Source organism: Pseudochaenichthys georgianus, chromosome 10, assembly GCF_902827115.2.
Source record: "Pseudochaenichthys georgianus chromosome 10, fPseGeo1.2, whole genome shotgun sequence".
Lineage (NCBI taxonomy): Eukaryota > Metazoa > Chordata > Actinopteri > Perciformes > Channichthyidae > Pseudochaenichthys > Pseudochaenichthys georgianus.
Window position 1 is genome coordinate 10344842 of NC_047512.1, and position 549571 is coordinate 10894412.

General features: G+C 42.1%; 2 protein-coding genes across 8 annotated transcripts; both read left to right on the forward strand.

Moving 5' to 3' along the window:
• The first annotated feature begins 241704 nt into the window (after nt 1-241704).
• Nucleotides 241705-482500, forward strand: lingo2 (leucine rich repeat and Ig domain containing 2). Of its 6 annotated transcripts, none has more exons than XM_034093222.2 (6): nt 241705-242328; nt 283536-283608; nt 325521-325621; nt 337263-337318; nt 388365-388452; nt 479575-482500. In XM_034093222.2, the coding sequence occupies exon 6, from the start codon at nt 479587-479589 to the stop codon at nt 481426-481428; it is 1842 nt and encodes a 613-aa protein (XP_033949113.1). In that variant the 5' UTR covers nt 241705-242328; nt 283536-283608; nt 325521-325621; nt 337263-337318; nt 388365-388452; nt 479575-479586; the 3' UTR covers nt 481429-482500. The 6 variants fall into 6 exon arrangements, with proteins under 6 accessions (XP_033949113.1, XP_071060699.1, XP_033949109.1 ...); XM_071204598.1 differs by lacking the exon at nt 337263-337318 and adding an exon at nt 421757-421863; XM_034093218.2 differs by lacking the exon at nt 337263-337318.
• Nucleotides 360808-364657, forward strand: LOC117454121 (uncharacterized). 2 transcript variants are annotated; one of them, XM_071204522.1, is made up of 9 exons: nt 360808-361068; nt 361661-361821; nt 362171-362470; nt 362578-362614; nt 362718-362875; nt 363003-363111; nt 363538-363781; nt 363998-364154; nt 364256-364657. In XM_071204522.1, the coding sequence occupies exons 5-9, from the start codon at nt 362768-362770 to the stop codon at nt 364532-364534; spliced, it is 897 nt and encodes a 298-aa protein (XP_071060623.1). In that variant the 5' UTR covers nt 360808-361068; nt 361661-361821; nt 362171-362470; nt 362578-362614; nt 362718-362767; the 3' UTR covers nt 364535-364657. The 2 variants fall into 2 exon arrangements, with proteins under 2 accessions (XP_071060623.1, XP_033949118.1); XM_034093227.2 differs by having other exon boundaries at nt 360808-361821; nt 362581-362614.
• Nucleotides 482501-549571: the final 67071 nt, after the last annotated feature.

The window sequence follows — 549571 nt, forward strand, 5'->3', positions numbered from 1 at the left end:
TCCTTAAACGAAAGAAAAAGCCCAGTTTAGGTCTAAGTTTTCTCAGTAGGTTCCCAATATGAACATCAAAGGCCATCTTTTCATCAATCCATATGCCCAGATATTTGTAGGATGCTACTTTATCAAGGCATGTCCCTTCCAGTGTAAGAATCGGAGGGACAGCTGTATTAGCTCGAGAGCGAGAGAAGGTCATGTACTTGGTCTTTTTTGCATTAAGGACCAGTCTTAGCCTTAGCAAGGAGTGTTGCAGTGTATTAAAAGCATCCTGTAGAAGCTCTATGGCCTGAGTTAAAGAGGAAGCCACTGTGTAAACAACTGTATCATCGGCGTATAAATGAAACCGTGCTGGGTTTATCCCATTTCCTAGTTCATTTATAAAGATGGAGAATAAGACAGGGGCCAAAATAGAGCCTTGTGGAACACCTTTGTTTATAGTAAGAGCAGCTGAGGTATAATCTTCTACTGAGACACACTGAGTTCTTTCAGATAGATAGTTTTTAAACCAGCTCAAAGCCATTTTGCCAAGACCTATGCAGCCAAGCCTCTGCAGTAGCAATGCATGATCCACAGAATCAAAAGCTTTAGACAGATCAACAAACAATGCTGCACAGTGTTTTTTCTTGTCTAGTGCTTCAATTATGTCATTTGAGACTAGCATAGCCGCTGAAGTAGTACTATGGCCTGATCTGAAGCCTGACTGAGACTCGCTAAGAATATTATGGTCAGTTAGAAACTTTTTCAGTTGTTCGTTTACAAGAGATTCAAAGACTTTGGCCATTACAGACAGTCTGGAAATAGGGCGATAATTATTTAGGTCAGAGGGGTCTCCGCCCTTTAACAAGGGGAGAACCATGGCCGACTTCCATGAGCTAGGTAATTCACCAGCATAAAGACTGAGATTCAAAATAGAGGTTATGGGTTCTGCAATCAGACCTGCAGCAACTTTGAAGAAGAACGGCTCTATCTTGTCTGGGCCTGAAGATTTCTTTACATCTAGGCTCATTAAAGCTTTGTGAACCTGAGAGGTCAAGATGGGGGCAAAGATGAACAGTTGATCAGGGTCAAGTGGCGGAGGACCTGGCTCTCCTTCTGCAGCGATCATCTCTGAGTTGCTAGAATCAAAGATTGAGCCAGCAGAAATAAAATGATTATTAAAGCTGTCTGCAATATCCATTTTGCCCTTGATTTCACTCTGATTTACCCTTAAGAGATCAGGAAGGCTGTTTGGAGTGATAGAACCTGAGGAGGATTTAACACGTTTCCAAAACTTTGCAGGGTTATTCAAATTGTCATGTATTGCATTAAGATAGTAGGCACATTTAGAGTTTTTAATCAGCTTAGTGCATTTGTTTCTTAATGTCCTATACAGATTCCAATCTAATGGAATATTCGATTTCTTTGCTTTAGCCCAGGCAGTGTCTCTCTGTCGAATGAGAGAGGATATAGAATCATTAAACCAGGGGTTGTCTTTACCGCTTATCCTAGATGTCCTAAAAGGAGCATGCTTGTCACATATAGCCAAGAAGGTGGATTTAAAATAATTCCATGCTAACTCAACATCGGTCATAAGTGAAACAATGTGTAAATCACTATTAAAAACATCATGTAGAAACGCCTGCTCATCGAAATGTTTGAATCGCCTCTTGTGAATGAAACGTGGCTTTCCTTTAGGGATCTTACAGGTTCTCACACAAGCAATTGCGCAGTGGTCGCTTATATCATTACAAAACGTGCCTACTGCGGAGAAACGCTGAGGTGCGTTTGTAAGAATAACATCAATCAAAGTGGACTTCTCTAAATCTTTTTGGTTTAACCGAGTTGGCGAGTTAACTAGTTGCACCAAACGGAGAGAGTCACAAGTGTCCTTGAAAGAGTTTTGTAAATCCGTTTGCCAGTCCCAGTTTAGGTCTCCGAGTAAAACCATCTCGGATTTAGTCCAGTTATGGAGAAGATTGGAGAGTATATTCGTGGCTTCGCTTGAGGCAGCGGGCGGGCGGTAGCATCCGATCACTATAATGTCTGAACCACTTGGGAGCAATAGTTTAATTACAGAGAGTTCAAAGCATTTTGGTTTTGTTAGGGATTCGATGCAGGTGCAGTCTAAATGGTTTTTAACATAAATCGCAACCCGGCCCCCTTTTCCCACACGGTCTGTTCTAAAGACATTGTAATCTTTTATATTTATCATATCATTTGTAATCGACTTTTTGAGCCACGTCTCAGAAAGGACAATGATATCAGAGTCAGTCGAATCGGCCCATATTCTGATGGAGTCCATTTTATTAATCATGCTGCGAACATTAAGGTGAAAAAGACGTAATCCGTCTTTCGTTCTAAACTCCTCTGGTGTTTGCAGCTGAGACAGTTCTGGGCCTGGATTCGGTTTCACGTTACCCGACATCAGGAGTAGGAGAATTAGAAGCCAGGTCCTCCTCGCTGGGCTGGTCGGCTTGCCGTCGCAAGTGCGCGCTGCATAGGGGGAAAGTCTCCCATTTCCCTGGGCCCATAGACAGCGTAGTCCTCGCGGCAGAACCCCGGGTAGATGAGACGTCCATGAGAGAAGGTCCTCCGCGAGCAGCGGGGTTGTCATCATGGCAACAACTCTTCCTAAATCCGGGGAAGCCATGGTGCCTGGGGTAGGCCACACATCAAGCGCAGGTGTGTCTTGTGGGTGTTCAGTGTCGGGAGCGACACCGGTCCCGGAGATCCCCAGCACCAGGTAGCCGACCAGGTAGAATAGCAGGGGAGGTAGCCACATCATATATAAAATAAACTCCTTAATGTTTCTTGATTTATCGTCCAGTTAAACTTGTCCTCTCTGACTCTAAAGTCTCAGAAAGTTGACGTGAACTTTATAAACTTTATAAACTTCTTCCTTTTGACCGAAGAACAACCGTCTGGTTTCTCTCTGAAAGCAGAATAATAATAAAATAAAATAAAGTACACAGATAGCAAACTATATTAAGAACACTGTAATAAAAATAGTAAGATAGCAATAAAATAAAGCAGTATTTTACATCGAAATAGAATGCAATAAATTATAGAATATAAAATATGTGCAGTAAGCAATATTTAAACATTGCATTATTTACCATCCTGTGATCTCCATTATGTAATGCATAGAGTCTGCGTTGTGGCTGAGGTAAAGTGTCAGTGGGGGGGAGCGGGCCTTGTTGAGGTGGCGAGAGGTTCTGGTCCTGATGGAGAGAGGTTCTGGTCCTGATGGAGAGAGGTTTTGGTCCTGATGGAGAGAGGTTCTGGTCCTGATGGAGAGAGGTTCTGGTCCTGATGGAGAGAGGTTTTGGTCCTGATGGAGAGAGGTTCTGGTCCTGATGGAGAGAGCTTGATAGACTGGTGACTGGATGTGCAGCTGTTGGTGTACAGGGAGAAGAGCAGAGGGGAAAGAACGCAGCCTTGAGGGGAACCAATGCTGATGGTCCGGGAGTCAGAGAAGTGTTTCCCCAGCCTCACGTGCTGCTTCCTGTCAGACAGGAAGTCTGTGATCCACCTGCAGGTGGAGTCGGGCACGCGCAGCTGGGAGAACTTGTACTGCAGCAGAGCCGGGATGATGGTGTTGAAGGCGGAGCTGAAGACCACAAACAGGATCCTGGCGTAGGTTCCTGCTGTGTCCAGGTGCTGGAGGAGGAAGTGAAGTGATAACTATTAGTAAACCATAATGATGGATGTTATTATCAGCAGCTGCCAATAGATCCCCTACATCTTGTATGATGGACCTTTGAAGCAGGGTTACACAAAACACACAAAAAAAAATTGTAAAAGTTATTGAGAGCATCCCAAGGGCATTGATCCTATGCTAAACCTTCCAGAACACCAACTTTCTAATACCTTAGAAACGACAACTAGCCGTTGTTACGAATGTAATGCTTCAGCTTCCTACGACTTTAAAGCTGTGTGGACGTGGCTCTATGAAGAGTCGTTCATATTTTTCTCATTATTTCATAAGTTTAGAAGGGGTAACAACAGTTACCTTTTGTTAATTTTACCTCGAGCCAAACTTGTGCGACTTGTTTCTGAAATCCCTTTCTCTTAAAGTGAATACATAAAATAAAAAAACAGTGGCGCTTACCCTAAAACTAACTACTGGATAGGGTTAACCCTAACCCATATATATTTTTGTATTATTATTATTATTTTATTTTTTAAATATATATAGCACCAAATTGCAAATAATCTATATCCACGGTCACTTTTCACATTGAACATGAGCTCTTTTATTAAATAAACTAAACACTTTCATTTTAAGTTGAGTTTAGTGTTTTTGACCCTAAGAAACACTGATGCATTAATCAATAACAATAATCCACAGCTCCTCTCTCTGCTCCAGAGGATTTAAAGAATATATCAGCAGTAAACCTTGGGGAAACACTGACATTCAATATTATGTTAGAGACAAGTTAGTTATTACTCACATATCAAAGTATTTTCATCTGCAAGATGGAAGAATAGCTGGGTGCTGCCTGGAGAGACTGATGAGGAGTCACCGGCTGGCTTCAGCAGCTTTCCACACAAAGCCATCGCATGTTCTGTTCCATAGTCTTCACTGTCCACTGTGCTCTGTCAAAAGAGTGAACATCACAGCTGTCATGGTAACCCTTTGTTACACAACATACAACCAACATGCGTCAAAAGTGACCCAAATTAGTTTAAATTGTAAATATCTTTGCAATAAATTACCTCCAGGAATTCCTCAATTAACCTGTTTTTGATCAACACCAAATTTTCATTTTAACTTTCTTACTTTTTTTAATAAAAATCATGTTTGTATCACTACACTTCTAAGGCACAACATGGGTAAACAATTATCCGTATTATTTCCTATGTTATTCCTAGTGTTTCTTTAAATACATTGTTTTTAATTACCACAAATCATTATTTTAATTCTCCAGTTCTAATTGATGAACTAAAATAGTTTATGCCAAGTGTGATACAAATGCAAAAAAATAAAGATACTTTAATGATAATTTTGTTAAAAATAATCATTTTAGCAGACCAAGCATGTATGATGTAGTAATACAACAACTATTTTAGTTCACACAGTGTGACATTAGCTAGTCATGTTAGCTTCTAATATATAGAGCAGAGCTAACTAGCAAGTTAGCCAAACGTTAGTGGTTAGCAGTTTATGCTATGATAGCTGTTGGCTACTGAACATTAACAAACTGGATTCCGCAGTACAAAAGCTGTGAAACTTTACAATAAGATTGGCGACAACACTGTGACACCCTGCTGCACGTTTATGTATAATCGTCCCGCGTTGGAGACGAGAGGGTGGCGGCAGCACTGCAATAAGCTGTAAGCTAACGTTAGCAGCCACCGATTGTCCCGCCGGTGGGACATCTTGCAAGAAACAGCATCTCAGGACTTCTTAAAATGTAACAACCTATTAATGATGCTTACCCACTTAACGGGAAGAAACTCAGCTAACTGACGATGTTAACCATTTTTAACTAAACGAAACACAAGTCTAACAGCTAACGGGGCTAACGCTACTTTAGCACATAACTGGCAAAAGCGATCTTTTTTACTTCATGCTATCTGCACAAACGTATCATATGAAAGCTGAGATTCCACAGATTCCCTTAAAATATATGTCTCATCACTCAAAACTCACTGAACTAGAAGAAGAAACGTAACCTTAAGCTGATGTTTTTGTGAATGTGTATGCTCCAACAAACGGTACAGAGAGGAAGCTGTTTTTACTCAAAGTTAACGATGTTTTAAACGGTTGTGCCACGGAGGATTTTTTATTCTTTGGTGGGGATTTTAATTGTACAGAAAATGCATCTTTGGATCGTAACCATGCAGAGCCGCATGCTCTGAGGCAGCTGGTCCACTCCCACGGCCTGGTGGATGTATGGAGAAGGATGCACGCAGACACCAGGCAGTACACCTGGTCACACATCAGGGAGAATAGAATCTCATCAGCTAGACTAGATCGTTTTTATTGTTTTAAGCATCATTTTAATATTTTTAAAATGTGCAGCATATCACCTGCTGGTTTTACGGATCACTCTTTGCTTTTATGTAATGTTTTTATTATAAATGTTTTACCCAGAAGTGCATATTCGCATTTTAACTCGGTTTTAACATTTGATAAACATTTTAAAGAGGCCCTTATTTATTTCTGGGGTGTTTTTAGGCAGAGAAAGGGAGATTTTAGCAGTCTTAGGCAGTGGTGGGACCATGGTAAGACTGAGATCAATCAATCAATCAATCAATCAATGTTTATTTATATATCCCAATATCACAAATGTTACATTTGTCTCAGTGGTCTTCACAGTGTGTACAGAATATCAGTATGACAATACGACACCCTCTGTCCTTAGACCCTCACATCGTACAAGGAAAAACTTCCAAAGAAAACCCAGTTTAAAGGGAAAAATGGGAGAAACCTCAGGGAGAGCCACAGAGGAGGGATCCCTCTCCCAGGACGGACAGACGTGCAATAGATGCCGTGTGTAAATTGAAAAGATAATACATTTGCAACATAGGTAGTCCAGATGTTTGGAAATGCATGTGTGTATAATAGGAAGATGAATCCACGAGGATATCCATCCAGGACTTATGATCCAGGACCACAGCCACGACTCAAGATCCAGCGCTCGCGATCCAGGACACAGGACCGCAGGATCATCCATGACTCCGGATCCCAGCGTATATAGACACCAAAAGAAAGACATTTGGGGAAGCTGGGTTAATCGGAACATGAGAGTACACAGGTACAGACAGAGAGAAGGAAGAAGTAAGATGACCCCCGACAAACTAAGCCTATATCAGCAAAACTAGGGGCTGAATCTAATCAGCCCTAACTATAAGCTTTATCAAAAAGGAAGGTCTTAAGCGCACTCTTAAAAACGGATAGGGTGTCTGCCGCCCGAACACAAACTGGAAGCTGATTCCACAAATGTGGAGCTTGATAAGAAAAGGCTCTGGCTCCCATTGTACTTTTAGAGATAAGATTGCTCTGCCAACAGCACACCCTCAATGTCACACAAGACATCATTAGATCTATGAAAGACCTGGAGAGTGATATAGTGGAACTAGAAACAATAAATGAAACCACAGGAGATCGAGGATATATTGAAATCCTCAAAGAGAAAAAAATGGCTTTAGCCAACCTGCTGGACGTTAAAGTTCAGGGTGCACTAGTCAGGTCCCGGTTCCTCAACACCAATGAGATGGATGCTCCCACTAGCTTCTTCTTCGGCCTGGAGAAAAAGAATGGGCAGAGGCGAGTGATCCACTCACTGCTGTCAGACACAGGGCAGGAAATAACAGAGCCAAGCCAGATCAGGAGGCGAGCTGTGACTTTTTATTCCACCCTCTACACAAGCGAGTATGAGGAGGGGGAAACTCTGTCCGAGGGGTTCTGCAACGAACTACCTCAGGTCTCCGAGGAGACCAACTCACAGCTCGAAGGGCCGTTAACGATCCAGGAGCTTCAGACCGCCCTGCAAGGCATGCAGGGACGGCGGGCTCCTGGTATCGATGGCCTCTCCGTAGAGTTTTATAAAGCCTACTGGGACGTCTTGTCACATGACATTTTAGACATTTTTAATGAAAGTCTGGCCTCTGGCTCGATGCCGATGTCCTGCAGGAGAGCGGTGATCACGCTGCTACCAAAAAAAGGAAACCTGCAGGACATCAAAAACTAGTGCCCCGTGTCTCTGCTGTGTGTGGATTACAAACTTCTGTCCAAGGCTTTGGCCACCAGGCTGGGGAGGGCTGTGGAGCAGGTCATCCACCGGGACCAGACCTACTGTGTGCCCGGCAGGTCCATGGTGGACAATGTCCACCTAATTCGAGATGTTCTGGAGGTCTCCAGCTCATTGGGCATTGATACTGGTCTGATTTCTCTAGATCAGGAAAAGGCTTTCGACCGCGTTGAGCACAGCTTCCTCTGGAAAGTAATGGAGAAGTTTGGGTTCAGCGCTGGTTTCATAGCCAAGATCAAGGTGTTGTACAATAAGATTGAGAGTGTGCTGAAGTTCAACGGTGGGCTGTGTGCTCCGTTTAGAGTGTGTAGAGGGGTCCGACAGGGCTGTGCTCTGTCTGGCATGCTCTATGCACTCTCCCTAGAACCCCTTCTCAACAAAATACGCTCCAAACTGCAAGGGCTGTTTTTACCTGGTTTTAGTGGAGGCATGGTTTTATCAGCATATGCGGATGACATCATTGTTTTTATTAGAGACCAAAAAGAGACAGACATTTTAGTAAACATCGTGAGGGATTTTAGTTCAACATCGGCAGCGAGGGTGAATTGGAGGAAAAGTGAGGCCCTCGCTGTCGGTGAGTGGAGTGGCGGTCTCCCAGTTCTTCCCCAGAACATGATATGGAAGAAAGATGGGCTAAAGTACCTGGGTGTGTTCCTGGGTAATAAAAGCATAGTCCTGAAGAACTGGGAGGACGTCATAGGAAAGATAGAGGGAAAGCTGTCCAAGTGGAGGTGGCTGCTCCCTCAGATGTCTTTTAAAGGTAGAGTGTTGGTTTTAAACAACCTTGTGGCATCCCAACTGTGGCACCGTCTTACCTGTGTGGACCCTCCCTCGGGATTACTAGCCCAAATACAAAATAAGTTGGTGGATTTCTTTTGGGAGGGTCTACACTGGGTGCCACAGGGGGTGCTGTTTTTATCTAGAGAGGAGGGGGGACAGGGCCTTATCCACCTGGCCAGCCGAACAGCCACTTTTAGGATACAGTTTTTACAGAGGTATCTGACTGGCCCGGCTGATTTGGTGTGGAGAGATGTGAGCAGCTGCATTCTCCGACGCGTGAGTAACCTGGAGCTGGATGCTGCTCTGTTTTTAACTGATTTAAACATTTTAAAGTTAAGTGGGCTACCTCCTTTTTATCAGGGTGTTTTTAAATCTTGGGCCCTTTTTAACCATAAAAGGTGTCCAAAGACTGACTCTCTGTACTGGTTGTTGAGGGAGCCTCTCATTCACAGAGCCAGGTTGGACGTCAGCAGCAGCGAAACACCCGGCCTGACGGTGGCGCTGTGCCGATCCAAGACCCTGTGCCTTCAGCAGCTGGTGGATGCAGTGGGGCCGGAGCTGAGCGATGCCCAGGCCTTGGGCTCTCTGCTGGGTCTGCACTCTGTCCGGGTGGCCGAGAGGATCCTGCAACTATGGAGCCAGATCCTCTCCCCTGATGACAAAGGACTTTTAAGGAGCTATGGACAGGGAAGAGCCAAGCCGGACCCAACAGACCCTTTCCCGGAGATCTACCTGAGCCCAGGGCTCGGAGAACTGACCGGCCCCCTGCTCAAGGTCGCAAACCAAAGACAAATGACCATCCACACAGTTGACAAAAAAACAATATATATGAACATTGTAAAGACGACCAACAAAAATGCACTGAAGGACAGGGCCTCCACTGTGTGGAGCACCAGACTGGGTGCAGGAAGCGGACCAGGCCCACAGTGGAGGATTTTATACAAACCTCCCATAAAAAAACGTACTGCCGACCTCCAGTGGAGAATTTTACACGGTGCCATCGCCTGTAATTCTTTTATCTCCATTATTAATCCTGCTGTTTTTAACAAGTGTCCATTTTGTGGTTTTAGAGAGACTGTTTTCCATGTTTTTACAGAGTGCAAGAGACTCACGGGTTTCTTCTCTCTTTTAACATTGGTTTTTAGTCTTTTTAGTATAGCTTTTACCGAGAGTGTTTTTATCATGGGGGCTCCATATAAAAAGACGAACAAGGAAAAGTGGCAGCTCCTGAATTACCTCTCTGGCGAAGCAAAAATGGCCATTTATTTAAGTAGGAAAAACAGGGTTGAAAATAAGAAAGGGGAAGAGGCAAAAGCGATCTGGCTGTGTAACATCAGAGCCAGACTCTGGCTGGAGCATCGTTTTTATAAACATATTGGAGACTTGGATGCTTTTAAACAACGTTGGTGTTATAAGGATATTGTGTGTTCTGTGGTGAATGAGGATTTGCACTTTGCACAAGTTTTTAAGACATAGGTTTTAATGTACTATTTTAAGTGATTCGTTCATTTTATTGCACAATGAAGCACTTTATTTGATCGAATGTATAATTGATCGTATGTAAATAAAGTGTTTTTGCAAAAGTCAAAAAAAGTCTTCTTCTTCTTCTTCTTCTTCTTCTTCTTCTTCTTCTTCTTCTTCTTCTTCTTCTTCTTTTACTGGTTTACTGGCAGGCCGCAAACAACTTCAAGGCGTATAGCCTAAGTCCCCGGCCGGAAGTCCCCGGAGTTGTCCCAGCAGCTTCTACTGAAGCCTTCCGAGTAAATCGCCAGAACGCCGACGCCTCCTCATCACCACCGCTCCCATGTTTTATTTTGTGTTGCCATAAGTTAGTTTCTCTCCGTTGGTGCGCTGGGCTAATGCTAATGCTAATAATGCAATGCGAGGATAATAAAATGGCGGCTTCACAAAACCTTTTGGGAGTTTTAGGCTACGGGGCGTGGTTTGCAATCCGCCCAGCCAATCAGACATAGGAACCTTTTTCTCCCACGAAAGTACCTGCTCTCTAGCAGGGACGGAAAAGGGGGTAAAAAGGTTCTCATTAGGCGCGTTCACACGCAGTACTTTTCCCACTTTAGTTCCAATATAGTTCCGAAATGTTGCATTCACACCAAAAAGAGCCGGAACTAAAATTAGTTCATGAGAATCTTTTCACCCCCTTTTCCGTCCCTGCTAGAGAGCAGGGACTTTCGTAGGAGAAAAAGGTTCCTATGTCTGATTGGCTGGGCGGATTGCAAACCACGCCCCGTAAAACTCCCAAAAAGTTTTGTGAAGCCGCCATTTTATTATCCTCGCATTAGCATTATTAGCATTAGCATGAGCCCAGCGCAGAAACGCAGAGAGACTAACTTATGGCAACACAAAATAACACATGGGAGCGGTGGAGATGAGGAGGTGTCGGCGTTCTGGCGATTTACTCGGAAGGCTTCAGTAGAAGCTGCTGGGACTCCCAGCAGCTTCTACTGAAGCCAGTCCCCAACTCCGGGGACTTCCGGCCGGGGACTTTGGGTGGCAGTATATGCCGTGAAGTGGTTTGCGGCCTGCCAGTAACCCAAAGCAGAAGAAGAAGAAGAAGTGACGTTCAAACTAAAGAGTTCTCATGAACTAAGTTCTCATGAACCTTTGTGAGAAAAGTACTGCGGTGTGAATGCGCCTATTAACTCATTTTAGTTCCGGCTCTTTTTGGTGTGAACGCGACATTTCGGAACTATATCGGAACTAAAGTGGGAAAAGTAGCGGTGTTAACGTGCCTTATGTGACTCTTACAAATTATAACTGCCCATTTTATCCACAAAGAGCAAACTAAAACAAATAATAACCAATAAATAAATAACTAACACATTAAATGCTTACTAATGAAGCACATTTACTTGTAAAATGTATCTTATACATGTAAAATACATACATGTTTGTGTCATAGTTTCCACTAAGAAATGGAAATTACCTTATATAATAAATATTAGCATACAATCAATTCCAACCAATTGTATTAAAACAGTGTTTGCTTGACTATCAACTTTAGCAAAGTGGGGGTTAATGGCCCCCAGTCTGCTCTGATCGGTTAGTCGGCCGGCTGTGTTGTGATTGATCGACCGCTTGGAGATGTGTTAGAAATGTGTTGGAAATGTCCCGCCCTTAGTCTTTCACCTAGTTTTGCAGCGCTAAACAATTGGAGTGCCAGTGTTACATAGTGATGTTATGGAAGTAAACAAAGGAGTCCAATTGAGTTACTCATGGGCGTCACTTTCCTCTGAAACGCTTTTTTCAGATAACTAATCAACTACAATATATTGCACGCCCCGTGCACACAATAAACTGGTTACGTTGCTCACTGTTTGGTATAATACCTTAAGACACCTGAAGACCTGGCGCCACTCTTCAATGGTGCAAACCCAACTTAACCGCGTGGCTGTTTGTCATGTTCACAGAGGGAGAATGTACTAAAACTGTGTCAAGACTTTCTTATAGTTTCTGATCAAAGCATGGACATTTTTGGGTCATTTTAGTATAAGAACACTAACGTGGTATCCTTTCAGCCTACATACTGTAATGTTTTAGTGCAGTGCCTGTGCCCCGCTGCTGAAAGGTGGGAGCAATGTTTGCTTTTCCATTTTCTGTTCAAAGTTTTCTATTCTATTTTAAGTTATATATTTAAATAAATGGTGGGGACAATATCAGCCCAAAAGCAGGGGGAAATATCCCCTGCATTAATAACGCTTAACAAGTTACTCAAAACTTCCTCTGTGGTAGATCCTGTTACAGTATGTGTATCTAGAACACTAACGTGCCATGATGACAGGTGCCGACTGAAAAGGTAAAATACTGTGCTGCGGCTGCTTATTATATAAAAACCTGCTGCTTAACAGTTTTCAAAGTGACATTTGAGCCATCATGTTACAACCAAAAATCCCTTCAGGAGATTAACTTCAGGCAATTGTCCATCTCACTGCTGATCCGTAAATACGCCGCAGCCACCTGGCATCTTGTGTTAGAATGGAATTTGTCTTAGTGTGAAATTCTGAGATGAGACCAGTGGCGTTTCTATATGTACAAAAGTGGTGGGGCACAAAAAACTCAGATGTCTAAATATAAGCTTCTGCAGAGAGGTTCATGGCTGGTGAGACACTGGCACTGACTCTTCAGGTTTACAAATATATTAAATCAAAATATAATATTATTTTCAAAAGCTTTTTTTGTCTGATGCTTCAATTACCTTTAAACAGATAGTTCAACAGAAGGATACCCAAAAAATGTAATTTTATCATTTAAATATTGAATTGTTCTCTTAGTAAGATCCCATTTTCAATAAAATTGCAGTCTTACCTTGAAGATTAAGTCCATTTGCCTATCCTTCTGGACAAAAATCTTCTTGTAGTTTCAAAAGTCTATCATAAATCTAATCTAATCAATAGATTTTTTATTCGAAATGATAAAGTAGGGTAGACATGTGGATATTATTACATTACATTACATTGCATTAGCTGACGCTTTATCCAAAGCGGACTTACAATAAGTACATTCGACCAGGAAGACACAACCTTGAGGAAAACAGAATCATATAAGAAAATCAGGTTTCAAAGAGCCCAACGTTTCAAGTGGCTGCTCAACTGGCTAAGCCAGTCCTTTATTAGTATATAAGTGCTCTGTAGCAGTTCTTTGTAGTCATTCTATCGCTCGAAGTGGAGTCGAAAGAGATGAGTTTTCAGTCTGCGCCGGAAGGTGTGTAAGCTTTCTGCGGTCCTGATTTCAATGGGGAGCTCATTCCACCATTTTGGAGCCAGGATAGCAACCCACATGTTTTTGCTGATGGGAACTTGGGTCCCCCTCGCAGCGAGGGTGCAGCGAGTCGTTTGGATTGATGCAGAGCGTAGTGCACGTGCTGGGGTGTACGGTTTAACCATGTCCTGGATGTAGGAAGGGCAGATCCATTCGCAGCATGGTACGCAAGTACCAGTGTCTTGAAGTGGATTCTAGCAGTTACCGGAAGCCAGTGGAGGGAGCGGAGGAGCGGCGTGGTGTGGGAACATTTTGGAAGGTTGAAGACCAGACGAGCCGCTGCATTCTGGATGAGCTGCAGAGGTCGGATGGCAACATGCAGGTAGACCAGCCAGGAGGGAGTTGCAGTAGTCTAGGCGTGAGGTGACGAGAGCCTGGACCAGAACCTGCGTCGATTTCTGGGTCAGCTGTGGGCGTATCTTCCTGATGTTGAAAAGCGTGTATCTGCAGCAGCGGGTTGTAGCAGCGATGTTTGCAAGTAAACGACAGGTTGTTATCTAGGATAACACCCAGATTCCTTGCAGTCCTGAGTCGGGGAAACAACAGAGGGGCCGATGTTGATAGTTAGGTCAAGAGAGGGGACAATCTTTTCCCGGAAGGAAAAGCACTTCAGTTTGTCAAGGTTGAGCTTGAAGATGATGAGCGTACATCCACTGAGAGATGTCAGCTAACAAGCAGAGATGCGTGCGACGACCCTGGGTCTCTGAGCGGGGAAAGGAAAGAATTAATTGGGTGTCCGTCAGCGTAGCAGTGGTATGAAAAACCATGCGGGCTAATGACAGATCCGAGCGAGTTTGTGTACAGGGAGAAGAGGAGAGGACCAAGAACCGAGCCCTGAGGGACCCCTGTAGTTAATTGACAAGGGTCGGACTCAGACCCTCTCCAAGTACCCTGTAGGTGCGGTCCTTTGAAGGTATGAGGTGAGGAGGGGAAAGTGCAGAGCCTGAAACTCCAAGTTCTTGGAAGAGTGCGAAGGAGGATCTGATGATTCACCGTGTCGAATGCAGCAGACAGGTCCAACAGGATGAGGACAGAGGAGAGGGATGCTGCTTTGGCAGTGTGCAGTTCCTCAGTGACAGCAATGAGAGCAGTTTCTGTGGAGTGACCTGCCTTGAAACCAGACTGGTGCGGATCCAGAAGGTTGTTCTGATGGAGATAGCAGGAGAGTTGTTTAAAAAAGACAGCGCGTTCAAGTGGTTTTAGACAGGAACGGGAGGAGAGAGACAGGCCTGTAGTTTATAACATCAGACGGGTTGAGAGTGGGTTTCTCAGGAGAGGGTTACTCTCGCCTCCTTGAGAGTGTGTGGAAAGTGACCAGAAGTTAGAGAAGGTTGATGAAATGGGTGAGAAACGGTAGAATATCAGGAAGCGATAGTCTGAAGGAGGTTTGAAGGGAAGGGTCCAGAGGACAGGTGGTAGGGCGGGCAGAGGTAATGAGGGTAAGACCTCACTTGGGAGAGAGGGGAAAAGGAGGTTAGTGGGCCGGTTGAAGGGTGGCTAAGGTGATCCGGCGGTGAGTAGGGGTGAGTCAGAAAAAGAGAGCGAATGTCGTAAACCTTTTTTTCAAAGTGGTTAACAAAGTCGCTTGACAGAAGTGAGGAGGGGGAAGGGGCTTTGGGGGGTCCGGCTGAACAAAACGTGCATTTATCTAACAGGTTTGTTTCCCAAGATCTTATTTTGAGCTATTTTCTAAAATCCTATGGAGAAATCTCGTTGCTTTTTTGTCGAGGGAAGCCATGCACAGCTTACTTCCTGGTTTTAGGACGCCTCACTGCAGCTCTCTCTCCTCCTCTTCACACACCACACTTGTTCGCGGCAACACGTACTTACAGCCAATCAGCTCTGAATTATGTGAGATGACGTTATGGTGGGGATGGCAGCACTTTGCCCCTATGGTCATTATTTTTTGCCACACACATTAAATAGGAAAATACTCTGAGCATGCGCAGTGTAGTTTTTGCAGTCACCGTTCACTTAGACAGTCAGAGGGAGGGGCAGGATCAGGGTTTGTCCCACATGGCTCTAAACAGCTCAATAGTCACACACTGTAGACACTAATTAGAAGAGCACAGACTAAACAGCAATGTACAGACGAATCAGATGATTAAACATGATCTTAAAATATATTTTATATATTTTTTAATTTATTTTTTGCATTTTGTTGTAATCATTATTTTAATACTTTCTGCTGACACTAGGTGGGGCTGTGCCCCACCTGCCCCTAATGACCAGTCGCCACTGGATGAGACAATTAAAACCCTGCATGTGCAAGCTAAATAAGGCTCTGACTGTCAAAGCAGTCTAGACATCTGCTCACTCTGACTGTGTATGCTAATGTTTAACATGAGAACAGATAGCAGCAGCTCTCTGCTGAAAAGAACATACAACATGTGTCATGTGTAACAATTGAAAATGAGTCTGCAGCATCAGTAGTAAGTTTAATCAGTAACTGTTAGTAGATATAATATAATTGTTATCACTTTTACTCCACTACATAATTACACATACTCATTTTTGTTCGGCCTAATGGTGCTGTTCTGTATTGCATATTAAGCGTTATCTTCTTTGTTGAATCCTATAACTACTAGTGCTGCAGTTATCCACTTTTTATCTAACTTTATCCTATAGGGCATCTTAAATATGATGATGCCTTTAGGAAAACCCAAAATGTTTTTGTAGGAGCTCTGCAGTGTGTGTGAACATTCTTTTGGAGGCCTTGCAATTTTAGTGTGTGGATATTTGTAATGATCATTACACAGGTCTAATTTTCCCCTTCATAAGTTGCTGCATATCCTCAAATAAAGCATCATTGTGTTTTGCTAATGGCCTGCATACAACAGTTTGTTAGTTACTAATTCCATCTCATCCACAGCTCATATCTGCAAGGACAGAACAACACTTGCAAAACAAATCGGTTTGCAACCAGTGCTGATATAAACAAAAACTATAATCTATAAGATGTGTTTTGTTGTTAAGTTAAAATGTGGTTTTAAAACATACACCAATATTATGTTGGGTTACTACTGTGTAGCTTCTGTGGCCAATATAATCATTTAAAAATCATTAGACCTCTTATATAAGATCATTTTGCATCCTTGGGCAAGACACTTCACCTTAATTTGCTCCTGTGGGTATTATCCACAGTACATGACCATTACATGTGTGTATAATATGCATGTGTAATGTGTAGCGCTTTGAGAGTCATTGAAAAAGCGCTATAATAAATATAAGGATTATTATTATTATTTATATGTTTATCTTTATATACATTTATATTTTATTAACAATAATGGGATAATGGTAAATGGCTAAATGCATTGTAAAAGTAGGACAAGTACGGGTGTACGTTTAACCCATTAACCAACATTTCAAAGGTTTAGCTTTAAATATTACAGGTCTCCCTTGAAAAAGAGATCTATGATCTCAATGGGACCAATCTGGTTAAATAAAGGTTTGAAATGAAATGAAATGGGTGCATTGCAACTGCTCCTATTTGAAAACAAAGAATAGTTTTTATCTGAATATTATTATTTTCGGAAATAAAATGGTTTAAAGTCATTTTATTTAAGTTCAGCTTCACATTTAAAATGACTGGTTTAAGATTGGCCCAATGTAGGCATACCCATATTAGAGTATATTGATTTGAATTTCAAATGCACATTGTTTTTTTCATATGACAATATATTCAGAACAGTTTATTTGGTTTGTTGTGTCTAACAAATCAAAACAACATTACAGTTTTAAAAAAGATCACTCTCTTGGATAAAAAAAAAAATTGGTACAGGGGGTGAGGTTAACCTTTCATTATCAAACATTTGAATCACAGTATTATTAGTGTGTAGAAATATTGAGTTACTTTGCGTTTTGTAAATGTTAAAACTGTGAAAGTAGTAAATATATATAATAAGGAACAAATGTAAAAGCAGAGCTGTTTCTTGACGGATTGTTTTGAAGGAAAACTGTTTTTCAGCCGGTGTTACAGAGCCAGCATCAGTACAGCCTGCCGGGGGCTCGAAGGCTGAACAATGTCTCATAGATGGTATAAGGTCCAACATATACCTGGGAGCAAAGGACTTGACAAGCACTAAAAGTTATCAATCAAATGTTAAGATCAATCATGAAACTGACAGGTGACCAATGTAAGCTGCCACATTAAGAGTAATGTGGTCCCTTGTCTTTGAGCTGATTTAAAGCCAGGCTGTAGCGCCGGTCCAAAGCTTGTTGTTAAATACAGTGTCATTGTAATACCAGAACATATATACATATGCATGTATGACTCTTTTATGTAAGCAATAGACTCTCATTTTGAAAACATTGAAAAACTGGAGAGTGAATTTCTGTAGCTTTAATGTTGGTCAAGGTTCCACTTTTATTGAACACAACTTTATAATATTTATAAAAAAATATAAAGAGACGGCTGAATTTCTAAAGGTATCGTACTCAAACTCCTTGAAGCTCTTTGAATTGCAGCCGTTCCATGACTTACGATATGTGCGCTGAAAGATTTGTAACGTCTCTTTTTTCACTCTGAGGTCAGACAGTTTTCAGTTTTCAGCGTCACCTCACCGGTGAGCTGAGTTTCTTCATTCTTTAGCCAATAGCACGTACGTAAAATATGAAAAGGCTCTTTGTTTTTGTTTTTAAATGAAGACCTTCAATATTTATCTTTCACTCACCTCCTCTCTGTGACCTTCTGTGCGTAGCAGCTTCTCTTGTGCACAGTTAAGTCTTGCTTACTGAATCAACCTCCCTCTTCACAATGAAGCTTTATGAAAGTGACTAACGCGACAGCCTCTCACATACTGGAAAATTATGTATATCAGCATTAGTCACAATATAATTTGTCTGTTTAGTTCGGTCTGAACCACCTTACACTGTTGAGCGAATTTAAAAAATGAGTTAGACAGTGGACTGTTGTTGTCACAGTTTGCTTTCTCACTCACCTATTTTCTGCATTAACTTTCCTTAGTCACCTGGTAGTCACACCCTGTCTCTCTCTCACTCTGTTGCACCCATCAGCTCCATTAGTATTTAGGCCCACTTCACTTTCACCTCAGTGCCAGATCGTACTTTGCAGCATGCCAGTCTTTCCCGCATTACCCTTCAGATTGCTCTCCCGGTTTCGACCCTGCCTGTCCCTGACCAGCCTGCCTCGCCTGCTCCCTGACCCGTTCTGTACCTGCGACTCCCGTCCTGCTTTCTCCTGGAACCCTCGCCTGTCCCCGACCAGCCCTTTGCCTACTATCTGCCGTTTTGTCTCCTACCAGCCTATTGCCATCAATAAAGCTGGTTACCGACTATCCCTGGTTTCCCGTGTTCTGCATTTTGGTCCTCAGCTCGTTTGTGACAGTTGTAGTGTGCAAGAGTTTTGCATTTAGAAATAAATACTCAGGACAGGATAATAAATGACGGTGCGAGGCTTAGCCATTAAAACAGTTATTTTGAAAGTCTGATAAATGACGTATTATGTTGGTGTAATGGGCCATAATGTTAAAGTTGTATTTTATTTGATGGATTTATCTGCTTTTTTATTTCTTTCTCTAGTAAGTATTATTTATCACGATATCCAATAGTAATGACAAGTAACCACAGCAGAAGTGAGAGTCACATTGTGTATGATGTGTCAGGACCTCGACACAAACTGATGAACCCAAATGCACGACCCAGAGACAAAGTCTTGAATGTAATAAAGTGTATTTATTATTTATTAACAGGTCAGGTAATCCCTCTTAATTAACAGAGTAGGTAGTGGAAATAACAAAACGCGCTCACAAGGAGGAAAAAACTAGCGTAACAAAAAGAGGACTTAAGAACAACTTAAGCCTAACAAAATAAACATGAGGTGAGTGGGAACAGGTGGAAACAATCAGGGGCAGGGCAGACACTGATGATGGGGGGAAAACACACAAGGGGAGGAAGAAAACAGGGGCTGAAGTCGAATAGTCCATTTAGCTTAGGAACCTTCCTAAAGGAGTGAAATTACCCGGAAGTCCCTCAGTGGCAGCCATGATAAGTGCCGTTCAAATTCTCTAGAATGATGAGAATGATAGGAAAGGAGGTTTCAAACTTCCTTTATAACCTCCTTTAGCTTAGGAACCACTGGACCTCCCTAACCGACAGGAGAAGCGAAAATGCTGCCCCACAATGCCTTGCAGCCGCAGCATTTGCCGTCACTCAACAGTCGGCCGTTCACGGAAACAACCGATTATGACCGAGAAATTATATCATGAAAGTTACGGTGCTTATTAAGCATTTTAAAACGTAGGTGGTAAGTTGTCAAAGTGCTTTGTTTTGAACTTTCATCAATATTATAATCAAAAAGAGAAATATGAACGTTAGTTTTTACTGAAATGATCAAATAAAGTCAACATTTCACAGTCTTTACTGAGCTGTGTGGAGTTTGTTCAACTTTTAAAATATGTTTGAATGGTGATATACACAGTGATAGATGTTAAGGACTAACGTTTATAATAAATACATTTGTTTTGATTTTAAGATCTTTTCATAGTTCATACAATCTTTGGGATCATTAGTATTAATGTGGACGGAGGGAGAGGGTGACGAGCATAAGTTTCACTTTCCTTTTTTATTTCAATTCCAACTCTGATCATGAAGAATATGTTTCTCTGTTGTCCACGTTCATAAAGCAAATCAGCAGCATCAGAGCACGGTGCAGAGTCTCTAGATGAGTTTACAGTAGTCCCTCGTTCTTATTATACATCCATGTTGTCGTCCGCTGTATAGAAAACTGTAGTTTCCATAGTTTCCCCACAGCAGCAGACGCACACAATGACGTCCGCTGGCGCATCATAAACACGTCGGATAGTGAAAGTGCATTCTGATTCTCTAAAGCACCGCAGTCTATTCTCCTAAATCCTTTTGAATTCTCCTATCCACTATCCCTTAACCCCGTGACGTTTCACTCAGAGGTCAAGGAATAGACGATAGGGTTAGAATTTAGGAGCTGATTTTTAAACTATCCGACTGCAGCCAGGGTCTGAAATGAAGGCCCGTTCCCAAACCGCCCCCTACACCCTACCCCTACACCCTACCCCTCCGTCTGCGCGTTCACGCCATGGATGTATAATAAGAACTGGATACAGCGTGGGAGGCGGGGCCTCATTCATTCCTATGAGAGTTGCTCATTAGCGCATGATGATAAAATGGCCCAACTTTTGAGAGAGTGAAACGTCACAGATTACCCGGCATGCCTTAGAAGTACCCGTATGTGCACTCATAGAGCATGCGCAACTTTAACCAAAATGCTCGTTCACATCAAGCACGTCAATTTGCGTACACGTAACAGCACCGCACGTTCATGACAGCATGGTAATGATTTGTTATTATGATGGATTTGATATTAACGAGGCGGCAGTTAGCAGCTAGCGGCTAGCTAGTAATTATGCTAATGTTCTCATCAATCGTTATGTACTTATATTACGCTGTAACAGGATCTAGTAATATCCAAGCAACAGAGCTTCATTTAGCATGAAATAATTATTGCAATATATATATATATATATATATATATATATATACAGTGCAATAAGCTTCTTAGTGCAATAATAAGCTACAGGGACGTTAATCTACGTCGGTAATATTAACTTTATTTAATACAACATTTACGGTACAAGATTTACATCATACAGCCCATGTAGTATAATCTTTTACAAATTATGAATTACAGCAAACATGTGCAATATATCCATTATTACAGCTCCGTGTGATGGCAGTAAGGCAATATGGTCCGTTGTTATTGTGCATCCATGGGTAAAGATAAACGCATGTAGTGCTGAACCCGTGGGTTAGATGCGCGTTCATAATGCCGAGGGAAATTACTCTCAGAATAACGTTATTAGCAAATGTTTACAACTTGAGGAACGAATGTTTTTAATAAGGGCTATACAAGTGTTCATACTGGGTAGTTTATTTAGTTTAAACAAAATTATCCAACGAGTTACAGATCACTCTTTCCCCATGTAAGTCAATGGGAAAAAGTGTTTCCGGGCCCAGCAACCTAAAGGAAGTGTAGTACCGCCGTTTGGCCAGCACGAATATTCTCATCAGACTCCGGCGCACTTCCTGGGGGCTTGGTTCACGCGGAGGGTCCGCCATATTGAGGGCTGTTCCAAAGCAACGAGTGTGGAGCAAGCCCCCAGGAAGTGCGCCGGAGTCTGATGAGAATATTTGTGCTGGTCAAACGGCGCTAATAACGTTATTCTGAGAGTTATTTCCCTCGGCATTATGAACGCGCATCTAACCCACGGGACCGCGCCGCCCGGTACGTCCACGGTACGTGTTCAGTACTACATGAGTTTCTCTTTACCCATGGATGCACAATAACAACGGACCATATCGCCTTACTGCCAGCCCACGGAGCTGTAATAATGGATATATTGCACATGTTTTCTGTAATTCATCATTTGTAAAATATTATAGGCTACTACATGGGCTGTATGATGTAAATCTTGTACCGTAAATGTTGTATTAAATAAAGTTAATATTACCGACGTAGATTAACGTTCCTGTAGATTCTTATTGCACTTGCAATTGTTTTAGTTACTTGTGGGCTACTTAACATGAATAATCACAGTTACTTGATTTTTACTCCATCACATTTCAAAAAGAAATAGGCTATTGTTATTTTAATTCCACCACAGTAATCCATCATCAGCTTTACTTTTTAGATAAAGTTTTAACTCACAATTGATCATAACAGGCTTCAACATATACATTTTTATATTACCAAGTGGTTTCATGTACAACCCACACAAGTATCATGCTAAATGAAGCTCTGTTGCTTGGATATAACTAGATCCTGATGTCAGCGTAATATAAAAGTACATAACGATTGATGTGTAACTTAGCATAATTACTAGCTAGACGCTAGCTGCTAACTGCCGCCTCGTTAATATAAATCCAGTACCATGCTGTCATGAACACGCGGTGCTGTTACGTGTACGCAAATTCACGTGCTTAATGTGAACGAGCCTTTTGGGCGGCGTGGTTAAAGTTGCGCATGCTCTGAGTGCACATACGGGTACTTCTCAGGCATGCCGGGTAATCTGTGACGTTTCGCTCTCTCAAAAGTTGGGCCATTTTGTCATCATGCGCTAATGAGCAACTCTCATAGGAATGAATGAGGCCCGCCTCCCACGCTGTATCCAGTTCTATAGAGAGGCGAAGTCCCTCCCTTTCCGGGAGCCTCCATGGGACCCCGGAAGCGTACAATTATACATTGAAGTCAATGGAGAGAGAAAGGTTATCTTTTGATCCCGTTTGAATTGTGCCACGAATGACACATATGATGTTTGTCAATTTAAAAGAATATTTTGCAAGTCAAAAAAATAAAAATGTGTCGTAAAACTGTGAAGTTACAAATGTTTTTGTGTGAAACCGCTGAGTGAACTACAGGTCTCTTGGTCTCGCATAATACGCGTCACCATCACAAAGACGGCCGTCACGTTAGCAAATTTCACCTGTTTCTTTCAGAATGAGAATAAAAGTATAAAACGAGGTGAACATCACTACAAGTCTGGACACGTTGAGAGCTGTACATACACAAAAGGGGAGTTAGTCGGTTCTGTAAGAGCAGCGGGACCGGCTTTACAAGATGTTGGTGAGTAATATGAGTGCAATGTGTAACGTTAATGTCAGCTAGCTAACATTAGCTAACAAGGTACACTAACGTGTTTTGTTTCAGTAACTAGTGTTCTCCTTTAGAACTTCGTGGTCTGTGTGTGCTGTGGATAACATTAGTGTTCACAAGAACAAGGTGCACTCCCGTGTTTTGTTTTAGTTGCTCTTCAGATTGAAGCGGCCAGTTTTATATCGACTATACTGTATGTGTGATCTCCTTTTACATCTCGTTGTGTCATTTGAGTTTATTTGCTGTGTGTAGATTCAAGGGTTTTGGTTATCTTGTCAATTTGTTCGGTTATCTAGGCACAGCTGTGTGTGACTCCCTCTGGTATGTGTTTTCCTAATGTAGAGAGCATTGATTAATTAATAAACTACACAATGAGTCTAGATCCTGACCAAATCCTTTTTTATTGTTGATCAAATGTTTTTCAAAAATGTATTCATACACATTTAGAAAAATACAATGTACAATCACAACCAGTACAACACAAATTACAAAAAATACAGAAAAAACAAACAATAACAACAATCAGACAAGAGGACAAAACTATGGAAAAATAACCCCTCCCACCCCCAGATCCGGACCATCCTTGTATTATTTCTCATTCAATGTATTATAGCATGCTAACAAACATGGTACTTACTTTATTTGTACAGATCTGCATGGGAGACGATGGCGCGATGGAGAGCGCTGTCTGTGATTGTGCACGGGGGATGTACAAATGCAGCCACGCTGCAGCATTGGCAGATCAGCTCCACAGATGTTGAGTGCCAGTGGAGGAAGCCTGGCACTTCCAAAGTAGTCCAGCCGGTGTCTCAACTTTACCAACAGCGAGAGGAGACATACAACCCACTGAAATGAATCCAAATGAAACGTTGGACTGAACTACAACTACGCCTTTAAATCTCTACGGACTGTTTTTCAGTGGGATGGCAAGTTCCTATCTTTAAACATTTATTAGTTTTTTCTCATGTGGGAATCTGACATCATTGTCACCTGATGCGGTCACATGACCGGTGACCAGGTAAACAGGAAGCCATAAAAAGTTTGCCGTCAGTTCAAAAAAAGGTCTCTCTTGGCTGCCTGTCACTGGTCTTCTCACAAAGGGCGAGTGCAAGACGAGAGTTTACCATTGACGGAGGGAAACTCTCCCGACAGGCACAAGACCGGAGCTTAATGTACACAACCGGCCCAGCTACCCGGAATATTAAGCGACCATTTCCCCGGCAGGATTAAGCTGAGTTGGAAATATACTCTCTTGGAAGACCAGGCCAGCCACTGTCCTATAGTGTTTCTTGTGTATTTTCTTGTGTATTTTCTTCATGTGCAGTGTATGGCAGTATAATCATTTTATTATTTGTGTCGTAGGTTGCGCTCCTCTGCGGCGTAGGCCTGGGCCCGAGTGGAACGCTGCCTGCCTTCAGTGTAGGGACTGCACGGAGTGACACTTTCTTTTCTGTATGCTAAATATCTCACTGTTATTATTTCATAGAGATTGTGGTTTAAATATTTCATGCTTATGTTGTTTTGGTGTGTGGCTTTTCTTAGCAGGCACTGTAACCCAGCGGACCGGGCCTGCCCAACTGAGGACTTATATATGTATTGAATTATATTTGCCATTTTTATACGTTACATGAATCGATATTTTAAACGGTTTCCAAACACTTGTTAAATAAAGCTGTATTATGTTTTTGGAATTCATGCCTCTGTCATAATTGAACCGATTAAGGGAAGCTTTAAAATCGATCCACGACTTAGGGTCTACGGGTTCCTCCTGCCCCTTAGCAGGAGGTGGCATTGTCAGTGACTAGCTTTACATGTGGCAACCTAGGGCTGTGCGATTATGGCAAAAATTATAATCACGATTATTTGGGTCAATAATTGATATCACGATTATTTTGACGATTATTCATTGACCATTTATTGAACTTTAAAACAAATAATATTTTACCAATAAACAAGATCAACAAATATGTTGGAGCGCACTTCCAAAACCATACTAAACATATATTATTAATATGATAAATACAAATAAATTAGACCAAAATAAATTAAATCAAATATGATGCAGTGCACTGTCACAACCTACTGAAAACTCCTTAACATATAGCCAACATGTTGGTAAAACATATTCAACATATTCCACTCAGTTAAACGTTGAAGGCTGGCCAACCGTCATGGTCCAGAAGTAACAGGAAATAAATGTTGAACTACAATTTAAGACCAAATACAAATGTTTAGGCCACCATGGCAAATGCTGGTAGGGCTGCTCATGTCATCTCTTAAAGATTGTTTGCAAGAAACACCAGCCTGTTGACATGGTCTGGTTTCAGAGATGAGCGCAGGCAGGTGACAATATTGCCACCTGGACTGAAGACCCTCAGCCACGCCCCGACACATGGGGTGACGCCGGCCAATCACAAAGCTTTGATGCGTTCAAGTGCATTATTCTGGCACAGGAAGATTATGTTACAGGACATTAACGATAAAACAGAATATTGTTGTTCTATTTTTAGACACATCTCGCGATCGACTGGTTGGGCACCCCTGGACTAGACCATAGGTCTGTTGTGGTAGCAAAGTAGTCAGCTGAAGCCACATCTCTCTCAACTTCCCCACGGCATTTGTCATATAGTGCAGGCAGCGCAGACCTGCTGAAATAATACCGAGACGGCATCGCGTAACGCTTGTCCAACGTGTTGACAAGTTGCTTGAAGCCCTGGTTGCTAACAGTGCTAACTGGGCACATATCTTTAGCGATGTGAAATGTAATGACAAAGTACTTGCAAATAGTGGAAATAGTTTTACCCTTCTTTTTAACGAGTTGCTGCTCTTGTTCTGACATCTTTGCTCGCGCTGAACACTCACAACTCACAACACTCCCACGTGGCCGAGTGGGCTTTTAGGGAGGGGCGAAAGCGCACCCAGCAAAATAATCGTATTTTGTCAATTATGCTGTTTTCATAATCGTCACAAGCCATAATCGTCATCGCGATTAAAATACGATTAATTGCACAGCCCTATGGCAACCTCAGTCACGGTTACCACACTCAGAACAGATTTGATTTTCTGAAGTTAATTTAACTTAACCATGTAAGGTCATTATTAAAAAGGTACAATCAATTTGTTTAGGGTTGACTACAATAATGATAAACATTTCATTTGGATAATTTACTGACAGAATAAGAAACTCAATAATGCTCTACTCACCTGTTCCTTTTTATAAAGTGAAACAGTTGAAACGATAGATTTTAGTAAACTTAAAAACAACCTTCTCCAAAAGCTATCAAGGAATATACCGAATACTTATTTTAGAACTTTATTACATATTATTTGTATATAGTTTGAATGATCCATAATTGACAGAAGCTTGTGTTTACACTGACCTGTTACTCATATATTAATGTCTTTGTAACTTCTTTAAACCACTACCTCACTCATTTCTTTCATTCATCACGGTTCAGTAAACTAAGTGACACATGAACCAGTTTAATCATTATAATAACGTAGGATTGCAACTCTTTGAAACTGTAGGTGGCTCTTAAAAGAGCCGTTGTGTTTGGGTGTGCTGGTCTCAGGTCAGTCTAAGCCCTCTCTCCGCGGATGCAGCGGGCCAGCTGGATGTCCTTGGGCATGATAGTGACCCTCTTTGCTTGGTTCATCTTACTGGGGGGCAGCTACATGGATGTCGGTGCAGTCCACAGTCATTGTGCAGTTGAAGGCAGAATGAATTTATTATTGAATCCGAATGAAGCACAACTTCATGTCATACAATACATTGACTTTATTTGTAATTGTGTACAAAAATAAAGCATTGATTAGCAAGCAGGACCTGCAGGAACAGAGCACGGTGATGGATGGAGCTGGGAAGAGAGAAGAATAAAGAAAACAGATCAACTTAATTTTCGGATATTAAAAATTCAATTTCAAAACAAGTTGCCGCTCCTACAGTTTTCTAGTGTGTAAAGATGATTTCACTTGACCTATGCAAAATATCACACTCAATACATGTGTGTCTCTGGGGGGTGCATTGTGCCTTTGATGTATATAAATAATATACCATAACTAAATACTATTACGTACAGTGGAAATCAGGTTGCCAGGGCAGGTCACTGTGCATGTTCCTCAGGGTCTCAGCAGTTACAGGTGAGGGAAAGGAAATAAAAGAGAAAAAGGTCAGTAACAACACTTTGAATAATTATCTCTTCTAATAATTTTCTCTCAGTAATCACTCAACTACTGTCTTTCCAACAAACAGATTGACTCACCGTTACTGTCATCACAATGAAACACGTCCAGAAGAATGTCATGCAAAGCTCCCTGCCTGCCTTCGACTCTCCCTGACTGCTTCCTTAGCACCCGGTGGATGGCGCAGTAGGCTACTCTTCAAATGTTTCACGAAATACTTACCATCATGACTGTTTAAAATGTTGGTTTACTTCATGTAATAAAATAATAACTTCACGGTAAGGCTACTAAAAATGACAAGGCTAAGTAATGTAATGCTAACTAACGTGCTCGCTACTCGTCGCTACTAGCTAGGAAGCTAACTTGACTATGTTCCATCATGCACAACATGTATATTACCTATGATATTACCTGATATGTCTGATCCAGCGACTCCTGGTCCTTTCATCAGACGGGAATCGATAGAACGAGCAAGTGGTATGATCACTTATGTGATTACAACCTGGTACAAAGCACACATGCATCTTGTAAAAGTGAATTAATTTTTAGCAATCTCTTATTTATTGGAGGGAATAAATCAGTTATGAGATCTTATTCTTCTTCGCTTTAATTACGAGTCGCAACCACTTGGAGCATTATCGCCTGTGACATCACTTACGCGAGCCAGAATGGGATTTGGGATATGTAGTCTTTGTAGTCGCGTATTTTTCATAGTCTTATATTTCAACAGTTTTACGACAAAATGTGACTTTTTTGACATGGAACTTATTGTTTAAGATTGACAAACATCATATGTGTAGTTCGTGGCACAATTCAAACGGGATCAAAAGATACGTTTTCTCTCTCCATTGAATTCAATGTACATTTTTCGCTTCCGGGGTCCCATGGGCCGGAAGTAGATGGGCGTGACTTCGCCTCTCTATACATCCATGGTGTGGAGGGGGAGTGGGCTATCAAGCCCTCAAACAGCGAGTCTGCAGCGGTGCTGACTTGAGACCGGTCTCTACCTGACCGGAGTCACGCTGTGTGTGTCCGTCAGGAAACACGCTGTTTACAAGTAGTTCCAGCAAACATCCACTGATAAATTGCGATGTTAACAACCTCATGATAACCTCATATGTTTTTAACTTAGGATCATACCTGTGTTTAGTCTTTAAACTAAGAAGCTTATAAACATCAGGTTTAAAACTAAAAGAGCTTTGAAACACAATGAAAGATGTTTGGAGTTTTATTTGAGTTATTAATTTAAACTTTTTGTCTAAGAGATGCTGATTTGAAAGCGTTGTTACATACAGTTACGGCATTTCCTGTTTCTGCCGGAGAGAGGGGAGGCCGTCCCAAAGCTTGCTGCTGTATTTACTCCCTCCATCTGACAGGAGGGAGCCTCGTTGAGCTGCGAGTGTGGCTACAGACGGAGTTCACTCCATCACGGAGGGGTAGGGTCGAGGGAGTGGTTTGGGATTGGGCCGAAAGACCAGAGGTAAATACAAAATAAAACAGGAAATGACAGACAAAATACATAAACAAAAATAACTAACACATTTGACGAGACACAACAGTATGCTTGTCAAATATTCCATAAATATAGTAAATACAAAACAACCACATGAATCACTAACTTATTTATTTCAATCGACAAGGATATTTTAATAATAATCTGGTTTATTTGCTCATGTCGATTATCAGATCACCTGAAATTGCATAAAGAGGTCAGATGATTTATTGTTTTGCCCTGTGGAATGTTTATTAAAATATATTTACTTGTGGCAATGAGGCATATTACATTACATGTTACTTGTTAGACGCTTTTATCCAAAGCAACTCACAATACTGTGGGCAATCCCCACAGGAGCAATTTGGGGTGAAGTGTCTTGCCCAGGGACACAACGATATGCTGACTGCAGTGGGGTTTGAACCTGTGCTCCCCTGATCCGAACACCAACGCACGATTCCACTGCGCCACACGCCTCCCATATACTGATATTATGTATTGTATAAAGAATTACAAATCATTATTTGGTCCTACTAAGTATTGTCAGTTTAGCCTGATACAGCTCCTTTGTTGTCCAAAAACTTCAATAAGCCACTGTGGCACTGGAGGACATATTCCTACATTTGAACAACATGGGAACTGTAGTTCAAGTGAAGTAAATCAATAAATAAACACTTATTTATAAAGCCCAACATCACAACCACATGTACCTGCTTCTGTTATTATTCATTAGCTCAAACACCGTTTGCTACTTAGTCCAGTTTCATTAGTTATTATGTTGGGTCCACATTTCTTCCCAGCTGCTTTAAGGAAGTTATTTAAATAAAGTTGTATATTCAGATTCTAATATCTTAGGGAAAATGGGCTTTGGGATTAATGCCATAGTGGCGTAACTATCTACGGTGCAGCCGGTGCAACGCACTGGGCCCAGAGCCGGCCAGGGGCCCAACGGCATTGGCCAGTTCACGCAGTATTCAAAGTAACTAAGCAACCTACATTCATTTGTAATTTGTCTGTCCAATGACCTTGCTCCCTTTCATGTCATGTGATACCTTGCGTGACGAGCGAACCGTTTAATCAACCTGTACTGTACTGTAGTTAGCAGCAGCAAGTTCGGCAGCATTATAAAAAATGTAATAGCTTGCATTTATAATGTACAGCAAACCAAAGCACAAGAGCAGCGCTCAAAAAAGGACAAGAGAGAACAAGCAGATGTACCAGCTAAACTGACGAAATTAGACGAAATGGAGCGCTAACGTTAGCAATGTTGATGTGCAGCGACAGCCGGAGCCGGAGCCTAACGATAGCTCAGCACCATCATTGCCATCTAGCTCCACAAGTGAAGCTGTATCTGTGGCCGTGGCTGTGCAACCTTCCTCTCCAGCCAGCCAGGAGGAGAGGCTGGATTTGGCTGTGCACGGCGGTGGTCCAACAGTTTCCCCAAAGGCCCCAACCGATAGGGGACTCTATGGTGCTATTGAGACCCCCGATGCCAAGATCAAAAGCTATATTATAGCAACTGGTCCATGTAGGCCTACCGGCCCATTCCCCAGAGACAAACATCAAGGAAACAGGTGTAATCCTCTTAGTTCGCTGAGTCGTTGTCAGGCTGTGGTGGTTTGAGGCCAGGGCAGGCTTTTGTTGATAGCCTACATGTGGCGCTTCTGAGTGGTTGTGTATGTCCGTGCGTGTGTGAGTGCATCAGTGTGCGCTTATGTTTTGGGCGAGGGGGGGGGCAAAACAATATTTGCACCGGGGCCAATCACAACCTTGTTACGCCACTGCATAGACATGCTCAAAAATATTAAAACAAGATGGAAAAGTATTTACTTTGTGATAACCTCCTTTCCTGGCAGCATACAATAATATATATATCTACACCAATAATTATTTAGCAAAACATGAAACTATTTTTTACTGAAATCGGGTGGTTGCATTTGATTTCCCTAATAAAAGTGTTGCTTTGTATTTGACACATTTGTAGTCTCAAGTAGAGCCTTCTTCCTGCATCTCAATATATGCTGCAGTGAACTGAGGTAACCTTCTGCACATGCTCACTCAAGTTTTAATGTGTGATAAGTCCTTAACACTTCAGGCTCCACCAGCATCACCTATTGGGGCCTTTTTAATGAGGCATGAGAAAGACGGAGTGTCACTTAAACTGACACTTGCTAACGTATTAGCATGTCATCAACATTTAGCATATACAGTACCGCGAGTAGGCTTTGAGAACGGAGATATCAAAACATACTACAGTTATTCTCAATATCTCTTAAAGTCCTCAAGTTTGAAAGACACCCTTCAAAGAAATCAAGTTAAAAATAAGTCTAAGGGTTTTAGGCACACTCTGGAGAGCCATTGAGATAGAGCCGCCTGCTCCTTCTCTCTGAAAGTGCTGTATCTGTTTCACAAGGTAACAATTAAATTGCAGCTGTCAGCAGTGGAGAAATTAAACTGGTTCCCTGTTCTGTCTCTCTCTCCGCTGACGGTGACCTTGGTAGGGAGACGGGGGTTGGCTGCTGGAGCCTCATGCTGCTAGAGAAGGTTCACACTCTCCGTCTCATGGAGAGCCAGCCATCTGGGAAAGGGATATTCATCACACCGAAACACACACAGCCACTGGCACAGACACTATCATCATACTCATCAGCACCCTCATCATCAATACTCGCCAGCATCATCGCATGTTCCCTGGCTCTGTGAAAATCCCAGAGTGCCAGGGTTGCAGGCAGATCTCCTGCAATGACATCTTATCGCACAAGGTGATCGTATTGGTGGACTGCCAACAGTATCTCCATCAGTAGATATTTTTTCAAGTTGCAAAAACACCTTGCTTGAATACTGTTTTATACTGTAACGGTACGTCCACACAGCAGCTTTAGACGAATCTTCCACCGCTTCCAACGCTTCCGCTTACGCTTCTCTGCCCATTGACTTTGAATGGGGATGACGTCACTTTGCCTCGCTTTTCGCCGAACTGCATTGTGGGGGAGCGAAGCGAAGATTTCCAGGATTTCCAGGATTCAAAAGTTGAGCAATGTTCAACGTTTGAAGCTGAGCTGGAAGCGCCAGCCAATCAAACACGTTTATGCAAATCTGACAGTAGAAGCGCTAGCCAATCAAACCGCGTGTAAGCAGGGAGAACCAGACCGCAGTTCATTTCCTCATATTCCAAACGAGAAATTACGGTAGCAAATCACCCGGTTCTTTACGACCAGAACTATTAACGGGATACAAACCGGAGGAACCAGGCATGGAGGGAGGTGGCAGAGACAGTGGGTGAAATTGGTAGGGTTTCACCTGTTTGGGGAGTTTATATATATATATATATATTGCTCGCATAAAATCCCCTGGGTTTTTTGCTTTGTATGTCGGGGGCGGGAGATTCATGTGATTGGTTGTTGGTCGCATTGCTCGCAAAAAATCCCCAAGCTGTCAGACACGCCCAGCTCCAAGACTTCCAAGATTTTTGAAAAGCTGCTGTGTGGACGTACCGTAACGGCCCCTACACACGGCGGCGTGCGTTGCGACTTGGCGGTGGGCGTGTCTTGAGCTTGAGGAGTCAACGCGAGCAGCCCGACCAACAACCAACCACATGAATGTCCCGCCCCGGACATACAAAGCAAAGCATTCATGCTACATCCATGCTGGCTAAATATACTGTCTATGCTTGCTAGCTGTCCATTCAAACGAAATACACTGGATATAAACTCCCCAAACAAGCGAAAACCTACCAGTATGTTCCCTACCGCTACGATCATTTTCTCCTCCTTTTGTAGACATATGGGAAATAACTGCGGTCTGGCTCTCCCAACATTCACCCGGTTTGACTGCTTGTACTGTCAGATTTACATACGAGGGATTTGATTGGCTGACGCCTCCGTCGAGGCGGCAAAAGTAGAACATTGCTCTACTTTTGCAGCGAGCACCTCGAGAGAAGCTACGCTTTGCTCCCACAATGCAGTTTGGCGAATCGTGACGTCACCCCATTCAAAGTGAATGGGCAGAAGCGTTGAAGCGGCAACGCACGCCGCCGTGTGTAGGGGCCGTAAGAGGTTATTTGAGGTTTTATTTTAGACTGCAGAGAAGTTAACAGGTTTTAGTGTCAATCTGTTCCTTAATGTAGCCCTCAGTGGAAATCCAAGCAGGAATACTGTTAGTTTTATCATTACACTGCAATCCACCTCTGAGGATTCCACTGGGATTCCACTCTTTTAACATATTTTAATCCGACACATATCCCATTACTGTGGCGGATATTTCTTTATCAGCCATGCCAACTTAACACTTTCTGGGAAAATATGGACTTTCTCAAAAACTTTCATTTTTCTTAAAATGACTTTTAATGGGCATTATTGCTAACTGCTTGGGATTCAAAATTAATACATTTACTGTATGAGAAACAGGTTGAGATATACCAGATCTTTTTTGTAAAATATATTTAAATTAGCTTTCTTTTTATGTCTCTCTGACATCATTGCAGAAAAGGCCAGTTCACTCCTCCACTGTTCCCAACTTCAATGGTTTCAAAGCCTTGTACAGTATACCAATTACCAAATGTGTGCTATTAATTTTATGGTATAAAGTACATTAGGCTAAAGTCTTTCGATTCATATATTTATCCACATGGCGTTTTTTTTAGGTCTCTTAAAATTAAATAATGTTATCTGATCTGCCATCTCTGTCGTTATTGTATGGCACCTAAAATAACAGAGCTAAGGTTAAAGAAAGCTTGCCGTTACATTTTAAAATAACATACATTTGCTAAAGGACAATTATTGTTTTCAGTGTCATACTTTAAAGAATGTTTACCACATACTCTCACTAAGACTTTTTTCTGGCCATATAAATTCATGCTTACTGTGGCTTTTGCTACTGAACAGAAGCATGTGAGCTAATTAAAAAGTTCTCTCCAGACTGATGTTTTTGATGGGGTCATCATTTGCACCTTCACTGGAGGTAATTTGTAGGCGAAATGTAAAAATATGTTGTTTTTAATAATTTGAAGTAAATATTGCTGCATGTTTGTCAGAGAGTAATTCATCAAAGATCAAGGTTCAAGGCTTTTATTCGTCATACGTACATAGCTACAGTGTAGTTATGACAATGAACATCTTAGATCCCAGGCTCCTCCAACAGTGCAACACAATAATACAGAAAAACAGAAAGAATAGTGCAAGTAGATCATAATGTGAGATTTTACGAGGTATTTTCTCCAACGGTAACAGAAAAATACAATGTACAATGAACGTGAATATATGCCTCATCCATCCAACAACAGATACACATTAAAAGAACATTCTCACTATTCACCAATGTCTGCCTTAGTGGACTAGCAGTGTTGATAACACTGTAGTACATGCAATTACATCCCTGTCAAATGAAAGCATCATTTTAATAAAAAGGTTGCCATGCTTGTAAAGTGAAGCCATCCTCTAGCCTTGAGTATATCTGCCTTTGTTCTGACTATATTGTGTGTGTGTGTGTAGGTTGCTTTCTTTTTATGTGCGAGTTAATCATTGTTACAACCGTGGCGATGTTGTGTTTTTTAGATGGGTTGTTGGCCTCCCTTGAGTGTGTTTGTGAGACCAGTAATTATTGATTGATTTGAGTCAGGTGTGTGGGATTTTGATTTACTGGGGTGACATTTGGCAATTGGTCCATTAGCTGGAGGCACTTGTAGCTGATTGGCTGCCCAGACAGCATCAAGATACATAGGTGGGATGAATGTGAGAAAGCTTGTTCTTCTTCACCGCCAGACCCAGATACAAACCTTATTTGTGTGCAGTAAAGTCTGATTTTTAGATGTTGTGCAAATATTTTTAAGATCTCTTATGGGGAACTAAAGGTGCGATCTGTCTTTGTTTGTTTCTGTGATGTTATTTCTGTAGGTCAGTAACTGCTATTTGGTTTCCTTTTAGTCGGTTTCATTATTATTTCTTTACACAGCGTGCCTTGACCTTACACACCCTAGAGTCAGAATCTTCCCATCCTAATGTGTAAAAGTTACAAACACACAAACAAACAAGTGATTGTGTATCAGCTCTTCTGTTGTGGTCTGGTTTTGGGAATTAAATGAAAGAGAGTTGCTTTCATGTTGCCTCCCCCAGATAGTGAACAACATACCATTAGGACATGCTGATAGTTCATGATTCAAAGGCTTCTGTGTTGTCAGAAACATTAGAGAGGAAGTTAGAACTATTGAAGACATTTTAAAAAAAAAATGTAGTTTTGAAAACTGTCACTATCACAGCATATAAAACAAGAAAGAACAATAAAAATGGCTAAAAAAAGATGTGATAGCAGATTCTGCAGCATTCAGTGTCTGTCAGTAAATCTTCAGCTCCCACTGCTAAATGAAGGCAACTATAATTAAATCAGTGGGTATACATTAATGTAAATACAATGTGCCTATATAACATAATTTACTGTTTCAAATGGATAACTATTGTGAATAAACATGAATCAAAATGTGTCAAAAATACTTGCCAAATAGAAGCTTCTTATCGTGTGACAAGATGACAGCAGCAAATTGATAGTTTATTTTAAAAAACAACAATCTGTCCATACATATTTCACTGACCCCTCTCTCATAGTGAGCCTGCTCTGTCTGCATGACTGAGTGGCTTTGAAGGATGTTTACTGCTGAATGACAGCGGCTCCACCAGACTGGCACCCTGAATCACATGCATTATTAAAAAATGTCAGCTCGGCCTGTGTGTTTGCATCTCCAAACAGTGACAGGCTCAGCGCCAAGACATAATATGTTTTTAATATTATTTGTCATGCATGATCATGATTATGAAATGGCCGCAGATTCAAAGAAAAGAAAAACATCTTTGAATGAACTATTCACTGAAGTGTCTCCTTTAGTTATCCACCATGTGTTTAGCCTTAACATGACATTTTTTTTTTTTAAACAGCCCAGTCTGAAATATATTTGTAATTAATGTTGTTCTAATGTTTCTGCCACTAAGCTATCAGTAAAAGCATTAATATATTCAGTTACAAGATGTTTTTCTTCTTTCTAGCCTATCAGAAAACAACTGGAGGAGGAAGAGGATTTAAAAAGACCTCCATTTGAGATGTACTGTAAACAAAATAATTACAAATGCAGCACTTTAAAATAAAAAATAACCCTAGTACCAAAGATTGCTGAGTCATTCTATTCTAAAGCACTATGAACTCAATATTACGTTTCAAACAGTGTTGATGAAGCCAAAACAGAAATTACATATTTGATGCAGGATGTAAAATAAAATTCAAGCAAATGAAAACAAATTCTTGTATTCCTAGTGCTCATAAATACTAACGAGTATGTTACTTGAGAAGTCAGGCGGCTCTCTACACAAGTTCAGCCGCAGGATAGATTTTTTGGCGTGATCACTGTTTTATTTTTTTTAAAGAGCAAAGACACAAAACATTGAAGCACTTCTACCCCGGCTGTTTCACCCCTCTGGGAATGTACTTCTTGCCACTGCACTCAAATGGCTTTATTTCGTTAGTCGTGACCTTTGAAATCTCAGCCAATAAGGTGAACTAGCAATAAAGCAACTTAATAAAGGAAAGGGTCGGAAACACTTTTATGGAGTCAAACCCTTTTTGATTGTTGGAATATAAACTCCAGTCACACTCTCCTTCTCTGTTACACTGGTGTTATACTTAACAGTCTTCAATAGTATTTCTTCTTTTTTCCTTTCCCAGTGCGTTCTTTCCCTGCTATCTAACAGATGTTGGTGACGCATGTTACACTCTGCCTTTGCACTCTCCAGTTGGAGATTTAAAAATAAAATTGTTCTTCTTGCCTTGGTGAATGCTTTCTGGTTTCAATCAGGCTCCATCACACTGACCACATTTATATTGTTTGTTGTTGCCACAAATCTGACAAGATGCCAGCGAGTAGGAAACTAAAACTTGGAAATCACAGCATCCCTTCTAAAATATTTTATCTCCCCAGTCCGTGGTTTATTTTTTCACGACATTATGAGAGGAAGATGCAGTCATGCTCATTGCAAGTCAATTACAAAATGTGTCTCTTTGATTTTAATTGTATTTTTATCAGCAGATATACACAAATGTAGTTTTTACAGAGTAGTCACACCAATTTCTTAAAGGGGACCTATTATGCTTTTTTGGTTTTCCCTTTACTGTTGTGTGTAATAGGTTTTTGTGCATGTACATGGTCTGCAAAGGCTAAAATCTCAAAGTTCACTTGGGAGTTTCCCCCTGCCTAAAACGTCTCGATTGCACTCCTTTGTTTACTTCTGTAACACAATGACGTCACTACGTAATACTAGCGGTTTTATTGGCTAGCGCTCCAACCAACACACTCTCACTCCCTAAACGTCCAGGAGCGACGCTTGGTCAGGGTCCCGTGGCGTGCAGTTGTGACGCTCCGAGGCTCCTTCAGCTTCATAAACGGACGCAAATAGCTTTCAACTGATTGCAATGTATTCCCATCGGCGGCGGTATTTGACGCTCATGGAAGCACCGCATCCATTTATGTCGGCAGCTCTTAAAGGCAATGTGAGCGTCCATTCCCATTGGATAACGGAGAATTGTACACCCGGAAATAAGTATTCTCCTTACTGTCGATTTATTTGACAGTGATATCTCCACTACTCATCAACTCAAAAACACCAAATTATCCTTGTTAATTAAACGACATTGATAGGTTTAAATTGTGTTCAATGCTTTTGTGTTTTTCCCTTTCAATTCTGAGAAACAACTTGTTTTCTCTGAAATGTGGAGCGCCAAAGAGACTACACTACCCGCAATCCCCAGCTATTGTTGTGACGACGCCTGTCTACTTTGACAAACCTCGTGATAAGTCAACAAGCTCTGTGATTGGATGAAACATAAATTCATACAAAAAAAGTCCAACCCTGTCTCGTTTACGTTCCCACAGAACTAAACTACATTCTCAATTACGTTTAGCTAGAAACTTATTTTCTCCCATGTTATGTTTTTTATGAACGTATCTCAAATACGGTTATTTTCTACATATCTTTGCCATTTATTGTCTTGCTTATAATAATGATAAGTCATTTATAAATATCATTTTAGAGCACATATTTTATATCGAGAATCGGGCTCGATATATGGTTAAATTAAAATCAGTAGGCGAGGCTGTAATTTCGCCAGCTGTTACTCTCATGAGCGAGGCAGAAAATAACAGTTTTAACATGCCAAAAAGCTGCTGTGTCGTTTATTGTACCTCAAACATTAAAACAAATCCAGAGTTTGTCACGATCACAGGTACAGATCAGAACCCAATAGCACGACTCAGATACAACCAGTGTATTGCAATGTTCAGTTTATTCAGGTCAGGGACAGGCAGGGTCAAAACCAGGAAATCCGTCAGACAGGCAACCAAAACCGGACAGGGAGCAGGCAGGAACTCGAGATCCGTAAACAATCTGGCAAAGGACAAGTGATAGTGAGGTGGTATAAATACTGTGGAGTGATGAGGGAATGAGTAACAGGTGAGGGGAAGGGCTGGGGAGACCAGGTGAGGGAAGTGAGCTGATTACAAGGGCCTGGAGGAAGGCGGGATCTGAAATGACAGGAGAGTTTAGATGAGCCACCAAACAATATTAGAAGTGTCTAACTTGTGACAGAGTTACGCGTTTCTGTACTTCCTCTAAGAAGAAAGGACAGTAACAGAAGATCTCTGTGGCTTCAGGCTTGATCACCATTCAAATGTGTTACGAACTCAGACACTTAGGAGGTAGGACCCAATTGCACGACCCGGGAGACAGAGGTAAAGTATGTTTAAGATACTTTATGTTTTCAAGAACAGCAAAAAATGAACAACAAAAAATGGTCTCGACAAAAATGGAGAACAAAATAAAAACGCTCACGTAGTGAGGATCAAAACTTTCACAAGAGCACTTAGAGAGCATAGACCTGACTGTGGCAAAATACAAGAGCAAAGATCTGACCGTGGCAATAGATGCAACAAACTGACAAGGAACACTGGGGGGAACAGGGGAATTTAAACACATGACAATAAGACACAGGTGGGAACAATCAGGGGCTGGGCTGACGCTGATGAGCACAGGAGACTAGGGTTACGTATTGTAACCCAGCTCCTATGAGTATAGGCGCAGCCCTCTAAGGCTATCGCTATTGGGTAAACCACACTGCCCGTGTGCAGCACTGACAGACTTATTCCACGCCCACCTACGACGTGGGCCCCACCTCCGGGCTCACTTCCGTATAAATAGGAAGTAGGCCCTACAATCCGCTCCCACAGCTTTTCTTCAGCTATTCGCGGCACCAGTGGGGCCCGAACCTTAGAGGGCTGCGCCTATACTCATAGAAGCTGGGTTACAATACGTAACCCTAGTACTATTTCGTATAAGGCTTCGCCCTCTAAGGCTATCGCTATTGGGTTAAGGGCGAAGCAGGATGTAGTCTACGCCCCACTGGTTCCGTCCATTACCAGAAGCACAAAACACACCTACTCAGTTAATAACCCATGCCCATTTCGCCGTGCGTAAATGGAGCATCACGTTCCCAGGGAATATAGCATTTCCAAAATGAATATTCCCCATCAAGGAACGAAGGTAGGCTTACTCGGGCTACCTGTCGTTTAAAAAGTAGAGTTTTTTAAGTCTTACTTGTTAAAAACGATCAAGAGAGGGGAGCAATGGCCGCTTTCTACATGCCGACAGGCAGGAGAGAGGCCTGCAATTTGGAAAATCCCCGATATTCCTCAATCTGGCAGACTATTCAGTACTGAGTGTGTCAGAGAGGAATGGGAGACATCCCTCAAATAAAAACGAATAAACGAACAGGGTGAAGACCAAGATGCAGCAGTGCAAATGTCTTCCACTGTCATTCCTCCGAACAATGCTGTAGAAGTTGATATTCTCCTGGTGCTGTGCGCTTTAATGTTTTCCGGTGGATCCAACCCAGAGGAAACATACGCCTGTGACACCGCCTCACCCAGCCTGTCACACGACAGGCGCTGTGCAGATAGAGGCTGCCCTACTGAGCGCTCTCTGAAATGCACAAACAGACGCTGGGATTTGCGTAACGCAGCCGTGCGTGTAACATAGCATGCCAGCGCTTTTTCCTACACACCATCGTTGGCACGCCGTCCATTTGGTTGTGTACAACGCCCTGGTGGACGCGGCTCTGGATCCCTGAATAGTCCTCACAACATCTTGAGAGAGGCCGAGCCCCTCTAAGTGTTCCCGTTCAGGGGCCATGCCCACAAACGTTGGCCTAACACTGGGTGACCGCTGATTGCTCCCTCCACCTGGGAGAGAGCATCCCTCCGCCACGGAATTTCCCACGGTCTCCCTGACAGCATCCGCTGCATGCAGGGAAACCAGGACGCTCCCGTGCGCTCCGGGGCTATTAAGACCACTACCAGTCGCTCCTCCTGCACTCGGTCCAGGAACCGAGGGATCAGAGGGACTGGTGGGAAAGCGTACAGTAACACCCTGGGCCAAGGTCTGTGTGTGAACGCGTCCACCCCCAGAGGGGGGTGATCCTTCCTTCTCAGGGAGAACCAGAGAGCACACTGCGCGTTCCCGCGAGCAGCGAACAGATCCACCTCTGCTGTCCCGAACCTGCTCCACACTTGGGAGACCAGCTCGGGGTGGAGGCTCCAGTCCCCTTGTCGAGGACCTCCTCTGGACATGAGATCTGCCCCTCTGTTCAGCTCGCCGGGAATATACACTGCTCTGATCGAGAGCATGTGTGTGCGCGCCCAGCACAACAGCCGCCTGGCTGTGTCCAGCAGCTGCGCTGATCGTACACCTCCCTGACGATTTATGTAGGCTGCCGCCGTTTTGTTGTCTGTCCGAATCATCACATGATGATTCCACAGCAACGGGGCAAAGTGCTGAATTACTCTCCATACAGCGAGTAATTCCAGCGCGTTTATATGAAGGGACATGTGCGGCGGCCACTGTCCCCCCACTGCCTGCGACATGCATGTTCCTCCTCACCCTGAAAGCGATGCGTCTGTAAACACCGAGGTGTGTGACGTCACTCTGCCGAGGGGAACCCCCACCGACAGGATGTGGGGATTTTTCCAGTAGGTCAGATCTAAACCTACGGATGGAGGAACGCACACCCTGCGTCTCCTCTGACGCACAGGGTCGATGCGCAGGCGAATGAACCACCTCTGAAGTCTCCTCATGTAAAGGAGACCCAGGGGGATCACCACGTGACCAGCTGACATCATGCCCAACAGCTGCATCACGGAAAGGGCTGTCACCACCCTGCCGGGTGTGACGCGCCTGAGGAGAGCTTTCAGATTCTCCACTCTCCGCTGTGAGAGTCGTGCTCTCATGCGGGCTGAGTTGAATTCCATTCCCAGATACATGATGATCTGGGATTGAAGAGGACAGCTCTTCTCCCAATTGATTATGAAACCCAGGCTTGACAGGTGAGATATGAGTTGTACCGTCTGTAAAGCAGCTTCCTCTCTGGAGCGAGCCAGCAACAGCAGGTCGTCCAGATAAAATAACACTCTCATCCCTCCTCTGCGTAGCAGCTCCAGCGCCGTCTCCACACACTTTGAAAAAGTGCGTGGAGCCAGGGAATATCCGAACGGCAGTCGATTGACTGGTACGATATTCCCTGGAATGAAAAACGCAGGAATTTCCTGTGTTTTGGGATGATGGTTATATGGAAGTAATGGGTCTCATCCCCCCCGCCCCGTCTCCTTCGGGACCAGAAAATAGCGGGAGTAAAAACCCCTGATTTTCTTCCCTTTGAGGAACCCCGGGAAAAGGCTTTCTTTAACCAGAGTTCCTGCCGCTCTGCACGGAGCGCGAGACACTGTTCTTGGGATGACAGGACTTCCTGTATCCCGTAGAACTGTGGGGGGGGGAGAGGCGAATTGCAGAGACTACCCTCTGCCCATCCGCCTCTCATCCATCTGTCCATCAGACATACTCGCCACCACCCTGAGTACAACACATCCTCACTCCCAGGTCGGCTTATGTTGACATTATGTCAAGTCCCCTGCCGGCTTTTTCCAACGCAAGGGGGGGGGCCTTAGCGTCCATTTTCAACGCAAGGGGGGGGGGGGCCTTAGCGTCCATTTTCAACGCAAGGGGGGGGGCCTTAGCGTCCATTTTCAGCTTTCCGGGATGTCCATGTGCTTCTATGGACGCTCATGGAAGCACGGCATTCATTTGTGTCGACTGCCCTTAAAGGCAATGTGAGCGTCCATTCTCATTGGATAGCGGAGAATTGTACACCCGGAAGTAAATATTCCCCTTACTGACGATTGATTTTACAGTGATATCTGCACTACTCATCAACTAAAAAACACCAGATTATCCTTGTTAATTACACAACATTGATTGGTTTAAATTGTGTGCAATGCTTTTGTATTTTTCCCCTTCGATTCGGAGAAACAAATCTTTTTTCGGAGTAAAGGATGGCAGAAGACACTACACTACCCAGAATCCCCAGCTATCATTTCTCCCTGCAGAAAAAGAAAACATGGCCGAACTTCGTTTTATTCTGGGTGTAAAATGCCTATTTTAAAGTTAGTTTGGCCATTAAAATGCGTTTTGATGTCATTTGATGCGAGAAATATGAGTTGTTATTTCAGATTATGTGTGCAGTGGATGTCCATGATCTTTAGTTTGCTAGTTATTACGAAGATTACTTCAGGAAATTGCGTCCAACGTTTTCATTGTTACCAAGGTGGTTGCTAGGGACGCTGCTATCGATATTATTTCTGTTATGTTGTGTAACTGTTTAATGGTGTTATCTTTATTGCTACCCCCTTCCCCGTCAATGTATAGTGTTGGTCCACAGCGCAAACATATTAGTTAACAAAATCCGCATCTAAAGATACGTTATTTCCCCCTGTGCAATTCCAGTCTCACATCTCACAGCACATCGTCATTAACAAATACCGGAAACAGACCGAAAACGTTTAAAGAAAATAAAATAATACCTTATTCCGAGTGTGCTTGCTTTTCTGTGCTTGTGTGATTATACTAAATGATTTTCAAATAAACACCACTGCAGATTTAACTGTTACACATGCTGATGTAACGCAAATGTTCCAACTTGGGATCAATAAAGTATATCTTATCTTAAGTTGATCGATGGCTACTGCCATATTTGCAAAATGTGCCTATGAACCTTGACAAGTGCATGTTTCAGGCTTATCAATTAATGTAATGTAATGTAATGTTATCAATTAACAACAGGAGGGGTCACAAACATAAGTCCAGCTGTTAAATAAAGCTCTTCTGACCTTAGCTGGCGTGTGGGTATATATATTAATACTGCCCATTATGGGCACCAGCAATTTTCACCCATTTATTAATTATATGTTTTAAATGTGAGTGTTTCCTGTCCCCTAAACCTCCAGGGATGTACACAGTTTAATACTGGCAACTTCTTATTATGGGAAATACGAAAACGTCTTTTAAAACTACAACTCCCAGTAGAGACGTGCCATAGAGAACATGTTGCGAAACAGAATAGCCAGCATGTGTAGTTCTGGGGACGGGGTGGGGGAGGGGGGGGGGACGCGGTGGACCCGTTCAAATCCAGTTTTGAACAGTCTGCCGTGGTTCCATCCCATTTCAAGTGCTGTTCGAGGCTCGGTAACCCTCGGAGCACACTCTCCAATCACAGAGCTTGAGGACTATCACGGGGTTTGTCAAACAGAGCACATGGTGTAGTCCAAACGATAGCTGGGGATTCTGGGTAGTGTAGTGTCTTCATTGCCTTTAAGGGCAGTTGACACAAACAAATGCCGTGCTTCCATGAGCGTCCATAGAAGCATATGGACATCCCGGAAAGCTGAAAATGGACGCTAAGGGCCCCCCCCTTGCGTTGAAAATGGACGCTAAGGCCCCCCCCCTTGCGTTGAAAATGGACGATAAGGCCCCCCCCCTTGCGTTGGAAAAAGCCGGCAGGGGACTTGACATAACGTCAACATAGGCCGACCTGGGAGTGAGGATGTGTTGCTGAGTACCATACAGTACTCTGATAGTGCCGGGTGTACATTCTCTGGATGTGCTGTGGTTGGTAACAAACCATGCCAGAGCCCTCCACATGCTGCATTCCACACCGGCTCTCAATATGTCGTCGTTTAGGAGAATACTCGTAAACTGCGCGTTCACACTCAACCCCACTAAGGGATGAGCGGAGGTGTGTGCAGTGCTGTCCACACGAGGCGTAATAATGGCCCTCCGTGGGCTTATTACGACCGTGGGTAGGAGGTGTCTGAGACAGAGGAAAAATCCATGCTGCCTAAACCCAAAAAGTTTACGGTAGACGGACTTGAATAGCAAGCCCAGCTGTTTTATTAACCGATAAGTTAAAAAAAAACAGCCGGCTTAGGCAGTGAGCCATGCTGCCAAGTAACCAATAGGCTATTGGCAGCTGGCTTAAACCGGGGAGCCTTGCTGCATATTAACTTCCCTCTGTCCATATAACCCACGCGCCGTCCTCAAGGCGCGAACCTGCTCTGGATGTGCTGTGGTTGTCATGGTGACGAGCCACGCCAGAGCCCTCCAGACGTTGCATTTCACACAGGCTCTCCTTATGTCACGTTTAGGAGAAGGCTCGTAAACCGGACATTTAAGGTGCGTTCACGCTCAACACCCCTAAGGGATGAGCGGAGGTGTGTGCAGTGCTGTCCACACTGTAATAATGGCACTCGTGGCTCATTACGACCGTGTGTAGGAGGTAGGTTTGGGACAGAGGAAAAAAATCCGAGCTGTCTAAAAACCCAACAGGTTTTAAAGACAGTCGGTTATGCAGCGAGCCATGCTGCCTATAACCGACAGGTTAGGGGCAGCCGGCTTACCCGATGAGCTTGCTGCTTATTATTATCAATCTGTCCATCGAATACACGTGTCGCCACTCTGAGTAATACTCTGAGAGCGCACACCTGGTTTGGAAGTGCTGTGGTTGTCATGGTGACGAGCCACGTCAGAGCCCTCGCCACCTTTGCCCGTGAAGCAGCCCAAGAGGGGCCGGACCGAAAAATGCTGCGAGGGGCCCTCCACACGCTGCATCTCACACCGGCTCTCATCCTGTCTCTGTTTCGGAGAAGGCTCGTAAACTGGACATTGAGGCGCGTTCACGCTCAAACCTGCTGAGGGAATGAGCGGAGGTGTGTGCAGTGCTATTCACACAGTGCGTAATAACAGCCCTAGGCTCATTACGACCGTGTGTAGTATAGGCACATCTGGGACAGAGTAAAAACACGTGCTGCCATAACCGACAGGTTTAGGAGCATCAGGTTTAACCGTCAAGCCCTGCTGTTAAGTAACCGGCTGGTTAATTACAGCTGGCTTGTGCCGCAACAGGTTACAGCCGGCTCAAACGGCGAGCCCCGCTGTCTGTTTAACCTTACAGGTAACAACAGCTGGCTTATGCACCTCCCCACGCTGTATTACACAGCGGCTCTCCTCATGTCGCCATTTAGGAGCTTTTAAAACTCGTAAAACGGACATTGAGGTTCACGCTCAAACCTGCTTGAGGAATGAGCGGCGGTGTGTATAGGAGGCACATCTGTGACATAGGAAACAAACCCGGGCTGTCTAATTAACCGACAGGTTTTAAAGACAGCTGGTTTTAGCCGTAAGCCTTGCTGCCTAACAACCGACAGGCTGTGAGGCAGCCGCTTATGCAGCTTTATGTCATCCGGAGGAGAGCTCTCCTGAACCGGGAGATCTCATTAGGCGGCTGCCTTTCCGATGATCTCCGGGAGTTCCTCCACCTGGTGATCCGTGAATGGAGGGGAAGGAGTCGCCTGACTGCTGCCCGCCACTCGCATCCAATAAATAAAGGGCTTGGTCCACAGAGTAAAAACTCCTGGACCAGCCAATCATCCTCGGCCGCAACAACGAGAGCGTCCGCTCTCCACTGGCTGTGGGCCCGAGGGAGATGGACACAATGAGTGCACGACACCTGGGGAGTGAGAGCCGCGTTTGCGTGCTCTAATCCCCGGCAAAACTCACACCGTGAGCTCCGGTCGTAACTCCTATGTCGGGTTGACACTGGGCCCCCACCCTGTTTCCCCCGTCCGGAGGAGAGGGAGGATGGGCCCAGCGGAACCAGGAATGTTTGCTCTTTTAGCTCTTAAAAGAACTTGTTTTGCCTGTCAATGCTTCTGCAACGGAGTGCTGAAGAAAAGTAGGAGCGGATTGTAGGGCCTACTTCCTATTTATACGGAAGTGAGCCCGGAGGTGGGGCCCACGTCGTAGGTGGGCGTGGAATAAGTCTGTCAGTGCTGCACACGTGCAGTGGGGTTTACCCAATAGCGATAGCCTTAGCAGAGTGCGAAAAAGTCCCACCGTCCGGGACGTGTTATTTACAATATCGGACAAGTAGATCTTTCAATTGACTTGTCCGGCGGACAAGTGACGTTTTTCGGCCTGATTTATTGACAAATTATTGATACATTCAGTTTATAAAAGGCAGAACTCATTCGCAAATTGTACGTGTCCGCCATTGTTCGTTTAGAAGTGTTAGTTTCGGTTCTGCTTGTCGATTCCTAAGGAAATGCATCTCGCCGTTTTCTGTATAGTTAGACGACCTGTCCTGTCCCGACCTCCAACGGGACAGGACACAGGGTTGGCAGTACCCCCGGCAGGAGAGTAGTCTGCGGGACCTCCAACGGCACAGGACCTGGGGTTGGCAGGACCCCCGGCAGAAGAGTAGTCTGCGGGACCTCCAACAGCACTTCAGTAGGGACATTAGATGGGACTAGAGAAGGGACTAGAGAAGTGACCTAGGAAGTGACCTAGAGAAGGGACTAGAGAAGGGACTAGAGAAGGGGACTAGAGAAGGGACCAGAGGAGGAACTAGAGAACGAAACTTGAGAGGAGACTCGAGAGGGGAACTAGAGAGGGGACTAGAGGAGAGACTAGAGGAGGGACTAGAGAAGGGAACTTGAGAGGGGACTCGAGAGGCGAACTAGAGAGGGGACTCGAGGAGGGACTAGAGGAGGGACCAGTGGAGGGACTAAAGGAGGGAACTGGAGAGGGGACTCCAGAGGGGACTAGAGGAGGGACTAGAGAAGGGACTCGAGAGGCGAACTAGAGAGGGGACTCGAGGAGGGACTAAAGGAGGGAACTCGAGAGGGAACTTGAGGGGGAACTGGAGATGGGACTGTGGCAGCTGGGGCCACATCTGGGTCTGGCACCAAGGCTGCTGGGACCGGGACTGGGGCCGGAATTGAAGCCAGAATCCTGGCTGAAAGGTCCGGTTCTGGAGCCGGAAACATGGCTGTAAAGTCCGGTTCCGGAGCAGGGACCGTGGCTGCTGGGACCGGCACTGGAGCCGGAACCATGGCTGCTGGGCAGGGAACCGGAACACGGATCCATGGCTGTGTGGGGTGGTACTGGAGCACGGTACCATGGCTATGTGGGATGGTACTGGGGCACGGAACCATGGCTGCTGGGGCCAGAACTGGGTCCGTAACCATGGCTGCTGGGGGCTGAACTGGTTCTGGAACCCTGGCTCTTTGGGCTCGTGCTGCCAACCTGGCCTTGCGACCCCTTTCTTTAGGAGCCGTTTGGAGGCTCCGTGGACCTCCAAAGGCCAGACGAGTACCAGCGAATGGCTCCTGGACAGTAGCAAACACTGGGTGAGAAGCAGGGGCTGACGCCAGACGGACCACACCAATGCGTGTGGTATCAAAACAGGAGTTGGGAGACCTGGGTCTGTCAGGATCGGGAAAACAAATTGTGAGGTAATCCAAAAGCCTGGCAGGTAAGAATTTCACCAAACTTTGATTCCTCAGTGTAAGGTGGACTGCTTCTGCCAGAGCAGCATCTCGCTGCTGAACCCTGACCGCTCCTATCCATTGATCAGAGCAGGTAGCCAAAGAAAACGTAAAATCCAATAATTCCTGCTCAAAAGGATCTGCTGGGCCCATATTTAAGGTCGGGTTGTAATGTTACGGTGTGTGAAGCAGGTAGGACCCAAATGCAGATTAACGTACAAATAATTCCTTTATTTCAAGGCTATGCTGACAAATACAGAACAGAACACTCACCGAGGACAAGCCAATACACAAGACAACCCGACAAAGAGAGACAGAAAACACACAACTTAAATACACCCAGAACTAATCACATAAACATGAGACAGGTGAGGAGGGAGGAGAAAACACATAGGTACCAGGTGAACACAATTGGGTAATCAGAGAGGGAAACCGACAGAAAGCAAACAGGCAGGAAATGGGGGTGAACACTTTACAAAATAAAATAGGAAACCCAAAGATAGAAAAGGACACGAAAAATACTAACACAGACAAATCCTAACATGTCCTATGTGTTGGACATGTGTGGTTGGACTCTGTCTCACAGGCAGGTTGCAGTGTAACATCAGAGGAGACTGGGCCAATTGTACATTCTCAAACTGCACCACTTAGAACTAACTAAACAATGCAGAGATTATTTTTATATAATTGTATTCAATAACCGTAAGAAATTAAACAGTATAAAGTGATTTGTAAATAGGAATACAGATTTGACTTAATGTTTTCATAAATATATTTTTCTCCCAGTTTGTCATGGGACTTATTTTTACCCTCTCAAAGAACCGGAATCGAGAACCAAAAATAACCGGAATCGAAAAGCAGAACCAGAATCGTTAAAATCCAAACAATACCCAACCCTATGTGTGATGCAGTAACATCTTACCGCTCACTTACGTTAGCGGTGTCATAAAAACCGTGGGAAAATGTAAAATACGATGACGAAGAAGAAGATTCCAGTGGCCCCAATTTTTGTCCATTCTGGACAAGTGAAAAATGTATTCGGACAAGTAAATTGTCAAACTCACTTGTCCATGGACAAGTACTCTCTAAAAACTTTTTCTCACACTGCCTTAGAGGGCGAAGCCTTATACGAAATAGAACACAGAAGGGGTGACGGGTGAAAACAATCAGGGCCGGGGCTGGTACTGATGAGTCTGGAATTGTCACAGTTTGCTTTCTCACTCACCTATTTTCTGCATTAACTTTCCTGGTAGTCACACCCTGTCACTCTCTCACTCTGTTACACCCATCAGCTCCATTAGTATTTAGGCCCACTTCACTTTCACCTCAGTGCCAGATCGTACTTTGCAGCATGCCAATCTTTCCCGCATTACCCTTCAGATTGCTCTCCCGGTTTCGACCCTGCCTGTCCCTGACCAGCCTGCCTCGCCTGCTCCCTGACCCGTTCTGTACCTGCGACTCCCATCCTGCTTTCTCCTGGAACCCTCGCCTGTCCCCGACCAGCCCCTTGCCTACTATCTGCCGTTTTGTCTCCTACCAGCCTATTGCCATCAATAAAGCTGGTTACCGACTATCCCTGGTTTCCCGTGTTCTGCATTTTGGTCCTCAGCTCGTTTGTGACAGAACGATCTGGCCAGAAATGGACCAAGCAAACACCGGGTCTCCTAGAGACCGCTTTGAAAGGGTTGAGGATGCCATCCAAAGACAGGAGGTCACGATAGCTACCTTAGCTACCGAGACCCACCAGGCAACCTCAATCCAGGGACAAACGCTGGTTTACCTTACCTCCCAGATGCAACAGATGGCCGCCACGGTACAACAGCTAGCTGCTACCATGGCTGCTACCGTCCCTCCGCCCGCAGCTCCGATGCTCGCTCCAGCCCCTGGCCCGACGGGATACGCTCCGGAGCCTCGTGTGGGAACGCCGGAACGCTACGCTGGTGAGCCTGAGGGATGCAGTCCTTTTCTCACAAACTGTTCCATATTATTTTCACTGCAGCCACACACCTTCGCCTCCGAGGCGGCTCGTGTAGCTTTCACCGTTAATCATCTGACGGGGAGAGCCCGTTTATGGGGAACTGCAGAGTGGGAGCAGCAGACGTCAGCCTGCGCCTCTTTTGTTGCATTTTCCGCGGAGATGCGGAAGGTGTTCGGTTCCGTTCGTCTGGGTCCCGACGCTGCCGGGGGTCTGCTGAGTTTGAGCCAGGGTTCCGGCACGGTGGTGGATTACGCTATTGACTTCCGCACCAGCAGCCGCCGCAGCAGCTGGAACAACCCTGCAGCAGTTCGACTGAGTTTGCCCCGGAACATGAAGATCCATCCCACCTTCCACGTTTCTAGGATTAAACCTGTCCGGGAGAGTCCTATGATTCCCGCCGCCCCTCCACCACCACCCCCTAGGATGATCGATGGGGGCCCTACCTACACCCTTCGTCGTCTACTCCGTTCCCGTCGCAGAGGAAGAGGGATTCAATATTTGGTGGACTGGGAGGACTATGGTCCCGAGGAAAGGCAGTGGATTCCTGCTCGTCATATCCTCAACCCTCAACTCATCCGAGACTTCCACCTGCGTTACCCGGAGCAGCCTTCTAGGACCCACGCTCAACCAGGCGTTAAGCCAGGGGGCACTCGTCCACTACAGACCAGAGGCTTCGTCGAGGGGGAGGGGGAAGTGTCATCAGTCGAGGGGGACGAGGATTTCCAGGAGGGAGAAACCGAGAGAGCATTCTCAGATGAGTATTAGCCTTTCCCCATACCTCCACCTTCCACCCTTTGTCTGTAGGGTTTTTGTTGATTCTTCTTATATATATATATATATATTTTTTTTTTTTCTCTCCTAGAATTTTCTTAGACGTCAGGAGCCGTCCATTAAGGGGGGGGTTCTGTCACAGTTTGCTTTCTCACTCACCTATTTTCTGCATTAACTTTCCTTAGTCACCTGGTAGTCACACCCTGTCTCTCTCACTCTGTTACACCCATCAGCTCCATTAGTATTTAGGCCCACTTCACTTTCACCTCAGTGCCAGATCGTACTTTGCAGCATGCCAGTCTTTCCCGCATTACCCTTCAGATTGCTCTCCCGGTTTCGACCCTGCCTGTCCCTGACCAGCCTGCCTCGCCTGCTCCCTGACCCGTTCTGTACCTGCGACTCCCGTCCTGCTTTCTCCTGGAACCCTCGCCTGTCCCCGACCAGCCCCATGCCTACTATCTGCCGTTGTGTCTCCTACCAGCCTATTGCCATCAATAAAGCTGGTCACCGACTATCCCTGGTTTCCCGTGTTCTGCATTTTGGTCCTCAGCTCGTTTGTGACAGGAATGACAGGTAAACGGTGAGTGACAAAACAAAACAGGAAGTGGAAGACAATACAACCAAAAAACAACATGAAACTCAACATTTCTGTCGGTGCACAACAATATGACAGCATTGGTTTACCCAAAAGTGGGCGGGGCTGTAAAGTGACGTAGATTTGACTCTCATCTATTGTTCAAAACCATTCTATTTATTCTAACGTAAATTACATGCCAGTGTTTTATCTTTTTATTACTTATATTTGTATACTTTATTTGCTATGAGTTATATCTGAAGCAAATTATGTTTCTGAAGATGTGTAGTCAATTCCACCCTTCAATGTGGCATAAATGTGAACTCTCATTACAGGAACAATACCGGAAATAGACGTACTGTATGAAAGAACCTCAGCTCGCTGATTGGATGTGTTGCACGTTTTTAAAGATATTACTGATTTTCTTTGAATATAAGAATGTAAATACTGATTTGAGAGAATATATTTGGATGATGGGAGACACATCTATGGAATCACCATTTCAATAGCTTACCATTAAATGACGGATATACCTTTCTGTCTGTGATGTTTTACAAATCAGATATTAATGTGTAGAAGTAAAACATGAGAAATATTATAGCAATATCCTGTAAAATTACTAAAAACATGAATAAAACTACACATCTTCAGATGTTATACATACATACATAAGTGACCTATACTTAATAATAATACAAAGTTATTATTAGTATGCTGTGTGTACCTTGTGTGCACTGCCTAGTGGTTAAAGCACGTTATTGAATAATCTTTGTTGAATAATGTTATTTTTGTGGAATAATGTTATTTGATGAAAAAAATATTGAGTAAATACTTTCATAGGGGGAAATAGTCTAGGACCTGGGTTAGATATGTATGCACTTAATTTAGGAGAGAATATCTCAATTGTTCTAGACTAATATGACCCCACTGAACAACTTGGGATGTGTGCCAAAATCTCTATCCGGGACGAAAAGCCCCCAAATTACCACGCCCTTTTTTAAATGACCACGCCCCTTTTCATCAGAAGTGCTACTTCCGATATAGCTGTATCATCTAAACCGTTTGAGCTACAGATTTTCTGAGGTGCTCAAAATGTTCAGAATGGCCATATCTAGGGGGAGGGGGGTATTAGAAATTTCTAATTTGATATTTTACGAGAACATTCGGTCCACTTATTACCATACAACTACCCAAGTACTGGAAATTGAGTTATCCTCTCATGAATTATGTGCATACATGCCTATCTTAACTTAGGTCTTCTACTAATTAATATAACCATTGAATTATATAAAACTAACTGCTTTTTGTTTATTCATAGCACCAGTGCTAAAAGCTGGAGAGAGTATGAGAGAAAGACTTATCCATCCAGTTTAACAGAGATAATATCTCAATGAAGTACAGCGAAATGGTAAGACAAGCTTTAATTTTGCACACACGATGAAGCTGACGACAGGATGATGTTCCATGTGCAGGACATTCTAAGCCACCGGTCAGGACCTATATCCATTACGCTGTCATCAGGTGACACAGATGTCTTTGTGTGCCTGTTATACCACATCACAGTCAATTGGAGAGATCTTGGTCTCAAAGAGCTCTGGCTCGTCCGCAACTCAGGAGTGAGAAGATCAATATTACTACTCCACGATATCTGCTTAGCGCTGGGAGACGAGCTCACAAAGTGTCTCCCAGCACTCCATGCGCTGACTGGGTGCGATACAACCAGCAATATCAACTAAACTTGCAGCCCTGAATGCTGTCCGCAAACCAGAAAATTCCTCTCTGATCCTGAATTTCGACAGTCCACAGCTAACAGAAAATGCAATACAGCTGGCAGAGACATTCTTGGTCAAGTGTCTCAAACCATCAACAGACCTGAAGACATTTGACGACCTGCGACACGCTGCATTTGATAGCAATGCCCTCAAGATGGACTTCGAGAGAACCACTTGCACATCAACTAATTCAAGAAAACATATCCATAGAGGGTATCACCAACAGCAGCTGTGGGTCCAAGCCCCATTTAGAGACGCCACCTCGATTATGAATGCCGAGAATTATGGTTTTGTAAGATTGGGTAGTTCATTAGTCCCTGAGTTTGTGATCTCAAAACCCGAAGGCCTGCCAGATCCCTGCACATGTGGCAAGTGTGCTCGCAATAATGGGTGTCCCTGCAGGGTAGCTGGGATCAAGTGTTGCAAGTACTGCAAATGCAAGGGAGGTGATTGTTGTAAAAACCCTATCACTGAATGAGCACTGCTCATCATCCTCATACGGGGACCTGGACTCTGTTGTCTTACTCTTCATGTTCCTCACCCTGGTTTACGTGACACATAAACAGTACTAATGTGGTGTTAAATAAGTATTGTTGGCTGTTGGGTAATTTATTTAAGCTCTCTACATGACACAAATGTTCCAACTTTGCTCTAAGTCCAGAAAGTTTAAAGTAATAAATATAATGGCCATTCCAGTGTGTATAGGTAGTTGTATGTAAGTTGACCTATTAACGGTTTTTAGCCATTTCTAGTAAAATATGAACATTTTGAGGACCTCAAAAGCAGTCTTGTTTGTTTATAATTCAATGGTTATATTAATTAGTAGAAGACCTAAGTTAAGATAGGCATGTATGCACATAATTCATGAGAGGATAACTCAATTTCCAGTACTTGGGTAGTTGTATGGTAATAAGTGGACCGAATGTTCTCGTAAAATATCAAATTAGACATTTCTAATACCCCCCTCCCCCTAGATATGGCCATTCTGAACATTTTGAGCACCTCAGAAAATCTGTAGCTCAAACGGTTTAGAAGATACAGCTATATCGGAAGTAGCACTTCCGATGAAAAGGGGCGTGGTCATTTAAAAAAGGGCGTGGTAATTTTGGGGCTTTTCGTCCCGGATAGAGATTTTGGCACACATCCCAAGTTGTTCAGTGGGGTCATATTAGTCTACAACAGTTGAGATATTCTCTCCTAAATTAAGTGCATACATATCTAACCCAGGTCCTCTACTAAAAGTAGAAGGTCAATGATAGAAATATAGAATATACAAAATCAAGAAGATACTGTAAGTGATCTCTACAATAAAACAGTTTAGTGCAGGATGTACATAGATATTAATAGGAGGATGTGCAAAACAGACAAACTAATTAACCTATATTAACACATTAAAGAGTACTTTAGGTTAAGGTCTTCTTTCAAATAAGAAAAAAGCTTTGGGGGTATCTATCTACAGATACTAAGCCTGACAAAGTACTTAACGTCTAATATATTGCTTTCCTGCAATGTTAACTATGTTGAAGCACTTATTTTAACTGATATTATACATATTAATTATACTCTTATGTATGTAGATAGTATAATAAATGTGCAGAATTTGACAGTTTAATGGTGGAGATACACACATATTGATAGATGTCTTGTAATGCGCTGTGACCCAATATTTGCAGTCATTGCATAACTACACTGTGGTTGTGTATACTGTATGATATGTCAATAAACCTTTGAAAATCTTGAAATCTTGAAAGGGATGTGCAAAATAGCAATTATATACAGTTTTTAATGAACTATTAGTAGAGAATAACGATTAATGAACATACTTTATAGAGATCTGCAGATAAATGTTTAGTCTTCTCAAGCACCAACTATCAAATATCTCTCCTGATTGTTGGCACTTGACAATCACCTTTCCCTGAATTGTACTCAGGTGTAACTAAAGTCTGCTTTAAGGGTTGTTTATATTTCACATCATTAATCAGAATCTGCAAAGTAACTAAAATAAATGTAGTGGATTAAAAATACCAGGTTAACCTCTGAATTGTAGTGGAGTAGAATTACAAAGTAACAATGAGCTGTCATGTGGGTTATATAATAATGCTGCCCATTATGGATAGGCTACAAGCGATGTTCACCCATTTAGTAATTACATGTTTTACATACACACCAATTTGTTTCCTATTGCCTAAACCTCCAGGGCTATACACAGTTTAATACTGTCAGCTTCTAATTTTGGGAAAAACGAAAACATCTTTTAAAACTACAATTCCCATTAGAGACGTGCCATAGAGAACATGTTGCGAAACACAATAGCCAGCATGTGTAGTTCTGGGGGGGGGGGGGGGCGTTCGAGTCCAGTTTTGAATAGTCTGCCGTGATTTTGTTCCATTTCAAAGAGGTTGACGCTCGGCGCAACCTTGGTGCACTGCCACTCCAACATCCAAATCCAATCCCAGAGCTTGAAGATTAATCACGCAAAGCGGACAGGCGTCATCAAAACAATAGCTGGGGATTGTGGGTAGTGTAGTCTCTTTTGCGCTCCACATTTCAGAGAAAACAAGTTGATTCTCAGAATTGAAAGGGAAAAACACAAAAGCATTGAACACAATTTAAACCTACTGTATCAATGTTGTTTAATTAACAAAGGTAATCTGGTGTTTTTGAGTTGATGAGTAGTGGAGATATCACTGTCAAATCAATCGACAGTAAGGAGAATACTTACTTCCGGGTGTACAATTCTCCGTTGTCCAATGGGAATGAACGCTCACATTGCCTTTAACCTGTTATAAGTATTATTATTTTTGGACGGACACAATCATTTACATTTTGTTACTGTCTTCAATCTGAATTTACTTTAAAATAAAAACATCTATATTGATTCTGACACTTCTACATCCAACTCACAGATGTAACCTTGCTTTGAGAAAAAATATTATTAATTTAACCCTTTTAGAAGGGAAGATATGGTCATTTGTTCTGGGAATGTCATCTTCGAGCCTGAGACATGAAAAACAGGCTCGGGGCTTAACAAGTTTAAGAGCTGCCGACATAAATGGATGCGGTGCTTCCATGAGAGTCAAATACCGCCGCCGATGGGAATACATTGCAATCAGTTGAAAGCTCTTTGCGTCCGTTTATGAAGCTGAAGGAGCCTCGGCGCGTCCCAACTGCACGCCACGACGGGACCCTGACCAAGCGTCGCTCCTGGACGTTTAGGGGTGAGAGTGTGTTGCTCCAACACATTGTATTCCATCTATAAGCGGTTGACTAATCACAACAGAGTCGGCCAGCTAACCAATCAGAGCAGACTGGACTCTGGTTTCAGACAGAGGGTGAAAAGAGGTGCTGCAGCATAAAAAAAGACCTTTTTGAACATTAAAGCATGGAGACATGTCACAGTAGAGTAGAGGCACAACATACAAATATGAATCTGGAAACCAACATAATATGTCCTCTTTAAAAACTTCCCACAACACAATTCTTATTTTTTAAATGGTCCTGGTGTGTTAGAGCTCCTGTTTTAAACTTGTTGAAATTCATAGAGGATTTTGATTTGTTTTGGAGCTCTGGGCGAAAGGTAATTTCCGAGATGCATGACTTTATTTGTCCATGCAGACGTGTGGTTTGTGCTTCATTAATAAAGGTGTCACACCCGAGGTGCAATGATGTCAAATGTTAACATTTATACTAAATGACTTTATTTATAATGGAAAGTGTAGCCGGCTGCACTTGGCTTGCAGTCTGCAATCTCTAAAGGCCCAACTGACAAATTTCAAGATATGGAATCAGTGTGAGGATGATTCAGGGAAATTATTGCTGTTGGCTTCTTTTTAATTAGCCTCTCTTGCAGGTTTGTTGCATCATTGTGACTAATCAGGATTGTTAAGAAACTCTGTAATTAGAGAAAATGTTTGTTTTATCTTTATGCAGAGGGTCCCTTTGAGGGTCCCAGAAGCTTTGTATAGTTTTGATACAAACAACCAAACTGAGGTTGTTAATGTTCATGAACAAATCAGTGTAGTCACACATTGTGAATATTTTACATTGCATTCAAACTTAATTTCATTATCTTCTTATTGCTCCCTATTGCAAAAATGTGTGCAGTGTTGCCTTGACTGAATAGAAAGTTTGCATGGTCAGTTTCATAATCTTTTGACCTTTAAAGTCTGTGACTGCATAAAGATTATTTTCTCCTGGCAACAGTGGTGCATTGTTATGCTTACTTTTCTCCATCCATCATGATCAGAAATCCCTAATTTTGTGTGCTGCAGTTTTCTATTTCAACCAAAGGATCAATAATGTATTGTGTTGCATGACAAGCTCTGCTGAACAGCCTGTAATATAAGAAATACCCTAATGTATGAGTCAGGAGCTGTGTTGGGAGAAAGAATTATGGAAATGTGTTCTTCAGTAAAGTTAAACAAAATATAGCATACACTCCCACATCAACAAATCTCACTAAAAGACTGAAATCAACAATCAATTGACAATACTTACAGGTATTGTCTTTACCTTCAAAACTATTAACGCAAGTCTACAGCCATGCTAGCATCTTGATGATCTGAATACTAACGTCAGCATGCTGATGTTACACAAGTTGACCATGTTCACGATCTTATATTATGCTAATTCGATAAACATTCATCTAATTACGGAAGAGTACATTTGTTTTCCTTCTGAAATTAGAGTCTGAATTCTTAGATAAAGTTTGAATTATAAGAGTAGAGTTGGTGATCTCCAAAAATACAATCTGTTCCAATACAAAAACACAACCCTACTAAAATCATGCAATCAGTAGGACCTCTCAGACTTAAAGAACATTTTACTTAAGCCTGTGTATCATCCTTTAAATCATCCTTTTGCACCTATAACTCTTTTCATAAAGGGATTTGTCACATAGTTGTTGTTTTTTCAAATGCCAGGCTATCAATCAATCAATGTTGATTTATATAGCCCAATATCACAAATGTTACATTTGTCTACAGAATATCAGTATGACAATACGACACCCTCCGTCCTTAGACCCTCTCATCGTACAAGGAAAAACTTCCAGAGAAAACCCACAGTTTAAGGGGGGAAATGGGAGAAACCTCAGGGAGAGCAACAGAGGAGGGATCCCTCTCCCAGGACGGACAGACGTGCAATAGATGCCGTGTGTAAATCGAAGAGATAATACATGTTGTTACAGCATAGGAAGACCAAATGTTTGGAAATGCATGTGTCTATAATAAGAAGATTAATCCACGAGGATGTCAACAATCATGTGGGAGCATCAGGGAAGTAGTATGATGAGAGTCAGGCAGGTGCGCAGAGACAGGTTCAGCCAGGACTCAGGATAGAAGATCCAGGACACAGGACCACAGCAACAGGATCAGCCACAACTCAGGATCCCGGCGTAGATATAGACACCAAAAAGACATTTGGGGGAAGCTCAAATGCTATTTTTCCTTATATGTCAGGAATTTGCTTATACACTGTAACCTATACTTTACATGATTAAAACAACAATAACGGGATTTGCTAGTACTGTCATGTTCAGGTATTCATAGCGGTGCGAGCCCACATTACACAATTTGTATATTTCACATTCAAATCACGTCTGCTTTCATACAGTAAATAAACCATGGAAGGTATGAACACATAGTCATTAACATTTTGTTTTTGTTACATCTGCAGAGAAGATTAGTACTGTATACCGTAAGCCACTTGCATCCTTTAGATAAGACGAGGCTCAGGAGCACAAACACACCTAATAGCAGAGCCACTCAGAGGCTCTCCTGACGAGATGTAAGAGAAATATTTGACTTGAGTGCCTACGCTGCTGTTCCTCTCATATTCCCCCAGTCTTTATCCTGTCCACTTTCCATGCACTATTCTCTCTGCATTTCCTGTGTCACTGCTTCCCCATCAGCTCTTTCTCCCTTTCCCCTCCAACACCCTTCTTCATTTCCTCTCCCTTCGACACATCTCTCTCTCTGCCTCTATCCAAACTAGCACTCCTGAGTAGCGATGCTTTGAACCCACATCGTGTGTGGGTGAGCGACCCCTAAAAGCAAAGGGCTCCTCTTGCCACAGGTGAATCACTTTCCTTTGCTTTTATCTGGCTGCCACCGAGTCCCACAAAGACAGGCGCTTGTGCATGAGCAGGAATACAGGGTTTCAAATGTCCATGTTGTAAAGCCAAACAGTTATGAATAATGAAACAGAGGTGAGATATAAAAGGTTGAGACGAGGACATAACAGATTTTCAACGAGGACTATATATTTTTCTTTAACGGTGGCGGAAGGTAACTACAACATTACTCAAGTCGTTGTTGAGATACTTTACAGAATCAGAATTAGTTTTATTCCCAAGTAGGTTTACATGTACGAGGAATTTGCTGTGGTGCATACAGAGACACAGAAAGACGTAAAGGTATCAAAACAAATCAATAAATAAATAATAATAATACTTACTTGAGTATTTCAATGTAATACTATGTGGATCTTAGAAAAGCAAACTCTCTTGAAATGTTGAAAAGCAAATTAAAAACCTATCTTTTTATTTTGGCTTTTAATTTGGGTTAACTTTAAATTCTCACTGGTTTCATGTTTTACTGCATTTTTTTTCTGTTTTGCTTTTATTCTACATTTAATTTAATTGTTTTCATTGTTTTATTTTAACATATTACACTGTAGATGTTTTATCTTGTTCTGTATTCATTTGAATATTATTTGAATATGTTTGTTGTGTTTGGGCTGCTTTGTGCATGAAAGGTGCTATATAAACAAAGTGCAGGGTGCGAACTGGAGGGGAGCAGGGGGAGCTATAGCTCCCCTAGTGGTGACATGAGCTCCCCTGGGAACATGGTTTGTGAAATTTGGGGGGAGCTCTCTAAAATACTGATATGATGACCAAATAAATTCCATTTTGGGCATGTTTTTTTTTCAAAGGTGTAAAATAAGTGAAATAAAATTATATTTAGAGTTTATGATTCATGAAAAAAGTGTCGCCTGCTTGCACGCTGCCCGCAGCTCCACCCACTACCCACTCACTCACAAGCTCGTTTAGTTAGCACTGCATGTTTACCAGGCATTGTTGCTGCTGCTGACATGTCGAAAAGAAAAAAACAACTTAGGCAATTTCTTTAAAAAGACGGCTAAACAACCTGATCAAGAAGACCAACCGAATGTAGCTGGTGGTAGCACATCGTACGTTGTGACTGCTGCTACAACAGAACCGAGAGAGGAGGGAGCTAACGTCAGTGCTAGTGCTAACTTGACAGCTAACGTTAACTTGGGGGCTGAAGAGACACAAGAAGACGAGCCAAGAGAAGCTAACTTGATGACTACAACTACCATACAGTAGTAGAGATCGAAGGAGATGTGGAAGAAGATGATGATGCTGCTGATGACCACCCCACCTGTTCTTCCTCTTCCTCCTTGCCTGCTGCTCGAGATGGGGGGTGAAGTTGCTGCGGTGGTCCCGTGGCCGCCGGCTGGCTGGACCAGCCGACAGTGTAGTGAGTGGATCACATTTGAGTAATTTTAAGTTGATTAATTAATTAATTAAACAGTCAAACGTTACATTGGTGGTCCGTGGATTATTTATTATCAAGTTGATTGAAGTTTGCGTAGCCCATACATGCTCGGGAAATCTGTTGACATTTACATGATCCATCGGGACGTTTCATGTAAATGTAGACCTGTGGCACCACCCCGTGTGCAACAGATTTTCTCTTTATAGGCCTATGTCTGTGCTGTTGCTATTAATGCACGGATCAGCATTTACCCCCCCCCCCGCAAAAAAAAAAAATCCCGGCTCCCCCGGAGACCGTGGTATAGTTCGCACACTGACAAAGTGTATTATTATATTATTATTACTTCATACTTCTATCCCACTACAATTTAGAAGCAAATATTGTACTTACTTGTCAACACAATTTGGACAAGATTAGTTAGTTACTATGCAGGTTCAGACTGTTAATACAATATGATATATAAACCAACTAGTGAATTATGAATATTCTAATGCCACAATTATCATTACCCAGTCAAATAACACCTATATTATTAAACAGAATGGATGTCCTCTTTAATGATTACATTTAGTTCTCATTCATAACACTCCGTTCGATATCTCACTATGGGATGCGCCTCATCGCGGAGCAAACGGAAGCATCAATCTCATTACGCCAATCCTGATTGGCTGGTGATCTTGACGTCAGCGTCAGGGAATTCACCCCCTATAAATAGCTTGCGCCATGATGCATGCGTCATTCAAACACCTCTTCTCACTCTCCCGCTTTTTTTCCGGATTAAGGACGGGTTGGTAACACTTTTCTCTCAACGGCGTACCTGTTACGAGCGGGTCCTCTCCACGCCACGAGGCGAACAAGATGGACGCCTCTCCCCCTCACACCAGAGGAGTCAGGGACTCGGAGGCTCGGTCATGCAGCTGCGGGTTGAAGATAGCAGGCACAGACTCACACCAGGTCTGCTCGTCCTGCCTCGGGCTGGAACACGCCCATGAAGCTATCTACAACCCCGGCTCGTGCGGGCATTGTGCCCGTTTCACCCGAAAGAGCCTCCACCGACGGCTAGCACACCAAGCTAGCTTGTTGGAACAGGACTCCCTCATGTCCACTGATTCGCCGTTTGGCAATCAAGACACAGGGACGTCCGCCGCAGAGACTGAGCCCCTCACTGTGTCGGTCTGAGGCTCACTAACAGCGGCAGCTGCGGAACCGGGATCCCACGCCGTGTCAGTCCGGGACCCGGTGGCGCCAAGAGACGCGGGAACGGAGCCCCACGCCTCACCAGGCGGGAGCTCCCGGCGAGACCTCACCATGGTCTTGCCCGCGGAGGCTCGGCCTGCTCCGCATACTGCCGATGGAACTGCTGGTGGCAGCCCACCTCCTACCGAGGAGGCCCGTCACCAAGCAGGAACCCCACGCTGCCAGCGAAGGTGGACCGTTTCCAGTCGACCATGACTGAACGGTCCTACAGAGCCGCAGCGTTGTCCGCCAGGGCTCTGAACGTTTCCTCGCTGCTAACCGCATACCAAGCGGAGCTCTGTGAGGATATATGGCCCAGCGGCAGCCCTTCGTCCAAGCTGCCCCGAACCCTGCTCGGTTCAAAATACCCAAACAGCAGAGGTCGCAGCCCGCCCCGAATCCCCAGCCCAGGCAGGGGACGAGGGCGAGTTGGCCTAGAAAATCTCCGGTTCCGGCTGCAGCCCAGGCGCAGCCAACCCAGAATTTCGGCCAGCAGTCGAGGAAGAAGAAGCGAGCGGCGTGACAGTCCCTCCTTCTCCCCTCTGTGACAGAGCTGGAAGTCTACGGTTCCCCAGCTCTAAATGTGTTCCCGCCGCCTCGAGAGAGGCCTCAACACCATCCTCAAGTCCGCATAAACACATGTCACACACTTATTGATTTTTCTGTCATAAAACATTTTCCGCTGACGCATCCAGGCTTCGAGCCAAGGACGCAGCTCGAAAAAAATGACAAGAAAAACAATAACCAGTCCGTCAACTGTTCCCCTTCTGAGAGCAGCTACGGCCTCTCTCAAAGGGCGGACAATTGACGGGTCTGTAAAGGCACCACCGTCACGCGCATGCGCAGTGCCGGCTGGGGTCGTGAAGGCACCACCGTCACGCGCATGCGCAGTGCCGGCTGGGGTCGTGAAGGCACCACCGTCACGCGCATGCGCAGTGCCGGCTGGGGTCGTGAAGGCACCACCGTCACGCGCATGCGCAGTGCCGGCTGGAGCCGTAAGGGCACCACCGCCACACGCATGCGCTGTGTCTGTGGGGATTGTCGAAATGGGGCACCACAGTGCTCAGACACTGGAGGGCCCCATAACACAAAAAATAGAGATTCAGAGGGGAAGAGACGTGACATCTCAGCTGGCTCTAAGGAGCATACAGCGGGAGATTCTCACGACATCTGCTTGGGTTTTTCAAGACAGTTACACGGAGCTACAGACTCCAAGTCACCCTCACCCCTCGCTTCTCGGGCATTCTGCATTCGCAGGCCAGAGGAGAGTCAGCCCATATTCTGGAGAGAGAGATTCTCTCACTCCTATAAAAGAGGGCTATATCTATTGTACCCGCCGAGCAGAGTCAGGGCGGCTTCTATTCCAAGTACTTCCTCGTTCCCAAACGGGGAGGGAACGGATTTCGGCCAATACTTGATTTAAGGGCTCTGAACAAATATCTAAAAAGATACCATCAGATCCTCCTTCGCACTCTCCAAGAACTTGGAGTTTCAGGCTCTGCACTTTCCCTCCTCACCTCATACCTCAAAGACCGTACCTACAGGGTAACTTGGAGAGGGTCCGAGTCCGACCCTTGTCAATTAACTACAGGGGTCCCTCAGGGCTCTGTTCTTGGTCCATGAAGTAACATGAAGTGAGATGTCTCACCAGACGGTCCTCCTTGCTATGGTGAAGCGAGAAGAGGTGCTTATTTTGAATGACGCATGCGTCGTGGCGCAAGCTACTTATAGGGGGTGAATTCCCTGACACTGACGTCAAGATCACCAGCCAATCAGGATTGGCGTAATGAGATTGATGCTTCTGTTTGATCCGCGATGAGGCGCATCCCATAGTGAGACATCTCACTTCATGTTACTCTTAGTATGGGGTTACGTAAGTAACCTATAGTTTTTTAAGTATGTTTTGATGCTAATACCTTAGTACTTTTACTAAAGTGAAATATTGAATGCAGGACTTTTACTTACACAGTATTTATATAATGTGGTATTATACATTTGACTTAAATAAAGGATTTGAAGACTTCTTCCACCTCTAGTATTGAGAGGAACAGATGTACAGTATCAATAAAGTGAATTGTTTTTAAAACCAGCATGAGTTTTTATTTGAATACATTTAGTCTTTAGATGTGAGGGGTGCATCATTCTTTATTCTGGTAAAGGGAATATTCCAAGGTGGCCTATTTAAGAATCCTATCCAAAATGCATTCACTCCCCACAATTCTGATTGTGATCGTCAACTTGCTCCGACACTTCCCGGAGTTAGAAAAGGGAAACGCTGAGTCCCAGCGAGCTTACGAGCAGTAATACTGGCCTGCGATATTATGGGCGACATCTCAAGGTCTTCTGGAGCAGCTCTCTAGGGTTGCCTAGCTACCAGGCAATTGCATGTCTCACAGCTCCCACTCTTTTCTTGTGTCTTGTTCAACATGAACTGAATGTTTGCATCTCTGCAGACAGAGAGAGAGGCTAGCTGACGAACACTACAAAGGGAGACACATCAAAACATGTTAATCATGCTCGATAAAAATCCCCATTCCTTGTCACACAAAAGGGCTCTTTCACTAAATAATTAAAGGCTGACTTGGATTGATGAAGTCAGTATAATGTCAGTGCAGCTTTTAATAAACTCCCTTTCATATTATGCTAGTGAGAGACGCTCAGCAGCGCATGTGAGGAATTGGATTGACAAAAACATTTTTTTCAACATCAAGCTGTTATTTATATATTTATCCATCTATCTATCCATATATGTATCTATTTATCTATACATCCATCCGTCTATGTATCTACAGTATCTATCTATCCATATATGTATCTATATCTATCTATCTATCTATCTATCTATCTATCTATCTATCTATCTATCTATCTATCACCTATCTATCTATACATCCATCTGTCTGTCTATATATATATATATATTACATTGCATTTAGCTGACGCTTTTATCCAAAGTGACTTACAATAAGTGCATTCGACCAAGAACATACAAACTTGAAGAAAACAAGAATCATATAAGTACATCAGGTTTCATAGAGCAAAAACATTTCAAGTGCTACTCAACTCTGGCTTTAGATAAGCCAGTCCTTTATTGGTATATAAGTGCTTTCTTAGTAATTGTATCGCTCGAAGTGGAGTCGAAAGAGATGAGTTTTCAGTCTGCACCGGAAGATGTGTAAGCTTTCTGCTGTCCTGATGTCAATGGGGAGCTCATTCCACCATTTTGGAGCCAGGATAGCAAACCCACATGTTTTTTCTGATGGGAACCTATTTCTATCTATCCATCTATCTATCTATCCATCCATCTATGTAACCATCTATCATCTAACTCTCATCTATGCAAGTATTACATATTGAATCATATCAAATAAGTATTTCTCCACAGTGATGGACAAACTTTTGCAGCATGTTACAGTGATAACATATATATAGTAATTGTATAACCAGTATTTGTTATATAACAATAATTTAAAACACTGCCTTATTTCAAAAGATGTTACTCCTAGTGATTGACAAATCATAATCAAAATTGTGATCAAGTTATCACAAGATTATGCTTAGATCTGCAGAGCTTTTTAGTGTCTTTCAGCTCATGTTATTGTTTTTCAACTGTTTGGTTTCGGTTGAGTCTCACCACTGTCATCAGTGTAGTCTGAAAAAATAATAGGGGCTAGTCACTTTGTGTCACAAACAACACCAACATCTTTATAATATCAATGATAAACATATTTTATGAATTTTCTTTCATGAAACACAAGATCAACGTACATCAAACAGCCACAAATAATGCAACACCATTACGTCTAAATGAGCACAAGTGCACCAGTCATCCTGAGTGATAAAGTGATATAGAGCGGTGCCATGTTAACACATATGGGACAGACGAGAGTGATATATTGGGGCGTGTTTTGATAGGCTACCGTGTCTCCTCACTTCAATCACTCAATCGCAACTCTTCCTCACGTCTTAGCTCCTCCTGCCGGGGATGGCAGAGACAAAGATCATGGAAGAGAAGCAAGGACAGAGGAACTGAGACCACCGAAAGAGGAATCCTCTTCTCCATAGCGCCAGTCTTAAGGCCGGGGATGGCAGAGACAAAGATCATGGAAGAGAAGCAAGGACAGAGGAACTGAGACCACCGAAAGAGGAATCCTCTTCTCCATAGCGCCAGTCTTAAGCATCTTCCGTTACATAACAACGTGCTGCAGCTCTGTCCCCTCATATCGTCAGCATGCAATATGACCACCAAGAGCTCTACAACGACTGCCACATTTTGGAGTAGAGTGGATTTCACAGGAGCTGTCCAATCAGCCCTACAAAATAAAACCAGCCATGGAATCAGTGAATACAGTAGTCTTTTTCATACATAGAAACACATCATTTTCTTCCCAAAACTTATTTTTTCCTTACCCTATGTCTCACATTTTTCTCTACTTAAATGTGTATTTTTCTTTGAATTAAGCAGCCGTTTTTTTCACAAATTCATGACACTCTTCAGAAATCTTCTGGGGTTCAGAATCCACTGAAGTTAAGTTTTAAATAACTTTTTGGGGCTTTCTCTTTCCTGTAGTTTTATATAGGTTTTTGTGCATTGTCAATGGTCTCAAGAAGGAGTTTCTCTCCCTCACAGTAGAGGCACACATTATAAATGTGAACCTTAAAATGAACATTATATTTCATTTTAAGATGTCTGACATTAATGAATTTTGATTGATGGTCCAAAAACGTCTACAAAAATGTCTACATAGAAGGCATTATGTTAAGAACTCAGGCACTTAGGAGGTAGGACCAAATTGCACGACCCGGGAGACAGAGGTAAAGTATTGGTAGGATACTTTATTTTCCAAAATACAGCAAAAAATGGTCACTAACTAATCTCAGGATGAGATGACAAAAAATGAGAATAAAAAAGAAAATCGCTCACGTGGTGAGGAACAAAACTTTTCACGATTTACAAAAGAGCATAGACCTGACCAAGGCAAAAGACAAGGAGCATAGACCTGACCATAACCATAGACAAAAACGAACTAACACTGAATACTGGGAGACAGGGGAATTTAAACACAGGTGGGAACAATCAGGGTCGGGGCTGACACAGATGAGCACAGGAGACACAGAAGGGGTGACAGGTGAAAACAATCAGAAAATTAGACGCACCAGGGAAACTAACGACAGACAGGAAAACACGGGGAGAAAGACCAGACAATAAACAGGGAGGAAAACATGACAAGGAGAAAAGCAAAACACCCACTACCAGACACACAAAACTAAAAACGTGACACAACACAAGAATCGTGACACATATTTTGACTTATCTCTGATCACTACAATCTTCCTGTGTTTACCCCTTACTGCACCTGTACAACATCAGAGTACTTATTATACAAACTGTCCATGTGTATATTATTATATTTAATACTCCTAATCATTGTGACTGCTTCTTCAAATTCAATCTTCAGGCTTTTGTGGGAATCATTCGGGGAACTGCATTGACATTAGTCCAATAAACCGTATCCTGCTTAATTCTGATCAGTTTGAAGCAAAGGTCAACCATGACATTGTGTTATCTGGCTAAGGTCCTATTATGTCTTTCACCTTTAAATAAAACATCTTATTGGACCGTCCTTGTGATTCTCAGGGGAGCAGGAGTGAAAGATCAGCATTTGCACAACAGCCGGCAAAAGTGACAGCCACCCAGGGTCGGCGTGATGGGGGGTCATTCGCGGGCCATGCCCCCCCAAATGAATCACTGTGCCCCCCCAACGCAGGGTGGGGCCTTTTTTTAATCATATAAGTGAAAACGTTTCCCTTAAAGGTTTTTTGTGTGAAATACATCAGAAATAAAGAATACAAATGTAAAACACAGCCTGAGCTGTGCTCACTGCTGCTATCTGATTGGTGTGTGTTGCTTGACCAATGACCCCCGACCTTTGTTTTGTTATCATTATGTGGCTGTGTGTTTAGATGAAAGCCCGGTGACAATCTGTTCATCTGTTACACTGATTATACAGTAAAGCCATCGAAAATAATATGATACTGTGTACAGTACTACAAGTAGCCTACTTCTGGGTCTCTGTGTTTCATTCAAGCTCGGCTCTGTGTGTGTGTGTGGCACGAGTACATTTTGTGAGTGTGCGAGCAGTAACGTGGAATGTTGTTGTTAGCATCTGGTTAGCTAGCTATGCTAACGGATATAAAGAGCTGTTTCTACACCAAGGTGGAGGAGAGTCCTCTCCTGTCAGACTGAGAGGATCGTATAACCTGAGCTCAGTGAGGTAAGGACTCTCTCAGTGTTTAGATAGTTCACTTTAGTGTAAGTTATCTCAGTGGGTCTCAAACGGTTTGGTCACCATTTATGTAAACAAGTATTTGCGAGGAACACCTTTTATATGATCATTATAGTTATTAAAAAATAAGAGAATAAATGAAAAACAGGTATGAAATACTATAGGACAGTAACACAAGAATACAGTTGAAAAGGGGAGTGATTAGTAAAAATATCCATAGGCCTACAGAAAAAGTAAATCTGTGTACAGTTCTGTTTCATATGGATGCTGAGAGATGTAGGCTATCCATAGATCTCTTCATGTTGCTCTCAAAGTGCACCAGATTGATGCTTTTAACTTCAATATTTTGAAAATAATCTTCCCGGGGGAGCATGCCCCCGGACCCTCCTAGAGGAGGTTAGGTCCACACCCACCTAAAACATGTTGACATGGATAGGATACTAAATACATTTGCAACACATATGTTGGCCTATGTCCTTATGTTTCTGTTTTGGTGGTCGTGCCACAACCGTGCATGTATGCACAAGTCATAGGTACGCTATACAATAGCATTACACCCCTGCAATGTGTGTGAAAGACAATAGACTTTACAGCATGTTGTTTTAAATTGAAGTTGCGTTGGTGTTTGTGTGTTGGTTGTTGACGGCAGTGTGTGCCAGTAGCTGGCTTAAATTAGGGGAAGCCAATAATACGTCCTTTCTTTTGGGTCGGGGGGTTGTGGTGGTCAATATAATAACGTAAACAGATGAGTGATTACAGCACCCGGTATCATTTTACACACATTTGTATCATACAGATGCAGGACTTACACACGCCTGTTATCTAACCAACAGGTCCGCACGCACTCTCCAGCCCAAACTCTAATAAGCATTCATTCACAAACTAAATCAGGAGACCTTTAACATTGTACGTTCGATTCGCTCATTTTTTCCTGCTGTACACAGCTCCAGTTTGGGCATTGGCCTGTCATCAGATTGTATTTGTTGTTGCCTCTGTCGCGGAAGTTTAGTACAATTTATTTTTGAGTAAATACTCCAAATCTCCACCCTCCATAATTGCACTTGCTTCAGTTGCTTGCTACTTTCTAAAGGCGGTGAGAGTGGTGCAATGACGCTATCTATCTTCTATTATAAAAGTAGGGTAGACATGTGAATATTATCCGACTGAACACAACGTGCATTTATCTAACAGGTTCGTTTTCCACTGACCTTATTTCGAGCTATTTTCCAAAATCCTGTCGAGGGAACCCGAGCGCAGCTTACTTCCGGGTTTTAGGACGCGTCACTGCACCACTAAATTGATGCGATTTGATTGGATTGTGAGGCAAGGGAAGCCAGCCGCCTCTGGCTTCCATTGGCATGGCCCTGACTAATCACAGGTTGGCAGGGGCATCACGTGAGCCTCATCTGATTGGTCAATACCTCCATTTTCTTTCACCAAGGGAAGCCAATTTCGGTTTGCCTCCTCTCACAGCAGAGAGTGCAATCTACTGTTTCACCATAACATCTAGAGGGGCGCTGTTTCACTCTTTGTAAAATACTCAATGAGAATGGGGGAGAGACGGGTCGGCAGCAACACACAACAAAGAATTTCCGAAACTAAACAAAGTGTTTTTATTTATTTATTAAAATTATAACTACACTCCGAAAAAACAGGGGAAGCCTGGCTTCCCTTGGCCTCCAGGAGAAAACGCCACTGGTGTGTGCCCCCCCTTGGTAAATGATTTCCCCCCCCATTCGATTTGTTCTAGAGCCGACCCTGCAGCCACCTCTTGACAGTTTTCCACAGCAGTTGATAATCCGTTTCCAGGAAATGAACAATGAGAAAAGGCTTGTGATATTCTTGGCTGATCATTAAAACTCACAAAAGATTTTCATTAAGAGTACCCTAACCTGAAAACCCAAGGCAGTGGTGAATAGGGTTGGGTACCGAGAACCGGTTCCGGTTCGGAACCGGTTCCAACATTTCGATTCCAACGGCATCATTTAGAAATGTGAATTTCGGTTCCGCTTTTCGATGCCTGAGGAAATGTTTCTCGCCGCTCTCCGTAGCCTACTGTATGACTGCGGCGGGGCGGGAAATGTAGCATTGTACCTACACTTCCTACAGCGTAACCTGGGACCAGGACCGGCCCGTCGCACTGCCGTTATAGATGTTCGCCTAGGGCGCCAGATCTGGGTGGCGCTGCGCTGACAGCTCTGGGAGGGAAAACAAATCTTTTGACCGTTGGTGCTCATCCTAATTTTCGGCCTTGATGTAACAACATTCATAATTAAGTAAATGTAACACCCTTTTCACCCCAGTTACACGTTTCATTCGCCCTGTACGATGGGCGCTGCAAGTGATGAAAATGGGGGATGTTGGCTTATCTGGCGCCCGCAGCTCACAGCCAAAGTGCGAGTGAGCGAGGGAGAAAGGGAGGGTGCACTGGAACCGGCGCTGTTTAGTGATGGGAATTCCGATTCCCTTCGGGGACACGAATCTTTTGATTCAGTTCACTTGAAAGATTCGTTCACTGATTCGTTCACTGATTCGTTCACTGATTCGTTCACCGGTTCGCGAACGACTTCTGGTGATTTGCACGTTCGCGAACGATTCGTCTTTGTACTTAATTCGTTCAGTGAGTCTTCACCACTGCCGAAGTCCGTACAAGAAGTTGGCTGGCGTAACATTTATGATATTAAAACACATTTTACACCTCACCTTGTTGCCCCATGAATTATGCTCTGGGAATAGGCTACATATTATTTAAGAAATATAATAGGCCATTGTTAAATCTCTCATAAATGTGTGCCTGACTATACGATGTATTACAGCAGGCTAGCACGTTATACTTTCAAACCCATGCACGTACTATGTGGCCTAACTTAAATCCCAAAGCATTAAACTCCATTTGGCCGAGTTCAAAGTGAATACAAAAATATATCCTCTACATCGGTGACGATTTATTCATATTCTATGTACCCATCTATGTTTACCTTTAGCTAGTGGGACGCTACGGAGCCCAGCTATCCGCCCTCTGAATTTTTTAGGGCCGACAGGAAGAGGAGAATGTCCCGCTAATGCTGTGTGTGTGTGTGTGTTTCACATTAGCGGGATGCTATGGAGCTCAGGTATCCACCATCTGAAGCTTTTAGGGCCGACAGGGTGCGGAGAATACAACGCTGTGTGTATTTATCGCTAAGCTAGCGGCTAAGCTAGCTGGACGCTACAGAGCCCAGCTATCCGCCCTCTGAAGCTTTTAGTGCCAACAGGGGGAGGAGAATGTCCCGCTAACGCTGTGTGTGTGTGTGTGTGTGTGTGTGTGTGTGTGTGTGTGTTTCACATTAGCGGGACGGTATGGAGCTCAGGTATCCGCCCTCTGAAGCTTTTAGGGCCGACAGGGAGAGGAGAATACAACGATATGTGTATTTATCGCTAAGCTAGCTGGACGCTACGGTTCAGGTATCCGTCCTCTTTATGGCGGACAGGTTGAGGAGGATGTCCCGCTCCTGTGTGTGTGTGTAACGGAGCTCAGGTGAGAGGGCTCTGATTACAGTACACTGTAGGAAACAGACTCAAACAAACAAATCGTTTTGTGGGAGGAATCAGTTCATCTCGTTCACTTCAAAGATTCGTTCAAAAAGCACGAATCGTTCGCGAACGACCCATCACTAGCGCTGTTGTTATTAGCATCTGGTGCTAGCTGCTCTAACGGAAGAAGAAGATGTTTCTACAATGATGTGGAGGGAGAGTCCTCTCCAGTCAGACTGAGTGGCTGATAACTACAGCTCAGTGAGGTAAAGGACTCTGAGTGTTTAGATAGTTCACTTTAGTCTAAGTTATCTCAGTGGGTCTCAAACATTTTGATCACAATTTATGTAAACACATATTTCCAAGGCACTCCTTTATAATTATTGGGATAAAACAGGTTTGAAATCATTCCAATGTATACTATAGGACAGTAGGCTAAACCAGACATATCGTTTTAAACTGGAGAGATAAAAAAATATGCATACATAAAATAGTAAAATAAGATATGAATGAACAACACAAATAAAATACGTTACATGTATTTGTTATTGGCTATGGGTTATTGGTTATGCTCACATACTTATTTAATTATTCAAATGTAAACCAATCTTTTTCATATGGGTTTTTAGAGTTGTACTCCCTATATCTAGTCTCTAGTAATTCTGCTTAAAATGCACCAGATTGAAGCATTTTGCTTTAAAATGTTCAAACATTTCTTCCTGGTATGCCTGAGAAGGCAGATATTAGGGGTGTTGAAAATAATCGTTTCTACGATGCATTGCGATGCGGACGTGGACGATTCGGTCTCGATGCAGTGACGGAAGATAATCGGTTATAGAGTAGTAACGTTGCTTCCTGATTTTCCGGCCGCGGCTTTACTATAACGTTTTTTCTGTCACTTTAATATCAAATCGGTCGGTGACGCAGAGATCAGGGAACATACGTGACAGCGGCACAGCAACACGGAGCAGTCTGCTTTATCCACCAACACAAGAACACCAGTCCAGAACCGACAACAGCAGGACCCGCTCTGAATCACTCCGTGTATGTCGCTGCGGCTCAGAGACACAGGGAGGGATTTATGTTTTTCAAAAATAATCGCGTTACAATCATGTCAGGTTTTTGGTGGATTTAATTAAGTCTTGGATTGCAAAGTATGAATGTCCTCTAGCAATTTGCAGACGACATATACGTGTGTAAAGTTTGTGAAGGCAGGAGGAAAAAAGCTTCCGCGATCACCGTCTCCTCTCCGTTACTCCAAGCCCCGCCCCCTCCCTGAAAATAATGAGTGACAGGCTGATAGTGACCCGATAGAAACGTTGTTATTCACTTAATCACTGAGATATAATGAAGCTAATTTAATCTCATACATTCATGGGATTTATGTAACAGTAAAACAGAGAATGTAAGTGTGCACCCACATGCAGTATTTTTGTTTGTATATGCTGTTGTAAATACTCCTGTTGTCTGCTGTGTTCAGACTCAAGTCCTGTGTGTGATGCCACATTCAGGACATTGAGAATGGAACAACTTCACACACGGAGGCTAGACCTATACAATTCATTTATTTTGGTTTATAAATTAATGTCAAGACATTTATGTAATTGATTTCTGAAGCACTTTCTAAATAATAAAAAGAGAGTTCATATGTATTTACTGCATGTATGCATTGATGACAAATAAGCCATGTGCAGTAATATAGAAAATTGAGGATGCAACGCATTGGTATGAATCGTGATGCACCGGGATATCGAACTGAATCGAATCGTTGACAGGATAATCGTAATTGAATCGAATCGTGAGACCAGTGAAGATGCACAGCCCTAGCAGATATGCTTGTTTTTCTCAACAAGTTGTTACCCTGCCCCTCAAAGAATCGGAATTGAGAACCGTTAAGAACCGTTAAGAACCGGAATCGAAAAGTAGAATCAGAATCGGAATCAGAATCATGGAAATTCAAACGATACCCAACCCTAGTGGTGAATGATGTGACACTTGCATGAATGCTGTATTTTCCCTGTAGTTGTCTGCTTTCATTTCTGGTAAACCTCATTATGCTTTCCAAAAATGTATTGAAGTTTTTTCTTTCTAGGAAATACAAGCACTGAGTCAAAAGGAATTACGGCAATCATGCCATGAACATCTTGAACCACATATTGGAACATGTCAACATGACATGTTAGAATATGATATTTCTTGAGGACAAGGGACATTTTGGCCTGAGGGTTGATTTTCATTATGAATTAATGCGACAATATATTTCTTGTTTAATTGTTTGGTTTAAAACATGTCCAGGAATAATGCAAATCAGAGCAACCAGCCTTTCAGTTTTAATTTGAGTACTTCACAAATAAAGTTATGTTAATCCATCTTCTGGGGACTTGCATGTACAAAGCATATTTCATTCAAATGACAATTTTCTTTTTTCTGATACCTTGTCATGAACTCAAATGCCTGTCAGGAAGGAATATGACCTGACCGTGGCCCAACCTGATCTCACCAGAATGCGTGACTCCACCACGACTCCTTTACACCACAATGCGTGGTGGAGTCACGAACTTTGTTACATTTACGTGTCGGCACCACGCAAACAACCCCAATGTAAAGTGAATGAGGCTCCTTTGTCGTGGTGCACACACGCATTTCTACAACATCCCGCAGTGAGCTTTTATTCTATAAAACGTGTTTAAAATCTACTTTATAGCTTGTAGTAACTCACGGGAGGCTTCTTTTATTTTATTTGTATTCATAATTATTTTTATTTTTATTTTTCGTCAGAATGTAAAAATTACATTAGTTACGAATTTGTGTTCTCAAAAAACAGTGCATTGTGTGTAATGCAACTGTGATTTTTATTAAATTAGTTAGTTTTTAAGGAAGGCCAGAGCTTCAGCTGTGTCAAATAGATTGTTCCCTTTAGTTAACGTTATTTAAAAGATAAAGATAATGTCCCCTGTATTGTATTACGAGCGTCCATTCCCATTGGATTGTCATACTGATATTCTGTACACACTGTGAAGACCACTGAGACAAATGTAACATTTGTGATATTGGGCTATATAAATAAACATTGATTGATTGATTGATAACGGAGAATTTTACACCCGGAAGTAAGTAGCCTATTCTCCTTACTGTCGATTGATTTTACAGTGATATCTGCACTACTCATCGACTAAAAAACACCAGATTATCCTTGTTAATTACACAACATTGATTGGTTTGAATTATGTGCAATGCTTTTGTATTTTCCCCCTTCGATTGCACCACGACAGAGCCTCATTCACCACGACAGAGCCTCATTCACTTTACATTGGGGTTGTTTGCGTGGTGCCGACATGTAAATGTAACAAAGTTCGTGACTCCACCACGCATTGTGGTGTAAAGGAGTCGTGGTGGAGTCACGCATTCTGGTGAGATCAGGTTGCCGTGGCCCCATGTGAGAGGTGGGGGGGGTCACTGAGTCATGTTCAGACGTCACTGTACGTACACTGTGCTTAAAGCCGCAAAAATAAAAACACATCAGAAATACCTCTCGGACAAATGCACTTTCACTTCATAAGCAGCATCATTGAGTTATTTTAATAAGACAGTATTCACTTTTATATTCAAACAGGACATTTCAGGAAGCCTGTGAACCTTTTTTAATGCATTCTACACTCTATAAAACGATCTGCTATTGGCCTATCTGCAGCTGCAGCATATGTATATACTGTATGTATGTAGATGTGTATGTATACAGTAGATGTGTATGAGCATGTATGTATATGCATATGTTGACATGCATATATATTCATCTGACAATGTTCCTGATAAATAATCGTGTGTGTGAGGCTTACTGGCAGTGAATGTAGGGATTACTTTAGTCGTTGTTATTGTTTGTTTGTGTTATTTGTAATTTATGTTTCTCTCTGTACATACAATCAGTACAGACCACTGTCTCGAGTGTATGCATATATTTCACTTCCATTCTCTAAATGACAAACACTGTTTATGCATTGTCGAAACACAATACAAATATTTTTGAACAGAGAAAAAAATAAAATAAAAATGACATGATTTATGGTAGAAAATACCGTTTTTTACAGAAAGGGACACAAATGTAAGCCTGCTCTTGGATTTTGCACCATTACCACTCTGTTTCTCTCAGCAGTCATAGGACCATTGGCAAAATCTAACCTGTAAAACCTTCTAACAGGATTGAAAATCTACTATCCACACAATTATTTACATCTGAAACCTCATAAAACAAATGCCTGAAGATATCAATGTTTCTGTTTATCTTCTTTGATTTTCACCTCGGGGTACGTCTAAATGCACCCTTTAATACAAAATATAAAATACACTCAGGTGAAATTGCTTGAGATCACTTCACTGCCTTTTCAGAGTCTTGAGGTTACCCGGTTTGAAGATCATTTCTACTAAATGCAGCTTTTGTGCTCCAAGCCCTCGAGTCCTAGCCGCCAAGTTTTAATGCCATCTTCTAATTTCTTTAGTCATTTTTGTCATTTTTTGGTGTCAGGGTAATTTAAAGTTAAGTGTGTTTGTGCTCCTTCTTTGTAGGGGTTTTATTGTCCTATTTGGTAACTCAGTTTAACAGAATTTAAATGGCTCCTCTGTTAACTAAAGGTCCTTTTTGCAGCTAATAAAAGTGCCATTACTGAAATTGATTCCTGATAATTAGATTGAAAGAGTAAAACGTGCGCAATTTGTGCACACTCACTTTTATCACACACTTTTATCTCTTCACAATCTCCTTCTGAACTTCAATATGTTAATACCACTGCACAGCTTTTAGTGCTATTCCTACCAAACCATTTGTAGATCATGTGACTCAAATGGCAGACGATTGCCATCACTGTGATGGGAAGTCTCAAATTGCATGCTAGCAGTCACTCCTCACCTTTTTATGTTCCAGGATAAGTAGCCTTTTCAGTCAGAGCAAACATTTCCAAAGGGACATCAAATCATCTGAATGAATAGTTCATGGTAGCAAAGTCTAATTAAGGACCTCCGCCCATTCTTCTCTGATAACATGGCTTTTAGCTCTCTTTCCAACACACTCTCACTCCCTAAGCATCCAGGAGCGACGTATTCCACATTTCAGAAAACAAGTTGTTTCTCAGAATTGAAGGGGAAAAACACAAAAGCATTGTACACAATTTAAACTTATCAATGTCGTTTTATCTCGGGGTCTTGTTCTCGAGTGAGGGAACAATGGAGCGTGAGATGGGCCGGAGAATCGGAGCAGCGGGAGCGGTACTGCAATCGCTTTACCGCACCGTTGTGACGAAAAGGGAGCTGAGCCAGAAGGCAAAGCTCTCTGTCTACAGGGCCATTTTCGTTCCTACCCTCACCTATGGTCATGAAGGATGGGTCACGACCGAAAGAACGAGATCGCGGATACAAGCGGCCGAGATGGGTTTTCTCCGCAGGGTGGCTGGTGTCTCCCTTAGGGATAAGGTGAGAAGTTCGGTCATCCGGGAGGGACTCGGAGTTGAGCCGCTCCTCCTTCGCGTCGAAAGGAGCCAGTTGAGGTGGTTCGGGCACCTAGTTAGGATGCCACCTGGGCGCCTCCCTAGGGAGGTGTTCCAGGCACGTCCAGCTGGGAAGAGACCGAGGGGTAGACCTAGGACCAGGTGGAGGGATTATATCTCTTCGCTGGTCTGGGAGCGCCTTGGGATCCCCCAGTCAGAGCTGGTTGATGTCACCAGGGAAAAGAAAGTTTGGGGCTCTCTGCTGGAACTGCTACCCCCGCGACCCGACCACGGATAAGCGGGAGAAGATGGATGGATGGATGGAATGTCGTTTAATTAACAAAGGTAATCTGGTGTTTTTGAGTTGATGAGTAGTGAAGATATCACTGTCAAATCAATCGACAGTAGGATAATTCTTACTTCCGGGTGTACAATTCTCCGTTATCCAATGGGAATGGACACTCACATTGCCTTTAAGAGCTGCCGACATAAATGGATGCGGTGCTTCCCTAAGCGTGAAATACCGCCGCCGATGGGAATACATTGCAATCAGTTGAAAGCTCTTTGCGTCCGTTTATGAAGCTGAAGGAGCCTCGGCGCATCACAACTGGACGCCACGGTCACCCTGACCAAGCGTCGCTCCTGGACGCTAAGGGAGTGAGAGTGTGTTGCTCTTTCACTTCCTCACACCAAGATAAAACCAACCTGTTACAGGCAGATGCATCAGAATAAAGTGTACGTGGTAATAACTAAGATGTTTGCTGCCCTCCTAAATGACCGTGTATGTCTCCAAGAATAAGAATATATCTTTATTGTCATCACACATCAGTGCAACGAAATTCAGTTGGCATCTCTCAATGCAATACATAACATCAATAAGAACACATCCATAAAAACAGTGATAAAGCAGAGATAGTAGCAATAATAATCAGGGTCATCATATGCACTTTACCAGAATGTTAAAATATATAAAGCTACAATGTTTAAATATAAATAGTTACTAAAAAATATCAGTTGATACTTAATAAAAATAAAAATAAATAACATAACATGGTATTTTAGGCTGCAGTCTTTGATGGGAAGTAGTCTGTTTGTATGTGTGCATGTTATAGTGCGTTTTGTGGTTGGACAGGGATGGGAGTGATGGAGGCCACAGCTCTGGGAAAGAAGCTGTTCTTCAGTCTGTTGGTGCGTGCTTTTATTGACCTGAACCGTCTGCCGGATGGCAGCGGTTCGAACAGTGAGTGGCCGGGGTGTGTGATGTCTCTGATGATACTGCTGGCTTTCTTCTGCAGTCGAATTTTGTAGATGTTATTAAGGTTGGGCAGCTCAGTCCCAACAATGCGCTGAGCAGCCTTCACCACCCGTTGCAGGTCCTTCCGCTCTGCGGCTGTGCAGCTGGTGTACCACACAGTTATGCAGCTGGACAGGGTGCTTTCAATGGTCGACCGATAGAAGTTTACCAGCAGTTTTTGTGGAAGCCTGGCCTGTCTTAGTTTCCTCAGGAAAAACAGTCCCTGCTGTGCCTTTTTCACCAGGTTTTGAGGTGTTTGAGGTCCATGTTAATTTATTGGAGATGTTGACTCCAAGGAACCGTAGGTCTTCCACGCTCTCCACTGCTTCTCCATGGATGTGGATGGGGAGATGGACTTCCTTTTTTGTCCTCCTGAAATCAACAATGAGCTCCTTAGTTTTGGAGGTGTTAAGGACAAGTCAGTCAGATGTTCCACCTCGAGTCTGTAGGCTGTCTCCTTATTGTCTGTAATAAGACCGACTACTGTGGTGTCGTCTGCAAATGTTACTATGGAGTTGGAGGTGTGGATGGGGGTGCAGTCGCTGGTAAAGAGTGTGAAGAGCATGGGACTAAGCACACAACCTTGTGGGGTTCCTGTGTTTAGTATAAGGGGGGATGATAGGTGCTTACCGACTCTGACTTGCTGTGGTCTATCAGTCAAGAAGTCCATGACCCACGAGCAAAGTGAAGAGCCAAAGCCAAGAATATTCAGTTTGCTGACCAGTTTGTGGGGCATGACGGTGTTGAATGCAGAGCTAAAATCCAAAAATAGCATCCTCACATAACTGCCTGGTAATTCCAGATGTGTCAGAGAGGTGTGGAGGGCTGAGTTGATGGCGTCTTCTGTGGAGCGGTTTGGCCTGTAGGCAAACTGATGCTTGTCAAGGTCAGGTGGGATGATTGTTCTGATATGGGCAAGCACCAGTTTCTCAAAACACTTCATGACTATTGGTGTAAGCGCGACTGGGTGATAGTCATTTAGGCACTTCATAGATGTCTTTTTAGGCACTGGAATAATGGTTGAGGATTTGAGGCATGTTGGAACAGTAGCTTGTTGTAATGAGAGGTTGAATATATCAGTAAACACCTCTGTCAGCTGGTCCGCACATGCCTTCAGTACCCGGCCGGGCACTCCGTCTGGGCCTGCAGCTTTGCTAGGTCTGATTTTCCTTAGAGTGGTCCACACCTGATGGGGGTTAATTGAGTTGCTGCTCAATAACAGTGCCTTGACAAGTCCACCAGCAGCTGAGAAATGTTAGCTAATTAGCTGCTCAGCTACAGAACATTAAACAGTACGTCAACAAACCTGCAAATGTCACCTTCTTCCAGCTAGATGTAGGTGTGGTCCATACTCTACATGACTAAAAACACATTATATTAAACTTACTGGTGAAATGTCCAACTCAGACATGCTTATTGTAGTTTTTTAAAGGTTGATCAATGAAAATGTCTCAGTCTTTGGCATTTTTTAGAAGCAGTTAAGCCTGAAGTAATGTGTAGATAGTTGTGACTAAACTCACCTTCCAACCTTTCCTCATTCTGTAAAGGGTAGCACTCGTATTGAAGCAGTCTCTTCTTATTTGCATGTTTACCTGATCTGTAATAAAATGTGTTTATTTACAACCCTGTCTCCTAGAAATTATCTTCATATAATACTCATTTGTTTTCCCAATTACATTGTGGTGACAAATGTAATTGCTTCCTGTGTTGTGTTCACAGGTTTAGTTTACATACCATACCACATTAGCTTGGTGATGAATGGTGGGCGTACAAAGCACAGGACTTTAACACACAGACTTTTGTCATTGCACTCATGATCTTTCTCTACTCTTAGCAAAGTGCTGCTTGCACCCTAACATAACAACAAGTCCTCCAACTCATACGACCAAATAGGTCGATTGTTCAGCAGCTTATTACGACTTATAATCAAGTTTTAAAGTTTTCTACCTTTAGGTTCGTATATTCACAAATAACCCTCTCTGGAAAATCCTAAATTGTAGGATAGTTTGGCCATTAAAATACTTTTTGATTAGATTTCTAGTGAGAAGTGTATATTGTACTTTTATAATCCACATCCAGTCGATATGTAGGATAGATATTAGGAAGATGATTTGAGGTCTTGCCAGGAGAACGTGTAACGGCAGCGTCCATGTAAAGTTAGCGTCAACCCTCATGGGGTGAAAACAGTATTTCCGGTCTCGAAGTTTTCATAATAAAACCGTATTCCCCTCACTGTCAAATTATTTTAAAGCTATATCTGCAGTACTCATCCACTAAAAAACATCAGTTTATCCTTGTTAATTACACAACATTAATTGGTTTAAATTGTGTACACTGCTTTTGTGTTTTTCCCATAGGTTTTTCCCTTTCGATTCTGAGACACATTTCTTTTTTCAGAGGTTTTGATCCTCAGCTATCGTTGAAGCTCGGTGATTGGATGTTTTAGCCGCAATGCACGATGGGATATGGTGTTTATGCGATGTGAAATCCGAACATTTAAAAAAAAGAAAATAATACTTTATTCCCAGTGTGCTTGCTTTTCTCATCACGTAACGGCATTGTAATACACGGTTCGGCTGCATTGAATATTACACATCTCCCGTAGTTCTCTATTTATAGAGCCCTGATGAGAAGACCTTTGGACAAACTGGAAGAAATGCAGCTGAAACTGAATATGTGACGTGGATCATAAATATATCAGCAATTAAACAATATCTTCAATGTCTCTTCACACAATACGTCTCCTTGCAGTATCAACACTAATTTGGCTGACTTTTATATTTGATCGAATTGGTAGAGGCTGTATTTACACGATAACGGTGCACAGCTGATAGAAAGGGACTTGTAGTTTTTAAAGATATTACTGATTTTCTTTGCATTAAATAATGTAAATACTGAGTTGAGAGAATAGTCAGGGGATTTGGGTGATGGGAGACACATCTATGGATTCAGAATTTCAATAGCTTACCATTAAATGACGGATATACCTTTCTGTTTGTGATGTTTTACAAATCAGATATGAATGTGTATAACTACAATATGTGAAATATTATAGCAATATCCTGTAAAATGATGTGAAAACATGAATAAAACTACACATTTTCAGATGTGATACATACATAAGTGTCCTACACTAATACTAACAAGTTATTATGGCATTGTATGCTGTGTGTTATTTGTAACAGAAAATACCTTTCCAACTCCTCATGCAGTTGACTGTTACAGGTCTATACAGGTTCATGGTACAATGCATAAGCTTAAAATCGCATTCGGCCCCCGGCTCATAGTTTGGACACCCCTGATCCAAACAAATCAAAAAGTGAGTAGGGTGTGTTAAATGAATGAGTGTATCTCCTTTCTCCGTTATTATGCACATGTTTTATGAAACTGTTGACAAAACAGTATTTTGCATTATGATGCATTTATACAAGACATTTAAGTCTGTGTTTCGTGCTCCACTGTTTACAGAGTTGTAATGATTTGAGATATATTCATGTTGCATAGTTACAGGTCACTAAAAAGGTTACCAAAATGTTTCCAGAAACCCTCTCCTTGGTACTGAGGCAATGACACTGAAACACGTTGACGCTCGGTTGCATGATTCAAGTTTGATTTTCAGAATTACACGTATAGGAAGCACTAAATGCAACTATCATCAGTGACACTTACATTATTCTGAGTTCTTTCTGCTGCCAGAGTGATTTACTGGCACAGACTATTTGCTCTGACTTACACATTAAATTAGATCCATTATCCACCTTTTGTAAGCCCTCAGAGAACAAACACAGGCTGACATCAGGGCTCAGAGTGGTTTTGAAAGGTACATCAAAAGAGTGTTTCCAAGTTCCTTAAAAATAACACTGAGATGCCTGATTTCCAGGTAGCTTTGATGTGAAATGTCTTGATGGTCTCTTATATGTTTCTCTCTTGTAATGCAAAATATCTCCACGTACCAAGAGACCTGGAAATAATGAGACATGGCATCATTTTTGTAAAACTGTAAGTCTCTCAAACCTTTGCTCTCAGGCCATTTTTGAAAATATGACACAGAAAAAACTGGCTTGTGTTATCATCAGTAGCAGAAAAATAACTCCTGACATTTCAATTTCAGTTAATGGTCAACTTTAAGATGTGTAAAATATATATATATTCATTTACATGTTTACCCACAAATGCTTCAAAAGCCACAAGTGAATGTTCAGCAGGCTTTACATTTTCCAAATGATATCAAATTAGAATTTTTAATAAGGGACTTGATGTAAAATCATGAGGATATTAATATGTATCAACTACTCATCACCCATCTTCAAACGTACACAATGAAATGAAATTTGAATGATTAATCAAACAAACAGATCTTGATGGAGAATAAAATGGTTTGCTGGTGAAGATAATATCATTCAGTCATTATAAGCTCATGAATTGGTAATGGGGCAGGCTAGTTTTCAACTGAACATTTTCTCACTTCCAATAAATCCGTGGAATAACCTTGGTCACATACGCCAGATAATTATCTCCCAAAATCAATGGTGAGGACTTTGACAAATGTGATCATCAAGAAAACTCAGCATGCTTCACTTCCTATTTCATTCACATCTTTTCTCACCAGTCTATACCCTTAATACAAAACAGTCAGTGTATTGTACTTTCTAGCTTGACTGAAAGGGATTATGGTTTGGAAATAGCAACAATTATATACAAATTATCCTTGTTAATCCTGCATAATATATTGTTGTGATTACAGAGATTTGCAGAAATGGGTTAAACATGCTACACAAACTCTAAGGTCCCCTTAACCTTTAATGTTTACTGGAGGATAATGTTTATTGATTCGTTTTTCTAATTGGACGACATTGTTGTAAAAACAATTTAATGAGTTTCACAGTCCGTTGGCTGCACATGTGAACACAAATATACTGAATTTCCATATGCAATGTCTGCTTTATGCTGTGCCATGATCAAAGCCTGCTGCAGGCAGAGTGCAAATGTTTTTCCTTTATATCAGTGGAAAAACACCATCAAAGGTGCTTCTTACCTTGATGACATGTTGGAAGTGTGAACCCACACACACTGAAAGTGTCACGGTCACAGGAACAGATCAGAACCCAATAGCACAACACAGATACAACCAGTGTTTAGCAATGTTCAGTTTAATCAGGTCTGGGACAGGCAGCCAAAACCTGGAAATCCAGCAGCAAGGCAAACAAATCCGAAAAGGGGCAGGCAAAACAGGACTCAGAACTAGGTGATACGTCAGACAGGCAACCAAATCCAAACAGGGGGCAGGCAGGAACTCAAGGTCCAAATACAGGCAGGCAGGGGTCAAAACTAGTGATGTTACGTATTGCGCCGAGGCTTCGGAGCGTGTGTCGAGTAATCCCCGAAGCTTTTTGTGAAGCCTGTATCGAGGCTTGTATCATTTTGGGCCAGTGTCGTCATCGATGACAAACGAAGCCTCGCTGCCTGTCGATACCACGTGACTGCTTCACGAAGCGATTCAGATCGGTTAAACCGTTGAACCACAACGCTCATAATACCCATGGATGTATAATAATAACCATATAACCCCTCCTGTACCCGGGCCCGGTGACACGATGGAATCAAGAGAGCTCAGACCCTCACTCATATAGAGGTCGGAACATGTCATAAGTATAAATAGATACAAGCATAAATAAATGTAGGAATAAAAACATGAATAAATACAGGAATACATATCTTGCAGTGTTTTCAGGGAGCTTTAGTGTGTGTGCTGTGGCTCAGCTGGAAAGCAGTTGACTCACGACCGCAGGGTCCCTGGTTCAACGACTGAACAATACGTATTTGTTGTTGTTTACAGTATACAAGCTACAGCTAAATGAGATAATGTAGTTCATGTATTCTTTGATATGGTTTAGCCTTTCTCAGGCTACAACATGGTTTATGAATATTATTAATGAATACATATCCCTCTTTGCAATGTTTACCAGCCTCCTTAGGCTTTTCAATCACAATCATTAAACTGTAATAAATACAATATTGTTAACATGAAAATATGATTTTATGTTCGTTGTTTAGAGTTATTCTAAGGCTTTACTCATTGGGAACTCGGTATGAGATAGAGCACACTGTTGAGATGTCTAATCTGCCTGTTTACACACTTTGACCAACAGGGGTGTTTGTGTTCAAATGAAGCCCATGATGAAGCCTCATGAGATGAACCCTTTTGCGAACCAATTGGCTGGAAAGCTTCAAAGCTTCATAAGGCTTCATCTCACCATCACTAGTCAAAACCGGGCAGGACAAGAATCTTGGCTAGAGAATAACACACACTGGAGAGCTTGGCAGAAAAGACAAGACAATCTGGCAAAGGACAATTGATAGTGAGATGGTATAAATACTGTGGAGTAATGAGGGAATGAGTAACAGGTGAGGGGAAGGGCTGGAGAGACCAGGTGAGGGAAGTGAGCTGATTACAAGAGCCTGGAGGAAGGCGGGATCTGAAATGACAGGAGAGTTACAGTAAGATGAGCCAAACCAAACAAACAACAATATATGTGTCTCACTTGTGACAGAAAGTAACACTTGGTGCCTGCTGCACTTCATTTAATGACTTCTTTTTTGGCTGCATCTTCTTCATCATTACTTTTTCACATTTGGAGCCCTAATGGAAAAAGCTGCAGGAAAAATCTAGCTTTTTGCACCAATTCTTACCAAACAGCTCTTTTGTCAAACAGTGATGACCAAAACAACGTTTTCTTCAACTTAAGGCTACATATAAGACAAAGTAAGTAGGTAGGTTTGTTACCGCGATTACTTTACATTAAAGGTAGACGCTGTTACTGTTTGGCTCTGGCAAGTCATATATGTCCATTGTTAATATGAGGGTTGCAGCGAAACCATGGTACAGCTGAAAAGTGGTGTTTTTGAGTGCAAAGTGCAAACTAACAATATACATTTTGACAGGGATATATATATATATATATTTGTATTTTGTTTCTCTAATGTGACATGTTTACATGCTTTCATGTTTAAAAAGGGCTTTATTTGGACCATAAATCATCTGTTGAGATTGGTCAACCGCTTCGAGATGCCCCGCCCCTTTGCACACATTATGCGTTAGTCTAGCCCAGGGGTCACCAACCTTTTTTAGGATGAGTGCTACTTTCAAAAAATAAAACAAGTCGTGGGCTACTTTTACTCCTCTTTTCTTTTCTTTTTTTTGCAGTGTTTTTTGCAGTGTATATATTTAGCACATTTTAACATTATTATATGCTTACCTTTAACCTTTGTGTGCTGTTTGGGTCTTTGGGACCCGTTTTCAGTGTTTACTAAAAGAACATGTATGCAATTTAATTATTTTAACCTGCTTTATTTGGGGGTGGGCCTCACATCCTGTAGGGGGGGGGCTCACCTCCTCTAGGGGGGTCCTCACCTCCTCTGGGAGCATGCAATCCCGGGAAGATTTTTTTTTAAATGTTGAAGTGAAATGCATCAATCTGGTGCACTTTGAGCACAAAATGAATTTATGGATACAGCTCTCAACACTCAGATGAAAGGGAGCTGTATACTTTTCAATAATCCAAACATTTTTAGAATATCACAACCAATAACAAATCATTTAAACTTGTTTATTCATATCTTGTGTTACCTAGTTAGCGTTCTTTCTTTTTATTTATGCATATTTTACTAATCACTCCCCTTTTAAACAGTTTTTTGTACTGTCCTAGTGTACACATTGGAATTATCTCTCTCTCTCTCTCTGAGTGCTCCTCCGTGGCGATGACGGCATGCGTTAAAAAAATAAAATAAACATATTTGTAAAGTGGACATGTCCCCAGTGGAGTTTACGCCGTGTCTGTGCGTCAAGTGGAATAAATATATATGCAAGTTACAACACACAGAGTAAAACTCTGCCCCTCATGTGATGTATCTGGCATGATAGGCTGTTCAATGGGGCTGATGTGTAGATTCTGCCAGAAGAAAAATCAGCGGGGAGGTGCCACATTGCTTTTCTTCCCGACTGCAACGCTGTTCCCGGAAATCAAGCAAGAACGTGATTGGTCGATATTCATAGTGGGGATGGGGGGAGGAGGGGTGTTAGATAGATATAGAGTTATAGTAAGTAGATAGAGTTCGCTATGATTTAGGTTTCGTTTATGCATGGGGTAGATTCTTTTAATTACATTTCCTTTTTTTTGCTGTGTATTTTATACAGTTTGGATTTTCTTGGCGAGCTATTTTTAGAACGTGCCCGGCGGGCGACTCACGTTGACCCTGCGGGCGACTGAGTGCCCGCGGGCACCGTGTTGGCTACCCCTGGTCTAGCCAATAGAAGGGAATGTGTTACATAGGGATGTCACTATGTTAAGGAAGTAAACAAAGGAGTCCTATGGAGGCGTTTCATGAGGCAGGGAGGGGATAGAGTTAAACTACCTCTTGAATGAACTTTGGTATTTTGGCCTTTGCAGACCATTTTCAGGCTCAAAAAGCTCTATAACACACTAAAGGGAATGGAAAACCAAAAAAAGCATAATAGGACCTCTTCAAATCGAACAACAATGTCGTTAACAGGAAGCTCCAATGAACACACTGCTACACACAGCATGATCTTAGAAAACTGGAAAAGTGTTTTGTTTTTCTTGTGTGCATGTGTGTATGTATTCTCAATGTTGGTACACTTACAGTAAACAACTCTGTATCAAAGCCGGATCACCCCTGAGGCATTTTTGAAGACAGTAGATTCAGTGCAGCTGAGCCTTTTAGTTTGCTACATCACCATCATGACGTGTAATGTTGCTGTAATCTGCATTCCTCAGCATTAGATAGGGCCCGCTCGCATAAAGAGCTCTGAACTGAATCATCTCCAAATATCTAATTATGTCTAAGGTTGTGGTGACTGATGTTGCTATTTGTGCCTATCCCTCTGGTTTCTTTCTGATTACTCTCAGGACACACACATGTATCACTGGAAACCCCGGTGGATTTCTAATTCAGACGTTCTCTTCCACACCTGCATACACTTGGGTCTCAGTCAGGCCCGGACTGGCCATCGGGAGGACCGGGAGGTTTCCCGATGGCCTGGCCTGTTAAGTGGCCTGCTGGCCTGAGGATTTTTTTTTTATATACGTATGTATTGTGAACGCAATGCTGCGCAAATGTGGGTCTGACTCTGCCTCACAGAGGGTGACTGGCTGTCTACATGATGTGGCCTGCCGACATGGCCACGTTCATACAGATCATACTCGATTGGTCTCTGTGTGTCATTCAAGCTCGGGAGGGTGTGTGTTATGTGTGGCGCGAGCGAGTGAGATAAACCGCGCGCACCGGTTATGTGTATTGTTATTGTTGTTAGCATCTGGTGCTAGCTAGCTGCGCTAACGGATATAAGGAGCTGTTTCAACAACAAGGTGGAGGAGAGTCCTCTCCTGTCAGACTGAGAGACTGTTAACTACAGCTCAGGTGAGGTAAAGGACTCTCCGAGTGTTTAGTTTAGTGTTTACTCTGTGGGTCTCAAACGGTTTGGTCACCATTTATGTAAACACATATTTCCATTTGAGGGGGGAGTGATTAGTAAAATATGCATGAATAATAAAAAAAAAAAAAACGTTAACTAGGTGAAAAAAGGTAAGACAAACTATTACAACTTGTTGAGAGCTAAAACGAGTCTTTGCTTCTGCCTCAAAGAGGAGCAGGGGGAGAGGAGGGAGACAGGAGAGGCTGATTCAGGAGCACATACACACTCACAACTATAAATGAACCAAAAACAAATAAATAAACAAGTTTCAATGTTTTTTCATATTGGATATGGGATGTTATTGGTTATGGCCATGTTTTTATGATTATTTAAATGTATACAGTTATGTTTCATATGGGTGTAGTCTCTTTATTTCCCCCTCAAAATGCACCAGATTGATGCATTTAAGTCCAACATTAAAAAACAAATCTTACAGGGGGAGCATACCCCCAGACCCCCCTATAGGATTTGAGGTCCACCCCCGCTTAAAATATGTTCACATAGGTTCCTAAATAGATTTGCAATTTTTTTTTAATAGTATCCCATGTCCATATGTTTATTTTGGGGTAGTAGATTTAGAGCGCTATCACTATGGGCAGCAACGCTGTAAAAATTGACAAATAAATCCAGCAAAATGGCACAACAAACTGGTAGTGGCCTGGCTGGGTGTATAATTCCCGGCCTGACTTATTGTCCCAGTCCGGCCCTGGTCTCAGTCATGGATCTTGTCGATCATTTTAGTTCCAAAATTAAACATGTTATTGTTGCCATTGCCTCTATAAATGTCAATTAGTCAGCGGTAAAATCACCTTGGAGAAATTCCACGCAGGTAAAATTGGAAAGAGAAAATGAGTGCAGTTGAATACAGTTGGTTACAAACAAAGCTTAAGGTTCATTATGGTACCCACGGAGACTTTGCATTTTTAATTTAAAGCTTGGAAATAAATGAAGCTTAGCGCAAGTTCAGACAGGAAGACCTAACACTCCGTATTGCTCGTCATGGCAATACTTGCTCCCTGCATCTAAATGACAGGGAGCGCCAATCCTCAACTAACCTATCACGCCCCTCCATTCACAAGCCTAATGATCGCACCTGTTAATCCCTCTATATATGCTCTGCCCTGTTCTATCAGCTGTCTTCCAGGTGTCAACGCGCAAGCAGCAGCAGGGCTTCGTCCCAGCTCCAGGCATTATTCATCAGCTCCGCAGTCTGGCGGATTAAGCTACAGGCGGCGTTCCCCAGTCGGCTAGCGGTTCCAGCCGGCCGCCCCGCAAACCCGGACGCGGGAGGAAAAGACAAGGAAATCGGGCTCCACGGAAGTTCCTCCGGCTTAATGGAAACGGGCTACTTCACCCAAACAATTGACGCACGCCTTCAGTCTCTCAAGAGGGTATCACTGGCTTCAGGGCCGCTCAAATGCGGCGCTTCCGGCTTCACGAGGAACGGGTCCTCATCGCATGCGAAGCTTTACCCATTCTGGCTTCAAACCACAACCCCTCCTGCAGGTAGGCAGGGCTCAAGCTACATCCCATTGAAGCTACTTCCTCCTGCGCCTCACTCTAAATAGGCGTCAGAGTAGCGCTGGCAAGAGGGGTAAGGTGAGTTCCAGGCAGTGTTGGGTGTAACGCGTTACAGTATGGAGTTTCAGTAACGTATTACTCGCATTACTAATGCAGTCGGGTAATTACTACCCATTACAATGCTCAGTAACTAACGCAGTTTCAAGCTTCAACACAGCGTTACCTGAAATGAATGGCGCAACTCATTTCTAATATGCAAAAGACAAACAAAATGCGTCTATGATGTATTTCGATCAGACGAGATCTCTCTCCCGGTCTGCGTGCGAGGGGGCGGGGCAGTTTACACACACGCAGCTGCTCCATGCAGCGGAGCACTCTGCGGAGGTGGCGGAGTGAACGCGCCCCGAGGTGTGGTGAAACTTTACCCGTCTCGACGTGGAGAATGCTCGTTGCCAAAAGTGCAATAAGAGTTTTAGCTTTTGTCTAAACATTTATCAAAAGTGCAGCACATTCAGACAGAGGAATGCACCGTTTTCGACTGTCTAGCAGCTCTGTAGCCCCATCCACGAGTAACGTTTCAGGTGTCATGTATGCTGGCAGCAACACACAGAGTTCACTAAATTATGCAAACATGGGTTAATGATTAGAGGTAACTGAGTATTTTATTTTGTTGGGCTAGAGTCTTTCCCATGCTGTTTTCCGGGAATAATAGTCAAAGCCGTCAGGTGCAGCATAGGCAAGACAAGAAGATTTGTCATAACTTTAACGAAAACGTCTGCTACCACCCATATCGTACATTCCTCCACAACTGCAGTCCTGCAAGGACGCTCATCCGAGGTCTGTATGCCCCAGGCGCAACGCAGCTTTGCCAGTACCTCGCGCCAGGAATCACATGGAAAATAATCTTTCAACCCCCCCCCCCCACCCGCATTAACGCCACACATTAGCAGCGTCATATCTACTCACTCAGACACTCAATGAGTCTTCGTTTTTATTCACGGATGCTGCCCATCCGTGGGGTTTTGGGGAGTTTCCTCAGGGAGAAAGAGAAGTTCACGTAAGATGATAGAAGACAGTCTAATCACCCAATCAAGTGCATCTATGTCTCACCGTGGCGTAATTAAGATGGTCCTATATCATGGGTCATGTTTCAGTATTTACCTAAGCATACATCATTTTATGCTGCGCATATTGTACTCATTTATATTCGGTTTCATGCTCACATGGCTTACGATAAGCAGGGTATAACATTCATGTATCATTGTACTCAAGCTAACAGCCGCATTACATTGTCTACATCTCCCTCTTCGCCCGGACATCGACTCGTGCCGGCAATCCAAGATCTCTCCAGTTTACCTATGGTAAACATGCATATAACTAGTGGTGGTGTCTTAATAGCATTTCAGGGCTTCGTCCAGGATAGGTGCAGCAACCCTGCCGCAATCAAGGTAATTATTCCTCATCCCTACAACAACCAGACGGCCATCCAAGATCTCTCTTCCCTGGTATTTATGCATTTTAGTGGTAGTGTTCATCTGTGTATGTTTAACCCTGCATCGCAGGTCATCGACCATCGTGTCGGCAATGTTTAGTGGTAGTGTTCACGTAAGCCCGGCGCTGATTCCGGCCGCCGACCTCCGGGTCAGCATCTTATGATGTACAGTAAGCCTGGGAGCGATTCCGGCCGTTGTTTAGTGCTAGTACGTAAGCCCGGCACTGATTCCGGCCGTCGTCTCTCGGGTCAAGCATCTTATGATGTACAGTAAGCCCGGCAGCGATTCCGGCCGTTGTTTAGTGGTAGTGTTCTCGTAAGTCCGGCGCTGATTCCGGCCGTCTGCTCTTGGGTCAAGCATCTTATGATGTACAGTAAGCCCGGCAGCGATTCCGGCCGTTGTTTAGTGGTAGTGTTCTCGTAAGTCCGGCGCTGATTTCCGGCCGTCTGCTCTTGGGTCAAGCATCTTATGATGTACAGTAAGCCCTGGCAGCGATTCCGGCCGTTGTTAGTGGTAGTACGTAAGCCCGGCACTGATTCCGGCCGTCGGCTCTCGGGTCAAGCATCTTATGATGTACAGTAAGCCCAGGCAGCGATTCCGGCCGTCGTTTAGTGGTAGTGTTCTCGTAAGTCCGGCGCTCAATCCGGCCGTCGACCTTTGGGTCAGTCATCCTATGATGTACAGTAAGCCCCGGCAGTGATTCGCGCCGATTGTTTAATCCACATGTTAATCTCTCATTCATCCATAGATCACCGCAGTCAGCCCACAAGGTAAGAAACTCAATTACAGCTCAGTATGTTACTTCACTTCTTTGGGGGTGTCATCGGGAACGGTTCTTCCCTTCCCGATTGATATCCTACTAAAACCTGGGCCTAATCGCCAAAACATTTCATTCATTTGTTATGAACTGTCATCCTATGTTTCATTGATATATGTGACCGATAATAAATATGTATTCCATACATCATGTCTCTCCTGATTGAAATGAAGCTTAGCGCAAGTTCAGACAGGAAGACCTAACACTCCGTATTGCTCGTCATGGCAATACTTGCTCCCTGCATCTAAATGACAGGTTAGCTGAGGATTGGCGCTCCCTATCACACCCCTCCATTCACAAGCCTAATGATCGCCACCTGTTTAATCCCTCTATATATGCTCTGCCCTGTCTATCAGCTGTCTTCCAGGTGTCAACGCGCAACCCTCCTCCACCCCTTCGCCTCCTGCTTTCAACTCCATGCATGCACACACATGCATTTCCAAACATTTGGACTACCTATGTTGCAAATGTATTATCTTTTCCAATTTACACACGGCATCTATTGCACGTCTGTCCGTCCTGGGAGAGGGATCCCTCCTCTGCTGCTCTCCCTGAGGTTTCTCCCATTTTTCCCTTTTTAAACTGGGGTTTTCTTTGGAAGTTTTTCCTTGTACGATGTGAGGGTCTAAGGACAGAGGGTGTCGTATGTCATACTGATATTCTGTACACACTGTGAAGACCACTGAGAAAATGTAACATTCGTGATATTGGGCTATATGACTAAACATTGATCGATCGATTGATTGAACTCAGGACCAAGCTTAACCTTCTCCCTCCCAACCGGACCTAACCACTTATCACACCACCAGTGTCTAGACCCAGGGGGGTTCATCGGAAACGGTTCTTCCCTTCCCGATTGATATCCTACTAAAACCTGGGCCTAATCGCCAAAACAACATTTCATTCATTTGTTATGAACTGTCATCATTATGTTTCATTGATATGTGACCGATAATAAATATGTATTCCAACATCATGTCTCTCCTGATTGAAATGCAGTCCTTCTTCTCTGGCACCATTGCCAAAGATAAATAACAAGGGTCATTCCTTTAAGGGATGGGGTAATTCCTGAACTTCTAACCACTACTTAATGTTTTAGATTTGCAGTAAACATTGGGACCATTAGACAAGCCGTCGAAACCACAGTATCAGATAAACTTCTGTATATTGTACAAACCCAAATTACTATTACGGTCTTGAAATAGTCGAATGAAACCCTCCTCCTTGCCTTAATATTATACCTACAGGCAATTTCAAAAGTGTTTTTAACTAGGTGGTATTGGATATTCTGCAAAAAGTGAATATTTAATATCAGACTATTTCCCACATTCTCTGAACATTATAGTTGTTAAGAAACTCTATAGAAGAACTAAAGGCCATATCAAACCTCTTTTTGAAGTAAAACCATGAGAAAGAGCTGTTTTACAAACAATTGAACTCTTTCCCAACCATTATTAATTGCTCTGATGTATTTGACCACTCCAAAATGTTAAAACTGCTCTTGTATTGAATAAAAAAGACCACAGCATATACATGTAATTAAACAGGAAACTTGGTTTGACTTTCCAGCTCACTGCCAACTTGACTACACACACATATAATAATATCTCCAGGGGACTGTGGTTAAATGAAAGCACTGAGTTGGTGTGTTAAACAAATCAATAATTAGATAAAATAACAAAATATGCAAATAATAATGAATACTCAGTGCACAAAATCAGAAGTGCAAACGTCAAAACAGTCAGTGTATTGTACTTTCTAGCTTGACTGAAAGGGATTATGGTTTGGAAATAGCAACAATTATATACAAATTATCCTTGTTAATCCTGCATAATATATTGTTGTGATTACAGAGATTTGCAGAAATGGGTTAAACATGCTACACAAACTCTAAGGTCCCCTTAACCTTTAATGTTTACTGGAGGATAATGTTTATTGATTCGTTTTTCTAATTGGACGACATTGTTGTAAAAACAATTTAATGAGTTTCACAGTCCGTTGGCTGCACATGTGAACACAAATATACTGAATTTCCATATGCAATGTCTGCTTTATGCTGTGCCATGATCAAAGCCTGCTGCAGGCAGAGTGCAAATGTTTTTCCTTATATCAGTGGAAAAACACCATCAAAGGTGCTTCTTACCTTGATGACATGTTGGAAGTGTGAACCCACACACACTGAAAGTGTCACGGTCACAGGAACAGATCAGAACCCAATAGCACAACACAGATACAACCAGTGTTTAGCAATGTTCAGTTTAATCAGGTCTGGGACAGGCAGCCAAAACCTGGAAATCCAGCAGCAAGGCAAACAAATCCGAAAAGGGGCAGGCAAAACAGGACTCAGAACTAGGTGATACGTCAGACAGGCAACCAAATCCAAACAGGGGGCAGGCAGGAACTCAAGGTCCAAATACAGGCAGGCAGGGGTCAAAACTAGTGATGTTACGTATTGCGCCGAGGCTTCGGAGCGTGTGTCGAGTAATCCCCGAAGCTTTTTGTGAAGCCTGTATCGAGGCTTGTATCATTTTGGGCCAGTGTCGTCATCGATGACAAACGAAGCCTCGCTGCCTGTCGATACCACGTGACTGCTTCACGAAGCGATTCAGATCGGTTAAACCGTTGAACCACAACGCTCATAATACCCATGGATGTATATAATAACCATATAACCCCTCCTGTACCCGGGCCCGGTGACACGATGGAATCAAGAGAGCTCAGACCCTCACTCATATAGAGGTCGGAACATGTCATAAGTATAAATAGATACAAGCATAAATAAATGTAGGAATAAAAACATGAAAAATACAGGAATACATATCTTGCAGTGTTTTCAGGGAGCTTTAGTGTGTGTGCTGTGGCTCAGCTGGAAAGCAGTTGACTCACGACCGCAGGGTCCCTGGTTCAACGACTGAACAATACGTATTTGTTGTTGTTTACAGTATACAAGCTACAGCTAAATGAGATAATGTAGTTCATGTATTCTTTGATATGGTTTAGCCTTTCTCAGGCTACAACATGGTTTATGAATATTATTAATGAATACATATCCCTCTTTGCAATGTTTACCAGCCTCCTTAGGCTTTTCAATCACAATCATTAAACTGTAATAAATACAATATTGTTAACATGAAAATATGATTTTATGTTCGTTGTTTAGAGTTATTCTAAGGCTTTACTCATTGGGAACTCGGTATGAGATAGAGCACACTGTTGAGATGTCTAATCTGCCTGTTTACACACTTTGACCAACAGGGGTGTTTGTGTTCAAATGAAGCCCATGATGAAGCCTCATGAGATGAACCCTTTTGCGAACCAATTGGCTGGAAAGCTTCAAAGCTTCATAAGGCTTCATCTCACCATCACTAGTCAAAACCGGGCAGGACAAGAATCTTGGCTAGAGAATAACACACACTGGAGAGCTTGGCAGAAAAGACAAGACAATCTGGCAAAGGACAATTGATAGTGAGATGGTATAAATACTGTGGAGTAATGAGGGAATGAGTAACAGGTGAGGGGAAGGGCTGGAGAGACCAGGTGAGGGAAGTGAGCTGATTACAAGAGCCTGGAGGAAGGCGGGATCTGAAATGACAGGAGAGTTACAGTAAGATGAGCCAAACCAAACAAACAACAATATATGTGTCTCACTTGTGACAGAAAGTAACACTTGGTGCCTGCTGCACTTCATTTAATGACTTCTTTTTTGGCTGCATCTTCTTCATCATTACTTTTTCACATTTGGAGCCCTAATGGAAAAAGCTGCAGGAAAAATCTAGCTTTTTGCACCAATTCTTACCAAACAGCTCTTTTGTCAAACAGTGATGACCAAAACAACGTTTTCTTCAACTTAAGGCTACATATAAGACAAAGTAAGTAGGTAGGTTTGTTACCGCGATTACTTTACATTAAAGGTAGACGCTGTTACTGTTTGGCTCTGGCAAGTCATATATGTCCATTGTTAATATGAGGGTTGCAGCGAAACCATGGTACAGCTGAAAAGTGGTGTTTTTGAGTGCAAAGTGCAAACTAACAATATACATTTTGACAGGGATATATATATATATATTTGTATTTTGTTTCTCTAATGTGACATGTTTACATGCTTTCATGTTTAAAAAGGGCTTTATTTGGACCATAAATCATCTGTTGAGATTGGTCAACCGCTTCGAGATGCCCCGCCCCTTTGCACACATTATGCGTTAGTCTAGCCCAGGGGTCACCAACCTTTTTTAGGATGAGTGCTACTTTCAAAAAATAAAACAAGTCGTGGGCTACTTTTACTCCTCTTTTCTTTTCTTTTTTTTGCAGTGTTTTTTGCAGTGTATATATTTAGCACATTTTAACATTATTATATGCTTACCTTTAACCTTTGTGTGCTGTTGGGTCTTTGGGACCCGTTTTCAGTGTTTACTAAAAGAACATGTATGCAATTTAATTATTTTAAACCTGCTTTATTTGGGGGGTGGCCTCACATCCTGTAGGGGGGGGGGCTCACCTCCTCTAGGGGGGTCCTCACCTCCTCTGGGAGCATGCAATCCCGGGAAGATTTTTTTTTAAAATGTTGAAGTGAAATGCATCAATCTGGTGGCACTTTGAGCACAAAATGAATTTATGGATACAGCTCTCAACACTCAGATGAAAGGGAGCTGTATACTTTTCAATAATCCAAACATTTTTAGAATATCACAACCAATAACAAATCATTTAAAACTTGTTTATTCATATCTTGTGTTACCTAGTTAGCGTTCTTTCTTTTTATTTATGCATATTTTACTAATCACTCCCCTTTTAAACAGTTTTTTGTACTGTCCTAGTGTACACATTGGAATTATCTCTCTCTCTCTCTCTGAGTGCTCCTCCGTGGCGATGACGGCATGCGTTAAAAAAATAAAATAAACATATTTGTAAAGTGGACATGTCCCCAGTGGAGTTTACGCCGTGTCTGTGCGTCAAGTGGAATAAATATATATGCAAGTTACAACACACAGAGTAAAACTCTGCCCCTCATGTGATGTATCTGCATGATAGGCTGTTCAATGGGGCTGATGTGTAGATTCTGCCAGAAGAAAAATCAGCGGGGAGGTGCCACATTGCTTTTCTTCCCGACTGCAACGCTGTTCCCGGAAATCAAGCAAGAACGTGATTGGTCGATATTCATAGTGGGGATGGGGGGAGGAGGGGTGTTAGATAGATATAGAGTTATAGTAAGTAGATAGAGTTCGCTATGATTTAGGTTTCGTTTATGCATGGGGTAGATTCTTTTAATTACATTTCCTTTTTTTTGCTGTGTATTTTATACAGTTTGGATTTTCTTGGCGAGCTATTTTTAGAACGTGCCCGGCGGGCGACTCACGTTGACCCTGCGGGCGACTGAGTGCCCGCGGGCACCGTGTTGGCTACCCCTGGTCTAGCCAATAGAAGGGAATGTGTTACATAGGGATGTCACTATGTTAAGGAAGTAAACAAAGGAGTCCTATGGAGGCGTTTCATGAGGCAGGGAGGGGATAGAGTTAAACTACCTCTTGAATGAACTTTGGTATTTTTGGCCTTTGCAGACCATTTTCAGGCTCAAAAAGCTCTATAACACACTAAAGGGAATGGAAAAACCAAAAAAAGCATAATAGGACCTCTTCAAATCGAAAAACAATGTCGTTAACAGGAAGCTCCAATGAACACACTGCTACACACAGCATGATCTTAGAAAACTGGAAAAGTGTTTTGTTTTTCTTGTGTGCATGTGTGTATGTATTCTCAATGTTGGTACACTTACAGTAAACAACTCTGTATCAAAGCCGGATCACCCCTGAGGCATTTTTGAAGACAGTAGATTCAGTGCAGCTGAGCCTTTTAGTTGCTACATCACCATCATGACGTGTAATGTTGCTGTAATCTGCATTCCTCAGCATTAGATAGGGCCCGCTCGCATAAAGAGCTCTGAACTGAATCATCTCCAAATATCTAATTATGTCTAAGGTTGTGGTGACTGATGTTGCTATTTGTGCCTATCCCTCTGGTTTCTTTCTGATTACTCTCAGGACACACACATGTATCACTGGAAACCCCGGTGGATTTCTAATTCAGACGTTCTCTTCCACACCTGCATACACTTGGGTCTCAGTCAGGCCCGGACTGGCCATCGGGAGGACCGGGAGGTTTCCCGATGGCCTGGCCTGTTAAGTGGCCTGCTGGCCTGAGGATTTTTTTTTTATATACGTATGTATTGTGAACGCAATGCTGCGCAAATGTGGGTCTGACTCTGCCTCACAGAGGGTGACTGGCTGTCTACATGATGTGGCCTGCCGACATGGCCACGTTCATACAGATCATACTCGATTGGTCTCTGTGTGTCATTCAAGCTCGGGAGGGTGTGTGTTATGTGTGGCGCGAGCGAGTGAGATAAACCGCGCGCACCGGTTATGTGTATTGTTATTGTTGTTAGCATCTGGTGCTAGCTAGCTGCGCTAACGGATATAAGGAGCTGTTTCAACAACAAGGTGGAGGAGAGTCCTCTCCTGTCAGACTGAGAGACTGTTAACTACAGCTCAGGTGAGGTAAAGGACTCTCCGAGTGTTTAGTTTAGTGTTTACTCTGTGGGTCTCAAACGGTTTGGTCACCATTTATGTAAAACACATATTTCCATTTGAGGGGGGAGTGATTAGTAAAATATGCATGAATAATAAAAAAAAAAAAAAACGTTAACTAGGTGAAAAAAGGTAAGACAAACTATTACAACTTGTTGAGAGCTAAAACGAGTCTTTGCTTCTGCCTCAAAGAGGAGCAGGGGGAGAGGAGGGAGACAGGAGAGGCTGATTCAGGAGCACATACACACTCACAACTATAAATGAACCAAAAACAAATAAATAAACAAGTTTCAATGTTTTTTCATATTGGATATGGGATGTTATTGGTTATGGCCATGTTTTTATGATTATTTAAATGTATACAGTTATGTTTCATATGGGTGTAGTCTCTTTATTTCCCCCTCAAAATGCACCAGATTGATGCATTTAAGTCCAAACATTAAAAAACAAATCTACAGGGGGAGCATACCCCCAGACCCCCCTATAGGATTTGAGGTCCACCCCCGCTTAAAATATGTTCACATAGGTTCCTAAATAGATTTGCAATTTTTTTTTAATAGTATCCCATGTCCATATGTTTATTTTGGGGTAGTAGATTTAGAGCGCTATCACTATGGGCAGCAACGCTGTAAAAATTGACAAATAAATCCAGCAAAATGGCACAACAAACTGGTAGTGGCCTGGCTGGGTGTATAATTCCCGGCCTGACTTATTGTCCCAGTCCGGCCCTGGTCTCAGTCATGGATCTTGTCGATCATTTTAGTTCCAAAATTAAACATGTTATTGTTGCCATTGCCTCTATAAATGTCAATTAGTCAGCGGTAAAATCACCTTGGAGAAATTCCACGCAGGTAAAATTGGAAAGAGAAAATGAGTGCAGTTGAATACAGTTGGTTACAAACAAAGCTTAAGGTTCATTATGGTACCCACGGAGACTTTGCATTTTTAATTTAAAGCTTGGAAATAAATGAAGCTTAGCGCAAGTTCAGACAGGAAGACCTAACACTCCGTATTGCTCGTCATGGCAATACTTGCTCCCTGCATCTAAATGACAGGGAGCGCCAATCCTCAACTAACCTATCACGCCCCTCCATTCACAAGCCTAATGATCGCACCTGTTAATCCCTCTATATATGCTCTGCCCTGTTCTATCAGCTGTCTTCCAGGTGTCAACGCGCAAGCAGCAGCAGGGCTTCGTCCCAGCTCCAGGCATTATTCATCAGCTCCGCAGTCTGGCGGATTAAGCTACAGGCGGCGTTCCCCAGTCGGCTAGCGGTTCCAGCCGGCCGCCCCGCAAACCCGGACGCGGGAGGAAAAGACAAGGAAATCGGGCTCCACGGAAGTTCCTCCGGCTTAATGGAAACGGGCTACTTCACCCAAACAATTGACGCACGCCTTCAGTCTCTCAAGAGGGTATCACTGGCTTCAGGGCCGCTCAAATGCGGCGCTTCCGGCTTCACGAGGAACGGGTCCTCATCGCATGCGAAGCTTTACCCATTCTGGCTTCAAACCACAACCCCTCCTGCAGGTAGGCAGGGCTCAAGCTACATCCCATTGAAGCTACTTCCTCCTGCGCCTCACTCTAAATAGGCGTCAGAGTAGCGCTGGCAAGAGGGGTAAGGTGAGTTCCAGGCAGTGTTGGGTGTAACGCGTTACAGTATGGAGTTTCAGTAACGTATTACTCGCATTACTAATGCAGTCGGGTAATTACTACCCATTACAATGCTCAGTAACTAACGCAGTTTCAAGCTTCAACACAGCGTTACCTGAAATGAATGGCGCAACTCATTTCTAATATGCAAAAGACAAACAAAATGCGTCTATGATGTATTTCGATCAGACGAGATCTCTCTCCCGGTCTGCGTGCGAGGGGGCGGGGCAGTTTACACACACGCAGCTGCTCCATGCAGCGGAGCACTCTGCGGAGGTGGCGGAGTGAACGCGCCCCGAGGTGTGGTGAAACTTTACCCGTCTCGACGTGGAGAATGCTCGTTGCCAAAAGTGCAATAAGAGTTTTAGCTTTTGTCTAAACATTTATCAAAAGTGCAGCACATTCAGACAGAGGAATGCACCGTTTTCGACTGTCTAGCAGCTCTGTAGCCCCATCCACGAGTAACGTTTCAGGTGTCATGTATGCTGGCAGCAACACACAGAGTTCACTAAATTATGCAAACATGGGTTAATGATTAGAGGTAACTGAGTATTTTATTTTGTTGGGCTAGAGTCTTTCCCATGCTGTTTTCCGGGAATAATAGTCAAAGCCGTCAGGTGCAGCATAGGCAAGACAAGAAGATTTGTCATAACTTTAACGAAAACGTCTGCTACCACCCATATCGTACATTCCTCCACAACTGCAGTCCTGCAAGGACGCTCATCCGAGGTCTGTATGCCCCAGGCGCAACGCAGCTTTGCCAGTACCTCGCGCCAGGAATCACATGGAAAATAATCTTTCAACCCCCCCCCCCCCACCCGCATTAACGCCACACATTAGCAGCGTCATATCTACTCACTCAGACACTCAATGAGTCTTCGTTTTTATTCACGGATGCTGCCCATCCGTGGGGTTTTGGGGAGTTTCCTCAGGGAGAAAGAGAAGTTCACGTAAGATGATAGAAGACAGTCTAATCACCCAATCAAGTGCATCTATGTCTCACCGTGGCGTAATTAAGATGGTCCTATATCATGGGTCATGTTTCAGTATTTACCTAAGCATACATCATTTTATGCTGCGCATATTGTACTCATTTATATTCGGTTTCATGCTCACATGGCTTACGATAAGCAGGGTATAACATTCATGTATCATTGTACTCAAGCTAACAGCCGCATTACATTGTCTACATCTCCCTCTTCGCCCGGACATCGACTCGTGCCGGCAATCCAAGATCTCTCCAGTTTACCTATGGTAAACATGCATATAACTAGTGGTGGTGTCTTAATAGCATTTCAGGGCTTCGTCCAGGATAGGTGCAGCAACCCTGCCGCAATCAAGGTAATTATTCCTCATCCCTACAACAACCAGACGGCCATCCAAGATCTCTCTTCCCTGGTATTTATGCATTTTAGTGGTAGTGTTCATCTGTGTATGTTTAACCCTGCATCGCAGGTCATCGACCATCGTGTCGGCAATGTTTAGTGGTAGTGTTCACGTAAGCCCGGCGCTGATTCCGGCCGCCGACCTCCGGGTCAGCATCTTATGATGTACAGTAAGCCTGGGAGCGATTCCGGCCGTTGTTTAGTGCTAGTACGTAAGCCCGGCACTGATTCCGGCCGTCGTCTCTCGGGTCAAGCATCTTATGATGTACAGTAAGCCCGGCAGCGATTCCGGCCGTTGTTTAGTGGTAGTGTTCTCGTAAGTCCGGCGCTGATTCCGGCCGTCTGCTCTTGGGTCAAGCATCTTATGATGTACAGTAAGCCCGGCAGCGATTCCGGCCGTTGTTTAGTGGTAGTGTTCTCGTAAGTCCGGCGCTGATTCCGGCCGTCTGCTCTTGGGTCAAGCATCTTATGATGTACAGTAAGCCCGGCAGCGATTCCGGCCGTTGTTTAGTGGTAGTACGTAAGCCCGGCACTGATTCCGGCCGTCGGCTCTCGGGTCAAGCATCTTATGATGTACAGTAAGCCCGGCAGCGATTCCGGCCGTCGTTTAGTGGTAGTGTTCTCGTAAGTCCGGCGCTCATCCGGCCGTCGACCTTTGGGTCAGCATCCTATGATGTACAGTAAGCCCGGCAGTGATTCCGGCCGATTGTTTAATCCACATGTTAATCTCTCATTTCATCCATAGATCACCGCAGTCAGCCCACAAGGTAAGAAACTCATTACAGCTCAGTATGTTACTTCACTTCTTTGGGGGTTCATCGGAAACGGTTCTTCCCTTCCCGATTGATATCCTACTAAAACCTGGGCCTAATCGCCAAAACATTTCATTCATTTGTTATGAACTGTCATCATTATGTTTCATTGATATAATGTGACCGATAATAAATATGTATTCCATACATCATGTCTCTCCTGATTGAAATGAAGCTTAGCGCAAGTTCAGACAGGAAGACCTAACACTCCGTATTGCTCGTCATGGCAATACTTGCTCCCTGCATCTAAATGACAGGTTAGCTGAGGATTGGCGCTCCCTATCACACCCCTCCATTCACAAGCCTAATGATCGCACCTGTTAATCCCTCTATATATGCTCTGCCCTGTTCTATCAGCTGTCTTCCAGGTGTCAACGCGCAACCCTCCTCCACCCCTTCGCCTCCTGCTTTCAACTCCATGCATGCACACACATGCATTTCCAAACATTTGGACTACCTATGTTGCAAATGTATTATCTTTTCAATTTACACACGGCATCTATTGCACGTCTGTCCGTCCTGGGAGAGGGATCCCTCCTCTGCTGCTCTCCCTGAGGTTTCTCCCATTTTTCCCTTTAAACTGGGTTTTCTTTGGAAGTTTTTCCTTGTACGATGTGAGGGTCTAAGGACAGAGGGTGTCGTATTGTCATACTGATATTCTGTACACACTGTGAAGACCACTGAGACAAATGTAACATTCGTGATATTGGGCTATATGACTAAACATTGATCGATCGATTGATTGAACTCAGGACCAAGCTTAACCTTCTCCCTCCCAACCGGACCTAACCACTTATCACCACCACCAGTGTCTAGACCCAGGGGGGTTCATCGGAAACGGTTCTTCCCTTCCCGATTGATATCCTACTAAAACCTGGGCCTAATCGCCAAAACAACATTTCATTCATTTGTTATGAACTGTCATCATTATGTTTCATTGATATGTGACCGATAATAAATATGTATTCCATACATCATGTCTCTCCTGATTGAAATGCAGTCCTTCTTCTCTGGCACCATTGCCAAAGATAAATAACAAGGGTCATTCCTTTAAGGGATGGGGTAATTCCTGAACTTCTAACCACTACTTAATGTTTTAGATTTGCAGTAAACATTGGGACCATTAGACAAGCCGTCGAAACCACAGTATCAGATAAACTTCTGTATATTGTACAAACCCAAATTACTATTACGGTCTTGAAATAGTCGAATGAAACCCTCCTCCTTGCCTTAATATTATACCTACAGGCAATTTCAAAAGTGTTTTTAACTAGGTGGTATTGGATATTCTGCAAAAAGTGAATACTTTAATAATATCAGACTATTTCCCACATTCTCTGAACATTATAGTTGTTAAGAAACGCTATAGAAGAACTAAAGGCCATATCAAACCTCTCATTTTGAAGTAAAACCATGAGAAAGAGCTGTTTTACAAACAATTGAACTCTTTCCCAACCATTATTAATTGCTCTGATGTATTTTGACCACTCCAAAATGTTAAAACTGCTCTTGTATTGAATAAAAAAGACCACAGCATATACATGTAATTAAACAGGAAACTTGGTTTGACTTTCCAGCTCACTGCCAACTTGACTACACACACATATAAATAATATCTCCAGGGGACTGTGGTTAAATGAAAGCACTGAGTTGGTGTGTTAAACAAATCAATAATTAGATAAAATAACAAAATATGCAAATATAAATAATGAATACATTCAGTGCTAACAAATCAGAAGTGCAAACGTCACTCCACTATGGTGTTCAGATCTTCTCACTTGCCCTGTGCCTAAATAACTAATTTCAAGATACTCAATATGTAGAAGCTGCATTCACTTTTTATGCATGACATATCTGATTTTTAGAAATACTAACAAACTACGCATTCTGGTACACAATAAATAAATCTACTACTACCCGACATATTAATAATATTTTATGACATTGTTTGTTTTTCACTTTGTTCTGACATCTTATCTGCGAATGAGGTCAAGTCAATTTATTTTGTATAGCCTAATATGACACATTTTGCTTCAGGAGACAATGCCATTTTTCTTTTTCGACCCTCACCCTCACTTCACCCAAAAGAAAGATCAAATCATTGCCTTGTATTTCTTTGAAAAATGCCTTCAATGTCTTTCATTGTATATCGAAAGAACCTTGAATTGCTTTGTTGTTGAAAACTTGATTTGCCTTTCACTGGATCAACATGGATCACTTCACTGTATAATCTACATTTGGTACATTACTATTATCTGGATTCTGGCTACAGAAAAAAAGTGACGCTCTGTGAGGTATTTGATCTGTTTTTCAGCCCGAGACACTAACCTCCCCCAAACTGCTTGACTAAAAATATTTAATTTTAGAACACGCATTTTAGAACATTGGCAGCACTTTTATTTGTATTGTTTGGTTATTGTATCTCTACAGCTTGAGAAAATGCAATCAACCGTCCAATCCAATTACTGTCATCATTATGATATATTAAAGGCACTTCTGCAGTGCTTGGCTTATTACAGTGGATTCTACGGGTCATTTGCTGCCTAATTGACTTGCCAGAGAACAGGAAACCACAGAGCCCAGGGGTTTTCTCACTGTTTACGTTTCCCCTGTGGCTGTCTTGCTGTTGATCACGGCAGCAGGTGCATATCGCCGGATTACTTTCAGCTGATATGGATAGCCTTGGGAAAGTAGGCTATGCAATAAATGGGCTCTGCATGCAGCTTTCACACCAGCGCTTTTCCCTTTCTAGCTCCGAGCGGGAGCTTTTCTGGTTCAGCTCCGGTTTCCCTTTCCTGCTCCCGCTCTGTTCCAGCCCAGCGCCATATAGAGAATTATATATATTATTAATATATATATTTATATATTCTATTTAATGCTGTCAAAATTATCGCGTTAACGGCGGTAATTAATTTTTTGAATGAATTGCGTTAAAATATTTAACGCATTTAACGCATGTGCAGAATGGCCCGCCTCAGCGCCATATAGATAGAAGAGTTACGACACCGGAAGTCCAAAAATGGTTATCGTCACGTGGTTCATGTAGACGAGGATCGTTCCCCGGAAGTTCATGGCGGGCAATGTGAATGCATTGATAACAGGAGATAGAACTACGATTTTTGGTAATTATTAGTGAATAAAGGTTTTGATTTGCAATATTTATACAACAAATCGATATGTGTATGTATTTACATCAATATGTTTTAAAAAATAAAATCGAATTTGCTAATATTAAGTGATAATATTAGGATTAGTGTGAACAACTAGTTTACATGTTACTAACAGTGCCTTGGTTAAAGAGCCTGTTGCTGTTTATTTATAGCTTTGAATTCTTTCAAACCAATATTATCTTCTTAAACTTGTATGGTAGTCAGGAGCATCACTTTCTAATGTGTATTGATATATGTAGAGGGAGGGGATCTAAAGTAATGCTTTAAAATTCAGATTGGATTCATTTCTACCATTTCTTAAATTCATGGTAGTTTCAGTAATCCCCTGGTAATTGAGGACACGAGTTATCTAAATGACTAATGTCATCTTTATGGCTTTCAGAAAGGACAGGAGACCGACAGGTGACTATCAAAGGACTAGCAGCAGCAGGAGCAGCATGATGATGATGATGATGATGTTAAATGTGTTGTTTTAGGAACATCCATTGCAAATACATGGAATTCAATAAACATTGAATAGCATATCGTGCAGTTTGTCGGTGCCTTTTCCTCCGTGTTGTCCTGGTTTGCTGTGCTGCCTCCTAGTAGCCACCATGGTTTGATGTGCTGCCTGGGGATGCTCAAATCGTTCAGAGAAAGGAGTACGAATGTACGGCTTCCCCACTGATACAGAGCGGAGGAAAAAATGGCTGGCTCAAGTCAGCAGGAGCAATTTCACGACCAACAGCAACAAAATATGTGATGTAATTATATACAAACACTGCATTTGCACCTTTTCACAAAACGAAAACCACACCATTGGGAAAGCTTAATGTTTTGTTTAATACAAAAAAACAGGGAAAGGCTTGAAAAACACTGAGAGTTGAGACTCAGGGTGCAGGGGTGAGGGTCTCAGTGCAGGTATTCAGGCTCCATTGAATCCCCCTCTGGTTCTTGTGCTGAAAGAGGGAGTAACAGACAAGAGAAAGGGTTATACACACCTTTATAGCACACCTATTGGATGGGAAATTGCCTTGGGGAGATAAGGTGTTTACTTGTATTAAACTTACCTTGTGTTTTCACTCTCACTTAAGTCCCTCTCCCTTTGCCATCAATCCAGAATCAGCTGAGCTGCAACATTATACAGACAGGTAATAATCAACAGAATCACAAGGACACAATATGGCTCTGCTAAAAACACTCACTCTTACACGCACTAAAGTTATATTTATCTAATATTTAACTCCCTCCACCCCCCCGCATACAATCCCGTTTAGAAGCCCCTCTTCTCTAATTCAACATGTTGGACGAAATGACATTAAGAGAACGGAATTTACAATTAAAAGGCTGTTCAACGTGTGTTGCTAACTTGCTTCGGTATGCTAGCTTAATCTGTTTTCTGTAAACGTTCCCTAAATCTACTAATTTAGGGATAATCCACTGACATCCTTTAATACACATGTTCATTTGAATCAGATGTACTGATAATATCCACAATATAAATCTTTAAACTTCTTCTTACCTTTAAAAGTCCGTCACGAATGGTCTATTATGCTGCAACTCCACAGCTCTGCCAGCCTTGGCGCTAACTTCCGGGGAACGATTGAGAGGCTCCACGATCCGCCATTGCTGTAAAAAAGTGGTCCATTGGAGTGAACGGAGATGTCGTAACTCTTCCCTCCAGGGGGTTCAAATGGGGTCATTTTGAGCCCATTTAAAACCACTGCCAGGTCCCATAAGGGCACCAGCGACCTGGAGACAGGGAGGAGCCTGCGCGCTCCCTTCATAAAACGGCAAACCAACGGATGTTGGCTAGCCGTCTTACCCTCAAAGCCCACATGGCATGCAGCAATAGCAGCCAGGTACACCTTGATCGTGGAAAAAGCTCTGTGTTTATCGATCAAGTCCTGTAGGAATGATAAAATCACCCCGACAGGACATTGAAAAGAGATGTGTCCTTTTTGAAGGCACCACTCCTCAAACACCCTCCACTTACAGTCGTAAAGAGACCTGGTGGAGGAAGCTCTCGCACTCTGAATAGTGTTTATCACCTTCTGAGGGAGTCCCACTGTATTCAGATTGTACCACTCACGGGTCAGGCCCATAGTGCCCCGTGCTCTGGGCGTGGGTGAAGGATCGCCCCCCCCCCGCCTGAGACAATCTGTCCCTGCGTGGTGGGGGCTGCCACGGCTGCCCGCACAACAGCTGATATATCCCCGCCAGCCCGTATATTGCGGGCTAGGGTGGAAACATCAGAATAAGTGTGTGGCGTTGCTCTTTCACTCTGGCCGGAGTTAAGGGGAACATAACCAGGGGTGGGAACGTGTACAGAGGACCCGGAGGTCAATCGTGTACGAGTGCGTCCCCGCTTAACGGTGCGTTTAAATCGTGCATTAAAGAGAACAGCTGTCATTGAGCATTTTCTCCCTTTGCGAACAGATTTAACGCGGCTCCGCCATAACGCACCCACAGCGGACTCTCGATCCTTGGATGAGGAGTCCAGTCTGCATAGAGTGGTGCACCCTTTGACAGTAATTCTGTCCCTAGGTGCATAACACCCGGTACTTGTGTCGTTCTCAGAGAGAGGAGACGTCTGCCGCTCCAAGGGATCAGTTTGTGTGCCAGTGTGTGTGACTGGAGACAATGCAAACTCCCCTGGCGGTTCATACACGATATCGTGTTGTCTATCCTCACGGGGACATGAAGTCCTCTGAGAGAAGGCAGGAAGCATTTTTAGGTGGGGAACACCGCTAAAAGCTCCGGGTAATTTACGCGTGCCCGCTGGAAGTCTCTGTTCTAGAGACCTCTCACCGGGCGACCTTCGTAAGTCCCCTGTCAGCCCGTCTGACCTGCGTCCGTGGTGACCACCTTCCGTGAAAGGACTGCACCCGTAGGCGCGTCCCGCACTGGAAAAGTCGGGTGTAGTGCCACTACGCATTTCATAATCACCAAAACTCTCCGTAAGCTGTGGCGTTCGGGGTTCAGTTTTATTATGAGGCCCATGTTGAGCGGGTGCCTTACGAGGACATTTTCCTCCGTAATCTGACTCCGCTCGGTGGGCTCTATAGATAAAACCCTTCTTTCTGGGAGAGAGAGAACCCTTCTCTCCAGAATGTGGGTTGACTCTCTCTGGGTTTGTGAAAACAGATAAATTATAACTGTTTTGAGAAGCCCAGGCAGACATCGTGAGTATCTCCTGCTGTATGCTCCTTAGAGCCAGCTGGGATGTCACTCTTCTGGCTCCGACCGGCACTGCGCATGTGCGTGACGGAGGTGCCTTTTCAGCTCCAGCCGGTACTGCGCATGTGTGTGCCGGTGGTGCCCTCACGGCTCCAGTCAATAATCCGTCCTTTTAGAGATGCCGTAGCTGCTCTCAGAAGGGGATTTATGGTTAACGGACTGTTTATTGTCTTTCTTTTCATTTTTTTGAGCTGCGCCCTTGGCCGGAGCCTGGATGCGTCAGCGGAAAATGGTTTATTCAGACAGAAAGATGTGACATGTGTTTTATGCGGACTTGAGGATGACGTTGAGGCATCTCTCGAGGCGGCGGGAACACATTCACGGAGGGGAGAAGGAGGGGCTGTCACGCCGCTCGCTTCTTCTTCCTCGACTGCTGGCCGAAATTCTGGGTTGGCTGAGCCTGAGCTGCAGCCGGAACCGGAGATTTTCTCGGCCAACTTGTCTAGTCTGGCCGCAGCGCGCTGACACACGGCTTGTAGGTCCATACTGACACAGGGCGAAGCTGGTGTGCTATCGCCGAGAGAGCAGCCATCGCTCCCGGCTTTGCAGCCTGAGCTGGTGACACGAAGACGTCGTCTTCTTGCTCATCCGAGTCAGACAGGAGGAACTCAGAAGTGTACTCTTCGTCCTCCATGTAGTCTAACTCCAGGACATCTTGTGTACTCCTTTGACCTGGCTGCTACACCTCCTCGGACGCAGAAACCGCTGTAAGTAATAATCTTGTTTAATTAGACTTCTCTATTTCAGTTAATCTACTCTGTATAATTGTTCTGTAGTTGTTGTAGCTAAAAGGGCACTTTTGAGAGAATTTAAATCTCAGATCTGTCCACGTGAAACTGTCACTGCGTCCAGTTTCTGTCTGGGCTGCATTTAAATACGCACCCCTCTGCGTTGATTGTGCGTGACGTGTAGAAACAGCTGGAGAAACCAGTTCCCAGCTGACAAAGCAGTTAAATAGCGGTCTCAAAAACGAGTTAATTCAGTGTACTCCTTTGACCTGGCTGCTACACCTCCTCGGACGCAGAAACCGCTGTAAGTAATAATCTTGTTTAATTAGACTTCTCTATTTCAGTTATTCTACTCTGTATAATTGTTCTGTAGTTGTTGTAGCTAAAAGGGCACTTTTGAGAGAATTTAAATCTCAGATCTGTCCACGTGAAACTGTCACTGCGTCCAGTTTCTGTCTGGGCTGCATTTAAATACGCACCCCTCTGCGTTGATTGTGCGTGACGTGTAGAAACAGCTGGAGAAACCAGTTCCCAGCTGACAAAGCAGTTAAATAGCGGTCTCAAAAACGAGTTAATTCAGTGTACTCCTTTGACCTGGCTGCTACACCTCCTCGGACGCAGAAACCGCTGTAAGTAATAATCTTGTTTAATTAGACTTCTCTATTTCAGTTATTCTACTCTGTATAATTGTTCTGTAGTTGTTGTAGCTAAAAGGGCACTTTTGAGAGAATTTAAATCTCAGATCTGTCCACGTGAAACTGTCACTGCGTCCAGTTTCTGTCTGGGCTGCATTTAAATACGCACCCCTCTGCGTTGATTGTGCGTGACGTGTAGAAACAGCTGGAGAAACCAGTTCCCAGCTGACAAAGCAGTTAAATAGCGGTCTCAAAAACGAGTTAATTCAGTGTACTCCTTTGACCTGGCTGCTACACCTCCTCGGACGCAGAAACCGCTGTAAGTAATAATCTTGTTTAATTAGACTTCTCTATTTCAGTTATTCTACTCTGTATAATTGTTCTGTAGTTGTTGTAGCTAAAAGGGCACTTTTGAGAGAATTTAAATCTCAGATCTGTCCACGTGAAACTGTCACTGCGTCCAGTTTCTGTCTGGGCTCCATTTAAATACGCACCCCTCTGCGTTGTCGCCCATCAGCTGTTGAGAGTTAACTAACTAGAGGGGCGTGGCACCTTAGCTGTGAGAACTCAGCAATCAGGCGTCCATTTAGGCAGCTGTTTCTTGAGCGTCAGCGGCAGCGTCAGACAGCCGAAGACTGCCAAAGACATTGGAGTCCTGCGGGAGTAAGACTGCCAAAGACATTGGAGTCCTGCGGGAGTCACGAGGGTGGCAAATCCTACTCTAATTTGAGCTAAGTATCACTGGTGTCTTATTCTTATTTTTCTTTTGTTTAGCTTTCCAGCCCCTCATGCTATAATCATGTGTATTTTCTCCATTCCTGTTCATGTGTCTTCTCGCAATTATCACTGGCCCCGTGTATCTCCTAATCGCTATAACCGGCCCGCTCTCGTCTATCCCACGTGCTCCACTGAGATCCAGCACCTAGTTTCAGGCGGCCTGTGGAACTGCCAGTCAGCTGTTCCTAAGGCTGACTTCATCTCTGGCTACGCCTCCCTGCAGTCTCTGGATGTCCTTGCTCTCACTGAGACGTGGATTACTCCATCCAACACATCCACCCCAGCAGCTCTCTCCACAGCATATTCCTTCTCCCATACACCCAGACCCACTGGCAGAGGAGGTGGCACTGGTCTCCTGCTCTCTCCCAAATGGAGCTTTTCCCTCTTCAAGCTACCTAACTTCACTCCTTCCACCTTTGAATTCCATGCCGTCACTGTGACCCATCCTATACAACTGACCATTGTTGTTCTCTACCGTCCACCAGGAGCCTTGGGGGACTTCTTGGATGAATTAGATCATCTCCTCTCACACATCCCTGAAACTGGCCCTCCCGCTGTACTTCTCGGAGACTTCAACCTCCAGACGGGGAAGATAGACGAACTAACATCTCTGTTAACCGCCTTTGCTTTCTCACTGTCTCCGTCCCCACCGACTCATAAAGCTGGCAATGTCCTCGATCTCATATTCTCAAGGAACTGCACTACTTCTAACCTCTCTGTAAACCCGCTCCACACCTCCGATCACTTCTTCATTTCATTCTCTTTACCCCTTTCCAAACATAACAAACTAATCTCTTCTCATCCTGCACTTGTCCGCCGTAACCTCCGTTCCCTCTCCCCCTCTACCTTTGCCTCCTCGGTGCTCTCAGCCCTCCCTTCCTCTGACTCGTTCCAACTCCTGCCTCCAAACTCTGCTGCAGAAACTCTCCTCTCTACTCTCTCATCCTCTCTGGACTCTCTCTGTCCTCTCACATCTCGGCAGGCTCGTCAGTCCCCTCCTGCTCCCTGGCTAAATGACGCACTGCGTGCTAATAGAACCGTCCTTAGGGCAGCAGAGCGGAAATGGTGGAAATCCAAACACCGTGACGACCTCCTAACCTATCAGGCTCTCCTCTCCTCTTTCTCTGCTTCCATCTCTCAGACAAAAAGCACTTTCTTTCAAGATAAGATCCAATCTTCCTATTCCAATCCTAAAAAACTATTTTCCATCTTCTCCACCCTCTTGGACCCCCCCAAAGCCCCTTCCCCCTCCTCCCTTCTGTCAAGCGACTTTGTTAACCACTTTGAAAAAAAGGTTTACGACATTCGCTCTTCTTTTTCTGACTCACCCCTACTCACCGCCGGATCACCTGAGCCACCTTCAACCGGCACACTAACCTCCTTTTCCCCTCTCTCTCCAAGTGAGGTTCTTACCCTCATTACCTCTGCCCGCCCTACCACCTGTCCTCTGGACCCTATCCCTTCAAACCTCCTTCAGACTATCGCTCCTGATATTCTACCGTTTCTCACCCATTTCATCAACACTTCTCTAACTTCTGGTCACTTTCCACACACTCTCAAGGAGGCGAGAGTAAACCCTCTCCTGAAGAAACCCACTCTCAACCCGTCTGATGTTATAAACTACAGGCCTGTCTCTCTCCTCCCGTTCCTGTCTAAAACACTTGAACGCGCTGTCTTTAAACAACTCTCCTGCTATCTCCATCAGAACAACCTTCTGGATCCGCACCAGTCTGGTTTCAAGGCAGGTCACTCCACAGAAACTGCTCTCATTGCTGTCACTGAGGAACTGCACACTGCTAAAGCAGCCTCCCTCTCCTCTGTCCTCATCCTGTTGGACCTGTCTGCTGCATTCGACACGGTGAATCATCAGATCCTCCTTCGCACTCTCCAAGAACTTGGAGTTTCAGGCTCTGCACTTTCCCTCCTCACCTCATACCTCAAAGACCGCACCTACAGGGTTACTTGGAGAGGGTCTGAGTCTGACCCTTGTCAATTAACTACAGGGGTCCCTCAGGGCTCTGTTCTTGGTCCTCTCCTCTTCTCCCTGTACACAAACTCGCTCGGATCTGTCAATAGCCCACATGGTTTTTCATACCACTGCTACGCTGACGACACCCAATTAATTCTGTCCTTTCCCCGCTCAGAGACCCAGATCGTCGCACGCATCTCTGCTTGTTTAGCTGACATCTCTCAGTGGATGTCCGCTCATCATCTCAAGCTCAACCTTGACAAAACTGAAGTGCTTTTCCTTCCGGGAAAAGAGTGTCCCTCTCTTGACCTAACTATCAACATCGGCCCCTCTGTTGTTTCCCCGACTCAGACTGCAAGGAATCTGGGTGTTATCCTAGATAACAACCTGTCGTTTACTGCAAACATCGCTGCTACAACCCGCTGCTGCAGATACACGCTTTTCAACATCAGGAAGATACGCCCACAGCTGACCCAGAAATCGACGCAGGTTCTGGTCCAGGCTCTCGTCACCTCACGCCTAGACTACTGCAACTCCCTCCTGGCTGGTCTACCTGCATGTGCCATCCGACCTCTGCAGCTCATCCAGAATGCAGCGGCTCGTCTGGTCTTCAACCTTCCAAAATTTTCCCACACCACGCCGCTCCTCCGCTCCCTCCACTGGCTTCCGGTAACTGCTAGAATCCACTTCAAGACACTGGTACTTGCGTACCATGCTGCGAATGGATCTGGCCCTTCCTACATCCAGGACATGGTTAAACCGTACACCCCAGCACGTGCACTACGCTCTGCATCAACCAAACGACTCGCTGCACCCTCGCTGCGAGGGGGACCCAAGTTCCCATCAGCAAAAACACGTGGGTTTGCTATCCTGGCTCCAAAATGGTGGAATGAGCTCCCCATTGAAATCAGGACCGCAGAAAGCTTACACACCTTCCGGCGCAGACTGAAAACTCATCTCTTTCGACTCCACTTCGAGCGATAGAATGACTAACAAAGAACTGCTAACAGAGCACTTATATACTAATAAAGGACTGGCTTATCTATAGCCAGTTGAGCAGCACTTGAAACGATTGGCTCTTTGAAACCTGATGTTCTTATATGATTCTGTTTTCCTCAAGGTTGTGTCTTCCTGGTCGAATGTACTTATTGTAAGTCGCTTTGGATAAAAGCGTCAGCTAAATGCAATGTAATGTAATGTAATCTTCCGCGGGTGAAACCATGGTGAGGTCCAGTCGGGAGCCCCAGCTTGGTATAGCGTGGGGCCCCGTTCCCGCGTTTCTTGCCGCCACCGGATCTCGGCCTGATATGGCGCGGGATTCCGGTTCTGCGGGTGCCGCTGTCGGTGAGCCCCAGACCGCAGTGAGGGGCTCCATCTCTGCGGCAGACGCCCCGTGTCTTGATTGCCGGTCGGCAGATCAGTGGACATGAGGGGGGTCCCGTCCCGACAGGTTAGCTTGTTGCGCTAACCTTCGGTGGAGGCTCTTCACGGTGAGGCGGGCACAATGTCCGCACGAGCCGGGGTTGTCGATGGCCTCCTGGGCGTGTTCCAGCCCGAGGCAGGACGAACAGATCTGGTGTGAGTCTGTGCCTGACACTTTCAACCCGGGCCTCCGAGTTCCTGACTCCTCTGGTGTGAGGGGGAGAGGCATCCATCTCGTTCGCCGTGAGGCGTGGAGAGGGTCCGCTCATGACAGGTACGTTCGAGAAAAAAGTATTTACCGATCTGTCTTTAATCCGGGGGGAAAAAGGACAGCGTGGGTCTTTTTTCTCTGGTATGGTAATATTCCTGTAATCCTTTTCTCCTCCGTGGAAGAGAGAAGAAAAAAGTGTCCTCGCTACCGTGGTGTCGGTAGTGAGGGAAAAAACACAAGTTAGCAACTGGTGTGTTGCTAACTTGAAGTCAAAACCTTACCTTACTCCAGAGGAAGAACGGCGAGGTTGACTATAATACTCTTCTGTGAGAGAATCGGGTAGCCGGCTAACGCCCGTCGACCGAAAATTAGCTTTGGGTTCAGTCTGTGGACTGTTAAGCTAGCCCGGCTACCGTTCGAGATGTGCTCTGAAGCGAGAAGAGGTGTTTGAATGACGCATGCGTCGTGGCGCAGGCTACTTATAGGGGGTGATTTCCCCTGACGTTGACGTCAAGAATTACCGGCCAATCAGGATTGGCGTAATGAGATTGATGCTTCTGTTTGCTCCGCGATGAGGCGCATCCCATAGTGAGACATCGAACGGAGTGTTATGAATGAGAACAGCTGATCACAACGTTCACACTCTGTGGTCACGAAGTACTCCACCCCCCCCTGTGGACTTTCCTGAAGTACTCCCCCGTTGATAGAAATCAACACGTAATGAATTAAGACCCCACGGTTTGATGATTGATAGGTGTGTGGGCTGTCTTTCATTTTGACACACAGAAAAATATTATAAACATACATAGGCCTACTGTATGTTAAATGGGTATATCCGCCTTCTTTCATTTATCTTTCCATTCCCACAACAATATACATAAATAAATGGCATATTTTGGACATAGTTTGAATGGTGATTAATCATGATTAATTAATTTTTAAGCTGTGATTAATCTGATTACATTGCATTTAGCTGACGCTTTTATCCAAAGCGACTTACAATAAGTACATTCGACCAGGAAGACACAACCTTGAAGAAAACAGAATCATATAAGTACATCAGGTTTCATAGAGCCAAGCATTTCAAGTGCTACTCAACTGGCTATAGATAAGCCAGTCCTTTATTAGTATATAAGTGCTCTGTTAGCAGTTCTTTGTTAGTAATTCTATCGCTCGAGGTGGAGTCGAAAGAGATGAGTTTTCAGTCTGCGCCGGAAGGTGTGTAAGCTTTCTGCTGTCCTGATTTCAATGGGGAGCTCATTCCACCATTTTGGACCCAGGATAGCAAACCCACTTGTTTTTGCTGATGGGAACTTGGGTCCCCCTCGCAGCGAGTCGTTTGGCTGATGCAGAGCGTAGTGTACGCGCTGGGGTGTACAGTTTAACCATGTCCTGGATGTAGGAAGGGCCAGATCCATTCGCAGCATGGTATGCAAGGTATGGTATGGCATGGTATGGCATGGTATGATTAAACATTTTAATCGTTTGACAGCCCTAATTCTATTATATGGCTCTGCTCCAGCCTGCTCCAAATAAGGGCAAAGAGGCGGAGCCGAGGCGGGACCTCCTGCCACCGAGCTGAAAGTTCCAGAGCTAGCTGAAGCTACCAAGCTAAGCTAACATGCTCCCCATCTGCACACTGCCGTGGCATTTTACGTTTCTAAGGTAAGCGGACATGAAACTATTCAGCAAAACTATAAATAATAATCTAAGTTATTGAGAAAGCATAGTACTTCAGAATCTTAAAATCCCTTAACGTTTGTATGCAATTGTGCTAAATTCAACACTGGAATCAAGCAAATATTAATGTTTGCATGACATTAGTTATTTATATGTTGATATCACTTAACTATACGTTTAATACATTTAAGTCAAGCTAAGGTACATGTGATGGTAGCTAGTTAGTGCTCTTACCTGTGAGGCCTCCTCAAAACAGCATAATAACCAGACTGCAAACTAAGTAGCCTACCAGTTCTAGATCCTTGACTTTAGACAAACAATTCAAAAGACAACATGTATTTAAAGACCAATCTGTATTTGAATGTGCCTCTTAACCTGATATATTAGTTATACAGTAATAGTATTGACAATCTAAAAAAAACTGAGCAACTCAATAGTCAACTTTATATTTCTTAATGTCTAAAGCATTTATTATTTTAATTTTCCCCCTCTCATATTCAGTGTGGACGGATTGAGACAGCGTGGTGTCCAGAGAGGTGCAGAGACTTCAGGGAGAAACCTCCGTGTGATGGACGTCCTGTCTGTTGGTTTGGAGAGGACTGAGGGTCTTTCCTCTGCGAGAAGGACCAGGCCTGATGGAGGAGCCCATGCTGGGCACAGCTGATACCAACTGCACAGGCCTAGTCTGTCACGTTATTTGACTAAATGTGTTTACTTATACATTTAATAGGTTTACACCTTCTGTCCATATGTGCTTTTTATTTAAAACATTTTTGATTAACTTTTGGTTCACATTTCAATAAATTGTATTTGTACTCCTTTTGTCCATTATTCTTACTGAAAATGTTAGATTACACATTCACATCTGACTGAAGATTGGCCCCATTTATTTGTGACGTTGCAAACTCTGCGGTACAAGGCACAGGTGATGTGAAGCTCATAAAGTGAGGCAAATAAAAATAATCAGCTGATGGAGTGTAGATGTGGAAATAGCTGCAATCGATCAGCTGACTGTTTTTACAATAAAAGTAGTTTCTTAGTGAATGTCCTGTACTGGTCTTAAAATCTCATAACATCAGCTTTTAATGTTCCTCTTGGATGTTCTTCTTGACCCTCAGAGAAGGAGAAAATGTTGTGTCTTTCAGGCATGTCCTTTCCTAACAAAAATTGCAGGAAACATAAAACATATTATTGCAGAACAAGTGTGTTATTTATGAAAGCGGTGTGTTTGTGTGTTATGGGGCTGTAGATATAATTATTTTGTAATTGTAATGTTTTTTTTTTATTTCAACAATGAGCTACAAAGACAATCAGATTATGAATGAACAGTATGAAGTTCATCAACATTGAAATATATGTTATTATCAAAATAATATTTAACTGTTATCAAAACGTAGTGCAACTTTAGAAGCTTGCTCTGTTGTCTCACTGAAAGAATAACTTTTACCACGTTTTTTACAGACAATATTGAGAGATAAATAGTAGCAGTTCTCAATATGTGTTAAATATATTTGCCTTCAATACATTCAATTAGAAAGCTGACAAAGTCATATTGCTTGTTAACATCTAAATGTAACTTTTTTGCATGGAAAAAACCCTCAACTTAACTGATGTGTAGGTGATCTAGTATTTAGTATTGTTTAATGGAACGTATATAAGTGTATTAAAGTCAATACTTCATTTATTTAAATCAATATATTTCTTGATTCTTTGTACAATATGAAAAAAGAGTCTTTGTACCTGAGCTGAAGTTCACTGCTTGTGAGGAGTCAGTTCTGTCTCTCACTCTCTGGTCCAGCCTGTCTGCATCACCTGGACACCTTAAACAAACAGATATATATGTAAAGTACCATGTGTACAAACAATATAACTGATTCTCTTCTGTTGAACATGTTGGATTGTGTATTGTCCGAGTCAGGGTCCTTTTTATTTTACTGTAACTTTGGAAGTTGTGTTACCAATGCTTACTGTTTATTTGATACCAATTTGTAATACAATTAATAAAAACAACAAGGTTTGAGTTCGTTCTTCAGATGACTGTGACGTTATCGTGTAAGCTCGATAATGAACTCCAGCTCAACCAACCATATTGTAATATCTAAGTAATCATCTTGAAATATGACATTACTAATTGTAATATACACACATCTTATTGTGAGGCTGATTTCACATATACTACTTCGACGTTAGCTTGTCTACATACTTGAGCATAGCCAATTTAAATTAACCTTAACGATGCATACAGTTCCGACCTACATAATAAAATATCTCTTACAAGGATGACCTTATTTTATCAACCTCAAACAGAGGCCGTTTGTTGTACAGTACTATCCCACTTAACGCTTAACACTTGTCTATTTCGTTTCAACCTTTATATATATAGTCTATGATTTTAACTTGGAGGCTAGTCTACTATTAGCATCGTTAGCACATATGTAGCTACCACTCTCTTACATGCTAACCCAAGCCTTAACATTCATTACGTAGCTGATTAAAAACATTAACACATAAATAAGTACTCGATTTTCCCTTACTGCAAAACCGCATGCATGCACCGTCTGTTTTAACCGCAGAGCGAGTCACAATAGTCCGATATATAAGCATGAAGAACAAACAAACACGGCCGGGGTCAAGTTGGTTCCCTGGATGAACTGAGCAGGCAGAGTCCCTGTAGCTAGCTTCACGGAGCAGCTAGCAAGAGAGACAAGAAGCTAGCAGCAGCAGTCACTTGACAGAGCCGTCACTTAATGTGACCACGCCCTAATTTATGCAAAAACTTTAAGACCTAATATAAATAAAAGGGTTGTGTTAGAAAACAATTCACTCACAGATCCATAATCATGAAGGTGGAATCTAATTATATTCATAACAATATGTATTGCATCCATGGGTAGAAACATGTTTTTTTATGCTGTGAATTTGGGCATTTTAACATGGGGGTCTATGGAAATTGCTCCTTTCTGCAGTCAGTCCCTATCGGCCAATATATGAACTGCAGTGTGTGGCACTTCCGTATTGGCGTCCCGGCTCTTCCCCAGAGTTTTCCGCTTGGTTCACACCGGCCAGAGCTGCCGCTGCTGCGTCATGACGTCACCGTTTACGTGCCTGCTTCAATAAAACAACAATGGCCGATGTATTGTATTGAAGCGCTGTTCGCTTTGGTTATCCTCTTACGAAACGAATGGAAGGCCATCGGACGACTTTACAAGGGACGACTTTAACTTTACAAAACTCACATGCGAAATGCAAGACTTCTTTGTGGTCTTCAGCATCTACTTCAACGACCGAATGCCCCTGCCCCCGCCTCGACGTAAGAGAGTACGTAAGCGACGCCGCCTCTTAGCTCCCGAAGCTTTTGCCTCTAGACCGAAAAAAAATGGAGCTGGAAGTGAACCGGATTCCGGAGCTAAGAGGCGGCGCCTCTGCGGTGTGAACAGGAAAAACCGGTACTTTTCAGGCTCCGAGCCGGAGCTGAAAACGCGTTGGTGTGAAAGGGCATGAGAGAACAAAGCGATACAGGAGCGAGAGAGCACTGAAGAGTTTTCTGTGCTTTGAGAGAATGCAATTGGTCCGTAGGAAATTACAAAGGTCATATAGCTAGTCTTGCAAGATTTAAGGGCAATTCAAATGAACCATGATTTAATTTAAAGGTAATGCATTCTGGCCTATACTGTAATTGTGTTTGCAGCAAAAAAAATATTTTGAAGTTGACAATGCTGTACATTGAATACTGACTTTATGCCCAAATCACCTGGTTTAGCTGTGCAAATAAAAGGACTGTCTGTTTTTCCAAGCCTGGCAATTTTGACTATTTATCATGTTAATATGCTCACTGCAATTGTTGCATAATACCTCTCAGGTTTTTTATCTGATGCTGTTTTGTATTTCTTGGTAGAGAAATGAATTACAAAGAGGATGAGATACCAACCAGTGGGACGCTTAACAGAAACTCTGGGGTCCTCAAGAAACCTAATCACATCACTTAACATCTTCAGATAAGAATTTTAATGAACTTCCCAGAATCATCTCTCAAAGCCCTGTTGGCTTTGTGTTATGATGTTCAGTCTAGTATCACTGATGGCTTGATGAGGTGAAGCAAAGGGTAATACTGTCAAGGGTATGAGTAAGAACCATCAGGCAAGGAAACAACTCCATGTATTATTAAAAAGCAAAACAATGTACAACCTTTTTCAATTAGACTGTGTTGCTTCAATGCATTTATACTCTGACACCTGATGTGCACTGTGTATGTTCTGATTACTGTCCTGGGCAACAGTAGCAGACAGTAAGCTCAAAGTGTTGAAACACATACATTAGCTTTAAGATTGAATTTAAAGAAAAAACCTTTAAGTTGCTTGCAACAGGGAAAGCTGGGGAAACGTCCTGTAATGCAGCAGAGCTTCAGCTTGCTTTGCATTTGTTTTATGGGAGTAGCTGTTATGTCCTTAGACAGACCAACATCCACTTAGAACTGAGCAAACTGAGCCGTGTTGAGTGATCGTATCTAACACTATAAGCCCTGTAAGAGGCGTTGAATTGGGATACCGTCCTGCCAAATGGAAAGACAAAATAAATTCCACCTATTTAATGTTACTCAAATATTTGGATATTGAAAAAAAAAACTAGTGCTGCATTGCTAATCCTTATGCAAAACACGAAAGAGGGAGAATTCAATAGGAATGGTTTGAATAATAAATGCCCAACAGCTGAGAGGAAAAAAGAGGGAGAGGACTGCATCAGCAGATCTGGGACAAACAAGTAGGACAGGGGGGCTTGGCACAGGCTGCACATTTTGACTAGTCACCCTGTTTTCCTACAGGGTGTGTGTGCAACTGGAAAACAAAGAACTCAGCACTTGACTTACTGTTGAAACCCCCCCAGACTAATTTGCACTCTGCTTACTGCATCATATTCATGTGCTCTCTCTCCACCCCAAGAGCCGCCCCCTCCTATCACTTCCTGCACTTCCTGTGTCTTTACCTCGCACTCCCCGGCTCTCAGTCCTTCTGAGACTTTACAGAGACAGCTTACACAAGCCCTGTCCCTTTTTCCGTGGATAATTGTGATTGTAGCTCGTAACTGTCTGCCTGAATGTTTCTTTTGTTTACAGAAAAGTAGAAGTGATGTTGTTTGCTTTTGTCCGTACCACTGTTCCTCGGCACAATGCATTGGGACATGTACGGCAGCAGAGGGAGGATTCAAAAGCTACTATGTACTGAAGAAAAAAAGAAAGACTATCGAAACTCCAATGTGATGTTCCATTCGAGGCTTAATGGTAATGTCTAATTGGGTTGAAGGTTGACCAATGCCTGTGTCATTGTTTTGTCTCCATTGGGATTTCTATTGGACAATCCAAAAGACTCTAACTCTATTTCCATGATATTATTTTTTCAGACTGAAAAATAGTTATCAGTGTGTTACAAGGATGCTTAAACGTCCATTCCAATTGGCGCAGTTCACACAGGTATCAAGGACATAAATAAGGTCAATTTTGTCTAGATATTTCACTCAAATCCTATCAGTGTCAACATTGAGGTGTCACTAGATGAAAAGGACCATTAAACGTATTCAAATTATTTTTGGGCACCATGAATGTATGTGCAAAATGATGATGATTGCTACTGAATGTAATACCTGTCAAGATATTTAATGGTAGGCCAACATACAGACTGCCGATCCTGGAACCTGTAGCATGGCGAAATACAAACAAGACCAAGAGTTTTTGCAGAACAGTAATAATGCAGTGCACATACGTAAAGTGACTGCTTTTACAATATGCGACTGACAGAATGGTACTTCTGGGAAGTGAACAACTTAACTGCATTGTGCACTTTGAATTTAGGTGTTTGTCAGTGCTCAGAATAGAGACGGCGAGCAGGCAGTAACCGACACGTGTTCTAGCAAACGATGCCAATCAGCCTTTCAGAGAGGCAGGCCACTTTCATGCAGTGAAAACAATGTCACAATGGATACTTAGGCAATACAAAATGAGCTACAGTATAATACAGAGCCATTCATTCCCAGTGAATACCCCTGCTTGGACCTTTTGACACTGTTGACATTTTTCTTATTCATGCTGACCATTCTATTTAGTGTGGATGTATGCCCTCAAAGTGCTTTAAAAGACAAAAGTTGCTCCAGTTTGCCACTCCCTATTGAGTCCTAAGCTAACCAATATACGGCTCAACTAGCACTCAATCAAATAGTTTAAACAAATTCACAGATAATTGTCCAATGGATGGTTCAATTTGGTGATTTTCATTAAAATCATAATTTTGCCCCTCTGCTCTGCGCCACACTCAGCTAATAGTCATTAGATGGGCATCATTAATTATGTCTTTCCTGCCAGACTGAAAACCATTTGCAGCTGGTGGGTTTCATGCCAATGGACCATGATTTTAAAGAGCTGCTAAAGTATTGCTTTAGTTTGAATCAAAATGTTTGAATAATGGGACAAGGGTCATGATAGTCCAAAGTCCAATTTGGTTCAATACAATCCTTTCTTTGTCTTCTAATCGCTTTGGTGCATTTCGTTCTCCATCTGGAAAGGCCAATTTATTTTGTGGGTTTACGACAAGGCCATCAAGCCACTGGTTGAATGTGCTAAGAATAATTTTAACTACTGTTTCCCTGTGGGATTCTTAAAATCCCACACTACTAATTTTAATCAGTCTTGAGTTTGATCCTCCTCCAGGGATTTCCATAATGACGGTAAGTGGCCTGCCAAAGAGAACAAGTATACATCTGCACTCATCTACAGCTTGGATATGCAATAAATGTTGTAAGTTACTATATTTTTATTTTGTGTACACATGGGCTTGAGCAAGCAGCTGTTTAGTTTGGCAATCCCTCCTCTTATTAAATGTATTCAATTATTGCACCAGATACTAGCTACTAATCACAAACTGGGTGAAAACAAGGGAATTAAACAAAGAATGTAGATGTCCTTATGATGTATGAGAATAAGGCTTGTGTGTTGACCGCCATGGAAGTGGGTTATTTGGGAATAATGTCACATAGCAAAGTGAATGTGATAAACAGGCAGGCTAGGTTTTTGCAACCTTACCAGCTGCCACCTGTGTCTAGTTTATTTTAAACAACTAGGTATATTCACAAGTCAAAGGGATGGAATATGTTTAGAGCTGCCTATAGTATATATCCAAGCTATCTAGTAATATTCACTTAACAGAATCACAAGAGACAATGAGAGGAATGATACATGTTTCATGCAGTAGCACTTTTACAATCAAATTAAACATGACATGAAATCTTAGTACTGAACCTCTGCATCAGCTGTACTTTCTAATTATTAATCCAATTGTTTATTTAATTTCTCATGTGAACAATTGTGATAGTATGAATTGTTTTCTGGGAGACATTCATAGTCGCCATTTCCCATGACACTCTTTTCTCCTTATGTCTGTTTTTGACCGTTTATGAGTTTTTCATTAATCTTTTCAAAGTTTTGCAGTTCTGAAAAACGATTTAAAAAAATGTATTTCTGACATGGTCTTTAAACACATCACTATTCTTGTTTTTGATTGGGTATTCCCCTGCCCTTACTCTCGTCAATATTTTAGTCTCTTCAGTTACGATGCCAAGTCTTCAAAAAATATTTAAACAAATAAATATATTGGTGAACGGACTACATTTATATAATGCTTATGTAGTCTACTAGCCCTCATACAGCTTTATATCGTACACATACGAACATGAACTCACACATTTATTACACTTTTAAAACGCAGAGTTGGTAGGGGAGAGCGGGGTAATGTGAGCCATTTTTTACATTTGCTCCCCTCTAGCCGAGCTAAAATTATATATCAGTAACATTTACATATTTCCTATTAATTCAGGATGTTTCCTAGCTATGGAAATTATCAGAATGTCTTCAAGACAAAGGGCAATGAAAATATGATTGTTTAAAAAAAAGTGGTCTTGTGTCTCACTTCACCCCAGCTCAGGGGTAAACTTAGACAGACCAGAGAAATCAAGGGGGTAAAGTGAACCAGTTGGGGGTAAGCTGATCCACTTACGTTTTCCACTTTAAAACTACCATAACAACATATGTTGTAACAATTAGAAACCTGATAGCTAGATGGACAACCACACATTCCAAAACTAATGTCGGACTAGTATCAGAATCATGGGGATTGGTCAATTAAGCAAATGTTTTTAAACACTTGAAAGTAACCCAAAGTACTAAAAAGTAAATCAAATACAACATAATATAATTCAAAATGTTTTAATTAACATTCACAGTGTGGGAGTCTGAACACAGGACCTAGAGAGCCAGCTAGTGTCTGGGGGTCAGAGCAAAGGACAATCAGAACCAGCTAGTGCACAGTCTGAGGGTCAGAACATGGACCCATAATCAGAACCAGCTAGTACACAGTCTGGGGCTCAGAACAAAGGACCATCAGAACCAGCTAGAACAGCCTGGGACTCAGGACACAGGCTAGACCCACCTGGATTAGAACATCAGCCTCATACTCTATAACAAGGCCTACTCTACATTCCAGCCCTGAAGGTTACAGGGAAAGGTGAAGAGTTGCTCTCTCCGTGTGGTTCCTCCAGGCCTATTAGGTTGAGGCAGCTTCTTCACCACATCACCTTTAGGAACATGTGCCACATAATTTTCCTTTATAGCAAACGTGGGTCTCTCCCACTGTTTCTTGTTTCCCTGGATTCTTCTGAGAAATTGTGTAAGTATTTCGTCATCCTCAACTTTCTCAACCATGCCAACGTAACGGAGACTCCTGTGTTTGGTTGTGAAGTTAACTAGGACAAAGTCACCCACGTTCAGATCTGTGTTTCCAGGATCACTTGTTTCATCCTCAGGGCTCTGACATCATCAAGTGGGACAGGGACATCACTCTCCTCAGAGCTGCTATCTATGATTTTCCTTTTGGGTGCTTTCTTTTTCAGTTTTCCCTTTTCTTTGCTATTTTGTTTTTTCCCTGCCAGTTTCTTTTGTCTCTCTTCATAAGCCTTTTCTATTGCCTGCTTCTCAGGAGTATCTGTTAGGATGGCTGTCTTCACACGCTTTCTGTTGGTTTGTGCTCTGGGGGGACATTTGGGAAGTGGTAGGATTTCACGAGGAGACACATATCTAGGTCGGCTGGGAACATCTGAGTCAGCTGGCGAGGCACATCCATGTGGACCATGCGGAGTGGATGGATTAGCATCTGCAGCAGGTGGTTCATCTGCAGGGAGTGGACCATCTGGATCATCTGAAGTGGATGGACCAGTGGATGCAGGCTGCAGCTCAGGGTTTGGCCGGTCTGACACGATGATGGTGCAAACGCTTCCTCAGGGAAAATATCTCTGTTATATGGGAAAATCCCAGTGGACCTGAACCCAGAAGTGATATTCCGTGGTGTCACTGCTGACAAGAAGGCCTTATTCACAAGACCTGCAATCTGGTAGATGGAGACTGTTTTGCCAGGGTTAGATCTCATCCACCCATCAAGAGCTCGGTTGTATAGGGTCTTGAACGGGCCATACACGGTCACGTCGAGTGGCTGCATGCGATGGGATGTGTGGGGTGGAAGGGTGAGCATAACAATACTGTTGCTCTTTGCTTTTTCTACTGCCTTCAGTGAGATGTGAGCTCTAAGATTATCAAGGATTAGCAGCATGGGACGGTCAGGAGTGCACTGAGTGTGTAACGACTGAATGAACACAAGTGGAGGACTCAATAGCACGACTCGGAGACAGAGGATTAGGATGCAAAAAGGTCTTTATATCCAAGGTTCGGTACACGGGAATCAGATACTAGAAAAACACTGCTGGAACGCTAGGAACAACAAAGACGAACTGGCACTGAAGGGACTGTGGATGCAGACTAAATAGACAGAGGGAGAGATGATAATGGGGCACAGGTGAGGCTAATTAGGGAAGGGAAGCAGGTGGAGTTCAATCAAGGGCAGGAAAGCTGAGACTGAAATGAGAGAAACACAATGAGAACAGGAACAATAACAAAAACATCAGCATGCTGGCTAAACCCTTACAGTACCCCCCCCTCTAGGGACGGCACCTGACGTCCCAGGTTGTTCAGGATGTTGACGTTGAAAGTCTTGGATGAGGTCCTTACTGACATTACTGGTGGAGACCCATGACCTCTCCTCAGGACCGTAGCCCTCCCAGTCAACCAGGTACTGACGTCCCCGGCCTCTAGGTCGAACTGCCAAGAGGCGTTTCACAGTATATACAGGTCCACCATCAATAAACCGGGGGGGTGGAGGGGGTCTGGAGGTGGGGACCAGTGGACTCACTTTAACTGGTTTGATGCGTGACACATGGAATGTAGGATAGGCCCTCAAGGATCGAGGTAGTCGAAGCCGTACTGCCACAGGATTTATGACCTTGGATACCGGGAAGGGACCCACAAAACGAGGAGCCAGTTTGCGAGACTCCACTCGAAGGGGCAGGTCTCGAGTAGAGAGCCACACACTTTGTCCAGGTTGGTAGGCAGGAGCAGAGATACGTCGGCGATCGGCCATCCTTTTATAACGGGCTGAACTCCGTAGTAGCACCTGGCGGGCCCGGCTCCAAGTGCGATGACATCGGCGGATGAGGGCTTGTGCAGATGGAACACTGACCTCCTTCTCCAGGTCGGGGAACAATGGTGGTTGGTATCCATTGGCACACTGAAAAGGTGAGAGACCAGTAGCAGAACTAGGCAAAGTGTTGTGTGCGTACTCCACCCAAATCAGATGCGTGCTCCACGTGGCAGGGTTCTGAGACACCAGGCAGCGTAGACAGGTCTCAAGCTCCTGATTCAGCCGCTCCGTCTGGCCGTTAGACTGCGGATGATGTCCAGAAGAGAGGCTGACTGTGGCACCGATGAGTGAGCAGAAAGCCTTCCAAAACTGTGAGGTAAACTGTGGGCCCCGGTCTGACACAACATCCCTAGGGAAACCATGGAGACGGAAAATATGGAACAACACTGCCTCTGCTGTCTCTCTGGCAGATGGCAATTTAGGCAGCGGGACAAAGTGGACCATCTTCGAAAATCTATCCACAATTGTCAAAATAGTGGTGTTACCTTGAGACGGCGGCAACCCTGTGACGAAATCCAACGAGATGTCAGACCAGGGGCGATGTGGCACTGGGAGCGGGCGCAGAAGACCAGAAGGGGGCTGACGGGAAGTCTTGTTCCGGGCACAAACTGAACAGGCTGCCACGTACTCCTTGACCGACCTCTCCATGGAGGGCCACCAGAACCGCTGCTTAATGAAGAACATGGTGCGGCGAACACCAGGATGGCAGGAGAGGAGGGAAGTATGTGCCCAGTGGATGACCTGTGAGAGAAGAGGGTCAGGAACAAACAACCGGTTCTGTGGGCAACCGTCGGGAACCAAAACATTAGCACTCGCCTGCCTGACCCTCTCCTCAATGTCCCATGTGACTGCCCCCACTACACAAGAGGGGGGAATGATTAGTGAGGGAGTGCGAGGAGCTGGATCGGAATCAAACAGGCGGGATAGAGCATCAGCTTTAGCGTTCTTAGAACCGGGACGGTATGACAGGGTGAAGTTGAATCGGGTAAAGAATAGGGCCCACCTGGCTTGTCTGGAGTTGAGGCGTCTTGCAGATCTGATGTACTGAAGGTTCTTATGATCGGTCCAGACTAGGAAAGGGTGCTCAGTTCCCTCCAGCCAGTGGCGCCACTCCTCCAAAGCCACCTTAATTGCCAACAGCTCCCTGTTACCCACATCATAGTTTCTCTCGGCTGGGGAGAGTTTCCGAGACAGGAAAGCACAGGGGTGGAGCTTGTTGTCCTTCTTTGACCTTTGAGAGATGACTGCCCCAACGCCCACATCTGAAGCGTCCACTTCGACCACAAACTGCTGAAGTGGATCAGGAAGTGTGAGAATAGGGGCTGAAGTGAAGCTCTTCTTAAGCCTCTGAAAAGCCTGTTCTGCTAGGGGGGACCATTGGAACTTCACCTTGGGGGAGGTTAAAGCATGCAGTGGGGCAGCCACAGAACTATAGTTTCTGATGAAACGTCTGTAGAAATTTGCAAAGCCCAAAAATCGTTGCATGAGTTTCTGATTGGAAGGTGTAGGCCACTCAGTGACTGCACTAACCTTTGCTGGGTCCATCTGAATGCTGTTCTCCGAAATGACAAATCCCAGGAAAGAGACGGTGGAGACGTGGAACTCGCACTTCTCTGCCTTCACAAAGAGTAGATTATCCAAGAGACGCTGCAACACCTGGCGGACATGTTGGATGTGGGTCGTCTCATCCGGAGAAAAGATGAGAATGTCGTAGAGGTAGACAAAAACAAACTGGTTGAGCATGTCACGGAGAACATCATTAACCAGAGCCTGGAAAACAGCTGGAGCATTGGTTAATCCAAATGGCATTACGAGGTATTCGTAATGGCCACAAGGGGTGTTGAAAGCAGTCTTCCATTCATCCCCCTCCCTTATCCTTACCAAATGATAAGCATTTCGAAGATCAAGTTTAGTAAAAATCTTTGCATCCTGTAATAGTTCAAATGCTGAAGAGATAAGAGGAAGGGGGTACCTGTTCTTTATGGTAATGTCATTTAGCCCTCTGTAGTCGACACATGGACGAAGAGTCTTATCCTTCTTGTCGACGAAGAAGAAGCCTGCTCCAGCCGGAGAGGAGGAAGGCCGAATTATCCCGGCAGCAAGGGAGGAGTCAATGTATTTCTTCATTGTTTCCCTTTCGGGGCCAGACAAGGAGTAGAGATGTCCCTTAGAGGGAGAGGTCCCAGGGAACAAGTCAATGGAGCAGTCATAGGGTCGATGGGGAGGCAGGGTGGAAGCACGAGTCTTATTGAAAACCTCCTTCAGGTCCCGGTAACAGGTGGGCACCCTGCTAAGATCCGGAAAATCAGAGTCTGCTGCAGCTTGGAGAGGGGTAGAGACAGCAGTAGTTAGGGCAACAGTCACATGGGTGGAGGGCAGAGCTCTCTCTGGAGCAGGAGCAGAAGGGAAACATGTGGCCAAACAATCCTTATGCCAACCCAAAACTCTCCCGGTGGACCAGTCCATGTGGGGATTGTGTTTTACCAGCCATGGGTAGCCCAAAATAAGAGGGTGTGAAGGAGAGTTAAAAAGATGAAAACTCAGGGATTCAGTGTGGCCGTTAGCGATGATTAGTTTAAGGGGCCGAGTACGGTGAGTGACTCGGCACAATAAACGTCCATCCAGAGCCTTTGCTACAAGAGGCCTCAACAGGGGAACAAAATTAAGTCCAAGTCTCTTGGCTAATCTCCAATCAATGAAACTCTCATCTGCTCCGGAGTCAATTAGAGCAGCATGCGACAAAGTCTGAGTAGGAGTAATTAGCTGAGCAGAGGTGAGAGTACGAGAGGGACTAAAAGAAACAGTTCGACTCACCAGGACCCTCCTACTTACTGATGAGCCTGGTCTTTTACTGGGCATCTGGCTACAAAGTGACCCCTCTGTGAGCAGTAAATGCACCTCCCCTCCCGTAGGCGGCGCTGGCGCTCCTCAGGAGTCAGCTTTGCTCTTCCCAACTGCATGGGTTCCTCCTGGGCAGTAGGCGGCGCTGGAGAGTCGGTCGTCTGGAAACGCTGCTTGGAGAAAAAAGGACTGGCCTGAGACTGCCCTCTCTGGCCTGGCGGAGAAAACACAGCTCTCGACTTCTCCCTTTCTCTCTCTACGAGGCGAGTGTCAATTCTTATTGCCATAGCAATGAAACTATCCAGGTCAGAGGGAAGCTCTAGAGGAGCCAACTGGTCCTTGATGGGGCCAGACAGTCCATGGCGAAAAGCGTCGAAGAGGGATGAATCATTCCAGCCGCTGTCTGCAGACAAAGTGCGGAACTCCACGGCGTAGTCAGAGACACGTCTCCCTCTCTGGTGTAAATCCATTAGAGCTCTCGCTGCTTCCCTGCCTGGAGTTGTGTGATCAAATACTTTGCTTAAAGTCTCTGTAAAACCTCTCAGGGAATTACAGACTGGGGAATCTCGAGCCCACTCCGCCGTAGCCCACGCCTCCGCTCTGCCGGTGAGGTGGGAAACGATGTAGGCTACCTTAGCCCGTTCAGACTGGAAGGAAGCGGCTTGCAGCTCGAAGTGCAACCCACACTGGACCAGGAACGCACGACAGTTATCCGAGTCTCCGGAAAAACGCTCTGGTCTGGAGAGGTGAGGAACCGAAGGCAGCGGTGTCGGCATGGTGGCAGGAACAGGACCGGGAGCTGTAGCCGGATCCGACGCTGGAAGCGGAGTAGCAGAGCGTTGTGGATTGAGATGTGCCACCAGCTGCTGGATCTGATCTGCCAGCTGGCAAACCTTGCTGCCGATGGATGACTGGAAACCCTCCTGCCGATCCGACAATTCTCGTACTCCCTGGCAGACAGCGGTAAGTTGTTCATCTTGTAGGTTAAGACGAGCCCCCCTGGGATCGAATAGCAGACCGCAAATTCTCAGAGTCGGCTGAGTCCATGGTTCGGGCCAGTTCGTACTGTAACGACTGAATGAACACAAGTGGAGGACTCAATAGCACGACTCGGAGACAGAGGATTAGGATGCAAAAAGGTCTTTATATCCAAGGTTCGGTACACGGGAATCAGATACTAGAAAAACACTGCTGGAACGCTAGGAATAACAAAGACGAACTGGCACTGAAGGGACTGTGGATGCAGACTAAATAGACAGAGGGAGAGATGATAATGGGGCACAGGTGAGGCTAATTAGGGAAGGGAAGCAGGTGGAGTTCAATCAAGGGCAGGAAAGCTGAGACTGAAATGAGAGAAACACAATGAGAACAGGAACAATAACAAAAACATCAGCATGCTGGCTAAACCCTTACAGAGTGTGCTGTATCAGGTGATCAAGGAACTCAGGCCAGGTGTCTTCATTCATCCATCCTGTTCTGGTGGAGGCACCTTTGGCTCCTGGAGGTGCTCCTATCATGAAGTCATCCTTAAACCTAACTCTGGGGAAGACAAACATGGGAGGTATGGCATTCCCAGCAGCATTCACTGCACACACCACAGTCACCAGTTATCCTCTCTCAGCTGATGTGATGGAACCAACTTGCTTTTTTCCTTTCTCTGTCACAACCTGAATCAAATAGAAAGTTTAGAATCAATGGCATGTGCAATCAGTAGGCTACTATTGGTCTAAAGGTACATTGTATTTCATTTCAGTCCATTCATTTTTTCCAGTTCACAGGTTCACTGGTCATTATCACATGCCACTCAGTATCAGTCTGGTGCTCTCTAGTGTATCATGTATAGCTTACCTGCCGTGGCTTTTGAACTGTAAAGACGCCTGTTTCATCCACATTATAAATCATGTGTGGAGAGAATTTGTGCCTGTTAAAGAAGAGAGGCAAGGGAAGAACCTTATCAGAATCAAAACCAAATCTTGCAGGTAAAGCCTCCATAAAACATTTGCAAATAAAAAATTAATTCTGTCACCTGTCCATCACTACAGCCAGATTTTCGAAGAACTCCCCCACTGTAGTTTTATTGAAGGCTGTAGCCCTTCCCAGGGATGTTGCCTCCGGAGTTCGGACAGAGAGATGGCAACGTGCTAGGAACCTGCCAAACCCCTCTATTCCTAAAGAGTAGAGAATTCATTATTATAAGATTTAGCTTTGTGGCAAGATCATTTGTTCTAAGTTAACCTACAGAATCATGTGACATATTGCACACCCCAGCCTACCTGCACATTGTTTCTCTGTCCAATTGGCAGGGACAGGGATATTGTTTCTCTCTGCGTATTCAAATGCCAGTTCACGGCACTTAACTGGAGCAAGGCCATGGAACTGGTCAGCTAGTTGTTTCAAGTGTTTGGCAAGCTCCTCCTCCATCTCATCTGTGAATATTCTCTTTGCCTCAGCTACTGCACCCCAGGCTACTGATTTTACTTCCCCTTTCTCTTTTTTCTTTATGAATCTTTGTAGGGTTGTTTTGTCAATATTTCTATCCCTTCCAGCTTTTCTTAAGGACTTCTTTCCTTGCATGACCTCAGCGGCTGCACTCTCCATCTCTGCGAGGGGTGTTTGGCCCCAGGTTGTCTTTCTTGTGTAGTTTCTTGGCATGATGGCTTTTCTACAATGTTGATGACATTACAAATAAAACATATGTAATGTAATATTACACTAAATATGTTTAAGACTAAACTTAACTTGTGCTTCATGGTGGGGTAAAGTGAGACACTGTCTCACTTTACCCCACAGCATTTGTCTCACTTAACCCCACAGCCACCATTTTAGAAAAAACAATATCTCTAGCAATTCAGGCTAATCTTCAACTAGCATCAATCACATGGTTTTATATGTTGGAAGTTCATCAACATGTATGATATAAGTTTTTCTACCTGAATCAATTTGCTTTGACACAATAGTTGATTAAGTTCATAGCAAGAACATTTACCTTTACATGCAAAAAACACATTTTTGTGAAAAAAACATACTTACCACAGCACCAGCACCAACTTCACCTTCCTGGCAAGGGGGGAATGGGAGGGGCTTGAAAACATAATGGTCACATGACCACAATTGTGTTCCGTTGTCTAGATACAGGGGGTGTCTCACATTCATTTAATTTCATTTCAAACCTTTATTTATACAGATAAAATCCCATTGAGATCATTGATCTCTTTTCCAAGGGAGACCTGTTCAAGTAGTTCCACATGAAACATAAAAGCATAAACAGAACAACAAAAGGACATTACCCGATGTCTCACAATACCCCGCTCTCCCCTAATGCTTTTAAATCAGTGAAGTGGTGGTGAACTTACACAAACAAAGGGGTTAGGTGTCTTGAAGGTTTTCAGCATTATCTGATTCTCTTTGTACCAGAAAAACTGTGTTACTGTTCAAATTGCTGCCAACAAATATTCAGCTTGCACTCTTCGGGCACACACATGAAAGGCTTCTTAATCTCAGAGTCTGAATTGAGTCCCAGTACGCCTCTGCTGACGTACCCGATATCTTTGGAATCTTGCATGTCATGTGAAATTTCAAATGGATTTGGACAATATTTGGCTGCACAGCATGAGTTTGTAATGACTAGCCAGCTGGTGAGTGGAGTTTGAATGGTATCCGAGCACACGCTTCTAACGAAAGCAGTCTTTATATGTCTTAAATGTTTAGACAGCAAAACCAAAATTATTCAAAAGTAGAACTGACTATTACAATTCCATTGTATTTTTAACTAGTGAACTCGACAAAAACTCCACAAAAACAGCCAGTATGGTTGAATTTGTCATGTTGTTTGTGGTTGTTGTAATGTGTTCACTTTCACCAACAGGGTTCAGATGCAGAGTATTTGTTTTTGAGATGGAGTACTTCATATGCAGAGGTTTATGTCTACACTTGTTCTCAGCACCGTTGGTGTAATTTTCACCTCTGGTAAATCTTCAAATAAACTCACCACTTCACTGTGAAGACTGAGCATGTTTCTGTTGACAGGCGTATTAGCAGTGAGATAATACATTCCGCTCTGAAGAATTATTGATGGAAAAGTAAAAAAACATGTTTTACTGAACTTGTGGCTACTCCAGTTTCTTGCTTCAACACCTCCAGGCATCATCATTGATCTTCATCGACCCCTTTGTTTATATCTTGGTGCACACCAAGTATTTTTTCTATCAATCGTGGTCATGGTCAACAGAAGCCAGTGTTTACAGTTGGAAACCGGAAGCGATCTCTTGTGTGAAATCCTGATTTTTCTTGATCCAACCCACCACCCTGACCTCCCTTTCAAGGCTTTAAAGCTCTGTAACATTACACAACCACCTTTGCTGAAACAACTGATGCAATTGGCTTTTCTGATGGAGGTTAAATGCATCTCGAAACATTTCATGTAGTAATTTATTTTTCAAAGCACAACCTGTTAAAATATAAATGATGCTGAGAAACAAGTGATTTACCAACAGACTCAGAAGAAAAATCTTTCCTTTTTCCAACCTACATTGAATTTCACTCACAGGTATATTCTTGTTCATTGTGTTCAAGCATTCCCTCTTGAAACCATTGGAACTTGAATTAACTTTGAGGCAGGTGTTTGTTTTTAAATGTATTACTGTCATTACACGACCAGCAGCGCACTACGATAAGCCTTGATTGAGTGACAGAGAAATGCTGATAACAGGAAAATTAGGACGCTTCATTCTCTATCTCTCACTTTGCAAATCAATGAAACCCAGCTGTGAGACATAGCAACCCCACAGCAAAGAGAAGCTGCTAAATAAAAGACAATCCCTATGTGATATTTCACCAGGAGCATTGCCAATTAGCGCCAACACCACTGCACTCACTGTTGCTTTGCAGGTGTAATTGCATCCTTAAAAGACACAATGATTCAAGCAAGAGTGTTAGTATGAATATTGTTGTTGTTGGAATTCTGAGGAAGGCAAACATTTGAGTATACAGTAGCTGCACAAATGTCTTGGTAAATATCAATCATTTAAACACACTGCTTCCCCTTTATAAACCAATTGTGTAAAGCATCCTCATGTTTTGCTAAAGTGAGAGCATCACTTTAAAAGGAAATTGGCACAACTTGAAACATGCTGCATTTTTGCACAGAAAGAAAATCTGAAGGGAGTATACTTTTTTCTGATGTACTTTCTGCTATTCTTGAACATCTTTCTAAAAATAACAGCTGATAGTCTATCAAGCAAGCAGCCAGCAGAGCTAAGAATTATCTTTGGGTCTGGTGTGAAATTTGAAACGTGTGAAAAATGTCTGCTGAGTGAATGTGAATTTATTTCAAATGACATTCATAAACATTCATTAACATTAGCAAGTATGTTGTGATTTTTTGTGCGTATTTGTAAAGTATATAATTTCCCACTATTATTCACCACCTATATTATATTATATTCACACATATTCTTGCAATTACAGCACCATTAATGATGTGATAGTTTGTTTAGGCAACTCTTGCTTGGGGCCACAGTCTTGGATAAATATTGTACCGACTGGAACTTAAGAAAGATGTAATGACCAAAACCATCATGGTTTGAAGCTGAACAACTTGTAGAATGGGGATCATAAAGTCAGATCTCTGCTGTCAAAATCCTGCACTCTACATGTATATGCTCACCTGTCTACTCTTGGGCATACTGTTGACCAAATACCTCAATATTGACATTGTGAGGATAGCATAGGTTTAAGTATTAATGCTTTCACAATATATTTACACAGAGATTTTGAATAATCAATCATCAGTAACATGGATTTAATGACAAAGAGGGTAAAGGCAAACAATAAACAGAGAGCTTAAACTGTCTAGTAAATTCAAAATATTGAATATTAAATATATATATATATTAGAGTGGTCCTTCAAATTGAAAGTCGGAAAGACTAAGCTCCAACCCTCAGAATTCATTATATTAGTCAAGAAAACTCTCCTGGTGAATTTTTTCCTCAATCTGACAACATTTACCCCTCCCTCATCAACCTTGAAGTGTAGCCTCAGTTGCAGCACCGTGGCAACCCAGGTCGATGAGGGAGGGGTAAATGTTGTCAGATTGAGGAAAAAATTCACCAGGAGAGTTTTCTTGACTAATATAATGAATTCTGGGGGTTGGAGCTTAGACTTTCCGACTTTCAATTTGAAGGACCACCCTACTGAGGCTAAACTTCAAGGTTGATGAGGGAGGGGTAAATGTTGTTGGAATTTGAATACAATTCACCAGGAGAGTTTTCTTGACTATCATAACAAATTCCGGTGGTTGGAGCTTAAAACAAATGAATTCCAAAATGTACATGGCACGAAGGACCTCCCTAATATATATATATAGTTTATTTAATGTAATGCAGCATTCCAAACCTGAAAAAGACTACACTTAGGGTACATTTACGTAAACTTGAACAGTCCGCAGGCATCTCAGGCTCTGCCCTTGCATGGTTCAGGTCCTACCTGACAGACCGTAGCCTATCAGTGCAGTTGGGTGCCTTCTCTTCTGCCAAAGCCCCTCTTACCTGTGTGGTTCCCCAAGGCTCGATTCTGGGCCCCATCCTTTTTCTACTGTACATACTACCCCTAGGCTCAATTCTCACAAAACACAACATCCCCTTCCATTGTTATGCTGACGATGTACAGATCTATCTGCCCCTCAATCAAAATGCCAACTCACTACAGCAGTTGATGGACTGCTTAACAGAGATTAAATCCTGGCTGAGCCAAAACTTCCTCACCCTCAACGAGAGCAAGACCGAGGTCATCTTTTTTGGACCCCGACCTCCAGCCTCTCCGGTTGATATTCTGGGCTCACTTAGTAAAAACATCCTCCCCTCTGTCATGAACCTTGGAGTGACCTTCAATAGCGCTTTTAAATTTGATAAGCAGGTTAGCACCGTAGTCAAGACCTGCTTTTTTAAAATACGACTATTGGCTAAGACGAAGTCGTTTTTATCTTTTAAAGACCTAGAAAGGGTTATTAACGCCTTTGTTACCTCAAGACTGGATTACTGCAATGCTCTGTATGTGGGTATGGACCAGGCCTCAATTAGACGCCGGCAGCTAGTGCAGAACGCAGCTGCACGTCTTCTAACTGGCCATAAAAAGCGTGACCACATCACCCCAATTCTGGCCTCATTGCACTGGCTTCCAGTTCGGTTCAGAATAGATTTTAAAGTCCTTTTATTTGTTTTCAAAGCCCTAAATGGGCTGGCTCCTGCCTATATAGCCGAACTCCTCCATCGCTACACCCCAGGCAGAGCCTTAAGGTCGGCTGATCAGATAGTGATACTGATAGTGCCTAAGACCAGGCTCAAAACCAGAGGGTACCGAGCATTCGCAGCAGCGGGCCCCAGGCTCTGGAACATTTTGCCCCTCCATGTGAGGTCGGCCCAGGCCCTGGGGTTTTTTTAATCAACACTTAAAACTCAGTTTTATTAGAGGGAAACGGTTTGTAGAGTGGCTTAGACAGGCCGGGGAGTGTTACGATTCGTAGACACAGTGTACCTCCCTATCTCTCATCAATTTCCAACTAAGGCTCCAGTGGGGACCTTGTCCCCTGAGTGTGCCTCTCCACCTATGTTTCTTACTCTCTTACTTGGTACCCTTTGCCCTCAACCTATTCTAAGGGAGTGCTTGTTCTTCCGTCTGTCTGTCTATGTCTGTGTATTCTCTTGTTCCGATTAATCCAGTCACATTTTTTCTTGTTTTGTGTCTATATCTACGCTGGGATCCGGAGTCGAGGCTGATCTTCTTGCTGTGGTCCTGTGTCCTGGATCCTCTATCCTGAGTTCTGGATTAAGTCGTGGACTTCGGGTCGTTGTTAAACCTGTCTCTGCGGTCCTGCCTGGGTCTCGTCTTGCTGCCTCCCTGAAGGCTCCCACAGGATTGTAGTTGACATCCTCGTCGATTCATCTTCTTATTACAGTCACATGCATTTCCTAACAATCGGTCTATATGCTGTACAATGTATTATCTCTTCGATTTACACACGGCATCTATTGCACGTCTGTCCGTCCTAGGAGAGGGATCCCTCCTCTGTTACTCTCCCTGAGGTTTCTCCCATTTTTTCCCCTTAAACTGTGGGTTTTCTCTGGAAGTTTTTCCTTGTACGATGTGAGGGTCTAAGGACAGAGGGTGTCGTTTTTTTCTCATACTGATATTCTGAACAATCTGTGCTGTTGTATTAGCTGTAAAGTGTCTCTACTGTAGGCTATTTTTATTATATGTACAGCACTTTGGCTCGACCAAAAATCGTTTATAAATGTGCTATATAAATAAAACTTGATTTGATTTGATTTGAAACAAATCTTACTATAATTTGCCTTTAAAAACTTAGTAGTAAAAGTAGTTCAAGGCTGAAATCCAATGTAAAGCATTTTGTTTTTGTATGACACAAACAGACTTTATTTTCCCTTCCCAGTTTAATGTCACCTTCTTGATGATTCTTCAGATGGACCTCATGGGCATAATTGACTGTCAGCAGCTAATCTAGTGCGTCTGGAAGTCTCTTTGAGCTTGACCCGTGTAGTTCCTCCTGTGCCAGACCTCTCAGGGTGGGGGCGTGTTAGTCAGGGTTAGGGGTGCTGAGATTGCACTATTTAAAGCCATTTGCACCCGCTTGGTGGCGCGGTCACCTGCTGGTTGCTGTGGCCCGAGTGATTTGATGCCTTGTCAGCGGTCGCTCCGTCCCTAATGGCAGACTGATTTACCGCAGAGGAGGTGAAGCATGAAAAGCCAGCTGCTGTCAAATATAGTATTAATAAAAATGCTAACCTGAAGTCCCTTTAGGCAACCCGGCCGCAGGCAGACGCGCAGCGGCGGCGGGCAAAAAGTCCTCAGCAGGCGTTGAGGTATCCCCGGGAGGCAGGAGCAGTCTCCCCGGGAGGAAGGAGAGCAACCCGGCCGCAGGCAGACGCGCAGCGGCGGCGGACACGAAGTCCTCAGCAGGCGTTGAGGTATCCCGGGAAGCAGGAGAGGCCAGACAGGTTCCGGAGCGCGCCACCCACGGGCCGATGGCAGCATGGGCGACGTCCGAAACCGTCGTGGTGAAACGGAGTCCAGGAGTGCGCCACCCAGGCGCCGATGAAAACGTGAGTGGCGTCTGGAACCGCCGTCGAGGTGGTGAAAAAAATTTGAGTGTCCACACGAGGTCAACCGGCTGTTCGAACCTCTTCTCCGGCACCGGAAAAAATGTGTTCACAGTCAGATGTTAACCAAAATATGTCGACAGCCGTTAACAGCTAGCCGTTAGCAGCTAGCTGGCAGCCATGGGTAGCTGCTAGCCGTCGTTAGCCCCACGTGGTTAGCCGCTAGTCGCCGTCAGCTAGCGCAGCCGGGACGTGCAGCCGCATGCCCCGAAGAATCAAGCCCAAGAGGTAGCAATCGGGTTGCTGGTCGACCCAGCAGGTCGTGCATCGTCCCCCTGTTGGATGGAAGGCCGATGCGGGAATGGCGAGCAACGTCCCCAGCTCTTCTGCGGGGCGCGCACCGAGCCTCAGTTCGCGTGTCGGTGGCAGCCACGGACAATTCCAAAAAATCCCCGGCATTTCGAGAAAGAAACTTGAGTTCCTTTTGCCGTGTTCGGGTCCGTCCCGGAAACTTCTCGAGACTTGTCAGGGTCACCAGTGTAGTACCGAGAGATAGGGAGTCAGAGGCGGTGCAATGAAGGTGCAAAAGGGAACTTTATTTAAGAGCAGCTACGGTCATGTGTCACGTGTCCGGTTGCAGTCTGGGAAGAAGAAAGAGAAGCCAGGAGGGCACACAACATATATAGACAACACACAACATGTCCGTGTGGAAACAAAACCCCAACTGTAGTTCCATGTGTGAATTATGAACCAGTGTATTAATAGGTGGTCACCACAACTATCTGTTAGGTGACCTTGTCCTCTATCTCCCACTATTTCCTCCATTTTCACCACACTTAAACCAAACATGTTCAGTTGCCGTTTTTCGTGGATTCGGTGTGCCTTTGCTTACTAAAGTCCAATGGTCTAAATTCAGTGCAATACATGTAGAATGCCGATTGCTCTGCTTTATTTGCCTTTTCATGTGATTCATGGTAAACATTCATGCTGAAATTTGATGAGGAAAAAATAAGCAGCATTACTGAAGTTGGTATGTAATTCCATTCATTGTAGACGATGAATGTGTTTGAGATACATTAGCTCAATCCATATTTTAATGCTATGATATTTTAGTAATGGGATAGCAAAGATTTAGCATAAACAACCCTCATGTTTTGATATTGACACTAATGTTTTATGAATATTGGAACTTTCACAGGTTACGAAAGTGAATAATATTTGGAATGAAAAACCTTATACATCTCATGCATATAGGAACATATAACTGCTTTACAGTATGTATGAAAGTACCACCTTACCTTATAACTTGTCAGATGTCAGAAACCATTACATCCAACGTCTGTTAATGTGTCACAACGAAAACCTCCATTGGCAGACAACCTGTGCTGTAGGCTATGTGGAGTGTGGGTTTTCATTAAGAGTGGATATTTAAAGGAGTTTAAAAAAACACACACATACTGTAAGCACTCCCAAAGGACTATGCAAATGAGAACAAGATTGTGTATATGTACTGTCTCTCCCTGAAGGTTGTTGTATGTGTTTTAGCTAATGTGCTCAATTGGGCCTGATTCCCGGATTGCTGAATATGCATTTATATATCACCCGTGGGCAGCTGTCACATGAGCCTGTTGGTGGGTGATCTGATATCCTAGGAGGCAAGCTGCAATCACACAGAACGTTTTCTATCATTTGTCTAAACCACAATCAAAAATGTATTGCTTCTTTCAGGTGGGGTGTTCATTATCACTGTGACATATTATAAATTACAATTCCGATCAAAAAACATATGACTTCTTAAAGTGTATTGATCAGAGATTTGGTAACACAATATCCCACGAGGTTAGAGATGTTGGTCCTACACTAAGGACAGTGACTGCACTTAGCTTGGAGGACAACTGAGACGCTCAGTTTCAGATATTGTGGGGCCATTATTTTGTGGAATTACTAGTTTAAAGACAGTTTTTCAGTTTTCCTTTTAAGGGTCCTGTAGTTCGATGTTTGAATATACAGCTCCATGCCTGGTGGCACTCTTACTAACCCCAGGGGAGTTCATATAGATGCCAGTATGTAAAGTTACAACGCTATGGTTACAACGCATATACTTGGACACAAGTTTGAATTGACTTTAACATGGTACGAAAAAAGATTCAAGATTATATTTCCTACTTAATTAAGTAACTTGTCATAACAAAGGCCTCAAAACCTAAACAATCATCCAATAAAATAAAATTCAACCATTCAGAAACAACTTCAACAACAAAACTCTCCTGAATGTATCTGAATAATACATACCTTGGCCCATTCAATTCAATTTTATCCAGTTTTCAACATCAATAAATCCAATCTGAGTTAAGAATGATTGGTGTTTCACTTACTTTAAAATATAATTTGAGTGACTTACGGGTGTTACAATAAACACTTAACAATTACATATTATCATGTTATACAGTTGTTATTGTAATGTGTTAACAAATACCTAACTCATTACACATCCAGCAGATGCTCAGGTAACATATTAAAGGTTTGTCAGGGGTATTTCTCTGAAAATGGCTTCCTGCTGCTGCTGCTGCTGCTGCAAATGACCCGCCTTAGAGCCCTTTCACATAAAGCATGGTTCTTCAGTCCATTGTTAACATCAAATAAAAAAGTGGACTGAAGCAGCTGTCAACTGAGAATCAGATCGAAATGGACTTTTTTTCTAAAGTGGTATTTTCACCTCGAACCGCAGCTATTTGACTCGCTTGGATCTGTCAGCAGTATTGAGCCACCGTGTCACCTCTCTGCCAAACGGACTGTCCACTGAAGCTTTTTTCATTTTCATTAAGATGGCAGGGAGCTTAAGAGGACTAAACGGAGTAAACAAGACAATGTGATGTGAAAAAGTAAATGCAAAGCCGTCGCTGCACCGGCTTCATTATATTGTAATTTGGAGCTGGTTTGATAAATCAGATGTTTATTTACCCGCTCACAATTACCTCAGCTGTGTGCTCCATAATGGCTGAGAGTAATTTAAGGAGCACTACCAACTACATCCAAAAAGACATACAAACAAGTATTGAATGTGCATCTGACAGCAAGATACAAAGACATGGATGATGTTCAATGGTTTCTAAACTTTCAGAAATCATGTTCGACACATGACAAAATGACAGAATAACATGTTTATTCACAAGAACACCTCTGGTACCCCAAAATAAGTAACCACAGGCAGAACAAATTATTATGTTTAGATGCCGAGATGACTTGATCCCCTGTGAATTCAGCGGTAACATCTTTTCATCCAACATAATAAAACACGTTCAATGAGCCTCACTACGAATTACAAGTCACAACAAATTCCACTTTGTGTCACCGCCATTCAAACAAGAATTTCAACACAAGTCAACACATGTTAAGCCAAATCATTCACCAATACATTTTTGGAAGCGGAGCAAAAGGCAGAGGGAAAAGCATTTTGTGTACTTATAATTCATGATTTCTGGTACTCAAGGAACATCCAATCTGCCTCCCCCTCTAAGTATTTCATCCATTGTGCACAGCAGCAAATCTCTGGCCCACTTGTCTGGAAGTGATTCAGCTTACAAAGACTTCTCAAGGCGGGTGGGTTTTCCTGGGGGTAGTGTTAATGGGGCTGAACGGAGACAAGGTAGCATCACCAGCACAGAATGTAGCCAGAACAGGTGCTCGGCAAATATAAAACTTAAGAGATTCTGGAGACCTTACATTTAAGTCAACAGTTACTCTAGATAATTCCTTGAGAAAGCAATTTGCCTGTCTTTTATCCCTCCAACACAATGCCTAACAGGATATATAATATGCGAAAAGCAAGCAGAACTTCATTTATATGGTACATTTCATTCAATGAACATTGGTTCTTCGCAGAAAAGCTATTACTTTTTCCATCCACATGGAACATGTATTACATATGTAACAGTTATTACATTGCCTTGCAGTCATGCTGTAACAACAAGAAAGAAAGATGCACATACACATGCACATGGACACAGAGCTGTTTTTTTCATGGGCTCCGCCTCCTGTTTCCAAAACCTTGAGTGTCGTAGCATGCAGCGCTGACGGACACAGACTCAGTGATCCACCAAGGAGACATTCTTTAGTGTATTATGATCAGACAATAGTTTGAGAAAAGCTATTGTATGTGTTGGCGAGGCTGCAGCCTTGGATCAAAGCTACAAAAGGAAAAAATAAGACTGGGATGGTTTATTATACTGCAGTCATGAGAAGAAAGAGAAAAAGTCTGATGTCTTTTACTTTTGTGTAAGAAGCATTCAGTGAGAGAGAGTACTTAAAACATTTTGATGTTTTGTATCTATCTATGTATCTATCCATCCATCTATCTATCTATCTATCTATCTATCTATCTATATCTATCTATCTATCCATCTATCCATCTACCCATCTATCTATATATCTATCTATGTAAGAGTAGTGGGGCACCATTTATCTGAATTACACAAAAGGATAATTTCAGTTAATTTCATGTTGCATAAAACGTTTTTTATTTAATGTCGCTTTACGCATATAATGTTATTATATATTACACAGTACATTTGGACATTGGAAAGGTAGTCGATAACAGACCGCTGCTAAGGATAACAGACTGTTGCTAAGGAGAATAGACCGTTGCTAAGGATAACAGACCGCTGCTAAGGATAACAGACCGTTGCTAAGGAAAATAGACCGCTGCTAAGGATAACAGACCGTTGCTAAGGGGGATCAATGGACTATGTGCATTCATATCAATCCGTAGAAAGAAGTCCGGTTGATTTAACGTCATCTGTGGAAACTAAAACTAGTTTTCATCCAACAGAAAACATAATGGAATCATTTTTTAATATTCATTTATATCTTTGTGGAGAGCACGAAACTTTGTATTCATGATGGCTAAACTTTCCCCAGAAAAGAAAAGAAAAGAAAAAGAGCGCAAGAGAAGGAAAGAGATTAAATGATTTCTCTGGACGTCAGATTTTTCTTTTAAACAAACAAAGGCCAATATTGTACATTGTTACTCATGCTCAACTCAACCTGGTGCTCTTTGGGAAGGATTTCACATTACCAGGTGATAAAAAGTAATGACTTGAAAAATAGCCTATATTGTGCTGAGTACAATGAAGTCCACAGGGGCGGGAGGTTCTATATCTAGTAGGAGGTCAATTAATTGCCTGCACCATATTTAATCTTTTCACACATATGCATTATTGGAATACAAATATTTGTTTATGATAACATAACTGTCAGAGAACACTGCAGGGGAGTCCGTGTGCCGTTTTTTTTTTTTCCCGAGATGACCATCGACCTGAACTGAATTAATGAGGAGAGGTTGCAGAAAACCGTGGCACGCCAGCTGTCAGCATGAGGGAGCAGCACTGTTACGTTTATCCCTGTCAGAGCAGGTCACTGTTTCAGGGACGTGTGCGAAATAAATGTCAAAACATGTGCAAATGGCAGACTGTGGTCCCCCTACACAGTATGTACACAGGGCCGTATATAAAAGAGATACTATAGTTACTAACAACGAACATTGATGAGACATGATTTACAGTATTTTCACTTTTTACTTTGTTTAAAATCCCTCAAATATGATATAAATAACCCCTGTGTATAGTAGCTTGGGAGCAGTTTCCCTATGTGTTGGCTCATCCTCATTCAAAACACATTTGGCTGTGTGTGGGTGTTTTTTTTCCCAGGATGAAACATAATTTGAGGCTTGTATGTTTCTCTACCATATGTCTAGTTAACCTGCTCTCTGGAGATCAGCATTAATGTTTGGTGAAAGAGAGGAACTAAAAAGCATGCGTCATCTTCAAACCTGTAATTTCCATCCCATCTCTGGTGTAAATAAGTCATGACTCTTAACACTAAATGACACATCATATATAAATTATATTCAAGCAACGTATTATTATGTACTCCTACAATAAAAGGTCATAAGCAAAACACATAGAATAGTGTGCACACTGTGGTGGAAGGACCCTGATCCTTTACTTATGAATGTGTAGAAATATTGCAATGTACAACTATTCTCCATTAAAAGTAAAGGTCATACATTGACAATTCTAATAACATAATAAAGAACAAGTAGAAAATGAACTCACACCATTAAAAGCAAAAGTGCTAAATATTATTAAGTTAATAATTATGCTTTTATATAATCCCTAAAAAGTAGTCATTACTTATAGCTCATCCCACAGATACGCAACATCAGGAGGATATGTCCCCTACTGTCCCAGGAGGCAAAGCAGGTCCTGGTCCAGGCTCTGGTCATCTCACACCTTGACTCTCCCTCCTGGCTGGTCTACCTCGATTCGACCTCTACAGCTTATTCAGAATGCTGCAGCTCGACTGGTCTTCAACCTCCCCAAGTGCTCCCACACTACCACTCCTTCACTCCCTTCACTGGCTGCCATGTCTACCAAAATCCACACAAGACACTGGTACCGGCCTACCGAGCTGTGAAGGGATCAGCCCCTTCATACATCCAGGCCTTGGTTAAACCATACACTCCAGCACGTGCACTTTGCTCGGTGTTAGCCAATCAGCTTGCTACTCCATCTCTGTGATTGGGACCCAGGTACCCCTCAAAAACATGCCTGTTTTTCTATCCTGGCTCCTAAATGGTGGAATGAGCACCCTCCGCAAGGTGAGGCCCCCTACGCAAGTTGAGGCCCCCTACGCAAGGTGAGGCCCCACGCAGTCTGCATGATTGGCCTGTAGGGAGGGACGGCCCTGGGTAAATGACAGCTGTCAGCAAGGCATCTTTTAATAAAGACTAGTGTCATTATGTTTTATGGATATTTATTACCTTTTTAGCCAGTAAAAAAAAACATAGAAAATCAAAACAGGATTGTGAATTTTAAAAGCATCCCACTTCCTGTGTATATATATTAACTTTCTCGGCAACAGATTGCAAAAGAGAAAGTAGACTGAGAAACATCCACCATTCTGTTAAAGAGGAGGTGACCTTTCAGCTGACCAATACTGATGAAATGAAGATGCCCCACACAAAGGTCATGTGCTCCTTTAAAAAAGACATCAGATGAAAACATCTGACTTCACTCATGCAGAAAGTGTTTGGGGATTAGGTAAAAAAGTGCTTTTGTTAGGGAAAATGACATGATAAGAATTGTTTAGGGCTGAAAGCCAGGCAGATACCTTTGTGGTGATGCCTGACTCTTTTTCTTATTTTGTTTTTTGCAAGAAGGGACTCTGTGGCTGTGTTTGTGTGTGGAAGTGCAATCTTGATGTAATTTAGTCTGACAAGTGACAGTGAACTTTTCTACTCCGAGAACCCACAACAGTGCTTGCATGATGCATTTTGAAAGGGCTGTATGGGAATTGGTGTCGAGTAGCATCTTTAGCACTAGTCTCCAGACCATGAGATCCTGCCATCTGGCTCTTGAAATTACTTGGGAATGTGGTTTGGTGAGTTTCCTAGTGTCTTCACTAACAAAATACTCTTTTTTTTAAATGATGAGAATGCATACAGCCTGGATGTTGTTGGCAGAGGGCTCTCGTGAGGAGCCATCATGTGGATCTGTAGAATTGAAAAGACTGTGAGTGACAAGGGTGTCTTCTTAGCATAGACGGAAATCAAAGGTCTTCACACCAAACTTAGCTTCCAACCGAGGGGACCACAGAGAGCATGGATTATCATGTTTGATTTAGATTTGCTCAAATCTTAGTAGTTTGTTCGAAGCAGGAATACATTTTCATTTATGAGACACAGCGAAAAATAGCTATTAATTTATAACAACAAAATAAAGGATGTTCAACAACTCAAGCTTGCATCCTTTAATGCACAGCTCTGAACTTTTCATATACTTGACATTTGAATTAATACGATCATCATATGTTCATTGTACTTAGTATTTTTATATATATGTTTTGTCAACGTGTTCTCTTTATTTTATCATTTTTAAATATATATTTTTTTATTTCTATTTTCACACATTTGTTACACTAATATAAACCAACGCGAACTACTTTATTATGTAAGTCCACTTGGCAATAAACTGGTTAGTGATTTATTATTCCTGATTCTACTATTAAAGAAAGGGGGCTGTTAAATAATTAGTCTTAGCATTTTACCATATGCTATACCATATATACCATATTCAACACACATTAAATTACATGTTTCTATACAACTCAACCAAGTAAAACACATCACTTTCACATAAACTCCTCATGAACCCGTCATGTTATTAGTGAGGATTCACATCCATAGAGATGGACAACCATGGTTAACAATGCACCATTAAATTAGTATTCTATAAATGCTGAAAAAGAGCTGCCAATTTAATCAGTACATGTGGGAGTGTTGCCAAGTGAAATTATCTATGAACTTGATTATACAACAACAATTGAGAATGTTAAACAACATGCTAAACAATCAATAATTAGAGTTTATGTAGTGTGTTTACAGGATATGTCAAGCTGTTCTCTGATGTGCAAACATAGCTGATGTTGCTTAAGCATATATAAATAAACGGGTAAATTAACATAAGCTTTACTTTGATATTCGCACAGATATTAACCAAAGGGAAATACTATGGATGATATATTACTCACGCAAAGACAACAGATAATGCCTTCTGGAAGCTTCTATTTTGGCTCATTTTCATCTCAGACGGCGCCCATCGTGAATTCCTGCCAGGATCATCGCATACAGGTCTGCCTTTCATCAGATGTGTAAGTGTTGTGCTGAGCATCTGCAGCACACGCTGAGGTTTTTCTCCTGACCTTGGCCTAGTTTTGCATGAAATCTGTGATCCTTCCTCGCACTTCACACAACGGCAGACTGACCTCGTCCTTCCTGTCAGTCCAATGAGGCCTCATTAAAAAAGGCTGTGTGGAGGGTTTGGATACAAATCCCCCCCCACCTCTGCCTCCTACTGTCTGGACATCCAAACAGGTTATACTGTAGCATCTTTTCAAGGCAGCTCACGAATAGTGGAATTGTTGGTGCTTTTATTCTGGTATTTTAATTGCCTAGCAGCATAATGCTATACTGGATCAATTACAATGTAAACAGAGCAGCTAATACTGAAATGCTTTTATGATTCTGTAGCATGAATTTAAGAATAGACTGTGCGGTGCTTTCGACCAAGCTATTTGAATATGTGATATGGAACCATATACATGTGTGCCATGGCGTACAAATTTGATCCACAGAGCATGATCCATTTAATCTGTTGGTACTTTTGAAATGAAAACAACTTCAAACAAGAACCATAAACTAATGGAAACAGGCTGTGTACCATAAGCACAACTATACACGACTAAGCAAATCAAAGCAGTTTGAAAGGAGTCGTAATTCTGACTGAAGTATGGTTTTCTATTAACACATTAGATGTATGTTTGGTGATGAACACACTTGGCAAATTGAAACAATGTTGAGACTGAAGATAACATTTTCAATGATCAATATTTGATTTTGTTTGAAAATCAAATCTTCAAACACGTATCTGTTTGATGTGTCTACAGATATGTTAAACTTTCTTATCAGAGGCTCTGGTAGCACTTGGTTAGGATCAAGAAAAGATCGTGGTCTGGATTAATTACACATCCACAATCTTTCCTCTACCTTGATCAAAGTGCTTTAGTTGACTAAATATAACCACAATGCAATGTGTTTGTGTTTGCCACCAAAATGCAATTGTAGTTTCAATTTCCAGGAGGCAGGATTGGAAGTCAATATAGGTCATGTCTGATTAAAGACACACACATACATTGATGATAATAGGAGTCGGACAATAAAGAAATTATGATATAATTCAACTCCCTAATCTTGTCACATTACTTTGCATCAAGATAAATTAAGTTACGCGACACTGTGTTTAGCCCTTCATCAGTAAATAATCAGCAGTCAGCAAACTACATGAGAATCCAAAGCAGAGGAAATACAAAGGACTACAACTGAGCTGATAAAGACTGTGTGATGATGTTGAAACTTTGATGAACCTGAAAACTGATGTTGAACAGATTAAATGACGACATGTTTTAATATTTACTGCTCATGTTTTCTCATTAATTATTGTGTGTGGCCATCATCGAAAATTAAGGTTATGTTATTAGATAGGTTGTTTAAAACCCATAAAAGCCAAATCTACTTAGTCGATATGATATCCCCAACCATTAGAGATGACAAGTATTATAAATTAAGGACTATTAAAAGCTTTAGTACATATTAGAGTGTCCTTAAAGTTTGAGAAACCGGCTCGAGATACACTTGTTGTTATATTCCATGGAATGCTCTTAACATCCCGATAGCAATGAATATCTGAAGTGCTTTGACAACAAATCCATAAAAAAACGTCATCTGTGGAAGCCGTAGCGCTGTAAAAAGCACGACCAATCATCTGAGACGGCCCGGCTAAAATAACTGGATGGCCGACCTGCCTGTCAGCCTTCCTTCTGTGCACAAACTGATCTCCTGCCCTCATTGGTCATGTGCGCATTCGTGTGTGTTGGCTCTGTAAGGAAGTGGCAGATTTTTTCCGGTTGTGTATTTTCAAATTCTAGCGCACTCAAGCTGGTTTCTCCAAAATGACCTACCCCACCTTGAATCTTAAAGTAACCATCATATATGCTGTAGTATCTTCAGGGACTTGATGAAGTTTTCAAAATATCAGTGGTTTTCCGGCTTCCAAGGGATTCATTTTTCAAAGTGCCTGAAATTGCTGTCACCGGCATTTTCTGCAATCTTGTCTGTACACACTGTGGGGAGAGCTCAATCTAAATGTGCCTTTTGAAAACCACATTCCTGAAGGTATTTTTGAGAACAAAGAGATGTGTTTTAAAATATAAATACGTCAAAAGCACCAACCCAAACTTGGTATCAGTGTCAAAACTTTGCGGTAACAAAGGTGTGCAGTGTAATCCCTGCTTTCATGTCCCACTGTGGCAGCCTGTTCCAATTCATTCCCCAAACTTCAGACGTAATCTCCTCTCATTGGAGCATGAGCGCCATTGATTGGCTGCTTCAAATGTTTGTTTGTTGTTTGCTTTGACCAGAGAGACAGTCTTTGAGTACCTTTGATGTGAGGACCGTCTATGATTTGAAATGGGAGCATGGACACTGGTGAATGTCCCTGCTGACTTTGCACTGTTTCAATGTTATTGGAGGCTCATCCTATCAAACAGTAGGAAACACAATCATAATTAAGGACATTTGTAGTGGGGATTCAACTTTCATTATAGCACAAGCTAGCATAAAGCCCACAAGTCTGCTCCATGCTCGGCCAACAATGTCATAAAGGACAATATGGCTGCTGTTTTCCACAGTGACAAGTCCAAATGACTCTCTAGCCAGAGATAATCAGCTTTGTATGTCATGTTGACATGCACAGAGCGTTAAGGCATGTTGCACTTTGATGCAGGCAACACTGGCACAAAGCTGATTTGGAAATAATGCAATAGGAGAACACAAAGGGAGACATTCCCGCAGCGCCTAACTGGCATCTGTATTGAACAACAATCAGGGAGCATAAACTGGTTAGGAGGGGTTTAGTGCATTAGGAAATGAAAGAGTGAGGGCACTTTATGTCCATCCTGCAAAGCTCCAGACTGATACTGGATCCATTCAAGGAGTTACAACTACTGGCTCATCCTCTACAAAGGTAGACAAATGGCTGGCATGGTTACCAAGAAATGAGAAGCACTGATGTACTCCTTAACAGCCACCAAATGAACAGCAGCCAATGTTCAGGTCAGCTGATGAACAGGCACCAGTTCTCAAAAATAAGCAATGTAATCAATAGGTGGTGTGTAAGGCTCTGTTAGGAGTAGTGCAAAGGTACAGGGGATGGCAGAACAAGAAGGATAAATCACAGATCTTTGGTCTGATTTGTATCCACCTGGTCATGAGCACATCATGTAATATGCACCCTAGTCTGCTGAGCCACAGGAACCCCAGCGGGGGATGAGAAAGGTTTCAGTAGCAGTGATAATGAGACAGAAATTCTTCAGAAGTTGTTGATTTTTTTAAGAGGAGTGACAAAGCCACCTCACATACAGTAGCTGTATTGGCTAATCTAGTCCACCCTCAGACTGGTGAGGAATGTATTATACAACCTGTAGCTAGTGCTCTGTGTTCAAAGCAGTGTATCCAAAATTGACTGAACCACCCTTGACTGCAATCTATATACTGTAAGTGAAACCAAAACAAAACACAGTAATTCATATGATGTGCACATCATATCTGCACAGACTCTCACATCAAACCTCAAACTCAGCTGCACAAATCAATATCAAGAGCCAGTCTCGTGATTTCTGCAGTGATTTGACAAATGAGGGTATGAGGTAGCAGAAATATGAAGTGGGGATACAAATCACACAGAATATCAGAGCACACAGCGGTAAACAGGAATGTTATCTTATCAACACGCTGAGCAGGACAATGGGTCATTAAATTGTCTATGAACAGAAAGTGATTTCCTGCAGGCAGACTTGTACATTTTAATAATCGTATTTTCTTTGCCCCATACATAAAGGTGATTGTCCTCCAGAAATAGTTATCTTCACGGTTTATTGGAACTTTGCTGATAAGTGTACATTTTTTTCAGCAAACCGTTTATGCATATTCCTGGCTGAGAGGAAGGCAGACAGGAGACAATTATTTGCATTTTATTTTGACAAAACCCCAACATAATTTTAAATCTATCATCTAGTCTCTTTGCATAATAATGAGAGAATTTCCATTATGAAAACCTTAATTTAAAACAAACTCTTAATGGCATTTCCACAGATAGCTGAGGACCGCACCTCCTCATAAGACACAAACAGAGGGGCGCAGTAATGCCTGATACGTGGCATTTAATTCCAATCTATTATTAAATGCAGGTATGTATGATCCTGCAGCACAGAAGCCCGCAATTTGTATTCAAAAGCGTTTTCAGGCCTCATGCAGTTGTATTACTTTCAGTTACAGCTCATGAATAACATCAAACAGACCATGAAGTGCATAGAAATAGAAAATGTGATAACTACGAGGGTGTATCCAGCCACTGTTTGAAGTACATTTGAGCCTCCGGAATTTGAAATGTGGGTACAAGGAAATGCACATTGCTGTAGTGCTGTGTATTAAAAATCTCTGGGTAAATTGGTTGATTCAAAGATTATGGACGTAGTATGAGAGTAGAAATAGCTTAAGGCGTACTAATGATGAAATCAGAGGCGGCAGCTTTCTAACGTTGGCTTTAAACCAATATGTATTCAAAACCAACATCAGCCTGCCTCCTGCCTTTTAGAGGATCCTTTAATATATACGTTAACATTTGATTTATTTTATTATCTATCAACACCACTTACAAAACGCACACATGCTTATCGGTGTGATTTGGGATTCCTATATTTGGAGCAGATTATCAATCGTCCACCTACCACTGAAGCATGCCAAATGGTTGTAGACATGTAAATGAGTGTTTTCTAAGGACCACATTCTGCATTTCAGCATCCCTTAAGACAAAGTGGAGGTCTTGTTCATTAAATTCTTGGAGCTCCATGAGGTTAACTTCATTACATATTCAAGGATAACAAGCCACTTAGCTACATGTTCTTAACTGTTCCCTGTCAAACATGGATTGAGAAGGTTTACCTGTAATTAAATCAGTTTTTCAGGACGGCGACATTCAACTCCATAACATCCCATCATATTAATTTATGTTAACCCATTTGTTCAGAATTATTGTCTCTGTATGTAAAAAAACACATGCTCCTTATGGCACCGATAGCAGCAATTCAGTATAATCCACCCACGTTACCCTTAGGGGAGTGCAACCTCCACTTTCTACATGTAAATCAATTCAAATGCTTTAACATATTTCAGGGTAATGCATGTCGGCACTTCTCCTTGATGTCATTGTTTCTCCCAACATTGTACATATTTTGTATTGCTGCATTTGTAGTTTCAAATGTGTTTTTACTTGATTATGATCCAGAGATAAAGTTAAATGAATCTGAGTCACAGCAACGTGCGGTTCATTCCATATCTGATGATGTTCAACAACTTAGATGTCTAATCATTCAAGTACATATCTAGATTAAATAGAGTAAATTCAGAAGCCATGTATTTAAACTGAACACCCGACTTAAGGCTCCTCAAATATATTTGCATAATAAATCAAATGACAAAGTGTGACTTGAAGTGACAGACACACAGACAATTAGCAGCACCAGATTCTGCAGCTTCCCCTTGGAAATATTAAGCATTTTTCAGTTTTGCTCTTATGTTATTCTGTTTTCCTCAGTCCTGCTGCTATCATTAGCATTGTGTGCGCCATTTCCCCAAAAATAACAACCTTCCCTATTGATACTCAACTTTTTGCAGTATTTAGCAGCTAAAGAAGCAAATACAGTATTTCACCCATGAGCTGGTGCAGACCAAAACAAAGCTTGTAGAGTGAATAAAGGATAACATACAGAATCATAGGAAGCTATATAGGAAGATATTTTGTTAATTTCATGGACGTTAATGTTAACATTTGAAACGTTAGTTTGTGAAATACACCTCAAAGGTGTACTTGTTTGGGTTCTCAATCAGACACCCATGTCATCACATGACTTATAATCACTCAGAAATATAAACATAATGAGGTTTCTGTGGATGTTGTATTTTACTTGTGGTTGAATAAAAGAAAATAAACATGTATGAGCTTTTAAGGAAACATTACCAGGAAACGTTTTTTTTAATGGTTGCAGATACAGAGCCATATTTATTCTGCTCAAAATAAATCATAGGATTGGTCTACACTTTCATCTTTGGGGGGACAAATTATCACAAACATGTGCAGTGGTGGAGGTTAAACATCATTAATCTATAACGGCATACATTTAGTTCTATCAAAACTTTAGAGACGAAGCTTGAAGATGGATCTAAAGGAGGAAAAATCCACTGAATATGAGGGGAAGCATGTGTAATGGCTCGAGGGGAAGCATGTGTAATGGCTCAGAGTTCAGTACGACTGATGGATGCAGACTTATGTAACTCATATATTAAACTGAATAAATATTATCAAGGTTGATTTTTTTAGGATTTCAGTCCCGGTCGATTTGGTGACATATAATTTGCTAGTGTTCAAAACAAATCAACAAGTCCTCCAACTCATACGACCAAATAGGCCGATTGTTCAGGCCCAATTATTACGACCAAATATGCCGTTTGTTCAAGCGCTTAATACGTCCTATAATTACGTTTTAAAGTTTTCGCCCTCTATTGCTCCCGTTGAATGCAAACGTTACAGATGGTCGTTTATTCACAAATAACCCTCTCTGTAAAATCCTAAATTGTAGGATAGTTTGGCCATTAAAACAATAGATTTCTAGCGAGAAGTGCTTGTATATTGTACTTTTAGAATCCACGTCCAGTCGATATGTAGGATCTATAGTTTGATAGATATTACGAAGATGATTTGAGGCAGCCTCCATGTAAAGTTACGGGTTGAAAACAGTATTTCCGGTCTCGACGTTTTCATAATAAAACCAATGATCAAATGATTTAGTGATATCTGCAGTACTCATCCACTAAAAAACATCAGTATATCCTTGTTAATTATACGACATTTATTGGTTTAAGGCGAGACACGGCAGGCAAAAACATCGTTATTCATGCACTGGTCAATTTTGAGATGTTGTGCTATTTTGATTCCATAACATGTTTTCTTTCAGGCTTTTGGAAGGACAACGTACAAAATACACATTTAAGTGTTTATTTTACTATAGTTTGTCTATTTGCGTCTGTAGATTTCTCCTAAATTCACAAAAAGTTAGCATTCTAACGTAACATAAAGTACCGCGACCGCTGTTTGCACCATGTCATAGATATCGTTGGAAAGCTCCGTCTCTCCTGCACAATCTCATCGGATCCAAATATGGTCATTTCCTTTGTATCAGTAACCAATCGTGAAAGTACAAAGGGGTCTTAAAACAAGAAACGAAATCTCATTGGCTGGTGTCAATTTCTGACAACGTGATTCGTTCAGATGCGTCACGTGGTGTGCTAAAACACTTCCTGGTTAGCTTTCCGTTGGAAATTGAAATCTCAAATGCCCCTTTCACACCAACGCGTTTTCAGCTCCGGCTCGGAGCTGGAGCCTGAAAAGTGCCGGTTTTTCCTGTTCACACCGCAGCGGCGCCACCTCTTAGCTCCGGAATCCGGTTCACTTCCAGCTCCAAAAAATTGTCAGTCTAGAGCAGTGGTTCTCAAATGGGGGTATGCGGACCCCTAGGGGTACGTTGGAGTATTGCAGGGGGTACGTGAAATGTATTGTTATGTTAATGGAAAAAGTTACACATATTTCAAAACATGAAGTGTAATAACTGCAGTGGCCTTCCTGTCACTGAGAATAACAAAGATCCTCAGTGAAGCACAAGCCCATGTTTCTCACTATATTATAAGTACAACTTATTAAAAAGATCAGTTCAATGCAACTAATGTCGTCTTAGTGTTATTGCATGATGTTAAAATTGGTTTGCCATGAATTTAGTGATGGATTGTAAACATTTGAAATGTAGCATTTAAGTGTTTCTCAGTTACAAGGTTGTTGTTTTAATAAATCAGACACCGATGGTGCAGCACTGTGCTGTACCTCTTTATATAGGCATTTCTTCCCTAACAAATTGTTTTTGTGCTGATCAGGGGGTACATGGCTGCATTTTTTTTTCAAAGGGGGTACATTATTGAAAAACTTTGAGAATCACTGGTCTAGAGGCAAGAGCTTCGGAGCTAAGAGGTGGCGTCGCTTACGTCTCCCTTACGTCGAGGCGTGCAGGAAACTAAACCCACCTCCCCTGAACATGGGTCGACTGTCATGCCTGCCTACAAGCAGTAGTGCTTATAAACACACTTTATAAAGTCAGACAACACTAACCAGGCTTCGTGTGATTCTGTTTATTTGTACCTTACTTTGACCATCCGTTCACTGTTATTGATCATTGCGGAGAGAGGCAGACGTTTTGTTTTGTATTATAGCAGCTATCGGATGGAATCAATACATGGGCTGCACAGGTTGTCGTGTCCGACTATCACAAGTAGAATCATAATAAAAATACGCCGGTAAAATGTGCCTGTAGAAAACGGTTTATGCCAAAATAGGATAGCAATAGCAAGTAGTCAGTTTAGCTTCGGTTGTTATGCTAACATCACCCATTTTATACCAGAGAAACTTTCATAACAGCGTTGTGATGCCAAACAGCGTCAATTCAGACTGACACACATTCACTCAGGCTAACGGCCCGTCTACACTACAGGCATCGAAAAATGCTTTCAACGCTTCGCCCATTCACTTGAATGGGGTGACGTAGAAGATTTTGAATCTTCGCCGAACTGCATTGTGGGGAGCGGAACATGGCTTTGCAAGCATCGTGAGCATCAAAAGTTGAGCAATGTTCAACTTTTGATGCTCCCGATGCTTTCGAAGCTGGCATCAGCCAATCAAATCCCGTTTATGCAAATCCCGCCAGTACAAGCGCTAGCCAATCAAACCGCGTGCAAGCTGGGAGAGCCAGACCGCAGTTAATTTCCTCATATTCCAAACGAGAAATTACGGTAGCAAATCACCCGGTTCTTTCCGACCAGAACTATTTACCGGGATACAAACCGGAGGAACCAGGCATGGAGGGAGGTGGCAGAGACAGTGGGTGAAACTGGTAGGTTTTCGCCTGTTTGGGGAGTTTATATCCAGTTTACTTCGTTTTAACATTGCTATTGCTTTGTATGTCGGGGGCGGGAGATTCACGTGATTGGTTGTTGGTCGCGTTGCTCGCAAAAAATCGCCAAGCTTCAGACACGCCCAGCTTCAAGATTTTTTGATGCCTGTAGTGTAGACGGGCCGTAAGGCAGGGGTCGGCAACCCGCGGCCCTTTAAGGCCTCTGCTCTGGCTCCCTTGAACTTAGACAAAAAAATAAGGAAATAAAATAAAAGTATTTGTAGGACTATTTATATTTTGTTGCATGGTTGAAAATGTTTCGTATCTTGTATTTTGAGGTGATACTGTGACACATAAATAAAAAACAAAACGGTTTTAATTAGGTTTAAAATATGCGTCACATCCTGCTACGGTCCCGCGCGAGCGCCTTTTCTTGGAGGCGAATAACCTGACCCCCGGCTCGATGAGCGAACTATGGATAAATCAAAGAGGAACACAGGATTTAATTCTGCGTGGACAGAGTTATATGCTTTCACAGCAAACGATGCTGGTTTACCGGTATGTTTGATATGTAGAGAGAAGTTGTCAACGGTGGTGCAGTCTTTACGTATCAAGGAACAACAAGGGAGAGGAAGACAGCTGACGATCTTCAGTCATAATTCAATGGGGTATGTAATTTATTTCAGAAAACACTTGTTATATTCCATGGAATGCTCTTAACGTCCCGATAGCAATGAATATATTAAATCCTTTGACAATAAATACATACAAAAATTAATCTGTGGAAGCCGTAGCGCTGTAAAAAGCACGACCAATCATCTGAGCCGGTGTTCCGGATTAACTGGTTCCCCGATCAACTGGTTGACAGATGTGGAGGCGTGGCCTTCGACTGAAATACACATTTCGATCGCTTCTTCTGTCGTTTACATACATCTTTTGGTATATTTGGCTGGATAGGAAGACTTTGATGCACATTTAGTACCAGTGTGTGAGGTTGTGGTTACGATGGCGATATCCGGATGCGAACAGCGAGGACTACAAAAAGATAAACGAGTTGACTGGGGATGTCTGTTCAAAACGTTGCAAGCTCCAATAAATCATTTAAACCAGCTATTGTTGCCAGACTTATTACTGAATATCGTTCTTAATGTGATACCAAGTCCATCTGAGACCTGTGTACACCTTCAGACAGCCTCCCAGTGAAGCACACGTTGTTTACTCAGAGTTTGAAAGCAGCGTGGAGAAGTTTTCAGCTGTGTTAAACTGTGATCCTCTCAGGGTCAACTGGGATCCACCCAGGGGAAAATGGGATCCGCCCAGGTTAAACTGTGTTACGACTTCTGTGGCTATCTACCAGCGATCATGTTTAATATGAAAGACACAAACATACATCCCTTATAAAAACGGCATTCTGCAGCACTCATTGCAGCATCTGATATTTAAGAAGTGTGTTACATTTGAAATGGCAGAAAGTCTTGTTGCAATTTCCAGATATTAAAAGAGGTCCTTTGAGTTCCTCTGGTAATTATCAAATAGTAGCAGTTAAGTGAATACTGTTCAAACAATACCTGTGTTTGTGTTTTATATTGATTTATCTGTTTTATCCTTTCATAAATGTGAGGACTAAAATGGCTATAAACAAGAACTGTTTAGAGTAAACAGGGTTTTATTACTCTGTGGGGGAGGTGGAGCAAGACCCCACTGTGGTCTCTGGAATGTGGGGGGATGTGTGCATGTGTGGAGGCTGCAGAAATAGGAGACAGTGAATGTCAGAGGTGTTTGTTTGAGATGACCGGAAAAGACGACCAGTTAAACTCCACCCCTTCCTGTTTCTGTTGGGATGAAAGGCTATTCAGCTTTCTGTTCTGCCTCTCTCTTCTCGCGCCGCTCGGACCGGAAGGTCGTGGCAGCCTGTGAACAAGGGCCAGGAGTAGGCCTACTCCTGACATTATGCATATGATATGATATGGTTTTGTATGGTAATGTATTGATTGTATTGCATTGTTATATTACCATTAAAATAGATTATTGTTAAACGGTTAATTGTATGCTCTGGATTCCTTCCTGTATGATAACCAGCTTGTTAGCGACGCGCAGAGATTTGGAATGCGGACTAGTAATCCCTACAAATTTCTATCAAATGGTGATCCGACGTGCCTGATAAACAGAGCTGTGGAAGAATCCGGACGACCGGAATGGGTCGGGAACAAACACTTTTAGACATCTCAGACAATCAGCAGGGCCCTGCAACTACAAATAAGGTAACACTTTGGGATTGTCTGTAGGCGTTTCACAGTGTTTTTGAAGTTTAAATGGAATATACAATGCATATTTTACTATGTTAGGAAAGTTATATAAAACACGTGAACGTTGATCGCAAGGTAGACAGAAAGTCCTGCGTAACGAAAAGTAGAGCAGTTTGGCGTGGACCTCAGGTAGTTTATTCCTGAGTGGCGTGGAAACGGTGCAGTTTGTGGGTTGCGAGGTGATATTCCTGCACGACAAAACCTGGAAACTCGATATTTTAGATCGGGTCACCGTTTAAAACTGGGGTTAAATAGCAGACTAAGGCTAATAGCTAAGTGCCAGCGGTCTGCTATATGTTCAATTCCTGGGAGAGAACGCAAACGTCACCGAAATTGTGACGGGACCGGCTCTCGTTTCCCTTGTCTGTAAAAATTCATTTGAAAAGCTAACGTGTGATAAAGGGCTTGCTAAGACCTGGGTTCATCATTCGCGGTCTTGCTTGTCTGTTGAAATACACATCACATTATCAAGCTGGACAAACTGTATGGGGAATACATCTGTGTGATTTTTACCTAAAAAACCTGTGTGAGCGATTGTCTGTGGGACTCAGACAATGCACTCAGAAGAGTGAAGCTCATTTGTGCTCTGCTGCTGCCATCTAGTGGCTGAAAGGGGGGGGAAGCACGTTAACGACGACAATAGATTAATACAAGTGAACACATATTAATTAAGTCAGATAAATAAAGGCGAAGTGAATATGGAACGTCAGAATGGTTAAGACAATTCTGAAATTCCAGGGAGTTACCGGGAGCAATGGGAACAGATTAAGAGTTTTTTTTTTTTTTTTTTTTTTTTTTATAGCCCAATATCACAAATGTTACATTTGTCTCAGTGGTCTTCACAGTGTGTACAGAATATCAGTATGACAATACGACACCCTCTGTCCTTAGACCCTCACATCGTACAAGGAAAAACTTCCAAAGAAAACCCAGTTTAAAGGGAAAAATGGGAGAAACCTCAGGGAGAGCAACAGAGGAGGGATCCCTCTCCCAGGACGGACAGACGTGCAATAGATGCCGTGTGTAAATTGAAAAGATAATACATTTGCAACATAGGTAGTCCAAATGTTTGGAAATGCATGTGTGTATAATAGGAAGATGAATCCACGAGGATATCCATCCAGGACCTATGATCCAGGACCACAGCCACGACTCAAGATCCAGCGCTCGCGATCCAGGACACAGGACCGCAGGATCATCCATGACTCCGGATCCCAGCGTATATAGACACCAAAAAGAAAGACATTTGGGGAAGCTGGGTTAATCGGAACATGAGTGTACACGGGTATAGACAGAGAGAAGGAAGAAGTAAGATGTCCCCCGACAAACTAAGCCTATATCAGCAAAACTAGGGGCTGAATCTAATCAGCCCTAACTATAAGCTTTATCAAAAAGGAAGGTCTTAAGCGCACTCTTAAAAACGGATAGGGTGTCTGCCGCCCGAACACAAACTGGAAGCTGATTCCACAAATGTGGAGCTTGATAAGAAAAGGCTCTGGCTCCCATTGTACTTTTAAAGATTCTAGGAACAACCAACAACCCTGCATTCTTGGAACGCAATGCCCTAGTAGGACAGTAGGGTATAATGAGTTCTTTAAGGTAAGATGGCGCCTGCCCATTAAGGGCTTTGTAGGCGAGAAGAAGAATTTTAAATTCTATCCCGTGTTCTATAGGGAGCCAGTGTAAGGCAGCCAGAACAGGAGTAATGTGGTCCCTTTTCCTAACTCTGGTTAGTACACGAGCCGCAGCATTTTGAATCAGCTGAAGCGACTTGATTGACTTCTTAGTACTCCCTGATAATAAAGTTCATACTATTCGTCATTAACTGATCATTTTACTACACATAGAAAGATGAGAATTTGTTAAACATTAGATAACGAACTCACTGTGAGAAATATATATTGTAATGTTATTTAGGAGTTGTATTGATCTGTTTCTTGATTGTTTTGTCTGTAGGTTGTCATTGTTGATTAGTAAAGACCTTGTTTTATGTTGGTAAATGTAATGGTACAAGAGCAAGCTATTCATCACAATTGTATTTTTAGGTTATGTATAAAACAAAAAGTAGTGGCCTAAGTGATAAGCAGAAGGGTTTTTGAACGCTTGTCAGTCAGAATGAATCTGCTAAATGGTTACGCATGACAGAGGTGTTGCACAAACACACAGAGGTGATTGATGAGGGGAAACTTGAGCCGGCAGCTGCAAAACTGAGAGAGACAAGAGAAGTAGATGTTTTGAAGAGTTCAGGGAGAGTAAAACTTGATTCTAAATAATGCCATATTGTTTTGTGAGTAAACATGAAATAAAAATATATTTACTAGATATAACAACAACATGCTTAACTAGGTTGACAGAAAACTGCTATTAACCAGTTGCAGCAGCTCAGTAGCTTTAGAACACAGATATGACAGTTCATATCTGTGTTCTAAAGAGAACATATGTTGCATTTACAATTCATATTAAGGAAGTTCACAATTGATACCATTAAAGACCGTTTTGGATTAATAGGGCGTGTCTGTCAGACACTCGTGCTCAGATGAAATAAAGTGTTGAGATGTTCTCAAGAGTGGGAGTTTTCACAACGCTTTTTAGTTTGTATTGAGACAATTAAGTGATAAGGACAGAAAACTGTTCCGTGATGATTTCTTTAGGTTTGAGCTTTAGTAATGGAGATTACATTTTGTGAGGAAACCTTTCCGGCAATAATAAGTGTTCAAACATATATATTCATTAAATATGATCAGATTACTTGTTTTTCAAGTATAGCGCTAAATACAGTTAGTTTTGTATTTTGTTACAGATCTAACCTGCTTGTAACACAACTTAGATAAACAATTTCAAAAAGAGATTTTACAATGTGGTTTTACTACTTTTAATAGAGTAAAGAATCTGGGTAGACTACTGCCATTGATTTGTTTTAATATTCACATGTTTCAGCATTCCTGACCATATAGACACTCAGCCGTTTTATTTTGTAACCCTTTGGGGGAGAGATTTAAATTGAGTTTATCTCCAGTTGCTGATTTATTGTGATTACAGCGGCACTGGAAAGTTGTGTGCCACCTTTGGGTTGTACTCTGAATCAGTGTGTTGGTGAAGAGTTGCTCACTACAGAAACAGAAGAACTGTGCAAAGAACGCATCTGAGGAGGTTTTGACATTTTGCGTGTACCTCGTTGCCAAGGCAACAGTGGTGGGAAGAGGAACAGCAGTTTTGGGGGATTCCTGCTGTGCAGAGGACAACGTGTGTCTGCGGATTGTAGCACATTGATCCAGAGGTGCCTTCCCCCTCAGGACATCCCAGTGCAAGAGTTTCATTGATCCAATTGGAAACAGCTGCAGAGGACAACGCATTACTGACTGTTCACATTGTGACAATATCTTGAGACAGGCTGGTCTCAGACGGTTCAGACTCTGAGGAAAATATGCGATGATTTGACAGCATAACTGTGCAAGAGTTTTCCAGAGGGTGGTGTACAACAATAACATTAGTGTTTGAGAGGGGAGGCTGATTGTTTAAGCGATGGTCTGGAATACTGAAAAGATTAAAGTTTAATATTCTTGGTTGACAAACAAGACATCTGATTATTAGGTCACACATAATTTAGACATATAAACTAACTATGAGTAAAGGGATTAATGGATTTCATATCCTAGGGAGGGTTAGTTAGGTTGTGAATACTTCGCAGGGTATTTGCTAATGTATTTTGAAGAACAAAAAAAACAAGGACACAAGTCCAATTTTGTTTTGTTTTTAGATTGAATTGTCCGTTACCAAAACTGTTCACCTTGTGTCTAGATTTGGACTTTGATGGTAAGGGAGTATTTAGGCTTATTTGTATACATCTGACATTTTAAAATATGTTGGCTAGTCACCAGATAGACATTGGTTAAGAACTTTTCTGAAGATTGAATATTTGTTCCATTTCTACATATTCCTATTTAGAAAGTAACTTTAGAGTAAAGAGGGCTGATGCTGAAATGGGAAATAATGTGGGGGCTTCAATCACCCAGTAAGGGTGCATATTATTGACGACCAATAGGGAGGAGGGGTCCCTCGACCCACCCTGCAGTGTTTTTTTTTAAAAAAATCTTACTTGCAGCTTCACAGGAAGCGCACAGCACCAGATGAGTTATGAGTTTAGAGGACTAGCGGCACCACCTCCTAATGTACATTCATTTAGTTAGTAATTAACTGACATTTAGAGATGTTAAAAAGTAAAAACATACCTACCATGAGGGATAATTCCTAAGTTCAGCTACAAACCATTGATGAAATTACTTCTGTTTTTAGGTCCTTGATAAAGGAAGGAGTGATTGTTACATGTTCAGGACACCCAGGGTTCCACGCACTGTTAAAGAGGGTAACATTGTTCTTTAAGTGCACCAGAATTGAAGATAAATTAATAGAATGAGTTATGGAATACATAGCAGAGCTTTACAGATCCTAGTAATGTTTTGACACAAGATAATAGTGATGTACACAAGTTTCTGAATTACATCTATTAGACGTGTTGATATTGATTAGGTGTTAATGAACTGCAGTAGTAGTACAATAAGGAAGTGACATTTTTTGGCTAACACTTTTCAGGGAATTTGGGAAAACAGAGATATCTTGAACATTATAGTTGGAATTGTGAATTAATAAATGATGGCGCTCCATATATACAGATATTTATAGACGGAGGATGCTGGCCTGTGCTGGAAGATCGGAGTCTCTGCAGAGCACGACACATGGCCAAAAAGACTGAGACCAACTGACCTTTGACCCTGACCGACAGGGTAACTTGGGAAGGCACTGTCAATGACTGACTCTGAGGTGTACCTGACCAAACCTGACTTTACAACCTGACAGTGTGAGTGTGAGTGAGTGTATGTCTGCACCTGATCAGTGCAACTGTGTTATGTGTTTGTGCCCTGATCAGGCGCTCCTAGTGTGATGTGTCATGTCTAGCTGTAGTTTCCTGTTATGGTTTTGTAGTCCTTATCGTTTCTCCTCCAGGTGTACCCATTTGTAATTAACCCAGGTGTGTCTTGTCTCGTCATTACCTCATGTATAAGGATTCTGCTTTCCCCTTTGTCTGTGGCTGATCCTGTCTGTGCAGTACGTGTTCTTGTCTGTCATTACTTTATATTTCCTTTGTCCAACCATGGTGGTAATTATTAATTAAATTCTTCTTTTGACTACTTCGGCTACCGTCTCCTTTATTATGTTGCCTTGACTCGACATTGAGCCTGCTAACAGTCAATGGTAACGTAATATGGGGGCTCGTGCCAAACTGATTTGAGCAGGAATTTGGTGGTGGCCGCTGAGCTTAGTCCACACTTTGAATTATGGTTGACAGTGTCGTGTGTGTGGCCCATGTTTTATACCCTCTTGGTAAATAATTCTCCAATAAGGAGCGTTTTCATCCAGCTAGGGCAGCTGGACCATTTTCTATGGTTCCTTCCTTCGCCTGGAAGACATACCGTCTATGCTGGTCGGGGTAGTAGGAAGACCCTGTCAGGCTCCTCCTAGGCCGGCGTATGTCAGCTAGTTAGTTATATAGGGGGTCTGATAGTGAGGGATGGAAACGTTTAAGGGATGGGCCTTAGTTTTTTTTTTCCTGTTTTGAACACACAACAGTTGTTAATTTCTTGCGAATAATTTTGAGGGTGGATGCTTCAGAAGGTCATACCGGTGCTCTTCTCTATTTAGTGGATAGCGGTAGGGGAGCGGTGGCCAGAGTTATTAAGAACAGACTGTACAGACGTGTAGGGTGAAGCCGGTTTTGTTTGTTTTTTGTGTATATGTTAATTGGTTGGTCGTATATCCTGATGGAAGCGGGATTGGTTCTTTAGTTTCTTCCTCCCCCGGTGCGACGGTACTAGGGCAGGTATGCCTGTGAAGGTATGTGATTTTGTGGCTAGGCCAACGGTCAACGTGTTGAGCTTGTGCACTAAGGAGGAATTATCAGGGATAGCAGAGCATTACGGTGTCAGGCTTGCCCCGAGCATGAAAAAGCAGCAGCAGCGGTTAGCGCTGGTGGAGGCTTTGACCGCCATGGAGGTTATGGAGTCTGTGGGCAAACCTGAGGAGCAGGAGGTAGTCACATGTGACCCGGTTTCGGAGAACCAGGTTTTGCTGAGGAAGATGGAACTAGAGTTTAAATTCGAGCAGCTGAGACATGCAGAGCGGTTATGCGCTCGGGAAGCGGAGGAGGCAGAACGTGGGCGTGTGCATGAGCTTGACCTTGGAAGGCTTGGGGTAGAGGCGCGGGCAGTGCATCATGAAACTAGGTTCGATGCTACGAGGCACCTACGTCTGGTCCCGCAATTTTCCGAGAAGGATGTTGACAAATATTGTTCTATGTTCGAAAATATAGCCACAACTCTGAAATGGCCTAATGACCAGTGGACATTACTTCTCCAGAGCGCACTCACCGGGAAAGCACAACACGTTTACGCGTCACTTTGCCCAAACACCCAGGATTACGCCGTGGTGAAGGCTGCTATCCTTAGGGCTTACGAGCTTGTGCCGGAGGCGTATAGGCAGAGGTTTCGCGCTCTTAGAAAGAACGACGTGCAAACCTACGTGGAGTTTGCTTACGAGAAGGAGCTGGTGTTTGATCGTTGGTGCGCGTCGGAGAAGGTGGACACTTTGGTTAAGATGCGGGAACTCGTGCTTCTTGAGGAGTTTAAGTCATATTGTTTGCCCGATAATGTGGCGATGTACATTAATGAACATAAGGTGACTGAGTGCTCGGTGGCTGCGAGCCTGGCGGATGAGTTCGTGTTGACGCACAAAGTGCTCTTTGACAGACCTAATTATCCCGTGCGCAGGGTGGAGAGTAGACCGAGGTGGGACTTGGGTGACAGGCCTGTGGCCTCTGGCGGTGGCAGTGTGGGCGAGGTTGCTGAGCGGGAAATGAGGGGAGAAATGCGTGAGTGTTACCACTGTGGTAAAAAAGGCCACATAAAGGAGAACTGTTTTGCCCTTTCCCGTCCCAGTAAACAAATATCGTTGATAATGACACCCACACCCACATCTGAGTAGGGATGCCCAAAGGGGTGAGGATATGAAAGCGTACTTACCGTTCATCAGTGAGGGGTTTGTATCCTTGTCCGGCGAAGGGGTGAAGGTTCCTGTGACCATATTAAGGGATACGGCTGCGTCCCAGTCATTTATTCGGAGAGATGTGCTACCTTTTGACAGTGGTTCAGAGGTGGATGCTGGGATAGCTGTCAGGTCTTTTGGGATGCATGTCATGGAAGTTCCGCTTCACACTATCCATCTTACATCTGAGTTGGTGTCGGGGCCAGTGGTAATTGGGGTGGAAAATTGTTTTCCTGTTGAGGGCGTATCATTAATTCTCGGGAATGATCTGGCAGGGGGTAGGGTCCTCGTGAAGGCAGAGGTGACTTGTGTGCCAGCAGAGTCTGGGGCGGTGGACGTCCTGGCGGATGCGTATCCGAGAGTGTTCTCCTCATGTGCAGTCACGCGGGCCATGGGTATTAAGGCTCTTGCCGAGGAAAAGGACGACGTGGACTTGTTTGATACCATCATAGCGACTGTTAACGGGGTGCCTGAGTGTTGTGACCCACTTATGGATAATCCCCAGGGTGCAGTACCACGGGGGCCTGAGGTGGAGGGGGCGCTCCCGGGGCAACCCGACTTGTGGTCATCATCTCAGCTTGTTCCTGATATTGCCCCTCTTGAAGGTGATGCTGTTCTTCCATCTATTCCAGCCGGTCTCAGCCCTTTACTGCCCTCTACTTCCTCGTGTGAGTCTGCCAGTAGCGCGGCTGGGTTTTCTTTTGCTCGTGAGGAGCTTATCGCGGAACAGGGTAGAGATCCAAGCCTGTCAGGCCTTTTTGCGAACACAGCAGGAGTGGGAGAGAGTGAGGTTTCTAAAAGTTGCTATATCCTGAGGGACGGGGTATTGCTGCGTAAATGGTCTCCTAGCCTCGACGCGTCAGCGGAGAATGATTGGAATGTGGTGACGCAGGTTGTGGTTCCGTTTAAATACCGTCACGATATTCTGTGTTTGGCTCACGATCACAGGCTCGCAGGACATCTGGGGGTCAATAAGACGTATGATAGAGTGCTGCGTAAATTTTTTGGCCAGGGTTGAAACGGGATGTGGTGCAGCACTGCAGGGGGTGTTCAACGTGTCAGGTGGTGGGTAAACCTAACGGGGTCATTCCACCGGCGCCACTCTACCCTATCCCGGCAGTGGGGGAACCTTTTGAGAGGGTTATCATTGATTGTGTAGGTCCACTCCGTAGAACCAAGGCAGGTAATAGCTTTCTTTTGACCATTATGTGTGCCAACACACGGTTTCCGGAAGCAATTCCGCTGAAACGGATAACGGCCAAAACAGTGTCACAGGCCTTGGTGAGGTTTTTCTCCGTTTTTGGTTTGCCTCGCGTGGTACAGTCCGACCAAGGTACGAATTGTTTATCCCGCATCTTCTCGCAGGTTTTAAAGCAGCTGGATATATCGCATAGTTTCTCTAGCCCATATCACCCACAATCCCAGGGGGCTTTGGAAAGGTTCCACTCCACGCTAAAAACAATGCTTCGGGCGTTCTGTCGTGACACGAAGGACGACTGGGATGAAGGGGTTCATTTAATGTTGTTTGCCGCAAGCGAGGTGGTGCAGGAATCTTTGGGATTCAGTCCTGCAGAGCTGGTATTTGCGCATTCGGTTAGGGGGCCGCTTAAGCTGCTGAGGGAGAAGTGGTTGGGGGAGAGCGAGCCGAAGAACCTGTTAGACTATGTCTGTGGCTTTAGGGAGAAGCTGAAGAGGGCATGTGAACTAGCGAGGACAAATCTGAGTGACACACAGGGGAGGATGAAGGGCTGGTATGACAGGAAGGCTCGGGATAGAACGTTTGTGCCAGGGGAGAGGGTTTTAGTGTTGTTGCCTGTCCCAGGCTCCAGCTTACAAGCACGGTTTAGTGGGCCGTACCTGGTTAGAGAGAAAGTAGGGGATTTGGACTACCTGATCGAGACACCGGATCGTGGGCGGAAGACTCGCTTGTGTCATGTTAATATGATTAAGCCATATTATGTGAGGGAGCCTCTGGTGAATCCTATTGACAGTATTGTTGTGCCCTCTGCGAGTGTGTCCACTGTGCCGGTGTCAGTTTGTATGGTGGCGCCATCTAGCGTTGATGAGAGTAATGACAGTCTTTGTTTTTCAGAGGGGGTTGGAGAACTGGAAGATGACGTCATTATTCCGTCCAAGGCGGTCGTGGAGGGACGGTTGACAAACACTGTCATTGATCACTCTTGACTGTCATCTTGGTCATTTATCAACAACGCAGCGAGATGATATCAGGGGTTTGGTTGGGTCTCATTGTGAGCTGTTCTCCGATATTCCTTCGCGCACTAACGTATTACAACATGATATCGATGTGGCGGAGGCATTACCCATTAAACAGCACGCGTATCGCGTGAATCCATATAAGCGGGCACGGTTACAGAAAGAGGTGGAATACATGCTCACTAACAATATCGCTGAGCCCAGTTTCAGCCCATGGAGCTCGCCGTGCTTATTGGTTGATAAGTCAGACAAGACAGATAGGTTTTGTACGGATTTTCGCCGAGTAAATGACGTGACTAGGCCTGATAGTTTTCCATTGCCCAGAATGGAGGACTGTGTCGACAGGGTGAGGGGGTGCTATTTATCCACGAGGTGGTGTGGGGGTTATGGCCGCCCATACCGGTGCTGTTAGTACAATTTGTATTTGTTATTGTGCTGACAGTATTATTGTTTCTTGTTTCCTTCTTCTGTTTATGTTCATTCCCCCATTTCGCCTTGGGGTTATGGACATAAAGTTGGGTGTGGGGGTGTTATGTGTTTGTGCCCTGATCAGGCGCTCCTAGTGTGATGTGTCATGTCTAGCTGTAGTTTCCTGTTATGGTTTTGTAGTCCTTATCGTTTCTCCTCCAGGTGTACCCATTTGTAATTAACCCAGGTGTGTCTTGTCTCGTCATTACCTCATGTATAAGGATTCTGCTTTCCCCTTTGTCTGTGGCTGATCCTGTCTGTGCAGTACGTGTTCTTGTCTGTCATTACTTTATATTTCCTTTGTCCAACCATGGTGGTAATTATTAATTAAATTCTTCTTTTGACTACTTCGGCTACCGTCTCCTTTATTATGTTGCCTTGACTCGACATTGAGCCTGCTAACAGTCAATGGTAACGTAATGATTTAAAACAATGACTAATCAAGCATGTTTTGGACTAACACATTATTTTTGTGTGATAATAATGTGTGAAATGAGAGGTTTCCTAACATTGCACAAAAGGGGAAACCGTTTCTAATCTGCTTGATATTTCACTCCCACGGGAGTGGGAGTGAAATATCACTCATGAAGATTCATTGAAGATTCTTGAAGATTCTGTTTCTTTTAGACTGAAAGATGGAGAGAAACACTTCATTACACTGAAGTGTTTATTGTGGAAATGATGGATGTACCTTTGGGAAAAATGTTTGGTATTGTCTTAGAATCCATTATGACCTGAAGGTTTTCTTCCCATACAGGATTTTGTTTACACATGAGATAATGTGTAAAAAAGGGGGAGTGTAAACTTCACAATGTACATTTTTCATTTAGGGACTGAAAGGAACCGGCTGCTCCAACTCCATTGTTCCATCTGACCATTGATTGACAGTTTTAGAATTGACCTGCTCCATATTTGGGGATAATATACTGTTTGATGAATGTTGACATGTCTCTAATATTGATTGAGTTATAGCAGGTAACACAGATAAAGAATCAGTGGCCAAGGGGCTGCTGTGAGAGATGTAAGTCCAGAATGGAATACTGAAGAAGCTGACCTGTGAGTAATGTTTCAACAGACAACATCATGTAACTAGCCTGGTAAAGAAGTAAAAGCCATAGACGTTATTGTTTAGGTCATTCTGGGGATATACATTTCATCTAAATTCATAATAGAAAGACATTTGATGACAGTTTGTTGGAATTCTGTATTCATTTTTTCAGCGGGATAATATCTAAGCACTGACGGGTAAAAACAGTATCACCAGGAAGCCATTCACTTTGTTAGTATTGTGATTTTGGTTGTTTTTGAATCCATAACATTAGTGTGTTTCTTTACCAGAAACATTAGTAGTTCAAATCATATTTAGATTTTTAATGGGATCTCAAGGATTTCATTTAAAAATAAATACAGATGCTTGTCAGAAATTCAGAGCTATTGAAATATGTTATTTAGTTTACCTAAAGATGTTGGGGTTCTTATTTAGTTGGCACAGTCAAAGTATTAAGATTCTGAAGCTGCACAATTAATTTAGAAAACCTGTGCACAGACGTCTGTTGTTTTAAGACACCCCACCAACAGGCTCCAAGTGGCCACGCACTGGTGGGTCAAACAGCCGAGGGCCCCAGAGCCCGGAGCGTAGGCTTGAGGGATTTGTATCAGATTTCTCCACACAGGTTGTTGACGCCAAAAGGGGGACCCGAGACGCAGGAGGCTGACTGTCAACCCCAGGCTCTCCGGCCCCGACCGAGTGACCCAGAGGACATCCCATGCTGTCCGCCTACAAGGAAAGGGGGACAACTGGTACCACTGGAGCCAGTGTGCGGTCGGGAAAACACCTGCGAGGACCCTAGACGACATCAGGACGGATCTGGCTCTCGTCATGGAGGTCGACTCGGATGCTGTCATCAGCGGACTGGAGGAGAAGGACCTCGAGGACATCCATCCAGCAGTCGTCCCAGGAGGCATCATCATCGGACCGGGGAAGGAGGATCGGGAGGACATCCATCCAGCAGTCGGGAGGCATCATCATCGGACCGGAGAAGGACCTCGAGGACATCCATGCAGCAGACGACTTGGAAGCGGCTGGCAGTGGGCTGGGGGACTTGTCGAGGCAGCAGAGGAGTCTACTTCTCTCTGATCAGTTCCACCCGTGAAGGGAAAGCCACATCTCCCCCTCCGTGGGCTATTCCTTTGGGGGGGGGGGGCGGGCGGGCTGGCGGGCGGGCTGATGATTCACCACCAGGAGACTGCTTCTTAGCACTCAGCTGCCCCCTCATGGTTCCTTCACTGCCATGGGAAGTGATGTTCTGTTCCTTCACGATTTCAAATACTTTGGATCTCAGTTTCTGATGATATTGGAGAGGAATGACAATAGTTATGTTTCAAGTGCCTTGTGTAAGTTGCACTCTTTTAGAAGAGTGCAAAAGGGGGATTGCAGCATCTGATATGTAAGAAGTGTGTTACATTTGAAATGGCAGAAAGTCTTGTTGCAATTTCCAGATATTAAAAGAGGTCCTTTGAGTTCCTCTGGTAATTATCAAATAGTAGCAGTTAAGTGAATACTGTTCAAACAATACCTGTGTTTGTGTTTTATATTGATGTATCTGTTTTATCCTTTCATAAATGTGAGGACTAAGATGGCTATAAACAAGAACTGAGTAAACAGGGTTTTATTACTCTGTGGGGGAGGTGGAGCAAGACCCCACTGTGGTCTCTGGAATGTGGGGGGGATGTGTGCATGTGTGGAGGCTGCAGAAATAGGATACAGTGAATGTCAGAGGTGTTTGTTTGAGATGACCGGAAAAGATGACCAGTTAAACTCCACCCCTTCCTGTTTCTGTTGGGATGAAAGGCTATTCAGCCTTCTGTTCTGCCTCTCTCTTCTCGCGCCGCTCGGACCGGAAGGTCGTGGCAGCCTGTGAACAAGGGCCAGGAGTAGGCCTACTCCTGACATTATGCATATGATATGGTTTTGTATGGTAATGTATTGATTGTATTGCATTGTTATATTACCATTAAAATAGATTATTGTTAAACGGTTAATTGTATGCTCTGGATTCCTTCCTGTATGATAACCAGCTTGTTAGCGACGCGCAGAGATTTGGAATGCGGACTAGTAATCCCTACAAATTTCTATCAACCAGATCAGATGTGACTGTTAACTCGTTTTGCAAAGATAGCAGCAGAAATGTCATTGCTGAATGTGCAGGGATATTAGACTTTAAAATGCTGATGGGTCATTAATGTTGGTCTCGGCAAACAATATTAGGAATCCTCTATTCAAACATAATAATTCAGTGTGCATCGACATGCAAATAACAAAAGTTCATGCTGGACTCAAACCCGAGTCCCAACAGCAAAAGTCACTCCAGCCCTGCGCGTTATACGCCACGGATCAACACGATACCACGGTAAAACTAACAGTTATGTGGGCTCGCAGGCCTAAACTAGGATATCTGATTTCGGTGGGTCTTAATGAGGCTTGATACAGACCTCAGTCAGTATATTATAATATGTATATTATATGGCTTAAAGTGTACATGCATTCGCTCACATTATAAATGATGGTCGGGTTGCATTTTTCTGGAACTTTTTAACAAGGTTAATCTAAAATATTATAGTGTGGTGGTTCGATACGTCGTGTTGATCCGTGGCACACTCATAACGCGCAGGGCTGGAGTGACTTTTGCTGTCCAGTATGAACTTTTGTTATTTTCATGTCGATGCACACTGAATTATTATGTTTGAATAGAGGATTCCTAATATTGTTTGCCGAGAACATTAATGACCCATCAGCATTTTAAAGTCTAACTATCCCTGCACATGCAGCAATGACATTTCTGCAGCTATCTTTGCAAAACGAGTTAGCAGTCACATTGTATCTGGATGAGTGCTGCAGAATACCGTTTTTATATGGGATGTATATTATGGGTCAGTGACATTTTATATTTTCAAAATGGCAAACAAATAATGAAACAGGAAGTCAGTTTCAACATTTTCTGAGTGAATTCAATTATGTATTTTTCATTTGTGCATGTGCCCACTGAAAAAGGTAACACCATAAGGCATTTTTATGCCTTTCATTGTATACACCCCTTGAAAATGTCATTCGGCAAAACATGGCTATTTTCCATATGATATTAAAATCAATGACAATGACACAGTCACAGATAGTGAAACATGTAATTATTGATCTATAAGCAATCTATATCCAGGTATAACATTTTCACACGAAAACTACAAATATTAAATATTTTGTCTTTTAAGGCAATAGCTTTTCATCCGTCGACATTTTTTTCCTACATTATTCCAGTACAGGTAAAAATGCTTTCAAATCATATGAAACCTCTTATTATAATTAAATTCCCTCCATTAATTTCATTGTTTATGTCAAGTAACACACTATTTTATATATTTGTAGTAAAATTAATTGTTTTACTGTAGGACGTCTTTCGTTGTACTGAATGACATACTGCAACTGCAATATGCCATTGCACATAGATCGAATAACTGGATGTAGTCCTACATTTAAAAAAGGATACCAAAGACTTTATAATTGAACTTTACATTTATTGACATAAAAAAACAGACTCATTCTCATAACATGTTTCAGATGTCCCCATACTGCCCGTTCGTCATGTCGGAGGGAGTCGGAATTGGTGGCATAGGCTTGAGATGTACTTCACATTTTCTCTTAAAAGTTGCTTTCTTAACTCTTCTATTTCCTCCCTCAGTTTCCGTGTATGGTTTTCCCAGTTTTTTTTCTTGCTTTCACGTGAATCCTTATCAGGTGTTGAGGATGAGAGTGGTCCCTCCCAAGGTGAGGATGGCTGAGCAGAAACAGATGGCCTTGGAAGTGAGGATGGCTGAGATGGTTCAGGAGGGGCAACTTGTGGAGGCTCCTCAAAAGAGTCCTCAGACAGAGGTGTGAGGTCCATCACAGCTTCCACCTGCCTCTTTCTTTCCCTACGTCGCCTCTGATTGAGCCTCCACTGTTCCCTCTTCTTTTCAGCAGCAGATGCTGTCAGTTATGTGACGGACGGATTATCATGCTGTCCAGCTTGCGTCCTCTGTGTATACCTACAAAGTATTTATGAATTAATTAATTTAGTCATGTATTTATTTATTAGATATTCATTTGTTTATTTTTTTAATGAAGATTTAAGCGAAGTTAACTGCCAAATGCACTTTGTAGTGGTACTGTACTGTAGATATGTTAAACAAATTCAGGCTTATAGATAGTGATGCTCCGATCGCCAATTATGGGGCCGATCAGCAGAATCAGTATCGGCCGATCCGATTGAGTGGGCGGGGCCTATGGGATCTTCCATTTAAAGTGATGTTTAAAACTCAGTTAATGGGGCTCATTCTGGCGCTTCCACAAACAACAACCAACATAATTATTGCATTCAAATGAAGTACATTATTTAAGTTTACATTAACTTTGAATAATAACCTTAGACTGTATATATAAATATAATAATAACAAGGGAGAAATGAGCGGACGCGCTCTCGTTTCCTCTCTCCCCCTCTCTCTCTCCTGACAGCCGGTCAGTATCTCATGCAGCTCACTGATCCAGTAATGAGTGACCCGACAGTGAAGAATAAATATTATTTATAATTAGTTTAGGTTAATAATAATAACCATAGACTGTATATATAAATATAATAATAACACGGGAGAACACGGGAGAAATTAGCAGAAGCGCTCTGTCTCCCTCTCTCCCTCTCCTGACAGCCTGTCAGTCAGCGGCGTAGCTGTGCACATGCACGTCTGGCTCACCCACAGCCAATCAGCGCTTCATAGCGCAGAGCCGGGAAGCCCAGAAGGAAGTGCCACAAACTGCAGTTAATCTAGTGGCCGACAGGGGATGGATGAAAAAATAAGCAATTCCCATAGACCCCCATGTTAAAATGCCCAACTTTACATGTTTCTAGCCTGGATCCAATACTACTTATTCTGGATATAATTAGATTCCACCTTCATGACAATGGAATAGGGAGTGCATTTTTTTACCGTGAGTTTTTAATAGTAAGTAAAGTAACTTTTGCCGTGAGTGAATGAAAGTATTATTTCTTCTTGAGGTCTGGAGTTTAGCGTGTGCACATTTGCTGAATATGAAAACACTCAGTGTGTGCCCACTGTGCGACTGTCAAGGATACACAACCTGTGGCCCCCGATATATGTTGTATGTATTATTGCTACACAAACATTACATTGCAGTTTAAGTGTCGCCAACTCCGTTTAAGAGATCTCTCCCCGTCTGTGTGCGAGGGGGCGGGCAGTTTACACACACACACAGCTGCTACATGCAGCAACACACACATACGGAGGAGATGGCGGAGAGAACGCGCTCCGAGGTGTGGTTAAACTATAGCCGTGTAGATGTGGACAATACTTGTTACCAAAAGTGGAATAAGAGTTTAGCATGTAAGGGCGGTAACACGAGCAATTTGTCTAAACATTTATCAAAAGTGCTCCAGATCCAGACGGAGGAATGAACCGGGTTCCACTGTCTTTCTAGCAGCTCTGTAGCCCCATCCACGAGTAACGTTTCCACGTCAGGTGTTATGTATGCTAGCAGCAACACACCGAGTTAACTACATTATACAAACATGGGTTAATGATGAGAGGTAACTGAGTTATTTATTTTGTTAAAGTTTCAGCTATTCTGTTTACAGTTCTGTCATCACATTATGGAATACGATTTGTTAAAACATTGTTGTTTCTTTTGATGTGAAATATTATTTATTTAATTTAAATAAAAAGTTCACAAAGTTTTGTTCACAATTTGTTTAGTTAGTTGACCTTATTTTTTTCTCCAAAAGAACCGATAAAAGTAATTTTAAAGGACCGGGTCGATAAGAGATAGATAAACTTTATTGTCATTTCAACGAGACACAGAGTGTACTATTAAAACGAAATTTCGTTGTACTGGCTTACAGGAACAGGACAATATAAAAACTTGCTAAAATTGTACATATAAATAACTAATAGTGACGTGGTGCTGATAAAATTAAAGATAACGTGTGCGTTTAAAATATAAAGACTTACTATACATAAGTAGTTATACAAATGCCACTTTCATCACATTAGTATGCATGGAATGTGACAGGTCGCCCCGCCCATTTTGACCGGAAGTCCCGCCCCTTGTTACCGGAAGTCCCTCCCCCACTCCCGGCGAAAGTCCCGCCCATAAGCCCCGCCCCTTCTGGTATAAGCCCCGCCTCTCCTGGCGGATGTCCCGCTCCCACTTCCGGCGGATGTCCCGCCCCCCGCTTCCGGTTTACAAAATTAAATTAAATTAAAATTAAAAAAATGAGAAAAATATAATGCCGTTGTTTCAATCAAGTAGTATGCATAGGATATATGTCCCGCCTCCTAACCACTTCCTGTGCCCCTAATCCTGTATACAGTATTGAATGTAACTTACAAATACTTGCAAATAACATGAAATTAATCAAAGTAAAGCATCTAAAAAACCATATATTTAAAAAAAAGTCAGCCTCTCTGTTTTTGCGAACAGTCTGAGACAAGTCAGGACATGAGGGGAGAAACCATAAACCCCCTATGGAGATGACCATATGGCGGCCGAGGGGAGGGGGGAACACACACACACACTTTCCCCGCCCCTCACCCCTCTCCCGTTAGAGGTTGGCTAAATAAAAGCCAGCGTCTTTTGGTCACTCTTCAATATTTTTCAAGTCGAGAGAAAATGGCCAAGAGACGTCTTGATATGAGTTTAATCAGCGAGACACCGGTGACAACTTACAGCCAGTTGGGTGCTCCAATCAAGAAACGAATGCAGTTTGTATGCCGGGTTCAGACAAGACGGGGATGAGGAATGACATATTACTCTAACTCTACCTGAAGACACAGGGGTGGTAAAAAGAGAAGAAAAGGATGCCACGTCCATTGATAAAATAAAACACGAGGTACTTCAAAACCTCCCTACGCGTTACCGTAAGAATGCCGATTACGTTATGAGCAAATTAACCACGAGTACAGATGGATGGACACCGGCGGGGGAATTTGTAGAAAAGGGTACAGCTGTAAAAGGTTCACACATGTTAGATTTATTTAAACATTTGTCCTACGCGTATAAAACAAATGTCCGGGAGCCTAAAGGCTGGCGGGTTTTTTTTTTTTTTTTTAAATAGTCTGAATGAGCTCAACATTCCTTTATCAGCTTTTCAAAACCTGCACGCTCGTGAACAATATCATATAATCAGAGAGGGCGAACTAAACGGAGAGAATATTCCCCTAAAAAGAAGAAGAGGAAATAATAAATCTTCTCCTACGACCCCTCGCTGGGAGATGGCAGGAATCTCGGACCCCGCAGAGGAGGAAGAACCTCAAAGTGCCCCTCTTAAGAAGAAGAAAATAATAAGGAAAGATAGAATATTAAGTCCTAGCTGGTTACATTTTACCTCCTAAAGTTGTATTATATTTTTTGTATTCCTAATAAAAAAAACAGAGCCACCAGAATTAATTTTGTCTCCAGACCTTTTTTATTTTCTACATTTTGTAACAATCTTTAAACATTTGTAGAGTCACTGAGTTTTAAAAGCTATATAGTTTGACTGCAAAAGACTGACTTTTCTCCAATGGGCTCCGCCTACCACTCAACATAACAAGCCCCACCTTTCCTCACCAGATCATTTAAAAATGAGAACCCTTCAAGGACATTTTAGAGAGCAGCAACCATGGATCTGAGAAAAACCAAGTCTCTCCCCACGATCTGCAGCCTGGAGCAAACGTCTGGAGGACCTCCATCATCACCTACAATTTGGACACCAGATCTGGACAGCGCTATGGCTGGCATTGATATTACAGGATGGTTGATTATGTATCAACCTCCATCTACTCATGACTCTCCAGAGGAATCAACAGCAGTAGGCATTGATTCGCCATGCTTTCCTTGTGCTCCCAAGGGTGATGCTACAGAACGTGCTAGGACATCGGCATTCCTGAATATGGTAAAAGCAGTTGTAGTTCATCTGTTGGATAGAGTCGTATACCTTTACAGAAAGGAAACATGTAACGGATGTCAAGTCGATCACCCCAGTCAGATGCAGCACGAGTGTTTATTCCCTATGATGAAGTGGTAAAGAGACTATGGACCGTTCGTTTCATTCCAGCCATTTGGGACGCTCTGCACCAGAACCACCTTCATGTGTCGGAGAGGAGAGTCTTTGGAGCTACCGAAGCGATTCTGCACAACCTCAGAAACACCAGACTCTTTGAGGCTAAAATCGAGAAGCTATACGAACAGCTTGTAGAGAACGACGAGACCCAACTGAAGATTATAAGAGCAGCTTGGGCCTTCTGGCAGCATTAGGAAGAGTTTTTATTTATTTGTGATACTTTTTCGTTAAAGTACGTTTTATTTTAATTTTACTTGATATAGTGTGTCCTTCCTTTTATTATTCTCTGCTTGGAGAAATGTTGTATATACATATCAATAAAATGCATTGTAAGAAAAACTGTTGTACTCATTACCTCATCGGGCTGTAACAGGAAACATGTCTGAGAAACGTGTTATGCATAGGGTGTATTACACTCCATCTAATCCAGGGAGTTTAGGAGGTGTGGATAAACTCCATAGAGCTGTACAGAATGAAATGGGTAAACAAGTAAATGTAGAGAAAGTCAGAGAATATTTATTGGAGCAGGATGCATATACTTTGCATAAGCCGGCACGGGTGCATTTTGTAAGAAACAGTTTTTGTACTCAGACCGCTACAACAATTTCAAGCAGATCTCTGCGATATGCAGTCGCTGTCCGAATATAATGATGGTTTTAATTATTTGTTAACAGTCGTAGACGTATTTTCGAAAAAAGCCTATGCTCAAGCATTAAAAAAAGAAGTCGGGTATTGAGGTTACCAAGGCCTTTGATACAATTTTAACACACAGCGAGATTCCTAAAAAGATACAAACAGACGCGGGGAAAGAGTTCTTTAATAAAGTTTTTCAAAACTTGTTGAAGAAAAGAGGTATTGCACATTATGCAACAGCCAGTGACATGAAGGCATGTGTGGTAGAGAGATTTAACCGTACGCTGAAAACTAAAATGTGGAGGTATTTTACAGCTAAAAACACTCAGATATATAGACGTCTTACCTGAACTAATTGAAAGTTACAATAATAGTTATCACCGAAGTATTACAATGACGCCAATGCAGGTGACAAAGGAAAATGCGGCTCAAGTGTTTCGGAACCTGTATACCCCCTCTAGCCAACGTAAAAAAGCTGCTGCCAAAATGAGCTTTAAGGAGGGCAAACTTGTAAGGATATCCAAATTGAGAGGGGTATTTGATAACACATATGAGCAGAGTTATACTGATGAACTATTTACGGTGACTGAAGGCTTACCTCGGCAGCCACCTGTTTACAAGCTCAAAGATTATGATGAAGAGATCAAGGGGACTTTTTATGAGAAAGAGTTACAAAACGTGAAGATAGCCAATGACAAGGCTTTTCAAGTCGAGAACATTCTAAAAAGGCGTGTGGTGAGAGGGAAAAAACAAATGTTTGTATCTTGGCATAATTGGCCCGAAAAATTCAACAGCTGGGTTGATGCAGACGAAATCAAAGATGTATAAAAGCAAACAGTTTAAGATTGTTACAAAAATGTAAAAAATAAAAATAAAAGGTATGGAGACAAAATTATTTCAGGTGACTCTGGCTTTATTAGGAAAACAAACATATAATACAAATGGGTTAGGGCTTGAATGTAATCATCGTGGACTTAATAGTCTAACAAAATACTTTTATCTGAATACATTTGTTCTTTTTAAGAGCACTTTTTGAAATTAATTATTTCAGTGGAACAATCCAGTTTTTGTTAACATCAATGCTTTCTTCTCTTTTTCTTGTGTTACTAAGATAGACACACTTTGGTGTATGCAACACTTGTTCAGATAAACAAGGTTTTTTATTTTCTGATAAACTTACATCTTTTAGTTATTTTATGTTACCAAGATACTTTGAGATACACCCTGATGTACGCAACACTTAACAAAGGGTATAATATGAAGTAGTTGGTAAGGAAGGGGTTTTTCTTTAAGGGTGCAAAACTTTAGAACAGGGTAACATATTCATTAATTTGTATTGAATTGAGTTTTCTTTTTTTGATTTTCAACATACTATATGACTTTTCCATATTTCTGACATACTATACTTTTTTGACTTTTTTCTGTAGAATCTTGACAAAACTATTACTTGTTCTTAAATGATGACCTATTGCTGGAGATGAGATGAACAAGCTACAACGCTTAAAGAACTTTTTTCTAAAAACTCTCAATTCTATAATTGACTACCACCATTCAACGCAATAAGCCCCACCCTCCACTCAGCAAATCATCTAAAACGAAGGACCTCGCTAAGACGACCGTTGTAAACTAGCCATGGAGCAGAGAAAAGCCAAGACTCCCCCCGCGAGTTGCAGCCAGGAACAGACTACTGGACTACCATCATCACCACCAAGGGGGAAACCCGAATCTTGCAATGCTACTGCTGCTGATTTTGCGCCTTGGGCCAAAACGTCTCTGTTTATGGACACAGTGAAAGCGGTGTTGGTTGATATTGTGGAGAGGGTGATACATCGGTACAGAGAAGAAATATGCAACGGTGCTTTACTTTGATTAATTTCATGTTATTTGCAAGTATTTGTAAGTTACATTCAATACTGTATACAGGATTAGGGGCACAGGAAGTGGTTAGGAGGCGGGACATATATCCTATGCATACTACTTGATTGAAACAACGGCATTTTATTTCTCATTTTTTTAATTTTAATTTGATTTAATTGTATTTAATTTTGTAAACCGGAAGCGGGGGGCGGGACTTCCGGTCAAAAGGGGCGGGGCGACCTGTCACATGCCATGCATACTAATGTGATGAAAGTGGCATTTGTATAACTACTTACATATAAATAAAATAGACATACTATATAACAAATATGTGCTCTTAATGTAATCTTGATGTTACTGGTCTACTTGCTGTTCAGCAGTCTGATGGCTTGGGGGAAAAAGCTATTGCAGGATCGAGCTGTTCTGCTCTTAATGCTGCGGAACCTCTTGCCGGAGGGCAGCAGGGAGAACAGAGCATGGTGAGGATGAGTGGGGTCTTTAAAAATGTTCTGGGCTTTTGTCAGGGAGCGTTTCTGAGCGGTGTCTCTGTTGGGAGGGAGAGAAACTCCGATTATCTTCTCTGCTGTCCTGACCACTCTCTGCAGAGACTTCCAGTCTTTGGCGTTGCAGTCTCTCGACCAGATGGAGATTCCGCTGGTCCGCACGCTCTCTATGGTTCCTCTGTAGAACGTGGTGAGGATGGGAGGGGGAAGCTGTGCTCTTCTCAACCTGCGCAGGAAGTGTAGGCGCTTCTGTGCATTCTTAAATAGTGATGTAGTATGTATAGTGGACCAGGTCAGACTGCTTGTGATATGCACCCCCAGGAACTTGGTGCTGTCTGTAGTCTTCACTGCTGTGCCATTGATGTGGAGTGGTGGGTGACAGTGCTTTTTGTTCCTGAAGTCGACAATGATCTCTTTTGTTTTATCGACATTCAGGATCAGGTTGTTGGTGTTACACCAGTCTGTCAGATGTTTCACCTCCTCCCTGTAGGCCTGTTCGTTGTTGTCCCTGATGAGTCCCACCACTGTTGTATCATCCGCATACTTTATGATGTGGTTGGTACTGAACCTGGAGCATAAGCATAAGCGCTATCGATAAAAGTAGTAGTACCGTTAAATGTGGATGTCAGTTTTACACACATTCTGAGGCCACCGTGCCTATGTTTTTTGTTTTCACTGCTAATTTATGCTTATGTTCTATTAGTGCATTAAAAAAATCATTAAAATCATTAATGAAGTTTCAGCTCAGACCCCACGCTTAATATGTCTCCCCCTGGCCCACCTACATTTCTCCAGGCCCACCTACACAATAATTCCTGGCTACGCCACTGCTGTCAGTATCTCAGTATGCAGCTCACTAATCCAGTAATGAGTGACCCGACAGTGAAGAATAAATATATTTATAATTAGTTTAGGTTGTTCCAGAGGTAGATAAAATAGCTAGATGTGTTAGGTTTAACTTGAAGTGTGTGTCACCGGTTAGTCACAGCGGGCGGAGATCCGGGAGAGCGGGTATTACATTGTCGTTGTTGCGTTCCACCACGGGGGATTTCTGCTTCACACTCCTTGCATACCGCTATTTTAATGTCTGTTTCGGACACCTTGAAATACTGCCAGACTGGTGAAGCCATTTTGTCAGCTTGTTTTGCCGCGCACAGAGAAAAGTGTCATGTGCTAGAGAATATTTTAATGACATCTGTGCAGGGGAGAATTTTAGTGTTTTCCTATGTGTCCTGCCTGCAACTTAGAGCAGGGCACAGGTCAAGAGCCGATCGCATGACGTAACATTATGACATAAAATACATGATGTGAAGGAAAGTTCTGATCAGCAATGTGAATGGAAGAAATAGAAGACTGGAGTCCACTTTACATCAAACACCGGAGTTTATTGACAGTCTACGGCCGGAGCATTGGCAAGATTTCCACACGACTTCCTCATGTAAATCCCAAGCCAACACTGCCCATTTCAGAGCAGAACAGTGCACTTCTACACAGAGAATATAGGAGTGGCCTATATTCGCGCTCTTTCCATCCTAATCGATATTAACACATGTTTAGAGACAAAGAAAGTCTGTTAAAGTCATCTGCGTGCATGGTCCACACTCCCCCACAGGAAGGCAGGCCCTTTGACCTGTGCCCTGCTCTAAGTTGCAGGCAGGACACATAGGAAAACACTAAAATTCTCCCCTGCACAGATGTCATTAAAATATTCTCTAACAATACCAAAAGATGTATGTAAACGACAGAAGACGCGATCGAAATGTGTATTTCAGTCAAAGGCCACGCCTCCACATCTGTCAACCAGTTGATCGGGGAACTAGTTAATCCGGAACACCGGCCCGGCTAAAGTAACTGGATGTCAGCCTTCCATCTGTGCACAAACTTATCTCGTGCCCTCATTGGTCATGTGCGCGTTCGTGTGTGTTGGAGGAGGGGCTCTGTGAGGAAGTCTGAAGGAAGACGCATATTTTTTCCGGTTTTGTACTTTCAAATTCTAGCGCACTCGAGCTGGTTTCTCCATTCTTACCTACCCTACCTTTAACTCTTTTTAGGGTGCAGCTATATGTTTTATTTATTTCAAAGTGGGCCCATTTTAATAATATTTTTTTTCCTTCAAATGTGCAGAGGACTCCCCAAGTGCTGTGTTTAATTTATTTTAAAGTAGGCCTGTGTATTATTTGTAATTCTCCTTATAAGAGTTATTTGTTTCTTATTAGAGGTTAACAGTTTTATATCATGTAATAAATAGCCTAATAAATGCAAAAGAACTGTAGTTTTTGTCTGATATAACAATAAAAAACTATGAAATATGTTTTGCGGCTCCAGACAAAAAAATGTTTTGGAAAAAGGAGCAAAATGGCTCTTTTGGTCAAAAAGGTTGCAGACCCCTGGGCTAAGGCATACTTGCCAACCCTCCCGATTTTCACGGGAGACTCCCGATTTCATTGCCCTCTCCCGGTTTCCTCCCGGGGTTATATTTCTCCCACATTTCTCCCGATTTCTGACAAAATTGGATTTACTCACGACTGTTTCCACTCGGACTTTAATACAGCTACACTATTGTTTGGTTTCCATGGTAGCGCGTCTCTTTAGTAGCGCGCACAACTGAAAGTCTGAGAGGGTGAGGAAGATAAGTCACAGAAAGCTGAACAAGAATTGACAAAACTCCCCCCTGCTCACTCCTTTCCTGTATAACACAGGTCCAGCCCACACATATGCTCTGTCATGACAGTGCACTTACAACTACAATAAGCATGTTAAGCTAATACAGCTCCGGCGATACACTAGCATTGGTGTGAAAGCCGCACAAATGGCAAAAGAACGGCGAAAAAAACGTTCACAGAGAAGATGGCAACAATTGTCACTTGCACGAAGCAAGGTTATACAAAAAACAAATGACCCCGAACATGAAATACCTTCACGGAGTGCGTCGATGCGCAAGCTATCATCCAAATAACAGGAGGGTTTAGCTAGCGCCTCACAGCAATCTTTAAAGGTCGTTTTCTCAAAATGAGTTATATTTCACACAGGCTCCGCCCTCTACTGGACTCTATGGGTACTACTCTCTATCATGCTGTGCGTGCTTTCACCTATTGAGTTTACGTAAACGTAGCCGGCCAATCGGGGCGAGCCTACCTGAATGCGCGCGCAGGCCCACAGTATATAAAGGCGGCTACACCCGCCACCCACTATCCTTTTTCACTTCCGACGAGCTGACAACTGAAGAGTTAAACGAACGAAGATTAGAAGATTAGAAGAATGGAAAAATTGACTCACCATTACTGGAAGCTCGGCCATGCACCCGCCCTGGTTTGATCGCGGGCGCCGGTCTCCACCACCTCTGCTTAGAGTGTTTGGGGGACCAGGATATGGCCGAGGCGGTGCCATTCACGTTCGCCATTTACGTTCGCCATTCCAGCGGGGCTGTGAAGCTGACCGTTGAGCGGCCTAGACCAAGCAAGGAGGCAGAGGCAGAACGTCCAAAAATATAACCCGACGTGGGCATTTGTTAAAATCATGGGCACAAAGTTCACCGCCTCAATCCTGCGGTTCTCCTTTCACACATCCTGCAGCCACAAGGATCTCACACACACACCCAGCCCTCAACAGACAGGGCAACAGAGCCTAAATACCCACACTCCAATCATCACAACAAGACACAGGTGAGGGGGGAGGAGACAACACAGGACACCAGGTGCACACAATCATCAGCCACAGACAACATATACTGTGCAATCACGCTAACAAAGTGCCCTATCACCCGGCCTGAAGCCGTCAGTCCATAGTGACGAAGCCACCTTCGTCACAGGGGCGGATGGCTCCGTTTGCCGTTGTCGGGCACTTCCGGGTCCGGTCCGCATCTATCGTTTTTCCCTTAGACATATAAAGAGTAGACGCCGCATCGACCGCTACTGCCTATTGGCGCAGTGCGCTGTGCAATGATCATCAGATCAAGGGGTGAAACCCGCCGCTGCTGCGTCTGTAAAGCCGGTGTGTCCTTGGGCAAGACACTTCACCTGAACTTGCTCCTGTGGGTATTGTCCACAGTATCTGACCATTGCATGTATGATATATGTGTAATGTGTGTATATGTAAAGCGCTTTGAGTAATTGAAAAAGCGCTATAATAAATGTAAGGAATTATTATTAATTATTATTATTATTGGTGCTGACGAGCCGTGGGGCCGCCATCTTGGACCGGTCACACGCTCCACTCAGTGTAATCTGTCTGGCAGGCGCAATGAAGTGTCAGCGCATTTAATCAATCATAACTCGCTGAATACAAAACTGATTTTCACGGGGGTTTTTTTCTTCTGCAAACATCATATATGTAGGCATGATACCGGACACATGATTCGGCGTATTTTAATATTCATAGTAGTCTTAACAGCAATATAATATTCTGGTATTTGATAGCCTATATGTTATGTATGATAGGTATTTTGAAAAAGACACACAATATATAATATAGGCTAATATATACACACACACACACACACACACACACACACACACACACACACACACACACACACACACACACACACATATACAAAAACACTAATGGTCTATATGATAGAGAAGCAGAAGCAGATTGTGTAGGCCTACTACTCAGCTATTTTAATAAGTTGAAAAATGAAGAAACAATAATACATTATACATAGACAGAAGTTATATATCAGTAAAAATGAATATCTATATCTATGTCAGAAGAACACAAGAACATGACACCACCCCGCCCCAAACCATATTTACACAAAGTTGCTCATGAAAGTTTAAATGAGCTAAAAGCCCTGAAAGAGGACTGTTTTGCAGAGCTTCTTTCTCGTCTCGTCTTTCCTTTCTGCAGGTCAAGAGAGGTGAGTTTGGCAATGTGGTGTAGTCTTATTTTCAGAAACACAGACACAACCAATGACAACAAGTTGGAATAATGGTTGTCGATGCCAAACTGCGTCTCCTCAATGTGTTCCGCAAGCTGAAAAACATCCTCCATTCCAATCTCCTCCCGGACGATGTAGGTGACTGTCGACACCTTTGGAGCTTGCCTTGTTGAAGCTTGGCGAATCACCCTCACCACAGCTCTCAGCACCTTCACTGGGCCTTGTGATGGAATCACTAGGCACCGTTGTTTTTCAGGGCTAGAAGGTGGTAGATCTCATCAAATGAAGAAGGTACAGCATCTCTGACCAAGCTTGCACGGTACACATCACAGGACAGCTTTCGCAGAATCTGCCGGACTACAAATCCTGCGATGGAGACCCGCGCATTTTCCACCAGACCACCAAACCGAGTGGGAAGATAGCTGTGTTCACTCACAACAGCCGAAATGTTGGCGAATGGAGATGGGTGCTCTTCAGCAGTTTCAGCAGAGGACATCTCTACCGCAGACAGGGACACAGTGTGATCTTGGGCTGCCACATTGCCTGTCTCACTAGGTGAAACACCACACCGAACCATCAGACGGTGGAAGATGGCCTGGAATTGGCGTGCAGATGGATTGTTATTCCAGCCATCTTGTATGGAAAACAGGCACACAATACATACATTACTCATAAGTCATTTTCAGAATTTATTGCAATTAAAAGAACATCAACCCTACCTGACGCTCTGATGGAATTAAATAGGAGCTCCAAGTGATCCTGGCTGAACCTGTAGGTGAGGACATACCGCTGAACATGGAGCAGTTCAGGAATCATCAGCATCAACGTGTGTCGATGTTAATGACAAATCCGATGACTGACAAGTACCTGCAAAAGAAAAACATTTTATTACTCTGATCATGGCAAAACATATACAGTATACTTAGGACAGCTAACTAGGAACAATGTAATTGCAGAACTGGGATAACTTGAGAACAAGAACACATGCAATACATACCATTTTGACACCTACATGTGCTTGATGTTGTGTAATACGTACCATTAGAAGCATCTGGGACCTCAAAAACACTGAATACAAGATAATTCAAATAGACACAAAACTGCAGATTGAAAACCATTGAAACAAGAGAACATCATTTAAACATACATACCCTCCTTCTGACACCTGCAAAACTTGATGTTGTGTAATACATACTATTTAGAAGCATCTGGGACCTCAAAAACAATGAATACAAGAGAATTCCAACAAACAAAACTGAACACAGAAAAACATCGAAATAAAAGAGCATCATGTTAGCAGACAAAACTAAAGGAAAACACATTGTAACAGTAGCATCATATGAACCTGATGTAGAGAACAGAGCATCTTATGAACTCGATGCATAACGGACAGAGTATCGTTGAACTCATGTCGTGAACTTTTCATGCATGAATAACAAGCACTATTTTAATAGACCTCTTAGATCGGTGAAGTGGTGTTCCATCTTTTGTCACCAAAGTGATCAAGTAGGTTACTCCCTGGCTCTTGACAAAAATGCTTTCCTCTCTATCCAATTCAAAGCACCCAAGGGAGATTTGAATCCTTTGGCACGAGGATTGCGTCCATTCATTGTGTCAAACAGCCTGTCAATGATCTATAAAGAAATATCGGCATCGAAATCATTATCATTACAGTGTTTCATTAGGTATCAGAGAGTTGTAATCAATACTCATCTATTCAAGATATAAAGAGAACAGAGTACTTGTTTCTAAACTATGTTCAATGTGCAACATGCAAACTTAGTATTTGCTTGACTTCCTTCTCTCCATAGGCCTGCTTTGTGCTACAGCACATTTCACACAGAGCTTTACCACTCTAAAATGTGTGAAGGTATGTGTAAGGTTATATACAAACTTTTGTATTTATGAATATGCAATATCACGGTTCATGAAAATATTTGCATGTTGAACTTAGAGAATTATCAACAAATTGTTCCTGATGCTCAAATCACATTTTGATCAATTATTTTTTTTTAAAACACGTACTTGGTTCTATAATCACGTACTGTTTACTAGGGCTGTACCCGAATATTCGACTATTCGAATATTCGTTCGTTGGCCAACTATTCGGGTTTCAATTTCATTATTCGGATATTCGTTTTTTTCAAAAAAATATTTATTTTTTCCTAAATGTGTCCTCTGCATTTAACCCAGCCGCAGCGAAGCGCCCGGGGACCAAACACGGTTCCAAATTCCGTCTATAACGTTTTACAACCTGAAGATACAAGACACATATTTCTGTTATAACAACAATGCTTTTAATAACATAGCCGTAACAGTAGGCCTAACAGTGTAACACTTGTTACCGATACAGTAAACAGTATTTAAATAAATGAAGAACGAAAAATAAATGAACGAACTGTATGCCAATAATTGCCAGTCCCAGATGTTCCCACATTGCTCCTATTATTTTCACTATTCGGATAAAATTGAAAAACTAATATAAAAAAACAATTTGGTTGCTTGCTTGCAACTATTTTCCAAGCAAAGTAAGAGCACGATGTTACCATGTGTAACGTTACTGTTTAAACGGCGGATAAAGCAGCTTCATCATGGCAACTTGACAACAGCTAAGCTAAGCTAGGCTAGTACTTACAGCATCCGGTGACTTTTCAGAGTTGTTGTGCCACCGTGGTAGGCCAGTTTCTTGTCGCATATTTGGCACACTGCCTTCTTCTTACCGTCGTCCAATTTAAAATGGTCCCACACAGCTGAAGTCTTCGGCATTTTGTGTTCAGGTGTGTGAAACGAGGAGAAGCGAGGTGAAGTGTGCCGTTTGCGTTCGTGACTGTGAGTGAACGCGATGTCAGGAGCACAGGCTGAGATTGTATATATTTCCGCATTTTAACAGTGCAATTCAAAAGTATAAATATAGTATAAGAATATGGCAATTCGCCTTTATTGATAGCATACATTTAGTTTTAATGTATGCGAGTACTGAGACAATAAATACATATACATCGTAATAGTATGCTCTTTCTGCGCTTCTGCTTAACAGCGTGTTGTCAGGTGTCTGAAAAAAAAATGTATTAAAAAAAATCTCTCCGCACCGAATATTCGATGCTGATCACTACCGAATATCCGGAGCCTGAAAAATGGTATTCGGGACAGCCCTACTGTTTACCTCAATGAATTCTGCCGTTGCCTCACAGTCTTTAAACTGAGAGTATCTAAGATCCCTTATTGTGCGGAGAGCAACTGACACGGAGCGACTCAGTGTTTGTGCAGCCAGGGACACCCTCATCTTGTGGTTCTCAAAGTAGACATGTTTGTCTGTGATTTTATTGGCAGCATGCAGTCCGTCTTTTTTTGCACATCATTGAGATGATTGATGAACCTCCATTTGATCTGTCCGGTGGTCGTTGCAATTGGACTGTATGCCTGCAGAGAAAGATTCAGTCACTGCTCAAACAAGTACAAACAGCAAAATGTTGATCATCACGTCCAGCCATAACTGTGCAAATGAACAGACAACAATATTTAGATACAACTTTTAGCAGCAGAGACATAACTTGTACAAATAGGTCTACAACAATCATCATTTACCTGCAACATGCCAACTTCAGCATGTGGCATGCATCCATCATTTCAAATACTTTGTCACCAGTCGAAGTCCCTTCAGCTCACACCCAAGTTGGTTGCACATGCTGACGTTGGAGGCATGCCCATCCATTGTGACAGATACCACCCGAATGCCCCGTGCATGCAGCTCCTCCAAAGCATGACTGAGAAGGACCCTTTGTGTTTCAGGTGACAGAGACTTCTTCAGGTAATATGCAATGGGAGCCTTCCAATGTCCTTGTAGGCCAACCACCATGAACACAAGAGCCTCAGTAGCAACATCGGTCTCATTGTTTCCATCACCCATGTCTACAAAACCAGACATTGACTGGTTATGTGGATTATATTGCACATGTTTTCTGATGGCCATGGCATCCAACATGAGTGCAACACATCCATATTTAGCCTGGTCTTCCTGGCATCTTCTCTCCAGAATATCCAGCATCATCTTGTGCAGGCCAGGCTTGACATCCACCGAACACAGCCACCTGTACAAAAATTGAGAAGTAGCTATTTAACGTATTTGCAACCGTAATTTCCAAAAATGAAATTGAACAACATTAAGACTACCTTGATAATGTATCTGGATGAGGGAGGGGAACATTTTTAGTCTCTCTGAGGTATTTGTATGCCTTTGGACCATGTAGATGGAGTGTGAGGGCAAACTCTCTGTGGTCCTTTGAGTACTCATGGCCCTGCTTTGCCTTGAAGTCTATTTGAAGATCTGACATTGTATGAGAAAAAATTAATAAGTCCCCTTCATATAATAACAAAGGAGTTCAATAAAGAGTGTAAGAGTAAGATGTACATGAATTTCAAAGTGCTAATTTCATTTTACCTGCGTAGAAATCAAGCCTCTCTTTGAGTTCTTCATTAATGAAGTTATTTTCCCTCAAATCCCCCAAAAGACTCCTCACTGTGCTCTTTGCCCTCTTTTCTCTAGCCATGGCATTGTTCCTCTTCCTTTATCTGATATTTTAATCATTTACCTAAAAATAACCTACAAATAAATATATGTTAACGTATCTTTATATAATGGATACCCTGGGGACCTGCTTTAGATTGTAATGCAGCATCACATGTCAAGAACATGGTAATATATAGCCGCTGAAAGTTGTCAATTAAAATGAAAAGCAGAGTAAAAGGAGAAAACACCTTAAAAGAGATGTTTTTTTTTAGCTTTCGTTTCCTGGCATGTGCATTTGCTTGGCACATTATCTTATATATTGTCTTTGGTGGCGGTGAAATGTCATATTCTAACCTTAAAACTCAAAGCAGTCAGATATCTTCTTTAAGAATATCAATGGGAATACGGTGCTCGCGCAGCAGGTCGGTGCCCCCCCCGCAGTGATGTAGAGACGCCCAGCAGCTTTACAAATACCATTTCTTTATGAAGAAAGAAAAGGTTAGTATAGCCTACTGTATGTTTTCTGTATGAGTGTTCACCCCCAATGCTTACCTGATTTCTTTACATCGTGCTCTAGCTGACATGGATATAAATCATCATAATGATCATAACAAAATCAACACCATTGACTAGAATAACAGCATTAATCCAAGGCTCACTGTGCTAACCCATGTTCCTACAGGCTTGCATTGGAATAACAACAAAACACTGAGCAGAATCTTTATGGAGCATACCTGACTGCAGATGTCACTGCAGATTTGACACGTAGTTAATTTAAATCTGCACTAGTGCACCGAATAATCAAAGTTGCACTCAAAATTGCTCTTTGTGAAAGAGAGATTTCAGAGGGGCGTAATGTGAAAATGTTTCACTTGAACGTATTACCCCAGAACAAGTATTGACAAAAAAAGTCACACATATACTGTAAGAAAAGGGTTTTCAATTACACAAGCTTAAATATGTATGGTTAACCCTAACTTATAAATAATGCGGGCATCATCCATGTCTTTGACAGGAACTGTATTGTGTAATCTATGAGTGCATTCTGTATGTCAGCTATTTCTATTCACGACGTGCCGCAGAACTCCAACAACATTTTATAGGAACCTACTTCCTGATCCGCACGTAACACACAAGTTATTAAACTTCCAACTACACAATAACAGTGCAGAATATTCATTTGAATTTCCATCTTTATTTATATAAACCTGGAAAATGTACAGTGCAGTGGTGAGACTGTTCCCACATTAAAATGCTTTAGACATCATGTAAATTCAATGCATTATTGTGATCTGAAGCAGACAGCAGGAATAATCTGTTTGATATGTGTTCGGCATGCAGAGACAGGTCAACATGTTACCATGCAACACAGAACACACACATAGAACCGAACATCCACGCATGGAGTACAGCACAATGTGACAGGATGAATATTAAATAAGGACATCCATTAAGCACCTACCACCGCTATGGGCACTAAAATAAAATATGAATTCATTTGTATACAAGGGTGAGTGTGTGTAAAGCACAACGCTGACGTAATGTGCCATCAGGTGGGTTGCTGTGTGGGATGAAATGCCTGAAATAAGTTATGACCACAATTACGGGAGCTAAAGTTGTGCGGTGCACAAAGGTGTCTCTATTACTCATTTATTTTATTCTGTGGCTACATGAATGAGCAGCCATCTTGCTAACGGTGTCCACGCCACTGGTTGCACAAACAGGATCAAGTGGTGCCATAAACTGTTGTCTGCTGAACTACTGAATAATGAAGATTTACATCATCAATTAGTGCCTCTGAACATGAACTGCTCTACCAGTTAAGCCAATGGATCAAGGTTTTCATGCAGGTTCAGCTCAATGTGGATCAAATGCTATGCAGAAATTCCCACCTATCATTGAGGCTCATTTGTCAAAGTGAGAAAATATGATGAAACATTTGACCTGTGTAATGTACCTGCACATTTAAGTGTATTCTGTGTATCTTCTATTTGGCACAGGAACCTTTGCATAAGCATAAAGACAACAACGTGCTGGGTTTCCTTTATGCTTAATGCTACATTATTTCCCACATGCATTCTTGTTTCCACTGCACTCAGGATAAACTAAGGGAGACGCCTGCAGTTATTTATTATGGCTTAATAACTGCACGCCTGCCAAGTCAGAAAAGCGGTCAATAAGAAGAAGTGGCAGTGAAAGCGCTTCATATGAAATGTGTCAGTGTTTGTTGAATACAGAGTGTGCCTCACCATGCTGTGAAGGGAAGAAACATTGCATTTGAATCAGGTTCACCGTCAGCCCTTCCTTGATCTATATTAGTGCCGGGGTGTAGTGATTAGTCAAAGACTGCTTTTTTTTGCATCAGAGCTGCCATGGTGAGAGTGAAGACCTGCAAGGCTCATAGAAGTTCAGTCAACACATTACATTACATTACATTGCATTTAGCTGACGCTTTTATCCAAAGCGACTTACAATAAGTACATTCGACCAGGAAGACACAACCTTGAGGAAAACAGAATCATATAAGAACATCAGGTTTCAAAGAGCCAATCGTTTCAAGTGCTGCTCAACTGGCTAAGCCAGTCCTTTATTAGTATATAAGTGCTCTGTTAGCAGTTCTTTGTTAGTCATTCTATCGCTCGAAGTGGAGTCGAAAGAGATGAGTTTTCAGTCTGCGCCGGAAGGTGTGTAAGCTTTCTGCGGTCCTGATTTCAATGGGGAGCTCATTCCACCATTTTGGAGCCAGGATAGCAAACCCACGTGTTTTTGCTGATGGGAACTTGGGTCCCCCTCGCAGCGAGGGTGCAGCGAGTCGTTTGGTTGATGCAGAGCGTAGTGCACGTGCTGGGGTGTACGGTTTAACCATGTCCTGGATGTAGGAAGGGCCAGATCCATTCGCAGCATGGTACGCAAGTACCAGTGTCTTGAAGTGGATTCTAGCAGTTACCGGAAGCCAGTGGAGGGAGCGGAGGAGCGGCATGGTGTGGGAACATTTTGGAAGGTTGAAGACCAGACGAGCCGCTGCATTCTGGATGAGCTGCAGAGGTCGGATGGCACATGCAGGTAGACCAGCCAGGAGGGAGTTGCAGTAGTCTAGGCGTGAGGTGACGAGAGCCTGGACCAGAACCTGCGTTGATTTCTGGGTCAGCTGTGGGCGTATCTTCCTGATGTTGAAAAGCGTGTATCTGCAGCAGCGGGTTGTAGCAGCGATGTTTGCAGTAAACACAAGTTCAGTCTTGACTCTGGAGAGGTAAACATAAAGTTTCATTATATTAAATATTACATGATACAAGCATCTATTCTGCTCTCATTTTTAATAGCCTACATATTTGCTGAAGTGGTAGAAAAACATGTTGAGTCCTTCACAGCCCGAGCTCTCAAACTGCTCTGAGAGAGCAATGTTTAACGCTGATGGGAATAAATCATGTTCTGTACAAAAACAGGATTAAACAGAGTATTCGTATAATAGTAATGATAATCCTTATATTTATTATAGTGCTTTTTCAATTGCTCTCAAAGCGCTTTACAAATACACATTACATATACAGATCATACGTACATGTAATGGTCATGTACTGTGGACAATACCCACAGGAGCAAGTTCCAGTGAAGTGTCTTGCCCCAGGACACTTACCTGTTGGGATAAGTGAGAGGTTATGGCGCACACAATAAGAATGCTACTCATTGGTCAAGTACAAAAGCACATACTGTACACAGACTTTAAATGTATTTTCTATCAGACAAACAAAAAGACTAACATATTTTTTATAATATACAGGGTACAGTAATATACTATGTAAAACACCTTAGGTTTATGGCAAAAATAATTCTAACCACCTATAATTAAAGTCTCTTTCAGTGAATGGAAGTGGCTCAGGTGTCATTACATAAGGGTTCACCTTCAGTCAAATTAAAACAGGTGGTCAAACAGTGTATATAAAATGGGGAGATCATAACTATTCCCTTGATCAAGAATGTAAATGACCTCCCGGATCTCCAGTAATCAGACAAGACCAATTTTGCACTTTGAAAAGGTAATATACTTCCTCCTAATCCAGTATTACCCTTTTACACAAAATGACACAGTCCTATCTTTTTTTTTTAAAGAACCCTGTTCCTTTCAATTTCACTCCGTTTCTTTCTATTTGTGACTAAAAATCTAATACCAGCAATCTATAATAAAATGCATTGTCAACAACATTGATAACTACAACATCTTGGTAAACAAGTAATAACTAATCTTACATTCTTTCACACACAGTGACGTCACGAGCTACCCACAATGCAACGCGCGCCATATATATATATATAAATACGCCATTTTCCTGGAGGTGCAAATATAAACAGCTAGCTAACTTAACCAGGCAGAGCGCACTAGGTTTTTTTTCTGAATTAACGACCGAAGAAATCACTGCATGTCTTCAGATTACATCTCTGGACTTGAGGGGTGTGCTCTAGGTCGTTACCAGCGTAAACTAGAGCTGTGTGGGTTGTCGGATTGCCCTTACAGTCTGCCTGCAGATGTATGCAAAACGACCCTCGAAAGTGGCCTTCGGTCGATTTTGGCAGCATCTACGTCTATCTTCTGGAAACACCAGGTGAATACCCCACTTGTCACAATAATATTATCATGCCATTATGTGGTATTTTAGAGTTGACTAGATATTGATTAAGGCAATAGACTATGATATTCTGCTTGCACCTCGCGTGAAATGGAGGATACCGGAAGTACGGTGTCGCCCTCGGCCCAAAACCTGTACATGTATGTGTGTGTGAAAGAATTTACATACAAACATGACATGGGTTTATCTAAAGATATATCTACAAAACTAAATCTTATATTCTAGTAAACAGTGAATATGGGTACCTTGAGGATTTTACATTTAAACATATACAAGTAATGTGGTCATTATATTAGAGTAATACTTTTTTGAATTTCCGTTTAAATGAATTAAATGTCTCTTGAGTCACTGAATAAGGTAATACAATGGAGATTAGTCCTTTCGAGCTCTGATAAAAGTATTGCACTATTTATATATTTGAAGTAGTATAACCTTGTAGTCTATTAGACCCTCCAGAAAAACGCGGGCAAAAATCCTTGATTATGCGATCAAACATGCGGGGTTTTATGTGATTTTATGCGGTGAAATTGTGGGAAGTTGCGAAATATGCGGAAAGTTGCGAAATATGCTAAATATGCAGAAAAAATAAATATTATTTATTTATTCTCTCTCACACACAACCTGCCACTAACGTTAAACCCCTTTACTATTCAATTAAACACATTCAATGTTTATTTATTGTAAAAGCAATTGGGCTATTTTAATCACACTCTCTCTCTCTCACACACACACACACACACACGCACGCACGCACGCACACACACACACTTCTCCGCCTCATTCTGTTTTCATTTACTTGTTCGTTATCTGACCAGCTTCAATCTTGTAGGCTACTCACCTCGTTTCTTGTAGCCCTCGGAAGGGTTTTGGAGGTTGATGCCTCGGTGAACGTGAGTTGTTTGGCTTTCTTGTCCGCAGCAGCAGAAAGCATTTTCGAATGTTTGAATGAATCAAAGTGGGTCGTCACCGTCAATGTTCTCTTATGCTCCAACACACAGTTGCACGGGGTGCAGAATAGTTTCCCCCCACTTTCGTGCAAGACATCGGGGAACTGCTTTGCCCGGTCTTTAGCAGAAATGTTCGTCGGTAAATGATCATCATCACTTCACGTCAAGACGAGTTAACTTTTTTCTTTCTCAACTTTGTGTGGAAAAATGCGGGGATTATGCAGCCTTTTGATAAATATGCGGCCTTTTAAAAATCTTAGCCATTTTGCTGATTATGCGGTAAATTCTGCAATCGCAGAATCACGTTTTTCTGAAGGGTGTAGTGTATGGCATCACAACAGTAACAGGAAATACAATGTGTTCTTCAGTGGGATTGACAATAACAGCTATTATACGTCAAAACATTCATTTACAGAACAAGGCTTTGGTAATTTTCTGTATGTTTTGACAGCGGATGGGTTTGAAATATTCCAGGAGTAATGAAACATGAAACAGCAGCCACACTGAGGTGTTAGATGAAGAGCTGCAGGCTGCACACCTCCAACATCTCAGCAGGGAAACCAAATACTTTCACTTTCTCTGTCCGCAGACTCATCTGATCACACTTGTTCACAGAATGATTTGAAAGAATCCAAAATATTTCATTCTTTATTAAAACCTCAATAGTTATTTTTGCTGCCTTCAGTATTCTGGGATCTGTAGTATTAAACTGCATTTGTTTCAGCCTGTCCTCCTACAAAAAACGACCAAATGGGTCAATTATTTAACCTCTTAAGCCTTGAGCCTGTTTTTCGGGTGTCAGGCTCGAAAATGCTATGCCCAAAACAAATGACTATAACTTAACTTCTAAAAGGGTTATATGAATAATTTCTTTTATCAAAGCAAGGTTACATCTGTGAGTTGGATGCAGAAGTGTCAGAATCAATATAGATGTTTCTGTGTCAGAGTAAATTCAGATGGAACATAGTAAAAAAAGGTCAATTCTTACCTCCGCCTAAAAAAAAAACCCATTACTTATAGCGAAGACCACCCTTGAATGATGGTATGGTAGACTATAAGCTTTAGGAATCCATAGTATAACATATGTGACCCGCTCTATCGAAATCAGTCGGAAGTCGCAACGGCTCATTTCAGAATAAACGTGGATTTACGTAAAAAACTATTTTTTCAGGGTTCGGGTGTTTTATTTGATTTTAAACAAACCAAGTCTTGGCTTTCAGAATATGAAACTTTGATTTCCAAAATCACACGATAAGTACATTTTTGAAGCTTGTGAAGGGACGAAGACAGGCACCTCTCACTCGCACTCTGCTCTTCCAGCAGCGCCGCCCCCCTCCCTCCGGCTGACATTATGAACGTAAGAGTAAAGTAATCATAGATAACACGGCAGGATCCGTTACAGTTTGTTTTCATCTGATTTAAATTAAACAGAGTCTTGGCTTTCAGAATATTAAACTTGTTTCGGCAAATTCAGATGATAAATATAACTTTGAAGCTTGTAACGGCATAATTACAAGCGGAGAACGGAGTAATTTAACGCCACAGCAGGCACAACAACAGCCGGTGTTTCTCGTGAGGGTTTTCCCCGGGAAAACAAACACAATACACACAAACGCAAAAATACACAAACACACACACGCACACACGTATACACACACACTCGCGAGCTTCCCCTCCAAACGAAAATATCTTCCCTCCGTAGTATTTTGATCATTTGCTCCACTAATAATCAATCAGATCGATGGATTCCAGAGAAGAGGAAACTTTAAAGGCCTTTTTCTCAAAATGAGGACTCTGTGACAGTCATTATATAATGTGACATATTTCGCTTAATATTTGGAGTACAAAAACAATCCTGATATCATTAGAAAGCTAGGAATATCCTCTTTCCAACCGTGTATACAACTCAAAATGTGTCTTCGGGTCAATGCGACTGATTTCGATGGAGCAGGTCACATATAATAAGTACCCTGTATCAAGATTGAGGCAAACCAAGTTAGATTTGATCTTTTTTAGAGAGGTTTAGCAAAAAATAGTCCAGGCGGACTGACCTTTGGGCACATGTTGGCACATTTGGATACCATCAGTGCCATTTGACCTTTTTCAGGTACCATACTGTAAAAATAATTGTATTATCACTATAGGTAATCATTGCATCCAAATACAAGTGTTTTTATAAAAAATATATAATATTATATTTTTATGTAAATGGTCTGTGTGTGGACTTTGCCACAGTCCTTGCATGTTTATCACCCGACTAACACTTCTAGGAAGGTTTACTTACACAATAACAATTAGGAAACATAGGATACATTTGTCTCCAACAGGAGCAAATTTATTTAAACAATAACACACTAAAAAACTACACTAAAACCGAAATAACTCCACAAGCATTTTTTTTGTAAACACTGGCAAAAAAGAAAAAATGTACACAACCTGAATGTGTTTAGTGTTTTTGAATTGAGGCACCAGGCACTTAGTGCAGTAGATAGGTTTTCACCGTTGTGTTGCCAGCATCAGAGCACCTCCTGAGCGCGGTGGCATCTTCCCCATAATGAGTGGTGGTGGTGCTGCAGGGACTTCACCCCTCTTGTCTGCAGCAAGCTGCTCCCTGAAGGACTTATGGGTGTGTGGCTTCGTCCTGCCGGGGTCACCCCTAATCTTGTGCAGCTCCTTGTGGAGAAGGAAGCTGTTCACCACTGCAATGTCCAGAAAATGGTACCATTTCATGGTTTTGTGGTGAACGCTGTAGTACCCAATCAAAGCATCGGACACATCCACGCAGCCCATGCTTCTGTTGTAGTCCACCACAGCGTCAGGAACGGTAACAATCTTAGTCTGCCACACACCAGCCTGTTTCACTTTCCTCCTGACAGTCTGTCCACTGAATCAGAAGATGCAGAGGGAGGCTGAGTTAGTACTGGTGCAGACGTCCGGCGGCGTAGCTTGGATGTTGATGGCTCTGGGGCAACTGTATGCTGATCTGATGCACGTCGTAGCTCGGATGAGGCAGATGTTGATGGCTGTGATCCAGAAGCCATTTGATACTCGTCTTCATCACTGTGAAAACAAATGTGGAAAAAACAATTACTTTGATTACTTCACTGGCTTATTCTTTCAAAAATGTAACTCAAATCAGAAATAATTCCTCCATTTAGCATGTGTGAAATAACAGTATACACATATGTGTATACTGTTATTTCTCACACGCTATAGTATATATATATATATATATATAGACTGATATATAATACAGCTTTATTTATAAACTGCTAATAGTCAATGTCTGTAGAACTACAAAACAGCATCCATTTGGCGTGTGTGGAAACAGTATATATATACTGGTGTTGAACTTTCCTGTCGGCTCCCAGACCGTGGTCGAGGAAACAGGGGGGATGACTCTCTGACGTCTCCCAGGGCAGAAGCAACACGCTTCGGATTCAATAACCCACTTTATGAAATCACTGGAGAGAGGCGAGCCCGTCTTGGGAGGTCGTTGTGTTTATTTAGTTCTTCCGTTTCACAAGCGCGCCACACCCCTCTCTTAAAGGGGTAGCGATCTCACTCTTCATGACCCTAATGTCATAACACTGGGTTGATATCAGTGTTGTAGTCAAGTCACCAATTCACGAGTCCAAGTCACCCTCGAGTCACCACTCTTCGAGTCCGAGTCCAAGTCCGAGTCACCAAGGGAGAGTCGTAGTCGAGTCCGAGTCCAAGTCCGAGTCACCCAAGGAGTGTCCAAGTCGAGTCCGAGTCCGAGTCATCATTACCTGTGTTCGAGTCCGAGTCCAATTCGAGTCACTTAAGAAGAGTCCAAGTCAAGTCCGAGTCACAAGTCTTCATGTATTAATCTTCGTGGATATATGTTTTGAAATGTAGCTGCTCCTCTACATTGCTGTTATCCTGTCTATTGAACTGCTGTGAAGCGAGTTTGGCTACAATTCTTGTAATAGGTGCTATACAAATATAAAGCTTATTTCTAATATTCATATTATTATTATATATAAATAAACTATATTTAAAATGAGTTACCTTTTAGAGAAGTGATTATATTTGTATGCCAATATTTTCCTATGGTAAAGTTTTCGTTTTGCACTTTTATTTTGATAGTAATAAGATTGGGACTCTTATTTTGAAGGAACTTTTACGGGTTAAATCAGTTTACTGATAAAGATTTAGCCCCAGAAAGCACATGGCTACTTAGCATGCAAAATGATGTCATTATGCATGTTAAGTAGCCATGTGCTTTCGTGTTATCGGCTGAATCTTTATTTATTGATTAGATCACGTTACTCTGATGATAGTGTTCAAGACAGCCTATATGTCTGAACTCGATCCTTAGAGTAATGTGTTACGGAGCCTTCTCTTCTATATTGTTTCCACATAACGAGCATTTTGCGCTGCTCTTTTCCAATGTGGAAGCAGAATGTGTGAAAGCATACAGCATGATGCGGGGTGTGTCTGTAGACATCTCTAGACTGGAACAGCGGGGCCCAGTACGTGAACTCACCATACAGGATAGAGGACATCAGACTCCAGAGAAAATGTGCTCGAGTCTGAGTCCAAGTCGGAGCGTCAATGTACGAGTCGAGTCCGAGTCATCGTGGGGGGGGGAATTCACGAGTCCGAGTCCAAGTCATCCTGTGCGAGAATTCACGAGTCCAAGTCCGAGTCGCGTCAATCAGTGCGCGAGTCCGAGTCAAGTCACGAGTCCCAAAAATCGGCACTCAAGTCCGACTCGAGTCCGAGTCCAGGACTCGAGTACTCCATCTCTGGTTGATATACAATACAGCTTTATTTATATACTGCCGTGTTATAGTCACGAAATACAATTAATCTATTTATACGTTCACCAACATGATGTTTCTCACGGAACGATAACGCTACAACAACAAAGCGGCGTCCATTTTGTATTTTGCGAGTGTGGAATTACTATAGATTACACCAAATACACAACTAATAGATACAAACAGAGAGAGTACATACCTTTCCTGAAGTTCATAATCAGGGTTGCCTGCTGTTGTCTCTGTGTTCTCTGTTCGTTGCTGCTGTGCTGTGCTGGTTGTGCGGCTGGCGGTGCTGCGTCATGTGCGCAAAGCAGCCGCTGCTGGCATTATTCATACTACAGAGGACCCTATCTCTGGAACCCATTGGTCGATTTGGGTGATTGACACCTTTTTTGAAACTTTAGAGCCAATAGAATCGAGAGGGAGTTAGTAAATCCCGCTAAACACGTACGTCAAGGAGAGAGAGGCTTGCGTAAACAGCACGTGAGACAGCCGGAGCCCCGGACTGCAAAACGTTATACCTACTCTGCGGCCATGAATGTAATGATGGATTATCAGCAACAATTCTAAAGTGACTAAGAGACATTGGATTAACCTTGAGCAGCGTTTTCATTCCCTTGAACACGACTTTTGATCACAAAACAGCAACGGTAAAACATAATTATTGTTATGGTTTAGAACACTGTTGTTGTTGTTGTTTTCTTGCTCTGTTCTGGCGGATAGCTCAGTGAGTTCGAGTCCTACAGTGATGCTACTTATATCAAAATAATCTGTGGAGTATCAGCTTTTATATGGTATGTAGTTTTTCCAAAACATATTACATTTTAAAGATCGTTTTTGCTAGTTAGCACCGGAAGTAGCATCAGCCTGTTTTCATTAAGGGCTAATGCTAACGCTTCTTGTGAGACTTGTGTTTTGTTTCGGTAAAAATGGCTCATATCGTCAGGTTGCTGAGTTTTTCCCCGTTATTTGAGTATAAGACATTCATAGGTTTTTAAATATTAAGAAGCCCCCAGATGCTAGGGTTGCCAACTTCCAGAAATGGAAAAACGGGACACATGTATGTGTCCCCCGTGCGCGTGTACGCGCGAAAGTTTTTCGGGTTTCTGGCGGATTTAGTTATTTTTTTTTTGTTACTTTATTTCGGTTTTAGGGTTAGGTTAGGGTTATGTTATTTAATTATTTTGGGGGAGCCAGCCCCTAGGGTTCGAAAATGTTTTTGGGGGTCAAACCCCCCAAAACCCTCAAAATGCATAGAAAACTATGCATACCTATAACACAATACAAACACAATGGTCTTACACCTGCATTAGGCTACTACATCACATTGTACATCAGCATGTTCAAATCGGATAGGTGGGCACTAGGGACATCTGGGCACCTCGATGTACAATTGGCTATTTTGTCCAAAATGTTAAAAAATAAAATATTTGAAAAATGGTATTACGTAATGCAAAGTATACATGATGTGAACATGCACTGACTCTCTCACACACACAAACAGCACCACGGACAGCGCCTGCCTTCGCTCTCTCTCTCTCTCTCTCTCTCTCAACCACAAGTTAATAAAATAGAACAATAGGATCATGATCATCTGCGATGAAAATGTTTAACCATCACCACACATTGCCAATTGCTAATGTTCAACCAAGAAGACAAAGATTCAAGTTTCAGTATTACTTTAATTGGCTTTTCCAGAGAGATTAATCAGTATCAGTACAAGGACCAGACAGAAAGGCATGTAGGCCTATTGCTACTGATAATATATGGACAGGATATGGATGATAATAATGTCCATTTAAATTTGTAAATGTAAGACGTAAAGTAAACGTCCGTATAAGTGTCCTTCATGGGGGGTTGGGGGAGTCGGTGACAAAGTTCTGATTAGAAAGAAAAAAAGAACAAGAGGAAAAACACATTAGGAGTGTGTCCCAATATTGTCAAAATAAAAATACAATACAAATATTACTCACCTATTTATTTTTCCAGGGATACTTCTTTCTGCTCCTAACCATACCCAGCAATTATTTGTCCTTCTGCGCAGCAAGAAAGAAGTCTTTGCAGGGCATGTTCATGTTCACTGAAATCTGAAGCTCAGTTTTGATCAGGTCAGTGCTGCAGCGATTTCTTGCATCTGACCACTTGTTGGCCATAAGTGAAAAAATCCTCTCCACAAAGGCATTTGATCCGGGCACACTGAGAACGAATGACACTATCTGGAACAGGTTGGTCAAGTTAGCTTTTCAGACTTTCTGGAAGACAGACACCCACTTCTCACTGGTTGATTTTTGGGGATCCTGTCGTGCCGTTTCGATTTCTTCCTGGCTGGCGCATAATTCCTCATACAGTTTGTCCATGTTGAGTGTGTCAGTCAACTTTAGGGCAGCCGCCACCTCTTCCAAGTCAGAGAATCTGAGTGTCTCAAACAGGCCGATTGTTCTGAGTTTCATCATTACATTGTCTGTGGATAAATCAAACCATTTCTCAATGTATGAAATGACAGTGCTGTAGAATTTAGTGAACTTTAACTTTGGCCTTTTCTGCAGGCAGCAGTTTATCCATCAGCAGTAGTATTACACATACTGTTTCAATGACATTAATATGCATGAAAAGTGACATGTGGTACGCCCCCACTTATGCAAATGAGCTAAGTCCCGCCTCCCGTTGTTGAGATCATGATGTGATTGGGTACAATTATGTTAATGAGCTAAGTCCCGCCTCCCATTGTTCGAGATCCTTTGATGGGTGTTATAACAGGTAGGTGTGAAAAGCCCCCCTGTGTAGTGCCTTTGTTGTCTAATTCTTTGATGTGTTGATTAAGGCAGTCTCTTTGAAGTTATGTTGTCTGGCCCCTGTCCCCTCACACCCCTTTTTAGTCCAGTCCTTTGATGTGAGGTGTTATAGCAGGTAGGTGTGATATAAGCCTCTGATGTTAATCTAGGTGTTGATTAAGGCAGTCTCTTTGAAGTTATGCTGTCTGGCCCCTGTCCCCTCAGAGTTGTCTAATCTAATTAGCCTTTGATGTTTTGCCCTTTGATGTGAGGTGTTATAACAGGCAGGTGTGATTTCACACTGGTGTGTTATAAGCCTTTGATATTAATCTATGTGTCTCTTTGAAGTTATGCGTGAGACTGTCTCCCAGCCCAGGCCTCTCCCCCTTTTCTCCACCCCTTCCTTTTGGCTATGACTCCAGCAGATAGTGGGGGTGGAATTAGATGAAGATAGAAATATGCTCAAACTAAATCAAAAGACAGTCATTTCCACTTACCAAGTCATCTTTTTAAAAAAGAAAAATGGCAAGAGACGCCTCGAATTGGGTTTAATCAGCCTGTGACAACTTACAGGCTGTGAAACTGGGTTTTCTTCGGAGGTTTTTCCTTGTACGATGTGAGGGTCTAAGGACAGAGGGTGTCGTATAGTCATACTGATATTCTGTACACACTGTGAAGACCACTGAGACAAATGTAACCTTTGTGATATTGGGCTATATAAATAAACATTGATTGATTGATTGATTGATTACCGCCATCCGTCCGGAGCGTCAGTCAAGAAACGAATGCAGCATCTGTGCGGTGGTCAGACGCATACAGCCGAAGATCTCGTGCCCTCTTTTGGTCATGTGCGCGCGTTCATGTGTGTGTTGGAGGAGGGGCTCTGTGAGGAAGAGGCAGATTTCCAATACGTAAAGAGGGAAATAATAAAATATCCTATTACCCCCATGATCTTTGGTCTTTTTTTTATAATTACTTTTACACCACTATAAGGAAACCCAATATGAAGTTGTGTGAGGTTGTATAGGTGTAATATTGGATTTTGTTGTATGCAACAAAAAAAAAAAAAAAGGTTTGACTGCAAAAGACTCTCACTTTTTTACAGAGGGCTCCTCATGTTTCTTTTTAAGTTTTTGTGAAACTGCTAACTACAAGGAAGTATCTGCAAAGAGGGTATTCATATTCATTTAAAAAGATCTTATTTAGGTTTTTTAATAGTGATACCTAAGGATATTCTCTTTAGTTGTAGGGATTGTGAACTAATGTGTAATTACTTTATTAACTATAAGAAAGTCTCTGAAGAGGGAAATAATAATTTAAAATATCCTATTCCCCCCATGATATTTGTCTTTTTTATAATTCCTTCACACAACTATAAGGAAGCCCAATATGAAGTTATGTTAGGGCGTATAGGGGTAATATTAGAATTTTGCTGTATCCATAAAAGAGAAGTTTTAAAAAAAATGTGTTTCTGCTCCATTCACTCCATGGCAGCTCCAGCTTTTACAGAGGGCTCCGCCTCCCACTCAACATAACAAGTCCCGCCCCCACAAGCCAGTCATTTCCACTCGCCAAGTCACCTTTCAAAAAAGAAAAATGGCCAAGAGACGCCTCGATATGGGTTTAATCAGCGAGACGCCTGTGACAACTTACCGCCATCCGTCCGGAGCGCCAATCAAGAAACGAATGCGGTATCTGGGCCGGGTTCAGACGCCTCCAGCCGAAGAACTTCATAAAGAATGGACTCTGAAAAATGGCGATGCTTGGGGTTATGTATTCAACTATATGGCGAATGAACTGCATTTCTACAATCTGAAGAATGGAGAAATGTATGGACCCCGTAGTGTTAAAGCGACACTGACCTCAACAGATTGGACTGTGTTAACTCTGGTGTCTTCCAGAGATCTCCACGCAACCACTGTATCGGAAGAAGTAGTGCATCAAGAAACTATAGTGGAACCAAAGGTGTACAAGATATTTGCAAAGAAAAGCAAAGAAACGCAGACAGCATGCGAGATCAAAGAAGAGTTTGCACCGCTGCCCCTCAAGGTAGAGGAAGAAGAAGGAGATATTTCCCCGCCGCCAGAAGTGAGAAGAGTCCTGACAAGCACCGTCTGGGAAACTAAAAGCGGACCATCGGGGCGATAGTATTACCGCGCAAGCCGTATGGTGACGCTGGGGAAGGACCCCTCTGATGATTTTGTTTTGGAGTATTTCAACTCTACATGCAGGGTTTTTCAGACATCTGTGCGGGTGCCTCTGACTGCTTGGCTGAAAATGATTGATGGAAAAGCTACAAAGCTTAAAGAACTTTTTAAACAGAGTCAGACATCGATGGACATTATACTGATGAAAAAGACTCTCACTTTTGCAGAGGACTCCGCCTCCCACTCAACATAACAAGTCACACCCTCCTCACCAGATCATTTAAAACTAAGGACCCCTCAAAGAAAAGCATTGTGTTTTCTACCTATGTAAAAGAGCGTCGGGGTTGTCTTACGAAAATGTGTTATCTCTGTATCAAGATGATGTGTTTAAAAATGAATTTTGTGAAAAATACCAACTGTGTGAGAGACGTCATAAAGACACTCATTTTAACCACAGTGTTTGTTCTCTACAAATGTTTAAAGATTGTTACAAAATGTAAAAAATAAAAAGGTCTGGAGACAAAATTAATTCAGGTGACTGTCTTTATTAGGAAAACAAAAATATAATATAAATGGTTTAGGGGGTAAATGTAACCATCTTGGACTTAATAGTCTAACAAAATACTTTATCTGAATACATTTTCTTTTTAAACGCACTTTTTGAAATTATTTATTTATTATTTCAGTGGAACAATCCAGTTCTCATTCATAACACTCCGTTTGATGTCTCACTATGGGATGCGCCTCATCGCGGAGCAAACAGAAGCATCAATCTCATTACCCCAATCCTGATTGGCTGGTGATCTTGACGTCAGTGTCAGGGAATCCACCCCCTATAAGTAGCTTGCGCTACGTCGCATGCGTCATTCAAACACCTCTTCTCGCTTCAGAGCACATCTCTTTGGTAGCCGGGCTAGGTTAACAGTCCACAGACTGAACCCAAATCTACATTTCGGTCGACGGGCGCTCGCCGGCTACCCTTCCTGCTTCGCAAGAAGACTGCTAATACTAACACACCAGTTAGTATTATAATCGACCTCGCCTTTGTTCCTCGGGAATTAAGGTAAGGTTTTGATTTTTTTTTTTCAAGCTAGCAACACACCTGTCGCTAGCTTGCTTTCCCTCACTATCGACACCACGGTAGCAAGGACGTTTTTCTTTTCTCTTTCTCACGGAGGAGGAAAGAATTAAAAGAATATTAACACACCAGTTAATATTCTTTGAGAAAAAAGACCTACACCGTCCTTTTTTCTCCGGATTAAAGACAGGTTGGTAACACTTTTTTTCTCGACGACGTACCTGTTACGAGCGGGTCCTCTCCACGCCACGCGGCGAACAAGATGGACGCCTCCCTCCCTCACACCAGAGGAGTCAGGGACTCTGCGGCTCGACTCTGCGGCTCGACTCTGCGGCTCGACTCTGCGGCTCGACTCTGCGGCTCGACTCTGCGGCTGCGGGTTGAAAATATCAGGCACAGACTCACACCAGGTCTGCTCGTCCTGCCTCGGGCTGGAACACGCCCAGGAGGCTATTGACAACCCCGGCTCGTGCGGGCATTGTGCCCGTTTCACCATAAAGAGCCTCCGCCGACGGTTAGCACGCCAAGCTAGCTTGTCGGGACAGGACCCCCTCATGTCCGTTGATTTGCCGGCTGGCAATCAAGACGCGGGGGCGTCCGCCGCAGAGATTTAGCCCACACTGTGTCGGTCTGGGGCTCATCAACAGCGGCAGCTGCAGAACCGGAGCGGAACGGAACGGAGCCCCACGCTTTACCAAGCTGGGGCTCCCGGCTAGACCTGACCATGGTTTCACCCGTGGAGGATGTCCTGGAATTAGATTACATGGAGGACGAAGAGGATGCCTCTGAGTTCCTCCTGTCTGATTCGGATGAGCAAGAAGACGATATCTTCATGTCATCGGCTCAAGCTGCAAAGCCGGGAGCGATGGCTGCTCTCCCGGGTGATAACACACCAGCTTCGCCCTGTCTGAGCATGGACCTGCAGGCCGTGTGTCAGCGTGCCGCGTCCAGGCTAGACATCCCGTGGCCCGAAATGGCCAAGGAGACCTCCAGGTCCCGTTACGAGGGGAAACATTTTCCCCAAGCAACGAGGACAAAGAGGAAACTCCTTCCGGTCTTCCCGGAGATGTTGGATGAGGTGTCGGTCTCGTGGAGAGACCGGCCCTTTAGCAACAAGGCCCCAATCCAGGGTGCCTCCTCCCTAGACTGTGACGGTATGGAGAGGCTCGGCCTGCTCCGCATACCGCCTATGGAACCGCTGGTGGCAACCCACCTCCTACCGAGGATGCGCCCGTCAACAAGCAGGAACCCCACGCTGCCAGCGAAGGCGGACCAATTCTAGTCGACCATGACTGAACGGTCCTACAGAGCCGCAGCATTGTCCGCCAGGGCTCTGAACGTTTCCTCGCTGCTAACCGCATACCAAGCGGAGCTCTGCGAGGATCTGTCGAGCAATCCTGGACCGGCCATTCTGGATGAAATGGCGGCGGTCACAGACATTTGTTCCCATCGTTCCCGAGGGAATTTTCGGCTCCGCTCTCGCCTCCATGCAGAGGAGATGCGAGTCGAAAAAGAAGGAGGACAAGGCCCTCCACCTCTGCCTTTCTCGAAGGGTCCAGCCGCTTTGCCCAAGCTGCCTCGAAACCTGCTCGGTTCAAAATACCCAAACAGCAGAGGTCGCAGCCCGCCCCGAGTCCCCAGCCCAGGCAGGAGACGAGGGCGAGTTGGCCTAGAAAATCTCCGGTCCGGGCTGCAGCCGAGGCGCAGCCGACCCAGAATTTCGGCCAGCAGTCGAGGAATAAGAAGCGAGCGGCCTAACAGCCCCTCCTTCTCTCCTCTGCGACAGAGCTGGAAGTCCACGGTTCCCCAGCTCTAGATGTGTTCCCGCCGCCTCGAGAGATGCCTCAACACCATCCTCAAGTCCGCAAAAACACATGTCACAAGTTTGTTGTTGTTTCTAAAATAAACCATTTTCCGCTGATGCATCCAGGCTTCAGGCCTAGGGCGCAGCTCAAAAAAATGAATAGAAAAACAATAAAAACAATAAACAGTCCGTCAACTGTTCCCCTTCTGAGAGCAGCTACGGCTTCTCTCAAAAGGCGGATTATAGACGGGTCTGTGAAGGCACCACCGTCACGCGCATGCGCAGTGCCGGCTGGGGCTGTGAAGGCACCACCGTCAGGCGCATGCGCAGTGCCGGCTGGGGCTGTGAAGGCACCACCGTCACGCGCATGCGCAGTATCGGTGGGGATTGTTGAAATGGGGCACCACCATGTTCAGACACTAGAGGGCCCCATAACAAAACAAATAGGGACTCAGAGGGATGTAACATCTCCGCTGGCTCTAAGGAGCATACAGTGGAAGATGCTCACAACATCTGCTTGGGTTTCTCAAGACAGTAACACGGGGCTACAGACTCTAATTCGCTGTCACCCCCCCTCACTTCTCGGGCATTCTGTATTCACAAGCCCGGGGAGAGTCAGCCCATATTCTAGAGAGAGAGATTCTCTCACTTCTAGAAAAGAGGGCTATATCTATAGTACCCGCAGAGCAGAGTCAGATTACGCAGACAAATGTTCTCGTAAAGCACCTGCTCAACCTGGGTTTCATAATAAACACAGAAAAGAGCATGTTGTGCCCAGCACAGACTGTACTCTTCCTGGGTTTACACCTGAACTCGGTGCCCTTTACAGCCCGCCTGTCAGCGGAAAGAGTGAAAGCTTTCAGAGCTTGTCTTGCTCTTTTCCAGCTGTGCAAACAGCAAACTCGTGCGCCAAAACAATTGGTTCACATCAGTCGACCTGAAAGACGCGTATTTCCACATCCCAGTATATTATCCACACAGGAAATATCTGAGGTTCGCCTTTCAGGGTGTCTGTTACAAGTACAGAGTACTTCCCTTCGGTCTGTCTCTCAGCCCACGAGTGTTTGTACGGTGTACGGAAGCCGCGATAGCCCCTTTAAGACAACAGGGTATTCGCAAGGCAACTTATCTGGACGATTGGCTCCTTCTCGCACAGTCGGAGCAAGAGGCTATTACACAGACGAATGTCCTCGGAAAACACCTGCTCGACCTGGGTTTCGTAATAAACACAGAAAAGAGCATGTTGTCTCCAGCCCAGACTGTACTCTTCCTGGGCCTACGCCTGAATTCGGTGTCGTTTACAGCCCGCCTGTCAGCAGAGAGAGTGAAAGCCTTCAGGGCTTGCCTCGCTCATTTCCAGCCACGCAAATATGTTCTCTTCAGATCATGTCTGCGGTTACTGGGGCTCATGGCGTCAGCCTTCCTGGTGGTACTACTGGGACGCTTACACATGAGGGAATTCCAGCGCTAGGTGGCTGCCCTCAGACTGGACCCCGTGCATCATGGCGCGCGGAGAGTGACAGAGATGGAGTACTCGAGTCCTGGACTCGGACTCGAGTCGGACTTGAGTGCCGATTTTCGGGACTCGTGACTTGACTCGGACTCGCGCACTGATTGACGCGACTCGGACTTGGACTCGTGAATTCCCGCACAGGATGACTTGGACTCGGACTCGGACTCGTGAATTCCCCCCCCCCACGTTGACTCGGACTCGACTCGTACATTGACGCTCCGACTTGGACTCGGAGTCGAGCACATTTTCTCTGGAGTCTGATGTCCTCTATCCTGTATGGTGAGTTCACGTACTGGGCCCCGCTGTTCCAGTCTAGAGATGTCTACAGACACACCCCGCATCGTGCTGTATGCTTTCACACATTCTGCTTCCACATTGGAAAAGAGCAGCGCAAAATGCTCGTTATGTGGAAACAATATAGAAGAGAAGGCTCCGTAACACATTACTCTAAGGATCGAGTTCAGACATATAGGCTGTCTTGAACACTATCATCAGAGTAACGTGATCTAATCAATAAATAAAGATTCAGCCGATAACACGAAAGCACATGGCTACTTAACATGCATAATGACATCATTTTGCATGCTAAGTAGCCATGTGCTTTCTGGGGCTAAATCTTTATCAGTAAACTGATTTAACCCGTAAAAGTTCCTTCAAAATAAGAGTCCCAATCTTATTACTATCAAAATAAAAGTGCAAAACGAAAACTTTACCATAGGAAAATATTGGCATACAAATATATTCACTTCTCTAAAAGGTAACTCATTTTAAATATAGTTTATTTATATATAATAATAATATGAATATTAGAAATAAGCTTTATATTTGTATAGCACCTATTACAAGAATTGTAGCCAAACTCGCTTCACAGCAGTTCAATAGACAGGATAACAGCAATGTAGAGGAGCAGCTACATTTCAAAACATATATCCACGAAGATTAATACATGAAGACTTGTGACTCGGACTTGACTTGGACTCTTCTTAAGTGACTCGGAATTGGACTCGGACTCGAACACAGGTAATGATGACTCGGACTCGGACTCGACTTGGACACTCCTTGGGTGACTCGGACTTGGACTCGGACTCGACTACGACTCTCCCTTGGTGACTCGGACTTGGACTCGGACTCGAAGAGTGGTGACTCGAGGGTGACTTGGACTCGTGAATTGGTGACTTGACTACAACACTGGAGAGTGATGGTCACTATGAAATGCGTAATGGCACTGCGCCACTGGCTGCACCCGACTTTTCTAGTACGGGGCGTGCCTACGGGTGCTGTCCTATCGCGGAAGGTGGTCACCACAGACGCATGTCTGACGGGCTGGGGTGGTATATACGAAGGTAGACATGTGAGGGGTCTCTGGAACAGAGACCTCCAACGGTCACACATAAATTATCTGGAGCTTTTAGCGGTGTTCCTCACCCTGAAACGCTTTCTGCCTTTTCTCAGAGGACATCATGTCCTCGTGAGGACAGACAACACGACCACAATATCGTATATAAACCGCCAAAGAGGTTTGCGTTCTCTCCAGTTACACATGCTGGCACGCAAACTGATCCTATGGAGCAGCGGGCGTCTCCTCTCCCTGAGAGCGACGCACGTACCGGGTGTGTCGAACCTCGGGGCAGATCTGCTGTCCAGAGGTACACCACTTTATGCAGACTGGACTTTACATCCAAGGATTGTGAGCCAGCTGTGGGTGCGTTATGGCAGAGTCACAGTGGATCTGTTCGCATCAAGAGAAAATGCTCAGTGTCAGCTGTTCTTTTCGATGCGGGACCTAAACGCACCGTTAGGCGTGGACGCACTCGCACACGTTTGGCCTTCGGGCCTTCTGTACGCGTTCCCACCCTTGGCTCTGATTCCCCAGACTCTGGCAAGAGTGAGGGAACAACGCCACACACTTATTCTGATAGCTCCGCACTGGCCAGCTATGTACTGGCTGGCGGAGATTTATCAGCTGCTGTGCGGGCAGCCATGGCGGCTCCCACTACACAGGGACATACTGTCCCAGGCGGGGGGTGAGTTTTTTCACCCACACCCAGAGTGCTTGGCCTTATGGGCCTGGCCCGTGAGTGGTACAACCTGAATATAGTGAGACTCCCTCATAGGGTGTTAACACTATTCAGAGTGCGAGAGATTCCTACACCAGGTCTCTCTAACATAGTGCTCTTACTGACCCTTCCGCCAGGCGAGCCAGTAATGTTTTCAGACACTGTCTGTACATGTACCCAATGGATATTGAGACATTTCCTCAGCCGCTGGGTCCCTACGGGGAACAGCAGCGGGATTTGCTGTGTCCAGTTTGTGCTTACGCACCTGTATGGACAGACCAGGGGTGTTTGTCATAATGACCAACTCCTGGTGTCCTGGGCTAACCCTTAAAGGGGGGCAAGCCGGTTACTAAGCAATGGCTCTCCCACTGTCGTGTGGAGGCTATTGCTTTGAGACCCTTACGAGTCAGAGTTGGCAGGCACCTTTGGGTCCGCGAGCTCTTTCAAATCAGGGTCTGGCTGCATCCTGGGCTCTGTCCAGGATGTCTCCCATCCAAGACATCTGTGCAGCGGCAAGCGGGTCTTCGCCGCTCACTGTTGTCTGCTTTTACAGGCTGGGCGTATCCGCTCCAAGCGTGGCCCGAGCAGTGCTGGGCACCTTGTTGAGTCGGGACTCCACCTGTTAAATTCCGGTTGGTCGGTGGTCTTCGAGATAAGCTCGTCTGGCAATACGGGAGGTACAATACCCCATAGTGAGACATCGAACGGAGTGTTATGAATGAGAACTATAGGTTACTTACGTAACCCCAGGCCTCAGAGTAACATGAAGTGAGATGTCTCACCAGACGGCCCTCCTTGCTATGGTGAAGCGAGAAGAGGTGCTTATTTTGAATGACGCATGCGTCGTGGCGCAGGCTACTTATAGGGGGTGATTTCCCCTGTCGTTGACGTCAAGAATCACCGGCCAATCAGGATTGGCTTAATGAGATTGATGCTTCTGTTTGCTCCGCTATGAGGCGCATCCCATAGTGAGACATCTCACTTCATGTTACTCTGAGTACTGGGGTTACGTAAGTAACCGATAGTTTCCGTTAGCAGGTAATTACCGGACTATGAGCAGATATGCTTCAGTTTTTAAACTCAGTTCACGGGGCTCATTTTTATATTGCTTCAGTTTATAATCGTAACAGATCGAAAAATTCAGATTCATTTTTCAATAAATTATTCCACAAACAACAAACAACATAAGTATTACATTCAAACAAACTACTTGTAGTAGATAACGTACATTATTCAAAAGTTTACATTACATTTGAATAATAACACGGGAGAAACGGATCCTCTCTTTTCCCCTCTCCCTCCCTCTCTCTCCTGACAGCACGTCAGTTTCTCATGCAGCTCCTGCAGCTCGCTAAACAGAGGCGGGGCTTCAGGTGATTATGCAGAGCTGCGTGTCTCGGTCAGACTCAGCAGCTGATCTGATCTCTCTCTCGCGTCCGGTTATACTTCACTCGCGTTTATGTCCATATCAATTTGATCCAGCTCTCCTGATCGGCCTTTATAGAGAGCACCGATCAAACTATTAAGAGTGAATATCGGCCGATAATGACCGGCGGCCGATCGATCGGAGCCTCCCTAATTATTACCAGACATTTTGACCGGCAGGTTTTGAATTTACCGGTTTTTAATAAATGTTACCAGCTAAAAACTGGTAATTACCGGCTAACGGAAACCCTGATGCAGACTGAACTCTACATTCAATAATTGTGAGTCAGCTGTGGGTGTGTTACGGCCAAGCCGCGGTGGATCTGTTCGCATCAAAAGAAAACGCTGAATGTCAGCTGTTCTTTTCAATGCGCGATTTAAACGCACCGCTAGGCGTGGACGCGCTCGCGCACGCTTGGCCTACGGTCCTTCTGTACGCGTTCCCACCCCTGGCTCTGATACCCCCAACTCTGGCCAGAGTGAGAGAACAACGCCACACACTGATCCTAATAGCTCCACACTGGCCTGCAATGTACTGGCTGGCGGAGATATATCAGCTGCTGTGCGGGCAGCCGTGGCAGCTCCCACTACGCAGGGACATACTGTCTCAGGTGGGGGGGGCGATCTTTCACCCACACCCAGAGCGCTTGGCACTATGGGCCTGGCCCGTGAGTGGTATAACCTGAATACAGTGGGACTCCCACAGAAGGTGATAAACACTATTCAGAGTGCAAGAGCTTCCTCCACCAGGTCCCTCTATGACCGTAAGTGGAGGGTGTTTGAGGAGTGGTGCCTTCAAAAAGGACACATCTCTTTTCAATGTCCTGTCGGGGTGACTCTATCATTTCTACAGGACCTGATTGATAAACACAGAGCTTTCTCTACGATCAAAGTGTACCTGGCTGCTATTGCTGCATGCCATGTGGGCTTTGAGGGAAAGACGGCTAGCCAACATCCCTTGGTCTGCCGTTTTATGAAAGGGGCTCGCATGCTCCTCCCTGTTTCCAGGTCACTGGTGCCCTTATGGGACTTGGCAGTGGTTTTAGATGGGCTCACTCGACCTCCATTTGAACCCCTGGAAGAAGCTGACATGAAACACCTGTCACTGAAGACAGTGTTGTTACTGGCTCTGGCATCTGCCAAGCGAGTCAGTGACATTCATGCGCTCTCTGTACATCCTTACTGAAGCCCAACCCTGCCTTTGTACCTAAGGTGGTTGGCTCATGTACCCCCATTGACATTGAGGCATTTCCTCCGCCACTGTGTTCCTCTGAGGAACAGCGGCCGAATTTGCTGTGTCCAGTCCGTGCTTTACGCACCTGTATGGACAGGTCAAAAGAGTTTCGATGCAATGACCAACTCTTTGTATCCTGGGCTAACCCTCAGAAGGGCAAGCCCGTTACCAGGCAATGGCTCTCCCACTGGATTGTGGAAGCGATTGCTCTGGCTTATATGAGTCAGGGTTTGCAGGCACCAACAGGCCTGCATGCTCATTCTACTCGTGGACTGGCTACATCCTGGGCTTTGTTCAAGGGTGTTTCCATCCAAGACATTTGTGCAGCAGCGAGCTGGTCCTCACCGCTCACTTTTGTCCGCTTTTACAGGCTAGATGTATCTGCTCCAAGTGTGGCCCGTGCAGTGCTGGGTCCCGTGTTGAGACAGGGTTCTACCAGTTAAGTTCTGGTTGTTTTTGGTGATTTTCGAGATAAGCATGTCTAGCAATACTGGAGTTTCAATATCCCATAGTGAGACATCGAACTGAGTGTTATGAATGAGAACTATAGGTTACTTACGTAACCCCAGCCCTCAGAGTAACATGAAGTGAGATGTCTCACCAGACGGCCCTTCTTGCTAAGGCGAAGCGAGAAGAGGTGCTTATTTTTGAATGACACTGCGACATAGCGCAAGCTACTTTAAGGGTGGGTGGATTCCCTGACGTAGACGTCAAGATCACCAGCCAATCAGGATTGGCGTAATGAGATTGATGCTTCTGTTTGCATACGCGTTGAGGCGCATCCCATAGTGAGACATCTCACTTCATGTTACTCTGAACTCTGGGGTTACGTAAGTAACCTATAGTTATATATTCTGGCTAGAGCTAACACAAAAGTAATAAAATAAGTTTTGAAGTATGATATGTCTTTGATAATGTATTTACAAAATTGCAGAATGATGCTTGGCTGGAAGGCTTTCCTTACGGGAACAAAACAAGCTTTAATGTTGGATTTAAAATATTTACACTTCTGCCTATACAGCACATGTGAGAAAGTAGATGGAAATGTAGTCATTGTGATGAGTATTCCCAGTTTCAGTTTAGCTAGAGTTCAGTATCTATGGGGAACAATTACAAATTAATTAACCCTGCATTCATTTTTTATCTCTCTCCTCAGCATTTCTTACAACCAATCAGGAACATTCATCCTCATTAGCTGTTCCTACTTGAGAGGTTAAGTATGTTATCTCAAATCCCAACTCACAAAACAACGTCAAATGGGTTTGCTGATATTCACTGAAAAACAACCAATGCCACCCAACAGTTCCAGTTTTAGTGTAAAAAATACACGAAAACATATTGTCAGGTGAATGATGGATTATAAGCATTTAAGATTATAAAGTATCACTTTCCAACAAAAATGTTCACTGAGTCATGCATTTGCTAAAAAACCCAATACAGAATTGAAAGTAGTATTAAGTAGCTATATCCATAAAGAGACTTTGCTTTCACAATTTTGAAGTGAATGTATGCATACTCCTAATACACTGTGCGTCTTAAATGGTAACAAGTCAAAGAGGATTATTGCTGTATTAATGTGCAGGGAGTTGTGAAGGGCAGGACAGTCTTCAGGGCTTTCTTGTCCATTCACTTGCAATTTTAAATGTTTAATCCTTAATGACCACCACATTATATTCCTTTTATTATCTACGAAGCTATTATCTCCTTGGATAAGTCTTGATTAAAGAAATATACTTACGACATCAAAGCACCGCGAGCACCAGCATTCACTTATTCAGCAATTGTTGACAGCGCAACACTGAGCTTCAGGCGGATTCGCTTCCACAGGAGAGTAGGACAACCTCTTTCAAGGTTTGAGAGATAATTATAGATTATCATACAGTAAGTCGGGGAGTTGGGCGGGTTCCAGCCAGTTCCAGGTGGTTAATGCGGAGGTCGCAGTGGGCTCATGTTGACTGAGGGCCAAAGCAATACAAGCGGGATGACTTTTAAATACCATACTCTTTGAATATTCAGTGCCAAGTGTTACTGATGGCTGAGGGCTTTGAACTCTATTCAGCTACCGTATATGTTACATCAGAATGACTGTTTTCTTGTACTTCAGCGTCATAATGCTAATTTCATTAATTAAGGCAACATAGTAAATTGTATGGAAATATATGCCCTGCTATACCACGGATCGTGATTGTTATTTATGGATCTATGTATTGTTGATCAAAGTCATATTAGGTAAACTGCTTCTTTGAAAAAGAAGAAACAAACAATAATAAAATACAGAAACAAGGATAACATACTTTAGATATGCCTTGTCGGTCCAGAACGGTATTAAGACATCATGTTTTTTTATTTCACTTATCTACAGTATGCTAACACATCTATGTTCGCCTCACTTAAAGATATACTTATACATTTAAGGTCATTATCCCAAAAATCAATATATTATGTGACCCTGTGGTAAATGCAATACATAGATCATCCTGCCTAGTCAGCGAAGTGAAAACAAAATGTCGTTTGCATAAAACAAGCATCAAAAGAAGACAGAAAATAGGAATATGTTTAACAAAGAGAAAAGTTCTTCATGACAAGTCATTTCCCTGTGTACTCAGGATGTCTACCTTTCACTCTCTTCTTTTGATAAATGTAATCACACACACAAACACACAAAGACGAAGGTCATTCATCACCCAAGTTTCTCACTGTTTTGCATTTATTCCACTTCACGTCATTGTTGCATTCATCAAACCATTCAAAGAAGATCACTGGCAGCATATGTTATAGGTTTATACTATATGAATACTATTTGTATGCTCAAACACAATTTGCTTATATTTTCATGCCCAAGATGAACACATTCAACATGTAATGTTTGATATTATATTAGAGATCATAGAATGTATTGGTTTAGTTACTATGTGCTTAATACAGTTGAAATAGTTGAATACATTGTTTACTTGCTCAAAGGCTGCCAGCAAGCATGAATTAAATCATTCTATTCTGCACAAGAACAGACTGTAAAACGAGATATTTGAATGCGGTTGTTGTTTGGCCAAACATGACTGGCGCCAGGCTGTATTTGCACCAAAGCACCATCTCTAAAAGCATTTTCCCATTTAAATTACAAACAATAACCCTCAATTTATTCTGGTAATGCCATCCTAAATGAGTCTAGGGTACATTAAGCAGGATCTCATGGACATCTAATTTGTGTCTAGGTGATAGAGGTTAAACCCACGCGGACCTTCAGACAGTGTTGGGAAAGTTCACTTTCTACATGAACTAGTTCAGTTCACAGTTCACACATTTTAAAATGAACTAGTTCAGTTCATAGTTCATAATTCAAAATGTTGAACTAAAGTTCATGGTTTCAAAAATGAACTAATTTATAGTTCATAGTTATTTTTTCAATAAGTTGCTGCGAGCTATTATTTGTCTCCTGTACGATGTTAATGGGCCATTTCAATTTTTACAATATCCTCAGAGGGCCGTACAAGTTATTGACCTCTGCTTAAAAAAACTAAAATCACAGCCCATTCATTTCATTCTGTGCAAAGAAAAAGCAACCTCTTCATCCAGATATCTCACCATGACTCACGTATGCATGCACGTGCACGGTGTGGCGTGACCACCAAAACAAAAATATATGGACACAAGATGTGTGCAAATGTATTTAGTTTCCTATCCATGTGAACATGATTTAAGTGGGGGGGGGGACCTAACCTCCTCTAGGGGGGTCCGGGGGGCATGCTCCCCTGGGAAGATTTTTTTTTAAATGTTGAAGTTAAAAGGATCAATCTGGTGCACTTTGAGAGCAACAATAGGAGATCTATGGACACATCTCTCAACACCAAAACACAACTGTAAACAGATTTTCTTTTAATTTATGGATATTTGACAAATCACCCCTTTCAAACTGTATTCTTCTTTATTAATAACTGTCATATAGTATTTTATACCTGTTTACTTTATTCTCTTATTTTTTTGATAACTATAATGATCATATAAAGATGTGCCTTTACCTCACTGGTTGTAGACAAAGCTTCTTATATTCGTTAGCATAGCTAGCTAACCAGATGCTAATAACAACACAGTTATTGACAGATGAACAGATCGCCACTGGGCTTTCAACTAAAGACACAGACACGCAGAAACTGCGGCATGTGTATGGACTTATTGGTACTGCAATTTCTGAAGTGCTGGAGTGGCGTTCTGGTGCTCTCCGTCAGAACTGCACCCCTGTCAGTCGAGACATATACCACGTGATGACACGTTAGGCTTGTGTTGTGTTCAAGGACCCTAACCTTGGCCAGGAAAAACAGGCACTCGCTTGTTTAATTTTTTTGCGGTCTAGATTTCTTTCATTTTTTTATTTTTTGCGTGTGTTTATAAATTACCTCGAGGGCCGTACCAAATTGTCTCGCGCGCCGTATACGGCCCGGGGGCCGGAGGTTCCCCAACCCTGCCGTAGAGTCTCACTCTGAGCGAGTGCTGCTGCAGCTGCTCTCGGCTTCGTCCATACTAATTCATTCATCCATTCAATGCTTGCCGGTTCCGCGGTTCCACATTGTTTGTTGTGAGGAGTCTGATATATTTAGTGTATTTATATTTTAGTGCGACAGCCAGGGGTGACAGGCGCGTACGCGTCACAGGCAGCTTGCTGTTGCCAGATTGGGTGGTTTTCCGCATTATTTTGAAGCCTGTTTACGGTGTGGTGACCACCTATTTAACCACTGGGACATAATTCAAACTTGGAACTACAGTTGCGGTTATTGTTCCCACACGGACATGTTATGGGTTACCTATAAATAGGTGTGCCCTCTTGGCTCTCTCTCTTGTCGACCCGGGCTGCGACCCGACAACATGTCCTTTGCAGCTTGTAAATAAATTACTATTCTTGCACCTTCCTTGCACCGCCTCTGACTCCATATCTCTCGGCACTACACTGGTGACCCTGACAAGTCTCGAGAAGTTTCCGGGACGGACCCGAACACGGCAAAAGGAACTCAAGTTTCTTTCTCGGTGCACGCCCCGCAGAAGAGCTGGGACGTTGCTCGCCATTCCCGCATCAGCCTTCCATTCAACAGGGGGTCGATGCACGACCTGCTGGGTCGACCAGCAACCCGATTGCTACCTCGTGGGCTTGTTTCTTCGGGGCGTGCGGCTGCACGTCTTGGCTGCGCTAGCTGACGACTACTAGCGGCTAACCACGAGGTGCTAACGACGGCTAGCAGCTACCCATGGCAGCCAGCTAACGGCTAGCTGTTAACGGCTGTCGACATATTTCTGTTAACATATGACTGTTGACAATTCTTTCCGGTCGACCAGCCGGTTGACCTCATGTGGACACTCTCATCTTTTTCACCACCTCGACGGCGGTTCCAGACGCCACTCACGTTATCATCGACGCCTGGGTGGTGCACTCCTGGACCCCGTCTCGCCTCAACGGTTTTGGACGTCGCCCATGCTGCCATCGGCCCGTGGGTGGCGCGCTCTGGAGCCTGTCTGGCCTCTCCTGCCTTCCGGGGATATCCAGACGCCACTCACGTTCATCGACGCCTGGGTGGCGCACTCCCAGACCCCCTCTCGCCTCGACAGTTCCGGACGTCGCCCATGCTCCATCGGCCCATGGGTGGCGCGCTCCGGGACCCTGTCTGGCCTCTCCTGCTTCCCGGTGATGCCTCAGCACCTGTTGAGGACTTCATGCCCGCCGCCGCGGCACGTCTGCCTGCGGCCGGGTTGCTCTCCTGCTTCCCGGGGATACCTCGACACCTGCCGAGGACTTCGTGCCCGCCGCCGTTGCACGTCTGCCTGCGGCCGGGTTGCGCTCCTTCCTCCCAGGGGGACTGCTCCTCTCTTCCGGGGATACCTCGACGCCTGCCGAGGACTTCATGCCCGCCGCCGTTGTGCGTCTGCCTGCGGCCGGGTTGCCCTCTTTCCTGCTGGGTTCTCCGCAACACCTAGTGCGGCCCCCTTACGACGGCCCGCCCCCGGTCTTCCGGGGATACCTCGACGCCTGCCGAGGACTTCATGCCCGCCGCCGTTGTGCGTCTGCCTGCGGCCGGGTTGCCCTCTTTCCTGCTGGGTTCTCCGCAACACCTAGTGCGGCCTCCTTACGACGGCCCGCCCCCGGTGTGGGTGCCCTCGCCCTCGTTAGGGCCCCTGCCCTCTCCTGCGGCCCCCTTTCATGGCCCGTTCCATGGCCCGGTCCTCACCTGCGGCCCCACCCTCCTCGGCCCTTGTGGTGCTTCCTCCACGGACGTGGGGATATATTTTTTTGCCATGTTTGAATTCTGGGGGGGCTTGTGTGGTGACCACCTATTTAACCACTGGGACATAATTCAAACTTGGAACTACAGTTGCGGTTATTGTTCCCACACGGACATGTTATGGGTTACCTATAAATAGGTGTGCCCTCTTGGCTCTCTCTCTTGTCGACCCGGGCTGCGACCCGACAACATGTCCTTTGCAGCTTGTAAATAAATTACTATTCTTGCACCTTCCTTGCACCGCCTCTGACTCCATATCTCTCGGCACTACAACGGTGTGTTTTAACTGGGTTTTCGGCTGAAAGGCATATGAAATCTGGCACACTTTTGAACGCCGTTATAATACAGTGCTGAGAATGAACGCACTTTTGAACGCCGTTATACAGCGCTGAGAATGAACGCGTTCTCAATTACGTTCATCTAGCGGAAATACAGTACGTTCAGTTCACGTTCGCCCAAAATATGAACGCGTTCATGAACGATCGTTCATTGAACGCGTTCAGGTACATCACTGCCTTCAGACCCCTCGAAAACTATCAAATGGTCTAATTATTATCCACACATGCTCTGCCACCGAGTGTACCGCAGGTGTGCTGAAATGCTGTTAAAAACGCTGGGACTCTTCTGGCATAAAGTTCGACTCGATGATTACATAACCTTAGGTCACTTAGGCCACTCTGATGGAGTTGCTACTTGAATTACATCAGTGTCCAAATCCGTGGAGGATGGTACAGCACAGATTCTCTAACTTAATCTTTCATATTATTAAAGATAGAAAGCCACATCTTTCTTGTTTGAATTGCTTGTTTGAAATCACACGTTCTGTATATGCCCAATTACACTTAATGGGCATTTTCTTTATTTGAAGCATTGGTAAAAGTTTTGATTGTGTTATATTGTCATATTTGTTTTACATTCTAAGATTGTTGTATTATATTGTTATTTTACTTCTTGTTTAAACCAATCATGTCTTTCATTGAGCATTATACAGTTTAACAGTTATAGGTCCGATAAATAAATATCCCGAGAGGTTTATGAAACTCCTCTGCCTTTACCAGAGGAGAATATCCTTCCTTGGAGCTATGGTAAACTCAAGTCAAAATAGAGACATCTACCTCATAATCAATTACACAGGGGATGTATTATCATAAATATGGGACAGACCAAACTTCTGGATGAGAGGAATGTGCTGGGTGTCTTCCCGATCTTTACTTTAATGAGGCTTAATGAGGTATGCCCCCCTAATTAGTCCTCCCTTAACATGTCAGAGTTTCAATTCCGCTGTTGATCAATGGGGTGGAGACGAGCCATTTCATTTACCTCAAGGCTAAAGTGTCAGACAACAGTTTGTGGGAATTCAAAGCTTTAATGATTCCAAATACTAGGCTTACTATGCAACTAGCCACATGACCTACAAAAGAAGAAATGGTTGACAAATACCTAGGAAATCAGGAACAGATAAACTCTTGAGCTAATTACTGCCACTGTTAAATATAAAATATTGTATCAAAACAAAAGCCTTTTTACTAATGGTTTAATATAAGACTGAAGGTGTTTGGAGGTATAGATGAGAGGTAATGCCACCTACACCCAGATGACCTGATTACAAAGAGATGTCTGGCCTGGTATTCTTTTAGAAAAAGAGTACTAAACAGAAGAAACATTCCCAGGGGCATCACGGAACAACACGCTGAGATTGGAAAGAATGCGGCTCCCCGGCTCAGCACATGGGTAACGCTGGTTCATCTTTGGACTGCAAAAAAAGTGTGATAATGGCTGGATATTTTCTGAACACTGCTCCACTGAAGGCACGCAATATTTTGGGAAAGGCACATTCAGTGTTGGAAGGTGAAATACATTTACTCAGTAGGTAATGGAGCAGTCATCAAAAGTAAGTTACTTAGTTGCTAATTAAGTCTTGTCCAAATTAAATTAAGCGCATATGTCAGTGATGCTGGCTTTTATTGACATAATTACTGTTGGCGTTACAGAGGAATTGCTGGTTAAACTGGCCTAAACACGGTCAATAATATGTCATGTTATGAGGTTTATTGCGGTTGGTTGTGGCTGTAAAGTTCACAACAAACTATGTTGGATAATGGCGTGGTTCGTATGGATTTTTCACCCAGTTTACTTTGCTGTTTAAGGGTAGGCTTTATAACCAGCTAACGTTGATGCAAACAGTTAACGTCAATTTACTGTGGCTACCTCAATGAGATGTATCAACATGCCCAATGTGTGGAGAAGGAATTCGGCTTTGTTTATTTTATAATTGAAGAAAGGAGACCTGCTGTATGCCAATGTTAAGGAGGCGTACAGCTCCACCATCCTCCCCCCTCTTGGCAACTCAGACCACAACCTAATAAAGCTTGTTCCCAAATACAAGCCTCTTGTCAGGAGACAGCCGGCTACCACCAGGACTGTACAGCAGTGGTCGGATGAGGTCGAGGAGGAGTTGAGGGAGTGCTACAGGTCAACAGACTGGGACATGTTTCTGAGGGTTCACGGTGAGGACATAAATGGACTTTCCCATTGCATCACCGACTACATCCGCTTCTGTGAGGAGAGCATTGTACCGACCAAAAAGGTGCGATGCTTCCCAAACAACAAGCCCTGGATCAATGGGCACATTAAAGCCCTCTTGAACAGGAAGAAGAGGGCTTTCATGGCGAGAGACACTGAGAGGGCTAAGACTGTACAGAGGGAGCTGAAGAAAGAGCTACGGGCAGCCAAGGAGAAATACAGAGATAAGTTGGAGAGTCGTCTGGAGGCCAATAGCTCTAGAGAAGTCTGGGGAGGGGTGAGGAAAATCACCGGGTACAAACAATCAAGCACGGCTGTGCAAGGGACCCCTGAAGGTGCAAATGAGCTAAACCTGTTTTTCAACAGGTTTGACCATCCCATCTCCAGCCCAACAGGACAGCAGGGGTTCCCAAATCCTGGCACCATTACTTCTTCTTCTTCTTCTTCTTCACATTACATTTAATTTAGCTGACGCTTTTATCCAAAGCGACTTACAATGACCAATTACAGGGACATTCTCCCTGGAGTAACTGAGGGCTAAGTGCCTTACTCAAGGGCACACTAGTGGTGGTGTGCCTGGCGGGATTTGAACTCACAACCTTCCGATCTTCACCCCACCTCACTATCCATTAGACCACCACTATCCATTCTTCTTCTTCTTCTTCTTCTTCTTCTTCTTCTTCTTCTTCTTCTTCTTCTTCTTCTTCTTCTTCTTCTTCTTCTTCTTCTTCTTCTTCTTCTTCTTCTTCTTCTTCTTCTTCTTCTTCTTCTTCTTCTTCTCCAAACACACCCATCTCCACTCCAGGGGGGGCATCAGCCACTCCCAGCAGTTTCACACCCCTAATAATCACCACCGGACAAGTTAAGAATCAGCTATCGAAGATCAACGTGAGGAAGGCAAGGGGTCCAGACAACACCAACCCCCGAGTGCTCAAGGCGTGTGCCGGTCAATTAGCGGGAGTGTTTCGGCACCTCTTCAGTCTCTCTTTGAGGCTGATGAAGGTGCCGGAAATCTGGAAGACCTCCTGCATTGTCCCGGTGCCCAAAAAGACACGCCCCAGCACCCCAGGAGACTACAGGCCTGTTGCTCTGACTTCACACGTCATGAAGATCTTTGAGAGACTGATTCTGCAGCACCTCAAACCCCTCGTGTGTGACTCCATAGACCCTCTACAGTTTGCCTACCAGGAAAACATTGGTGTAGAGGATGCTATCACCTACATCAGGGGTCGGCAACAGGCGGACCGCGGTCCGGATCCGGACCCAGACGCCGACCTATACGGACCCGGAGCTATAATCAATACATTAATAGGGGATTTTTCGGCGCCTCCCGCTTTTGTAACGCTGATTTGGGTGACTTGTGTAATTTGTGGAGAACCGAAGAGTTTTCGTTTTGGGGGTGGGGAGTCCGTCCGTCAGTCAGTCAGTCCGACTGACGGACAACTTCTCACTTCAAAAAAGAAGAAGAAATCTAGACCGCAAAAATAATTAAACAAGCGAGTACCTGTTTTTCCTGGCCAAGGACAGGTTCCATGAACACAACACGAGCGTAACGTGTCTTCACGTGGTATATGTCTCGTCTGAAAGGAGTGCTGACAGAGAGCACCGGAACGCCGCTCCAGCCCTTAAAATATTGCAATACCCATAAGGAGCCGTACACATGCCGCAGTGTTTGCGTGGGTGTGTCTTTAGTTGTAAGCACAGTGGCGATCTGTTGTTATTAGCATCTGGTTAGCTAGCTATGCTAACGAATTTAAAGAGCTTTTCTACAACCAGGTGGAAGAGAGCTCTCTCCTGAGAGGCTCAAATAACCTCAGCTCAGTGAGGTTAAGGCACACCTTGATGTGATCAATATAGTTATTAATGAGACTAAATGAAAAACAGGTATAAAATAATATATGACAGTAACCAAAAAGTTGTTAAAAATAACAGGAATAGAGTTTAAAAGGGGATTGATTTGTAAAATATCCAAAAAGAAAAATATGCTTACAGTTCTGTTTCATCTGGGTGTTGAGAGATGTATCCATAGATCTCTTCATGTTGCTCTCAAAGTGTACCAGATGCTTTTAACTTCAATATTTAAAAAAAAATCTTCCCTGGGGAGCATGCCCCCTCTAGAGGAGGTTAGGTCCCCCCTCCACTTAAATCATGTTCACATGGATAGGATACTAAATACATTTGCACACATCTTGTGTCCATATCTTTCTGTGTTGGTGGTCATGTCACACCGTGCACGTGCATGCATGCGTGAGTCATGGTGAGATATCTGGATTAAGAGGTTGCTTTTTCTTTGCACAGCATGAAAGGCGAAATGAATGGGCTGTGATTTTAGTTTTTTTAAGCAGAGGTTGAGTTCAATAATTTGTACGGCCCTCGGAGGATGTTGTAAAAATTGAAAGGAAAAAGGTCTCCACCACCCCTGCTGTAAATAATAATAAAAACCCTTGATTTATAACATCTCTGTCTCCTATTGATCTGAGTAGAATAGCCAGTTAATTGAAGCATTATAGCACAGGCCTTTGTCAGATGGTATATTACGCTGTTTTTTTTCTGCTTCGAATAGTTCTCTCTTTTTTCACCACACCTGTGTTTGCATCACTGTAACAAATGAGCACCTGTATGTGTGTGAGAATGGCCCTGACTCCATTTCAGCCCAGATTTACAAACTCCTGGCATTACAAGCTCGAGCTCATTTCTTACACTAAATTTAAAAAAACTAAGTGAGGGACTGCAATATAAGAGGGAAAGAAAGAGAAACTTTAAAACTGTTCAATTGTTATGATGTGTAAAGACTGATATTGTTCAATAATCGTCTGAAACTGTTAAGTCATGATGTGAAACGGTTAACAAAGAAAAAGGGACACTCAAGCTGCTGCTGCACTTTATTTTATTTATCTAAAATTAAGCACTTTTAAGATGCACATATTTTCAAAAGCTATTTTATTTATTTTCTCTATTTTATTTGTAAATGCAGCCCGAGAGGAACATTACACATATCCACAGTATTTAATGTTAATTGACAATAAATATTGTTGTTTTTGAATTGTACTTTCTTTATTTGATTGGCAGTCAGCTGTTGATTACATGCAGACGTTGATAAAGCTACAGGTCACTTCAATATATATCACACTAATTCATGAAGAAAGTTAGACATTTTGATGTTCCGGACCTTTGCATGGGGAGATTTGCTCTAACTGGACCTCGTTGAATTTTAGTTGAAGACCCCTGACCTACATGCTCCACAGAGCCTACACACAGCTGGAGAAGCCGCACAGCTCACTGAGAATTATGTTCTTCGACTTCTCCAGTGCCTTCAACACGATCCGGCCACACCTGCTGGCTGAGAAGCTGTCAGTGATGCAGGTGGATCGCAGCCTGGTGGCCTGGATCACAGACTATCTCACCAGCAGACCTCAGTATGTCAGACTGCAGGGCAGTGTGTCTGATGTGCTGCTGAGCAACACCGGAGCCCCCCAGGGAACTGTGCTGTCACCTTTTCTGTTCACTCTCTACACCTCCGACTTCCGCTTCAACTCCGGCTCGTGCCACCTACAGAAGTTCTCTGACGACTCCTCCATTGTCAGCTGCATCACAGATGACAATGAGGAGGAGTACAGGGCCCTGGTGGAGAACTTCATAGGCTGGTGTGACAACAATCACCTCCAGCTCAACATCAGCAAGACTAAGGAGCTGGTGGTGGACTTCAGGCGGAGCAGCAAGAGGCCTCTGACCCCCATCACCATCAGGGGGGAGGATGTGGAGGTGGTGAACAGCTACAAGTTCCTGGGAGTACACTTGAACAATAAACTGGACTGGACAGACAACACCGATGCTCTCTTCAGGAAGGGACAGAGCAAGCTGTTCTTCCTGAGGAGGCTCAGGTCCTTCAGCGTGTGCACGAGGCTGCTGCAGATGTTCCACCAGTCTGTGGTGGCCAGCGTGCTTTTCTTTGCCGTGGTGTGCTGGGGTGGAAACACAAACACTAGGGACACTGGCAGGCTGAACAAGCTGGTGAGGAAGGCTAGCTCTGTAGTTGGAGTACAACTGGACAATCTGGAGGAGGTGGCAGAGGGGAGGACGAGGAGGAAGCTCGACAGCATCCTAGAGAACCCCTCCCACCCACTCCACGCAGAGCTAGTGAAAATGAGGAGCACGTTCAGCCACAGACTCATCCCTCCACCACAACGCACCAAGCGCCTCGGACAGTCCTTTGTGCCTGTAGCCATCAGGCTGCACAACAAGGGGTTAATGATGAAAAAGAAATCAAATTAAATCACTGGTCATAAATATATACTGTTTTCACAACCCATGTTAAACTTGTCACTTTAACTTGTTATGCACTTTATAACTTAGATGATGACGAAATATGTATATATGCTGACAGTTATTTTACTCTTATTTTTATATCTCCTATTTTTATAGTCTTTTATTATTATTATCATTATTTCCTTGATTTTATGTTATTTATTTTAGATTTTAGATTTTATTGATCTGTGTGAATCTTTGCTGTACTATTTTTCACGCTTACCCTGTTGCTGCTTTTGTACAACTGAATTTCCCCTCGGGGATTAATAAAGGTTCATCTTATCTTATCTTATCTTATATAAACTGGACGTGATAATTTCTAAAGGCTACGTCAAAATGTCTTAAATTACAATTCAATTTCTGACAACGTTGCAGACAACAGTTTCTGGTGAGATTAGCAATGATGAGCAAAACAGTTAACACAATTTAAATACTAATTTTAATTAACAATATTCCAAAAGTACAAATTAAATTCGAGTTAGAGATACAAAGTAGTGGTGTTATCTTGTTATGGAGAATAATGTTCAACATATAATTGAACGCGTAAATGATTTTCTCTTTTTTGTTTTTAAAAAAAGATGAAGAAACCATGACCTCAACACTCAGGAAACTCAGGACCTTGCTGGCTGCCATCAGGAAACTGCATTCACTGCAAGGTAAAGGGTGTCTCAAAACTTTTACATCATTGTTCCTCCAAAAATGTTCTGCATTACTCCCAATCCATTGTCCAAAAAACCCAACACACTAATACTGTTTAGGCTTAACTGAATGTGAGCATTTAGCATTCTTAAGTAGTTTGTTATGGCTTTATTTTCTGATGACATTTAGTTTCTCTTATATTTAAGGGTTTTGGTTCCAAAATATGCAAACAATTAGAAAATATGTAAGGTTGTGCTCTTCATCGTCCGTCTTTTATTTTTCTAACATCGGGTGTAAACCCTAAGCCACACAGAATGGTTCTGCCAAACCCTTAGATTGCATTCAGTGATGATAATATGAATGGTCAAAACAATAAAATGGCATCGCAGCTATAATATGGTTCAGATAATTTTGTGTTTAGGTAACTAAAACCCATTGTTAAGGTCAGGTTAAAGAGATATTGTGGTTTTGGATCAAATACCTATCATTTCAATATATAAGTTACGATTGATGTTAAAGGAAACAAACAGAAACAAGTTGATACATCAATAATTTGTTATGATCAACTATTAGTAAGACGTTTGCAAACCAGGTTGAAGTGGCAGTGGAACAAGCCAAGTTGTAGTTGCTGGCTGTTGTTGAACATGGGCTTGGACTTTGGACAGTTGGTTGCAAACTGCTCCATCGATAATAAGATTCAAGAAGGTCCGTGTTGGCGCCTCAGCCAGAGGGCTTACCCAGGCTTATCTGCAAGCTGTCCCACATAGGGCGAGAAAGTGATAGTAAGAGATACAGAGAGGGATATTTTAGTATATACACTTGCTTTTCATAGTAAACTGATACACATTGGAGGCAGGTGACATACAAAGAGCAGTAAAAAGATTAGCCGTATTTATTTTGTTCATTGATTTTAGTTTTTTGCATCCATCTGAAAATGCTATCCTATATTTTTCCAATGTGGGAGGACGTGGTTGAGATGTTTTCTGTTGTGTCTTCATGTATCGGAGATAACAGACCCATTTTGCAGTTCTTCTGTCTTTACACTTCCGGACTTTTTTTGGCAAACTTTTCCATGTCAGTTAAGGGTGGAATATTAATTTGGATTTGTCACAAGCAGCTGAATAATCTGTTCCACAGCTCTGATGACTTTTAATGTTGATGGAAAACAATCAACACAGAAAAGTATTTTATTTTCACATGTATAGGCATGTGTGGACCTGGCATAAGACAATGGTACTGCACTTCGTCAAAGTTGTCGCTCACCATATCACTCTTCAGTTAGGAAATGTCAGCCAATAACCTATGCAGGGCCGCCTTAATGCACGGGCTGACCTGGGCTGAAGCCCAGGGGCCTACGGAGATCAGGGGCCTATCATGAGCCAATACAAAAGTTTAAAAAAAAAAATGTATCAAAAAAAAAAACTTTTTTATTTCTGAAAAAAAAAAAAAAATAAACAAAGTCTTGGCTTTCAGAATATGAAACTTTTATTTCCAAAATCACACGATAAATACATTTTTGAAGCTTGTAAAGGGAAGATGACAGATCTCACTCGCCACTCACTCCTCCTCCCTCTGGCTGACATTATGAATGTAAGGCGTATAGTAATCATAGATAACACGGCAGGGTCCGTTACAGTTTGTTTTCATCTGATTTCAAATAAACAAAGTCTTGGCTTTCAGAATATTAAAATTGTTTCGGCAAATTCAGATGATATCCGGGGTTTCTCGTGAGTGTTTTCCCTGGGTAACAAACACAATACACACACACACACACTCGCGAGCTTCCCCCAGACCAGTAATCCAAACGAAAATATCTTCCCTCCGTAGTATTTTGATCATTTGCTCCGCTAATCAATCAGATCGATGGATTCCAGAGATGACTCCGAAACAGTCAGTGGGCACCACTTAACAGCCAATCAGAATGAGAATATGCTGCACATGTGATTTATTGAAATTGCGAGTGATTGAGTGATAGATGAAGGTTGTTTAGGAGAAAAGGTTTGAGAAGAAACAGTTTGAGAGTGGCGCTCGGGAAAGGAAATTGTTGAGGGAAAAGGAGTTTCGAGACAAGCAGCTATTACAAAGCATGCCGAAGCTTCCAGGTTATTTTAAACCTGTAGGCCGGGATGAGGAGGAAGGAGGACAGATGAGTTCTGTACCGAGCAGTAGCGGTGCCGGCCTCGGAGCCAAGTAGGCCGTCTGGTTCTGATAGCGATGGAGTAGCGGGAGAGGAAAAACAGACAGGAGGGACATTATCCATTGGAGGAGATGGGAGGACGACGAGGACTTGCTACGTGGAGGGGAGCCAACGGCAACCGGACAAATACACGAGGGAGGCCCGATACGTCACTCATCTGGAGGAGAGGACCAGGCGCGCGTAGAGCAGAGTGGAGAAGTGCGATCACAGAGCCTGCCGAGGCTATAAATGACTTTCATTTGTTGTTTAAATAGGGGGCCTACAAAAACCATCAGCCCCAGGGACTGATGGCAGGTTAAGGTGGGCCTGAACCTATGCCATTTGATTTCGGCCATGTCAGTCATGACAGTAAATCAAATGTCTTGTTATGTCATTGGACTCTCATAATAGAAACATGTATGCTTGGAAAGGAAATTAATAGTGACATGAAAGTCCCCTGTGGGTAAGACTTCAATATGTATTTCTAAATCACCTCTGTGCCCTCCTCTCAACAGGCAACATACTTCGGTGTTGACATACAAATTATAGTTTGATATTTTGTTTATCAAATATTTTTTAACATATTTGAGTGCTCTACAAAAGCTGCACTTTATTTATTATTTTGTATTGAAATAAATTGCATAATTTAAATTGAATCACTTGAGTTTTTACTGTAAACACTACAGTCAAACCAAGATCAAGCGTAATATTTGTTCATGCTTAACTCTCACAAATAAATCCTTTTTACTAAAAGGTTTTAATATTTTTCAATTCTCAATTACTTCAAGAATAACCAGTTCAAGTTATAGACACAAATACATATGCTGCCTGTTTCATTCAATAGAAGTGATATTTAGGTAAGCTACCTTTTTCAAACTGGCCAATTTCACAAAATAACTGTCAAACTGTCAAATCCGACAATAATTCTTGAAACAAGTTTTTATCGGTTTATAGGATGACTGTCAATTAATAGTACTATTTAAAGGTATCTTGTAGACATGTATAGCTTTTTAAAAAGGTATGGCAGTTGTCCATTGATTTATTTTTGTTCATCAGTCAACCCCGTACAACCCCTAGTGGCAACCAGTGATGATGCAGGTTGTATGCCATTGCTCTACGTTGTCCTTTAGATGGTTTTCTCAGAGGAATGGTAAAAGAGACATAATGGACTTCCTGGACAACATCCTAGTGTTGTATGGATAATTCCAAAACTCATCATTGTCAGAGAATATTTTAAGGATATCTCTTTGTGTTTTAAGATTCTCAGTCTTTCTTAGAAACTGTTGGATTACAAAGATATGCTCCACATGTCTTACCGCAAGTAATTTCTCAGGAAGACACAGGTCAAAAGGTCTTCTGCCTTTCCTGTGGGAGGAAGGGTTTACTGCCCGATGCATTTACGTGAAAAACAGTCTTTGTTTGTTCATCTGTTATCAATTTAGAGTAAAAGCCCGTGCTTCTAAGCTCCGCCCCTTCTCAGAGACCAGGTCTGAGCGGTTCTTTCTTTGTGTGGGCAGAATTGATTTCGCTGCCCGCATTAACAGTGCGAGTTGCTTTGTTAATCCCCCGGCCGTTATACTCTCAATAAATATCAGAATTTGACTAAAGCAGCTCCAGCTTCCATCCTTTCTGCACAGAAGTTTTCCTCACAAATTGGCGTTGTCGACAGGATACCAAAAGATCTTCAGAGACTGGTAAGTGTAGTTTCAAATTCATATTTGGATATTGACTTACCAGAATCTGTGATTGACGGTATCATAAAATTACCTGTGAAACTGAGCGGCTGCAATTTTTTTTTTGGTTTCTCTACTCGTTTACATTTGGGGGTTTAATTCATAACCTGGAAATTGGTGTCAAAATAGGACGTTGTCCTGGCCAATTTGCCCTGTGATTGATGCTGGGGCATGTGCCTACAGAGCAAACACAGCTCATGTAAAAACAATGAGAATATTTGGGGCTAATAAATAACCTAGGAATATCGACTTTCACTGATTTCCTCTGTGTGTGATTCTCGGAATTAAATTACAAGACAATTACACACAGCAAATATTCGGAGAGACTTTAAAAGAGAGCATCAGTAAAGTGGAGCTTCTGCATTAGAAGCAATGTGATAGATTTGTATTGAAACAAATCTCCGAATTCTGGAGATTTCAGAGGTTAAACTGATTAAGTTTAACTGCTTTCTTTCACCTACGAAACATCTCCAGACTCCGGCCCTCTCTCCCCGACCCCGTTGCAGAAACATTAATTCATACCTTCATCTCCTCTCGTCTGGACTACTGCAATGGAGTTCTGTTCGGGGTCACCAGCAAAGCCCTGGACAGGCTCCAGTACGTCCAGAACTCTGCAGCCAGGCTCCTCACCCACACTAAGCCCTGGCAACACATCACCCCCACCCTCATCCACCTTCACTGGCTCCCGGTCAAGTCACGCATCCAGTACAAACTCCTCCTGCTAACCTACAAATCTCTCCACTCCCTAGCCCCTCCATACATCTCTGACCTCCTTCAGCCCTACACCCCCTCTCGTCACCTGTGGTCCTCTGACAAAGGGCTGCTCTCCATCCAGCGCTCCAAGCTGAAAACATTTGGCAACAGAGCCTTCAGTGTCGCAGCCCCCACCCTCTGGAATTCTCTGCCCTCTGCAATCAGGAATGCAGACACTCTGGACACCTTCAAAAAACACCTCAAACACCATCTGTTCACTCAGGCCTTTGGCCTCAACTAATTTACAGTCACTTATTTCCTGCTATTGCTCTGTATGTTTATTATTACCTGTTGTTTTGTTACTTCCCATTGTAAAGCGTCCTTGGGTTTCGTGAAAGGCGCTATATAAATTGAAATTATTATTATTATTATTATTAAGTCAACAGCTGGCATCGCTTCCTATAGCTGCCTTCCGATTCTCCTCCCCCCTGTGGAGAGCCGCAGGCAGCAGAGAGGAAAGAGCAGTGTCACATTATTCCACAGCACTACCGATTTCGAACTAAAGAAAGCGGTTAAACGTGGTATGAGAATGTGATATCGCGCTGTGTTTTCATAACTGATGAGTTGCTGAATTTGGCTGTTGTTTTGGAAGAAAGGGTAGGAAAAAATTAAAGTCTATGCTCTCGGACGGAGAGCAAAGCACCACTAAATTAGCATAGTGGTTGTTGATTTGAGAATAAATTAGTTATTGCTCTTCAACAGATTCCGTTCTTAGCACTTGTACAAGGATTATGAGTAAGAAGGCACTCATAATTAAACAGATATTTCCCTACCCCCTCTGAGACTCTCCCTAATTCGGACTAAATTGAGTGGAATTAAGTTTTCTGTCACGCTGGTATTTGTAGCGAGTTCATGTTTGTTTGTCTAATTGTTTCCATATTGGTTTGTCTACCCGCCGTCTTGTGTATGCTTTGTAACAACTAATAATGAATCAGTCCATAGCCAGGGTAAAATGAACTAAACTTTAGTTATCTCACCAAAAGTAAATGACTTGAGAAAAATAAATAATGTAAAGATGTAAAGCTCAAAGAGGTCAATGTTGTATTATTTGTTTCATTTATTCTTAATCTATGTATTGTATGGTAATAATGAATAAAAAAAAAAGTAATGTATTGAACACATTCCGAAACAAAGCAGATAAGACAGAACCAGACTCAGACATAATACTCATTGTGATTGAAACCTTTTGCGCTGTTGTTGCAAAATGAAAACTTTGTTGATTGTCTATTCCAACTGGCCACTGGAATCAGATAATTGATATAAGTTGAAGTTCAATTACAGTTTTAAATATAGTTTAACATTCTTTATTAAACTCTTTCAAATTATTTCTAGTACAATTGGTCTACAGACATTACTACAAGTCTGATCGTAGTCAAATACTGAGCTTATGAACAATAGAGTAAAGGTCGCTGGTTAAGCCAGGATCAATATACTTGTTGAGGTTTTATTGTGTACATAATAAATGTGTTTAAATGAATTGAGCAATTTTTAAAGGAGTATAATGTTGCAATCTTTTTAAGATAAGTAATTGCAGTTCAAAGATAGATGTTGTTTTCTCCTCCTCTCTTTCACGAGCCCACACAATAAATCATGAGATTTCCAAATCCGAACAGACAGAGAAGTTTTTTTTTTTTCAACTAAACTATTTTGCTCTTGATTTTTTTGGAAATGGGATTTTCCGCTACATAACAGAAGACTCAATTCAGGCCTTAAAGAACGCTTTTAACGACAAGTCAGGGACAGTTAAATATGGTGCTATTTTGACCATGAAGGAATTTACATTTTTGGACAAAATCTCCCCCTTTCTCTGCTCCTAAGGTGCTGCAAAATAAAAACCGCAGCACCCAGGGTCAGAGACAGGTGTGACCTCTGGAGGGGAAGATATTCTGAGCAGACCACGAAGCGACCAATTGGGGGTTTTATGGCCTCACGCACACACGCACACACACACACACACACACACACACACACACACACACACACACACACACACACACACTTGGGATGAGTATTTGCCTTATCCACTTTTTGCCTTCTTTAGAGTTATTAGTAATTCATGATTAATTATTGAATTAAATGTGCTACATAAGATAAAATACTGAAGCTTTGACTTGATAATTTCGTTCACAACATTAGACCTTGTCCTCTCTACTAAAATAAGATACGTGTGCATGTTTGGGTGTTTTAACACTCCTGTAATGTACCTAGTCTTGTCGGGGATGCAAGTTAATCAGGTATGAAAAGAAAAGGGTGACGGAGATCCGAGCCCCCCGACCCCGCGGAGTATCGGTTTTGAAATGAGGAACAGATGATTTTAGCAGGCAGAACAACTAAAGCAGCAGGTAATAATAATAGAAACGCTACAGAGTCACGCTAATAGAAATATATATAAAAGCATTTATTTTAATTGTGTAGCAGTCAGTTTATAATTTTGCCAGCACTGTTGAGCATTTTCATAAATGTATTTTCATGCCTCTGTGAAAGGCTTAGTCTTTCTATCTGCATAGCAACTGGTGTAACTAAGTTCATAAACTCAACAAGTACTATACTTGGGCACTATTTTGAGATACTTGTACTTTATTTGAGTATTTAAATGTTTTGCTACTTTATTCTTCTACTTCTACAGTTCAGAGGTACATGGTGTATTTCTACTCCGCTACATGTATTTCATACCTTTTAGTTACTTTACGGATCTGGATGAATTATGTGAAATATAATCAAGTGTTAAATCAGACTTTAGTTCCACCTGGAGTAAATCCACAAGCTACCCTGCAGTATACAAAGTCATTCAAACTAGCAGCACCTTTACCAGCTTCGAGAACACTCTCATGATCAATCATTATAAAACACATCATATATATTATTCTGAAATGGACCAATCTGCACAACGACTACCTTTACTGTCGCTATTTCCACTATATTTTGATGAGAATACTTGTATACTTTTACTTGAGTAACATTTTGAATGCAGTACTTTTACTTAGCCAGAACATTTTTCAGTTCACGTCACGCTCTGCCGCTCCGACAGGGAGCTCTGCTCTGAACACCTGAACGGCCCGTTCTCACAGCTGTTCACCAGCGGTCCAGTCTGTGCCACAGTCACTCCGGACCACACAGTTAATATTAACGAACGCATCCGTAGGTAATATAGCTGCTTAAGCTAGACAATCTTAGCATAGCCTTATTATATCCAAAAGCAGAGCCGACGGGCAGGAAGACATTCATTATAATATTAAAAAAAGAAAAGAAAAGAAGAACACCATGCGGGCAATGTTGGCACATAACAGCTCGCGGCTGCAGATTGTCACGTAGTGATCGTCTTCTCAATAGAACTTCTTTGATAATGGATTCTGGCCTATCAGAATCAAGATAACGGCGTGGTGTTGTTGCAGGAAATCCCGACGGAGAATAATTTTGCGGTAACACATCTCTATATACATCGATACAACATGATAGAAATCATCACATAATGAAATAAGACCCCACGGTTTGATGATTGATAGGTGTGTGGGCTTTCTTCCATTTTGACACACAGAACAATGGGGGCTATCCACCCTTATCCACAATGTAAAGTAATTCACACAGCCTCTTCCCTCTGTGAGGAGCAGCAGGTTCAGCTTCATTTAAATATGTCGTGTAGTAATAGATGGATTTATTTTTCATCTCAAGAGAGAATGTGTATTTTATGTTAGTATTTCAAAAAAAAAATCCCCCCAGACCCCCTGCGGGGGTTGGGTTTTCAGCATGTCAACTTTTTACCTGTGGGGAAATTGCAGGATTGGCTCCAGGTCGTTTTTTGTTTACTACAACACAAATGTGCCTTTTTATTTCATACAGTTCAATTTGGATTGAGACAGGGAAATAATCTAAACCTCACGCGTGGCGTTTCACCGTCAATGGGGCGATATAGCGTGTATGTAATTACATTTCAAATACTGATTTGAGCCCCACCACTGTATGGGTTAGCCCTACCATAGATTACCCAACACAAATACTCGGGAGCCGATAAGTCAATTAATTGTTTATCGTGACAGGCACACAATAAAACAGTGGAAACAAACATGTGTTTTACTTTCATTAGTGAATGAAACTGTGTGCCCTTTTATAGTCTGTGTCCAATATTGTGTATTTGTATATATATATTATATATATATCCTAAATATATGCTAAGGTCCCGCTACTGACACGATAGCAGTCATTTCGTGTGCATGTGTGTAATTAAACCCATGATATCAAAATCTCACTCCAGCCAGGTACCCAAAGTTGGCAACCCTGCCCATACCCCAATAATATTTTTATTGCAGATCTACATGAATCACACAAACGACCTATTTTGGATTCAAAAGGTGACAAGTTTGCATCCCTGCTTGTTATCCTCTTCATTACAGAGCTGGGAAAATGGTGTATTGATTAGATTCTGATCCGTGCAAGTCCTATTTTAACTGACTTTAGTTCTAATGTTAATGATAGTTTGATTTCAACCCATAAGTAATTATTTAAATTAACTCAACATTTCACATGATGGATTAGTGTTCCACATTTTTCCAACTAATTTATTTTATGATTAGGCCAATGGTAAAGAGAGACATTGATGACCCTGTGTCCCTTTTGTTGATATGTGGTTCCACGTTGTCTATGGCCTCGGACGGCTTCACTAAAAAGTCACCCAGTTCTGCTCTGCTGCAGTCCGGCTGAGTGCAGTCACAGAGATGCTATGGCTGCTCTACATGACATTAATGGTCTGGTCCGAGAATGGACACCATTTCCTGCTCCCAGAGAGAATGACATTCCTCAAACTGAACTTTACAAGCTGTTGATACTGTCTCACATGGGTCTGCTTCCCCCCCCCACCGAGCCATGAACTGAAAGCTTGACGTCTGCTCTGAACACTTGGAACTGTCACACCAGCACCAAACCCTTGGGTCAGTCAGATGAGACTAACGGCTTCACTTAGGGCATTTGGGTCAGACACATGACTCTCGTTACCGCAGAGTGGGTTGTTTGTTTTTTAAGGCTGTTCATACTGCTATGCAGAGGATGCCTGTAAGATTGGCAAGCTGTGAAAAGCCCCTACTATTTTTGGTATAGGTCTGATGTCAGGGGCCTCTTACTGTCTACTTCTACATGTATTCACATTATATAGACCATGTTTCCACCTGGTGAAACTAGAGGCTGCACGGAACTTAGGCTAAAAAAATACAACCATGTTGTTCTGCTCTAACGATTAAATTTATAGATTCTATATCAAACTAGTTCGTTTTTATTGTTTCCAATGATAACGTCACCTTAAGTGGAGGAATGCAAACCTGTTTTCAAATGTAAGGTTTTGAATTTGTTTGACATTTCTCAGTAATGACACCCTCAGACGCCCACTATCATTCATGCTATGCCTTCAGTGGTAACTCAGATGTTAAGGGGGTTGAAGCTTTTCCTCCCAAATCGGCTATGCTTTGTTTTTTCAACAAAGGTGTGCATTTCCTGCATAATATATGTTTCTCACAATTGTTTTTGTTAGTTGCGCGCAGCTGATACTGACTTTTCTCGATTAATAGCTTATAGACAATACCATGTTTAAATAGACTCCTACGTTGTTATTACATTATGTGACATATGTAAGAAAAGGGAGGGGAGAGTCAATTATATTTGAGTAATTGATCTCATATTGAAACATTCATTTCTCAAACCTATGTTTTATGGAAGAGGAAATGTACTCCTGATAAACTAATCTTTTATCAAACGGTAAATGGTGAATTAATATAACATTTAAAATCATTGAGAAAGGGTTATATCCGCAGGGACTAGCTCACATTTAACTTAAAATAACATTTCTCTGCTTTGGACTAATAATAATTAATAATTCCTTACATTTATTATAGCGCTTTTTCAATGACTCAAAGCACTTTACATATACACACATTACACACATATCATACATGCAATGGTCAGAAACTGTGGACAATACCCACAGGAGCAAGTTCAGGTGAAGTGTCTTGCCCAAGGACACACCGGACTGATGAGTATATGATTCTTGCATGTTAAATGACTAACACAAACCTTACATTTATGCATGTGCATGTGTCAGGAAGGCTCCCAAATAATTCTGAGGGGCCTATCCTATTTTTTGTAATTGAATGATAATGTGCTAATCCATTACCTGGAGTTGTCTGCACTCAGGAAAACATCTCTATCAAGTGTTAACCCAATAACTAGGACAGCTCTGAAGGCCAAGGGTCAGAGAGAGAGGATCACACTCTCCGGCTGCAGAGAGCACCCCCAGCCACGGACAAGGAAGCATGAGGTCTTTCGAGATGAGAGGACTCTAATCTTTAACTTTCTGATGGGACGGGATGCTTCTTCATCTTTCTGCTCGGGGGGGGGGGGGGGGGGGGGGGGCAGACAACAGACAACTCTGCAGGACGAGTGATGGCTTCATAGGCTCCATGTGTCTTGGAGGGGCAGATTTCTTCCTAACATCTCCCATCACGGGGCGGGGCATCTGGATGTGCCACTTGGAATAGGCTCTTCTGCTCTCAAGCAGATAGCAGAAGGAATGCAGGCAGATGAGCCTCTGTTTCACTGGGAAATCATAAAGTGCTCACTAAAATGAGCCACAAAAGCAGAGCAATTGGGGGGTTGAAATATGGTGCTCTGATGAAGAAGAGTTTTGAGCCAATCAGCACCTCAGTGCTAATCTACAGTATCAGGATGCCTTCACAAACCAGACATTCTGTGTCATAAAGAAAGGAGGAGAACGAGTCAGGAGGACATGTTCTTCTAGCTCTTGTACAAAGATAACATTTGAATTGAATGACCAGATGATTACAGATGTACAATTAATGATTGTTTTTATATTTCCGATGAACAGATATGTGTTAAATAGTGGTGACAAATATATTTTGTCAGATCAGATTACACTTTCACACTAAACAAAATAAATTAATTGATATTTTCAGATGTATAAGGTATTGAACAATAAGATATTTCTAATAAATTACCTGCCTGACGGTTTCAAACGATTGATGTTTTTAAAACTAATATATGTGAAGAAATACATTAACCTAGCTTTTGAATACAGATTCCAGTTAGCTCTAGCTAATAGACTAATTGTTCGGCTAAACTCTACAAATCCAACATGTTCACCTCAACCACACGCTATCTTTGTTGATTGAAGCCTTGGTAACAGTTGTTCCCTGGTTTGGCTCCAGAACAGTGGACTCCGTTGAGGTTAAAATACATGACTGTACGCAGCCAATACCCTTAGGCAAGCCCCCTACACAGTTGATACTCTGAATAAAGAACAGATGTTTTGATGTTTCCTTTCCATGTTTTACAAAAGTCTTTCAATAGTTGTCTAACTTTTCCTTTTCAGATTTTGAACAAATGTATTTGAATACAATGTATGTACTAAGTGCCTTACTCTTGAATAAGCGTACTGAAGTAAACGTAAAGTAATGTTAAAGATTGAGGACACTGTAACTTTACAGATTACAGATTGATCGATTCATCACTGTGCATTTATACCTTAACTGGGAATTTTAGCTGGATCTCTCATGATTCTGATTTTATACCTCAATTGGATTTCTTATAAATCCTAAATTCTAATTGTTTTTTAATAAGTAATTGCCTTGAAGTAAATCTTTGAGATGTAAGCTGATTTTGAATTTGTGTTTGATGAATGAGATTAACTGAGTGATAAATGATAAAAGATCTTATTTTGAAACATATATTTTACTATTATATTTTTGTATTTCATGTGTGTTATTATTGTGCTTTTGACAAAAGAAGTCAAACACTGAAGAGAGATGATTTTTCTATTATGATTGACTGTGTTCATTCATGGTGAGTTTTCAATCTTGTTTTACTTTTTGATGTGAGCCCACACAACTCTGAAGACGCTTATTGATTTAAGGGACTGAAATATTCTAAGACTAATGTTAATTGGTTATCATAAATTGATAAAAAGGAAGGAACTGTCAGAGAATATTTTAAGGATATCTCTTTGTGTTTTAAGATTCTCAGTCTTTCTTAGAAACTGTTGGATTACAAAGATATGCTCCACATGTCTTCCTGCAAGTAATTTCTCAGGAAGACACAGGTCAAAAGGTCTTCTGCCTTTCCTGTGGGATGAAGGGTTTACTGCCCGATGCATTTACGAGACAAACAGTTTTTGTTTGTTCATCTGTTATCGATTTAGAGTAAAAGCCCGCGCTTCTAAGCTCCGCCCCTTCTCAGAGACCAGGTCCGAGCGGTTCTTTCTCTGTGTGGGCAGAATTGATTTGGCAGCCCGCACTAACAGTGCGAGTTGCTTTGTTAATCCCCCGGCCGTATTATACTCTCAATAAATATCAGCATTTGACTAAAGCAGCTCCAGCTTCCATCCTTTCTGCACAGAAGTTTTCCTCACAATCATCTTATTTCTTTTGAATAAACTTGATGATCTTGTTGACATGACTCCCTAGAGGAGATGTAAATGATGGATGGAAAACGGGCTGCAAGTGACTCTGCCAAAGGCACTTCAACATTTGGCTCAGAGCTTTGGTGACAAGGTGTTGATAAGATGAGAGCTTACCTCGATATTATCAAGGTCAGCATCCTTATATCAAGAGAAAGTGAAAATGGAACCTATGTTGTTAACATACTCTGCAAGTCCTCTTATAGTTGTCCATGTTGCATAAATGACTGACAGGTTAAATTGTGCACATGCTGCATATGTAAGGAGTTACAGATACAAGTAATCAAGCAACCTTTGTTGGACCCTGAAGTCCAGGCTTAGCAATTGAATTGGCTTTAATAATGTTAGGTATTCATAGGAGTGTGCAAATGGCATGTATTGTTGTCATTCAGCGCTGAGGACATGACAAATTGAATATGCCATAAACAGTCCCTCAGTAAATACATGTGGGGATGTGAGATACTGTATTTGTGGGAGGCTTTCGCAGAAACATTTCAGAATTTTATTTTGTTCTAATTGTTCTTCACATTGTTTGTTTTTGTGCTATACCTCTGGGCTAGTAATCACTGTGTATGTACACACAATGATAACAGAAATTCTGGAAATTTGTTTAGGTGGCTACTGGCTAATTGTATAATTATGCGGCTGCTACTGCACATGTAGCGTCCTGGTTTCTGTGCAGTGAACTCCTCTCTTGTTTGCTATTGTCGTCTTCCTCTTCACTCACTCTTGACAGTTGGCAACCATTAACTACTGAACCAACTCCACTTGACACAAAAGTTACGGCAAAACAGAGATGTAAAACAGTGTTCACTCCAAATAAATTGTAATAAGGGAAAGAGGATAAAGAAAGGAGATTAGATTGCCTCTTGGCCCCATGCTCCTTTCCATGCTGCTGCTCTTTTTCTTCATAACTATTTAATTTGACATATTTATCATACGATTGTTTGTTTCTCTGAGGAGTATGGGCACTGAACATTTCTGTCTGAGATGGCTAGCAAAGGCAAGACAGCAATTGTCAATAGCATGAGCTAGAGATGTTCATATATGTATGTGTGTGTGTGTGTGTGTGTGTGTGTGTGTGTGTGTGTGTGTGTGTGTGTGTGTGTGTGTGTGTGTGTGTGTGTGTGTGTGTGTGTGTGTGTGTGTGTGTGTGTGTGTGTGTGTGTGTGTGTGTGTGTGTGTGTGTGTGTGTTTATCAGAGGGAAGGAGAGGAGGAGAGGGAAAACGGAAGGGAGGGGAAGTGCAGTGAGAAGCAGGGAGGGGGCATGTACGAGGGAGAGGGAGAGAGAGAGGCAGAGCGAGAGAACAAGCGGCTCGCCTCATTCCGCTGCTTTCTCAGCATCCATTCTGTGAGTCCGTATTCTGGAGAGGAGAGATCTACCTAACTGGCAAATTGGAGAAGAAAGAAAGGGGGGAAATCCACTGAAGGGGGATATCGAAGGAAAATAACCCATAATCAGGTCTCTGTGACATCGAGTTTCAACTATCAGAGCTTTGGGAGAGGTGTCTGAAAGTTTCCGTCCGGGGGGGACACCCTCCCCTTGTTGTGGGGATGAACAGCGGATGCTGAATTTCATTCCTGAAGGCAGCAGGAGATCTGTGAATACCGGCTGGATTCACTTGCAGTGGAGCTGGTAGTGCGCACCAGAAGAGATCCTACAGTGCCTCTTTCTCTCTCGCACACGCATTTTCCAGAAGAATACATATCATTATTTCACCGTGACCAGGTGGATACCCATACGAATATCTTCTGAACCTGGGAGGTAAAGTGGAACGGATTATTTGCAGAATCAATGAAGGACATCCTGTTCAAAAAAGTAAGTTCTAATAAAGAAAGGCTTTGAATTGGGTTCTGATTCTGAGAGACTTGGAGGATTTTTGCCCTTTTATCTTTGTTGTGGAGCAGCACCGAGCTTCAGACAGCTTCTCTGGTGGACTATAAGGTTCTGGATGGTATTTCAAGGTAAGGGCTAAGGGCACATCCACGAGCTCTTGTATAATTGTAGCACCCTTCAGGTCTTTTAAGAAACGGGCAGATAGGAGATCTGAAAGACACAGTTGAGTGGGAAAGAGAGAAAGGTAGATGAAAAAGGTGCATGAATCTTGACTGTATCTATCCAGTTTCATACAAAATTGGGATAAATATCTTAATTATACAATAACAAGTTTCAGGGCTTGTGAAGAACATGAACATTAATAAGAATTGGTATGTTTTTTTTTTTAAAAGGCTACTTTCATATGCAGAAAATAATGTTTCTATGTGTATCTGCATACTCATGCATGTGTGTTTGCTGAGAGATGCCTGTCTGCAAAGCAATCCATCTCTTTGCTTCCTTGCTACATAGCGGTTATCACCAGGGGTGGAAGGGGCATAATTGCGGTGGATGTTTGTCCTCGTCTTTGCAATAGCCAGTATCTCTGAGCTCAGGGAATTACTTCCATACAGGAGCCACATTTTATTCATAATGGTGAGTGTCTTTCTGCATTTTAAAGGCTGCTCCTTTATCTCTACTCACAGAGAGCCGATTGTGTCCGGCATTACACTATCTCAAACACCCTACATTATACCTTCACCCTATGTTCCAGTAAGTGTGATTGTGGTACAGCAATGCATCTCTTTCTCTTTATCTCTGTTTTTCTTGCTTATGTTTATTGATAATTTTTTAAGGCTGTTGTTTGCCAAGTTCCCTTTCTGATGGAATGTAAGACAGGAGAAAGTGTTCAGATGACGACAGAATGATAAAGGTATCATTTTTGTGTTCTTTTTTTGTTGTTGGGAAGAGTGCATCTGCTGCCCTCTTGATCAATACCACACGACTGCAAGGCTGCTCCTTTTGTAAAGCAACGGTTGAAATATTTATGATTGCATGAGCATCCTGTTGGTTCCCTGAAATATTTAAAAGAGCTGAACCGTCAATTGCCTGTCTAAGCTGTCAATGCTCAACTGTGTTCTGGCCTCATGCTTATAATGCCACCTCCTCATGTAACATGCAGCACAGTGACCATTGAAAGCCTTTGCTCCTAGATATAACATTTTCAAAAGAAGTGTCTCTCCTCTTGCAAATCATCCACTGGGGGGAAGTGGAGCCTGATGGAAAGTTGATGACAGCTCTTGTGTGTCTGCTGTTGACTGTTGGCTCAAATGGCCATTTGTTCTTCTGAATATATAGCTTGATTGCAAGAAGCTTCTCGCACAAACAGTCTATTGATGTCACATTTAATATGCAAGAGGGCTAGTGTAATTGCTTCCTATTGAAAGAGATGCAAACATGTTATCTGCTGTGCCTGCTGTATTAATTTAGTCTTATGAGCTATATCTACACTACGTATACGTCAAACATGCGTGTGTACGTGTGTAAGAGAGCGTGTTGGAGGGCGAGAGTTTTTGTGTGTATCTGGTATCTGCGTGGGTGTGTATTTGTCCAGAGCTCTGTGCTTCATCCCTTTTGATGTTTTATTGAGTGTTAACCATGGCAGGGCTGACGCATTGCCTCTGATATGGACTAGAATGGTTAAAGGAGAGCACTAAGACCGACTTGGCTCTTCCTTGTATTTCCTTTAACTCTGAATTAGCAATGCTGTGTCTGGATCTGCCTCTTTCAGCCCTTTGGATTTGGCAAATTATTTGGTCCAGGCACTGTGTATGTGCGTTAGTGTGGCTGTGCCTGTATACGTCTGTGTATGTCTGTGTATAAGCAGATATGTAATGTGTGCATACATACAGTGCATGCTCAGGTGAGTGTCTCTCTGTGTGCGTAAAATCCCCTTCTCTCTCTGGGCGTAAACGGGTATACAGTATGCAGTCTCTTTTTCAGCCACTTCTGATGTTATCGAAGGAGTGAAACAAAAGGCCCTCCATTTTCAGTGATACAATGCATCCACTGAATTACAGAATGGAAGGACTTCTCTTTATTCAATGCATTAACACCATGTTCACATGGGGCGAACATCATAGGAAACACCTTCGATGGCAAAGAGGCTGGGCTTTTGATGTATTACTGCATAATCTGGCACATAACTTTTCCAAGTATTGTGAATATTTGCAATCATGTGCCTTCTTGATAAGTATCAGCAACATGTCATTAAAATAAAGAACAGGCAAATCTGGCCTTATATTTTAGTAATTGTATTATTTATTACCATAAGACTACACATTGTCAAGTCTTGAATATGAATATTCTATGCACATCAATAATTTATATAGCTTATTTAAAGATGCCATACATTATCACGAGTGAACTACTTTTACAAAATGACAACGTATAGAATAAAACAACGTGTTGGAAAGGTATTGCATTGTCTGTAATTGTAAATGGAAACTGAATTTGCAAATGTTGAATTCCATGACATGTTACCTTTGGCTATCTATTGATAGAAAATAATTGATATGTGCACAAAAAATGGCAGATGTTAAACAAATTTTAAGTTTAATATATATTTGAAGCTGTTAATTTCAAACTGAGCTGTACATTAGATTGCATTTGTTCCAGAGTGTCACGGATCGTTTGCATGCAGTGGCATCTTTGCACAGCCTTACACAAATCGTTTCTTCTCAGAGTATAGATTCATAAAGAGACCTGTCAAAAACAAGAACTGTACCCAGAAGCTGAACAACGTATTTTTAGCCTGTCCATTAAGGACAGAAAAAATCAATGATCCTAGGTTGAAACACTGGGTTTCAAATTTACAATTTTTTTCCTCAATGACCTTTTGGATACAGTTGTGAATATGTACTTTGAAAATATCAGATTCTAACTTGGTCAATAAAAGTGTCTCATAGATGTTATGAAAGAATGTGTTTATCTTGTTTGTTAATATAATACTTTCATTGTTTCATTTAAACTTAATTTATAAGGTAATTATCCCATTAAAACGTTATTTTTCAATAGTATGGATAATATTATTACTAGGAATACATTTCTTACATTTAAATTCACACGTACATTCAGTTTAAGGGATAAGAAATGTTTGATAGTTGCTGTCACAACAATATAACATAGTCATGCTAGCTATCAAGGGACACACATCTAGCCTATGCACCAGCTGGCTGAGACAAACGGAAGAACCCGGCTTTAAAAGGGAGTTTTGTCAACTGGAGACCAAGCTGTGAACGGATGTGGCTGATCAGCCCTTTGAATCCCTGATGAGGAGAAACACAATATGCTTCAACAGCTGGGTCATTTATGAAATATGCTTACTCATCATGGTTGACAGCAGCTAAGGAGGGGGAAATAATTATATTTTAGTAAAGTATACTTCACACTAATTTATTATCTCACAAAAATATCAGACTTTTTAAAAGAAACATTTGGAGCGACACCTATGGAAAAACATGACGACTTCTATGTTCACTATATTCCTATTATTCAGAATCAGAATCAGAAACAGGTTTATTGCCAGGTTCACATATACGAGGAATTTGACTTGATGTCATGGTGCAGAAATAAAATATAAAACAAGAAATATAATACAAAAAATCTTTAAGACACCGTAATAAAACATAGTTAAATAGCAATACAATAAAGCAATAATTTACATGGAAATAGAATGCTATGAATGAGTTATAGGATATAAAATATCAAACAAGAACTATGTGCAGTCAGCAGTATGAACATTGTGTACATTAATGTAATGCATATATAGACTATGTTTTTGGCTGAGGTAAGTGTGTCAGTGGGGGGGCTGGGCCTTGTTTAAGAGGCCGGTAGCGGAGGGGAAGAAACTGTTCAGGTGACGTTTTTAGTACAATTTATTGGCCAAGTGTATTAAGAAAACTGTCTTCATTGAATGTTTGATAATAAGGCCATATCTGTGTTTCATTGTGCACATGTGCATTACATCATTTGAGGTAGCAAAAACAATATCACTGAATGTAACCTAAACTGACATTTAAAAAGTAGCCACAGTTTCCTCTTCACACAAAAGACGGTTGGCAAAAGAGATAAGGAAAAGGAACACAAAGGATCTGTGTCTGTTGAAGATGTGATGTGCTAAGTGACTGCTGGTGGCAGTGTAGCCCTTTAGGGATATAGTAACCATGCAGGAAGAGGCTGTCTGGGGCATGAGGACTGATCTACAAACGGCTCCCATTGACAGTGACCTTGCTGTCTGCGTCACATTGCAGCTCGACCTTCCTGGGCAAGCTGCCGAGGGCACGTCGTATCACCTTTTGGAAAAGTCCCTTTCTGTTTGTCTCGACAACTTGCATTAGGAAGGACCAGGGGTGACGTAGCTGGAAAAGAAAATGGGGCAGAGGATGTCTCACTGTATGTCAGTTGTGATAGAAGAGAGGAAAAGGTGAACATAACTAATTGGGCTTTTGCCCCAGGAAAAAACAAAACAAAGATCAAATGTCCTCCAGCAGATTAATTTTGTGATAAGCATGTTTTTTCATACTTTGTAATCCTGCCTGTATCTACCCAATTAGTCTAGCCACAAACAGGCTAACTCAGCCAACCCACTTCTGTGCCATTACTGACCTTTCCAATTCTTTAAAACTAATTATAGATCATTAAATATTCACACAGTAGAATAACCTGCCTACATCCTAATGGCAAGGAAAGATTGATACTGGTTCTTTTTTCAGCAAAGCCAATGTTGGAGCCATCCATTTTGTATTTTGCCTCCATCAGCCACTTTAGGATGTCCTTACAGCGACTTTGCCACCTTCATCCTTTCTCTGCAGCCTCAGTTTCAGCCGTGAAGCAGGGTGTGGAGTATTGACCGGTTTGCTCTTTATGATAACAGAAATGCTGTGTCTTTTTTTATCAAGGTGAGGGGCTGCTTACATATTCAAATCTTTATTGTGTACATATTTCTTTTAAACTTCATATACATTAGGATGGGTATTAGTAGAGGGTAAGAGCAATGATCAATTCATTGTGTTCTTAAGTGTAACATTCAAGTTTTCCAAGATTGATTATAAAGAATACATGTGTGCATGGATTTGACTAGTACGGAGCCCTGGAGGGTTCATTGAGAGAAAAATAAATAAAACGAGGCCACGTTGTATTAATTTGTGCGCACGAGATGTATTCAATTCAATTCAAAACCTTTATTTATCCAGGTAAAATCCCATTGAGATCAATGATCTCAATGATCTGCAGTAGGTTCCACAAGAAGACATAAACACATAAACAACAGAACAACAAAAGGACATCATACCGCAAAATGTACAGGGATTACAATTTACATATCTAACCACATGTACAGGTACCAACAGCATCTGATTTTGTAGCATCCAACCGAACTTTAAAAACATGTAGTGGTACTAGCTTGGTAATTTCCATTCTTTTTGCAGACTGTTCCATGTTAGTGGAGCTGCACATCTAAAAGCTTTCTTCCCTAAGACAGTCCTAGCACTTGGCACATTTAATAAAACCACAGCATGCGATCTCAGGCAATAAGTACTTTCAATTCGCAGAGAGATCAGGGAGCAGATATACGATGGTAGTTTATCCAACATGGCTTTGTAAATGAAAAAGTACCAGTGACTGAGCCTCCGTACAGTAAGTGATGGCAAAACCGCCTTGGTATACAGGCAGGGTACAGTGATGCGTAAGTGCTTTACAATTTGTCAAAAATCTCAGTGCACTGTGATACGCAGCATCTAACTTGCTCAGGTAATTGGCAGGTGCATTCATATATAACAAATTACCATAGTCCAGCACAGGTAAAAATGTCACAGTGACTAGCCTTTTCCTGGCCTCAAGCGAGAAACAGGACTTATTTATGTAAAGAAACCTAGCCTAACCCAGGTTATTTACATGAAATTTAAAAGTGAGACAATCATCAAGCCAGATACCCAAGTATTTGTAACAGGTAACCACTTCAAGTTGTATTCCTTGCATAGTTACAATATCCAAAGCAGTCTCCGGTGTATTTTTAGCTTTAGCTTTAGAAAAGAGCATTACCTTGGTTTTATCCACATTTAAAAGAAGCTTAAGCTCAGAGAGCCAGCTGAGTCTGAATAATGTTAAAAACAGCCTGTAATTTAACAACAGCCTCGTTAATCGAGGGACCTGCACAGTACATAACGGTATCGTCCGCATACAAATGTAAGGTTGCTCCTTCGACATTTTCACCTAAACTATTAATATAGATAGAGAATAATAGCGGACCTAAAACTGAACCTTGTGGTACACCATTAGTGATGTTTAACCACTCAGAAGACAGCCCATCAAACTGAACACATTGGGACCTTTCAGAGAGGTAGTTCACAAACCACCCCACTGCAAGGCTGGATATGCCAATACTGACCAGCCTTTGCTTCAAAATGTGATGATCGACGGTATCAAAAGCTTTGGATAGGTCAACAAATAGAGCTGCACAACTCTGCTTATTATCTAAAATACTCGTAATATCATTTACCACTTTCATTGTGGCAGTGATGGTGCTATGTTGCTTTCTGAAGCCTGACTGATGTTTAGACAGGATGTCATTTTTACATAAAAACTCCTTTACCTGTTCACTCACTAGGCGTTCAAGAACCTTAGCCAGAACCAGGGGCGGACTGGCCATCGGGACGTTCGGGACGAATCCCGATGGGCCGGTACTGAAGTGGGCCGGTCGGACGATGTGGGCCGGCCGGTAACCGGCAGGGCTTGACATTAAATGGCCCGCTGGCCCGGAAGCACTATTTAGACACCCCGGGCCAGCATAACGTACTTTCCACTTGCCCGCTCGGGCCACTAAAAATATAAAAATTGTCCTGTGGTATTGGTATTTTGACTAGCAATTTAGTTAAATTGTTTCGTTTATCAACGCTACAACATAGCGTTCCGTGAGTCGGTTGTCGTTGTTGTTGGGTGAAAAGCAAACAGCTGTTTGCTCCGGAGCGCAGCGGGAGCAGGCGAGCGGGAGCGCACTGCTTCACTACAGACTATCGCGCCACCGAACCATTCGCCAAATGTTTTTAATACCAGCGGTAGCCGGCCAAGCGCCGGGCAAAACACAATCTTCAAATAAAAGAAAGTCACCGGAGAAGTTAAAGGAGAGTGACAGGGAGAGGAGAAGAAGAGGGAGAGAAAGTTTCAGCCAGCTTGATCGATGGAGTTGGCTGCATGATTATGATTCGAAAATTATAAAAGTAGGGTAGACATGTGGAGATTATCCGGCTGAACAAAACGTGCATTTATCAAACGGGTTTGTTTTCCACAGACCTTATTTCCAGCTATTTTCCAAAACCCTTGTCGAGGGAACCAGCAGCTTACTTCCTGGTTTTAGGACGCGTCACTGGCTGCACCAAGGTCTTCTGTCGGCTCTGTACATCAATGCCGACAAGTAAGTGAAGAGTAGACAATATAAAGGTATTGGCAAAATGTCCCAGCAGTTTAGGATAATGAAGGTTCTAATCAAATCTATTACATAGCCATTACATGTCTAACTCCTAATGACAGGAAGGCAGAAAGTGCATTATACAAATAATAATAATAATAGCAGACATTTTTTAACAATGACCACAATATCATTATTTTAATAAACCAAATATGAACAATTGAGGAAGAACTGATGATTAAAATGTTGTAGTACAAGTAGTAATGTAGTTAGTGCATACATTACTATTGCAACAAATGTGTTAATTTTCTTCATTATTAGTCGATTTATTTTTGGACGAATGCCCGGAGGTAGACATTATTTACCCTTAATGTCTACCGCTAGTAAATTGTCTACCCCCCCCAGTCCCCCCGACAATTTACTAGCGGTATTTACTAGCGGTATTTACTAGCGGTATTTACTTGCGGTACCACGGTGGGCCGGCGGTACCGAAGTGGGCCGGTCGAGAGTCCCGGGCTGATTTGTAGTCCCAGTCCGCCCCTGGCCAGAACTGACAATTTAGAGATGGGTCTATAATTGTTTAATAAGGTGGCCTCCCCTCCTTTTAGTAGTGGCAGGACATAAGCTGACTTCCATACTTTTGGGATTTTGTTCGTGCTGAGAGAGAGGTTAAAAAGAGTAGTAAGAGGTGGAGCAATAAAATCTGCAGCAATCTTTAAAAAGAAAGGTTCTACGTTGTCCGGACCAGCCGACTTTTTAGGATCTAGCTTGGTTAAGACTTCACAAACAACATAAACAGTAAAAGGAGTAAAACTGAAAGGGTTTTCCAGACCACATTGTTCTGTGTCACCGACTGTGGTGTTCACAGAAGCAGAATTAGAAACAGCATGAAACAGAGAGCCACAGGACACAAAATGCTCATTAAAACAATTTAACATGGTGGCCCTGTCCGATATAGTGCCAGATGCTGTGGTAAGGCACGGAGGTAGCTCATTACGGATATCACTGGTGGATATCGATTGTATGGCTTTCCAGAATTTTCTAGGGTTGTTCAGGTTTTCTGTGGTAACTAACAGATAATACTTAGATTTAGCACTTTTGACATGTGAAGTGAATCTATTTCTTAGCTGCCTAAAACGCAGCCATTCTACCTCTGAGCCTGATTTCCTAGCCTTTGCCCAGGCCTTGTTTCTCTCATGCAGGAGACTGGACAGTTCAGCGGAAAACCAAGGATTGTCTCGTCCCTTCACTCTAAATGTACGCAGGGGTGCATGTCTATCTATAATTTCCATAAAACCAAGATAAAAATAAGACCATGCAGTCTCAACATCAGCACACAAATCGATTTTTCCCCAATCAAACCCAAACAGATCATGTACAAAACCCTGCTCCACAAAATGTTTTATGTCTCTCTTGATGATAATACGTGGTTTAACCTTTTGGACTTTTGTGTCCCTAATTGTGGCTACAACACAGTGGTCACTCAGATCATTTGCAAATACTCCCACAGCTGAGTATTTATAGGGAATATTAGTTAGAATGAGATCAATTAGGGAGGATTTATTTGGGGACTTAATATTAGGGCGAGTAGGACTGTCAACAATCTGAGTAACATTTAAAGAGATACAAAGGTTTTTAAAATCCTCTGACACTGCAGTTAACCGGTCCCAGTTAAAATCTCCAAGTAGCACTATTTCCTTGTAGTCTAGTTGCAATAAAATATTTGCTATCTAAGACAAGCAGTCTTTGGCAGCTGAGGGGGGTCTGTAACAACTCACTACCATGACCTGTTGACCCTTTACCACTTCTATATTTAAGGCTAACAATTCGAATTGCTTACTGATAGATTTGGAAACTAATGTGGATACACTGAACTTATTCTTAACATAAATGGCAACGCCACCACCTTTATTAGGCCGGTCGGTACGATACACATTATAACCATTTAAGGCAATGTCAGAGGCCAAAATAGATTTATTTAGCCATGTTTCTGATAAAACAATGACGTCAGCGTCAGTCGAGCTCGCCCAGATATGGACAAAATCTAGTTTACCTAACAGACTGCGCACATTCAAGTGGATGAAACCCAACCCAGATCTAGCTTTAAAATCAGCAGGAGTAGCGATCTGACTACTACTACTGGGCAGACCAGGGTTAGGTTGTACATTTCCTGACAGTAATAACAACAACAAAACCAGGCATCTTTTCCTCTTAAGCGACACACATACATTGTCATCTACTTTAGAATCACCGGAAAAGTCTGCGAGAGTGTGATTTGAGCTTAAGAAGCAGTCCTGAAGAACCATCATCGCAGGAAAACAAAAAAGACAAACATATTTTGTCGAGCAGATTGTCTGTGACAAGGCAACCGGTAATTGTTTGTGTAACACATCCGAACCTTTGCAGGGGATGCCCACTGCGGGTGGCAGAACAGACCTGAATCCAGTAGACTCCTCAGAATGACTAGAGATCTTCTCAGTCCAAAACAGTTAACAGGCACAGCAGAATCCCGATATGGGCCATTTTCCCAGACCAGCACACAGAATCCGCGATGTTCCTCGAGCAAATCAGCACAGCAGCAAAGGACAGACGAAAGCAGCAGCGTGGTATCCCCGGGGTGAAAGCAGGCCTCTGCAACAGCAGAACCAGGACAGGTGGAAAGCAGGCCCAGATCGCAGATCGCAGGCAGCAAACAGGTGGAGCTGCTCCATCTCTTCACGACGAGCAGGCCTCCGTAGATCGCAGATCGCAGGCAGCAACAGGTGGAGCCGCTCCGTCTCTTCACGACGTCTCCGGAGGAAAAACACCTCAGTACAGCCGTACTCGACAGGTGGGAGTCATGTAATTTGTGGCTTCAATTTAAATAACACAAGGCCATGCTTTATTAATTTGTGCACACGATATACTTTCTTGTGCGCACAAGATACGTTCTTATGGTTAGACACATCGAACTGCCCGATTATTAAGCCATATTATTAGTTTTATGGAGAAGATGTCCGGTTGCCAGGGCGTGTGTGTGTGTGTGTGTGTGTGTGTGTGTGTGTGTGTGTGTGTGTGTGTGTGTGTGTGTGTGTGTGTGTGTGTGTGTGTGTGTGTGTGTGTGTGTGTGTGTGTGTGTGTGTGTGTGTGGGTGGGTGGGTGGGTGTGTGTGTGTGTGTGTGTGTGTGTGTGTGTGTGTGTGTGTGTGTGTGTGTGTGTGTGTGTGTGTGTGTGTGTGTGTGTGTGTGTGTGTGTGTGTGTGTGTGTGTGTGTGTGTGTGTGTGTGTGTGTGTGTGTGTGTGTGTGTGTGTGTGTGTGTGTGTGTGTGTGTGTGTGTGTGTGTGTGTGTGTGTGTGTGTGTGTGTGTGTGTGTGTGTGTGTGTGTGTGTGTGTGTGTGTGTGCGTGTACTGTGTGTGTGTACTGTGTGTGTACTGTGTGTGTACTGTGTGTGTACTGTGTGTTTGCTGGTTTATAGATGGCTATTGGGTAGATGGAGAGAAAATATTTTCAGAGCATAACAACTGATACACTATAAAGATAAAGTATGCGTGGATAAGCGACAAATGTACATTACTTTTTTTTCATTTCATTAGTGATTGCATAGCTGGTTTGAGCCGATTAAATATTAATAGTCGCTAGTCCAATAATGTGATTAGTGATTTGCCATACTATCTCATCACTTTGAATGTGTCAACCCTTACATTTGAATAATCGCTGGTTCAATATTTGATTATATTTAATAGCTTGTTTTTACAAGGTATTACGCTTTGTGAAAAAATCTGATTGGGACATTAATCAGGTATTAATAATAATTTAATGATGTGGCTGTTAATACAACCTTTGTTCCAGTTAGCCCTACAGTATAGTCGTATAGTGGCATAATGAGTAGACCTGTCCAAAAAATAAAAATAATATACATACATATTCACTCAAAGCACTGCAAGCAGTCCTGTATAAATGACATCACAGGCCTTGGCGAACAAAATTGTGGGTGACAGCACCACAGCAACTAGCTCTTTCCTGCCACCCTTTAAAATACGGAAAATGCCTGAGAGAGAGTAAATATACATGTCCTCAGAAATTCTCAGAACACATAGTGCAAATCCAGTGCACTTGCCACATTAGATATGGCAGGGGCTGCATCAGCCCTCTCTTCTTTGATAAGCCGGGAATTAAACCTCCATATTTTAAATTGACCTTTACTTCCAAGTATACAAGCACCACTGCTATTGTCAACATGTGTAAATCCTAGCCTTGGAAGCCGACATCGTCACTGTGAATTATAAATCAATGAACATGTATTAGTGTAAAATCCTCCAGCACTTGGGGCTTTGCTTTCGATGGAATAATTAATAGGGGGGAAACAGGGGAACCTCAGGGGACGTTAGGCCGTCCAACTCTGGGTCTGCTGGTCACAGCCTGGAGCTCATCCATACAGATACACAGACAGGGGCTTATATATGAGTTGCTCAGAAAAAAATCATGTGTTTCTGTGATTGTGTTAGTCTGCTTTGATTAGCTATTCAACAAAGGAAAAGGCACTGAGTGATTCTTCTAGCTAAAAATATTTAATTGTAAAATTATTGCTCTTTGTCAGGTCATCACAGGAGGGACTTGCCTGGTTGAACCGACATGGGAAATATCTCAAGCTCCTGAAAAACAGACCACAATAAACGATAAAAGAGACAAAGACATCACAGTACTGGACAGTGGCCTATTACTCAAAGAGGCGATCCGTTTGATTTGCAATGCAAATACTATTCTGAAATTAGTGCTTAGCTACACAGATACCACCTCTGCCAAGAAAAGGGAAAAAGGATGTTTTAACGTTGAGCTTTGCATTTGATGGACTATTTAATCAACGAGCAAGGGAATTGTTTGTGGAAAAGCTCTTTGGTGAGGACGTGACCCACATTGTTGTATCTTAGCAGTTCATGGTCCTTGAACAACCATAATGCGTCTGAACCTGCCAGTCTATAAAACAGAGGAGATAGTGTAGGACAGTGGTTCCCAACCTGGGGGGCGCGCCAAAGATCGCAGGGGGGGCGCCAGGCCTCAGATGATTTGAGGCCAAATATCATATTTAGACTTTTTTTTTTTTTTTTTATACATATAATTGTAAAAGGCCTTGTCTCTACATTACATTAAAATATAAAAAATTATTTATTGATTCATTTGAATAACAATTCAAGTTAGTAGCTATTAAAGGCATACAAAGACAGAAATGTATAATTTTTTCTTTAATAGAAATGTTTCTTCCGCCCGTAAAGTGTCCAAACCAGGCTTTTCTGGATAAGTGCATTTTTAAAATATAGTCATTGTCCATGCCGGTTTCAGTTGGATTATTTGTCACAGTTGCTTCGATCAGATCGGTCTCCTCCATTTTGTAGATTATTTACGACTTTTGAATCCACATATCCAACACATCGGCAAACTCCGGCTTACTTTGAGCATGTGTTTTAAACAGTTTAATCCCTTTGTGCATTGTTTCCACTTGCGCCGTCCTTTCATTTCTTCATACAGCGGGAATCCAAATGAATTAATCCTGAGTCCAATAACCATCAAAGTCACTCCAATAGTGCTCCTTAATTACGCTTTCATCCTCTTTTAACAAAATACTTCACATTCACCTAGTTTGTTAGAGTAGTTGTAGCATTTTTGAGACTTTTAAACTTGAATTACTGCTGTTGTACGTGCCCACCAACCCCCCCCCCCCTAGTGTGTGTGGGGCGCAACTTCCAACAGGAGTCATTTGGGGGGGCCCTTGGGAAAAAAGGTTGGGAACCCCTAGTGTAGGAGACAGTAAGTAAGATGCACTGAGTGATGGGTAACTCGGTTACCTGTGACCACATAAATTAATTCTGCTCGTTTTCTCCAGAGAAAGCTCAAATCTCTACTGCAAACCTGCTTTGAAATAGAGCACATGTTTGTTTACAGTTAAATAGCGTTAATATGTTATATCGTTTAATTTCATCATTTTTCTTTATGCAATATTTAGTTTTATGTTCATTAATAAACATTGTATAAGTATATGCTACCCTCTGTCTTGAAGTGGTAAGGCTTCGGCAATGTTCAACTTATTTAAGAAGTATGTGTCGCCTGAAGGTTTCCCACAAACGCACCCACCAACCCAACACACACACATGCATAAACACTTCATAGAAATATGAATAATTGAGATGCTTTGAACATGTTAAGTTGCATTCTTTCTAAATGCACTCAACATAAAGTAATGGGTTTATTGTACATGACTGCATCAGGAAGCCTGTTCACATGTTTGTATTGCTTAAGATAGGGAAACAGCTTAGCTTCTTACAGCTAATTAGCAACTTAATGAACTGAGACACGAGACATGCCAAAACAAGATCACCCCATTTATTGTTTTATCTTATGTAATTTATGTGGATATGCGGAACAAAAGCACTCACGCAGTTGATGATCACATAGTTACTTATTTGCCCTGCAGGAAGAACACCATTTAATCTAAAAGTGTACTGCAGAGGTAGATTGGCTCATTGAGGAATTGTAAGGTTGTTAACATCACTTTATGTGCCCCAAATAATGATGACAGGGCAGCTTGTATACAGTGGGGTTGAGCAGTGCATTATCTTGACAATTACGGTTCTATTAGGAGATGAAAGCCTTTACCACAATGTGTTGTGGCCACTGCCTGTGGTCCTCGGGCTGCCCATATACTCAGAGACCCTGGTTTCCTCTCTTCCGGTGCAACACCCATCTAATCCCATTACTGTTTGTGACTCACTACCTTCAACTGTCGGGAGAAAAAAGAAAAAGTGCATACATAATGTATTCCTTGGGTGTATCCACCCCCAGATCAATGGCAATACAAAGACCATCTACAAAGAGGGTTGGCTCAAGGCTATATTTGATAACTTCCACTGCGCACGATCACTGCTCCCTTTTTTGTCAGCCCGCTGAGACTCAATTATTTCCAAGTGTTTGTAAGCTATTGTTGAAAGAACACAAAGTGAATATTTAAAGTTGGTGAGGGGAAGAAAGATCTTTGATGAGACATGAAAACAGCAGAAGGGTGGTAATAGTGAACTGTTGTACAGAAAGATAGGAGGAGAAAGAGAGAGAGGAGAAAGAGAGAGAGGAGAAAAGAAAATGATGAGATGCAGCTTCCTATTCCTCTTAAGGATACTGGAGGGAGAGCTGTATGCATGACAGCAGACTAGCTTGTGCTGTGTTCATACAATGTGACGGATACAAAGTATAATATTACAGAGCTCGTGATCATTTGAAAGCAACATATGTCAGTTCAAAGTATTAACTAGAGTACGACTCAGATGGACTCTCCTACCTTCGGAGAGCATACACAGTATTGGGCAAATTAATCTACTGGGTGAAACAGAGCGTTTAAAAACACTGCTTTCAAGGAATATAAATCTCATACATGAATCAACCTCAGATCCAATGAGTCTATAGGGTAACTGGCACTTTTTATAGGTTTCCTTTTTAGCCAGCAGATATTTCGACCAAGACTTCCTCTTCCCTGTGCTGGTGATATCTTACAGTCCAATAAGCTACTTGATATAGGACAAGGGAGTTGGAGTAGAAAGACAGCGTCTTTGAACAGATTGTTTCACAAGTAGCAAGTTAACATTCTAATTTTAAGCTTAATCGCGGCAGACCACAGCTGATGAATTCTGAGATTGCAGAATAATGCATTTTGCCTCTTTGGATCTCCAAACAGCCTGATGACCTGCATCGATGCATCTTGATTAGAAACTACATGCTTCCAATTGGTTATAGAACTTATGAATGAAGACACTGAAGACGTTGATGTGCATCTTTGTGGTCCAACAACAAGTGACAGAACACTTTAAACCACCAAGGCACATATATATTTTCCAGTTCATATTCTTCACTGGTTTTTTCTGCCTTTCCCAGATGGCTGGGCTCGATCCCACTATTTTCATTTTTTAAATTGTGTAAAATGGTCACTCCTTCAGGAAGAATTGATTGTACATCCGATTGGCACTGTACCACCACTCTGGCTGTGCATGGTGTAATGAGTATTTGTGTGAAGGGCAAGGCACACACTAAAATAGATCAAAGGTCTGCACTCGATAGGCATCACACGGTGGACTGAAGTCATGCGTGTTGTGCCATGCCTATTCAGCTACTCGGGTGTCATACCACTAGTAATGACTGGATCTGGTCTTTTTTATGTGCCATTCCCAAATGAGCATATCTTGGTTTCATCTGTCCAATTTGCATTCCAGACAATATTTGAAGGATTAAAACGGTGTTCCTAATCACCAAACTGTTGCAGTGTGACTCTGCAATCATCGATCAGTGTTCTTTGTATGCTGGAAAGGACAAAGATTCCACCTGGTACAAGAGTCCTTCACACCTGAGCTTTTTTTAGCCTGCAGCTGCAGTATGCCACACCAAGATTGTGCTGGCACTGGGCAGTGCTAGCCTTACATTTTTATATTTAACCTTAAAGGTGCAGTGATCTTTGCACACAGAAGACAAAGGGAACTAAAGCACCTCAACCATGAATATGTTAAGCACTTTCAGAGTTCTGTTTGGTATGTGATGTCCTCACAAAATGTACACCGCTCAGAGGATGACATTTTACTATCCAAGGCCTTTGTTCACCTTTTGTTTGAGTTCCATACATATTATGTTAATGGCACTATGTCCATGAAGAGAAAGACCAATCACCTTCTGGATGTCTTCCATTTAGTTTTCTATTGCCCTTCTTACTGGGAACTACAACATATATTTTCAGTGAGATAAAAACAAGTTTGTAAAGCCTTTTTTGGAGATAGCCTTACAACAATAAAACATACACTTTTTCACAGGTGTTAGTTGCTGAAGATGACCAATAAGAACAACAGTCAAAATGATATATGAAATGCCTGCTCCGTATTTGATAAATATTACAAAAAATAAGTCTAACATTCAATGCCAAACTCCACTCTGTTTAGAATATGATTATTATGAATTCAGTTGATCATCTACTTGATTTACACCTTTCTTTCCCTGACAAAGCAATCTGTATAATCATTGAAAATGTGGCACTGATTGTCAGTTAAAGATCGAGCAGGCGCCTTCTCCAAAATGTTATTAGAAAAGTCTGTTTCATTTGCAGAAAGCGTCTCCTCTTGTCTGATTGAGAGGAGTTAACACCTTAGAAATGGGGTCACCGTTTCCGCATGTTGTATTGCCTGTGTGTCATGTGATCCACACTCACCACCCACATGAGTGGATCACCCACTCCTGTGAGGATTAAACAAAATGTGAATGTTATGTTAATAGGAGGTGTTGAATTTACATTAGGTGAAGCAGGTTGAGCAAATGAGCAAATGCATCATAAGCAAAAGTGAGCCCTGCTGATAAATGGGGCTTTAGTTGTTTTAGTTGTTTTACTCCTGCTTTGTTTTTAACATCAAGCATGGAGAAAACACCACTAATCTAGAGTGTAACAGTAAACTCCTACATTAAGTTAAATTGTAATGCTTCACAAGTTTTTGGGAAATGTTCAAAAGCCATTATTGTTGACACTGAGCTCAACCTTGTGTGTACTTCTTTGATGAGAGAGGGGATTGAACTTGCATTAGATTTTAAGTAGGTCAGTGTCTGTGCAGGAGCAGGGTAAAGTAGATTGCATGCCTGCTTGTGAGAAGCACACCTGGGAGACTTGGCCTTGGATGAAGAACACACTTTGTGAGTTTTCATATTTAACACATTAATGTAGGCCAGTGTTATCACCTGAGTTTCATCATTTTTCAGAAAATGCTATGAGATAAACTGACGAGGGAAACACTTGATTAATCTGTATGAGACTGTAACTTGATTTTGAGAAATCGTTTTGAATGGAAGGAGTCCTACCCCAATTATGTTATTATGAGGTTTTTTTTGTAATTCCCACGTTCGTGAAGATGGTTGGTAACATATTTTTGTGACAGTATGCAACGAGCTTTAGGAGCTTATGTATACTCTCCCACTGTCATGTGTGCTATATACTGCATTTGAATTCCACTCGACTGCATGACTTAAAGTCATATATATAATATTTTCTCCCTGTGATACAATCTTCCCTTTTTAAGATGTCTGTAACACAGGCATAAGGCAGTGTGGAAGCTTCCGCATAACAAAGACATGCAAAACATTTCCTTACGATGGATTTGCATTTCTGCTCCTATATATATCCTATACACAGCTGCTCATTTACACTTTCACTGTTTCCACTGAGCCCCCTTTACATAATATGGAATACATTAAACAATGATCTGCTGCAAGTTATTGCTGGGCTTTTAAAATATGTGACGAGTAATTTTGCTTTTTGTAGAGTTGAAACTCTTTTAGGAGGCGAGAGGAGCGAAATTACCAACGTTTTTGAGTGTGTTGTCTGGTATAGTCTACGGGCAGAGACTGGTATATATACACAGACACAGAGATTCATGTATTTATTGACTATTAAAGCACGTGAACATGTTCTACAACAAACACAAAATGCAACATGAAAGTTAGGCAAATGGTTCCCCTTCAAAATGACTTATTTTCACACCCTCCATCTCCTTGCTTTGACATTGTAAGATAAATGCAGTTTTCTCCTTATTCATTCACAGAAAACGTTGTAGTTCCATGTTCGGCCATCTATTGTTTCATCAGCATGTCTGATGTTTTTCGGTTTTTGCAGTGAATCATTTCCGTATCGATATTAATATATTTATCACAATCAAAAATCCGTTATTTGTCCCGCAATGGGTACATTTCCATCATTACAACAGCATAGTGCAGATAAAGTGAGGGACATAAATACATGTCTTAGTATTTACACACAAAAAGATATGTACAAAAAGGAATACACGATAGGCCGGGATCATATCATGAGTCAGAGTTTTTGTAGTAGAAGTAGTCACTTCACGTGTGTCTGTATTTACTCATTCCTATAAGATTACAAGAAGCTTGAGCTTTTGATCATCAGTCTGTTGCGGTACAGCTACATTATGATTTCACCTTATTTGAACTGCATATCATTAGACTGTTGGAGGGAAACATCCTATCATAACACGCCTTATAACTCTGAGCACAGGATGTTCTTGCTGTCAGGTTACAGTTGGAGTACGCAGACTCTGAGGTGGAGCACTGAGTGATTGCCCTTGGGTTTCAGGAGCTTACTCCCAAGATCCTTTGTGGCTTGTATTAGACTGTCTGTCTGACCGTCCAGAGCACACACTCTGATCTCTCCGCCGCTCTGGGAGGTGCACACATTTGTCCCGCTTTGACATTTTGAAGCAGTAATATATTTTGAAAGAAAACATGCTTGTTGATAACTGACTTCACTGTAATGGTATTGGGTAACAAAAAATATTGTTCTATAATTATGATGAAGCATTAAAATAACATTATTTATTTATAACACTTGTTTGATTATAATCCTACTGGACAGGACTAAATCTAATGTAGAATGTAAGTATATTTTGTATAATACGTTGATTGATTGTGATTTAGGTTACCTTGCCTTTTCTGCCAAAATATCCTTTCCTTTTTAAGGATGTTACAGCAAAACATGTATAATATTTAAAAGATCTTAGAATACCATTGAATTTCCTCTACTGAAATGAGTAGGACTGTGTGTTCCTGTGTACATGTATTGTTGCTCTATGCGTGACGATTCGTGTGCACAGTGCAGTATTTTATCTATTTTTGAAGCCTTTTTAGAGGTAATGTTTTGCTCCTCCATACTGGTCTACTGGAGTTGAGAACATAATACACTCTACTTATAATTAGATAAAGAAAAATCAGTACACTTCAAAGTAATTTCACCTCATAAAATCAGGATAAGACTTTGTGCTAGCACTCTGAAGTATTTGCTGCATCCAATTAGGCGTAGAGTATTTCCTTCATTGATTACATAATTGAACAGGAAGATGGTAATTTGATTTGTTGATGAAAGGATAATATTTAAAATGGAATTGGTAGAGTGCATTTTTTTCCTCTGTGTGGTCATCTGAGCTGAGTTCTGAGCTGTGGTTATTTACCAGAAATGAATTGGCTAATGTAACCATTTCCTTTTCTTTGGATGACATTAGGAGGCTGCTGAGTGCCTTTGGAGTTTATCATGATAGGAGAGATAACATAAATACTTAGAACTCTGCAACTCTACTCATATGTTACATAATAGTGTACCAGAGGCTGTGAAGGCGAGCTAATTTTGATAGAATGTAATCAATAAAAAACAAGTAAAGCCTGACACGGACATCTGTCAACAGACACAGAAAATACTTCCCTGGTTTATTTGATGCATTTAACAAGTCTGTTTTGTGATCTCATCCAAATGGAGGGAAGCATGAGCAAACAAAGTGCTGTGACCAAGCAAACCAGGCAGTGGTGGAGCGGTTCCAGTGAATATATTCACGGTGACAGTTGGATTAAATAAGCGAGGTGAACAGAGCCTCTTTCAGTGAAAAACAATGGTTTCACCTCCATTTCAGCAGGGTTCCTTTTGCAGGTGTGTCATGGAGCTAAGGTGCTGCTGAGGTTTGAAAGCAGCATTTCAAACTCAGTTTTTTGTTCATGCATTGCTGGGGATAAAACAAATGTTTTGTCAAAAACAGCTACTCCATGAGATTTGGATTTTAAACAAAACACATTAAAAATGTAAATATAATAAATTATTAAGCTTAATGAGAAATAGGACAAAGCAACTAAAACCTTTCCATCCATTAACTGCCTAACCTTTATAGTTGGAGCCGATCAAGCTGGAATTACCAACATTAACCTTTCCTGCTCTTTTGACTGAGAGGTGAAACCTGACAACCTAAATAAAACCAACACCAACATTGGAGAATATCTCTCTACAGAATGACCCAAGCCAGCCTGTGGGAAACCAACTAAACATGTTTCATTACCTTAATAAAGAAGATAATCATCCTATAACTTTTATAATGCTTCCAGGAATGAATGATTTATTAGGCAGGAGCTTCCGAAGGTTCAGTGCTCTAAATACGTTGTACGTTCTGATATGATCTCCCACTCAAGATCAGAGCTGTTCAAGCCAAGCCTAGCAATCAGCTAACACAGACACGGTGAGCTGGATTATATCTTACTTTTTGTTTTAAGAAGTTTTTCCTTACTTTGTATTTTCCTGTTCTTAGTTCTTCAGACTTAGGTCTATAACCCAGACCACAATCCTCATCTCTGTTATTCTTCTGTGGCGAGCACAGCCTGAAGGACTCTGCTTAATCCCTTTGTGTGTTGATTGGATTTCCAGAGATTTCCATTCAATGCCTCATGACTGGAGGCACACTTTCAACTGAGTGTGAAGCTTTCTCATTTCATTTTTAAAACAAAAATGGGTGTTCATTCAGGGCACCCAGATAGCTGATTGTCTTATAACTTAGCGGGCCAACGTTGGAGTACGTCCTTTACTTTACTGTTATCTAATCTCTATCCCAGTTTACCTTACACCTTTCCTACATCCGTAATACATGCAAAAATACCCCACCAAGGGAATCACAAACCTAAATGAAACCAGAAAAAAGCACAATTGCGAACACTGCAGTAAATACCAAATTGTATCATTTAAAGTACACAGACAATTTAAGATCAATAGAATGAAGGGCTTTTTAATATAAGCAAACAATATTAAAAACATGACTGCACCTATCTCTACTGTATATCACTAGATGTTTACAAAAATACAGCACCACATTTCAGAAAATCCAAAAAAGGCATTCCCATAAATGCTTGTATTGTGAAAAAAACATATATTTAAAGTAGCTGATGGACATCAAACTGATCGTATCTTAATCACTGTAATATGACTACAATACACACATGTACATGTCTGTGTGCTTCCCACAAAACAAACAGACATCTTCATCAGTGTAGCACACCACTTGGACATGAGATAAGCTATTATAGATCCTTTGCGTGGGCACGTGTTTGCTAGCCAAGACACATTGCTCGAGCCACGTTTATAATTACATGCAGAGCATTTTTCTTTCTGCCACCCCACATTTTATGATTTATTGCTCTACCACAGCTGTCAGAACTTGGGCTTCACTGATTGGCTCTTAAATGGGAATGTTATTAAAATGCAAGTTCAACGCCACTGATCACCCCAAACGGTTGAATTGAGGCCCCCGATGGTAAACTGTAACCAGTGGTGAGCCAGACAGCTGTTTCTGCATGGCCAAACACAATGTTAATGACTGGAATAGAATGCAGATGAGGTTCACAACACTGTGACGTGTTGTTTCTTCACCTGAGACTGCCATGCATCATAAGAAATGATTGCTCAATTTACATCCTCTGTTATGGATTGAGCTATAAGGGCATGTCCTCTCCTCTTGGATCAACATCATGGCCGGATATTGCTCACAGCTGCACGGTCGCAGCTTTAAACAGAAGAGTACCTCTTGTTTTACCTTGGTAAATCAGGTGGCTTATCTAAAGCTGAGAACAGATTCAGGTTGCACACGACAAGGTACAGAGAGAATACAGATTATTCTAAATACTTTTCTTTCCTGTTTGTTTTATGTTGAAACGACAATTCCTCATTGGCCATATGCAGAAAGTGTATAGTATATCACTATTTTCGAACAAAACCCTCCGACAAATGTATTGTACAGTATCACGTTAATCCAAAATCAGATGAGAGCACAGAATACAGTTAGCCTGCAATTTTAAACTAAATTGATCCAACCATCCAATGACATTTTCTCTAATCTCAAAGCTAATATACATTGACGGCACAACCTTTTTTCTTTGTTTGCTTTTCTCATTTCTCTACACACACGGTACCTCAAACAGATGATGATTATCAAATGATATTATATATTATATTCTGTTATCAGCTACAAGCTATCAGCCTATACATCGTGATTTAGTGAACAAACTCTGCGCCTGCTGGATAGATCTGCAGACACTTAAGAACCTCACAGGTTTGTGAGTACTCCTTTTGGTGCATTCAACTCCATATATTATTTGATAACAAATCCAAAAGACAAAACCGGTGGCATCCCTCCTGTTGCGTTTGTCAAACAGGTGGGAGGACAGAATGAACAATTTTCCAAGAATGTCGACCACCTTTGGTTGAATTGCAGACCTCTGTATTACATTACATTTTCAATTAGCTGACGCTTTTATCCAAAGAAACTTACAATTACAGGGACATTCTCTCTGGAGTAACTAAGGGCTATGTGCCTTACTCAAGGGCACACTAGTGGTGGTGTTCCTGGCGGGATTTGAACTCACAACCTTCCGATATTCAGCCCACCTCACTATCCATTAGACCACCACTACCCATTGAAAGCATTATCCAGTATACCTTTATCCAATATAAGATGCACAGTATCCAAATATATAATACAACAAACTGATTTTGTTATTTTCTATAATGGTCTTACATAGGCAGTGTCTCTATATCTGCTATCATCTTAATTCTGCTCTAGTTACAGTTATACTATATATAATATATATGCATGTCAAATGTTTGCTTGAATCGCTAATGACTGGAATTAAGCCGCATTTCTGCTTTTCGTAGCCAAAGGGGAGGTTTAGCTTGCTGATTAGCATCGTTGTGATCCTGTCTATAGTCTAATGTTATACATGAATGGGTGATTGTACTGACCATGTAAAAAGGTGCCTGGCGTGCACGCAGTCATACAAACAAGCTAATACATGTAGTACAAAAACAACAGAGCCTATCTAATTGGCTGCGCAACAGAGCAGCAGCTCAATAAACGCCTTCTGTTCAACTGGACAGCAGATCCATCCAGAAACCTAATGGTTCATTGAGAATGAGTGATTATTAGACCTTGAGTCTTTGGCAGTTGACACAATGCAAAGAGCAGAACATGAGTTAACCTACTATTACTGACCACTTTAAAGATCCCTTCCGGCCTCTACAGATAACAGATATAGTTTACAGTTGCTACGTCTGACTGTGCATGGCGTGGCTAAAAAGGAAAAAAAGTACTCTAAGTAGAAGCTGCGTTAACAGTAATTTGATAATGTTATGGCTTCCGTCCTTGCTTATCTAGACATTTTAAAAGGTTCTGAGTGAACAGGGCATTAGAGATGTTGAATAAAAAAGCATATTTCATTTTCTTTGTGTTGCTTTCTCAGCTTTCATTCTAGAAGACCTCACTTGCATCCAAGATAATTTTTCCTCCGTTCGTCTTCTGCTCAGATCTTCATCTTAGGGCTAACGTGCACTGAAGACACGTGAGGGACCAGGGTCAGTGATTTACAATGGCTCCTTAGTCATCGAGCTCCAGCCTTTAGTGCTTGTGTATGGAGCAGCGTGTGCTTACCATCCTCTATGTAAAACCCATGATGTGTTTTTTATGGTAATTGGGTTTATGGTTAACAGGGCTTTGCACGAGAGCTTTCCGGGTCGTATGGTTGAAACCAGACATGACATCCTGGGTTTAGCTCTTCTCCTGACCTTGACAGAAGGGCATGTTTCTCTTCAAATCAACACCTGCAGTAAAACAATATTTCAAAGTCAACTTCAATTACCTTTCTTATGAACATAAGTATAACACATAAATAAGATGATGAGCTTGGGCATTGATACATTTTAAAGTGATGACAAATAAAAGTCACATTCGTTTATATGTCATTTGATCACTGTGAGGGTTAAGTTAACATCATCAACATATTACATTTCAACAGCTCAATCAGTCATTCTACGAATATAGAGATAAAGATGCATCTCACTGACACATCATCAAACTGCCTACGCATGTGAGGAAGAAGTGATGGCTTCCTCGAGGGAAGTAGAACACACATGGGCTATATGAGCCACACTAAGCCATCACTTCATCCTCAAATAAAAGTGTTAATCAGGCTTGAAGAATAGGCAGGATACCGTGCAGGGGAGATGGCGTGGCAGAGGTGACAGAAGGCTTCCTGTCTTCGACAAGGCCTTTCCATAATCTCTTGGCAGTCATTGGGCAGCTTGGCTATGGGCATATTATAGCTCCAGGCTACTTGTCTGTACTCCTGCAGTTCTGCATCCCATAAATAACAAGGCGCAGACGGAGGCAAAGACAATGAGCAAGTGAGGACAATGTGGCAAGGAGGCAGAGAGTCTGAATAAGAAACAGACAGTTGGTTGTCCTGAAGACAAAAAGAGCCAAATGGTTATTTGTTGTTCTGAACAGAGACAGATTGTGGATGAATAGTAGCATGACATCGAGAGAACAAAAAAGGAAAACACTGCAGTATAGAGATAAGGCTCGCTGTATAAAGGTATGGGACATTTCGACAAAATGCTCTTGCTCACCCTGAAAAAGGGTTTAAGCAAATGTACCGCATCACTCTCGCCTATTTGTGTGGGTACTATGCAGGGGGCGACTACAATACTGAAAAGTAGCATTATTTGTAAGCATTAACAATACACCTTATTCAATTATTTAAAAAAATTGATAAGAAAATACAACATTGAACGAATTTAGAGTCAAAATGTGTTTATGAATACTGTGAACACAGTTTGTATCTAATATTCCGTGCAGTGTGGACTACTCTGTTTTTTATGTATGTAAATGGTTGCTGTCCCACCAGGGTAAAGTGTGTTTAACTAAGTTGCACTCAGTGCTGTAGGACATTCTGTGCTAATGTGTTTTTATATATTCTGTTGACATTTGAATTATAAATGAGTATGTTAGCAAAGTAAAACTGAAAACAAACAGTAATGTAGCAATTAGATGTATAAATTAGCAATAAGACAACCACTTCTGGTGTACTGTATACCCAAATACATATAAGTGTCTTATCCCTCATTTCTATCTAAGAACATGTTATTTTCATATCTTTGCAGTTTGTGTTGAGAAGTTTAAGCTTTAATATAGTATTTAAATTGTATACAACACTACAAAATAGTACGGGGTCCTCATCCTTTGAGCTCTTATACTTTACCTACTAGTTTCTCCATGTTCGGAAACAAATCTCTTAATCATCCATCTTAATTATTTGTTCATTTTCTAGATAATGGTCACTCGTATTTACAATAGTACCATAGGGAACCATGGGAGGAGGGCAAGCTGCAGAGTTTGCATGTTGCAATGGAACCTTTTGGATGCCATGTTTTATTCATTCAAATATGTACACAGAGAGCATTAAGTGCTTGCATGCATAGCAGTGCTACCTCTGCTCAGCCAACATAAGGACATTGCTAGTTTTCTTTGGGTCAGTGAACAAACTGGTACTGAGTATGATAGCTAAAGTTGGTGCACACGTAACACTGTTCGCTGTGGAAAATGACATTCAACCGTGGTGCTAGATAGCACACATAAGGCGCGTTCACACCGCAGTACTTTTCCCACTTTAGTTCCGATATAGTTCCGAAATGTTGCGTTCACACCAAAAAGAGCCGGAACCAAAATTAGTTCATGAGAACCTTTTCACCCCCTTTTCCGTCCCAGCTAGAGAGCAGGGACTTTCGTGGGAGAAAAAGGTTCCTATGTCTGATTGGCTGGGCGGATTGCAAACCACGCCCCGTAAAACTCCCAAAAAGTTTTGTGAAGCTGCCATTTTATTATCCTCACATTAGCATTAGCATTAGCATTAACCCAGCGCAGAAACGCAGAGAGACTAACTTATGGCAACACAAAATAAAACATGGGAGCGGTGGAGATGAGGAGGTGTCGGCGTTCTGGCGATTTACTCGGAAGGCTTCAGTAGAAGCTGCTGGGACTCCCAGTAGCTTCTACTGAAGCCAGTCCCCAACTCCGGAGACTTTGGGCGGCAGTATACGCCGTGAAGTGGTTTGCGGCCTGCCAGTAAACCCAAAGCAGAAGAAGAAGTGACGTCAGCGGCTTCATTTGCCTAATCCTCCCCCAGGGACTTATTCCGGTGTGAACGCGATCTGTACTTAGTTCATGAGAACTAAAGAGTTCTCATGAACTAAGTTCTCATGAACCTTTGTGGGAAAAGTACTGCGGTGTGAATGCGTCTATAGATTAGGTTTTGTACCATGTCATATACAGATGATTACACTTTATAAAAAAGGGGTAATATGAAATCAAATTGAGCTCTCGTTGTTGCAGGAGATTCGATTTAGATGGCTGTTTTGTCATTTTCAAGAACCTTGCATGTTAGTAATTGGAAGAAGTGTTCAGACATTTAAAATGTCAGGTCTGAAAGGAATATCACTGCATATACAAGGTGCGTGATAATACTAAACAAAGCAAGTCTTGCACACTAGCACCAGTAATTAGATGAAAGCAGAGTATAGTTATCAGAGTTTAAGTTATAAACTGTTATAGTCCTGCATAACAAATGACTTGCATCTACATTGACAGGTGACAATAAAAAATAACAATTTAATCACTGAGTGGTATTTCTTATGAATTCTCAATTAAGTCATCGTGCAGTGTGGGACAGTCAGTGTTGTCAAAACGTTTACTTCGGTAGCGGACACAGTCTCTGCTGTATCCGGCATCCAACAATTTATGGCATCAAACATATATATTTCGAACATTTGTGAGGGTCCATAGTCTTTCATTGAATGAGTTTCTGTTGACATTTCTTTGCTTAGTAAAAGCAATAAAACAGAAGTCGTCCATATGGAGTAAACAAGTTAACTCACACAATATAGTAGCAAAGTGAATGTTGGAACAGCTTAACCGTTATTTTGAGATTGTATTAAGGTTTTGGGAAGTTGGGATAATGAAAATGACTTTTTCTACTTTTTTCTCTAGTAAGGATAACATTGACTTGAACTTGATTAAACAGTTTGGGGTGGCTGTGGTTCAGGAGGTGGAGTTGTTGTCCACTACAGTCTACATGTAGAAGTGTTCTTGGGCAAGATGCTTAAGATCAAATAGCTCCAGATGAATATGTCATTGTGATGTGAGTACCGGGACCGCAGTCACAGATTTTCATTTTGCTGATGAGCGATCTTTGCTTTTCAATTTCTTGTTTCTGCTAGCTGCAGTACTTTGAACAAGGTCTTGAGTGCACTGTAGCATTATCCATTTGAGCCCCTCTGATCCAATGGGCATCTACTGGCTTATTCAAATGTCTTGTCCTTGACAAATTATTTCCATCAGATGTGATATCATTTGGTGATATTCTATCCGTGTCACTTTACACTGACTGATGATTCCCTCATGAAGTGGAGGGTGAAGTCCACTTTATATATCTCTGGATTTCTTCGAGAAGTCTTTTCTGAGTTCACACTTTTTCTATCCTGCAGGATGGGAGGAGGTTGAGCGACTGAGGTCTAATTGTGCCTGCTCATATCCCTGCCCTTTACATTCAGCGCACTCAGGATTTAAGGCAAACTGATCAGTTGTTCAAAATCCTGTCATTCGGACAGGACCTTGTCAAACCAAGGCTATCCATTTCATGGGCTTTATAGCAAGAATCCTTTCTCACTGACATCTTGTGTCTTGGACTTGAATCACAGTCCGTTCTTAAATTAGTTAGTGCTGGTGTTGACATGGCCTTCTGAGTCAATGGTGTATTTATTTAACATTTCATTGGTCTCCTGCAACTGTCACCTGTTCTCAGTGTTAACAATGTTTCACACTTTTCCAATTATGATTGGCTGCAATGCACCAAGAACTGCAGCAATATGCTAACAAAGGCATGGAGAGAAGACCGCTTCCTAGTTAACGTGTAAAGCCATGACAGGCTTTTAAAATGTACGAGGAAGAAAATACCGTACACACGTTTGTTAGACCCTGGGAATACACTTGTCTTTTTGCCTCAGCGTCTTGGGACACCATCCCTTTTTAATTGTTTATTTGCAGATAGTTGATTGACACTGAACATTCCACGATTACATTTGATCATTCATTGTATAACAGAACATAAAATAACCCTCTGCATTTCTTTACTGTGGCATTCAGAACATTCATTATCCAATCAGCAGCATACAACCTTCTCCAAGGCAGTGAAAACATCCTTTGCAGTTGCGAGGGATACAAAAGAAAATGAGGCTAATGATATGAATCCTGGCACTTTGCAGCTGATATTCTGTCAGAAATGCAGAATAGTCGCTGATGATTATAAGAAACATTTGCAAAGGGCAAACCAGCCGTCACTTACTGCCACACACATAGAGAATCTTCACCATGTTTTCTGGGAAATAAATAGTTGCACAGAAGTGCTCACGAACAGTACTTCAATATATACCACATTACCAGTAACAACAGCTATAGTGACAGCTTTTGCATCAGTCTCTGTTTACAACTTCAAAATAAGTGCAGGAAAATTCGATGTGTGATATCGTATTTACATTTTTTAACTGCTGTGTTGAACGCAACCCAGTCGTATAAGTACTCACAATAATGCCACTCATGTCAAGAATATATGAGAACTGCTGAAAAGTGCAATTGCATTCTGTAATTATGTCCAATTTCTCTAACTAAATCTAATGAACAGGTGGGAGCCGAAAACATTTATGTTGTTATTTGCGTAAAAGAAAACAAAGGTATAATTTTTCCATCATAATTTATTTGTTATGTGAAATACAGTTCAGTTCATTGTTCAGAGAAATGTAAAGCCCAATCTAAAACCGATCTAATGCTAATCAAGGCAAACACCTCCTTGGGAAATAGTGTTCAGAACCGAGGCAAATCACTGTTATCTTTCCACATAGTGCATCAAACTAGATGGTGAAACTACAGGTACTAAAGAAAAAGTATATATGAGATATATCTGAAATTAAATTATGACTTTAAGGTTAATGCGATGAATGTCTGCTTCATCTTGTGGTTTTGTACATACATTGGAATGAGCTTTAGTCTCATAAGGCACAGACAATAATTGGAGTATACAGTAAGGGTGGTTACTAGAAAATACAGTCTTCAATCTCCAGAAAGTATTGTAATAAGCTGTCCATCAACATATTTTACCCAAACAGATTCTCCCACAATATGTATAGTATGTTTATCAATATAGCGGTTATTGTAGTTATAAACAAATGTATACATGGCTGGATAAACAGTTCATATTAAAAGAAAGTACATCTTTGCAGTGCATGTAGTCAGAATGAATTCAAATGAGTATAATCAAAACACTTTTAGTTAATTAATAAGATCTGTTCTCATTCATAACACTCCGTTCGATGTCTCACTATGGGATGCGCCTCATCGCGGAGCAAACAGAAGCATCAATCTCATTACGCCAATCCTAATTGGCTGGTGATCTTGACGTCAGCGTCAGGGAATTCACCCCCTATAAGTAGCTTGCGCCACAACGCATGCGTCATTCAAACACCTCTTCTCGCTTCAGAGCACATCTCGACAGTAGCCGGACAAGCTTAACGGTCCACAGACTGAACCCAAATACCCATTTCGGACGACGGGCGCTCGCCGGCTACTCCTTCTGCTTCGCAGGAAGACGGTAGTACTAACGCAGTTAGTATTAAAATCGACCTTGCCCTTCTTTCCCGAGAAAGTAAGGTAGGTCCGATTTTTTAAGCTAGCAGCACACCTGTTGCTAGCTCGCTCCCTCTCTTTCGACACCACGGTAGCGAGGACGTTTTTTTCTTTTCTCTTCTCCACGGAGGAAGAAAGGATTAAAAGAGCATACTGTCACTCCAGTCAGTATTCTCCGGGAATAAAAGACCCACACCGTCCTTTTCTCCGGATTAAGAACAAGGTGGTAACATATTTTTCTCCCATCCTACCTGTCGAGAGCGGGCCCTCTCCACGCCACGAGGCGAACAAGATGGACGCCCCTCTCCCTCACACCAGAGGAGTCAGGGACTCGGTGGCTCGACTCTGCGGCTGCGGGTTGAAGATCTCGGGCGCAGACACACACCAGGTCTGCTCGTCCTGCCTCGGGCTGGAACACGCCCGAGGCGCTATCGACAACCCCGGCTCGTGCGGACATTGTGTCCGCTTCACCGTAAAGAGCCTCCGCCGACGGTTAGCACGACAAGCTAGCACGACAAGCTAGCATGCCGGAGCAGGACCCCCCCATATCCACTGACCCGCCGACCGGCAGTCAAGACACGGGGGCGTCCGCCACAGAGAGTGAATCCCTCTCCGTGTCGGTCTGGGGCTCATTATCTGCGATGGCTACAGAACCGGAATCCGATTGACCCGGTGACGGCAAGACACGCGGGAACGGGTCCCCGCTCTTTACCAAGCTGGGGCTCCCGGTTAGACCTCACCATGGTCTCACCCGCGGAGGATGACCTCGAGCTGGACTACGAGGAGGACGAAGAAGAGGACACCTTGGCGTTCCTCCTGTCCGAGTCGGATGAACAAGAAGAGGACACCTTCATGTCACCTTCATCGGCTCAGGCTGCAAAGCCTGGAGCGAGGGCGATAGCACACCAGCTTCGCCCGGTCTGAGCATGGACCTGCAGGCCGTGTGTAAACGCGCTGCGGCCAGACTCAATGTCCCGTGGCCTGAAATGGCCAAGGAGACCTCCAGGTCCCGCTACGAGGGGAAGCATCTTCCCCAAGCAGCGGGGAAAAAGAGGCAACTCCTTCCGGTCTTCCCGGAGATGTTGGATGAGGTGTCGGTCTAGTGGAGAGACCGGCCCTTCAGCAACAAGGTCCCAATCCAGGCTGCCTCCTCCCTAGACTGTGACGGAATGGAGAAGCTCGGCCTGCTCTGCATACCGCCCATGGAATCGCTGGTAGCGGCCCACCTCCTACCGAAGGTGGGCCCGTCACCGAGCAGGAACCCCACGCTGCCAGCAAAGTCGGACCGTTTTCAGTCGACAATGACTGAAAAGTCCTACAAAGCTGCAGCGTTGTCCGCCAGGGCCCTGAATGTGTCCTCGCTGCTAACCGCTTACCAAGCGGAGCTCTGCGAGGACCTGTCGGGTAACCCGGGGGCAGCCACTCTGGACAAGATGGCAGCGGTCACGGACATGTGCCTCCGTGCCCAACGCTGCGCGGTCCAGGCCACGGGCAAGGTAATGGGGATCATGGTGGTGCAGGAAATAGCGAGATAGCTCAACCTCACCAACCTCCCAGACCGGGAAAAGGAGGATGTGCTGGATATGCCCATCGTTCCCGAGGGAATGTTCGGCTCCGCTCTCGCCTCCATGCAAAGGAGGTGTGAGACGAAGAAGAAGGAGGACAAGGCACTGGACCCTTCGAGGGAGGCAGAGGTGGCTCTGCCTCCCTCGAAGGGTCCAGCCGCTGCCTTCGCAGCAGCAGTCCTTCGCAGCAGCAGTCCTTCGCAGCAGCAGTCCTTCGCCCAAGCTGCCTCGAACTCTGCTCGGTTTCAAGCACCGGAGAAGCAGAGGTCGCAGCCCGCCCCGAGTCCCCAGCCCAGGCTGGAGACAAGGGCAAGCTGGCCTAGAAAATCTCCGGTTCCGGCTGCAGCTCAGGCGCAGCCAACCCAGAATTTCGGCCAGCAGTCGAGGAAGAAGAAGCGAGCGGCGTGACAGCTCCTCCTTCTCCCCTCTGTGACAGAGCTGGAAGTTCATTCCCCAGCTCTGAATGTGTTCCCGCCGCCTCGAGAGATGCCTCAACACCATCCTCAAGTCCGCAGAAACACATGTCACACATTGGTTGATTCTTTTGTTATTAAACATTTGCCGCTGACGCATCCAGGCTTCAGGCCGAGGGCGCAGCTCAAAAAAATGAAAAGAAAATCAATAAAACCAATAAACAGCCCGTCAATTGTTCCCCTTCTGAGCAGCTACGGCATCTCTCAAAAGGCGGATTACTGGCGGGTCTGTGAAGGCACCACCGCCACGCGCATGCGCAGTGCCGGCTGGGGCTTTAAGGGTACCACCGTCACGCGCATGTGCAGTGCCGGCTGGGGTTGTGAAGGCACCACCGTCACGCGCATGCGCAGTGCCGGCTGGGGTTGTGAAGGCACCACCGTCACGCGCATGCGCAGTGCCGGCTGGAGCCGTAGGGGCACCACCGCCACACGCATGCGCTGTGTCGGTGGGGATTGTCAAAATAGGGCACCACAGTGCTCAGACACTGGAGGGCGCCATAACACAACAAATAGAAACTCAGAGGGGAAGAGACGTGACATCTCAGCTGGTTAAGGAGCATACAGCGGGAGATACTCACGATATCTGCTTGGGTTTCTCAAGACAGTTACACAGAGCTACAGAATCCAAGTCACCGTCACCCCCCCCCTCGCTTCTCGGGCTATCTGTATTCACAAGCCCGGAGAGAGTCAACCCATATTCTGTAGAGAGAGGTTCTCTCTCTCCTAGAAAGGAGGGTTTTATCTATAATGCCCGCCGAGCAGAGTCAGATTACGCAGACAAATGTCCTCGTAAAGCACCTGCTCAACATGGGTCTCATAATAAAACTAAACCCTGCACGCCACGGCGTGCGGAGAGTATTGGTTATTATGAAATGCGTAGTGGCACTACAGCCGACTTTTCTAGTACGGGGCGCGCCTACGGGTGCTGTCCTTTCACGGAAGGTGGTCACCACGGACGCATGTCAGACAGGCTGATAGGGTATTTACGAAGGTCGTCCAGTGAGGGGTCTCTGGAACAGAGACCTCCAGCGGGCGCACGTAAATCACCCGGAGCTTTTAGCGGTGTTCCCCACCCTAAAACACTCTCTGCCTTCTCTCAGAGGACACCATGTCCTCGTGGGGACAGACAACACGACCACAGTATCGTGTATGAACCGCCAGGGGAGGTTGCGTTGTCTCCAGTCACACACACTGGCACACAAACTGATCCCTTGGAGCGGCAGATGTCTCCTCTCTCTGAGAGCGACGCAGGTACCAGGAGTGATGCACCTCGGGATAGAATTACTGTCCAGAGGTGCACCACTCTATGCAGACTGGACTCCTCATCCAAGGATCGGGAGTCCGCTGTGGGTGCGTTACGGCAGAGCAGCGTTAAATCTGTTCGCATAAAGAGAAAATGCTCAATGACAGCTGTTCTCTTTAATGCACGATTTAAACGCACCGTTAGGCGTGGACGCACTCGTACACGATTGACCTCCGGGTATTCTGTACGCATTCCCACCCCTGGTTCTGATACCCCCAACTCTGGCCAGAGTGAAAGAGCAACGCCACACACTTATCCTGATGGCTCCACCCTAGCCCGCAACGTACGGGCTGGCGGAGATATATCAGCTGTTGTGCAGGGACAGATTGTCTCAGGCGGGGGGGGGCGATCCTTCACCCACGCCCAGAGCGCGGGGCACTATGGGCCTGACCCATGAGTGGTACAATCTGAATACAGTGGGATACTGTCGGGGTGATTTTATCATTCCTACAGGACTTGATCGATAAACACAGAGCTTTCTCCACGATCAAGGCTGGCTGCTATTGCTGCATGCCATGTGGGCTTTGAGGGTAAGACGGCTAGCCAACATCCTTTGGTTTGCCGTTTTCTGAAGGGAGCTCACAGGCTCCTCCCTGTCTCCAGGTCGCTGGTGCCCTTATGGGACTTGGCAGTGGTTTTAAATGGGCTCAGAATGACCCCATTTGAACCCCTGGAAGGAGCTGACATGAAACATCTGTCACTCAAGACAGTGCTGTTACTGGCCCTGGCATCCGCCAAGCGGGTCAGCAATATCCATGCACTGTCTGTACATCCCTCATGCACTCAGTTCGCCCCAGGGCAAACGAGAGTGTTGTTGAAACCCAACCCTGCCTTTACACCAAAGGTGGTTGGTTTGTGTACCCCGATTGACATTGAGGCATTTCCTCCGCCGCTGGTTTCCTCCGGGGAGCAGCAGCAGGATCTGTTGTGTCCAGTCCGTGCTTTACGCACATATATGGACAGATCAAAAGAGCTTCGTCTTAATGATCAACTCTTTGTGTCCTGGGCTAACCCTCACAAGGGCAAGCCTGTTACTAAGCAACGGCTCTCCCACTGGATTGTGGAGGCAATTGCTTTGGCCTATACGAGTCAGAGTTTGCAAGCACCTTCGGGTCTGCGGGCTCACTCGACTCGGGGCCTGGCTACATCCTGGGCTTTGTTCAAGGGTGTTTCCATCCAAGACATCTGTGCAGCGGCAAGCTGGTCTTCGCCGCTCACTTTTGTCCGCTTTTACAGGCTAGACGTCTCCGCTCCAAGCGTGGCCCGAGCAGTGCTGGGCACCTTGTTGAGTCGGGACTCTACCTGTTAAGTTCTGGTTGATCGTGATCTTCGAGATAAGCTCGTCTGGCAATACGGGAGCTACAATATCCCATAGTGAGACATCGAACGGAGTGTTATGAATGAGAACTATAGGTTACTTACGTAACCCCAGTCTCAGAGTAACATGAAGTGAGATGTCTCACCAGACGGCCCTCCTTGCTATGGTGAAGCGAGAAGAAGTGCTTATTTTGAATGACTCATGCGTTGTGGCGCAAGCTACTTATATGGGGTGAATTCCCTGACGCTGACGTCAAGATCACCAGCCAATCAGGATTGGCGTAATGAGATTGATGCTTCTGTTTGCTCCGCGATGAGGCGCATCCCATAGTGAGACATCTCACTTCATGTTACTCTGATAACTGGGGTTACGTAAGTAACCTATAGTTTTGAAGTGTCAACTGTCGCACACTTGTGTTATTAGTATAACACAAAGATGATGAATATGATGCATTTTTTGGGATAGTATAGTGTCTGTTTCATTTTATATAAAGTCTAACAAATCCCATTAACATGATAGATCTTCACAAAAGCAAATGGGAAATATTATCATTTCAGTGTTTTTCATAGTGTGTGATGATTCTGATTAGACTTTACGCTCTGATGGCTACGCAGATTTATTGTGTATTAAAATGCAGTATTGCCTCTCCTCAGACATTAACTTTGATAATACAGAAACAGAATGATCATCTTCTCAAGGACTATAAGATATTGTTTTGAAATGGACACATTACGATTTTCCCATTTTCTTGCTTCAGTTGTTTTAACATTACGATGTACAAAGTATCTTTCTGTGGACATAAAAGGACGTTGAAGGCTGACAGCTGTCTTCACAGCCAAAGGGGGGTCTTAATTTACATTTTCACTTTTTCTTGTAAAGTTTGTAATTTAGGAATGATTTTGTGTGTGCCTTGGTACATGTATGTCATTAAAAAAAGAAAAGACACAGAATAGACGTGGGTGGGTCTTTATAGATGGCTAATAGTTGAACAATATATATTTTCAGAGTGCATTTAGTAAAAATTATCAGTTTAATGTGCAGCACATGATCTGAACGCACTTTATTGTCAGTAATACACAGTTATCAAATGAATGCAAGACGGACAGCTTGTTTTGGAGACACAACATATCTTTGCAATCTTCTTGCAGAGCAACAGAAGACTAACGCATAGTCCATATCAGCAGGTAAGGTCTAACCAATTTGCTGCTGTAGTCCCCACTTCTTTGCTTATCTCTGGCTGCACTATAATATAGGCAAAAAAGCCAGGAAAAAGTCATCTTTAAAAGACGTGTGTATATAACTAAATCGGCAGGTGAACATGACTCATTGAAAACATTGAGAGTGCTTATCAGAGGAAAGCGAGATCTCCGCTTTGAAATCAACTAAATGTGTGAGCTTCGCATCGAGTGAAGCCGCTCCTCCACCATCACCCAGACCTTCTCAGACAACATTTCACAGACAAACGAAGGGCTCAAGCTGTGAAGGCACGTCTATTTTTCTCTGCCAGTTTCCAACGCGCACTTTCAGTTTCCACACAAATAAAGTTTCATATTTCCATGACTTTTGCATCAGATAGCAAAAGGAAATCTGTAGTTAGCAGCCATCTCAAATGTGCTGCTGAAAATCTGCCGCAACCATGTCAAAGGTGCTCCATCTTCGCTGTAGGGTGGGACACTTCAAAATGCTAACACTGTACGAGATAGGCTTTTCTAGATACAGCCATTTTTGTTCTGCAGGGTGCACTTCTGTCAAACACTATCTGTCTCTACGGTGGCATTTTGAAAAACCTTGACTGAATCCCGGGTTCTTTGTGTTCTAAGGCCTTTGTACTGTGGCCTACATACTGATTCTTGAGATTGAAAGCCTCCCAAAAGTATGCTGCATAGGTCCCAGTGGGAAATGTGACACTGTTTACAAGAATGCTCCAGATATTTTTATTGAACAACTAATATCTCAATCAGGGTTGTCATCCTATTTAAAGGCATTGAAGATAACTCTTTTTTTTCAGTTCAAGAGGCAAATTATGAGGCCAACCATTATTGCATACTGTTTAATGTGAACGTCAGCCATAAACAATTCAGTTATTCGTCTGATCTGGGGCAGTTGGGCCTAGATTTGGGTGTTTTTTTGAAAATAAGAAGATGCATCTCAGGGGGTTTAATCATGAGATTCCATATTTCTGACATGATGAAGTTGTTGCCAAAGTTTGCAACATATGAGCCACAACATAAAAACAACCGGCTTGCAGTAACATGATTGATAATTAATGAAAGACCAACTTGTACCCAGTTGTTTTTTTAGAAAAGTTCCTGACTTGGGACAGATTGTCTTGTACCTGAATACATTTGGAAGTAAACGACTTTGGACCTAAAACAGAAATGGCGTCATCAGTCATTATACACTATTGATGAGCTTGCTCCAGCATGTTAGGGGTCTTTGTAGCTTTAAAAGATGCAAGAAGAGGGTTACAAAACATGGGTTCCATTTTAGGTTTGACATCCACAGAGTTTTCTACCTCGAGGTGCATTCTGTAGTATTTCATTATTTCAGCTTCTCGCATGTTTATAATGAATTTGTCAGTAGTTCTCTTTGAAATTAGTCTTAACTATATCTCCATCTCTGTATTGTCTTGGTAAACTGAAGCAGAGACCAACCCAGCCTTTGATGTCTGCGCCTGCGAGGCTCTGGCATTGTAATGAAACTGTATTGCATTGTCTCAGCGCTAAATGCTTGGCACCAAGGAACACAACACAAATTCTAACCGAGACTTTGCTGCTTCCGCTGGTTTCAAAGAAGCTGGTGCTTTTTGTTTCCCAAGAGAGTTGCTGGCACTCCCTAACAGAGCCAAACAGCTTTCAGGCCCATCAATAATTTAGCGCCGGTTGCCTTCAGGGAACTCCTGAGAAAAATGATGATGAATGCAATCCGGGCACAGCAAATATGTATTAAGATATCTGTATGATTAAATATTTTTAATATCTCTTTATAAGGAGTTGGAAGGTAAAGACTGGTCGAAATGATTAGTTTCCCAAAACTCCCTCCATATCGCCACCCTAAAATGTAGAAACACAAAAAGCACTCTGGTAGATAAGGGAGGTCTTTGAGAGGATTACAAAATGCACTCTGTGTATGGGTAAATACCTGTGTGATGTTTAAATGTTTCCCCATCTGCACTGGGTCCTTTATTCTGAATAAGCATTAATGTTTTACGAAAGATAACTAGTTCAATATGCAGCCAAACTACAACAATCTCTTTGTCTCCCATTGAAATGTCATAAGGGGACTAAAGGATGAGTCTTTATTGGACAATATGGATTATATTGAAATACTAAATAACATTTAAGAGTACATTTAAGGATTCTCCTTCTTGGGTAAGACTGCAGTGTTTTGGTAAATTAGATGTTTCCTTGTGTTTACTACACATTTAAAAAGAGGCTCTGAAATGGCACTAGTGGAGACGATTTCCTAGTCAACAGTCACATTTACAATAGTTACAGCAAAGAGCCAAAGACAGCTTAATACCTCTCAAGAAGCATGCATAAGAAACAAATATTCATATTAAAGATAACAACTAGAAACTACAATATATATATACAAAAATGCACATCCAGTACCAATAACAGTTTAGCAATATAGCAGCAAGGTGAGAGTATAAAAAGTGGTAGAATAAATTGCACAGCTATTTTCGGTGTCTATATTTATAATTGCCGTTTTTGTTGTGCGTTGGGGTCTACCAGGGGCCGTGGTGGAGTACAGTCTGACCGCTGCAGGTATCTCTCCGTGAGACACCCGGGTGCAGAAGCCTGTCACTGAAGGAGCTGCACAGTGCAGACAGGGTGTCCTGGAGGGGGTGGGACACGTTGTTCAGCAGGGAGGACAGCTTGGCTGCCATTCTCCTGTCTCCCACCACCTCCACAGTGAGGACTCCTGTCTCCCACCACCTCCACGGTGAGGACTCCTGTCTCCCACCACCTCCACTGTGAGGACTCCACCACCTCCACAGTGAGGACTCCTGTCTCCCACCACCTCCACAGTGAGGACTCCTGTCTCCCACCACCTCCAGAAGACTCCCCAGGACAGAGCTAGCCTTCCTTACCAGTCTGTTCAGTCTCTTCCTGTCAGTAGCCGAGATGCTTCTGTCCCAGCAGGCCACACCATAAAAGATGGCTGAAGCCCCCACAGTCATAGAAGGTCTGAAGAAGTGCCCCCTGCACCATTAAACACCTCAGTCTCCTCAGCAGGTAGCAGGTCATATCAATCAGCTTTTAGTATGTAAGGCCCTGTTGGACATCCTATAGAATGTCTACAAACATTTAATGTTTGATCAATGCAAAATAAAAGTGATATTCATAAAAATATATGGCAGTTACCAGAGGGAGGGATTGTAATGCCCTCTGATGTGTATTGCAAGTGATGATTTAGCAAATAAATATGGCAGCGTAAATGGCAAATAAATGAAAATATATAAATATATCAGTACTTTAGGTTCATCAATAACAGCTTCTGTGTATATACAAGCGCTTGGTGATTGAGTACAGGAGACACAATTGTAATAACTATATTTTATTGAGACTTGTGTGAAATATGACTTGTGTGAAATATGTTTTATCTAGAGCCAATATTTTGTTCATCTCATTTGTTCCCATCTGTCAAAGTGAAAGCATTTAAAGTCAATAATTTAGTACTTGCTTGTGTTCGGGAATAAACTACCACACTACAATAATTCCACATCCAAGACCAGTTCATTTATGCCTCCACAGATACACCTGCGGTAACTCAAAGAAAGGCATTCAAGTATTAACTATCAGCCCCCATGAATGTCATTTGAAAGACAACTTCCACTCAAATGAAAGCCTTTCATATTCACAAAGAGAGGTTGGACCACGCCAGAATGCAGTAAGGGTGAAGGTGAAGTTCTAAAAAATTACCAACGTAAGGAGACACGAGAATAAGAAAATGTGTTTGTGTTTGGAGGTTTTTCAGGCCCCTATAGCCAAGTGTGAGCCCATTGGTAATTTAGCAGTTCTCAGCAGGTTTTCCTCAGGGAGGAGCTTATGTGGGCAGTGTGTTGCTACGTGTAAGTGTGTCTGTGTGTCTGTGTTTGTGTTTGGCTGCATTTCATTTCGTTGTGAGTGTTCTGCTGACCTTGGCATACTCAAGATTCCATCCCAACGGGGTCTCATCCCCCTCTTCTCCTTCCCTTTCTCCTCATCATCCCACCCTTACTCCACCCAAACACCCTCCGAGGACAGTGCTACAGTATTCTCCTCTCTGTGTGTAGAGAAGCCAAAATGATCCTGCAGATTTGGCAAAAAAGTACACCAGGATCTTGGTCTGCCACCTTAATAATGTGTCATATGGGCTCCGATTGAAACGGACAGGATTGTGGTTAGTGTGGGAAGACTACAGCCAATAGCTAGCTTGGATGCAATCATTAAGACGGCTCTGTATTAAAAACCTGCATGGCTGTTTGACTTTTCCTGTCATCCTCTTTTCTGCTGGCTCATAGCGTTCAGGGTAAGCATGCTAGAGATCTCATTATTTCAAAAACATTGCTGTCAGAGAGCCGGAGATGCCGTGAATGGCAGATCGTGTTATCTTTCTCTGTTTTCCTTTTCACTTCAAACATAATCTCATTAAATATAATAGAAATACTGAAATAAAAAAAAGTTGAAAATTCCAATGTTAAGTATTCAGGAATGAGCAACACCAACTAAAAGCTTCCTCATTGTTAGCATTCGAAACATTTCACACAAAATGTAAACACAATGAATTACACATGAATTGTGTTGCTTTCCAAAATGACAAATATATGGGTTTTAATAGTTGAATTTTGCTACACGTAGACATATTTCTAGTATTAAAAGTGGTTCAGGTTGACAGCAGTAGAAGCCACCTTAAGCCGCTGCTGCTAGACTTCCTATGGGACAAAAAAAACAAAGACTGAAAAAGCAATTCAATGGAAATAAACAGGTTCTTATTGTGATGTCTGGAAAATCCATCTGCAATGACAGTCCTGATACACGTTTACACTGAATGTGGACAATATATCCACAAATGTTTTTTTCCTAGAGTGGATTGATGACGAATTGTATGGGGTGGCCACTCACTATACGGATAACATTCTTATGTTTATTCTTCTTTCCTATACCAACACAAATGACAAAAGTATGGGGGTTAACAGTTCACAAAGGATTTGATAGAACTGTGGGCGGTGGTGGCGAAGTCGATAGAGACTTGGCTTGGCAATTGGAAGGTCACCAGTTCAAGTCCCGGCAAGACAAAGTGCTACCGAGGTGTCCCTGAGCAAGGCACCGTTCCCTACACTGCTCCCCGGGCGCTGTTCAAAATGGCTGCCCACTGCTCCTAACACTAGGATGGGTCAAATGCAGAGAAACAATTTCCCCACGGGGATTAATAAAGTATATCAAAATCAAAAAAAAAAACTAGGGTGTGGTTACTACTCAAAATGTTAAATAAATCTTTATGTGAATATTCAACTAGGTTCATCTCTGAGTGTGTTCAGGGTGGTTCAAGCATAACTGTATGTTTTATCAATGCCTTTATGAAGCCTTGCAGGATATTATCTGTTAAAATATCAATACCATACTGTACTATGTAAATGTTCTCTGTCCCTTAATATACAGGGTTACATTTATGGAAGTTATATATATATATCCTAGCCTAGGATTTACATATCTGTTTTAAGCATTAATCTGCTCAGCATGCTCGTATCCAATGTGACATACAGTACAATTGTATGCTCATGTATGCTGACATTCCAAAATTCTCTTTTGTCTGCCTTGTGTACAATCACAAGTCATTGATGTTGCTTGTCCTTACGGAACTCTTCTCCTTTCTGTGTTTCAGACTGAATCTGCGTAGGCCCCTATCCTCTCCCCTGGCAGAAAGCAGATATGTTCTTTGCCTCTGTTCCAGTATGGTAAGTTGATCTTTCATGTCTCTTTAGGTATGAATACATGTGTTCCTCAGGGAAAGCAGCAGGGCGACATGCATGACTCGTTATATATTTTGGTAACCACGTGTTGGCTATGAATATTCTTAGTAATTGAACAGATGCAGGTCAAGGAGTGCCAGACACTATCTGGTTAGAAAGGAAAGTTATTCTGACAAAAATATGGCAATAAATGCATGTATAAACCAAGATGATAACCTTACCCTTTGTGCCTTCCTGTTCTTGTGTATTTCTTGAGGGAAGAAACACACTTCTTACACTGTGGGAACTGTGACATGATTGTAAGAGCTTCTGGCACCCGCACACTATGTCAGATTCCCTCTTGAACATGGTAGTTATAAACTCACCCGTGGATGTATTGATGGCTGGTAAATCCGTGGGTGAATTTTTTTTTTAAACATGCCAGCTGTTCTTTTCACATAAAGCTATTTTTGAATCTGTCAACAAATTTGAAAATAACATTGCTTTTGACATCACTTTGTCAACTCAGTATTATAAATGGATCTGATGAATGCTAGCTTTGATGTGCGACAGTGCGAACCTCTTGAAGGTTTCCAATCTAGGGCACTATAGTTTACCCTCATGCTGTTGTATTAAAAACAGTTGTTGTGATTTCTATATGGTACATCACAGTGTTGTGCACAGCTATTTAAAAAGTCTGTATTTGTTGTTCAAGAACATTCTCAAAATAGAAGCTGAAACACTTGCAGCCCTGGGGCTAAACATGGGTATACAAGGGTTGGTCAGGGTGATTGCAGCCCTGGGGCGCACATCCAGAATCATTAAAGCTGTTCCCTTGTACCAACCCTCTGCCATTGTGCTTAACATGATAAGAGCAGCTCACAGCTCCATGCCAACCACTGTGCCCATTCAGCAGTCCCAAAGTGTACTGGTGAGGTTAGAGGGGAGGACATGGCACAGTGGAAAGAAGAGCGATGAAGCATGATGTAGCCAATTATTACAGAATGTCTTGTTAATCCTTTTTTTTTTTAAACAGTTTAAGTGGTAACTACATGGATACTGTTTTACATTAACAACATGAGCAGGTTGTTTTATTTTAATTGCTAATGCAGCTAATAAAAAAAGAGGTTGAAATGTTGCCTAAGGTTTATGTGGATCCAGCTCAATCCCGGTAGCTGTGTCGAAGTAGACGTTGCCGTACAAATGATCTATAGCAACTGTAGATTATCAGACGGCTCTGAAGACATTATGAAATGCTAAGTGTGGAACACCAAATGGCGATGCAAATAGTTATTTATATTTCTCCTTTTTAAAATAACGTTTGAAATATGTTGTCGCTACTATATTGGACATGACACGGTAGATTGGTGAAAGGCTCAAGGTGGATTGGATCTTGTTAAATCAAAGATGTTTCATGATGAAACATTCCTAAAGTGAAATATCAAACTTTTGGAAATTACAAAAAATATATGAATTTCTCCTTCTCCATCAAGAGAAACTTGTATATGTTATTTTATTATAAATGGAAAATATGATCAGTTTAAATAATTATTCGTCACTTTTTCGGTTTACTGGGGATGTGAGGTAGCATTTTATTAAGTCTGATATCTAATCAATTTCAAATAAAGACGATGCTCATATTATTACTTTGTCATTTGCCACTTTTTTACAACTAACAACTTTAAATTGCAACAAGGTTTTTTTAATTGAATAATGAACTCTTTAAATCTAATCCTTACTATTGAAGAAGCAATTAGAATGGTATTGCATACATGTTCAAGAAGTTACCTCATCTGACCAGGCTTAATTGCCCTAAACATAAATCATAATGAGTCTTATCTCTGGCTTGTCACAGGAACTGAAATACTGGTAGTAGAGAGCAAGGGGTTTATCTACATAACAATTCACACAAAGCCTCAAAGCATTTAATTAATGAAATAAAACAATTAATAATAATATCATATCTATTGCAGCCCCAGAGAAGATGTTACTCTGGTCCAAAACCTTTTTTAATCACTGCCCACATCTCAGATTTGTCCAGGGATCACGGTGGTCTGGTGTTGTGCTCATTGACGTCCATTTCTGCCGTTGGAAGTGTCCAGTTAAAAAATGAGAGGTTTGAAGGTGGGATTGAAGGGGGTTTCAGACAGCGAGTGGGAACCGCTGTGGCTGCCACCCGGCAACATTGATGTTCTCTATTTTGAATTGGCAGCAGCAGGGCGCAAAGCTGCTGCCGGATACCTTGGATCCTGCCAGTCTGTACACCACAGGTAGCTGCCACCCCCCCACAGTGATCTCATCACGCCTTAATAGAGCATGTTGTAGCTTAAAATGAAGGAAATGGTTAGCAATACGACACACTATTGCAATATTACATGTAGTGTAAATATAAATAGGTTACAATGATTTGCAAATCTTTTTCGACCTATATTCAATTGAACACACTACAAAGACAAGATATTTCATATTCAAACTGATAAACTTTATGTTTTTTTGCAAATATTCACTCATTTTGAAAAAATAGTTATTTATCATTCCTCAGCATGTTATGGGAAATGTGGCGGAGTATATTTGTTTTAATGGTTATTAATTAGGTAAACCTTGAATTTATACAAACTTGACTTCAAAGCTGAGAGACAGAAGCCCTGAAGTTAAGAGTAACATTTCTTAATTGTTAATCCTGTTTCATGGATTTGTCTTGCTGAAACCCCCCATTGTACTGTTTGGGGGGAAAAAAATCGAATATATATATTCTTTTTTTTACAAATGAGTATATACTGTTGGTATTTCCGCACATGGTTAAAAGCAATACAACATCATGATGCAGAACTTACTGCAGGATTGATGTTAAATTCCCACTGCTACAGAAATTAAGAAAAAATACTCACAACTATGATTTGTATACCCTTGTTTGTCATTACTCGCTTAACTGTTTTCCTTATTTCAACCCTGTCTCCTAAAAATTACGTTCCCACAGAACTAAACTGCATTCTCAATTACGTTTAGCTAGAAACGTATTTACTCCCACGTTACGTTTGTTATGAACGTATCTCAAATACGTTTATTTTCTACATATCTTCTAGAAACATGTTTTCTCCCAGGTTACGTTCCTTATGAACGTATCTGAAATACGTTTATTTTCTACATATCTTTGCCATTTATTGTCTTGCTTATAATGATGATAATAGTCATTTATAAATATCATTTTAGAGCACACCTTTGAAATCGACAATCGGGCTCGATATATGGTTAAATTAAAATCAGTAGGCGAGGCTGTAATTTCGCCAGCTGTTACTCTCATGTGCGAGGCAGAACATAATAGTTTTAACATGCCAAAAAGCTGCTGTGTCGTTCATTGCACCTCAAACATTAAAACAAATCCAGAGTTACGTGTTTCTGTACTTCCTCTAAGAAGAAAGGACAGTAACAGAAGAGCTCTGTGGCTTCAGACTTGATCGCCGTTCAAATGACAGCGTTGGTTTCCCCAAAAGTGGGCGGGGCTGTAAAGTGAAGTAGATTTTACTGTCATCTATTATTCAAAACCATTCTATTTATTCTAACGTATTACATGCCAGTGTTTTATCTTTTTATTTATTTGTTTTTATTTTAAATCGTATAATGTCGGACTTTTTTTGTCGTCTTTGAGGAAAAGAAATGGGGTTTAGAGATTCAAAATACTGAAATCTGTATTTTTTAAAATCTCTTCCTTCTAATTTGTTATTATTTTCTAAATAACACACTGTTATTTACGCAACAATAGCACACAATTATCCTTGTTTATTCGTTTAATTCTATAATCTTGGGCATTTTAGCATGCTTTTTAGCCGTAAATAAAGTCACCAGAAAAAGACGGGACATTTCGAGATTTAGGATGGCCCAAGACACTACACTACCCATAATCCCCAGCTATCGTTTGGGACTACAGTCCCGTTGACAAACCCCGTGATGTTGCGCCAAGGTTACGCCGGGCGTCAAGCTCTTTGAAATGGAACGAAATCACGGCAGACTATTCAAAACTGGACTCGAACGCCCCCCCCCCCCCCCCCCCCAGAACTACACATGCTGGCTATTGTGTTTCGCAACATGTTCTCTATGGCACGTCTCTACTGGGAATTGTAGTTTTAAAAGACGTTTTTTCCCAAATGTAGAAGTTGACAGTATTAAACTGTGTACAGCCCTGGAGGTTTAGGCGATAGGAAACACATTGGTGTGTACACATTTAAAACATGTAATTACTAAATGGGTGAAAATCGCTTGTATCCATAATGGGCAGCATTAATATATACCCACACGACAGCTCATTGTTACTTTGTAATTCTACTCCACTACAATTCAGAGGTTAACCTGGTATTTTTACTCCACTACATTTAGTTTAGTTACTTTGCAGATTCTGATTAATGATGTGGAATATAAACAACCCTTAAAGCAGACTTTAGTTACACCTGAATACAATTCAGGGGAGGTGATTGTCAAGTGCCAACAATCAGGAGAGATATTTGATAGTTGGTGCTTGAGAAGACTAAACATTTATCTGCAGATCTTTATAAAGTATATTCATTACTCGTTATTCTCTACTAATAGTTAATTAAAAACTGTATAATGGCTATTTTGCATATCCCTTTCAAGATTTCAAGGTTTTCTAAGGTGTATTGATCTTATACACAACTTGGGTCGCAGGTTCCTCAACAGACATCTATCAATATGTGTGTACTGTATATCTCCACCATTAAACTGTCATATTCTGCACATTTCTTATACTATCTACATACATAAGAGTATAATTAATGTGTATAATATCATTTAAAATAAGTGTTTCAACATAGTTAACATTGCAGGAAAGCAATATTTTAGACGTTAAGTACTTTGTCAGGCTTAATATTCATATGTAGATAGATACCCCCAGAGCTTTTTTCTTGTTTAAAAGAAGACCTTAACCTAAAGTATTTTTTAATGTGTTAATAAAGGTTAATTCGTTTTTCTGTTTTGCACATCCTCCTATTAATATCTTTGTACATCCAGCACTAAACTGTTTTATTGTAGAGATCACTTAGTATCTTCTTGACTTTTTATATTCTATATTTCTATCATTGACCTTCTACTTTCCCCCTATGAAAGTATGTACTCTTAATATTGTTTTGATCAAATACGATTATTCAACAAAAATAATTCAATAACATGCTTTAACCACTAGGCGGTGCACACAAGGTACACACAGCATATTAATAATAACTTTGTATTATTAGTGTAGACACTTATGTATAACATCTGAAGATGTGTAGTTGTATTCATGTTTTTACATAATTTTACAGGATATTGCTATACTATTTCTCTTGTTTTACTTCTACACATTAATATCTGATTTGTAAAACATCACAGACAGAAAGGCATAGGCTATCCGTCATTTAATAGTAAGCTATTGAAATTGTGATTCCATAGATGTGTCTCCCATCACCCAAATCCCCTGACTATTCTCTCAACTCAGTATTTAGATTCTTATATTCAAAGAAAATCAGTAATATCTTTAAAAACTACAAGTCCTTTTCGATCAGCTGTGCACCGTTATGGTGTAAATATAACCTATATACCAATTGGATCAAATATAAAAGTCAGCCGAATTACTATTGATACTGCAAGGAGACGTATTTTGTGAAAAGAAATTGAAGATGTTGTTTAATTGTTGATATATTTATGATCCACGTCAAGTATTCAGTTTTGGCAGCAGTTCTCCTGTTTGTCTCTCTCTATAAATAAAGAATTACGGCAGATGTGTAATATTTAATGCAGCCGAACCGTGTATTACAATGCCGTTATGTGATGACTTCCAAAGAGAAAAGCAAGCACACTCTGAATTAGGTATTATTTTATTTTTCGTTGTCGGATATCATATCTCCATATCATATCAACACCATATCCCAGCGTGCATTGCGGCTAAAACATCCAATCAACAAGCTTCAAGCTGAGGATCTTGGGTAATCAGTTTAGTGGGTTTGTGGTGTGTATCGCTCAAAATGTCCCGTCTGTTTCCGGTGACTTTATTTACGGCTAAAAAGCCCAAGATTATAGAATTAAATGAATAAATAAAAACAAGGATAATTGTGTGTTATTGGTGATTAAATAACAGTGTGTTATTTAGAAAAGAATAATAAATTAGAAGGAAAAGATTTAAAAAAATACAGATTTCAGTATTTTGAGGCTCTGAGCCCCATTTCTTTTCCTCACAGACGGAAAAAAAGTCCGACATTATACGATTTAAAATAAAAACAAATAAATAAAAGATAAAACACTGGCATGTAATTTACGTTAGAATAAATAGAATGGTTTTGAATAATAGATGACAGTAAAATCTACTTCACTTTACAGCCCCGCCCACTTTTGGGGAAACCAGCGCTGTCATTTGAACGGCGATCAAGCCTGAAGTCACAGAGCTCTTCTGTTACTGTCCTTTCTTCTTAGAGGAAGTACAGAAACACGTAACTCTGGATTTGTTTTAATGTTTGAGGTGCAATAAACGACACAGCAGCTTTTTGGCATGTTAAAACTATTATGTTCTGCCTCGCACATGAGAGTAACAGCTGGCGAAATTACAGCCTCGCCTACTGATTTTAATTTAACCATATATCGAGCCCGATTGTCGATTTCAAAGGTGTGCTCTAAAATGATATTTATAAATAACTAATTATCATTATTATAAGCAAGACAATAAATGGCAAAGATATGTAGAAAATAAACGTATTTAAGTTACATTCATAACTAACGTAACGTGGAAGAAAATATGCTTCTAGAAGATATGTAGAAAATAAACGTATTTGAGATACGTTCATAACTAACGTAACGTGGGAGAAAATACGTTTCTAGCTAAACGTAATTGAGAATGCAGTTTAGTTCTGTGGGAACGTAATTTTTAGGAGACAGGGTTGCTTATTTTCCTAAAGTTGAGTCTAACTTAACAATGATAAATAATAGAAGATATTTTGCTCACGCATGACATTTTACTTTGAATGGAATTGTTGTGCTTCAGAACTACAACTGCTACACTTTGGTTAGGGGTTAGTATATTAGATTGGAATCACTCCTTGTTTGCCGACAGCTTTACTGCAGTCATTAACATGTATTAAAAGATTTCAAATCACACACGCATACTTGTTCCAAGATAACGTTGAGTTAGTCGGTGTCTGGATTATTTCTATTATTTTTCACAATATATCACAATATCTTACGTAAAGGCAAAAATAAATAGTGACATTTATATTCACTCCCCTCTAAGCTAATACTGACTTGCTGAAGTGATACATTTTGGATGCATTATACAAGTTGTCTACCTTATCGCATCAAGATCAGATAAATACATATGTGAGCATGGCTGATTAGGTCCAGTTGAAGTACCTTTTTCAGGGCGAGGTGAGCTAATCAATACTGACATTACTTTCTAAATGGGGGGCTGTGTGATTCACATTGTAAAATAATCAAAGAGCCTGAGGGCCTGTCTCTGTCTGAGAAACACTTGTTTTACATTTCCTCCAGCATTCACTGAGATGCCCCCGTTGTGCCATGATGCATGATGCAACTTGTTATTCTGTCTCGGCATTGGCACACATGCCTTTGTGCACTCAATGAAAACCAAGATCTTAACATTTTTCTTTGAGATGGGTTTAATGAAGCCCTGGGCACAAGCAAAAAGGCAACAGCCAAATACAGACAGGCCTGCCTGGTGCTGTAATCCCGTCTGAGAAAACAAGTTTTGTTATCAAAGTAGATTTATTATATCTGCACGAAGACTATACAAGACACAACTTCATAGACATTTTCAAAGTTTGGTTTTCTTCCAAAGATCAAAGTCAGTAGTAGGTATTGCTACATGTGCAAGATGCATAGGTTCATGGGAACGTAATAAAATAAGAATAAAACACCTTTGATTTGTCTTCTTTATTTTTTAAATATGTTCCTACATCTGAAACCTCGGAGCCCATCTCTCTATCGCACTACATTGATGATACATCCGTTTGATGCCACCTGCTGCATACCTGCTCATGCAAACTAATGTGTTGCATTAGTGTCTCTCAACACACATTTCACTTTCTCACCAAGAGCCCAGCAGCTGGAGAGCAGAAGTTGTCACATCAGAAGCTTTTCTGGGGAGCCGGCAATCATCAGCATCATGCCAGTGGGTGAGGATGTGGCAGAGCATGAAAGGATGCATTAGATAGGCTGCAAGTCAACGGGAGCTTGAACAGGGTAAGACTTAAGCACCTAGATGTGAGCAGAAGATAAAGGCATCACAAGCTATGGGGACAAAGTGGGATAGTGAGAGGGGCAAAGGTCTGAAAATGTCAAAACAGGTTGAGCTCAAACATATCCTTGATAACTTACTTTTTAAGTTTGACTAAGGTCGTTTTGAAGCCTTTTCTTATAGCAGAATAAGGGAATATTCACCTTTCTGAATGTATTCATGGTTGGTTTATTCATCTGTTGTTCATCCATCTTATCTATCAGCCAACTGATACAGTGTTTGCCAAATGATTTTATACATGAAAGTGGAGTTTGTTGAAAGCAAGTTACAGCCATTGTCAGTTCTCAGTAGTAACTTAGGAGTGAATGTGAAAGAGAAGTGACTATCGATCTCATCGATTTTACACAGTGAAATGTACGGCTCCCACTTGCTGTTGTTTCCTCTCCGACGTTAGAACTCGGGTGCTGCAGTATCTCTCGGTACGGCTGACAGAGTGCAGCACAACTCTCTTGCCTATTGGGTTAGACGCCTATGTGTAGATAGCTGCTAACATATACATGTGTTGCCTAAGTGATAAGGAAGTGGAGCCACATTGTGGCAACATAGGGGCGTTGTGACAACATCATCAATCATGGCAGACAGTCACTCCTGAGACGAAGATGATGCATTCTTTGTTGGAACTTCTGAAATCACCCACTGAGACACATTGCAACTGTATGTCTGTTATCACTGTATCACTCATCTGAGAAAAGATATCATCAATTCACCAGATTGAGGCAGACTAGCGCAACCTTTGGATCCTACACTCTTCATACTGCATACATTTTGTTTAGAATTGGAAATTGATAGACTGCAGGCCATTTGTCATGAGTGATCTGTGATATTTTCATCACAGATCGTTCAGCTATCTCCAAGTCCCCCCTCTGTCTTTTTAATGCCAGTCCATTTGTATTCCCCATACATTTGTCGTTTTTGTTGCTATGGCAAAAAGGGAGGTTTGTACAGTAACCCTCAGTACTGAATGGATGACATTTGATTGACAGTGCAATGTTGCAGCAGAAAGGCAGGGAACAATATAAATATTTAATATGGATTAATCCTTCTTGTAATGTACTCCTGGTTATCTCCATCTGTGGACAGCAGAGGAGAAAGGTGTTTCAACATGATATTTGAAGTTTGAGTTAATTGAAGCACATTGTTGAAGATGTATTAACAATGATTGCATTAGGCAAATTTAATTGAGTTTTTCACACACAACTGAATCAACCCGCGAATAACTCATAGGTCATATATAAGGGACAAAGCTTCCTGAAGCACTGTACTGGAAGGGTCCTGTTAACCCATTTGGTACAGTATTTTTCTTTAAAGGGGACCTATCATGCAAAATGCACTTGTGTACGTCTTGTATACATGAATATGTGTCCCGGTGTGTCAGGGAACTCACCAAGTGTCAGAAAACACAACCCTCTCTCTTTTCCTCCATACCCAAATCTCTAAAAACGGGGCTACAACGGATCTGATACAGATTTGAAAATAGTCTGATGTCAGTGACGAGGAGCTCCGCCTATATGGCCAACTCTCCACCAATCAGGGGAATGAGAGGTTGCTGTGGCATGGTAACAGCATGGTAACAGCATGGTAACATGACGCTCGTAACTCCGCCCCCTCCTTTGCAGGGGGGCGTGGTCAGCTGCAGCACATTCAAACAGGTGGAGGAGAGCAAAATAGAGCAAAATGAGGCATGGCTAAAATGCATGATCTGTTTGGTATTTTGAAAAATAAAACGTATAAATATACCTTATATAGGTATGGCCCTACAATATATTATTCAAATATAGCATGATAGGTCTTCTTTAAAATACAACAAACTGCTTTCATGAAATCCCATTATTTATATTGATTAGGAAACTCTGAAAGATGTCTTGTTACTGGTACAAGTAGTTGCAACAAAAAGGAGAATTCACTTCATTCAGTTCACCTGTCTTGCTAATTACTATTGCTGCCTTTGGCTCGGCTTCCCGTTTGATGTTTTAACGAGTGAAACAGTTCCCTCAATGAACTCTACTGCATTGACTAGAAGTACCTTAAATAAGATGTAAGGGCATCTCACTCAGCCGTCTAACTTCTCAGTCTCTGGAGCCATTGTTCTATGTCTCATTTCCCACAGTATTGATGTCTTTGAGTGAGCTTCCAAAGTGCCTGGAAGGACTGGATCCTATATAGATCCTTTGAAGGGTGTTGAGACACAGCTAACTGGTGTAGCTCAAATATAGACACACATTTTTTGGAGGGGACATAAATCAGAATAAAAGCAGAATAACCCTAATCCATATATTTACTAAAGCTTTATACAAGAAACACAATACAATATAATGATTTCCATGTTTTATACCTCAACTTCAGCTACATATTCTAACAAAACAAAACCTGATAATCTAAGATATATTTTTGGTTAACTTTTCTGTGCATTCACAATCCAAACAGGAAGTTCAACCATCTGCAGTTAATGGCATTTGGTTCCATCGGTAGTCTATTTCATACATGAGTTTTATTTAACTGCGGGGGAATCATTTCTACACTAGAAAGTCACTAATGATGTTTGTGTTTACATGAGCGTGTCACTGTACATTTGACACCTCGAGACAACATTACTACTAACCTCTTCTCTGCAATGATCAAACAGCTGATCCGCTCTGAGCGAATCCATCCGCCATCCATCTCTTTCACTGCCGCTCATCCACACACTTGTCACGGACACACATTAAGCCGTCCTTGTCCCAACAACGTAGTATTTGTTGCAACGAATCATCTAAGAAATTGCTTTTTACTATTTGTAATACTTTCTTCTTGAAGTTTCATGTTTGTGATACAAGTTATTATCTGATTGAATTCATCTTTATCAGGCCTATACCATGTTTAATGTGTATGGTGTTTGTCAGTAAAGTGTTCTGAATAGAGTTTGTACTTGATTCATTGAAAGATATATGTTCAATATATATGTATAAACCAAGAGTAACAACAAAGGGTAACCATTGATTTATATAACATCAAACAAGGGGTTTGCGGGGAGCCAGTCAATTTATCTTGAAGCCACTGAAACTGTGGGTCCCTGATTGGCCCCCATGAGGTAGCAATGCTCAATATCTCTGGTAGTCTTGAAGAAGATGTGTAGGGACAGACTTTAAGCTTTTTTTCCTAATGGATGAAACTTCATTTTCTTATAGAAGGAGAAAGACACAGGAATATTGGGCACCAGCAGAGAGACGGTTCACTATAATGGAAAGTAAAAAAATAGAAACAAAGGAAAAATCAATAATGTTGCTCTGCAGCATGGTCATGCAGGGAAGTGAATTGAAATACCGTGTGGATGGATAGGTGTAAAGAGTCACTGCAACAAAGAAAACAATGTGTGATGCTGGCCCCTCTTAAAAGCTGCACAGTACGTCTGCCAGGTTGGTACTTTTTCTTCTCTATATCCACAGGATTGTTAATAATATTTCTATTGAATATAACTGAATAATACGCTACACATCATACAAAACTGAGTAAAATTACTATTATTTTCTTTCAAATGCTGTACGCATCGGTTAAACCTATTTAAATAACGGTTCTGAGGCAAAACAGCTCATTTGAATTGGGCACCACATGTTGTATCCCTTTTATTTACTATAATAATAATAATAGGTTGGATTTATATAGCACCTTTCAAGGGACCCAAGGTCGCTTGACTAGTAATAGGGCAAAAACAAACAGAACAAAACAAAAGTCAGACAGACAAAACAACAGATCGATTTAGGGGCCGAAAGCCTTGGCAAACAGATGGGACTTGAGGGCCCTTTTGAAGGCGTCGAGTGTGGGGATCTTGCGAATCTCCGCAGGGAGAGCGTTCCAGAGGGTGGGGGCTGCCACGCTGAAGGCTCTGTCCCCGAAGATTCGCAGTTTGGTGCGGGGGTGGTAAGCAGGCCAGAGTCTGAGGACCGCAGGTTCCAGGGTGGGGCATGTGGGTGAAGGATGTCCGATAGGTACTGGGGGGCAAGGGCATGGAGGGACTTGTAGGTAAGGAGGAGGACTTTGTAGGATATGCGGGACTTGACCGGCAACCAGTGTAGGTGGATGAGGGTGGGAGTGATGTGATGCCACGGCTGTGTGTGCGTGAGTACCCTAGCAGCACAGTTTTGGACATATTGGAGCCTGAACCCTTTTGTTGGGAACCCCGAACAGGACACCATTGCAGTAGTCCAAGCGGGTGGTGACAAACGCATGCACTAGGGTTTCGGCAACCGACTCCGAGAGTGACGGTCGGAGTCTTGCATGTCATGTGTACCCTCTACACTGATACACTTGCTACCACCTGCTTAGTCACTCCAACTGGATTGAATTGAGAACAACTACATTCATAAGCATGCAGCGACAATCTGGCACATGCTCGATCTCAAGAAAACAGAATGGTCTTACCCAACTGGATAAGGACTTGCGGTGATTACAGAAGAGAAGTGAAGGGCTGAGATAGAGAAGCTGCAGAGTGTAGGCAGCTGGACTGCAGTAATTAGTCAGTGGAGCTCTCTGCGCTTAAGGGGCAGCTGACCGGGCTCTGCTTGCTTAAAAGAATGGCATAGGTTATTCCCTGTCTGAAATATGACTGTGATTAACAACGATCAGCAATTACCTGAAGAAATAGCCCCCTCCTCTTTAGTTTTTTCTTTTTGACAAATATAGATAGAGTGCCTGTAAAGTGTAGATAGCTCAGTTGTTCTCATACCACTGTCTGAAAGCCCATACATTACATGTTACTTGTTAGACGCTTTTATCCAAAGCGACTTACATACTCAATACTGTGGGGTGACGTGTCTTGCCCAGGGACACAACGACATGCTGACTGCAGTGGGGTTTGAACAAGTGCTCCTCTGATCCGAACACCAACGCACTAGTACACTGCGCCACACGTACATACAAAAAATGAGAATATGCATACAATACATAGCATAGCAAATGCATTTCAAATAATAGACACAACTGCTGCGTCATTCAATTAGCTTTGATAAAGCAGTGGGTAACAAAGTGAGGCAGATGTAAACGGAGGTAAATTAATCTGCTGTTGAGACACAATGTATGTTTTCCATAAACATGACCCAAGAGAACAACGACAGTGTCAAGCGTTGCCAAGTCATTAACATAACTTTATCTATTTGAATAATATTATGCCATATTTTTATCTTTACTTTCTCTACATTAAACATTTTATGCGTGCACCTATCTAACCTAATATTTGTGAATTAACTCTTTGATCTCTACATTCACGTAGGCTGTCATTTACGGTTGAGCTAATGAGCTAACCCCTCAACACCTTGTGCATTTGTTGATGTTTACTTTCTCAGAATTTGGAAAACTGGGAAAGAGAGAGTAATATGCGCTTTAATGAGCACGTCACGCGAACAGCAACTAATTATAATGACGCATCTGGGGCCTCATTTGCTGTTGGTGTCAGCAGCAGCAGCCTCAAGGCCGTGTGATTGCAGTCTGAATTACCATAGAAGTCCCACTGAAAGTTCCTCTCATATGAAAACGTGTGTGTCTGTCAGAGAAGGGAAGCAGAAAAGCTTTACATTTGTTTTTCTTTAACTTACCTCAGAGAGTTAGGAAGAGCATGTTCCTTTCAGGTGAGACAGAAAGGCTTTTATCGGCTCTTGTGTGGGTTAACCTGAGATTTCTGAGATCAAGCCAGTGTGCTGGTTCTACTAGTAATGGGGATTTTACTTTAGTGATCTACCAGAGAAGATCCTGGCTGAACAAAGACTTTGAAACTATTACAGGTACAAAGTGACCTATTCACAATAGATCATATAGACTACATGTAGCAGAGAAATGTTGCTCTACAACAGGGGTGGGGAACCTTTTTCCTCTCAAGGGCCATTTCAATGTTTTCAACATCCTCCGAGGGCCGTACAAATTATTGACCTCTGCTTAAAAATCACAGCACATTCATTCGGCCTTTCTTTCATGCTGTGCAAAGAAAAAGCAACCTCTTAATCCAGATATCTTGCCATGACTCGCGCACGCATTCACATGCACGGTTGTGGCATGACCACCAAACAGAAAGATATGGACACAAGACGTGTGCAAATGTATTTAGTTTCCTATCCATGGACATGATTTAAGTGGGGGGGACCTAACCTCCTCTCGGTTAGGTCCTAGAGGAGGTTAAAAAATATATTTTTTTTTAAATATTGAAGTTGAAAGCATCAATCTGGTGCACTTTGAGAGCAAAATGAAGAGATCTATGGAAACATCTCTCAACATCCATATGAAACAGAACTGTAAGCAGATTTACTTTTTCTTTATGGATATTTTACAAATCACTCTCCTTTCAAACTGTATTCTTGTTTATTAATAACAACTTTTTTTTACTGTCATATAGTATTTTATACCTGTTTACTTTATTCTCTTGTTTTTTGATAACTAAAATGGTCATATAAAGATGGGCCTTTACCTCACTGGTTGGAGAAAAAGCTTCTTATATTCGTTAGCATAGCTAGCTAACCAGATGCTAATAACAACAAAGTTATTGTCTGTATGATCAGTATGACAGATCGCCACTGGGCTCTCAACTAAAACACAGCCACGCAAAAACTGCAGCATGTGTAGCCTACGGATTTATGGGTACTGCAATTTTTTGAAGTCCCGGAGCGGCATTCTGGTGCTCTCCGTCAGCACTGCACCCCTGTCAGACGAGACATATACCACGTGATGACACGTTAGGCTCGTGTTGTGTTCAAGGACCATGACCGTTGCCAGGAAAAACAGGCACTTGCTTGTTTAATTATTTTGCGGTCTAGATTTCTTTAATTTTTTTCTTTTTTGCGTGTGTTTATAAATTACCTCGAGGGCCACACCAAATGGTCTCGCGGGCCGTATACGGCCCGGGGGCCAGAGGTTCCCCACCCCTGCTCTACAAGATACATTGTGCACAACCAAGTAACAATTACAAATTAATTAAGTCGGCACGGCGGCCCAAATTGAAAAAAGAACGACGGACAATACCCAGGCATTCCATGGTTGAATACTCCGCCCTCACTACTGCAAGCTTAGAAGGGTTCAACCGCCGGGCCCTGGCGTAGACTGGGGGACCTTCGGTGGTGACGTGGTGCTCCACCCCATGCTTGGTGGTGAGCGCGGAGAAAGTGGGCAGCGTCAGGACCGGAAAATCAGCCAACAGCCTGAGAAAAATGTCCGCTCCCGACAGCGAGCCCGACAGCCTCGCTGTCAAGGCAAGCTGCCTTGCCAAGTGTACAAACGAGGGAGGAAATCGCCAAGGCATCAACCAAGCGTTTATTTTTAACGTCCACAAGGAGTCCGTGAGCACATAAAGGGGAAAAGAAATGTCTGCCGTCACAAAATCCCAGTTGAAACGTTGTCCTCCAATGCACACACACATAGGCCTCAAGCCGTATGTGCGAATGAGGCCACGATTAGCCGTCGTCAACCGCGGTCCATGTCCCCCACGAGCGATGTCTTCCCTCGAAGCAGGAACTACACTCCGATGAGCTCCGGTGTCACACAAAAACAAACTTCCCGAGACTCTGTCGCTGACGGGGATCTTCCCCTCCTAGCAGATTCAGCATCTTCTCCATGAGCTGAGATGGCTTGCTATCCTCTAGGCCAGTGGTTCTCAAACGTTTTTCAATAATGTACCCCCTTTGTGTAACTCTGTTAATATAAAACCCACACTGCTCAAACTTCGTTACTTTTCCTATAATTGGTATATCTATTTATTTATGTTGGGGCGTGGGGAATGAAGAGAACAAATATATGAGCATTTTATGAGCATGGGATTTTGACCCCTCCTATAAACATATGCATAATGCTGCGCTATACTTTGCGGCCACACGCCGTTGACAAGCAACGCTTATTGTTTAGGTCCTTTGAAAAGCAGGCAGTCATATAATTAACTAGAACTAGCTAGATCTGATAGATTTGGACATAGACGCGAGTGAAGTCTAACCGGACGCGAGAGAGAGATCAGATCAGCTGCTGCTGACGGAGAACACGCAGCTGCATGATCACAGCTCCGCCGCTGTGACGGATCGTTGAGTGGAGCAACCTTAAATACACTAAGAGTTAGACCTAACACACTTAGCTAGTTTATCTACTCTGTAACTAGCTAAACTAGTTATAAATATACGTATTATTTACTGTCGGGTCACTCATTACAGGTTCAGCGAGCTGCACGAGACTGACGGGCTGTCAGGAGAGGGAGAGGAAAAGAGAGCACCCCGTTTATTTTTCCCATGTTATCATCCAGAGTTACTGTAAACCTTTGAATAAAGTAGTTAATCTACTATTAGTAGTTTGTTTAAATGCATTACTTATGTTTTTTTTTTCATTAACATAAAATAAATCTCACGTACCCCCTGCAGTACTCCAACGTACCCCTAGGGGTCCGCGTACCCCCATTTGAGAACCACAGCACTAGGCCTTGAATTTCAAGAATCTGGCGGGCCCTCTCCTTAGTAGATAAGCTAAATGTCTTAAGGAGAAGGGCCTTAATCGCCTCATATTTGCCATGGGGTGGGGGGTCAGCGATAAATCCCACCAACCTGGATGACGTGTAGCTTCCCAGTGCTGCTACTACATGGTAGTATTTCAAATCCACATCACGGACTTGTCGGCAGGCGAACTGCGCCTCCACGTGTGCAAACCACGCCGCAGCGGCATGCTCCCAAAACTCCGGCAGCTTTACAAAAACATCGCTACTAGGCATGTTCATTGAGTCTTCGGAAACTTTCGCGAAAACGTCAGGGTCACCAGTGTAGAGCCGATGAATGGGAGTCGGAGGCGGTGTGTTCAGTATGGAACTCCACACTTTATTAACACGAAACATTCAGACAGGTAAGACATTAGCTTGTTGCTGTATGTAAAGCTAGCATGAATGAACAACAACCCTGGTGCCCTCACTAACGGGTCCGGGTTGCAACACACACAAAACACACGGTGAATTATGTCCTATCACGTGGCACCACAACAGGCAGATTCGAGGGATTTATTTCTTTGGAAATGTTATTTTAAATACAATTAAATCAAGTTATTTTGGTAAAACTAATGAAAAATGTAACAAAAAATATATATAAAAAATATTTTTTTTTTATGTTTTCAAATATAATTTTTTTAAATATCTTAGGCCCTCAAAGAGGCTCGCCACTGGGTTTGAATTATGTTTGAGTAAAACAAAACAAAAATCAGTCAATTCAAAATAGTACTTTGAACAGTAGATTTGTAGTTTGCACATTCATTGACCCAGTTCTAAATGACATGTACAAGTTTATGTGGCAGTTTATAAACTGAGTGTCCCCAGAAAATTACCAGAGTTTCAATGTTTGCCATAGTAACATGTTACAGTACCTAAGCCAGTATCCACTGATAACATCAGGATAGAATCTTTAGTGTTATAAATAATGAAATAATTAACTTTGCATTTCACAGGTCGAGGGTAGAACATACCATGCTGTTTTCAAAATGTGTGAAAACATTAGTGAATAACTTGCAATTGAAATGCAGAGAGCATGCGTTTCTATGAGCAAATGTTGGCCAAATTGAGTTTGTGTGCCTTCGGTGATGCTGGCAGTCAGAGCCTGCGAGACGAGTGTATTCTAATGAGGGTGGTGAGTCTTAAGGTTTAAAAACAGAATGAGTAAATATATGCGGTATATGTCATAACGTGTCTCTGGGTACTGAAAGAGGTGAGCCTGCAACTTTGATCTATGATTTGTCATTAACTTTGGCCTTATGAAAGCTGTTTGAGATGTAGCTGGAACTTAACTATTAGAGTTGGTTTGGTTTGGTGAATCATCAAACTACTAAAACAAGTTGCCTTAGGCAATTCAGAAGATCATGTTTTACAGGTCATACAAACTTTGACAATGTAATTATTAATTTATGGAAAGTTCAGTTGTTAGAGCTTGTTAAAAAATCGAATCCTCATATCAGCTCGTACATTAGTCATAAGTATTATGGGCAATTTAGCTGACAAAAACCTTTTCACAAAAGAGCACTGTCAGTAATAATCATGCTCTTTGTCTGGATAATGAGTTAATGACCAACCAAGGTGCCCAGGCAAGGTGCTTTATAAATCTCTAGCAATTAAAATATGTTACGGCCTATAGGATTTTGGACCCCAAAGCAAAAGACTGGAGAGAGATGGTCGATAAACAAAAAGCTTTATTCAAGCAGAGAACAAAAAATACGGCAGTGGAGTCAGGAAGTTGGCTGGCAAAAATCAAAACAATAATCCAAACAACGAGGAGAGCAGCGAGACACACCGGAGGGTCGAAACACAGAGGAATTATCTGGCAGGGAAGTGGCATGAGGACCGGGCTTTTATCTCTACAGGTGAAGAGGTGAGTGGAAACAGGTGTGCCTCGTCTGCTACTGGGAGGAGCCAGCCAACTCCCTGTCACACACCAGCCCTGCAGAGGAAAACAGAGAAGAGAGGGGTGAGACAGGAAATAGCACACAAAAGCACACAACAAAAATACAACTAAACAGAATCATAACAGTACTCCCCCCTCAACGGACGCCTCCTGGCGTCCTACCAGGCCTGTCCGGGTACCTCTCATAAAAGTCCCTAAGGAGAGCAGGGTCCAAAATCAGGGAGCGGGAGACCCATTGACGCTCCTCTAGTCCGTACCCCTCCCAATCCACCAAGTACTGGAACCCCCGGCCTCGCCTTCGTACATCCAACAACCGCTGGACGGTGAAAGCAGGATGATTGTCAATACTCCGGGGGGGAGGAGGGGGCTCGGCCGGAGGGCTCAGAGGACTGGAGGAAACTGGTTTGAGAAGTGAGACATGAAATGATGGGTGGACATTCAAGGCAGCAGGCAGCTTGAGCCTAACCACAGCGGGGTTAATAATCCGTTCAATGACAAACGGGCCAATGTACCTGGGTGCCAGTTTGCGGGAGTCAGTCTGGAGTGGCAGATCACGGGAGGACAGCCAGACCTTCTGACCGGGCTGGTAGTCCGGGGCTGGAGTGTGATGGCGGTCTGCAAGCCTCTGGTTGCGAGCAGCAGTGCGAACGAGAGCTGCCCGAGCTTCATGCCAGACTCTGCGGGCCCGCCGAAGATGCCCCTGTACTGAGGGGACTGCCACATCCCTCTCCTGGGCGGGGAAGAGAGGGGGTTGGAACCCAACAGAAGCCATGAATGGAGACATTCCTGTGGCGGAACAAACCAGGGAGTTGTGGGCATATTCAACCCAAGGCAGGTGGGAGGCCCAGGAGACTGGATGGTGAGAAGAGACACAGCGAAGGGCTGCCTCCAGGTCCTGATTCGCACGCTCAGTCTGGCCTTTGGTCTGCGGGTGGTAACCTGATGACAGACTGGCCGACGCCCCCAATGCCTGGCAAAAGGCCTTCCAGACTCGAGAGGCAAATTGCGGACCCCTGTCAGAAACAATGTCCAGAGGAATGCCATGCAATCTAAAAACATGCTGGGTGATTAGTGTAGCAGTCTCCAGAGCAGAAGGTAACTTAGGTAGGGGAACGAAGTGTACGGCCTTGGAGAAGCGGTCAACAATCGTCAGGATAACTGTATTTCCTTCCGATGGGGGAAGACCCGTCACGAAGTCCATGGCGATGTGAGACCAAGGCCGATGAGGAATGGGAAGAGGGCGGAGAAGACCAGCAGGGGCGCGGTGGGATGCCTTACTGCGGGCGCAGATGGAGCAGGCGGCGACATACTTCTTGGCGTCAGAGGACATGGAGGGCCACCAGAAGCGTTGTTGGATGAGGCCTAGAGTCCGAAGTGCTCCTGGATGGCAAGCTATCTTCGAATCATGTCCCAACTGGAGCACTGAAGATCTGGCGTGCGGTGGAACGAACAGCCGACCCGGTGGACAACCCTCAGGAGCTGGATGGTCCTCTTGTGCCTCCAGGACCACCCTCTCAACCTCCCACCTGGCTACTCCCACCACACAGGAGGATGGAAGAATGGTTCCTGCGGATGGCTCCTCAACCGGAGGAGCGAACTGACGTGACAGGGCATCTGCCTTGATGTTCCGTGAGCCTGGCCGATAGGTGAGGGTGAAGCTGAACCGGCCCAGAAAAAGTGCCCATCGAGCCTGGCGAGAGTTGAGCCTGCGAGCAGAACGGAGATAAGCTAAGTTTCTGTGGTCCGTCCATACCACAAACGGATGAGTTGTGCCTTCAAGCCAGTGCCTCCATTCCTGCAGGGCTAAGACTACTGCCAGAAGCTCCCGATTTCCCACATCATAGTTTCTTTCTGCCGGGGAGAGCCGGCGGGAAAAGAAGGCGCAGGGATGCAACTTCTGGTCGGAGGCTGAGCGCTGGGAGAGGACTGCCCCTACACCAGTGTCGGAGGCATCCACTTCGACCACGAAAGGGGCTGAAGAATCAGGGTGAGATAACACAGGAGCAGAGGAAAACAAACACTTCAACATAGCAAAAGCAGCCTCAGCTTCAGATGACCACACAAAGGGAACTTTAACTGAGGTGAGCTTGGTGAGTGGGGCAGCTGCTCGACTATAGTCACGAATAAACCTGCGGTAAAAGTTGGCAAAACCAAGAAACCTTTGGAGTTGCTTTCTCGTTGTAGGAGTGGGCCATTCGGCCACTGCCATGACTTTGGCAGGGTCGGCTCTGACCTGTCCCTTCTCCACCACAAAACCCAGGAATGAAACAGAGGAAACATGAAAGGCACACTTCTCAGCCTTAACATAAAGTCTGTTCTCCAGAAGTCTCTGCAGCACCAACCTCATGTGTTGGACATGTTCTTGGGGGTCACGAGAGAAAATGAGGATATCATCAAGATACACAAAGACAAATCTGTTAAGCATATCACGAAGGACATCATTAATGAGTGTCTGAAACACAGCAGGGGCGTTAGTTAACCCAAAAGGCATAACTAAATATTCAAAATGTCCCAGGGGCGTCTTAAACGCAGTCTTCCACTCGTCTCCCTCCCTTATCCTGACTAGGTGGTAGGCATTTCGGAGGTCCAACTTAGAGAAGATGGTGGCTTGATGGAGGAAACCAAAAGCTGAGTCTATGAGCGGAAGAGGATACTTATTCTTTACAGTAATGTCATTCAAGCCCCTGAAATCAATACAGGGGCGTAGAGTCTTATCCTTCTTGTCAACAAAAAAAAACCCTGCCCCCAATGGAGAGCGAGAAGGGCGAATGAGACCAGTAGCAACAGAGTCAGTGATATAGGTCTCCATGGCCTCCCTCTCCGGCTTGGAGATATTATAAAGTCTGCTCGAAGGCAAGGGAGCACCGGGGAGCAAGTCAATGCCACAGTCATAAGGTCGATGAGGTGGTAGAGACAGGGCACGATCCTTGCTGAAAACCTCCTGGAGGTCATGATACTCAGAGGGAACTGACGTGAGGTCAACAGGTCGGGGGGGAACAGGTTTTGAAGTAACAGTGGTGGGTATGGCAGAGTGTAAACAGTGAGAGTGGCAGAACAAACTCCAATTGACGATGGATAAGGTGGCCCAGTCTATGTGTGGGTTGTGGAGTTTAAGCCAGGGGAGACCTAACACCAGCGGAGAAAGGGGTGAGGGAATGAGATACAGGGAAATGGTCTCGTGATGATTACCTGAGAGTAACAATGACACTGGGGCAGTACGGTGAGTTACACGGGCAAGAAGCCTACCATCAAGGGAAAAAATGTTCTTGGGCTCGGGAAGGAGTTCTGAGGGGAGATTAGACTGGAAAACCAGGTCAGAGTCAATACAATTTTCATCAGCCCCTGAATCAACTAAGACTTGGAGAGGAAGGGAAACTTGAGAACTAGAAACCGTACCCTTTAACTGGAGACGATTAGCGTGGGAAGGGGAGACAGAAGTATGGCTCACCAGCGCCCCTCCCCCGGCTGCTGAGCCTGCTCTTTTGGCCGAGCGGAACAGTTGGCTCGAATGTGGCCAGCCTGACCACAGTATATGCAGAGCCTCTGGAGGAAACGGCGTTCCCGTTCAGCAGGTGAAAGCCTCATTCTCCCCAGCTGCATAGGCTCCTCTGGGCTTAGGGATGAGGAGACGGTGGGTGGGTCCCGGTAGGAGAAAGGCTCCAGGCGTTGGTGAGAAGGTGCAGACTGTCCAGGCGGACATGGTGACTTGGGTTGGGAAAAGGGGAGAGGGAATCTCTGCCTGTCTGTTCTCTCCCTACGCCTCTCACGGAGGCGATTATCTAAGCGAATGGCCAAAGAAATTAACTTCTCAAGGGACGAAGTCTCATCTCGAGCAGCTAGCTCGTCCTTTAACTCCTCGTTTAATCCACGGGAAAAAACTATCTGTAGAGCCGTCTCATCCCACCCGCTCTCTGCTGCGAGAATGCGGAAATCAACTGAGTAAGTGGAGACTGACTCAGAACCCTGGCGTAAAGAAAGGAGCCGATTACCAGCCTCCTTACCCTGAAGCGGGTGATCAAAAACTCGATACATCTCGGTCTCAAACACAAGAAAGGAGTTATAGATAGCTGGGTTACTCTTGGCTATGGCTACCGCCCATGCAGCTGCTTTACCCGATAACAAACTCCTAACGAAAGCTACTCTAGTTCTGTCAGAGGAGTAAGTTAAAGGCTGCTGATCAAAAACTATGGAGCACTGGTGAAGAAACTGACTGCATGTCCCTGAATCACCTGAATACCTCACAGGGGTGGGGATGAATGGTTCACGGGGTTGGCCGGGATGAATGACTGGAATCTCAGGAGCTGGAGGCGGTGGCGCAGGAGCTGGAGCCGTCAGAGTGTTGAGCTGGGTGAAAGACTGGTCCAAGCGGCCGCTGAGTTGAGTGAAACCGGTATTAAGGTTGTGGAGGGATTCCATGATACTTTGTAGGGCTTGTTCGTGCAGCCCCACACGAGCTCCCTGTGTCGAAATAGCTTGCTTCAATCTCTCAGTCTCTGCGGGGTCCATGCTTTGGCCAGATAATTCTGTTACGGCCTATAGGATTTTGGACCCCAAAGCAAAAGACTGGAGAGAGATGGTCGATAAACAAAAAGCTTTATTCAAGCAGAGAACAAAAAATACGGCAGTGGAGTCAGGAAGTTGGCTGGCAAAAATCAAAACAATAATCCAAACAACGAGGAGAGCAGCGAGACACACCGGAGGGTCGAAACACAGAGGAATTATCTGGCAGGGAAGTGGCATGAGGACCGGGCTTTTATCTCTACAGGTGAAGAGGTGAGTGGAAACAGGTGTGCCTCGTCTGCTACTGGGAGGAGCCAGCCAACTCCCTGTCACACACCAGCCCTGCAGAGGAAAACAGAGAAGAGAGGGGTGAGACAGGAAATAGCACACAAAAGCACACAACAAAAATACAACTAAACAGAATCATAACAAAAATATACCAACTGACAGCATCAATTCTTAAAGCTGTAGGGCACCATTCTTTCCAAAAATGGTAAATGTCTTAATTTCTGTATTACTTATATAAGAGACTTATATGGCCATTCATTTATTAGGTTTAATGATTTATATATATTTAGTACTTGTGTATCATCTGATTTTACTTAATGTTCTGGTACTGGATTTTGTTAGTTCTACAACTGGGTTGATTGTATTTCATCCAGGGTTGGGTTGTAACGGAATACATGTAATGGCGTTACGTAATCAGAATACAAAAATCAAGTAACTGTATTCAGCTCGCGTTACATTTGAAAAACGAGTAATCTGATTACAGTTACTTTCGTAAACCTGAAGTGAATACATTTTGGATTACTTATTGGAATTATTGGTGGAAAGATTTCCTCTCAACATTTAATATTCATTGCTAAAGGTACAGCCGAATCATCACAGCGCACAAAACCTATTACCGCCGCAGATGGACCAAAAAAGCATTTGAAAAAAAATCGCGGGTCCGCTCAGTGAAACAATAACAACGAAACATGGAGGAAGTCTGCGTTTAAATCGCGTGTGTGTGTGTATATACATGTAGGTGTGTGTGGTTAAAAGTTTTAAAACACATCAGCCTGCGGTCGCTCTTTAGCCTTACTAATAATTATTTCTGAAGGTATACACAGTGAAGGCGGTGCGTGAAAGGCGGTGCGTGAAAGGCGGTGCGTGAAAGGCACTGCGCGGCGCACTCGTCTTCTCAGAGGCTGAGTTAACCCTCCCGCTGCCTCCTGGCGCTGCAGAGAGTTCATGAAGTGAAGGAGGTGTTCCTTCTATAAAACAGCTGCGGGTAGCAGATACTGTGAGTGTCACGGACATGAATTCATAGATCAAGGCAGACTGATGCACACACTCTCCTGTTTTGCCTATCCGGTGCTTAAACAAATATAGCTCTACACCCCTGGCCGAAATGTCCTTAAAATGAAGTCCGAGTTTGACATTTTAATTCATGTACTGCCAACACTGGCAGGACAGAAGGCCGGCGACACGCCCGTTCTAAGCCGTGTCCCTCACTCCTCACATCCCAAGCTGCATCCCCAAAACGTGTATTATGTTGTTACATCGTTTCAGATGTGATGTTTCAGTTGTGCTCTTGATAAGCCATTAAAACAGTAAAAACACGTTCAGTTTCCTTTTGCTTTTTGTGTCTCCTGTTCACCAAAACATACCCAATTTGGAAAGTAATCCAAAAGTAATCTAAAAGTAATCTGATTACGTTACTTTTTTAAGACACGTAACTGTAACTGTATTCGGATTACTTTCAGAGCCATGTAATCAGTAATCAGTAACTGATTACATTTACAAAGTAACCCTCCCAACCCTGATTTCATCCATATGAATGCTGTGAAAGCCCCTCCATCTGCATGGACTGTCCTGTTAATATGTTCCTATTTAGTCCTGATGGTACCACACAGAAGGATTTTGGTAAGTACCGTGTTCAGCAAAGTCAATAACTGAAATCAAACATAATATAACAGGGTAAGAATCAATGTGTTTCCTTCCTATAATTATGAGAACTGGAGCAAAGCCCATTGGCTTTCAGTCATGCTGACTATTGATTGTGAGGGCCATCATTTACTTTTGTCCCAAAGCAAGCTTTTCACCCCATTACGCTTTGCTCATGGCTCTTTGGCCGGGGCCAGTCTTGGTCTCCATCATCATTAATACCTGCCCACTCATTAAATTGAGTAGCCAGACAAAGGGACAGAAATTATAGATTCCATCATTGCTCTTCACATCACCCTGGATAATTATGTGTGTAAAGGTCTAATGATAACTGAGGTAAAAGGCCAAACGGTGCCACATTTTCAGGGTATAAGGCAGAGGAACAAGTGTCAATATGTCCGATTCTTTTGTATTTCACTGTTGTCATCATTTACAAAGCACCAACCCTTAGTAGTTAAAGGTGGGGTAGGTAATTTTGGAGAAACCAGCTCGAGTGCGCTAGAATTTGAAAGTACACAACCGGAAAAAATCTGCCACTTCCTTCAGACTTCCTTACAGAGCCCCTCCTCCAACACACACGAACGCGCACATGACCAATGAGGGCACGAGATAAGTTTGTGCACAGATGGAAGGCTGACAGGCAGGTAGGCCATCCAGTTATTTTAGCCGGGCCGGCTCAAATGATTGGTCATGCTTTTTACAGCGCTACAGCTTCCACAGATTAATTTGTGTATGTTTTAATTGTCAAAGCATTTAATATATTCATTGCTATCGGGATGTTAAGAGCATTCCATGGAATATAACAAAAAGTGTTTCTGAAATGAATTACATACCCCACCTTTAAGTAGAACTGAAGTTGAGGACTGGTGGTTCAACTCATTTTGATGTTTATTAATGTAACTCAGTACATTGTGTTTTCTGTCCTCAGGCCCTTTGAGATACAAGCTGCTTTTATCACTTTTTCAGCCTTTATTTATATTTGTCTATGATATAATCCAGTTTTTGCAGTGACATCATTTGGCAGAATTCTCGCCAAAATCCGCCTCCTTTGCACATTTGTCTCTATGGGACCATTTTATATGGTGGACAAAACAACATTTTCAATAATGTGGGTGCTGTCTTTTCACAGTGAATGAATTAAATGTGTCATAAGTAGACTAAAGCATTGTACAGTATAATACAAATAATCCTCTTAAAACATTGCTTTCTTTCTCTGACAAGTGTCTCATGGATTCAAATAAGCCTCTGTGGTGTTGATCAATACATTATTGTCTGTAAAAGATCCCTTCCAAAATGGAAACAAATAGCCTGAAGAGGAGAGCACCGGGAAATAAATGAGGGTCCTCATATAGATGGACTTGTTGTATCATTCAGCAGTTGGATAACAAACAGACTATCTAGAGAAAATCAGTAGAGAAAGGTCAAGTTAAAGAGATTACCATTTCTCACTGCCAAATCCTCAAGTCAATACGTGGTACCTCTTGTTAACATGATCCAAGTGCAATGGAACATTTTGTGTTTTAAAGTAGATGTCGATGAGACATTGTTGTTTTACAATATATGTGAAAGGTGTTATACATCTAAGATAACTGAATAATGGGTTTAGATATCTACAGTTGCAGAAGTGTTGATTGCATACATTAATTCAACATACATTTTATTAAACTGTTACTATTTTTGGTCTCAAAGATGTGCAGGTTTGAGCATTCTCATTTTCTTGAGTGTGTGGACACAGCATATATCAACTTATAAAATGGTCTGATTTAATTTCTTTAAAAAAAAAGAAAACACTTATATAGCTTACCAGCTGCAAATGAGTAGTCTTAGTCAATACTACGCCTTGACTTGACTAGTCTTAGTCAATACTACGCCTTGACTTGACAAACAGACGCTATAAATATGGACATTACAGATTAAAGGTTCTTGTATATCACATGTTCAGTATGGTAAATAGGTTATTTCTTCTTGGCATTGGCATGTAATAGCAAAGTAAGGAGCAGAATAACAGAAGCTGATTCCACTTAGCAGGTCAATGATTTAAAAGATATCTTGACTTTTGGTGCAGTGAAGATCCAATCCCCGATTCATCCTCTAAGTATCAAGTTATTGTCAAGGAGACCTGATGCAATGCTTCTGCAATGACTAGTGTGAGACAAACAGGTGGAGGAGAAAGGAAAAGACAGGGAAACCAACGTGAATATGTGTATATGCTTGGGGAATGGAAGAGGAAGGGGAATAAATCAATAGAATACCATGCAAACAAAAGTAAATCAACATCAGTGTTTGTTGGGTTGGTTGTGGCAGAATAATCACAATGTTGTACCACTGCAACAATGACATGCAGTGTATGGAGTTGAGAGGATACATGTAAATTCCCTCTTGACACATTGCAAGCTACAACCATGGGAGAGCCAATCGCGCTTCTTTAAAGTCCTTTAGAGACAGACGCTTGCAGTAGTTGGAGAGGAGAACAATTCCAGCACAGATAGAAGACAACAATGGCATCAGTCGTGCAATCCCAGCTGTCATTAAAGCCTGTCAAGGTAAACAAAAAAGACCAGAAAAACAAAGCTAGTCAATACTCAGGAAAAAACTATGGAACAGGAAATGAACAACCTCTTTGAGTGTGGTACGACGACTATGGCGCAAAAAAGTCTGGTTTCACGGGATTCCCAAAACCCCCTAATGTTTTGTATCTCTATGTGTCTGTGCTTCAGGCAGGAGATTGGGTTGAGCTGTCTTCTCCTCAATCTTAAGGGTTAGGTTAGGGTTAGTTTTAAAAATAAAACTGTCCAGGAGCACCATAGAGTGAGATGAGCAGTGTGCACACACACAGAGTGAAACTCCCTGACAGCTGAAGCTTTTCCACATCCTAACCCATCATCTGATACAGTCCATGTTTTGACTCGCTTCTTTTATAATGCACCAATTGACCTTAAGTTCTCCACACTCAGTTGAACCCCATCTCTCAGCACACAGAGCCATTCGGGCCCCTACTCCACCTCTACCTTCTTCATGCCAGCGGAGATGATTAGCTGACTGGTGGCAGCTGCAAGCTTCCTCTCCAAGGTCACGACCACATCTGCACAAACATGAAAAAAAGATACGGATGCATTGGATTTGACCTGGTATTCACCCACCAAACGGGTACACATAGAAAATGAAAGTAGTTTTCCTGCCCTGTATGTTCTACCTTGGTGCGGCTCTACAGCAAGTATTACTTAATGAATTAACAGTTACTTTTACATTATATTGAGACAGAAAAACCTATTACATTCATTTCAAAAAGGATAACTCTCACAATGCAGTGGGACCTGCCTGCCTCCAATGTCCATTTATCCTTTGCCCGACACCCGTATGTACGCCAGCATGTGATTGGCAAATAGCCTGCTGGATGCTGTGTTATCTGAAGCTCCGTATATATGAACTGCCAGCTAAAATAACCGTTCATGTCAACCTACTTGTGGTAACTGCAAGAAGCATATGTTGGAGTTGCTGGTATCTTCCAACTGGCATCACACATCTTTTAAGTGTCAGCACAAGCAAGGAAACAGGAGCAGTGGCAGCACCAAGAGTTATGAAAAATCACCTTTAACAGTTCACACCCATACAATCCACTACACTGACAGACACGAGAAGTGTCAGATCACTCTGTAAAAGGGTTTGGATGATGGTGTTCCAAAAACATGAAGAACATTTCAAACTTCAGCAACAACATTTCTGAATAAAACAACATTGAAAGAGAAATCCAGCAAATGATGATGACTCTTGTGTTGTGATTAACTGGGAAATAACAACTATGTTGGTACATTAGTAACTGTCGTGTCAGTGGGAGATCGGCTGAAAGGCTGACTAATTTAAAGTGAAACATTTCTTCCCCAAATCTTGCGTCTTAGCATTTCTCTGGTGCGAGGTTATTCTATAGACCTTTACATCACATGTGGGCAGGACTCTGTTAGTTTGACCCGCCATGATTTGCTTTTAGCATTTTTTTTAAAATTGGAAATGTCTGATAGGTTAATCAAATCTGAATTAAAGCCCAAAACCACAGAAACAAGTGTGTTTTATAGAAAGAGAGACGTGAATAGTATTGCCTTTGATATATTTGTATGTTGCTGTCTGTTTGTATGTTTTCTTTTTTATTCTTTGTCATTGCTTCGTATTGTCTGTCTGTGTAAATAGTTATTCTTGCCTGAGTTTCCTTTCGTGAAAATGCCTTTGAACACAATGTTGTTGATGCCAAAAATATTGGAGGAATGTTTTACAAATATAATTGTGAAAGTGAAAGTTCTAGAAAACAAAAGAAAAAATATCATATCTCTTTGCCCTTGTCTTAAACATAGACAATACTAGATTATAATCTCCTTTCCATCAAACAGAACCTTTTTTTAGTTCTTGTCACTATCAAACAATGCCTGAGAAAGTAGAAAATAAGGAATATGCAAAAACCCACAATACATATTAGCACTTGCTGAGAGATTGCAATGGTGCAGGGCTTTTTCTGACTGCAAACACTTTCAGGTGTCAAATCAACCACAGCACTTATTCACAGCTTGCTCTATTCCAGCTGAGCTGTCACACGTATGCAAGGAACACCATCAAGTGCTATATATTCTTATAATGTAATGTATGCAGTCAGGAACAAGGGAGAACAGTTCACTCAAATGGTCCATAGCATGTTAGATAATCAGGACATAATATGTACTGTTGTTCTGTCAAGACTATCAGAGCTCTACTGGAGATGATTGCACACTTGTCTGTTAGAAACTTATTGATTTATTGTGTTCTTATAGCATCAAATGTTGAACTGCCACAGTAGAGCTATCTAGTATGCAAAGTGTATACTAGTCAAACACTGGTGTTGCTGTGACAGAAATGCCTTAGTGTGATGGCATATCCTTAATATACGGTCTTTTATCGTAGGAAAATAAATATGATAAGTACAATATAGAAACAAAGTATTGATTGCATTTTGTTTTATAGTATAACATTTATGTTCTGTTTCAGATGTTGTCCTTTGGATAGTATTACACAAATGCACATTCATATTGGTTATTTATTGTAGTTGTGTTGATCCCCTTGAACTACTGTAAATAAAACAGTAGGTTATCTCCCTTCACATCATCAATGCTTCATACAAAAAGAAAACATGTGACACACAGCATTGCACATCCATGCTGTGTGTCTAAAATACTGAAGACAAATACATTCATAATGCCTTAAGATATCTTGTGCATGTAATACTGTGGTTGCATCTCTTTACTAAGGAACATGTGCTTGTTCTTCTCTGGTTATTCAGCAGCAGCTGTGTGTTTAATGACGAGTTTTGAGTTCTAGCACAATGTTCATTCCAAGGACTCCAGCTGCTCTGCATTGGACACGCCAAACTGTATCACATTTGTTTCACCCCGTTTTTCTTTGACAATAAAAGGCCACTTAGTTGTGTGATATTTAATCACAATAACCAAAAGCGAGAATCTGTGACTCACACATTTAAAGTCAAGTATTCCTATCATTACAGCAGATAAAAGCAATCCACATTGCTTGTGGTTATACACCAGTTAATTTAGGATAAAGGGAATGGAAAAAAATCAAGCTGTCCAACTACTACATTCAATCCATGAAATGTAATTATCTGACCTCAATCAACGGAAATATCATGTTGGCTAAAAGAAGCACAACTTTGAGTCACACTGGCAGCTGCCATCGGTGGTTACACAGAGATTGACCTGAGAGCGAAGAAGCACCTCTGTAGATGGAAGACAGAGAGGAATCAATTAAAAAGGAAGCAGATAACATCTGACATTTCTGCTGACACCTAAGAGATTGCTATCTATGAGATGAATGCTTGCGCTTCAACCTTTTGATTGGAGCGTCCTCTTTGACAGCTGGGTCTAAGGCAGGTTAGAACTCATGTTACAAAATAAATGTATATGGCTTCTGTTGGATTATTCAATGGTGTTTTTTTGTTGGTAAAGCTTTTTTTTATCTCCGGATACCAGACAAACCCCACACAACGAATGCCAGACCAAATCATCTTTTCATCTATTTTGTAGGTTGTTTGTCATATATCTATATATCTATAGATATATAGATATACTAGAGGAAAACATTTTTGTTTTATTAAGGGTATGGATTTCTATAAAACAAATTAATGTGTTTTGTTATTTGTTCACATGCAATGGTGATGTATTGTCTTTGCACATGTGAATGCTGGTTGTCTTTCAGAAGCTGATATTAATTCACTTTTTTACAGATCTAGGCCACATTTTGATGATGCACTGTTTAACTCTAAACATCTCTCCTTGGTCGCCCGGGAAACGCATACTCTACAAACCTGAAACTCTTTTTATGTAGTGCTTTTACAGTACTATGTCCTTTTTCTGGTAACCTTTCCAGGACTCCCAGTAAAAACCTCCAAAACAATGAACAACTCTATTCATGATAAACTGCCTACAACGTCAAACACTCGTGAACCTCTATGTTGCCAAATCTGTATTTTGTTATTGTTTTGATTAAGAGCGTGCATATGGCAGACAATTATATATTGTACCTCTAACATGCACTGTAATGAAAAGACTAAATACACGAGTATTGTTTATATACAAAACATAACACATTTATCTTGTATATTTTTGCATTGGTGCCCGTCAACTCCGTACAAGACATTTTCTAGCTTATTTTAAGACAATACATATATATGTATAAAGTTACATTTTTCGAAATAACATCAATGACTGTGTTACGTGATGCAGTTGTATTTCTTTGCATGACTCAAACTCTTCTCTCTCATTGCTGTGGAGGCCGACCAACTAATACTTAATTCATAGGCCTGAGTCAGACCAAGTCAAATCTAAGAAACGTTCAGAAACTTGAATACAAAGCAAACAATAGTAGTGAATTCCTGAGGGCACAGTGGGCTGGGGATATGCATGAAACAGATGAAATAAAAGTAGATATGTATAATTGCTCATGGGTCACACACCAATGGGAGCGGCAGAGTCAGATGTAGATGAAGAATAACTCCCGGCAGCGCAGAGCTCACAGTGACAGGCTCACATGCACAGTGACACGCTGAATCTGATGATTGTTTTATGGGAACATTTATTATTCACTTAGAAGCAGTTGTTTGCAGTCAAATTCTGTCAACAACCTTCTATGACGCACACGAGGTGTTACTTGAAGGCAGATTTATTTGAATAATAACATAATTCTAATTGTCCAGACACCAGTTTCCCATCTGCATCCCCTTCACCCATGAAATTAAATGTTCACAAGAATAGCTCTGAGTTGATAGAAAATGCTTCAGGTATCAAGAAAGATAAAATGCTCCGATTGTATTTCCTTTCACAGTGCTAAATCATACATTGTTTTGAATTGAATTTCAATTTAATGTGTATATAAGTATGCTGTTTGTCAACCTTCAGCTGCGGGCTCCAAAAAGGTAGATGAGTCGATGTGGACCTCATTGTGATGCTTAACTCTTCCTTAATATGAAGATCGAGGCACTTGAGTGCTGGATAACACTAATGGACTCTACACTGTGTGTTTTCCTGTTCAAATGTAGAGGTAACAACATTTATCCGTTTAGATATTCTGCCTTTCATTTCCAGCAGAACATCTATTGATTACTTTGCATCAACTGCTTAGCAGCAAGCCATTACTATTTCCACACTTTTATATTATTCCATAGTCTTTATGAAATTTAAATAGTCAATACTGTAAATATTGACTCACTGACAATCTGATAAAGTCACTGAGTAATTAAACATTTACTTGACAACACTGTTCAAAGCTCATTGTGCAACACATACAGATTTAAGCCACACAAAACAAGGCAGATTCACGCTGCACCGGAGAGTAAGATGCTTTGCAACTTAGTCATTCAAAACCCTTTTGGGGAGGATTGGTTTCCCCAACAGAAACTTCAGCGACCAAACAAGTACAACTTCCTAACCATTTATGTCTCAGGAGAAATAGCCTGTTCCTCATCCAAATGATTCAAGTGTCATGTTTCAGTTTCATTAGTTTTTTGTTATCCGTTTTCTGGTTTAATGATGAGTTCTCAAAGTGATAGGCAGCAGGAGAAAAAGGCACCATGATGAATGCTTTTGTTAAAATCCCCTACGTATGCCGTTTTGGTTTCAAGACCCTGGTTCACGGAGGATAGCAAAAAAGTCCTAGAAAGACAAGGTAAACCTAACTATGTGCATTTAAAAAAGAGGAATAGTTTCGGCGAAAACTAAAAGGTACCATGGGGTCAGATTATAATTTTCGTTTAGCATGAAACACTTGAAATAACTAAAGGACAAGTTCAACAAGAAAGAGGGGGTCATAGAAAACTATTTCTGCTAACAAGTTAGCAATGATTGAGAGTCAGAGCTAAACATTGCAGATGTGTGTATCTCACACAGCACTATAACTTGTATTCATGTATCTTTGCTTTTAAATGAGTGTTTTTAAAAGTCATTTCATAATATGTTTCTTAGGCTCTTAATGTGTTTCATTTTTGTAAAGCACTTTGAATTGCCTTGTGTTGAAATGTGCTATATAAATAAACTTGCCTTGCCTTATAGATTTGTACATGGTCTGCAAACCCACCCTACCAGTTTCGATAGATATCTTTTGACTGATGTTTACAGCTTGTTACTATTTTGGAATTCAGAATTCTTTGCAAAGTGCTCACTGCAGTGCTGAGATGCAACATCCCTTTGTAGTCAAATATTCACTTGCCTTTCAGCCCTGCAGATTCAGAGAAACTGTTTGTGTCTCTTTGTTTTTCTTGGTGTTTGACATTCTTCACCAGTGACTCGATTACATTAGCTGGAACTAACTGTCTGCGGTGAGCTGGAAAGCTCTCTAAACCTTAACATCTTCCAACAGTTTAAAAACAACATGTGGACTGGCTCTCGAAAGATGAGACATGCAGCACAATGCAGTGCTACATTTCCATAAGACTCCTTTCTCTCAATCTGCTTCCATGAAATCCTTTTTGATCATGTGCAATCCCTACTCAATACCTGGCTGCTGACCATTTTTCACACACAAATGTCCGTTTGGCACAGGGAATGCAGCAGACATGATTCTGCTTAACATTTCCAAGCCGGACAAAATGGGCTAAGATACCAGCTGTTAGGCATGGGTAGGCTAATCAGTTTAGCAGAATGCTGAGGATTATGCAGTGAGAAAAGAGTTGTTGTTCTAAACACAATATACTGCAGAGGACAACACATCTGCTGCTGTTTTCGTTATCTGAGCTATTTTCTCTTCTTAGCATTGTTATTTGCTTGCTGCTGTGTACCACAGGCCTGTTGTGAAGGAAGTGTCCAATTAACTGTGGATTTGGTGGCATGGGCTATCACATCAGGGTTCCCAGAGTCTCACGTCAACTGTGCACTTGTGTGGCAGGGTGTGAGGGCTTTAGGCCAGCAGTTCAAATCACTTCCCTCTGCTAAATGTACTGCATAAAGCATGTGGTAAAAAGAAAGAGACAGAGAGAGTTTCAGGGAGAATAAGGATACAATGGTCTGTAAGACAGAATTTCCTTTGCAAATAATATGATAATATACATTAATGAATATAATCACAATAAAAAAAACCTGCACAAAAATATATAATTCCTTATATGTCAGACTGTATGTAATGTCAAATGATTACCTAACAGTAGAAGCATGGCATGCCTTGTTATGCTCTATCTATATTTGAACTCGACTAATGTCTATAATGTGTTGCTTTATTAAAATAAATCAGACATGATACAAGTGTTTTAGCTGATACTTTAACACAAAGCAACATAAACAGTATACTGTATGTAAGGCAAGGCAAGTTTATTTATACAGCACCTTTCAACACAAGGCAATTCAAAGTGCTTTACAAAAATGAAAGATATTCAGAAAATGGCATTTAAAAAACAGTCAATACAAAGCAAAGATAATAAAATAAACATTAAAATAAAAAAAATACATGAATAAAAGTTACAGTGTACTTTAAGATATGAATAGTTCAATTAAAAGCAGCGGCAAAAAGAAAAGTCTTCAGCCTGGATTTAAAAGTAGTCAGAGTTGCAGATATTTGGAGCATAATAACTGAACGCTGCTTCTCCATGTTTAGTTCTGACTCTGGGGACAGAAAGCTGACCAGTCCCTGAAGACCTGAGAGATCTGGATGGTTCATAATTTAGCAGGAGGTCAGAAATGTATTTTGGGCCTAAACCATTCAAAGCTTTATAAACCAGCAGCAGTATTTTGAAATCTATTCTTTGACACACAGGAAGCCAGTGTAAAGACTTCAGAACAGGAGTGATGTGATCCACTTTCTTAGTGTTAGTGAGGACTCGAGCAGCGGCGTTCTGAATCAGCTGCAGCTTCCTAATAGATTTGTTAGTGAGACCTGTAAAGACACCATTGCAGTAGTCGAGTCTACTGAAGATAAAAGCATGGACAAGTTTTTCCAAATCCTGCTGTGACATTAGTCTTTTAATCCTAGATATATTCTTTAGGTGATAGTAGGCTGATTTAGTAACTGTAATTAAGTAAGTCAGTGCATCGCCCCCCTGAGCCATAAACTCCCTTTTATATCTTGAATCCATTTTTGTTTTGTCTCGTTATTGGTAATGTGATATTTTTATTTATCTTGCCTCATTACATTCAGAAAAGCCTTAAACAAGTCTTCCAATCAATACTCTTTTACTGCACCACATTGTTGCTTTTCATTGAAGGGAATACCTGCTTGTCCATGATGTTCACAAATATTCTTAATGAAAGAAATGGCAACTATGAGCGTGGACAACAACGCTGGTATTATTTTCAGCTTGTTAGTGCGTATGCGTCATCATTACAAAATGTGATCCTATATTGTGGTAAAAACTGCTACAGAGACAATATTGAGGTCTTTGCCAGGTGTTTATTTCCCCCCCAACACACACACACACACACACACACACACACACACACACACACACACACACACACACACACACACACACACACACACACACACACACACACACACACACACGCGTCACACACACACACAATTAGTACGCTCTTGGTCTGATTTGATTGACCAGTGGGTGTGATCCCAGGTCTCTAGTTTATCAATCTTTGTGTCATTACTAATGGTTTGTAAAAAAGATCAAATGCCCATTCCTAATATATGACGATAATTCATCCAAAATGGCCGTCTTCAATTTATTCTTAGGCAGACTGGGATGCTTTTGTGGGACATCGTTTTTCAAAGCTCTGGCAGCTTTATTTAGCCATTAAATTATTTAGTTACAAGCACTAATATGTGTGTTCATTTTTTCGAGACAGCAGAGTGTGAAATTGAAGTTCAAAGAACAATTAGCTCTTCTTCGGATTTTAAGATCACAGAGAACGCAGCACTGTTTGACATGTTCACATTCAGAACCGGGAGGAATTAAGAAATGCTCTGGTGTTACTAATAGTACAGCATATTATGCTGTACTATTAGTAACACCAGAGCATTTCATAGTACTCTTGTCTTCTCGGAACAAAAACCTTCTTTTGGCGTTAATCAAATTCTGAAAGACAAAAAGTACTTTAGTTGTTTAATTAGAAGAACTGCTGGAATGTAGCTTTTGACACTTTGTTCTATAACTCTTGTGTTAGGCATGAGAGCCCGGGGGCGGACTCCAGCTTTTTTTTCTTTTTTCTGCAAATTATTCACGATTTGCCTCTTTAAAAACAAAGTCCCAAGGTTTAGACACTGTTGGAGAATGACTCAGACACTGTGTGCTGCAAGCGCTGATGCAATAAAGCTTTGTTTAGGGAAGTACTCACGCAGCATTACACTGTGGCGGTCACTGAGCTCTCAGCATGAGCCAAAGGCACAAGTCTTTTTATTCCAGTCTTTTCAATTATTTCGCAACGGCTGTTATTTGATGTTTCACTGCCTCTTGCAAAATCCCCTTTTACTTTTAAATGTTAATTTATTTATATTTCTCTTTATTAATCTAGCCTGACAGGTGTACCTACCTTCATCTTTTCCTCTCCGTCTGTTTATGCGCTGATACTCTCCTGACACCCTTCCCTTGTTTGTTTCATCCAAGTTGTGCACGTATATCTCAAAGAGATACCTTTGACCCAGATGTTTTTGTGTTCTCTTTTGACATTTCAGTGACCTTTTGAACTCACCGCCTTTTTTTACTGTCTATTCTTTTCACTTTGTGTGTAGTAAAAGTAAAACAGCTGAATTTGCTTTTCTGTGTTATTCTCTTTGAAGAGAGACGGATGAAAAGGAGGATGGGGAGGCAATATGGATAGGAGGCTGGCAGCGTTTCTACATGTACATGAACTGAGATACACTTTCCAATAAAGAGCCAATATATGCAGAATGTTGACATTTACATCAACCGCACCAGGCAGTTTTTTATTTTCTCTTTTAATGCAAATTCATTCAATTTTAATGTAATTTACCATGCTTTTTTTTTTTTTTTCTTTTCAAAACAATACATCTTTAAATCTTTCCATAGTTTAAGATTGAATTGTGAAAGTACCTTCAATTTACGATTCCCATCTTTGAAGTAGAACATTTTCACTAACAAAGGGACACAAACAAACAAAGGAAGACAAACAAACACAAAATAAATTGTAACATTTTACTACTTTACTAACCATAATATTCAATTTAATTGCTCTACATTTCAGTCACTCTAACGGAAGAGAGACATTATGAATTTATTCAATAATGCGTTTTATACTTTTAATTTACCAACATGTAAATCAATAAAACTGTCCGAAAGCAAACATTTTAAGGGGAAACTGCATTTATTCGAATACAGATTTGTATCAACTTAGTCATATCTACGTACAGTTTCCCCAACATCTGATAATTGTTCAATTAAATTGCACGAGTAACTCCTATTCTCACTAAGCATGCACCCACAATCAAATCTATTAAAAAATGCTGATGTTTAACTTGAAAAGTATTTTCAATCAATTCAAGAACATAGATGGACATAAATAGATACATAATTGTCAGTAGTGCTAATGCTCATTGTGCATGTAACTTCATTGAGCTTCGGATCAACGCTTTGTGCCTAAAAGCCTGCTTCTGCATGTTTGTGTCATCAAGTGAGCTGAATGCACAGGCTTCGACTTGCCCTTCATTTTTAGCTACTTAATGAAATGGCTGCTGGGTGTGGGCTGAGTAACGCTGCTGCGGTGATGCCTCCAGACCTTTCTTCAGTCGGTGTTCAGACATTGAAACCCACAGAATTGAAATGTGGAATAATTCATGACGGAGGATGTGAAGTATCGTCACACGTCCAACAAGCCAGAGATTGAAAGGGGTTATTACACCAAACCTGTAGGCCTATAGCCAGCAGGGCTGAAGGGAAAGGTGAAACAAAATATCCAAACATAAAAAAACAAGTGAAAAATCCACATGATTTAAATAAACTGAAGTAATTTAGAATTTGAGAATTCTACCTGTTAAACTTTTAAAAAACAGGACTTTGAAAGCGTTGAGTATTTACGTAACAAGGACAAAAAGACAGTGAATACGCATTGAAGCGAGTTGAGCCTTGTTGACAGAGTGGCCTTTTGTTCCTGGCGAGGACAGTTTCTCGATTGAATTGATCTGACTTTAGAGCCTAAGCATTCACTCATCTCTGATCTGTGGCTGACAAGTGGAGATGGGGTTTTCAGATAAATAGACTGCTTGGAGAGCGAGTGAAAGGTTCACTTTACCTCTGGACCCTTTCCCTCACTACTTCAGTGCTTACTTCTGAGTAGAAATCAGCAAACTTCCCATAACAAAATAGTAAAACTATTCAGTCTACAAAGGTCTCTATTGGATGAGTCGACTGTCAACAAAGTAATCAACATATATTATAATAATAAAGAGATGTTTGTTTTTTTCATTTCTCAAACAGTTCCAAATTGTGAAATGTCATCATGTGCTTCTTTATACGCAATATTGAACGGACATGTTTAATATTTGATGATATAACCTGATAGAGAATTGTGAAATCACACTTTTTAACATTTCTGACATCTTGTTGACATTAATTGAATCATCCAAAACAAAATCATTTATAAAATATATCATAAAAAGGTGCACTGATTTCATCATCATGTTCCCATGGGATTGTGCCTCCTCCTATTATATTAAAGAAAGCTTTAAGACAAACAAACAAGCGTAAACACAGCAGAACATAACACATCTAGAGACAGAACTAATAAAGGACTGGCTTACGTAAAGCCAGTTGAGTAGCACTTGAAATGTTTTTGTTCTATGAAGCCTGATGTACTTATATGATTCTGTTTTCTTCAAGTTTGTATTTTGTTGGTCGAACGCACTTATTGTAAGTCGCTTTGGATAAAAGCGTCAGCTAAATGCAATGTAATGTAACTAAGTGCTCCATCACTTTCATCCTGCTGCAACTGAAGGCTGTTTGGTCCTGCAGCCATATTTTCCTTCCGTTGTAGTTCACCTCTCTTTAAGGACCCCCCTGAAAAAAAGTAAATATGTGTTGGCAAAGTACAGCTCAGCACTGTCACTCCAATTTAGAAAGCTGTTAGCTGATCCTTTTGACCGTGTCTTCCGCTACCTGGGCCATTTCTAAGCCACAGATGATAATCCTCAAGGGATGCTCATTAAGTCTTTGCTCCAATTAAGCCTCGCTCATTTTGCCGCAGCACAATTGCTCTGTACCGCAGCGCACAAATCCTCCAACAGTGGATTAGGCTGATCGGTGGGTGGGATGAAAATAGCAGCGTGGTAATTCGGCGGAAGAGGTGAGCATTTGTTAGGTGTCAGCAGCCACTGCTCGCACGTCCAGGGGTGTGCATCAAACAATTTGAGTTGAAGGAAAACATATCACATGTGAAAGTATACTAAATTCGGAGCTACAGTAGATATGGCTAAATGTGGCTTTGCGAGGGGAATCACTGTGCAAGCTGGTACTTCTGAACCTTGATAATACATTTCTGCTGGCACTGGGGTTTTTGAGGCATACATATTCCAAAAGTTTCATAACCTCATATATATCCAATTTAAGTTTGGATGGGAGTGGCTTGATCTGTTGTGTTTTCATCTCATGGACTTCACTCTGTTTTTTTGTACGAAGACATGGACATCTTGAGTTCAGAATCAGAAACAGGTGTATTGCCAGGTAGGTTCACACGTACGAGGAATTTGACTTGCTGTCATGGTGCAGACATCAAATATGAAACAAAAAATGTAAAAAATTGGATAACAATAAAATAAAGCAGTAATTTACAGCAACATAGAATGCAGTGAATTATATAATATAAAATATGTGCAGTAAGCAACATTTGAACAATATGTGAACATGGTGTGCATTAATGTAATGTGTGTAGAGTTTGTGTTGTGGCTGAGGTAAAGTGTCAAGAGTTGTATGTGAAGGAAGGTCACATATTGTTTAGCGTTGACAAAAACACAGGAAAACAATACTTACATAACGAGAGATAAAAAAACACACGGACAGACAGACATGGTGAATCAGCAAAATAATATTTCTATATTGTTCTAGTACAATCTTTAACAGAACTAATCCCTGGTTTGAGCTGATGGGGCACTTATTATTTGAAAGGTTCAGTGACATCAAAGCTTTTGTCCCACTCAGCACTACACTGCATTATCAAATACTAGTTGTTGCTTCATCATGTGTTTTGAGTTGCCACGTAGTCCAGAACTCTTCCAGTCAATGTAATGTATTAATCGGTTAGTTTTCACAACCCAGTGAACACATCATTTTGAACATGAATGGTGCCAGCACGCAGTCGGTTCTGGTCGGCCATGTTGGCAATAACAGACCAACAAAATATTTTAGCCGATGGCTCACGTTGCGCTCGAAGAAAGAACATTCAGCCATGCGTTTAAATGCTACCTACCCATCACAGTCGCATTGCTATCCTTGTCTTCAGCATCTTAGTATTCAGTATATGAAGCTTTTACCATCAACTGCCATGGATTGGGTTTCATCACTAAACATTTGCTTCCTTCAAGGTAGATTATAGTTCCTTTCCAGTGCAGATATTAGACGCAAACATGCACAGAAATAGCACATTATCACTTCAAATGTATTGCTTTGAATTGTTTTTTCACATTATAGTGTCTATGTAGTTTTGACAGCTTGAGAGACGAGCCTAAATACTTTCACAGATCATTGGTTAGATATACGTATGAACAAGAACCAGTAAATCCTTGCTTCACGTATTCTGTAGATATTTTGCATTCAGTTACCAGTTTATGTGCTTCTGTCTTTTCCTCCATGAACAATACTTTCTTCAGAGAACCATAGCAAGCATGGGCACATTTAAAATGCCATGACCTACTATTGTTTTATTTTTGTTTTTGTTTAAAGGAAAGTAGTTAAAGGCTTACTCCACACGTTGCTGTTTGTCGCCATTAATGCCCGTCTGTAGATAAGTGTCAGTTGATCTAACGTATTGCCTTTACACTATTGCCAGTTGCCATGCCATTTTAAGGATGTGTCAGTCAGCCGGGGACATCCACTGTCCAAGTGCACCCCTCCTCTGAATGGCATGAGCCCTGCATATGTTACTCGCTTGTCTTCCCCCGACCCAAATGCTGGTGTAACGAGCCGTTCTCGAGCAGCTGTTTAGGCAGAAAAATGATCAAGTTGACCAAGCAAGGAGACAGATTCTGTGCCTGTGTCATACAGGTCTTTTCCTGCCTGCTATCCCGGTGCGGCTTAGCTAATGTTCTTCCTCGGAGTGACATTTCTTCCAGGATGTTTACCGTGGATCGCTGGGCATTTGTAGCGGCTGACTCGTGAGCTCACTCTCCATGCTACTCTGATTTGTGTTTCTTTGTTTTTCTCGCAGACCCCGGAATAAGTGAGCTGTGAATAACGTCCCACTGGAGCTTTTCTAAAGGACTCCCTTGCTTCTCTGACAGTGTATGGACATCTGACATTGGGTAGCAGGTATGTCACTATAAATGTTTCTTATAATTGTGTTACTGCTGTACCCTTTTTATTTCAGTTCTTAAAGTCTGGTTTGGATGAAACGGTCAGTATTGAATAGTACAATATGTAATTAAATATGGCCAAAAGGGACACACAAACCATGGCATTCTACATCAATCCCAGCATCCCGAGTACTTATAACTGCATAACGGTACGTCCACGCAGCAGCTTTGAAAAAATCTTGAAAATCTTGGAGCTGGGCGTGTCTGAAAGCTTGGGGATTTTTTGCGAGCAACGCGACCAACAACCAATCACATGAATCTCCCGCCCCGACATACAAAGCAAAAGACCCCGGGGATTTTATGCGAGCAATATATATATATATATATATATATATAAACTCCCCAAACAGCTAGCAGGACATGAGAGAGCCTGTGTGGGTACCACCTGTGTTGCAGCTAGATGAGCATCTCTACTATGAGAGGCTCTCCAGTGTGGGTGTCTTTGTGGGTTTTAGTACATAACTGCTACAAACTACAAGCAACAAGAAGCATTGTGAATATTTCGTATAATGCCAACACAAATCGATCTGATTATGTGTGCAGGGAATAAACAATAACGTATGTCATTCCTCTTCAATTGATTTTCCTTTGTCTGGCCAGTTGTCAAGATACAGTGTGAGTTTGGTCTTCTTTTCAGTACCGTCACCTCTTCCCCCCCCCTGGAGTTTGCAGGCCTGGAGAGAAAAGTAATATGTATTTAAAAATGGATTATCAGCTAGCAAGCCTGATGTCATTGAACCATCTGTTCCGGTGCTTTAGGTCCCATGACAGTGAAAGCCCAATTACCCCCTCATTTATAATACATCACAGAAAATTAACATGTTTATTATTCTCAACTATCATTCAAATTCGATTTTTTTAATATTGCACCGCCTGGAATTTCTCACAACACATGTGGTAAATGCTATATTTGTAACTATGTGATTAGTATGGTGAGCAGGGTAATGGATGATACATGTCAGATTACTCTTCTGGGTCAGACTACGCAGAATTTTTGGAAAAGGCACTGCAGCAAGTGGAAGGAATAAAGAAAAGATAATAATAATAACTTAATATAATTGCGGCCATTATAAAAGATGTTTACTTTCTTCAAAGAAGATGAAGGAATGTACCTCTCTTATAATAGTCTGAGAAATCTACTATAATGTTTAAGGGTTTTATTCAATCGAGATAGTTGTTTGCAGAAAATATCTACTTCTTCATAAACTGCTCAAAACAGAAATATGGGACACAAGATATTACACCATGAGCCGGCTGTCTTACCTCATTTATATATTTTCAAGAAAAACAAGGACAAAGGAAAATACAAATAGTTTAATTAACTGAATCACCTCATCGCCTCCCAATACTTAGAGGCATCAAAGTGACATTTCTTCCCAAAGGGCAGGGATGACACTGAGTGACTGTAGAGTGTCAGACACATTTAACCAACATGCTTAAATGCCCGGCCTCAAAGGCCAGTGCTGCATGTTTCTGGTCAACCTTAATAGGTCTGCTTACGTTTTTCCCCATTTGCTTTTCATGTCACTTTTTTTTCAATCGACGCACCCAGTGAAAATGCGAAAAGAAACACCGCGCCCGGTTGGAAATGAATGTGATCACGTCGGGGAAGGGGCTGAACGACGTGTGCAAAGAAAATGTATTTCTCTGAACTCCCTCGCTGCCGTGAGGCATAACACAATTAGACTTTAGATTGTGTTTCCCCTTCCCTCTGCCCATCTGATTTCTGCTCTTGCCAGGCTATTCTCTTTCATCTGCTTTATTCTTCTGTATTGTCATAATGTAGCAGACCCTGAGTGCTCTCACAGATCACTGGTACAGCTTATCAGTGAAGTGGTGCCGCTTCAAATTGGGTCCCTTAATTTAGTCTCTCCACATTCATTCTCAGTTTTACACTTTCAGGGGGAAAGGCTGTGGTGTGGTGGTGGAGAGGAAAGATAAACATACTCTAGGTATACCAATCTAGAGGGCTGCATGGAAATCTCATGCAGAGTTTAGGTGATGAGGGAAGACTGAGAGGCGTTCGTTGTCTTTAATCAAAGCGGATCTTGCTGAAACAACGTCCTCCATTTAGCATCAAGCTTGCCCCCTCCAACCTTTTTCACTTGCTCATGATAGACATGATGGTGGGTTGAAATACTATGAATTAAGAGACTATGGACACATTTTTCAAGTAAGGGATATTGATAATTGTCTGTTATTTGTATGCCTTCAAAAAGCAGCTCAGTTGAGCATGCTTTTATTAGACATTTACAAATGGTGCGTGCTAATGGAACTTTCTCCTTTTAATATGTGTCAGTTAATTTAATGATGATTCATCCACATGGAGGTTTTTATACAGCAATAAGGTAGGAATGATGAACATATATAATTGAGCATCCTTTAAAGACCACAGACTACCTGAGTATTGTTGCTTACTATGTCCATCCCTTTATGATGGCTAGTTCTAGCAGGGTAATGTCCCAAAGCTCAAATGTTCTCCAACTGGTTTCTTGAACATGACATGTGTTCACTTCACCAAATGGCCTCCACAGTCACCAGATCTAAATCCTATAGAGCACCTGTGGGATGTAGTGGATCGAGAGATTCGCTATATGGATGTGCAGCCCACATGATGATGCTGCTGTACTACCACACTGCGTATAGACAGGAGCGGTCAGTATGGCCCTCTGAGAGACTAAGAAAGGTAATCATGTACACACATCGCCTGAAGAAATTGAACCGTTTCCAACGGCGCAACCCAGATCGAAATTCTTACCCCTGCCAAGCATCTGTCTGTAGCTTAAACTTAAAATACTGAGTCCATGTATTGCTTGTTTACTCAAGCAGTACACACAAAACAGTATTGTAATGGTTTCATGACTTAAGTCTCAAGCTCATAAGATCTTTCAGAGAAACTGCACTTATTTCACTAAACATTTAAAAATAACTCTTCAATATGGATCTATCATACAAGTAATACTTAGTATTATACATCGTGCTTTTTGTATTTGCCAAAGATGATTAGGACGTACACATTTGACCCTACAGGAAAATCAATGTCTAAGCAATACATAATACATGTATACTAATACACAACACTGAAAACAAAGTACTATAGGGTAGATATTGTTGTGTATTTAATGTTATTGCATGTTTGCAAGGAATGGGCAGTTGGAGATAGACCGCAGAGATAAACTAAATGTTGACTTTAAGCATTGAGAGCATGCAGTTCAGCTGCAGCTGTGAAGGGAGTCCAACAGAGTACTCAACTGGTGCGCCTGGTCATTTCACTGAATGTAATGGTATGTTTACCTGCCTGCTTCCTGCATAGGATATTGTCTGACTTGTTGTCAGATGCTAATGCTTCATTTGCCAGTTAAAATATACCCTGAGCAGCTGTCTCCAAATCTACATTTCAAATGGTTTTCTAGGCATTACTCATTGATGTGAGAGTTGAAACAATATTCATCTGTGGTCGCATTTTACTGGAGCAAACGTAAAGGCATGATTAAGCCATTAAGGCCACATCTGCCAGCCTAATTCCTTTTTAATTTGCAGGGAAGTCGACTGTATATTGCTACAGTGGATGTGACATTTCAATTAAGCTCGGGCTGTAAACATGTTTACAGCGAGGTTGCAAAAGGCTACTGCTCGTATCACTGTGGATAATAGGAACCAGTGGTCCACTTTGGCTACCACTGCCAGACCCGCACACCCCCAAAATAAAACGGACCTCCCTACGGTCATTACAGCAATCTGTGTCACACACACCAAACACAGAGAAGATACACTCTACCCATTTTGTTGCATCTGTTGGAGTTGAATATACCGCATTTATACATGTTAATCCAAAAAAACCTGTATTATTGTATACCTCACACATATTCCTTACAGCTGAGCTACATCAATATATTTAGATCTATTTTTAAATCTTTTTTGTGGCAAATCCCTCATGAGATTTTCATTTTTTATTGCTGCCTTTGGCATAAACACTGGGATGGAAATAATAACCCGCACATTTATTTGAAACAGAAATGCAAAGACAGAAACCAAGAATGATGGCAGTCAAAACGGGATCGACTGTATGTTTAACAAACATGATAGCAATGGCACGGATAATGGACAGACTTAAACAACATCTATATTGCTTATTTGCCAGATATTATTGATTGTATTGGACTTTGAACGTTCTTTGAAATCAAAAGTCTCACACACACCAGTAATAATCAACTCTTTGTCAAAAACAAAAGGAGAAACGGAAGGCATTATTTCTTACCACGGCATTGCTTGTTTAAATCTATAACAGAACATAACTTTGAGAACACAAGGAGGAAGGGTCTGACTGTTATGAGATTGTATACTGTGTGTCAGGGTTGATTTTGGAACACAGCACTACTGCAACACATACACTATAGAAATCCTTATACAATTGTTATAGTCAGTGGGACTAAGGGCCCCTCTGTAGCGTCATAACTCTAAGATCTTACAGTATCAAGCTGCTTTAAAGCTTCGTATTTGCATGCTGGAGCTGAGTGACTGTGATTTTTCATGATGGTAGGAATCATGAATATGTATGTGCAGCTGAAGAACTGCTTCGGTTAACAGAGTACTCTCCCCACAGCTTTCACGCTCAGCTCCACCTTAGCACACAGCTTGGCATTATAATGATTATGTCATTGGAACGAAACACATTTTTCTGTGACATTTAACAGAATCTCATGAATTGTTTTGACAAAATGTCGGTGCTCCGGAATGATGGAAATATCAGAGACAATTCAGTCAGCAGAAGCACTGAGCATTGGTAGCATGCAATTACAATCGACTGGGGGATTTTAGGATTCTGTACAGCATTCTGCGCACATCCTTGTCAAAGCACAGTTTGACTGGTGTAGTGAGTGGGATGTGGCAGACAAACAAAGGAGGATGAGGTCTGTCTGAAAGCAGTGATGTCTGTTCTGACTAATGTTGCAGAGCCAAAGAAAAGCAGAGAGCAGCAGTGGGCACTGCGGACAGCTCCTCGCGTGCTCTCTTCTCCTCAGGCCCTTGGACAGCTCCCTAGAAATCGCAGCACCGTCACACAGAGTTCATCTAAGTGTATACATGAGAGTAACATATGCGTCACTTCCGGGCAAAAAGTATGGCTCCGCTCCTACTTTTGGGGAAAACAACGCCGCCATTTGAATGGCGGTCAATACAAATTCTGAAGTTTTTGCCAATCCGATTAGAAATGTTATTAAGGTTATTCAAAGAGCCCGACTACAATGGCCTGTCAGGCAAACATTAATAGATCAGAGTAACATCTACGTCACTTTACGACCCCACCCACTTTTGGGGGAAACAATGCTGTCATTTGAATGGCGATCAAGCCTGAAGCCACAGAGCTCTTCTTTTAGGCCCAATCCCAAACCACTCCCTATACCCTACCCCTACCCACTCCCCCTCCGTGACGGAGTGAACTCCGTGGAGTGACACATGAGGCTCCCTCCTGTCAGATGGAGGGAGTAAATACAGCGGCAAGCTTTGGGATGGCCTCCCCTCTCTCCAGCAGGAAATGCCGTAACTGTCTGTAACAACGGTTTCAAATCAGCATTTCTTTGACAAAAAATGTAAATTAATAACTCAAATAAAACTCCAAACATCTTTAATTGTGTCTTTTAGTTTTAAACCTGATGTTTATAAGCTTCTTAGTTTTTACAACAGTCTGTAAATATACACAACTTTTATAATAAAATGCACACATTTATCTTTTTCTAGACTAAACACAGGTATGATCCTAAGTTAAAAACATATGAGGTTATCATGAGGTTGTTAACATCGCAATTTATCAGTGGATGTTTGCTGGAACTACTTGTAAACAGCGTGTTTCCTGGCGGACACACACAGCGTTGAGTCCGGTCAGGTAGAGACCGGTCTCAAGTCAGCACCGATGCCGACTCGCTGTTTGAGGGCTTGATAACCCACTCCAACCAACTCCCCCTCCACACTTGTTGGTTTGGAACAGCACTTAATGTGGCGGACCCTCCGCGCAAACCGAGGGGTAGGATGTAGGGGGCGGTTTGGGATTGGGCCTTACTGTCCTTTGTTCTTAGAGGAAGTACAGAAAAACGTAACTCTGGATTTGTTTTCATGTTTGAGGTGCAATAAACGACACAGCAGCTTTTTGGCATGATACAACTATTATTTTCTACAGCTGGCGAAATTACAGCCTCGCCTACTGATTTTAATTTAACCATATATCGAGAGAACGATTGTCGATTTCAAATGATTGAATGTAATTGTTTGCCTGACTGGCCATCGTTTCGGGCTCTTTGAAGATCCAAAAATCCACGGTTTTCAAAAAATTCTGATCGGATTGGCAAAAACTTCAGAATTTGTATTGACCGCCATTCAAAGCGTTGTTTTCCCAAAAGGGGGCGGGCCGTCATTTTCACTCGGAAGTGACGTGGGTGTTACTCTCATCTATTTACTCCGGGGAAAAAAAACCTGAATACTCTTTTTTTTGTACTTCTCTTCACTTCACATGTTTGCTTTTCTGATGATTAGAAACTGCCAGTTTTAGATAAAATATAATTCTGAGTATTCTGAAGCTTGTTTAATTAACATGAAAAATGCTGCTCCATTAGCTCCCTTTGTGTGTGTTGCTAGCCTATTCTTCAATTTCGAAAATGGTTTTCCTCCAACCTTCATGCACTCTCACTCTGAGTAAATTGGTGTTATTTGTATATATGACCTCACCACCTTCAAAAAACCCACAAAAACTCACCTCTTCAATCTGGCTTTGTATTGTTTTTGTATTATTTGACTTTAACTATATATATTTATTTGTTGTTCTTTTCTTTTTCTTTTCACTATATCTGTAAAGCGTCTTTGAGCACCTGTAAAAGCGCTAACAAAATTAATCTATTATTATTATTTAGTTTGAAGACAGCCTCAATCCTATCCTTTCATGGTACCTCAAGTTCTTTAAGGAATATAGCTGTGTCCGTAGTGGACCACACCTCTTTGTGAGTACAGAGAGACATGGTGCGGATCTCCCTAGGGACTGGATCCTGCCACAGTCGACTCTCATGTTCAACTCGTGGTCAGAGGAGAAGAGCATTGGTATTCGTATCGGCATCATCTATATTTCTCTTCCACCTGAACATTCCTAGCTTTCTTGTCTGTGCCCCTCTCGCACCTTGGCCAGCTTTCTCAGTAGTTTCTCTCTCAAGGTTTATTATCCATTTAACATTCAGGTTTAGAAATTAGATTGTTCCTTCTGATTAAAGTCAAATGTGACACAAAAATACTGACCTCTTTTATATAAAGGTGACTTTTCCCCCGGCAACAAGCTGACACTGTAATGACAACATAGTCTTTTCATGCCACAAGGTTTCCAACAAAGAAGTCATACTTTTTCAAAAGATGAAGTTCACTTGCAAATGAATAATAAATAAAGGAGCAATACTGATGGTTCATTGTAAACTATTGCCTTAATATGTCATGCAGCTCTGATAAGCATCATGGCAACATCTTGATTATACAATATGAGCTCCAGTGTGACGGCTCATGTTATCGCGACCTGCTTCATCCTGAGCTGTCTACTATTCATTACACATGACAGGCTTCAAGTGTGAATACAATTATACCTTGATTGGAACATTCATGAAGTTTAAAGAGCACATAACAAGCTCTGGTTGTTCAGGGTCACGTATGTTAAGTGTAATGGAGCTGCGTTAGGCTTTGTGGGGCAGGTTTCTGCATTATTTTGGTGTTTGTCATATTTTCTTTTTTCTTCACACGTTTTCCGACACAAAGGATTATTAAATGACAATCGTTTTGTTTCCTAATATAGTTATTGGAGCATAACATAATTCTCGAGTCAGAGGAAATGAATGAAGTTGAACATTTTTTATATGCTTTTGCTTTGCTCATCTGAAAAACAACATGATTGTCCTTTTTCAAATACCCTCAACATTGCTTTACCGAGTCATGCTAGGTAGTGTGCAAGGAGTCTTTCTTTGTGATACATGAACATCTACTCAGCAGAGTGCTGTGGGGCAAAAGTTCAGGAGGCAAAATGTGTAAGTCCAGGTTTTTCAAAACCTAGAAACACACTTCCATTGGGTAGTGTTGGCTAGGGTTGGCTAGGTTACGAAGTTTAAAACATAAAAGCATTTTAAATACTTACCTTTTTAATGAGAATGTAGCTTGAATCTCCCCTTATTCTGCTTCTAAAAATGCAATACTCTCTAAAACAAAGCAAAAGTATTTTGTACTTTCTTTTTCTTTTGATGTTGTGGACTCATGTACTCAAGTACTTTGAGAACAATTCAAAATAAAAACATTTGAAATGTACTCTTTTGTTCATTGTGACAAGTTCTCAGCAAATAATATACTTCCTACGTTCAAATGCTTTTGTCTTTCAGAAAATAGACTTATTTTTCACCAACGAGACACATTATGTTGAGTCAGTCATTAGAAGTCCTAATCATGCACATCATTTCCCTTCTTAGGAATGAAAGCTCTCAGGAATGGAATTGCTTTTCTTATAATTAAAGCAATCATTTTTTACAATAGCCATAAATACAATTGTAAATTACATTTGTCCAAGTGGCTACAGGCACATATACACATACTGTACACATACACATATACACATAGATATACACTGTATATCTATGTATGTATATGTGTATATTATACACATACACATATACACATAGATATACACATACATGTGCACACACACACCCCAAGGAGAATCCCCCTAATAATTCTGAAACAAATATGGCTCACCAAGAACCAGAGCCTCTCCCTTAAAATGCTTCGGTAACTCAAACTGCAAATTGCTTAAGGACTCTTATATTTTAATGCTTTAGAGTGGCGCTTTAACATTTAAGCTCTATATCCAATGCTGTGCACCTGTTTCTTAAGAAAGCATACACATTAAAAAAACATTTAGTGAGTTACTGCTCTCTGAATAAAGAACTTCTAACAACAAATAAATTGTGATTTCAATTCTGCACGGCACATTTCTGTTTATAGATGCTAAACATGTTGTTTAACGATGTGCTGACTGAAACTCTTAAGGCATCACCCCGTTCTTTCCTCCTTATCTTCACTACAGGTGGCTGTTTTAACTCCTGCCAGGGTTGTTTGCTATTGTTGTTGTTTTAACCTGGTGCACACAGTTTTTTAAATGTGCAAAAAAATCATAGATGGATAAAAAGATAGATAGATAGACAGATATTGCTTATTATCAACCGTGTATTGCCTAAACGAGTAGATTCTATCTCTTTGCACTGCTCAATTTATCTGTGAATTTCAAATGCTGTTAACCTGCCATTGTTCTGTGACGTCAGCGCATGTGGGCTCTTCTTACCTTCTCCTGAGAATGACTGGAGAAACAAAGACACCTTTCATTGGATGTAAAAACATTCACCTCTACTCTCATACAGAACTTACGTAAATCTATTCCTTGATATGTTCTGTAATGATTTCTAAATTGAGGATTAAGTCAATGGTTGGGTTACAATCAGTGACGAGAGTTGCCAGGCAGTTTCATATTCATACAGGACTCTATGTAGATGTACAATTCACACAAACGCTGTGACACTACAGTACGACTATATATGCTAATTTACAATAATGATATCTACATTCGCCAGTTTGCATCTAGCAAGGACTCTTAAAATATAGTTCTGGTCCATACATTTACAAAATGCAGTTATCTCAGTATCTGATTGCTATACTTTACTGTCATATACAGAATGCAGTCAACCATTATGAACACAAAATATATTTGTCTCTGTGACTTTGGTTGAGACAGACACTGAAAAGACAAGACTGTCACTGTTCATTGGAATGGCACAAGGTCAGCAGGACATCCAGTGCAGAAAGACGCTGCAGACATATATCTCTGGGCTGTTGGTTTGACAAAACTAGCAGCTTGAAAATATTATCTTGAGCTCTGGGAAAGTGATGGACATCTTTCACTATTTCATCAACCAAGCGAGTCGTATCGAAAAAAGAAACACTCTAATTGATATAGTTAATACAAAATAGGTGCAGCACTAAAGAAAACATGATCAAAACAATAACATTTAAGAATTATTATTTACAATTAAAACATGTTTTTTTCATGATTAGTGAGATTTCTCACCTTCTGATTCAATAATGTATCCTACTGCTTTATTCGCCTTTTCCAGCTGCAGTGTAGGCGCAGATAGTTCGACCTCTTTGAATGATGCTGATGTCGTTTCCATAATAGCCGTAGCATTGCGCTGATCTCCAACCCTTCTTTATAAGCACTGTTAATTGGCATTTAACCAAACAAGACCCGCCTCAGAAGCAGCGCTAGCAATTACCATTAAGGTAGTTTAACACCGTAGTCCAGGTGTTTAGATTATTTATATGCCCCCTGCTTCAATTAACGGGAGTGCACCAGGTGCCAGGCAAATACAAATACAAAATAAAGCTTTGGATTCATTGTATATTGAAAATAAACTCTTTAAATAACCTTCACTTTTATGCTATGTCAGTCACTGTTGGTGGTAGACAAATGCTCCTCTAACCTTTTGGGGCCTTTTTTCTGGGGTTAATCAGATCATAGCAGTAGACACATTTTGAAAATGGGACAGGCCCTCATTCAATCTCTTCTTATTGTGACTCCTTTGAGCGGCCCTTTAGCGAGAGCTTATATTTTAAACTGTCTGCTCAATAACTCAATTCTACTCTTATCTTGGGCTCAAGAAAGAGATTTAGAGTGAGGTGGGAGAGCTTTCTCTCATGCGCTGTTGGATGTATCCCGCAGGCCAGACTGTAAAGAAATACGGACGACCCACATCAATGATGTCTTTGAGAGATTACCATGAAGATGGCCGTTAATAACACGGCACAGTATGTGACTACGGATGGTTTATTGATAGGTACTATAGAGGCATTTGCAACACAAGGTGGTGGTGACAAACTGCTCCATGGGACTAGATAGAGACCTTATAAATGGAAGAGATTGGTCTATTTGATTTATTGATTTTCTTTTTGCTGTTGCTATAAATATAGGCCTGGTCTAGTTTCAACAATTACTGGAATAAAAGAGGGTAGGAACAGGACAATACGTCACTTCAATGTCAATACTAGTTCCTGGTTTAGCTCTTTTCTATGGATAGCATCTGCAAGCTACCGTAGGTTATATATATGGAATAACAATAATTATCTTTGAATTTAAATATGTGTTAGACGAGGTCATGTATACACCAGGATCCTGTGTATGTGCCAATAATATCCTTATATAATATGTTCCTGTTATTGTTTGCATCTTATTCTCTGAAGAGCATTTATTGTAGGTAACAGTTATGGAGTAGAAATAATTAAAAGATGTTGAAATATTGGCTGGCCAAGGTCATATAGGGTCATATGTTAGGATCATGGAGTACATATTGCTTATATATTATTCATATATTATTATAAAATCTTACTGTTCCTGGTTTTAGATTATCCATTGGATAGCATCTTAAAGTTACATTATGAAATGGTTACTTCTGTAATATGTCCAAATGTTTGCCGCCCAAGTGATGTAACATGTGAGAATCCTGGAAATAGTGACAGCATGTTTCGCTTCTCCTTCCATTTAGTGATGATAACGTGTGGACACCCATCGGTGCCGTGGCGCTGCTGAGACGGATAGAAGGTGTGATGCCACGTCAAACACTGCCAGGGGGTGCAGGGAGGAGGAGGAGTGGGAAGTGTTGTTCAATGTAAAAATGTTTTCAGGCCATCTCTGACTTTGAAGCAGTCTTAGGTGAGCTCATGGCCTGGCTTATGTAATACTACTGGATATACAGAACACTGTGTTCCCCTATACAAAGACATGTAGGCTCTGCAGTCTAAACCCTCCCACTATAAATCCCTCAGCAGGGTCTTTCACAAGCACGGTGGATGTTTGCAAGCACCATCGATTGTGACACATTGTGTTGAGGTTTGGTCTCTTTTTACATTACATGTCACTTGTTAGACGCTTTTATCCAAAGCGACTTACATACTCAATACTGTGGGAAATCCCCACAGGAGCCATTTGGGGAGAAGTGTCTCAGGGACACAACAACATGCTGACAGCAGTGGGGTTTAAACCTGTGACCTCCTGATCCGAACATCAACGCACGACCACTGCACCACACGCCTCTTCATCAACTGAGCTGGCTATTCCCAACGCTTTAGAATTACAATAAAGATTGTATAATAATATCTATTCAGCACGTCATAAGAAAAAAGGAACACGCTCAGTGTAGCGTAGGAATGTCAACTAAAGAAATTCTAAGTTGACCAATATTTTGCAGGCTATTAGTAGAGGTATTTGATAGATCTGCAAAACTTGTGTTTAACAGATATGTTGGAAATAAATCTTCATAAACTATGATAGAAAAAGGACAGCTTAGTCAACAATTGACTAAGAGGGGACAGCTCTCGTGCAGCAAACTCAATTTGTAGTCGGCCCACCCCCTTCCAGGATGCCAAGCACTGCACTGGGCTATTAAGACAATGGGCTATTATAACACCCATCAACTACCTTTTATATCTTAAGTTATTTATCGTAAGTACCATGATTTAATGAGAAAAAAACTACAATTCTACTCATCATGTGCTTGTGCGCAGTATCTTGAATGCGAGATCCACAAGATATCAACCAAACAAACAATTAAACAACAATAATAAGATAAGAATACATTGTAATAACATATTATTCACTGCTCATGTTCATCGTATTACACAGAGACACACCATCATGAGGAAACAAAGCTCCACTTCTGTTACAGGACACAACAATGAGATTAGGTTCGTCTTATTGCAGCGAAAAAAGATCGTGTTTACACTAATCCATCCTGACTCCAGATATTTGTGCTCGGATTTATTCTCAGTTCTTCCTTCATTTTAAGTTTGTCTGTGCCTCGCCCTTTTCTCAATTTATTCCTTTATTTATTTATTTCCTCAATTTCCCTGCATTTATATGTCTGGAATTGTTACGAGACACATTATTTGCATTGGTGGCTGTGCAGAATAAAACATTGAACTCCATTTCCTGGCTTGTCTGCTTCACCATTGTTTATCCCCTGCCATTTATTTATGTTGCTCCCTATTTGACATTATTTGGCCAACTTGTTTGTTGTCATACCCAGTTTGTTCAACTCTGTGTTCGTCCGCCTGTGTATTTGTCTCAATGTTTACAGAGAGCAAAGATATATGTGTACTTTGCTGTTTGTTGTTTGGTGAGGAATGTTTGCTACTGCTCTTGTCGGGACACAACCACGGAGAGTATCTTTGCATTCCCAAACATATGCTGCTTATTTAATATGGAGCTCCCCTGAGAGGCTCGTATTAACTCATAGCTCTGTTGCAGACAATAACAGCAACACATGTGCAGGGAAGCTTAAATCAACACAATATTTTCATTAAAAAGCAACATTAAAGGTGGGGTAGGTAAGTTTGAGAAACCGGCTCGAGATCGCTAGAATTTGAAAATACACAACCGGAGAAAATCTGCCACTTCCTTAGCCCCTCCTCCAACACACACAAACGCGCACATGACCAATGAGGGCACGAGATAAGTTTGTGCCCCGATGGAAGGCTGACAGGCAGGTAGGTTGTACTTTTTACAGTATTACGGCTTCTACAGATGACATTTTTTTATGGATTTTTGTCAAAGCACTTAAGATATTCATTGCTATCGGGATGTTAAGAGCATTCCATGGAATATAACAAAAAGTGTATCTCGAGCCGGTTTCTGAAACTTACCTACCCCACCTTTAATAAGCCTGTATATTTCATTGTTGATGAATATTGTTTGAATTGTTTAATTTGCTTTTGTTATAGATTGAAATGTTTAATTTCAACATAATGATGGCATGTCTAAGTTAAACCAGTTTATAGGGGAATGGGTACAACATTTTAGACATATCCCATTAGCTATTATTTTTTAATAAATAAAGTTGTACTGTTCTCAAGGCCAAATAAACATTTCATATTTATTTCACAATGATAAAACAGTGTTAAGCAGAACATCCAGACATAAAAAATTGCCCTTACGACATTTTTTTGGATAAACAATATACTATTATAAGAAGTGAGTTAATTTTATTTTGTCCAACTAATTCATTAATAACCGCTTTTTGAGACACTTCCAACTAATATATTTCAACTCTAAATCAATACAATGATTGTATTCGTAGATCTAATTATGCCCAAAATATGTGTTGTCTATCCCCACGAGGAATATGTCCCTGCAATGTAATTATGCAGTTGTCAAATTACAGATGGAACCACGATGATTTGTATTTAGTTGTTGTTGCTGTCCCGGCCCCCTGTGGAGCCGAAAAGGTTGAGGAATACTAAGCAAAATATTTGTATGCAAGCAATAAAACATGACGGGGCTTGTCCTCCTTGTGAATCAACAGAGAGGTCATGTGTATATAAAAGTCCTCCACGCGGGTGGGGGGTGGGGACTCATTGCTATCACATGAACACAAAAATGCCAGGCTTCTCTGGTAGTAATAGAAAGATCTGAGGTGTCAATGACCAGTCGAACATCCACCATACTTCTGCGACCTCTGACTTTATGCAATCTTTCTACGTCCAAGCAAACATTAACTGGGTCGTGGAAATACAAATGTCAAGTGTTTCCGCATGAGAATAGTTGTGCTTTGGACCCTTGGGGCAAACAGCGCCCTTCGGAGTTATTTTTCCTCCCCATTCTCCCTCCTTCCTCCTTCGTCTTTATCATGACCTCTCCTATTTTCTATCTCTCTCCGTTCATGCCTCTGCGCTGTGGCACACAGGACCTGTCCACTTGTTTGTAGACAGTGCTGTGGTAATGTTGTGTGGCAGTTGTTGAGGACAATGGCCACCGGGTGTTTTGTGATGTAATGATCCCTGCCATCACCTCTCACCCCCCTCCGGTCAGTCGAGGGGAGAAGGCGATGGAAGGTAACGGGCCAAGTACACACACGCATACGGAGGATCAGTACTCGCGAAGCAGAATAACAGCGGAGCCGAGCTTGTGACTGGACAGTTGCTGGCTCGAATACGGTACAGGAGAATTAGCCAGTGATGTACACAGACTCTCCCTTACTGTAGATCCACAACTACTGCGGAGGTGCACTTTGATGAAGCACCCAGCCTCAACATGCTCCGGAGCGGTACAACACAGTGGCGGTGCTGTGAAGCTCTCATTGCATGTTAACATTTCTTCAAACATTTGATTGAGAAGCAAGTCTATGCTGGTTAAGGGCATGCAGGCCATCACCTACTATGTTCGCGTTAATTACAGTGTAGATGGCACATTGGTTGGTAATCGTCAAATTGCATTGGAGATAATGAGTTGCAGCACAAACTCAGCATTGCTTTTGCTTACAGAATGCAGAAACACGTCCTGAATGTAGTTTCTTTAATGTGGTTTTCTGGATTTCAGTCCTGTTTGAAAATGACTTATATATCTTATTTTGATTCTTCAACAAAACTATAGATTTTCAGGGAATAGTGATTTGAGTTGACCAGCTATTTTTTTTTAGGTGCATACTACCACCTCTATGATACTGTATTAAGAGAGATTTGGTCTCGAAGACACAAACAATAGTGAGTTTAGATAATAAGACAACAAATGAGGATATCAACTTAAAAAATCTAAAGAATGTAATGCAAGTCATTTATTTATACTATTTATCAACTTATATTTCAAATTGACAGTGAAATGAATCATCATTCATTAGCTGTATCCCTACATTCTTGTGTATAAGAAGGTGTGTGAGATGCACGGCTTCATGAATATGTGGGAGAAAAAAATCCTGATGCCAGATGATATTGCCACGAGGGTTTTTCTTGAGGAATGCTCAGGTTTTTATCACTTTTAGTCCACAGAAGTCTCTGCAACGCTCTAATTCCTACAGATGCCATAGTTTCCTTCAAGCAGTGGTAAACACCTCCATTATGATGACTAAAGCATTACACAAGCATACCATGAGCCGAAACAGAACTTAAACAAGTTTGAAAGCAGACCACTGCGGTTGTAGGGGGACAATTGACCTCAGGTTCAGACCAAAACAAACAAACCCAGTGTGAAGCAGCGGGAGGAACAGTAGGGTTGTTCCTGGTCTAGGAGTCTGCTGCGTCTCACTGACTCACAACTGCTTACTAGCTCAAAGCTATTGATTCAAGTTTCATTGGGCTTTAGTGTGTCTCTAATCCAGCATGTCTGTTGTCATCTGCTCAAGGTTTTGCAGATAGGCAGTGAATGTAGATTTGTACCGGCTGTGCTGAGGTTCATTTCAACTGCCAAGAAAATAAAACCTTTGATCAAGCAGAACTGGAATGAAAAGCCATACAAACTAATATATTTCAAATATATTTGTAACGTGTAGATTCTTCAATCATGCATATTCCTCACCTGTCCAACTAACAGCTGACTTCAAAGATACACAAACAACTGATAATAGACGGAAAAAGCTCTGCAACATGAATGAACTGTCAGTTATGGTGCTTTGTTGAGATTTGAGACAAAGAAGACTAGGTTTTAAAAGCAGAAAACAGTGGTAATGACTAGAGAAGAGGGATCTGTTTCTGTGGGGAAGATACAAATATATATATATATTCTTTTTTTCTAGTGGTCGCTGCATTTTGAAGCTGGCATATTCCATATAAATATGTTGTTTCCTCTTCAAAAGTGAAACATAGTTGAAAGCAGAAAGCCACAATAGACCAAAACGCTGACTGGAATGGGATGCTCTGAAATGAACATGTTTTAGCTGAAGATTACAAAGTCACCGTGCGGTAATATGAGGGGCTTTGTGAATTGGGCCAAGACCACAGTCGTCTCGGGAGAACACGGCAGACCTACATATTCCAATCAAAATCTGTTCAAACCGAAACACAACTAATAGGAGGGAAATTGTCAGTAATTAAAATGTACATCATACGTTCTTGGTGAAAATACACCACAGGCTGCTCTTGCATCTGTTAATTACTCTATGAGTGGCTTGTTAAGTGAGTGCTTCAGAAATATGCTAATTGAAAAATACATTCAGTATAGGATTTCAATGATCAAGTTTAAATTTGTGTTTGTTAGCCACAGTTTTTACGTTACTTAAAATACTACCGGTCTTGTTTTTTTTTTAATGCTTAACATACATGAAAACACGTTTTTATTCATATATATTTTTCAATCCCGTCCACTGCAAAAATGTCCCATACGGAAAAAACAACATGATATTATTCGCTGCACACTCTCATCTTCTTGGATTGATTGATACTCTTTTTTTCATAGTAATTATCTAATCTAAACAGCTATAATCTTCATGCTCCATCTTCATGCTCACTAAAGCAGACATTTAAGAATCCTCATCCATCATGTTCAGCTTCTTGCTGAGTCTCAGCTCTCAGTTCAACTCGTCATCATCCCTGTTCCTCTTTCATTACTGTGTCATATCTCTCGATGATGCTATTCGAAATAATCCAAATGACTCAAGTCAGTATTCAATTCAAATCTTAGTAAACCAGTTATAATCACTGGTATTTCATTGGACTTTTACGCTAGCAAACTTTAGGATGAAAAAACATTCCACTATTGACAAAAGAGAATCGGCTCATAAGGAAAGGCATATATATATTTATATAGCACCTTTTATTTTGAAGTAAGGCAATTCAAAGTGCTTTACAAAAATGAAAGATATTAAGAAAATGGCATTTAAAAACAGTCATTAAAAAGCAAAGATATTAAAAGAAAAAATACATGAATAAAAGTTCCAGTGCAGTTTAAGATATGAATAGTTCAATTAAAAGCAGCGGCAAAAAGAAAAGTCTTAAGCCTGGATTTAAAAGTAGTCAGAGTTGTAGCGGCTTTCTAATATATTTTTTAGTGAGACCTGTGAAGACACCATTGCAGTAGTCGAGTCTACTGAAGATAAAAGCATGGACACGTTTTTCCAAATCCTGCTGTGACATTAGTCTTTTAATCCTAGATATATTCTTTAGGTGATAGTAGGCTGACTTAGTAACTGTTTTAATGTGACTGTTGAAACTCAGGTCAGAGTCCATGACTACACGTAGATTTCTGTTGTTTTGAACTTTGCCGACTGAAGCTCAGCGCTAACTTTTATACGTTCTAAATGTAAACAAACATACGAGGTTGTTGTTTTGTCCGGGAACTTCATCTGTGCTAATGACATCTAATTGCTCATCTGCTGTCACTTCCAATTACGCAGATAATTAATGTAGGATAGACTTGTTTATACACCTGTCTGAGCCCCGTCATTAAAAGTCCCAGTAGACACTGTTTTAAAGACGCATATTCTTGTGTCCCTACTCTATGAAGTTGTTATCCTAATTGATCATAACTCCAACGACAAGTCATGAATAAATAGTGAATAATAAAGTATGTCTATATATGAAAAGGGTTTCTTCATAGCCTATTAAATAGACAATTAAAAAACGTATCCTATTTCATAATTTATTTAGATAGTTGACTTTCAGACTGTTAATTTTTATATAATTTATTAATATTATCATTTATTGGACACATTTTGTATGTTTATGTATCTTGTTTTGTATCATTTGTATGCACACTCTTACTTATGTCTATATGAATATTATATGTATGTATCTTTTAATTTGATCCTTAAATGGAACAATGTCACAACACCCAATTACCCCAGGGATAGTTAAAGTATTTCTGATGTGATGGATTGTCCTTTAGATGATAATTATAGATATGGAATCCTAATTTTATTTGTATAAAGTTTCAGATTTGTTTGACTAATATCTCTATTGCCATTTAAACAGTGTTATGCAGTGTTACAGTAATTCATGTCCATAAGCTGCTTCAGTCACACACCAGAAGGTCTGATCTATGCCAACTCTGAGAGCTTTCTAAAGCTTCTTTGGATGGACTTCTGAGGTGATGCGAGCCAAGCCCCAGTCGAGCAGCAGTGATCGAAATAGCTCCCAGATATCTGTATTAATGGTGTTGAAAGTTAAGGCTAAACACAACTTGCAGGAATCTAATTTAGCTAAAAACACGTAAATATATGTTCACTAAACCCTGTGTTGTTCTTGAGATATCTATATGTGTCACTCACTTTAAGGGAATCAAACCTTAAGGAGGTACTTTGAATTGCAAAGTGTGAGGTAGTGGATGTTAGGGTCAGAACCCAGCAAGTGCTTTGCCTTTAAGCCACTGCATCTGCAAATAAGCTCAAATGACTGCGCTCAGGTTACACAACCGCTCGTTATAATGTTGAAGCTGAAGCCAATGGTCTGTTTTCCCACGAAGAGCGCCGTCACAAAGCATTCTGATTTCAATGATTCACCCTTAAAAGTAGTTGTGCTTCTCCTCATGCAAGGGACGTGCTTCCAGCAACAAAAGCATGTTTGCGTGTTTTAATCTGGCTATCCCTCGCTAGAGCAGGATCGCCCACACATTCCCCTCCACACCGAAAGAGGATTTGATCACTGTTGCCATGCGGCGGCAATACACAAGTGAGGAAATGTATCGGAGTGGGAGAGATCTGTGTGCATGCTGCCTGTGATGTCTTTGTCAAACCATGCAAGTAACAGGCAGGGCCACATTCCATCAATGAGAGGAATACGCTGATGCTATTATGATGAAATATAAGGATCCTGACATCCTGCTCTGTTTCATTGACTTAATGACAAACTGTAAAACTGCGCGAAGGCTTCGTTTTTTAAATCTTACTCATCCATTTGGTCTATAAATGCTTGGTTCTTACCCAGCGCCAGTCGGTGGCAAACATCCCGTTTCCTTTTAATCAGTCCGCTTCATGCTGTTTTCTTAATCAGCCTTTAGAAACGTATTTAATTATAATAAGCATTGGTTTTCCAGGCATTTAGAAGGGAATACATCAAAGAAGTGAAATAGTATTGAGATATGAAGGATTTTTTTCCAACTTCACTATTTCTATCTTGTGACTTCCTAAAGACTCAAAGCAGTTGAATAGCACGCCTTTTGACAAGGGCTAGTCTTGATTTGGGTAAACTAAAATATCATCATGAAAATGTAACAATGCCTTTACACCTTAGCTGTGGCTTTTCACCCAACTCCTCCAATCCTCTTAGCAATGGAATATAAATATGATGTTCCTCTCGACAAAAGCACTTTCGCACTTGTTCGAGTTATTTTTCTTCTCATTTGTCATTGGTCCTTTCTTAGTCTTGACTGTCTCTTCCACTGTCAGCGACCCCAAGAGGCGTCGCTTCAAAAAAGCTCACCTTCACGGTTACAATCTTTATTCATGTGTGCATGACTTCCCCTTGAGATGCATGCTATCGACAGTAGGTGTGAGGAGAGAGACCCCTATTAACTCTCTCGCACATGGCTATGCACATTCATGACAATCTAATACTTGTTGAGATAAATTGCTTGCTGTTGCACGGTGAACAACATCAGTCACTAGAGGCCATTGCCACATAGTTTCATGCACATATTGCATGTAGAACCTTGTTTTCCTATGTCATTTGAGTGCAATCGTGTACATTAGTATGCATGTTCACAATAGGCAAGTTTATTTATATAGCACTTTTCAACACAAGGCAATTCAAAGTGCTTTACACAAAACGAAATACATTAGGAAAATGGCATTTAAAATCAGTCATTAAAAAGAAAAGCTAATAAAATAAACATTAAAAGAAAAAATACATGGATAAAAGTTACAGTGCAGTCTAAGGTATGAGTAGTTCAATTAAAAGCAGCGACAAAAAGAAAAGTCTTCAGCCTGGATTTAAAAGTAGTCAGAGTTGCAGCGGACCTGCAGGTTTCTGGGAGTTTGTTCCAGATATTTGGAGCATAATAACTGAACGCTGCTTCTCCATGTTTAGTTCTGACTCTAGAGACAGAAAGCTGACCAGTCCCTGAAGACCTGAGAGATCTGGATGGTTCATAGTTTAGCAGGAGGTCAGAAATGTATTTTGGGCCTAAACCATTCAAAGCTTTATACACTTTGAATGGTTAGTATACAGACACACACATGTCCTTTGCCTCTCACGTTGCCTTTCTATTGAGAGCTGGTATCTCAGTCTAAACTATAGGTTTCTTTGTATAGATCTGTCCACTACTAATAACTGGGATTTATTTTTCTAATTTAATGTCTGTATTGGGTTGTATGGATTTCTAGTGTTGGTTATAGACAGTGGCAAAACATATAACAAGCTCCGACACAAGTATCACCCATGTCTCACTCTTTACTATGTAGAAATTGATAGATTATTTAATACAAATAGTGTTGCCATAGTTTACACAGATCTACACATAAACACGTAAAGTCACATGGACGAGGTTGTTTAAGTGTTCTGAAAACTGTTTACTGACATTCCCCGCATTGTCTCCGGGCACTGACTTTGACATTTCTAAAATCCTTGCCTTTAAGTGCTATTTGGAGCTGCCAATCTCAGATTCTTAGCACAACTTGAAAGTACTGAAGCGACGACTGACACTACTGAAGGACTTTTTTACTTTGTGACATGTACCATAAAACATAGGCACTGAAGAGAGCCATGGGGTCTGCTGTCATGAGTGATGTGTCTGTTAGACGTGAAATATGTACTCTGTCATATGAAGTCTCTTAGTGAAATGGATGAAAGCGACCTCTGCACAGACCTACCTAACCCATGCGGCAGCCTATGTATTTTATCTATCTATTTATGGTATGTAGCTATAGGTTCAAGCCATTGTATATCATTGCTGCCCATCAGGGACATATCTATTTGCGTCATGTTTTCAGGGCAATGGCATACAGAACATGGCCCTATTTTTCTTCTACTTGTATTTCCTTATCTCTTTTTTTCTCAGTCTCTTCCCATCTTAAGGCCCGGACACACCGACATCGATAGATGTTGATAGATGTCTGGCCGTCGATGAGCGTCCTGTCGCCCTACTCATAATGGTGTGTCCTGCACCGTTGTGTCTTTTCGGCCGTGCCGACACCTTCCGCCGCCGATTCGCAGTCGGCTAAAAGCTGTCGGCAAAAGAAATCACTCTGATTGGCTGTTCAGCTCGCGAATCAGTGCATGAGAAGTGAAACGGAAGTGAGGGACCCAAACAAAACAAACTCCAGCTCTCGACACAGGTTCGGGAAAGCCCCATGAGCTTCTCGCTGTAGAGTGAAAATGGAACGCACACGCTATTTGTTGTTTGTTTATATCACGCAGTCTGTTCTTCTTCTCTCGGTGTATCACACAGTCTGTCTTCCGGTTGTTGCCTCTTTTGAATGACGAATACACACTACCGCCACCTGCTGGTAAGGAGAGTTATTGCCACTCACGCATGCGCTGTGCATACGTGCTACTTGGCCGTTGGCTGAAGTCTTTGCGGTGTGTTCCAGTGCTCCACATGGCCAAGACGCAGGAGACGTGAGGCGACACAACAATCGGGTCCGTCGGGACGTGTTCTTTGGTGTCAGATTGGTGTGTCTGGGCCTTTAGACTTAATCTTTCACCTACGTGCACTTAACATCAAACTGCAGTGTGATCATATAATGAGTCAGAGCTCCTTGGAGCATCAGGGGCAACGTGTACAGCAGTTGTAAGCAGACTGATTTAATCTGATGCCTTCTGGAGATTAATGGCAACCAGTGCAGTTAACCACATCTAATTGTCATTTAGTTAATTACTATGGGCACGAAAGGCCTGTAACTGTACTGTAACCACACTCCATCAGCTGTAAGACAACAGCTAGCTGGCTTGAACTATCAATTAGTGCAGTCACAATTAAGGGTTTGACTTTAAGCATTGAGGCATATACACATCAAGTGTGCTAATACATCTAGCCAACACATGGAAAGCCTTTCTCTGATGTCAGGCACAATGTGCTTCTCAGTACCTTTCTGCATTTTGTGGTGCGTTATATTTTGAGGAACATTAAACATTTTAAAATGGTCTAATGTTATATACCCACGTTCTAGTATCTTTAACAGTAGTTTTATATGACTCATAACGTTGATGTATTTGAGGTGTATACAATACAGTTTGAATGAATGTTATCCGATCACTCATGCAACAATTCATACAGTGCCACTCATTTATAACATGACCGTTGCATGTATGTGTAATGTGTATTTGTGAAGCGCTTTGAGCATCTGGAAAAGTGCTATACTAAATATAAGGAATTATTATTATTATAACATCTTTAGGTGAGTAAAATATTTTAAAATGATCCGCCCAACCATTTGTTCGACTATTGCAGTTGTACACAGTATATTGTATTACTTCATTAAAAAAAGAAAATACTAGAGCATTGAAGGTTTCTGATGCTCTGGGATCAATTAGCAAAGAAAAGCTGCCACACTATTGATGACATGGATTTTATTTGTATTAGTCACTCATAATGCTTTGTCTTTGTTATTTAGGGATTATCTTTATTTTCTGTTGCTCTCTAATATGCTGCTTATACCGCGCTTCATGAACTAAATCAATACAAGGAGACCCATGGGGAGACTATTAAGTCTGCTCTTGACATGGTTGCACTGCAATGACAAGTGTTCACCTCCCAGTGTCAAATTGCAATGTTCATTTAACAAGTAAGACGAATAGTGATAAATCAGTGTTTGTCTCCCCAATGGTGAGTGATTAGGCTGATTAAGGATTGTGGGTTTTATAACCTCTAACAATGACCTACAATTAGAGTCATAACAGAACTCATAAAGACGTAGTTGAGAAAGAAAAAAATGCTTGCAAGGTTTTTGAAGTCTGGGGCCGTGAGGTCGTATGCTGCTCGTCTGATGTGCTTTCTTAATTACCCTTATTGAATTCATTATGTATTTGCTCGGTTGAACCTGCTCAACCTTGCTGCCCTTCAGCAAGAACTGATTTAGGAGGCGAAAGGGAGTTAGCGGTGATCTACCTGTGGGAGGACGTCCAAGTTAACTCCACCTCTCTTCAAGTGGAATGAATCAGAATTTGAACTCGAAAAATATAAATTATGTTATATTATTAATTGAATTAAGATGTTTTTTTTATGTCGTCAACAGACAGATATTTGCTGAATGGGATATTTAAACACAAAAATAATTTATTTTCTATTAACTTTACTGATTTGATTTAAGTATTCAATTATTTGCCGATACTGATATGCAAAATACTAAATCACAGTCCCTGATAGTCATGTCAACTTGTTCTCGTTGAGGTGCTGCCTTGACGCTTCTGTCATGCAGCATGGTCGTGTCAAAACAGCTCATCACACAATTCATACATGGAAGACAAGCTACATGGGTTTGACAATCTCATTACAATCTGATGGATTGAAAATTCTGTCTTCCATATGGCTTTGGAATATATGATGCAGTCATTAGTTCAAGGTCTCTATTAACTGGTTACTATACACAGTAAATCAAACGGGGTCATATGAAGGTTAACGTTACCTGTATTATTATACAATATTCATATTAAGAGGATTCCCTCGGCTGTGAGGTTAAAACATTAGCATTACCTTAATTGAAGTAAATTACAATGTGATGACTATATTTTCAAAAGCATGCTTAACAAATATAACACATGCACAGTTTGGGTTGTTAATATTAACTGCGACATAGTTTTCCTATTTTTACAGTTTTTGTATGATTTACAAATCCCAACAGCTATCTTACAAAAGATTTCCAAAATTAAAGTGTTACATATCCAGCTTTGACTGCGCAATTAGCAGTGTTCTGTTCTTTAGTGTTCTCTGTGGGAATCAACACAAGTGCTATTTTTGTAGGTTATCTGTATAACATTAGACTTTATTTTGCCTTTTTTTGCACAGCATGGCGCCATTTTGCATATTCGCACCTCTGATCCTAGTTTCTTCTTGTCCGCTTGGATCCATGAAAAATAACTGATATCCCGCCGCTTCCTGTCTTGCATGTGTGTGATTTGCTGTAAGATTATCTTTTTAATTGAGCAATTTAACAGAGAGATACTGGGCTGATTTCATTGGTCATGTTCGCCCTGAAAGCTTTTGTGTTTCCAAAACCACAGTTCAATTCAGTCAATTCACCTTCATGGGTCACAGTCTGATGATGTACTATCTTAACATTGGATAAAAGTAACCTTCATCAGTTCTAGATTTTCTAAAGGTCAGAGAAAGTCCTTCCCCCATTTTGTCAGATTGTCATTTTAGCTTGGATAACTCTCCATAATAGCGACTGTTGGATGGCATTGAGTTGCCTGCAAATGGAAATGGGCTTCATTGAAAAGAGTTATACTCCCTGAACATGGAACAGCTATCAGCTCCACTCTATTGGACAAATCTGTCTGTCTGTGTGTGTGTGTGTGTGTGTGTGTGTGTGTGTGTGTGTGTGTGTGTGTGTGTGTGTGTGTGTGTGTGTGTGTGTGTGTGTGTGTGTGTGTGTGTGTGTGTGTGTGTGTGTGTGTGTGTGTGTGTGTGTGTGTGTGTGTGTGTGTGTGTGTGTGTGCACGCGCTCCAAGTCCTTGAAGTCCTTGAAGGGCTGTGCTTTTGAGTTTGCCAGCTACTGGAACATCTCACTGTCACATTTGCCTTCAGTTGCCATGGTATTTGAGACAGAACTTTCTAGTTAGTCATGATCATTTCAGCACACCTTTAGCATCCAACTCACTCTTGGCAAGGTGTGTCAAGTCAGAGCTAGAAAAACAGCATGCACTAATTTGTGTATCTGTCTGTCATATTGGAGTTCAGTTGTTTTCCTATTTTGTGAAAAAGAGGACAAAAGAAAAGCAAATTTCACAAACAGCAAGACCCCCTTACCCAAAGGCATGGCGGAATTATTTATTTATGTGTTGGTCCTGCGCCTTCATAGATGCCTTGTGAATGATTCATGAGTTAATTCATACAGTAAATAACAAAAGGTGAAACAGTCCGTCCATACATAGCGAGCTTAGGCAAATACTGCACAACCCCTGTTGCTAAACTCTGCATGGCTTATTTGCTTATAAAAGATTCATGGAGTATTTGAACAAACTTATTTCTAATTTGAGACAAACTGTTTTTTTTCTGTGTTCATCGTACATTTAAAGGCACATAAACTAGCATAAATAGCCTGCAAAAATTATTTATATTGTGTGGAAAGTCTGAATGGCTTTCAGTCTTCCACTTCTCATTAATACTGACTGTGATTCTGTGCAAATCAGTGGGGCTTGCCGCGAAAAGGAAGAAAAATGTATTCAGATCAAACTGAATTATGAAGTAGCCCTCGGAAATTGGGGTCAGTCATGGATCCCTTTGATTTTGTTTTGTTTCCAGATGCTGTGTGTCCATCAGAGATTTAAAATCCACATTTGGAGGAAGCCAAAGCACAAAACCTCATTGTCGTTTGAACAAAGCCATTGAAAGCAGGATGCAGTAGAGATTAAAGGACTTTGTCTACTCATGTTAACTGTATGGGTTTCAAAGGGAGGAGATCAAAAGCGTTTAATTTGAAGATATATATAAGGGTTGTCTTTCTACCTTCTTCAAATCCATAGTTGCATACAACAAATATACCAAATAGGTTTTCTTTATTTTCAAAATGTTCACCCACCGGAATTGTTCAATGGCATACATGGCTCTGTCAATCATGCAAGATGAAAGGGGAAATGTTCATTTCACTGATCAATTGTACCACTCCGCACCTACAAATATGGTTTGAGTATGCATGTAGGTCACTTCCTGTTGAAGTGGGCTCAAAAGCAATACAGTAGATATATCTGAATGACTTTGTAATGCTTTGAAGCTCGATGAGGCACGAAGCAAAAGGCCTGATTTCAGTGGTTGATGTTAAAATTCTTACTTTTAACATTATTTGTTTTCAGCCTTTACTTTGAGAAGCTTCAAATCAACATATAACATTAACATGTTACCTTTTCTTTATACGTATAAAACACACTTTCATCAGCACCAATGGATAATAGATCTTAGTCAGAGTATTAGACATGTTGCCTTTGTTAGAAAGGAAAATACCTGTGTTTATTTGCCATTTCAGATAATTATAGACCTGTATCTGTAATTGAGCTAAAAGCAGTTTGAAGTATAGTTTTTGAGGGAGGACAGTTTCAGCAAAGATATATTTTGTGTTTGGTTTTCCTTCTAGCACTCTGAAAGTGAGACCCCATGTGGTGCCACACAGGAGGTCTGGAACAATCAGGGCTTGTGACCTCACCTCAAAGAAAAACAAGCAGTGAGCATCCATAACAAGTCTTGTTGGCATCCTGGTGTGTGAAACGAAAAACAACAACCAGTCTTCTGCTTGCTTTTCCAACAGTCAATACATCATGGATATTGACATAACTACCTATAACTGTGCATGCCATCTTCATCGTGAACCCTCTTTAAAAAAAGCAGCAAGAAAAAAGTGGTCATAATGGTTCCCACATCTCCATCCAATTAACTGGGAGGCATGGCGTCACTATTCATGTGTAATCATTATGTATATTTGCATGATTAATGAGAGAGAAATACAACAGGTGAGTACTCCCTCACGGTTGCCGATGATACACTCGCAGCCCGACGTCTCTGATTACAAACCATTTAATGGCAATGGAGGCAGTTCCCAATCAATTGCATCCATCATTACAAGAGGGCACACATATTGTCTACAGGCACTGGAGAACTACAGAGATGTCCGTTCCTTCATCAAAATGATTCTGCTGATACAGAGAGTAGTCAGCATATATCATCTGTAGTAATGTAAATACAAACATGCAGTTAATCAACTACTTTAAATATATGAGTCTGTTGATACTGCCTGAAACGTTGCTTTACTCTTAGATTACTTAAGTATTATTGAGTTGTGTTGCATTGTGGTAGGGCCATTTCTTAAAAGGGGGGTACTGTAATATGTTATGTGTGCATGTTAAAGGCACAGCATCACAACCCTCTCCTGCCTTAAATTGGACTTCTTTATTTCCTTCCGTTACATAGTGACATTGCAATGTAACACCCGCCCTTCTATTGGCCTGCGCTACAACACATTGTACATGATACGCTAAGGGGCGGGACATCTCTAAGCGATTGACCAATCACAACATAACAGGCCAGCTAACCAATCAGAGCAGGCTGGGCTCTGGTTTCAGACATAGGGTGAAAAGAGGTGCTGCAGCACAGGCAGTATGATACAAATAAAGAGCTTGTTGAACATTAAAGCGTGGAGACATGTCAGAGCAGAGGCACGAAATACAAATATGAAAATGGAAAATAGGAAGAACTAAAGTCAAATATGAGAATGATCTGTCTTGTTTTGACCGACACACAAATCAGGGTCAACATTTTGATACAATATGAATATTTTTCATGCCAACATGTTATACTTAACTTCAAGAAACTGGTTATTATAACGTTTGACAACTCACTTACTAATGTGTTTATTCTTTTATTTTACTATTTTTCTAGTCAGACTCACTGTATAATAATAAACACAAAATAAGTGGTCAATCTGCTGCCAGATTACTCCTCGCTCATTCAGATGGCTGTGAACCAAACACATTTCAATTATCCAAATAAATTAATGATCGAGATGAAATAATACTTCAGCAATTAGGATTAATGGCTTGCATTGAAAATTGTACAAACAAATCTATAACTGTGTTGAATGTACACCCATCGAGATACATAGAGCAAGATAATGTATTAATGTAGCAGCACATCCATTAGAAAACAGGCTTCGTTGTAAAGAAACCAAAATAGCTCTCACTCTCTCTGTAGAGGTTCTGTGAATCACTGATGCTTTAAATTGGGGTACAAATTGTGGAATTAGGATTTAGTGGAGAGGTCAACCATTTTACACAAATGTGTAATGTCGGTCCTTTAGCGTCCATCAAAGACAATACGCTACTTTTCTTTGAGTCAGAGCTTCGTGTCCAGCCAACATGCATGCCACCTTATGCATTACGGCAACTAAATGCATCACTTTATGTTAATTCACATAAAACCATTTAATGTTTGTTGCCCAATTTCAACTGAATGTTGTGTCAGATGTTAGAGCCCAGATATGCTGGCATATGCTTTCGGAGCAGACGTCATTCGAGGCGTTTTCCAGCTCTACCAAGATGTGTGCTAATGTGTACACATCTTTGTTTGCCTCACACAATAGCTATTGTGATGGCAAAACCATGCCATACTGCCAAAGCACAGTATGTGTGTGTTATCCCAGATACCATACCATCATCAAATATTCATTCAAATCTCTGCTGGGAAAAGCCAGCTGTTGCTCTGCCTTATTTAGCTGAACTTCTGGTTGCTTTTGAATCTGCAAAGCACAAAGAACAACTTCTCTGCCCTTAGGGGTCTTGGTAACTTCCCCACTTTGCTTGCATGAGATAATTGAATAACCTGTATACGTCCGATGTTTTTGATTAATCACACAGGGGCAGTGGCTATGTATGGCAGGGAGATTATCCCGTGATTGTAGTGTCACAGGTTTAATCCAACATATATCCATCTCTTGTGAAATGTCCTTGATCACAAATCGGGACTGGCTCCATGTGTGCTGCGTTTGTGGGATGTGCTCTCTAGCTCGTCTGGTGAAATGCGTACATTTGTGTCTTGGAGGGAAGGAAGACATTGTAATGACCTTGTTTTGTCATTTGATTGAATTGTTCAGAAATTGGTCAGAAAGAAAACAATCAGCGTTTGTATTCATGAAGTCAAAGTAAACGAGAGAGAGAAAAATCAATGTATTAATTAAGGGCAAATGAATATGCAGTCATTTTACAGTATATTTGCTAAACATTAAATACATATTATTGCCGTTCACATACCAATATATGCATGCCGCGGTAATCATGTGAAATGTCAAAGTCATAGAAGAAAAGGAGAATTGAATTTAGAGTGAGCGACTGGAACAGTGATTGTTTCAAGGTCACGCACTTTATCAATGTATGAATAGTCAATGCGTTGTATTCATTTAAAGGAGTATACGCATGTGTCATGAATGTGGAAATGACATTATGCAATATGTCCCCCCATCTCCTTTGCATGCATTTCTTGTTGAGGTCTGAGGCCAAACCAAGGCATCTTTGTCAAATGCCTCTCCTCGTTGACACCTTGCAATGACATTTAATAACATTGTAGTCTGCACCTGTGTTCTGTGATTACTTTGTCTATGTGCGCACATTGGACATTAGCCATGTTTTTGGAAGTAAACATATTATTGATATATATATATAATATAATGTGAGTAAAGTTTGTCAGGACCTGTAGGACGCATTTAAGCCTCACATAAGAAGTTAAAGCACAGGAAACTTGTTAATCAAACACTTTGCTTTTTACTAATCTCTCCATTTAGACCTCCGAATCAGAATGACATTGAAGGTTTTATAAAAAAAATGTTTGATACTTTCAAGATGCATTATTGTGTGACCTAAACTGATGTCTCTCAGTTGATGTAATGAGAGCCCAATGTCAGGGTTTTTAAGTACGTCCTCATCAGGGACAAATTAAGCGACACATTGCCCATTAACATTGAAATGAGCCTGATGGATTGGTGAGCATCTCCTCCTGTACGCCGTGCAGTGTCTGATCCAACCTGCCATCTGCCGGGAAACTGAATTAAGAACTAAAAGGCATGTGACTGTTTAGTTTGTGACGAGAAACAAAAAGGAACACATTTATTGTATGAAAGAGTCTTTCAAGCTGCAACTCTGGGGAGGTTATTTTTTACAATTTGCAGGATTCATTCAACTATTTAAAAAGGGAATCTAAGTAAGCTTTATATCAGCGTCGACCGTGTCATCTTTTTAGAAGTGAGGAATCAATGTAAGAGGAGTGGAGAAGCAATCTGCTCAGATACCCTTGTCTCCCTTCATCCCTTTATTCTAGTCAATGTCAGAGGCGAGAGTATCTGCGACCCCCTGCAGCTACACCCAGGGGGTCAGATACAAGAAGCCTGGGGGGGGGGATCTAATCTTAGCAATGCAGACTGATTTCTCAGGGAGGAAGATTGAGGGCCATTTCCAAACCATAAAGAGACAAACCGCATGAGATGGAGGACATCAGATTATATTTTCATTATCTCCACGGCTTGTCACTAAGGTGAATAAGATCTACAAACGTGAAAGTTACAGCAAATGATCTACGTCTAGGATTCCCGGATGATCCAAATGAATGCCAAACGCGCAAGCCAACAGTTATTGTCACAAATGAAGCAGTGTTATCGTGTAGTGTTGGTTATTTTTGAACATTGTCACTGCTGCTTTTATAATGCAGTACTCGACCACCATGATTCATACTGCATCGAAATGGTTATTACCTTGTGAGTGTTTCGACTGTAACGAGACACACTCTGTTTTGCACACAAAAAAAATTATGATTTCCTTTTCATATGCAGAAAGAAATGTGTTTACAGCGCATTCTGAATCTTAAGTCTATGATTCAACGCTCTGTAATATAATATGTATTGGACCTTCATACTCTGCAAATGATGGAGAATATAGTGCTTCTGTGGTCAAGGCAGAGTAAACAATGTAAACAGTTGCAACAGTCATTGAATATTATGCAGGAAATGTATCCAAATGGAGATGCGGAGAATATCGTATGCAGTAGCAATATGAATTATTTAAATATTCAAGAAATGTAACCAAATGGAGATTAAGATAACAATGTATATTGGATGCGTACATTTCAGCTTCATTTTAATTGAACAGTAAATGAAGTGTTTATTTTAGCAGGCAATATGGATTCCTCATGTCACCTGCATAGCAGTGTTATCACAAGCAGGACTCAATTGTATAATTCGGAGAAACCTATAACAAGTACCACCTTCGACAGAACATGATTTTGCATTTCGCCACCTATTAAGCCCCGAGCCTGTTTTCCAGGTCTCAGGCTCGAAAATGACATTCCCAGAACACATGACCATAACTACACTTCTAAAAGGGGAACATTAATAATCTTGTTTCTCAACGCAATGATAAACCTGTGAGTTGGATGTAGAAAAGTCAGAATCAATATAGATTTTTTTTATTTTAAAGTAAATTCAGATTGAACATGTACATTATTGTGCCCGTCCAAAAAAAACACATTACTTATAGTGAAAACAAAACCACCCTTGAATGATGGGATAGTAGACAAAAAGCTTTAGGAATCCAAACTATAACATATAAGTACCCTGTATCAAGATTGATCCAAAACAAGTGACATTTGACCTTTTTAGAGAGATTTAGCAAAGAAAAAAACATTATTTGGGTGGATTTGACCTATCTATCCCCCTTGGTCGATTTTGATGATTGACATCTCTTTTTAACCGCTAGAGCCATAACATATTTTTTTCACAGTAACAGACACATTGGATTAACCAATAAGTATATCGATAGGTATAGCTAGAGTTCTGTGCTAAGTGTGTTAGCATGTTTTCGCTCAGGGCTCATTTAGACCCTTCTTGTGAGACTTGTGTTTTGTTTCGGTAAAAATGGTTCGTATCATCAGTTAGCTGAGTTTCTTCCCGTTAGGAGGGTATGACACATTGATAGTTTTTGTAATATTAAGAAGCCCTGACACACAGTGTCGTGAAAAAAAGACCCGCCGAAGGGGTCTTTGGGGCTTAACAGGAAATCCCTTGATTACCAATACCACAAACATGCTGTTCTACGAAGTGTAAAGATAAAACCCTGACATCTTGTCTGTCAGTAGATGTAAAGACACCTTCATGTATCACAAGTCAAATTATCAAAAGCTGCTTAATAGATCATGAGCATATGATGTTTTGTATTCCAAAAAAGAAGAAAGGGAGGATTTTCAACGTGATCGGTTGCAGAGGTGGACATAAGAGATGGAAGTGTGAATGTTGAGGAAATGGGAGGGTGAGAACATGAAGTGTACCGCACTCTTAAAAAGGTTTCTGCATATCAGCTGACTTTGGCAAGCTGATTGAACTCAAACTGAACTTTTGGTGCCAAATTACTTCCAATCTTATGTGCAGCAATATTCCCTTAACCCATTAATGTGCTTTCTTACCCATTATGCCATGGTAAAACACTGTACAAACTTCAAAACAGTATTTTATTTGACTGTTATCATGGCAGGCAAAACCAAATAATAGAATTATGGTACATTTCTACATTTAAGCAACATTGTAAATAATATTGATTACAATGTGTGATGATTCATGGCACCCAGAAAAGATTAGAGAATCTAATATTTGCAATAATTAGAAACATTGGGATGTGTGAGACTCAAACTAAATGTCTTGTAATGTAGAATGGGCATACAAACACAAATGACTCACTGTCAAACTGCCAGATTCAGAGCTGCCTTTCATCTTCTTCACTTTTTTTTTCCAGGGTCAACTTTGGTCTTTTATGCACCTGAACTTATGCTCATCTAATTGTATCTACCGCTATACAGTTTCACCGAGGGACTGTCTGCAGAATGCGGAGGATGTTTCGTGCTGTGTTCCTGTTACTCAAGTGTTAGTGCATTATGATTCACCAGAACACATGCATGAACGCCTGTTCGCTGGGTGTTAGTGCGAGCGCTAGTGGATATGAGTGATGGCTAATAGCTCCATGTTAATGAGGCCGAGAGGCGATAGGGACGTGGTATTCTTGTGAGCGAGTTTCAGCCATTAAGAGATGCATCTCTGCCCAAGCAGAAGTGCACCACTTAATTGGTTCATTTCATCATGGCCCAAAAGCTTTAATTGGGTGACATACTGAAAGATGGATGGATCAGTTGTCCTGGAATAAATGTAGGTAGTGTTAGAGGTGGACGCTTTGGTGTGATTTGTGTCCGTCTCTGTGTGTGTTTGAATAACGTGGTAGAGATTATGTTAATAGGGCCTATCAGATCAACAAAGATTTTTTTTTTGCGTGACTATGGCTTAAAGAAAATAGTCTTCTTTTGTAAATGCACTAGAGACTTTAAATACAATACTGTGCTTGGCAGAGATAGTGGATGTGGGTGATTAGCATTCAAAGAGACAGAAGCAGACAGGCAGCCCACACATATTGTGGTGATGTTAGATGAAGAGAAAACTTGCAAATGGGAACTTTTATTATAACCCTAAATGTATCAATATATCCCAATCCAATACATTTCTCAGTATCCGCACCTATGGTAGACATCACTCAACGTCGCCATATAAATCATTGTAAGTACAGGTGTTCCTACCTGACAGGAAACTAAGATATGTTGTATTTGTTTTGTGTTATTTCTTTCTTTTACGCTCATTTAGATTGACAACAATTACAAATACTTTGACGATAGATTTTCTAAAGTGCTTCTATAGTCAATTGTTTTGGAGATATCGAGCGAATACTTATTTTGTTTTTTTCCATTTTGATAAGGGAAGCCATTATCGTGGCAGATGTTGAGGAGACGTGTTAAACCTCCTATTTACGGGCAGCCTATTACCTTAACGACAATACTTCATCCCCAGTGACACTGGTTGATCTATTTGTATCTGTGCACACTAAAACCTGCAGTCAAATGCTCAATTTATGTGTCAACTGGCATAATTACACTTTATATGATTCTATTTGAAAGCTCCATTACATCAATTATAAGTGAATTTAATAAATTATTTTAATTAAAAGAAAGAACAAAATAAGTGCAGCTATGACTATGTTTTATCCTGTCTACTTTCAAGCATTAGTTGAGAGGTTTTTTTCACGTTTCAATGTCAATTGCTCAGCAGCCTAAACAGAATGTTTAGAAAATGCACCAAATTAAGTGGTGCATTAGTGCTATAGAAAATCTGGTTGGCTAGATTTATTTTAAGGCCTATAAATATAGGCCTTAAAATAAATCTGTAGTTTCTTCCATTTATGACGGCTTTCTGAAGCTAGAGAAATCAGCTTTGTACGTAATTCTTTTCTAGTACAAATTTGAGTTCAAGTGTAAAGAAATAACAAACTCTTGCCTTTTGCAGATCTTAATCAGGGTTAAAAGTCTTAAAAAGTCTTACATTTGATAATCAGAATTGAAGGCCTTAAAAAGTCTTAAATATGATAAAAAATAAAATAAGAAAGGTCTTAAATATGATTTTAGAAGCTCTTAAAAATGATCGAATTTGAAAGGTAGCCAACTTCTGTGTTGCGATCCCGTCTAAATGTGTTTTGGGGGAAATGTCCGGGCTGCAAAGTAACAAGTATGGTAATAGCCTTTCAGTTCCCCCCAACAATTTGTATTGAAATAAATCAACATAGAACCAGTACTCACTAACTTTGTTTTCCCCGGACCCTTATCGGAGAACACCCAGCTAGCAACCAAGCTTCAGCTAGCGGCAGTCAGAAACTCGGGTGTCTTCAAATCTACTTAGGATACAAATACATATGGGGAAGTGTAAGTTCAACCGTATTTGGTTGGAAAACATCGAATTTGGTGCTTGGTTGAAACCAGTGGAGGGGAACGTGTTTGAAGCCCGCTGCATCGTTTGCAACAAAATGTAGCGTTAGCTAGTGCAGCAGCTCCCACAACAACATCGGGGGACGTTTGGGTCTACGTCAACCATAAAAGCGGAGGTGTTGTGGACGCTAAATACCATAGTTAAACACCCATCCTACAACAGCAACGATGAAAGATTGTAGCCAAAGCAGCAGAGCTCAGAAGAAAGCTCTTGTCACACACACCCACACACATAAACAGAGACACCCACACCGACACAGACACACACGTACACATTTTTTGTCTAACACACTAACACAGTTCTGTGTACTGTTATGCTGTTATGTTCAGTCATCGTTCTTGTGTTCAACATGAATACACTTATTTTGTAAGTATTATGGGACGTATTTCTTCTTTCATAGCAATTTCCTTCATACTTTCTTGCCGTGAAATAGATCTTAAATGATATTCAAAGTGGTCTTAACAAGCCTTACATTTTAGTTGGTGAAACCTCCCTGTTAATACACAGCTCACTATAGACTCTATAGACTATAGACTCAGAGCTGCCAAGTCTCACCCTTTGAGAGTGAGAGTCACGCAATTTAACCTCTTCACACGCCTCACGCCACACTTGCCATTTCACACGCTTTCCCCCCCTCTCACTACTTTATAATTATTTTTTTATTTAATGATATATTTCCATAACTTGTTGCTTGAGGTTTGCCGTAGTTCGAGTCAGGGATAGGGTGAGCCCGCCCTATTCTGCCCCCGATTGGCTGACCGAGAAAGGCACCGTATACAAACCAATCAGAGGCAGCTTAGGGCGGGTCATTGCGTCTGGTCTCTATCCTATGAAGAACCCATTTTCATCTGAAGCGGGAGGTCAAACGGTAGGTAATCACTTCATTTTAATTTTACAAACACATTATTTTAATTTTTATGAAGTCAACGGTGAGTCTGACTACGTGAGCGTTACACAAGCTGCTGGTGAGCAGTGTGGCAGGTTGCTGCGGTGGGTTTAACAACAAACAACCGTGAGTTATAGCCGTGTTAGTTAAATCATCACGCGTGTGTGAGCTAATGGATGCTTGCTATGAGCTAAGGGAATTTACAGTACTGTACCTGTGTTGTTTGCATTTCTGTCTAATAAAATATTCAATCAATCAAACAGTAACATGTAGCTATCTTTTAAGACTGGATCATTCATTCCTTAACTGTACTTCGATTTCTGTCTGTTAGTTTGAAAGTCTGAAAGATGTCGGATAAGAAAAAGAAGAAGCAGCATAGAGATCTGCTGTCATTCTGGGCAGTGGAGGGTCAACCACCCCCTGCCAAACTTACCAGGTCAGAGGAAACAGTGGAGGAGGCTTTGGATCTCTCAGTGAATGACAGAGCGGAGGAAAATGAGTGTCCAGAGGGCACAGAGAATGAGACTGCAGAGGAGACAGAAGATGATGATGTAGAAGACATCTACATCCATGGGTGCCCTGTCACGTCATCCACAACACTGCCAAACAGGCTGGCCTGGGCTTTTTGGAGGTGAGTTGAATCATGTGTGATTTCTATGACCAACCATATCCGTTATGCCTAATGTCAAGTCTAACAGGTTGTTTGTTATGCTGTGGTGTTTGACTCGTATCCTGCAGCAGTATGAGCCACTGGCCAGCTACTTCAAGTCATCAGGTAGGCATTATATTTCAATGATCCAAATGAACGAACGAGTATTATAACAGACTGAAAAGTAAATGTATGTAGTATGCACAACCTGTGTTTTTTTTATTCACAGATGAGAAACAACCAAGGTTCAGGAGGCTGTTGGAAGCATTCTCTAACCCAATGACAGAGGTGTACCTGCTGTTCTATCAAGCAACGTTGCCAGTCTTCTCCACCTTCAGCCTCCTCCTCCAGAGAGAGAAGTCCTCCATCTTCCTTCTACATGATGAGGTACATTGGGAAGGTTGGGATACAGTATGCTAGTAATAATGTACTATGTTTGTTCCTTTTTTCATTAGCACTCTACTTCTAGATTACATTTAATTTTGAAAATCTTTTCTGAAATACAAATTTGTAGATACGGAGTTTCATCCGCAAGTTGCTTTCGAAGTTTCTGAAGCCCGCAGCACTGCAGCACCAGGAATTGCATGACATCCTCTATAAGGACCCATCAAACCAACTGCCAGGTAATCCTCCAAGTTTCACATCAGCAGATGCACATACACTTTCCACTCACTGATCTCACTCACATCGTACTGTTGGTGTTTGTTAGAGGGCTGCTTGTGCAGACAAGTTATGAGTTTGATAATCTCATCTCATCACACACGACCACAATGGAAACAAGTCCACAGGACTTTCTTATGTTATCCTTTTAGCCCAAATGAGTGACTGTACCTTGTGTCACTGATGTGATGAAGATACTTAAAGGGGTGCTTTCAAGTTAGCTATTGTGGTTGTTGATGATTGCTAAAGTGACTCAACACCGGTCTTATTCCCAGTCTCATACTGACATGTTGGTGTTGGGAATGAGAACATATTGCATCAATCTTTCTCCAGAATCGCATACAGCACCTTAATGAGGTGACGTTGTTGATTTATTGTGTCTCTCGTAGGAGAAAAGCTGGTGATCGGCTTCACTACTCGAGGTACACTCAACAGGCTCCTTGATGCAGGAGACATTACACCGCAGCAAGTGCAGAGGTTCCAGCAGGCAGCAGTGGCGTTTCTGGTGAGGGCTGTGGAGTATGCCATGAAGAAACTCCCCATGAGAGAGCCCCTCATAAAACATGCCATGTTTCTGGATGTCCAGCAGAGGGTAGAGTGTGGAGTGGAAGACGCCTTGTACTTTGTCGACAGGTTAGTTGGGGTATCAAGTCAAGTACATTTATCTATAGTGCCACATCACAACACAAGTTATCTCAATATACTTAATAAGTAGAGCAGGTTAAAGACTATTGGCACATTTTCTTAACATTTTCTTAATAGATTGTAAAGTTTAATGACCACATCTGAAAAACAACCTGTTTCAGCTACATTACTTTACCAGATCAGTGCACATTGTGTTCTTTTTAGGTTTCCTGAACTTCTCCCATACAACGGACCTGACGAGCATGACAAACTGGGTGAGGAGTTTCTGGACTACCAATCCATGGACATTGCCATGCCCGAAGACCCAGCCACGTTCGACATAGAGAACTTTTGGGGGAACATGGCATCAATGAAGAATAAGGTAAGAATTATTCTGCACCCTTTGAAATACCCATTGACGTAATCAACTTAATTCTATACAAAAATACTTGAGAGTAATTAGGCTTTCTACATTTTTCAAAGGTGACCGGGATGAGCAGATTTGGGAGGCTCTCTCCTATTGCCAAGTTGGTGTTGGTACTTCCGCATTCAAATGCTGATGCTGAACGAGTGTTCTCTGTGGTGGGACTGAACAAAAGCAAAACCCGAAACAGTTTGGCTCTTGATGGAACTCTGTCATCCATCATGACTGTGAAGATGGCAAACCTTGAGCCACAGTGTTTCAAATGGGAGCCCCCTCCCTCTGTCATCAAGGCATCAAAATCAGCCACAAACACCTACAACATGAGACATGTCATGTAAAAGAAAAAAACATAAACAAAGACATGCACTTTATTTTTTTATAATATATATTATATATATATTATTCAGGTTCTAATGTTGTTACACTTAAAGAAAAAATGCACTAAAGGAAAAGGCTGCTATTGTTTCATTATATTGACATTTTATAAATAAATGTATTTTATTTGTTAAACTTTTTCTTGTTACAATTGTTTTCATTTCTACTTGTGCTGGTCAATTATTAACACTATATAAGCATGAGAAGGCCGACAGTGCAGGGAGAGCAGCTGGCATGGGGGTGAAGACATCACAACAGTCTTAATGTTAATTTAAATTGAGATATTCCTCTAAATCGACGTTAAAAAAGGCCAACAAAAAATCGACGTCGAACGCATCAACCCCAAAAGTCTCACTCCTACTTTTTACTGAAACTTGGCAGCCCTGCTATAGAGGTTCCCCACAATGTGAGGGCAGAATCTCCCCTCCGCCCAAAACTACTTAGTGCTTAGTGTATATCACTTTTGTTTTGCCTGTAAGTTAAGCCTCAAGGGACAACTGAATGAAACACAGAACCTAACAACTTCTTACTTATACATATATGTTGTGTTGTGTCGGCAGGTGACTCTCTTCCTGTGGCTGCTTGCTGTTTTGTTCATTTTATAACCTTTTAAAAAGTAAAACAATTTAATGATGGAGTTTAGCTTTAAGATCATTTAATAGAAGTTTTAATAAAAAGAGGAAGATTTCCTTGAAATGACACTGACTGATTTTGAAGACTCTTTGTGGAGCTGAAAGAAACTATAATTTTATCAGAATAATATTAAGTGATGGATTTGTTATATAGTGAATAGTATAGAAAACAGTTTTGACCTTAGAGCTACTTTAGACGGTGGCAAATATAACACATTTTGTGGGCGGACCCAGGAGAAGTAAAACGATTAAATAATTTGAAACATGATGTAACATTTGTTCTAGCATATCATTTACGTGCACACAATGCATGTGAAAATAGCATGTTGCAGTGTGTAATTACAGAAGAAAGACTCGAATGGACACCTGCCCTGCTCAGCTTGACAGAAACAAACGCCCAGGTGCTCGTTGTGTCTCTCATCGCTCCGTCTCTCACCTCCTTTTCTATTTTTGTTTGTGTGAGAATGTATGCGTAGGAAACAGCATGTGTGTGTTCTAGCCATCCCAGTGGTGCCTTCCACTGGTTTTGCCTACGAGCTAGCGAACTATTTTTCTCTGTGTTGAATGAAGTAGACATTTGAACAAAGAGAAAGGCAGACGGGGAAGGAGTGGTTGCAGATCAGTTCCTCCACTTTTATTCAGGCCTGTGGATTAATTACCCTGCACCTAAACCTGATCCCGTGCTGTGAGCGAGACACTTTGGCATCACCCTGATCAATAATGCATTTTTCTGTCTCTCCATTTAATTTGCACGTCGGCCCCACACACTGGCATTACCGTCTCCTTGAAAAAGTGCAGTTGACACCTGATACCCAAAGTGCAAAACTCCACCTCCATCCCATGCTGCATGACACAACCCCTCTTTCCATTGCTCGCTGACAAATTGATTCTCTGTTAATGTGCTCAATGGGGAAAAAATCTCCTCAATCCTCAGGAGCAGCGTAATAAGATACATAGTGCGCTGGATTAGTTCATGGGTTTGTACAAATGTGTTCCTGTTTTGGTCTAAATTGTTAAACACACTATTTCCAAGGACTGGTATTCAGCAATTTACGGAGAGCTTAAGTTTAAGGAGCAAGGCGATGCAAGGTTGAAACTACAACTCCCGAGAGTGGAAGCATTGTTAGCATGCCGCTAAATTCTCAGCCGTTGAACAACAGTAGCTGTTATTAGCAAGGTCAACGGGGGAACAGGTAGGTCATCTGATCTCGTGTGATTTATCTGGTGTGTGTCTGTGTGCGTTGTGTCCAGCATTGAACTGGAAGCCGTATGTCAAGACCTTGACCTCCCGCTTTGTAAAGCTTGTGGTTTTCTTGAGTATTGGGTAGCCACTCTCCGATGTTGACCAAGTGTCTCCAGACTTAGTGATCTGGAGGCTTAATCTGCACTTTCTGTTTCATGGCTTTACATCTAGCTATGAGCCCAGTACTTATTTTAACTTTATAAAGTACAAGTAAGTGCGTTTAAAAAGACAGTTTGCAATCAAAATATTAAATTATGTCTATGAGTAATTGGTCAAAGTACAATAATGAGAAGTTTCCTGCTCTCTATACAAGGTGGGAACTTTAGATACATCTTTCTTTCTTTTGTACAGATTTATTCATCTGTATTCATCACTGAATTAATTCTCAAATTAAGATCCAGAGTCTGTAGGTTGGGACAAACCGGATAGTATGTGTGTTAATGGAAAGGTTTTTATTATAATCTATATAAAATAAACCTGGGTTCATTTAATCAAATAACTCTAGTGTGAATATGGTTCGTATCGTCAGCTGAGTTTCTTCCCGTTAAGTGGGTATATATGACACATTAATAGGTTATTATTAAATGTTAAGAAGCCCTGAGACACAGTTTCGTGAAAAACAGGTTAATACACTGGTGGACTGAAAAACATGCTTGTTAAAAATGTTTTTCTGAATAGGATAGTAAACCTCTTCGAGCAAAAACATTTTTGTATTGACCTGTGTTGGATGATTTGCTGCAATAAATTGAGTAATTCCTTCCAGTTGATCACTATATTGTTTAATTGTAGGAAATGGCAAACGACAAGAAGATAAAGGATTGCCTGCCACTCACATCAGCTGAAAAAAATATATAAGGCTTTCCATGATAAGTTATTAAATTAAAACGTACAGCCTCATGTCACATGGTTATATACAAATACAGGTACTGCCAAGTAGCAAACTCTATACGTGTTAATAATAATAAGCAGACTATTACAGTAAGTGACAGATGTTTAGTTGGAACAAAATTCACTTCAAAGTCAATCAAAATAGTTAACTCAGAGATATGCTTCTCGTCATGGCCACACGGAGAAGGCGTGGGGGCGAAATAAAAACATAAAAAATCTCCCTCTCAGCCACAGTGGTATTATTCTGCAGCAAATGGTGTTATAAGGTTAATGTTGATTTAATAAGCAATTAATATAAGCTTCTATCTCACAATACAACGGAAACATAATAACATATTCAAATCATACTCCATTGCACTTAACTGAGATGAGATGCCATGTACACAGAGGCAAGGTAGTGGGAAGGAGAGTTTATTTGTTCACTACATTGCCAGAAGTCAGGCAGCTGGTTAATTGGCTCAGCATTCTCTGAAGCACTTAGTGCACTAATGATGTCAGTCTGGATCCCTACAAAGGTACATGTGAGTACCGACAAAACAGAATGATTTCAAAGCTGCACTAAATGTATGGTTCAGTAGGGCGTCTTGGTGGCAGAAGTGCAGCCATATTACCGCTTTCAGAACAATCACTGAACCAACAAAGACAGCAGAGCTACATGTGGCGCCATGCAACAACACACAGGATGATATAGACAGTGTACGAGTCAAGTCCAATCTGGTAAAAGTGATTATGAGCACATGTTTTTGTTATCTATTTAAGACACAGATTCACACAGAGTTCATGCTCTGCTGGTTTACACATTGTTGTTCTGTTTGTTAACACTGCCAGCCCACCAATTACAGGATTGTGCCCTGACAGCAGTAGAGTCTCATTTATTATCGATAGACATTTCTAACAAGGCATGTCAGAGGCGGCTCGCCCACTCACCACCGATTCCCCATGACAGTCTACATGTATGATAGAAACTGAGCTCACTGCATTACTATTTTAAGACCTATAGTCAGAAGGGCTCACATTGAGTCCATTTCCACAGTGCTGCATTCATTCCACTGTGACTCATTGACAAAGTACTCGGGCTTTTTCTGACCAGGTGAAACCTATTCTACGAATGCTTCAGATCCCAAAGTAAATTGTGCTTCCTAAATGCCTAGAAATGCAGATCGTTTCAGATGCTGCCTGTATTATCATTTCTAACTCTATACATTTCTTAAAAAGGAAGAGTTTATATAAACAGTATCAGACTACAGAGATTGGATTACAATGTGAACAAAACATGTGCACAACAATGCTGAACTAAAGCCATAGCAATTTCAATCAGGAGACAGTTTTGATGTAAGAATACATATTTATTGCAGAGATACACATATGAATGTAATGGTGATTTTGGCGATTAGGCCCCGTTGTGCAGGAAGTACTGTATCATTCGGGAGGGTAGAACCGATCCGATGAAACCCCCCTGGGGTCTAGACACTGGTGGTGGTGAATGGATAGTTGTGTCGGTCTGAAGAGGAGTGGTTTAGCGTGACCCTGGATTCAGAGGGACAGGAGGTGAAACGGGGTGGAGGAGGGTTGCGTCGAATCACCTGAAATGACAACTGTCAGAGGGGGGGGGAGCAGATTTAAAAGGTTTAGCATGATAGGCTCTTGGGAATAGAGCGAAGCGATTGGTTAAGGTGGCGAGTGATGCCCCCGATCGGTTATTGAGAGTTGAGAGAGTAGTTACGTGGGAATAGTAAATGAAGAGTAAAGACGGTCTTCCTGGTTGAACTTACGCTGGTGCAACTTCATTAGTTGCACCAAAATAATTGTGAATATTTTATAATTAAAAAGAATAAACCACAAGTAGCGCGGTGGAGCAATGTTTTAACTAGTGCTCCAACGACATTTCTTGCACCACACTCACACATCAGAATTCCAGAGGAAACACATGTTGCTATACGATTAGCATCCTGCTTTACATTTCAAGCTATTCTGGGGATTACCCATTTGCGGCGGTAATTCAAAAGCAGACATGGGAATGCGTAAAAAATGGCAAATACGGAAAAGCTGCTAGTGATCACACATGGCTGTTCACAATGCATTATTTGAAATAACAAATATATAGTGTTACTATAATAAGTAAATGTTTAACCAGAAGTTAAAGCAAACAGAAGATTTATTTGAACTCAGGGATACAACCATGCTGAATATAAACACAATTTATATTGTACACAAAAAATAAAACAAAAAATACATGGCAGCTTTAATAGATGCCATGACTAGTTCAAGTAGGTTTACAATGCAATGACCCACGTTAACCAATACATCCAGATATTACAAATATTAAAGTATACCAACTTCCAACTTTTCAAAAAATACATTATAAAATATTTACCAAAGCATTATCAAATAAATCAAACAATGCCACATACATTATTACAACGGATTACACTGACAAAACTTGACTCCTTTAATGTAATTGCTATCGGAGAAATTAGATATTCTGTTGATTTGGGCGGTGGTGGCGAAGTCAATAGGGACTTGGCTTGGCAACTGGAAGGTCACCAGTTCAAGTCCCGGCAAGACCAAGTGCTACCGAGGTGTCCTTGAGCAAGGCACCGTTCCCCACACTGCTCCCCGGGCGCTGTTCAAAAATGGCAGCCCACTGCTCCTAACACTAGGATGGGTCAAATGCAGAGAAACAATTTCCCCACGGGGATTAATAAAGTATATCAAATCAAATCAAAAAATCAAATGTGAGTGGCCAAATGACTTTCTTCTTACTTAAAAATCCTGACCTGTGGTTATCTAAAGTAAATCAATGTCCTTAAAGGTGTCTGCACAGGAAAAGGTGCACATGGACTGTACCTTTTTAGGAAAAGTCAATGTATTCTGACATCTTCCCCATTATGTCTTTCCCTAATGAGCTTGTGAGTCTTAACCTTAAAATGTTAATCTTGACTTAATCCAACGTTGTTTTTGTAAATACAAGCCATCCAGTACAGTAGTGTTGCTAACATTTGCACATAGCAAAGTTACTGAATCCTCATTAGTCTGTTGACAGCAACAAAGTCTAAGTGGTGTATTTAATGCAGGCTAATGAAAGCATAGCATCTTATTGAAATCTACAGCCTTGACTGTGCACTGCAGGAGTATATGAGTTTCTTGCCAGCACCTGCCTCTCTGTATATGTCTCCATTATAGGCAGAACCATAGCCATACATTCTAGACAGTTGTATACAAACATAGCACATTCCTGGTAAATCATATTTATGTGCGAGACTGTGTAGTTGCTTTCTTAGAGACAGGGCTGGTATTTCCTTGCTGTTTTGTAACAAAAAAAGCCATTTTATGTTAGAGGTGGATACATAAAGCCAGCGACCGGGTAGCTCTGGGACGCAGTAATGTACCCGTGTAACTCAATATCTAAGCAAAGTGCTGAATGGAGAGATGTAGCGTGTTTGGCTCTCACCATTCTCTCATTCCCCAGTCGTGACCTTTTTCAGCTCCCTTCCGCTTAGGGACAGCACTGATCTCGGAACAGTCATCTGAGCAAAAGGAAAACTGTAAAAAGATAGCAGCATAATGTTTTGCTTTCATTTACTGACATAGCATAGCAGGGAAAGTGGTTGTAGGCAGTAGCTTTCAATAGATTATACCGCACCTACCATTTTTTTCTTCGTGTAAGATAAAAGCCCTTAAACGACTGGAAGACAAGACAGAACAAATCAGCTTTAATAAAGGTCACTTCTCGGAATCAAGTAGTTAGTATTGCCATCTGAAAGAATGACAAATTGCATGTTATCTCAGGTGCCACAGTATTTCCTCTCTGAACAGAAATCTATTTATATCTCCGGCCTAGATTAACATACCTGTTCACACAGATTTATTGAGCGATGCCTCGAGCACAGTAAGCAAATAATTTGAAAGATCAACACATAATGTACCATAGTGACTTGTAAATATTGTTTCCCCACAAAGTCACTTAGGAAATAAATAAGTTATGACAGCTTTACTTGATGCATTGCATGCATACAGAATGAGGAGTGCAGTTCTTAGGCCGGCAGATTGCAGAGGCACCACTCAAAGAGCAGCGAGTGGTACAATATCCTCCCTTCCCCCAGGAATTATTGCTTCAGAGATATTCTCTGACCTATGCCATGCCTTAACAAGCACAACAGTCAAGAGATTGATCTCTTCAAAGATCATACATTATTATCTTTCATACATTGATGCTGAAATAATCTCGATATAAACTTTCAGCACACACACAGTGATTTCTAAAATTACCATGGGTCCAACCTTGAACAACAAGGGGATTATGGCTTTAGAATTGTGCATGTGAAACACACAATCACAGAGACAGACACGTACTAGAAATACAGTCTTCATTATGAACAGTTAGACATGTCTGTACATTTGTTATTGAATTCATCAGGGACTGTCTATGTAAATGAGTTATCATGGAACGCTAACATTATCAGACAGATTTAATCATCTTTCTTTATATTTATTTTACATTTTCTTTCATTACGTTTTTCACAATATGTCTCCCCAATAATTTGTCCTCCCCATTTCCTTACCCTTCCACATTTGGCCGAGAACATTGTGTTTCTGTTTCTCCATGGTTACATATTTCCACAATGTACTGTAGGCTCTTTGATGGAGAGATGAGTGACAGAATGGGCAAGGTGTTTTTTGAGATTGGATTTGGCATGGCATTGCCTGACACTGATAAGAACCCCACTTTGCACTTGTGTCATTTGTTAAAATAAGCTGATGGCAGAAAAACAAACACCAGTGTAACATCTGTCATTGCATTGCTTGTCTTCAACACACTACAATTAAAATCTCCTTAACGACCTGCAGGCTTGCGTACTGAAACATGACACATGTGAACATGCTTGTAATTTGAGTTTGGTCCTGGGTAATAATCTTTTAATTGTTTGAAGAATGGAATGTGAACATTGTGGCATACATAATTTAACATATGCAAATGAATACCTATATGTTTTTCGCTAATAGCTCGGGCTTAAATGACAAGCCTGTGGAGAAAATGAGTAGCTCTTTGGAGGGTAGAAATGTCCAACACAACGGGTAGCATAAACAATATATTTCTGCCATAGTGTGTTCAGCTGTACACATAAACCAAATGGAGCATTTACGCAAACCACTTCACGGCGTATACTGCCACCCGAAGTCCCCGGCCGGAAGTTCCCGGAGTTGCCATAAGTGAGTCTCTCTGTGTTTGCGCTGGGCGAATGCTAATACTAATAATGCTAATGCGAGGATAATAAAATGGCGGCTCTAAAAAACATTTCAGAGTTTTACGGGGCGTGGTTTGCAATCGCCCAGCCAATCAGAACTGTGGTACTTTTTTTCCCCAGGAAAGTACCTGCTCTCAGCAGGTGCTAAAAATGGGGTGAAAAGTTCCCGGCACTTAGTTATTGTTTTGGTGTGAACGCAACATCAGGGGTACTAACGGAACTAAACGTGAAAAGTACGGGTGAAAAGTACTCGGTGTGAACACGGCTAATGAGAACCTTTTTACCCCCTTTTCCATCCCTGCTAGAGAGCAGGTAGCCTACTTTCGTGGGAGAAAAAGGTTCCTATGTCTGATTGGCTGAGCGGATTGCAAACCACGCCCCGTAAAACTCCCAAAAATGTTGTGAAGCCGCCATTTTATTATCCTCGCATTGCATTATTAGCATTAGCCCAGCGCAGAAACGCATAACTTATGGCAACACAAAATAAAACATAGGAGCGGTGGATATAAGGAGGTGTCGGCGTTCTGGCGATTTACTCGGAAGGCTTCAGTAGAAGCTGCTGGGAGTCTATAGGTTACTTACGTAACCCCAGTCAGAGTAACATGAAGTGAGATGTCTCACTATGGGATGCGCCTCAACGCGTATGCAAACAGAAGCATCAATCTCATTACGCCAATCCTGATTGGCTGGTGATCTTGACGTCAACGTCAGGGAATCCACCCACCCTTTAAGTAGCTTGTGCTACGACGCAGCGTCATTCAAAATAAGCACCTCTTCTCACTTGGCCGTCTGGTGAGACATCTCACTTCATGTTACTCTGAGTACTGGGGTTACGTAAGTAACCTATAGTTCAATCAATCAATCAATATTTATTTATACAGCCCAATATCACAAATGTTACATTTGTCTCAGTGGTCTTCACAGTGTGTACAGAATATCAGTATGACAATACGACACCCTCTGTCCTTAGACCCTCACATCGTACAAGGAAAAACTTCCGAAGAAAACCCAGTTTAAAGGGAAAAAATGGGAGAAACCTCAGGGAGAGCAACAGAGGAGGGATCCCTCTCCCAGGATGGACAGACGTGCAATAGATGCCGTGTGTAAATTGAAAAGATAATACATTTGCAACATAGGTAGTCCAAATGTTTGGAAATGCATGTGTGTATAATAGGAAGATGAATCCACAAGGATATCCATCCAGGACCGATGATCCAGGACCACAGCCACGACTCGCGATCCAGGACACAGGACCACAGGATCATCCATGACTCCGAATCCCAGCGTATATAGACACCAAAAAGAAAGACATTTGGGGAAGCTGGGTTAATCGGAACATGAGAGTACACAGGTATAGACAGAGAGAAGGAAGAAGTAAGATGTCCCCCGACAAACTAAGCCTATATCAGCAAAACTAGGGGCTGAATCTAATCAGCCCTAACTATAAGCTTTATCAAAAAGGAAGGTCTTAAGTGCACTCTTAAAAAGGGATAGGGTGTCTGCCGCCCGAACACAAACTGGAAACTGATTCCACAAATGTGGAGCTTGATAAGAAACACTCCGTTCAATGTCTCATTTTGGGATATTGAAACTCCCGTATTGCCAGACGAGCTTATCTCGAAAATCACCAAAACAACCAGAACTTAACAGGTAGAACTCTATCTCAACACGGGACCCAGCACGGCGCGGGCCACACTTGGAGCAGAGACATCTAGCCTGTAAAAGCGGACAAAAGTGAGCGGCGACGACCAGCTCGCTGCTGCACAAATGTCTTGGATGGAAACACCCTTGAACAAAGCCCAGGAGTAGCCAGGCCACGAGTAGAATGAGCACGCAGGCCCGTTGGTGCCTGCAAACCCTGACTCGTATAAGCCAGAGCAATCGCTTCCACAATCCAGTGGGAGAGCCGTTGCCTGGTAACGGGCTTGCCCTTCTGAGGGTTAGCCCAGGATACAAAGAGTTGGTCATTATGACGAAACACTTTTGACCTGTCCATATAGGTGCGTAAAGCACGGACTGGGCACAGCAAATTCGGCCGCTGTTCCACAGAGGAACACAGCGGCGGAGGAAATGCCACAATGTCAATGGGGGTACATGAGCCAACCACCTTAGGTATAAAGGCAGGGTTGGGCTTCAGCAACACTCTCGTTTGCCCCGGGGCAAACTGAGTGCATGAAGGATGTACAGAGAGTGCATGAATGTCACTGACTCGCTTGGCAGATGCCAGAGCCAGTAACAGCACTGTCTTCAGTGACAGGTGTTTCATGTCAGCTTCTTCTGAAGCCAGTCCCCATCTTCGGGGTCTTCCGGCCGGGGATTTTGGGCGGCAGTATACACCGTGAAGTTGACGAAGAAGAAGAAGTGACGTCAGCGGCTTCATTTGCCTAATCCTCCCCCAGGGATTTATTCCGGTGTGAACGCGATCTGTACTTAGTTCATGAGAACTAAAGAGTTCTCATGAACTAAAGTGGGAAAAGTACTGCGGTGTGAACGCGCCTATTGTTCACCATGGACTAATACAGAGCTTTACTGGTGCCATTATGCATTCTCTGTGGCTAGTGACAGACTGACGACAAGCCTTAAAGATGGAAGCCGTTTCACATTTAAACAATAACAGATGGAGGGTCTCCCTCACTGAATTGCCTCAGTACACATAAACCTGCATGTTATATCACTTGAAATAGCTCGGCTGCCATTTTGTATGCTTATTTTCATTTATATTGGCAACAGGCTTAGCACCAATATGTATGTATTATCTATTGTTGCACAGCATACATATTGAAACTAAAGAGCATTGTGGTAGTGTGTAACATCATCATTCTTTCTTTGTTATAGTTTGACCTTATTGATCAGCGGAGGAAAAATTGATTACATTTATCACCGATTTACGATATACTGATATATCTGTATGTTGCAGAGAGTCTACAGTGTACATATTTATTTGTATACCCACTGTAAACTTTCTTAAAAACTGTATTTTCTCTGTAACCCCTTTAGAATCAACACCAACATAAGGGTCAGAACATAGCAACGGCAATTTCAAAGGCGATGCAAGCCAAGGTTTTTTTTATATTGAATTAAGCACGGGTCAGCGGATAAGCGCAATAGATTCCACCGCCTTCCTATTTACCGAATCATCAAAACAAAGAATTTGTGGAATCAAGGGAGCCAGCCGGTGAGAGTGCAGGTCCTTAGCCGAAAAGCCCCCGGGTTCAATCTCATGTCAGGTCCTTGAGCACGTCACTAAGCTCTAACTGCACGCCTATGGACAGAATCTCAGCATATGTTTAATATGGTCTGTAAGGAGAAATCTTAGCTCACTTTGACCCACCCTACAGAGAGAGAGAATAAACCCTGCAGATACAACCTTGACCTTTCTGCTTATCTTCTCAGCAGATAATTAACCAATCATTTCCTTTTAATCATAAAGTCTTATTAGCATGAGAAAAAATGAAATTGAGTCCAAGCGTTAAGAATTTCGTTAAGAATTTCATGCTTCCTTCTTCTCCATCGCCATGTCCATGCATTCTCACTGTCACGTGTAACAGTAAAAAAGACCTTGGACAAATGCAACAGCTTAGCAACATCCATGCTGTATTGTAGAACATTCATTCACAAGTATCCTTTGATCAGCAGGACTATACTTACTTGGACTTGAGCTTACTATGTAACCGCAGATTGTAAGTAGTTTTTTTTTTGTAGCTAGCTGTGTCATTATCAGGGGTTTAGAAATCAGAATTTTTCCAGTGGTAGCATAATAGCTTAAAACTGATGAAAACAGATAATGATGATTGTACTGAAAAATGAAGCGTATCAGCTTATTTGGTATGAGATGGGAATTTGTAGATGGAAAGTCATTTGTGATAAGAATCTTTATAATGTAGCGACTTGAATGAAGAGAAGATGTGCTGTGCAGAAAAATATAATTTGTATATGAATTAGAATGCAAATACAGAGAAATAAAGAGAGGCAGAATGGTAGGGAGATAGACGGAGAAAAAGACAGATATTTCTTCCACTACGTACAATTTCAGAACACTTAAGTGATTCTCAATCCCAGCATGCCTCAGCCTGCCACTGCTATGACAGATGCTCCAAAATTGAATATAGATTTCAGTGAGCAAGGCAGGCGTGCCTGATGTATCTCAATTTGCTGCTGTCCATATTTCATAGTCACCACTATGGGTAGCTCAAGGGGAGGCAGTGAAGCACTTTGGCTGCACCTGCCAACCTGTCAGTTGGCTAGCATCGAATGATGATCGGTACTTCACAAGAGCCCATATTTATCCCACACTAATACATGCCCAACATCATTCTATCACCAAAATGTACATCCGTGGGTAGAGAGAATAATAGATATCGAAAAAGCATGCTTCATTTAATAACTGCAGTGATCTTAAGTGAGAAAAGGATCCCATATGATGACAATTGCTCAGCAGAAGAAGATTTTTGAAATGGTGTACAGTAGCTTGGGGGTGGAACAAATGTAGAGAGCTCCCTGGAGGGGGGTGAAGGTGCAGCCTGGGCTGCTGTGTACCCGTCAGTCTATTTATAGCTTGGTTTGAAGTTCTTATGACATGACACTGGATGCTATTGTTGTGCAATGGAACGTGCCTGTGGAGAATGTTTGCCTTTCGAGAAGATTTGATCACATTTTTTGCTAGACCTGTCAAAGATTTGCCTTGACTTTATTTTTGTTCATGTTCAATCTTTTTTTCTTCTGGTTGAGTTCTATGTTTTATTTTTTGTTTCTTAATGTTGTTCTTCTCTGAATTAAGAACACATTTTTCAAATGGTTAAGTGCACTCTTACTTTTGTTCTCGTGGTACACTTATTGTTTGAAATTCGAGGAACATAAAAAGTATTCAGCAGCTAAGTCAATGTTACCTTTAACTCAAGTGATTTCCATGTCATGACTCCATAGTGCTTACCATTAGCTCCTTGTAGAGGTTAATAGCCACCTTCCTGGATGTTACAGTCAGTTAGCTATACAAGCAACAGATAATACAATACATTGTATAATACAAGACATGTCAAACTATATTTAACTCTGTTAAATCACATTTTGTTAATGGGATAAAAAAGATAATGCATAGGCAGTAAATAAATAGTGTAAACAACTTTAAAAAAGAGCAGTTTACAAATGTAATAATTACTCTTTGAAAAATACAGAATAATGAGGTGAAATAATAAATTGCAGGTCTAATTAACAATCCACAACTAGTTTTATTAACAGTTTAATTTTCTCATTAAGTGTACATTTGTTCAGATGCCAGATGAATTATTTTCATGCATCTATAATTTAATCAACAGTAATTAAACACAGAACCAATATACCGTAATTAAGGCTGGCAAAGGAGCTCCATACATCACAAGTTTACCTAAAGTACCCGCCTACCCTCTGAAGCCCCACGGACCCGGTTCCGAACTTGTGTCACTTTGCAGGAAACAACGTCTAAGGAACTTTAATATGTTAATAAACTATGAATATTTTATATCCTATAAGGGAAAAAACTAATTTAAACTGATCTTTTTCATTTTTTTTTTTCAAAAAAAAACACACAATGCTAACAGTGACCTCTGAATTATCCCCCGAGCGAAAAATGCTAACCTATTACTGCAGCCGAAAATCACTCCTAGCTCCCTTAGTACTTATCCTAGCTGCACATCCAACACATCGTTTATGATCGTAAAGACACAGAATCTAACGGTGCCCACCTCAACACTGAAAGATACACACTCGCGACGTTATCACACAAAAACGTACATCAAAACAATTGGCGCTAACATGGCTTACCTAGGTCTTTGTCTGGTAAAAACTGGTCTTCAATGGCATTACAACGATAAAAAACGATGCAGTTAATGCCATAGGTTAATATCCAATGTGACTGTGTCCCATTTGAAATGTTCTGATAATCTATAAGCAATAAAACTGCAATTCCGTTTTAAAATATCAGAGCAGGGATATTCCTACGCTCTGAAGCAGGATTGCATTCGCAGAGATGCAACCTTTTTTTTCAGAGATATGGAAAATCTACCCAAATGGCCCCAGAAGAGGTTTTTTTTGCTAAATCTGTCTAAAATGGTCAACTATCACTTGTTTTGCATCAGTCTTCATACAGGGTACTTATTATATGTTGTACTTTGGATTCATAAAGCTTTTAGTCTACTAACCCATCATCCAAGGTTAGTTTTCACTACAAGTACAAAATATTTTTTGGACGGACACTAATTTACAGTTTAAAATAAAAAAAAACATCTATATAGATTCTGACTTTTCTACATCCAACTCACAGGTTTATCATTACTTTGAGAAAAAAGATTATTAATGTAAGCCTTTTAGAAGGGAAGATATGGTCATTTGTTCTGGGAATGTCATTTTCGAGCCTGAAACCTGAAAAACAGGCTTGGGGCTTAATAGGACACCCAATACATGGTAATAGGGGTGTAACGGTATCCGTATTCGTCCCGTATCCGTATTCGTCCCGAATACGCCTTTTTTTACAAGTGGGAAAAAAGTCTGTCCTTCAGGGCAGTATCCACTACACTATTTATAATCCAGGGGGCGGTATTGCGCCTAAAAGCTGATTGCCAGCCGCCCTTAAACAACAAATGAAGAACAAGAAGAAACACAACAACAAAACGAACAAAATACAAGAAGAAGAAAAGTTAGTATGGCAATTTCAGATAACACACAGGAGCTAGAACCCACCTGCTTCTTTTAAATCAGCTGTGTGGGAACATTTCGGGTTCCCTGTGGACTACAACAACGATGAAGTGTGCGAGTGGTGGATCCGACGAGGACGGTGTGTCGGCGTTGTTCGATAGCGGTGCGGTATGCTAATGTGAACACACGCCAAACATGCTAAATCATATCAGAATGCATCACCCAGATTTGCCAATCACTGGAGCCCAGCAAAAGACAACAGCAGTTCAACAGCTGATCCCCGCTGTTTTTAAGAAGCCAATAGACATGAGAGCTGTGAAACCAAAATAAATAACGGAAGCTTTTGGCATATATTTTTCAACGACTTTGCGCTCTGGAAACACTTTCTTATTATTTATGATGTAAGACATTCTTTTTAGTTTTACAGCTTGATGAAACCTTTTTGTTTGACATCAGCCAGTATAGATAATATGGCCATCTGAGTGTGTGTGGTACTGTTTATGGTTTGTTTGTAACTGTTTAATACAGTTAATTATTCAGAATGTCAGAGTTCCTTATTTTGAAACTGAAACTTGCACTACTGTTCAAAAATAAATAACAACAAACCTGGAATTATGCATTTGGGACTTTTTTTTTTGCTTTTTCTTGTTGTACCGAACCGTACCGAACCGTGACCCCCAAACCGAGGTACGAACCGAACCGTGACTTCTGTGAACCGTTACACCCCTACATGGTAACAAACTAACAAGTTCAAGTGAAGTAAAAAGAAAGACAAATCACAAAATAAGAACCTAGAGGCCTAATATGTCTATCCTACTCACTTGTCTATTGTTACAGAAAATATGTTAACATAGACAAACAATGGCCAGCAATTGAACTACTATTCAAGAGGCTACATTAGATTACTTAGTAATGTATTCTGGCTGCACGATTATAATCATCCTGAGCAGTATTCAACTCCTGAGGGCGATGGACACAAGGATATTTTTTATATCTGATGTCTGAGCAATAAAGTGTAGCTTTAAAACATTCTCGTTACAACTCCTCTCTCCCTTGTTAAATTGATCATGCTGGAATGTAATCCAGTCTCCCCCAGCGAAAGTATCACACAGATGCTAAATAGATAATGAAAGATGCAGATAGAGAACAACAAGAGAGCAACACATTGTATCTGTCTATCAAAGAATGTTGTTTTAAGTATATGGAAATACCCATAACCTATAGCACAGCACACTACCCTTTCACCACTGTTTCTGCTGTTTGCTCTGGTTTTGTTTGCTTCTTTTCTGTTTTCATTGCCATTGTACATGACAGACTTTGTTTATTTTACCCTTTGGAACAACAAAAAGCCTTTGGAGTGAATATCTGTGCCACCAGGGGGTGCAGGAGGAGACGGCAGAGCATTCCAATATAATTAGAACAGACGTGCTACATGTGTCTGTGTGTGCTGCCGCATTTTATTAAGGCGGGGTATGGGCCAGTGAGCCAGCTAAGAGAAGCGGATCGGGAGCATGTGGTGGTGTAGTTTTCTTCCCCACTAACGCAGCCGCTGTGCTCTTTCTCTTCCTCTCTGGAGTCATGCTGCGACCCTGGAGCCAAGGCAAGTCAAAATGGTTCCACTTGATTCAAAGGCCCTCAAGGAACATACTGTCAAAATGGAAGCGCACAGACACAAAATACAATCTACGTGTGTGCAAATGTACATAGCACACAAAAACAGAATATGTAATAATGCAGACACATTTTGTTGGAAATTTAAATAGGAATGCAGTGAAAGAAAATGAAAGAATGTGTATGGATGTAGGTGCAAAAACACATACACGCATACACACAGATAACCTTGGCATGTGTTGGTGTGAAATATACAGAAAGCTATTAGGCCTACCTAGGAATAATATGACCAGTTTTTGCTATCAAAAATATATTGATTATACTTTGCTTCTACTAAGGGCCAAACCTAGCGTTTCATTTACAAAGTGGTAACATATAGTCCTTTCAGAACATTAATATACACCATTAAGTGCACATTTATATAATTGAGCATTTACCTTGACATTTAAGCTATGCAAGTCCATTTGTTACTGTTGCTAATACCACCTCTATGTATTATTGCCTTTTTTCATGGCTGCCTTTCTTCAGATATTGCTTCAGCCGAAAGCTGTCCTCCATCAGATGATTGTATTCAACATTTAAATCATATCATTTTATTTAATCGTTTATTTGGCAGGGACATTGCACAGTGATGAACACTTAAAACATTAAAAATGTGTCAAGCGTAATCTATATTCATGGGGTGGCAGGAGATTTTGAGGGGTGGCATCCCCTGGCAGAAGTATATGCTGATTTAATCCCAGTCATATCAATCAATGTTAACTTGGAAAGCCACAATATTGATATTTTAAATCAATAACATTAGATGACATTATTGTAGCACATCAGTAAAGCCTTAAATATAAATATATACATAAGGTGGCAGACATAATTGAATGAATTTTAACTGAATGAGTTTGTTTCACTCTTAGACCAGCAGGGGTACCAAATGTATGCAGACTGCTACAATAAGTATTTGATACTTTCTTAATATGTTTCTTAAAAGTCAAGTTTGAGTCCATTATGACTCCAAGATACTTGAACTGGGAGACTAGTTCTATTCTATCTAGTTTAAAAACACGTTGGGTCCTTTGATTTTGACTGGTCGTTTACTGAACATCATGCATACTGTTCTATATCATAGATTTGTGATACCTTGAATTGCTGCTTTTGTTGACAGATCACTACAATTGATGATTCCAGGTGGTAGATAACAGAACTGTTAAAATCACACAAATCCCTGAAACTACCTATGAAAGATTGATGTGTAGAGGTTTACCTAGAGGGCCGTTTGTTTTTGCAAAACTCCCAATAGGACAGAAAAGTAAAGCAGCGTTATTGAGCGGTACAGTAAAACAATGTTTTTTAAGTGCTTAAATGCACTAGCCAAATCCTTATTGGAAAATGTAATGTGATCTGAGTCTGGTGTAACTGGTTTGCAGTTTGGTGTATAAACAGTAAATGTTACTTTTGGGTTATAATATTTTATAATGGAGCGTACCATTCCCAGCATGGAGGGGATGCAAAGCCCTTTTAAACACAATGAATGAATACAGAATGAAGACTATAAATAACAAGCATTAATTGCAGAGATTAGATTGACCATAAGTTCATATGGAAGGTCAAGCAAAGCTTCAATAGAGTGGGTAGTATTGACAGAGTAGTAGTTTCTATTTCCTTAAAAGTCAATTATAAAGTTTGTTTTTGGTTTGAAAAGCATTTAAAGTGTCTAATATCAGTGGTAGTGGTTTTAAATTGATTACAGTATAATCCATATGTCCACTGTTGTTAGCCAGAAGAGGGAAGGAGAGAAGGGCAGAGGGAAGGACTGGTACAGCAACCTATGTGAATGGTTGAAGAAACAGCTGTAACGCCAGGCTACCTCCATCAATAGGAGCTGGCTAGTAGTAGTAGACATTTCTGATTAGTTATTGATTTTACAAGACAACATTAAGGCTCCCATATATGGATGCAAAGATACCCTGATCACATTGACTGTGTGGAGGGTTCATCGATGTCATGCTACATGTAGCAAAGGTACTTAGCTCCTAGTTAGCTTACAGCAAGTCAAACAAATCCATCTTCTTACTCAATGGTTTGAAAGGTGGATGCAGAAAGCTACTATTTATTTCCATTAGTAAACAGCACCTCTAATTAACAACACATTGTAACGCTACCAAAACACTAGACAAAATACAAACCACTATACATCTCATCACAGTTCTCTTCTTCCAAGCGTTAACACCCCCACACTCTGGAACTCCCTCCCCAGCCACGTCAGATCCGCCAACACTCTCACATCATTCAAACAATCCCTCAAAACTCACCTTTTCACTCTTACCTTCAACTCCTAATCAACTATCCCCTTGCCCTTATTCCTCCTAGCTTAGCACTTTCTACTTGTGTTGTTATTTTGTTTTACTTGCTTGTAAGCGCTTTGAGCACCAGGAAAAGCGCTTTATAAATGTGATGTATTATTATTTATAACGTTTTTCACATTTCAGGCTTAAAAGAAACCATATGTAGTTTTAAGTGAAAGCTGCAGTCCAAGTTGAAAGGGACTCAGTCATGTGAACTTTGAAGTATATAGATGTAAGAGTTAGTATGCATGTAATGATTTCCCAGAGTAGTCCCTGCTGATGTTATTGAAGATTTCATGGCATAATGCAATGTGAAATAATATATGCTCAGTCGCATATATCATCATGTCTCTTGGTTTTTATCTATACTCTAAGCTGATCATTGGAGATTTTGTCATTCATCGTATGATCTTAACAACAGCAAACAGGGTCTTGTAAAGTGTGTTTGTGTTACGGTGTGTGAAGCAGGCAGGACCCAAATGCAGAATAAAGTGAAAATTCCTTTATTTCAAGGCTAGGTGATAAACAAAGACAAAACAGATCACTCACCGACGAACTAGTCATGACACAAGACGAACCGACAAAGACAGACAGAAAAACCAGAACTTAAATACACACAAGACTAATCACACAAACAAGACACAGGTGAGGAGGGAGGAGAAAACACAGGGACACCAGGTGAACACAATCGGGTAATCAGACAAACCAGGGAAACTAACGACAGGGAACCACAGACAGATCTAAACAAGACAAAACACAACGCAGACAGAAACCAAAAACAGATATAGACAAGACACCATAAAGACAGATCGTGACAGTTTGACTATCATAAATATCCTTTTCCTTTCAAATAAATGCATGTTATGAACAAATAAAAATGGTTATGTAACAGGAGACCAATTGGTTCAACATTTCCCCTTCCACAGAGGTCTTCAAAACCGGCCTTAAGACCCTCTTCTTTCGGCAGGCCTTCGAATAAACTTTGAGCACGGTACACCTGGGGCCTATACTGCGAACCTGGTTCAACCTAACCTGGATATGTTTGAGTTAGCCGGTTGGCTTAATCCAAAACATACGCGCTCTCGCTAAAACTGTACTACGACGCTGGTTATCAAGTGGATCGCTCAAGCCAACCGTGTCCTATCTAGTTAGGTGCGCGTTCACATGAAAGGGGTGGTATTTGGAGCATTCGACCAATCACAAACACGGAGAAGCGCACTGACAGCGCAGCGTCATACTTCCTGAATGAAAAGTGAACTTTAATACTAGTCAAAAATGAAGAAGTTAAACTTCAAACATCCATGACTTAAACACTTTATCCAGGATAAAAGCCACATAGCTGCACCTGCAAGGTGAATACAGCTGGTAAAAGAAAAAGTGTTTGAATGCGTACATTAACAGGTTTATGATATCACTGCCCCGTCTAAAACACGATCTGACTTCAATTACATTTGTCTCGAGTGTTTCGTCAACTTATGTGTTGCTTAAAATAATACTTCTGCATACAGTATGTGACACTGTGAGTGTTGCACGGCCAGATACGGCTCAGCTGACTCAGATAAGGAGATATATGATACATTATGAAGTGATATGCCGCGGACTGTACTTAATGTACTCTGATCCGGTTACTTATGTTGTGGCCGATATTTAAGTAGGCTTTCTTAACGCTAATGTTATAATAGTCAGATTGCTCTGAAGATGGGAGGTGATATTCTATTAATGTTCACGTTCACACAGTCGGTGATTTTTGCCGGCCGTCTTTCCTGCGACGGCAGTTTTTCTGTATTTCCTTTCTCCTGTAATATGACTTGATCGCTTTAAACTCCGCACACTGAGCTCTGATTGGTCAGCAGGCGGTGCTTTCACTGAGTTGAGCTCTTAGCCTGCAACCTAACCTGGTCCCGACCAGGTTAGCTGCTTAGCATATATTACCATGGAGATCTAGCCTGCTAAAAAGAGAACCAGCTTCGTAGGACCGGAAAGCCGGAGTTTTCTCTGAATTTAGCCGGCTAAACGAAAATCCTGCTTCGCAGTATACCCCCCTGGAGTACTGCCATTTTTATCGCTATCTCCGACTTTTATTTTTGTACTCTATTTTATATTTTATTTTTTGATTTCTTATTATTATTACAATTATTTGTCTTTTATTATCTCAAAGCGTATCAGTATCCCTTGTTGTGAAGCACTTCGAGATTTGTCTTGGCAGATGAGAAGCGCTATATAAATTAAATATATTATTATTATTATTATTTCCATAAAAAAAACGCACATACATGTAAGACCGTGTCTCTATGTAAACGAGGGGGAGTGATGGATGTATTGGCTTACATTCACTTCCTGGAGGGCTTCACTCTCACATCTTCAATCCCCTCGCTTTTTTTCTACCTTCACTGGAGCAGACCAACTTCTTCATTGGCATAACAATGTGATTAATTGCTTTCTTGTCATTGGGCCCACTGCGTTTTACACAGTAAAGAAGTATAAATCAGGCGTGTATTTACAAGCAATCAAAAGCTTGTGATTGAAAGGAACATATAAAACATGCCCAGCTGTGCAAGGTAATTGGTTCTGCTTTATTAGCAGTGTATCACTAGTTGGAAGGAAATACATTTTGGCATAAAGTGTATCTTTGGCAAAGCACTAAAATAAAACATTGCACTAAATGTATAAACATCACACTGTGTAGAATGTTTGTTTAGTTTAACAAACATTATTATTTTCAAAATGTTCTTACCAAAAACTTTTCTCAGGCAAGTTTTAGAGTCATATTCCCAACAAAAATATAGTCAAACTAAATCTTATATATTTGTTTGTATATAATGATAAAAATATTATCGTATAACCTTGTCCTCCTCCAAGGATACTTCTGAACTATGAGATTCTCACCTCACATCTCATATTTTCTTCCAATGAATTCTGCTGCTGGTGAAAACCTTTTTTATTTTCTCTCGTTCAGCCCATCAGTGAGAACGGAAGAGAGAAAAAAAAACATACCATTTCCCCAATATGCCCCTCTCAATACTACTACAGAATAAAGTACCAATTACCTGGATTTGGGCTGTGGTAGTTAAGAACAAATGCTGATGAAACTCTGATGTCTATAACAGCATCCAGCTGCTCGTGCATATTAAGAAGCTTTATGTTCACATAATTAAGGAGAGACACTATTGTCTTGATTGGTGTGAATCTTGATTCCAGGTGGCAAATGGCATTCTAATGCATCCTTACGATTCAGGGCCGAGCAGTCTGGTAGGCAGAGTAGTTTGTAACGTTTATGCTGAGGCGAGAGATGACAGATTGACAATTAAAGGGTATTCATTTACACCAATGCAACAATTTACTGTATTTCATTCTGAACTCTTATTTTTCTCACCACGTAAATATAGAGACATAGCTTGTTACAAAACTAGAGAGATACAATGTGAAAATAGTGCCTTAATGTATATGTGTTTTGCACAAACGGGCCTTACACACTGCAACAGTGAATGTCTCAATACGTTTATAATTGAACAAAGAATAGGACTACAGCCATCTTGGTCTGATGGCAGTACTAGATGAAAAAGTCAGGTGTTCATCACATGTATTCCAATTCATCCCATGTGGGGGGTTAATGTTATATTTGATGGCAATGAATCCGATTTGTGTGGCAGTATTTGTTTCAATGACCAACAAATTCGACCTTGTGCTCGGTCAACAAATTGCTAAAGATGGGAGGATACAGGGTTTAGGCATCTACTGTATCAGTTGTTGAGATCATTACATGTGTGCTATTGGTGGCACTGTGTCAACAAATGATGTACTACTACATGTATACTAAATACTCTGGGTGCCATAAATGCGTAAACATAATTCAATGACATTGCTTTCCACTTTTTGACAATGCCAGCTTGGCTAAAATTCTGTCTTATGATAGACTCTAGCATGTATAATGTGTTTCTAATATTATCATATTAAGGTTTGTGTGATTAATGGGGCGAAGCCTGCGAGCTAGTTCAGGCAGTCAACTCGAGCACTTATGCTGCATTCATACATAACGCCCCTTGCCACTCTGCAAACCAACCAAACAGAGTCTCCTTAATATGCCGCTCTATTTAACCTGCCAGATCTCTCTCTATGCATTGGTTGCTGCTGCTATTGCTGCAGCTACCTCTACGTCGCTGCTGCTTGCTGCCCCACCACCACCCCAGCTTCCACCTGTAGGCTCGGGGGTTAGTTATTTAATCATCACTCATCGTGCTATGTATATCTATGGAGTGATGATGCCCGAGCCTAGTCGCCAAACTCAAGCTGCTTCTAATAAACATGTTAAAGGAACACGTGAGTTGTCTGACTGAACTGCATAATACATGGATTTTTCATTCTGGATTATCAAATGTATTTGGTGTATCTGTTATATCAAGGGCAGACATAAAAGGGGATTATTATAAATTCAGGAAATCACACCCTCACAGCGCATCAATATTCTGTGGATATTGTGAGGATCTGGGTTCAGGCTTAACAAGGGGATCCAACGGATAAATGATGAAAAAACAGGACAGCCATTGTCCTTGAAACTCTTAATGGCGTACCAATAGCACAGGGTGTCAAGAATGATTTTAACAAGAGTGTCCTGAGTCAAACCTTTTTTTTTTGTTATCTCTCTGCCTTTGGACTTGAAGGAGATAACTGTCTCCTTTCTCTCTTCTTATTCATCGTCGCATTACCAACTCAGGCACGCCTTTTGCATAATCACCATCCTCTGTGTTTCCTCCTTCAGTCTGGATAAGGGGACTCATTATAGTAGACAGGGGCCCAGTGTGCATTGCGTAGGTCACACTGTTTGCTAGGGACTCTAAAAGATCAGGAAACTTCTGTTAAAAAAAACGAACCAGGACTCAGCTCACTGTAAGCCTTGCTTAGTTTAAAATAAATTAGAATATATGTATATCCTGTGATTTTTAATGTGATTTGAAAACTCACCATACCGCAAAGCTATTTGCTGATGTGCTGTCAGTGTTTCTACTATCGATGTATTGTCTCTTTTACTGTGTGGTTATTCTAATTTCCTAGCATTATGTTTTCAAGATGTTTCAAATGGGAACTTTATGTATTGATTCTCTCTGTGGATTTTATACTCGCACATCGTTTTTCCTTTTTATTTATACCTGTTCCCTCTCCTCTCCTTCCAGACAAAAGACCGACAATAGGGACAACCACAGCTGAAGAGAAGAGAGAGAAGAATAGGCCATGGCTGAGGGATGATTGCTTCTCAAAGTGGTAAGCAGAAAACATTTACTGTCTCTTAGTGGTTTTATTCCAAAGACTTGTGTTCACTTTGGACTATTTCATTACATTTGTGTCTGTCTTGGTGCTATTGTGGAACAGAGAAATTGACAAAGCGTATACAGAATCCCTCCCTGTGGTGTCTGTTTGGTCAGGGTCACATACTGTAATAATGTTACTCACAACCTGCAAACACCAGAAACCTAATTGTTTAGATCTTACCCAACCGTGTTTGTATTTTTATTTCTACAACACACATTACTTTCTCTCATTTGCACAGATTAAGAAATACTACTAACTGATAACGTTTCAAAATAGTTGTTCAGTAATGAGGAAAAAAGGCCTCCGACAATGCAGATAATTTTTTGATCATATCAATTTAAGATGGGGGTCAAGGCTTAATATTTGGGAGCATAGCGTCCCTTGCCCCCATTCAGGAGCCCCACTGGATTAGCTTTGATCTGAAATATTGTATATAAAGCTTGTTAGCTGGCTGTCCATCTCATAATGTTCACATAGAAACTAGCTGTCAATAGGAAATATCAATCAGAAGAATATAATTTCATGCAAAAATCTGTCACAAAAAGAGGTTGCAGATTTAAATGCAGGTGTTGTTATGGCAACGTCAGTGGCCAAACAGCCACATTTACTGCTGCAAATACGTTCAAATATGCTGTCGACACGTAAAGCAGTGGCAACTATGCCACCATTGCAGCTGACTTTTCCTCAGAGATACTGTCACATAACATCCATATATTGTAGTGCTAGGTTGATGCTTAGCTAAGCTAACTATGAAACACTTTAACTGACAGGACTCAGGATCAACTGTGTAATGTAAGGTAGCTTCTAGCTTCATGTCGAACAGTAAGTCAACATTTCCCAGAGAGCTTTCTTTCAAATCACCAGGTAACGCTAAAAAACACAACATTTAGATTGTATGACAAAGTGTTTTATTTAATATAACTGGCTAGCTAAAGCTACTTGCTAAAGGTTAGCTTACCCACGCGATTCAAAGTAACGTCAACGTAGCTATAATTTATGCTTTGCTTACATGTTGACATAACTTGTAAGTTTACTGACATTTACATACCTTGTTCACCTGGCTCAGGTGGTGGCTCTGGGGTTATTGTGTGAGCCACCACTTGAGAATTGCCGTCTTTTTTATTAAAAAAATGTCTAATGTCCATCTTCAGAAACTCTGCGTCCGCGGCTGAAAGTTAAACACTGTCACAGAGGAGAGGTACGTACCTGTCAGCCAATAAAACACATTTATTTCCATGCAACTCTCTGATTGGTCTGGTGGTGTCTTGCCTCTGTTGCATTCACTGAACACGGGAAATTACAGTCCTGCCGTCCTTTAAGTAAAGTACGGTTAATGTATTATATTATTGTGGGAGAATTTGTCCGGGGCTAAGAAAAAACCCCAGGCGACGCCCATGGGTATGGCCCTACAATTATTATTCAAATATAGCATGATAGGTCTCCTTTAAGAGATGTTTTACGTACCGTGCTACAACATAAAACAAGTCAGTAATTATCCCACATCTCCACTGCTGCTGTGTGTCATTCAACCTAAATAAAGCATTAAACGTACGCCGAAAGAAGTCTGCCTTTAGCTTACTGGTTGTGTATCATGGAGTCCATGTTGAACCTCCTCAGCCTGCGGAGGAAGAAGAGCCCGCTGTCGAGCTTTTTTGGTGATGGTGTTAGTGTGAAGAGGTCAGGTCCTCAGTGATGTGGACACTGAGGAACCTCAAGCTGCTGACTTCTCTCCACCATAGTCCCATTGATGGCAATGGGGGTGTTGCCCTCTCTCTGCTGCTTCCTGTAATTCACAATCAGCTCCTTGGTTCTGACATTAAGATGGAGGTTTGTGATCCTCGTCGCCGTCTGTGATCAGGCCAATTGCGCTTGTGTCGTCAACAAACTTCACAATGGTGTTGGAGCTGAGGGGCTCCGGTGTTGAGGATCAGGGGGGAGGATGTGATGTTTCCCCCCCCCCGCACTGCCTGGGGTCTGCCCATCAAGAAGTTCAGGATCCAAGAGGGCGCTGCTGATGACCTAACTTCTGGGTCAGCATATACAAATATGTCATCACTGCACCACTCCAAACAACAATTTGTAAACACATAAGAATGCCATTACCTAAAAAGCAAAGGATATGTGTTTGGGCACTGGGTGATTAGAACACCTGGTGTAATTGTATATATTGGAGACAGGTGGTGGTGGGAGCTAGAGCACTAGTAGGCATGTGGTTTTTTACCAGGGTTTTCCAGCCACAAGAAGGTAAAGCCATAGGAAAGGCTTGAGGAACAAACCATAGGAAACCTGTTGAATGATATTGGATCATAATAAAATGCACAAACGGATACTCTTGTCTGGACCTGGATCATTGCCCTGCGTAAGTTCCGCTAACTGGTGCCTCAGCGGCAGTGTTATTTTAAGTTAATTATCAGTTTTATTTCTATATGATTTTGGCCGCGACAGGTATGGCAAAGGGCTTTGTAGGATAATTGTATCAGGATACACACATTAACCCTGTGACACTGACCCTGTTCAAGTCTTCCAGCTTCATTGGCTTTACGTGCTCTGCCAGTGTCGAGTCATTCTCCCCCGGTGCAGCCTCTCGACCCGCTGACAACAAATCATCACTGAATAATACCTTGACTCCTCACCATGCCGCCAGGACAGGCAGGTCAAAACAGCAGTACGTGAGCCTTCTCAGGGAAAGGCCTCACATAGTCACCTTGACTTTTATGTCGCACCAGGAGCATACTCTAGATTTACAATGAGTCCATGAACTCCTCACAGCTTCTAAAGAAAGCACCTCTGATACTGTACATACATCTACAGTATGAATAGCAAAATACAGTAAGCAAATGAATCTAGCTAATTGTGTTGCGCCTCAGACTATAATAGGAAGTCATGCTGAGGACATCTGTGATTATTATATTAAATGTAACTTTAATTGAGTTTTGCCATTTTTTCTAGAAGTTAAACATTTGGTCACATTAAACCAAATAGTTTTCACTCTATATTGTACACGTTTACATTATGCATGCATGCCACGGCAGAGATACATTGAGATATTTCAAATAGAATTCCAGTACTTGTAACTTATATTATACCTGAGTCAATGCAGTGCGATAAGGTGTATAACACCTGCTCTTTTAATGAAATAACCTGATCCTGTGAATGCAAGTGAAAGCTGATGTTATATTATTCATTTCCATTATAATGCCTCTTCAAATATCACGGGATAAAGAATAGTGCTTGGAGGGAGGAAGCCATTACAGATACATTTTAAACCCTGATAACATTCAGAAATGATTTGTGCAGGGTTGCAACTGAATATTCGATAAGTGTTTCTCCTGCAGATCTACATAAAAATACTTGTCAATCAGGCAAACATTAAATATAAAAACTGCCTGACAGAGACGTACAATAATTGTTGTTGCAATGCAGTAATTTAGTTTGACAGTATATACTGACTGAGGATATAGATATTGTTATGTGCATGCGTCGTATATGTCACATAAAATCAAATTAAAACTGACTTGATGACATCTGCACTGTGAAACAGCCCTGTTTGTTTTGTTAGGCATGTTGAGTGCAGATCCATCGTTTTTTTAAGCCAATTCCAGTATTCATGCATCAAAAAAGATCATCTTGACAAGAGTTTTAATTTACAAGTCAAACTCCAGTTGACTTCATCTGCCAGTCGCCAAGTTTTTGTCAGATTTCAGATAACGTGTGAGTTTCTAAATGTGTAATTGTGTGTGTGTGAAAGCATCTGTTGGGAGCACATACATACTTGTTTGTGTGCCCAAAGTTGAGTGTAGCAACGACTGTGTAGGAAAGTGCGTCTGCATCTGTGTTTGTGGGAGAGAAAGAGATAGGAAAGTAACAGAGGTGATGTTGTGTGAAGAGACGGGAGGCTGCAGACAGATTGTGTCGTTTCCTCAGTATCACCATTAAATCTTAATCTCCTGGCCCCTCATGGGAGGAGCCAGCCGAGCATGGGATTGTGTTTTGCATCTAAAATCAAGATGTCGTGTTTCTTCAGAGGGCTTTATTGAGACAAAGTTTGATGTCTCTGTTTTTAACTTTATGTCTGAAAAGTCTGAAAACATCTGTGTACTAAAGCCTTTTTTAATTCAGATGCCTTGTACATGTAATTATAATCATATAACAGAAAGGGGGGAAACAAACTCCCAAGAGAGAGTAGTTAAGTTATTATGCACTGTGTAGATATTTCAGAAGGTTACAATCATGGGGGATGAGTTTTGTGTAGTCATTACCACCAGCTAAAATCAAAGGTTGTAATTAAAAACAGTGTTCCCTCATAATTCGTATTGATATACAATATCACTGTATTTACTCATAGTGCCTATTAGTCTATATATAATGAAATTCTAGGCTAATATCAATTTTTTTAAATATACTTCTGTAAATTAGGAAACAAACGTTATCTTGTGATATATAGTTGTCTGCGAGGAACTAGTAGTTTGACGGAAATGGTTTCACATTTACAAAAACAATATAGTACCCTATGTACTCGAGTTAATTTTCTTAAGTTAATGTACATTCCACTAATAATAATTGTATTTCATATCATCCAATATTATACTGTATACAAATGTTAAGCATGTTAAGCAGAATTGTAATTAGAATCGTTAATACCCAAACAAATCCTAAACCTATACTAAACCTATAATCCAGGCTGGAGGCATTGTTTTAAGAAAGTCTTTCACTCTCACTTGCATGTAACAATGACAATGCTCCGAGTAATTAAAGAATCGCCAGCAAATCCAACTTTGCTATCAGATGCATTTAAATAGTTGAGGGCATTGACTTTAAGCTGCCCCCAAGACAAGATGTACAATGTCTAAATAAATGCACAAACATTAGAAATAGGGTGTGCTGGTGAGATAATGGTTATTATAGATGTCAAATAGTTTGGCGTAGCGATCAAAAACGTATTTAAGGAGTAGTGTTCATTCTCTTTAAGGGGTACGCATATGTCATGTTATAAGAATGGTTATAATTTAGATGGTGACAATTTTAACCTTAAGTGTTTCTACTACTGTAATGTTTCAGTGGAGAATGTGAATAACTCAATACAGTACATTAGTAAAGGCATGTTGCATCCCATTAGCCTTCAGTCAAATTGACCTAAACATTTGTCATGTTCCGAGTCAAGATCAAAAGTAAACACACCACCATGACATGTGCTGCTTTCACTTCCTCTCTCAGTGTGAAATGTCCCATATTTCAGCACCACTTTCCTATCTGTTCAGTTGGCAGAGAGGTGAGCAGTACATGAGGCATGTTGGGTTTGGAGATCCCTGGAGGGTTGCCCCACACAATTATGTCCTGCTGCATATTATTCCCTGTGCAACGATACAATATACTTTGACAGAGCTTTTAATTATGATTAATGTAGAAACACAAGTGTTTACTTGGAGAGATTCAAAATGCTCATGCTGACGGTTGCAGAAAGAGGACATAATATGTATTTTTTTACATTTTCCGTTGTTGTTTTTTTACAAATGAAGTGCTACGTCTTCCCCGAACATCAATTGGATACAGTATTATTAGATCTGGCTGCACATTTTGAGAAATGAAAGGGAAAAATAATCTGCCTTACATTGAGATGTATAGGAAAGCCTGGCTCCTGTTTCAAAGGGAGAACACTGCAGATAGAAGACGGGGATAAACAGCGAGGATGCTCTGTACCTACTTCTGATTTATTATGGATATGATTGTTTTTCCACGCTCCTTTCCTGTAGTGTGAAAGCAAAGGCACCCTCTTGATTCTAGGACACATTTAATTTAGTGAATAATGCAGGGGAGATGATTTATAGAAAAATAAAATAAAAGTGTTTTTGCATTTTTAGAGATCTGCCAGTGTTTCCTTTCATACTGATTAGTGTGCAATGCCAAACATTCTAATTCTAGCTGAGTAGAAATTGAACTTGTTTTTCTCTTTGTATTGAGTTGGTCCGCTAGACATGGATCAAATTAGTAAACAAAACATTAATTTGAATGGAAAGCACAGCATTCATCGTGTCTATTATAATTGCTCTGCTGCCCACATGCCTCATTATTCTTGGTAATAGAGTCACCATCTCCACCAAGTTTATTGATTGATCATTATTTTCTCAACCCTTCCTTCCAAACAAATCATTTAAAGTCTGGCAAATGTCAAATATTGCTGTATTGTTGTTTTGAGGAACTGTATGAATTTTGCACAATATTTTGTGTGGGAAAACCCCCAAAAGCATAACAGGGCCTCTTCAATGCTACTGGGAAAAAAACTGCAAGTAAAGTTTTGCCGTTCAGCACTTTTAAAGACAAAAGTTGCAAAACCCCACACGATAAAAACAACTAAGTGAAAAAGTAACAAACATAACAGCAATAAAGAAGCAGCGATAAAAAGGTGTTCATTGCTACATCACGTGGTATATTCAGTATATGATAAATATACTGTGAATGATCGTGTTAATTTGATCTCCCATTATAAAGTAGCCCTGCATCACACTTGGCTACTTTACAGTTTGCTCTCAGTTCTCATCAGAATCAGGTGGGTAAGATTTCTCCCGGGGCTTTACTGCCAATTAATTTCGAGCCACCAGTCTTTTTTAAAACAGGTGTCGCTTCTTTCAGAGGGGTGGATCAGCCATTTTAAAAAGAAGCTCGTCATCTCTTATTGTTTAGTAAGGCTAACCCTCCATTATCCACTGACACTGTCCTCAAAATGCTATTATGGGCTGATTAGGGAAATGCCAGCAGTGATCAGAATTGTTGGCCTTGATTAGGGAATATTCACCCCTTTTGTTACTGTCAAGAACAATCAAGAGGAGACATGGTTTGCTAAGTGAGTGAACGTGACTGGGAGTGCCATCATCATCATCATCATCATCATCATCATCATCATCATCATCTCTGTAGCACAGCAGCTCTCATCTCTGAGAGAACATATTAACATGCTGGCGTGCGGCGCTGTCATCCCCGGTGCCCTACTTACACCAGATGGGACTCATTCAGGTCTTTCACAGAAACACAAGTGTGAAGGGATCTTAAATGTCAGTCTCAATATCACCAAAGCCATAATTAAGAATGAGCTGGCAGAAGGACATGAACTTGTGTGTCCCAGTTAGATGGATTGTCTCACATCAGGAATATTGCAGGTTCAATTACCAGCATCAGCATCAAGAGGCTACGCACAAAGTCCGATTTGTATTTTCAGTGTCTCCTCACAGTAACAGAAGCCATTACTATTTTATTAGCATAGTGTTTAAATGCAGAGAGCATGTATTATTCAATGAAAGTATAACACAAGTGCAGTCAAGACTGTTAGATAACGTGACACCATATGGACATAGCATACAGAATATTACCCTTTGGTTGTTGATGCAAACTGTAGGAGCCAATTAACTGTGGGTATAAAGGTAAGAACCTATGTGTGAGGTTCCGCCAGAAGGCCCATACAGTTTTTGACCACACACGGAGAGAACACATGGAGAACACACACGGAGAACACACACACACAAACACGGGATTAAAAACAAAGCAAAAGGTATTGTTTAAACCATACATATCGTGTGGTGAATGAAACAAAGAAACCAGTAAAAAAGGGAAATAAATGGACTATTTCGAACTGGAAATGTTGGTTCTGACTTTTATTCGGCAGCAAAAAAGGTTACACCCACCAAGCGGATCCTCAGAGGCTTAAAGCGTTGGCTTAGCCTCTACACAAACAATATGTAATCTGTCTTTCACAAAGTTTTTGCATTTATTTTTCCTATGTCCTATGGAGTTTGAGCACAGCTACATCTGCTCAACGGGAGTAGCGGAAAGCTTTCCGTCCACTTTGGCCTGCACTTACCTACTCATCATCATGTGGTGTATTGCTGTTGAACCAAGGAAGCTTGGCATGAAGGGTTTATTCAAAACTACGTAGAGATGTTATGCGTTGCTCACTTTACCATAACAACATGTGTCACCTTAGTGGATGAAAAGCAAAGTATACGGTATATTGACAGGAGGGAATAACTTTGTGAACCTTGCCTATAGAAAGCCAGGTGGTTCATTTATTGGATTAAAAATGCAGAAAACTACATTTTGAAACTATTGTTCCCATATCACATCATACAATAATAAACCATGATACAGATTTGTATTCATATAGGTGACTCCCACTACACTCAAACAATGTAAAGGTAGACTTTAATGACATTTATTTTGTCTACAGATTACAAATAATTGTATTTCTTTAGTTGAAAGCAGTAATATTAAGTTTAAACAAAAATGATTAAACTATATAAATACATTTGATTAAAGTCAACATTTCATTTTTGGAGTGTACCTAGACCTTTTACTTTAACTTTGGGTGCCATTTGTAGCCTGGATGGATATGTTATTTTACTTTAAATTGTATTTTGTTTTATTTTCAGATTATATATACACTGTATATATGTATTAGATGTGATTAATCCATATACCAACATGCGTATTGTCCGCGTTATCACTGATAGATCCAGCATAACCATAATGGCAGCCCATGTTATCTCACAAACAGACCCACACAAACATCACAGTTATTAACGTATGTGGACTTTGTTTGTACACTACAGTAACTCTCTATGGGCCCCTGTGTTGGCACTGACTGAGGTTATCAGATCATTTGTGCTGCTTCTGCACAGCCTCTATAAATGCAGACCGATATGCATGAAGGAGCGGGAGGCTTGTAAGGAGATGGTAGGGCGAGCTAACCTTTGAAGATACCAGAGGTGAAAAGACGAGGGCAGAAACCAGGTGTTTATTAAATGTTCCTGTCCAAGGCTGTGTCCTCTCACATAGCCCACAATTATAGCAAACTATAATAACATAGTGCATTCTGGGAAATCAAAGGCTGCACTCCCTGTGGCTTTCTTCCTCTTGTGTTTGTTTGTTTTTTTCCTATTGTTTTCCATACAGGAAATGCAGGGCATCTAATTAAGTCTTGGAGAGGAGGATGAGGCGTCTTAGTTGGCCAACTGTGAGCAGCTATCGCAAACTCAACTTCGATGTTTAATTTATTTGTGCTCTATTATTTATGGGTGCCGTGATCTGTGTGTACATGGGCTTTATGCAAACATATAGTCTGTGCAGTGTCAGTGTGTGAGTTTTGGACAAAGAAAGGAATAAGAAATAGGAAAAATGAAGCATAGTATTGGGTGCATAAATATGGATAGGTCAATATAAATGTGGTCTGTCTGACAGTTCTGTATTCTCTGTCTCCTTTTCCATCCTCACTTACTAAATTATACATTCACTGCACATTACATATTTTCCACAGAAATCACCACATTTACATTCATAGTATACAAACACATGTATACACTTAACCTATAGAACGTATTTTATTTATGCTCATTCTAGGATATCCTTAATTTAAACATAACAAACCTAACCCAATTTAAAACAAAAAACATGCAATTTTGTTTTGAAAGCAAGTCGTGAATTTAAAACGAGGCAAGCCTAGCCCAATCAGCTTTATGTATTCACAAATGTTTCTTCAAAAGTACAAATATACCCTCTCGCTCGACCTCAGCTATATAAATCAGCAGCAGCAGATGATTATCAGGGCATAGAAGGTGGATGAGGTACCAACACCCATGACACAGCTGCCTACAATTGCCAAGAGGACCATTTTTATGTTCCCTCCACCTCAACCATTAATGTGCAGCAATGCGCTTCTAATACCGGATATTATACAATAGGCAGAGCCAACTGAGGGCTAAATCCACGCCTCAAAAATGGCTTGGATCAGCAGGTGTGACTGGGAAAGATATCCCAGATTTGAAGAAGGGGAAATGCAGGGGAAATAAATATTTCATGCAACTCTTTCTCACAACACAGTTAAAAAGGAGTGGGGATACAGATCGATAGAAGTAAGGGATCTGGCTATATAAAGATAAAGTTACTGATGGAGGGCAATAACATTTCAAATAGCAAAATAACTGGAGATATACTTCAGGTTATTTAAAAAAAAACATATGTGATACTGGCTTCTGGTGTTGGGAGCATCTAGAATGTTTTGATTTTCAGACCATCATTTATATTTATACCAATCCTACTATTACCACTTGCTTTTAACACATAGTCAAATGTAATAAGGTACTTACTTTATACTTTATGGTGTTAAATATAACATGACATATTAAGTTGGCTCATCTGGTCTTCAACCTTCCTAAATTCTCCCGCACCACGCCACTCCTCCGCTGCCTTCACTGGCTTCCGGTAAAATCCACTTCAAGACAATGGTACTTGCGTACCATGCTGCGAATGGATCTGGCCCTTCCTACATCCAGGACATGGTTAAACCGTACACCCCAGCACGTGCACTCCGCTCTGCATCAACCAAACGGCTCGCTGCACCCTCGCTGCGACGGGGACCCAAGTTCCCATCAGCAAAAACACGTGGGTTTGCTATCCTGGCTCCAAAATGGTGGAATGAGCTCCCCATTGACATCAGGACAGCAGATAGCTTACACACCTTCCGGCGCAGACTGAAAACTCATCTCTTTCGACTCCACTTCGAGCGATAGAACTATTAACAAAGCACTTATATACTAATAAAGGGCTGGCTTATCTAAAGCCAGTTGAGTAGCACTTGAAATGTATTTGCTCTATGAAGCCTGATGTACTTATATGATTCTGTTTTCTTCAAGTTTGTATTTTGTTGGTCGGACGCACTTATTGTAAGTCGCTTTGGATAAAAGCGTCAGCTAAATGCAATGTAATGTAATGTAACATAGTGTTGAAGGTAACCCAAAACCAAACCTAACCCTTTTTCATGATTCACTTGACTAATCCATCTGGCAAAATGTAGAGGATCAAAGCATATCACAACAATCAGTCCATGTCCGCACAGAGGCTGACCCGGGACGCCTCCAGTCAAACACAAGCATCAGAGCAGAGGATGTGTTAAATGGATGGAGGAAGCAATAATGCATGCAGTGGTCATGCTTGGTCAGCATATATAATGCTGACAATTTACATGTATGGCAGTACCTCCAGAAAACATGGGAATCTTATTTTTGAATATGAGTTTATTGCAATAGACACGTTAGGATTTCAACAGCTAAATATATTTCCACTGTGACTGTTATGTAAAGAACCCCAATGCTGGTGAATGCACTGTGACTGCCTGGGAATACCGATAGGGTATGGCCAATTGAGCAACCGCATTGAAACAAACAAGCTGGTGCAGGAAATTAGACTAGAGAGGAGCAATATTGCCCCTAACAAGCTTACAGCACTTTGAATAAGGTGATTGAGAGGGAGGCAGTTTCCTGGGCAGGAGTCGGACAAACAACCTTCAGTCTCACATATCCTATGGCCCCTGTCCAAGAACTACACACACACACACACACACACACACACACACACACACACACACACACACACACACACACACACACACACACACACACACACACACACACACACACACACACACACACACACACACACACACACACACACACACACACACACACACACACACACCCACACAAGAAGGCAAGAGAAGGCACTTACAGTAAGGGCATCTGCTTCACTGGATGGGTTCAGTATCCAAGAGAACATCTCAGGATACAATACTGGATACATCATAGATGAGAATGAACGATAATTCATCTCGCTCAATCAAACAATACCTTTAGAAGCCATACATTACTGTCAAGTTTAAGATGAATAAATAATCTTCACCATTAATTGATAGGTGCCTCAGCCTGTTACACAAGGCCCTGCTTGTTTCAAGCTCTTCCCACCTCTGCCTTCCTTCTTAGTATTTAAAAAGATGTGGGCTCAAATATATAAATTGGTATGCTGAAATCCAATGGAAGTATGTATATAATAAAGGAAGTGAAGGTCAGTAATACTTAACCAAGAGATTAACTAAATAATTGATTGAATAATACTTTCAGTCATTCTATCATTTCAGTCTAATCGAGACTTTACCATAACATATACCATGTATTAAGTAAAGTCAATGGACGGCACTACAGTCTAAAGCTCTTTTTAGCATACATTTAGATTACAGTAGACCTACTAATAGGGCTGTCCCGAATACCATTTTTCGGGCTCCGGATATTCGGTAGTAATCAGCAGCGAATATTCGGCCCGCACGGCGGGGGTCAGCAGCGAACCGCTTCAACACATGTATTTCGGTTTATTCCCGGCATTAATTTTGTTATTCTACAATATTGCTGTTTTATAGTTATTTGTTACTGTATCCAACCCAATTTGTGTTCTTTGAAATTGAAAAGGATATTGCATTGTGTGTGTTACTTTCGTTGCAGTTGTATATGTCTTAAGTGTAATTTGGCTTGGCTTCCTATTTTGTATGGACATGCTTTTATTTTGAAGGAGAGTTAGCGCTGTTGACAGGAAGTTGTTGTTGCTATGGAAACAACGTGACGGAGATTAACGGAGAAAAAGTAATATCTACATGACGGAGAAAGTAAACAATAACGTTTATGGTTAAGTGTTAGCACCCCCCGAAGAGGCACAAGCTCTTACGTTGATATTGGAGTTTTCAATAAATAATTTTTTTTTAAAAACCTAATATCCGAATAACGAAATTGAAACCCGAAAAGTACTCCAACTAATAAATATTCTGATATTCGGGTACAGCCCTACCTACTAATGGGCTACTACTAGCAGGAATGCCCACAATAAGACAGGTCTACCAGACACCAAAGGGTAGCTGGTTTCATCTCTGTCAGTGACAGAAGGATGCTTTTGTTAGTTTGCTGCTGGAGGACATTGCATCTATTCACTAAGTGCCCTTGAGCAAGTGTCTGCAACCTCCACAACTGCTCCAGCAGCTCTGCACCCCGGCTGACCCTGTGCTCTGATCCCTGAAATGCATATCAATTTGTATGTAAAACCTAGGAAGGCTATGCAAAGACATTCATCATTGAACTACAACAAAGACAGAATTGATGAATACATTGTGGAGAAATTAGCCTACGCACACTTAATGCAGGCCCTGCACTAAAGACAACATTGCATCATTGTAATATAGCATTTTTTAAACAAGAGGAGGAACATGTGTCTTCCACCTGCCCAATAAACATCAGGAGTCCTCTTCCTTGTGAGAGTCCCTTGATGTGAAGTCCTCAGCCATTTACAGGGAAATATATGATGCTGGTAGTTCATAAGCCTACATTTTATCTGTTCAATTGGGTGGGAACTTGAGTGATGGTGCTCGATGAGGGAGTGGACTTCTTTTTTACGCTTGATTGAAAGTGAACCTGACCTCTGGTGTGGGCCGGAAGGACAGTTAAAACTATAGGTTACTTACGTAACCACAGCCCTCAGAGTAACATGAAGTGAGATGTCTCACTATGGGATGTGCCTCAACACGTATGCAAACAGAAGCATCAATCTCATTACGCCAATCCTGATTGGCTGGTGATCTTGACGTCAACGTCAGGGAATCCACCCACCCTTTAAGTAGCTTGCGCTACGACGCAGCGTCATTCAAAATAAGCACCTCTTCTCGCTTCGCCTTAGCAAGAAGGGCCGTCTGGTGAGACATCTCACGTCATGTTACTCTGAGGACTAGGGTTACGTAAGTAACCTATAGTTCTCATTCATAACACTCCGTTCAATGTCTCAATATGGGATATTGAAACTCCCGTATTGCTAGACATGCTTATCTCGAAAATCACCAAAAACAACCAGAACTTAACAGGTAGAACCCTGTCTCAACACGGGACCCAGCACTGCGCGGGCCACACTCGGAGCAGAGACATCTAGCCTGTAAAAGCGGACAAAAGTGAGCGGTGAGGACCAGCTCGCTGCTGCACAAATGTCTTGGATGGAAACACCCTTGAACAAATCCCAGGATGTAGCCAGTCCACGAGTAGAATGAGCATGCAGGCCTGTTGGTGCCTGCAAACCCTGACTCATATAAGCCAGAGCAATCGCTTCCACAATCCAGTGGGAGAGCCGTTGCCTGGTAACGGGCTTGCCCTTCTGAGGGTTAGCCCAGGATACAAAGAGTTGGTCATTATGACGAAACACTTTTGACCTGTCCATATAGGTGCGTAAAGCACGAACTGGACATAGCAAATTTGGCCGCTGTTCCTCAGAGGAACACAGCGGCGGAGGAAATGCCACAATGTCAATGGGGGTACATGAGCCAACCACCTTAGGTATAAAGGCAGGGTTGGGCTTCAGCAACACTCTCGTTTGCCCCGGGGCAAACTGAGTGCATGAAGGATGTACAGAGAGCGCATGAATGTCACTGACTCGCTTGGCAGATGCCAGAGCCAGTAACAACACTGTCTTCAGTGACAGGTGTTTCATGTCAGCTTCTCCCAGGGGTTCAAATGGAGGTCGAGTGAGATCATCTAAAACCACTGCCAAGTCCCATAAGGGCACCAGTGACCTGGAAACAGGGAGGAGCCTGCGAGCCCCTTGCATAAAACGGCAGACCAAAGGATGTTGGATAGCCGTCTTACCCTCAAAGCCCACATGGCATGCAGCAATAGCAGCCAGGTACACTTTGATCGTAGAGAAAGCTCTGTGTTTATCAATTAAGTCCTGTAGAAATGATAAAATCTCCCCGACAGGACATTGAAAAGAACACCCTCCACTTACAGTCATAGAGAGACCTGGTGGAGGAAGCTCTTGCACACTGAATAGTGTTTATAACCTTCTGAGGGAGCCCCACTGTATTCAGATTGTACCACTCACGGGCCAGGCCCATAGTGCCAAGCGCTCTGGGTGTGGGTGAAAGATCGCCCCCCCCCCCGCCTGAGACAGTATGTCCCTGTGTAGTGGGGGCTGCCATGGCTGCCCGCACAGCAGCTGATATATCTCCGCCAGCCAGTACATTGCAGGCCAGTGCGGAGCTATCAGGATCAGTGTGTGGCGTTGTTCTCTCACTCTGGCCAGAGTTGGGGGTATCAGAGCCAGGGGTGGGAACGCGTACAGAAGGACCGGAGGCCAAGCGTGCGCGAGCGCGTCCACACCTAACGGTGCGTTTAAATCGCGCATTGAAAAGAACAGCTGACATTGAGCATTTTCTTTTGATGCGAACAGATCTACCGCGGCTCGGCCGTAACGCACCCACAGCTGACTCACAATCATTGGATGTAGAGTCCAGTCTGCATATAGTGGTGCACCTCTGGACAGCAGATCCGCCCCGAGGTTCATCACTCCTGGTACGTGCGTCGCTCTCAGAGAGAGGAGACGTCCGCAGCTCCATAAGATCAGTTTGCGTGCCAGCATGTGGCACGCAAACTGATCTGATCACCACTGATCTGAACTGATCTGGAGAGAACGCAAACCCCCTTGGCGGTTTATATATACGATATTGTGGTCGTGTTGTCTGTCCTCACGAGGACATGATGTCCTCTGAGAAAAGGCAGAAAGCGTTTCAGGGTGAGGAACACCGCTAAAAGCTCCAGATAATTTATGTGTGACCGTTGGAGGTCTCTGCTCCAGAGACCCCTCACAGGTCGACCTTCGTATATACCACCCCAGCCCGTCAGATATGCGTCTGTGGTGACCACCTTCCGCGATAGGACAGCACCCAAGGCCCGCCCCGTCTAAGAAAAGTCGGGTGTAGCCTGTGGCGCAGAGCCATTACGCATTTCATAGTGATCATCACTCTCCGCGCGCCATGACACGCGGGGTCCAATCTGAGGGCAGCTACCCAGCGATGAAACTCCCTCATGTGTAAGCGTCCCAGTCGTACCACCGCAGACATGATCTGAAGAGAATATATTTGCGTGGCTGGAAATGAGCGAGGCAAGCCCTGAAGGCTTTCACTCTCTCTGCTGACAAGCGGGCTGTAAAGGGCACCGAATTCAGGCGTAGGCCCCGGAAGAGTACAGTCTGGGCTGGAGACAACATGCTCTTTTCTGTGTTTATTACAAAACCCAGGTCGAGCAGGTGTTTTACGAGGACATTCGTCTGCGTAATAGCCTCTTGCTCCGACTGTGCGAGAAGGAGCCAATCGTCCAGATAAGTTGCCAGGCGAATACCCTGTTGTCTTAACGGGGCTATCGCGGCTTCCGTACACCGTACAAACACTCGTGGGCTGAGAGACAGACCGAAGGGAAGTACTCTGTACTCGTAACAGACACCCTGAAAGGCGAACCTCAGATATTTCCCTTGTGGGTAATATACTGGGATGTGGAAATACGCATCTTTCAGGTCGACTAATGTGAACCAGTCGTGTTGGCGCATGAGACGCAATAGAGATGTGTGAGTGAGCATTCTGAATTTGTATCTTTTGAGATATTTGTTCAGAACTCTCAAATCTAGTATAGGCCGAATCCCGTTCCCTCCCCGTTTGGGAACGAGGAAATACTTGGAATAAAAGCCGCTCTGACTCTGTTCAGCGGGTATTATCGATATAGCCTTCTTTTCTAGTAGCGAGAACATCTCTTGCTCTAGAATACGGGCCGACTCTCCCCGGGCCTGTGAATACAGAATGCCCGAGAAGTGAGGGGGGGTGATAGCGAATTGGAGCCCTGTGTTACTGTCTTGAAAACCCAAGCAAATATGCCCTCGGGAACAATAGGCATGTCCAGAACATCCGCATTTTCCCGGTCTGGAAGGTTCGTCAGGTTGAGCCACCTGGCTCTCTCTTGTACCACCATTATCCCCAGTGCTTTGCCCGTGGCTTGGACTGCACAGCGCTGCACACGGAGGCAAATGTCTGTGATCGCTGCAGTCTCGTCCCACACGGCAGGCTCAGGTCTGCTCGACATGTCTTCGCAGAGCTCTGCCTGGTAGGCGGTCAGCAGCGAGGAGACGTTGAGTGCTCTGGCAGACAAAGCTGCGGCTTTATAGGCCCGTTCGGGCATCGCTGACTGGAACCGGTCTGCCTTTGCCGGTATCATGGGGTTCCTGCTCGGTGTCGAAGCCAGCCTCGGTTGGAGGTGGGCTGCCACCAGCGGTTCCATGGGCGGCATGCGGAGCAGGCCGAGCCTCTCCATACCGTCACGGTCCAGGGAGGAGGCACCCTGGATTGGGGCCTTGTTGCTAAAGAGACGGTCTCTCCACGAAAGACCGACACCTCGTCCAGCATCTCCGGAAAGACTGGAAGGAGCTGCCTCTTCGTCCTCGCTGCTTGGGGCAAGTTCTTCCCCTCGTAACGAGATCTGGAGGTCTCCTTGGCCACTTCAGCCTGTACGCAGCACGTTGACACACAGCCTGCAAGTCCATGCTTATGACGGGCGAAGCTGGTGTGCTCTCGCCCGGGGGAGCGGACATCGCTCCCGGCTTTGCAGCCTGAGCCGATGAAACGAAGATGTCATCCTCATCTGAGTCAGACAGGAGGAACTCAGAGGTATCCTCTTCGTCCTCCATGTAGTCCAACTCCAGGACATCCTCCGCGGGTGGAACCATGGTGAGGTCCAATTGGGAGCCCCAGCTTGACACAGCGTGGGGCTCCGGTTCAGCGGCTGTCGCTGTTGTTGAGCCCCAGTCTGACACAGCGCGGGGCTCAATCTCTGCGGTGGACGCCACCATGTCTTGATTGCCGTCCGGCGAATCAGCGGACATGAGGGGATCCTGTCCCGACAAGCTAGCTTGGCATGCTAACCGTCGGCGGAGGCTCTTCATGGTGAAGCGGGCACAATGCCCGCACGAGCCGGGGTTATCGATAGCCTCCCGGGCATGTTCCAGCCCGAGGCAGGACGAGCAGACCTGGTGTGAGTCTGTGCCTGAAATCTTAAACCCGCAGCCGCATAGCCGTGCCTCCAAGTCCCTGACTCCTCTGGTGTGAGGGAGAGAAGGGTCCATCTTCGATCACCGGGGTGTCGGCGTGGAGTGGACACGCTAGTAACAGGTACGTTACTGAGAAAAAGATCCAACCTTGCCGTTAGTCCGAAAGGTAAAAAGGCGACGGTGTAGATTTTATTCTTTAAAGAATATTAACTGGTGTGTTAATACTTTTTTTTTATCTCTGTCTCCTCTGGTGTGAGAGAGAAAAGAGAACGTCCTCTTTACCGTGGTGTGGAGGGAAGAACAAACTAGCAACAGGTATGTTACTAGTTTGAAGAAAAAATCAAACCTTACCGTTATTTCGACAGAAAGAAACGGCGAGGCAGATTACAATATTAACTGGTGTGTTAATATTGCTCAGTCTTCTTGCAAAGCAAAAAAGTAACCGGCAAGCGCCCGTCGACCGAATGTTAGCGAAGCGAGAAGAGGTGCTTATTTTGAATGACGCTGCGTCGTAGCGCAAGCTACTTAAAGGGTGGGTGGATTCCCTGACGTTGACGTCAAGATCACCAGCCAATCAGGATTGGCGTAATGAGATTGATGCTTCTGTTTGCATACGCGTTGAGGCGCATCCCATAGTGAGACATCGAACGGAGTGTTATGAATGAGAAACCAAGCAGTGTAACATAGGCGTACACCCCAATTGTATTGGCTGTGAGGGGTCATTACCTCAAGGAGATTGGACAGGAACACTGCCAAGCCGGGCCCATTATCAGTTTGTTGGTACAGGTGATTACGGTTTACTCTACCATAAAAATATAATAGTTTACATAAACTATATTAGTTTTTCCTTCTGGATTTACAGAATATTAGTCTCTTTCCTTTTAAATTCAAAGAGGATGGTTTGTATTGTCTAATACTCTGTTTATAATACTGAAGTCATTTTTGATGGTCATGACCGAAAGAACGAGATCGCGGATACAAGCGGCCGAGATGGGTTTTCTCCGCAGGGTGGCTGGCGTCTCCCTTAGGGATAAGGTGAGAAGTTCGGTCATCAGGGAGAGACTCAGAGTTGAGCCGCTCCTCCTTCGCGTCGAAAGGAGCCAGTTGAGGTGGTTCGGGCACCTAGTTAGGATGCCACCTGGGCGCCTCCCTAGGGATGTGTTCCAGGCACGTCCAGCTGGGAAGAGACCAAGGGGTAGACCTAGGACCAGGTGGAGGGATTATATCTCTTCGCTGGCCTGGGAGCGCCTTGGGATCCCCCAGTCAGAGCTGGTTGATGTCACCAGGGAAAAGGAAGTTTGGGGCTCTCTGCTGGAACTGCTACCCCCGCGACCCGACCACGGATAAGCGGGAGAAGATGGATGGATGGATGGATTTTTGATGGACAGTTTTGGCAGTAAAGGGTGAAGAAATCAATTTACAACAATATGCCAGTAGCCTTAATGAAAAAGGAAATTGAAACAAAAGAAGCCGCTTTAACAATAAACAGGAACAAATGTGGCATTTCAAATATATGCAGTAAATAAAAGGAGGCAAAGCATGCTGGGACGCAGGGGGTGTGAAGAAATTGGCCATTTGTCAACGGGGATAAGGTCACTATGTAACTTGCAAGCAGCACGCCAATTTACTGCAGTTGGGATGTTATAGCTATTGGGGCTTTAATGAAAAGTTATAAGAGTTAATCACTGTGTATGGACATAAAACAAATATTTGAGGGTATTACAATAAGAGTATGTGATAAGCGCTGTGTTTCTGGTCTGAGACCCTGATAAAAGGTGAAATGTGTGGCATCTCACTGGCATGTGGCATATAGACACATCTATAGGTACTGTAGCCATCATAATTAAGTCTGCAATGCTTGGATGAATACATTTGAGATACACCCTAATTGCTTTCATACACACTTGTAAAAGTCATATTGAAGAATACTTGGTGAGTGCTGCTGAAATGTAATACAAAAAACAAGCTTTGTATTAAAATAGGAATGCACATCACATTATGATTAAAGACCTTTCAGCGAGTGACCGCAGGGCTTATTTATATTCATCCATACTGTGTGTGTATGCCGCATTAGATGAGCTGTTGTCACCATTGTTTTCACAAACATGTATGAGCAGCATAATGAGATGTGTCAGAAAGCAGTAGGTTTGTTTTGATGGGACGGCAAACATCCCCACAGCTGCACAATGTAGATTACTAATTATTACCACATACTGTAAAGGAATTACTACCTGCTGTTCATGACCCTTCTGGCAAGCAGTACATGAAAGCCACTTTCACAGCGTGGAACTATGTCAGAGTCCCGAGGAATAAAACTAATGCTCTTTGTCTGCCGAATTAGTATTGTCACATGAACATGTCTCTGAGCCATAGTGTTTCCACCCTCAAGAAAGTCTCAAAATGTTTGTTTTGACAGCATGCCATTTTATTATTATGTAAAAGACAAACAAAGGAATTTGAAAGGCCATGCAGCAGATTGTGCACTTTGATGTTTATCTTCAAAAGTACAGCATAACTTGAGGAACATGAACTGATCAACAACAACAACTTTGTTAAAACCATTCGTTTGAATTATTGTAGTCTATTTTTAATGCATTCATCCAAGCATTGCTGACTTAATTAAGCTAGTTACACACAGTCATGCGCCATGTGTCAGCAAGTTGCAACCTTTTAGCTGTGGTGTAGACCTGAAACACATTGCTTGACAGCCCATAACTAATTAGAGCCCATCACCTTCCTTATAAGTTGAAGTATGTGCACGGTGATTAACTCTTGTATGCTGAGCGAGATGCAACATATACATGATATATTGCTTTGTACAGTACTTGCGTGTTAAGTCATGCAGGCACTGCTAGGGTTAAAACCACACGGTTTTTAACAAGGCCGCATCTACACATTCATCTTTCCTCTAGCGAAAACACATTTGTTTATATCCTGCATGTACAATTAATGCATGGTAAAGTTCTTCGACTTACTTTGGACCTGGTCGGCTCTTCAGGCATAAATAACTCAAATAAAGACAGGTCACAAGAAAAAATAAAATGATGACATCAGTGTTTGTTTGTTTTTTACTGGTATGAGATCAGGGGCCTATACTACGAAGCTGGTTCAACCTAACCTGGATATGTTTGAGTTAGCCGGTTGGCCTAATCCAAAACATACGCGCTCTCGCTAAACGGTCCTACGACACGGGTTATCAAGTGGATCGCTCAAGCCAGCCGTGTCCTATCTAGTTAGGTGCGCGTTCACATGAAAGGGGTGGTATTTGGAGCATTCGACCAATCACAAACATGGAGAAGCGTACTGACAGCGCAGCGTCATACTTCCTGAATGAAAAGTGAACTTTAATATTAGACATAGGCTATGAAGAAGTTAAATTAAATATCCATGACTTAAACACTTTATCCAGGATAAAAGCCACAGAGCTGCACCTGCAAGGTGAATACAGCTGGTAACAGAACAAGTGTTTGAATGCGTACATTAACAGGTTTATGATATCACTGCCCCGTCTAAAACACGTTCTGACTTTAATTACATTTGACTAGAGTGTTTCGTCAACTTAATGTGTTGCTTAAAATAATACTTCTGCATACAGTGTGACACTGTGAGTGTTGCACGGCCAGATACGGCTCAGCTGACTCAGATAAGGAAATATATGATACATTATGAAGCAGGCCCGGTTCTACGGGGGTGCATAAGGGTGCATTGCACCCTCAGTTGAGTCGTTATGCACCCTCATTTGAAAAATGAAAAGTTAAAAAAATAAAATGAAAAGTGAAAAATATTACATTTTGCCTACTATTACTAACAATAGTAGTAATAATAATAATAAGAAGAATAATTTAGTTGAAATAAAATAAATTGTAATTGTGGTTGAATAGCATTGTCTGCTGCATTTATTTGATCAATTTAAACGGTAAGTAACGTTATTATGTCAGGTGCGTGTGACCTGTGCCGCTGCACATTCATCATCTGCAAGGTGCTTACACAGCAGTCAATGATGGATCAGAAAATGGTTAAAACAACCAGCCCTAATCGCCAGCATACACTGCATCTACTGCAGGTAATAACAGTTCAGATCATGGGGACATTACGTTACTGTCGTGGACACTAACGTCCTCCTGCCCGACTCGCCGGCTTTTCCCGCCTCGCCCACAGAGGCGGAGCAGCCACAGCCGTCTTCGTTGCACCAAACACCGCCCGCCACCCCTCGGTGGCCCGCAAGTGCCAGAGGACCTCTGCAAAACAGAGCCTGCCCAGGTATATTTAAAAAAGTACCCAACTCGCCTGTACAGTGGGGTGAGGCGCTCATTTTGCAGCTCATGGTTTCAAAACAGAGATTGGCTGGAATATTCATGTAAAAAAGATGCCATCTTCTGCTATGCATGTAGACATTTCGGTTCAAGTAAGTCAGATGCCTTCACCACAACTGGCTACAACACCTGGCACCATGCTCTTATAGGCTACGTGATAAGGGACTGGGAAGGCATAATCAAGCAAAGAGCACATAGATCCATAGATCTCTTAATGTTGCTCTCAAAGTGCACCAGATTGATGGTTTTAACTTCAATATTTAAAAAAAAATCTTCCCGGGGGAGCATGCCCCCGGACCCCCCCCAGAGGAGGTGAGGACCCCCATAGAGGGTGTTAGGTACACTCCCCACTTATAAAAATAGCACTTTACCACTGCACCCTCTCTAATCTCAGATGCACCCTTAGTCATTTTGTTCTGGAACCGGGCCTGTTATGAAGTGATATGCCGCGGACTGTACTTAATGTTACTCTGATCCGGTTACTTATGTCGTGGCAGATATTTAAGTAAGCTTTCTTAACGCTAATGTTATAATAGTCAGATTGCTCTGAAGATGGGAGGTGATATTCTATTAATGTTCACGTTCACAGTGTGGGTGATTTTTGCCGGCCGTCTTTCCTGCAACGGCAGCTTTTCTGTATTTCCTTTCTCCTGTAATATGACTTGATCGCTTTAAACTCCGCACACTGAGCTCTGATTGGTCAGCAGGCGGTGCTTTCACTGAGTTGAGCTCTTAGCCTGCAACCTAACCTGGTCCCGACCAGGTTAGCCGCTAAGCATAAGTTACCATGGAGATCTAGCCTGCTAAAAAGAGAACCAGCTTCATAGAACCGGAAAGCCGGAGTTTTCCCTGAATTTAGCCGGCTAAGCGAAAATCCTGCTTCGTAGTATACCCCCCAGGAGGGAAAGAAAAATCAGTCTAACTTCCAATCTACCCCGACCCTATGTGGTACAATACAAAATAAGCACATCATTTCTATTTTCTACTTAAAACTATGACATTTGAAAAAAAGGGCTGGTTACACGGGAGATTTTTTTTTTCACCCAATAGTTGCCCCAGAAATATATTAAGAGGACAGGTGCCTTCTGTTTTCTCTTTGCCATTTTGGTTGTTTATGTTTTTGTTGTACTCCACTCCATCACGAAAATGTAAAACCCAGAGAGATGGATTGCCCCCTCCTGCTTTTGTCATTCCTGCTGTTGAGATTATGTTGTCAGTCTTGGCAAAACTGCAGCTGTCAAACCAAGCCTCTACTTAATGCTGTCACTTGGTAAACCATAGCTGGTTGCACCCTTGTCACCCTCAAGGTCTTAATAACTAACTTGAGTTGATACTGCGAAAGATGAATAGCAGTGGTGCCAGGCAACCGACTCATGGGGCACCCTTATCTTTCAACTTGTCTTTCCCATTCTTATTTTGATTAGATTAAAAGTTATGTTCACCTCTAGGGAGGAAACTGCAGGCCTGAGCCATTGTGTGCACAGCTCTTTTTTTAATGCGCAAATGCTGCCAAGACGTTTCTCTGCTGGGGTGCTTAGTGGCTCAATTTGTGCTTGGGTCAAACATCATGCAAACTTGTAGACATTGGCAAGATGTGGCTAACATGTGTTTATTAAGCAGCAGGTTTGCCCTTGTCTGACTCCAGCAAAGAGTGCCTTTTTGTCTAGGGTTAGGGTTAACTATTCCCCTAACGTTTAACTATTCCATATTTTATTCCATTCTATTGTTATGTAAATACTGTTATATTTCACATATTTTTTATATTTTTTAATGTTATTATATCTTTCTTAAAATAGTTCTATCTGTATTTTAAATGTGTTGTTTTACTTGTATGTATGCACCATGACATCAAGTCAAATTCCTCGTACGTGTCAACCTACCTGGTAATAAACCTGTTTCTGATCCTAACCCTAATCCCCGATTCTGATTAACTATCACTTACTTGTTAGCTATGTCCCTACAGACCTTGTTTCCTTTTCTCACTCACATACTTTGATGCAAGTGATGTATGATATGATTAAGCATGTAATTAACAAACTGGACTAAGTTCAAACTCCAAGTAGCATTCATGACACATCACTGTGAGCAAATTAGTGCATGACATTAAACATCTTGTCCAGATCAGTGATTTGTGTTGTTTGGCTGCTTGTCAGCTGGCAGATGAAGGCTAAGCTTACTACTAAAGCAGTAGCATAAAGAAACTATAAATACAAGGAACTCAATGTAATCCAAGGCTTTTGCCCGTGGGACTTGTTTCAAAATGATATCTGTATGCCGTTTTCGTCCTATTTTGATCACAAGGACATTTAGTAAGCAATTAGACAGCTTCATTTCAAAGAGTTATGTAATCCTGCATTACAGCTTAAATGTATCCTTGATAGTGTTTCCATGTGTTTTTTCTAGAGGAGAAACAGATGTCCAAACTCAATAATCAAAACAAATTGAACAAAAAATCCACTTTGAAACGAAAACCATCAGACTCCAGCTGCTTAATTTAGTGGTTCCCTATCATATTAAGTCTTAATTGGTAGATTTATGTTCTTGACAAATTGCTCGGCATAGACAAATACTACATTACCAGGTAATTGTATAGTATTTATATCTGATGGTGAGCAATAATAGCTATTAGTTTTATTTTTTCATGGAAAGAAACAAGCATAATGAATGAATGCAGGTCAATAGTATTGTAATCTTAGAATATTACATGAGTAGATTTTTCAACCACCCATACTAGCCAACACAGGTAGAACATGCAATAACACAACTAAAGAGCCTTATATTGTGTCCAACAATTGTGCTCAAAACAGACACACAATGCTACATGATGATGTCAGTTGTGTTAGAGGGATGCTCGATCTGAGGCAATCCAAACTTATTTCTCCTGGTTGGATACCACATTGTATTTTCATACAAATGGATGAGAAGGGATTCATTATAATACAGATTAACACAATGTTCATTCAAAGAACAACACACCCCTGAGCAGCTCTCTAAGTATAAAACGCAAAAAAAGTCATGCTGTGTTAGCCGGAGAACTGCATTGACTGCGAGAGCATAGCTCTATTACCTTCAGTCTATTTATTCACAATTACAAGAGGGAGGCTTACTTAGCAAACACACCAGCAATGTAGGGTTATTGGATAGACTCCTGGAGGTCTTGTTGAATTACCAAAGTTAAAAATTGATCAAGATTTGTCAACCAAAATGGCTCTCTATCACACTCCACTGACCAAACCTGCTAGCAACATTGCATTTTTCTGAAAGTGAATTTGTGAATTGTTAACAAAATTACAATATATTCATGCCTGATTGCAGAATTGTAACTGATTTATTTTGACCGGATAAAGGTTGTTTGTACTTCTAAAGCTTGTTAAGAAAGGCAATGATGCAGCATGAAATCTGAGACGCCTCCATTTCACATGCGAGCACCCCATGAAACATCGCAGCTGATGAAGTGTGTTTCTGTGGAACATTGTAAAGATAATGCTGTTTATACGGCAATGTGCTTTTGCTCGAATTGCATTTAATTGAATGCAGGGGGGGGTTTCAAAGCAATTACTCTGAGATAAATGTAATAATTGAACAAATAGAAATTGCATTTCAAGATGAGCATTGAGGTGTCCGAGGAATTCACGCAGAGAGAGGGCTCCGACTTGCTTTAACGTCCAACCTGATGATTAATATCTTGATCATGCGGCCTACCTGCTCACTCGCTCAGATATTGTGCTGACAGCAGAAAGACGTGTGTGCCAGTTAAAGTAGTTTGTGCAACGCCAGTGCCAAAGCAATAATTTATTTTATTTATCTTACTTCTCTTGCTATTCATTGCTGCTGTTCATTACCCCCGTGACAGCCCGAGCTATGGCGTACATTGATATGTGGGGAAACGGGTTGTAAAGTGCAGGGGAATGTTCCAAGCTAGACATTTCCATTCATTGTAAAGAGAAATCCCATCACATTGTAGGTAAGGGAAAGGGAAGGATAAAAACAAACATGTTTCATGTCCTGCTGTATTGATTAAGGAATAATTATTGTCTGTAAACCACTAGCCTGACATGTATACATTTCAATGATTCAGTAAAGTCTTGAGTGATTCCCGTCAAAGTGGATGGATTTGGTTTCATTGGTAAAAGACATTGCATGTAAGTGAGTAACAGAAGTAAGTGAGCATCACTTGAAATGCTCTTATCTGATTTCATGCACATCTTCAGGAATGCCCACGGCTAAAATGCATTATCTGGATTTTAGGTTTGTGCTCATGAGAGGTGTTCTCACTGAACCTGAAAATGTAGTAACAAGATATTCAAGTCAGTATTCCAATGTCTACACTGGCTGTTGGTGAATTGAGTACGTATTTTAAAAGCAGACATTGAAAGGCTTGAGAAAAATTAACCTGCTCAGTTGTTTTGAAGTAAACATCAATGTATCTTGACTGCTGTTGGTTTATAATGCAGAGCAGCTGATTACATTCTGACCCTCATCACTCTGTCATTACACAGTGATTTATTGGGAAATAATCAATGTTCGCCAGTTGCTCGACAATCTCATTCTGTCAGCTGCACAGGGAACCATTACAAACGTGTATGGCGGATAATTACTCTATCTCATTTGCATACTGTAGAGCGACTCGTTCCCTCTTGTATGTTTGACCTGTTAGTAAAATCTGACCTCTGGTAAGAGATTAAACAATGCTTGCAAATATGGCTTTTGCTCCTTGTGACAAATAGGACAAAAATAATGAGGCTTTTTGGCACTGTCGAGTCAAATCCCTTTCCCCTGAAAATGAAGGCTTTTGGCAATAGTGTCTCAAACTGTATTTAAAAGGGGAGAAAAAGAAAATGGATAAATGAGAAAAGAAGCACGACTTGACCTCGTGTTGTGTCACTGCGACCGCTTGTTGTTTATCTTTGTGTATTTCGCAGGATTAAGTGCATTGTTTACAGGATTATCAGACGTCCACTTGTTTTATGAATGCAAACTATGGTAATTTGTCTGTCCAGTCAAAATGGAAGTGTAAAAACCGATTACCAGTTACTGTGGCTGACGGGGTGATGTCCATCCCCCAGTGGGATGCCAAGTAACACCAAGCTAGAAACCAAGCAAATGGAGCTCCCCCACCATTACAAGAGCCATTGTATACTCAGTATTCATATTGCAATTGCATCAAGTAGTACGCTTTAAAAAGTGTGATTTTCAGTCAATTGAGACATACTGTATATTACCGTTAGCATTCACTCACAAAAGTTAGTTCTCTTAATAGATGGTGTGGATAATAAACAGTCATAGGCTTTAGTGTAGACAGCAAGAGAAAAAGAAGTAGGCTGAACAATGACACATACATAAAAAGAGAGAGACAGGAAGCATTACTAATCTCAAGTGATGCATTTCACATGTATCTCTGTTCTTTATGCATATCTGTAGTTGTAACATGTGAGTGGGCATGGACGAGGGACACAAAGAGAAGAGGGAAGATAAAGACAGTGAATGTTGTCTGGCTTTGAACAAAGACGTGTCCCTCTGCAAACGGCTTGTTAGAGCTGCAGAGGATGAGTCAGAGAGCAGTCCGCTAACAGGAGCCCTTGTTGTTCGGAGTCCAGTCTGGTATCATCTTGTCAGCCTTGCTCAGTGCAAGCTAAAGAAAAAAAAAAGCTGCAGAGGAAGTCTTCTCCATGTTCTCATCTTGACATTTTCCTCTCCATTAAATCACCTAGAGGCATCGCATTAATTTCCTGTCCGGAGATAAAGTGAAACCATCAGTGTTAACTGAACTATCACCCAAATGATGTATGACCCTGCCTCTTTTTAAGATTTATTTTGATTAGGGCTGAACCCGAATAATCGACTATTCAGTTATTCGTTGGTTGGGTAAGTACCAGGTTTTAAATTTAGCAATTTAAATTATCCTAATGTTTTATAAAAACCAATGCGATAACATTGTGCATAAAACATGCCAAACCTTTTTAAAAAAATGTTATACATACGACAATATTGTAGAATAAGATCATCATTAAAAATGAACAGCTTTTATTTAAACCAAAAGACACCTAATTCATCGCTTAGAGATTTCTGGCTGACTCATTCCCGAGTCGTATCATGGAGCCAACAGCCAGAGCCACGGTTGCTTGTGTAGGAAAGTTTAAAATAAATTGGCATATACAAGGATGTTTTTGATTGCTTTTAAACACACAAATACATATACATTTCAAGTGAACATATCTATACTAGCCATATAAGTAAAAGGCCTGACGTTTGCCGTAAAATCAGCCCTGATTTTAAGTGGCGAAACTTTGATGCGCTGGGGGGGGGGGAGCCTCGCTGATGCAGCACCCCCCCTTCCCGCGTCCATGGGCTGTGATCAGATGAAAGCAGCAACAACTTCATCATCTGTTCAGCCCAAAGCCATAGCTGTTACTGGAGCATGAAGTGGGTTAGGGAGACAGAGAGGCCCTGCTTCAGCAACCCAGAATTAATACAGTAATAACTTTAGTTTGTATTTATCTCAGTAAAGTTGTTTTAAAGAAATCACAATACACGACTAACACTCTCAATACGTCATAGTTAGACCTGTGACAAGTAGCATGATATTAGAAGGTTAAGAATACAATAGTGAGGAGACTCCAGAGAGACGATGATCACTTTCTGTTCATTGTTTTGGCTGATGTGTGGCCTTTCTGTATTTTATTACAGTGCAGCACACAATGGTTTGTAATGCTCTGAACAAATCAGAATGAAGTTTAAAAGTATAATTATAAATGTTTGTAGGTTTTTAGGAAAAAGTGAGAGGAGCTTTACAATGAAAGGAGGGTTCCATCTTGTCCTCTTTAAAGAAAATCCTCATTCAATACCATAGCTCATAAATCCTCCTCAGAAAAGTGCGTCTCAAAGCTGACAGAATGTCTCTTTAAACTGCTCCCTAACAGGTAGAACATTACAGGTGTTAAATCATTTTACTACCAGTACTGGAGTGCCACAAGGTTCTAAAACTGGTCTACTTGTATCGAGAATATATGTTAATATTAGTCCTTACACTATTTTATCATCCATTTAATGTTCCTTTTATATCCATATTTTCTCCAATTGCCATCCTAATCTGAACATAATACCCCAACCCTTTTGTTAAATTATTCTAATACTTTGAAATAACTGTTGAGTAGAATAAAGGATCCAGATGCAGACATTCTTCGAAAAAATTATATATGTACACACAAGTTATTCTGCAGTATTTAAATTATGCAAAATGTCTTATTGATTATTTATTGCAAACAACACAATCGGTAATCTGTGTGTATAAAGCACATTATGCGTAAGTTAAATACACACAGTACTGCATGTAGTGCTTATGGTACACAGTATGCAAAGGACCGTATGCCATGTGTGTTTTATGCATTAGAAAAGAATAATAGTTTATAAAATAAATATACCAATAGCATGGAAAGCCCACGTCTGGATGTCTACATTTCCATCACATGTGGATCAATTGTGAGGCCCCACTAAGGCTTTTCAGTGGCCACGTGTGTCACAGATTGCAGGCCGTTAATATTTCAGTGCAGTGGAGCTGCATTTGGCGACAGCCGAGGAGTTGGGTCAGGTTAACAGGGCTGTTGCGTGCCAGTGCCCAGGAGAGTCTTCAATATTTGATTGCCTTTTTCTTCGTGGGCTTCCTCGTCTTTGAATGCACTTTAGAATGGATCCCCATGCTCTTCAGAATGAAGCCTTAACCGAACATGTCTTAAACATTATTTTCACTTTGTTTTAGATATATTTTGCCTACAATTATTTATGTTATGCTGTGTTATCAAAGGGGGATCTCTGAAAGCTGTTATTACTGCCGTGATTAATTTAATTACAAGACGAAACTTGCTACAAAATGCATGAGCTAGTGTATATTCTATTACTTTTATCACCATTAATATTACATTACATTATTACTTGTATTATTCCAGTGTAATTTATGAATGTTTTTTAAGTTACACAAGGCGCTTTACACATTGCCTGCTCCCATGACAGGTACAGAGGATGTTGCAGCTGGATAATGTAATCACAATAAACTTCAAATTACCCATCTTTTCTGTCTGTCAACCAAATGCTACCAAAGAGCAGACCACTTTGTCTTGGACTCAATTTCACCTTAAAAACGACTTATTTACTGCTATTTCCTAGTAGTCTCTCGACGCTATAATATAAGCCGCATATCATCCGTTGGAAAAAACCCAAAGTGACAGCTCGCATCATTGATGGTGACCTTTAAGACATAGCAGCTAAATAATATTCTTTTTTAAAAGGGTAGAAGCTATCAATTTGATTTAAACAAGCCAGTCCACACGACCCACCATTTTTTGCAGGCTTCGGAAAAAAGGATAATCTTAGATTTGAGATCCATTTTATGATGATTGTCAAGTTACATAAATATTTAACTAAACATAACTAACAATAAGAGAACAGAATACAAATAGTTGTAATGGGATACCCATCTGAAAACTTTATAGATGAATCTATGCATGTCTACTAGGGGTGTTGAAAATAATCGTTTCTACGATGCATTGCGATGCGGACGTGGACGATTCGGTCTCGATGCAGTGACGGAAGATAATCGGTTATAGAGTAGTAACGTTGCTTCCTGATTTTCCGGCCGCGGCTTTACTATAACGTTTTTTCTGTCACTTTAATATCAAATCGGTCGGTGACGCAGAGATCAGGGAACATACGTGACAGCGGCACAGCAACACCGAACACGGAGCAGTCTGCTTTATCCACCAACACAAGAACACCAGTCCAGAACCCACAGCAGAAGGACCCGCTCTGAATCACTCCGTGTTGCTGCGGCTCAGAGACACAGACAGGGATTTATGTTTTTCAAAAATAATCGCGTTACAATCATGTCAGGTTTTTGGTGTATTTAATTAAGTCTTGGATTGCAGAGTATGAATGTCCTCTAGCAATTTTCAGATGATATATACGTGTGTAAAGTTTGTGAAGGCAGGAGGAAAAAAGCTTCCGCGATCACCGTCTCCTCTCCGTTCCTCCAAGCCCCGCCCCCTCCCTGAAAATAATGAGTGACATGCTTATAGTGACCCGATAGAAACTTTATTATTCACTTAATCACTGAGATATAATGAAGCTAATTTTATCTTTCATTCATTGGATTTATGTAACAGTAAAACAGAGAATGTAAGTGTGCACCCACATGCAGTATTTTAGTTTGTATATGCTGTTGTAAATACTCCTGTTGTCTGCTGTGTTCAGACTCACGTCCTGTGTGTGATGCCTCATTCAGGACATTCAGTGTCCTTTCTTAACAGAAGGCCGTGGCTAGAAGCTGCAGCTAGACTGCAGAAGCATTAGCTTTTTGTTTTTGAGGATGGAACAACTTCACACACGGAGGCTAGACCTATACAATTCATTTATTTTGGTTTATAAATTAATGTCAAGACATTTATGTTATTGATTTCTGAAGCACTTTCTAAATAATAAAAAGAGAGTTCATATGTATTGACTGCATGTATGCATTGATGAAAAATAAGCCATGTGCAGTAATATAGAAAATTGAGGATGCAACGCATTGGTATGAATCGAGATGCACCGGGATGCACCGGGATATCGAACCGAATCGAATCGTTGACAGGATAATCGTAATCGAATCGAATCGTGAGACCAGTGAAGATGCACAGCCCTAATGTCTACTGGTTTATTAAACACCTCTTTAATGAAAAGGTATGTGCTAATGGTAATCATATGTTCTGCCAAGAATTGTTAGAGGATAAGCCATCACAAAGGGCAATAGTGTCACAGGTAATATGTCAAACAGCTATGGTAGGCTTTTTCATTGTGTAACCTCTGCTGCTGCTGTTAAGATTTAATTCAATCATATGTGATGTGCATACTCTGGGTTTCTATTTGATCCGGCACCTGCAGCAAACGGTTTTTCAGTCATTGAGCTATGATGTATTTAAGCCGTTATAATTTCATCAATCAATCAATCAATAGTGACAGAAGTATCAGGCTTGTATTAAGCACTACAAATTAGAAACAAATACTTGAGGAGGAAAACCATATTTATTATAAACCTATAATTTAGAAAAAGCTGTTGTGATACCTTAAAATATACCTTCTCTGTAAAATGGAGCCCATTAAATTGGTAGAGGAGTAAGCAGCTCAGGATCCCTGGAGAGGAGATAGTGGTAATGGAGGACTGACGGCAGGTGAATTATGGCACGTCATTCTCAGCTAATTCTCACAGGACACTCCGAGATAATAGTGGTGATGGATTAGGAGGTGGGCCGTGGAATTTCTGCACTGTAAGACAGAATGGCAGGTTCAACAATGACATTTAGATATCAGCATTGGTCAGCAAGGAAGTTGGATCAGGTTGACATTGTGTTACAACATGGTAGAATTGTAATGAAATATGTATTGTTTTAAGCCCCGACAACATTGGGCGGATCAAGATTTTTGTGGCAAATATGGCACATAGGGGAGAAAACAGGTAGTAGAAACAACTTTTTGGTACAAAAAATAACATCCAGGAAGGACAGTTATATCCATAATTGTATTGTCTGATTAAAAAATTCTACCAACCTTATATTTTGCTGAGTCTGCCAGCTTATGTCTGAAATATTTCCTTTGGCTGCAGTTTCTCCTGTCTGATATAATGGTGTATACATTACCTAAATTAAACTTTCTTTTTAATGCATTAGGCTTCCAATGGAATGGCTGTATGAATCAAATACATCTTTCATGCTAGGAATAAGGAAAGAGGGTATTTCACCTGTTCAATTCAAATTGTAACATTTACTATTAGATGTGCTTCTTTGCTGTGCATGTGAATGCCATTTTCCAAAGCGTTGGCTAGTCGATCAAATACATGGGTAAGGAAGTCATCATTAATCATCATTACTGTTATTATTGGGCACATATCTCCACAGGTTGGATTACAAAGAACTGTATATGCTTCACTGCGCCCTTTAAAGCAATGCCTGTGAGTACAGAGGCCGGGCATCCTCTAAGACTTAGTGCTATTAAACATGTTTATCAGCGACATGTCTGATCAGAGTCGCATAAATTCTCACCAAAGAGCCATTTGTCCTGGGCATTCTTTGTTATCCTATCAGAGCAATGTCGCACAGCAACTTGTCTCCCAGGATGCAGTCCGGGTGGTGGGAGATGAAGAAGGAGGAGGAAGTGACAAGAGTGTTGGCCTAAATTGCTATCGATTCAGTTGTTTGAACCTTTTTCTCCAGGAGGATAAGAGTCTACGGGGAGCTGTGGCGGAGGTTTAAAGGAAAGAAGTGCCACCCTGTCTTAAAGGGATGTCTGTCGCATCCCGTCATTCCTCCTCAATTGTCCAGTAAGTGGGAAATCGAAAAGTGAAACATCTGGGGGGTTCCTGCTAAATGTTGAGGCAGCTATCAACTCATCATATCAAGCACTGTTTTCAGGGGTTGCTGGAGAAATTCAGTTTATGTTCTACTCTGTTTTACTATCATACTTAAGCCCATTTGTTATGAAGAAATCATTTTCCATAATACATTCCGCTATCCACTCAGTTACCGCGAACAATCTGCACTGTCTGTGAATCTGGTTGGGGATAAAAGTTGAAAGCTATTGATCTCTAAATAATGCACCCCATAATGTTTTTCCACACATATTGATACAAATACAACTTGAAGCTCACTTCCTGTTATAAAAGTTATTGACAGAGAGCCTTTGCACTGCCTGCAGACATTGGAAAGAAATCCTATAATGGATAATGTCCTTTGATCGATACAGATGCCTTATAGTTTCTAACAAAGGAAGATCAGTGGAACTACACTGTAGAAAGCAATGGTGCATTGATTTATATATGAGACAACAAACACCAAACAGCTGGTGTATTAGTTTGAGTAGAAATATATACATTTAAGCAAGAAGAAGTAGTTTTAGGTGACCAAACATGCATAGGAGGTTTAAAAGGCTTTGTTTTGTTTCAATCACTTCCTCCCAGAGCTAAAACAAATTGTCCAAAAAAGCATTCGAATCCACACTCACAGTTTGTGGACTTGAAAAAACCTAGAGCTCAGATAGATCACCTATTTGTTTTGTCCGACTGGGAGTTTGTTACCATAACAATGGATGCTTCTGAAAGACCGGTACCCTGCGTGAAAGGGATACTACGCTGCAAAATGGCTCCTTTGAGCTCATTACAAAGATACACATGGCGGTACACACCATCCGTCATCCCTTATTTAATAATAGCGGGAATGAAAGTCGGTAGCAGCTGGTGTGCAAACGTCATACTCATTTCACTCTTTCATGCCTTTGTCCTTGCCTTTCACTCCCCTACCTGTATCCGTCACTCTCTGTCTTTCGCTGCATCAATAACATTTGAGGAATCACAAAGATTTCTTAGCATGTCTGAGGAAGGTTTCCATCAACTTGAGGCCATTTGCATTTCTTAAACTAGACAAGCTCAATGCATTATGCAACACTGGCAATGAATTCTGCATACATCCACGAGTTGAGCATATCTTTGAGAATCTAATATTTAATGCATTTGTGTTTCTCGGTATTAGCTTCCAGGCAGAAGAAACAGGCGGTTCTTGTGTGGAAAGCTGACAATTACCGCAGTAAATATTTTTCAGACAACCTTTAATCTTTGTATGGAGAACATTCGAATAATTTCGTGTTTGAGAATATCAGACTTTAATGTGCAGTGAACTCTACTGCAGCTATGTGTTCAGTGGCCACCTGGTGTTTCTCCTCAGCCTATTTAAGAAGAAGACAGCATGCTGTGTTCTGTAAAGGAGCCTCAATGGAGAATACTGATCAAGTTGTACTCTCATGTCGGTGTGAGTGAGCCAGGCGAGTCGTTCCAACCTCCCTCATCACAAGTGAAAGTGCTCGGAGGAGGGTTTATTTAGCGGTAACCCGAAGCACCATTACTGATAAATGTGGCTGCTCCAGTCTTAGTATCAGCACTGTTGTAGCCTGTGAACATGAAGTAGGTTGATTGAGCTGTAACAACTGGTGAGTGGTGGAATAGGAATGGACATGCTTGGAGATTCGGCATTAGTTTCAAAAAGGGTGCGATTTTGTATTTTAATGAGACTGATGTTCTGAAAAAATGACAAATTACTAATTCAAATCCAAGTAGGATCCAGCAGACACACCTCTTTAGCTTTGACTCTATCGGAGCACCCATACAAAAACGTTTTACATGTAGGTGTAAAACTACAAACGCATTGACATGAATCTTTATGAGTGTCTCTCTCTTCGGGCCAGAGTCAGGGTATTGATGCTGGATTTGATCACTAATTATTGCAACCCATTATGGGCCAGGAGTTCTTCTCCCTCTACCCTGATAGAGGTGACACACTGCATCACTGATAGGGCAACTTTCAAACTGTTTTCGACTGATTGTTCACTCTTCCCCAAAAGCACAGGACAATAATTGGCCCGAGCAGCTCCACTCTCTTTCATTCACTTCCTGTCAAACCCTTTTCTGTTACTCTTTCTCTTCCAGCCTCTCACCACAACAAAAGCTCAGTCAATCTCTATTGCTCGCATTCAGACAATCATGTACTCCTAGAAGAGGGCATATAGTCATATTGTATTTAGTTATTGTCATATACTTGTTGGAACAGCTTTGTACAGAAAATCACCTGCTCATTTCACTATATAACAGTTTTATTTCCCCAATTGGTGGCGCAGGATGCTGAGCATATTGCCGTCTCCACCGTATCAGGAACATAGATAATGTGTTTGAAGGCGCCGCCATGACGTAAGTCAAAAAAAAAAAAGCATTGTTGTCTTGGGGACAATAATACACGCAACCTCAGAAAAGTTGTCTTCATTTAATCTCCATCAGCCCACAATAAAACTAGTGAAGTTAAAAGTTGCATATCTACTACTAAATAGGTAACATCTTCTGGTGATGTCAAAATCTATCAGAGATTTCCTTTGAACTTTATAACACATTTCAGCTGGATAGATCTGTGGTGTCAGATAAGAAAAACAAGCCTTCTCATAGCACTCAGTGTGTTGAGTTGTTTAAAAGAAAAAAACATTAGTTTTTTTGGCTACAGTAGGACCTACACATGAAACATTCGTGGACATGAGCTAAATATGTTTTTGGAACATAGAAAAGACCTTGAGCAGTGGTAGCCTGCAGCACAGGATCTTGTTGTATTATCGTGTGCCCTTCAAGCCCTACCGCATATTTGACATGTATTTTGTTGTACGGTACAATACTATCTACGATATATTCCCAGTAAAGACATGTGTTCTGGAATCTTTCAATCATGCAGTACCACAGAAGATCAAAACCATACATAACGTAAACAAACTAAAAGATAAAATACTATAACACAAATTGCAATTTCTCCCGCAAACTTCCCCCTGCCTGAAATGCCGAGACTCATTTTATTAGATATCACTTGTTAGACGCTTTTATCCAAAGCGACTTACATACCCAGTACAGGTTTGAACCTGTGACCCCCTGATCCGAACACCAACGCACAATCCACTGCACCACACGCCTCCCTCATTTCTTTACTTCAATAAAATAGAGACATCACTACGTAACACTCGCGTTTCTTTTGGCTAGCACTCGAACATATTGTACGTGATAGCCTAGGGGCAGGACATCTCTAAGCAGTAGACGCAATAGAACCGGCCAACTAACCAATCAGAGCAGACTGGGCTCTGGGTTCAGACAGAGGGTGAAAAGAGGTGCTGCAGCACAGGCAGGATGAGAAGAATAACGCATGAGGCACAGAATACCATTATGAACCTGAACAGCTGCATAACAAGGCCCCTTTAAAGTTGAATATAGACATACAATATATAATGCTGTTAATATATGTACACTTAAACACCTCACCTCAGACACTTCTATTTAAGTGTACCCTCACACCCACTTTGTACCTTGATGTATTTTCTAACACATTCAGTGGTAGACTGTGAAAGAAAGTACAACCAATCAGCCCAAATATCAAAGACAGCACATGATGCGTAGGAGCAGTGTGACACCCTCTCTGATTTATAATTCAGATAATATGAGATTAAAAAAAAGGGAGAGAGAGAGAGAGAGAAAAAAAGTTGGATAACTTGTTTAATTATTCATACAGCTGAAATAATTATTCCCATAATATTGTCACTCTCTGGAGAAGCGTCATTCAAATGAGCAAGAGATAACCATGTGGTTTAATTCTGTCTGTGAGTATTTAGGATGTGTATCTATTTAATGTTTTATGCTACCTGGTTAGGCATGAAAGACACTGTCTGAAAGTTATATCAGACATGTATTTATTTGGGTGAAATGTATAATAATAATAATAATAAAACATTAATGTAAGTATATGTAGTGTTACCTGCTGTTATTGTCATTTTCTTTTGATTAAAGAATTGAGAATATACAGTTTGTGCTCAAAATATGGAATGCAATGAATTATCGATGCTATTTGGTATCATTATCCCTCTGGAAACTGTGTTAGGCAAGACTTTAGCGAATATAAAATGCTTAAAGCATGTCTGCCTTAACAAGGAGCAAACTTGAAATGTATTTATCTTCCCCGGCAGACACTGTTTCCTTCCAATTTCTCTATGAATTGTTGGCATTGTTAAAAGTGTCACGGTTTCACATTAAACGTGTGTTGTTGGTTTCGTAAATGTCTGGTATCTAACTGTTCATGTGTTACAGTATACACACTAAGCATTCATTTCTGTTTATCCAAACCTTTCTCCTAAAAATAACATTTGCATACTGCTAATTTGTAAGAGCTTAAATTGTTCTTTTTTTTTATCATAATGTGGAAACATTGTAATGAACATCTGCTAAATCAAATAAAATAATTGAAATGGAAAAACGTGTTGTACGCCTATCAAGCACCCAACCACCTTCCCAAAAGTTCCAAGTGCATATTTTGACTTAAATATGTTGCCAACAAAACATAATCCAGGCAGCAATCAAGAGGTTCTTGGCATAATACATGCGTGTTTGTACAAACATAAATTCTGGAAGCCATGGTGGGGTTTTTCTATGACTAACTTGCAAAATAAGCCTTGGCATTTTGCTTTAAATAATTCACTAAATTTAAAAGACACATTAAAGATGAAGAAAAAAAGGCTGCAGTTAAGTTATAGGGCGAATCTGTTAGTTTATGTAAATGTTTTCCAATTCTGAATACTTTGACAAGTAATGCAGTCTTGCTCTTCCTTTAGCCTTTTAGGTTATTTTGAGTTCTGGCTCCAACAGATGGCCCTCTACGGTCTGGTTCAGTCAAAAGGGAGACAGCCTTTTCCCCCTATCTTTCTTTCGGGGCAAAAGGGACTTTTTTCGCTTCCCAAGGGCTACAGCACACTCCCCTGCCAATCAAGAATCAATGATTGAATTAGTGCCAGGTCCGCTAGCTGGTGCTTCCGCTGAACGACAGACCGATCCAGATAGAGATTAGGCGAGTGTGAAGTTCACCCTCCTTCAGAACTCCTCACATGCATCTCTTTCTCCCGAGCTCTCAAAGGCACCTCAGATGAAGAGAGCTTTTGCCTGACAGGCCCTGAATCGTCCAGCATGTGCAGAATGCAAAGTAGGCGGATGCCCATCTCTGCCTTCCCATCTCTCTAGGATGCAGTAGCGGTTCTCGTGCAATTTCTTAAGAGCTCTCAGAGTTTCCAAGATAAGACTTCACACACGATGTAGCCTATAGCACAACGATGGTGAGGAATTGCATAGCACAGCTGCTGTACGATAACAACATGTACCTTTTCCCTTGGTCTCTGCAATTTCCACAAATTCCAACTGACAGTGGTATTAACCTTTTGGTTTGCTTTAATTAAATAGGGTTGAACAGATAATCCATATTGCTCTTGTTCCCGGTCAAATAACCTTGTGTGTATTACTGTTCACATGCACATCCCGAACCGTTTCTCCACTCCCGCCTGAAGGAGATCTTACAGATATTTAAATCCAGCGGGTCCAATGTCACACAGCCAAGTGTTGGGTAGATATCATGCTGGGGAAGCACAAGAGAACCACCTTAGAGAGCAAAGCAACAAAACACCCTTCTGGATTGACAAACAATTTAGGGAGCGTCACTTCAATAATCCACAATGCTTTCCCTGTTCATTGCCATTCCTCAAAACAAAAACAGAGGCTTCTCATAAATGTCCAATGGTTCAGCAATGATTTACAAGACAAAGCGAGCCCGATAAAGATGCCGTGTCAAAGACCTTGTGTAAGCTGTTCGGGAAAGGGAGGTGCTTTATTTGACTTTGTCTGGGGAGTTTTACAATCCCCATGTTGGCCAGAAGCCTACAGTGCACTGAGGGAAAACGTTTCCATTACAGAAGATGATTAACACATCACAAGCGTCATTTCAGAATTCAAGCATTTTCTCCAAACAATTTTTTTTCAGTTCATCTTGCTTAAAATGGTAATAGAAACCGGCGTCTGAATGACATGCTCACATTATCCCAACAAATAAACGTAAAGAAAAGCTATCCTGATTTAAAATATGACACATCTACTGGATCTAGGATATGTCTGTCTTTGTAAATATGTGTGGTTAAGTTCTAGACCTTTCCTACTCATTAAAGACCAATTCTATTCACAGGTGGTGATACAGTAAACTAGCTCAAGGATTTAACGGAACAGTAGAAAAAGTAATAATCCACTATCATTTTTTTTAATTCCTAAAGCTATAATTTGTGGGACCTTTTTTATGAATGTTTAAGGAAGCCTTTTGACTTTATGTCTTCCTAGATGCAACTCAATTTGAAAAAGTATGGTGGAATTGTATAACTGCAATGTATAAAAAACTAAGCACAGGTATCAAAACTCATCTTTTAATGTGTAATTCCTAAATGAACGATGTCTATTAAAAACGTGTATGTTCTTGGGATGAATATTTATGGATGGTCTCATTAAGCAGAGAAGACCCTCAGCTTTCTTCCAAAATACTAACATGATTCTGGCATATATTTAACTGCACCAGACTGTGTTGTAACGTTATAAAATACAAAAGGATGATAGAGCCATCCAACACAACGCTTAATGCTTTACATGCTAATGATAACACAGACAGCTGGACTGGAACTGCCATCATTTGCCATTCAAAAAATGGCGAAGGATAATCACATTTTATGCCATCAGCTGTTGGTAATGTGATACTGGCCGGAGTCCCATTATCATCATAGTTATCATCGACCACTGCTGTGCAATACAAACACAGTCCTCGCGTCTGCCTGAGAGTTATACTGTGAGCCAGGATAGAAAGAGACAAACACATGATGATACGTTTCCAGGGTTTTTATTGGAAGCTTTGTAGGTCTTCTGAATAATCAGATGTCTCAGGGCCACAGCATTACATCCCAAGACAAAAAGTATGATGAAAACATTTCACATTTGCAAAATAAAGAAAGATGTTATTAGACTTTTAAAGGTAGACACAATGAAACACCTGTGTACCACTTGGGATGCGATCGTTCGGAGCTTTCTTGTATAATATGGGTAGAAGAAACAAAAGCTAACACACAGCACAGACTGTCAAACAGACTCTGTCAGACATATTGCACTGAAGAAAGGTCTTTCTATCATCTGCTACGACTTACTACAGTAACACTTTCTTTCAGAGTAATACACATTGCTACAAAGTCTTAATTTATTCTCTCGTTTTTAATAGAAAATATGTTCAATGTTCTTATATTGTGACATCCTGACATTCAGCAATTGTTACCACATCTGGTTTCGGGGTTTGAGTCTGAATTCAAAAGCCATTTTTCGTGTAATGCTTTGGGGGAATTAATTTTTTGAAGCAATTCTACGATCGAACTACTTTAATTGAAATATGTTCATTAGCACCAAACCTCTACTGACCTTCAATCCTTTCTATCGAGAGGGATGCTTTAATGTTTCATGTTCGATGAGGAAAACATACAGTACAGCCGTGCCTGCAATGATAGGGGACTTGCTCAGGGGAGGCAAATAATCTGCTGAACTAATCCGTTTCTATACCTGGTATGATGGAGTTATACTCACCAGAGATTCTCAGAGCTCAGCTGCCGTGTAATGTGAGCAGATACTATGACAGCTGTTAAGGCTCTGCCCCTCTGAAAGTAATCACGTACAAATCAATATCGTAATCTGTCTAAAGAAAGAAGATTTATGCTTTCAGTTTTGATGAAAAACGTATCAATATCAATCTAAAAAACATGCACACAGACTAACATTCAATAATGGGTTGTTGACTATTTGACATTCCTCGCCAAATGTATCTTAAAAGCTTTCAGCCTGTAATTGAAACTGTTCTGTCAAGAAATGTCACCCTCCACAACATTTTGTTGTCAATACCAATTCCAGTCAAATTCTTAATACCCAGTTCGATACATGGGAAATAACCACAAAAATAAGTACTATATACTTTAACATTCACTCATTGCCTACTTCTGCCGTGTGGTATTTCATAATTTGTTAATCATACTAAACTCTCTAATATCTATTTGATTTTGCTGTAAGAACACTGTATTTAAACAACTGTATTTATTTTTATTTGTTGCCAAAAACCTTGATGTTTCCACGATTACTTGAACACTTCATGATAACACTATTATTGACCCTAGCCCAATACAAAGTGTTACTGTAAAGACCTTGAACTCTCATAACTCATTGCAACCTCTGCTAACATTACCTGGTGTCTCAGTTCTTTTTAGCTTGGCAGGACCGTAGTGACTGAGCAGCTTCGTTCAACAAGGCTCTGTTCTTCAAACACAATTCCTCACCAATCACCTGGACGATGGGGCAGCATTTCATCTCGAGATCCCATCGATGCAGTACTTTCGATAAAACCTAGTACCTTCACGTCTTGTACTGTAGCTTCGACTTGGTGCCGTATTGGACATGCTTTCTGTCACCGTTTGTGTTGTTTTGTGTTTAAATATGAAAAGGTAATTCATTCCAAATATTTCAAGGGATAATATAGACTAGCTTTATTTTCAGTGTTGAGCTAATACAACAACCATCAATGAGAAATCCATTTTCCAGACAAGAGTTTCATAGACTGCTTTGTGCGCGGAGAGTAACGGCTTTATTTCGGGCTCGGTGTGTACTTTTGTATGTGTGCACTGTTCCAACCCTATCCTCCTACAATCAATTTCTTGGAGTGCTGGATGCACTTGAGTGATGGGAGCGCAAAAGTAGTGACACTCAGCCATCACGGAATGAGAGCATCAAATGATTGCCTCAGAGACATTGCTATATCTTCAAATGTCTTTGAGAATATCTCCCATCCCTCTCTGCTTTCCTTCTACTTGCTTCTTGCCAACACTTGAGGAGTTTCCTTTTGACTTATGTTATCAGTTTGGGGTTCAGTGCAGTGTGCAGTCTTGTGAAATGACGGAAATTCCATTACATTTCTTGAAGATCCTAACCTCAGATTTACAGTTACCTGACAACTCTGAATACTTAAGAACACTGACTTGACTTCAGTATTGGTTTTCCTTGTAAGGAAAATGTGGGTACGACATTTTCCAACTGAATACTGCTGCTGTCCAAAGTAGCGTAATAAGACCGTTACTAAGACTACCATAAACAGTATCCCTCTTGAAAACCCAACTAGGTTGTTCTCCAACTGGTAAATGCAGAATGGAGGAGTCAAAATGGCTGGCAGACAAGTCATTCTCTGTTTAGGAGTGTTAAGGGCTTTAACGTTTGTGTCCCTCAATTCTGACATCCTTTACACCGGACTGGGTGTCCTCCATCAAGGGACAACACACAAAGGATTCATTCCCTAGAAATAATGGTTTCTAAACTTCCTTCTGTCATGTGAGCCATGGTAATTGGAAATAACAGACAGTGGCTATGAAAGGAACTGGAGTCCTTGAGATCACTTTAGAGGATGGCAAAGCCAAAGGACTCAAATTGGAAACGTATTAGTATTTCAGTAACACGCCTTTTACCTTGTCCTCCAGTGTTGGCCTGGTAATTAACGCTCTGTCGTGTTCCCTCTCAGACCACAGGAGGATTTTTGTCGAAGGCGATTTGTTAGTCTTACTATTGCTGTAGCTGGAAGTCACTGCAGCTCTCTCCTACTCTCGGATCACAGGCTGGATCCAAGCAAAATCTTTTTTCTTTGACTTCCAATAACTTCACACGTGTTCCATGTTTTGTGGAAGCTGGTTTCCAAGTGGTAAACAGGGTAAATCATTTGCTGTCATTTAATAGTGTTTGTATTGTATTGCCTCTGAGTAGCATGTAGTGTTGCACTGCCTTTCTAATGGAACATGGGCAAATGTGCTCCTGAACTAGAAGCATTAAGTCATTTAGAGGGAACATTTATTTCAGGAATGTTCATAGACCAAAATCTATGATAATTTTTCACTGCTAAAATGTGAAAATATCCCAGGGCGTTATGAGGTGAATGGAGTAGATAAAAGCGATGATGAGCAGAAGCACCACGGGAATGTTACATTTTCATTAAACTATGTGTATTATTTGTTTGTTTTGTAGATGTTTAATTAAATTAGCCCCAGCACTGTTCATCCTCATTGAGATGCAGGGACTGCACACAAGTAATGATTGCTCCCACATCATACAAAATAACTTTCCTGATTCAGTCTGCTTATTGTTACATACTTTGTCTATAGTTGGCTTGATCGAATTTGCTTCTTGAGCCCCATGCAATGCGCTAAACACCCGTAAACCAACAAAAATAATAACTCAGGCGTATCTTCATGACCTTTGAAGGTAATGTTCTGTGTCGTGCCGCTTGGTTTGATACAGTATTCAATAATGAATAGTAATCTTCCCAATAGGAAATATATCAGTGCAGTGGCTTGTGCAAGTTCCCAGCTCTTCACTGGAGGCACAGTGCAGAACCTCACCAACCCACACACACCTTCACACCACCCTATCCCAATGTCTCCATTCCCACTTTTCACACTCCATCGGAAAACTGCCCTCTGAATGATGTATGGCCGAGATGCGGATGTCATCTTTCACCCTGTCCCCCTCTCTGCGTTGGCTGCTTGATGCCTGGCAGGGCTTGCTGGATCGGGGATCCTTACTAACTGTGAAATGTGATCCCCATCCAGCATCTATATTGTTGATGGTTGAGAGTAAATCCACATGATGTACTGTATACGCTCCCTGCTGGCCAGAGTTTTTTTAGGAGCGCCCTGTGATCCTCTGCAGTCATACAGTAGGAACATGTGTAATCATTAGCTCATTCATCTAAGGGCTTTGACCTAATCAAATAAGGTTGTGTTGCAGTGTTTACCTCAAAGTTGTGTTTAAGATTCAATCCTTTTGAGATTGCTATATCTGTTTTTTCAGCAGTCCATCAACAACAGTCCTATTAGTAAGTAACTCCCACAGGAATTCATAATTAACGTTTATCCAGAACTTCAACTGTGAAATGTGCTCAAAGTGGCGCCACCATTAAGATTCTCATTTCACTTCTTTGAACCTGTTTGATGAGGCGTAGCACACAAAGCAATTTGTGGTACCTGCTGGCATCTGTTGTCATCCTGCATACATTTTGTGATGCCAAAACAATGTATTTTCCCTGTGGTGTTATTGCATAAATGCACAAGAAAGAATAGTGTAGACTTTGTTCTCTTAATGTGACACTTATATATATGTTTTGTGTTTTTAATATTTTCCCGGAGGCCTTGATATTATTATTCATGTTTTCCCTTTTCTGCTGCTCTAAATGTAGTTAAGTGTGTTCTTGTTATTTATTCTGCTGCCCGTACCTTTGTATCCATTCACTCCATGTCATCCCCTCGGCAATGAGGAAGCAGTTCAGTACACCATACACAATTGACAGGAAAACTTTGTGACACCTCTACTGCTTTTAAATAACTTTCCATCGAAAACTTTTCTCATTTCCAGAGAAATGACTCTTGTTTGAGGTCCTAAGTCAGTCAAAGAACAACAAATAAGTGCAATACTTGCCAACTGTTTTCCGTATGTTTTGTTTTGATAGAAATAGCTATCACATTCATGTATGTATTTCTTATACTGTGTGTTAAAGAGTGACAGCCATTAAGCCATTTCCACAACAGCAGTGCGTGATGACCAGCATGGGCTGTGTGTTAAATGTCAAATGCATGTTAGTTAAACCTTAATGGAAGAACGTCATGCTTTGTGCTTCTTCTCTGGCTCACCGCTGTTTGGCAGGATAGCAAGAACAACTTGGTCTGTTGTTGCCATGGAGACTGTTTTATTTTCCAATTGCAGCCACTGTCAGTGTTTAGATCCCAACTGTGGTGCACTATTATGTTTTTTGTATGAGGAAGTTAATTAATAAATACTTACAAACAGTGGTGTGTGATAAAATAGGGATGTTATAGGTTTTTTAATAGTGATTTTAAGTTGGTATCTTAAACCCACAGGTTCAAGAAAATAAATCCATTACACACATGCCTGCCGTCAGTTTAATGTAAGATAAGTCTGTGTGATGATGTGAAGAGAAACTTGATTCCTAGTGAGGAAAGGAATGACTCACTGGTAAGTTATACGAGCGCTGTAGTGTAGTGTCGGTGGGATTCAGAGTACAGCTCGGAGAGGTCATTAGGATTCTATCCGGTTTTGATCCAAGAAGCTGCAGCTTGTTCTGGTGTGTTTTATAGAAAAAGGTGGATGTTGGAGTTGTGCTCATGTTGTTCTGTAAGTCAGGGTTGAGACCAGGCGTTTCAGGGATAGATGACATAACCAGTCTGCCTTTTCTTTCTTATCCTGCCTCTCAAATACAGAGCTGTTTGAAACCTTTTTCTACAATCACGGATGGCTTTTAATTAAATCATCTTAAGAAATGGTCTGTTCATACTGTACTACTACTGTAATCCAGTTATTTTCCAACTGTGGACATAAGCTTAAGACAGATCAGAGGGAAAGAGTTCAAGTTTACAATTCCAGCATTGGTGCTTACACCCACTGTGTGCGTAATACCAGCTGAAAGCAGCTGTTAGCCGCTAATCAATTCAGACCCTTGCCCCATAGCTGTGTATGTAGGCCAAGAAACTGCTTGAATGACTTATTTGCTTTACCTGCATTTCTGTGGGTTTATCTGAAGCAATGTCTCCCAAAGCAAGCCTAATCTGGGAGGCTGACCCGTTCTGCCCCAGGCTAGATCAAACTCCGGGCTGAAGCCACAGCTCTCCCACAGCCCCTGCTATGCCTCCCTTTGATAGTCGGAGGCCCAAATCCTTTAAATGTCGAGCTGACTTTGAGAGACGCTCCAGCTCAAGAAAAGAAGCAGGCACTTGCTGCGAGCTTACATTCTCTGGGGGAAAGCAACGTCCCACTTTCAGAAAAGGGGGAGACAACCTTTACATCCCTTCAGGCTACACTCGGAGGATGGAGCAGCAGGTATGCGGACACTCATGGTCCCCGATGGTTTCGTGAATGCGAAGAAGTGGCCTCCATCTTACTTCCTGCTGTCTCATGCATCACACTTATGAAGTGATGGAGGCTCGGGGTTGCATCCAAAGGGAGTTCAGTCCACAATGCAAGGTGCTGGCTGACACCATGTGTTTATAGCAATAGTGCACAACAGAGTGCTCAACCATGAAAACTATGCAGCTCGAGTGATTGGCTAACGCTAACCCTTTAAATCGAACTTGTGGGGCGGGGTTTGTCTCTCTGTAAGGCATAGAGTTGTGGATTTGACAGCTCAGATGCTCACCTATTGTTCTCATATAAAGGTCAGGTTTTATTTATTACTGCAGTCAGCCGGCTGCAACTGAATGACTTTCAGTTTTTGAAGTTTTTCTTAACACGATGATTCACTGATGTCTTTGCAGCGTAAATGAAGACATATCACCTTTCTAAATGTTTTAGAACTCTTAGTAGTCTGCCTGCAAGTTAACTGAGAGGTAACCCAGTTATACAGACATTGTTAGCTTTTTTATTCAATTTAGGCCTGCACATCTTTGCAGCTAGTATTACAATACACACTGATTATATTTGGATTGTTTCTTTGTTTTCAAATTTGCCTCCATTCTAAAGTTACTTGTTGTCATTTAGGGGACACACAAGGCTGAACCAGGAGCCTTTGAAGGACAATTTCAGGGGGCCTCGGGGGGTAGGCGATTCTGAAGTGGATAAATGCTTCATTGCCATCGGCAACAGGGAAACAGAGATTTCCTGGGTGTTGGAGTGGAGAGGAAGTATCAGGCTTGTGAAAGAGATGAGGTGAAAGAGGATATGATGCATTGCAAACAGTCAGAGAGAAATGGAAAGAGAATCAGGCAAAGATAGTGCGGGTGCAGAAATGAAAAGTATGAAAGATGAAAGTCAGAAAGGTGGGAAGGCTCAGATTATATCGAAGGTGACAAGAAACATGCGGACAGGGATGAATAAATGTAAATGATTCATGTGCATGCTAACACTTAGGGGTACAGAAGGAAAACGTTTCCTCGTACTCTGAGCCTTCAGCAGGGAGTTCCTCTGTGACTAGTGGGGTGACACCTCAGTGTTGCAGATGACAGCAAAGGTAGATGGCATATGTCAACAAGCTTAATTAGATTGAGAGCAGATTAATTGATTTGATTTAGTGCAAATGGGGTTTGGAGTCCCTTATCTTTCAGGCCAATTACATTGAAGTATAGTCCAGGATTTAATGATTTATGACAATTCAGATTGTACAGGGTACCATTGCAGGAGTATTAAACAGGTCATGCAAAATGCCTGACTGTCTAGTGGGAATATAGCGGTTATTTTGACTCAACATAACGTTGTCCATCTACTCACCTTAACATGTTTTGATGTTGATAATAGTGCCTTAATATAGAGGAAACTCATGACAGGAAGTTCTCTCATTTACGCAGTATTTTGCCAACATGGGGATATGTAGTTCATGAGCAGGGATCATAACCACAACATGGTCTTCGGGCATATGTTTCTCTTTCAATCTGCATTCACACGCCTTGGGAAACCGGAAGCAGGACTGAACTGAGAGCCCCGCAGCTCTTCGTCTCTGCTTCTCCCTCGTCTGAGAGAAAGTCTGAAGTATGTTAGCACTGAGCCCTTTCACAAGGGAGGAAATTGAAATGCTGGAATAAGGAGTAGCTGGGGAGAAGATGGAGGAGCTATAACCGGGACAAAATTGCCCCGCCATGATGAGAAGGAGAGACATATCTGCTCGGACACAGGGGAGTTCCTCCACGGGGCAATCACTGAGGCGTGTTGCCATCCTTTATTCTTCATTCTTCATTCCAATCTTGGTTTAGTGTCAACACCAGCCTTATGAATACTTGTTTTCCCTTCTTTTTTGTTCTAAGCTTGTTGTATCCACATCCTCTCCAAAATTACATTCCCACGCTGAGTTCTACTGTGTTGTTGGTGTCTGGATTTAATACACTCCAGAATGAAATGGGCATCCTCCTGCCTGTCCGTGCTCTGTTCTTACGAGAGATTACTCCAGGGACTTTGATCGAGCAACAAGAATTCAAGCTGCATCTTGGTCGGTTCAGGCCCAATAAACAGCACACAACAGACAACACGCTCCTGCTCACACACACCCTAACACAAGTACCGTGTATGTCGTGCTCAAGCCTATTCCCCCCCTCTTCTCAGCAGTTACTTTATTATAGTGCTCCCTTGTGACATATCTTCTGTATTAGTTTGTTCACACTGCATCACTTTCAGCCTACTCTCCTTCAAAAGCTTTGTCTATCGCACTTTATGAGATTTCCGTCTTTTTTCCCAGCTACATTGATAATTCCAATTTCATGCTGACGTGTATTACACCCGCTGCTCAAATTGGATAACAATAAGCGATGTACACTTCCGAGGGAATTCACATCTCAAAAGCCATTTGATCGGTGTTTGAAAGGCACATGCTGCGATGTGTTGACAATGATGTTTACACTCTGGCTGTGTAGCAAATAGCTTGTTGTTTTATGAGAAAGTGGAAGAGACATGGGAGAGGGACACAAACGGTCCCAATTCAATAACCCATGACGTGTGGCAGGTTATCAGTCTGGTTTTAAAGGGCTGTCACTGTAGTGAATATGTTATACAGAGCCTGTCCCCTCTACTGTCAAATATTCGCCCTTACTGGGTTGCAAACGTTCTCCTTTCTCCTTGCCCTTGCTGTGTGGAAAACCTCCATCTTTGTATAGTGTTCTATACAATATAAATATGAACATGATAAACTCCACACATAGTTTAGCAGGATCATTTTTACCATAAGTCTGTTTATTCAAAATAGTATTGTAAGGCTAGGCAAGGCAAGTTTATTTATACAGCACCTTTCGCACAAGGCAATTCAAAGTGCTTTACAAAAATGAAAGACATTAAAAAAATGGTATTTAAAATCAGTCATTAAAAAGCAAAGATAATAAAATAAACATTAAAAGAAAAAATACATGGATAAAAGTTACAGTGCAGTCTAAGATATGAATAGTTCAATTAAAAGCAGCGACCAAAAGATAAGTCTTCAGCCTGGATTTAAAAGTAGTCAGAGTTGCAGCGGACCTGCAGGTTTCTGGGAGTTTGTTCCAGTTATTTGGAGCATAATAACTGAACGCTGCTTCTCCATGTTTAGTTCTGACTCTGGGGACAGAAAGCTGACCAGTCCCTGAAGACCTGAGAGATCTGGATGGTTCATAATTTAGCAGGAGGTCAGAAATGTATTTTGGGCCTAAACCATTCAGTGTTTTATAAACCAGCAGCAGTATTTTGAAATCTATTCTTTGACACACAGGAAGCCAGTGTAAAGACTTCAGAACTGGAGTGATGTGATCCACTTTCTTAGTGTTGTAGTATATAAATTATTATTAATTTCATTGCACTGACATAAATACAGTATCTTAAATAAATGCAATATCTTATGAATCTCATTGCATCAGCGATCTATAAAAACATTTTGAATGAAATTGGGAATCTTTTTAAGAATATATTGTAATATAAATGTAAATAGAAATAACTTTTTTTGCTGTTTTTGTACGTTAAATTATTATATTTGTAAAATCCCAAATTATGAATTCAGCTAATACATTAAAAAAAATATATATTTGAGTGAGGTAAGACAAAAGTGTAAAGAAAGTGGCACAAAATAAATTACAATGAAGGGACATTGGTTCTACCATTTTGAATCTTATCAATACAGTAAACTTCAATAGAAGATGCTTCTTAACCCCTTTAAGCTTAGAGGGAAATCAACAGGCCGTTTTCTAATGCCGCATGGCTACACCCAAGACTTTAGCAATTCTATACAAGTTTCAACTTTATCTGAGCACTTCATCCAAACAGACAACTATAACAGCTACCCGTGCCTTTGTCCCAGGACTCTGTCAGATTCTGCCCCGCTCTGATCACCACTGGGCCGTCAGGGCAGAGTATTTCAAAGAGTTTCCCCTGCTATGAGTCTTTCATGAAAGAGGACAGCAAAGGTCAGTGGCGCTGGCTGGTCCAAACTGTTCTCCTTTGTCCCTGTGTCTGAACAACCGCTGATCTGACGAGCTGCTGGACGATTAGACTTTGTCATCTGTCTTCTGCCTCCGTGATTCCATCACAGTTATTATCGAGGACTCGTCAGTGTTGGTCAAATTGGCAGGGCATTTTTGTTTACCGTCCTCCACCAATGCTAATAATAATAATAAAGCTTTATTTATATAGCACATACAACACATGCAGCTCAAAGTGCTTTACAAAATGACAAGTTAAAAGAAACAACAAGAAATTCCCCTCAGATTATTTGTTGTGCAAAATGTAAAATGTTAACAAGTTAATAGACACAAGGAGGTAAAAGGTATGATGGTAGAAATGAAATAAAATAAATAACGATTTCTCTCCGACAGATAAGACACAAGACAACTGAATCGATGCAACAATGTACACAAATAAAAATAAAAAGATAATGGTAATAGAAATGCCATAATTCTAATAAAGTTAATCGATTACAATATAAGAAAAAACAACAAAAAAAACAACGAAAGAGAAATATTGCTATTGAAACATGTTAGATTAATTAAATAAGATTAAATCCTTTAAGACCTATAAAATAAATAAAACAATATAAAGGTAGGTAAATAATAAAGACTAAAAGAACATTTAAAGGGGGGGGGGACCTGTGCCATTATTCATTTTCATAGGACTACAGTTATAATTTGTAACCTGTTTCTTTATTGTTTGAGATTAGAAGCCACCGAACACATGTGGGAAGGTAGAACATGAAGGAGGTAACAGTAAATGAGAATGTGAGGGTGTTTATTTGATCTTGATTACCGCTGCTCTGCTGAGATGCCAAACATGCTCAGAAACAATACAGTGACGCAACAGAGCAACACAGCTCTCGTTCCCACTTATCTCTATAACAATAGACACTTGTTCTTTTTATGCATAGACTTGCTTTGTTTTTGTGTGTGCTTTTGCTTGCCCTGAAACACTGACATATGGTGGTTAAGGTTTAAGAAATGGCCTTTTTGAAATGGGAGCGATCGCTTTTAATGGAGTCCGCCTGTAAGAAGAGTATTCCTTACTGACTGAGAGAAGGCTCAGTGTCCTTCCCTGCAGGATCAACACATACAATAACACATTTCCCCTGAGGCCGTTTCCCTGCTGAACAATATGTAAAGGCCACTGACCAGTCCTAACACCGTAGACCTTCAGTGGTGTTGTCTATTTACCACATAGGTCCTCACATACTTATATCAATGTGTGCTGGATGTTGAATACATCTATACAATAGTCCACTTTGTTTTCCATCAAGTTGTGTATTTATACGTGTATGAACAGTACATGGTTGGCTGTTAAGCACTGATATAAAAAAAGGCCCATGGGGCATACTGAGAAATGTTACCCACATTTATATAGGCATGTTTACAGTTAGTCAGACCACACATGCAGAATGTCCCGGAAAGGACTGAGCGAAGTGAAAGCAGACACAATAACTGTTTTATATACACGTGTATTTTCAAATCAAATGTTATTCAGGAACTGTTACTCATTTTTCTCAGCATCACAACAGCAATAACTTGACTATGTTCATTGAATCAGTTTGGCCTCAGTACTATTGTCCATGAAGAACTGTTTTGCAAATGTTTACGGCCCAATTCACAACGTATGACTTTATCATGTACGTCTGAATGATGTAGCCTGCAAACAGGACTTGGAGTAGAGTTACATGTACATGCTGAAATGTGGTCTGTATGAGGTCAATGTATAGCACAGGTGCATTGCTTATAATCGAGGCACAATAGCTCCAACAGATGGAAAGGCAACAGAGGACTGAGTATGCAGCAGAAAAGCGTCATATGCAGAGTGTTAGAGTAAGGTTTAGAGTGTTTAAGTAACACTGAAGTGAGAGTGCTTGGCTCGGAGATTAACGCTATAGCTGGTGGGATTGTGTCTCCACTTGGGAATGGTTGCAGTGACTGACCATGGGGTATGGTTTTGCTGACACAACAAGATTGTCTCGATTGCGCCGGAAATGTGTTCACCTTTCCCCAGAGTCCAGTGTGAGGGGGATTCAGAAGCTCGGCTCATTGGATTAAAGATCCTCTCGCAGCTGACACTGTCACTCAATGTATCTGATCAGATGTTAGGGTTCACATAAGAAAGTGCAACAACAGCTGCAGTGACGATGCATACAAACGCAGCCGGTTAGGACCCAGCACACGGCAGTGTTTGCTGCAGAGGAAAACTGTCACCTGTGATGTACCGCTTTATTTGCATTGCCCTTTTTATACATACTGTAGCAAAACACACACAAGCAATCAAAGTCTACCGCAATAGACTTGCACATACAAGCTTACAAGCAAGAGGCAAAAGGCGGCAGACGTAAATGTATGCGCCATCAGCACCACCATTATAGCTCAGCCACACTCACAAGCCACAGTCATGCATGCAAATATACTTCTCAACACTTACACACACGTGATTATAGCCCATGCTTACACAGTAGACCTTTATTACATGTAAGACAGACTGAGTGACGCCCGGGCTTCCCGTATTCACCCTGCTCTCTCTGGAAATCTATTCTTACCTAATTATTTGGGAGGGTGAGCTTGAAACCTGCCTTCATTTGCCACTATGCAGTGTGCAATTAATCAAGGCCGTTGCTAACTGACAGCCCTAATGGATGCACTCAGCTCCTCTGTGATTGTCTGCTGGCTGCCTGTTCTTTCAGTGCGTAGCCTCAGAACTCAGACAAGCGTACCCTTCAAGAGCGGCTACACATACGAGGACACTTCCACTGAATTGAATGGTGGGGTGGAGTGCTGAATGAGTACATTTATCTTTGCTTACCCACACCCACCTCTCAGTAGAACGGTGGCAATAACTGTGTTAGAGAAATCAGCCTTTGATTCTGTATGATACTGAAGGGCTTATACTCAACTGAAACGTTTTTAACGCCATTTTGGATCGAGTTAAAACAATCCCCCTTTTCCTTTTGATTCGTTTTTTTCCTTTTTGGTATGAAGGCATGACGTTTCTATGATTATATAAAAGGGGGAGAGCAAGTGCCATGGAGACAAAGGCAAGAATGGGTGCTTTTAAGGTTTCCAAATAGTCCTCTGGCACTTAAGGTTCCCACTGCTCTCAGAGGGAGAGAGTGAGGCTGTTGCCTGAGGTGTAATGCAATGACAGAGATGTGGCTGCATTTACAACTGAAATAAACTTTTCAGAGAAAAGTCTGCATTCTCCAGAGGTCTGACCTCCACAAGGATGTGATGGAGTGTTATATAAAGCTTTATTTCTAAACTTGAGGGCACCATTCAAGTGCATTACACCTCCAGAGAGACCTTTTCAAGTAGGATCTCAGGGTCAGATGTTGGGAATCTAGGGCTCATCATGGCACTTAAGTACAACAACCACTTCAACTGTACATTCACTTTAAGCACTATAAATGTGTTGTTTTTTACATGGACGACTGTGTGTGATTTCATTTTATTTTATATAACACCACAGATGGTCTGTTGAATAAAGGACCTTTTAACTCTCCCGAAGTGTCTTCCACTTAAAAATAAGTTTCTACTTTATAGTTAATTATAGACCTCTTTTTACGATGTGTCCTTTTCAAAAGTGGATTATTGCGCGGTATCAATCAGCCAACCACTTGGTAATGTATGTAGAAAAAGCACCTGTGGCTCATTCTGGCCTTCTACTGATTTTATTTGATATTTAAGTGGAATGTAAAAACACTGGTTTTATGATAAGTTAAGTAAATTGCGGTTAGGACCACCATGTCACAGGTAAACCATGCTTTTCTTCTTGAATCACTCTAGCTTAAGCTAAAATTCATAAAGAAAACATTCAGCAAATTGCTATTTCTGTGCAATCAATAGGAATGGATTTAAACCCATCCCAATACGATTCATTCACTCATTTGGAAGCACATTTTCAGTCCGAATTGCTAGGAGGAAGAAACATATCCTTGTACAGTATGTACCTCAGTGCACAATGCTGCGGACCAAGATAGAGTCCCAGCCATAGTTATCATTGTCTATTTCCATCATTGCTTCTGCTTTATGGCCCCATAGGAAACCACAAATGGCAAATTACTGGGTACATAAAGATGAGTTGTTATAATGAAAGCACAAACGGCGCCAAAGATGAGAGATGGATGGAGGCAGGACTGATAATGTGATGTAATAAAACACTGCAGAGTTGGAGAAATAAATAGTTGAAAGCAGCACAACTGATGTTTGCGTTTGAAGGGAATGCTGAGAAGTGCATTTTAACTTCCAATGAGAGTTTTACTTGAGAAACCACAAAAGTGCCGAACTTGCTCTTCAAAGCATTGTGCCGATTTCTCTTCTCCCAATCAGTTACACCGTCGGACCCATAAGGAGTTTTAAAGAGGTACAACTTTGGATCAGTTTGCAGCAGTTGGCACAACATCATCTATCAGCTATTTGGCATAAGTAACTATAAATGACTCAATGAACAACCCTTCACTAACTTTACAAACTTTACAAACAACATGCAATTTATTATGGATTAATTTGACCCCTCGTTATATAAAAAGTATCTATGCCATTTTCTCAACATTTGAATTCCCCTTCATGTTCTGCCACGAGCGGTTATTCAATTCTGTGTTGAATAGACATCCATGATTTTAATTATGTGAAATCATGTGAATTGTTCTTCCGGCTATTTAAATATTCCACTACCGTGTCATGCTGTTATTGTTTCCCTGTGTATGAAGAGGCAGGATTCTGGCAATGAGAGTTTAGCCTTAGAGATATTGTGTACTACAGTTCAATCAGGAGAGACGTAATGTATGGAATACATGTTTATTATCGGTCACATTATATAAATGAAACATAATGATGACAGTTTATAACAAGAGAACAAAATGGTGTTTGGCGATTCGGCCCAGGTTTTGTAGGATATCATTCGGGAAGGGAAAGAACCGTTTCCGATGAACCCCCCCGGGTCTAGACACTGGTGATGGTGATAAGTGGTTAGGTCCGGTTGGAAGGGAGAAGGTTAAGCTTGGCCCTGAGTTGGAAGCAGGAGGCGAAGGGGTGGAGGAGGGTTGCGCGTTGGCACCTGAAAGACAGCTGATAGAAAAGGGGAGAGCATATATAGAGGGATTAACAGGTGCGATAATTAGGCTTGTGAATGGAGGGGCGTGATAGGTTGGCTAAGGAGTGGCGCTCCCTGTCATCTAGTGAAGGGAGCGAGTATTGCCATGACGTGCAATACGGAGTGATAGGTCTTCCTGTCTGAACTTGCGCTAATCTTCATTACTTGACCCATATACTGTAAGACATACAATTGCATGCCTATGGAACCTTTGCCATTGCTGAAGGCTATTGATGTTTACTGTAATGACTCACGCACATGCTCCATTTTCCATTACAGTATAGTATACTATTGTTTACCTCCTCAAGTTATTTTGTTGTTTATTTGTATCCATACTGTTACTTTAAGTATGCTGTATATACACACTATTTGTTAACGCTTCTTAACCACATCTTGCAAAATTGAATTTAGTTAAAAGTTAAATTGCTTAAAAGACCAACAACGCCATTATGTGCACTCATCTTTCCTTGGGCAGCTTTGGATGGAAATATGCACCAGATGGCATATGCTAATCCAAGTGTGACAGCATTGCTTGATATACCAGTGACCAGAACATTGCAGAGAGTACCACTCCCAGCAATGTGTGCCTCGACCTTTGTGGTGTCTCACCCAGATGGAGAGTGTACATTGATGGAAAAGCCCCAGGGTCATTGTGATATGAATGGCCAAATACTGACCTTTGACTCCACTGTGCTTTACCCCCAACTGTGAATAAATGATTCTAAAAGGGCCCATCCCAGAGGATTAATGTGCTCAGCAAGGCTTCACACTGCTCCCGGAGAGAGGGGACAATGTGCTGTGGCTGAGTGCAGTACACGGATACACTGACAGCAAATGTTGGAACAGCTCTGTTAGAAATCCTGTCACTTTTGAATTCAGGTTTCCACTCTGTGTGAAGGGGAGTTGGTACCATAGTTGGTGCCAAACTGAGATTAAACATGATGTCCGTGTGAAGTAATGAAACATATTAATCAAGGCAGGTCATTGCCACCTGCGCACTTAACTCAAGTCAGGCGGAATAGTTGAAGTTAAATCGATCGAGTATATTAGTAGGTCACTAAAGGGTGTAATTATGATTTTTTTCTTTTGTGTGTGTGTTCACGTGTATTGGCAACCAAGGCAATTACAACAGTACATGTTTGAACCATGGTTTGAACAGATGATGAGGTTGTATAAAGAAAAGATTGAAATCTCAAAACCTGGTGAATTATTTGTATATTTTTGTAAAAATTGTTTAAAACTTGGGATTTAACGTTATTTGTTCCATTGGATGAGAAGATTGTGGAGTAAGTATGAAGCACCAGCCAGACACAAAGACTAGAAACGGGGAAACAGCCAGCCTAGTTCTCTCCAAACGTCACAAGATCTGCCTTCAAACACCAATAAAAGACTGTTATCAATGTCCTTTTACACTATGTGAACTGGCATATGGCTCCAGCTTTATTTCCACAGTACAGAAATGTTTTTTATGTTATGATACAGAGTAGAGAAGAACCCATTTATTTTAAAACACACAATTTGGTGCTATTTGTATTAAACGCAAAATCACAATATCTACTTGATATCAGATTGCCCTTTATTCACTACTTGTATTTATTATATTGTTTTCCATGCTCGCTTAGCCCTTTTCGGGGTCGTACCCCCATGCATGTTCCATTAAAGACTTTTTAGCAGAGCAACAGGTCAGGACAGGTATAAGACATAATTAAATTCATTTATTGGAAAAATTGAAAAACAGCAAGAAAAATCACAGACTGTAAGCTGTGTGTGTGTGTTAACCCAAGATCAACCAATCAACCAATCAATCAATCAATGTTTATTTATAGCCCAATATCACACATGTTACATTTGTCTCAGTGGACTTCACAGTTTGTACAGAATATCAGTTTGACAATACGACACCCTCTGTCCTTAGACCCTCACATCGTACAAGGAAACACTTCCGGAGAAAACCCCCACAGTTATATGTTCTTAAAGGTCCCATGTCATGCTTTCTGGTTATTACCCGTCCCCTTGTGTGTTATGAAGGGTTGTATGCATGGAAACGGTCTGCAGAGTCACAAACCCTCAACGTACACCCTGTAGCGAGTACAACTCTAACACAGAAAATACCTGTCTATGCTGCCCCAGAACGCCTCGTTGGAGATTTGTCTTTTTCCATTTTTTACTTCTTGGGTATAGTGACTTATTTCGGGTATAGTGACGTTACGTCCGCGGAGCCGTTACGTTTGGACCAATACGCAGACTTCCTCACACACACACACTCGGCGGGATGTTGCGAGGCTCGCCGCTGCGAGGAGCGGGACACTGTGAGCTGGCTCACTGGTGTTGGGTCGGCGAGACACAGCGGAACTCAGCCTGGGCACACACACAAACTCCCAGCCAGGGTGCGGGTGTGTGTGTTTTGGGATAGGTTTCGCTGTGTCTCGCTGTCTCGCAGACGGCCACTGGGCTCAGGGGCGGGGGGGGGGGCAAGATCTCCAACAAGCCGTTTAGGACAGAGAGTGAATTTACATACTATACAGAGATGCTGTATGAGAAACCAATGTGAGTTTGGAAAATTGCACAATATACATTTATTTTAGTAGACCTCAACAATGGAATGATGATCAGTAGAAATGGCCGTGACATGGGACCTTTAAATGAAAGAAGAACAACAGGAAGTGTTGAAGGATTTATATCGTGGTCTAACTAAAGGTGATCCACTGCAGGGCAACATATACAATTTAATTTACTGAATTTGAGTCAGTGATGTATCTCTGACCACAGTTATTTCAAGGAACATCAAACTTCACAATTGCTTTCTTCACAACTGAAATGTGAATAGCTGGAAGGAAACCAACTGGATATTAAACATGAAATAATTTTAGCTAGAAATTGCTATTTTCTGTTTCCTACACATGTTGCCATCTATCTTCTGTCCAATGCGTGCCTGTTGTCAGATTTGATTCCAAACAAAATGGATGCGGTGTCTATTCCTTCATATTCTGATACAATTTCTAGCAGGAAGATAAATAGTCCAGATATGTTTGTGCTTGGACAAGCATTTTGCTGGGCTAGCCCATTTGTCAGGCGCTGCTGACACTGTTGTGGAGTCCTCATGGATCACTTGGTATTCAGGAAGAACGTATAGGCGAGAACAGACGGACGGAGTCGTTTTAAATGGAGATGCCACTCTCACATGCCCTAAAAGACAACGGAGCGTCGGACTACCTTGTCGAACTACATAGAACACAGCATATGTATTATCAACCCCAGTGTGCATGCTGTATGTCTTAGCTAGTGTCTACCCACAAGTGGAGCCATAGAGGCTGGCAAGGGGTGAATTATGGTGTGTCAGCATCGTTTTGTCCCTATAGTTTTTGTGAGTTGAATATGAATCTCCACCGCCCTCCTCTCCCTCTTTCTCTCTTCATGCTGGTACAGTAAGACCCCTCGGAAGCTCGGAGTATTATTTAACTGTAGGGCCTAATTAAGCACAGGAGTGAAACATCAGAGCGGGAGCTTAATAGGGAAGGAGGTTAGGGCTAACAGTAGAATAAAGGGTTGGGTGTGTAGGGAAATTCTGGTCCCTTAGCACAAAGCACAAGCCTACAGTTGCTCTCTACGCATCTCACAAGCCTAGCATCACGATCACCAGCTCACATTCCTGTTTTCCTTCAGCCTACAGTCCTAGTTTGCATTCATGTCCACTTCTTCATCAGAAAACCCCAATGGGCAGTCCTCTGCTGCCATCACTCCGGGAGTAAGGCTGGTTGGAGTTAATTAAATCTGAGCTAAGTGATGCGGCAGAGTTGGGTGGGGGGTGAGGGTAATGGTCACCCACGTACAGCTAGGACTGTGCAGTGTCCTGTCCAATGAGAAAGCAGAAGTAATGCACTGCCTCGGAACGACACAGGAAAATAGTTAGGAGGACGGGGGCAACATGGCGTTAAATTGAATAGGAACGATCTTTAAGGCAAGGCGCGGCTCTCAGGCAGTGGGCAGAGCTGATCATTTCAACGTCTACTAATCACATAAATGCCACGGAGTGCTAACAGCAACTGAACATGATGTTTTTATAATATTTTCTTATCTCAGTTGGTTTTATTTTGTTGTTCATTTCTGCTTCACAATCAGACATAAAGCACTTAAACAGACTTGCTGGTTTAATGGAAAAGAACAGTACCCGTTAATGTGGAATGAATGTCTGGTTGATGTATAATGTTCGCATTAAGGATTTCATTGTCTATCATGATAATGTCTCACAATAAGTTGTTCATAGTGAATTTAAATGAACAATGTAAGTGTCCATAACCTTACTTGACTTGAAAAGGCTTTCTAACTTGTTTTCAAGGAAGATAAGTTCACTGATTTAAAATAAATACAGTATTATCATGTAAGAAAGACCAGACTCACACATTTTTGTATTTATATGCGGGTGGTGAAGATTTAGGATTATTTTATACAAGATTGTTTTGTTTTATTTCATTCAAAAGTGATAAAATAAATATATTTATTTTTGTAATAGTTTGTAAGGTAAAGGGATTCCAGTAGTTTGCCTTTTTTTATACATTTTATTGGTTATCTGGAAAATATGAATCACACTTATTTTTGATATTAAAATGTTTATTTCATCTCATTCTTAATTCAAGCAGGCATGTCATCACTTCCTGATTATGTGCCCATAATAACAAATGATTCACATTATTAAACATATAAATATTCAAGAATTATACCAAATTGTCAGCCCTTGACATTAAACGGAAATGTTCTGTCAAATCTCTTATGAACCAATAAAGCTTATGAAACGCAACCATTACAATCTTTATTTCATTTGTGCCATTTCCCCACGTAGACATACTGTAACAGTCTGCAATTAAATGGTTGTCTCCTCCTGTGTGCTCCACTTCCTCCTTGGCACAGCGGTAACTTTCTCCATAAAAGTCGGGATAACGGGTTAGTTTCTCGTGCGCGCGAGTTACTTTAGCGTGCTCACGAGATACTAACCCGTTATCCCGACTTTTTCTTTTCTCTCTCTCTTTTTTTTTCTTTCTTCCCACATCCCTTTAGGGGCTCCATAGTGTTACATTTCGTACAGCAACATTTTTGATTTTGAGAATCGACCCAACAGTATCCTATCGTTGGTAAACTAGTAACTGTGTGTTGTAGTTTAGGTTGAAAACAATTATCCCTTTTATCAATTCTTCCAGAAGCTGAAAATGTGTCGGCCTACTGTTCTCTATATCAAAGTCTTTTCTGGCTAATTGGACATTGATTCATTGACTGAGTCTTTATTCATTTCACCTCAATGAGGAAGAACACTCCACACCTTATTTTGAAATTCTCCCAGGACTATAAAGTAATGAGACAGCTCTCCGGGACGAGCTTTCACAGCAAAACTCTTTAGCAATCCAACGTTTTGAGTCTCCCTCAGGTTCCCGTGACATATTGAGAAAAGTTGCGCGTAGATGAGTACATCTTTCAGTACCGACCTAATCTCATCTCGAGCAGTGAATATGGTGCAATGTTCCCTGCCACAGCTGATGGAATCACATTGAGAAGGGCCCCAAAGACAGCCAAATTGAGGCTCATTTTATCTGAGTTTACATTACAATATGTTATCCGCTGTCAGGAAGAAAAGAGAACTAGTATCCATGGCTCAAAGTTGAAAGTGCTGAAAAGTGTTTAAAAGTGCACAGTGTGCTTCCACAATAAAAAAAAGAGGTGTGTGTGCTTATGTTCGCCCATGCAGAATGTACTCCTCTCATTTTGGACCATAAGGTTTAAGATTTAAGCTCATTTATCAATGCAGTGCTTGAAGAACAAAATAATACAAACACAAATGATGAAGTGATGCGACCCAATGGATCTGTTATTGAAAAATGTCAAGACTTTGATAGTTGCTACCAACTTTAAGGACAGTGTGTTGTTAAAGATCACACAAAGGCATTAGGAAAGGTGAACAGTAGTTTTAATGTATAACGGATTTGTTTTTGCATAACCTTGTACTGTTAAGGTGGGGTAGGTAAGTTTGAGAAACCGGCTCGAGATCGCTAGAATTTGAAAATACACAACCGGAGAAAATCTGCCACTTCCTTATAGAGCCCCTCCTCCAACACACAAGAACGCGCACATGACCAATGAGGGCACGAGATAAGTTTGTGCCCCGATGGAAGGTTGACAGGCAGGTAGGCCATCCAATCCGTTTAGCCGGGCCGGCTAAACCTAGCACACATTACAATAGCTGGTACTTTAATTGAGGGTTATTTTCCTTGCACTTGCACTTGGTATACCTTCAACTAGATTAAACTTTGCTTCACCTTTGTCCACCTCTGCTGGATATTTAGACTAGTTATTCAGGGGAATCATTCTGCTTTGTCACACATGCTTGTATCACTTCCCTCTAGGTGCTAACAGGACTAATTACTGCTTACATTACTTTTATTATGTTGTGTGTGTGTGTGTCCTCATGCTACAATTATCCACAACTGAATAGGAATAACCTTTTTCTTTTTCAGTTGTTGTTTGATTGCCTTTAAGTAGAATATGACTAACCTGTTCTTTGAAATATTTAAAATTAGCAGATGAAGCTTCATGGGTGCAAGAAGAAAAGCGTTGCATTTTATAAGTAATGAAAATAGACAACCACGTCTTCTTGGGGTCAACATGTATGTTATGGTATTTGCTGAGAGTGTTTGAATTTTAATAATGTATTCTTAAGGTGTTTCTCATAATTGTAATCTATACTCAATTATTCACCTCATGATTATATTTCACTGCTTCCTATTATAATGCAATGCTTTAGTCAATTGGTCAGATAACATGGATGAAATACATGTTGGTGCCATGAAATGACATAATCACAAGTTATTAATATTCTGTAGTTGTGATGTTATTTATTTATCAACATCGAGGAGGAATTACAATTATTCAAATACAAGAGACAAAACAAAACTGACCAACACAAAATTGCACAAACACTTCTGCTGCCCCATCACAAGTCTGTTGTGGCTGCATTACATTTAGAGGGCAGGTTTGTGTACTCACAAGGAATCTAAACAACAACCCGAGCTTAGATAGTTCTGCTGACTATCTTATGTGAGATAGGTGGGTACTTTCTGGGGCAGCACTTGAGAGATAAAAGACCTGCCCTCAAAATAAGAGATGACTTATCTCACATCTGATATGATTCACAATGAGAACTGGTCTGATAACGGTCTTCTGACACCTTGAGATAATGTCTTGTTTGTGTACCTACAGTATTAATATTATACAGCAGTGCATAAATAGATACATAAATAGTCAGTACTGTGCCAGGAGGGACACTTGTTTTCAACCCTCTACATGTTCATGTCTCACAACTCAAATATGCAAATCAGAGGCACATTGTAAAGGTCTGATGCATTATGACTGGCCTGTGTACATGAAACAAATACACATGAGAAGATATTGAGGAGAAAATCAAAATAGTAGAAGTAGTGCTTCTGGAGTCTAGAATCCACTGGGGCACTTTAAATTGGAATAAAGACCACAAAAGTATGATGTATGAGAATATAAAATCCAAAGCAAGACACTCAAGTGGATACTTTTATCTCCATGCAATGTAAATACCCCTCAGTGGTTCAAACAAGTTTCCACTGGTATTGGATTTTACTTTGCATTTCATATCTATCCCCATGATGTAGATATAAAGTGAGTTTTTCAAGACTGTCTTTCCAAGATATACTACAGCAGAGGTGTATCAGCAAATGCCCAGAAATGTATTCAAACGACATCTGTTCTTAAAGACAACGTATATTTAACACCAACATGTGTTGGCAAGAAATCTACAAGAGATTGTACAGTGCAATCAGAGAGATACAGTATGTCCCAGTGACGTGCGGTGAGGTTCATGGCTGGTGAGGCACTGACTCTTTCAGAGTCAGATTTACAAATATTATATTTTGACCTTAATCGAAATATTCGGTTATTTTCAAAAGCTTTTTTAGTCTGATGCTTCGATTCATTTTAAACAGACCGTTCAATAAAAGGATACCCAAAATCTAAATATTGGATTGTTCTTTCTTAGTAAGATCCCATGTTCATTACAATTGGGGTCTTACCTTGACTTGAAGATGAAGTCCATGCTATCCTTCTGGACAACAATATCTTACTTTTTTGTAAAAGTCCTCCTTATCTTCCTGTAGTTTCAAAAGTCTAGTTTGTTGTTTGCGTCTACCGTCTCTGCGTAGAATAACAGTAGCAACAAGAACCTGTGGGCTCACTTGCACCCCCTTCAGTGCGGCAGAGGTTATGGCTGCCTCCCCTGGTGCTTTGTTCATTGCCGTTGTATGATGAGACCAGCAAGCCTAAATATAATATATATATGTGAAATAAGTTATTTAGAGACTATGGATGGCGAGGATAAATGTAATAAATGGATCTACAAACATTACATTGGTGACATACAGTGAGATGGTGCAGGCATGCGCTTAGGGCCCGCTTTCCAGACAGTTTCTGTGGGGTGACGCATTCTGAGGTGAGGCAGATCTCATCTGTGCCTCACCTCACCCCACAGTAATTGGCTTGAGCGCGCTCACAAAATAAGTGCCCGCGCTACATTAGTGCCCGCGCTCCAGCCAGTTACTGTGGGCTTACGAGAGGCAGAGCTCGTCCCTGCCTCACTTCTCATCGCGACCCGTAGTTGTAGCGGAACTCGGGAAATTAGCTGATTTTGACTATAAAAAGCGATTGGAATCAAACATAAATCACATTTACAACACAGATCAGTGGAGACATTTTATTATAATTACTATTTAGTTTTTCTTTAGTTGTTTTTCCGTTACATTGGAGTATGACAGGTGAGGCTCTGCCTCCCCTGACTGCACGTCGCTGGTATGTCCACGTTTTTGAGCAAGTCCACGAATCCAGTCTTTGTCAAGTCGGTCACCACCTTCACGCAGCTGCTGGCGCCACTTCGTCCGGTCCTCCGCCAGCCTCTCCCAGTTGTCCGTCGCAATGTCCAGGGCCTTCATGTCACGTTTTACGACATCCTTGAAGCGCAGCAGTGGTCGTCCTCTGCCTCTGGAACCAGCGCTCAGCTCGCTGTATAAGATGTCCTTTGGCAGGCGGCCATCTGGCATTCTGCGAAGGTGACCGAGCCACCGCAGCCTCCTGACCGTCAGTGTTTAGAAAATTGACTTGCTGCCCGTATGCGCCAGCACCGCCTCGTGCGTGACCTTGTCCCGCCATGTGATCCCGAGGATGTTGCGCAGGCACCGCATGTGAAAAGCATTTAGTTCTCTTTCGTGCCGCACGTAAGTTGACCACGCCTCGGAACCATACAGCAGGACACTGACCACGCAACATTGGTAGATACGTGTCTTAGTGCGCTCGGTGAGGTATTTGTTGCTCCAGGCTCTTGAGAGCAAACGACTGAAAGACGTTGTGGTACGAGTCTGGATCTCCTTAACTAATGACAGGTCACTGCTGATTGTTGGGCCAAGATACTTGAACTTGTCAACAGTCTCCATCACATGCTCGTTCACCATTACCGGCGACGCTGCGCTTCCCGCTTGGTGCATAACAACTGTCTTTTTGATGTTGATGATCAGTGCAAATTCAGAGCATGCTGCACTGAATCTGTCCATCAGGCGATGTAGACCAGCTGCGATGTGAGACACCAGAGCTGCGTCGTCCGCGTATAAGAGCTCACGAACTAGCAACATCCGTACCTTTCTTTTCGCGCGCAGTCGGGCCAGATTAAACAGCTTCCCATCTGACCGTGTTTGATTACGCATCAAACTTAAAGGGGCCCTATTATTCTTTTTGTGGTTTCCCGGATACAAGCAGCCGAGATGGGTTTTCTCCGCAGGGTGGCTGGTGTCTCCCTTAGGGATAAGGTGAGAAGTTCAGTCATCCGGGAGGGACTCGGAGTTGAACCGCTCCTCCTTCGTGTCGAAAGGAGCCAGTTGAGGTGGTTCGGGCACCTAGTAAGGATGCCACCTGGGCGCCTCCCTAGGGAGGTGTTCCAGGCATGTCCAGCTGGGAAGGGACCAAGGGGACCAGGTGGAGCGATCATATCTCTTCGCTGGCCTGGGAGCGCCTTGGGATCCCCCAGTCAGTGCTGGTTGATGTCGCCAAGGAAAGGAAAGTTTGGGGCTCTCTGCTGGAACTGCTACCTCCGCGACCCGACCACGGATAAGCGGAAGAAGATGGATGGGTTTCTCCTTTCCTGTAGTTTGTTGTATAGATTTTAGTGCATTTAATTGGCTGTAAAGGCTAAAATCCCAAAGTTATCCCCAGAGGGAGTTTGTCTCCCGCCCCTACCACCTGAAACGCCTCGATTTGACTCCTTTGTTTACTTCAGTAACATGATGACATCACTATGTAACACTTGTATTGGCTAACGCTCCAACACATTGTATGTGATAGGCTAAGGAGACATCCCTGAAACTTACCTACCCCACCTTTAAGTTTCCTCACAAAACACACATTATTGTTTACCTTTCTCACCAGTTTTATCTTTTGTCTCAAAAAGAAATGTTTCCCAACATTTGCAGAAAATATTTCGTTTTAGGAATATAAAGAAAACACACAATGTAACTGTTATTTGTGAAACTTGCTCACACTTGGCTTTATCCCGGTTTAAATTGCCGTGATCATAGAATGTCCCGAGGGATCCCTTAACTTAAGTTATTCTTTCATGGAACTGTATTTATTTTATTTTTTAACAGATGTTACTCTCCGTTTCCTGCCCATATACTACAGATGTATATAAGTTTGAGGCTAACTCTAGAGAGCTGTGCATTGGTCCTGTCAAATAAATAACAGAAAATCTATTTTTAAGCAACAACAGTGACAACGGCGGTTATCACACAAGAAGAAAACAAATGTGTTTGTGCAGATTACCCTCATAATGTCAGTAATTGAATGGTAGACGGGTTGCAGCAGATTGCTAATGATCACATTCTGTGTTGAATGACGTCAATGTAATCTCTCATTGCATTATGTTAACTCACTTCTCCATGAGAGAAAAAAAACCATACAAGGTGAAGCACATAATTAAAGACAAAGCATACTTCTCTACAACATATTGTTTTATTCACATAATTTGGCAAAACAGTCTCCAGAGAGAGCAGCAGAGCTAAAATGTCACAGAGGAGTTCAGTTTAATGGCCAAGGGTTCACACACTTTTCTGTCTTTTCTCTCCATCCTTCTCCTCTTCTTTCTGTGTGAGGGCTCCGTCATGTGTGCGTTGTGGGTGTATTACGAGCTCCCCAGGGTTTGACAGAGGGACCAGAATGTGTTTACTACAACACGTTTATGCCGTATACAACGCGCTGTTTGTGGTCTTGATTGAGCCCAGTAGGCCTTCTGAGATCGCAGCCTCTGCTCTCTCTAATTCTCCGGGGGTTAATTAAACAGACTAGCTAACTAGCTAGCGTCCTGCGATTGTATTAGCAGACAAACAGACCTAATGAACCTTATTTGTCTGTGTGCTTCTCGTACACTATGTGTTCACAAAGTTAACCAAGAGATAACCTTGAAGATGAGAGAAAACTGAAAAATAACAAAAGCGAATGTTTTCGTCTGTGGAAGAATGTCCAGCCGGTCTTTTGCTCCGTAGTTTTCCTGCAGCTGTGATACTCTGGAGAGATTTATTTTTTCTCAGATAGAAGCAAACACAGAGGATGTGGATGTTGCTTTCTAAGGGACTGTTTCTTGGCTCGGTAGCTTTTCCTGCAGCATCAACGTATCAGTAGCTGCTGTCTGACTCACTGTGGTAAGATACTTCAGATCTGTATGTCTCTAATCCGTCAGTGTCATTAAGGGTAATCAATATGCACTGCTTTTTCATTGAATATAAATTGAAGCTGTCTTTATCAGCGAAATACCTTTAATTTATTGCTTTGTGAAAATGAAATCTGGAAATGTGAAAATGTCATTTCTACTTTAATCTATTCGGATTTGTTATCTATTTGAAATTGTTATAGTGTACAGTCATGAATGTGCTACACAACTTGGTAGCTTCATTTAGACTTAAGGTTGCATAATTTCTACTTTCCTGGTTTCATAAAACATGATTAATGTAGCATTCATAATCTATAATGCTTCAAGTGGTGCTTATATATATCTCCCCTTGCTGCCTGAAATAGCTTAAGTGTGCCACCCTGGTATTTTCTCTGCTTTCAACTCAGGCAAAATAGTATTTTTGACTCTTTCACAGATGGGAGTAAATCCATGTCATCCCAATAAATCTACGCCAGTACCACCAAACTTTACACAAACATCATGGTGCCAGATGCCCTTTTTGGAAAACCAGAACAGCCTGCATATTTCTGAGTTGCCTTACTGAGCTGCATCCATCTTACAACAGAACCTTTGTGTATACTACCCAGCTTATTATCCTATTACTCATCTTCCCATGTGGAGCAGATGAGTAATAGGATGCTGCAGGAGGGGAGAACGGTACAGTGAGTGATAAATGCATGTCTACAGTACATGAATTCCCAATTATAACATACCTTGTAACCTGGAAATCTTGTGTTACTATTACGTGTTAGAATCAAACCATTTCGTTCCCACACAGAATTAGACAAAAGGGAACACATACATGATGGAAGGGATTCAAGAGAAACCACAGTATGTGCCTTTGTATGCCTTGTTTTGGCATCTTACTTTAGACTTAATGTTCCTCCTGCTGAAACGGTGTGGAAATCTGAGCCATTATTGTTTTCAGCAAAGAGGTTTCTGTGTAATGAGCAGACAATGCTTGTCTGAGAGGTTTCTCCAAAGTGCTGAGGCTTAAGGAAAAGAGGAGCATGATTCATCTTGTTTGTAAGGCGAGCCTTTATTAGGGGCAGGGTAAGAAAAAGGCCTTGACTATCCCTCTTCCGCCCAGAGGCTGTGTAATTGCTTTCGGCTGCACCTTGAGAATTTGATGAGTCAAGTCGAGACTTTTGTTTGAGTGACTGAGCAAAAACAGGGACTCTCACAGAGAAAGTGAATTATCACAGCATCACTGTGGAAACACAAAAGTGAAGGCCATGGGGTGTGAGCAAGCTGTAATGCATTAGACGTCAGGACTCCTTAATTTAGCTCACAAGTAATTTCTTTCTTGTGCATTAATGAAAGAAGAAAATGTCTGAACCTGCAGTTAATTTGTGGTTTTAAAGGTGGGGTATGTAAGTTTCAGAAACCGGCTCGAGATACACTTTTTGTTATATTCCATGGAATGCTCTTAACATCCCGATAGCAATGAATATCTTAAGTGCTTTGACAAAAAATCCATAAAGAAATGTCATCTGTAGAAGCTGTAATACTGTACCAATCCGTTTTTTACGGATTGGATTGCCCTGTCTGTCAGCCTTCCATCTCGTGCACGCACAAATGTATCTCGTGCCCTCATTGGGCGTGCCGTCATTGGGCGTGCATTGCAGCAGTACTTCGATGACTCGCCAGCAACAGGCGGCCACTTTCACCAGTCTGCTGACGTCATGTGCGCGTTCATGTGTGTTGGAGGAGGTACTCTGTAAGGAAGTCTGAAGGAAGGGGCGGATTTAGTGCACTCGAGCCGGTTTCTGAAACTTACCTACCCCACCTTTAAGGTCCTTACACACCGAGCCGATTTTCGGTGTCGATAGATGTCGGGCCGTCGATGAGCGTCGTGTCGCCCTACTCAGATTGGTGTCTATTGCACCATCGTGTCTTTTCGGCCGTGCCGACACCTTCCGCCACCGATTCGACATGTTGAATCGGTAGGCTGTCGGCCAAATAAATCACTCTGATTGGCTGTTCAGCTAGCGAATCAGTGCAAGCGAAACGGAAGTGAGGGACCCAAACAAAGGATTAAGAAGGCAAATCTGAGATTTCATTTAACTCCAGCTCTCGACACAGGTTCGGGAAAGCCCCATGATCTTCTCGCTGTAGAGTAAAAATGGAACGCACACGCTATTTGTTGTTTGTTTATATCACCCAGTCTGTTCTTCTTCTCTCGGTGTATCACGCAGTCTGTCTTCCGGTTGTTGCCTCTTTTGAATGACGAATACACACTACCGCCACCTGCTGGTAAGGAGAGTTATTGCCACTCCAGCTTTTGACTAACACAGTCTTATCGTCATTCAATAACTTACTCATTGTACTCTGCACAACACAACCTTGTGACACACTTTCAGCGCTATAGCATTTCTCAGTGACCACAATATTGTAAACATTGAATGTGAATGAAGCATTTTAGTTGAGGAAAACTGAACTAAGCTCTGCCGTACCATGTCCACTTCTCTTATTGGTCTATAAAAACATGACACATAGCTTAACAGGTCTTTTTACTTCTAATGACTCTTTTCCATAACATCACGCCCCCTGAACAAAAGGTACCACATCAGAGCAAGTTACTCTCATCACGGCACAGTACAACCCCTTTATGTTTCCCCTTGTTATATCTACAAAGGGTTGTCCTATCTCACACTCCTGACTCTACGATCACACAAGCTCCGTGATTGTGCCCTGTTGTGCTGTTTTGACGCTCTCTTTAATAACAACTAATTTCCATAATGCCCCCTTTCGACTTCACACCCATCTAAAAAAAGTCCTCCTACAACTCAACTAGTAAAAATAGACTTCTGTATTGGAAGAGACAGGCAGCTCTTTTCTCTTATTAAAGCAGAACGAGCGCACTGTATCTGTCGGAAGAAGATAGGTTTGAAGTGTCTTCACAGGACCCTTTGGCTATCCTGGATCCTATAATGGGGCCCATGGGCTTTGTCATACATGATATATATCAAATTAATTGTCACACGGGAAAAATGGTGGCCAGTAGCCAAGACAAACCCACACATCATATTCATATTGCTGGTAAAAGAAGTTTCCAACTCTGTCTGAAGTGAAAGATAAAACCTCCCGCTGTTTGACGAGTCAGACGGGAGAAGCAGAGCTCTACTTTCTGTTCATCGTGAACTACTTTGTTTTTACAAATCCAATGCCAGAAAATCCCTATATCCACCAAGCTAAATCACAACCGTGTCCCATGTACCTGACTGAAACACTTCAGTATCCTAAACATTGGAGCAAAACCAATAAGGTGCGTGTACATTACCATTAGTTTGGTTTGGTCACGATCACGTAAAGAGATTTTTTGAGGCTTTGTCATAACAGAAACATCTGTGACCATGTTGAGATAAAAGGTAGACAGGTTGCTATAAACAAGATCATAAAATGTCATGGCGTTTCCCTAGAGAGGATTTGTTTTGCCAACAAAATCAAGGCAGTAGAGCTGTGTATTAGGATGTAAACACCAAGGCATGTATAAACAATAATCTATTTAAGAATCATCACTTTATGGACACAAACTGTCAATCTCAATCATTCCACTCAATAGGAACAGAGGATATGTTTTTGCTGACCCATTTAAAGAGATACTGGCCGTGTGTAGAACACAGACATACAGTAATTAATTGTGTGCAGTCCTACCTATTCAGACCATCTGGACTATAATTAGGCCACAGTAGGGCCCTCTAGCTTAGATTCATCACGTTTCCTGTTCCCTCCCACCAGAGTGTGAGCAGTAACCTTTCCCCCTGAACTTATTTACCATCATGACACCGTGTCCTTAGAAGCATCCCTGAGGGGCACCTTGAAACGAGTAGTTCATTGTGATTCTGTTTTTGGCCGTCATTTTTGTGTCCACTCTTTTTTGTGTTCCACTGGAATCTTAATGAGAAGGGTTGAAAAGGGGTGAGTACTGAACAAAATGTCATTCAAGGCCAATTGTACATCCCCATAAATGTGCTAGGAGAGTATACAGTGCAATTGAAATAACAATATCGACATAGCTTCATTTTCCAGTATGATAAATAACAAATAACAACATTTACGTTTTAAACCATTATGTCAGGTTTAAAAGGGGGGGGATTTCTGAAAACCAGCTACTGGCTGATTATTACCACACTGGCTTTTAGTTAATATAATATTAATCACATGAATGGTGGCGACTGATGGATTAGCGACATATTAACTCCTCTATGTCCTCTTAGCTCTGCATATTTAGGTCATTTTAGCTCTTCTCCGTTCTAGATGAAAAACTAAAAGTGACCGTTCTTTCGCTGTTCTCATTTCTCATAGGAAACAGGATTTTCCTTCAATATTATATCTGCGGGCATGGTCTTTTAAACATTACCCCAAAAGCCTTTTTTACTGGCTTATTTCTTGCATAATAGCATTCACCTCGTTAGTAAGCTGCTGCCTTAATATTAATATTTTATTTCAGTAGTACAATTGTACTGTCTCGTTCTATTTTTTATGTTGTTGTTGCTGCTCAAAGACCAGCGCCAAGCTTACTTTTGGTTCAGATTAATACAAGTAACACTTACCTTTTCTTTTTTTAATAAATTGTTGTATGTGGATGTTTTTGTATTTGATAAATATGTATCCCAGCGTTGGAATATATAACCTTGCACGCTGCTAAAGAACATCTTACTCATAGACTTGGAGTGATGAGGACATTTGCCCTTGCTGTTGGCTCTTAACTTGCAGAGCCAAGATCCACATCCATCACCCAGTTCATCGAGAGATATATTCCTGAGATGAATGGACACTTGTGTTCAAAGGTCAATGACTGAAACGTTGAGTTTTAGAAGTAAACAGAATATCTTAAGTGTAAATCAGTCTGAGTGTCTCACACACTTCAGAATCGGTTTGCACCTTTAAATGTTGTGTGAATAAAGAGTTTAAATAAAGAAGTGTGAGTTTGGGGAGTGAGGTGAGCACGGATATTGTCAGCAGACTGAGGCAGATGGACTGTGAGATGTAGGGTTGGCCAGACAGAGGCTTTAAGGTGTGGCTGCTTTTTAAAACAGCTGCTTTGGCAGATAAGCGCACAACTCAGGAACCATGTCCTCCCTCAGCAGCAGTTTACCTCAAATACTGCGTCCTTCACTTTTAATGCATCAAAGTATTTTATAAAAATGCTTTGAAAACACTTTTCAACAACGAGCATAGTCAATTGCAGCCAAACATAAATCACTGTCGAAATGTGGTATAAATAAAAATAAATGGCCGTGGTTTAAGGAATGTGTGGACAGCAGTTTTCTGCACACTGCAGGGCTGTTAGAAAACTATAATAAGATTCTCGCAAGGCAGTCCATAGAGCAACTGATTAATCCAAAGATTAATTTAATCTGTTTTCATAATAAAACATTATTAGCCGTTCCCGCCTCTAAGCGTTACCTTTCAGCCCTCTTAAAAGATGATACACTTCCCAATCACTTACCTGGAAGCAGTCAGCGAAGTCATTAAGTTAAGTAGACACTGTCAGTGAGCAGGAGGCTGAGATTCAGGAGAGAATGGTGAGGTGCCATGAGAAATGGCCATGCTAATGATTTCTTTGCAAAAGGGGTCTTTCTGCAGTGGAGTTTTATTCGGTGCTTATCTTCAGCAAGCAGACCTTTGATGAAACCCGCCCCAGGTCTGCAGGTGGCAACACACTTTTAATGTAAAGAAGTGTTTGTGAGAAGTCAAAAGAAAAATCCACAAAGCAACTTCAGTGTGACTCAAAATCTGTTCCCCGAGCAAAACTGGTCAGCAAATTATCTTGACTCCTCTGCCTTTAGACATTTTAAAAAGTTCCTCTCTCTTTTCTATGGTGGTTTCTAGGTGCACTTTATACTGTGTGTTATTGGTGTAATAATGACTTAAACAAGTACTTGAGGAAATGTGTGTTAGTATGGCGCAGCTGACACTTCATTTGTTTTAATCCAATGCTAACATATATAACTTAAAATGTTAAAAGCATGACCAATATATCTAGGACTTGTTAAGATAACAAATAAACCAAAATAAAAGTAAGCTTTTGTCTTGAATGGAATACTTAACACAAGACTTGCGGGAAAAGAAAATCACCCATTACAGGTACTATGAAGTGCATTCAAATCATACCTAAATTATGAGATATACATACTACGTTTTTTGTTTTCACTTTTAAATGCAGCTTGTTCAGATATATTTACACATGAATCCAGAGAACAGAAGTATGCATCTTTTGAAGAATGATATAGATGAGTTTTACCAGTAAGTGCTCTCTGGTGGGCAAGTGAGACTGTTTTTACCTTTGAATTTGTTGTAGTTTTGCATGAACTTCTTGTTATTTTTCGGGAGACATGTGCACCAATACTGATATATCTGCAACTAATAATAATGTTTCCTAGATTTATTTTATTTGTTACGATAGGAATGCCGGCCATTACCACAGCATTGTTTATGTTGCTCCTGATGCCAATTCAAAAATGGACTTATATAGCGCTTTATCCAGTCTGTAAGACCCCTCAAAGCGCTTTACATACTACATGTCATCCACCCATTCATACAGAGCAGTGTACATGCACTAACATTCACACACATTCACACACCGTTGGCCATCGGGAGCAACTCAGGGTTAAGTATCTTGCCCAAGGATATATCGACATGTTGACTGCATGGGCTGGGATCGAACCCACAACCTTCTGGTTAAAAGACAACCGCACTCCCTCGCAGCCACAGTCGCCCTAGGCCCACCGCTTTACTTTGTTGACTACCACTGCATTTCATTGTGCAACCTTGTGTGTCATAGTGACAATATATCATCCTATATTGAGTTTGTATAGTGCTTAACAGTTACATCCTAACTTGAAAAATATACATTTTTACTTGGCTGTCAAAAAACTCACTCACACACGGTTTCAAATATCGCCGTATGTCGTTTTAATCTTCCAGTCCCAATCTGTTATCAAATAAATCCCAGAATTTCACATAATGTACTGATTCTAACTGTCCTTTATTCCAGGTCGGTGTGCATCTGATTTGAAAATACTAAAATGTCAACTCCTATCCCTGACACTGAATAAAACAGTGTTTACAGTGATGCTGACATTTGATGCCGTTTGAAATTGATTGAATGAGCTCTTGTTAATACTTGGGCTTACCTCTTATCAGATTCTGCTGGATTTGCAAACATAGGCAAATAGCTAACTGGGCGAGCTACCAAAGCGCTCTGCTCATAACATTTTTGAGAAACATCAAATAAAGCCGGCAGCACCACCTTCAAAGCTGCCCTCATGAGATTTAACTTGGCAGGAATATGGAATTCAACTTGAATAGCCAATCAAATCCATTTCCAACTTTCTAATGCTGTTAATTACGCTTGGCCTTTGATTTATACTCTTAATTTATCATCTACGAGCACAAAGAGCGCCAGTGCATAGGGAATTATTTTGGAAACCGTGAAACAAGTGAGCTTTGTTGTTTTTGATATATAGGTAAAATACAGAGTGCTCTCGCTTAGCCATGTAAACACAACCTGCTTCAAAATAATGGTCCAAAAATACTCTGTACTTTCACCTACTAACACCAGACATGTGTGTCAGTGCACATTATATACTTGATGACCTTTGTTGTTACATTCACTCCCAAACACGGTAAAGCGCAGAACTGCAAGGGTGGATTTGCAGCGTGAAACTTAGGGAATAGGGACTTGTAGCTGAAATAAATGTTGAAAAATGCAAACCCAAAAGCCCCCCTGCTGTTACCGTGGTAATGAGGCCGCACGGGGCCATCCCTGTTTCTAGAGCACAGTGGCAAAAGCAAATGAAAGACAACTGCAGTAAACACTTCATAGACTTTCCATCATTGACAAACAGACATTTTGTCTGATACTGTTTTGTACTTTTTAAAACTTTGGTTTGCTTCTGAAACTGAGCACGGGTTCGGATGACGTTGCATATTTAACATTAACAGATGTTGTCTTGATTTTAACACATTAATCCTTTTTCTTTGATCAATGTTGAACAATTGAGCATGTTAGGGGGATTTGATCTAGTTGACAATATGAGATAGGAGTACACCTCCAGTCCACTGTAGCCACCCTGAACACACTGCATTGGTAGACCTTCTGTTACAATACTAGCTTCCCACACCACTCCATTCCTTGTGCTTAAACTAATCACCAGGGGCTATCGTTCTATCGTTAGATAAATTGCCGCTGTGAGCTACAGGCTCCCTGGGTGGATCCAAAGGCTTTCTCACTGCTCCTCCTTCACAAAGCAAGCAACTTCATGGAGAGAGAGAGAGAGAGAGAGAGAGAGAGAGAGAGAGAGAGAGAGAGAGAGAGAGAGAGAGAGAGAGAGAGAGAGAGAGAGAGAGAGAGAGAGAGAGAGAGAGAGAGAGAGATTTTGGACAGTTTATTTGCTATTTTAAATAATTGAAAAAGTGATGCTATCTGTAAGCTTAAAACTACTGTTTTAATGCTCTAAAGGGAGTTGGAGTTAAAAAATGAGAAATAAAAAAAATATTTAAAATGTGTTTTTATTGCAAATAAGTTCTGAGTATTGGTTTTTCTAAAAATATGAAAATAATTCATATTCCTACTGGGATTATTACTTTGTATTATAATCACCTTCATCATAATACAGTCATGTTACCTGCATTAAGGTTTTGATGCACAAACAGACATTTGCCACAGATTTCAACTTTTTTTTCAGGATATTCTGTCATTTTTGCTGCTATAATGACAAAAACACCGGGAGATCCCAGAGGGAGCGCAGCGTGGTTCAGTGATTAGGAGAGGGTGTTGCACCCAAGGGAGCCAGCGGAGTAGGACACGTGTTTCAGTTTCCCATAACGATGGCAGCCACCTGAGGAAGCCATTTGCATCACACTTGAGCTTTGATACTTTGTAACAAAAATCATTTTGAATACAACATTTGGTTTTTTTCAGTATTGCACTTTTACAAACGTCTTCAATTTAAATATTTCCAAAATTGCTTGAACTGTGTCTGGTAATCTTATTCCAGTGTTTGTACTGGAGGCAATCTGTCACAGAGAAAGCAATTTAATTAAACTTGAACATGTTTATTTTGATTACATTCCAGCTACAATGTGTTGTACTGTTCTCACACGTCAACATCGTTGAAGCAGTGACATTACCTGAGCACCCAGCGGCGATGTGGACACAATCCTGCTCCCGCACGTTCACTGAAGGCCGCCTGTGGCTATTGCCTTTGACAAGCAGCTCTGACAGATCAGTATTCAAATTCAAAGATCCATATTAGTTTTTCTTTTCATTTCATTTTACTCCCACCACTTGCCTTTTCCCCATGAACCCAAATGATAGTTGTGTGAAAGTTACTTGGAGACAGCCCAAGACATTCCTTATGAATTATTCAAAGTGTATAATATGAATGTATCACAGTAGGTTGTGATCATTCAACTTTAAATTGATAGATGAAGGGCAAGTTTTGCTTTTGTCTTGAATGGAATACTTAACACAAGACTTGCGGTAAAAGAATATCACCCATTACAGTACTATGAAGAGCATTCAAATCATACCTAAATGATGAGATATACATACTACGTTGTTTTTTCCCACTTTTTAAATACAGCTTGTTCAGATACATTTAGACGTGAATCCAGAGCAAATCAAAGCATGCATCTTTTGAAGAATGATATAGATGAACTTCACCAGATTGTTTAGTGGTCACATTCCCAATGTAAGGCCATTCCTTCCTCTCCTATACATATAACTTCCTTAATATTGAAAGAAAAACATTGAAACACAATTATGTTTTAGGGTCCCAATATATCATGATACTGGATATTTCTGTCTGATACTAAAACCGATATTTCTGTGATATATTTAAAATAATCATTTAATGGCTCATAATCTTTTAAATGTATTTAATTTGTTGACATAAAACACAGGATTTGTATTGATTGATTTTAGTTAAAAAATAAAAGTGTCAATGCTTTTAGGTTCAGAAACGGTGCTGCTGTTTAAATTATCTATCATGCTCTAGTCACAATGTGAAATTGGAGGACACAAATCGCAGTCAAAATCAGCCATACTGTATGTTCCACCATTTACAGCTCGGTCTCCTATGTAGGCTTCTTTATCGCTGCTCAGGAGGAAACAGGATTTTATGAGGGGGGTAAATATGCTGGCAAACAATTTCACTGTTATTCTAAACAAGATGTGAGCTTTAGAAAACATATCCCACAGAGTTTGAAATGAAAGTGACAGCATGAAGCACCATTAACGCAATTGACTGCGGCATTCAACACAAGAATCAGCAGGACGGTCCATTTGGACGTTATCTTTTACCGCCTGCTGTATCTTTTATTTTATTTTGTACTGCTTGTCTATGACGGCTGCATCACATGACCTGATCAATATCCAATAAGGCTTTGTGATCCTTGCATGGACCATAATCCCACGGGAGAGACATATCGGATGGCTGATAACAGCCAGCTATAAAAACAGTCAAATCACCTGCTTTGATCTGTCCCATGAGAGTTCAATAACCACTGCATTGTGGTGCAAGCTGCAGCAATAGCACTAACATCACCTCCATACACACTTAGGAACCTCGTCATAAACCTTACGTTTGCATGTTGCCTTTTGATTCACCTGAAGTCATCAGGAACAGGGAGGTCGAGTGGAATCAACTGTGTGACCATTATTTCCCCAGATTGTCAATTTCTGTAACAGCAGTGGTAGCCGAGCTTTCTATTATGCAAATAAACACCGGTAAACATCTGCATTGTGTTATACAGTCTACCATTTCTTACTGTTGTACATTGTGCGACGGATGTTTTTTAAATGTTGCAAATGACACCAAATTGGATAAACCCACAAAATACTTTATTTGTATTTATAAACGAAAATATATGAATACCAAATTACACATGAAATACTCAATTTCATCAACCATAGATTATGTTTGCAATAGTTATTCAATGATCCTACTATGGTGGTCAACTAAATCAAGATTCAAAATGACTTCAAAGTCAAATATATTGTATGTATACAGCCTATAAGCATGTTCGCCTCAATGTGCTTAACTTCTGTAATCACGGTACAATGACAATAAACACAAAAAATAACAAAATAAAAAACCCTTTTCCAAATTGACACGACATCCATTGATGTTGTTTATAGAGAGAAGACAGAAACATGTTGTCTAATATAGTAATAAAACAACCTTCTGCACAAGGATGCTAGTGCATTGAATACAAACATATTTGAAGAAACTGTAGTGAAATCCATTTGATGGTTAAAGATTGACATTCATAGATTGAGAATACCAACACGGTGAGTCCTTGGACCTTCTGCTGATGCCGGTTTTGTTTATTTGATGAAGGATATGAAGGGTGAATACACAATAGATGTTCTGAAGTCAGTCAATAAAGCTTTCTCCTGACTGTTTGAAATGCCAGGAAACAACTTGCATCTTAAAAGCCACAATATTCTTTGTTCTCTCACCAAACACTTCACATCAGAAGATGATTGAGACTAGAAGAGGGAGGGGAAAAAAGCCGGCAGAAATCAAGAGCTAATATAAAGAGCAACGTGAGCCTGCGTTGTTTTCTCCGAGCTGGTTCAAGCTGCAGAATTGAAAGGAGTTTAATGGCATTGAGCTGTGGGGTCAAAGGCCAGATCTCCTGATTGGGCGAGGAGAGAGCAAACCAAAGAGGAGGGAGAGAGAGGAGAGGACAAAGAGGGCGACAGAGGAACAAGCACAACACTCACAGAAAATAAAAGCACAAGAGAATGTGATTTAAAACAAGAAGTTGTGAGTGCTTTTGATTTGAGGGGAAGAGATGGAGAGATGTCTCGCATATATGTGTACGAGACGTCTTCCTGCCTGTGTACTGAAACACTCCTGGGAGGTCACGGAGACGCATGGGTATGTTGGAGCTGCATGTCGTCCTTTTAGCTAACGCCATGAATAATTTCTGTAACTCAAAAAGAATATGTTTAAAATTGTATCTGCATTTGTTTTCTGTTATTTTGGACACAAAATACTTCTTACCTAATGGTCTCATGTGAGTGTGCTGGGGACAAAGGGTGCAGAATGATGCTTGATATACAAATTCAACAAAGATTGATACATTGGTTTAGCTTGTAAATGTTACAGTACTATGGTTGGAAGTGAATATGGAGTCATTGTGTATCTGTGTGATTATATGTTTGCAGTGCCTTGTTTGGAGACTGTAAAACATCCTGCAGCAGTACTTGTTCTAAAGGGATGCACCTTTAGCAATAGGAAGTATGGTGCTTTCATTATGCCGCAGTATTACTGTTAGTTACAGGCATTGTGCCGTCAGCAGTACTTCTAGTTCTTCCTATATGATGGCTGATTGTCGATATCGATGCTTTGTTTGTTTTTTCACCATGCAGTTTTTTGTCCAAGGCAGTATCTGTAAAATGGTATATTTAGTTTACAAAGAAATGTTTAGAGTTGAATATAGGCCAGCATGAGGTGTGTGGGAGGGTGGAGAGGTAGAGGAGTTTGCCAACCACCTTTCACTGTCCCTGTGGTTGAGTCACTGCACCACTCAGACCTGATGTAGGCTGTCCAGATGAGGAGGAGAGGGGGGGTAGGGGACAAGAAGTGAATCCACGAGGGCTCTCAGGAGCCCACACAGTGTGCTAACGGCTGCTGCACATGCATTTTAATCAGTCCACACAGTTTATCTCACGAAGATTTTCGATTCAAAGGCAGAGAAAGAAGAAAATCACTCGAGGATCTGCTTAACCTTTTTAAAAATGCTCTTTAGACAAGAAGCTGAGTGAAAGTACCGTCTAGGTCAGTGGAACTATAAGAGATCAGTGACAAAAACTCGAGGCTGTCTTGCTGGTTATGCAAGTGTCTAATGAAGCCATGAAAGGAAAGAGAAGATTAAGGAGAGGAGGTGAAGAGCATCCTTCTTCAAATCCTGCCTGACTCTTCTTTAACCGTCACTGGCAGCAGTCTTCCAGGATGTTGAGAGTACTTTAACACCTGCAGTGCTCACGTTCAAGTCTCTTTGTTGGCATGCGTGTACACACACTGCTCGGTGTGCCCATGAGCAAAACACAGCATCCCTGGCAGCGTCAGGGGTGCTGTTGTGGGCTAATCTCTCTGTGGAGGCAGCAGGTGGAAGAAAGAAAATCCCTCCAGGCATCACTGACTTATCGCTGTTGCATTGCCTGAAATGTGAAATCCAAAATGTCAAACCTGAATCATACGATGTGTTAGTCGTGCACTGTAACATCATGTGTCTTAAAGTAGTTAACTTGGTGGTTTTATTATTATAACTAATAATACTATACTTGCATCATCCATATAAATATCCGCATAATGCTCGTATGACGGGGGTTTTAGCCTCATATGCAGTTATTGATTTGTGAGGATCGAGTAGCCTATTGAGCTTCATGTGATATTTAGTGTTTGTTGTAACAGAATATATGTTACATCGAAGCCTACATGTGGTGTGGCATATATTATCAGTAAGTGGTGTTTGCTTGCAGATGGTGAGAGATCTGTTTTCATCATCTCAGTCCTGCATGTATCCCTTGATTAATGGGTGTGTGGATGCTGCTGCTTGTACTGAGGTGGAATATTAATATGTTCTGGGTATTTAGAAACAACAGAAATGTTTGTCAGCCTCATGTACATTTCTGATTATAGAGGTGGCTTTGTGACAGGTGGATTTTACAGGTGAATGTGTGTGATTACCAATCTTAAATTAGAATATAAGACATCATTATACTTCAGCAGCACAGCTAGAACGTCTGTTCAATGCTGGATTGTTGAGACCTGTACTGATAGCAGTAGCGATTGTTAGTGAACGATCTAACAGTTGATATTCATTTCCTCACTGTGAGGGATTAATTTTGTCTTTACTTAAGATATTTGACCGTTCGGCCTGTTGACATTTACGACCAAGCCTAAGTCTGTTATCTGTCTTAAGGAATGGGAAGTCTCAGCTATTGCTGCCATTATCAGTTGTATGACCGGTCAACTCTCGGTCACAGAGCCATAGAGTCAGATGAGTGATTCAGTGTCTCCAGGTGCTCACGGATACCTTCCCCCAATATGCTGATTAGCTCTCGGTAAACTAGTTAAAGGGTCTACCAAGATGCGAGGCTGAGGAGATTTGACATGGCAAACCACCCGTGCAGTCAGACCCTTTGACTGTGTGACTTGTGATGTGAATTTCTCCGGCCGATGCTTGTATTAAATCTGTGTCTCCTTCATGAGTCGGTGACTCCCAATGCATTGCTACACAGAAGTTTCCTCCACACTCACAATAAAGGATATGATAGAGAAATCATTTTAAGAACTGTATCTAAAATTGTTTTTTTAAATCGCGTAATACAACATAATATTTGAGTAAAATAAAAACACCACGGGCTGTTAAGGCTCGGCTAGCTATCAGCTAACGGCGTGTGTTTTTTGTATGATGGGCAGTGTTAGCTTGTTGCTAAAGATCATTGTATTGGTGCATAGTGACGAGTTCAAGATGAGTCATAACCAATTCGAATGTGTATGTGTGTTTCCTCTGGTTTTTTAAATGTAAGTGTTTTTTATAAGAAAAAAACGTATTGGGCTTGTAGTTAAAATAAGGTCACAGGACAATGGACCAAAGACTTCATAGAGATGTCTCCTTACTGCTTATTGGCCACGACATGCAGTATATCACCATGGTATGATATGTGCAGCCTGGCTGATTGATGAGTCATGGCAGATGTGTCTCCGGTATACATCTTTAACAAATCAGATACCTAATCAGTTCAGACAGCTTTGAAAACATAAACAAAATGTGAAACACCAAACAGCAGATCAAATGTCTTTACAGATGAGTTGCTGACAGTCTCTCTTTTCACATCTTTTACAAGCCTGCTTAACTGCTATGAAGCACATCACATCTCCTCAATATCAATATAAAGGTGCATTAATGTTCATATAGTAAGAGTCTAATGGGAGCGGATAGTGGGTGTCATTTTAACTTAGACAAATACACTACAGTCAAACTCAACACATAGCTCTCTAATGAACTGACAAATAGGTGGGTTTCTTTTCTTTTCAGTTTGTAAATGTAATGAAATGAACACTGTATTTGTATCCTCACATATTTAATTACCATGTGTTGTTACCTTTTTCCAGGAGCTCTTTATTGTCTCCAAATTCAGATGTTCTAATAGCTACAACACATAGGATTAACTCTCTTCTCCGAGAGGCTTTTCTCGCGGGGTGAATCGAGATCCGACTGTTTGATGCGGCCGTTTCCGACTCGTTTCCTAAACCGAGGGGTTATCAGTCGCGGAAAAGAGCAACCGACTCAATCTACCAAGTTTATCTCTAATTAACACGGATTAATTGAGCTTTGACTTCGCTCTGCAAGCCATGCAGAAGAGCAATTTGTGCACAGAAGCCTATTATTGCCCCGAGGCTGTTGATCCTCAGTGTTATGGGCTTTAGGTCCCAAACCCCCCTGATCATGTAGCTATGATCATGCTCTTGCAGCTCGCGTGTTAATGAATTAAACACATTGAATCCAATTTATGCAAACGGCCGTGAAAACTCAACAATTACAAACACGATTTTGAAATGCCATCTGTGTGGATAAAGAGATACCAAGGGTTTGGCTGTTATGTTTAATATGATATCATTAGGAGTGCTGCTGTCTCCTCCTTTTAATTATTTGTGTTTGGAAACTGGGTTGTGTAATCGTATCCGGGTCACAACCTGAGGAGGCATTATGTTGGAAACAAGTCAGATTGACAGTGGTTTATTAAAGAAGTACAGTGTCATTTTGCATTTTGGAAAGCACACCGTAAAGCGTCGTTGCCCTTTACAAAGGTGCTTCAATAATAGATAAGGCGAAGAACACTGCCGTCTCTTCCCTCTCATTATGATCCCATTTGATTACTTCCCCATGCTCTTTTGAGAAGGTGGGTTAATTGCACACTCTGACTGTGAACTAACCTGCAAGTTAATAACATCTTTCCTTCAGGGTAGCATCATTATAAGATATAAGCCTCATTAAAATAGAATGGTGATTTAATAACTTTCCCCTACAGTGACCCGTATGAGGATGTTCTGTTATTTTGTAGTTATCTAGGAAATTAAGACATCAAACACTGCTTTTGCATGTTAACTATCTCTGTGGCGGAAAAAATAATTGCCCAGAAGGATAACTATACTGTATAGTGATGACACTTACCATAGGCTGAGCATTATGTTAAAGTGGCAACGTTTTTTTTTATTTTATGAAATAACAGGATTACTGTCCATACTGTCGGGTTTTTTCCTTCCGTTTTGGCACTTTCTAAGAGTGTCCTCTCTTATTCATTCCTCATTACAGCCAATTACATTACGATGAGTTGGGCTCAATGATGGGGGGGGGCAGCCATGTCAGATGCTAATGTACAAGAGAGCTGCTGTATAACTGCTGCACCCAGTGTGTAGCACATTCTCTCCCTGCATGACACATAATGCTGCTTTCATTATTGCTTTCTTCCTCACACAGGAAGCCACATTCCTCTGTGGCTTTGCTCAAGTTTTTGAGGGTTCATTTATCCTCCTTTTCTGTCTGTAAGTGCCTCTTCCTCCAGAGCCGTCTTCCAAGTCAAAATATCAAAGTTGGACGCTTTGATTATGCTTTTTAAGGGGTGTTGATAATTGCCGGGTAAAGAAAGCAACTGTCTGCCACCATCCGCCATAAACACGGGGAGGCTTTCCTGTGTGAAGAGGAATCACATTATGTGCAATGATCAGTGCCTGGGGGCCACATCAAACACAGTCTGAAAACCTTTCCCGAGGAGATAGAGGAAGGCCAATTTCACAAGTGGCTTTTTATTGGTTGATTGCACAGGGGCCAAGTTGTTATCTAAATCCTCAAACTACTTGGGCAAAATAAGAAGTGCCTTGTGAGCATTCAGGGGTGTGCAAATTTACCCCTCAGATGAAAGCCAAAGCAAAATGTTTACAACCAATAGTGTGCCAGGATTGCGGCTTAAAGAGAGTAAGCGTGAACAGAATGCAGTGGTTGAAAAGCCGGCCAGTGACGAATGGTGACATTGCTAGTGCGTCAAATCTGTATTATGATTTTGATTTCCATGTTTTCACTTCAATTTACAGTTTATATAATCCTTTGAGGCATGAAAAGGTTTCATGCTTCTACAGCTCGAATTCAAAGAATTTCAAAGCATATGATTTCTTTTTAAATACTTGAATAATGGCAAAGTTATAATGTGGTTTGACTCGACATGTTTGCATCAGGTCATACCGAGTCAGACTTTAAACTCTCCGTTGTCAGGATCATGTTGCGGTCTAACAAGCTGACCTCCTGTACAGTCGGGTCTATCATTGAGTGATTTCATTTATCATTGTGTGTAATTATATTCTTATTGGAGCTGTTGGGGTAATTAGTAAGTAAATAATTTGAAATCAAACATAGATAGTGGGTGTCCACTATGCCCGGCAGGGGAAGAGTCACTGATGAGCAAACTGACCCATGATTGCTTGATTTAATTTGCTCCAATTAAAATGTCCATGTTTCTGTGGAGATGCTGGCTAATGTAACTCAGAGCAGCTTACAGGGAAGAGGACGCTGAGGACCACGGCTGAATTATTGTATTAGTATTGCTGTTAGAATTTGCCTTTTTTTCTTCAAAAATATGCATTTTTTCATAGAATTCCTTTTTCTCAGAATTAGATTTTTATTTCAAAATGTCACTTCTATTTCTTTTTTCTCCAGAATTTGGCTTTTCTTTTTAAATCATTTTTGGGACATACGCACTGAAGAGACTTGCAATTATTTGCCCAAGAATTCTGCTTTCAGACGTAGTTAATTATTACCCTATCCGATGATAATCCAATGCAGAGGCAATGATGTAATATAATACATTATTTTATATATATGATATATTTATATATGTATTTTTATATAGTCTTAAAGTTACAACCGGCCCTTTGAGTGCAACCATAATGCTGATGTGGTCCGCGATGAAATTGAGTTTGACTGCACTAAAGAATCAAGGTTAGGCTAAGGATCATAAGATTATTAAATTGTATGTCGACTGCATTGTCACGACATTTGAGTGTTTTCAAAAAACACTTTTGATTTGAAATACTCATTACTCTTGTTTCTGTCATGAATGAAACATGTAGTTAAGAAATCATTGTTGTTGTAGGTATTGTTTTTTTATCTGCATTATTGCACACTATACGGGTATTGTTTTGCTTTAACTTATCGTTATGCTGTCAACGTTGCACGCATTTAATAGCTAAAGCATGATGACATAATCAACGTTTGATTGGTTCTTGATAAGCCTCACTTTCACTTTGCATTTCCGTCTGCTGCCAGGTAAATGAGATTTGATTTGATTGCACAAACAAATGTGTTAACTACAGTATAGTGCAATCAAAACAGGAAGAGCATAACTTATTTGTTTTAACATGTCTTTGCAGTTCCGATCCCCGGTAGTAGATGGCTGAATAATCAAAGTAATTGTGAAAAACTAAAAGCAGTGATTAGTGGTTTTATGGGCTTTGACAGAAAAGGAAAGCATTACAGCTGTCTTTGTACCAAAAATATAAGGAAGCCAATCTTATCTAATCATGATGCATGTGCAGATAATACAAAGGTAAATAATTACACAAATATATCAAAGTGTAGTTAAAGAATCGACTAGTTACACTTTGATATATTTGTGTAATTATTTACCTTCGTATTATCTGCACATGCATCATGATTAGATAAGATTGGTTTGGATTGGATGAGATTGGATTAGATGTACATTATTGATCCCTTATTGGGACATTGTTCTGTATTAAGTGAGCAAAAATAATTACTGTATAGCAACAAAGTACAAAATAAAGATACCCTGATATAAATTCAGTTATGACCCCGGGGGAGATGTAGGTCTCCTGCCGGGGAGCGATTGTAATCTCCTGTGAACAGAAGCTCCTCTCTCACCTCTCGATTTCTCTCTGATAACCCCCCATGAAGCATTCACTCACCTGGACACCAAGTCAAGGGCAGCGAGGTCAAAACTAGATTAGCCTGATAAAATATAGAGAAATATTCCTGCAATTAGCATAACATTAAGATTCAAGATGAGGTAATATAATCTTCTCTTTTTTTTGTAAGAGGGATCATGAATAACCGCACAATCTGGCAAAGACAGACGTCACCCCGACTCATCCTCTTACTAGTTAGCCCCGGGCTGTGCTTGAAAGTAACGTGCGGCATGGGATGGAGCATGTTTTTAGCATGTCAGATGGAAATGACTTAGGGAATAGAGAACTGCATGGGTATTAAAAATTAGCTAAGACAAATATGTTCTCATACATTCTCCATAGCGCAGGAGCAAATGGGTGTTTAATAGTCTGGAGTGTTATGTAAGTGTGAGGCTCATATTGGGCCACTTGTGTACATATGCTCGGCATGATGGCGTTGCGCAGGCGACCTCATCACCCCTGAGTTATGCTGAGTCAGACACCATTAGCTGTTATCCTCCTCCTCTCAGGATCCAACCCTGCAATAATGTGGGTCAGGGGCCACATTATGGAAACACCTTCACTGCTCAGTCGTATCTCACTGTGCATTGGAATAGTTCTGCCATTACAGGAATGTTCCTGAATGTCACCAGAAGTTTCCAGAATAAGGAGAACAAAGTGAAATGTTGGGGAATGCTGAAAAATGTACCTGAAGGTCAATATTTTTGGTATTCACTGTATTCCAGGAGCTGACAGAATCTTTTGTTTGACTGTAAAGTTATACTTTTTTGAGAGATATATCCATTTGAATTTGTGGCAGTAGATGATGGTCTCCTTTTGTAGATAATCTGGTTACCTTTTCTTCTTCTATCTGATTGTTGAACACGAAAGTACAGAATGTTGTTTTAGGCAGCAGAATATATTCATTCTGCTGCAACTTTCTTTCCTTGAGGTCACATTGTCTAAATTATGCCAATCATCCGTATTAATCAGAGATGTTTACAGAAATGCTACACTGCTAAAAGCATTTCTCCTTCAAGGCCAAAAGCCATGGTAACATCCCAAGTGGTTCTGCAATAGAAAATGAATAAAGCAGCACACTGTGAACCAGAAAAATAACATGAAATACATTCATTACATGTTCTTAACAGTCAAATCATAAAGGACATTATAAGATAATTGAATGCACACACACTCAGAGACATCCACTACACATGTTGGGATTTTATTTGCAGAAGTTTCCCCTGGGGCAGCTGCCTGATTCTGTGCAGCATTTGTTCCTGAAGCTGCTGCCCAGGTGAGGGCGGTCACAGCACAGGCTCACTCTCCCTCTGATTACACACTGTTACAAATACCCCCAATCATTACACTGATTAGACACCCACTTAGGTGGTGTGTGTGTGTGTGTGTGTGTGTGTGTGTGTGTGTGTGTGTGTGTGTGTGTGTGTGTGTGTGTGTGTGTGTGTGTGTGTGTGTGTGTGTGTGTGTGTGTGTGTGTGTGTGTGTGTGTGTGTGTGTGTGTGTGTGTGTGTGTGTGTGTGTGTGTGTGTGTGTGTGTGTGTGTGTGTGTGTGTGTGTGTGTGTGTGTGTGTGTGTGTGTGTGTGTGTGTGTTAGTCAGTCATGTCTTTGATTGAACTAGTGTGTACCATTGTGAATTGTTTTCATTTTCAATGCGTATACACTTCGTAAGCAGTTGTATACAGGAACTATACTACAAAAATAGGATACAGAATTATTAATAAAAGTGTGTGTTGTGTTATCCTACTCAGAATCTATTGAGATTTTTTTTATACACAATATGGTTAGACGCTAAATCTAAAATACATGAAACCTGCCCGTTAAAATATAAAATGCAGCAATCTTTAAAACCCAAATCCAGTTTTCCAATATTGTTTTGCAGAATGAAAGGTGTTTTGTGCATGAATGTTATTATATTTAATGGTTTTGATGGAATGGGTAAAGATTAAGCTCTGCATCACGAATAATCTGCATTAGAAAAAGGGAAAACCAATGAGCATGAGTAACTAATACACAAGCCAGCACATAATACAGACCCTTCAATACGCATACATATTTAAAGAAAAAGACATGTCAGACCAATGACACGCGAAAAGGCTGTACAAAATGAGAAAATTACCATCTAGACCAGGGGTGTCAAAACTATGGCCCGGGGGCCAAATGCGGCCTGTTGTCCATTTCTAATTGGCCCAAATTCTTAAAGTATAATGGTATATGGCCGCCTCCTGAAACTCGTGCTTGTCTTATATTGTACTTCTTAAATATATATGTGAGCCTATATTACACAGTAGTTGTCATGTGTTAATAAGCCCACTATTCAAAGACATTCAATCAATTAGAGCTGAGAACATGTTCTAACACATCTTTTTTTTATTTCCATAACAAGCTTTAAATCGGCCCTTCATATTTCCCCTTATTATAAGCAATCTGGGGCTTCTGTTTTAAGGGATGAGCTGCAACAGGATAACTGAAACCCATTGGAGACTTGTGATGTTTCTTAAATCCTATTCAAGTAGAAAGCATAATTGACCTACATTTGATTGATTTTGCTGAATTAGAATGTAACCTATGAGGCAATAACCTCACCTCTAGTGAGGGGCCCACCCCTTTGTATGTTTTTTTGTATGTGGCTCTCAGTGAAGAAAGTTTACACACCCATGATCTAGACCTTGATAACATAGCATTTATGCTTTGACTCCAATTTGAATGAAAACCACATTTCATGTATTCAATTGTTAATAAATGAAAACAGTTTAGTCTATTTTTATTGTGCACAAAGTTGCATTGTATCTTCTGAAACACAAGCCGTTCCTCTTTGACACTTATAGTTTCATATGTTCCTCAGTTTGACCATTTCAAGTGATTTCTTAGGTACAGTACATATATGTTTTTTCTTTAGATGGGTATGCCATCATATTATCTTTGTCGCATAATCTGTTCGCATGGAAAAAGCCTGAGGAGAAATTCAGATTATTCCCCTCATGGTTTAAATTTAGCACAGCCCATGACACACCAAATGAGGCAGGGATGCTTTGCAATGTTTCTAACCCCTCACGCAGTCTGTTTTTGGCAAACAGTGCATTATGTTCTTATATGGTTATCGTCATGTTCTTATGTGAAATATATGAGCAGGTGCTTATGTGATATGTATATGAGTAAGCTTATGGATGAAAATACAGCATACAGTATAAAGTACATAGAATAAGAACATGGTTGTGTTTTAACCCTCTAAAGCCTGACACGTTAGATATTGGTATTTTAAAATGAAGATGTAATTGAATCATTTGCCCGAATGGCAGAAAACGAAATGTATTTATTTAATTGCATGTAAAAAACATTGGTTAATCATTGGTTATATGAAAGCATATATCCATTTGAGCTATGTACAAAAGAGCCTGATATTACTCATCGTATTCAAACACGTGCACATATAACAAGATGACGTTGAATACAAATTCCCTTACTTTTAATTGTTGCTATTAAATGGTGTTTTCTTTAGCAAGCTGAACCCTTGCCACTCTGTCCAAAAAGAGACATGGTTTTACTACAGTGAGTGGATGTAAAACAAAACATCACAATGAAGCTAAATTATAGACTTGTATCTAATTTAAATTACTTGACATACCTGTTATAGTGACTATTTTATAATACATATATTAAGATGGACTTTTATTAATCCCTCGTGGGGAAATTGTTTCTCTGCATTTGACCCATCCTAGTGTTAAGAGCAGTGTGCTGCCATTTTGAACGGCGCTCGGGGAGCAGTGTGGCGAACGGTGCCTTGCTCAGGGACACCTCGGTAGCACTTGGTCTTGCCGGGACTGAACTGGTGACCTTCCAGTTGCCAAGCCAAGTCCCTATGGACTTCGCCACCACCGCCCCATATATTTGAATAGATAAGGTTCAATTACCAGAATAATCAATTTTGTTAGTCAATTATTTGTTTGTAATTGTTTGAATCCATTTGAGACCATTGTTTATATGCTTTTGCTTAAAATATTCTGCCCACGTTGAATAACAATTTTTGTTCTAGGTTACTGAGTTTGTTCATACCTGTCCATGAACCGAACAACTGTAAAAACATTTTTTCCATGATTGATTTTTTTCCTTGGACACTTCGGCATGTTCGGATTTTTTTCTTTTGGTGCGAAAGGGTGTGATACAAGTTTCAATATTATCAGAGACAGAAAATATTGTGTGAAAAAAAACATGTCATGTAGAAGAGAGGCTACATGTTGGCTCTGAGTCACCCTGATATGTTTCCTGGCTTGGATTTGCTCTCCAAATATTATCTAAAGTGATACCATTGGCTACAAAGGCTGCACTTTTTGTTCCTTTAACAGTTCATCTGATTTTGGTGAAAATCCAAATAAGAACTAACGCTCACCAGGGAAGCATTTCAACAAGCCCTGTTCTTGTGCTTTGATTAATAACCCGAGGGTGAAAGAAAAAACTAATAGAAACTGACAAATACAACTGATGGTAAAAAGCAAAAGAGAAAGAAGCACTTAATTTGTTTGAGAAAAAATACCAAGCAAACATTTGGAGCACAGCAGTTGCATAGACAAAATGGAGGAGAATAGCACGAATGTGACATGGACACTCCAATCTGTTGTTCTACTAATCCATACGTAAAAGCACCTTTGATATGTTTTCCATATATCCGTCCTGCCTTGTTACATCAACTCATTCACAGCCAACACAAAGTCAATGAGTGACTAACCCTCCTTTCTCTCTTTGTCTCTCTGTTTTTCTGGCAGAACCGTGACAGAATGGTCGACGGTATGAGCAGAGTCATGCTGCACACAGTCGTCTCATGCTGGCAGCCCTTCCTGGGACTGGCCCTCGTGGCTGTCTTCGCGGGTGCCACTCTGGGATGTCCCTCCCGCTGCGAGTGTTCGGCGCAGACCAAGGCAGTCGTCTGCCACCGCAAGCGCATGCCTACCATCCCGGACGGCATCCCCACGGAAACCAGGATCCTAGACCTGAGTAAGAACAAGATGACAATGATCAACCCTGATGACTTTTTTGCCTTTCCTGGGCTTGAGGAACTTGACCTCAGTGGAAATATTATCAGTTATGTTGAGCCTGGGGCTTTTAACGCTCTGTTTACCATGCACTCTCTCAGTCTCAAGAGCAATCGAATCAAGCTCATTCCTCTGGGCGTCTTCACAGGCTTGACAAATCTTACCCGACTGGATATAAGTGACAACAAAATCGTCATCCTTCTGGATTACATGTTTCAGGACTTGCACAATCTGAGGTTTTTGGAAGTGGGGGACAACGATCTGGTTTACATTTCTCACCGTGCATTCAGTGGACTTTTAGGCCTGGAGATGCTAACCTTAGAGAGGTGCAACCTTACTGTTGTACCCACTGAGGCCCTTTCCCACCTGCACAACCTGGTCAGTCTCCATCTACGATACCTCAGCATCAACACCTTGCATCCCTACTCGTTCAAAAAGCTGTTCCGGCTGCGGCATTTAGAGATTGATAATTGGCCATCCCTAGACCATGTGCCAGCCAATACCCTGCATGGCCTCAACCTGACCACTCTGTCCATGACCAACACCAACATGTCCTCATTCCCTTACCAGGCCCTGAAGCATCTGCCCTACCTGACCCACCTCAACCTGTCCTTCAACCGCATTAGGCACATTGAAGGTGCTATGCTGATGGAGCTGGTTCGGCTTAAAGAGCTCCATCTGGTTGGAGCTCAGCTAACCACCATTGAACCGTATGCCTTCCAGGGCCTGCGGGGGCTCCAAGTCCTCAATGTCTCTCACAACCGACTGGATACACTAGAGAAAGGTGTTTTTCAGTCTCCTGAGGCCCTGGAGGCTCTTTTGATTGACAACAACCCCTTGACGTGTGACTGTCGTCTCATGTGGCTCCTACAGAAAAGGCCCTCCATCTTCTATGGGGAACTGCAGCCGGAGTGCAGCACGCCTGAAGGTAATCGTGGCAGACCTTTCCAGGAGTTTAAGGACACGCTCCTGTCTTATTACGTGACATGTACCAAGCCAAAGATCCGTGAGAATAAAACACAAACCATCACAGTGGATGAGGGCCAGCAGGCCATGTTGCGTTGCAGTGCTGAAGGGAAACCCAGGCCCGTTGTGTCCTGGATGTCCCCACGGCGACGAGTCCTGACAAGCAGGAGCCATGGAAGAGTCACCGTCCACAACAATGGTACTCTGGAGATCAAGTCAGCGGAGGTGCATGATGGCGGAGTGTATCTTTGCCTCGCCTCCAATAGTGCTGGGAATGACACCCTGATGACATCCTTGGCGGTGAAAAGCCTGGGATCGCTGTACGCTAACAGGACCCAGCACTACACAGATCCCAGCAACAGCACTGCCAACGGGACGGCTGGTGTGACCCTCGGTTTGGACCTAAAGACTATTTTAGTGTCCACTGCAATGGGTTGTTTCACATTCCTGGGAGTGGTCTTGTTTTGTTTCCTGCTCCTTTTCGTTTGGAGCAGAGGGAAAGGAAAACATAAAAACAACATAGATGTTGAATATGTGCCTCGATCAAAGTCTAATGGCACTAACGTTGACTCGGCAGAGGGACAAGCTGGTGGTCGTCGTTTTAACATGAAAATGATGTGACTTTTATAAATTCAAGATTCTGGATTGTGGAAATGCCCAAAGTACAATGTATTTTTTTGAAAATAAGACTACTGAACTTCCATTCTTGCGGGGAGAGTGGTAGTGAAAATATTTGGGGCATCTTATCAAGATGAGCAGTACCTTAAATCACTGGATATTGACCTTGTGCTTGGAAACTGTGTTTCAAAATCCTAAAGTCGTAGTAGGACATTCCGATACAAAATTGCCAGCGGGCAACTTCTTCAACGTGGATAAGGAGTGAAAACTGTTGTCGCTATGGGGACCTAAAGGGAACAGGTGTCATTTATCAGCTTTTTGAAATTTATATGCCCAAAAAAAAAGAACGTTTCAGTTTTGGGTTGGATCTACAGACTTGGCTGAACCATGTACAGTACAAATTTGTATTTAAGATATTAACCTACTTTGTTTAGTCTTGCGCCATGCTTATTCACTGAACAAATCAATTAAACAGTCCATAATTTCCTATGTTCAATACTTTGCATATGTGTACCTAATGCTTCATTGTGTACATGTATGTACATATTCATTCAAAAGAACTATTCATAGCAATATTCATGGGTGCATTAGAACATTCTTCAGACTTTTGAAGTTTCCATGGATTCAGGAAGGGCTTCTATGGGTCATTATCCGTCCCTGCTCCCCAATTGACTCCTATATTAATAAATATACATTATTTATCAATGGAAAATAAAGAAAAAAGATTTTATTTATGAAAAATGTTGAGGATTTACAAAAATCAGTCCTCAAACACTGTTTAGAATCTAACATACCACTTGGATCCTCATGACTTGATTGGTCAAAGTACGTACATGAACCACCTTTTTGTCCTATTTTTGTCTTTTTTTATTACTTTAAGTGTACCTTTGCTGGTTAGCAAAATACATGTGTCAATTTTACTACAGTGACATTTGCATAATTTTTCCCAGTAGGAAATTTGGACTTTGTTGTGGTAGATCCTCATTTTGTTGTTGAATCATTTAGATTGTGAAAACTTCAACGTAAAAGTAAAAAAAAAATGTACGTGAAATAAAAGAAGATGTATTTGTACAAATGACTCTGACTAAATGGCTAATACTTAATGAAGTGTTCTTCTTTTCAGCCTCACTCATAGACATCAGTCTTCTTTGTAGTATTGATTAAAGCTCGCGTCACACTGTCCAGAAATTGACACCAGATGGACACACGAATATGGAATTGTGAATTTCACACGAAGATGGCCCAGAACTTGGTCAACAGCCAAGCAACAGCTGAAGCAATTTGAACATTTCCTTTATCGTGTTTCCATCTGGTGTCACAGTGTGACAGGGGCTTAAACAAAATCATTCTACACCCCTCATGATCCTTACACTTTAAATGTACAGTAGCTCTCACATGAGGAATGTCCACCATTTCGTACTTCATGAAAGTTTATAAAAATGTATAAAAGTTTATAAAATGTTTAGAAATTACCATGCTGAAAAATTACCATCCTGAAAAATACCAACAGAATAAAGGATGCAGAATAAAGGATGCTAACATGAGGCTAACTTGTCCTAAAAGGAAAATAAAAATTGTCAAAGAATCATTAACTTGTTCTTATTAATGACCCCAGACAAACTGTGGGAAACCACCTACTGTCTTACGGGTGGGCGTCATTTGGAAATGCAGAAAACTAATTTTCAATTGCTGCAATTACCATAATAGTTAGTACATTAATATTCAAATAATAAATCTAAATTATTCAAATTAAGGTTATTACAACAAAGTAAAAAAAAAAAAAAAATTGGAAATTGACCGTTAAATAATTTAACCGTTAGAACTTTACTGTATATAGGGCTGTGGTCACTTTTAAACCAGTTTGGAAAATGACCAAATATAGGTGATAAAAAACAATCACTGTAGGTTTAGTGAACATTCTTCCTCTTTGTAATGATCAGCTTTGATTCCTTATCTAATGTTCAGTGTCTACTAACCAGAAAACATTCACATACCTCACGCACACTCAGGTCAGCCAGCTCCAATCTCCTGGCTGTTCCGCGGACAAAACTGGTCAGCATGGGAGCCGTGCTTTCTCCTCCCTGGGTCCACGTCTGTGGAATCAGCTTCCAGCGAACATACGGACCTCGGCATCACTCTCAGTTTTTAGGAAATGCCTCAAGACCCACCTGTTCCGCACCGCATTTTACTGACTGTCCTTTACTTTATTTATTTATTTTTATTATAACCTTTTATGCTCTTAACCTTTTATTTTTATATTATCATATTTTATTCAATATGCTCCTTAGATATCTTTTTATTTTATTTGTTTTATTATTTTCTCCTTATAGCTTTGTGAAGCACCTTGAGATGACGTTGTTTTTAAAGTGTGCTATATAAATCAAATGTATTATTATTATTACTAAAATAATTGTTTTTGTTAAATGGACAACAGTAGAGAACAGTATTAAGTGTTTGATCCCTTAACTTTAGCTTAAACGAAAAAAATACTTATTTTGTACAATTGTAACACCCTGAGATGTATGACACTCTTCAGTAAGCAATTACGACATAGTCAAATTCTAATTTGAATAAATTGCCTGCATGTATAGGTATTATAGTGCCCATGTTGACATTCATCTGCATCACGGTTTCTCATATTGTTGCTCACAATGAATATGCGCCCACTTAATCGAAATGCATTTTAATTGCATCATAACTGCTCTGCATCAAGTGCTGATTAGCAGATTATGCTCCAAAGAAATGGTATAAACACAAACATTAAGAAATACTTACTGAACGACTGCAGTGATGATCCACAGTAATTGCTTTCGGCTGTCATTAACAACTGAATCTACTGGTATGACACATCAGAAATGATTGGCTTTTTTTCCCTTCACTTTTTTCCCCAAAGCATGTACCCACTGAGGCTGTCCCTCATTTGTGCACTCTCATTTAGAGCCGTTTTTGGTTTCTGAGCCTGCAGTCCGGCTGCTTCAAAATCAGAGCACCAACTGACACTACTCTTCACCAAATACTAAAGAAACAAGGTTAGCTTTGTAGGTCAGCGCTGCCCACGTACGTACAGAGTGTTCATTTAGTGCATTTACAGGAAAAATGGTTTCCTCGCTGAACCTGTGAGAGCAACTTTGTTGTTCCTTGTACAAATGAGGCCCCTAAAGTGCCTTTTTTCTTTCTCACATAATTGGGTCTTCGAGTCGCACTCAAATACATACGCTACATTATATGTCCTAAATTGCATGATATATTCTGCACTGCATACAGTATGTTCTGTCCCCTTTCTTCTTAAGAGGTCTGCTTTAAATTGCAGCCTTTCTAAGTAAGTGGCTCCTACTTTACAGGAAAACACAACATAACATACACACAGACCAATACATCATTCACGGAAATTGTTACTTCGCTGACATGTTTCTATGGTTACCCATGTGTGTCCGGCATTAATACAGTTACTGAGGTGTGTACAAACGGTGTTGGTTTTTTGAGTGTAAATGGCGTTTCCATGGCGATATTCAGACTAATCATTTTGTGTTATCATTTTGTCCAAATTGAGTGCATTTTGATTGGACTGGTGCATTCGCATTTCATGTGAAAAGCTGTTAGCGCTGTGGCTATTTGTCCCCCTCTTATCAGTTATTGACTGATCTGACCACTCTTTATTTTCAGACTAATTAGTGAGGATCATTTTGCAAAACAGATCCGAGTCTTTTAGCCCAAAATGAATAATTAAGTTGTTCACTGAAATAGAACAATTCTTGGCTCAAGTTGCAAAGGAGAAGGAATTTCAAAGACGAACACGTCAACATCAATTAACAAAATAAATAATTAATCGCTTATATTACTGCAAATACATTTTTTTGTTGTCCTCAAATGTTTCCCTTATTACATTATTTCTGAAGTGACCACAAAATGTTCTACATGAAGCACTTTCTGAACAAAATGTTCCCTGTATGTTTCGAACTAATGTCTAGTATGATCAAATAAGAAAGTCATTACATTTTGTAACCTTAAAATTGGCCACAACAATCTAGAACACACATGACTATAAAAGTAGGACATTCTATTCAGAAATCATGCATGCAGCCAAACTAGCAGTAATGTGAAGCTATGTCTGGACACAACAAGGCTTTGAGCTAAATGCTAACGTCGCCCTGCTAATATTCTAACAATGTTGATGCTAACATGCTGATTTTCATCAAGTTGCTTCACTATGTTAACTTTGATTATTAGAGATAATTGAAGTGCTAGCTGTTCCATATTTCATGCTTATACCAACAAGTCCTCCAACTCATACGACCAAATGGGTCGATTGTTTAAGCCCTTATTACGACCAAATATGTCGTTTGTTGAAGCGCTTAATACGACCTATAATTACGTTTGAAAATTGTCGGCCTCGAGTGCTCCCGTTGAATGCAAACGTTACAGAGGGTTGTTTATTCACAAATAACCCTCTCTGTAAAATCCTAAATTGTAGGATAGTTTGGCCATTAAAACGCTTTATGATTAGATTTCTAGCGAGAAGTATATATTGTACTTTTAGAATCCACGTCCAGTCGATATGTAGGATCTATAGTTTGATAGATATTACGAAGATGATTTGAGGTTTCGTCAGGACAACGTGTATATGCGGCAAGCTTCCATGTAAAGTTACGGGTTGAAAACCGTATTTCCGGTCTCGCCGTTTTCATAATAAAACCAATGATCAAATGATTTAACAGTGATATCTGCACTACTCATCCACTAAAAAAACATCAGTTTATCCTAGTTAATTATACGACATTAATTGGTTTAAATTGTGTACAATGCTTTTGTGTTTTTCCCATGGGTTTTTCTCTTTCGATTCTGAGAGACACATTTCTTTTTTCAGAGGTTTTGATAGGCTAAAATCACGCCGCAATGCACGTCGGGATATGGTGTTTATGTGATATGAAATCGGAAAACATTAAAACAAATAATAATAATACTTTATTCCGAGTGTTCTTGCTTTTCTCTTTGAAAGTCATCACATAACGGCATTGTAATACACGGTTCGGCTGCATTCAATATTACATATCTGCCCTAGATATGTATTTATAGAGCCCTGATCAGAAGACCTTTTGACAAACTGGAAGAGATGCCGCCAAAACTGAATACGTGACGTGGACCATAAATATATCAACAATTAAACAACATCTTCCATTTCTTTTCACACAATACGTCTCCTTGCAGTATCAACACTAATTCGGCTGACTTTTATATTTGATCCAATTAGTAGATTGGCTGTGTTTACACCATAAAGGTGCACATCTGATAGAAAGGGACTTTTTTGTAGTTTTTAAAGATATTACTGATTTTCTGAACTACCTTTCCAACTCCTCATGCAGTTGACTGTTACAGGTCTATACAGGTTCATGGTACAATGCATAAGCTTCACATCGAGAGACTGAAACTGTATTTTCCTTTACCGTTCTGTTTTAAACTCACAATAAAGTGAATAGTCATATTATGTACGATATTATTATGTTTTATTAACTAGACCACTGGTCTAAACCGCACCTCCTAGTGGTTAAAGCACGTTATTGAATGTAGTTGTTGAATAAGTTATATTTTTACATTACATTACATTACATTGCATTTAGCTGATATATAAATATTTGATGAAAACATTTAAATATTAAGAGTAGCCTACATACAAAATAGGGGTCAATGATAGAAATATAGAATGGAAAATATCTAGAAGATACTGTAGTGATCTCTACAATAAAACAGTTTAGTGCAGGACGTCCAAAGATATTAACAGGAGGATGTGCAAAACAGACAAACTGATAAGGCTGAATTTTACTCAGGTGTAACTAAAGTCTGATTTAAGGGTTGTTTATATTTCACATCATTAATCAGAATCTGCAAAGTAACAAAAATAAATGTAGTAGAGTAAAAATACCAGGTTAACCTCTGAATTGTAGTGGAGTAGAACAAAGTAGTACATGCTGCTGTAACAAAAACATTTCCCAACTTGGGATCAATAAAGTATCTTATCTTAAGATGATCGATGGCTACTGCCATATTTGCTAAATGTGCATCTGAACCTTGACAAGTGCATGTTTCAGGCTTATCAATTAACAACAGGAGGGGTCACAGACATAAGACCAGCTGTCATGTGGTATTAATGTTGCCCATTATGGACACAAGCAATTTTCACCCATGTATTAATTATATGTTTTAAATTTGATAAACACCAATGTGTTTCGTGTCCCCTAAACCTCCAGGGATGTATACAGTTTAATACTGGCAACTTCTAATTGTGGGAAATACGAAAACGTCTTTTAAAACTACATTTCCCAGTAGAGACGTGCCATAGAACATGTTGCGAAACACACAATAGCCAGCAAGTGTAATTCTGGGGGGGAGGGCCGGGCTGGACCCGTCCAAGTCCAGTTTTGGATAGTCTGGCGTGGTTCCATTCCATTTCAAAGAGCTGTGACGCTCAGCGTAACCTTGTCGCACTGCCACTCCAATATCCAATCACAGAGCTTGAGGGCTAATCACGGGGTTTGTAAAGCAAGGCGGATGTTGTAGTCCCAAACGATAGCTGGGGATTCTGGGTAGTGTAGTGTCTTCGGAAACTCTGTAGTGTCTAAACTCCGAAAAAACAATTTGTTTCTCCGAATCAAAGGTTAAAAACACAAAAGTATTGTACACAATTTAAACCAATCAATATTGTGTAATTAACAAGGATAAACTGATGTTTTAATGGAGATATCACTGCGTAATCATTTGACAGTGTGGGGAATACTTCCGGTTTTATTATGAAAACTTCGAGACCGGAAATACTGTTTTCACCCACGCTAACTTTACATGGAAGTTGCCCCATATACAGTACACGTTCTCCTGGCGAGACCTCAAATCATCTTCGTATATCTATCAAACTGTAGATCCTACACATACACTGGACGTGGATTATAAAAGTAAAATATACACTTCTCGCTAGAAATCTAATAAAAAAGCATTTTAATGGCCAAACTATTCCACAATTTAGGATTTTCCAGAGAGGGTTATTTGTGAATAAACGACCCTCCGGAGCGTTTGCAATCGACAGGAGCATGTTGTTTCTTACACGACCACTAGAGGGGCTACACTTTAAAACGTGCCTCTGGGTCGTATTTAGCTGCTGAACAATCGACCTATATGGTCGTTTTTTGTAGGAGGACAGGCTGGCTTATACATATAATATCTCTCCAGTATTTAATGATAGTCAAGGGAACAAAACACATCCTTAGAGCCCCACAGCTAGCAGCACACAGTATTTTTACAACAGCAGTCAAAGTAGTAAAAGTATAGTATAAGTTGTCTTGTTAATAGAGAATCTTCCTTTAGTTCATCTAAAAAATTCCTGAAGACACGATAACGATAAACGAACAAAGTGCACACCATCCACCGAAAAAAAAACCTGAACATGGCAGTGAATAAATAGAATTATCTCATTCTTATAAAGACAGCATGCATGAGGAGGGCGCGTATCTCTGTAGTCTGTGTTACATCTGCAAAACAACAGTTAAAAATGAATCCACATTTGCTTACTGAGATCCGTTTAGTTTTAGAATTACACACCACATTTTTGATATGTTTCCAAGCCCCACAGGCCATTGAGCCCATGCAACACATAAAAGATCCTATAGACCTGCAACTTAAGTGAGAAAAACGGGAGCTGTGTGCTTCGCTTTGACGAGAGAGAATGGAGTCAGCTGAAGCTTGAAGTCTGGGGCAGATGTTAGCTGGCAGGATTTGGCTGTGTGTGCTTTCATTAGGTTTAGCTTTCATTCGCTCCCTGGCGACAGGCTGCTCTGCCAAATGAGCTTCCATGTGAGCCGACTTCAGTTCCAACCCGGTGTCCAAAGATTGCGTCTGGCTGCAGAACAACTCGCATTCAAACATTCACAAGCACGTGCACTTCGCTCTGCATCAGCCAAACGACTCGCTGCACCCTCGCTGCGAGGGGGACCCAAGTTCCCATCAGCAAAAACACGTGGGTTTGCTATCCTGGCTCCAAAATGGTGGAATGAGCTCCCCATTGAAATCAGGACCGCAGAAAGCTTACACACCTTCCGGCGCAGACTGAAAACTCATCTCTTTCGACTCCACTTCGAGCAATAGAATGACTAACAAAGAACTGCTAACAGAGTACTTATATACTAATAAAGGACTGGCTTATCTAAAGCCAGTTGAGTAGCACTTGAAACGATTGGCTCTTTGAAACCTGATGTTCTTATATGATTCTGTTTTCTTCAAGGTTGTGTCTTCCTGGTCGAATGTACTTATTGTAAGTCGCTTTGGATAAAAGCGTCAGCTAAATGCAATGTAATGTAATGTAATGTAAAAAAAGCCTCCTCATGAAAGACATGCTGGAAATCTTTGGATCGCGTTAAAAGGCATCCACACACACTTTGAGCCTCCCTCACATCTCATCACTGTTGATCTGCAACTAAAGACAGCTTATTTTGTATTTCTTTGTCTTCGCTGCACACAAAACAAAGGTATATTTATGGGATTGAAAAAGAGTTATTCCCTCTTTTTAAAAGAAACCTCTCCATAACTCTAAGGCAGAGGGGAAAACGTCTCCAGAATAAAAGAGGGAAAACATTATTAGCAACAAAAACCCTTCACAGTTCACACCCAGTGTTCTCCTGAGCTAACGTCAATATTTCTTCGTTGGCATGTTGCTGAATTCTGTAATGATGTGTTTGCCCTTTCTGGGAAACACAGTCATAAAAGAAGAAATGAATGGAGGAGAATTAAATGATTTGCCTGTGTAATTGTTTAATGATGAATGGACCCATACATTCTAGCTCTAAAATGTTACATTCCTCCCTTTTAGAAATGAAAGCAATATATCCCGTCGGAAAAAAGAAAAGACTTATTCATTCTGCTTATTCTGTTGAAGTGGCAAATCACCTCATTGTATGAATTTTATATAAAACCTTTTATTATCAGCCATATTTCTAAAAGAGGGTAAAAAGTAATGGCTGAAGCGGATCAACTGAGATCAAATGTGTTTGAACTTTATTGAGGTTCATCCTTCCAGAAGCAGTCGCTCACATTCGTCCTCATGAATATTACATGTCCCGTGTATCTACGGAGGTACATAGGAAGGTACAGTATAGATAATTGGTCCTGCTCTGGCATTACTCGAATGGCGCGGTTGCTCCAGCTGAGAAGCGTTGTATACACTGAATACCCGCACACTGATTTAATTAAAACATGGATGCAGCTAAACACTCTCTGCGGAACCAAGGTAATTAAAAAGTGACTAGGAAGAAATCCATGTTCATGTTTCATGAGCTGACTTTTTGTATTCTCAAGAACATGAGACCCAGTAAATAGAAAAAGGAAAAAAGAAAAGCAGGGACGGTTGTTGTAACCCACATGAAGATGGCACATCAATCGATGGGCCACAAACTAGCTCTTGTTATAAATTCATCTGAAATGAATCTTCAATTTTACATTAAGTCGTGTCAAATAATCCTCTCTTTGTTTCCTGCCACAGTCCGGCACTATTCTAATGACACATTGTTGTCAACAATACGATTACTGACACTTCTGGTTCTCATTCATAACACTCCGTTCGATGTCTTACTATGGGATGCGCCTCATCGCGGAGCAAACAGAAGCATCAATCTCATTACGCCAATCCTGATTGGCTGGTGATCTTGACGTCAACGTCAGGGGAAATCACCCCCTATAAGTAGCCTGCGCCACGACGCATGCGTCATTCAAACACCTCTTCTCGCTTCAGAGCACATCTCTAATAGTAGCCGGGCTAGCTTAACAGTCCACAGACTGAACCCAAAGCTAATTTTCGGTCGACGGGCGTTAGCCGGCTACCCTATTCTCTCACAGAAGAGTATTATAGTCAACCTCGCCGTTCTTCCTCTGGAGTAAGGTAAGTTTTTGACTTCAAGTTAGCAACACACCAGTTGCTAACTTGTGTTTTTTCCCTCACTACCGACACCACGGTAGCGAGGACACTTTTTTCTTCTCTCTTCCACGGAGGAGAAAAGGATTACAGGAATATTACCATACCAGGTAATATCCTTGAGAGAAAAAGACCCATGCTGTCCTTTTTTCCCCCGGATTAAAGACAGATCGGTAAACACTTTTTTCTCGAACGTACCTGTCATGAGCGGGTCCTCTCCACGCCTCACGGCGAACGAGATGGATGCCTCTCCCCCTCACACCAGAGGAGTCAGGAACTCGGAGGCTCGGTGCTGCGGTTGCGGGTTGAAAGTGTCAGGCACAGACTCACACCAGATCTGTTCGTCCTGCCTCGGGCTGGAACACACCCAGGAGGCCATCGACAACCCCGGCTCGTGCGGACATTGTGCCCGCCTCACCGTGAAGAGCCTCCACCGAAGGTTAGCGCAACAAGTTAACCTGTCGGGACGGGACCCCCTCATGTCCACTGATCTGCCGACCGGCAATCAAGACACGGGGACGTCTGCCGCAGAGATGGAGCCCCTCACTGCGGTCTGGGGCTCACCGACAGCGGCACCCGCAGAACCGGAATCCCGCGCCATATCAGGCCGAGATCCGGTGGCGGCAAGAAATGCGGGAACAGGGCCCCACGCTATACCAAGCTGGGGCTCCCGACTGGACCTCACCACGGCTTCACCCGCGGAAGATGTCCTGGAGTTAGACTACATGGAGGACGAAGAGTACACCTCTGAGTTCCTCCTGTCTGACTCGGATGAGCAGGAAGACGACATCTTCATGTCATCGACTCAGGCTGCAAAGCCGGGAGCGATGGCTGCTCCCCCGGGCGATAGCACACCAGCTTCGCCCTGTCTCAGTATGGACCTACAAGCCGTGTGTCAGCGCGCTGCGGCCAAACTAGACATCCCATGGCCCGAAGTGGCCAAGGAGACCTCCAGGTCCCGTTACGAGGGAAAACTTTTTTCCCAAACAACGAGGGCAAAGAGGCAACTCCTCCCGGTCTTCCCGGAGATGTTGGATGAGGTGTCGGTCTCGTGGAGAGACCGGCCCTTTAGCAACAAGGCCCCAATCCAGGGTGCCCACTCCCTTGACTGTGACGGTATGGAGAGGCTCGGCCTGCTCCACATACCACCTATGGAACCGCTGGTGGCAGCCCACCTCCTACCGAGGATGGGCCAGCCGCCAAGCAGGAACCCCGCGCTGCCAGCAAAAACGGACCGATTCCAGTCTACCATGACGGAACGGGCCTACAGAGCCGCAGCATTGTCCGCCAGGGCTCTGAACGTTTCCTCGATGCTAACCGCATACCAAGCGGAGCTCTGTGAGGATATGTCGAGCAATCCTGGACCGGCCACTCTGGACGAGATAGCCGCGGTCACAGACATTTGTCTCCGTGTCCAACGCTGCGCCGTCCAGGCCACGGGCAAGATAATGGGGATCATGGTGGTGCAGGAAAGAGCTAGATGGCTCAACCTCACCAACCTCCCAGACCGGGAAAAGGAAGATGTGCTTGACATGCCCATCGTTCCCGAGGGGATTTTCGGCTCCGCTCTCGCTTCCATGCAGAGGAAGTGTGAGTCGAAAAAGAAGGAAGACGAGGCTCTCCACCTTTGTCTCCCTCGAAGGGTCCAGCCGCGGCCTTTGCAACGGCGGCCCTTCGCTCACGCTGCACCGCGCTCTACTGGGTTCAAAGTACCAGGACAGCAGAGGGCGCAGCCCGCCCTGAGTCCCCAGCCCAGACAGGAGACGAGGGCGAGTTGGTCTAGAAAATCTCCGGTTCCGGCTGTAGCCCAGGCACAGCCAACCCAGAATTTCGGCCAGCAGGCGAGGAAGAAGAAGCGAGCGGCCTGACAGCCCCTCCTTCTCCCCTCCGTGACGGAGCTGGAAGTTCCTTCCCCGGCTCTAAATGTGTCCCCGCCGCCTCGAGAGATGCCTCAACGCCATCCTCAAGTCCGCACAAAACACATGTCACATCGTTATTGTCTGAATAAACCATTTTCCGCTGACGCATCCAGGCTCCGGCCAAGGGCGCAGCTCAAAAAAATGAAAAGAAAGACAATAAACAGTCCGTTAACCATAAATCCCCTTCTGAGAGCAGCTACGGCCTCTCTCAAAAGGCGGATAATAAACGGGTCTGTGAAGGCACCACCGCCACGCGCATGCGCAGTGCCGGTTGGGGCTTTAAGGGCACTACCGCCACGTGCGTACGCAGTGTCGGCTAGAGCTGTAAAGAACGGCCCGTCAATCCTTCCCCTTTCAAGAGCAGCTACGGCATCTCTCAAAGGACGGATTATTGACGGGTCCGTGAAGCCACCGCCACACACATGCGCAGTGCCGGCCGGGGCTTTAAGGGCACCACCGGCACGCGCAGGCGTAGTGCCGACTGGAGCCGTGAGGGCACCACCGGCACACACATGCGCAGTACCGGCTGGAGCTGTAAAGGCACCTCCGTCACGCACATGCGCAGTGCCGGTCGGAGCCATAAGAGTGACATCCCAGCTGGCTCTAAGGGGCATACAGCAGGAGATACTCACGATGTCTGCCTGGGCTTCTCAAAACAGTTATAATTTATCTGTTTTCACAAACCCAGAGAGAGTCAACCCACATTCTGGAGAGAAAGGTTCTCTCTCTCCTAGAAAGAAGGGTTTTATCTATAAAGCCCACCGAGCGGAGTCAGATTACGGAGGAAAATGTCCTCGTAAAGCACCCGCTCAACATGGGCCTCATAATAAAACTGAACCCCGAACGCCACGGCTTACGGAGAGTTTTGGTTATTATGTAATGCGTAGTGGCACTACACCCGACTTTTCCAGTGCGGGACGCGCCTACGGGTGCAGTCCTTTCACGGAAGGTGGTCACCACGGACGCAGGTCAGACGGGCTGACAGGGGACTTACGAAGGTCGCCCGGTGAGAGGTCTCTAGAACAGAGACTTCCAGCGGGCACGCGTAAATTACCCGGAGCTTTTAGCGGTGTTCCCCACCCAAAAATGCTTCCTGCCTTCTCTCAGAGGACTTCATGTCCCCGTGAGGACAGACAACACGATATCGTGTATGAACCGCCAGGGGAGGTTGCGTTGTCTCCAGTCACACACACTGGCACACAAACTGATCCCTTGGAGCGGCAGACGTCTCCTCTCTCTGAGAACGACACAAGTACCGGGTGTTATGCACCTAGGGACAGAATTACTGTCAAAGGGTGCACCACTCTATGCAGACTGGACTCCTCATCCAAGGATCGAGAGTCCGCTGTGGGTGCGTTACGGCGGAGCCGCGTTAAATCTGTTCGCAAGGGGAGAAAATGCTCAATGACAGCTGTTCTCTTTAATGCGCGATTTAAACGCACCGTTAGGCGGGGACGCACTCGTACACGATTGACCTCCGGGTCCTCTGTACACGTTCCCACCCCTGGTTCTGTTCCCCTTAACTCTGGCCAGAGTGAAAGAGCAACGCCACACACTTACTCTGATGTTTCCACCCTAGCCCGCAATGTACGGGCTGGCGGGGATATATCAGCTGTTGTGCGGGCAGCCGTGGCAGCCCCCACCACGCAGGGACAGATTGTCTCAGGCGGAGAGGGCGATCCTTCACCCACGCCCAGAGCACGGGGCACTATGGGCCTGACCCGTGAGTGGTACAATCTGAATACAGTGGGACTCCCTCAGAAGGTGATAAACACTATTCAGAGTGCGAGAGCTTCCTCCACCAGGTCTCTTTACGACTGTAAGTGGAGGGTGTTTGAGGAGTGGTGCCTTCAAGAAGGGCACATCTCTTTTCAATGTCCTGTCGGGGTGATTTTATCATTCCTACAGGACTTGATCGATAAACACAGAGCTTTCTCCACGATCAAGGTGTACCTGGCTGCTATTGCTGCATGCCATGTGGGCTTTGAGGGTAAGACGGCTAGCCAACATCCTTTGGTTTGCCGTTTTATGAAGGGAGCTCGCAGGCTCCTCCCTGTTTCCAGGTCGCTGGTGCCCTTATGGGACCTGGCAGTGGTTTTAAATGGGCTCAAAATGACCCAATTTGAACCCCTGGAAGGAGCTGACATGAAACATCTGTCACTCAAGACAGTGCTGTTACTGGCCCTGGCATCGGCTAAACGGGTCAGTGATATTCATGCACTGTCTGTACATCCCTCATGCACTCAGTTCGCCCCAGGGCAAACGATGAGTGTTGTTGAAACCCAACCCTGCCTTTACACCAAAGGTGGTTGGTTCGTGTACCCCGATTGACATTGAGGCATTTCCTCCGCAGCTGGTTTCCTCCGGGGAGCAGCAGCAGGATCTATTGTGTCCAGTCCGGGCTTTGCACACATATATGGACAGATCAAAAGAGCTTCGTCTTAATGACCAACTCTTCGTGTCCTGGGCTAAACCTCACAAGGGTAAGCCTGTTACTAAGCAACGACTATCCCACTGGATCGTGGAGGCGATTGCTTTGGCCTATACGAGTCAGAATCTGCAAGCACCTTCGGGTCTGCGGGCTCACTCGACTCGGGGCCTGGCTACATCCTGGGCTTTGTTCAAGGGTGTTTCCATCCAGGATATCTGTGCAGCGGCAAGCTGGTCTTCGCCGCTCACTTTTGTCCGCTTTTACAGGCTAGACATCTCTGCTCCAAGCGTGGCCCGAGCAGTGCTGGGCACCTTGTTGAGTCGGGACCCCACCTGTTAAATTCTGGTTGATCGTGATCTTCGAGATAAGCTCGTCTGGCAATACGGGAGCTACAATATCCCATAGTGAGACATCGAACGGAGTGTTATGAATGAGAACTATAGGTTACTTACGTAACCCCAGTTGTCAGAGTAACATGAAGTGAGATGTCTCACCAGACGGCCCTCCTTGCTATGGTGAAGCGAGAAGAGGTGCTTATTTTGAATGACGCATGCGTCGTGGCGCAGGCTACTTATAGGGGGTGATTTCCCCTGACGTTGACGTCAAGATCACCAGCCAATCAGGATTGGCGTATTGAGATTGATGCTTCTGTTTGCTCCGCGATGAGGCGCATCCCATAGTGAGACATCTCACTTCATGTTACTCTGAGACCTGGGGTTACGTAAGTAACCTATAGTTTTTGTCTGTTTTTGCTGCTGACTTCTTACAGTAGGCAGTTTGCATATACGTACGTACTGTAGGGATTTGTTACATTTGGGAGAAACATTCATTTGGACTACAGGAGGAACTTTTATGATTTTGATTGTCCACCAGGTTGTCGCACCAGGTTGCGGACTTTTGGTGACAGAGCCTTCAGTGTGGCATCCCCCACCCTCTGGAACTCTCTCCCCCCCCGAAATCCGCAGCGTCCCAACTCTGGACATTTTCAAAAAAGCCCTCAAAACGCACCTTTTACCAAGGCTTTCCCCAATGTATAGTTAGTTTAATAGGTTTATTTTTCCGCTACTTCCCCCCCCCACCCCCTTAACCTGTCTGCCTTTTTTCCCCTACTCCCCCCCTACCCGACTTGTAAAGCGACCTTGGGTTTCCTGAAAGGCGCTATAAAAATATTATATATTATTATTAAGGCCAATGTCACTACGACCTCCCAAAACATGTTTTGGGCCATAACTTAATCATTCATATGCTTATCATAACAAATCCCCCACCTGATAAAAAGATGAAATAATGACATTGTGGACACGAGTTGAAACTGCAACTTGATTGGTTGTTGGAGGCATACAATATTGTTACAACTAACAAAATATTTGTTTTCAAGACACATCATGAGGACCATTTTTGTGAAGCACTACACAGCAATAATTGGTCCGAAAACTACAATTGATGCACTGATAACAGCTATCTATCAGGTAACACAATTGCAAAATAACTATAAGATAATATATCATACAGTATCAGTGATAAGGATACTTGAAACATGATTCGTACATCAATCAATCAATCAATCAATCAATCAATCAATCAATGTTTATTTATATAGCCCAATATCACAAATGTTACATTTGTCTCAGTGGTCTTCACAGACATAAACTCAAATAGTGCCCAGGTATTCTTTAACATACTATTTTAGCTTTTTGTCACATATACTGTACATTCAAGGCCCGACCCTTACCTTGTATTCATCTTTGGCCACTATCCAACCTTAAAGAATCCCCAAACCATATGTAACCTACCCACAGTTCAATCTAACAGAGATCTCCGAGACATGACAACTTCCTGCTAACCTGAGGCTGCGGCCACACGAGGACGAATTCGGTCGTTTGCGTTACTGTTTAGTGTCATATAGACCGTTCGGCCACACGAGGACGACCGAATACGGCACTAAATGACTGAGGAAACGATAACGGGTCCCAAGGTGGATAGAAAGGCATACGCAACTCTCTGGGGGGTCAAACGGCTCCGTGTGTACGCCCTCTCCGAACATTTTCAGATCACTGATAGTGATTGTGCAATAGCCCCGCCTCTCCCCACCTCTTCTGCTCACCTCCGCTTACCCCGCGCCAGTGCTGAAGTGTTTCGCCACCAACAACAACAACAATGGCGGATCGCAGAGTTGCTATCGTGCTCCGGACGCTATTGACCATGCTACAGTTGTTTGTGCAACATCTACAGCAATAATGATGAGGCAATAGCCCCGCCTCTCCCCACCTCTGCTGCTCACCCCCACGTCAAAGTAAACTGCACCCTGAATTCAGATTATTTATCTTTCTCTCGATATGGACCTAAACGCGAGTGAAGTCTAATCTGACAGGACGGAGACACGCAGCTCTGCTCACCTGCAGCTCCTCCCGCTGCAGCAAAACACACACTTCAAGTCAGATCATCACCCTTAGCTATTTTAATTACCTCTCAAACTACCTACACTAGTTATAAATATGTTTATTTTTACAGTCGGCCGGGTCACTCATTACTGGATGAGCTGCTGCATGAGACGCTGTCCGAAGAGAGGGAGGAAAAAGAGAGGCTCCGTGTATTTTATTATTATATTATATAGAGTCGTTATTCATTTGTTTTAAAGCTCAACAAATAACAAAGAAGACCTTTGACCGGCACTTTTATAATTGTGTCCGGAAGATTTAAACTTTAATACACGTTGAATGGCGAAAAACTCTGCCCGGTTCCCTCGGCCCCCACCGCGGAGAATAAACAGAAAGGCAACCATGACAACCATGCTTCTTCGCTGCTTTTGTGGAGGAAGTTACAGCGCCACGTACAGGCTCCTGCATATGTACTGCAGCTTCTCCAGCGGTTGGAGCTAAACGGAGCGGTCTCGTGTGGACAGACACTATCCGGATAACTATTGCGTGTGGACGGAAGCTTGTTTGCGATTGCGTTTGCGTTAATCCTTTAGGTTTAGCCGTTTTCGTCCTCGTGTGGCCGCAGCCTTAGATGAACTCTAAACTTCTTTTTTTTCTTTTGTCCCCACACATTATATGGCCTCCATGATCCACTGGAGTCCTGTTACCCTTCCCTTTAGCACTACTCATCCCTTACTTTTAATAGATTACATTGCATTAGATGCCTAGGGATGTTTTAAAGCACTGCTTACTGCTTACTGCTTTGTGACTTGGATGCTTAAGTGGATGCTGGTGATATCATTAGCAGGCCATTAGCATGGCCTGGCATCATTCAGGATCTACCACTTTGCATTTGATTGTGTCAGCAAAGTTGCTTATTTCCTCCTTTCTCTACATTAGTGTTATTAGTCACACAGTTGTAATGGCTAAGATACATAAGCCATGGTTAAACCTCCACTATGAGGAAAAGTAGAGGAGTCATTGAGAATCCAAATCATTATAGTGCATTTGTTTATGAGATGCGATAACAATGACTGAAATAAGATGTTAGTAAGTGCGAGCATGGTGTGTAGGTGTTGTTTCCAAGAGGTGGGTTTTTCGCCGGCAGCAGTTGATAGGCACTGACTCTGCTGTTCTACATTCATTGTGGAGTTTATTCTACCACTTTGGGGCCAGAACAGAGAAGACATGAGCAACCAGGGGTCCTCTGAGTGACAGGAGGGCGGTCATCCAGAGCCACGGAAGAGCTGGAGTGAAGGGTTTCACTGTAGCTTGGAGGCACAGGAAGAAGCAGTGCTCTGTAGGCCAGCAAACTGCAAACTAGTGAACAGAGAGGAGGATTAGTGTGAGAGAAATGTGAGCTCAAGACAGACGGGAGCAATCTGGACTAGCTGCAGAGATCTGGTCTCAAAGGGCTCTTGCATGGGCTGCAGGTTCGGTGTGCATGTTGATTAGTTTGACAAGTCAAAATCAATAAGAGAGGAAGTCATCTCACGTTGCAGAAGTGGCAACCTTGGTGAAACAGGCTCCAATCACCCACCTCATGAGATTTTCACTCTGTTTCTAATGTCCCCTGTTGGTCCAAATCACTCCTGCCATTCACGTCACCCACCCCCCCCCCCCCCCCCCCTCATCATACCCCCTCGTTCCCTCTGGCTCTCCAAATGTGCAACATATAATCTGAGTTTTGCAACATGAGACTATTTCCTCTCGTATTTATTTTGATGCTTTTTACTAAATCAAACAAATGCCTCATTTGTGACCAATGCATGTTCAGACACAATTCCTGTAGGGCTCACAAATGTCATTTGTGGGCAATCATTTATTTAGGACACTGCCACCTTTGAATGCTTTCAGGCCCCGCCGGATCCACAACAGTAAAGGTGGAGAAAAGTAAAGTTGGATGAGAGGACAAATATATCGGCTTTCGGAGATTGGCGAAGTCCACCGATTGTCTTTTTTTTTTCTTTCTTTATAGATAATTTAACGATACGCATCCAAAAAGCGAGTAAGCGAATAAGCCTGAGAAAGACAATGAACAACTGCTCCATACGGCCAGCACATATTCAAATCTAACACATTTGTTTACCAAACCAGAGGTGGTGATCATTGGAAGAGTGTGAAGACGGTGCTTTGTTATCGCCCAACAGAGAAAAGTGTTCATCCTGCTCCTGCTCTACATCCCCTGGGGATAATCGCTGTCAGTAACCTCAATGTTCTCATTTCAAGCTGCTCAAACTGTTAAAAATGTTGTGTTTGGCTAAAGTTTCCCCTTAGGCCACTGACCTCTGCCACTCTTTCACCCAGGCTACATTAAACGCTTATATGGAGCAAAGGCAGAGGAAAGAGTCTATATTTTTTCATAATTTAAACTCCATAAACACAAGATAACTGCTGGCATTTATTTTGCGGAACAAACTGGCGGAGGCTCTGAAACCTAATCTTTAGGCCTAGATGTAAATATACCCATATTGCAAAGTAAAAAAAGGAAGTTAAAGTTTAACAGCACTGTGCTTGCTCCAATAACTGAATAAACAATGCTCCTCAACCCAAAAACAACATTTACCATTTTGTAGGCGACATTGTAAGGTCGATATAGAATCATGAAGTTCTGCTATAAATGACTTAACCCTAATTGTATATGAGCTGCAGGTGAAGCCAGAAAAACATACAGTACGTTCGGCGCCACATCCACTCCGCTGTCTTCAGACCAACACGTGTCGGGCAGGTCTGCTTAAAATAATCAAAGAGCTGCACAAAATGGAACATGGTGTTCTCCTGATGTCGAACATGAATACGTGACTCTTTTGAACTTCAAAAAGTGTGGAGTCTTATTTAAGTGTTTTTTTGCAATTCTCAACACATTTCTCTACTTTTCATTTGCAGTGATGGACAATCAATGTGATTGTTCTCTGCAGCATTTGGAACTGAGTGAATGAGTCTGGCAAGGAGCTGTTTTCAAAATATATTCAATGGTGGCACTTTGAGTCAAAACAACAGCAGTGGTTGGCAGAGCAGAACAACCCTCCTGTTCTTAAAAATCATGAAACTGATGGCTTTTGACAATCCAAACTTATTTTTTTGTTTTTTAAATCATTGTTCACAGTTTTCTCCATCTTGAGTTGTTGAGTCCTTACCTCTGCAGCATGGATGGCAACCTGAGGCTATTTAATCTGCTTCCACACAGGTGCATCAGCTGGAGAGCCAGTGTTTTTTCTCTGACACACACCCACACAATATAGTCACTGCCAAAGGAAGTGGCTCAGAGGAGTCTTGAGCAAACAACAGAATAAAACAGGCACACACAAAAGATTTATTGTGATATGTGTTTGGTGGAAAACTGAGATGTGCACAGGCTTCTCCAACAAGGAAAAACACATAAATCGACAGAGGTTGTTGATGACTGACAGGCTGTGTGTTTGTCTTATACATAATAGATGTTGTATTAAAGACATATTATGCTCATTTTCAGGTTCATATCAGTATGTAGTGTCTCGACTGTGACATGTGTCCATACTTTAATGTTCAAAAAGCTCTTCATTGTGCCTGTGCTGCAACACCTCTTTTCACCCTCTGTCTGAAACCAGAGCCCAGTCTGCTCTGATTGGTTAGCTGGCCGAATCTGTTGTGATTGGTCAACCGCTTAGAGATGTCCCGTACGTACGGTGTGTTGGAGCGCTAGCCAATAGCGGCGCGAGTGTTATGTCAGTGTAACGAAAGTAAACAAAGGAGTCCACGAGGGTTAATGGAAACTTATGGGAAAGCTCTGAGACAGTAATTTTAGACCCAATGGATATGAGCCGTTTTGATTACAGAAAAGTTTGAAAGATGGAAAATGTCAAATATTCAGGTTTCTATGCTGTTGATAGCGAAGGGTCTTCTGAATCACGACACCCGTACAGATCAGGAATGAGTAGCTCTCCAGGGAAGAAGACGTTTTGCAGTTTGCAAGGTGACAGCAATCCCGAGTAGACATATATCCAACCCGCTGACAAATAAATGAGACTGAGGTAAATAAACCACCGTTTCTGCTGACATTTTTGAATTGATTGCCCTGGAAACGAGCTGACCCCACCTATGCTGCGGAGAGATAACAGATGTACAATGCATGCAGGTCTCAGTTGGCAGCCCTTTTTCAATGTAGAATGAATGCAACATCAGGGAGAGATAATACAATTTCATCCGGTTGTTTCATCTTCATGCTTTTCCAAATTCCAAAGGGACTTCAAGAGCCCCTTTTTTAGTTTGTGAGATGAAGTTATTTTCCTGTGCTATTGTGTGAAGGAGCCACCTGAGTTCAGATACGCAGGAATAGGGAATGTCACAAGAGAAGATCAAAGCCACACCTTCGGGCTTTGTTATGTATTGAGTTAACTTCTCCACGATACATCTCTCTCTCTCAGCTTTTCCCCTTTTTGGCAAAAAAACGAATTAAACTCGACTTGTGTCATCATACGCAATCCGTCTTCATTTGTTAATGCGTCAAGGCCGGTTGTAACTGCATTGTGAGCTGAAACCAAGCAACACATCCTGCTTCACGGCTCGTCATACCGCAGGGCTGTCGCTCAGTTTTCAAGGTCTCTGACAGCATCACCTCTCTTTAGAAACGCTGGTAGAGGAAAGGAAAGCAAAGCAAAGCGAGTGGCTCTTCCTCATGCGTTTCATACTGTCGGTACAAAATGTGTGTCTATTCCTTTTTATCGTCCTAACCCGAAGGTCAAATCATTCAATATGAATTATACAGGTACAACCATTTCCTTTCATGTATAATTCTCTTCGATTACTTTAGCTTGCCTCACATAAAGGAGACAGATGAATCGTCAAAGCACACTCAAAAAGGAGTGACAAATCCAGGAAATGTTTTATTATGTTGTTTTATTCACATTAAGGTATTCTTGGTATTGGCAAATGTAAGCCTCTTATACTTGAACGTCATAAAATCTGGATCTGCACTCGATAAATATTACCCTACCTTTGAATTAACCAAGCTAATCTAATCTGCCCCATGGTAGCTATGATATAAATGATTCATGCTTCCCAAAGAAAAATCATAGATGTATTTTAATAGTTTCCACTGTTGAAAACACGTTTATTGCGGTCCACAAACACTAACCCCCGATCAATGTACCGTGTCGACTGCAGAAACAATAAAACACATGGTGGTATGCAGGTGAGAACAGGGAATCAAGAGAAGGGGAATACAAACATGATAACGGAAAAGATAAATCACTTTACCATAAAGCACACGCCTCACTAAATGGATTTTGAAGTAGATACATATTTTAATATTCCCAGAGAATGACGTGCAAGGGGACATCTCATTTCGGTCCGAGGTGTGTGTGTGACAAAGGAATGAACAATACACTCATTGTGCGGCTATTTAGTGAACATTTAAAAAAGTTGGACCCTGCAAACTATGCAATATTTGTGCATCTGTTGGTACACTGTACATTTGTATTGGACATTATGCGCAGATTAGAAGATGATTGAAGTATTTGTATTATGTTGAGGATAAAGCATATTAAAGGTGGGGTAGGTACATTTGAGAAACCGGCTCGAAATCGCTAGAATTTGAAAATACACAACCGGAGAAAATCTGCCACTTCCTTATAGAGCCCCTCCTCCAACACACATAAACGCGCACATGACCAATGAGGGCACGAGATAAGTTTGTGCCCCGATGGAAGGCTGACAGGCAGGTAGGCCATCCTACTGTTGTACTTTTTACAGTATTACGGCTTCTACAGATGACATTTTTTTATGGATTTTTTGTCAAAGCACTTAAGATATTCATTGCTATCGGGATGTTAAGAGCATTCCCTGGAATATAACAAAAAGTGTATCTCGAGCCGGTTTCTGAAACTTACCTACCCCACCTTTGAGTATAAAGCCACTAGACGATAATTACGGGGCAGTTGCTGATCATTATGTGTAGTTTAAATGATTAAAATAGTCTTGGAAGTGAATGATGTTCTCCTTTTATATAAAAAGAATGGTGATTTAAAAAGTCCATTATACAAAATAGAAATCTGAACTTTAAAATGGCTTTTTGTTTTCAGCACACTATTGTTCTGTTTCTTAGTGAGTGGCTGGTGTATAATCAACAACTCCCTTCCTCACTTCCTATTAACAGAATCATTAACTGTGAATCGTACAGAAACTTGATTACTGCAGTGTTACGTTTATTCTTGGAAGAAATAAACTTTGATGAAAAAGTCTGCTGACTGTTGTGTGATTCTGATCTTTTCGATCTTAAAGTCAACTGTATTATCAATATCTCTGAGCTTTGTACAAACAGGGAGACAAAATACCATTTCCCACCCTCCCAAAGATTAAAAAAGTATATGCACAGTATGTAAACATGCGTACATAAAATAAAAATAAATAAAAGGCCACTAAAATAAATATATAAACAGCTGAATATATAAAAATCAATTAGATTGAACGGTGCAAATAGTGCCAGGTAGTATATAAGTAAAACCAACACATATACAGTACATTTTTATTCTTCACTCATAGCTTTAAAACTGTTGAAAACTCTGCTGACCTAATTGTGTTTGCATGGTCAGTATTGCAGCACAGGATTTTCAGTAAAAAATAAAAATGCTATTTTGTGCTTCTTCTCGAACAGTTCTAAATCAAAATCCCTTTAATTGCCAATTATTGTAATCAGAAAATGTAATTTGTCTGCTTGTACTTTGACAATCTTCATATAACAAATCAAACTGCATATGTAACTGATTTTAAATGTAGTTGGTGTGGTTTTTGTTTCAGTTAGCTTAGTTGGATTAAATCATGGTTTAAAATAAAAATGTCAGGTTATGTCTAGTTGAGGTGTGCTAGTTAGATAGTTTGTTTTTGTAGGAAGTCAAAAAGGTTATTGACGACTGGTTAAATATGTAAATGTGTTGTGTAACACAAGCTTGTTCTGGGGCCCTATTATGCTTTTGGGATTGTGCCCTTTCCTGCAGTGTGTTATATCGTTGTTTGTGCATGTAAATGTCTGCAAAGGCTAAAAACCCAAAGTTCCCTCCATCCACACACTCCTTTGTTTACTTCTGTAACACTTGCGCTTCTATTGGCTAGCGCTCCGACACATTGTACGTGATAGGCTAAGGGGCGGGACATCTCCAAGCGGTTGACCAATCACAACAGAGCCAATCAGAGCAGACTGGGCTCTGGTTTCAGACAGAGGGTGAAAAGAGGTGCTGCAGCATGAGACAAATAAAGAGCTTTATGAACATTAAAGCATATCAACATTTCACAGAAGAGGCACATACAAATATGAACCTGAAAATGAGAACATTATGTCCCCATAAAATGCAAATTCCAGATCTAAAAGGATCAATATTCATGACACAGAAAACAAGATATTTTTTTCTTCACATTTCTTATTTAATACACATAATGCATTTTGACCACTGAACATGTACAATTAGGTTCCCCTGAAAGTGCAGTACATGAGGAGACGTATGCAGTTACTTTCCACCGCAATGATTCAACAAACACTAAAACGATAGTTACGGCTGTAACTACGGTCCTATGAGTCCCGGATGACCGCCAGAGGCGGTGCTTTAGCACTGGATATGTCCATCGCGCGCATGCGCAGCTCGAGTACCAATAACAACAAAGTCACCTGTGACCCACGTGACACCGGCTATATCAGCCGGTATTGTCAGAGGATCTGTTCCCCGAATCTTCTCGCGAGCACACAAGAATTCTGAGTGACAGGGAACTCTGGCGGTCATCCGGGACTCATAGAACCGTAGTTACAGCCGTAACTATCGTTCTATTTCGTCCCTACTGACCGCCAGAGGCGGTGCTTTAGCACTGGATGACTTATACCAACAATGTCATGAAGAATCCAAGCCCTTGCTCACCACTGGAAGCAGCGTTAAATAAAGGTTTGAAATGAAATGAAAAAGCGGAGCTCGGCAAAAGGACCACGCCCAAAGAATGGGGAGTGGCGACATTGACCTGATGACAACTGGAGAATGTGCCAGAAGACGCCCACGACGCCGCGGCGCAGATAGTCTCCAGGGGCACCCCTCTCAGGGCAGCCCAATATGTTGAGATGCTCCTTGTAGAGTGGCATCTCAGCCTGATGGCAGGGGGCGGCCACTGGCCCCGTAAGCCTGTGAGATGGTATCGACAACCCAGTGGGGCAGCCACTGGTTAGAGGGCCTAACCTCCTTTAGTGACGCCAGGGCAAACTCAAGAGTTGCTCCTCCTGCCGTATGCAGTAGCCTTGATATACGCCCTTTGGGCACCCCCAGGGCACAGCAACTTCGATGTGCCGTACTCCTGAATGTCAAAGCGTGCCAGCTGGGCAGGCTGATTGAAGGTGGTTTGTGGAAGGACCCCGGGCGGGAATGCCACATTTGCCCAAAGGGCAACGCCTGAGAGTCTCACCTCGGGCATGTATTGTTTATGGAGAGGACATGCAACTCCCCGACTCGCTTCCCTGAGGCTATGGCAAGCAGAAATGCTGCCTTCGTGGGCAAACACCTAAGCATGCAAGGGGGACGCTGCCGTAAAAGCCCCTCTCATAAAGAGGGACACCGACCTGTGGCACCCCACCGTGGCGCCGTCGACCCGAACATGTCGGGCAGAATCGCAGCCACATAAATTCAGAGTGGAGTGAGAACGTCCACTATCTAGAAGGGACTGTTGTCTAAGCAACAATGTGCATGCTGTCCCCAAGGAACACACACATTCTTGCCCCCCAGTTGGGGTAGAAAGTGCGTGAGTGCAAGCTGCACGGCCCGAAGCTCTAGCACGTTGACCTGGCGCGCACTCTGCTGGGCAGACCGCTGACCCTGACCGGTCTTGCCCTGCCGCACTGCACCCACCCTGAGAGACATGCACCTATGGTGATGGTCTCCTGGCGGGATGGGATGGCGCCCATGGGCACGCCTACCAGGAGATAGGCCCTGCCCCTCCAGCGTGACGGAGAGTGGAGCAATGCTGCGACACCCTGACTTCACTGTGCCTGTGCCACTTGGCGTCCAAGTGAAGGCTGTTCAGCCATATCTGCATGGGGCGCAACGACAGCGGACCTAAGGGCCCAGCGGCCGAGGCAGCTGCCAGTCTGCCCAAGGGCCGGAGGAACTGAATATAAGGCACCCTCTTGCCCGGCCCACGTGGAAGTAGGCATCCCTCGGTTGAGAACCACTCCACCTATGCGTATGCAGTACAGTAGTCAGCATATAGAATGGCAGCACCTTCAGGAATCTGTTGATTCCTCTGAGGTCCAAGATCGGGCGAAATCCGCCGACTTTCTTGCTCATGAGAAAGTATGCCGAGTAGAACCCCCTGACTAAGCAGAGGGTCTTACTGGGTTGATTGCGTCCTTGGACAAAGGACGGACAACTCTTGGCCCAGAGGTAGGGCCCCTGCCGGATCGCTGACGACTGTCAATTAGACCCAGCCGAAGGCTAGGGGCCGGAGCTGCGGTCCGTACCCCTGGGTTAAGGTGAAAACCACCCAAGGGACGGAAGTACAGACTGCCCAGAAACTGAGCTGCTGCTGGGAAAGCAGCCGCCGACCACCCCCGGGATTTCAGAGCCCAGCCCCCCGGAACCTGGAGCCTCTTGGGGGGTTCTGGTAAGGCTCTGGGGCACGAGGCCGCCTGGAAAGCGGGCGACATGGGGCACGAAAGTCATTGGGAGGCGGTTGAGTGGGCCGCTAAGACCTCTGCAGACCACCCCTGTAATCCGGCGGCTGAGTGCGGCTGCTAGAGCGGCCCCTGGGCCTGCTGGGAGTGGGCACAGGTCTGCGAGGACCCGAGTGCTGCTGCCTGGTCTGGTCCAAGAAGCGACTTCATCATGCCCCTATCGGCAGCTAGCCGATCCTAGTCCTTCTATTGGGGGGAGCACACATAGCCATTGCTCCCTCAAGTCGCCGGGAACGGCCGAATTGATCTGGAGGAGGACGTGACAAGGAGAGGTGTCTGTTGGCTGCTTAACGTCGGCTACCTGCTTAACGGAAAAACGAGGCAGTTTAGCGCCTACCAGGAGCGGGGGCGAGAACACTGCCTTCACTGGTTAAATTAAAGACGAATGCCAGATGTAGCGTAACCGGGAGCGGGTGCGGGAACACAGCCTTCACCAGCTACCTGCTTAACGGAATAAACAAGGCAGTTTAGCGTCTACCAGGAGCGGGGGCGAGAACACTGCCTTCACTGGTCGAGTTAGAGACAAATGCCAGATGCAGCGTAACCGGGAGCGGGAACACAGCATTCACCAGCTACCTGCTTAACAGAAAAACAAGGCAGTTTGGCGTCTACCAGGAGCGGGGGCGAGAACTGCCTTCACTGGTTGAGTTAGAGACGAATGCCAGATGCAGCGTAACCGGGAGCGGGTGCGGGAACACAGCCTTCACCGGCTACCTGCTTAACGGAAAAACGAGGCCGTTTGGCATCTACCAGGAGTGGGGGCGAGAACTGCCTTCACTGGTTAAGTTAGAGACGAACGCCAGATGCAGCGTAACCGGGAGCGGGTGCGGGAACACAGCCTTCACCAGCTACCTGCTGAACGGGAAGAGTAGAGCGGTGCTACTACTCGCCGAACAGAAAAAGGGATGTAGCTACATCCGTATTACCGGTAGAGGGAGCGGGAGCGAGAGCACTGCCTTCACCTAGCTGGGTAAAATAAAGAAGCTTAACAGTATATGCAAGACGTTAGCCGAGCGGCTGCTGCTAACGATCAAGCGAGATCAAGTCAAATAACACACATGTTTAAGACCAGATAACTAGATTCTAAAGAAGAGAATAGCACAGAGCCGTAGTTACAGCAGTAACCATGGCCAGGGCTCACACGGCATCTAACCGTAGTTACAGTAGTAACTATGGCCAGTACTTACACGGCATAGAGCCGTAGTTACGGTATTGCCTATGGCCAGTACGTGCACGGCTTGGAACCGTAGTTACAGTAGTAACTATGGCCAGTACTTACGGCTTAACCCCGTAGTTACAGTATTAACTATGGCCAGTACTTACACAGCTTGGAACCGTAGTTACAGTAGTAATTATGGCCAGTACCTACGGCTTAGAACCTTAGTTACAATAGTAACTGTGGCCGGTGCCTAAAAGTGTCAGCCAACGGCTGCCCACTAGACAATATAATATTGGGAGGATGAAATCCTCCTTAATGGCCATACATGCAGAGCACACGGCACACACAGTGAAGATTGTCCTCTGCATATCGTCCTAGTGCTAGGAGTCTAGTACTAGGAGTCTAGTACTAGGAGCAGTAAATACAACGATATAGCGCTACTGCAACCATACCATGCGTTTACCGGGAGCGGGAGCGAGAGCACTGCCCTCACCGGCTGAGTTAAATAATTAAGCTTAACCGTACATGCAAGGTGTTAGCCAAGCGGCAGCTGCTAACAAACAAGCAACCAAGTCAGAACACAATGTTAAGACCAGATAATTAAGCTTCTAAGAAAGAGAACAGCCCGCATAGAACCGTGCCTGGTTACAGTAGTAACCGCACATGCCGAGCACACAGCACCCGCCGTGAAGATGTTCTCTGCATATCATCCTAGTGCTAGGAGTCTAGTACTAGGAGCAGTAATACAACGATCTAGCGCTACTGCAATCAAACCCTATGCTACAGGGAGCGGGAGCACTGTCATAGTCTGCTCCATCATTCACCAGTAGTTTTCCATTCACCTGTCTCACCTGTTTTCCACACCCACTTGTTAACTCACTCTCTTTCTCTTCTGCACCCATTAGCTTCTGCCAGTATTTAAACTCGCACCTGACACACACTCTTTGCCAGATTGTACTTTGCCTCATGCTTGTCTCTCCCGCGTTCAACACTAGATTGCCTACCCGGTTCCGACCCTGCCTGTCCCCGACCTGCCTGCTCTGCCTGTTTCCTGATCCTGCCTGTCCCTTGACTATCCTGCCTGGCCTGTTATCCGACCCTGCCTGTATCCACGCTGACCGCCTCGCTTACTCCCTGACCCTCTGCCTGTCCCTGACTCACCTTCTGCCCGCTGTCCTCCGGTGCGTTATACTGCCCGGTTGGTATTCCTCCGATCCAGTGGAATCTCCAATAAAGGATATTACCAATTCTCCTTGGTTTCTCGATTGCTGCATTAAGACTGTGACAGAACAATCTGGCCAGAACATGGACCCAGCGCACTCCTCTTCACCAAGAGAACGTTTCGAGAGAGTTGAGGACGCTCTCCAGAGGCAGGAAGCCTCGATAGCCGCCCTGGCCACCGAGGCTCATCATGCTACATCTTCACATGACCAGACGCTAACCTATTTAGCTGCGCAGCTACAGCAGCTAACGGCTACTGTGCAGCAGCTAGTGGCAGGAGTGGCCGCTCCAGCGCCTCTTCCTATGCCGTCGACACCCGCTTCTGCATCACCTCTGATGGGATTTACCCCGGAGCCTCGGGTGGGAACTCCGGAGCGCTACGCCGGGGAACCGGAGGGCTGCAGCCCGTTTCTTACGAACTGTTCTATCCTGTTTGCACTGCAGCCACACACTTTCGCTTCTGAAGCTGCTCGTGTGGCGTTCACGGTCAATCATTTGACTGGGAAAGCCCGACTGTGGGGCACAGCGGAATGGGAGCAACAAACACCCGCCTGCTCTTCGTTCCCCGCTTTTTCTGCGGAGCTGCGCAAGGTGTTTGGACCCGTGTCTGTGGGTCCAGACGCTGCAGGAGGACTATTGAACCTGAGCCAGGGTAATGGATCTATAGTGGATTATGCCATTGAGTTTCGCACCCGGAACCGCCTCAGCAACTGGAATTCTGCAGCCCAGTGTGACGCCTATCTGCGTGGGTTGGCGGATTACATCAAAGATGAGCTTGTGTCGTTTGATTTGCCCAATTCACTGGATGGGTTGATTGAACTGACTTCCCGCATGGATCGGCGCATCCAGACACGGAGACGGGAGCGACGATCGGCGGAAGTTCAACATGCCTGGGCGCCCCGACGTCCGAGTTTGGCTGCGACTCCTCACCTCACTCCAGAGCCGCAACCAGGGGGGGATGAGCCCATGCAAGTGGGTCGCACCAACCTCACTTTGGAGGAACGTGAGCATCGCAGACGTCGTAATCTGTGTCTCTACTGCGGCCGGGCCGGCCATTTCGTTTCTCACTGCCCGGTAAAAGGCAAGGCTCAGCAGTAATGGGGAACATACTGGTGAGCCAAACCCCTGGATTTGTTCCCACTCAGAGACCATTGAGCCACGCCAGGTTGCTATTGCCGGATAGCTCTCAGGCTCTTGCAGTTTTTATTGACTCTGGTTCGGACGCGAGTATTATGGATGAAGAGCTTATGCTGCAGTTGGGTATAGACCGGGTTCCCTTATCTCGCCCAGTTCCAGCCAACGCCTTAGACGGTCACCTGCTGGGGACAGTGACTCATCAGACTGTACCCGTTCACATGCTCCTGTCTGGGAACCATCACGAGACTATTCAGTTTCATGTTCTCCGGTCTCCACATATCCCGCTTATCCTGGGTTACCCATGGCTCCGCCGCCACAACCCTAACATTGACTGGGAGACGGGAGCCATTTTGGGATGGAGCCCCTCTTGTCATCAGATCTGTCTGAAACAGGCTGCCGCGCCTCAACGCTCGGGGAACCCCAGCCAAGTTCTGGATGTTACAGGAGTTCCACCGGAATATCTGGACTTCAAGGAAGTATTCAGCAAGTCGAGGGCTACTTCCCTACCACCACACCGGCCCTACGACTGTGCCATCGACCTGCATCCCGGCACCAGCCCTCCCAGGGGTCGATTGTACTCCCTGTCTGCTCCGGAAAGAGTTTCCATGGAGACTTATATCAATGACGCTCTGGCGGCTGGGATTATTCGCCCGTCCTCATCACCTGCTGGCGCAGGGTTCTTCTTTGTAGAGAAGAAAGACAAGACCCTAAGGCCCTGTATCGACTTTCGGGGTCTTAATAACATTACAATCAAGAATCGATACCCACTGCCTCTTATCTCTTCTGCATTTGAGTTGTTGCAGGGAGCAACCATATTCACGAAGCTGGACTTGCGTAACGCGTACCACTTGGTACGTATTCGCGAGGGGGATGAGTGGAAGACCGCCTTCAACACCACCTCGGGGCACTACGAGTACCTAGTCATGCCTTTTGGGCTTACCAACGCCCCTGCAGTATTACAGGCGTTGGTAAATGATGTGCTCCGAGACATGTTGGACCGACACGTGTTTGTTTACTTGGATGACATCCTGATCTTTTCCAAGACACTGAAAGAACACGTGCACCACGTCCAGGCGGTTCTCAGGAGATTACTCGAGAACTCGCTGTTTGTTAAAACGGAGAAGTGCGAGTTTCACACATCCTCTGTCTCTTTTCTGGGATACATCGTGGGACAAGGGAGCATCGAGATGGATCCTGCCAAGGTTGATGCAGTCACTTCCTGGCCGGTTCCAGATTCCCGGAAGCGGCTACAACAGTTCCTCGGGTTCGCCAACTTCTACCGGAGGTTCATTCGTGGATACAGTACCTTGGCCGCTCCTCTCACAGCCCTGACCTCCTCTAAGGTCATGTTCCAGTGGTCCTCCTCGGCTGAGGAGGCATTCCAGAACCTTAAGGCGAGGTTCACCTCCGGCCCCATCCTCCGAGTACCCGATCCTGTAAGACAGTTTGTTTTGGAGGTGGATGCTTCTGATATGGGGGTGGGAGCCATCCTGTCTCAGCGAGCAATGGACAGCCAAAAACTCCATCCCTGTGCTTTCTTTTCAAAGCGTTTGACTCCAGCGGAAAGGAATTATGATGTGGGAAACCGGGAGCTGCTAGCAGTGAAGTTGGCTCTGGAGGAGTGGCGTCACTGGCTCGAGGGGACCAGTCAACCTTTCCTGGTGTGGACCGACCACAAGAATTTGGAGTACATCCGGTCGGCCCGCAGACTGAATTCCCGACAGGCTAGATGGGCCCTTTTCTTCACTCGGTTCAATTTCTCCCTCTCCTACCGCCCTGGTTCTCGGAACATTAAGGCTGACGCTCTTTCTCGTCAGTTTGGAGAGGGAGGTAACATTCCCAGGGGCTTGGACACCATCCTTCCGACTTCTCAGCTCGTCGCCGCCCTCATCTGGGAGGTGGAGGAGAGGGTCAAGGCTGCCCAGCAGGACCAGCCGGGACCCAGTGCCTGTCCTCCGAACCGCCTGTTCGTTCCGCAGACGTTGAGGTCGGATGTTCTCCAGTTGGCTCATAACTCCAGACTCACCTGCCATCCTGGGATCCAACGCACATGGGAGGTAGTCCAGCAAAGGTTCTGGTGGGCAACACTTAAGGAGGACACCAGGGAATTTGTTAATGCCTGCCCCGTTTGCAATCAGAACAAGTCTTCTCACGAAGCTCCTGCTGGTCTCCTACGACCTCTGCCTATCCCTCATCGCCCCTGGTCTCACATTTCTTTGGACTTTGTTACTGGTCTGCCACCGTCCAACGGACACACTGCCATCTTGACGGTGGTAGACCGATTCAGTAAGATGGCTCATTTTGTGCCGATACCCAAGCTCCCCTCAGCTAAAGAGACGGCAGAGCTGGTCCTGCTCCATGTGTTCCGGCTCCATGGGCTGCCTACTGATGTGGTTTCCGATCGTGGTCCTCAATTTACCTCGGTGTTCTGGAGGGAATTCTGCACGCTCCTTGGGGCCACGGTCAGTCTGTCATCTGGTTTCCATCCGCAGTCCAACGGTCAGACAGAAAGAAAGAACCAGGAGATGGAGACAACCTTACGATGTATAGTCTCCAAGAACCCAGCGGCCTGGGCTAAACAGCTGCTCTGGGTCGAGTACGCCCACAACACTCTGGTCAGTTCGGCCACCAAGCTGTCCCCATTTCAGTGTGCTTACGGGCTTCAACCCCCTCTGTCCCTGGAGAGGGAGGTTACCTGTCCGTCCGTCCAGGCTTTCATCCGTCGTTGTCGACAGACCTGGAATCAAGCCCGGAGAACTCTCGTCTGTTCGGCCAACCGGTACGCCTCCTCTGCCAACCGCCGACGTTCTGAAGCACCTGTCTACCAGGTGGGCCAAAAGGTATGGCTTTCCTCCCGGGATATTCCTTTACGGGTGGATTCAAAGAAACTTGCACCTAAATTCATTGGACCGTTTGAGATTGTCAGAATAATCAATCCCGCAGCAGTAAGGCTAAGACTGCCTCGGACTCTGCGGATCCATCCCACCTTCCACGTTTCCAGGATCAAACCTGTCCGAGAGAGTGCCTTGGTTCCTGCGATCCCTCCCCCACCACCCCCCCGGATGATTGACGGCGGGCCTACGTACACTCTCCGACGACTTCTTCGTTCCCGTCGCAGAGGAAGAGGAGTCCAGTACCTGGTGGACTGGAAGGGTTACGGCCCTGAGGAGAGGTGTTGGGTTCCAGCTCGTCATGTGTTGGACCCCCGGCTCATCAGGGAGTTCCATCGGCGTAATCCCGAGCAACCGTCTAAGACCGTCACGTTGACGGGCAGAGACACAGGGAGAGTCTCTCCTCTTACCGTCAGCTCTTCAGAGGAGGACAGCGAGGGGCAGGCTTCTGATGAGGATGCAGATTCCCACAGGGGGCAGGAGAGGGAGGCGGAAAGAACTTTTTCAGATGAGTACTAATCCCACCTCCCACCTTCATCTGTAGATTAGCATTTAGGGACGTCAGGAGCCGTCCATTAAGGGGGGGGTTCTGTCATAGTCTGCTCCATCATTCACCAGTAGTTTTCCATTCACCTGTCTCACCTGTTTTCCACACCCACTCGTTAACTCACTCTCTTTCTCTTCTGCACCCATTAGCTTCTGCCAGTATTTAAACTCGCACCTGACACACACTCTTTGCCAGATTGTACTTTGCCTCATGCTTGTCTCTCCCGCGTTCAACACTAGATTGCCTACCTGGTTCCGACCCTGCCTGTCCCCGACCTGCCTGCTCTGCCTGTTTCCTGATCCTGCCTGTCCCTCGACTATCCTGCCTGGCCTGTTATCCGACCCTGCCTGTATCCACGCTGACCGCCTCGCTTACTCCCTGACCCTCTGCCTGTCCCTGACTCACCTTCTGTCCGCTGTCCTCCGGTGCGTTATACTGCCCGGTTGGTATTCCTCCGATCCAGTGGAATCTCCAATAAAGGATATTACCAATTCTCCTTGGTTTCTCGAGTGCTGCATTTGGGTTCTCCTTAAGACTGTGACAAGCACTGCCCTGAGTTAATAGTTAAGCTCAACAGCAAGGTGTTAGCCAAGCGGCTGCTGCTAACAATCAAGCGACCAAGTCAGAACACAAATGTTAAGACCAGATAATAGCTTCTAAGAAATAGAAAGTACTTACCTTACTTTTTGCATCTAAACGAAAAACGGGTTTAAAGTATGACCCTCTGGGCTTCCATACTAAATTGAATGAGGGACGCAGCCAAAGCTGGGACTCAAATGCTAATGATAGCTCGGGCACAACGCCACAAGCAGAACTTTCAAAAGAGCATAAGGGCAACTTTATGGGAGAGGAAGCGGGAACACTGTCGTCACCAGAAAGTCTAAGCCACAAACAATAAGACGGTAATCAGGACAACTTGGCTGGGAGCGGGTGCGGAAACACAGCCATCACCAGCACCAAGCTGACACAAACCTGTCTGTCGAGGCTCTGCACAGCACACAGCCGGCCGCAGCTCCTGGAGGACGCGTTTAACGACCCGTAGCTCCGACTGTCAGTCGCGAAGCTGCACGCGGCCAGCTGTTTGCAGAGAAATCCCTCAGATCAAACGTTCAAACCTGAACGCTGTATGTAGGCTACAAAAACGTAGCCACGGTACACTCGCGCAGCGAGAAGATGAAAGGAACAGATCCTCTGACAATACCGGCTGATATAGCCGGTGTCACGTGGGTCACAGGTGACTTTGTTGTTATTGGTACTCGAGCTGCGCATGCGCCGATGGACATATCCAGTGCTAAAGCACCGCCTCTGGCGGTCAGTAGGGACGAAATAGAACTGACACCACACATGTTAGGAGTTCAAATGTAACCCAGTTATATGCATCTATTTTTTAAACTGCCTATTTCATAATGCATTGGGTGGGAGTCAGGGCGGGCCGAGGCCATGTCACCAGTCTATCACAGGGGGTAACACACAGCGACAGACAAACACATTTCACACCCACAGGCAATTTGTGTGTCTCCATTTCACTTAACCTACATGTCTTGGGACTGAGGGAGGAAGCCCACGCTGACACAGGGGGAACATGAGACCTTCTGCCTCTGAGGCGACAGATCTAACCACTGCGTCACACTGACATTTAACCTCCACTGCTGCTGCTGTAGTTCAAAGTAAATGTGACTCTCCGTTTGCTCTTTGAACCTCCACACTCTTTCCACTGCACCATCTGAGTGTCAAACCACTGCCTGGTCCTATTTTCTCCTGCACATTTGTAGTGGAAAGGCACATTTCTCTCTCGTTTTTCCCTAACATTTATTTGCATTTAAAACATGGTGGTTATATTACAACATTTCATGCAAAGAGGTTGAAATTCCCCCATAAAAATAATCCTTCTGGCAGCCATCTACGATCTAGAGTGTAATCTTCTGCATCCAAAATAAGCTCTCACTCATCTGAATATCCTATTTATTTGTGCCAGTATTCAGAAATTCATGGACTTTTACCAAGTTATGAATATCATTTTTGTCTTCAGCAGCTGATGCCTGGCTGAGATGAGACTCACACACTTGCACTCACATAAATCGACAATAACGATAAAGTGATCACCTTATCCTAAACCAGAGCAAAATCCACATTTCTGGTGTCCATGGTGACCCAATAAAAGCTTCTTGTTGGCTGAAAATAGGTCAGAGAGAGCAACAGAACGAGCCGTCTCCTGCTGTTGCTCAGTGACAGAATCAGTCTGACTTTGTAGATCTAAAAATTCAGAAAAGTCATAATATTATCTAAACTGAAATGAAAAATGATGTCTTTGGAACAGCTTTGAAATGAGACTGGAATGTCAGACGAGATGTGCTTATCAAAACAAATGAACACCCTTGACTCACAAAAGCAGAATGTGTGAAAAGCTAAATCAATCTGTTCTTATGTTAACTCTCTGGTTGGAATGTTGCACAGTGAAAGGTTGAGAATATGTGGGTTGAATGAAAAATAATAATGAGTTCCTGTGGTAGATATCATTCTCAACGTGCCCCTTTGCATTTCAAAATGTTTATTTGAATAGAACAATCTGAATCCCTTTTATTTCATCAACTAAAGTATATTATTAAACAATCAGATACAGTCTATTTAGATCTAATTAAACTGTGTTGGTGTGTTTCCTGTTTCTTCCCCTGACTTGGCCGAAGGGAGGCTCGTTAGTCAGATGAGGATCACCTGTGTTTGAGCCTTTAACGCTGCGCCTCACACCGACGCTCTTCCTGGTAGCGCACCAGGTGCAGCGCCACCATTTGGGATGTCAGTCCTGCTCAGGGCTCTTTGCTGCATCCTGCCAGCTAACCAAGCAGAGCAGACTGGGCTTCAGACGGGATGAAAAGAGGAGCTGCAACACATGCAGTATGAGATAAAAGCACGCAAACATGGCATGGCAAAAGCACAAAAAACTAAATAAACTTGAACATTAGCATAATATGTCCTTTTTAATACATTAAGCAAATTCCAAAATGATAATGTTCCTTCTCCTTCGCCATTCTCCCTTTTGCCTCCATGCATTCATTTTCTTAAATTAATTTCACTTCACAAAAACCACATCCAAGGTGTTCCTTTTTTTTTGTCTGAACGTTGAGCCAGTATACTAATCAGGATGAACAAATAAGACCACCTTCACCACTGGTATTGGTAGCATTGTTATCCTTTTTCTAAGGACAGAGGGTGTCGTTTTTTCTCGTACTGATATTCTGAACAATCTGTGCTGTTGTATTTGCTGTAAAGTGTCTCTACTGTAGGCTATTTTTATTATATGTACAGCACTTTGGCTCGACCAAAAATCGTTTATAAATGTGCTATATAAATAAAACTTGATTTGATTGTTGAGCACCTCTTTGATTTTCACAGCATCTGAACATTTGAATGCTGCGTTGAGAAGGGCTTTTAGAGCAATTCAGTGTGGAACTTCAATAACTGTATTTTTCCCCACCATCATTTACATTGACTTACTTTGAAAGAATCACTCACCAGCCAGTCTATACAGGAGGTTCACTGAAATAAACCAACAATTACTTTTCATGTACCGTATTAGCATGCCAGCACTGGTGGAACCATGTTCTCGGAACACGTTGCGAAATTACCCATTTAAAGGTCAAACAAAGACAGTAAAGTGCCATCTACGTGTGCCTTTCAAGTGATTAAATATAACATAGAACTAAAGGGCACACTTAAAGAAGCCCGAGAGCAACATAGTCTGAGTGTCCGAGAGGCTTTCTCAACCAAGAACTCGAAATAACTGTGGGACTCTGTGAAAGAAATTACAAATCTGAACTCCGGCAAGAGGGAGATGCATGTTCTGGATGAGCTTAAAGGGAAATGGAAACACTTTTCAAACTGCTTTCCATGCGACAATATTACCATTAGGAAATGTATTTATCTAGTCTATTTCCAATGTAAACGATCGAGATACGCAAATTTACTTTTTGAAATACGTGCCTAATGACCATGGGCGCTTCCATTGCTCCGGGACTTTTCCAGTGACGTCACTGATTGGGTACGGCTTCCTGGGCCAAAGCTCAATAACAAACAACATGGCGTGCAATGCACCAGTAGTTTACATTACAAGAAAACGGTCGTCGTCAGGAGTTTATTGTATTGCCCCAGGCTGCACAAATGGATTTTATACAAAGAAGGAAGAAGTACATTTCCATAGGCTGCTACTAAAGGATGAGAAGCTGCTCAAAGTCCAGTCTGGATGCCTGGTTCAATACAAAACATTGGATTTGAAGCCAGGATCTGTTCCCACAATATTCGATTTCTCAACGTATGCAGTCGGGAACACCAACCGTCCCAGCACGTCGGCCGCGCAAGACAATGACAGTGTCAACAAACGTGAAGTTCGAGCCACCAAACGAGTTGCTTCAGCTGCCGAGAGAGAGGTAAATATTGCAGCACTACCAGATTACTAGCTCACACATATATTTACTGACACAGTGTGACCTTATTAATTAACGCAATCGCGTCCAAACTAAATGGTAGCTATTATTATGACGCACAATAGAGAATTGGGGGTGTTCTATAGCTCAACTAATTAAACTGGCATACACACGCTCATCTGTCGAAAACAGCCCTAAAAGGGCTAGTATTGCTATTGATGGATGGTGTAGAGTATTCGCATTTGGTCTCTTTGGTCCTTCTGCAGACACCGTACCGGATGTAGGGATCTACATGCGGCACACGGGTAGTGTTGTGATAACTACCAGGTGTATGTATGTTGCTCCGTTACTATCAAGGTTATTAAACCAAGTTCTATAACAAACATGACTCGTTTATGAGAACATCAAACATGGTGTCAGAAGTCAAGTCTCCGGAGTTTTTTTACGGCGGATTTTTCACGTCTGGGTGACGTTTGAGAGGACAACTAAGCCTGCTCCAACACGACGCATGCAGCTAAGCTAACATGGCGGAAGGATTCCGGAGACCCGACCCACTCGTCTTTGACGGTAACATCGCAGAGAACTGGCGAGTATTCGAACAGGAATAGGACATTTTCATCGCGGCGGCACACTATGACAAGCCAGCACGGACACGAGCATACATTCTCCTCAATATAGCGGGATCAGAGGCCATCGAGCGCGAGAGGTCTTTCGTCTATGCGGCTAAAGTGAGGGGTCCTGGCGAGGATGCGCCCATCATCACTCATGCCGAGTCTAAAGAAGACCCGGAGTGTCTAAAAAGGAAATTTAGGGAGATGTGTAACCCTCAAACAAATGTCACTATGGAAAGACACAAGTTCAATACAAGGAATCAAAAAATCGGTGAGTCAATTGAATCGTATGTCAGTGCTTTAAGGATCAAGGCAAAGAGCTGCACATTTGGGAATCTCTATGAAGAACTAACCAGAGATAGACTGGTCTGTGGTATCAGTAATGACAACTTAAGGAAAGTGCTCCTGAGAGACTGTGATTTAACACTAATCAAGGCTGTTAACATATGTCAGATCCATGAGATGACTGAAGAGCACAATAAAACGCTAGCTATGCCACAGCACTCTGCCACAAATGTGGATTCAGTTCAGACTTACCAGAGAGGAACACGAAAATACGACAACAAAAGGAAACCTCAGGCAAATGGAGCTAGCTCTATTTCCAACTGCTACAACTGTGGAGGTAGTCATGCAGCAAAGAGGGACAACTGTCCAGCAAATGGTCAACAGTGTCATACCTGCAAAAAGTGGAATCATTTCAAGAAGTGTTGCAATTCCATACAACAAGCATATAACAAGCAAGGGCCCAGGAGGATAGTTCATCAACTAGAACCTGATCAAGCTGATACAACTACAGATGAAACATTCTATGTTGACGGCGTAACACTGCAAGTAAGTGTTGACGCAACTGATGCACAGATCGATAAAAATGATGAGGCTTTTGTCACAGTGCAAATCAATGACAATGTAGTCGAGATGAAAGTAGACACTGGTGCGAAGTGCAATGTTATGTCAAAAATGTCATTCAATGTGATAAAAGGAGATGAAAAAATACAGACGTGTTTTAAATCCACTAATCTTGTTGCATATGGTGGTAGCAAAATCAAAACTGCGGGCGTAGTTAGACTGCAGTGCCACCTAGTGGGAAAAGTCCACACACTGCCATTCTACATTGTGGAAGAGGATGTCCTGCCACTGCTTGGGCTACGAGCGTGCAGACGGATGGGACTAGTTTCATTCAGTGAAGCAGTTCATCAATTAAGCCCCACTGACGATGATTTTTCAGTTGAGATCCAAACAGAATACAGCGATCTCTTCTCTGATGAGCTTGGAAAGCTACCTGTGACGTACTCCATGACTCTCGACCCAGATGTAAAACCAGTCGTTCGTCCTGCACATCGCATACCTGTGGCTATGAAAGACAGAGTCAAAGCTGAACTCGACAAGATGCAGGAACTGGGCGTCATCATTCCTGTCTCAGAGCCCACTGATTGGGTGTCCTCTATGGTAGCCACTAGCAAAAAGGACAAACAAGAAATCAGGATATGCATCAATCCAAGAGACTTGAACACGGCTCTGAAAAGACCACACCATCCTATGCGTACTGTGGAAGAAGTCGCCACACACATGTCAAAAGCAACTATGTTTTCTGTATTAGATGCAAAGAGATCTTTTTGGCAGATTCCACTCGACCATAAGTCTTCCATGTTAACCACTTTCAGCTCCCCTTTTGGTCGTTACAGATTTCTAAGAATGCCATTTGGAATCAATTCTGCCAGCGAGGTGTTCCAGCGCTCCATGGAACAGATTTTCGACGGATACCCCTGTGAAATAATCGTTGATGATATCATTATTACAGGTAGAGATGTTGCAGAGCACGATGCCAACCTGAGAAAAGTGCTCAACAGGGTCAGGGAGGTAAACTTAAGGCTTAACCCCCTCAAGTGCAAGTTCAGGCTAAGCCAAGTCGGCTATGTCGGCCATGTTTTCACCAGTGAAGGACTCAAAGCAGATCCTTCCAAAACAAGTGCTATTAAGGAGATGCCAGTGCCAGCAGACGTCCCAGCCTTACAAAGATTTCTGGGGATGGTCAACTATCTTGGAAAGTTCATACCAAACTTCAGCCAGCTATCAGCTCCACTACGGCAGCTCACACATAAAGACACAGAATGGACATGGCACGAACAGCAGCAGAAAGCTTTTGAAGATTTAAAGAAACGCATGTCTTGCCCACCGGTGTTGCTATACTACGACGTTGACAAGCCAGTGACACTTACCTGTGACGCTTCACAGTACGGACTCGGTGCAGCGTGTTTGCAGGAAGGAAAACCTGTAGCGTATGCTTCGCGTACACTAACTGAAACAGAAACCAGATATGCTCAAATCGAAAAAGAGTTGTTGGCAGTGGTCTTTGCATGTTCAAAATTCAATGACTATATCTATGGTAAACCAGTCACTATTGAAACAGACCACCAGCCCCTCGTCACCATACTAAAAAAGCCCATACACACAGCACCTGCAAGACTACAAAGAATGATGCTACGACTACAAAAGTACGACATCACTCTTGTGTACAAATGTGGAAAGCAAATGTTCCTGGCTGACACTTTGTCGCGAGCTCCCCGCAGCTCCACAGTTCAGCAAGCTGAAGAAGAGGACAACTTCGACGTGATGACTGTTAACTACATATCTTCTTCTCGCTTAGAAGAGTTAGAGAGGCACACCGCTGAAGACATGACTCTGCAAACACTCAGCACCACTATCAGACACGGGTGGCCCGCTAAACAGCATAATCTTCCACATGCCATTAGACCGTATTTTCCTTTCAGAGACGAACTGATTGTTGAAAATGGAGTCATAATGAAGGGTCACAAAGCAGTTATTCCTCTGTCACTACAGAAAGAATACATCAGCATCATGCACAGAGGACATCCTGGCGAAGAAGCTACAAAGCGGAGAGCACGTGGCATTGTTTTCTGGCCAACTATGACAGACAACATTCACACAGAAATACAGTCATGCTCTGTGTGCAACAGCACAAAACCACACCAGCAGAAAGAACCACTCCATCTGCATCCAGTTCCAGACCTGCCGTGGTCAACTGTAGCAACTGACATCTTTGAGTGGCACAATCAGCAATACTTAGTGCTAGTGGACTCATATTCAGGCTGGTATGAGATCGACATGCTTCGTGATATCACTGCAGCAACAGTCATTGCAAAGCTGAAAAGACATTTCTCAGTTCATGGAGCACCTCACACCCTCATGTCAGACAATGGGAGGCAGTTTACTAGCCAGCGCTTTAAAGACTTTGCTTCACAGTGGGACTTCACTCATATTACCAGCAGCCCTGAGTATCCCCAGTCCAACGGGCTAGCTGAACGAGCTGTGCGCAGTGCTAAGCAGCTCATGGAGAAATCTCATAGAGATGGAACTGATGTTTTTCTCAACCTATTAAACATCAGGAATGTACCACGTGACGCAAAATTAGGATCTCCTGCACAGAGACTCATGTCGAGACAAACACGTACAACACTCCCAGTCTCGGTGAAGCTGCTTGAGCCACACATGCGTCATCCACAAGAGGTAAAAGCCCAGCTTCTAAACAAGAGGCTGTATCAAAAACAGTGCTATGATAAGTCAAGCCGACCACTACAACCTTTGATGGAAGGACAGGTTGTTAGGATGCAGACCCCACACGGTTACAACAGGACTGGAATGATTCAAGAGATTTGCAAGGAACCCCGGTCATACGTCGTCCACTCAGACGGGAAGCTGTACAGAAGGAATCGTAGGCACATTCTGCCTGTAGCTGAGCCCGTCCCGTCACACACCTCCACAAGTGACACTGATCATCAGGACACAGGACTTGAGTTCACAGATTGTAACACACAGGCATCACTGAACAGTGAACACATGAGGGCTGATGTTCCCACAGCTAAACTGCTGCCAGACACTCCTGGGAGTGTCTACAGGACACGCTCAGGCCGTGCTATCAAGCCTAATCCCAAATACAGAGACTGAAACTTTGTCAAGCATACCACTCTGAGAACAATGACTCTAAACTGTTAGTTCACACAGTTATGCCATATTGAGGCCTAAAGTTTTGTTGCATAGTGCAAATGTATTCTATTCTAGTAATCTACTTGTTACGGTAGTAATTACTGAGTTAAATGCTGCACTCCTTCTTTGAGATAGCCTCTGTGTTCATCAGTTACTAAATGCACACATAGTTTGATAATGTGTAAATTTGCAGCATCCTGTATGTTCTGTCATATGTGCTCAGTATAACAGTTTTGTTCACTACTGTAGGAAGAGCTAAAGAAAGGGGATGTAGAGTATTCGCATTTGGTCTCTTTGGTCCTTCTGCAGACACCGTACCGGATGTAGGGATCTACATGCGGCACACGGGTAGTGTTGTGATAACTACCAGGTGTATGTATGTTGCTCCGTTACTATCAAGGTTATTAAACCAAGTTCTATAACAAACATGACTCGTTTATGAGAACATCAAACAGATGGTATTGCAGGACCCAGAGCGCACAGAGCGGACAGCAGATAACGGAATTGCAGTTGTATTGCTTATAGATTATCAGAACATTTCAAAGGGGACACAGCCCCATTGGATATTAACCTATGGATTAACTACATCATCGTTTTTATCGTTGTAATGCCATTGAAGACCAGTTTAGACCAGACAATGAGGAAGGTAAACCGTTAGCCTGGCGTATGTTAGTACCTAGCGCCACTTATTTTGATGTACGTTTTTGTGGATAACCTCGCGAGTTTGTATCTTCCAGTGTTGAGGTGGGCACCGTTAGATTCTGTGTCTCCTTGCGATCATAAACGATGTGTTGGATGTGCGGCTAGGATAAGTAATAAGGGAGCTAGGAGTGATTTTCGGTGCAGTAATAGGTTAGCATTTTCGCTCGGGGCTAATTCAGAGGCTCACTGTTAGCATTGTGTTTTTTTAATTTTTTTATTCCGGATCGTATGCCACTCTATTCGACCGAATCGGTTCATAAGCATAGGCCATGGGATGCCTGGTAACTGTAGATGCTTCCACATCAATGTCATCTCCCGACGAATAGTCAAATTCATCGTTCAAAACGTCGATCTCATTGCAAAATTCCTCCATCGCTGCCATATCTGCTACGTTGTGTTGACTTTCGGTGGAGCGAAAACACAGCCAGTGACGTCACCATTTGGGACTCCCCTAATGGCGGCGGCCTGGTCCCGGAATTCCCCACCCGGCCGGCGGATAATTAATTTTCTTTTGGCGAGTAATATCATATACAATAAATATTACGATCAATATCCATTGTAAAATGAATAAACTACCGGAATATTATAACTGTAATTGGTGTTTCCTTTCCCCTTTAACTAAGTGTAACCCACTCAAATTATGCAGTGAGTTTTAGACCCTGTAATAAACAGCAGCTCCCACTTGGGGCAGTGCTGGTGCAGCAGAGTCTGCATATGAGGGAGGAGAGGAAGAGCAGGCCAGGTGTGGTTGTTAATGAGGCTCAATGAGTGGCAGCTGAGTGTGGGCCCTGTGTGTGTTCAAATTGTTTGATGATGTGCTAGTTTGAGGCTGCGGGGAACCAGGAACTAGCAGAACTGACGGAAGTTTTTGGAGCTGCAGTTTTTGTCTTTTCCTCACCAGAAAAATGATTCTAAAGGATTCTACTCACCAGAAAAATGATTCTAAAGGATTCTATTCACCAGAAAAAGGACTGATGGTCATTGGATTACCAGAGAGAGACAGAGAAACTACAGACTACCCGGGTTCGATTATTGTTGTTTTGTCCATGATAGCAGATTGGGTTTCACTGGGGTGGATGAGGGGTTTGTGAAAGTGTTGTATGAATGTTTAATAAAATGCCGGCTATATTAATTTGATATTGATTTTTCTATTTATATAATCTTCTATTCCTCATTGAAAGCAACCTAGTACATAGGAGTGTTACATAAGCAAATGAACTTAACAACTTCTACAAACGTTTTGATATGAATTCGGGACATTGATGCATGTAATAACGTGTCAACCTCTTTAACCTATGACCCAATACACAATAGAATAATAATAATTGATGATAGTGCTGTGGCCAGGGTTTTCAAACAACTGCATACTAAGAAGGCCAGTGGGCCAGACGGTATTTCGGCACTCCTGCTGAAAACGTTTGCAGACGAGCTCACCCCTGCCTGTAGTCCATTATTCCAGCTCTCTGCTGACTCCGGAAGCATCCCTCAAATATGGAAGAAAGCTGTCATCATACCAGTTGCAAAAAAACCATGCCCACATGACAACAACGACTTCAGACCAGTGGCTTTGACCTCAATAGTTATGAAGTCACTAGAACGGATTATTGTAGGGAACTTGCGAACTGAGGTGCAACACTTCTTGGACCCCTACCAGTTTGCGTACAGCGATGGTAGAGGTACAGATGATGCTCTGACCTCTACAACTCACTTTATTTTAAAACTCCTGGAAAATCCTTTAGCTTATGCTAGATTAATGTTCATGAACTTAAGCTCAGCTTTTAATACTATTCTTCCCCAAATGATGTTAAAAGAGCTCAAACAGATGGATGTGAACCCTTACTTGATCAGATGGTATCACTCCTTCCTAACTGAAAGACAGCAGCAGGTGAAAGTAAACTCGAGCCTCTCTGACACACAGGTCATAAGCACAGGGGCACCACAAGGCTGCGTTACAGTAGCTCTCCTCTTCTCCTCACACTCTACACAAATGAGTGTAGGAGTCAGCACACACAACCACATCATAAAGTTTTCTGATGACACAGCCATACTTAGTCTACTGACTAGAGACTCAGACATTTCTATTTATAAACTTGAGATTGAAGAGGTCGTGAAGTGGTGTGAGGCGCACAACCTGGTGTTACATGTTAAAAAAACAAAGGAAATGATCTTTGACCCCAAGTCAGTAGGTAATCACAGCCCCGTCCTTATCAACAGGGAGGGAGTTGAGCAGGTTTCACGTTTTAAATATTTGGGGATTTATTTTGATGCTCAGTTAGCTGGGCCCATCAGGTGGATCAGGTATGCTCAAAGATAAGCCAGCGCCTGCATTTTCTGCGTCGGCTCAGGGTTCACGGAGTGGATAAATGTATCATGTTAATGTTCTACAGGGCAGCAAATGAGTCTATTATTCGTTATGGCATCACAACATGGTTTGGTAACTTGTCAGTTAAATCTAAATCACAACTCCAGAGCTTGATAAAAAGGGCTGTAAAAATAATTGGCATGCTTCCACCATCCTCTCTTCAGGAGATATTTGAGGAGATGGTGAGAAAGCAAGGCCGTAAAATCTCATGCGACCCCAAACACATCCTGTATAGAGAGTTTGAGTTGCTGCCGACAGCAGCCGGCAGAAGGTATAGATTACCAAACTGTAAATTGAACAGGTATACGTTTTCCTTTGTTCCGCTGTCAATCAAGCTGCTGAACAGTCAGAAACAATTGTGATTATGCTGTGTTAGGAGTTGTTGGGAGGTGCAATGTTTACAGTGTAGTTTGTGCAATCGAGAAGGTTAAATAGGGAACGTGCAATATGTGTAAATAGGTATAGACACAATAGGGATATGTGCAATTTGACGGACAAAATGCATAGGTGCAATAGGGAAAGTACAATATTGATTTGTGTATGAATACAATAGGGAAAAGTGCAATATTTGATTATGTATGTGCAATAGGGAAAGTGCTGTACCTGTATGTTTCTGTATTGTTTCTTTGCCATGCGATATGTGATCTCTGTTCTGTATCCATGACTGATTGACCTGAATGTTTTATGTGTATTATCTCGATGCCCAAGACACATTTCTCCTAAGGGAGACAATAAAGCTTTATCTTATCTTATAGGCTGCCCTACATTCTTCCCGCTGGTTCCCCACTGCATGAACTTGCCCATTATATTTAATTGTACCTCCTGCTCCTCAGATGGCCTGAATCCACCACCTCGTGAGTATTGCATAATGCTTGAAAACCCTAGCCGTAAAAGTTTTTGGCCAAAAAAACGACTTGGTTGGCTGTTGTTCGGAAACCTCTCATGGTCTGACTTTTTGTTGACCCATGCCATGTATCCTCTCTGACCCTCTGCAGACGACATGACATATTTTCTTCCTGATAAAAAGGAATTATGATTTGCAAGGCAAGTTTATATATATATATATATAGCAGATTTCAACACAAGGCAATTCAAAGTGCTTTACAAAAATGAAAGACATTAAGAGCATTAAGAAACATATTATGAAATGACATTTAAAAACACTAATTTAAAAGCAAAGATACATGAATACAAGTTACAGTGCATTGTGAGATACACACATCTGAAATGTTTAGGTCTGACTCTCGACAACTACTTTAGTTTTTCACTTCAATTTAAACGTATTCTTAGTTCTTATTTGGCACTTGCTTAAATGATGCTGTCATCCTCTTTTTGTTAGACCCATCTGCCCACTCTCAAAACATTAAAAGCTCAAATCTTGAGCTCAGATGAATGAGAAGTGTATCAGTCAATCGTTCTCTTAACACATCAACTAATAAAACTCCAGTAAGATGCAAAACTCTTCAGCTCATTTGATGTGAGTGTTTTATTTACCATAAAGCACACGCCTCTTCCTTTTTTACTGGCACAGTTCTGCTTTGTAGTTTGGCACACATAAACAGTCACCTGGCGGGATGACGCCGTTTGACACTCCAGGATAATAGTTCCTGACATCCAGATGGTAACCGATGTAGGCATGGAGTCCGTCCAGCCCATCATCCAATGCCACACATTGGCCAGCAGGATGCCTGGGCAGAGAAAATCCACGCGACCGCAGCAGGTGTCCCATTTCTCCACCTCTTTGCCTCCTCTGATGTTGGGAAGATGGCTTTTTTGTGAGCTCAACCCAATTTCCCATATGAAAACCTGGGCCAACTAGGTAGAAGAGTCGGCAGGAGGGATAGCAAACAAATGGTGAGTTGATTTCCCTAATCCTATTAGTGACTTGCAGCATATCATAATGTTTTCTTTGTATAGTCTACAAAATGAGACACTGTAACCTTGATTCAAACTGTCAACTGTCCTTTATTTTTTGTACTCACAAATTCACAGTTGTCCTTGATGTTTAGAGCAATGCTACAAAATGGCATCTTAGATATCGCTATCTTAGATTAATATGATAAAGTGCCCTGTATGGTGCTCTTCCAGTGGAGAAAATGTAATACAGGGCCTTCTTTGGTGCACTTCTAGTGGGGAAAAACGTAGTGAAATGCCCTCCTTTTCTAGTCCAGTAGAGAAAGCCTGATTCTGTGCCACATGGGCCCTCAGCCTGTGTGTGCCAAAGCATTCAGGCAATGTGAATGCCCATTGAGTGTGGATGACCTGCAGCAGAGCAAAACCCCCAATCACTGTAGTTTTGCTAGTAAAATAGAAGAAAGGATAGAAGATTAAGTGAGATTAGAAACTTGCAGTGAGACTATATTACTTTTCTAGGACACTAAAACGACTCAGAACTCAGCATTTCAATTCAGTAATAAATATGTGTACAGCAGTTTTGTGCAAGGCCCAAATCATTATGCATAGGCACTTAGCTTTACCTCTTTAAATTACGGCTGTAGTTAATTTATAGCACTATATTAAATATTTAGATGACTGTCCTCTCTAACTAACAGCTAAGGCCTTGATGTTTAATAGCACAATTGTGTATGCTTCCAATCTGGGTGAGCGCCGATCATCCAGGCAGAGCACTCCATTGTAATATTCAACAAGACTGCTGCACGGTGAAGTGATTCATGAGGAGCAGTGAAATTCATCCATGTCAAGTTATGCACGCTGCGCTGTAAAACCAACCGATCTTATCCTTGGGTTTTTATCAGGGCGGAGCAGTTCATTCATTACAGAGGATGAATTATGAGATAAGATGGCTTTAAAATTAGTCTGAATGCAGTGGTTTGCAACAATTGGTTTTATTTATTTTGTGCAGATACTCAGTACAGAACAATAATGTACTTAATTGCATGTATCGTTCCTATACGGTGAACAGTTTTAATCCTTCTTTACTGTTCAAGGAAATTGAACTAATATTATCAACATTAAGGGTAGCTAAGCTTTTAAATAGGATCTGTTCATATACACATTACATCTCCTGCAAGTTGAGTTATTACAAGATTATTAAACGGCATCGTAAGATATTTTTGTTTGAATTTCAAACTGATTATTGGTTCGTTTTGCTCAGACATTAACCAGGCTGGTCCCACTTGAAATAGTTGTTTTATTTCCTTTTTTCTTTAAATCATTGGTACAGTAACCATGTTGCTGTGATCAGTTTTGTCACAGGGTCCTGGACTCCTCTGGGTTTCACAGTAAGTATTTTTAATACGATTTCATTAACTTGTTGTTTTTTAATTGTTTGTGTATAATCATTTGCAGTCGATGTCTCTTTGATTTCTGTTTGTTCAAAGAGTGCTGCTGACAGTGAATTAAGGGCAACCCTCTCTCTACACATGTGATGTAATAATGCACATTTAAATATTAGATCAGTTTCTGTTTTGGCAGAGGCACAGACAGACATTAGTGATGGCCGATGGGTTTCCCTTTTATCTCTCAGTATGTTGAAGAAGTTCCTCCTTATTTGGTACTTGTCATTTCCTTTTCCCAACTAATTTGAGCTAAATGTCACAACTCCCAGTTGATTGGAGGTTATTGAGATCACCTGATGTGCAGGGTGTGGGGACTGGCTACTAACGAGAAATTAAGAGCCGCTTGATGGCTTCCCTCGTAAACAATCATTGTGGGACATTCCTCTCATTTTAAAGTTTAAAAGAGGTGGACCAGTTGAATGCATTCTGATCCCTTACTGATTTAATGCGATCCTCGTTTCAGCAGATATTATCCAACAAAAGGTATTTTGGCCATTTGGAGACTGCATTGCTCCCTTCATTTCACTGATAGGGCAGTCACTAGGATACATTTCAACATTGTTCTTTTTGTCATTTTCCTCTCATCTTTAAGCTTCTCAGCTGACTGATGGCGGATCTTAACCCGGTGTAAAACCCTGGGAATATGCTGCCGCTGCCTGCTTTGATCACAACAAAGTAAAAGTAAGGAGCTCTTTTATATTTCAGTCATTTTAACAATTTTTCCAAATGAATAGGCAATGTATCTAGCTTCTGCCAAAACAATGCAATAACAATAATATGTTTCTCCCAACACTGGCCATGACTCACCATATTGTTCGTCTCTTGTCTGATTAATTCACTATTGGCCAATTTCTTTGTTTCAAAGTCATGAAGATTGTTTATCTGTCCTATTGTATATTAACATGTCTAAACACCTTGAATACATCATAGTGTTGGATAAACAAGTTACATCTTGGGCGACTTTTTTTATCTAACAATATATTAAGATCGTGCATACAGCTACAGTCTTTTGCACACAGAAAGCAGGAGGATCACTCAGGTTGGTGAGTGTTGTGAAATTAATCTCTGGAGTATTCAAATGTTTTTCTTGCACTGTCTTTCACCAAATCCTTTTCTCAGGAGCTGATAAACACTTTTCATCGTGTGATTTGCTCTCTGCGCTGTAAGGTCAAGTGCATGTGAAAATACAGTGAAGATACATTATTTCACTCAATGCAGATAAATGTTGGAAGCAGCAGCACAAAATCTATAATTTGTAGTATATTATATTATGATTTTAATAACCTGCTGTGCAGACATTTAACGTTAAAGCTTTGCTAAACTGGCTGCCACAAGATAATGCCAAATCCAAAAATATTCTTTTATAAGAGAGAAAGAAAAGTTACCGCTCAAAAATACACAACATGATGTAAAAAGGTTTGACCGCGGGTTATGATTGCTTGACGACACCTTGAGTACTATCTTAGTCTCAGTGACCAATCTGCGTCACAATTCATCTGACAGACTTCACTTCACGGCTTGCTTTCTGAAGCAGGATTTTATATCAGCAATAAATGTCTTTGTGTGAAACGACTTTCGTGCGTCATCATAAAGTGTATTCAGATACTTTAGAAGACTCACAATGTTTTATCCTGCTTGGTATTAACAATGTGTGGTTAATTATGACAATCTAACACAAGCCTTTTTGTGAGTAGCTTGTACTTTATTATCCACAAAACAGAGCTCCTGGTGAACCCTAATGGACAAGTTCACTGAATTTAATAAAGAACTCTTGACATATTTCAGAGAAAATAACAACTCTGTGAAAGCTATGAGAGCTGTGAAAAGAGGGTTTTAATATTTTCCACCTTCCTGCTCTTGTTAGAAGTATAGTAATTTGCAAATGTTCTAGAAAGGAACACATTTGAAAGAGGCTGCCAAACAAATACATGTAACTAGTTCACCTATTAGATGTAATAGGTCCAAGTACATCACAGATGTCATGATGCAATCTTCAGCTCTCAATTGCACCTTCCAGAAGTATATACTTTTACTGTATTGTTCCCATAGGCAACATATCTTTCCTTAGAACTGTACACATAAAAAAGCATTAGGTACATGCAACTGAGGGAAAATACACTCAGGCGTATTCAGTCTATTGTTACAGGGATGAAGATTTTCCCAAAGCATGTTTTCTTCATCTCTCTACCTGAGTCTGGAGGGTAGTAGAGTCAGGTGGTGATGCAGTGGGTGTGTAATGTCCCTTACTGTTGAAGCTTCAATGGCCTTATTGTTTAGCTCTGGTGTGTGGGGAGTCCTTTAAGATTGCGGGTGACTGATTTAGGTGTCATTATTGTGAAGGTTCGAAGATGAGTCTATTGTCCAGAGTCACTCTGAGGTATTTGAAGCTGTCAACCATTTCTAATGATAATAGGGAGCTGAGGTGAGGGAGGGGCAATTATTATATCCTTTGATTTGCTGACATTGAGATGAAGATGGCCCCCGCACCACTGGGTTAAGTGTGCAACCGTATTGTGATAGACCAGAGTAATTGTTGTCTGGGTATTTGAGGTTAAATAGTGGCTTGTTTTGGAGTCATTGTGTACACAAATGGGCCCAACACAACCTTGAGTTGCTCCGGTGTTTTGGGTGAGTGCAGTGATCTGGGTGTGTAAACCCTGCACAGCTTTAAGTTCGACAATAAGGTTAAGGTTCTTTCGGTCTTTAAAATCCTCAGCCAGATGCAGTATGAACGCAGCTATAGAAGGCATTGTATCTGTACAAAGAGTGTACACAATGTGGTTTTATAGGTCAGCTATTGCTTACATGATAAGGTTTGCATTCATGTACAATAATGTTTTTCCTTTTTATAATGTGTGCTTTGTGTTCATGTTGCCAAATTGTTTCCCCAATAAAATATCTTTTGAGGCAAGTCTTGGAGACTGAACTAAAAGCTTTGTGATTTGACTTTAGGTTCTGCTTTTTTGAGGCAATTCATTAAGTATTGCGGTCTTCAAGTCCAATTGGTGTATTTTTGTAACCCTAACTCTTTTCCTTTCCCAGTTTGATAAGACTGTAAAACATTTCAGTACACTACTTGTGTACAACTACATCTCTACCATCATGGGAAAAGCGCCAAGTGTTTGTGTAAAGAATTTAGTAATTGACTGTTTCTAAATAATATAGGGCACAGCTCTTAACTCATCTCACCTCTCACTGAGGTCTTAGAAAACGTGCAGAACTGTACTGTACATGCGGAGGACATTTTTTTCAAAATGTTACCAATAATAACTACATAATAAATTAGGAAACTAGTCACTTCTTGTCTGCATTCTGAAATGAATTGCTTTATTTTGTGAAACAGAAATAACGACACAAGTCCCCCGATGCTAACTTGTCTGTTGCCCACTATTATGTGTGACATGCACTGAACTGTTTCTGCACCAAACACTTTTCAGACTGGATCTCCCGGTGGACAATAAGCAGCTCTGTTTCTTGTCTTGTGAGGGGGGGCCTGAGGAACAAACTGCAGAGAGAAAGGCCTCTTGTGTAATCACATCAGAGCTGAACTTTCAGGCGTCCTGCCAGGACAGCTGCACCCGTTTGGAAGACTTGGAGCTGTGATGCACCTCAGAGGAGAGTCTGATTCATGGATACCACTGCCTCACCTGAGACATGCAGCAGGGAGAGGCACAGAGGAGCAGACCACTGTCTGTATTGAGGACTACAAGGGCAGGTACAAAAAAAGTCTGGTCTCCTTCAGGTAATAGTGGCTCGTTAATCCTGTAATGTAGCAATCGCATAGTATCATAGTGGTGACATTGCCTTTTGAAGCTCTTTAACTACAGATAAAAAAATAATCTGCATACTTGCTGAACATTATCCAAATAATAAGATTTTCATAACTATAAGACAGACATACGTTTTAACTAATGCTGTCAAAATTATCGCGTTAACGGCGGTAATTAATTTTTTGAATTAATTGCGTTAAAATATTTAACGCATGTGCAGAATGGCCCACCCCATACATCCCACCAGTAGCAGCGCCAGGGTTTGGCTGGGGTAGGCTACAGCCATACCAAGAAATGGCTTAGCCCCACCATTAAAAATGATGTTAAAGTAAGCAAAATAAAGTCTGCCAACTCGCGCGGAGTAAATTGCACAGACAGTGCTGTCTGAGCAACTGCTCAGTTAGTAAGATTGATTTCAGTAGCCACTTGTCTGGAAATACCGAAGACCAGAAACGGTTTTGAAAACTTTTGTCACGTAGTGATCGTCTTCTCAATAGAACATCTTTGATAATGTCTTCTGGCCAATCAGAATCAAGATAACGGTGTGGTGTTGTTGCAGGAAGTCCCGACGGAGAATACTTTTGCTGTAGTACAGGGGTGCACATAACTAACTGGTACGCAGGTTATGTGCGTAATCTGAAATGCGTACCGTCACTTGTGTCACACAGCACATTTGGGTACCGACGTACTTGTGAAGCTTTTCCAGAAGGCGGTTATATCACCGGACGACAGAGTCGGTCTCCGTGTGCACAGACAAGGCTGCTGTTAACGTGGGTTTGTACAACGGAATTGTGCCAAAACTACGCCAACCGGCTGCGGAGGGAGACTCCCCCCCTTCACTGGAGCACTCTGCTAAAACAGCTGATCACAACGTTCACACTCTGTGGTCACGAAGTACTCCACTAGCCGCCGCCCCCCCCTGTCAACTTTCCTGAAGTACTCCCCCGTTGATAGAAATCAACACGTAATGAATTAAGACCCCACGGTTTGATGATTGATAGGTGTGTGGGTTGTCTTTCATTTTGACACGCAGAACAATGTTATAATAAACATAGATACTGTATGTTAAATGGATATATCCGCCTTCTTTCCATTCCCAACAATATACATAAAGAAATGGCATATTTTGGACATAGTTCGAATGGTGATTAATCATGATTAATTAATTTTTAAACTGTGATTAATCTGATTAAAAATTGTAATCGTTTGACAGCCCTAGTTTTAACCTGTACAGTCTATGGTTTTAACACATACAATTCTACTTGCAAAGATTGTAGTCGGATTGTATCACAGTCTATTAGAAAAATACCCTACCTCTCACTTGATTCATCATTGTTATTGATTTATTGTTTTTTCCTAATTAATTTTGTGGTATCAAACACAAGTTGTAAGTATTCTTTTTGAATACAGGATGATGTCTATGTTGTTAGTTACGACCCAAGAATAGACTATAGCAACGTACGCTTTAGCTACCTTTATTGACAGGATAAAACGGGTATACCACAGTGATGTTTGTTTTTTTATCTTACAATTTTATCCCATTTTATATTCAATGGTAACATTTTGCTCCATCATTGAAGAATCAGAATCAGAATACCTTTATTAGTCCCACAGAGGGGATATTTACATGGTAACAGTTCTTAGTTCTTAGTGTAACAGTTCTTAGGATTTAGCAGCCAGGTATATATTGCACAGTTATTAACGGCATTTATATATGTTGCACATATAGCACATATTGCACATAGCAGCAGGTTGGTATTTAACAGCAAGGGGTGTGTGTGTGTGTGTGTGTGTGTGTGTGTGTGTGTGTGTGTGTGTGTGTGTGTGTGTGTGTGTGTGTGTGTGTGTGTGTGTGTGTGTGTGTGTGTGTGTGTGTGTGTGTGTGTGTGTGTGTGTGTGTGTGTGTGTGTGTGTGTGTGTGTGTGTGTGTGTGTGTGTGTGTGTGTGTGTGTGTGTGTGTGTGTGTGTGGTCTACTATCCCTCAATCAATGTTTATTTATATAGCCCAATATCACAAATGTTACATTTGTCTCAGTGGACTTCACAGTGTGTACAGAATATCAGTATGACAATACGACGCCCTCTGTCCTTAGACCCTCACATCGTACAAGGAAACACTTCCGGAGAAAACCCACAGTTTAAAGGGAACATGGGAGAAACCTCAGGGAGAGCAACAGAGGAGGGATCCCTCTCCCAGGACGGACAGACGTGCAAGAGATGCCGTGTGTAAATTGTACTAGGGGCTGTGCTGGTTGTATAGTCTGACCGCTGCAGGGAGGAAGGACCTGAGATATCTCTCCGTGAGACAGCGGGGGTGCAGCAGCCTGTCGCTGAAGGAGCTGCACAGTGAGGACAGTGAGGTGAAGGACACTGAGGATTCAAAGTTAACTGGACAAATCACATACTCTATGCAAATTGATGTCATTGGTATTGTTGGGTACTCAAAAAGGTTATTTTCTCACCAGTTTACTCTTTGTTAGATTTATAAACATAATTAAATTATTTTTCTTTTCACATCTGTAGTAGACAAAATAGCATCACTAAATGCTCCCTGTGAAGTACTGCGTGGTTTTAAATCTCAGGTGACCTAATTCCTTTAAGATGAATCTTATGTAAGAGTGTCAGGTGATTTAAGGACAAATAATGAACTGGTTTGATTTTACTCTGTGTTGAAGACAGATATTGTGATTACAAACCTAAAAATTAATTGTGCTCTAACACTGCTAGGTTGAAGGAATGATGCTGCTCATTTAAATTACACTGAAACCACGTATTCCATGTCTCTGTCTTTTCTCTTAAATGTCTAAGATTAGACACAAACCCCTGGGTAAAGCATGAGTTATTCATGAACAGAGGAACTGCACTTGGCACCTAGTATTCAAATGAAAGGAGAATCACAGATGAATACCAAATGGGGAAGTCAACAGTGGCGTCCCCAGAAATTTAGACTAGCAGCAGAAGCTTTTGTATGTGAACTGCTTTAATGGGTTACAAATATATACACAAACATTAATAACAAGAAAACAAACGTCCCAAAATATGATACAGCTTGTTTAAATTACTGCAGTTAGAGTGAAGTCAAACTAACCTGCAGGTACAGTTAAAGCATGAAAGGGGAGTATTCCCACACCTCAAATTAACTAAATAATGTTGGCTTATTATTTTTGAACATGCAGCTGTGATTTTGTTCTCAAGTGGAGAATAAAAAATTACAAAGATAGACTGGGAGAAAAAAGTGTGACTGAATAATAAGCATGATAATGAATATGCAGTATAACTTAATACAATTACCTTTTATGAACATACCATATTTTGAGCAAAACAAAATGGCAAAGAAATATAAATTATCTTTATTTAATAATAAAGATCATACTGTGCGTTTCTTCAGCGCTTATACAGTCAGTCGAAAATTCAGTAGTAAGTAATACCAACAAATTCAAAGATGGTCACGTAGAAGTAAAGCTAACATCTGGGTGAAAGGGGCATTTCAAGAGAGAAATGTATAATATTTTCTTCATTTTAAACATAGCTTCAATTGTTTTATTTAAGAAAACTATTAGTTGTTTTTGTTGTATTTTCCGTCACCTGCCATGTAAGTCCAGTATTCATGGCTCTGTTTTAGTCTGCATCAACTGCTGGGGAAAGTACTAAGATAAAAAGCTTGTAGTATAAATCGTTCTCACTTTTTTAACTATGTAGTCTGCAGTTAGTTATGCAGCCAGCATACAGAGGCTTCATTTTAGCTATTTAGCTGGAAACCGCTGTCAGACTAAACTATAATGATAATTCACTGGGATTGTTGTAATCAATGGCACCAAAACTAATAAGTAAATGTGAGCAAATAAAAATAGTAAAACTCTTTCTCCTTGTTGTCCATTGTTGGACTTTCTTTACACCTATTTGTACCTTTGCAGCTCAGAAAAAGGCATTATACCAACAGTGTCTCCTAAAAAGTTAACTGCATCGTCCATTACAGTTTAAAAAACAGGGTTAATGTTTTTAAATTGAAAGAAAAACTAAACAGAACTTCTTGGTTATGTGTATGATAGATCAGCATTTGTTTACAATAAGTATGTTCATTATATTTAAGTCATCTGCTGCCTGAACTTTGTGTTTGCTTTAAAACGTGTCATTTATTTTATAAATTGTTGCATAGAAACTCAACAGAATGAAGCACTTGATGCTCAAAATTCCCCTGGAGAGGCTCCCGGTCCCAGGCATTGATTCTCTCTCAAATATTGAGATGTTTAAATGGGCACAACAACAGAAAATTGTAATGATTCCTTGGAGGTGAAGCCACCGGGAACATTGGAGAGAGCTGTGGCAGCTGGTACTCTTCGGCACAGTGCTGTTAGTCTCGGGGCTCTGTAAAGACTTCCATAATAACGCTGAAAATGCCAATCTCCTTCTATTGGCACATGTTCACCAGAGACAAGAAACTTGTCCTGCTGAATAGGGTCAAGTCTCATATTTTGCATTCCTCTTAGGAAGCAGTTAGGTTTGTCAGACTCACTGCTGCTGCAGTGAAGATGATGATGATGGTGGGTGCTCAGTACGGGGCTTGTTCCATGGTGTTTTGCTTGCCTAACTTAAACTCAGCTGGGCTAATTCACACAGGTTTCGCAAACTTCTGCCCGCACAGGGGAGACAAATATTGAATGAAGTGTTTGTGTCCGTGGTTTTACAGTAAAAAATCTGACAGCCTTATTTATGGTCACTGCGTAGTTCTGCACCACAATTACAGTATGTGGGGTTATTGCTTCAACACTAAGCTATTGCTTTGAGCAAGGCAATAACAATGAAACTCTAATGTGCAGGTGACAATAACCCGCTCTTTGTCAATATGTTTGAGACTGTGGTGCCCCGAAAGGCTTGATCTATGGACCAAATTATCAAGGAGGAGGTTAAATAAATCTGTTCCTCTATTTTTATGGGCAAGGTTTTTGTCAGCAAGATGATAAAGCTCAGTAATCCTGTGTCAAATTAAGAATTAGAGGCGGGTTTATTCCAGGGGAGAGGACTGACCTGTGTGGATCGGGGGACAAAATAAAAAACGGGGGCATCTATCGATTAGACCTCACTGCCAAGGTCACTGAAGTGACTGTGTAATTGAAGTTCTTTAATGGAGCCGCTGAAATGTCAGATGAGAGGGTCCAGAGGCCTGAGGAGATAATCCCCCTGGTTGTCTATGTGTGGATGTATTGTCCATGAAGGGGCAGATAACATATAGAATATAGAAGAAGATTAAACATTCACATGAATATAATATGACAAACTGCTGATTCAACCTTTCACATGTGAATTCATTATTTTGTTCTGCCTGCGTGGTCCTTCGCAAGGTCGCCATAGATCTTCGGTTCAGACAAGCGGAGAGCGTTTCCTCGTGTGTCTCAGCGGAGAACCGTATTTAATGATAAGGTTTTGATGTCTTACTAAAATGTGACTTTGCATTTTGTTTTTACTTCCAATCCACCGATTCATTCACATATTTCCAGCTGACTGATCTCATTCTGTTTTCAGTGATGACAGTATTCAGATTCTTTAATTAACTAAAAGTATGAATGCAAAAATTAAAAGATACTCCTTTACACGAGTCAAAGGGTCATGAATTAAGAGTTTTAGCAGTCAAATGTGCCGAGTATGCAAAGTGATCATTCTGCAATAAAGTGTCCCCTGAAACTATAGGTTACTTACGTAACCCCATGCCTCAGAGTAACATGAAGTGAGATGTCTCACTATGGGATGCGCCTCATCGCAGAGCAAACAGAAGCATCAATTTCATTACGCCAATCCTGATTGGCATGGTGATCTTGACGTCAGTGCCAGGGAATCCACCCCCTATAAGTAGCTTGCGCTACGTCGCATGCGTCATTCAAAATAAGCACCTCTTCTCGCTTCACCATAGCAAGGAGGGCCGTCTGGTGAGACATCTCACTTCATGTTACTCTGAGAACTGGGGTTACGTAAGTAACCTATAGTTCTCATTCATAACACTCCGTTCGATATCTCACTATGGGAAATTGTAGCTCCCGTATTGCCAGACGAGGTTATCTCGAAATTCACCAAACCAACCAGAACTTAACAGGTAGAGCTCTGACTCAACAAGGTGCCCAGCACTGCTCGGGCCACACTAGGAGCGGAGACGTCTAGCCTGTAAAAGTGGACAAAAGTGAGCGGCTGCACAGATATCTTGGATGGAAACACCCTTGAACAAAGCACAGGATGTAGCCAGACCATGAGTCGAATGAGCATGCAGACCCGAAGGTGCCTGCAAACCCTGACTCCTATAGGCCAAAGCAATTGCCGCCACAATCCAGTGGGAGAGCCGTTGCTTAGTAACGGGCTTGTCCTTCTGAGGGTTAGCCCAGGACACAAAGAGTTGGTCATTGCATCGAAACTCTTTTGACCTGTCCATATAGGTGCGTAAAGCACAGACTGGGCACAGCAAATGCGGCTGCTGTTCCCCGGAGGGACACAGCGGCGGAAGAAATGCCTCAATGTCAATGGGGGTACATGAGCCAACCACCTTAGGTACAAAGGCAGGGTTGGGCTTCAGCAACACTCTCGTTTGCCCCGGGGCAAACTGAGTGCATGAAGGATGTACAGATAGCGCATGAATGTCACTGACCCGCTTGGCGGATGCCAGGGCCAGTAACAGCACTGTCTTGAGTGACAAGGGGTTCAAATGGGGTTAGAGTGAGCCCATCTAAAACCACTGCCAGGTCCCATAAGGGCACCAGCGACCTGGAAACAGGGAGGAGCCTGCGAGCTCCCTTTCATAAAACGGCAGACCAAAGGATGTTGGCTAGCCGTCTTTCCCTCAAAGCCCGCATGGCATGCAGCAATAGCAGCCAGGTACACCTTGATCGTGGAGAAAGCTCTGTGTTTATCGATCAAGTCCTGTAGAAATGATAAAATCACCCCGACAGGACATTGAAAAGAGATGTGTCCTTTTTGAAGGCACCACTCCTCAAACACCCTCCACTTACAGTCATAGAGGGACCTGGTGGAGGAAGCTCTCGCACTCTGAATAGTGTTTATCACCTTCTGAGGGAGCCCCACTGTATTCAGATTGTACCACTCACGGGTCAGGCCCATAGTGCCAAGCGCTCTGGGTGTGGAAGAAAGATCGCCCCCCCCCCGCCTGAGACAGTATGTCCCTGCGTAGTGGGAGCTGCCATGGCTGCCCGCACAGCAGCTGATATATCTCCGCCAGCCAGTACATTGCAGGCCAGTGCGGAGCTATCAGGATAAGTGTGTGGCGTTGTTCTCTCACTCTGGCCAGAGTTGGGGGTATCAGAGCCAGGGGTGGGAACACGTACAGAAGGACCGGAGGCCAACGTGCGCGAGCGCGTCCACGCTAACAGTGCGTTTAAATCGCGCATTGAAAAGAACAGCTGTCATTGAGCATTTTCTTTTGATACGAACAGATCTACCGTAACGCACCCACAGCTGACTCACAATCTTTGGATGTAGTCCAGTCTGCATATAGTGGTGCACCTCTGGACAGCAGATCCGCCCCGAGGTTCATCACTCCTGGTATGTGCGTCGCTCTCAGAGAGAGGAGACGTCTGCCGCTTCATAAGATCAGTTTGCGTGCCAGCATGTGTAACTGGAGAGAACGCAAACCCCCTTGGCGGTTTATATACGATATTGTGGTCGTGTTGTCTGTCCTCACGAGGACATGATGTCCTCTGAGAAAAGGCAGAAAGCGTTTCAGGGTGAGGAACACCGCTAAAAGCTCCAGGTAATGTATGTGCGCCCGCTGGAGGTCTCTGCTCACCGGACGACCTTCGTAAATACCTCCCCCAGCCTGTCAGACATGCGTCCGTGGTGACCACCTTCCGTGAAAGGACAGCACCCATAGGCACGCCCCGTACTAGAAAAGCCGGGTGCAGCCAGTGGCGCAGTGCCATTACGCATTTCACAGTAACCATTACTTAGTTTTAGAGCGGCTACCCAGCGCTGAAACTCCCTCATGTGTAAGCGTCCCAGTCGTACGACCAGGACGGCTGACGCCATGAGCCCCAGTAACCGCAGGCATGATCTGAAGAGAACATGTTTGCGCAGCTGGAAATGAGCGAGACAAGGTCTGAAAGCTTTCACTCTTTCCGCTGACAAGCGAGCTGATAAGGGCACCGAGTTCAGGTGTAAACCCAGGAAGAGTACAGTCTGTGCTGGGCACAACATGCTCTTCTCTGTGTTTATTATGAAACCCAGGTTGAGCAGGTGCTTTACGAGGACATGTGTCTGCGTAACAGCCTCCTGCTCCGACTGTGCGAGAAGCAGCCAGTCGTCTAGGTAGGTCGCCAGGCGAATACCCTGTTGTCTTAACGGGGCTATCGCGGCTTCCGTACATCGTACAAACACTCTTGGACTGAGAGATAGACCGGAGGGAAGTACTCTGTATTCGTAACAGATCCCCTGAAAGGCGAACCTCAGATATTTCCTGCGTGGGTAATATACTGGGGATGTGGAAATACGCATCTTTCAGGTCGACTGATGTAAACCAGTCGTTTTGTCGCACGAGACGCAGCAGAGATGTGTGAGTGAGCATTCTGAATTTGTATCTTTTTAGATATTTGTTCAGCACCCTCAAATCTAGTATTGGCCGAATCCCGTTCCCTCCCCGTTTGGGAACGAGGAAATACTTGGAATAAAAGCCGCTCTGACTCTGTTTGGAGGGTACTATAGATATAGCCCTCTTTTCTAGAAGTGAGAGGATCTCTCTCTCTAGAATATGGGCTGACTCTCCTTGGGCTTGTGAATACAGAATGCCCGAGAAGCGAGGGGTGGGGTGACAGCGAATTGGGAGTATGTAGCCCCATGTTTACTGTCTTGAAAACCCAAGCAGATGTTGTGAGCATCTTTCTACTGTATGCTCCTTACGGTACGTCCCACAGCAGCTTTCAAACATCTTGAAAATCTTGGAGCTGAGCGTGGTCTGACAGCTTGGGAATTTTTTGCGAGCAATGCGACCAACAACCAATCACATGAATCTCCCGCCACCCCGACATACAAAGCAAAAAACCCAGGGGATTTTATGCGAGCAATATATATATATATAAACTCCCCAAACAGGCGAAAACCTACCAGTTCCACCCCACTGTCTCTGCTCCTCCCTCCATGCCTGGTTCCTCCGGTTTGTATCCCGTTAATAGTTCTGGTCGTAAAGAACCGGGTGATTTGCTACCGTAATTTCTCGTTTGGAATAGGAGGAAATGAACTGCGGTCTGGTTCTCCCTGCTTACACGCTGTTTGATTGGCTAGCGCTTCTACTGTCAGATTTGCATAAACGTGTTTGATTGGCTGGCGCTTCCAGCTCAGCTTCAAAGTTGAACATTGCTCAACTTTGAATCCTGGAGATCCTGGACATCCTGGAAATCTTCGCTTCGCTCCCCCACAATGCAGTTCGGGGAAAAAGCGAGGCAAAGTGACGTCATCCCCATTCAAAGTCAATGGGCAGAGAAGCGTTGGAAGCGGTGGAAGTTGCTTCTGAAGCTGCTGTGTGGACGTACCGTTAGAGCCAGCGGAGATGTCACGTCTCTTACCCTCTGAGTCTCTATTTGTTGTGTTTATGGGGCCCTCTAGTGTCCCCTGAACACGGTGGTACCCCATTTTGACTATCCCCACCGACACTGCGCATGCGCGTGACGGTGGTGCCTTCACAACCCCGCCGGCACTGCGCATGCGCGTGACGGTGGTGCCTTCACAGACCCGTCTATTATCCGCGTTTTGAGAGGCCGTAGCTGCTGTCAGAAGGGGAACAGTTGACGGACTGTTTATTGTTTTAATTGTTTTTCTTTTCCATTTTTTTTAGCTGCGCCCTTGGCATGAAGCCTGGATGCGTCAGCGGAAAATGGTTATGTGAGAAATAACAACAAATATTATGACATGTGTTTTTGGCGGACTTGAGGATGGCGTTGAGGGCATCTCTCGGGAAGGCAGCGGGAACACATCTAGAGCTGGGGAACCGTGGACTTCCAGCTCTGTCACAGAGGAGAGAAGGAGGGGCTGTCAGGCTGCGTCGCTTCTTCTTCGACTGCTGGCCGAAATTCTGGGTTGGCTGCGCCTGGGCTGCAGCCGAACACAGAGATTTTCTAGGCCAACTCGCCCTCGTCTCCTGCCTGGGCTGGGGACTCGGGGCGGGCTGCGACCTCTGCTGTGTTGGTACTTTGAACCGAGCAGGGTTCGAGGCAGCTTGGGCGAAGGACTGGCCGCTGTGAAGCAGCTGTTGGACCCTTCGAGGGAGACAGAGGTGGAGGGTTGGAAAAAAAAATTCTTCCAACCTGTCCTTAATCCGGAGAAAAAAGGACGGTGTAGATTTTTTTCTCAAAGAATATTAACTGGTGTGTTAATATTCTTTAATCTTTTCCTCCTCTGTGAGAGAAAAAGAAAAAACGTCCTTGCTACCGTGGTGTCGGTAGTGAGGGAAAGCAAGCTAGCAACAGGTGTGTTGTTAGCTTGAAAAAATCAAAACCTTACCTTAATTTCCGAGGAAAGAAACGGCGAGGTCGATTGTAATACTAACTGGTGTGTTAGCATTAACAGTCTTCTTGCAAAGCAGAAGAGTAGCCGGCGAGCGCCCGTCGACCGAAAGTTAGCTTTGGGTTCAGTCTGTGGACTGTTAAGCTAGCCCGGCTACCATCGAGATGTGCTCTGAAGCGAGAAGAGGTGTTTGAATGACGCATGCGACATAGCGCAAGCTACTTATAGGGGGTGGATTCCCTGACGCTGACGTCAAGATCACCAGCCAATCAGGATTGGCGTAATGAGATTGATGCTTCTGTTTGCTCCGCGATGAGGCGCATCCCATAGTGAGACATCGAATGATGTGTTATGAATGAGAACTGAAACACTGTATAACTATATGACATTAATATATTATTTGTATTCTGGTGCATCAATCTGAGAATCATTATTTCTCTATTTAACTTATTTATAGTTTTTTATTTCTTTATTTACATGCATAAATGAGAATTGTAGAGTTTCATAACATATTCTTTAACTTCACTTAAGAAGCAAATAATGATAAAATAAATGTTGATCTACACTTTTGTATTCAGCTTATCTCTATATCATTTGTATACAATGCCTCTATTAGCACTATATAAAAGACACTCAACACAAACATGTCTTACATTCGATCTTTAACCTTGTTATTTGATGAGCTTTATTTTCTATTTAGCTTCTCCTGAACCTCCAAAGTAAGTCATCACATCTCTGTAATCTAGCTGCCTGTAGTGATGCATGATACTGTCTTTATATATTTATGAAAGCATGGCGCTGATCATTTCTTTAATTTGGATGCTATGATATCTCCATTCATTCCAGGCACAATATGTCTCACATCTGTTAAATTCATAACCTCCCTTTCCTCATCCATCCCCCCCAATCTAACTCCTCTTGTTATCTCTATTCTCTGCGCAGGCATTGTGTCCTCTGGCAGTCTAAGTAGCTCATTGTTGCGGGGAGAAGACTCCCTTAGGAGACATAGCCAGTCAAGAGTGGATTGCTTCAGTGAGATGCACTTTTATTTTGTCTGTCAGTTGCGATGAGGGATACAAAAACATTGTGTTCTTTTGAGAAACTCTGGATCAAATATGGAAATTGTGAGACGCCTGTTAAAAAGCTCTTCTTTACACTCAGTCGTTAAGCGAGGAGCTGTTGAAAGTTACATCAATTCTCAAGGTGATGTAAGACCTTGCTGAATGTATACCTGAGTTATATTATGTAGCCTGCAGTTTATCATAGTGCACTAAATGTGAAATATTGCCGTAACATGTCTCTGTCTTGTTTGATGTGTCGTGGCAGCAGTGTCACAAAGAAAAATTAGTGTTCCTTAATCGTCCTCGGGAGAAAACAGCAATCTGTTTCTGACCTTGATGTAAGATACACGCAGTCCATAATGATAATGCATGTATTATAGTGCAGTGCTTTACTTACACACATATTCATACACTGCTGGAGGCTGCCATGCAAGGAACTTAACTTATCATTTGGAGAGCATTCACGTCATACTGGAAGAATAATAGAGAGTGATAGGAAAGACTTTGAACGCTATCAAGCCTTAATGATAGAGATTGCAGATTGTGGAGTGTAATGAGTAAAAAATACAGTGCTTTGACAATCTTTTCTATTAAAAATGGTTTAAATTCCCTGAAAAAGAGGCTTTGGACAGCTTAAGATGTCCATGTCTGTTTGTTTTCAGGAACTCCGGTCCGATTTTATTAGCAAATGCCAAGTTGGACATGTTAAAGCATTTCCTGTGAGATGTTTTCACAAACAAGAAACTTGTCATTGCAGTTAAAACTTCAACATGACATAAGTCAGCATCAACGTATACTACCACTAAAAAAAGCATAGCTCACCCATTTTTTAATTTAGATGTGCAGTGAATATTCTTTCTGATAATCTGTTGTGGGGGCCGGAGAGTGCCTTTTAATAGAGAGTTGAGAAAGGGGGAATGAATGAACCCAGAATGAAACAGTTTGAGGCACAATATAATAAAACATGTTTAGATTCAGTTGTGATTTCTCAGATATTATTACCTCTGTGTTTGGTTTGTTTGTGTTCAAGCTGTGAAATTACTAATGAATCACTGCATGGGAACAATGGATTTATCACAAATGTTTTCACCCCATATCTATTATTATCAACCTGGACATCCTGCAGGGGAAGTCAACACAGTCTCATTACCGTTCCACAAACATCAGCTGAGTTTGCCAGAAAATGTTGGTCAATGGTAGCATTTCGTTGACTAAACTGACCAATGAGTGTTTGCTGTAAAGAAAATGTAGGCAAAAAAAACACAACTAATATTAATGATACATTTATAATATGTTTACATTGGTTAAACTTATTTTTATAAGCAGTATTCTCAATTCGTCTTATTATTCAAATACATGTTAATTATAAATAGCTCACAGATGGAACAACCTGCACATCTAACTTGGAGTTATCACCTTTTTCATTTTTAGAAGGAGTCTTTTACTCCCAAAAACCTGCTTTAACTGCTAATTAATACTTGAAATATGGAAATAATATATCACTAGTGTATAGGTGCATGCAATGCAAATAGCTTTTAATGTGCATGTTTACTTTAATGTATGTTCTGTTGGCCCAATGTAGGCTAGTAAGTGTCTGTATGTGAGAGGTTACTTGTGTCGTTTTGTTTAATTCATTGTAGTTTCTGTTTATTTTAGTTAGGGTTTGAAAAACAAGATGATCATCTCAAGGGTGATATATAATTCTAGTAAAATGTCCAGAGTAATAATTATGTATTCCTTTGTTTGTTTTAACGTTGCTGTCTGTTATGGAGCCTGCACGTTCCCCTCACACTTAAAGCAACAGAAAGAAAGGGTTCACTGTGGATCTAAATCTGCTTGCGGCAGAGTGGAGAGAGCCCAGCAGTAACACCCACTTTGTCTGTGATCTCTGCACAATCCCTCTGCCCTGAAGCGATCCCCCCCGCAGCAAGCAAAGTCCACGTGACCCCGAAGGCCAGCCAGCCAATGAACTCCTGGTGAAGGCATGAGACTCGCACACAAAGGGGCTTTAACAATGGTTGGGTCAAAGAAAGAGAAGAAGAAAGGCAGCTCTGTCTGCCACGAGAGACTAATCATCACACTGAGAGCCTCCTTGAGACCGAAGGTGCCAGACTTCATCACCGTTGAGCTAAAAAAAACATCTTAAGAGAGCAGAAATCGATTCAAAATTCTCATTCATAGATCTGTGTTTGACCTGCTTTTGAAGCATGTGCTCTAAAAAACTGAAACAGCTTATCCCGACTATTTTTCTAACTTTCAGATGGCTGCCTTGGGAATGTGAGTACAATACTCCGAAGAACAAGCAGACAGTTGATTGATGGGTCCAATGTATTCTGTAAAGTATAAAAACACCAGATGACGACGCAGTAAACGTACACTTCATACACCCGAGTCTCCCAGGCCTATTGTGCATTTTTGGAGTGCGTACAAAAGCTTCTTTTTTTTTTTGTTGGGCTACGAGATGTCTTATGAGGTATCTCTTGTTAGGAGATTTCAAAAACTTTCGAATCGGTCCGAAATCTTTAATAGCATTTTTGAAAAAAAGAAATACAAAAATGCAGGGTGTAAGAGCTTTCAGTCAGCTATGCAGAAAATAACAATCTTCGTCTACATTAAATTGTTCAGGGAAGTCCATTTAAATTGCCGCACCCCGGTATCACATCAGGATACATCTCGCACGGAAACGAGATGAATTAGCAATAAACACTAAAAAGCATCACCTCCAGCTCACTAATGACTACCCATGATCCTCCTCTCCTTCCTGCACATATTCCACCAGGGAGAGGGAGAGTGATGTGGGCTGTGCCTGAAGTTTTCTGCTTACCCTTATTGCTTTTGCTGCCCGAACACAATATTATTATCTTCGGCTGCAGGCCTCAGAGCACACAACTTGTAAATAATAAAGCAAGCCGGACAGAAGCCTGTGAGGCCATTGCTAATCCTGGTATTATTCCACTTTTATTGTTGCTATTTGCTCATTATTTCTCATCTCTCTGGCTGAAGACAGACATTATTTTCACTCCATTGTTTTCCTTCTGCCACAAAGGCTACATTAGCTTTGAGGACAGGCAACATTTAGAAATACCTTTATTCCTTTTTAGCCATCCTTTCCTCACTCTTGACCTCGTTGACGCCCACGAGGCATTGCAAACCTTCACTGTGGGTTTCAGTTGACGCTGTAAGTTCTGAACATAATTATGAATAATGTGTTTTATTACGTCTTAATTTGCAACGTCCTTCCATTTAGGGGTAATCAGGAAACAGTAGATAATAATCTGCAGACTCAAGCTATAACCATGTTACGTCCCTTGTGGAAGTTTAGTGAGAGTGAGATACACACAAAGCTAAACTAGACTGATGTGTTACTCAAAATCCAATTTGTGTAGTTTCAATTTATTGCTGTCTTCCAAAGTCCATTAAGAACATGCAGTGCAACCCTGACACTACGAGACACACACCATTAAGATGTGTGTGCGGAAGCAAATGTCTTTATCCTGCCAGCCCCCTATAGTACCATGTCTGTGTAGTTTGTTATTGAGTAGATGTTTGGATAGAGCCAATTGTCCGGGGCATTTAAAACGAAAGCGTGTTGATAACGTTTCCATACAGTTGGCAATAAACCAGAGTTCAAAGAAGAAGGGTCTTTTACACAACACCAACAATTATATCCCACTGCAGAGATAACAAGATGTTGAGGTTTACGTCAGTTGGGGCTCATGCTTAAACTGTACAGAAAGCAAGATACTTTGTTGCTTCGAACCAAATTACGAGCCGCAACATGACCGCGTCGTAACGCACCTCAATAACTGCTTTTGCACAATCTTCCCAACCCTCGCCCAAACCAAGTGAGTCTTAACAGTATAGGTTAAATTAGTCTGACAGAGACAATCTCTTTTTGTGTGCTGCAAGTGTGACAGGGCAACTCCGGACAAGGTCCAGAGTTCATTTGAGAAAATACCTTGAGTAGGGGTTCTAGTTTGAGGCTCCAGAGCTGCACTATTCTGTGTTTGCTCAGTAACATTGTTCTTATGTGAGGAATGAGAAGCCTGGAGGCGAAACTAGCTATTTGCTTAAATGTGCTAATTATCG

Bases quoted from the DNA above. Each gene is read 5' to 3' on its own strand.
- LOC117454121 (XM_034093227.2), top strand. From the start codon at position 362,768: ATGACAGAGGTGTACCTGCTGTTCTATCAAGCAACGTTGCCAGTCTTC. The intron at 362,876-363,002 runs GTACATTGGGAA...ACAAATTTGTAG, and splicing joins TCTTCCTTCTACATGATGAG to ATACGGAGTTTCATCCGCAA. The intron at 363,782-363,997 runs GTTAGTTGGGGT...TGTTCTTTTTAG, and splicing joins GCCTTGTACTTTGTCGACAG to GTTTCCTGAACTTCTCCCAT.
- lingo2 (XM_034093222.2), top strand. From the start codon at position 479,587: ATGGTCGACGGTATGAGCAGAGTCATGCTGCACACAGTCGTCTCATGC.